The 576,716-nt window shown below is 43.0% G+C and overlaps 3 protein-coding genes across 8 annotated transcripts; 1 reads left to right on the forward strand and 2 right to left on the reverse strand.

The window, feature by feature from the left end:
• Positions 1 to 954: 954 nt before the first annotated feature.
• pcyt1ba (phosphate cytidylyltransferase 1B, choline a) lies at positions 955 to 41,071 on the reverse strand. Of its 3 annotated transcripts, XM_078409141.1 has the most exons (8): positions 40,694 to 41,067; positions 25,972 to 26,071; positions 22,512 to 22,628; positions 20,925 to 21,076; positions 16,956 to 17,034; positions 14,518 to 14,660; positions 11,505 to 11,693; positions 955 to 9,357 (listed from the first exon to the last, which is right to left on the reverse strand). In XM_078409141.1, the coding sequence occupies exons 1-8, from the start codon at positions 40,808 to 40,810 to the stop codon at positions 9,157 to 9,159; spliced, it is 1,098 nt and encodes a 365-aa protein (XP_078265267.1). In that variant the 5' UTR covers positions 40,811 to 41,067; the 3' UTR covers positions 955 to 9,156. The 3 variants fall into 3 exon arrangements, with proteins under 3 accessions (XP_078265267.1, XP_078265269.1, XP_078265268.1); XM_078409143.1 differs by lacking the exon at positions 11,505 to 11,693 and having other exon boundaries at positions 40,694 to 41,071; XM_078409142.1 differs by lacking the exon at positions 22,512 to 22,628.
• Positions 41,072 to 54,176: 13,105 nt separating this feature from the next.
• Positions 54,177 to 284,911, forward strand: pola1 (polymerase (DNA directed), alpha 1). The gene is made up of 37 exons (XM_078409144.1): positions 54,177 to 54,260; positions 57,447 to 57,571; positions 58,822 to 58,918; positions 59,415 to 59,495; positions 60,157 to 60,269; positions 61,212 to 61,274; positions 61,613 to 61,714; positions 63,442 to 63,640; positions 67,310 to 67,451; positions 69,467 to 69,642; positions 71,977 to 72,089; positions 74,638 to 74,754; positions 74,840 to 74,914; positions 75,971 to 76,109; positions 83,269 to 83,423; positions 85,733 to 85,817; positions 87,273 to 87,334; positions 94,809 to 94,898; positions 98,038 to 98,154; positions 102,332 to 102,507; positions 105,656 to 105,785; positions 109,140 to 109,259; positions 112,445 to 112,556; positions 113,691 to 113,815; positions 118,766 to 118,915; positions 122,382 to 122,504; positions 162,368 to 162,400; positions 166,404 to 166,496; positions 168,253 to 168,458; positions 170,646 to 170,778; positions 176,322 to 176,453; positions 177,132 to 177,306; positions 189,471 to 189,652; positions 192,482 to 192,613; positions 227,230 to 227,346; positions 234,745 to 234,841; positions 284,081 to 284,911. Exons 1-37 carry the CDS (start codon positions 54,224 to 54,226, stop codon positions 284,227 to 284,229), a joined length of 4,473 nt encoding a protein of 1,490 aa, XP_078265270.1. The 5' UTR covers positions 54,177 to 54,223; the 3' UTR covers positions 284,230 to 284,911.
• A 7,866-nt stretch (positions 284,912 to 292,777) lies between these two features.
• arxa (aristaless related homeobox a) lies at positions 292,778 to 321,667 on the reverse strand. 4 transcript variants are annotated; one of them, XM_078409147.1, is made up of 6 exons: positions 320,970 to 321,666; positions 318,980 to 319,526; positions 318,024 to 318,069; positions 316,059 to 316,387; positions 314,537 to 314,630; positions 311,601 to 311,729 (listed from the first exon to the last, which is right to left on the reverse strand). In XM_078409147.1, exons 1-5 carry the CDS (start codon positions 321,250 to 321,252, stop codon positions 314,585 to 314,587), a joined length of 1,251 nt encoding a protein of 416 aa, XP_078265273.1. In that variant the 5' UTR covers positions 321,253 to 321,666; the 3' UTR covers positions 311,601 to 311,729; positions 314,537 to 314,584. The 4 variants fall into 4 exon arrangements, with proteins under 4 accessions (XP_078265272.1, XP_078265274.1, XP_078265271.1 ...); XM_078409146.1 differs by lacking the exons at positions 311,601 to 311,729; positions 314,537 to 314,630 and adding an exon at positions 292,778 to 299,124 and having other exon boundaries at positions 320,970 to 321,667; XM_078409148.1 differs by lacking the exons at positions 314,537 to 314,630; positions 320,970 to 321,666 and adding an exon at positions 320,313 to 320,382 and having other exon boundaries at positions 310,504 to 311,729.
• Positions 321,668 to 576,716: the final 255,049 nt, after the last annotated feature.

Below are 576,716 nucleotides of genomic sequence, written 5' to 3' on the forward strand. Positions count from 1 at the left end.
AATTTTAGTCAAAACTTGCTCTATCTGCAATAGGGCAAACAGTGTGATTCTGGGGAAATTTCATTGGAACTGGAAAAGGTAAGAGATGAAGAAGAGGAGGGAACAAGAGGAAATGCCTACAATGAGGTAGAAAATAAAATCACAGAAGTGATAATGATGCAATATGAAAGTAAGTGACTTTGGTATTAGTAAAGAAAAAATATCTACTTAGAAGTGTAAATGATTATGCCAGAATACTTATCTGAAAGTAGCAAAATAAAATACTGTGCCTACTGGAAATCTGATGTGAAAGTTGTATAGTAACTTAATATTGAAATGATTAAACTCTCATGTTGAGTCTGGATGGTATATTTGCCTAGCGGAATCATGGGCTGTTGTTATTTTTCAGCTTGAAATGGAACATTGCAGGTTGCCAGGGCAAAGTCACTACCATTCCAAATATTTTAAAGAGGATTGTAAGTGCCTGTGTAGCTAAAGCACAGACTTGTTTAACTTGAGGAGCCTCAGTAAACTGCCACAAATTGGTACTGTTGATAGAAATTCAGCCATCTTATAATTTCAAAACATGGTGAACAGGACAAATTTTGGAATAACCTAAAAACATGGGAGCAATTACACACTTTATGCTTATTGTAACACGGTTGAAAGTATCTGATGTTTTGTGCTGGCTCAAACAATTTCATATATTTCTTGCAAATAACATGAACACAAATTAAGTTGATTTCTGAATACTACAAATGTGGTCAGTTATATTAGTTTATCTATTATCTGTCCAATACTGTAGAGGACCACAGTTTGGCACACTGATTGAAATTGTTTTTATTTCACTGCTTTATCATGTTTAAGTGATCAAGTTGAACATGTTGCATATAATAACTTACTCATTTTGAACTTAGAGAATAACTTAGAGAATAGCAAGGACTTGGTAGATGTATTAGTCATCTGGAGCTTACCTGTTTTAAACTTGGTCTTTATTGTCATTTATTCGCAATTTACAATCAGTATATCAATAAATAAAAATTACATTGAGTAACCAGTACAGTAATTGTAACTCAAAATGGCTACTGGAAAGTAATTAATCATGTAAAGATTGGTGTGTTCATAAACTGCGGTGTAGATCAACATTTCAGCAAACAAAATACATGGAATGAATATAGTGCAAGTGCCTCAAATAAAATATGTCATGACTTTAAGTTGGACAAAATAGCTTAAAGGAAATCGGAATGGATGACAGATTTTGGTCAACATGTGGGGAGAAAAGAACCAAATTTCTACCAGAATAGGCAAATTCCATTAAACAGTTTTTAACTGATCTGAAAATTATAAAAAGTTGCAGTTTTGGTCTTGCCATTCACAAAACATTTTCATTTTGATACAAAACTTGAACAGAACACTTTCCGCCATTTTCCTAGTTACTTTTCTAACCAGTGGTACAATTAATCTTTGTTATGATTATGTTTTTCTGGTTTTGCTTGGATAACTATTTCAGAGAATAAAATGTGAGTAAAGTAATGTTTTTTAAAATCAAATTTTCTTGATAAAGACTTTGAATTGCATGAAATGTCTTTAGTATTTACATTTAAAAGTTATGCATAAAAAATAACTTAAATTGGAAGGAGTACAGTACAGATTTACCAGATGATAACTGGACTCTAAGGATTAAGTTCTGAAGAAAATTTAGAAGGTAAAGGGTTGATTTGTTTGAATACTAAATTCCTTTTAGTATTCCAGTGAATAAAAAGAACACAGGGTGGATAGAAAGCAACTATCTCTTCTATTTAAAAAAATGCTAGAAATACTCAGCAGCTCGGGCAGCATCTGTGGAGACAGAAACAGAATTAATTTCAGGCTGATACTTTCCATCAGAATTTTTTCTGCTTTTGGGGAGTTCATGATCATGAAAATTAAATGGTTTTATGGATGAGATTAGGAAATTCTCCAACATTGAATTACTGCAAATGCAGTAATTCCTAGATCAGTTCATTTTAAATCTGGAATTGATCGATTTTTGCTTAAAGATATGAGACAATACAAGTATGTGGAGATAGGGCACAGGTCAAATTTAGATCTCACTGACTGGCAGAATATATTCAAAATGCTTCATGGCATCCTCTTTCACCATTTCCTCCAGCCACCATCATTGCTGTCTACATTCTTTGATATTATATTTTTAATATATTTTCCACCTTAAATGGAATACATGTGAAAATTTTATTCTGACAAATATGTACAGTTCTGAGCTAAAGTCAAAGTGTGAAAGGTGATGTTCTTTGACTTTTAAAAATAAAATTAGAGCCATCCAATCTAGAAAAAGAAAAAAAAGAGATAAAAATATAGATTATTTCTTCCAATATAGATGGAATATTTGGATTTATTTGTTTTAAGCCATTTTATTGTTAGCCGAGACATGCATAACAGATACTAGGTTGTCAGTGGAGTGCTCTTGAACGATTAGTGATTTTTTTAGATTAATTATTGATTATTGAAGTGTAATGGCTTAGTAGAACACTACATCATAATTTACTAAAATCTTACAAAATGTTCCAACAGGAGACATTCTGATCAGTTTGCATTAAAGCAAACATGAATGTAGAATTTTTTTAATCTGTTTGAAATAAGCAATACTTGACTTTAAAACCATTACAGACTTTAATGGAGTAACTTAGTGGGTTAGAAAGCATCTCTAGAGGAAATGGATAGATACAATTTTTGGTTGGGACCCTTCTTCAGACATTGATGGAGAAAGCTGGAAGAGAGACGGGCAAGATAAAGCCAAGCAAGTGATAGGTGGGTACAGGTGAAGATACAGATCGATAGATGATAATCCAGTCTTTTAGGAAAGTCACTGCAGACTTTCAGATTTTCTTGAACTTATGAAACTTCACTGCTGGCAAACAATGTCAGTGATAATTCAGATAATTCAGATAAAATGTTTGCATATGTTACATGTGAACATGTATGATCTGATCATGGTACATCCCTGTTATGATTCCAAAAGCAGGCTGCTTCAGTACCCAGAAACCAGAGGATAATAGCACTTAAATACATGTGTTTATATTACTGTTCCTCATTTTAATGCCTGTGGCTGTTGTACGTATTCAGCTTTCTTTTTCATGCAGAAGGCTGAGGAGGTGTTTAGCACCAGTAATCTCAGAGATCAATACAACAGTCTAATGAGTATCTCCATGGAAGGAGACTAGCCATCTTATTTTTCGATTTTCCCTCCTTGTAAGAATAGTGCATTCTATCATGTGGTCAAAATAAAATCTAGCAACCAAGAAATTTGATAAAATCTCACCATTACCAGCGAAAACTACCAAATGCAAGTGGTAGCGTCAGACACCAATTTACTGAACCACCACAAACATGTTAAACCATTTTGAAACTGAACATTTATATTTTTAACATCTATACTATATATATTGAGTCTTGGCCTTCCTATCAATTTTTCTCCAAATTCCTGTGTTCACACTGATATGGAGACAACATATGCTCCAGATTTAGTGTATCACAAATACCTGTAAAATATTTCAATCAACAATAAATTAAAGTAACCACATGATTTGAAGTACAAACCATTGTGATGAATTACATCTCCACTTATTTGTCACCCTCTAATTCTAGTTGACTGAATCTTACACCCGACTTACAGTGGCCAACATCACAGTGAAGCAACAAAAATGGAAGGGATAAGACAAATCTTACATTTATATTGATTCTTCATCATTGAGAAATAGTTTGTACTTTACAGACATGTGAAAGTTTGATTGGAATTGTGTCCTGCTCAGAAACTTGAATCAATCAATGAGATCTGATAAGGGCTGTTTCTGGTCGTGGAGGCTGGATACCACATATGATGGATGGCATCTCTGTTGTTAGACTTGAAATTTCACTAACAGCAGAGGGTTTTTTAAAAAGTGTTTTGGGAAAGTGGACGTTCTCATTGTTCTTGAAGCATTAAAAAAATGCTTCAGTACATTATAAAGCCGCCAGTACCAATTGGATATAGTCAGTGATAAGTCACACACTGCAGCTTCTGATCTCTGACTGGTGGCTCAGTTTACCTCAACCTTGCATTCAACTATTTTCATTGCGTGCAAACAGATGTGGGTACAACAAAATCACTGGAACCTCTCTAATCTTGATAAAGGAGTGAATATTCTATCTCAAGTAATGTCCTATTTCATTCAACTCGAAGTGAGTGGTGGCAGCAAGAGAAGAGGATCAGAGAGAGATCAGTGCATAAAGACACCATATCCACCTGAGGGAGATTAGAGGTAGCAGAGTGGAAATTTAGACTTTTCGGTGTTACTTTCAATAAAACTAGAGTAGGGACTTTAAATTGTAGTTGGTAGTGTTTAGATAGGAATAAGCATGATCAGTACACTAAAATGAGTGTTTCTTCCCAGCTGTTATTAGGCAACTGAACCTACCAACAACTAGAGAGCAGTCCTGAGCTACTAACTACCTCATTGGATCTTTGATCAGACTTTACTGGACTTTATCTTGTACTAAACGTTATTCCCATCATCATGTACCTGTATACTGGATGGCTCGATTTTAATCATGTATTGTGTTTCTGCCGACTGGTTAGCACGCAACAAAGGCTTTTCACCGTAATGTCACACGTGACATTAAGCTAAACTCAAAGGGGTCACTTCAGTTCAGGGCAGTGTAGGAAAATAACTGCAGATGCTGGTACAAATCGAAGGTATCACAAAATGCTGGAGTAACTCAGCAGGTCAGGCAGCATCTCAGAAGAGAAGGAATGGGTGACGTTTCGGGTCGAGACCCTTCTTCAGACTGCAACCATTTCTGGGGATCCACCTGGAACCAAACAAGACTAACATACCTGCAGGGAGGTGGAGTGAAAAGTGTTGAGAAGGCAAGTCCAAGGAACCCTGGATGTCAAGTGATACGGATGGTTTGATAAAGAAATAATGGAAGCATACAGCAGATATGGCGATCTGAAAATAGGTGAGGGTTTCAAGAGTACAGTAAGTGTAGGGGTAATAAGGAGGGCAAAGAAGGGCCACAAAATTCCACTGGTAAGCAAAACATTTTGTTTTGGTATTAAAAGAAAGACATTGTCATTGCTGATTTCAGGGAAGGGGACAGGGATATTGTAGAGCAGGTTAACATTAGAAAGGTGGTTGTATCAGATGTTTTAGTGAGCGTAAATGCAGATAAATCCCCATCGAATGAGGGGATGTAGTCATCAGCTATGAGAGGCAAATAAGGAGTTTGGTGGGGCCCTAACAGAGATTTTTCAATGGAGACATGAACTGCAGATGCTTGAATCTTGCAAAGCACACAAAGCACTGGAGTAACTCAGCATGTCAGGCAGCATCTCTCAGGTCATTTTGTAATGGCATTGCAGGTTGGGACCCTTCTTCAGACTGATTGAGGTGGGGGGAGGGGAGCTGGAAAAGAGGTGATAGTGGGTCAAAGCCTGGCAAGTGGATGCCGGTGGGATGGATTTTGATTGGTAGATCGGTGAACAAAGGTTAAGAGATGAAAAGGAGCCAAAAGATAACAAAAAGAGATATTAGGATGTTAAATACGGAAAGAAGAGTGAAATGCAAAGCCACAGGTACGATTGTAAGTGGAAGAAGATGGGAGGGCGGCTAAGAGGTAAAAAAGATGTTTTAATCTTCAAGGGATTGGTAGGGTGCAAATGTGGTACCGTTATTCAAGAATTGCAACATAGATAAACCAGATAATTACAAGCCAGTTAGTCTGATATGAATACTAGAGAAATTATTGGGAAAAAAACATGCAATACGAGATTAAGCTACACTTGGAAAAACAGAGATTGATTAGGGATAGGCTTCATGGCTTTGTGATGGATGATCTCGTCTCATTATTTTGCTGAGGTTTTTGGAAGTAACAAAATACATTGATACAGCTGTGTGGTTAATGTAGTCTACATGGCCTTTGGTAAAGCCTTCCCCATATGGAAGGCTGGTCCAAACAGTTACAGCCAATGGGATTCTTGGCAAGTTGACAAAATGCATCCACAGTTGGCTTAGTAATAGGAAACGGGAATGTGGAGGGTTGCTTTTGCAATTGGGAACCTGGGGCAAGAGGTCTTGATGGGTGAGGCAGGACTTCAGCAGAAGGAATCCAATCTCGATGAGTATGAGGTGATGTATTTTGGGAGGTCCAAAAAATATAGGACGACACCATGGGAGTATTAAGGAGGGAATGTGTTCAGTTCTTTGATCCCTAAAGGGGCCTGTATGAATAAGTAATGTGGTGAACAAAACGCAAGAGATGCTTGCTACCTTAAGCCAGGGCATTTCAATAATAGAGTAATACTGTGTACAGGAACAGGCCCTTCAGCCCAATTTGCCTATGCCATCCACAATGGTCCCAACAGCCTATGTTTGGCCCATATCCTGCCAAACCTATCCCATCCATGTACCTGTCCAAATGTTTATTAAACATTGTGATAGTACATGCCTCAACTACCTCCTTCGGCTGCTCGTTCCATATACCTACCACCCTTTGTGTAAAAAATAGTTGCCCCTCAGGTTCCTATTAAATTTTCCCCTCTCACCTTAAACCTGTGACCTCTGGTTCTTGATTCCCCTACTCTGGAGAAGAACAAAAAATCCCTACCTAATCCTCTCATGATCTTAAACACCTCAAAGATCACCCGTCTTCCTGCATTACAAGGAATAGAGGCCTAGCCTGTTCAACCTATCCCAATAGCTCAGGCCCTTAAGTCCTGGCAATATCCTTGTATAACTTCCCTGCACGCTTTGCAGCTCAACAACATCTTTCCTATAAACAGGGTGACCAAAACTGAACACAATACACCAAATGTGGCCTTACCAACGATCTGTACAACAGCAGCATGACCTCCCAACTTCTATACTCAATACTCTGACTGATGAAAGACTTCTGAACCACCCGATCTACCTGTGTCGCCACTTTCAATAAAAGTGGCATCATAGCATGGAAGTTATAGTACAACTTTATAAAACTTTGCACTGGAGAGTGCAGAAAATATTTATGAGGATATGCAAGAGATTGCAGATGCTGGAATCTTGAGTAAAACACAAACTGCAAGAGGAACTTGCAGGTCAGGCAGCATCTGTGGAGGAAAATGGATATTCGTTTCAGGTTGGGACCCTTCTTCAGGGGGGAGGGGGGTGGTGAGGTGGGTGGGTTTACCTGGAATGGGAGAATTCATGTTCACTGGGTTGCAAGTTACCCACATGGAAATTTGAGGTGCTGTTCTTCAGGTTTGTGCATGGCTTCAGACTGGCATTGGAGGAGGCCAAGAACCAGCAGCCCATTTAAATGCCATCAACCAGGATCTACAGCAGGCCTTAGCCGACAGAGCGCATGTAGTCGGCTAAGTTGTGCTAGACTATGCTCAGTCGCAAGCGGTTTGAGAAGGTGCAAGTAAACCTCTGAAACATCTGGAAGGGCGGTTGGGGGCCTCTGAATGGAGTTGAGGGAGGAGATACAGGGACAGGTGTTGCATCTCCTACAACAACAAAACCAAGGGTGGTGGTGGTGGGGGCTAGGCTTACATTGGGATAAAATACTTAAAGGGATCTAAGGGATTTTTTCACTCGATGATGGTTAGAATTTGGAATGTACAGCCCTAGCGAGTGATGGAGGCAGGTACTCTCCAACATTTAAGGTGTATCTGGATGAGCTCCTGAATTACCGTCATAGAAGGCTATGGACCATATGCTGGCAAATGGAATTGGATTCAGAGAGGCACCATAGACATGATGGCCTGGAGGACCATGTTGTATGACTCTGACGCTACAAACCAATGAAATGTCAGGACAGAGAAAGAGACGGCAAATGAACAGGGTGAATTGGAGCCAAATTTAGTCCAGAATTAAAATAGAGAGAGAAAGGGTTTGGATTAAATATGGAAAAGAAAAGGGGAAAGGAAACATGAGATTTTTAAACAAAATCTGTGCAATCTCCGTCCTACCTGCGGGAATAAGATTAATTTCAATTGTTCTGTTGTGTGGGAAAGTTGGAGGGAATTTGTTGGAAAGTAAATATCTCCAGAAAATAACCTGTGGATCAATAGGTTCCAGCCCTACGTTAGTGTGATAAGTCTGATTAATTTTAAGAGCCTTAATTAAATGTTTCTTTAAGCATTTCTTGGGGAGGTCAATAGCAAGCCCTTGTTTTCATGAAGGTAACAGCAAAGTAAAGGTGATTTGTAACTCATAAGACATCTTCACCATAAACTGATGAGAGCTTAGGGGTTAATAACTGAGTGTATGTTTTAAACAATATATTAATTCACAACAGATTCTGGGCCAATGTTTCCACAGTCAGATTCAAATGTAGATTTTACCTGTTTCACTTTGTGATGGCAATCGTAAAAATAGCTGAAACTGTGAACCATTGAAAGTTGGAGTAAACACTATATCTGAGATGTATTTAAGGATCTTTTGGTAGACACAAAATGCTTGAGTAATTCAGCAGGACAGGCAGCATCTCTGGGGAGAAGGAATGGGTGACGTTTTGGGTTGAGACCCTTCTTCAGACTGGTCATTAAGGTACTTGCTCATTAAGGTAGAAGACAGCTCAGAAGTCAACAAATTTTGCAAGGTAAGTCATTACGATTATCCTTTTTTTGTTATTTTATATTGTATTTTGGAGAAGGTTTACGATACTTTATAAAATTGAAAAGCTAGCCTAAGGATCATGTAGTTTGGTCGTTTGATCGTGAAATCTTAGAATTTGCTTTGTGTATTATGCTGGGTCACCTCATTTAGGAAATGATGCTTGATTTGGCAATTTTTCAAGCAATTTTCATAATACCAGCCTAAACTTTTATCTACCATTTCCTATTACTGTTGCTCTCTGAGATTGCTTTGGTTTCATATTGAGGGGTGGTGTTACATTCTTCAGCAACTAGGGAGCCATTTATATTGCTGTATCCAATATTAAGCATAGAGCTGATTCTTGAAATTGGGAAGTATGGTACAATCTGGTAACTACTATTTGTGATGTATGCACAAATAACTTGTAGTACTCATAGTAATGATCAGATTCTATTAAGTGCCTGAGAATGATGGAGAGCAAAAGTGAAAGGTCGAGGTTCGCCTGAGATTGTATCAGTGCTGATCCTGTTCATCCGCTCAGGTGCTGCTGGTCTTTATTCATTCAGTTTTCATCGTCCTCTCCATCACTGTTGCTACTGCCAGAGGCAGACGCAGCCTTTGGAGACGATGGGGGTGAGGTTTTACTGATGGGCCACTGGATGGTCGGAGATTGCGACCGTTCTCTTGTTGGGCTGCTTGAAGGACTCTGTCTTGGAGACAAAGCTTGAAGCATCCGACCTCCTCGCTCCTGGAAAACCTGTTTCTGTAGAGTACGAAGATACAAAAAAACACATAATAACATAGCAACTCAGCTAGGTGACAAGCAGTTAATGATTATTAGTAGAAAGTGCACTCTCATTTACTGAATATATGCAGTACAACCAACATTTTTATCTAAATGTGTGGAACTTGTTCATCTACCAATGTTTGCAGCCACAAGCAAAATTAAGACTTATAGCTAATGTCTTGAAAATAAAAATAATGTACAAAATTGACCAACAAACTATTGGGATTAATCCCCACATACGTCAAATCGACTCACTGAACCAGATACAGAAGTTAACCCAATAAGGACCTTATCGAATAAGGACCTTGCAGAAATGCCTGTTCTTCCTCTAAATGACAGTTCACACAATGTTCCGGATGAATTAATGCTTGTTTTCTTTTTTTTTTAAATTTCAAAACAATATCTCTTTCTTTATTTCACCAATGAAAATGCCACATTTGACTTGTATAACAAATCTTGTATTTGAAAATGAAGATGATTTTTTTTAAAGTGCATTATTTATTCCCTTATTGAATTAGTTGACTTTCCTATCTCATTTGTTCCGAAAGGCATTAACCATGCTCCAAAGGTGACAGGCTTTCACTTTTCAAATCTCAGGCAAAGCAGCATGTTTCAGCAAACCGTTGAAAGGGTTAATGTCGCCATGTTCGATAATATCCACACCCACCATGATCACACCCTTACTCGTAGAGTGATCAAAAGTGAACACATTTCTCCCCTGTCTGATCTGTGATCTGTGTTCCTGGTTATTCATGGTTTATGTGACTCAATGATTCGAAGCTAACTTAATCTGAAAGAAGCCCGTGAAATTTCCAATGCACAGGTAATCTGAACCTAAGATAATGACTTCTTGAAGTTGAGAAGCCATTCTTCAGAAAATGAGACAAATTTAATAATAGAAATAATTGTTCAAAAATTTCATTTTGTTGAAAACAGGAATGCAATTTCATTTTTATGGATGACATTTACTTAAAATTTACTCTTTTTTTGGTCTAAAATGACTCCACTCCCAATTGGTCTTGTAGAGGAATTGCTGAACTTAGATTAGGACAGCTAGGTTAGGTTAGGGGGAAGTGCAGCGAGACCTGGGTGTCCTTGTACACCAGTCACTGAAAGTTGGCGTGCAGGTACAGGAGGCAGTGAAGGAAGCTAATGGCATGTTGACCTTTATAACGAGAAGATTTCAGTATAGGAGGAAAGAGGTTCTTCTGCAGTTGTATAGGGCCCTGGTATGACCACATCTGGAGTATTGTGTACAGTTTTGGTCTCCTAATTTGAGGAAGGACATCCTTGTAATTGAGGCAGTGCAGCGTAGGTTCACGAGATTGATCCCTGGGATGGCGGGACTGTTATATGAGGAAAGATTGAAAAGACTAGGCTTGTATTCACTGGAGTTTAGAAGGATGAGAGGGAATCTTATAGAAACAAATAAAATTATAAAAGGACTGGACAAGCTAGATGCAGGAAAAAATGTTCCCAATATTGGGCGAGTCCAGAACCAGGGGCCACAGTCTAAGAATAAAGGGGAGACCATTTAAAACTGAGGTGAGAAGGAACTTTTTCACCCAGAGAGTTGTGAATTTGTGGAATTTTCTGCCACAGAGGGCAGAGGCCAAATCACTGGATGAATTTAAGAGAGAGTTAGATAGAGCTCTAGGGGCTAGTGGAATCAAGGGATTATGGGGAGAAGGCGGCACAGGTTATTGATTGTGGACGATCAGCCATGATCACAATGAATGGCGGTGCTGGCTCGAAGGGCCGAATGGCCTCCTGCACCTATTTTTCTATGTTTTCTTCTATGTTTCTATGACAGCAACTAAAACAAAATGACTGCAGGTGATGTCTGAATAAAGTTTGCACGTTCCCCCTGTGACCATGTGGATTTCCACCGGGTGCTCCGGTTTCCTCCCACATTCTAAAGACATGCAGGTTTGTAGGTTAATTAGCTTTGGTGAAAATTGTGATAAATGATATATAGTGCTAGTATTCGGGGTTATCGCTGGTCGGTGCGGACTCGGTGAGCTGAAGGGCCTGTTTCACGCTACATCTCTAAAGACGCAAGTCTAAATTGCTATTAATAACATATTTGTGGTATTTTTGGAAAATATTCATGACAAACATACCCAGGATCCATCAGGTCCAAATAGCTCTAAAAAGTTTCCAATAAATTCTCTTGATTTTTCCTCCCATTTTTGTATAAGATCATGGCTTTTTTCCTCCACTTTGTAAACAAATTCCTTTGACTTTTCTTCTACGTTTTTCACTTTTTCTTTCATTTTGTCAACCTGGTTTTGGAAACGATACTTCTTTTCCTGATAGAAAAAACACATGTTCACCTCAGTGATTGAAAGCAAGATCAGCGGAAATAAAATACACTGCAATCTAATTTAATTCAACAAAAAGCTGCTTTTCCTCTTAGATTTTTTTAGATTTAGAGATACAGTGCGGAAACAGGCCCTTCGGCCCACCGAGTCCGCGCCGCCCAGCGATCCCTGCACATTAACACTATCCTACACACACTAGGGACAATTTTTTTACATTTTACCCAGGCAATTAACCTACATACCTGTACGTCTTTGGAGTGTGGGAGGAAACCGAAGATCTTGGAGAAAACTCACGCAGGTCACGGGGAGAACGTACAAACTCCGTACAGACGGCGCCCGTAGTCAGGATCGAACCTTTTTCTGGTTCCACAAACAATACCATGGAAGAATGGTGGTGAATTACTTCTGCTCCCAACCAATGATAATCCCCAGCTAATTGGGTATCCTGCACACTCCATCTAATAAGAGCTTTGGTTTTATTGAGCTTCTTCCAAGGCTGAGATTCAAAATGTGGCACACTTTGTGCTGTTAGCAGTGAAGCAAAACAGCTCACTGCCTGTCCCACCAAATGCCAATGAGTCTTTATGCATACAGTACCTCTTCCCTGACCTCTGTTGCTTTTAGGTGTTACCATAGATGGTCACAAAATGCTGGAGTAACTCAGTGGGACGGGCAGCATCTCTGCAGTCAAAAGGAGACTTCTTCTGAAGAAGGGTCTTGACCAGAAACATCACCCATTCCTTCTATCCAGTGAGGCTGCCTGTCCTGCTGAGTTACTCCTGCATTTTGTATCTATCTTCAGTGTAAACCAGCTTCTGCAGTTCCTTCCTTGTTTTTAGGTATCGGTTCTGTGGAATCTGTGCCATATAATTACAATTAAATCATCAAACAGGCTGAACTGTAAACCACATTGTGTTCTGACAGCAAACCAGGAAGTCAAACATTAATGTTTAACATTTTTAATGAGTGAAATAAAGATTCTGTCTGTGACATATCAATTTGAGATAAATCATCATTAAAAAAATTAGAATCCCTAGAATGTTTTAAAAATATTTTTCTTGGGTCAGAAAGGTTATTAGGTTGTTTAAGTTGATTTTGGAAATTCAGCTACCCCTCATTCAACAAGGTAGAACAATTTCAGAGGTTTTTCTTTACAGCCATAATAGTTTGCAAATGTTTGAAATTCTCCTTAACTCAATGGTTCTATTGTTCTGCAGAGAAGCCTGCAACAGGGCTGTGGAGGAGCAGAGAATTACAGCAGCGACCTGGAGTTCTGGGTTTGTACATTTATACTGCAGTTGTTCCTCTCAGCTATCCTCCATTGTGATGGAGATGGGAAGATGCGGCTTATGGTGGGATCCCGTTGAAGGTAGCATGTTGGAGCATTATGTTCTGTATGCGATTTGTGATTGGGTGAAAGGTGAGGACTAGAGACTCTGTCCCTGTTGCACTGGGGGAAGGGGGAGCAAGAGCGGAGCTGCACGATACCAAGGAGACCCATTTGAGGGCCTCATCTATGATGGAATAGAGGACATCTCGGATGACCTGGTATGGAACACCTCTCCTTGGGCGCAGGTGTGGCGGAGGAATTGGGAGTAGGGGATAGAGTCTTTGCAGGAGGCAGGGTGGGAAGAAGAAACACAAAATGCTGGAGTAGCTCAGCGGGACAGGCAGCGTCTCTGGAGAGAAGGAATGGCATTTCAGGTCGAGTCCCTTCCGACTGCGAATCAGGGGAGAGGGAGTCTAGAGACATGGAAGGGCAAGGTGTGAAAACAACAGATCAAAGCAGACAGTGATTAGATGATTTCACTTGAACTGAGGTATTGGTTTTAGAATGTGTATGGTCTTTCAGTTTTTAGGCAGATTAATTTAACTTTTGATGATGCACCAATTTGGTAATAAAGCCACTCCACACGCTAGCCAGTCGTCCACAACTTGCAACAGAGAAGGAATGTTCCAAAGTAATTTATCATGTCAGCAGAATGAGTATCAATTTCCTATTTAAAAAAATACTAGAGTTGAAGAAAATAAATTGTCACATAAGTTAATTGTTGGGCATGCCTGAAAGTATTTCTTAGCATAGTCATAGAAAACGGAAAAGGCACAACTTGCCCATGCTGACCAAGATGCCCCATAGTTACCAGTGTTGCTCACTTTGTGAAGGAGTAAACATGTTTCAAGTGTTGGTCCGCGGTTGTCTTCCTGCCAACACCCCATTCCAGCAGCAATTTACAAGAGTAAATAGTTGTTACTGACATCTTGAATTTCTGTCAGTTAAAGTCATATTTACTGCCTGTTAATTGGACTGGTGCTTGGAACAAAACAATTGAAGAGACAGGAGGGGGGGAAATAAACTGGCTGAACATCCTCCTTAGTCTGAGAATTGTGTGGACAGCTGCACAAGTAAAGCAATGACTCAGCAATGACAGGGGAAAAAGAAGCTGCAGCAACATCATCAAAGAAACCGGGGAGAAATTAAAATGAAGTATCAACAAACTGGAAGAATATTGAATGAGAACTCGCACTGTGTTACCTGAATCAAACATTCATTTGCAACAAAGTTATTTTACTTTCTTTCGGGTGATAATATGAAGACGTGGAAACTATTCATCAGACCGTGTGAGGGCAGGACAGCTCTTTATTATTGCTAATAGGGAGTCTGTTGCCCAGCACCACTGAATCCTTGCAGTGGAGCTATTTGCATTGTAAGCAATCCCTTCGAGTCTGAGCTAGACAAAGCCAGCATTTAGTTAGAACTTTGTACAATAGCATTCTCATGGTAGGAAAGGTCACAAGATAATTGGAGACTCACATTTATGAAACTAACGTTAAGCTCTTTGGCTGTGTAACCCCTTTGGAGGTTACGTCGGGCATAAACATCATAATCTCGTACAATTCTGGTGATTAGGTCAGAGGTGGAAATGCCCTCTGTTCTTTGTGTGGGAACAAACATACCTAAAAAATGAAAGAATAGATTGCAATGTCAATAAAAATCACTAAAACACATTATCGATCAGTTGCAATATATTGGAGTGTCCCGAGATATTTTCACAAGTGTGACTTGCACCTAGCGTACTTAATTACAATAAAGTATTTTGAGATTCTGAGTTGTGTAAGATTCTATGTAGGTGATGATTTTCCTTTATATAAATTTAAATAATCATCACCTTCAAACTACGTGGCAAATACAATGCACCAATATTATATATGAGCACCTCTCCTTTGGGCTTGTCACACCTGGTTTTGTTTTGGTGGTACCAAGCTGTTTAGTTTAGTTTAGAGATACAGTGTGGAAACAGGCCCTCGAGTCCACGCCGACCAGCGATCCCCGCACACTGGCACTATCTATCCTACACACACTTGGTACGATACACAATTTTTTTCCAAAGTCAATTATCCTACAAACCTGTACGTCTTTGGAGTGCGGGAGGAAACTAGAGTACCCGGAGAAAACCCAGGTGATCACAGGGAAAACGTACAAACTCTGTAAAGACAACACTCATAGTCAGGATTGAACCCGGGTCTCTGGCGCTGTAAGGCAGCAACTCTACTGCTGCGCCACCGTGCCGCTCCTGAATGTGTTTTTAAATGTAGAACTCCCTGCAGTACTTGGGCGGTATTAGACGTGAATGAGACAGGCAGCTTCTCTGGAGAGAAGGTATGGGAACGTTTCGGGTCGAGACCCTTTCCTCAGACTGAATGGCTTGACATCAAATGCAGTGTAAATGTGCCCTCTGCTGGTTGAACACAAAGCTACGCTGACTGACAGACATCAGCAAAAGGCTTTAATTCTCCTGACCAGTCATCTGCAAAATGTAGGCGGGAACGTAGGAACATGTGTGTAGGGAAATAGATTTAATATGAATGAAAAATCCAACATTATAAAACTGGAATAATATGTAAAATGCAATGTGCTCACACAGTATCATGTTTCAATTCCTCCACAATGCCATGAGAGCTGTAATTAAAGACTTGAATCATACTCTCTATGAATGTGAACATATTCAATTATCCCTGTTTATGCTGCTCGATCTCTCAGGAGCTGTCAGTAATACCAGACACCCACTTCCTTTTGACCAACTGACCAACGTCTTTGGAGTGTGGGAGGAAACCCAAGCAGTCATAGTAAAAACTTACGAACTCTGTACAGACAGCACCCGTAGCCAGGATCGAACCCGGGTCTCAGGCGCTGTAAGGCAGCAACTCTACCGCTGCGCCACTCAGCTGCCCTCCAAGGTTCCTCCTTCAAGGTCAGTGAGAATGGATGCTCTTGCTTAGTTACAATCCAATTCTTCCTCGTCACGTTTCTTCCATACCCAACACATCCACCTAAAAAGTCCCCAACCCCCTTCATCCATTTTTCTCCCTACCCCCTCCTATTTACTCAGTTGCTTCATATCCCAAGTATGGGACCAGTTTCCATAGCAATACGATTGGCACTGGACCAGTCTCCTGCCTCTGTGGTGAACTCTTCAGTCTGAGTCAGTGTTGAACAACAGTCTGGTTGAACAAGATGATCTCTCTGAGTGGCACCTCTGAATCTACATCCTGTCCCCCACCAGGATATCGTGGCTTTTCGAGCATTCGAGCATTCTCATCCCTGCCCATACTGAGTCTATATATAGCTGAATCATTCCTTCATGCGCTCTTCAGTTCCAGAAGAGCTGGTTTCCCGACTTCCACATAGCTCAGTCTACAAGTTTCATACAACTCGGGAAAAAGTCTGGTGCCTGAATCTTGCTATCTCACTCATCATCATACCTATCTTTGATGAGTTGCATCTATTCCCAGGCCTTTACCTTATACATGCCATTTCCACCCTCAGGTTTAATTTCATCCATGATCTTACCTATCTTGGTAATCTCCTTAACCTCCACCAATTGTCCTATTCTTTATTCATCTGACTCTTGCCTCCTTGACATTCCTCAATGGCAATCAATGGAATTCTCTAAAACGCTCCATCTCATTCTCTGCTTCTTCTACAATATTTGGTTCACCTCCCGTGCCCTCTTACCATTTCCCCTCCCTCCAAAATCTCTGTCTTAATTCCCATTTCTGCAAGTGCTTTGGACCATCTGTCTACGTTGAAAGTGCATATAATGTAAGTTATTGTGGCACTGTACATTGTGAACAATTGCAGCAAGTATTTGAACAGATTACCCAACAAGTACATATTAGACACATTTGCTTTTATCCATTATCAGAAAGTAACCTTAATCGAAACGTATGGCGGGTTTGTCTTCAACATACCAGCTTCCTTAATGTGTTTATAAACATCATCTGATCCAGCAGAGGAGTATGGAATGTCATCATGTGCCACAAAATCAATCTAAAAGAGAGGTTAGTTACAAATTGGAATATTAATGATTTCAGATTATCTACTCATGTCTATGAGATTCAGGGGCTTAGGTTTTGGGGCTGGTTTTGAATCATTTTCCACCCACATGGATGATCTGCCTTGTACTGTATACATAATCTCCACTCTCAAGCATCAGAGTGGGCCAGCAGTGCACTCTTTCAGCCCACTGCATCCATCCAACTATCGTGCTAATCCTTCCGTGCTTTGCGTATTGCAGATGCCTCATAAATGTTGTTACTATCCCTTCACCATCTCCTCTTGCAGCTCAATTCAGATACCACCTAATTTTTGTGAGAAATATCTATCCATCAGATCCCCTTTAAACCTCCTTCTCTTATCTTAAATCTATGTACTCTAGTTTTTAGACACCTGCACCCTCGACTCTCTATCCTATCTAAAACTCTCATAATTATAGTTACCTCAAGCATGTTACCTCCTGGCCTCCTTTGTTTGAGTGAAACCAAACCTAGCCTATCCAATCGCTCCTTATAATTCAAGCCTTCCAATCCAACCAACAATCCTTGTGAATCCTTTCCTCACCCTTCCTAGCTTAATTACATCTTGTTGTTTGGCAACCAGAATTGCCACCATATTCCAAGTGTGGCTGGACCTCTATTTTGTATAACTGTTACACACACCCAAACATTTTATTTGATGATTTGGCCAATGAAGGCAAGCATGTCATATGACTTCTTTACTCCCCTCCCCTCTCTACTTGTGTTTCCACTTTTGGAGACCCATGTACTTGTACCACACGGTCTCTGATCAATAGCACCACCCAAGGTCTTACCATTCACTGTATGTTCTGCCTTGGTTCAACTTCCCAACAGATATCATTTCACACTTGTCCACATTAAATTCCAACTGACATTCCTTTAGACGCTTCCCCAATTGATCAACATCGTGTTGTAATCTTAGATAACCTTCCTCACTGCCCACTGTACCAACCAACATTGGTGGTATCTGCCAAACTGATTAATTATGCCACCTATATTCTCATCCAATTAATTTATACATACAACAATCAAAATGATCATCTCCCCTTGGTGGAACTCTCCTCATTTTCATTCAGGGAATCAACTCACCTCAACTATTGTCTAGATACCAAAGGTGAAAATTACCCTGGTTTACTTGAGAAGGTTTCCATATTTACAATGCTGAGACAGATTACAGTGCTTGTTGCCTCTGCATTAGGAGGGAGATCCAGGTCTATCAGTACCGGCAAGACACAGAAGGTTCACTGATGCTTTAGATCTCGACACAGGTGTTTTGTAAGGTAAAGCTGTACGTGATCTGAGGCTAAGGGGATAAATAGAGTTTAGGTACAAGCCTCTAAGATCCAATTAAATGGCTACGCGGGCCTGAGTGCTGAATGTTATTTAGTATAGGTTATTGTCACATGTACCGAAGTACAGTGAAAAGTGTTTGTTGCGTGCTAACCAGCCAGCGGAAAGACCATGCAGGATTACAATCGAGCCATCCATAGTGTACAGATACATGATAAAAGGAATAATATTTAGTGCAAGATAAAGTCCAGTCAAGTAAGTCTGAGGGTCTCCAGTGAGGTCGATAGTAAATCAGGACCGCCCTCAAGTTACATGGTTTACCCGTGCCGTGTAACAAGTGGAACAGCTCATTAGAACAAGTTCACCATCCAGTGAAGAAAACCCATTGCAGCAGTCAAAAGGTAAACGATCATTCACTATTACGAAAAGACCAGGAACTCAGTAAATACCCTCAAATACTCTATTAAGGAGAAATGGCTAACAGACAGCAGTGGGAGAGCTAGAATAGTAAAAGTAAAATGGAAGAAAACAGCCGAGGAGAGTTGCAGTGAGTTACAGAGCAGAATGAAGTGGCCAGAGACGAAATGTGTAGAAAGGAACTGCAGGTGCTGGTTTACACCAAAGGTAGACACAAAATGCTGGAGTAACTCAGTGGGATAGGCAGCATTTCTGGTTAGAAGGAATGGGTGACGTTTTGGGTTGAGACCATTCTTCAGACTCTAGTTCACACCCTGCCTCCCACAATGGAATGGTGTTGAGGAGACGAACAGGAGGCCAGGACTTAAAACGCTGTTTGTGTATCTTTAGGTTTATGGAGGTGTTGGGTAATACCTGAGGGATGAGCACAAGGATTTTGATGAACTTAATGCTTGGCAAAGCATGTGTTGTGGAGAAGTTGAAGTTTTAAGGTGCTGTTGAAATCTTTCTTGGGGTTCATTCAGTCTGGTCTAACTGCAATGGAAGCCCCTCAGCTTCACTTCAAATCATTAATAAAAGGGATGTTGAAATCCCGACTATGGGTGCTGTCTGTACGAAGTTTGTACGTTCTCCCTGTGACAAAGTGGGTTTCCTCCAGCTGCTCATGTTTTCTCCCAAATTCCAAAGAAGTACAGACTTGTCGGTTAATTGGCTTCGGTAAAATTGTAAATTGTCCCTAGTGCGTAAGATAGTGTTAATGTATGCTGTGATAGCTGGTCGGCGCAGACTCGGTGGGCTGAAGGACCTGTTTTGTGCTGTATCTCTCGTCAAAAGTCTAAATTTCTCTTAATAACATATTTGTGGTATTGAAGGTATCCACTATTTTAGTGGACCGAGGGGCCTGTTTCCACGTCGTATCTCTGAAGTCACAAGAAGGAAGTGCTAGATAAGCAATGAAAAGGACTGGGAAGCAATGGAAGAATCCGAAATAAATAAAGGAGAAAGCTGACCAATGGATAGGACAGGTTTGGAGGGATATGGGCCAAATGCAGGTAGGTGGGACTAGTGCAGGTGGGACATGTTTGGTTGGTGTTGGCAAGTTGGGCCGGAGGGCCTGTTTCCACAAGATATAACTCCATAACTCTAATGAAAAGGAATGGAGAGTGGAGGGGCGGAGTGATGGCTGAGGAAAAACAAAGAAGAGACTGGGCCTCAGTGCGTCAGATCTTTCAGGGAGAAGAAAATGTTCTTTCTTGGAATTAATTAAGAGCTAATTAATAACAAAAGATTGCAAAAGTGGCATTTTCCTAAATTAATTAATTAAGCAAAATGAGCCTTTAGCAGTTCAGCTTGAACCTCCAATGTAAAAGGAATAAAGAAGTACCATTCGTAATGGTGTTGAATGCTGAGCTGGCATGAATTTTCAGGGTTAATTACATAAACAATAATGGAGCTTCCTTGACTGGGTGATTTAAAGCACTTGTTCAGTGGAGAGATCAAGAGATTTGAGTCAATTGTGACTTTATTAATTTTGCTAAATATTTGATGGGCACTATTAGTGAACAAAATTTAAATCTATCAGATAGTTTCTAACACTTAAACATTCATCCATCCTCAATCTGATAAAACCTCATATTGAATGAAAGATAGAGAACAAATGAACAACTCATCCACACCTCACCCACAGCTAACACTGGCCTGTTTCCATGATCTTGCATATCTTTCATTCATTTGTTCTATATCTCCCTACATCACCATCTGTCTCTCGTCTCCCTTTCCCCTGACTCTCAGTCTGAAGAAGTGCCTCGACCCAAAACGTCACCTGCTCCTTTTCTCCAGAGATGCGGCCTGACCCGCTGAGTTACTCCAGCTTTTTGTATCTATCTTATCCAAGCAAAGGTCTGTTTACTTTAGATAGACACAAAATGCTGCCGGTCCTTGGTGTGTGGGAGGAAACTGGAGCACCCGGAGAAAACCCACGTGGCCGCAGGGAGAACGTACAAACTCCATACAGATCGCACACGTGTTCATAATCGAACTCGGGTCTCTGGTGCGATAAGGCAGCATCTCTACCGCTGCGCCACTATGCCGCCCTTGAACTGTCTTCAAAGCACACCGACACTTGGTAGGAACCAGAAGGACAACAGAGAACCATACCTTGTGTTTTTCCAGAAACTCCGGGGACAGTGTCCATGGTGCATCCCTGATAACCTCATCGACATAGCGGCAATGTCTCATGGCATCATACCGCTCAATCTCATTCATGACAGTGAAACCTTTGTATTGGTGTGTTAGATCATCACTGCACACTGAAACCAAACACACACAAGCAATCCTTGTGAAATATCCATCACACACATCCCACGTAAACGTCATAATTGCTTCTGCCGCTACTTTCAATGACTGTCAACATTTCACTTTTATGCCTGTATATATGACTGCCAGAAAAATGTTTTCAAAGTAAAATAAATGTGTAAAGAATTCCCCCATTATAATAACATCCTTCCTGTTTAATAACAGCAGTTACACATGGTGCTGGTGGGGTATGATAACATATACTCATTATCTCTCACTCCCATTTCCATGAGAACATAGCAAACAAAGGTCTATTGTTTGTATTTGGGAAGAGAAAGCAGAAAGTGAAGGTGCTGGGGCTCAGTTACAGGCAGCTTTCAGATGTCTCTTTCCAGGAGTGGGTGAATTAAGGCTACATATGGGAGAAAGAGTCTCTGCTTGGTCAGCAGAATCAAAGAGGGGAACCGTACAACATAAAGAGTTTGACTATTCAGAAGTAATAATCTGATTTCATCGGCGTTCAATGCAATCTTACTTGTCTGTGTAAATCTTAAAGACCAGTTACATTGCAAATAATCTTTATGTCTGCTTCTACATGACTCTTCCTTTGCTTTCATGTCAGATGTTTTGGATTCAAAGATTGATTGTGTGTGCTGTTATTTAACCATCACTTGCAATGAAAGATCTATAACTTTATCTTACCATCAAACTATTAATATACCCCGGTGGTACTTTATCTTGTCATTAACAATAATGTATTCCTTAATACTTGCATCAAAGGAAAAATTGCTTGTTGCAAGAACATTTTGATTACTGTGCAATGGATCTGTAGGAGGATATGAACGGAACTGTCAACACTGAGGGAATAATAGAAGTGACATTTGCGGAAAGCAAGAATGACACAGATTGCAGATCCATTTAAGAATTCAAAGCTATGCTCGTGTTTCAGAGTGGCATCACCATGAGTAGCTATACTTTTAAACCAAAAACTGAGCGACACTCGGAAAATGTGAGTTGTTGTGGCAGGAGAACATCAAGAGCACAAGTTTAAAGATGTAGGGGGATTAATATGCAAAGCGGGCACATTTGCTAACAGTTTTAAACTAATGCACTAGTCACATTTGGAACATTGCCAGCACATAACGACTGAGGAACATGGGGGAAACGGAAGCTGTGCTAGAATTAGCACGGTTTCATTCAGGGAAAGCTCAAGCCTTAGGCCAAGGCTAGCAGAAACCAAGGAAGGGTTTGTGGAGCAGACCCTTGCCCTAGCATCAAAAATTGCCCGTGAATGAAGGTGCTGCAGATCCCAGCTGAAGAGTAGTCATACCCGAAGAAGACAACCTCCAGTTTCTAACGCCCACCTTGTGTACCCATGGCCGGCACATTCTTCAATTGGCTTTTCTCAATTAGTTTGATGGATTTCCCCTCTTGCCCCTCAGTTCTTACCTCCCACAAGTAGGTAGGTATTTGGGAAGAGATTTTTAGCCTGCATGAGAGCACGAGCATGACCTGAGTGAAAGAGATCGAATATTCCATCTGCATAAACTCTCACTGGTCTGTCAACTGTAAAAGGTGAAAGCAGCAGAGAATTAGAATGCGGCCATTAGACAAATTGCACTTTACAAGTTACAAATACAATGCAGCAATGTTTCAGGTGAAAGTATCTTTTTTATCCCCAATATCAGTCCTTGTCTATTCAAATCCTTTTATGAGAACAAATAAAACCATACCTCAAAATCCGTTCCAAAAATTTTCCCACCACCGATGTAAGGCTTGTCGTTGAAGGCTTTCCCTTAAATAAAGGCCCAATAAAATAATTTGCTGGTCTTCAGCTACCTCACTTGTGCCTAACAAAAATACAACAATCTCTTCCAGCACCCTTGCAATCTCCTTCTTTACTTCCCATACATTTCGGATGAACCTGGTCTTGCCCCGGGGATTGATCCACTATTTTGTCTTTCAAGACCTCCAGTGCCACATCTTTCATAATTTTGATGTGCTCCGCTGAAGATAGACACAAAGCTCTGGAATAACTCAAAGAGTCAAGCAGCATCTCTGCGGGAGGCAGTCTCAAGAAGGGTTCCAACCTGAAACATCACACATCTGTTTTCTCCAGAGACACTGCCTGAGCCGCTGAGTTACTCCAGCACATTGGATCTATTTTCAGTATAAACCAGCATCTGCAGTTCCTTCCTACACATCCAAGACGTCACTGTTCTTTTCGCTCATGTATTTATCCTTTTCCATGGTAAATACAAGTGAGAAGTATTCATTTAAGACCACACCTGTTCCCCATGGCTCCACACATCAATTACCATGTTGATCCTTAAGGAGACTTACTCTCTCCCCATGGACCCATTCATTCTTCGTATACTAACGGAATCTTATGGGATTCCCCTTTATCTTATCTGTCAGGAATATCTCATGACCCTTTTATGCCTTCCTAATTTCCTTCTTGAGCGTACTCTTATATCCCTTCAAGGAAGCATGTTACAGGCACATTACTGCAACAACATAGGAAATAAATGGTGTATCCCTGATAACCTCATCAACATAGCGGCAATGTCTCAAGGCATCATACCTCATTCATGACAGTGAAACCTTTGTATTGGTGTATTAGATCATCACTGCACACTGAAACCAAACACACACAAGCAATCCTTGTGAAATATCCATTACACACACATCCCATGTAAATGTCAAAATTGCTTCTGCCACGACTCTCAATGACTGTCATCATTTCACTTTTATGCCTGTAAATATGACTGCAAGATAAACGTTTTCAAAATATAAATGTGTTAAAAATTCTAACATTATAATAACTTCCATCCTTTTTAATAATGACAGTTATTAAGAGTTTTGTGAGTATTTGGAGTATTCCGAGCAGTTTTGGGTCCCATATCTGAGGATGAGATTGCGTTGGAGAGGGTCCAGAGGAGGTTTATGAAAATTATCCCAGGAATGAATGAGTTAAAATATGATAAGCATTTGACAACACTGGGCCTGTATTCACTGGAGTTTAGAAGGATGAGGAGGGACCTCATTAAAACTTACTGAATAGTGAACGGCCTGGATAGAGTGGATGTGGAGAGGATGTTTCCACTTGTGGGAGAGTCTGGCCTCAGAATAAAAGGAGATGGACATTTCTTAAGTCAGAGGATGGTGAATCTGTGAAATTCATTGCCACAGATGGCTGTGGAGGTCAAGTTATTGAATATTTTTAAGGCAGAGATCGATAGATTCTTGATTAGTGTCATGGATTGTGGGGAGAAGGCAGGAGAATGGGTGGCATGGTGGCGCAGCGGTAGAGTTGCTGCCTTACAGCGAATGCAGTGCCAGAGACCCAGGTTCGATCCCGACTATGGGTGCTTGGCTGTACGGAGTTTGTACGTTCCCCCCATGACCTGCGTGGGTTTTCTCTGAGATCTTCAGTTTCCTCCCACACTCCAAAGACGTACAGGTTTGTAGGTTAATTGGCTTGGAAAATGTAAAAATTGGCCCAAGTGGGTATAGAATAGTGTTAATGTGCGAGAATCGCTGGTCGGTGCAGATCCAGTAGGCCGAAAGGGCTTGTTTCCGCGCTGTATCTCTAAACTAAATGGGGTTTAGAGGGAAAGATAGATCAGCCATGATTGAATGGTGGAGTAGACTTGATGGACTGAATGGCCTAATTCTGCTCCTATCAGTTATGAACTTATGACAGTAACACACGGTAACAAAGCACATTAGTACAATACCAGGTAACCGGATCAGAATTCCAACACCTATCTGTGATTTCCTGACATATATGCTCCTTTAATTCCCGCTGGCTATTGGGGGATTATAGCATAATCCCATCAAAGTGATCACCCCTTTCTCATTTCCAAGTTCTATCTATGTGACCATATCCCTATGGGATCTCCTTTTTATGTCCTGCCAATAAGTTCTTCCTAATCAATAATGCAACTCCCCTTCCTCTCTACCTCCACCTCTATGACACCAGAAACATTGCTACCCCAGAACATTGAGCTGCCAGTCCCTGTTCATCCCTCAATAGTGTTTCCACAATAGCTATCATATCACAATCCCATGTGCTAACCCATGCTCTGAGTGCATCCGCCTTACCTATGCGGCTTCTTGTACTGGAAGGCCCAGATATCATCTGGTGATTGCAAGAAGAACTAAGGGAGTGTTTACTGAAGTGTCTGCAGTAGACATCACATGAGTGACAGTTTGGAAAATGGAGAAGGGATTTTGAAGGATGGTGATCTGGTCAGAATGAGGATGGTGAAAATACATCATGGTTATATTCATAGAAATTCTCAGTCAAGACTTAGATTAGGATCCTTTCAGGAATATAAGTTTTAAGAATCTTCACTGGACAGTGTAAAGATTCAAATGTGGAATTGACAATAATCAGCTGTGTGTGTAAGAAAGAGCTGCAGAGGCTGGTTTACACCAAAGATAGACATAAAATGCTGGGGTAACTCAGTGGGTCAGGCAGCATCTCTGGAGAAAAAGAATAGGTGACGTTTCGTGTCGAAACCCTTGCTTTGACCCGAAGACAAATATTTGCATTCTCCGAGGCAAGAAAGACAGTGGCATCTTTGTACCATTGCTGGAGGCAAAGTCGGGGTGAAGGGTTTAAAGAGATGGTTAGGAGTTGAGATAAGAAAGCAATGCAGGGAGGTCATCATGAGGTTGGATGGTGTAGTGAGGACACAGTTTGCAAGAGACAGCCACCAATATTGTCTCTGGGAGAGTCTCATGAAAGACGTGTCGAGATTTCCCCCTCTACTCTTAGTGATGTGTCAAAAAAAATGTTTTTGGTTTTATTCTTCCAGCCCATTTTACATCAGCCCATCTCCCATGCAAAACTTTGTTTCTGTTGTTTACAATATTAACTGTTAGGAAATTAAAGAATAACCTGGTGTTCCATAGCGGGCCTGAGCAATGGTCAGTCTCTCATGAGGAGCTTTGCACTGACAGCTTATTTCATCTGCAAATGCAGCAGGTTCATTTAATGTCTGCAGGGAAAAAGAAAAAAAAAGATTAGGACATCCTCTTGAGTGCTTTAGCATGGCTTATACCACGAATTAGATCTGACAGCTGCATAAAAGCCGCACAATGCTGAGTGATTTGTTCAATACAATTGAGGCCGTTTTGCATTTAGCAGAAGATCTTTGGTTAAAGTCACTTAATATACAGAAAAATCATTTCCTTTACAAATCCAAGAGGGATTTGAGAATAAATAGAATTTAAATAAATTGGGCATATTTTACAAAAAATACTGAAATAAATTGCTGTAATAGCCATAAAGAATCACTAGTAAATTGGCATTATTTTCATTAATTTACAAATGTGGATTTTTGAGAACCAAAACTAGCTTTTCAAATGAAGTAATTTATTCTGGGTGCTCCTGCATGAGTCAAGGGCCTTGAACTCTTGGAAGTCATACAGTGGATGCTGACAAGAGACCTTTGAACAGGAATGGCTACTCAACCTATCAACCTCTCCAACTTTCACTGAGAGCATGACTCAGCTCCCTGCTCTTCCTCTTACTCAATCTGTGCTAATGCACAGTATCATAGATAGTTACAGCTCAGAAGGAAGGAATGTGTACCTTGCAGGCTCCAGACATGAGCAATCCAGTTAATTCCCCACCTACACCCTCCCATACTTATTTTCTTTAAGAATTTATCTACTCTCTTTCTAAAAAACACCACAATGGAATCTGCCTCTGCTACCTCATACCCTGACCATCCCCATCCCCACTGCAGTGCATTCCACCCTCTTCGTAACAAAAAGTCCTCACATGCTGCTTTGAGTCCTTTTGCCAATTGCCCTCAATCTATGTTCCCTGGTTCTTGAATCTTCTGATAGTGGGTACTAAACTCTTGATCTCCATGACTTTAAGTATGTCTAACAGATCCTCTCTCAACCTCCTACGTTCCAAAACAAAAAACCTTGCTCCAATTACTAAAGAAGATTCTATCCATTCTGACCTGGAGATCTTTAGTTGTCTGAGCATTCATGGGCCCCTTGGAGAGAAAGCTTCAAATCTCTATCAGCGTTGGTGGAACACTGTAATTCCTGATTTCAATCGTGGACGTAGCTCTCATTGTAATATCGTATTTCCTGGCTCTTAATTCTCCATTGGGAAAATTGTTTCTTGATATCTGTTCTGTCAAATCATTTGAACATTTGAAGCATCTCCAATTTAATGCTCAATCTCTAGCAATCAAGGAAATACAAACTTTCTGTCTTACAAATGTAACCTTCTCAGGTCATCACGTATTGGGCATCAGACATAGGAGTATAACAAAGTGCTGGAGTAATCAGACAGGTCCACTACCGATTTTGTAGCACCCTTGGTTCCAGAGCGTTGTTGGATTATCTGTTTCACCGAACCAACACAGGTCACGGCCTTGGGGTGGGGTGGGCGAGATACTGGCTTGCGAAGTTGGCCTCAAAAGTCAGCCATGGGGACTAATCTGTCGGCTCCGGCTGGGTTGCAGTTCCAGAGCCCCAGCCACAGGGGACATGTTCAACCCGCCGATCAGTCGCGTAAGTTGTGATGAGGTCGAGATTGGCCACCTCACCTGGCTTAGGAGCCATGTTTTCGGGGTGACTCCTGAGGGGGGGGGGGTGTTCAAGGGCGCTCTCATATTTTTGTGTGGATGAAAGGAGGTGTTGGACCACCAGTTGCCAGAAAATTGGTGGTGGACTATCATTCTTCCAAGAACTTCAGCATTCTCAACATTACCCTCTATCACCCTCCTCTGATAGTCACCTACACTTCCCTTAGACACTTCAAGTTGCAACAACTCTTTGAATAAAGAAGAATCTTCTCACCCGACTGCTGGCCACAATTTTAATTTGATAGCGTTTTCATCAGTGATTCACCAAAGTGACAAAATACATTTTCCCTCTCAAAATCTTTTGCAGGTACACAACTCTTAATTAGATCTCCATTCACGCTTCACTATTGCGGTGGAAATAACTTTGAATCTCCAAGATTATATCCTCGCATATTTGGCATTTTCCAAAATAATACTCTGGTATCTTTGGCTTCATTCTTTTTTTTTAACCACAGGGCCCTAACAACAATACAACAACCCACTAAATTCAACAAATTAATCCTCATTACTGCATGAAGCCTTGAGTTAAGCTGCATGCTTTGGGTTGTTTTATGTTCTGTTTTTCTCTTTAACTTGCGGTTGTAATTCCTAGGCCTTGTGGGAGAACATTTTTGAACAGCTTGTGCCCACCATTGGAATATCCAACCTCTTATTTCCAAGCTCTTCCACTTTTGCACAACAAAGCAAGATCTAAGACCAGACATGATGTTTCCAAGGCAGGAGGTAGATTTATGGATAACAGTGTATTTCATTCAAAGATTTCCAATAATATGTAGAATCATAACTGTTATAAAATACAGTTTTGTGTTCAGTAGTATAATATACATATCATTATAAACTCTTCATTACAATGTGCAGTTTGCAATGAACTATCTTCCCTATTCATAACAATCATTGCAGGCATGCAATTTAGTTAAAAAAAAATACAGGGCAAACTGTAAAACAACTTTAAACCTGTGCAACAAAACCTTTTCACTGTCCCTCAGTACATGTGACACTAAACTAAACTAAACTCAAATGAAACTTTCATACAGCCACAAAATCAGTTATTTTCTAAGGGCATGTTTTGGCTGCAATTCCCTTTGAATGGCAAATAGTAATTGGGGAAACAAACTCCATTAACTCAAAGTAGTTTATTTACTTGGATAATGATAACATTTTTTATTTAGACAAATAATGCAATTTCAATGACTAAAATTCTTTTAGCTTTAAAATAGATGTGGCTAAGGGCATGGATGGTCCACAAGTGAAAGTTCTAAATTGGGGAAAGGCCAACTCTGTTGGTGGTAGTCAGGAAATTGCAAAAGTTGATTGGAACAGGTTGTTCGGGGGCAGAGACATCCAGAAAGTGGGATGCTTTTAAAAGTGTGATAGTGAGAGTTCAAAGTATGCATGGATCTGTTAGAGTGAAGGGCAAGGCAGGTAAAAGTAATGACCCCTGGATGACAAGAGAAATTGAGGCTCTGGTCAGGCAACAGGAGACTTGGGTCAGGTATAGACAACTGGGATCAAGTGTATCTCTGGAAGAGTATTGGGGATTGAGGAGCAGAGTTAAGAAGCAAATAGCTCTGGCAGATAAGATCAAGGAGAATCCAGAGATTTTGTATATTAAGGAAAAAGGGTAACTAGAGAGACAATAGGGCCCCAGAAACCAAAGTGGTCATCTATGTGTGGAGCTGTAGCAGATGGGCAAGGTCCTCCAGGAGTATTTCTCCTTGTTTTTAACAAGAGGAAAGTCTTGAAGATCAGGGAAATTGGGGAAGTTAAAGGCGATGTCTTGAGGACAGTCCATATTACAGTTGAGGAGGTGCTTGATGTCTGAAGATGTAAGAAGATAGGTAAATCTCCCAGGCCTGATCAGATGTCAGGGAACAGTAGGGGCTGTTGTATAGCAGAAGGATCAAGGAGTACAAGTACATAGTTCCCTGAGAAGTGGCATTGCAGGTAGTTGCAGTGGTGTGTTCAGTAGTCACGTAATTGAGTATAGCAGTTGGAATATATAGTCACAAATGTCGGTGAGATAGCACTTGGAATATTATGTTCAGTTTCAGTCATCTGCTATAGTAGGAAAGATGCCATGAAGTTGGAAAGATTTACGAGGATGTTGAGAGGATTCAAGGGCATGAGTTCTAGGGAGAGGTTGGGCAGGCTAGGACATTATTCCTTGGAGCGATGGAAACGGAGGGGTGATCCTTTCTAGGTATATAAAATCATGAGAGGAATAGATAGGGTGAATGCAAATTATTTTCCCCAGGGTAGGGTAATCAAGAACTAAAAAGCATAAGTTCAAAGTGAGAAGGGAAAGAATCAATAAAAACCTGGGGGGCATTTTTTTTTGCACAAAGGGTGGTGGGTACATGGAAGAGCTGCCAGTAGAGGTAGTTGAGGCAAGTACAATAACAAAATTTAAAAGACATTTCGACAGGTACATAGACAGGAAAGGTTTAGAGAGATATGGGAAGGCACAGACAAATTTGGGCATTTTGGTTAGCATGGATGATTTGGGGTGAAGGGCCTGTCTCTGAGCTGTGTGACTCTTTGGGTTGCATACAAAGCACTGCAGAAAAGAGTAACATTTGCTCTAAAACATCATAACAACCATCAAATGCGTGTGATTAAAACTGGAACACATCACCTGTATATCACTAAATTCCATTATTTCTTGGAATATGTTGAAATTGTTGTTTGTTGTTTACTGGTGATACGGTAGAAACCCCCTTGGGATATCTGTTTTCAATGTCAACCATTTGCAAAGTAATCACGCGGGGCATTGATCTGACTGCGTTGAGAGATAGCCTCCAGTTTATCCATTGCATCTAACTGTAACACCCTCCTCACATTCCTGCCCCACCCCCAACAATTCAGTTTGTTCAATCTGCCTCTGCCAATCTGCACATTTTATGTCTCGTTACCAACAGCAGCAATGAACTCAAATCCACAGGCTGTCCCAATTCAGTACTGATGTGATCATAGAGATTCTCTGACAATAAAGCACTCTTGACGTGACTTGAAGAATGTGCCATCAGCATCCATAGGGGACCTTTGTGTTGGACACGACTCCGTCCACAGCAACAAGTCATGGATTGCCAGGAAACCTAAACAATGTTGCAGACCACTGATTATAGTCATTCAGCCTATCCGTGTGGCTTTCTGGCAAAACTCCAATGGAAAGCCCCAAAGAGAACTTCTTGCCATTTGTTCTCCCTTCGTTTCTTTAATGAATACAAACCGGGATGAAGATTCTCTATTGGCATTTACTAACCTGAACAATTCCCAATGATGCAAACCACCATTTCTCTTTGGCGTTACTAGTTAAAAAAAGAACCAGTCTCACTGGAATTAATGGCGTCTGTGGGATCATAACAAAACACGTTATCCAAAATGCTATCATGTGCATGAACCTCGCTTGCTTTTTCAAATGTGAAGCCAGATTTGATTGACTTTAGGCTTTAGAGATACAGCGTGGAAACAGGCACTTGGGCCCACCAAGTCTGTGTCGACCAGCAATCACTCCATACACTAACATTGTCCTACACTAGGGATAATTTACAGTTTTATCAAAGCCAATTAACCTACAAACCAGTATGTCTTTGGTGTGTGGGAGGAAATCGGAGCACCCAGAGAAAACCCACACGGTCACAGGGAGAACGTACAAACTCCATACAGACAGCACCCGTAGTCAGGAGAAACCAGCTCTGTGGCGCTGTAAGGCAACAACTCTACTGCTGCACCATTGTGCAGTGGTCTTTGAAGAATCTAATCCATTGTGAATATTTTACATCATCCCTGCCCTTCGACAGATCATTGCAAGGTTTTGTTTTAAATTTCTTCCTGGAAAAGCCAACTAATAATTGCAAAGCAACAACCAAAGGGCCTCTGGGAATATGGTGAATAACAAAAACAGCGTTACACCTTAACTAATGAGATTAAGCATTCAGGAATAAACAGGAAAAGTACTAAAAAGAATGTCAAATCAGGTGTCGCATACAACAAAAGATAGAAATAATGACTGGATTAAGAGAGACAGACCATGGGGAAAAGGACAAGAAAGTTCTTGACTATTTTTTAATCTGCAATAATAATCCACAATCTGAAGAAATAAGGCTCTAAAATTATAATTTACTTTCGGGAGAGGAGAATTTAATAGACCATCATGAGTAGCTATCAGCCCCTCAAAGGCTTACCTACACATTGATAATTGCTAGATAGCTTTTAATTCATTTGTATATTCAATAATTTGGTGAAAGGCCCAGAGAGGTTGAAGGGGAAATGCTGTTTTATTGCAGAGCAAATGGTGGAGCCGAGCAAATTGATCATTAATTTGTGGCAATTTGTAATTCAGTGATGTTTCTTTCACTCCGAAAGTAGCTGGCTAAACTGGTCATTAGTCACAGTGTGTGACACACAGGGACCTTTCACCTCCTCAAACACCAGTTAATGCACTTGCCTTGGCCCTCCAAGGTCAGGATGGATAAGAGAGAATCTTTAGCCAATTACCCCACCCTCTTTGATCCAGAGCAAGTCCAAGTTTGCAATCAATCTCACTGACAGAGCTCAACTTTTGGTGGAAAGTTAGATTTACCGGTAATTCAAATATTGATAATCAAGTCAAGGGTAATTTTTTAATGGATGTTACTTGCATATTTTTGATTCCAATGGATAGATAATTTAAAATAAACAACTTTGATGCAGAATCAGTTGTAGAACATAGCTACCAGAGTATAGCTTCATCTTAATCAACCTGTGCATACTTTGGAAAAACAATTTAAATGAAAATTATGTTCAATGCAAATAATTCTGCAATGTCTTTCACCTGTTTAAAACATGAAGCCAGAGGCAGGGCCTACTCACAAAATAGAATCATAGAGCATTGAAATAGGCCATTCTACCCATTTTTTAATGCTAACTTGTGGGCTCCCTCCTGTATTAATAACATCTTTAAGTTTTTGTTCCATAGCCTACAATGCCAAAGTGACCCAACTGTAAACAGGTCCACCTTCCCTAGAATGGTCCCAGTGATTCGTGAACTTAAACCCATCCTCCAGCATCATCCTCTCAGCCACACATTTACCTGGCTTCTCTGTCTATTCCTATATTCATTAGCTCATGGCACTGGAAGCAATCTAGACATTATAATCTTTGAGGTACTGCTCTGTGAATAATTACAGCTCCCTGGACTCATGTTGCAGGAGCTCATTCTTTCTCCTACCTATATCATTGGTACCTAAATGTAACAAGGCCTCTGGTTATTCACCCTTCCCTGTCAGAATGTCCTGCAGCCATTCCAAGACGTCCTTGACCCTCACGCTAGGGAGGCAACACACCAACCTGGAGTCTCTTTTGCGGCCACACAAATGTCTATCTATCCTTCTTACGATTGAATTCCCAACCACCATCACTCTCTTGTTTGCTGCCTCCGTACAGCAGTGTCCACGGTGATGCCAACAACTGGCTGTTCTCCTCTGGGAGGCCATTGCCTAGTATCTGACACAGCGTGCAGTACTTGTTAACATATTTGCCAATATTCATGGAACAAAGAACAGTACAAGGCAGGAACGGGTCCTTCGGCCCACAATGTTTGTGCTAACATGATGCCATTGCACTGATCTCACCTGCCTGTACATAATCGATATCCCTCTATTCCCTGCACTTCCATGTGCCTATCCAAAGGCCTCTTAAATGCCACTATCATATCTGCCTCCACCACCACCCTTGGCAATGCGTTCCATGCCTACACCATTCTCTGCATTAAAAACTTGATCCACACATCTCCATTAAACTTGCCCCCTCTCGCTTTATCGCTATGCCCTCTAATGTTGGACATTTCCATCCTGGATAAAAGATTATGACTGTCTACCGCATCTATGTCTTTCATAATTTTATATACATACTTTTATATAATTTTATATACATATATATTCTATCACCATTCCTTCATCCAAACATCACCCATTCCTTCTATCCCGAGATGCTGCCTGCCCCGCTGAGTTACTCCTGCATTTTGTGTCTATATTCTATCAAGGTTGTGTCTGGAGATCAAGAGAACACGATGGAAATTCCAAATATTTTGTGTTTGGACTCAGTGTCTAAGTACTGGAGTCGGTTTATAGTTTTGTGTGGGATTTACATTTCAATGCAACTGTAATCTGGCTGCTCAGTGTTGTATTTAGTGTATTATCCCTCAGCTCCAAAACGTTGAACATCCCAGGTGTCAATGATAAAATTCCAGCCTCCGTTTAGCTAGTGAGAAAAGAAATGAAGAGAAAGATCACTTTCCTTAATGTATGTATTTTTATGTGATACAACCTTGCTACAGTCCCAAACAAATGATCCTCTATCAAATCTGGTCAGGATATACATAACGGGACAAAAGTCCATGAAGGTTATATGTGTTAGGATGTGAACGCTGGCATCATTTGTTATTGAGCACAGAGGCTTTTGTCATTCGGGTCCCCTCCTTTACACATCGAATGCAAAAGTGCCTCCCAGTAGGTTCTTACTTTCCAAATAAGCCTGCAAAATGCAGCACTTGTATGTAGATCTGAGACTGTCCTTGGGTCAGAAACATATACAGTTCTGTCTCTACCACATTTCTCCCCCCACCCCCGCTAATTAAAAAACATTTAATTTTTCCTCTTTATTTCCATAAGACATCGGAGCAAAATCAGGCATTTGGCTCATCAAGTCTACTCCGCCATTCAATCATAGTTGATCTATTTTTTCCTCTCAATCTCACTCTCCTGCCTTATCCTCGTAACCTTTGACGCCCTTACTAATCAAGGAGCTATCAATCTCTAAATTTATAAATACCCAATGACTTGGCTCCCACAGTCTTCTGTGGAAATGAATCCACCACCTTCTGGCTAAATAAATTCCTCCTCATCTCCTTTCTAAAGATGCATCCTTTTATTCTGAGGCTGCAGCTAGACATCCTTTTATTCTGAGGCTGGACCGAGACTCTTCCACGAGTGGAAATATCCTTCTCCACATCCAGTCTATCCAGGACTTTCATTATTCGCAGGTTTCAATGAGAGCCCCCTCATCCTTCTTTCAACACTACTTCCACAATATTTTTACAGATTATTGTTCCAGTCTTTTAACTCTCCTTTTTGTTATCCTAATTGGATTACAACTATTTCTCATGGCCTTCCTTTACATCATTAATTTAGCCACGTACTCCACTTTCACTTTTATCTTCAGTATCATCTGTTCATTGGAAACAGAACCATAAACTTGCCCTGGGTTTACAGACCGTAATTGCTCTGACCTACTTAGAAATGTTGCTTCAGTGTCGTGTAACTTTTCCCTTTAATCATGAAGACAAACTCCCTATTTTACTCTACTAAACTGGTTTCTCTCCATTGAATCCACATTGTTTTCAAAGCTCTCCAATGTGCTTTATTACCTTGAAGTTTAGAAACATAGAAACATTAGAAACATAGTTTAAGGTTATGATTGCACATTGCAAATGGGTCTAGGGTTCTCACGCCTTTTGATCTTATCTTTGACCTTTTGTTCCAATTACCTGCCAATCAACCTCACCCCCGACCCACCTATTTTGACCTATTACCTGCCACGTAGGTCCTGTCTCTCCCATTTTTCAGCTTTCTTCTCCCCCACCTCCCCCACCTCCCCCCAACAATCAGTCTGAAGAAGGGTGAAGAAACGTCACCTGTCCATGTATTTCAGAGATGTTGCCTGACCTGCTGAGTTAGTCAAGCACTATGTGTCCTATTGTATATTAACCAGCATCTGCAGTTCACATGGTTCTACTGGGAACTGTATTTTACCAGTTATAAAACATTCAATAGAGCAAGAATGCAAAGGAAAGGTGAAGAATAAAAGCATTACTGAAAAGTACGGACCGGGCACAGGTTTGGTGAAAAACAAGGGCGAAGGTAAGAAATAAGACCAGCTGTTATGCAGCCTGCTGTCAGATCATGTACGACATCAAATCTAACCAATGTATGTATCATTTCCTAGACCCTTTCCCACCATCCACATACTATTTAACCACAGAATCTAGAGCTACCGAGCACAGCATACCATCCTGCATTATTCTCAATGCAATCAGCCTAAAATGTTCCTATATTATCCCAGAGACAACACAGGGTTAGAATGAGCAGCAACGTATAAACTTTGCATGAATCGTAAATGACTGTATCTGCTCCTGGCCTAGAAATAGAGACGGTCGGACTAAGGTGCAAGCAGGAACTGCTGGTTTAAACCAAAGATAGACGCAAAATGCTGGAGTAATTCAGCGGGTCAGGCAGCATCTCTGGAGAAAAGGAATAGGTGACGTTTTGGGTCGGAAACCTTCTACTGACTGAAAGAAGGGTTCCGACCTGAAACATCACCTATTCCTTTTCTCCAGAAATGCTGCCTGACCCGCTGAGTTACTCTAGCATTTTGTGTCTATCTTCTAATGATTGGGAAACTTGTGTAGAAGTGCTAGTAAAGTGGCAGGGGATTTTAACTCAGCCAATTAAATAATCTGGAATAAAAAGAAAATATTAGAAATAACAACTGAATAGTTATAAAAACCCACACGTTTCACAATTTCAACAAAGAAAACATCTACCCGTCTTACCTGTGACTTCAGAGCTGTGGCTGGGTCTAATAAGCACCAGAGCACCACTTACATCAATAATGGTATAACTGATAGATTGGACGACATTGACTTGGACATGAGTGTATTTAGCCCAATTGCACTTGCAGACCAAGATCTGGGGACATGCCTGAAGTTAGAAGGTCGTTGGTCAGACAACATTTGACCTTGTCACTATTGCAGAAGATTCCTTTTCAGACATTGTCTCAGTTGAAGTTGGGTTTGCCCATGCCACTGGTGGCACTGTGATATCATGTCAGGAAAGAATGGCTCTGGGAGTCTTCATCATTGATTCTGGTCAACAGGATGTCTCATGAGATGAGGTCACACATCGTCGAAGAGACGAGATGCTAATTCACTAATTCGCCACCGTTTGTATCCCTGTATCCCTTCGTTATCATCTTTTCCCCAGCCAACAGTGGGCCATTTATAGGCTCCATCCCTCCTTGGTCATCTGTTGCTGGCCCTGATTTATTCTGACCTTTTCATACCTGCAGTTCTCCCCCCCTTAATGTTCAAGTCTGAGGAAGGGTTCTGACCCGAAACATCACCTATTCCTTTTCTCCAGAGATGCCGCCTGACCCGCTGAGTTGCTTCAGCACTTCATGACTATCTTCAGCAAAGATGTGAATGCCCTCTGACACAGGTGGCACAGTGACATCATGTCAGAAGGAATTACTCTGGGAGTCTTCATAATTGATTCTGGTTACTGGGATGTCACATGCGGTGAGATCATATATTGTTGTGAAGAAGCGGTGCTAATTCCTGTCTGACGCCCTTCCTCTGCTGTTCATCTCTAGCTTTAAGAGCGCATGTAAGAAACATTGACAGTAGCAAGGACACAGAAGGTACTCCGTGTAGTAATTATTCATCCCATTGTTAAACTGGCAGACTGATAACCCAACAGGCCAATTCCTGTAAGATATGTCAGTCAGACTGGATCTGTGGCCAGTTTTGTTAGAACCAACATGAAGACAAATGTTACTGAGCTTGTCCTCATCAACTTAATTGCAGTGATGCATTACCCTTCAAAGTAGTGGGCGGAGTGAACGATTGCCCAGTTCTTGTGGACACTTCCACATGTTGGAAATCCTGCAGTGTCCAGTGGCATTACCACAGTGCTGCTTATAACAGGTTCAATCATACCTAATAGCTCGGATCTACACATTAATGACCAACTACACATTAATGACCAACTGGTCATTCTGAAGTCAGGATCAATTGACTTCACCAAAATCCATACCTCGCACCATATCTCCTCACTCCAACACTACAGTCAAACTATGGAACCAAGAGCCTGTCGGGATCTGTATCTGATGTACTCAGGGATGAGGTGGCAACTTGAGGAAGCTGCAGTATATGTATGCCAAGCATCAAAATCAGCACACTAGAGATCAGAGCCAAGTGATTCCAAAACCAAGCAGAACAGGTCACAACTGACGTCCTGCTAAATCCAGGTTCAGTACAATTAATAACAAATAACTTCATGAAGATCCTCAGAGACCAGGGTGGGGAAGGTGCAAGTTTAAAAGATGTAATCCACATCCACTGATCAGAACCTCCAGCCAAATTCCACAAAGATAACTCATTGCTATAGGTGAGGAATGATGACTGCCCTTGATGACAAGGTAGCATTTGACTGTGTGATCTCAAGACACCATTCTTGTGGTTATTGGAAGTCAATCATCACGGCTTTAGGGCTGTGCTGGAGGAGTCTGTTGGCACAGTATCCTGGAGTATCCATCTTTCACTGCTTCATCACCCCTCCACCACACAAGAAGAGGAGTGGATGTGTGCTAATTCACAAAGACCCAGATAATGCAGCAGTCTATTCCAGATGTCACAAGATGTACAACGTTCAGAATTGGGGTGATAAATGAATAGAACAGTACCGTACAGGAACAGGCCCTTCAGCCCACAATATTCACCTCACATAAAGTGGCAGGCACGGGTCTATCTCGAGGGTGCTTAACCACCTGCCATTAATATTCAGTCGTATTACCATTGCCAATTTTTGTCAGTCAACTTGAACTTTTTCAAGGAACTTAAAACCTTTGAGTTCAATTTTGGTCCGACACTGTTCAGCGATCACCCGCACACTAGGTCTATCCTACACACATCGCACAAGGAACAACATACAGATGCCAATTAACCTACAAACCTGCACATCTTTGGGATGTGGGAGGAAACCAGAGCACCCGGAGAAAACCCACGGGGTCACAGGGAGAGAGAACATACAAACAGCACCTGTCAGGATCGCACCCGGATGTTTGGAACTATAGGCAGCAGCTCTACCACTGCGCCACAGTGCCGCCTATCTGTGCCACGCTAACAACCATTTGTCAATGGAGCGGATGGATAACAGACTTCAACTGAAATGCGAATAGACCTCAATGACTTGGGCAGGCGTAGCTTCTGCTGAGATACCTTTCTCCCTTCTTCTCTTCCCTTTTTCAATAGCTTCTGCTCTTCATATTCTCCATGAACTTACCTAGTCATGCTGCACTCTAAGCGCCGGCCTACCCCTGTACCCATGCAGGGTAGTTTGGGAGCTAGGAATTGAATATAGAACAGCACGGCACAGGAACGGGCCCTTTGGACCACGATGTTTGTGCTAAACATAAAGCTAAGTTAAACTGATCTCATTTGCCTGTACATGATCCATAACCCTCCATACCCTGCATTTCCATGTGCCTTTCTAAAAGCCTCTTAAATGCTACTATTATATCTGCCTCCACCAACTCCACTGGCAAGACCTTCCAGGTCCCCACCACTCTCTGTGTAAAAAACCTGACCCGCACATCTCCATTAAACTTTCCCCCTATAGCTATGCTCTCCAGTATTAGACATTTCCATCCTGCGAAAAAAAAGGTTCTGGCTGTCTACCCTATCTATGCCTCTCATGATTTTATATACTTCTATCGTCTCCCCTCAACCTTCAACGTTCCAGATTAAAAAATCCAAGTCTATCCAACCTCTCCTTAGAGCTGAAACCCTTTGATGCAGGTAATCAATGTATTAATGAATCAAATCCAGAAAGGAGTGTAAGTAATTGAGCACATTTTGAAGGAACTGGCACGTGGCACATTTTATTGAGGATGTACTAACATCAGCTAGATGTACACAGAAAAAACAAATGGGTGCAAAAGCCAGGACAATATCCTACCTGTCACACCACTTCACGTGGACTTTAGCAACTCTAAAGAACTCTTTATACGGTCGCTTAGAAAATCACAGCAATGTTTTTTTTAAATCAATCATCCACTAATGGTTACAAGCCAATAGTCCCTTTAAACAATCTGTGTGGGGAGGGGATGGGTTGCTTCTGTTGCTGGCCATGTGTTCAACTCTGTATCGTTCGGGGAAGGCATTAGTATTAAGCTCCAAAATGGCAGTGCTGACACCAGATGATAGTAGCACAATGATTAATGATATAATACGTCTGTCCTGCAGAATTCCAGCAAATATTAGTGCATCCTCAATAAAATGGTGTTACATGTCACTTCCTTCAAAAATGTTTCCGATTGTTTGTTTCCTTTCTGGTTTTGATTAATTCATGGTAGCAGCCAAACAAGGCCCTGCTAAGGAGCGACATTATGTAGACTCTGAGTGGAAATTGATTGGTTATTTTTAGCGGGTGATTTCATCACTTTGATTTATTAACAGATCAACAGATACTTCTATTCTTCCTTCAGCTAACAACCAGCACCTTGATTATTCACCAGGATTCAAAACAACGCACACGGGCTAAAAATGTAAAATGATGCTGCCATTGTTATGGCTTGTATTCTTTTGTAAAAATTATGATTTGCAATGTTTATGTAGAATCAGCTGAGTAACAGGCTTCTCTTGTATGAATCATGCTGTCCTATTTGAATGCTTCTATTCCGACGGCAACATTTTTAATCCCTGCTGAAATGATAGTTTTGATTTTGCACTAAAAATTTGATATATTAGGCAATGTTCCATTGATGTCACACTTTGCACCATTGGAGATATACATCGGAAGCGATGTTTAATGTTATTGATATCAAGCTTTACTCTGCAGGGTGTGAAGAATCAGTTGCTAAAGCTCTTCGTTACATTACGGACATATGGGTTTTGAAGCCACACGCCGTCACCTTGTACATCATGTTTTCTACCTTCCCAGACAGAGCCTGATGTCGGAATGGCTTGGAAGGCAGACAGTCTCCCGGAGCGGTTAAGGCATGCTGAAAAATGAAGCTGGTTAATTTAACAGCCACATTAAATGCACAAGAAAGGTCACGGCGAGCTGAACTATTGTTTGAACGGACGATCATGCTGTGACCAGACCGTTTCCCTCATTAATGCTGAACACAAACAAGCTCTGAACCATCAGATTAACATCATCACACACACATAATGGTTATTTGACTCACCGTGTGTGGCTGAGGGCAGGTGTGTTCTATTTCCTCCATAGTCTTTGATGGAAGCTTATAGCAGGAGGATTTTGGGATACCTTCTTGTGACTCAGCATCGAATTTAAGAACTGGCATGACTGAGGAAAAGCTGCTGCCTTCACGACCTAACTCGACCGAACCCTTTTATTTCCCATCAATTTATCTTCCTCATGCTACCGAAATTTTAGTTCTCAACACTGAGGCCATCGGCAAACCTTTCCCATCCCCTCCGTCCCTCCATCACCATCCCGAGAAATGGCGAACATTATTCTCTCATGTCAGCTGAAAGGCAGGACCTTCAGCTGTTGCCATGACGACCATTCAGCTGTAGGTTTGTTACTACCTCGCCAAGCACACTGATTTACATAACGTGCACTGGTTGGCTGTGTCCGCAGCGAAGAGGAGAGGAGAGGAGAGCAAGGCACACGATATCTTGTGTCGGGCTGCAGACAGGAATGGCTTTCACATAGTCCACGGGGTGGGGGGGGGGGGGAGTCAGAACACAATTCCAGAGAAGCGGAATCTAGTTTTCTCCCATAATTATTTAACTTGATCAGTCAATTTGGCTCACAGAGAAATGTGGATAGAAACAAACGCCACTACTGCTAAAATGTTGTACTGTAGAAGCACTGCACTTAAGAAACATTAATAGTGGTCTTAATGATAAATGCTGGAGATTGCATTGACTCACTTGTCCACAAAATATGAGCTGTTCCTGCTGAATAAAACGATTTTCCTCTATGAACAATGGAATGGGTTGTTTTTCTTAATTATCATTCGCTTAAATTACAAAATATTTGTCATTCCTCTCTTTCACGTACCACAGGGATTAAATGTTTCCATCTTGTGGGAGTTGCAGGAAGGCCTTGTTTATTGTCTGACCCGAGTCAAAATGAGATGCTGCTGATGGAACAACTGCATGAGCCTGTGCTGTTCTGATGGTGATGGTCACCGACCCATTGTCCTCACTGCCCCTTTGTCTCTTCACGGCTTCCTCCAAGGGAATACTAATTTGGAAGCTTGTTCAGTCATCAGCAAAGGGTGGAAGGTAATAACCAGCAACAGCTTGTTTGACCTGATGCCTGAGACTTGTCTCAGTCTCTGGTTATTCTTTCTCTTATCTTCCTTAAAACAAACTAACTGAGATGGCAGTTTCCTGGAATGCGCACTCCAGGAACATTGCGAAAAAGTGAGAGATATTTTTTCAACAAGGTTCAATTGACAGTGGCAACGTTTTGGAATGAGTTTGCAAATTGTGAAAAGAAATGTGACAAACAGGCTGGTATTTGCAACTGAAATAAATTAGTGTTGATGTTAGATAACTAAACTGGCCAACGGTAATTACTTGTACAAATTGGATCGTGCTTCATCTGTGGGAGTTGGGCTGATTGTATTTACAACCTGCAAGTTAATTACCCCCAATATCAGCTGACATTATAATTCATTGATAAGCAACCTTCTGAGTCAAAACCAAGATACCATAAAGAAACCATAAATTATTCCATTATAATCAATTGAACAAAGTCTGACTCTGTGGTCAAAGTTTAGTTGAGTTTACAGATACAGCATGGAAACAGGCCCTGAGGCCCACTAAGTCCATGCCGACCATCACATTAGTTCTATGTCATTCCATTTTTGCATCCTACACACTGGGGGCAATTTACAGAAGCCTATTCATCTACAAACTCGCACGCATTTCTAATGTAGGAGGAAACTGGAGCACCCGGAGAAAACCCACGTGGTCAAAACTCTGCCGCTGCACCAGTGTGCCGCCCCATTTTGTTGTTCTGTTTCAGGCCACATGACAATAAAGCACTCTTCATTCTTGACCACCACACGGAGGCCTCACCAATCGCCCGCATGACTGTCTCAACCTGCAACTTTGGCAAAATGAAGAAGGGTCCCGACCCGAAACATCACCCATCCTTTTTTTCCAAAGATGCTGCCTGACCCACTGAGTTACTCCAGCACTGTGTGTATCTTTGGCATAAACTAGCATCTGCAGTTCCTTGTTTCTACATTGGCAAAATGGTTCTGCAACTGGGGAGTTCAGGACGATGAGGAACGGATGTGGCAAGTGGTCTCTCTCAGCAGCATCTGGAGATTAGTTCTGCTTAGACTACAGCTGACATTAGACCGAATCACCCATTCCCTCTCCCAGCTTATACCTGGAAGGGGTTAAAGCAGAATTTGTTTACGTAAAAGGAGACTGCTTGATGCCTGGGTTTTGGCATTCAACAGAATGAGAGAACTCTCATTCTCTGTCTTTTCTTGGTACCTCTGCCCATTAAACTTACATCCAGTTCCTTTTGGAAATTTTTATTAAACCTATTTCCACCATCACTTCGCGCCGAGCATTTTAGATCCTTGTAACTCACTGTGTGAATTTTTTCCATTCTCTTCCCTGTGTTCCTATAAATCTGCCTCATCTGATCACAGACAGTCTCACCAATAGACAGCAATTTCCCTACATAATCAAAATTCATAGTTTTTTATAGGTTTTTTAACCTCTGTTCTGGGGAAAACAAGCCAAGATATCCTCTCTCCACTCTTAACAGAATCGATGTGAGATGGAGCTGTTTCTTTCCTTTAAAGCCACTAATTGTTCCCCTTTCTCATTATCCACCGCCGTTTTCCACCCAGAACAGAATTCACAACACATGCAAGTCTGCTCACTCAGCCCTCTTACAGCACAAAAGCCTTTTGTGAGGGTTTTTTTTTGTTACAGATGCAGTTGATTGAGACCGGTTACACAATCACATCAAATGGATTCATGGACCGGATGTCGGAACAGGGTAAAATTATAATAATAGGCTAAGTTGGGAGGCAGAATGGAAAACAAAAATCAGGCTTCAAATAGATTCATTCCATTGAAGCTCATGTGAAACAATATTTTAGGATATTTTGCAAGGAGGCTGTTGAGGCAGATGCAGGATAAATGTATAACATTTAGTGCAACATAAAATCCAAAAAGTTCAAATAAATTCTGATTAAAGATAATTTGAAGGTCCCCATGAGCTAAATGGGAGGTCAGCTGGTGAGAGGATGATTCAGTTGCCTGATAACAGCTGGGAAGAAAATGTCCCTGAATCTGGAGGCATGTGTTTTCAGACTTCTGCATCTATTGCCTGATGGGAGAGGGGAGAAGAGGCCTATAATAAACTAAATTAAACTAAAATAGCTCAGTGAGTCAGGCAGCATCTCTGGAGAACATGGATAGGTGATGCTTTGGGCCAGGACCCTTTTTTGACTGATTGTGGTAGGACGAGAGAAAGGTGAAGAGAGGTGGGGGTGGAACAAAGCCTGGAGATGCTGCCTTACTTGCTGAGTTGCTGTTGTCTTTTTTTGTAAACCAGCATCTGCAGTTCCTTGTGTCTAGTAGTTTAGTTAAGTAGTTTTAATCTTGTACTGTATATGCAATTCTCAGTGGGCCAGGCAGCATCTATGGAAGGTACAGACAGACAACGTTTCAGATTGGGACCCTTCCTTAGACTGATAGGAGTAGTGGGGAGAAAGGTGGGGAAGAGAGGTGGGAGTGGGACAAAGCCTGGCAAGTGATGGTAGGATTTGGTGAGAGGGGTTTGAAACTTGGATGATTCTGGGCTGAGGTCCCGCTCCAGAAACTTGAACAGAAACGTTTAGTTTGTCACTCCACTGAGCTGCAAGCAATCAACCAACTGTCCAAAAGACTGTACTTTGGTTGAGATGTTAATCTGAGAATTTATGTTTTCTTAGATGGACCTAAAAGAACCATAAAATTATTCTGAAAAACAATATTTGCAGTGTCCAGATCGTTTTTTATGCTCAATGGACAAAATAATCCCCATTAAAGATAGATACAAAGTACTGAAGTAACTCAATGGGTCAGGCAGCATCTCTGGAGGAAAAAGATAGATGACATTTTAGGTCACGACCGTTCTTCAGACTGGAGGAGTCAAAGAAGTCTGAAGAAGGGTCTCGACCCGAAACATCACCCATCCTTTTCCTCCAGAGATGCTGCCTGACCCGCTGAGTTACTCCAGCACTCTGTGTTTATCTTTGGTATAAGCCAGCATCTGCAGTTCTTTGTTTCTACAAAGAATCCATATTGGCCATTATCACATTGCTGCTTCTGAAAACAGGCTGACCTGTTGCAACAGTGAACAAGCTTCAAAAGGTTTCATAGGTTTGAATAGACTTCAGGATATCCCGAACCCAAGCCCAACTTTCTTTAACTGATCAATCCAGTATGCACCACCCCTGCTCACGGTGCATCTCACAGTTCATCACCCCATGCAATCCATTGCCCTCTTCCATTCTCCCAACTTCCTTCCCATTTCTTCCAGAAAAATACTTCTTGCTTTCAAATATTAACTTAATTCAATAGAATCATATTTGAATGAGGATTAAAAACTGATTAAAGATCATCTTTGTGGCAGGTGCTAAATGCACACAATAGTTTTGGCTGCTGATTACATTCACTTACTTAATATTTGATTTAATTTGAAAAACAAGTATAATACATATTACAATGTATAATAGCATCATAGAAACATACAGTGTGGAAACAGGTCCTTCGGCCCACACTGACCAACAATATCCCATCCACATGAGTCCCACCTGCTTGCGTTTGGACCATATACCTCTAAACCTATCCTATCCATGTAACTGTCTAAATGTTTCTTCAACGCTGTAATAATACCTGCCTCAACTACCTCCTCCAGCAGCTCATTCCATACACCCGCCACCCATTGTGTAAAAAAGTTACCTCTCAGGTTTCTATGAAGTCTTCCCCCTCTCACTTTAAACCTATGTTCTCTGGTTCTCGATTCTCCAACTCTGGGCAAGAGACTCCGTACGTTTATCTGATCCATTGCTCATAATGTACATAAAATTGCAGGTACTTAGCACAAGCAACCAAGGATAATTTCCCCCAAACACAGTCTCCACTTTTCTCCATATCAGTCTCTATCCAAGTTCCATCTCTTCAAAGTGTTGCTTTAGAAAGTAGTGTTTAAAGCTGTTCGCAACTGATTAGAGAGAAAAAGATAAGAATGGGCATCCCAATGCAACCCACCTACATTTATTGAGATTGGATCTTTGATGTCCAACTCCTCTCTCCACTGAAGGCATCTGACTGCTTCTCTGATGTCCCAATTAACCCTTCCTATCTTCTCTTGCCGAAATCACTCACCTTTTGATCCCAAGGTGCCTTTAGTTCGACCGCTGACTTACTAAATTCAACAAGATCATGAGTAAACATGTATGGGGGAGCTATACCTCAATCTACACATGTCAAATCTCCCAAGATAGACACAAAATGCTGGAGTAACTCAGTGGGACAGGCAGCATCTCTGGAGAAAAGGAATGGGTGATGTTTCGGGTCAAGACCCCTCTTCAGCCTAGTCATGGGAAAGGGAAACGAGTGTTATAGGATGCTTGTCAAATCTCCCATCTCCTGCTCCATTTCCAACTCTGCATTGCCCTTGGAAGCAAGTTGCATGCAAATAAACCTGCCAAGAGTAGAACACTCGAAACATGTCTTCTAGCTTTCCCTTCAGATGATTTTGAAAAGAAACTAGTATAAACTGTTTAGAGCTGAAAGGAAAATTTTCAGCAGCACAAACGAATGATTGATTGATCTATTGTAGGAAATTAGATACACTTCACTTATACACAAAGCACAATCCAAGTTCAGCTCAGAGCAACAGAAATCTGGGCCAAAATTATCAAGCATGGGCCCAGTTTAAAAAAAGACCAAGGCATTCAAATAACATTGTTTAGGAAGGCTTCAAATGATGCTGTACACAATATAAAGGAAACATTTAAAGTATGTTGTGATAAACATAATAAAATGGTGTTTTTTTCCGATTAACCCTTGTTTGAATGTTAGAAATTTAATTTCTAAATAAATGGTATTCTCGATGCAAGAAAACAAGTCAGTGTTTGCCTGTCTGGGAAGGATGCAGCATGGGGGCAGAGGCAGGGAAGAAGGGATGTAGGACGGGAAGAGGAGGGGGGGAAGGGATGCAGGACAGGAAGAGGAGGGGAGGAAGGGGTATAGGACAGGAAGAGGAGGGGAGGAAGGGGTGTGGGATAGGGAGAGGTATTGGACAGGGAGAGGAGGGGAGGAAGGGGTATAGGACAGGAAGAGGAGGGGAGGAAGGGGTGTGGGATAGGGAGAGGTATTGGACAGGGAGAGGAGGGGAGGAAGGGGTATAGGACGGGAAGAGGAGGGGAGGAAGGGGTGTGGGATAGGGAGAGGTATTGGACAGGAAGATGAGGGGAGGAAGGATTGGGGGACAAGGAGAAGCAAGGAGGGAGGGTGTGGAACAGGGAGAGGTGGGGAAGGAGGGGTGTGGAACAGGGACAGGTGGGGAAGGAGGGGTGTGGAACAAGGAGAGGTGGGGAATGAGGGGTGTGGAACAGGGAGAGGTGTGGAGGGAGGGGTGTGGAACAGGGAGAGGTGGGGAAGGAGGGGTGTGGAACAGGGAGAGGTGGGGAAGGAGGGGTGTGGAACAGGGAGAGGTGGGGAAGGAGGGGCGTGGAACAAGGAGAGGTGGGGAGGGAGGGGTGTGGAACAGGGAAAGGTGGGGAGGGAGGGCTATTGGTTAGGGAGAGTCGGGGATGGGAGGGTGTGGGTCAGAGAAGTGAGGATGGAGGGGTATGGGACAGGGAGGTAGGGAAGGAGGAATGTGGGAAGGGAGAAGCGGGGCAGGAAGGGTGTGGGACAGGGAGGGTTGTGGGATAGGGAGAGGTGGGGAGTGAGGGGTGTGGGACAGGGAGAGGTGGGGCGGGAAGGAGTGTTTGGATGGGGAGAGGTGGGCAAGTCAAGTCAAGTCAAGTCAATTTTATTTGTATAGCACATTTAAAAACAACCAACGTTGACCAAAGTGCTGTACATCTGATTAGGAAAAAAAAAAAAGAAACAACATACAGTGGCAGGCAGCCAAACACAACGGCGCGGCCATCTTGAACAAAATGTTTAACTAAAGCAGAATGGTGTCCCGCGGCCGCGCCGCACCGGGCGATGGAAGGCCCCGCGGTCGAGCCGCACCGGGCGCTGTTCAGTCCCGCGGCCGAGCCGCGCCGGGTGATGGAAGGCCCTGCGGAAGAGACCTAAAAAAAAAAGAAAGATTTCCCCCCCCCCACATACCCACCCACCCTCACCACCGGTGAAATGGTGAAGCATTCTCACAAGAGCACAGTAACCTCCACGTAACCAAGGAGGTGAGACAGGGAGTGGTGTTGGACAGGAACAGATGAGGAGGAAAGGATGTGGGACAAGGAGAGGTAGGGAAGGAGTGGTGGGGAGAGGTGGGAAGGGAGGGACGTGGGATAGTGAGGGATGTGGAACAGCGAGAGATGGGGATGGAGGGATGTGGGATGGGGAGAAGGGGGGAGGGAGGAGGTTGGGCCTGGGAGGGGTGTGACACCGGGAGAGGTAACGGACAGTAAGAGGGGGAGAGAGAGGTGTGGGACAGGGAGAGCCACGCAGGGTGAGTTGGTAATGGTAACTGGGGTTGGGGAAAGAAAGAGAGAGAAAGATTTTTTAAAGTAATTTAATCTTGCAGTTTTAGGATTGTAAGCCTAACTCTTCCAAGAGTGCAATCGCCATCTAGCACTCTGGTAGGATAAAAACAATACTTTGTTCAAATTCATTCAAAATTATGAGTGAGGACTGATATATTTCCAATTATGACCTTTAATCAGGAATTCTTCCATGTTGGATTCATGGGAGACGGAGCAATGAAGAATCTCTCTGCAAGTTTAAAAAGAATATGGCATCTAAACAAAAGGCTTGAGGGCTGTAAGGTGCTAGTATTTATTTCTAAATGTTAAAAAGTTAGGCACTGGTTTTAACTTAGCATAGTTAAATATTGATCTGCAGGATAAAGATGGAGGTTGTTCTTAAACTATCCCAATCCCGAGATCAGAACATAGAGGCAGGTGCAGGGTGACGTCAAGGATATTGATTGTCCATGACCATTCAGTAGATCAAATTTAATCAACATATCATGAACTAGCAAGACCTTGCCAGAAATTGAAAAATTATCAGTTATCTTTTTTTCTATTTAAAATTACATTTCTTTTTAATTTTAGTAATAAATAATATTACATGAAATTAATATATATATGTAATGCAGAATGACTACTTTAAAATGTCATTAAAAAAAGACACAACGTGCTGGAGTAACTTAGCGAGTCAGGCAGCATCACTGGAAAGCATGGATAGGTGATGTTGCAGATCCAGCCCCTTCATCAGACTCCCAACCTGAGGCACAACCAATTCCATGTTCTCCAGAGATGCTGCCTGTCCTGCTGTTATTCCAGCACTTTGTGTCTTTTTTTATAAACCAGCATATGCAATACTTTGTATCCACATTAAAATGTCAGCACACCAGTCTACTCAGCTCCCTACCCCGACACCTGCTTCATCTGAAAATTATATTTATTTTTAAAAATGCAGTAAAATGTTGATTAGATGTCTCTGTACCATTATATATATTTTTTAAATCACGAGAATGATCCCAGGAATGATTGGGTTAACATATGATGACTCTTTGATGACACTGGGCCTGTACTCGCTGGAGATTAGAAGGATGAGGGGGCTCCTCATGGCAGAGTAGACTTGATGGGCCAAATGGCCTAAATCAGCTCCTATAACCCATGCACTTATGAACTTACTAAATCATTGTGAATTCTTGATTAAAATTTACGAGTGTAAAAGAAACTGCTCATAATGCCCTCGGGTTTAATCACTGATAAATTAACAAACAGGTATGTCTAAATTGTAAGTCTAAAGTTGCAGATTGAAACATGATGTCTTCATCAAAAAACAGCAGCACTTCGAGAATGCTCTGGATCTGCAGCAGATAAAGCACAAGCAGCATTCTAATGACTTAACACCTCATATATTATGCAAATGAAATATTGCTATTGAGTCAGCAGGGTGCAGAGATCCCAAACTCGTTGAGCTTTGCACTTGTAATTCATGACATAATCTGGACCTTTGGCTTGTGTGACGTGTTAAAAAAAAACACTGCTTGAGGAATTTGGTGTCATTTTAGAGGACACAGCAATATGTGAAACATTCCTTTTGACAAAACTTGTATTCTCTGACAATGAGAAATTGAATATGAATATTGACAACAACGGATAAAAAGCAAGCTCGAGTTTTAGAAAGCAAAATTGAGAGTAGAAAGCAGCACAAGGGCCAAAACATTAGAAAGTGTTTGATGCCAAATGAGTTCAGATGAACATGAGACTTTTCAGTCTGAAGAAGGGTCTCAACCCGAAACGTCACCCATTCCCTCTCGACAGAGATGCTGCCTGTCCCGCTGAGTTATTCCAGCATTTTATGTCTATCTTCGGTCTAAAACCAGCATCTGCAGTTCCTTCCACCACATGAGACTTTTACCACATGTTTTCCTTTACTTGCTAGTTCCGGCACTTTGCCAGAATTTCATGCAGTTTAAAACATCTTTATGGTTTGTACATTTTCATTCTTCTTATCTCTCGCATTTTTAAATAGATGTTTACGAAAGAAGTGCAATTATAACAACAAGTGTCTTTAATAATTTGGCCAAAGTTCGACTACTCTTACACCGACCACACCCGCCCCCTCCCTGCCCTGCAGCAAGACAGAAAACCCTTTCCTACCTGGCGTAGAATCTTGACTGCGTGCATATCCCCTCCACCTTTCCCCTCCTGCTGCTTGCGCTTTCTATCAGACATTTCTTATGAAGGCTTTTCCTCTGTTAGGTTGTTCGGAGAAGTGCACTCGCTGCAGAAAGCTTTGTGCCTCTGGTACCAGTCATAAGACAAAGTTCATGCCAACGAATTCCCTCAATCCATGTAATCTGTATCGAGTTGCACAAAGGATCCCACCTCCTTGATTTGAGGTGGTGAGATTAAGGTATCTATTCTCTGCAGTTACTTTCCATGCAAAGGTCACCTCAGAGTCCTGTCTTGGTCTGTTGTGGCAGTGGGAATGGCAGCTAAAAGACTGGATGTCGGCCAGAGGAATTAGCCTGGATGAATGGGGATGCAAAATGAGAAAATAAGAATCAAATTCCTGTTGTCTAACACGATTATACTGCATAGGAGCAACTGGCACAGTGTGATGAGGGCAGAAAAATAATTTATGAACATTTATTAAAGTAAATAAATAGATTGAATTATAAAGGTAGATCAGACGAAGCATTTTCTTTTAGATTAGGAAAAAAGTGAGAATTAAAACAATTTTTTTAGGAACAGCTGTCGAATAAATTTGTTTTTAAGTGTGTCGTTACTGGTTTTAATTTAGATTAATGTTAATTGTCACAATGTTTTGTTTTTGACAGGTGCCGACTGTTTTATAGTGTCTGTGAAGGTTGAAGAGATTCACTAACATTCAGATTCAGCAGCAGCTCTGACAACTTGTCATCCCAATAAAGGAACAATGTGGTTGCTTTAGAGAGGGCACCAGAGATGTTTACCAGAATGCTGCCCAGATTAGAGGGTATTTTCGACAAGGAGAGGTTGAACAAAGTTGGGTTGGTTTTTTTTCGAGTGGCTGTGGGGAAGTATAGAGAGGTATATAAAATTATGGAGGTACAGATATGGTGGACAATCAGGACTTTTTTCCCCGCAGGGTAAGAAATGTTAATGACTAGAGGGGCAAAGATTAAAGGAAATGTGGGGGGCAAGTTTTTTTTTACACGGGGGGGGGCGTTTTTTTTTACACTGAGACTGGTGGTGCCTCGAACCCGCTTCCAGGGTAGTGGTGGAGATGGATACGATAGTGGGATTTGATAGACTTTTCGCTAGACACATGAATATGCAAGGAATGGGAGGATGTGGATCACATGCAGGCAGAGGAGAATGTTCATGTTCTAGGAACAGAATTAGGCCATTCGGCCCATCAAGTCTACTCCGCCATTCAGTCATGGCTGGTGTATCTTTCCCTCTCAATACCATTCTCCTGCCTCGTCCCCATAACCCCTGACACCCATGCTAATCAAGAATCTGTCAATCTCCACCTTAAAAATATCCATTGACTTGACCTCCACAGCCATCTGTGGCAATGAAGTCCACAGATTCACCACCCTCTGACTCAAGAAATTTATCTTAGCATTATGTTTGGACATTGTTGATATGTGCTGTACTGTTCTATGTTCTAAGTTGTGGATAGGGTCTCACTGGCTGGCAAGCAGTTCTGCCAGACCTACTGGAGGTCTGCTCTGAGACACCACTTATGTTGTACTCAGCCACTCTGAGTTGCTGAGAGCTAGACTCCCAGGGAGGAAGGAAGAGGTTGTAGGAAGACCAGGTGGGCCCTGGCCTGTCGGGGGAAAACGGCGAGCCCCCGGTGGCCACACGTGGCAGCAAGCCTGACTTGCCGCCGCGAAGAAGGAAGAAGGAAGAAAAACATGGCGGGCCCCGGCCTACAGGGGGAAGGTATGAAGCTGCTGAGCTCGGACCCGAAGACCAGAGAGTGGAGCAGGAGGGAGCCGCTGATGACGACGGACGTGAGGAGTGAACCGGTAGGAGAGGAAGCGGGGTATTGCCTTCAGCGTCTTCAAGATTGGCCAGTACATCGAGCGCATGTACCGGACTTTGGACGTTTTGTAAATGGCGCCACAATATGGCGACTCGTGCATGTGTGATCTATACAACAAGCATTTCACTGTGCAATGCACATGTGACAATAATGTATCATTGAACCATGTTGGGACAGTCTAGCATAAGGACACTTATTCTGCTGTGGAAGAACTAAAGTTTAAATAATCCTGGTCATTTTGAGTTGTGGCTTGGAGAGACAGAGAGATTGGAAATTTAGATCAGCTGAAAAGTGTTTACTTCCTTAGAAGGCTTAGGAAGTTTGGTATTTCCCCGACAACTCTCACCGATCTACAAATGTGGGTCATTGGAAGAGGGCAAGGAAGCAGGTTTTGCTGAACTGCTCTTACAACTAGAAAGTATTTTATCGGGACACATCACTGCATGATTTGGGAACAGCTCCATCCAAGACTGCAATGAATTGTGGACGCAGCCCAGACCATCACACAAACCAACCTCCCTTCTATTGACTCCATCTACATTTCACACTGCCTTGGCAAGGCCACCAGCATAATCAAGGACCCGTCTCACTCGCTCTGCTCCCCTCTCCCAACAGGCAAGACATACAGAAGTTTGAAAATGCACACCTTCAGATTCAGGGACAGTTTCTTCCCAGGCTACTGAACCACCCGATCAACAACTAGAGAGCGTTCCTGAGCTAACATCTACCTAATTGGAGACCCTATCTTTAATTGGACTTTACTGCACTTTATCTTGCACTACACATTATTCCTTTTATCCCGTATCTGTACAATGTGGACGGTTCGATTGTAATCACGTATAGTCTCTCCACTGACTGGATACCATGCAACAAAAGCTATTCACTGTACCTCGGTACACGTGACAATAAACGAAACTAAACAACAGATATGTAAACCTGTTACTCAATAGACACCATAACAAACCATATGCACATGCAAGTGATAATAAACTAAAGTAACATGTCATGAAGAGCAAGTTTCTCAGCATCTAGTTGCAGTGGAAGTGGGTAGTCAATGCAGGGAATATGGGGAGAAGGCAGGAACGGGGTACTGATTGTCGATGATCAGCCATGATCATGGTGAATGGCGGTCCTGGCTCGAAGTGCTGAATGGCCTCCTCCTGCACCTATTGTCTATTGTCTAAAAGGAGAGCTGCCATCTGCTATCATCCCAGCACCAGGGAGCTCACAGTCACCGGAGGTGTGTTGGAAGGAACTGCAGATGATGGTTTACCCCGAGGATAGACACAAAGTGCCAGAGTAACTCAGGCAGCATCTCTGGAGAGAAGGAATGGGTGATGTTTTGGGTCAACACCCTACTTCAGACTGAGAGTCAGGGGAGAGGGAGAAACAGAGATTTGGAAGGGTGAGGTGTGAAAACGACAGATCAAAGCAGACGTGGGGTTTAGGAAATGTGGTTCATTGAAAGCTGAGGGGAAGGTGACAGCGAGGCATCCAAACAGTAACATTAATCAGGAGGACAGTGAAACTAGGACGACGACATGATGGGGGAGAGATGGAGAGAGAGAGGCAAGGCAAGGCAAGGGTAAGAGAAGTCAATGTTCATACTGCTGGGGTGTAAGCTGCACAAGTGAAATATGAAGTGCTGTTCCTCCAATTGGCGTTTGGCCCCGCTCTTCTAGTGGAGGAGGCCCAGGACAGACAGGTCAGTGTGGCAATGGGTTTCAGTGTGCGTCCCACTCACTGAGTGACTGCCTCCTGCAGTGTGATCAGCAGCCGCTGCCTGCAGCAAAGATGGCGGCGCCCGGCGCTGGAACCGCCAGCATCAAAGATGGCGTGGCCCGCAGGCCAGGTATCTGCCCGCATCAATGATGGCGACGCCTTGGTTTCCGATTGGTTCGCTGATGCATGACGCGTACCCTGACCGCCAGCCGCGACTATCTCACTTCCGACCGATTTGGCGCCACATTTAGGTGCGAGTCGCGATGGGTCCGGAGGCCGAGGCATCGGCACCGCAGCACGGTAATGGGCGTGGAGAGGGGGCACAGTCCCGGGGAGAGGGTACAGTCCTGGGGAGAGGGTAAGAGGGCACAGTCCAAGGAAGAGGGCACAATCCTGGGTAGAGGGTACAGTCCAGGGGATAGGGTACAGAGGGTACATGGATAGTGGGCACAGTCATGGGTAGATGGCACAGTCCTGGGTAGAGGGTATAGGGCACAGTCCTGAGGATAGGGTAAGAGGGCACAGTCCCAGAGAGAGGGTAGAGGGCACAGTCCTGGGGATAGGGTACAGGACACTGTCCCAGGGAGAGGAATGCATAGTCCCGGGTAGTGGGTACAGTCATCTGGAGATGGGAGATAATTGACATTTAGTGTGGAGGGAGGGGGCAACCCTGGGTGAAGTGGGAGGGGAGGGACCACTGTAACATTGAGCAGTCGTGAATGTCCGGAAGTTTGTGTTATGGTGTAATTTCACCTGTGTCAATTGCAAAGCAATGAAACTGACAAAACAAAGCAATGAAACTGACATTGGTTATCCAGTGAAATCCTGGTGTTACTGCAGAGATGAAAAGTGGTTATAATGGTCGATTTAAATATTTGCTTTTCTCCTTTCTTAATTGATGCCCTTCTGTTCTGAAGGCTGGTTTGGGCAATAAATGTATGTTGTATGAGGTCTGATTGTTCTAATGAAGACAGTGATCAATAATTCAACAGTGCTTTGTGGTTCATTGAAAGCTGAGGGGAAGGTGACAGCGAGGCATCCAAACAGTAACATTAATCAGGAGGACAGTGAAACTAGGATGACGACATGATGGGGGAGAGGGGGAGAGATGGAGAGAGAGAGGCAGCGGCTGACTAGCAGTCTGTCCGTCTTTTTTTTGTTGAGTGTCGGTGTTGGGATGATTTTTATATATATTTGTTTGGTTGTGTATGTGTGGGAGGGGGTGGTGGGGGGTGGGTGTGGGTGTGGGGAACTTTTCTCTTCCTCACGGCGCGGGGTGCGGCTCGGCTGCGGGGCCTAACATCCCCCGGTGCGGCTCGGCCGCTGGACTTTACATCCCGGTGCGGCTCGGCCGCTGGACTTACATCGCCCGGTGCAGCTCGGCTGCGGGGCTTAACACCGCCCGGTGCAACTCGGCTGCGGGACTTAACACCGCCCGGTGCAACTCGGCTGCGGGGCTTAACACCGCCCGGTGCAGCTCGGCTGCGGGACTTAACACCGCCCGGTGCGGCTCGGCTGCGGGACTTTTCACCGCTGGTGCGGCTCGGCTGCGGGACTTAGCTGCGCAAGGCTTGGTCGCGGGGCCTTCCATCGCCCGGTTCGGCCGCGAGACGTTTCAGCGCCCGGTGCGGGGACTGTGCGGGTCGGTCGGGGACGAGCTGTCTGTCCGTGGGCGTGGGGAAGAGAGGGGAAGTTTTGTTGCCTCCATCACAGTGAGGGGGTGTTTGGAGTCACTGTGATGGATGTTTGTGTTGGGGTTATGTGTCTTGTGTTCTTTTTTTTTTCTATGACTGCTATGTAGTTTCGTTCGGTACTTCGGTACCGAACGACAAATAAAGCTCTGTTATACCTGTTATATGCAACTGCACAGTGGAATGCTGCCGTTTTTGGCGGCATTATTCGAAGTTCAAAGTAGTCCAAAATCCTACCTTCCAATAACAAAATAGAGTCTGAATTTTTAACAGCGGCAGAATTAAAGGCAACTCATGAACTGGGACAACTGCAATTCTGATTGATTTAGCAATAAGATGCAAAGTGTTTTAATTGCAGCACGCTTTCATTAGAAGTTTTTTTTGTTTTTCTTGTTAATTCATTCAAAGTAATTGGATAGAGTCATAGCATGAAAATAGGCCTTTTGGCCCAACTTTTCCATGCCAACCTAGATGTCACAGTATCCAACCTGCCTGCATTAAACCCACATCCTTCTAAACCTTTCTTAACCATGTACCTGTCCAAGTGTCTTTTAAATGTTGTTATAGTATCTGCCTCAACTACATCTGGCAGCTTGTTCCATGTACCCACCACCCTCTGTGTGAAAGAGTAGTCCATCAGGTTCCTATTAAATCTATCCCCCCTCACCTTAAACCCATGTCCTCTGATTCTTGATTCACCAATCCTGGATAAAAGTCTGTGCATTCACTGTATCTATTCTCCTAATGATCTTATCCACATCTATTAGATCACTCCTCATCTTCCTGCTCTCCAAGGAGTAAAGCCCTAGCCTGCCCAACCTCTCCCTATAGCTCGGGTGTTCAAATCGTCTCTGCTCTCTTTCCAGCTGAACAACATCTTTACTATACCAGGTAAACACAAAATGCAGGTGTAACTCAGTGGGTCAGGCAGCATCTCTGGAGAGAAGGAATGGGTGACGTTTCAGTCTGAAGAAGGGTCTCGACCCGAAACGTCACCCATTCCTTCTCTCCAGAGATGCTGTCTGACCCGCTGAGTTACTCCAGCATTTTGTGTCTACCTTCGATTTAAACCAGCATCTGCAGTTTTCTTTCCAACACAGCTTTTCAAAACATAGTGATCAAAACATGGTCTCACCAAAGTTGTAAATACCTTTGCAAAGGACAGTGAAGTAAACTTCAAAGCATAACATCTATTTCCTGAGGTTGCATTGTTATGAGAGACAGAAGTTAAATTCCTGAAGGGCAGTTCATGGGTTAGATCTTTCACCAGGAATGAATCCAGCAGAGTCTTATTACTTAAAGCTTGATATACTTTCTCTCTCCCTTGCAGTGAGTGTGTCTGTAACAGTAAACATTATGTGCCATGGTTATTGAAAGTATGGCGGAACATTTACTGTCAGTCTTACCCCATTATAGTTTTATATTCAGATTGGAAGTTTCATAAACCTATGCAGCTACAAAGCCTCTCTGTTTCACTCCTCCCTTTCCCCACCATTCTAGTCATGTTGGTGAGATTGCAAACTTGCTTGGGTCGTTTCTTTTATCGCTGAGCTTGTCCTGTGCCTAAATAGAACAGAAAACAGTACAACACAAGAACAGGCCCTTCAGCCCACAATGGGTGTGCTGTACCATAAGTTGAACTGTTCTTAAAGATTCAGGTGAACCTGCTTGCCCTGGCGTGAGCACTGAAGGTATTTTGTTCCATTGCATTTGGGAAAGTATTGCACTTTGTGCCAAATGTCCACCTGAAATCCGTGCTTGTACATTGATTGACGGAAGTTGTTTACTGTTTTAGATGATGCTAAATCTTGTGGCCTAGCCGCGACACGTTCGAAACGTGACCGCAAAGAGAAAGGAGGGCGATTAGCGGCTTTGGAACGCTTGAAGAAGGCCAAGGCCGGCGAGAAGATAAAATATGAGGTAAAGTAGCCAAGTTCAGTTTTCTGTAAAGGATGAGATGTTTTGGCCATGGTCAGATGTGAACCCAAAATTTGATCTTTATACTTCTGCAGCAGCAAGTGGGAATTAATGGCACGTTGATAATGTAACCAAATTCATTGCATTGATGGCAACTGCATGATTAGACATTGGCAAAACAGCAATGGTAATACAGGTGTGGAAATAGTTGTTGTGGAAGGATATGTGTGCGAGAGAGGCCATGGTAATTTCTGTGTGGTCCAGAGTCAATCATGTTTGCAGAATCGCTTTGCAGAATGGTGCGGGTCACGAATCACCGAGTGAAGATTTCTGAATGGGAAATGAGTTGCGGTGTTCCCGTATATAACGGAAGCAGTTGCATTGATAGGAGAGCTTTGACATCCGTGCCAAGGAGCTAAATTGTAGATCAAGCAGAGCTGAGAGGAAAGCAATCTTTGGATTCCTCCTATTAATGCACCAGGCAGTGAGAGAAACCCATGACACGGCCAGAATAAATAACAAAGAAGAGATGGTCACGAAGAAAGACACCAACTTCTGGAGTAACTCAGCGGATCAGGGAGCATCTCTGGAGAATATGGATACGTGACGATGCTGCCCGACCTGCTGAGTTACTCCAGCATTTTGTGTATTTGGTATAAAGCAGCATCTGAGGCTCCTTGTTATTGTATAGAAGAGAACAGGGTGGCACAGTGGTGCAGCTGGTACGGCTGCTGTGTCACCGCGCCAGAGACCCGACATCGGTCCTATCCTCAGGTGCTATCTGCGGAGTTTGCACGTTCTCCCTTTTTCCACACAGGCAACACCCGAAGTCGGGATCGAACCCGAGACTCCGGCGCTGTGAGGCAGCGGCTCTACCAGCTACACCACTATGCCAGCATTGTTTCGCTGTTAACCTTGAACACACACGTTCTACCTTGTCACATGCTATAGTTTGGGTTGGAGGATCCAGTTGCGAACAGTTTCTATTTTTTTAAAGGGATATCTGAAGTTGTGATAATTGAATCTTAGGATTCAGTTTTCTTTTGAGTGACCACTGGTTCTTGGCAGTCATTACTTTATTTTTAACTGAAACTTCACACCTTCATCAAACCCTGGTCGAGTGGCTTTTCTTGCAAAATCGTTAGTTCTTAGTGTATTACTAAAGTCGCTCTGAATGGATCTTGCTCGGGTGATGTTCAAATTTGGTGGAATGCACCTTTGTCACTGGTATAATGTGTCATCATTTATTTCAGGTTGAAACGATCACAAATGTGTATGAGGAGCTCGATGAAGATGCCTACTCCAAGCTTGTATGTGAACGACAGGATGATGACTGGATAGTTGATGATGGTGTGTGAACCTTAACCTCCCTTTTGGTGTTTGTCTGTGTGTCCTAAGACAATTTTCTGAAGTCAATGGGAACCATTTCAGTAATTATATGTATTGTGAAGCTGGCAACAACCTGTTAATCACAAAATGCTGGAGTAACTCAGCGGTCAGGCAGCATCTCGGGAGAGAAGGAATGGGTGACGTTTCAGGTCGAGACCCTTCTTCAGATGTTCAGAAGAGACCCTTCTTCAGTTTTCTGCAAAGGGTGAGAAGTTTTGACCATGGTCAGATGTGAACCCGAAATTTGATCTTTATACTTCTGCAGCAGCAAGTGGGAATTAATGGCACGTAGATGAAGAAGGGTCTTGACCCGATAGGACACCCATTCCTTCTCTCCCGAGATGCTGCCAGACCCGCTGAGTTACTCCAGCATTTTGTGTCTACCTTCGATTTAAACCAGCATCTGCAGTTTTTTCCCCCCTAAACAACCTGTTAATGTTGTACTTATACTTTGCAGATGGGATCGGTTACGTGGAAGATGGCCGAGAGATTTTTGACGATGACTTGTCAGAAGATGTCTTTGACAATAAAATCAAAGGTAACGATTCAGCAAAAAAAGCCGCAAAGTGCTGGAGTAACTCAACGGGCCAACCAGCATCCCTGAAGAACATGGGTAGGTGACGTTTTGGGTCGGAATCCTTTTTCAGCCTAATGATGGATCCCGACCTGAAACTTCACCTGTCCAGGGATGCTGACTGACCTGCTGAGTTACTCCAGCACTTTGGTTGTTTTTTTTTGTTTGTTGGTAAACCAACAGCTGCAGTTCCTTGTTTCCAAGCACGGATTCAGCAGTTAGACTAAACTTCAGCATTGACCTGAAACATTAATTCCTTCCCCAGAATCTAACTGGAAGTCTTCCACAGGTGAGTGATTCTGTGGAAAGAATTCGTGTTTCAGGTCAATGCCCTTTCATGGAGACTGTCCAAGGTGAGAATTTTTTAACATGTTAATGCGTGAGAAAGGAAACTGTCTTGATATGTTCTGTCTGCTACCGGTCCTGTAGATTTTGAGATTTTTGCATATCAATTAATTTGTTTAGTCAGTTTGTTTTCTTATATTAAAGGTGCGATATTGATACAAGTACTCGTATATTTATAAGCAATTTTATTTTTAATCGGTTATCAATCATATATTTAAACTTTAAAAGTTAGCTTCTCATTGCATTGTCTGGATTGTGTTAATGTGACCCGTCCTTGTAGGCAAAGAAAACCCCCGTGCAAATAAAGAGAAGAAAGGAGTGAAGAGTTTGGTCTCAAAGCCCAACATCATTAAGTCCATGTTTTTGGCCAGCACAACCAAGAAGAAAGCTGAGGTAAGGCACCAGCTATTAATTTCACATTACTAAAGAGATAGAGTCGTATATTCATACATCGTGGAAACGGGCCCTTCGACCCAACTTGCCCACATCGACAAACATGCCCCATCTACACTAGCCCCACCTGCCTGCATTTGATCCACATCCCTCAACCTATCCTATCCATGGACCTGTCCAAATGTTTCTTAATCGTTGTGATAGTACCTGCTTCAACTACCTCCTTTGATACATCACCATAAAATCACCCCTCATTCTTCTGCGCTCCAAGGAATAAAGACCTAGCCTGCTCAACACCTCCCTATAGCGTGCGTTTTCTCTGGAATCTCCAGTTTCCTCCCACATTCTAAAGATTTCCAGGTTTGTAGGTTAATTGGCTTGGTAAAATTGTAAATTGTCCCCAGTATGTTGGATAGTGTTAGTGTGCAAGGATCTCTGGTCGGCGCGGACTCGGTGGGCCGAAGGACCTGTTTCCGCACTGTATCTCTAAACTAAACTGAGAAGGATAACAGCCAAGAGTTTGGTTTCAGTAATGACCTCAATGGGACTAGTACCTTAGGATATTGCCATAAATAAATGTGTGTGAAACCTTCCCAAGGGGTTATCGCTCACTATTTTGATAGTTCTGCACTATGCGTTATCTTAAACCTCTGTTCATGTGTGAGTAGAATGCCTCTGCTGGCTGTCAAAATCTACTGTGGGAAATTGGGATGTCATCTACTTTGCAATTACATCTGTTCCCCTTATAGTTACAGACTGGATTAATTAATTGGTTTGAATCTAAAAAAAGGCCGTGTCATGCTGTATCCTGATTTCTCCGTGAAGACTTAAAGACCTCCAGTAGTTGTAGTTCAGGAAGGAAGATACCAAGCAGAATCCTATTTGAAGTGGGAAAAAGAAATCTAATTACAAAATATCTGTCTTTGCTTTTTGTTGTTGCAGAAGGATGTTGATTTGTCCAAGGATGATCTATTGGGTGATATACTTAAGGACCTTCATGCAGAGGTAAATAACCTATTCATATTTACTGCTTGCCAAGCACAAAGTGCTGGGGTAACTCAGCGGGTCAGGCGGCATCTGCGGAGCTAATTGACAGACTGCGTTTTGGATCTAAACCCTTCTTCAGACCGGCTGTCTGAAGTAGGGTTGTGACTTGAAACGTCGCCTGGCCATTCGCTCCACGGATGCTATCTGACCCACTGAGTTCCTCCAGCACTTTGACTCAAGATCCCAGCATCTGCCGTCCTTCTGTGTCCACATTTAGATTATGTTGGGTCTGTTTTATCACTCCTTCTTTGTTCCTAACTTTGTTGCACTAACCAGCTTTGGTGTACATTTAACAGGAATCCTCGATACCTGCTCCACCTCTTGTTGTGGTTTTGAAGAAGAGGAAGCCTGCTGGGCTGGTAGCCAATCCGTTTTCCGTCAAACCTCCTGCACCCAAGGTAATCCCGTAATCAGCTTCAGTTTCTTTGTCCAAAAAAAAGGTCGAATGCTTTCGCCTAGAATTTGAGAATAAGCAGTAAATCATTAAATTAAGAGTATGGAATAATGAGCCGCAGAAGCGAACAGCATGGAAGCAGGCCCTTCAGCCCACCCAATCCTTACTCACCTCTTCACGCCCATCCCGTTTTATTCCACACATTCCCATATATTCACACCAGATTCCACCATTCACAGACTGGGAGGAATTTACATTGGTCAATTTACCACTAACCCACCCATCTTTGGGAGCACCTTAACATAGAAACATGCTGACTCCACATAGGCAGGGGGTCAGAATTGAGCCTGTGTTGGAGCTCTGAGGTGGCAATCCTACTCATTGTGCCGCTGTGCTGCCCCCAATGCTTCTAGTATTTCTGTGCCATTGTCAATATAATGTGCAATTTATGGATGTGTTATGGAAAGGTTCTTATTTCTAGATTTACGCAGGCTTTATTTGAACCGTCCTCTGCCAGTTGTCCAGTGGATGTGGTGCACACCATTCTGCTCTGTTCAGCCAAAAATACCTGACAGACTTACCTATGTACATAACTGAGCCCCATGCAATGAGGGTTGTCAAGGTCATTGTACAGAAGGATAATGACGAAGCCCATGTAAGATGTACATTCAGCTCAAATCTGCAGAGTGTGTCTCAGTTACTTTGTTGTGCTCACTGTTCAATGCAAAGGCAAATTGGTAAGGGCAGAAGTCTTGGTTGGGGATCTCCATTGTTGCGTTTGTAACTATTTGTACAAATGAGTGCCTCGCATGTACTCGATGAGAAGACTCGCAGTAAAATGATGCCGCCATTTTATTCGGTAATGGTTTTGGAATTTTTAAAGGAGAATGAAAAACCTGGGTGATCATTGCCTCAGAAACAAAGGAAAAATGTGCAAACAGGAACGAGAAGCTGATGGACACAAAAAGCTGGAGTAACTCAGCGGGGTCAGGCAGCATCTCTGGAGAAAAAGGAATAGGTGACGTTTCGAGTCGGGACCCTTCTTCAGACTGCCCAGAAACTAGGATCTTTGTTTTTAATTAAGTGAATCAAGAACTTTTTAGTGTAGGAAGATGGTATTGAGGTTACAGATAAGCTGTGTTCCTGTTGAATGGTGAAGCAGCTACAAGGGGCCGAATTGTCTGGACCTGATTCTATATCCATGTTTTCAGCTCGGTTTAACTTATTTGTCACATGTACTGAGGTACAGTGAAAAGCTTTTGTTGTGTGAGAGACAACAGGTGAATTGAATTGAAATATGCAGCATGGAAACAGGCCCTTCGGCCCACTGGGTCCACGCCGACCATTAGTCACCCATTCACACTTGTCCTTTGTTATCTCACTTTCGCATCCACTTTCTACACACCAAGGCAATTAACCCATAAACCTGCACGTCTTTGGGATGTGGGAGGGTACCAGAGCATCCAGAGGAAACCTATGGGATAACAGGGAGAACATGCAAACTCCACACTGACAGCAGGGTTGAACCTGTGTCTCTGGCGCTGTGAGGTAGCAGCTCTATCAGCTGTGCTTCCTTGTGGCTTGACTGAGACAATTCCTTTTTAATGTTTGGATTATAATTGTGTCCATCATGATGCATCGTTACACTGTGAAAGGTCTTCAGTTATTAAAGCTCAAATCCTTCCCATTTCCCGAACAAAGTAAGCAGCTTGCATTATTTTGACCCCATAGATCTTAATCCCCGCCCTTAATCACCGCACCAGCTCTGCAAGAAAGCCGGCCGTGGCTGAAGATGGAATCAGCACCGCGGAAACAACCCAGTGTGTTTCTGTGGGATCATCCGTCAAAAAGGTGCACGTGAAGCCAAGGCCAATGAAGCTGGAATCAGAGGACATTCCCCAGGAAGTGGTTGTAAAGGAAGATGCTGATGGTACGATATTTCTGAATAGTATATTCAAGGGCGGCAAGGTAGCGCAGCGGTAGAGTTGCTGCTTTACAGCGAATGCAGCGCTGGAGACACAGGTTCGATCCTGACTACGGGTGCTGCACTGTAAGGAGTTTGTACGTTCTCCCCGTGACCTGCGTGGGTTTTCTCCGAGATCTTCGGTTTCCTCCCACACTCCAAAGACGTACAGGTATGTAGGTTAATTGGCTGGGTAAATGTAAAAATTGTCCCTAGTGGGTGTAGGATAGTGTTAATGTACGGGGATCACTGGGCGGCACGGACTTGGAGGGCCGAAAAGGCCTGTTTCCGGCTGTAGATATATGATATGATATGATATGATATATGATATGATATATTAATCTTTCCAAAAAAATGTATGCTTTGCTTTCAATATTATTCTTTTCCATCTCATAAGGATGGAGCTATGAGCTATGGAGCTATGAGCTGTGGTTTTGCTATCAGTCATTGAGTTGCTCTTTGCAATTCCATGAGCAAGTGTTTACTTACAGGGAACTATCGAAATTAAACTTGCGCTAGTTTGCGCCGTTCTATTGGATGTTGATTGGACTAAAAAATTATAGCCCAGCTTAACCTTGTGTGGGTTTGTATGGATAAATGGCGTAGCAATTTTTGTGTGTTTCTCCCTGAAAATCTCCCTTGCTTTTAAACTCATTTGGAGTTAGCAAGCCTTTGATTACAAACTTACGATACTGCCAGACTGAGAGACAAAGGAAGAATATTTCAGCATCAGGCGTAACAATTGCCGTTTCTGTAATGGCTTTTCCATTCCCGACCCACCACAGTGGGAGCGACTCATTTGCTGCAATATGCTTCATGTAGCATGGAAAGCACCATTTTAAGGTGATGTTTTTAACCAAAAGAAAAGGCTGGGAATGTTGAGTAAGTTGGGCCATAACAGTGCAGAGGGAAGATGCTAATGTTGTGGATTACTTCTAAAACAAGGCTCCTGAAACCCAGTTCTTTGCCCATGCAATTGGAGAATAAAACACAAAAATAGTACTGGAAAATGGAGCAGAAAGATTCTGAAGGAGAAGAGGCGAGGAGCAGAAATTGAATAGAAATGGGTGGTAGAGTTGCTGCCTTGCAGCGCCAGAAACGTGGGTTCAATCGTGACTGTGGGTGCTATATGTATGGAGTTTGCACGTTCTCCCTGTGACCGTGTGGGTTTTCTCCGGGTGCTCTGGTTTCCTCCCGCACTCCAAAGATGTGCAGGTTAATTGGTTTCTGTAAAATATTTTCTCGTGTGTGGGATAGAGCTAATGCACAGGTGATTGTTGTTCTGGCAGACTCAGTAGGCCGAAGGTCCCGTATCCACGCTGTGTCACTTACCTAAAACTAAGAAATGCACAAACTGAAGGTGGGAAACGTTTTTAAAAGGCTGAAAGAAACTTGATTCGGACTTTGGAATTGAGAACAGTTCTTGAGTTTCGGAGAACAAGCTGACTTTTTGGCTTTGAATACCAGGCCCAAGTCTGATAAAGAGTTAATCTGTTGGCTGGGTTTCTGCTTGTGTTCAATGTTGTCGACTTGAGCACTAGACATTTCTTGTCTAGTTTGGTACTTTTAAAGTTCATGACCGGCACTTTTAAGAGTCTGAGCATAAAACAAACTGCTGGAGGAACTCGGCGGGTCAGGCAGCATCTGTGGAGGGAAATGGAAATGACATTTCAGGTCAGAATCTTTCTTCAAGTTACGAAAAGGGCTTCTGAAACTGTGGGTAGGGATCCTTCTTTGAGGCTGGAAGAAGGGTTTTGTGCCGAAACATTGTGTGTCCATTTCCCTCCTCAGATGCTGCCTGTCCTACTGAGTTTATCCAGTAGTTTTTTTATGCTTAAGATTCCAGCATCTGCAGTCTCTTAAGTCTCCACTATTAAAAGGTTATTATTCCACGTATCTAAATTAGATTTATTCTGGGCTGTACTGGATTATGTACAGGCAGAGATTAGTTTAACTGCATCATATTTGGCATGGCCGTTGAGGGCTGGTAGGGCCTGTTCCTCTGCTGTTCTATTTGAAATTGGTCCACAGTAGTCTGGGCACAGGCGCATGTGGATGGGATGGGGCAAAATGGGAACTTCTACCACCCATTACTCAACTAAAATATTGTTGAGCAAGTCAAGTGCATGCCTGTGTAAGTGGATTTGTGAAATTGTGCAAGTTCAACATTGTCAAACTTCAACTGCTTTCACAACCTCTGCATGACCCTATTGCCATTATAATGGGTAGGGGTCTTAACTTGTTGACCTTCAGTGTCATTCTTAAGATGAGACTATCTGTTCAACTTGTATTGGGGCAGAAGGAAAGCAGAAATATACATTGGCAAGGTCAATTGTCCTTCACGGATTGACCACCAGATGGAGGTAGAACAAAGCTCGGGAGAAGCTCTGAAGGAAGTTTGCAGCTTGTACTTCTCAACCAAAAATAGGCAATGTGTTCATTTGATCAAAGCGTTGATGTGAATTAATTCAAATTTTGGTGTGCCACATGGGCTTTCTAAATCCAAAGCTGTTAACAACGACCAACTGATTTGGTGCTGAGTTTTACATTTGCCAAGGATTGTTGGTATGGCTGGGGTGGAAATTAAACGTTGAAGAGTGAGTGAATTATTGAGTGCAGTTTTGAACGTGCATTCATTCTGAGGTTGTTGCGTCTCTCTGTCTGGCTTGTCATTTAACACAGATAGCACAGGTAGGTGCTCCCTCATTGACTTTGTATGGTGTCTGCTACACAGGAAATATCTAAATTAGTCTTGCGCTAGCGTGCAGCATTCGTCTGTGGGATGTTGACCACCGTACTGATGGCCCACTTGGGAGACTGATCCACAAGGCAATGGGAGAGCTGATGGGATGCAGAGCTATGAAAGAAACCGGGTCCAGATTTGGGTTTACATATGATGAGCTTTTGATGGCACTGGGCCTTTACTCACTGGAGTTTAGAAGGATGAAGGGAGGGACCTCATTGAGACTTATCGAATGGTGAAAGGCCTGGATAGAGTGGATGTGGAGGGGAAGTTTTCACTGGTGGATCAGTAGGACCAGAGGCCATAGCCTCAGAATGAAAGGACGTACCTTTAGAAAGAAGATGAGGAGGAATTTATTTCATCGAAAGGTGGTGAATCTGCAGAATTCATTGCCACAGATGGCTGTGGAGGCTGTCAATGGATATTTTTAAGGTGGAGATTGATAGATTGTTGATTTGGGGGGTTATGGGGAGAGGCAGGAGAATGGAGTTGAGAGGGAAAGAGAGATCAGCCATGATTGAATGGTGGAGTAGACTTGATAAGGCTGAATGGACTAATTCTGCGCCTAAGAACTTATGAATTTATGAACTCAGCATGGTGATAATTGAAGATTTTGTTATTACTAATGGAAGCCTATCTTTAACAAGTAATGTACCAAAGGGATCAGTGCTGAGACTTTCTCCAATTGAGGAGGGATTTCTTTAGCCAGAGGGTTGTGAAGCAGCTCCAATGGCTTGTCACCACGCCACCGTCGCACGTGGATCTGTGCACTGCCACTTTTCCTGAACAGTTAACTTTTAATAGGATTGCGTTTGCGAGTTTGTCTGTTCCAAACTCTCGGCTCTGCGCAGGTCCTGGGTCAAGTGTTTGAAATGCTGAGTTTTGATCTGTAGAGGATGCCCAGGAAATGGAGTTGGATGAGGGAGACTTCGATGAGCCCATGGACACGGGACCTGTGCCCACTGTCAAAATGGAAGCGGAAAGTGAGAAAACCAGCAAAGTGGAAGAACCCAAGGAGGAAGACAAACCACTCAAGTAAGTTGGGTGTGGGAAAAGACTTTGGGGAGATTACTAACATAAGGGCATGGATCTGGGGAAGGGGTTGGGTAAAATCTGCTCATCTTTTGAGTCTCCTGCAAAATAAAGCAGTTGCATTAAACAGTTGAATTCCTAGTTAACAATGAATCAGTCTGAGTCCAGACCTGAAGCATCTCCAGAGGATAAGATAGAGTGAAGGGCAAGGCAGGTGGGTGTAAGGAAGCTTGGATGACAAGACAAATTGAGGCTCTGGTCAAGAGTAAGGGGGGGGGGGGGGGGGAAGATGGGGCAGGTAGAGGCAGCTAGGATCAAATGTATCCTGGGAGGAGTTTTGAGAACTCAGGAGCATGCTAACAAATGAAATCAAGAGGGCAAAAAGAGGCCAGAAGAAAGCCCTAGCATCTAGTCATCTATCAATGATTTGGATGAGAATGTACACGGCATGATTAGCAAGTTTGCAGATGACACTAAAGTGGGTAGTATTGTAGATATTGAAAATGGTATTCAAAAATTGCAGCAGGATCTTCATCAAGTGGGCCGAGGAGTGGTTGGTGGAATTTAATACAGAGAAATGTGAGATGTTGCATTTTGGGAAGTCTAATATGGGCAGTACCTCCACAGTGAATGGCAGGGCTCTGGGGAGTGTTGTAGAGCAGAGAAATTTAGGAGTGCAGATACATATTTCCTTGAAAGTTGCGTCATAGGTAGATAGGGTAGTCAAAAAGGCTTTTGGTGCAGTGGCCTTCATCAGTCAGAGTATTGAGTATAGAAGTTGGCAGGTCATGTTACAGTTGTACAAGGCAGTGGTGAGGCCACATTTAGAATATTGTGTTCAGTTTTGGTCACCGTGTTATAGGAACGATGTTGTTAAACTGGAAAGAGTGCAGAGAAGATTTCCGAGAATGTTCCGGGTGCTCATGGACCTGAGCTATAGGGGGAGGTTGAGCAGGCCAGGACTTTATTCCTTGGAGCGCCAGACGATGAGGAGTGGTCTTATAAAGGTGTATAAGATCATGAAAGGAATAGATCGGTGTGTATGTGGAAGAGTTGTTATTAAGGAAGAATATTCTCTGTTCGCAACGTTCGAGATGGCATCTGGCCAATGATTTAGGGCATTGTGTTCTCCCCTTTGTGCCCATTTGATTTGGGCAATGTACTGACATTTCATTAACCTCTTTAATCACTCACTGTACCAATCCACCTCACAGTGCTCATCCAATTTCAATCCCCCCCCCCCACCCCCATTAACATTCTGTCTTTTAAACATTCTGTCTTTTCTTTGAATACAAATTAGATGACATAACATTTCCCCAGTATTTCACTTCATAAATTATGGCTTTGACTACTTATGTTAGCTACATGTTCCTTTGTAACACCATCTTCTGCTACTCATCTACTCAACTTATTGTGCCTCGTAACTTGATGCTCTCCATAAGCTTAGTATGCAATTTCTGTCCCTCAATCCAATTAAAGTATACAATGGAAAGCTGAGACTCTGGAACAGATCCCCATGGGAACGTTGCATGTTACTCCCCATCTCTGAATATTTTCTTCACCCATACTTTCTTTACTCCAAACTTGTCAAAAGCTCACCTCTAGGTCTTTACGCTTTCATTTTTGCTCATCTCTTACTTGTAACATTATTGAATCTTTTCCAGAAACCCAACTAGTTTAGTTTAGAATTGGTTATGAGATAGCATAGAAACGGGCCCTTCGACCCACCGAGCCCACACCAACCATTGTACACTAATTCTATGTTCTACACACTAGGGGCATTTTACAGAAGCCAACTAACCTACAAACCTGCACATCTTTGGAATGCAGGATCGAGCCTGTGTCTCTGGCGCTGTGAGGTGGCAGCTCTTCCACTCTACTAGATGACATCCACTGTCTTTGTCCATCATGCTGGTCTGCAACACATTCCAGTGGTGGTCCGATTAAATTGCATTTGGTTACCTCAAGAAAGTGTTTTGTACATTCTTCATGTGTTATCTTTTTTTTTCCTTTTCCAGAAACTCCACTTTCACTGAATCTTGTTGGGATCGTATGAACCAGAATGAAAGTGACGCTTTGGTAGTTGAAGTACAGGTGGATGCCAGTCGTTTGCCATTGGTGACAGATTCAGAGGGAGAGCAAGTCATCAGATTTTATTGGGTGGATGCTTATGAGGACCAGTATCACCAACCAGGTAAAGGTGATCTTCCATAAGCGTCGCAGTTAAAATCCGAGAGTAATGGTAATGCTTGCTTTACATTATACTGACAATAATGGTTAGTGCTGGCTATGGACAGATCATCATTTGCGAGCAGTGTAGTAAAGTGCCGTGACTCCACCCATCGCCGCATGAAGGATCTGATGGGGGAGAGCCCTTCTCATCCCATGCCAAGCAGAGTCCGGGTGTTTGTCCATTACTCTCTGCAGTTTTGTGTATTCCCGTGCGTTGGAATTGCCATTCCAAGCCATGATGCAACCGGTCAGCATATGTTCCACGGTACATCTGAAATAGTTTGTTGGAGTATTCGGTGACACGCCGAATCTCTTCAAACTTCCAAAAGCAAAATCCTTTGTCTCTTTGTCCCAAAGGGCATTAGGATATTCTGCATGGACGATTGCTGAATGATTTGCGATCGAGCCTATTTTGTCTGGGTAAAGCGTCTGATCAGTTTCAGTGGTAGAATCCCTGGCATCATACTTGGAAATTTATATTTCACTCTGGCTATGGTTTGATCAGAGTGACACATGTGAGAGCTAACCATTTTTCCATGAGCAGGAGCATTTCTACTGAATTCCACGTTGAAACCTCTGAACTGTCTCCACAGCTCTGGAGCTTCTTTCTTTTGTTTTTGCCCTGGTTACTATCTGAAAGTGATTTTGCATTGCAACTTGCTGGTTGAATTTACATCTGCCCTCTCCTAGTCTAGTTTGCTGTCTATATGATGATTAAATTTCTCACAATAATTACACTCCTCTTGTTACATTCTCTAATGTACTGATTTATAGTTGTCAAGTACTGTGCTTACTGTCAGGGTGCCAATAAACGACACACTCCAGTGTTTACTGCTATTTATTTATTTTTTCTACCCATACTATTTATTCCCTGTTTTTTTTGGGTTGTAACTCTTTCTCTTCCTTTTCCAATCCTTTGATCTTTTGCGCACCATGTTATAGGAAAGACGTTGTTAAGCTGGAAAGGGTACAGAGAAGATTTACAAGGATGTTGCCAGGGTTCGAGGGTCTGAGCTATAGGGAGAGGTTGATTAGGCTGGGACTCTATTCCTTGGAGCGCAGGAGGATGAGGGGTGATCTTGTCGAGGTGAATAAAATCATGAGAGGAATAGATGGGGTAGATGCACAGTCTCTTGCCCAGAGTAGAGGAATCGAGGACCAGAGGACATAGGTTTACGGCGAAGGGGGAAAGATTTAGTAGGAATCTGAGGGGAACTTTTTCCCACAAAGGGTGGTGGGCGTATGGAACAAGCTGCCAGAGGCGGCAGTTGAGGCTGGGATTATCCCAACTTTTAAGAAACAATTAGACAGGTACATGGATAGGACAGGTTTAGAGGGATGTGGGCCAAACGCGGGCAGGTGGGACTAGTGTAGCTGGGACACGTTGGCCACTGTGTGCAAGTTGGGCCGAAGGGCTGAAGAATGAGTGCTGACATTTTACAACAAAAAAACGTGCTGATTGACAGTAGTGCATCAGGCTATGATGTTGGGTGGGAATAGATACAGGAGTAAACTATTTGACCGCTCAATAAAAGTATGACTGACCTTGTATCACTCTGACACTGTATCACTCTGTGACTATAAACAATCAAGTAGCATGAAATATTTAGTTCAGCCTGGATTCCTCTGCAACTGGACATAGCTTCTGGGTCAGAACACCTGGTTCTGTGACGTTCATGTACCTATTTTGCCATGGCTACTTTATGCTTGCTTATCTAACATCTTTAATTTTACTTTGCTTGTACATAAGCTGATGTAGACCGACAGTTCACTCTATTTACCAGTAAAATCTGGCCCTATAATTTAAGAAGCAATCTAAACAATGTTCCTCGCCTTTCTTCAGTATGTTGCATTTATTTTCTGCTATCATTGAGTAATAAAAACCACATGACATAATTGCTGTCTTGTTCTTGCATATTACTGGTCTTGCTACTACTGCGAACCAGGAATTTGACAAGCCTACCATTTCCTCTCAGAACCACACAGTTCTGTGGTTCTCCACCTGTTTTTGACATTTCCACATGTTTGCAATGATTCTTAATATAAATCCCAAGAGTTTCCTCAAGCTCGAGCCAAGTCTGAAAGTTGACTGAATCACCATCAGCAATGTAGAGCCATATCGGACAGATTTTCAGCAAATACCTACACATTTTATTAAAATTACTTGGAAAAGCAGAGGAGCTGAACTGAAAATTGCTGTTCTCATCATCTATACAAGATCTGATCAATTGACCTTGCATATGCATGTTTTTTGGTTATATTGGAGGAACAACTGACCATTTTGTGTCTTCCTCAGGAGTGGTTTATCTCTTTGGCAAAGTGTGGATTGAATCTGCAAAATCGTACGTCAGTTGCTGTGTGGCTGTGAAAAACATTGAGCGCACAGTGTACCTGTTGCCAAGGGAAAAGGTGTGTAAATACGGCAGTTGACTTGTCATTAACTTGTTTGCAAAGTGGTTCATTCAATATATCAGAGTCTGCTCTGGTGATTATGTAATGGCTATGTTTAGTGTTTATGCAATCATAACTAATTGAGTCGTAACATTTTAAAATGTATTTAATTTTAATTGTTTACTAAAATATGTTCCGCCAATGCAAATCCTGTTTTTTTTTTGGTTCTAAAGCAAAAACTTTAAATTTCCACTGTCAGTGATGTCTCCTTATTGGATCTATTAAATCGTCTCCCAAGAAATTGATTTCACTTTTATAATTTCTTGTAAATTAAGAGATTGAGTTCAAACTCAACTATAGACATAAACACAGAATGAGTGCTGACATTTTACAAAAAAAAGCAGTACTTATTGACAATACTGCATTAGGCTATGATGTTGGGTGGGAATAGATACAAGAGAAAGCTATTTAACCACACAACAAAACCATGACTGACCTTGTACCTGAACACTAGTTTCCTATCCTCAACCAACAATCTGTGATTCCACGAAAAGCTGGAGAACCACTATACTTTGTTTTGGAAATCATAAATAACTGAACTTCCAGAGGTCTCGAGGGTAAAGAAAAATTCCAAAGATTCACCACTCTGGGTGATTACATTTCTTCTCGTTGCAATCCTGTGTTATTTCCCACTTACTTTGGGATGAAGAGTTCCAGGCTCTTTTTCCTGAAACCATCTTCCTCACAACTATCCTGGTGAGCCATTGAGGAATTTCTATGTTTCAACGAAATTGCCAGACATCCTTCTAAACTTTAGCAAATAGAAACTTAGCCTACTTAATCTCTCCTCGTGTGACAGACCTGCAATCACAAGAACCAACGTGGTGAGCCTTCTCTGACTTCCTGTGTAGCAAGTATATCCTTGAGTTAGGTATGAAAACCAAAATTGATTGCCACAGTGCAGGTGTGGTCTCCCAATGGCCCAATATAAATGTAGTAAGACATCTCTGAGCTTGTACTCCTCCTCCAGCAATGAAAGGCAGCATACCATTTATCTTCGGAATTGCCTGCACTTACCTGTATGTTACCTTTCAGTATTTCTCTACAAGGACGCAAGTCCCTCCCAACATCAACATCACTCAATCGTTCACCATTAAAAATAGTCACTATTACTTATTTTTCTACTAAAGTGAACATGCTCACAAATTTTCACATGGTACTATATTGCTATTTTGTTTACATTTGTTATATTGTTGCCCCTTCACGCAGGTATCCATATCTTCTTGATATCTCTCCACATCCTCATCACCACTTGCATCCCTGCTTAGTTTCTTGTCTTCCTCTAACTTGGAAATGATATGTCTAGTCCCCATTGCCAAATCACTGATGTAGTAGCTTGCCAACAATCTGTCTGCCCATATGCGAAGTGCCTGTTTATTTCTTTATAACAACAAATTCTCAATCCATCGTTGTACACCATTGCCAATTCCAAGTGCTCTACCTTTGATGACCACATCCACTGGTCCTCTCCTCCTGTGCTCTTGGATACATTCTCAAAGAATACTGGAGATCAGTGAAACATGAATTTTCCTTGTTAAATCCTAGTTGACTGCCCAACCATATTATTATACTCGTAGTATAAGAAAATAACTGCAGATGCTGGTACAAATCGATTTATTCACATTGACCTGCTGAGTTACTCCAGCATTTTGGGAATAAAATAATTATTATACTCGTAAGTATTTTGATAACAAATGATAAATTTATAGCATTTTCCCAACTACTGATGTACTGATTTCCCTCTCCCTCCTTTCTTAAGTAGTAGGGCCACCTTTGCTGCTACAATCTACTGGAATCATTCCAAAATCTGCAGAATTTTGGAAGATGACAATCGTACAATCTCCATAACCAGTCCTTTCAAAATTTGAGGATGTAGAGCTACCCCCTGAGATTTATCCATTTTTGTTTCGACTTCTTTACCTATAGGTCTTCAGTAATATTAATTTATTTTACTGCCTCATTTGCACTGAATCCTTGCCTCCACAATAAAAAATAAATTTGCTCATAAAATAATACACGAAGAACAGTAGATAAAACAGCTACTGCAATATATCCCATTGGAAGGAAGATTATTTTCTCCAGAGGACTGCTGTAAGTGGAGAATGGCTTATTGTACATGCTGCGTGCAAAATCAATTGCAGTCACTTGCATACAGCAGTACAGCAAGGAAACTGGAATGACAGGCTAATTAACCAATCTTCTCCAGTCTGCCAAGCTATGCCAGCAAGTACAGCCTTTACATTTGACACCAAAGGAGTTTTGGTATTAATCTTTGAGTTTTGTGACTCGGTTCAAAAAACAAAACATCATCGGTGCTAACAGAAGAATAGGGCTCAACTATCCCTCTGATTTCCCTTTGAGAAAGTGGGATAACAGAACGAGTGTAAATGGGTGATATCGATGGTCGGCATGGACTCATTGGGCTGAAGGGCCTGTTTCCTTTACTGATTTTTGGATCTTATTTAAAAAAAGATAATCAATTAATTAATTTCTGAATTCTTTTCAGCGGTTAAATCTTAAAACTGGCAAGGACACAGAAACGCCTGTGGGTATACTGGATGTTTATCAGGAATTCAGTGAAGCAATTTCGGAAAGATACAGAATAATGAAATTCAAATCCAAGGTTGGTGAATGTTGTAGTGTCCAGAATTCAGATGGTCAATTTATATCCCATGGGTTCACCGATGTGATTATGTTTCAATTTTTAGAAAGTGGAGAAAAAGTATGCTTTTGAAATTCCAGATGTGCCTGAAAATTGTGAATACTTGGAAATCAAATATGCAGTGAGTACCGTGAAAAGTCTCTCAGTTATTTAAATGCAATGTGTTTTTTAAAAAAAATTGTTAGGTGAATGAATGAATAAGTTTATTGGCCAAGAGTGTATGCATATGAGGAATATGCCTTGGTGCTCCGCTCAAAAGTAATAACACGAACATACAGTAAACAATTAAGAATAAAGCATAAAACATTAAAACATTAAGAATACAACATTACAGTTTAAACATGTGAGTGAAATACACCAGAGCAAAAAGAGACTACAGACTTTTGGTTATTGAGTAGAGCTACTACTCGTGGAATAAAGCTGTTTTTATGTCTGGCTGTAGCTGCTTTGACAGTCCGGAGTCGCCTTCCAGAGGGAAGTGCTTCAAATAGTTTGTGGCCAGGGTGAGAGGGGTCAGAGATGATCTTGCCCGCTCGCTTCCTGGCCCTTGCAGTGTACAATGGTGGGAAGGTTGCAGCCAACAACCTTCTCAGCTGATTGAACGATTCGTTGCAACCTCTAGATGTCGTGCTTGGTGGCTGAGCCAAACCAGACCATGATGTAGAAGGTGAGGACAGCCTCTACGATGGCAGTATAGAATTGGACCATCATTGCCTGTGGCAGATTGTGTTTTCTCAGTTGCCGCAGGAAGTACATCCTCTGTTGGGCCTTTTTGACTGTGGAGTCGATGGTGACCCCCCATTTAACGAGTCAATGTAATGCTGAATCTATCAACCAGTCAACCAATTTAATCAACGGTGACCTCTAAAATATTGTTGGTTAGAAACTTGCTAATCGTAAACCCATTAATAATGAAGATAAGGTGACTATCTCTTTTTTTTTTGTTGTTACTCAGAGTGATTTGATCAAATGTTGCTGTGCTGTAAATTCTATGCAATGAACAGAACCAAAGCCCCAGTCTCTTGGGACTGCTGCTTATTCAGTATTTTGTTGACAAACCTGAAAATCGTCGTGAGCATTTAGTTGGTGGTACTCCACAAACGTGTACATCTCATTGTTGAGTAATCCTAGTTATAGTCGATGAAATGTGTCTGATTGCTGCTGTTCCTTGGTGCAGGCTGACCTACCTCCACTTCCTTCAGACTTGAAAGGGGAAACATTTTCACATGTATTTGGCACCAATACGTCCAGTCTTGAGCTTCTGCTCCTCAACCGGAAGATCAAGGGCCCGAGCTGGCTGGAATTCAAGGCTCCACGTAAGATTACCCATTTTCTTTTTGAACTATTTCATCTGACGTTGAGTAAAACAATTCTCACCTGTGCCCCACCACCTTGATTTCAGTCCATGTCCGATGCCGCTCAGCAATTTTTTAAAATTGTCACCAAGATTTCAATAGTGGCAGTAGACCAGCCAACCTCTGCAGAGCACGTTGCCAGTGTGATAAAACATCAGATGATGGACTTTTCATTTGTGCGATTAATGTCTGTGATGCTTTGTCTCCTTCAGACATTGTCACGGGATCTAATGGCATCCACTTGAGAGATCAGATGGAATATTGGTTTAGCACCTTATCTGGAAAACCAGACTGTTTTTTCCACCCCTTTACTACTTCTGAAGTTTCAGTAGAGTGGCTGATAGTCAGGGGCACCAGATGATCACTATCTTACTCGTATGTGGGAAATATGCCTGAATATCAGATCACTGCAGGAGTGTGATTAAGGATTAGCCCCTCTTCGCTTGCTGTAAATTGAAACCCAGTATGCTCAGATCAACCACTTCAGCACACACTGCTCTGTTTTCCAATGCCACATTTACTGGGGACGTTATTTTAGAATTGAGTTATGAGAGTCATAGAGCCACACAGCTCAACTCTCCCATGCTGACCAAGAAACCCCGTCTAAGCTGGTCCTGCTTGCATTTGGCTCATGTCCCTCTAAACCTTTCCAGCCCATGTACCTGTCCAAGTGTCTTTTAAATCTTGTTATCGAACCTGCCACAACTACCTCCCCTGGCATCTCGTCTCATATACCCACCACCCTCTGAGTGGAAAAAGTTCCCCTTCAGGTTCCCATTAAACCTTTCCCCATCGTTTTTGCCAATTACATTTCAGCATTTTATCCTGATGAGCAGTGATGCGGTAGCAAATCACCAATTAGGCAAATATAACAAAAGCGCCAGCAGTTGGCTGTACAGGGCCAGACCGTACCAAGTTGAAATGTACAAAGTTGAAAGGATTCGAGTCTTGCGGCCACAACCAGCTACAAGAAGCTCACTGTTGGTGTGCCTCAATGTACAGGAATAGGGAAAGGTACCTGCGTGTTACAATCAGCCCTCGGCCATACATACATACAATACAATACAATACAATATATCTTTATTGTCATTGTACCCAGGGGTACAACGAGATTGGGAATGCGCCTCCCATACAATGCAATAATTTAAGTAATTAACAGCAACCCAACGAAACGAAACAATTGTAACAGTTTTTAGACAGGGTAAAGTGCAAGTTGATCTATGCGTTGTGGCCATCCGGCTCAGCAGGACAGGTTCATAGCAGCTATGGCCCTGGGGATGAAGCTGTTCCTGAGTTTGGAGGTGCGGGCGTAGAAGGCCTTGTATCGTCCGCCCGATGGAAGGAGTTCGACAGACTGTTGCAGGGGTGTGAAGAGTCTTTGTGGATGCTGGTGGCTTTTCTGAGGCATCGTGTGTTGTAGATGCCCTCCAAGTCTGGTAGCTGTGTTCCGATGGCCCTCTGAGCTCTATGGACTACCCGCTGTAGAGCTTTCCTTTCTGCCTCCGTGCAGGGATGCCATGCGTTAGGATGCTCTCTATGGTGCAGCGGTAGAAGGTCGTCAGCAGCTGTTGGGGTAGACCAGACTTTTTCAGTGTTCTTAAGTAGAACAGTCTTTGTTGTGCCTTCTTGACCAGCGCAGCAGTGTTATTGGACCATGTTAGGTCCTCCGAAATGTGAGTTCCCAGAAACTTGAAGCTGGACACTCTCCACACTGTCCCCGTTGATAGAGATCGGGGCATATTCCCCGTTATGTGACCTACGGAAGTTGATGATCAGCTCCTTGGTCTTGGTGGTATTTAGGGACAGGTTGTTATCCGAGCACCAGTCCGCCAGGTTCTGCACCTCTGCTCTATAGTTTGTTTCATCCCCGTTGGTGATAAGCCCGATCACCGTTGTGTCGTCTGCAAACTTGACGCATACACACATATACACATGGACACACGCACGCACGTATACACACACACACACACACACACACACACACACACTATATATATATATATATATATATATAGATATACACACAGACACACATACACAGACACGTGTATTTGTGTCTACCTTATATATAAGGTAGACACAAAATGCTGAAATAACTCCGTGGGACGCAGCATCTCTGGAGAAGTATTTATTCACAAAATGCTGGAGTAACTCAGCAGGTCAGGCAGCATCTCAGGAGAGAAGGAATGGGCGACGTTTCGGGTCGAGACCCTTCTTCAGACTGATGTCAGGTGGCCGGGACAAAGGAAGGATATAGGTGGAGACAGGAAGATAGAGGGAGAACTGGGAAGGGGGAGGGGAAGAGAGGGACAGAGGAACTATCTAAAGTTGGAGAAGTCAATGTTCATACCGCTGGGCTGCAAGCTGCCCAAGCGAAATTTTGAGGTGCTGTTTACTCCAATTTCCGGTGGGCCTCACTATGGCACTGGAGAAGGCCCATGACAGAAAGGTCAGAGTGGGAGGGGGAGTTGAAGTGTTCAGCCACTGGGAGATCAGGTTGGTTGAGGCGGACTGAGCGAAGGTGTGGAGCGAAACGATCGCCGCGCCTGCGTTTGGTTTCTGGAGAGAAGGAATGGGTGATGTTTCGGGTTGATGTCAGACAGTTCAGACAGATGTCAGGGGAGTGGGCGGGACAAAGATAGAATGTAGTCGGAGACAGTACGACTGGTGGGAAAACTGGGAAGTGGGAGGGGATGGAGAGAGGGAAAGCAATGGCTATTTGAAGTTAGAGAAGTCAATGTTCATACCGCTGGGGTGTAAGCTACCCAAGCGAAATATGAGGTGCTGTTCCTCCAATTTGCACTGGGCCTCACTCTGACAATGGAGGAGGCCCATGACAGAAATAAATACACACACACTTCCTCTGCACATGTACCTTCCCCTGCAACTGCAGAAGATGCAACACCTGTCCCCTTACCTCCTCCCTCGACTCTGTCCAGGGATCCAGGTCAGGTCAGGCAGAGGTTCACTTGCACCTCCTCCAACCTCATCTACTGTATCCGTTGTTCCAGATGTGGACTCTTATACATTGGCGAGACCTAACGTAGACTGGGCGATTGTTTCGCTGAACACCTTCGCTTAGCCCACCTGAACCTACCTGATTTCCTCGTTGCTAAACACTTTAATTCTCCTTCCCATTCCCACACAGACCATTCTGTCCTTGGTCTCCTCCATTGTCAGAGTGAGGCTAAACACAAATTGGAGGAGTAGCATCTCGTATTTTGCTTGGGCAGTTTACAGCCCATTGGTATGAATATTGATTTCTCTAACTTCAGGTAGCCCCGGCATTCCCTCCCTCCTCTCCCTCCCCCACCCAAATCGCACCAGCTTCTCGTGTTCACTTGACCAACAGCTTACAATGGCCTGTTTCCTTTATCATTGTTACTTTTTTTCATATCTCTCATTCATTGCTCTTTATCTCTCTACATCATCGTCTATCTCTCGTTTCCCTTATCCCTAACCAGTCTGAAGAAGGGTCTCGACCCGAAACGTCACCCATTCTTTCTCTCCAGAGATGCTGCCTGTCCCGTTGAGTTACTCCAGATTTTTGTGTCTGTCTTCGGTTTAAACCAGCATCTGCTATTCCTTACTATGCACACACATGTGTATATATATATATTAGTGTGTGTGTATGTGTATATATATATATATATATATATATATACACACACACCGACACAAGCCCACATACGTATACATTAAAAAAAACAAATAATAATAGTGCAATAATAGCCTTGTAGTTCAGAGCTTATTTGGAAGTTGAAGTGTTTAATAGCCTAATGGCTGTAGGGAAGAAGCTGTTCCTGAACCTGGATGTTACAGCTTTCAGGCTCTTGTACCTTCTTCCCAATGGCAGGAGTGAAATGAGTGTGTGGCCAGGGTGGTGTGGGTCTCTGATGATGCTAGCTGCCTTTTTGAGGCAGCGACTCCGGTAAATCCCTTCAATGGTGGGGAGGGCAGAGCCGGTGATGGACTGGGCACCGTTCACAACTTTTTGCAGTCGTCTTTGCCCCTGGGCATTTAATTTGCCAAACCAGGCCGTAATGCAAACAGTCAATACGTTCTCCACCGCACACCTGTAGAAGTTTAAGAGATTCCTCTCTGACATAGTGAATCTCTGCAATCTCCTCAGGAAATGGAGGTGTTGATGCGCTTGCTTTATAATTGCACCATTGTGCTGGGTCCAGGAAAGATCATCAGAAATATGCACACCCATGAAATTGAAGCTTTTGACTCTCCACCATCGTCCCGTCGATATAGACAGGATTGTGGATCCTCATCTTTCTTCCAAAGTCCACAGTCAGTCCATTAGTCTTACTGGCATTGAGTGCCAGGTTGTTGTGCTGGCACCATTTGGTCAGTCAATGGATCTCACTTCTATGCTCTGACTCCTCACCATCTGTAATTTGCCCAACAACAGTGGTGTTTCTGCCAGGCAAATTGACCTTTCGTGCATGGTCTTATTTTCTGCATTTTATATTCTTTCTGAAGAATTATTTCATCAACAAGATGATCAGACATTTCTCACCTTCTGTGATTCCTGCTGTGCCTCCCCCATTGCACTAAAACGTCTGACTAATTTTGAGCTGCAACTTGAACGAGATGACTTTTTAATATAGACTTTGGTAGATCAGTTCTGTTCGTAGTAGCTCAATTTCAGGTGCCAAATTTTTTAAATACAAGTAAACTTTAGAGTACTGCATTGTCAGAGTGAGGCTAAACGCAAATTGGAGGAACAGCGTCTCATGTTTTGCTTGGGCAGCTTGCAGCCCAGTGGTACGAATATTGATTTCTCTCACTTCAGGTAGCCCCGGCCTTCCCTCTATTCCTCCTCCACTCAAGTCGTACCAGCTTCTCATGTTCACCCTACAAACAGCTTACAATGGCCTGTTTCCTTTATCATCGTTACGTTTTTGCATATCTTTCATTCATTGTTCTTTATTTCTCCACGTCACCATCTATATCTCTCGTTTCCCTTATCCCTAACCAGTCTGAAGAAAGGTCTCGACCCAAAACGTCACCCATTCCTTCTCTCCGGAGATTCTGCCTGTCCCGCTGAGTTACTCCAGCTTTTTGTGTCTATCTTTAGACTTTAGAGATACAGTGTGGAAACAGGACCTTTGGCCAACCGAGTGTGGGAGAAAACCGGAGCACTCGGAGAGAACCCACGTGGTCACGGGGACAATGTACAAACTTCGTACAGGCAGCACTCGTAGTCAGGTTCAAACCCAAATCTCTGGCGCTATAAGGTAGCAACTCTACACAGTTCTTCACACAGAGAGTGGTGAGTCTGTGGAATTCTCTGCCACAGAAGGTAGTTGAGGCCAGTTCATTGGCTATATTTAAGAGGGAGTTAGATGTGGCCCTTTTTGCTAAAGGGATCAGGGGGTATGGAGAGAAGGCAGGTGCAGGCTACTGAGCTGAATGATCAGCCATGATCATATTGAATGGCGGTGCAGGCTCGAAGGGCCGAATGGCCTACTCCTGCACCTATTTTCTATGTTTCTACCGCTGCTCCACTGTGCCTCCACAGTTAGTTTTTTTGCAGGGGGACACAGCTGTCAGGTGAAACAATCGTGGGTGATTTTGTTTAAACTCCCATTCTGGCCTTGTGCATTATGATCACATAGAGCTCAAACTCTGGATTTTCTGGTTCTTCTGATTCTTGTGACTGTGCTCATGCCCATTGGAGAATTAATTATAATCTTCCACTTGCTTTCTCAATTCGTCGTGGTTTTGCAGAAGCAAAATATTTCTCAACAAGTTATGCATATGAAAATTCAGCTCTAGCATCACATAGCTCATTTAACTTTGTCTTTAGCACTATTATGATACTCTAAGTGGTCTCTGATTGCTCTGTCAAGATAATTACATAAATACAGGTTTAGCATTTTTCAGTTCTCCAGCTCTTATATTGTGTCATCATTGGGAACACATGTAATGCAAGTGGGTCTAAAATCTTTTTGTTTGCCATTTATTGTGTTTCTCAAACTCTGTTTTTGTAGCTCCTAAACTGCCACAAGAAATTCATGAGGATGCATTCAAAAGGCATTCATCTTCCCATTAATAATGTGGGATCCTTTCCCTGTTGTCCTTTGAACATTTAACATTCTGTGGGTTGGGAAAGATAACTTTATCGTAAGTTCTTGCAATGTGAGCAATGCCAAATTATTTTGTTCCACTCTGCATTGATTTGGATATAACCCAGTCTCAATGGGCAACAGCAACAAATTCACTCCAAATCTGTCCAAATCTCCAAATGGCACTGTTACTGTTGCGTTAATATTGCCATTTTGCGTAGATTGGCACTGAATTTATCATTGCTGACTTTCTGTATTTGGAATTGGGCATGTTGGTATGTTATCTAGTGACATCTTCTTGTCACTAGATAACAGTATCTCACTGCCGTTGGTGAGTTTTGCACTGGAGACCAGTGAGATCCATTCTGAATTCATGATGAGCCAGCCATGTCCAGCCATAGCAAGTTACTGCATTTGTTACACATTAACCCAAAAGGCAATAGAAGCAGGAGCCTTGCTCACATTTGGCAGTGGACTTGAAATGAATCAAATCCCTGAATATTGGACTCGGCAAGTTTAGTTCTGATTCAGGAAATGCTGTGCACTGAATAGCCTCTTTCTGTGAAGTAAAATGTTATGATTTTAGGGGAGAAGAGTTGGTTTAGTATCTGAGGAGAAGGAACCAATGATGATATCAATGAAATTTGAGTGGTCACTAATACATGGAAATCGGGAGTAAATCGAGTCCCTTGGAAATGTCTTGTGAGTTCAAGGGGTTCGTGAAAGGAGAGTTAAAGAGAATGAACAGTTCTGGTCAGTGTAACTTAGATGCCATTCGTGTAAATTAGAAGGGACCTTACCTGAAATGTCGCTTATCCGTGTCCTCCAGAGATGCAGCCTGCCCTGCTGAGTGACTCCAGCACTTTATGTCTCTGCAAGATTCCAGCATCTGCAATTCCTTGGGTGTCTTGTGTAAAATACTGGCCGTCAGTTTAGTTTGGCTGAATCGCCCCGGGAAGAATGGTTATTTATGCATGCAAAGTTAAAGTTTAACATGGGTTCTTCTGCATTAACATATCCTACTGTCTTTTCCTTTTTAGAACTCCCCAATCAACCAATGAGTTGGTGCAAAGTGGAGGCTGTGGTACTGAAACCTGATCACTTGACTGTGGTGAAGGATTTGCCCCCCCCTCCTCTCATCACAATGGCAATCAGCATGAAGACCGTGCAGAATTCCAGAACTCATCAGAATGAGGTAAACAGAGCTAGGGTTTTCCGCCTGACAAATCCTTCTGTCAGTCCCCAATTGTCAACTCTAACCGCTGAGAGTGTTGGCGCTTCAATAATAATAAACCCAAAGGCTCAATAAGAATCTTGTTTTTCAGATCAGTTCATCAAATAAAAATGACCCCAGAACGTTAATATTTTCAGTTGGTTTAGTTCTGGGCTAGTACTCAAAGCACGAATAGAAGGGTTTTTGTTCAGAAATGTTCAAGCATTGTACGGTCTCTTGTCAAATTCAGCAGGAAAAAACCCCAACCTGATTGTCATCACTAAATATTCACTACTGACTGATAGAGACTCTGATCAGACTGTTTTGTTATCAATCACTTCAATTTGTAAATTGTTTGCATCTGAGCAAATGGAGCTAAAGTCTCCATCTCAAGCTCAGCTGAATGAACTGCCAATTGCTTGTTGGGTGTTTGGATAACAAGTAAAACAACTTCATGGTGCTGAGATTTACATTTATCCAGCCTTGGATCGTCCCAAGTTGCTTCCAGCCTCACCCTAGTCGCTCCCTCTTCTCCCCTCTCTCCTCAGGCAAGAGGTATAGGAGTGTGAAAACACACACCTCCAGATTCAGGGACGGTTTCTTCCCAGCTGTTATCCGGCAATGGAACCATCCTATCAACAACTATAGAGCAGCCCTGACCAACCATCGACCTCATTGGAGACTGTTGGACTATCTTTAATTGGACTTTGTCTTGCACTAAATGTTATTCCCATTATCCTGTATCTGTACACTGTGGACGGCTCGATTGTAATCATGCATAGTCTTTCCGTTGACTGGATAGCACGCAACAGGAAAGGTTTTCACTGTATCTCGGTACGCAAGACAATAATCTAAACTAGTTAACAAATTGCCTCTGGATTGTAGTCCCTGGTGTAGAGTAGATATATGGCAGCTAATTTGTGGAGAAGCAAGGTCCCACAAACAATTGTGAAATTGACCTTTGACCCTCCTTTTGTGATGTTCATTGGGCTTTGCCTAAAGATCTTATAGAGGTGTATAAAATCACGAGAGAAATAGGTGGACGTGCAGTGTCACTTGCCCAGAGTAGGGGAATCGAGAGTCAAAGGGCATGGGTTTAAGGTGATTGGGGAAGTTGGGCCGAGGGGCCTGTTTCTACACTGTATGATTGTAAGACTCTAATGAGGAAAGGTTGGGCAGACTGCGTTGTATTCACTGGAGCGAGAGAAGTCTTGACTGAACCATTTAAAACCCTGACATGTCTTGACAGGTGGATGTGGAGAGGATGTTTCCTCTTCCAGGAGAATCTCGAAATAAGGGGTCATCCATGAAAGACAGGTGGAGTTTTTTCTCCCAATGTCTTTGTACCTCTTGTACAATGGTGGAAGCAGAATATTTTTGGGGCAGGGTGGGAGAGATTTCCACTTAGCCCCTTGAGAGGCAAGGGGGTGAAAGGTTATCAGCGGATTGCGTGAAGTTGACAGTTCGACTGTTCCTGCTTTAACTTGTGTGTTAGTATGGTGACATTTACACAATCTGGTCAATGCCATCTCTTTGGAATGGTTCTTGAAGTTTTTGCTTCCACATAAGGCTTCTTTGTAATCATTTAGCAGAAAGATTGCATGCTCTCAGTGCTGCGCCAAAGTGTTAGCCTTGTGTTTAGTTTAGAGATGCAGCATAGAATCAGGGTCTTCGACCCACAGACCAGCGATCACCCTGTACACTAGCACTATCCTACACACTAGGAATAATTTACAGAAGTCAATTAACCTAGAAACATGCACATCTTTGGAATGTGGGGGGGAAACCGGAGCACCTGGAGAAAACCCACATGGTCACTGGGAGAATGTACAAACTGTACAGACAGCACAGTTTGCCAGGATCAAACCTGGGTCTGGCACTGTAAGGCAGCAACTCCATTGTTGTGCCACTGCACCTTTTGTGCTGATGTCTCTGGAATGGGACAGGATCTTCTCACTCAGATGCAAGAATGGTACCATATTTCACTTAATGTTTATGTTGAAATGGCAAAGTTCCCTGGGTTAACAGAATATAATGAACACTCAGTGTGGATGCTTTGGGCAAGTGTTTGACGCTGATTCATTGGTAATGAAACCCTGCTTACGTTAATATCAGAATCTTCTTCAGACTGATGTTCTCTGTAATTTGTGTACTCATAAAAATAACAATGAATCACAGGCAGAACAAAGCAAGACGACTTTAGCTGTGATTTACAATGTATGCAATTTAAAGAAGTGCTTTCATGGTAAGCCTCCAGACAGAATCTATTTATCCATCTCCTTCTGTTGCAGATTGTGGCCTTGGCAGCTTTAGTTCATCACAAGTTTCCACTGGACAAAGCTGCACCCCAGCCTCCGTTCCAGGCTCACTTCTGTGGTGGGTATCTTCAAGGAAGTATTCAACGTAGACATGTGCTTTTGTATTATTTTATTGGAGGATAGGACTGCGAGGTGCATCAGTATTAAAAGCAGACCTAGTATCAAGGTTGGGCTTAAGTTGAGCCAGGCGCCATGTAATGAAGTCACTCTTGTACCGAGATATTTTTTAATGAAATGAGTTTGGTTAGTCGCGATCCATTTAATTATTCATCGGCATGGCAGTACCAGTAATTCATACCAATTGCACCTTTGCCAATGTTTTTTGAATGTAAAGACAGCTTTTGAAGTTTTGCTCTGGTGCAACCTACGCATAATGTTGACCCTAAGTGCAAAATTATAATTTCTTTCCACAATGCTCTTGTATTTATCGCATTTTGGGATGATTAGCGCACTATTTTATAAAGAGCCACAGTTGGAAGTTTACTTATTTTTGGATCTTTCACACTTGATATGTAGCTTGGCTTTGGGTGACAAGCAAGTAATGATAAAACCTTTCAATATTGGCATCTGGGCATTTAATGTTATCACCAGCTAGGCTGTCACTCCTTTGAGTTATGCTTATGCTAACATCTCCTGCAGCCTGGCCCAGTTGTCTCACTCAAGCATGCACTTCATTAAAAAACCAAACTGCAGGAGGAAGTTAGTGGGTCAGGCAGCATCCATGGAGGGAGATGGACAGCCGACTTGTCAGGTCCCAATCCAAACGGTTCACTGTCCGTTTCCTACCATGGATGCTGCCTGACCCACTGAGTTCCTCCAGCCATTTGCTTTTTGCTTAAAGATTCCAGCATCTGCAGTCTCTTGTCCTCATGGGTTTAATTAATTTTGTCTACTTTTTGAAATGCCCAATTCTGGAAGCTGGCCTTTGTCCCAGAGGACATCAGAATGTTATGAATGTCAGTGTCTTTGGGAGTGATGAGCTTGATCCATTGATGAGCAATGAGATTGATCCAAGATGGTGCCAACCCAGGCGACTCTTTGTGTGCTGGTCACAGAAGTGGATCTGCAATCACACATTACAATCGCTCAACTCTTTTAAATCCCTTTTAGTCTTGGGGGGAATAACATAATACTTGGCTTCTTCAGGAGGAGACAAACTAGGCAAACGGAGAACCTTTTTCTATCAAATTTTAATAGTACAAATTTAAATTGGTTCACGATGGGCAATTAAATAAATACATGTTTCGTAACAGCATTTGTGCAATGTGGAAGGGTCGATTATAATCACTTATTGTCTTTCTGCTGACTGGTTAGCATACAACTAAAGCTTTTCACTGCATCTCGGTACTTGTGACAATAAACTAAACTAAAGAAAACAAAAAAAAACTTGAATATGTACATCAGTAGAGAATGTGGTTCCTTGATTTTTCGTGTTTATTTGTTAACCATATTCTTAAGAAGGAACCCGACGCTGAAAATCTTGTTAAAACATTCATGCTTCCTCCCCTTCTAGCCATTTGCAAGCCCAGTGACTGCATTTTCCCTTATGATTTCCGGGAAGTGTTGACAAGGAAAGTGAGTGATTTTTGTTTTTCTTTCTGTCTGTATTGCTTTTGTAAAATTATTAAATGCCGTTTTATCCCAATTTTTGTACAGATTGTACTTTTATTCTCTAAGTTGTCTGCACGTTGAATATATTAACAGGATTTCAACTGGTCCAGAAAATTACCTTCAAATAAATTGATAGATCTACCTGACTAATTGACAAATGTGTGAAGCTGGAACAAAAAAATATGATCAAGGTTATCTTCTCTGAACTGCCGTTTGGGGAGTTGAGGTACATTGCCTTGTGGAATATTGGAAGGGTACCATTGGGTCCATTACCATCTGCACTGATTTAGATGAATAGATAGTAACTTATTAAGTTGAGCAAAATAAAAGTGTACCCATATCCAGTGTCCCCAGCGGAGTGTATGGGTCAGGGCCACTCACCTTCAGTGTTATAGCCCCCTGACACTTGCTCACATGGACTGCTGCTGAAATTCATCGGCTGATTGTTGTGTCTCGGTGGGAATAACATAATACTTGGCTTCTTCAGGAGGAGACAAACTAGGCAAACGGAGAACCTTTTTCTATCAAATTTTAATAGTACAATTTAATTTGGTTCACGATGGGCAATTGAATAAATAGATGTTTTGTATTAGTTTCTTACAAAAGAGGAGGCCATTTTGCTGGCTTTTACATATTGGTGAAGTAATTTTAAAAGAACAAATTAATACTTGCTTTAGGTGTTGTCAACATAATGTAAAGTGTTTTCCTTCTGTTATTTAATTAATTATGTCTGCTGGGTGTTTTTTGAGTTGGTTTTAAATGCTTTAGTCCTTCAGGTTTGACTTGCAAATTGTCATTTGTCAACCCTTCCGAATTTGGCGGAAAGTTTCCGCTTTCTTATTTCATTTCCGCCATTCCGATTTCACCTCACATTTTTCCGCAGAACAGTCGGTAATTTCAATTTGTCAATTTGGCCGTTAGAGGTTGTTAGGAGTTCCACGAGAAATCCCCCCTTCCCTGGCGTGCTTACTTTTATTTTGCCGAAAAGTTGCATTACGCACCATATTATGAATTTTAATGTAAAATTCTGAATTTGGACATCAAAATTATGAATTTATAAAATCAAATGTTGGAAGGTCTCATTTGTTTTCCCAACCATTTTGGGGCCCTTCTTCCCGACCCAAAACGTCCTTTTTCTCCAGCGACGCTGCCTGATCCACTGAGTTACTCCAGCACTTCGGTGTATACTAGCATCTGCAGTTCCTTTCTACGCAGGGAAAGTATATTGAGTGAGAATGCCTTGATGCGTAAGACCATATAACCATATAACAACTACAGCACGGAAACAGGCCCGTTCGGCCCTACCAGTCCACGCCGACCACTCTCTCTGACCTAGTCCCATCTACCTGCTCTCAGACCATAACCCTCCAATCCCCTCTTATCCATATACCTATCCAATTTACTCTTAAATAATAAAATCGAGCCTGCCTCCACCACTTCCACCGGAAGCTCATTCCACACAGCCACCACCCTCTGAGTAAAGAAGTTACCCCTCATGTTACCCCTAAACGTTTGTCCCTCAATTCTGAAGCTATGTCCCCTTCTTGGAATCTTCCCCACTCTCAAAGGGAAAAGCCTACCCACGTCAACTCTGTCCGTCCCTCTTAAAAATTAAAAAACCTATATCAAGTCCCCCCTCAACCTTCTACGCTCCAAAGAATAAAGACCCAACCTGTTCAACCTCTCTCTGTAGCTTAAGTGCTGAAACCCAGGCAACATTCTAGTAAATCTCCTCTGTACCCTCTCCATTTTGTCGACATCCTTCCTATAATTTGGCGACCAGAACTGCACACCATACTCCAGATTCGGCCTCACCAATGCCCTGTACAATTTTAACATTACATCCCAACTTCTATATTCGATGCTCTGATTTATAAAGGCAAGCATACCAAACGCCTTCTTCACCACCCTATCCACATGAGATTCCACCTTCAGGGAACAATGCACAGTTATTCCCAGATCCCTCTGTTCCACTGCATTCCTCAATTCCCTACCATTTACCCTGTACGTCCTATTTTGATTTGTCCTACCAAAATGCAGCACCTCACACTTATCAGCATTAAACTCCATCTGCCATCTTTCAGCCCACCCTTCCAAAAGGCCCAAATCTCTCTGTAGACTTTGAAACTCTACTTCATTATTAACTACACCACCTATCTTAGTATCATCTGCATATTTACTAATCCAATTTGCCACACCATCATCCAGATCATTAATGTAAATGACAAACAACAGTGGACCCAACACAGATCCTTGGGGTACTCCACTAGACACTGGCCTCCAACCTGACATACAATTGTCAACCATTACCCTCTGGCATCTCCCATTCAGCCATTGTTGAATCCATCTTGCTACCTCACTATTAATACCCAACGATTTAACCTTCTTAATCAACCTTCCATGTGGAACCTTGTCAAATGCCTTACTGAAGTCCATATAGACAACATCCACAGCCTTGCCCTTATCAATTTCCCTGGTAACCTCTTCAAAAAATTCAAGAAGATTAGTCAAACGTGACCTTCCAGGCACAAATCCATGTTGACTGTTTCTAATCAGGCCTTGTTTATCCAAATAATTATATATATTGTCCCTAAGTATCTTTTCCATTAATTTTCCCACCACAGACGTCAAACTAACAGGTCTATAATTGCTAGGTTTACTTTTAGAACCTTTTTTAAACAAAGGCACAACATGCGCAATGCGCCAATCTTCCGGCACCATCCCCGTTTCTAATGACGTTTGAAATATTTCCGTCATAGCCTCTGCTATTTCTGCACTAACTTCCCTCAATGTCCTAGGGAATATCCTATCTGGACCTGGAGACTTATCCACTTTTATATTTTTCAAAAGTGTCCGTACCTCCTCTTCTTTAATCCTCATAATTTCCATCACTACTCTACTTGTTTCGCTTACCTCACATAATTCAATATCCTTCTCCTCGGTGAATACCGAAGAAAAGAAATTGTTTAATATCTCCCCCATTTCTTCCGGCTCAGCACATAGCTGTCCACTCTGACTCTCTAATGGACCAATTTTATCCCTCGCTATCCTTTTTCTATTGACATATCTATAGAACCCCTTGGGGTTTACTTTTACATTACTTGCCAAAGCAGCCTCATATCTTTTTTTCGCTTTTCTAATTTCCTTCTTAAGATTCCTTTTACATTCTTTATATTCCTCAAGAACCTCATTTACTCCCTGCCGCTTATATTTATTGTATATCTCCCTCTTTTTCCGAACCATGTGTCCAATTTCCCTGGAAAACCACGGCTCTTTCAAATTATTATTCTTTCCTTTCCACCGAACAGGGACATAAAGACTGTACTCTCAAAATGTCACCTTTAAATATCCTCCATTTCTCTATTATATCCTTTTCATAAAACAAAATAGTCCCATTTCACTCCTTTTAAATCCTTTCTCATCTCCTCAAAATTAGCCTTTCTCCAATCCAAAATCTCAACCCTTGGTCCAGATTTGACCTTCTCCATAATTATATTGAAACTAATGGCATTGTGATCACTAGACCCAAAGTGCTCCTCAACACATACCTCCGACACCTGACCCGTCTCATTTCCCAACAGGAGGTCCAACACTGCCCCTTCTCTGGTCGGTACCTCTACGTATTGCTGCAAAAAACTATCCTGCACACATTTTACAAACTCCAAACCATCCAGTCCTTGAACAGAATGTGATTCACAGTCTATGTACGGAAAATTGAAATCACCCACAATCACTACTCTGTGCTTACTACTAATATCTGCTATCTCCTTACATATATGCTCTTCCAATTCTCGTTCCCTATTTGGCCGTCTATAATACACCCCTATAAGTGTTGCTAAACCTTTCTCATTTCTGAGTTCCACCCAAACAGCCTCCCTAATCGAGCCTTCTAGTCTGTCCTGCCAAAGCACTGCTGTGATATCCTCCCTGACAAGCAATGCAACACCCCCACCTCTTGTCCCTCCGATTCTATCACATCTGAAACAATGAAATCCTGGAATATTTAATTGCCAATCGCAACCCTCCTGCAACCATGTTTCACTGATCGCCACAACATCATACTTCCAGATGTCAATCCAGGCTCTAAGCTCATCCACCTTTCTTACAATGCTCCTAGCATTAAAATATACACATTTAAAGGACCCATCATTTCTTATTCTCAGTTTATTTCTTTTCACTTCTTTCTCTTCTACATATTGGGTCTGAGACTTGGCCCCAAAAAACATTTATATTCCATCCGGTAATGGGGTTCAATCCAACAGTGGAACTGTATGAATATCCGAGGGAAGGGTAGGGAGGGGCTTTTGGATGGGTCTTGCTCAGCTTCACCATGGGGCGTGTTCAGCTTTCATTCAAATTTTGCATTGATAGCAAGTGGCTTTGCAAAAAGGTTTTGGGGCGTGACTCCACACCCAATACAATTTGACTGTAATTCTGCGTTTCATGAACAGTTTGAACTTCTCCCAGGCAAATTATTTTCAGAACATTATTGGGAAAAAGGTTTTAAAAGTGCAGGAAAAAAATCAATGATGCTGGGTCAAAATGGCCATGAAGACACATTATTGGATGGTTTTGTGATGAATTTTGTGTTGCGCTGACGACTAATCAGGATAAGATCCATTTTAATTTACAAAGCATAATGTAAAAATATTTTAGCAAATATTTGCCTTGAATTATGGTGGCCAATTATTTTGGCAGCTGCACCATTTTCTCCCTATTTGTTAATAAAATGGCTAATTTAGCTGTTTTCATAACCCAATATCACATGGCAGACATGCCATGTTGTATTTAAAGAAAAAGTGAAATATTGTTACTCTTGGTCATCAATTTTACTGTTTTTTAAATGTGGTGAATAATACTATAAACAAACTAAAAGGAAAGATGAGTGTCTTGAGCTGTGGGTCTTTTGGATAGGTTTGCTAAATATATTCTCAAAAGTCAAGATGAAACTTCGAAGGTTTTTGCAAGCTGGGAGTCTGATCATAGATTTAAAAGGTGAATGCACTGGAAGCATGACGATAACAATCTCAAAACGAATGTGTTGGCAGCACCCAGCTGATCAGAAAAGAACCATGAACAACATTGTAATGCTTCAAGTTTTGACATTGCCATCTGAAAGTCCACACAGAGATGTTAACTTGCTTGTGCCCTCTACTGTCTGAAACGATTGCAGCAGATAATGTAGTCCCTCATCCTTAAAGTGCAATGGACATTCTACAGTATTGTGACCTGGTTTTAAAGTTATTTTTACAGTGCCCTCCATAATGTTTGGGACAAAGACCCAACATTTATTTATTTGCTCTGTACTCCATAATTTGAGATTTGTAATAGAAAAAAAATCACATATGGTTAAAGTGCACATTGTCAGATTTTATTAAAGGGTATTTTTATACATTTTGGTTTCACCTTGTAGAAATTACAGCTGTGTTTATACATCATCCCTCCATTTCAGGGCACCATAATGTTTGGGACACATGGCTTCACAGGTGTCTGTAATTGTTCAGGTGTGTTTAAATGCCTTCTTAATGCAGGTATAAGAAAGCTCTCAGCACTTAGTCTTTCCTCCAGTCTTTTCATCGCCTTTGGAAACTATTATTGCTGTTTTTCAACTTGAGGACCAAAGTTGTGCCAATGAAAATCAAAGAAGCCATTATGAGGCTGAGAAACAAGAATAAAACTGTTAGAGATATCAGCCAAACATTAGGCTTACCAAAATCAACTGTTTGGAACTTCATTAAGAATAAAGAGAGCACTGGTGAGCTTACTAATTGCAAAGGGACTGGCAGGCCAAGGAAGACCTCCACAGCTGATGACAGAAGAATTCTCTCTATAATAAAGTAAAATCCCCAAACACCTGTCTGACAGATCAGAAACACTTTTCAGGAGTCAGGTGTGGATTTGTCAATAACCACTGTCTGCAGAAGACTTCATGAACAGAAATACAGAGGGTACACTGCAAGATGCAAACCACTGGTTAGACGCAAAAGTCGGATAGCCAGGTAACAGTTTGCCAAGAAGTACTTAAAAGAGCAACCACAGTTCTGGAATAAGGTCTTGTGGACAGATGAGACAAAGATTAACTTATATCAGAGTGATGACAAGAACAAAACCTGGAGGGAAGGAACTGCCCAAGATCCAAAGCATACCACCTCACCTGTGAAACACGGTGGTGGGGGTGTTATGGCCTGGGCATGTATGGCTGCTGAAGGTACTGGCTAACTTATCTTCATTGATGATACAACTGCTGATGGTAGTAGCATAATGAATTCTGAAGTGTATAGACACATCCTATCTGCTCAAGTTCAAACAAATGCCTCAAAACTCATTGGCCGGCGGTTCATTCCACAGCAAGACAATGATCCCCCAAACATACTGTTAAAGCAGCAAAGGAGTTTTTCAAAGCTAAAAAATGGTCAATTCTTGAGTGGCCAAGTCAATCACCCGATCTGAACCCAATTGAGCATACCTTTTATATGCTGAAGAGAAAACTGAAGGGGACCAGCCCCCAAAACAAGCATAAGCTAAAGATGGCTGCAATACAGGCCTGGCAGAGCATCACCAGAGAAGACACCCAGCAACTGGTGATGTCCATGAATCGCAGACCAAGCAGTCATTGCATGCAAAGGATATGCAACAAAATATGAAACATGAATTTCATTTACATGACATTGCTGTGTCCCAAACATTATGGTTCCCTGAAATTGGGGGGACTATGTATAAACACTGCTGCAATTTTCACATGGTGAAACCAAAATGTGTAAAAATGGCCATTATTAAAATCTGACAATGTGCACTTTAACCGCATGTGATTTTTTTTCTCTTACAAATGTCTAATTGTGGAGTACAGAGGCAAATAAATAAATGATGGGTCTTTGTCCCAAACATTATGGAGGGCACTATATGTGCCTGGTGACAAAATTAGTTGAGGTATTTAATTTCTGCTTTAATTTTAAAAGTGACTTAACCTTCTTGTTAGCTTGATTTTACTTTGTACTGACGGTAATAACATTCAGAAGCTTGATATTTAGCCCCCACTTCTAAAATGGCTGATCCGTCAGCCCTGTCAAATAAATAAATTTCAGCTCTTCTGAATAAGTATATACTTCCTATTGAAAAACTCGGGCTAATTAACAATAGCATATGTAATTGTTAAAAATATTTGAAATACTTTACGGAGTAGAAATGTTTTTTTAAGAAAACCGATGTATGCTGGCTGCATCAAAAGTAACAGTGAACAACAATCAGAAAACCTTAAACTGCCTGCATTCCAAGTGATCGCTTGGTCTCTCAAAGTAGACCTCCTTCATTTCAGCTGAACGTTTAGCAATGACCCAGTGTCAGCATGGAGAGGGTGCGTTAACTTGCTTGTTTAAATTCTAGACAAAAAGCAGTTGTGCTTTAATTAAAACCTTTGAGTTGATTTATGTTTTGGTTCCAGAATGCCAAAGTTGAGATTGCTGCTACTGAGAGGACTCTGTTGGGCTTTTTCCTGGCAAAGATTCACAAGATTGACCCTGATGTCCTTGTGGTGAGTCGAAAATTTTAAGTACTATTGTCTAATGTCGACCCAAGAGATCATGAATAATAAAGTTCACAGCTACCAGTGAAAAGTGTGGTCACCACCGTGGATATTTAATTACAGAAATGCTGAAGGTTTTGTATCTATTTACCACTGTACTGACGTGGCACAAATCATCCCCAATTTCTGGAGTGCTGCCTTTTCAGAATGTCTGTGTCCAAGTATATCCAGGCCAAACAAGTTTAATTGGATTTGCTTCTGAGTTTTTTGAACTTCATGTTAATGTCTAACTTTCTTTGGAATGGTTATAAAAATTTTTTTGAGGTTGCTTCTGATTATTTATTATGTTCTTAATTTATCAAAATTATTTCTGTAACTTGAGAACAACGTGACCCACTTGTTGATTAAAATATTTAGCAATAATTGACCAAATAAAATCACCCAAATTACTATGTTTGGTAATATGGGAAATGAGTAGGCATGGTGTGCAGATGTGAGGGTTATTTGGGTGCACGATTTTCATAGTGAATGCTGTCATTGATGGCGTCTTAATGGCTTAGAAAAGAGATTTGCAGAAGATGGAAAAACAACTTCAGTTCATGGAGCCAAGACTGTGGCGGACATGCAAGTGTGGAAAGTAAAGTATAGATAATTAACTATAAAGTTAGCTCGGGTTAATATAAATGTAAACACAATGCTGGAGTAACTCAAGGTCATGCAGCATCAATGGAGGGCATGGATAGGCGACATTATTTGACAGTTATTTATTATAAAGGCCACGTGGTCACATGGAGAATGTACAAACTTTGTACAGACAGCCCCCGAGGTCAGGATTGAACCCGGATTTCTGGCACTAATGTAAGGCAGCAGCTCTACTGCTGCGCCACTGTGCCGCACAATAGTCCCATGAGTGACCAAAACTAATCACAACAATAAAGCCATGCCCTGACTTCGGCAGGTGTCAAAGCACAAGGCATTGAATGTTTCAGGATGTCTTTGATATTCTGCACTATTGACAGCTTTTAAGGAGGATGTAACCAGGAAAATTGACAGGGGAGAGCCGGTGGATGTGGTGTACCTTGACTTACAGAAAGCATTTGACAAGGTTCCACATAGGAGATTAGTGGGCAAAATTAGAGCACATGGTATTGGAGGTAGGGTACTGACATGGATAGAAAATTGGTTGACAGACAGAAAGCAAAGAGTGGGGATAAATGGGTCCCTTTCAGAATGGCAGGCAGTAACTAGTGGGGTACCGCAAGGCTCGGTGCTGGGACCGCAGCTATTTACAATATACATTAATGACTTGGATGAAGGGATTAAAAGTACCATTAGCAAATTTGCAGATGATACAAAGCTGGGTGGTAGTGTGAACTGTGAGGAAGATGCTATGAGGTTGCAGGGTGACTTGAACAGGTTCTGTGAGTGGGCGGATGCATGGCAGATGCAGTTTAATGTGGATAAGTGTGAAGTTATCCACTTTCATGGTAAGAATAGGAAGGCAGAGTATTATCTGAATGGTGTCAAGTTAGGAACAGGGGACGTACAACGAGATCTGGGTGTCCTAGTGCATCAGTCACTGAAAGGAAGCATGCAGGTACAGCAGGCAGTGAAGAAAGCCAATTGAATGTTGGCCTTCATAACAAGAGGAGTTGAGTATAGGAGAAAAGAGGTCCTTCTGCAGTTGTACAGGGCCCTAGTGAGACCGCACCTGGAGTACTGTGTGCAGTTTTGGTCTCCAAATTTGAGGAAGGATATCCTTGCTATTGAGGGCGTGCAGTGTAGGTTTACTAGGTTAATTCCTGGAATGGCGGGACTATCATATGTTGAAAGACTGGAGCGCCTAGGCTTGTATACACTGGAATTTAGAAGGATGAGAGGAGATCTTATCGAAACGTATAAGATTATTAAGGGGTTGGACACGTTAGAGGCAGGAAACATGTTCCCAATGTTGGGGGAGTCCAGAACAAAGGGCCACAGTTTAAGAATGAGGGGTAGGCCATTTAGAACTGAGATGAGGAAAAACGTTTTCAGTCAAAGAGTTGTGAATCTGTGGAATTCTCTGCCTCAGAAGGCAGTGGAGGCCAATTCTCTGAATGCATTCAAGAGAGAGCTGGATAGCGGAGTCAGGGGGTAGGGGGAGAAGGCAGGAATGGGGTACTGATTGAGAATGATCAGCCATGATCACATTGAATGGCGGTGCTGGCTCGAAGGGCCGAATGACCTCCTCCTGCACCTATTGTCTAAAACTCTTAATTTTAAAAGATTTCCAAATTAAAAACGTGCAAGTAAACTGAATGTAAAAAGTTGCTCCATACCCATGCAGCCATTCTTCTTTATTGACATTAATGGAGCTGCTGCAACAGACAGTGCCCACTCATAAGCACAAATGGAAAAATAAACTCCATGAACTGAATCTAAAATAAAAAGAGCCGATACTGGAAACACTCAGCGTGACAAGCTGCATCTGTGGGTAAAGAAACACGATTCATCAGAACTGGGAAGGAAACAAAAGAAGTTTATTAAGTTGGTTAGAGGACAGAAGATTGCTGTTTGGCTTTAAACCACTTGCAGACATCCCCTCCACTCTCCATGCAGCTTAACAAGCTTCTGTCTCTTATAGACACAATGTGCTGGAGTAAGTAAGTTAGTCAGCATCTCTGGAGAAAAAGGGTGATGTTTCGGGACCCTTTTCAGTCTGAAGAAGGGTCCCGACCCAAAACGTCACCATCTTTTCTCTCCGGAGATGCTGCCTGACCCGCTGAGTTACTCCAGCACTTTGTGTCTATCTATCTTTGGTTTAAACTAGCATCTGCTGTTCTTTGTTTCTATATATCCTGTCACTTCTTCAGTTCAGAACTTAAATGTTGACCCTGTTTTTTTTTCCAATTTACATGGCCTGACCAGCTGAGTATTTACAGCATTTTCTGTTTTTATTTTAGACCACACATAAGCATTGAGGAATTGCAGATAATTGCACTCCACTGCTTCACGCTGAAGTGCCCTGGAGTACAGCCTTCTGTGTTTTAGTGGGAGGTCCAATCTTATGATACTTCAGCAGCGAACTGCCAGCATTTCTTTGGAAAATCTTGGTTATTGGCTTGTTGTTGAGTGAATGTTATTATTAAATGTCTGTCCTTACTTTCAGGGCCATGATATTTATGGATTTGATCTTGACGTCCTGCTACAAAGAATTAATGCCTGCAAAGTTCCTCACTGGTCAAAGATTGGCCGCTTGAGGAGATCTGCTATGCCTAAACTTGGGGTAAGGCATATCTGGCTTTCTCCGAATGAGAAATTCACAATCTGCCAGAGAGCGACAATAAAATAAATGAAGTTATAGTTATGTTTAAACAGCAATGTGCACAAGTAATGGAAGTAGATTGCCGCATATATTGGTAAAAATGCTTTTAACCCAGTATCATTATGCACTTGATATATGCTAACAGACTAAATAATGGAATGCCATTACCACTCTAATGGAAACCCACACAATATGTGACCTGGGAATGCTAAGTATTATCCCACATGCAAAGTGAAGGAGAAAACACTTGTCATCATAGCTACATTTAAAAAAAACATAAATTAGCAATCTGTACAATGACACCCTTAATGCTAAGTTGTGAGAATAAGTATTGCTAATGTTATAAAAATTGTTCAGTGGGGCTTGGTGTGATGTTCTCGCAGTAACCTTTAAAATGCTGGGTTTTTTAAAAAGTTAATTTCAGTTACTGGAGAGGATTTACTACCTTAATAAAGGTGTCCACATCATTGTGATATTACTATTCATTAAATTGGATGCTTGTAAATAATTCATTGGAATTCCTTTTTAAACATTTATCAGGTGAATTAATCAAACAAATTACGTTGTAGTAGTGAGGGGCTAGGTTATTCTTGAAGCTAGGAGGACAGCACGGAAGCACAGCTGGTAAGAGCTGCTGCCTCACAGCGCCAGAGACCTAAGTTCAGTCCTGACTTCGGGTGCTGTCTATGTGGAGTTTGCATGTTCTCCCCCAGCCCACGTGGGTTTCCTCTGGGGACTCCAGATTCCCCTCGCATTACAAAGGCGTGCGAGTTTGTAGATTCATTGGATTCTGTAAATTGGCCTTCCACAATTCAAAGATGTGCAGGTATGTAGGTTAATTGGCCACTGTAAAAATTGCTCCCCAGTGTGCAGGGAGTAGATGAGAAAGTGGAATAATATAGACCTAGTGTGAACAGTTGATCGATGATCTGCCTGGACTCGCATCGGCCTACCACATCTCCAAACTAAACTAAACTCTGCATCTGCTCATTCAGCTGCATCCACAGTGAATTGTAGGAGGGCGCATTTTAATGTAGTCTCTGTCTAATTATTGTGGTTGTAATATTTGGGTTATGGTCATTTAGAAGTTAGCTTACTGAATTTAGCCTGAGTTCAGGACCATTGAAGCAGTTTGAATCCCACCATGGGAGCTGGATAATTTAAATTTAGGTCATTTTGATTTTTTTTTTTTTAAAAGGCGAGTCATTGGGTTATCAAAGAGAAATTATTTGGTTTATTAAAATACTTGAGGGAAGGCAAGCTGACATCATAACCCAACCTGAGTCGAGAGTCCAGTTGACTCTTAACTGCTTTGTAAAGTTTAGGAATGGACAATAAAAGCTTTAACCCCCTCCATTTATTTCTCAAGAAGGAGCCGAGCTTCTTTTTGCAGGTGATCCCACAGTGCCAAATTACTTAAAATAGGCAGCACTGAAACCAGCCAGAGGGGGTGTTCAACTTCCACACAGACCAGTTCTTAGATTTTCTGCTGAAATTCCTCGTCCCTTTTCTTGCATACTAATTCATTTTCTTTTTGAAAGGCAATTAGCTACTTGTTCCAACTACTGCCCTCTGGGCATCTTTACATCGGCGAAACCAAGCGCAGGCTCGGCAATCGCTTTGCTCAGCACCCTCGCTCAGTCCGCCTTAACCAACCTGATCTCCCGGTGGCTGAGCACTTCAACTCCCCCTCCCATTCCCAGTCTGACCTTTCTGTCATGGGCCTCCTCCAGTGCCGCCATAGTGAGACCCACCGGAAATTGGAGGAACAGCACCTCATATTTCGCCTGGGCAGCTTGCAGCCCAGTGGTATGAACATTGACTTCTCCAACTTTAGATAGTTCTCTGTCCCTCTCTTCCCCTCCCCCTTCCCAGATCTCCCACTGTCTTCCTGTCTCCACCTATATCCTTCCTTTGTCCTGCCCCCCTGACATCAGTCTGAAGAAGGGTCTCGACCCGAAACGTCACCCATTCCTTCTCCTGAGATGCTGCCTGACCTGCTGAGTTACTCCAGCATTTTGTGAATAAATACCTTCGATTTGTACCAGCATCTGCAGTTATTTTCTTACACTGCCCTCTGGTGATGAGTTATACATTCCAACCACTGAGTGAAGACACTTCCTTTCATTTCCCTTCATTGTATTTATTAGTGATTCCCTTGTATTTATGCTCTCTAGATTTTGATTCTCCCACAAGTAAAAACAATCTTAATTTTTCCATAGACACTCTTGGTATTTTACCTTTCCAAAGAAAATTTCTCACAATTTTATTCAATTCTTGAAAAAAATTATTTGGTAAAGGTATAGGCAGTGTTTGGAATAAATACTGTAACCTCGGAAAAATATTCATCTTAATACAGTTCACTCTCCCTAGCAATGTAATTGGAAGATTCATCCATTTCTTCAAGTCCTCCTCAATTTTTTTAATTAGTGGTTTATAATTTAGTTTATACAGATTATTTAACTTATCTACTTTAACCCCTAAGTACTTCATGCCTTCTTTTTGCCATTTAAACTGACTTTCTCTTTCACATTGATCATAATTACCTTCAGAAAGAGGCATTATTTCAGTTTTATCTTTATTAATTTTATATCCTGATACTTTCCCATATTCTTCCAGTCTGAAATATAATTTTCTTAAGGATTCCAATGGTCTAGTAAGACAAATTAAAACATCATCTGCAAATAAAGTAATTTTGTGATTTTCCTGATTAACTTTAAATCCTTCAATGTCTAAATCTGATCTTATTAGCTCTGCCAGAGGTTCAATGGCCAATACAAATAAAGCCGGTGACAAGGGACATCCCTGTCTACTAGATCTTTCCAAATTAAATGATTGAGAAGATTGGCCATTTGTCACCACTTTGGCTTTAGGTTGTTGAAACGCTTTTTGCTGCTTCTTCCAGCTCTTCTATGACCTTATCATATAGTGCCCTCCATAATGTTTGGGACGAAGACCCATCGTTTATATATTTGTCTCTGTACTCCACAATTTGAGATTTGTAATTTTAAAAAAACCACATGTGGTTAAAGTGCACATTGTCGGATTTTATTAAAGGGTGTTTTTACACATTTTCATTTCACCATGTTATCAATTACAGCTTTGTCCCAAACATTATGGAGGGCTCTGTCATTTGGTAGTCTTGTGCAGCCTAATAAAGTGCCATTGAATTATTATATTTGGTAGTCTTGTGCAGTGCATGTTTGTGTCTTTACATAACTTAATCTAATGTAGTTTTAACATAATTTAATTCAAGGTATATGTAATTCTAAAGTAACCAAGTTATGTTAAACTACATTAAATCAAGTTATGAAAATAAAGTGTGCGCATTATTGTCATGTTCTATTGTTTTGCCAACGTCCAGTGTTGCCCTTCATGATTGTCTTGCCTTCGTCCTCAACTCCCTTGGCTGTTCTATGCAATTCACTGAGGTGTAAGTGATGTCTAACTACATGACGTCCTACTTTTGTCCATTTAACTGACCTCGGTGGTAAATTTCTTGTGTCCCCGTGTATTAAGCTGCATTCTTCCTTAACGTTGACCACAGTCTCCCAGTGGTCAGGAAGGCTGACAGTACAAAGTCACATTAAATGTGACAGCACCTGCAGTAAAGATGGAGCCCGGGTCTCTGGTGCTGTATGGCTGCAACTCCACCGCTGCGCCACTGGCCTTCCCTTTTAGCTTAGTTTAGTTTAGAGATACAACGCGGAAGCGGCCCCTTCGGCTCACCGAGTCCGCACCGACCAGTGACCCCCCCCCCCCCCCCGCACATTAACGCTATCCTATGCACGCTAGGGACAATTTACACTTATACCAAGTCAATTAACCGACAAACCTGTACGTCTTTGGAGTATGGGAGGAAACTGTAGATCTCGGAGAAAACCCACGTGGTCACGGGGTGAACGTCCACACTCTGTATAGACAGCACCCGTAGTCGGGGTGGAATCCGGGCCTCCAGTGCTGCAAGCGCTGTAAGGCAGCAACTCTCTGGCTGCGCCACCGTGCCGCCTCTTATTGACGTAATGCAGCAGAAAAGTACCAACCTACATATTAACTGGCTCAGATCATCCGCGCTTCCCCTTTTGCAGATGTGATCTTTCTCTCAATTATTCAACTTATCATCGCTTTCTTATTGAAGGGCCGTGGAGGGTTTGCAGAGAAGAATGCTGCTTGCGGCAGGCTGATATGTGACGTTGAAATTTCCGCTAAAGAGTTGATCCGGTGCAAGAGCTACAGTTTAACTGAACTTGTCCACCAGATCCTCAAAACAGAGAGGGATGTTATTCCAGCTGAAAATATTCGAGATTTTTACAGGTGAGCGAAGGTTGAAGGATTTCTCACAGCTTTTTAAAAATCAGATTAGTTTATTCTGATATGACGGGATACAGTGAATTTGCTTGAAGCTCACAGATTGAACTGTGTACAGTAATAGTAGTTGCAACAATAAATGCGATAACAAATGTAAGACTGGAATGGTGCAAGGTTGGTAATGCAATCGAAAGTAGTGCAAAAACAAGTGCCAATGAGTAACGATGAAGAGATCAAATCAAAGAGTTATGAATAAGAGTTTTTTTTGTTTGCAAGTGAAATTATGATGTTATTCTGCAAATCATCTCATTGAGTCAAGGGCAGAAGGTAAAGTATTGGAGCTCAATGTTATATTCAGGCATGTGAGGTTTCAAGATTCAAGATATCTTTATTTGTCATCCAAAAAACAGTCTTTTTGGACGAAATTGAGTCGCCCACAGTCCAATAATAAAAGCAGTAAAACAAGCAAATTACACAGCCCCAACTAACACAAAAAAAAAGAAACATCCATTACAGTGAGTCTCCTCCAGTCCCCTCCTCACTGTGATGGAAGGCCAGAATGTCTTTTCCCTTCCCCTGCTGTCTTCTCCCGCGGTCAGGCTGGTGTCGTTGCCACGTTCCAGGCCGCGCCGGATGGTGAAGGGTCCGCAGCGGGCCGACCCAAGCCCCGCGATCCGGGGTGGGCGAACACGCTATCGCTACCGCTGTTGCTGCACGTCGGGGCGGTCGTGGCTCCTGACACCGAAGCCCCCGCCGAGCAGAGAAAAATCCCGCGTCCTATTTCAGGCCGCGCCGGACGGTGAAATGTCCGCGGCGGGCTGACCCAAGCCCCGCGATCCGGGGCGGGCGAACACACTGCCGCTGCCGGCGCTCCCGATGTCGGCATCCACGTGGCCCGAGCCTAAGGCGAGTCGCAGCCGCTCCCACAGCCTCCGAAGACAGCCGGCTCCGCTGACGGTGAGTCCGGTCCGCGGGCTCTGCGAACCGGAGCCCTGGAGGCCGCCAGCTCCAGGAGTTGGGCCGATGGTAGGCCGCAGCAGGAACGGAGACACACCCAGAAAACAAAGGTCGGGACACCTTTACAATTTTACAGTTCCCCCCCTCCCCCCCACACACACACACACATAGTACACAAACACAAAAACACGACATCACATCTACAATTAAGACAAAAAAAACAACAAAACACAGAGACAAACGGACCGCAGATAAGCCGCAGCTGCTAGGGCAGCGCCGCCATTTTGGGTATTTCCGCGTTTTAAAAAACCATTTTCCGTGGTTTTTGCATGATTTCCGCGTTTTTCACTTTGCCAAATAAATGGAGAAATCGAATCGAAAAAAAAGAACAAAAAATAAACGATGTATAGACGTAATGAACACTAAAGGTCGTTAGGGGTTCCGTGAGCAATCCCCCCGAAAATGTGGCACCTAGGCTGGACAAGGCAGCCAATCTCGACCTCATCGGGACTTCAGCGGCCGATTGGTGGGTTGAATTTGCAACCTGCGGCCGGGGCTCTGGAACTCCAGCCCAGCTGGAGCCAGGCCATCTATCCCCATAGCCGACTTCCTTAGCCTGCTGGATAAACCAGCAAAGCTCTGGAACCAAGAGTGCCAGAAAATCAGTGGTGGAACTGTAATGAGTAAATATTAAATTTAAGTGCAAGATTATATAACTAAATTAATTAAGACAGGGTTAAAATATAAAACGCAGCAGAAAAGCCAATTACCACCTTTTTGGGCTGATTATCAATTAATGTTCGAATTTATGTAAATGTTATTAGTGTTCACATGTTCACATTATTTTGCAATGTCTGTTTTTACTTTGAAATGCACGAAAAGAGGCTCAAACTGGTAATTTTGTGTGTACATTTTTGACCCCCGTTGCATGCGTTCGGATCTTTTCCTTTTTTTTGACCTCACTAACATGCCTCTATATTAGATTTCAACTCTTTAGACTTCTGGTTGAAAGCTTCCTTTAACCCACAGTGATTAGATCATAGAACAGTACAGGAACAGGTCCTTCAGCCCACAATGTTTGTGTTGCACATGATGTCAAGTTAAACTGGTCTCATCTGCCTGTACATGATCCATACCCCTCTATTCCCTGCACTTCCATGGCCTATCTAAAAGCCTCTTAAATGCCGTTATCATGTCCGCCTCCACCACCCCTGACAAAGTGTTCCAGGCCCCCACTACTCTCCGTTTTTAAACTTGCTCCACGCATCCCCATTAAACATTGCCCCTTTCACCTTACAGCTCTGCCCTCCAATGTTGGACTTTCCACCCTGGGGAAAAAGGTTCTGACTTGTCTACCCCATCTATGCCTCTCAAAATTTGATATACTTCCATCACGTCTCCCCTCGGCCTCCAATTGCTATTTGTAATGATGATGTCAGACCAAGTGCTTGTGAGCACTTTGTTGGTTTTCTCTCTCCTGCATCCCGTGATGGCAAATGTCACGTGATTGTTATTGGTGACCAAATTGGTGAACAACATTGTCCCACACTGTCTGACTTGCAGCTCCTGCTGATGACATGGGGAGGGAGGGGGGACCTGAACTGCACGTAAGTTACAGATTGGCCTCCTCGCCCGGCTGAGGCGTCACATTGTCGAGGGGATTTCCAGGAGGGGTTTAACGTGCGCTCTTGTAATTTTGTTTGGATTAAAGGAGGCTTTGGATCAACAGCTGTCGGGAAACTCGGTTGGTGGACCTGTACCTTGCGTTGAAGTTGTTGCAGGAAATTAATGTGGTAGCCAGTGTTGCATGTGTCTGCTGCGTGTTATCATCATATCATATCATATATATACAGCCGGAAACAGGCCTTTTCGGCCCACCAAGTCCGTGCTGCCCAGCGATCCCCGTACATTAACACTATCCTACACCCACTAGGGACAATTTTTACATTTACCCAGCCAATTAACCTACATACCTGTACGTCTTTGGAGTGTGGGAGGAAACCGAAGATCTCGGAGAAAACCCACGCAGGTCACGGGGAGAACGTACAAACTCCTTACAGTGCAGCACCCGTAGTCAGGATCGAACCTGAGTCTCCGGCGCTGCATTTGCTGTAAAGCAGCAACTCTACCGCTGCGCTACCGTGCCGCCCGTACCGTGTTGTGATGTTTTTTTTCACTTCAACTTCTTTTCTACCAGTGACTCTCCACGACTCATGCACCTGCTTGAGAGTACCTGGATGGATACAAAATACATCCTGCAGATCATGTGTGAACTCAACGTGCTTCCTTTAGCTCTGCAAATAACCAGCATCGCTGGAAATGTCATGGTAATGTAATTTTCATGAATTTCGGTGTTCACGTCCTGCCAGCGTTGTCAATCTGACGATTGTGCAGTTTTACATTTAAAAGTCAGTTTTTAATTGTTTCAAGTTGAAATATCAAAACCGCTGTCAAAGTTACGCAGATATTAAAAATGTACCAACAGCATAGCTGTTTTATGCAAGTTTCTTTTAAAAAATGTAAATGTTTTTGGCTTTTGTACATTTGTAAGCTGATCTGTGAATTTTATCTATCCACTAGACTGAGGTGGACCCGTTGGGTCCAAATCTCTCCCGCGGGCCTCTCCGGGGGCAACCCTCCCTCAACTGACGATACTGCGGGCCCGGCAACCCTCTCCAACTGACTAAGCCTGATGCCGGGCAGGGAGTGTCTCCCGGGGACGTGGGTGGGCGAGGGGGACAGGGAAGGGAAGAGGGAGCCGCTCACCTTGGCCCCTTGCCGCCAGCGCTGCAGCCAGAGCCTCTCCTACATTGGTCTAGCACCCTCCCCTCCCCCCCCCCACTCACTCACTCAATCCCCCCTCAACCCCCTTATCCCCCCCTCACCCACTCCATCCCCCCTCATCCACTCACCCACTCCATCCCCTCTCATCCCACTCACCCACTCCATCCCCCCCTCAACCCCCTTAAAGCTCCCCAAAACCCCTCCTGTTTTTGGTCTAGCACCCTCCCATCTCCCACTCACCCCTCTCTTCTTACCCTCACCCCCACTCTCCCCCTGCACTCCTCCCCGTCCCCTCCACTCCCCACCTCCACCTCCCCCCTCTCCCTCCACTGCCCCCCCTCCCAGGGTCGTGCCGAGCCGAGCCCAGCAATCCTGCTGACCCGTGCACCCATTGGCGGGCGGGGAGCGTCCCCGGGGCCGTAGGCGGGTGTCGGTGTCCCCCAGGGACGTGCCGGGTGCAGCAACCCTACCGATCTGTGTAACCGTTGGCGGCGAAAACCACTTCCCTGTGCCCCGTGCGTGCAGCGCTGTTTGGCCATCTTGTTGGACTCTTTGACACTGCGCTGCACCACGGGAGAAGGTCAGGCGCGAGGGGGAAGGCGCATTTGTTAACGTCAGCCCCCCCCACATTGGCCGCGACTCCCTGACACCCCCCCCCTCTCATTGGCCGTCAAGCAGTTAGTTTTACAAAGCATCAGCTGTTATATCACATCCACGAATGCCCACTGGTCCATTTACTTTATTAATTCAAAGGAGCCAGTTGTTCCATTTTATAAGTATCATAGAATCATACAGGATGGAAACGAGTCCTCTCCTATCCATGTACCTGTCCAGGTGTCTTCTACATGCTGTTATAATACCTGCCTCAACTAGCTCCACTAGTACCTATTCAATCTTTCCACTCTCACCTTCAACCTGTGTCCTCTGGTTCTTGATCCCCCTATTCTGTGTGAAAGTCTCTGTGCATTTGCACTATCAATTCTCTTCATGATTTTATGCACACGTTTAAAATCACCTCTCAACCTCTACGCTCCAAGGAATAATGTCCTAGCTTGTCCAATCTCTTCTGATAATTTAGACCCTTGAATCCCGGAAACGTCCTTGGGAATCCTCTGGGCCGTCTTGCTATCTTGCTAATTTTCCTTGCTAGGTCGCAAGGAACTGCAGATGCTGCTTTACAAAAAAAAAAGACACAAAGTGCTGGGGTAACTTGGTGGGTTAAGCATCATCTCTGGAGAACATGGATAGGTGACTTTTCGGGTCTGGATCCTCTTCAGACGCTTCTTGTGAAGAAGGGTCCACACCCGAAACGTCACCTATCAATGTTCACCTAACCCACCGAGTTACTCCAGCACTTTGTGTCTTTTTTTGTTCATTTTCAGAATTGCTCCGAGTAGCTTTTATTTTCTCCTCCTCTACCATGGTTTTTTTAAAGTGCGTTACTTAGACCCGGATGCCACTGCCCACCTTGCCTTGCGGCTCACTTGGCCACTTTTCCCCCATGCCCCCCAATAATCAGTCCTTCTCATTAAGAGCTGGGGTGCCAAAACCTTGCAGCTGGAAATTAGAGAGCAAAGTGGAGAGTCGGGACTGTCAAGAGTATTTTATTGTTACATGTCCTGAAACGGAAAAATGAAATTCTTACTTGCATCATCGGTACAACAGATATGTAAACATAGAACTCTGTAAAACTTATATGTATGTACATATTTTCTATGTGGGTGTATACAGACGATAAGAGTGCAAAGTTAAAAAAAAAAAAATCCCTCCAAGTCTATACAGTTCAGAACCTATTTGGAGATGGTTGTGTTTCTGAGGTTCCTGATGGTTCCAAGGAAGAAGCTGCTCGTGAGCCTGGACTTAACAGCTTTCAGGCTCCTCTACCACCTTCCCGATGGCAGGAATGAAATGAGAGTGTTGGCGGGGTGGTCTCTGATGCTGGCTGCCTTTTTGAGGCAGCGACTCCTGTAGATCCTTTTGATGGTGGGGAGGTCAGTACCCGTGATGGAGTGTGAATGTAGGTGGTGAGTTGGGGCGGTGTGGTGACAGCAGGAAATGAAATGTGGCATGGAGACAGAGAATAGAGTTGAGTAGGCCAGGAGGCTCTACTCTCTTTATCTCCACGTCACGTTTCATCAAAGTGTTTCCCTTGCTGTCCCTGTAAGTGGTGCCCTTTCCCGCCACTTACATTCCCAGCCCTCCACTTTGCTCTAATCTCCAGCAGGGAAGGTGGAAGGCGTTTTTACAGCTGAAGGGAGATTCTTGAAAGCAAAGCCATTCAGAGGAAGGCAACAAGTGAGGACGTTCCGTCTGAGGAAGGGTCTCAACCCGAAAAGTTACCCATTCCTTCTCTCCGGAGATGCTATCTGTCCCGCTGAGTTACTCCAACTTTTTGTGTCTATCTTGAGAGGATGTTTGTGGTTCTGGGGGAAGCTCAGTCACCCAAGATGTAGATGCAGAGAGGTTTTTGAAGATACGGCCTCTACAAAATATGAAGGCGCTCTTTAAAGATAAAAGAGAGTGATGGTTGTGGAGAAAGGGACTTGTGCTGAGATCAGAATGAGGAAGAAGCAAAGACCTTAAGTTTGGAGAACTTTCCGTGAGCAGCAAAGAAGATTTACTCATCGTTTATACAAGCATATTCTGGGTGGCTTTGCTCATCAGGAAGCGATGTGCTGCTTTATGTCATTTTTGAGGATGTTACCGAATCTTGATGGGAAATGAGGTGTGCAAAATGCTCTTTAATATCACTAATCAATGACACATTTCATTCTTGGGGGTTTAAAATTCTGCAGATGTTGCTAACAAAACATTAAAGAAAATGTATTACTTTAGTAAATATAGGATATGTGCAAGACTTGTATTCCAGATGTATAAACGTAATTTATTTCTCTTAGTCACGAACACTGATGGGGGGCCGTTCTGAGAGAAATGAATATTTGTTGCTGCACGCTTTCCATGGAAGGGACTACATTGTACCTGATAAACCTTCTTTCAAAAAGCACGTGCAAGATCATGTGAGTATTCTAGCAGTTATATCAAGACGACTTCCTCTCTTACGATGTTGTGTTTTCTTGATTGAGCTGCCGAGATTTGCCCACAAGAACTTATTGCCATTTAATGATGTTTAATGATTTAATGATGTTGAACGGGCGGCACGGTAGCGCAGCGGTAGAGTTGCTGCTTTACAGCGAGTGCAGCGCCGGAGACTCAGGTTCGATCCTGACTACGGGTGCTGCACTGTAAGGAGTTTGTACGTTCTCCCCGTGACCTGCGTGGGTTTTCTCCGAGATCTTCGGTTTCCTCCCACACTCCAAAGACGTACAGGTATGTAGGTTAATTGGCTGGGTAAATGTAAAAAAAAAAAATTGTCCCTAGTGGGTGTAGGATAGTGTTAATGTACGGGGATCGCTGGGCGGCACGGACTTGGTGGGCCGAAAAGGCCTGTTTCCGGCTGTATATATATGATATGATATGATATGAACACCATTCCATGAGTTTGTTGAGTGTTTTTATCATTATTTATTCGTGGCTATGGGCATTGCTGACAAGGCCTATAACTAAGGACGGTACAGTGTAGCAACAGTAGAGTTGCTCCCCTCACAGCGACAGAGACCTGGGTTCGATCCTGACCACAGGTGTTGTTTGTGTGGAGTATGTATGTTCTCCCTGTGACTGCCTGGGTTTTCGCCAGGTGCTTTGGTTTCTTCCTACATCCCAAAGACGTGCAGGTTTGTCGGTGAATTGGTTTCTATAAATTGTCCCTAGTGTGTGGGAAAGAACCAGTGTATGGGTGATCGCTGGTCGGCGGTGACTCGGTGGGCCGAAGGGCCTGTTTCCACTTTCATCTCAAACAACAAAAGGACATTCTATCTCACAGGTTCAAGATTTTGAGAAAGAAATGCTGGAGGAAAAGTGAAGTATTGTCAGGTTAGGATGGGATGTGTCTTAGAAGGGTATTGTTTGTGTTGGTATCCCCATGCACCTGTGACCATGGATCCTATCAAACCATGCTTATTTTTCAAAAATGCTAATTTATTTGAGCTCTTCATTCATACGACCCATGGTCCTCCACTAGGTGCATATTTCCTATGTATTTTTCTGTTAAGATAGACGTACACTCACGCACACACACGCGTGGAAATATGAAATATGCACATAGTGGTGGACCATGGGTCAAGGAAATATGCACATAGTGGAGGACCATGGGTCAAGTATGATTGATGGGATCCATGGTCACTGTTTCCCCTTGTTGGTGGTTGTACTTTAAAATGTAGTGAGGGAGTTTGCTGTGTGATACAAGCGTTCGTTTCTGTAAGCATTCTGCAGTAATAATTCTTATCAATACTGTTGAGGACAAGTACAGCAGTGATAGGTACGATGGCAGAGGTTTTTATTTTCACATTGGATAAGCTTCGCTAGTTCAGCTTGTCCTCGCCAAGTTGCTCTTGCTTGACGCACTTAGAGGCGATGCATTTACTTTATATCCTCGCGGCTTCTTCCATGCTGTGTTCAACGTGGTGGAATACTGGATCTGGAGTTGTTGTAGGGTTCTCAGTGCCGCATCTCAGAGGGCAAAATTCCTTCCCCAAAATAAAAGATAGCAAATCAATGTTTTTCCCTCGCCAGCTTTTAATTTTTCCGATTTTATTTATTTAATGGATCAAATTTAATATCCTTTGATGCCATGGTGGGTTATCAGCTCCTCCGAGATATCTGCCTCGCCACTATGATTACCAATCCAATAACATAACCACTGCCTCCCATCCCTATAAAAAACAGAAGTGGATTTGTCGATTCCTGACGCCTACAATCCAGAGATTGTTCTTTGCTTATTGTGGAATGAAATGACTTATGAGGAAATAACTAGAGATTCAATTAATATTATAGGGTGGCAGGGTGCTGTATGCAGTTTGTTTCTATACCTACATTGTTCTGCTGTAGTGCTTTCTGTGACGTATCACTTGAATACTGATATCTGGCAGAATGAATCCATTTGCAATTGACAGGCAATTTCACATGAAGGCAATTGGGTGTCATAATGCTGCAGTAAAATTCTAGACACAGAGATGCGGCAGAGAGGATAGTGTAAATAACCGTGGAATTATAAAATTGGAGATCAAATGAGACTTCAATGACTTTTTATGCAAATTTGAGAAACAAGTTTTCACAGTCAGTTTATTGTCACATGCACCAATTAAGGCACAGTGATATTTGAGTTACCATACAGCCATACCAAGTGAAAAGCAACAAGATACACAACCACATAAAAGTTAACGTAAACAACCATCACAGTGGATTCCACATTCCTCACTGTGATGGAAGGCAATAAAGTTCAAGCTTCTTCCTCTTGTTCTCCCGCGGTCGGGGCAGTCAAACCACCGCAGTCGGGGCGATCAAAGCCCCTGCAGCCGACGATTGAAGCCCCCGTCGGGATGATCGAAACTCCCACGTCGAGGCGGATGAAACTCTCCACGCGGCATAGAGCTCCCGAGTAGGCCTCTTACTGGAGACCGCGGACTTCACGATGTTAATGCCCACGGGCCACCTATATATATATTTTTAATTAAGCCAGATTGTCTGACATATTGCTGGGTTTCTATTCCAACTTTGATTGTAACAGGTAGCTGGTCATTTAAAAATATATTTTTTAAATAGTTATTTTGTTCTGGCACAATGTACCAAAACAGACTTTTTCCAGCGTTCTAAAACTTAAACAATTCACTCTAAAAAAAAAAATACAACTGTTGCTGAAGGAACAACCTATGTTCATACAAGTCCTGCTCTTGTAGCTTCTGGACATCAAGTCTTCCTACTGTGCCGTCGGTCGCTGATGTCGATTTAGTTTTTGAGATTCAGCGGGGAAGCAGGCCCACTCAGCCCGTGCCGACCAGCGATCCCCACATGCTCATGCTATCCTACACACACTAGGGACAATTTACAATTTTACAGAAGTCAATTAACCTACAAACCTGGACGTCTTTGGAGTGTGGGAGGAAACTGGAGCACCTGGAGCAAACCCACACTAGTCACGGGGAGAATGTACAAACTCGTACAGACGGCACACATGGACAGGATGGAACCCGGGTCTCTGGCGCTGTATCGCAGCAACTCTACCGCTGTGCCACCCCAAAAGTGGGAAGTGCACACAGCATAGCCAGCGAAGTGCAACACGGTCATGGTTTGTCGCTTGGACTTTCAGGTGGATGATGATGGGGAACATGTTGATGGAGGTGGTGGAAATGCGGGGAAAATGAAGAAAAGTCGAAGGAAAGCAGCCTATGCCGGTGGCTTGGTTTTGGACCCCAAAGTTGGTAAGTTTAAGCGTTGAAATGAAACCATCCGACACTTTCTATTCCATATCCTTATTTCCCTTCTTGCATCTGATTTTTGCCTACCCGCCTACCCCACTCAGAAAGCAGCATTAATGTGCTGCTAATGGACTTACATATAAACAAACATGCGAACATGCAAACTGATTAATTGTGAATGGGAGTCAGCCTCTTGAGTCTGTTCTACCATTTAATAAGATGAAGGCTGATCTGATTATAATCTCGACTGCGTTCTATCTCTGGTAAACTTCCCTGCTCGTCAAGAATTTATCTACCTATAATTGAAATTCAGTTTCTTCCCAGCTGTTATCAGGCAACTGAACCTTCCTATCACAACTAGAGAGAGTGGTCCTGAAGTACTATCTACCTCATTGGAGACCTTCAGACTATCTCTCATCGGACTTTACTGGCTTTACCTTGCACTAAACATTATTCATGTTATTGCCTTTTTACTGTGGATGGCTTGATTGTAATCATGTTGGGTCTTTCCACTGACTGGGGGACGCGCAACAAAAGCTTTTCACTGTACCTCGGTACACGTGATAATAAACTAAACTCAATTAAACTAGGATATCGGAAATGCTGGAAACACTCAGCAGGTCAGGCACTAAGTGGCCAATGGAAAGAGAATTAGACTTAATATTTCCGAGCAAAGACCTCTTCACTGGGAAAGAGAAAGCAAGTTAGTTTTACTTTGCAGAGAAAGTGGAGAAGGCAACAAGGTGAGTCTCCTCTGCACCCTTGCCTTCATTGACTCCAATTTTAACCTGTCCTTTATTTAGATTTCTCAGGTAAATGAATCGCCCACTTTCAACACACACCCAGGATACTGAAGCTTGTATCCTGCTTGTGACTCAAGCTTGTCATCTTATCATGTTAAAATGCTCAATGACTCCTCAGCATTTTGTTCCTTAACTTAGTTTGTCTGACTGATTTGAAAGTAGTGTTTGTGTAAAGGAGAGGAGAAGTCTGAAGAAGGGTCCCAGTCCGAACGTCGCCTATCCATGTTCTCCAGAGATGCTGCCTGACCCGCTGAGTTACTCCAGCACTTAGTGTCTGTGTTTGTGTAACGGTTGGGTGCTTATAATTATTGATCTGTTTTTTTTTCTCTTTTAGGCTTCTACGATAAATTTATACTGCTGCTCGACTTCAACAGCTTGTACCCTTCAATCATTCAAGAATTCAATATCTGTTTCACCACTGTAGAGAGAGCTGCCGCAAATTCTCAGAGGAATCTGGAGGTAGGAGCAATGTTTCCAATGGCGAGCAACTTGTGAAAATTGGAAGAGATAGAATAGGAAGTAGGCTGCAGGTCCTTGCTGTTAATATTTAATATCCACTCGTGGTCATCCTTTCCAGGATGGTGTGCACCTTGGGGGGAGGTTATGGGAGTAACATTGCCCTTCTGCTCCAAGATGTCCATACAATTGAGGTTAGAGACAAAGGGAGCGCTGGCACCTCAGCCCAATTGCCACTTGGACCTGCGATACCCAGATGGCTTATTTTCTCTTGGTACTTAATTTTTGCTTTCACTGTTTGCCATAAGCAATCTTGCACCTTTAAATTTGTAAGTAATAGCTTATGCTAAAATTGGAAAGCTGAGATGAGGCAACCACATCCCACAAGGTTAATACTGAGGTTATTTTGAAGCAGGTACATCATGTAGGCAGCTCTAAGAAAATGGTGACCATGTTCCATACCAGCATTTTGGATGTGAGTTTTTGTTTATTTTTGTTTATTTTTACTCCCATTTGCAGGAATATAAAGGTAAAAGGTAAATAGACAATAGACAATAGGTGCAGGAGTAGGCCATTCAGCCCTTCGAACCAGCACCGCCATTCAATGCGATCATGGCTGATCACTCTCAATCAGTACCCCGTTCCTGCCTTCTCCCCATACCCCCTCACTCCGCTATCCTTAAGAGCTCTATCCAGCTCTCTCTTGAAAGCATCCAACGAACTGGCCTCCACTGCCTTCTGAGGCAGAGGATTCCACACCTTCACCACTCTCTGACTGAAAAAGTTCTTCCTCATCTCCGTTCTAAATGGCCTACCCCTTATTCTTAAACTGTGGCCCCTTGTTCTGGACTCCCCCAACATTGGGAACATGTTTCCTGCCTCTAATGTGTCCAATCCCCTAATTATCTTGTATGTTTCAATAAGATCCCCCCTCATCCTTCTAAATTCCAGTGTATACAAGCCCAATCGCTCCAGCCTTTCAACATACGACAGTCCCGCCATTCCGGGAATTAACCTAGTGAACCTACGCTGCACGCCCTCCATAGCAAGAATATCCTTCCTCAAATTTGGAGACCAAAACTGCACACAGTACTCCAGGTGCGGTCTCACCAGGGCCCGGTACAACTGTAGAAGGACCTCTTTGCTCCTATACTCAACTCCTCTTGTTACGAAGGCCAACATTCCATTGGCTTTCTTCACTGCCTGCTGTACCTGCATGCTTCCTTTCATTGACTGATGCACTAGGACACCCAGATCTCGTTGAACTCCCCCTCCTCCTAACATTGAGGCCAGGTGGGAAAGATTTAATGGGATCCCGAGGGGTGACTTTTTCACACAGAGGGTTGTGGGTATATGGAGCTGGCATCCACGAGCTGGATGAAGTAATCTCCTTTAATTTAGTTGATCCATGCATGCTGCATGGCAATCTGTATTCACATTTTCTGCTTTAATTTCAAATTTCTAGTTTTTTCAGGAGATGCAGGAAACCGCAGATGTCGGAAACCCGAGCAAAACACAAAGTGCTGGAGGAGCTCAGGCAGCAAAGTGCTGGAGGAGATCAGGCAGCATCTGTGGAGCAAATGGTCAGATGACATTTCCGTTGGGACAGAAGAAATGCTATCTGCTCGTTTGTTCTAAAGATGCTGCCCTCCCCGCTGAGTGCTTCCAGCCCTTTGTTTTTTTGTTCTAGCTTTTAAAAAAATTTGTTTTTAAACTTCTCAATCTCTGCTATTGCTTACTGGGATACTTGAAGGGGTGATGCCCAGTTTGCTTATTCTTTTTCTTGCCACTTATTTTCCACTCTCACTGTCTGCCCTAAACAAACCTCATCCTCATTAAGATGAGAAAAAGCCCCAAAGAGCTGAAACCCCGATTGGACTGTTCAAATTGGTGAAGGTACAGGGATGTTCATAGATCCCATCGCTGGAGTTTTCACGTAGCAAAAGGTGGACGTATCTCTGACTGGTTGTGGATCTACAATTTGATTTATATTATATTGTAACTCATTTTACTATCTCCAAAAATGCAGGTTATGGTACATTGCATATTTTACATGTTTTGTGTTGCTGGTGTTGTTGATTGACAACGGTATCGATTGTGGTAAATGCTTTTGATAGTTGCTGATATTCTTTTGAAAAACCTCTTCACCGTGAGAGTACTTGGAGCAGTTTTGTTGGCACTTGAGGTAGTAGGACCATTTACTTCTCATCAACTCTCTGTCTCAAGTACAAGATCTGAAACATTAATGTGCAGTATCAAGCTCGCGTTTAGTTCCACCTTCCTCGTGCTTGGTGGCCAACTCCTCTGACTTCAGGGTTTCATTTCGCAAGTGCGTTAACCCCAGGTGAGCCAGGGGTTGGACAGTTCCACAGTTCTAACCCACTGATCCACCACAGAACTCAGAAATAAATCCCATGGCAAATCGATATAAATTTGCATACTAGACTCTCCCACAAAAAGAAGGACTGCACGGCGGTACAGCGGTAGAGTTGCTGCCTCACAGTGCCAGCGTCCCGGGTTCGATCCTGACTACGGGTGCTCGTCTGTGTGGAGTTTGCACATTCTCTCCATGACCTGCGTGGGTTTTCTCCGAGTGCTCCGGTTTCCTCCCACACTCCAAAGACGTACAGGTTTGCAGGTTAATTGGCCTGGTATAATTGTAAATTATCCCTGGTGTGTGTCGGAAAGTGTTAATGTGTGGAGATCGCTGGTCACAAGTGACAGGAGTAGAATTAGACCATTCGGCCCCTTAAGTCTACTCTGCCATTCAATCATGGCTGATCTATCTCCCTCCAAACCCCATTCTCCTGCCTTATCCCATAACCTTGACATCCGTACTAATCAAGAATCTTATCTATCTCTGGCTTAAATATATCCACTGGTTTTGCCTCCACAGCCCCCTGTGGCAAAGAATTCCACAGATTCACCACCCACTGACTAAACAAATTCCTCCTCATCTCCTTCCTAAAAGAACGTCCTTTTATTCTGCAGCTATGACCTCTAGCCCAAGACTCTCCCACTAGTAGAAACATCCTCTTTACATCCACTCTATCCAAACCTTTCACTATTCTGTACGTTTCAATGAGATCCCCCCCTCATTCTTCTAAACTCCAGCGACTTGTGGCCCAGTGCCATCAAAAGCTCATCATGGGTCAACCTTCTCATTCCTGGGTTTGTAAACCTCCTCTGGACCCTCTCCAGAGTCAGCACATCCTTCCGCAGATATGGTGCCCAAAATTGCTCACAATATCCCAAATGCGGCCTGACCAGTGCCTCAGCAAAGCATCTCTGTTTTTGTATACAAGCCCTCTCGAAATAAATGCGAGCATTGAGCTTGCTTTCTTTACTATTGATTCAACTTGCAGATTAACTTTTTGGGAATCCTGCACCAGCAATCCCAACACCCTTTGCACCTCCAATTTCTGGATTCTCTCCCCATTTAGTCTACACCTTTATTCCTACTACCAAAATGCCTGACTCCACACTTTGCTCCACTACATTCCATCTGCCACTTCTCTGCCCACTCTCCCAACCTATCCAAGTCCTTCTGCAGAGTCCCTGCTTTCTCTACACTAGCTGCCCCTCCACCTAGTTTCGTATCATCCGCAAACCTCGCCACAAAATCTTCAGTCCCCTCATCCAAATCATTAATATATACCGTGAAGATCAGCGGCTCCAGCACCGCGCCCTGTGGGACTCCGCTAGACACTGGCAGCCAACCAGAAAAGGCCCCCTTTATTGCCACTCTTTGCCTTCTGCCATCCAGCCAACCTGATATCCATGCTAGTATCTGCCCTTTGATACCAAGGGCTCTCGTCTTCGTTAGCAGCCTCCCATGTGGCACCTTGGTCCAGTCGGCATGGACTCGGTGGGCCTGTTTCAGCGATGTACAGTGCCCTCCATAATGTTTGGGACAAAGACCCGTCATTTATTTGCCTCCACGATACTGCCCAATTTGAGATTTGTAATAGAAAAAATCACATGTGGTTAAAGTGCACATTGTCAGATTTTAATAAAGGCAATTTTTATGCATTTTGATTTCACCATGTAGAAATTACAGCAGTGTTTATACATAGTCCCCCATTTCAGGGCACCATAATGTTTTGGACACAGCAATGTCATGTAAATGAAAGTAGTCATGTTTAGTATTTTGTTGCATATCCTTTGCATGCAATGACTGCTTGAAGTCTGCGATTCATGGACATCACCAGTTGCTGGGTGTCTTCTCTGGTGGTGCTCTGCCAGGCCTGTATTGCAGCCATCTTTAGCTTATGCTTGTTTTCGGGGTAGTCCCCTTCAGTTTTCTCCTCAGCATATAAAAGGCATACTCAATTGGGTTCAGATCGGGTGATTGACGTGGCACTCAAGAAATCAAAATGTATAAAAATACCCTTTAATAAAAATCTGACAATGTGCACTTTAACCACATGTGATTTTTTTTCTATTACAAATCTCAAATTGTGGAGTACAGATGCAAATAAATAAATGATGAGTCTTTGTCCCAAACATTATGGAGGGCACTTTATCTCTAAACTAAACTGAACAAAGCACTGACTTTCTGAGTACATGGACCCTCATTTCTGGGCCAGCATTGGTCTGAACTGGGTCTCTGACCTTGTTTAAAAAGTGCAGTTAAGTCATTCATTTACTTTCCTAATGTTGGAGATTAATTTCTAGAGAGGTTGTCCATTAAATTGTTTTGCCAATTTAAAAAAAAGTAATTTAAACCTTATTTGATGATAAAACGTATTATAAACTTTAACTTATCTGAGGATTTATTTCATATTTGTCGACGGTAAGTTGTGGAAAGCCTGCCGGGGCATTTCATTGTCAGAGCTCTGATGCTAAGTTGCCACTTTGATGTAGGACTCCTCATGATCAGGCATCAACGTTTGGCTAGTGGGCCGCATCCAGTATCTCTATTTCCTAAAAAACAAAACTTTTTCCCCGAAGGGTAATGAACTAGAAGAAATTCCTGAGATTCCCGACCAAGATCTGGAGATGGGTATTCTGCCCAAAGAAATCCGCAAATTGGTGGAGAGGAGACGGCAAGTGAAAAGCCTGATGAAACAACCCGACCTAAACCCTGATCTCTACTTGCAGGTAACTATCCATCTCGTCTGTAAACACCGTGACAAAGAAAAAACAAACACTTTAATAGTGCAAAGACAACAATAAATCTCCAAGTCTCTGTAGTTTCTATCTTATTTGGAGGTTGTAGTGTGTAATAGCATGATGGTTGTTGGGAAGAAGCTGTTCCTGAACCCGGAGTTACAGTTTTCAGGCTCCTATGCCTTCTTCCCAAATGCAGGGGTGAAGAAGGATGTGGCCAGGGTGGTGTGGATCTCTGATGATGCTGGCTGCCTTTTTGAGGCATTGACTCCTGTAGATTCCTTCAATGGTGGGGAGGTCAGTACCTGTGATGCACTACCCAGTTTTTCAGTCGTCATTGCTGCGTGTTCAAGTTGCCAAACCAGGCCGCAGCCAGTCAACATGCTCCATCTATACAACTTCAGGACTTTCTGTATGATTGCATCAATGTGCTAGGTCCAGGACAGATCTTCAGAGATATGTATTCCCAGGAATTTGAAGTTGTTTACACTCTCCAACACTGTCCTGCTGACAAACGGTAATGCTTCAGGTAGAATTAAGGGTAATTGATACAAAACCATGTGGACTGGTGGGGTAGATTTGCTAGCTCTTTCAAAGAATGAGTACGGTTATAGACGCAAAATGCTGGAGTAACTCAGCGGAACAGGCAGCATCTCTGGAGAGAAGGAATGGGTGACATTTCAAGTCGACACCCTTCTTCAGACTGAAGAAGTTTGAAGAAGGGTCTCGACCCGAAACGTCACCCATTTCTTCTTTCCAGGGATGCTGCCCGTCCTGCTGAATTACTCCAGCGTTTTGTGTCTATCTTCGATTTAAACCAGCATCTGCAGTTCTTTCCTACACACAAGTACGTTTATGGTGGGCCGGATGGCCTCTGGTATTGAACAATGCAATAAATCCCATTACTGAACTGTAATTACTAATTCAGCAAATTAAAAAGAAAACAGACACAAAATGCTGGAGTAACTCAGCGGGTCAGGCAGCATTTCTGAAGAGAATGGCTGGCTGGATGACGAGATGAATACTCATTCCATTTAACTTGATGGAAGATGCTTAGTTTGACCTTAGATTTTTTTTAGTGTGTTGACAAACAAATGAAATGATAGATGGTTCTTGGACGTGAAAGTTGATTAAAGAGAAGGGAATTTTATTCAGAAAAACATTATTATTATTATTTACAGCAATTTGATTTTTGTCATCTCATGGCTTCTGGTTTAGCTGAAATTCCTTCCTCAGAAGGGTGGGTGTGCGGGGGGGGGGGTGGGGGTCGCATTGAAGTTGGTGTCTTGAAGCATTTTATTTAATCTAAGGCACCATATAAAAGCTGGGGTTTTTCTAGTGTTGCTTTAAAATGCACAAAATTGCACCATTTTAAATATTGCAAGTAACAATAGGTAGCATGGTTTTACCCACAATGGTTCCAGCACTTAAGGGCTTTTTACTTCCTTAAAATCTCCATGCATTTAGTGGCCACTTCTCTCATCTTTGTGGGGGGGTAGGGCATAGCAGATGGAAATCTCATCCATCTGAAGCCTTCAAATTGCCAGGTATTTGCGAGGAATAGAATCCGTTTAAAATTCTGTATTGCCCTCATTTTCCGTCTCCCTATTACAGTAATTTTTAATGAGTACATCACCTCAATTAATGCTAAGCTTTATAATGGCAGGGTCCTCTTCTCTCATTTAATTCTTGACTGACACTAGGGCAGACAGTAAAAACTGAACTGTATCATGGACGGGATTATAATGATACAGAAAAATGTTAGCACGATTACTGCCTTGGTAATGTGACAGTTCTGGGTATATTACTGATTTATCACTTCATAGTCGCATTTTGAGGTGATTTGTCTTTAGGGGGAAAAAAAAACACTGAAACATTTTAATATTTATAATATCGCTTGTCACTCTTGTAGATGTCTCCTTGTTACAAATGTAGCATGTCTTTAGTTTGAAGCCAGAAATGAATTACGCAGTACAAATAGCCTTGTAATTTGTTAATTGTCCTATCGTAATGGCATTAGCAACGATATTGAGGCTCTTCTGGGTTCTTATTTCAGTAATAATAAATACGTATAAGCACTTGGACCCACTACAATTCGCCAACTGCGGCAATAGATCAACAGCGAATGCAATCTCACTGACTCTCCATTCTGCATTGAACCACTTGGACAATAAGAGCATGTACGTCAGGCATTTGTTCAATCAGGCAGTGTGCTCTCTACTGGACACCTGTAGATGTCAGATTGACTGTTCCGCGACTTGCCAAATCTCCTCAAGCTCTGAGGAAGTCAAGGTGTTGACGAGCTTTCTCTGTGATTGCAGCAATGTACTGGATCCAGGACAGATCTGAAGCAATATGCTCGCTTAGCCCCCTGCTCTGCTCTCTCTCTCTCTCTACCCATAACCGTAGCCAGGATTAGATTGAGCACAAGCTTTAAATTTGCCGATGATACCACTATTATTGGGTGAATAATGTACATGATGAGTCATAGTACAGTGGGAGATCAATAACCTGATTGAATGGCTTCAGAACAACAATTGACTTTAGGAAGGGAAAGCCAAGGAGCCACAAATCAGTCTTCATGAACAGGATATTGGTGGACTCTGTTATCAGCTTCAAGTTCCTGGACAAGGATACCTCTGAAGATCTTTTCTGGACCCAACACTTTGATGCAATCTCAAAGAAAGCTCATCATTGTATGTCCGCATAAAGTTGAGGAAATTCGACAGGTCACCGAGTACTTTATTGAACTTCAGGTGTACTGGGGAATACGTACTGACTGCTCCCAGTAACTCAAACGCCCAAAAATAAAGGAGGCGGCAGAAAGTGGTGGATTCCACCATCGAAGAGATCTACAGGATGTCCTGCCACAAAAAGGTGATCTCATCTCACTGCTTCCATCGGGAAGAAGGTGGAGTAGCCTGAGAACTCTGTCCTACTGGTTCAAGCTTCTTCCCATCAACCATCCAGCTTTTGAAACTGCACAACCCTAACCATAACCTTCACTCAGCAACGATTTACTGTGGAATTTGTATAGATTTATTGGGCCAAACACAGGCAGGTAGTACTAGCAAAGGTGGGACAAGTTGGTTGGTGTGGCATGTTGGGCCGAAGGGCCTGTTTTTCCACGCTCTATGACTCTATTGCAGTATTTTGTTTGGTTTGAATACTATAGTCTGGTTACTGAATATTATTGATAATTTATTGTATTAAAATAATATTAACTTGTGTTGCGTTAATATGCCTATACCGCTGCTTTAAGTAAGAATGTCATTGTTGCACCACCGATGCATATAATGGTTAAACACTCTTGATACGTTGTAATTCCAGTTAGGGTGGATGAGACTAAGCACCACTTGACACTGGAGATTAACCTCTCCATTAGCTTCTGAATGATGTTTCAATGTTTAATATTTTTGGACTGTGCTAATGACGTGATTTCTGTTTGCTCCTCCAGTATGACATCAGGCAAAAAGCCCTGAAGCTTACTGCTAATAGTATGTATGGCTGCCTGGGATTTTCCTTCAGTAGATTCTATGCCAAACCACTTGCAGCTTTGGTCACACACAAAGGAAGAGAGGTGGGTATTTCAGTCTTTTTAAAGCAAAATCAGTTTTTAATTAGATTGGAGGTGCATCTAAAGATGTTGCACTGCCAGAGGTGGGTGGTGGAGTCAGAAACAATAATGGCGTTTAAGAGGCTTTTGGATAGGCATGTGGAAATGAGGGAAGTGGAGGGATACAGATTATGTTACGGGCAGATGAGATTAGTTCAGCTAGGCGTCATGTTTGGCACAAACATTGTGGGCCAAAGAGCCCATTCCTGTGCTGTACTGTTCTGTGTTCTATGTGCGACATGCATGCGTATGGTTATTATGGTTACCTCGTTTATATAATGTAAATATTGTGGCATGAATTTCATTGGCAAGTGTCCATTTGATGCATAATCATGCTTTGCTGAATGCCTCTGATGTGTGAGGGAGGGGCGGGGGCGGGGGGGGGGGTTCAATGCCGCATTGAAATTTAATCTATTTGAGTAAATTGCTGAATTATTACCTGTATTAAGGCTCATGGTCTTTTTCCCAGGTTGGAAATGCCAAACACTGGAGAGCATAGCTTTAAGATCACAGGGGCAAAGTTTAAAGAAGATGTACGGGACAAGATTTTTACACGGGGTTTTGGGTGCCTGGAACTTAATCCAGGAATGATGGTGGAGGCAGAAACAATAGTTGCCTTTAAGAGGGTTTGGGGTAGGCACATGGATATGCAGGGAATGATGTGATATGGATCACGTGCAGGCAGAGGAGTTGAGTTCGACGGCATCGTGTTCGGCATTGACATTGTGGGCCAAAGGGCCCATTCCTGTACTGTATTGTTTTGTGTTCTATGTTCATGCATATTATTAGATAGCACCTCCATTTTTTATTAACAAAATAGCCATGCTAACTAAGATCACAGCAGATGTCCTATTCAGAAAGATCTCAGCTAATGTCCTACTTTCTTTCAATTCAAAGTTCATTTTAGCATTGATTTGGTTCATAAAATCATTCTTCTGATAGACTGCAAATTAACCAGCCATTTGAACCCATGTTTCACAGTTTATATTTTTATAATGTTTGTATTTTCAAATCATGTTTCTTTTTTTACTCATGCAGTACAATTGCAAATTTTTTTGCAAGTTTATTTTGTATATTTTAAAGCCATTTCTGAGATGAGTGATATTTAGTTTCTTGGTGTGGAGATCCTAGATGGCATGTGTAGCTCCAACCGCAGTCTGTTCAATGGCTTGATATGCTTCATTGCTCCACAAATCTATAGATGTACGGAACTGTAGGTGCTGGTTTAAAGATAGGTCTAGACCAGAAACATCACCTATCCATGTTAATGTGAAGGAGGATCCCAACCCAGAATGTCACCTATCCATGTTCTTCAGAGATGTTGCCTGATCTGCTGAGTTACTCCAGCACTTTGTCTTTTTTTCCCATACAAATCTATAGTTTTTGCTTCCTCATAACCTTGTGCTCATTACAATTGATCACTTTTCGTGTTGCTGGAACAGCAGAGAAGAGTGATGTTCCCCAGGGCCTCAGCCAGGTGTTGATCATTGGTCCCTTGTATTTGAGGTGTTGAGGTGCCTTAGGCGTTAACCTTCCCTTCCCAAAATATGCTTCTTATTTTCATTGGGGAATGGACTTAATATCTCTGACATTGGCGCTGTTACATCAGTCTAGAAATGAAGAGCTACAATAGTTGCGTGCCCTCCTTGATGGATGGTTTAGATGAAGTCTGATGGTCTGGAGGTGATGCTTTGTGATAGAATTGACGGGAACGAGAATGAGATGTTATTCTGAGGTAATAACATTAAGTCATGGAGTCATACAGTGTGGAAACAAGCCCTTCGACCCAACTTGTTCACACCGACCAGCATGCCCCATCTACACTTGTCCCATCTGCCTACATTTGGCCCATATCCTTCTAAACCTGTCCTATCCATGTTCATGTCCGACAGATTTGTATAGATTTCCTTTGCCCTGAACACATTTGCCTCTGGTCTGGAGTTGGGACATGAGGAACACAAAAACCTAGACAGTACTGATGGAGTACTGCCACAATTTCCTTCTATGTTGCAATAGTTATTAAAACAGCCACTCGAAGTTCAGCATGTCGTGGAATATAAATCCAGGATGGTTATATATCCAGATTGCGAGAATATATCTTGCAATCTATTTTTGTTTTGGGCAGAATATTGCTGTATGGACTGTAATAAAGGCAGATGATGCCTTTATTACAGAGGGGGGGGGGGGGGGGTGAAGGAGAGGGTGCTGCACCAATGTCGGAGATGTTTAGGCCCAACGGGTCCACTTGGTCTAGTATTCTATTAAACCTTCTGTCGTGCTGTTCTTTATCCGGCTGTAAGGAGATCAAACTACATAGACACAAAAAGCTGGAGTAATTCTGCTGGTCAGGCAGCATCTCAGGAGAAAAGAAATGGGTAATGTTTTGGGTCAAGGTCCTTCTTCAAACTGAAGGAGAACTGAGTGTGCAGAAGGGTCTCCACCCCAAATGTCACCCATTCCTTTTCTCCAGAGATGCTGCCTGACCCACTGTGTTACTCCAGCTTTTTATGTCTATCTTCGGTTTAAACCGGCATCTGCAGTTTCTTCCGACTCAAACTGTACAGTTGCTTTAGACAGACAGTTGCTTTGTCAGACCCACATGATTGCAGCAAAACTTTCGTATTCTTGCTACTAATGCACCTTCGTAGTTTGTGCATCTGTCTGTTCTATTTGTGACTTGTCTGTAATTCCCTCTGAATGTTAAAATCTGTTAGTATTTCTCTTCTCAGTGTTACAGCAAGATACAACAACGAAAGAGTCCTTTGGCCCAGTGAGTCCATGCTAACTATCCAGCAGCTGTGTTTCATGCTAATCCTACACCAATCCTTTCTCGTGCTCTTTATCTGTCTTTTAATTAATTTTGCTTTTTCATTCTTCCTTGTCAGAGGAATAATTTCTTGCTCTGTCTCTGTCATCCTCTTGCCTAGTTACCTTTTTCTGCAAAGAGATGCACTCGGGTTACGAGGTTATGTCCTCACAACTTTCTTTCCCATTTGCTCTGCTCCCTATTGTTCGTTAGCTTTAATGTGTCACAGTTATTATTCGCACTACTCTCATTGATCCACTATGTGAATAACTGAGGCCCCAAGCACCACTTCTTCTGGAACTTCATTACACTACCCAATCGTTGGTGGTGAAGTTATTTTAACATATTTGCCATTAAAAATGATTGCAAGTGCCTTGAAGGCAGCCACTTCTTTCACTTGCCTTTCTCTTTATGCACGCACATAAAATGCTTACAATTGTTTCCCAGTTTGTAGTACAATGTTCAAAATTACATAAGGTGTTTCTGCGAGACTGATTGGAGCTTAAATTGTGGCTTAAAGTTTCATGATGGAAAACATGGTTTTTTTAAAGAGTATTTTAAAATCCTTGTGAATGGTGTGATAAGGATTTGATTTTCATACACTGCAAAGCATGGAATCAGTTGAGCTTAAAGGAGGAGGTCATTGAGAAATAGATGAGAAGGAATTTCTTTAGCCAGTGGGTGGTGAATCTGGAATTTATTGCCACAAACGGCGGTGGAGGCCAATTTATTGGGCATTTTGAAAGCGGAGATTAATAGGTTCTTGATTAGTGAAGGTGTCAAAGGTGATGGGGAGAAAGCAGGAGAATGGGGTTGAGGGGGAAAAAATAGATCAGCCATGATTGAATGGCAGAGCAGACTTGATGAGCCGAATGGCCTAATTCTGCCTTTTGTCTAATGAAGCTCTTAATTTGGACAGCTGAATTTTGAGAATGTTGATGCAAAATGAAATTGGGAGATTTCTTCGAGTGATGTTACAGATCTTTGACCCACAAGCAACGTGTCTGAGGCCTTTCCAAGCAGTAGAAGCAAATTAAGTGTCATCCAGAACGTATGTGCTGGGAGTTCTTGGTTGAATATTCTTGACCTTGGTTGAATATTTTTTAAGCCTTTCCAGGTATAAAATTACCTTATTATTTACTAACTAGCCCAGGTGAATGGTGATGGAGGGGAAGTGTTGAGGGGCTGCATGACTGAACATCATGTTCCATTTATATTTATCCATGGTCCTAATTGGAGTAATTATAAGATGGCTTGGAAAGGCCTTGGTCTCACACTTGTCAGTTTACAGGCACACAACGTACAGTGGTTGTTGTGATCTGCCAATATTTCCTCAGTTCAGAATCGCCCAGATCTCGGGTGGAGTCATATACCTTGGAAACAGGCCCAACTTGCCCACACCGTCCAACGTGTTCCATCTGTGCTAATTCCACCTGACTGCGTTTGGCCCTTATCCTGCTAAACCAGTCCTTTCCATGTACCTGTCAAAATGATTGTGTGTGTGTGTAATGCTGGTCTTGAACGAATTTCTGAGAATCGAGTGGGATTATGTGAAATACATTTGCCTGATGCTATGGGAGGTAGAAAGAGTGAACCCACGTTCATCATTAATGCAGTCTTCCCCAGTGACCTGCTTCATTCAGTGCATGACTGATTGTACATCGGCTACTTGAAAAACCCTTTCTACGTGTATTTTGAAATTTCCTTTAATCTTGGAAATGTGTGTGTGGAATCATTTTGTGTAGTTAAGAGGTCTTAACTTCATTTGATTGGGTGAGAGCGAGGATTACACTTGACTGATTTAAATGGTTTTGATGCTTGGATTAATGAATAGGTCAATTTTTGACTTTGATTTGGTGATATAATTATTTTTTAATGCTTCTAATTTGATTATTTGGAGAAGGTTATTGCTTGGACTCGAAGCCAAGCAGATGTGGTGCCACCAGATGGCACCATATACTATAGAATGTTTTACATGGAGCAAAGTTGTGCCATTGTGTAACTCTGAGGTGTTTTGGGCATCATCCCAATCAGCTTTCATAACCAGTCGAGCTGTCTGATTACTGTCTTAAAAAACTGTTGTGAATTTAGTTGTAGCAAAAATTTCAGCACTTCATTGCAAAACGCAGTACACTTCATCTTTCAAGCACTTTTTAGTTGTTTTATTTATAGATTAGAAGCACTTCACTGACTTCGATAAAACCTTGTCTTGCTTCATTATAGTCTTAGAGCTCAATATTGAGTCATTCCAATTCCATTAAAGTGCTCCAAAATGGTTGTGCTTTCAGTTTGTTGATAAACGTCTTTGATTTTTTTTTTCTCTTTCTAATTTTGTAATGCTCTGCTCTTGAAAATGGTGGAAAAATGGATCAAAATTACATTGAATGATACGGGTACATGATTTTGAGTCTTGAATGTTGTTCCATTTCACTTATTATAAGTCTGATTTGTTTACACTGTTGAACCTTTGTTGGTTGTGATGTAAATATAAGTCTGATTTGTTTGTACTGTTGAACCTTTGTTGGTTGTTTGTGATGTAAAGGGCAGTTCCATGAACTGCTCCAATCTTTGAAACATCTTGCCCACTGGAGGTGAATACAATTCATTTTCCATGAATGATATTAAGCATGCAAGTGGAAGTAAAATAGGAGGAGGTTAAATATTCCATCAAGAGAACAAATTGTCAAAGTGGGATTTAAGCCTTTTTTTTCCACAGCGGAGAAAATATTCTGTCTCATGCTTATCACAGCAGAATAGATTTTCCTACTTTTAAATGTTTGAGTCAAGCTGATAAATGTTCACGTCTGCGCTTTAAAAATCTTGAGTTTGCAGAACATTTTCTGAACAACTGCTGATTGTGTTTAAGTAAAATCTCTCCTCCCTATGTTGCATGGTTCCATGGGCTGAAGGGCTGCTAGATGGATCCCATTCCATGATCTCACTGGGTGGAGTAGGATCAACTACCTCCTCTGTCATCTATATATTAAAACTTTTGTTTCTTTGTTCCTGAACTACAGCCAAAACGGTACACGATAGCGTGACAATTTTAGGCCCACCTTACTCACCGTCGTCTCTTTGGTGTTAATGGAAGAGGTTTCATTGAAATCGGCGTTATATTTTTAGTTATTCACATTTTAAAGTTTAAATCTATCTCTTCGGGAGGGAGGGGGAAGGGGAGGGAGGGAGGGGTGGAGGAGGGAGGATAAAGGGGATGGAGTGGGGAGTGGGGGGGGAGATGGGGAAAGGGGGGAGGGGGGAAGAGAGGAGGGGGGAAGAGAGGGTACTGCACCAATGCAGGAGAGGTTTGGGCCCAACGGGTCCACTTGGTTCAGTAAGATCATGTGATCGGAGCAGAATTTGGCCATTCGGCCCATCAAGTTTACGCCATTCAATCATGGCTGATCAATCTCTTCCCCCCCCCCCCAGCCCCATTCTCCTGCCTTCTCCCCAGAACCTCGACACTCGTACTAATCAAGAATCATCTATCTCTGCATTTAATATATCCACTGACTGCCTCTAGAGCCTTGAGTGCAGGTTTAAAAAGAGGGCAAACAGCAGGTTAGCAGTCTTTGAGTGCAGGTCGGACAAAGCAGCAGCGAGAACGACCGTTGGCTGGACTTGGTGAGTCACAGGTAGAGCAGGTATAAAAATGGTGCAAACGGCACTTTAGCAGTCTTTGTGTGCAGGTCGGGCAAAGCACATACCTTCTAGCTCATCAGAGAAAGGAAGTTCAGGAGTGAGTGTGGGGATTGGCTGAACAATTAGATTGGAAGATTAGTAAATTGGACAATTAGTCAATTTAGCATCTGATATAAGCAAGGCTTGCTCAAGGGGTGTGGCTCTGTTGAGGGAAGTGCCCTGTGAGTAAAGTGCGAGTCTTTGGCTGCGAGTCTTTGGCGAGGAGGCTGAGGGAGGACGCCACACCAAACGCTGGAGAGGGAGAGACGAACGAAGGAAATGCCAAGCAAGCTGATTCAGTGTGATGCTTGCAGGATGTGGGAGGTCAAGGACACTGCTGGTGCCTCTGGCTGCTACCAGTGTGACAAGTGTATCCAGGTACAGCTCCTGAAGGACCGTGTTGGGGAACTGGAGAAGCAAGTGGATGACCTCGGGTTCGTCCGAGAAACGGAGTCGTTCCTCGACAAGTCCTACAGTGAGATTGTTACACCAAAGGTACTGGAAGAGAGAAGGTGGGTGACGGTGAGAAAAGGAAGGAAACTTGGAGTGCAAAGGTCCCCGGGCGTTGTGCCTCTTGAGAACAGGTTCACCCACTTGGAAGCTGTCGGGGAAGAAGACGTTACCACACTGAGCGGCAGACTGGTTTGCGAAGCAAAAAGTGCTGTTGAGCCAAAACCAAAGAGGCCGATGTCAGGCAACACCGTGGTAGTAGGAGACTCCATTGTGAGAGGTACGGACAGGGGTTTCTGCGGCAACAGACGGGTTTCGAGGATGGTGTGCTGCCTCCCTGGTGCCAGGATCCAGGATGTCACGGACAGAGTGCAGGAAATCCTCAAGGGCGATGGTGAACAGCCGGAAGTGGTAGTGCATGTTGGCACAAACGATGTCGGAAAGAAGAGGATGAATATTCTGCAGCGAGACTTTAGAGAGCTCGGAAAAGTGCTGAAAAGCAGGACCTCCAGGGAGGTTATCTCCGGTTTGCTTCCAGTGCCTCGTGCTGACGAGAGCAGGAACAGGGAGATACACAACCTGAATGTGTGACTGAGGAAATGGTGCAGGGGGCAGGGATTTAGATTCTTAGATCACTGGGATCTGTTTTGGGGTAAGGGGGAATTGTACAAAAGGGACGGATTGCACCTTAACAGGTGGGGGACCAGCATTCTGGCAGGCTGGTTTGCCACTGCTACACGGGTGGTTTTAAACTAAATAAAGGGGGGGGGGGGGTCAAATGGGATAATCAAGGATGGAGTTAAAGGGAAAGAGAGTAAAGGGATAGTTAATGACCCCAGAATTAACGGGAAGGAAAGCTCACAAAGGGATAGGAGAGTATGGCCAAGTGTAATAGGGATCGATGTGAAGGGTGAGATGAGTAAGGAATTGAAAATATTGTATATGAATGCGCAAAGTATAAGAAGTAAAGTAGATGTGCTTGAGGCTCAGTTAGAGGTTGGTAGATATGACATTGTGGGGATTACAGAGACGTGGCTGCAGGAGGATTGGGCCTGGGAACTTAATATTCAGGGTTATACATCCTATAGAAAGGACAGGCAGGTGGGCAGAGGCGGTGGGGTAGTCTGCTGGTGAGGGACGAAATTCAGTCCCTTGCGAGGGAAGACATAAGGACTGACGAGGTAGAGTCACTGTGGATTGAGTTGAGGAATTGTAAAGGCAAGAAGACACTAATTGGTGTTATCTGCAGACCCCCAAATGGTAGCCCGGATGTAGGGTGTAAGATGCAGCAGGAGTTAAAACTGGCATGAAAGAAAGGTAATGCCACTGTGGTGATGGGCGATTTCAATATGCAGGTAGACTGGGAAAATCAGGTTGGTTCTGGACCCCAAGAAAGAGAGTTTGTAGAGTGCCTCCGAGATTGATACTTAGAGGAGCTTGTAATGGAGCCTACCAGAGAAAAGGCAATTCTGGATTTAGTGTTGTCCAATGAACCAGATTTGATGAGAACTCGAGGTAAAGGAACTGCTTGGATCATAATATGATTAGTTTTAATCTGCAATTTGAGAAGGAGAAGGTTAAGTCAGAAGTGTCAGTTTTGCAGTTGAACAAAGGGGACTATGAAGGGACTATGTGCCTTTGTTTAAAAAAGGTTCTAAAAGTAAACCTAGCAATTATAGACCTGTTAGTTTGACGTCTGTGGTGGGAAAATTAATGGAAAAGATACTTGGGGACAATATATATAATTATTTGGATAAACAAGGCCTGATTAGAAACAGTCAACATGGATTTGTGCCTGGAAGGTCATGTTTGACTAATCTTGAATTTTTTGAAGAGGTTACCAGGGAAATTGATAAGGGCAAGGCTGTGGATGTTGTCTATATGGACTTCAGTAAGGCATTTGACAAGGTTCCACATGGAAGGTTGATTAAGAAGGTTAAATCGTTGGGTATTAATAGTGAGGTTGCAAGATGGATTCAACAATGGCTGAATGGGAGATACCAGAGGGTAATGGTTGACAATTGTATGTCAGGTTGGAGGCCAGTGTCTAGTGGAGTACCCCAAGGATCTGTGTTGGGTCCACTGTTGTTTGTCATTTACATTAATGATCTGGATGATGGTGTGGCAAATTGGATTAGTAAATATGCAGATGATACTAAAATAGGTGGTGTAGTTAATAATGAAGTAGAGTTTCAAAGTCTACAGAGAGACTTGGGCCTTTTGGAAGGGTGGGCTGAAAGATGGCAGATGGAGTTTAATGCTGATAAGTGTGAGGTGCTGCATTTTGGTAGGACAAATCAAAATAGGACGTACAGGGTAAATGGTAGGGAATTGAGGAATGCAGTGGAACAGAGGGATCTGGGAATAACTGTGCATTGTTCCCTGAAGGTGGAATCTCATGTGGATAGGGTGGTGAAGAAGGCGTTTGGTATGCTTGCCTTTATAAATCAGAGCATCGAATATAGAAGTTGGGATGTAATGTTAAAATTGTACAGGGGATTGGTGAGGCCGAATCTGGAGTATGGTGTGCAGTTCTGGTCGCCAAATTATAGGAAGGATGTCGACAAAATGGAGAGGGTACAGAGGAGATTTACTAGAATGTTGCCAGGGTTTCAGCACTTAAGCTACAGAGAGAGGTTGAACAGGTTGGGTCTTTATTCTTTGGAGCATAGAAGGTTGAGGGGGGACTTGATAGAGGTTTTTAAAATTTTAAGAGGAACGGACAGAGTTGACGTGGGTAGGCTTTTCCCTTTGAGAGTGGGGAAGATTCCAAGAAGGGGACATAGCTTCAGAATTGAGGGACAAAAGTTTAGGGGTAACATGAGGGGTAACTTCTTTACTCAGAGGGTGGTGGCTGTATGGAATGGGCTTCCGGTGGAAGTGGTGGAGGCAGGCTCGATTTTATTATTTAAGAGTAAATTGGATAGGTATATGGGTAAGAGGGGATTGGAGGGTTATGGTCTGAGAGCAGGTAGATGGGACTAGGTCAGAGAGAGTGGTCGGCGTGGACTGGTAGGGCCGAATGGGCCTGTTTCCGTGCTGTAGTTGTTGTATGGTTAAAGGATCTGGCCAAGGTGACTGGAAAGGGATCCTAGCAGGATTGACGGTGGAACAGCAATGGCAGGAATTTCTGGACATAATCCGGAAGATGCAGGATCATTTCATTCCAAAAAGGAAGAAAGATTCTAAGGGGAGTAGGAGGCAACCCTGGCTGACAAGGGAAGTAGGGATGGAATAAAACTAAAAGAAAAGATATATAACACAGCAAAGAGTAGCCGGAAGCCAGAGAATTGGGAAACTTTCATAGGACAACAGAAGGTAACAATACGGGCTGAAAAGATGAAGTACGAGGGGAAGCTGGCCAAGAATATAAAGGACAGTAAAAGCTGCTTTAGATATGTTGAGAGAAAAAGAGTAGCAAAGTCAAATGTGGGTCCCTTGAAGGCAGACACGGGTGAAATTATTATGGGTAACAAGGAAATGGCAGAATAATTGAGCAGGTACTAAGGATCTGTCTTCACTAAGGAAGACACAAAGAATCTCCCAGATATACTGGAGGACAGAGGATCTAGGGGGGTAGAGGAACTGAAAGAAATTTTCATTAGGCGAGAAATAGTATTGGGCAGACTAATGGGACTGAAGGATGATAAATCCCATGGGCCTGATGGTCTGCATCCCAGGGTCCTCAGGGAGGTGGCTCTAGAAATAGTGGACGCATTGGTGATCATTTTCCAATTTTCAATAGATTCAGGAGCAGTTCCTGTGGATTGGAGGATAGCTAATGTTATCCCACTTTTCAAGAAAGGAGCGAGAGAGAAAACAGGGAATTACAGACCAGTTAGTCTGACGTCGGTGGTGGGAAAGATGCTGGAGTCAATTATTAAAGAGGTAATAACAGTGCATTTGGATAGCAGTAAAAGGATAAGTCCAAGTCAGCATGGATTTATGAAAGGGAAATCATGCTTGACTAATCTTCTGGAATTTTTTGAGGACGTGACAAGTACAATGGATGAAGGGGAGCCAGTGGATGTAGTGTATCTAGACTTCCAGAAAGCCTTTGATAAGGTCCCGCACGGGAGATTGGTGACCAAAATTAGAGCACATGGTATTGGGGGTAGGGTGTTGACATGGATAGAAAAGTGGTTGGCAGACAGGAAGCAAAGAGTAGGAGTAAACGGGTCCTTTTCAGAATGGCAGGCAGTGGCGAGTGGAGTGCCGCAAGGCTCGGTGTTGGGGCCGCAAATATTTACCATATAAGTTAATGATTTGGAAGAGGGAATTAGAAGCAACACTAGCAAGTTTGCGGATGACACAAAGCTGGGTGGCAATGTAAACTGTGAGGAGGATGTTAGGAGGTTGCAGGGTGACCTGGACAGGTTGAGTGAGTGGGCAGATGTGTGGCAGATGCAGTATAATATCGATAAATGTGAGGTTATCCACTTTAGCGGCAGAAACAAGGAGGCAGATTATTATCTCAATGGTGTTAGGTTAGGTAAGGGGGAGGTGCAGCGAGACCTGGGTGTCCTTGTACACCAGTCACTGAAGGTTGGCATGCAGGTACAGCAGGCAGCGAAGAAAGCTAATGGAATGTTGGCCTTCATAACAAGAGGATTTCAGTATAGGAGTAAAGAGGTTCTACTACAGTTGTATAGGGCCCTGGTAAGACCACATCTGGAGTATTGTGTACAGTTTTGGTCTCCTAATTTGAGGAAGGACATCCTTGTAATTGAGGCAGTGTAGCGTAGGTTCATGAGATTGATCCCTGGGATGGCGGGACTGACATGTGAGGAAAGATTGAAAAGACTGGGCTTATATTCACTGGAGTTTAGAAGGATGAGAGGGGATCTTATAGAAACATATAAAATTGTAAAAGGACTGGACAAGCTAGATGCAGGAAAAATGTTCCCAATGTTGGGCGAGTCCAGAACTAGCGGCCACAGTCTTAGAATAAAGGGGAGGCCATTTAAAACTGAGGTGAGAAAAAACGTTTTCACCAGAGAGTTGTGCATTTGTGGAATTCTCTGCCACAGAGGGCAGTGGAGGCCAAATCACTGGATGGATTTAAGAGAGAGTTAGATAGAGCTCTAGGGGCTAGTGGAATCAAGGGATATGGGGAGAAGGCAGGCACGGGTTATTGATTGGGGACGATCAGCCATGATCACAATGAATGGCGGTGCTGGCTCGAATGGCCTCCTCCTGCACCTATTTTCTATGTTTCTATGTCTAGTTAGCAGTTCTGTGGGGTTTTATTATAGTGTATTATGCCTTATGCATTCATTTTCATTTAAATTCAATCCAATTTTTGATTTGCAGGTTGTTTCAATAAAGGGATGCTAGGCTAGGATTTTTCTTTACTCAATGTTGGATTTTTTTAAATTTTGTTGATCAAAAGTTGATTTGGGCTTTAATTGTGTAATGGAATATATCACACTCCTCTCCAGTTAATCTGACCTTATTTGAGAGCTCTCTCTGTGATGGGTCCAGTGTTAACAAGAGTTCCATATCGCTACAAGGCAGCAGTTCCAATTATTGGTCGGTGCAGACCAAGTCTTAGTTAGAAAAACATTTATTTATTGGTGATGTTTGACCACTAGACCGCACCGTCTCTCAGGGAAGCGTGCATTTTGTGGAACCAATTAACTGAAGCATTGCCACAAGATTGAAGCTATTAAATGAAATGGTTGAAAGTGAGACTTCAAATTTCACATGTTTGTTACGGTAGGGAAATTTAACACCATTGGTGACCACGTATGATTTATAGCTGGGAAGATTATCTTGCTAAAGTTAAGTGTATTCAGTGCATACATGTTCACATCCTTGATTTGCTTTCTGTACCGTTTTTGTGTCAGCTCAGAGCTTTAAGCTGATGCTTAAAATCGAGACGTTTTCTGAAATTACCGTGGTCATTTTCCTAGTTGTGAGAGGCTGGGTATTGCATTTTGCACCAGGTAGAAATCCATGACATCAGATAGTAAAAGGTTGGAAACTGTTGTTTTTTGTTAAAGGTTGGGGGGTGAAACTGTTAAGTTATTAAATACTAGTCACCTCACAGCAAATTGCATTGAAAAAACAGTATGTGGTCTAATTGGGTTGAAATTACTATCTACTTCAGACAACTTTGTGAGGGTTGCATAGAAACTGGTAATGGAATCATCACACTACAATTGTGAAAAAATAATTTGTACAGACATTTAACTGCTGTAACAGGTGTAATTAATTTATCTTCAAGTCAGATTGTTTTATTGGAAATTGTTGCAAAGCCCAAATAACTAGGTGCACAGTAATTTTTTTAAGCGACTTGGATTATAAGAATGTGTTTTTCTCCACTTTTCTTAGGTTCGACACTGATCCGTTCCTCAATGTCCATGTTCCGCCCAGTCTAATTTTTGTCCTTGTAATCAAGCTGTTCAATTGTGATTTGCACATGTCAGCTGTAAAAATATAAGAATGTGAAATGAATAATTTATTTTGGCAGACAATGATTCCTATATATTTAGAAAATAAAGTAAAGAAACCAAATAGTTCTAAAGGGTATTAGTTTCTGAACAAAACTTTTGAAAGCTTAACATTTTTTGGTAGTTATTTAATTTATCTAATCTCAATGGAACATGGGAACATGGAACATGGGAGCCAGGTGAAGATGGATGTTTTTGTATGTGTGTAGTTTTCCAGTTTTTTATTTCTTCCCCCACCCAGCCTTCCCATCATCACCTGTGTTATTGACAGCCAGCAATCTGTGCTGTACACGATGTCGAAACAAAGACCTTCAGATGCTGCTTTACGTAAAAGGACAAAGTGCTGAAGTAACTCAGCATTTCGGGCAGCATCTCTGTAGAACATGGATAGGTGACGGGAAGAAGTGTCCTGACCTGAAACGTCATCTATCCATGTACTCCATAGATGCTGTCTGACCCGCTGAGTTACTCCTGCACTTTGGGTTCTTTTGTTTTTAAAAGTTAGTTGCTTGACTTATCTGATGGATTTGAGCAGATCACCTCAGTTCTATGAAAGGTGAAATTCTGACCTGATCACACTGGCTAACTACATCTAGATTGTTGTAGTTGCGAAGCTCAAAGCAGGTTCTCTTCATGCTGAAGGTGTGGTGGAATCGTGACTCGACTGCGTGGACTGAAGATAAAAACAAGGAATGATGGAGTAACCTGTTGTTGCTTCAATAAGATTAGCCGACAGTTGTGAACTACCTTGAAAGAGACAGCATGTCCCACTGTGTTTCAGAGCCCTATTAACAAAATCTTTATCTTGCACTAAACGTTATTCCCTTTGATGGGCCGAATGGCATAATTCTACTCCTATCACTTATGACCTTATGATCCTTTAGCATGTATCTGGGCACAGGACGGCTCGATTGTGATCGTGTTTTGTCTTTCCGCTGACTGATCAGCATGCAACAAAAAGCTTTTCACTGTACCTTGGTAAACGTGGCAATAAGCTAAATGAAACTTAAAAGGGAAGAGATGTTTGGATAGTTTTCAAAATCTGGGACCTGAAGAGTGTCTTAAAATGGGGTAACAAGGAAAAGGGCTAGAATTGGAAGTCTGGAGTCCCTATCCTGGGCATAGACACCTTTAGATGATTGAGGCTGAGAACATTGTCTGACCGTAGACAGGAGAAACACTATTTCCATTGTGCTCTCATCTATATCGTTGAGACTCTGCCTTGATCGTGTTTAATACCCTGTTGCTTGACAATTGAACCACTGAGGTGCATTTAAAATGATCCTGACATTAATCTGAGTTTCTTTATTGTTCCAACGTGTGATATCTGGAAAAAGGGCACCATTTTGAATTTTGCAGCTGTTTCAACTCCGTTTCATTGCTGAATTTCACAGTTGGGTTTGAAAAATTTCCTCCTTGGTTTCAAATTTAGCTGTTCCTCTCAGCTGAAGGTCATGTTAAAAAGACTCTCATGCTATCAGGGAATGGAATTCTGTCAGTGAAGAATAATGGTTATAAGGATCATTTGGCTAAGATTCTCAGCATCGTTGGGTTATTCCTTCCTCAACCGCAGTCTTCCCCCACATTTCATGTTGTCTGCTCACATAACCTGTTCAAAGATTCTTTACTAAACTCAACAAACACTGTTGCCACTCGGGCATGTGGAGCATGCAAGGCAGCAGATTATCGCAATTATCTGGTTTTGTTCAACACTTGACTCAACTTCAGCACTATTATGTTGACATACTTCAAAGCTGTACTCTTGCGTATCTGTTGTTCTGAAAGGTTATTAATAGTTATTTTTCTCTGAATTGCATTAGTCGGTAGCTCCCTTTAACGAGTGCAAATTAATTCTGTATGTTACACAATGGACAGCTGGGGTGTCAAGTGCCTAAGTTTATGAGAATAACTTACCCTTGTTTTCTGTCATTGCCAAGGTATTGATGGTTTAATGTGAAGGAGAAAATGTATTCTAGGAAAGTTGGATTTAGGATGCAGATATTACCTTCAATTAGCAATTGCTGTTCTCATTCCATAATTAGCTTGGGACATGTCTGTGTTCTTGAGGTTAAAGTGCTGCACTCTGGTGTATTCAGAGACTGAGTGTCAAAGGCTGTTTGCCTGTTCTGGTATGTTTTTGAGTAGTAAAATGTATATAGAATCAAGTTGTGTCTCTTCAGGGAAGACTTTATGGACTCAACGTATCAGCGTTATGACAATAGACAATAGGTGCAGGAGTAGGCCTTTCGGCCCTTCGAGCCAGCAATGTGATCATGGCCGATCATTCACAATCAGTACCCCGTTCCTGCCCTCTCCCCATACCTCCTGACTCCGCTATCATTAAGACCCCTATCTAACTCTCTCTTGAAAGCATCTGGAGAATTGGCCTCCACTGCCTTCTGAGGCAGAGAATTCCACAGATTTACAACTCTCTGACTGAAAAAGTTTTTCCTCATCTCCGTTCTAAATGGCCTACCCCTTATTCTTAAACTGTGGCCCCTGGTTCTGGACTCCCCCAACATTACGAACATGTTTCCTGCCTCTAGCATGTCCAATCCCTTATTAATCTTATGTTTCAGTAAGATCCCCTCTCATCCTTCTAAATTCCAGTGTATACAAGCCTAGTCCCTCCAGTCTTTCAACATATGACAGTCCCGCCATTCCGGGAATTAACCTAGTGAACCTACGCTGCACTCCCTCAATAGCAAGAATGTCCTTCCTCAAATTTGGAGACCAAAACTGCACACAGTACTCCTGGTGCGGTCTCACTAGGGCCCTGTACAACTGCAGAAGGACCTCTTTGCTCCTATACTCAACTCCTCTTGTCATAAATGACAACATGCCATTAGCTTTCTTCACTGCCTGCTGTACCTGCACGCTTACTTTAAGTGACTGATGAGGAAGGACACCCAGATCTCTTTGAACTTCCCCAATCCCTAATTTGACACCATTCAGATAATAATCTGCCTTCCTGTTCTTATCACCAAAGTGGATAACTTCACATTTATCCATATTAAACTGCATCTGCCATGCATCTGCCCACTCACACAACCTGTCCAAGTCACCCTGCATCCTCATAGCATCCTCCTCACAATTCACACTGCCGCCCAGCAAATTTGCTAATATTACTTTTAATCCCCATCTAAGTCATTAATGTATATTGTAACTAGCTGCGGTCCCAGCACCGAGCCTTGCGGTACCCCACTAGTCACTGCCTGCCATTCTGAAAGGGACCCGTTAATCCCTACTCTTTGTTTCCTGTCTGCCAACCAATTTTCTATCCATGAGGAAATCTTATGAGGGAAGATAATTTGGGAAAGCTGTATAAAACATAGAAAGCGGAATGGTACAGCACTGAAACTGCCCTTCGGCCTGCAATTCTTGGGCCGATCATGATGCCAAGTTGAACTGATCCCATCTGCCTGTACATGATCCATATCCTTCTATTACATGCACTTCCATCTGCCTATCTAAAAGCCTTTCTCAAAGTGCCACTATCATATCTGCCTCCACCAGCACTCCTGGCAATGCGTTTCACACCCCCACAAACCCGTGTAACCCTATATGTGGTGTTCAAAATAGTTCATTGGTCATCTGAAACAAGTTTGATAAAAAAATATTTTGACGACGCCACTATTTATGATGACCTGGGTGGAACGCCATCATATCGTGCTGCCCTGTTTCCAGTGATTTCACACTTGCCAATATACATAGTTGTGTTTGTATGCACAGTACCTCATATTTCACTTGGGCAGCTTACAACCCAGTGGTATGAATATTAACTTCTCTAGCTTCAAGTAGCCCTTGCTTTCCCTCTCTCTCCATCCCTCCCTCATCCTAGTTCTCCGACCAGTCGACTGTCCACCCGATGGTTCATTGTCACCTTCCCCTCACTAGCAATGATCTATTCTAAATTTTCCTTGAGCTTTGTCCCATTTGATGTCTTGTTTTCACACCTTACCCTTCCATATCTCTGTCCCTCCCTGTCCCCTGACTCTCATTCTGAAGAAGGGTAGCGACCCAAAACATCACCCATTCCTTCTATCCGGAGATGCTTCCTGTCCTGCTGAGTTACTCCAGCATTTGTGTCTATCATCAACCAATGAAATATTGCAGTGCTATCTCATTGATTGTGATTTAGATTGATCAGAGTCAGGCGTCTGCTGTCTATTAAAGCTACTCGCCTTCTCTTGATTTGGTCTTTCGATTAAATAAGTAAATGTTTTAACTTTAATGCTTGTCGGTGGTAATGATTAATAAATGAGCTGGCCATTTTTTTTAATGAATCTGTGACTGCGGGCATTAGCACATAGTAAGAGGCTGGTTTCCTGAAACTACCATTATCTTTCAATTGTAACGACAGCTGGAACATGAGACCTCAATTTAATCTAAAGCACTTGACTCAGTTCCACCATGTAGTGGAAGCTTTTGTTGTCAGGGTAAACCATGGATTTTCCACGTATCAGTGTGGTGTGAATCCTTTCAAATAAAATGCAGTGTAGCATGTATTTTTCTTCTCATAATACTCTTCCAAATTGTTAGCCTGCATGCTGCCTGACTTAAAATATCCAGTTTAAGTTAATTTTCTAATATTAAAACTAACCTCTTGCTTTATGCACTACTAGAACCTACATGTTGCTTCATTTAGACAACCCAGAGTCTTTGGCAGTGTAGCTAAAGCACAGTGAATTTTAATAAAAATTAAGACTAACACCTTGACAATAAATTGGCATTGTGTGAGAATGGTTGTTATATTAACGGCCATAATTTAATCCTGACAGTCAGTCGCTTTGGTATGTGAAACGAGATCTGAGTAAACACAGTCCAGTTTGTGTATCAATAGATGAACTGCCAGATGTTTAGAACACAAAGGTCATTTCTAAATACTTCTTGGAATTAGACCCATTACAGTGAAATACAGAATGTGAATAGCCTTGGAGTGAGACTACTTAATTCAAATGCATTAGGACATCAGTTTGATCCAAAACCTGACAAATGAAGAACAAACATGAACGGATTCAAACATATTTTGGTTTTCTTAAATTGTATTTTCTTCCATAACCTCCTTTCTCCCAAACACCCCCCGATTCCATTGTCGCTAACTGTGGTCATCGTTTTGGAGTTCACTTCAAAAGGAGCATTACATCCCTCTTCTGTTCTTGCCCAAATTAACTCTTCTACATTCTTTGCTCCAAGTATCAACCATCAATTAGGGATGAGGAGCAAACAGTTCAACAGTGCTTTATTGTCACGAATGCACTGCACGGTGAAATTCTTTTTGGATAGATCGCACGTGTACGAGTTGTCATATTTTGGCGCATTTACAAAAAGTCCAAAGTCCGGTCCGGCCGCTCGATGTACTGCAGTGTCTCAGGATCCTGGCTCAACCATCACGAACAAATGATGACTCCCTTCATTGTCCCACTTGTGTTTGGCAAATCTTTGCGCATTGGTGATTTGGAGTAGATACCAATGTTAGTTCGTGCTTACAATGTTGTCCTATTATTGATAGTTCATTGAAGATGAGATGACTATAATTGACCACCGCACCAGATTTTGTGATTATCTATAGTATTTGGGAAAGCAAACTTGGAGTGTAGCTGTTGTAAAAAAGCTCTAGTCAATAAAGATTCCTGGATTATAAATTCATGAGAGTTTAGATCCCCGTATATTCATGATTAACTGCTATTTAAATTGGTGGTTTAATTTGTTAAAACAAAAACAAATTCAGATTCTGCTATAGAAAATTAAGATTGAGATCCCAAACAATAACCAAGTTTAAAAAAAAACCCCACTAAGTTATCAAATCAAAATTTCAACAACTTTTCCTTTTTTAAACAAAGTATTTTGATTTTTTTTTCTTTCATCCTTGGGGTCCCTCATTAAATTGAATGCAAACTACTCAATGTCTGTGGTCAGTAGATGGAAAGAATAACATGCAAATCATTGCACTAACACTTTTTTTGTCCAAAATACACCACTGGTTGCAAAATATTAGATAGTGCTGCTCATCATGTACACAGATGCACATAGAACAACACAAGTACAGGCCCTTCGGCCCACAACATCTGTGCCGAACATGATGTGAAGAGCATATAATCTACCTGCACATAATCCACATCCCTCCATTCCCTGCGTAACCGTATACCTTTCCAAAACCTCTTAAATGCCACTATCATATCTGCCTCAGCCACCGTTCCTGGCAGTGCGTTTCGGGAACAGTGTTTAGTTTATAGTTTTGAGATAGAGTGGAAACAGGCCGTTCGGCCCACCGAAGATAGACACAAAAAGCTGGAGTAACTCAGCGGGACAGGCAGCATCTCAGGAGAGAAGGAATGGTTGCTGAGTCCGTGCCGACCGACCAGCAATCCCCATACACTAGCACTATCCTACACACTAGGGACAATTTACAATTCTTACCAAAGCCAATTAACCACCAAACCTGTATGTCTTTGGTGTGGGAGGAAATCGGAGCTCCCCGAGAAAATCCACGCAGTTACGGGGAGAACTAAAAAATAGAAATATGTATTTTAAAAAAGTTGCCCCACATGTCTCCTTTAAAGTTTTCCCCTCTCACCTTAAAGCTATGTCTTCTGGTGTTTGATTTTTTTTCTCCATCCTACCCTATCTATGCGTCTCATAATTTTATATCACTTTTTATGTAGCCATCTGTTTGGCCATAGAACATTGACCATCTATAAACTATGCCGCAGGGTTTTATCTTTAAGCCTTTCCCTTTTATCTTATTGTCACGTGGAAAAATGGAAAGGAACATCGGTTTAAAGAGAAAATAGGCCGAACTGTATGCTAAGTACCAAAACGGTGAGGCACAGCTAATTAAAAATAATTGGGATTAAATTGCCTTTTTCAGAAAAATTACCATGGGCTGTTTATATCACATTACTTCATGGCAAATGTTGAAACAATGGCAAGCTTGTGAATGAACACTGAAAGCGCTCAACAGGTCAAGCAGCATCCATGGGGTGGGAGATGGGGTCTGATGTTTCTGATGAAGCATCCTTGACCAGAAATGTCAATACTGTCCTGTTCCCAAGGTGCTGTTTGACTTGCTCAGTGCTCCCAGCACTTATTGTTTTTTTAAAATTTCCAGCACATGCAGCATTCCACATCGTGTTTATTAAATGCTGTTATTTCTGTGATGTATAATACTGGTGCATGATATGCCTTGTAAATGAGGAGCAATATTTGGAATGACTGTGCCATTTCGAGGGATGTTCTGAATAGAAGCTATGAATTGAAAGTATAATAAAATATGTTACTTAACTACAGTGATTTTGCACCAATATTTGAGAAAGGAAAGAGAGAGAGAGAGATGACAAAACTGCAATTACGTTGTCCTGTTATCATGCATGTTTCCGTAATGCTCAATGGATGGACGGAGTACCATTGACGAATTAGGGAACATTGCTTGCATTATGCGGGCTTATTGGTCGTAAAGCAATTTCGATCTGGAGCTAGAGACCCACTTGAAAGTTCCTATGGAAATGCACAAGAAGAAAAAAGAACCTGTCTTGGGTAACAAAAAAGCAAGTCCAGGGGAAGAAAGAAACAGTTTCCATGTAACCATTGTCTCTTAAGAACATAACAGCTAGTTTCATTGTGGGCGGCCATTAGCATTGACAGGTAACAAGCTATCATTTCTATTGACACTTGTGCAAGGATACTCTACTAAACAATGTAACATTACGCCTTCAGTATTTTTTACCTTGCCCAAACTAAAATAAACACACAGCTTTTATATTTTTGAAAATCCTGAAAGAAATAACCTTGTTATTGTGCGTCTGAAATTCTCTAGCCCCTATCCCCTTTTATTCCCTCATTGCAAACATTTATAACGTGATTTTCTATAACATGTGGTTTGTTAGGAACAGAATTATCGCGTTATGGCTGAACTACTTTTAATGTGAATTTTCTTAGTTTTCCATCAAGCACTGTGAACCTGATGTGAATTGTTGCCCGTATTGTTAGCAGTGATTTATGTTGCATGTAGAATGTGAAGTTACAAACTCACTTATTCAGTTGCAATGTTTTAGAAGTAAATACTTTTATTTTCATAGAACCAATAAAAAATACATACATTTCTTGTGCAGACCGTTGCATTTTATTTAACTTGAAGGCTTTGTTGCCATCGGCACACAGAATACGTAAAAATAAAGTTATATCAGATGCAGTAAGGTAATTGGGCCTGATGCCAGTTGGTGTGGGGTTAAACTGCATTTTTATTTGCTGGCGATATCTGCACATTATTTTGTGTAGTTCTCGGGTTGATGTAAAGTGATAGTTAATGGCAAAAAGGGTTTGAAAACACTGTATTCCAGATTGTTTTGGAATCAATTTATGTTTATAATGCAACATGCACGCATTTGCATGCATTGCTGGATCTCTTGCATGAATAATTGTGAGGAATGTTACAGAAAGTAGGCTGGTATAGGTCGTGATGTAGTAGTACTCATAAGTACTCAATAGTACTCATAGTATTCACTTTACAGTTGAAACACGGGATTGAATTGAATCTAATAAATTTTATTAGCCAAATATGTGTACATACAAGGAATTTGCCTTGGTGCTTTGCTCACAAGTAACAACATGATATACAGTGGACAATTAAAAATAAAACATAATTTTAAAATGTGAGGAATTAAATAAAATAGCAGAGCACAAGGAGGCTACAGACTTTTGGTTGTTGAGTAGAGCACCTGCTCGTGGAAAAAAGCTGTTTTTATGTCTGGCTGTGGCTGCTTTGACAGTCCGGAGGCGCCTTCTAGAGGGAAGTGCTTCAAAGAGTTTGTGACCAGGGTGGCCCGCTCCCTTCCTGGCCCTTGCAGTGTACAGTTTGTCGATGGGGGGAAGGTTGCAGTCAACAACCTTCTCAGCTGATCGAACGATGTGCTACAGCCTCCGGATGTCATGTTTGGTGACTGAGCCAAACCAGACCATGATGGAGAAGGTGAGGACAGACTCTATGATGGCAGTTTAAAACTGGACCATCATTGCCTGTGGCAGATTGTGTTTTCTCAGCTGCTGCAGGGTACATCCCCTATTGGGCCTTTTTGACTGTGGAGTCGATGGTGGCCTCCCATTTAACGTCCCTGATGATGGTTCCAAGGAACTTAAATGACTCCACAGATGTGACTGTGGTGGTGTTGTTGATGGTGAGTGGGAGGACCTCCAGGTTGTTGCGATGGCACCAGATGCCAGCTGTGTCACTTCCTGTCTGTAGGCAGATTCCTCCCCATCCTGGATCAGTCCAATCAGGGTTGTGTCATCCGCAAACTTCAGGAACTTGACAGAGGAGTCTGTGGAGGTGCAGTCGTTGGTGTAGAGAGAGCAAAGGAGAGGGGAAAGTACGCAACCTTGGGGTGCTCCAATGCTGAGGGTCTGCGGGTCCGAGATGAGCTTTCCCAGCCTCACATGCTGCTTCCTGTCTGTCAGGAAGTTGGTGATCCATTGACAGAGGGGTTCAGGCACAGTCAGCTGGGAGAGTTTGTAGTGTAGTAGCTCTGGCACAATGGTGTTAAATGCAGAGCTAAAATCCACAAACAGAATCCTTGCATAGGTCCCCTGGCGGTCCAGGTGCTGGAGGATGAAGTGCAGGATGAACTGTGTCATCCACTGATCTATTGGCCTGGTATGCAAACTGCAGGGGGTCCAGCAGGGGGTTTGTGATATTTTTCAGGTGGACCAGCACAAGTCTTCCTTGCGCTGGTCTTCATGATTACAGAGGTCAGTGCGACAGGCCTGTAGTCATTAAGAACAGTAATCCTTGGCTTTTTGGGTACTGGAACAATAGTGGAGACTTTAAAGCAGGCACAGTGCACGTTTGCAGGGACCGATTGAAACGTCTGTGTACACTGGTGCCATTTGTTCGGCACAGAGCTTGAGGGTAGAGAGGAATCTCCTGTTCCTGGAGATTTCTGGCTTTTCTGTCTCCTTAATAGCTTTTCCACCTCCTCAATTGCTATTGTTAGAATGTATGTATTTGAAGCCACTGTTCTTTTTGAACCAGCATCTGCAGTTATTTTCCTGTACATCTTGCCGCTCCACTGCAAATTCTCCTCAAGGTATGTCTACTTTGAAGAAGTTCTCCTCCTCTCTTCAACGAGAGTTTAGCAACATGCTCTCTTACTGTTTCCCCTCTGTGATTCCTCCTTCCCCACCAACTCTACGACCATGTTTTGACCCAGACTTTCAGATAGTTCCTCTGTCCCTTTCTTTCCCCTCCCCCTTCCCAGCTGTCTTCCTGTCTCCAACTACATCCTATCTTTGTCCTGCCCCCTCCCCTGACATCAGTCTGAAAAAGGATCTCGACCCAAAACGTCAACCATTCCTTCTCTCCTGAGACGCTGCCTGACCTGCTGAGTTACTCCAGCATTTTGTGTGTTCCTCTGATCTAATCCATTGTTTAAATGTTTACTTGAAAATTCACGTTGACTTCTTGAAAGCTGTGGGGAGGAATCCGTCCCACAGTACATTCTGATTGTACTTTTGTGACATCATGAGCATAAATCTGATGAAGTGTTCCATCAAATGATTTCAAAGCGATACCGACATCCGAATTTGAAGAAGGGTCCTGACCTGAAACATCGCCATTCCATTCCATGCTTGGGTGCCACCTGATCCTCTGAGTCCCTCCAGCACTTTCTGTTTTGCTCGATTCCATCATCTGCAATTCCTTGTGTCTATGTCTGACATCCATCCTGATGATCGGACACTTTCGCCTCCTCACCGTGAATTGGATTGTAAAAACAAATCTGAGTGATGCTTTTAGTCAGTTTGTATTCCTCAAGCTTGCAACTTTCACATGTTAGCGTGGCTCTTGTGTTCCAATGAGGTGCCTTTGACCTGAAACGTTACCAATCTCTCTGCACAGATGATGCCTGACCTGTTGGGCTTTTGCAGCGTTTTCTGCTTTTAATTCAGATTTCCAGAATCTGCAGTTTTTTAAAAAAAATCCCTACTGGGTTTTCCTGTCTGCGCACATGCCTGTTTTAATAATCAGACACATTCCCATAAAATGCACCATTTTGGCTGTTTGGAGGTTTTATCAACAACACTCAAAGTTTTGAAAAGTTACTTTCTATTTGTAAGCCGAGGACCAAGCCTCCAACTTTCATATCAATTTGCTTCACGGTGATGGTTAAATAACATGCTGAATTAATCTGTGAGGTGAAATAGAAGAGCGATGATGTCTCTGCGGTGAAACCCGAGAAGATTATTTTGAATATTAAATATTTTAACTGGCTGCCCTTTTTAATTTTAGTCTTGCACCTGTCAACAGCGGAGAATTGGATGGAAGTGAGCACCTGGTGTCAGTTATGTTTAGTTGTGTGTCTCAGGCCCATTTACATTACATTATTAATCTTGCTTGTTGTGACATATAAAAGTGGCAGGGATCTGGTGGTGAGGGGAGCCCCAAAGTTTCTATAACACCATCAATCCTCTGCAGCTATGTTCTGCTAAATGCTTCATTATGACTTGGACAAGAACCAGAACAATATTCTTAGCCTCCAGATGATTGCTGCTCAGAACCCTCAGGAAACACCACAGGATTCTTCCCTGTGGCTATCAAACTTTACAATTCCTCCCCCTTCTGTCGTGGGGTAGACTGAGACTGGCTCCCCCCCTCCCCAATATTTGCACATCCCCCAAGCCTTTCCACTCATCACTTTAACTTCATGTTTCTTTTTTTTGTTGTGTGTTTTTATGATTGTTGGCAGATCAATTTCCCTCCTAGGATAAATAAAGTTCTATCGGAGCGTATGAATACTTCTTTGTAGGTGCTGCATTGTGATACACGTTTCTGCAGACACTCTATGCGTTTCCCAAGAATTGTGTTTTGCAATTGACCATGAAAGCAACACAATTGAGAATACCATTCCAGTTAATCTGTGAATTTGCATGTGATACTCAAGGCCAGCTCGCATTAGTGCTTTGGACACAAATCCAAGCTCCACAGAGTTAACTTTTAATTTGGAATTGGAAGTTCATTTTTTTGATCTAATTCCACTTGCCTGCCAACTTTGAATCCCAAGTGCTGTAGTGATCTTTATTTGGTGTCCAGACATTGCATGAAGGAAGAATGGTCTTGCTTCTTTGCAAGTACTTGAGTTTGACTTGATTGTATTTATGCATAGTATGGTCTCAATCCGAAACGTCACGTATTCCTTCTCTCCAGAGATGTTGCCTGACCCGCTGAGTTACTCCAGCATTTTGTGTCTAACTTTGGTGTGAACCAGCATCCACATTTCCTTCCTATGTATTATCTGAACTGTAGATTGCATGGAGAACCAAGCATTGCACCTTGGAGCACATGACAATAATAATAAATCTAAACCCAAAAAGTTACGAAGCCGTCCGTCTGTTTTCTGATTTGTACCTCTGTTGGTGTGCCGTGAAACATTCTGTTTGATATTCCCCATTTGATTCATCCTGGAAATAACTGGATCTATTCCATCACCGAGGACCACTTTGGATAGACTTCTGAAGACTGTTCAAACTGCAGGGTGCCAGAGAGGTTCTGCTTTTCAAACTACTTCCTCACAGCTCCAACCTGGGTCCAGTCCTGACCTTAGGTGATCTCTGTGTGGAGTTTGCATGTTCCTGCTGTGACAGTTTGGTTTCCCACGAATGTTCATATTCATGAATTATTGGAGCAGAATGAGGCCATTCAGCCTATCACGTTTACTCCGCCATGCAATCATGACTGATCTATCTTTCCCTCTCAACCCCATTCTCCTGCTTTCTCTGCAAAACCCCTGACACCCAAACAAATCAAGAATCTGTCGATCTCCGCCTTAAAAATACCCTTTCCACAGCCACCTGTGGCAATGAATTCCACAGAATGCCCAGGTCTTCCCCCATATCTCAAGTTGTGTATGTTGGGTAGATTACAATTGTCAGAAGGAATCTGGTTGGAGTTGATAGGAATGTGGGAGAATAAAAAGGGATTAGTGTAAGTGGGCAATGATGGTCTGTACAGTCTTAATGGGCCAAAGGGCTTGTTTCTGCGCTGCATGATTCTGATTCTAAACAGTTCAGTACTTTATTACAAATTATTACTCTGGACAAATATACCAGGGATCATTTCATTAATTAACACGGCATTATCACATTTGCTATATTTTTGCTGCCTGAGCCTGCCGTCGTGAGAATGTTTTGCAATGTTTCCTCTGTTGAACCCATGGGTGGATAATGGTCCTGCTGGTTTCTCTGAGGTTTTTAGCCTTATCTGTTCTATGCCTCACAGTCCCACAATTGGCGTTTGGAGTTTTTTGCCTTTTTGCACTCTTTGCACTCTTTCATCAATTGCATTATGTTTTTGCAAGGGCTCTTTAGCAGCTGATCAACTTTATCCGTGAAGTATCACCCAAGTGAGAATGAACACGTGTCCAACCTTGTTTCGTGTACAGAATCTAATTTTAATACCAACTGTGGAGAAACAATTCTCCACAAGTAGATCAGTCACCTCTTACAAATTTGATTATGAATGTTTCTATTGGTTTTAATTACACTTTAGTCATCATCTTTGCATGGTCATAAGAGCACAAGAATTTTAATCTGACAGAGCTGATGAAAGAACTCTTAAAGCTGATTCCACAAGAGTCCATCTCGCTGAGACCCGACGTTAAATCTCCACTGCTGAATTGCATGTATTCATTAATTCACTACAGTTCGGGCAAATGAGTCGGCGTGTTAGAATTCTATACCTTATATATGAGTCCTGCTTTCATCCAGTTTCCACTCGATGTCCTTGAACCCTGCTGAGTTCCAAGGGAAGAATGAGGCCCTTAAGCACAACTGACAGCTACTTGCTGCTGAGGGGAAACTGATCTGCCGGCCGCCTGCCTCATGGGGATCCAGCGTTGCGCTATGCGGGTGGTAGAGCCGCTTGCCGCAGTTCCACCGTGCGCTCATCGACATGGGCAGCAGGCAATCGCTTTGCATTACGCTTTAAGCTGTGACATTCCCCTGTAAGTATCAGTGCCTGGCTTGATACTATCATCCCTGGCATCCTAGATCTTCTCATTGCATTTCTTGGCCACGGTCAGTCTGATTGTCTTTCAAGGGAAGGTTGTAACCTTGGGGACAGCTGTCTCTTTTGTCAAAACCTTGGTTCTCCTTTGGGTCAGAGGTGAATGAAAACTGTGACTAAAAGCCAGTTGACAGGGGTGTTTCTGGGAAATCTAATTAGTCATCAAGGGCCCTTCCCTCCCCCTCTCAGAGTGCCAGGGAGTTTGAACAATTTGTGAACACCTGTAGGTGATAATTTGAAGAAAGAAAACAATCGCAGCAGAACGCGGTATGCAAGGCCACTGCTCAGTACAAATAAATGTCACCAAATGGGTCTAACAAAGTTGCATGATTCTCCGAGTAGCTTCTGAAATTTTTCTGGTATGAGGTAATTTAAAATTGTGTATTCTCAGAGAAGGATTGTTGCACTCCTTAAAATAGCAGGCGTGTGGCCCCGGCTATTAGTACCATGTCATCTTTTGAAGAGAAACGGGTTTGGATTTCAGCCGCCCCGCTGGAGGGGGTTGGATGGTCAGACTACATCAGGCAGTTGCTGATGAAAAGATGATGCATTCATTGCTTTGCCTTTCACCATTGCGGCCTAATGCAATTATTTATGTTCGACAACAGCCACCTGTTAGAATCTCTCTTGTTAAAGGTCATTCCCCTGGTGCCACGCTGTCTGACTTTTAACTGCTCTGTATTAGGCTTGTTGCCTTTTGTATTGTATGAGGTGAAAACGTAACTCAGGAATTTCTTTTTCACAGTATTTATATTTTGGCCATTGTATGGCCGTTGACTATCTCTTTGAGCAGAAGCTATTTGACCTGCATTAAATTGAAAACCACATTTATGAAATATTTAAAAACCGTCAGTACTTGAAATGCAAAGTTGCATGTTGTCTGGAATTGAACACAACCCAAAAGTTGTATAGATAGTACAAGCTGAATTGCTTATCCTTTTCCAAGATAAATCGAAACCAAAATGTGGAACCATGTAACACGCTGCTACTGTTATTAATTTCTGAAAATATTCCAACAAATCTTGTATGTCAAATCAAAACTTTTCTTATTATTAATGTGACTGAGTGAATATCATTAGTTTTCCTTGCATCAAGTTGTGTAGCCAGAGATGTTAAAATAACAGCCTTATTGTCAAGGCATTGAGTTTTGCTTCACTCCATTCTCTAGCTCTTTGGCTTTTCTCCTCTTGGGTAAGGGGTGTGGAAATTTTGCTAAATTAGAAAGTTACGTAAAATTAATTTGCAGATGGTGGAAAGGCAAGATTTTTTTCCCCCTCAATATCGTACCAGTATTGTTAGTGTGAATGTTTTCTGAGCATGGAACGACCCCCAGTTTGGCTCGGATTCAGCTGCTTGCAACAGTTGGGTTATGTTTGGTGCTGGCACCTGTCCTTGTATAGGGAAGCCTTAACTTAAAATAATTCTACAGTTGAGCCTTGCCTGTATCCAAGCAGTTAATTGCCCTGCATCAATTAAGAGAAGCCGATGGGGATGCAGGCAGTGGTGTTTATCCTTTTGCCACTTAATACTTGTGCAGGAAAGCCAACTCAGGGGACCAAAATAAAAACTGACCAGAACTGAAGCCAGAGCTTAATTCTGTTAACTATTTCAAGCCATGTGAAAGCTGCCCTCTTAAGACCATTAGAGCTGCATTGCGCTATGTTAAATAAAAATGTGTTTGGTTTAAGGTAGCTTGTTACCGAAACCATTTGCATTTTTTTCCATTGCTTTATTATTGGATTTTCAGACCAATTTATAAGAAAGGCGAGTATTTTCTACATGGTCTCAAAGGCAGAGCCTCGATGGGCCAAATGGCCTGATTCTGCTCCTATGTCTCCAATTTGAAAGCAGTTTCTGAGGAGTCCACTCAGTCATAACACTGGCTGATATGAACTTGGTAAGAACCCATTCTTGATCCCTGACGTATATGGGTAGACAATGGTAGTTATTTTGTGGCATATCATTGTAGTATTGTGAGGATTTTGTCAGCATTTGTAACTGAAGGACTGTGATTCGAGTAGAACCATATCTCAGTGCAAGTCTCCAAGTCTGGTGAAGGAGGACGGTGTTGTTGGATGTGAGGAAGGGAAGTTGGAGAACTTGAGTCTACTCTGCACTATTCTCCCATTCTCATTGAACATTTAGTCCATAGAGTCAAATGGCACGCAAACAGGCCCTTCAGCCCCATCTACACTAGTCCCATTTGCCTGCCTTTGGCCCATATGCCTCTAAACATTTCCCAACCATGTACCTGTCCATGTGTCTTTTAAATGTTGTTATTGCACCAGCCTCAACTACCTCCTCTGGCAGCTCATTCTATATTCCCACCAACCTCTGAGTGAAAAAGAGAATAGGGAATGGCAGAGACTGAAGATTTGTGCCAATGATTTCCCTGAACTTTTATTTTTCAGTTTTAGCTGCACTTACTGTTGTTGTCATCTCTATTAACTTAATTAAATAACATCCTTTTAAATAGTACCTTATCAAATGACAATTGGAAAATCCTGTTATTGTGCACCCATCGGCACCCTTCATCTAACTGATTAGTTACTTCAACAAAGAAGCTCATTTTATTTGCCATTTCCTAGTTTGCCTTCATAAACGTGTTGCTACTGCCACAGCCTAATGACAGTTTCTAAGATTTTGGCAGTGAGTTTGATTTACCTTTTTTTCTCTCTCACCCTTTTATGTGGCAATGTTAACATTTTGAAGTGGGCCGGCAGAGAATTGTTCATGTAAAAATAAACCATCTATTTCTTGATCTCAGTTGCAAACACCTTAGGTTGACCTTCGCTTCTGAACTGACAAAAGACTATTAGTTTAATAGCCATTGATTAATTTGTCATTTTAGTTACATTAAGCCATGGCTGCCCATAACAAGCAGCTTTGTAAGCTACTTGCAGTTCCTTTACAATTTAATTTCAGTGCAGTTATTTATAACAACACCTTTTTGATATTTCACTTTGATCGGATGTGAACCAGAGTAGGGTCGGGTGAGATGCAAGCAAGGGCATGTGTTGCAGCTTCTAATGTCCAGTGCATGTTGCCCCCTGATCTATGTAAATTGGCCACACATCATGCTTTATATGGAGCATCATGCTGCCATAACATTAGGTAGCTGCAGTCAGACTGCATTCATCCATTGCATGTCTGCACGTTACAGGTATACTTAACTTGCAAGTGTTCAACTTGCAACTTTTTGCTCAATTGACATTAATCTTTTGTATTACATGGCTTATATTTGCAAATCTACGTTTCATTATAACATGTGTAAGAAGGAACTGCAGATGCTAGTTTAAACCGAAGATAGATACAGAAAGCTGGAGTAACTCAGCGGGACAGGCAGCATCTCTGGTGAGAAGGAATGGGTGATGTTTTGGGTTGAGAAGGCGGGTCTCGACCCGAAATGTCACCCATTCCTTCTCTCCAGAAATGCTGCCTGCCCCGCTGAGTTACTCCAGCTTTTTGTGTCTATTTTCATTATAACATACCCAATTTGCAATTCGGCCAGACGTCTTGGTATAATTTTCCTTAACAAAACATTTTTTTTAAATGCATATAGAAACAAGGAACAGTAGATGCTGGTTTGCACAAAAGGAGACACTGTGCTGGAGTAACTCGGTGGGTCAGGAAGCATCTTTGGAGAATATGGATAGGCGATGTTTCGGGTTGGCACCAAAGAAGTCCTAACCTGAAATGTCATCTATCCATGTTCTCCAGAGATGCTGCCTGACCTACCGAGTCACTCCAGCACCGTGTGTCCTTTTTATAACAGACCTCAGGGCGCCATGGTGGCGCAGCCGTAGAGTTGTTACCTTACAGCGCCAGAGACCCGGGTTTGGTCCTGACTACGGGTGCTGTCTGTACGGTTTTGTGTATTCTCCACAATACCTGCATGGGTTTTCTCCAGAAGCTCTGGTTTTCCTTCCCCCACTCCAATGACGTACAGGTTTGTAGTTAATTGACTTAGTAAAATTGTAAATTATTCCCAGAGCATATAGGATAGCGTTTAGTGCACCTGGATCGCTGGTCAGAGCAGACTCGTTAGGCCGAAGGGCCTGATCCTGCACTGTATCTCTAAACTAAACCAAACTTCTAAAAATTAAGGAGTGACTATATATTTGTAGGGGTACATTTTAAGAGATGGTTTCTATCATGTGCTTGACTCTTAAAGCACTATTGTACCTCAACTACGGTTTTGAGAAATGTCTTTAACAAGTGTTGAACTGCTGATCGGTCTGCCTCTGTCCATTTGCTTCTGTAAGCAGATACATAAGGATATCAGTACGGGCATAATATAGTGGTTACATTACTGGACACTCAAAATACAGATATCTAGATCAGCGATCCTGCAAGTTCAAATCCTACTTTCATGGCTGTAGAATCTAAATTCAATTAATAATTTTGAATTGGAAAATAAACGGGTAATGAGCAATAGCCCATCTGGTTCACTAATCCCCTTCAAGGGAGAATATTTGCCATTCTTGCTCGGCCTGGTGTGTATGTTTCTCTGGTCCCATGAGTGTGCAACTCTTAATTACCCTCTGTTGTATCATTGGATGCATTAAAACACTGACAGAATAAAATTGGATGGGCACTTGCAATGTCCTTGGCACCACATTTGGCTATGGCAGTCATTCCCAGCCCAGCTAACCTTCGGAAGTCTTCCCAACAAACATCTGGTATCAAGATTGTGAGAGCTACCCCACAAATTAGTTATGCAACAGCATGACTTGGATGTACTGACAGAATCATACCTTGCAGAGAATGTGTCAGAGTTTTCTATTGCAAACCAGCTGGTGGGTAAGCAAAATACTACACGAGGGATGGATTTGCTCTGAGATACTTCAACATTTACTCCAGATTTAGATTTTAAACAGCTTGGTTACCACCGACCCCCCCCCCCCCCCCCCCTTCATTTGAGCAACAAGTGAGAAGAAACACAAAGTATATATAGCAGTCCTGTCACCCATGACCTTTAGTCGTGAATGGTGGTGGACAATTCACCAGCCATATCCATGAGGAGGCTCCTAGAACAATGCCGTCCTCAATAATGGTGGAACCAGCACGTCCATACTAAAGACAGGATGGAAACATTCACAACTTAGAAGCGCCTTGTGGATGATCCATCTTGGCTTCCTCTCGAGATGCAACCCATCCCAGGAGCCAATTTGAATAAAAATCTTATGATGTCAAGAAACACCGGCCCTGGGACCAGACAGCATCCCAGCTGTAGCACTGAAGTCCAGCACTCCAGAACCAGCTGTGCCCTTGGCTGAGCTGCTGCAGTGTAGTTTCAGCTACCTGAAGTGGAAAATTACTGGGCTACATACTGTTCACAAGAAGCAGGACAAATCCAATCCGGTTAATTACTGCCCCATCATTCTACTTTTAATCAGCAGCAACATGACGGAAGCAGTTGTCAACGGTGCTGTCAAGCCGCGCAATGTTCTGCTCACTGATGCTTTACCCGAATCGCTTGGTTCCAGACTTCATCACATCCTGATGTAAATGTGGACCAAGGAGTTTAATTCCAAAGGTCAGGGTAAGATTCACCACCCGTGAGATCAAGGCAGAATTTGACCAAGCATAGCTTGAAGGAACACTGGTAAAACTGAAATTAATTAGTCGCAAAGGCAAATCTCTCAGGACTGAGTTGTGCCTTGTGTAAAGGAAGGTGGTGTGGTTGTCAGAGCTGCATGTGCTTTGCATGAGTTCTCTACCCAATCGTCTTTAGGTACTCCCACCCATGACTGAACTTCCATCAGAAGGTCAATAGAGAGAGTGCTTGTTGATGAATGCACAATATTCAATTCTCAAACCATCAAAAACAGCCCCTACCTGCCTACAGCAAGACCCAAGACAACTTTCAGGAATGTGCTGATAAATAGCAAGTAACGATTGCAAGTAAAGGCGATCACTGTGGCGCAGCAGTAGAGTTGCTGCCTTACAGCAAATGCAGCGCCGGAGACCCGGGATCGATCCCAACTACGGGTACTGTCAGTACGGAGTTTGTACGTTCTCCCCGTGACCTGCGTGAGTTTTCTCCGAGATCTATGGTTTCCTCCCACACTCCAAAGACGTGCAGGTTTTTTGTAGGTTAATTGGCTCGGTAAATGTAAAAATTGTCCCTAATGGGATAGTGTTAATGTGCGGGGATCACTGGTTGGCGCGGGCCAAAGGGCCTGTTTCCGCGCTGTATCTCTAAACTAAAGTAACATTCACATCACAGAAGGACCAGCCATCGACTATCTCTAAGAATGATTGAGTCTAACCATCCAGATTTGACATTCAGTGGTGTTACCTTGACTGAGGCCACACCATTGGCGTCTTGGGGAGGTGACCATCATCCAGGACGGCAGCTGAACCAGCCACAAGAGCAGGTCAGAAGCTGGTTATGCCGTGGCAAACGACTCTCCTCCCGACACCCAGCGGTAGAGCTGTTGCTTCACAGCACCAAAGACCCAGGTTCGATCTGGATTATGGGTGCGGTCTGTATGGAGTTTGTATCCAGTCTGTATCCAATTTAGATTTGGATTTAAAAAAATGGTACCTTGTCACAATAGGAACAGAGATGATGCTTCCCCTAGTTGGAAAGCCTTGAGCCAGGGGTAATGGTATCAAAATATGTGTATTATGTAGACAGTAGAGATGGTGGGTTGTACTTTACTGGGTTTTGGGTTTTATTCATAAATTAATCTAAATGTTTTAATTGCGATGAGAGAGGGTAAATTATTCCCAATATGTATGGAATGAGGCTCAGATCTCAGTATAAAATAAGGAAAGCATTGCTAACAAAGTAATTGCTGTAAAATAAAACACAGGTTTTAAACTTCACATGGAAAAATATTGGGAATTCCCCAAGTTCCACTCGAACCGCATTATCTATTTAGAAAAGGTTCTTAATTTATGGCTTTTCTAATCAGCCAACACTTGGATTGAGGAGTTCATTATTGCTTTTAAGCAGTTGTAGTCCAATAATGCTTGCATCTCAGCCAATTAGTCTGAAGGGAAATGACTTTGGCATTTTGTAATAAGTGTTGAATTACAGCATAGATTTGCCTATTAAACTCTTCACTGATGTGTTTGACATGAGAGTGAAATATTGTTTCCAGTGCAGTCGTACTTCACAGATCTAGGGTGTTTTTAAAAAAAAATTGAACTCGTCTGTTTTGGGATTGAGAAAATGCAAGCTAAACTACGCAAATTGTCGGAATGAAATTTGCAGGTGTTTAAACTCAGTGCCATGGGCTCTTCAATTAATGAGAATTAAATTAGAATTGCTATTATATTTATTCACTTTTGGCACTAAAGTGACTTGTCTGTCACTCTTTGCTACATTAATGGGCTGCCAATTATTTTCTGAGCACTACATATGACTCGTATTGGTTAATATTCGAAATCCAATCATTGTGTGGCTCCGGTCTCTGTCCAGCTATCTGCCTATAAAAAAAGACTTGCCTGTATCCACCTATGACCTGCCAGACATTGTCCTGCTCAAAGATACTAGGGGAGCAAGATAGTCCACTTGACCGTAAAAGCTGTAGTACGTCAAGGCGCCATTTTAGTAGGCAGAAACTTGCAGAAACATTTAAAAAGAAAAAGAACAAAAATCTGTGAATTGAAAGATGAGATATATTATAGACAATAGACAATAGACAATAGGTGCAGGAGTAGGCCATTCAGCCCTTCGAGCCAGCACCGCCATTCAATGCGATCATGGCTGATCACTCTCAATCAGTACCCCGTTCCTGCCTTCTCCCCATAACCCCTCACTCCGCTATCCTTAAGAGCTCTATCCAGCTCTCTCTTGAAAGCATCCAACGAACTGGCCTCCACTGCCTTCTGAGGCAGAGAATTCCACACCTTCACCACCCTCTGACTGAAAAAGTTCTTCCTCATCTCCGTTCTAAATGGCCTACCCCTTATTCTTAAACTGTGGCCCCTTGTTCTGGACTCCCCCAACATTGGGAACATGTTATCTGCCTCTAATGTGTCCAATCCCCTAATTATCTTATATGTTTCAATAAGATCCCCCCTCATCCTTCTAAATTCCAGTGTATACAAGCCCAATCGCTCCAGCCTTTCAACATATGACAGTCCCGCCATTCCGGGAATTAACCTAGTGAACCTACGCTGCACGCCCTCCATAGCAAGAATATCCTTCCTCAAATTTGGAGACCAAAACTGCACACAGTACTCCAGGTGCGGTCTCACCAGGGCCCGGTACAACTGTAGAAGGACCTCTTTGCTCCTATACTCAACTCCTCTTGGTATAATCACACATAGTTCTCCCAAAACACTGATTACACTGCGAGAGGCATAACGAACGGTGCGTTTTGCCTACTAAAATGGCTCCTTTGCTTATTACACTTCAGCATTGGCGATTTCAATGGAGTGGTTCATCTTGTTCCTCTAGTAATTTTGGTCCTGCCCCTCCTCTCTTCTAGCTTCCCCCTTCACTATCAGTCTGAAGAAATGTCCCGACACAAAATGGTACCTTTCCATGTTTTCCAGAAATGCTGCCTGACCTGCCGATTTACTCCAGCATTTTGTGTGTTTTTTTTATAAACCACATCTGCAGTTCCTTGTTTCTACATTATGTGGCTCAGTTTCTCTAAGAACCGAATGATATTGGTACTGATTTTGTATCAGTGCCATTCATTGGGCATGCAGCTTGTTTGAGCTCTATAAGACGCTGGTAAGTCCGCATTTGGAATATTGTGTGCAATTTTGGGCACCATATCTGAGGAAGGATGTGCTGACTCTGGAGAGGGCCCAGAGGAAGTTTACAAGAATGACCCTAGGGATGAGTAGGTTAACCTATGATGAGCATTTGTCGGCACTGGGCCTGTACTCCTGGAGTTTAGAAGAATGATGGGGGACTTCATTGAAACATACAGAATAATGAAAGGCTTGGATAGAGTGGATGTGGAGAGGCTATTTCCATTAGTGGGAGGGTCTAGGACTAGAGACCATAGCCTCAGAATTAAAGGATGTTCTTTTAGAAAGGAGACGAGGAGAAATTTCTTTAGTCAGAGGGTGGTGAATCTGGAATTCTTTGCCACGGAAGGATGTGGAAGCCAAGTCAGTGGATATTTTTAAGGCAGAGAGTGGTAGATTCTTGATTAGTACAAGTGTCACAGGGTATGAGGAGAATGGAGTTAGGAGGGAGAGATAGATCAGCCATGATTGAATGGTGGAGGAGACTTGATGGGCCGAATGGCCTAATTCTACTATCACTTATGACCTTATGAAGTATTTTCAACATTGACTTTTATGGCAATTTCGAGGGAAAATGTGATTGTTTTCATGTCTATTTGTATGGGTTTAAAATGTGCCGAGTACAAAATGACCATTGAGGCGATTATTATGGGTGGTTCTGTGTTTTGAGCCTTTCCATGAAGAGCAACTCAACACGAACACAATTTCCAAATTGCTTTAATTATGTAACTTGAAGTGGGCCAATTTTCAAATATATATTTTAAAAATGCTTTCAAGTAATTACCATCACTGTTCAAAATGCAGTTAATTTCTTAAGAGTCCCTAACTTGGTATAAGAGCGTGTGCCGCCCATTCCTCCTCCATCCTCCATAAATGGACTCTGTCGATGCTGTCTTTATTCGGGCCGTTCACCTCCTTTTCGGCAGGAAGATGGGGCATACACTGCTCCCACACACACCACTGCCAAGACTGATCATGACTTTGAGGTTACTCCGCTCATTGGTTTTCGATTTTTAAAATAGACTACTAGAGCAAGATTTTATTTCTGAACTGTAAATTAAGAAGAGTCGAGGCTCAGGATACTTGATCGTACCATGTAAGCCAAGGTGAACGAATGAGAGGTCTTGAGTATGATTAGGTGGATGCAAATTGGGGCTTTTCTTTTAAATCTTGCTGACAAAGGGTGATTTTAATTTCTTGTGAATTCATTGTGAATTCATTCCCTTGTCCCCTTTAATGACATTTTGCAATTTCCATGCCTTTCCTGTGTTCCTTGAATCTTTGAATGTAGTGAAGACATTGTACAGATCTAGGAACTGCGGATGCTGGCTGGTTTACAACAAGGACACAAAGTGATGTAGTTACTCAGGCAGCATCTCTGGAGAACGTGGATAGGTGACGTTTTGGGGCGGGGCCCTTCAGACTGCCTGGTGGCCTTCCCATCTATATACTAAAACTCGTTTGTTTGTTCCTGAACTACAGCCAAAACAGTACACCATAGCGTGACAATTTTAGGTCCACCTAACTCACCGTCGTCCTTTTGGTGCTAATGGAAGAAGTTTAATTGAAATCAGTGTTATATTTTAAAAGTTATTCACATTTTAAAGTTTAAATCTATCTCCTAGTGAGGGAGGGATGGGGGTGGAGGGAGGGGGGGTTAAGGGGGAGGGGGAGTGGGGGGAGGAGAGGGTGCTGCCCCAATGCAGGAGAGGTTTGGGCCCAACGGGTCCACTTGGTCTAGTTATTACTAAAGCTGAATGATATTTCTAGCATTGTTCAATTATGAATTTATTTTTTCTCTTTTACCCCCATTAAGCAACGTTTTCCCCAGCCCCACCATTTCAAAGCAGGCCAATTTTAAAATATATATAAAAAGACCCTTTCAAGTAATTATCATTGTTGTTCGAAATTGGATTGATTTCTTGAATGTCCCTAAATTCTGATGATTTCATGGCGTGCCCCCACCATTTTCCTAATCAGTATCATTGCAGATTAAATTAAATTGAGGATCTTCCTGCTCCATATTACCTGGTGTTAAGACATTTCCCTTCTAAGCCAAACATCTTTGATGTTTGTTTTGACAGTTTTGTTATGAAAATTATTTTTTTAAAGCTGCAGATGCTGAAAATCTAAACTATAAACAGAAAATATTAGCAACGCTCAGCAGGTCAAGCAGCATCTGTAGAAAGATAAACGGAGTTAATATTTCAAGTTGAAAACCTTTTGTTAGCTTTGGAATATGCAGTGGCAAAGTAAAATCTTTTTTAAATGGGATGACTTATTGATGGCATTGGAATGCAAGATGGAAATTGGTTGTTCCATCGTGGTATTGTCTATTCCAAAGGGATTTGTGATGCTCAGAATTGTCTTCATCAAGGTGATTAATCATATCATATATCATATCATATCATATCTTATATATACAGCGCGGAAACAGGCCTTTTCGGCCCACCAAGTCCGCGCCGCCCAGCGATCCCCGCACATTAACACTATCCTACACCCACTAGGGACAATTTTTTACATTTACCCAGTCAATTAACCTACATACCTGTACGTCTTTGGAGTGTGGGAGGAAACCGAAGATCTCGGAGAAAACCCACGCAGGTCACGGGGAGGACGTACAAACTCCTTACAGTGCAGCACCCGTAGTCAGGATCGAACCTGAGTCTCCGGCGCTGCATTCGCTGTAAAGCAGCAACTCTACCGCTGCGCTACCGTGCCGCCCTCAAATCGATTAAGTTCTTTTCATTGCAGAAAATGATAAAAATACCTAATATAGAAATGTAATGTACAAATTGATAGAATTCATTTAATCAAATTGGTAACGTTCATTTCATTGGAAATGTTAAATGGTGAAATTGCTTTCATTAAAAGAGTCAAATTCCTAGTGCAAAAGCTGAGCACACATGATCTAACTTCTATAAATTCCAATTCATTCAGATGCCTCATTTAAGCCAAACTTCTCGCCCCCAACCTTTAGATTGTCGCCAATATTGTTCATAATTGTGCTTTGAAATGAGTTGTCTTTGAAGAATAATGGAGGATGCAAGTCTCTTTATTCGCTTGAGTTTGGTCAAAAGAGATGAAATTGAGACGGAGGGGAAGTATCAGCATGTTTCTTCTCTGAGAGTCAGGAACTGGGAAGCACAGTCTCAAGCTAAGGGTTTGGCCATTTAGGATTGAGTTGGGGAAAAAATTCTTCACGCAAAGCCTTGTAAATCTTTGGCAATCTGTACCTCAAGATTTGTGGATCCTTTGACATTGGGTATGTTTAAGTCTGAAACAGATGTTTTTTTCCAATACTAATGGACTGTGATTGTGATTGGAGAGGTTTAACCCAGTGGACAAGGCCTAATAAAAGCATTCTCAAGCCGCTGATTAACTGCACAGCCTCAAATGATCAAAGGCCTTATTCTTGCATCTACATCTTGTACTCGCTTTGTATTTAGAATATAGTGCAGTCCAGCATAGGGACAGGCCCTTTGGCCCACAATGTCTGTGCCGATCATGATGCCACCACCAATTCTCATCTACCTGCACATTATCTATACCCTTCCATTCCCTGCATATCCATGTGCCTATCAAAAAGCCTCTTAAATTTTGAGTAAACATGTAGCTGGTTGCGAGTGGCTGTTTACCTGCAACTTTTATTTTGTTTCAGATTCTCGTACACACGAAGGAGATGGTCCAGAAGGTAATTTATCCCCAGCCATATTGGTATATAAAATGATGCTAGGTTGCAAAGGCATCAGCAGCCGACTTCAAGAACTGCTCATTCACAGCGGCAAGCCTCATTCATATTCAAGAGTTTAATCAGGAATAAGTTATTTGTGTTAATTAAAGAAATGTTTTTCATATGTTGGGTGTGATAAATTGTGTTGTTCCTCACATATGTGAACCTTGTGAATAGAAGCACTTCTCCCTCAGGAGCTTCCTCCTTTGAGTGCTTTGTGCTAATGCTGTGTTTACCTCTTTGCCTTTGTGCGCCATTAGTAGCAATTTTGCAGTCGTTTTAATTTTTTTTTGAATAACCAAAAATTAAGCCCTGCTCAGTTGCGCTCTCCTCTTCCAATAGCAGAGTTTTTGGGGTCATAAGTTGACGACAACGCATAATCAGAAGGTTTTTCAGAAGGTTTTATACCATTCGTGTCATGTTTAGTGGCAAAGCAGAGGGTGGCTCATGGAATGATGGAAGGTATTAAATTATCTTTCGCGCTTTGTATTGTCCCTATTAAAATCAATGTGAAGTAACTTTATCCATACATGAGATGAACAATACATAATGTGTATTTTGTGTTTGTAGTGCATATTCTGAACAATTACATGGCTGCACTCTTAATTCTTGGAAGAGAAGTTGCCAGATGAGCTGCTATGGGAATGACACTGTTATGACTAATAAGAACAAAGCTCACAAATAACTATGTAGGTTATTAAAGGTCATGGGCTTTTTATAGTCAAAATGAACCTGCAATTGCATTAAACAGGTTCTTGAAATAAATTTGCTTGATGAAGAACGTATATTTTGGATATGTCCCGTCTTAAAACTAAAGTATTATAATTCGATGTGGAGGAGTCGAGATTCTTAAGCAGACCCTTGTAAAGAAAAGGAAGCAGAGTAATTCTAACTCACTCACGGGTGATGTAAATTTATGCAATGAAAGGTCAGAGCCGTGACAGACCTGTCATATTTGCCATTTCCAGTAATGTGCTCTGCTTCCCTATTTATTAACTCATCTGTCAACATCACTCTTTACATCTTCACTAACAGGATTTGCTTAATGCTAATAGACAATCTGAAGCTGTACAATTTAATTCTGCTGCGGGTTGCAATTGACAGACGTACCCGTGATGAAATGGAAGTGAGCGTTCAGCTGGAGGTGGAGGTCTGAACGTAAATTTTGCTCGACCCACATATGGTCTCTGACAGATCACAATTGGTGATTGTTGACTCTGAAAATTCTGCTCAACCCATGTATGGTCTCTGAGGAAACAGTCGACTGGTGGTTGTTGACTTTGTGAGACTTACAAATCCTTGTGGGCAACATGTGGCTCATAGATACATAGACAAGAGGTGCAGGAGTAGGCCATTCGGCCCTTCGAGCCTTTCAATGTGATCATGGCTGATCATCCACAATCAGTACCCCGTTCCCGCCTTCTCCCCATCCCCCTTGATTTTGTTAACCCTAAGAGCTCTATCTAACTCTCTTTTGAATGCATCCAGTGAATCGGCCTCCACTGCCTTCTGAGGCAGAGAATTCCACAAATTCACAACTCTGTGTGAAAGTTTTTCCTCCATCTCAGTTTTGCATAGCCTACCCCTCATTCATAAACTGTGGCCCCTGGTTCTGGACTTCCCCAACATCGGGAACATGTTTCCTGCATCTAGCGTGTCCAATCCCTTAATAATTTTATATGTTTCTATAAGATCCCCTATCATTCTTCTAAATTCCAGTGAATACAAGCCCAGTCGCTACATTCTTTCATCATATGACAGTCCAGCCATCCTGGGAATTAACCTCGTGAACCTACGCTGCACTCCCTCAATAGCAAGAATGTCCTTCTTCACGAGTAGTCTACAGTGAAGGAACTTCTTATGACTGTAATATCAAGCACAGTCTGATGTTTTGATAATTATATAAAATGAATTCCTCACATACACGTGTGTCAATTAAACAATTCCCTAACCCAGTTTACTTGATTTCATGTTTCTGAAGATTGTGAGGTAATTATATTTGCATTGAGGCTTTTGGGATAATAAGGTAAATGAATGTAGTTTATAAACTTTATGATTTGTACCTTAATCCTAAAAATAGGTTTTCATTTATTTGTTTCATGTCAATGCTTTGTCAATGGACTACTTCAGAACAGGTTTAAATGTAAAATAGTAACCAGCTCCCCCGATTAAAAATACACTTAAGCATTTGAGAGCTCACTAGTTTGAAAAGCACACGTTTACAAAATAGTTTAAATACGAGTATGGATTGATCATTTACCCGATGTGGATTCTGTGGGAAGCAAAGGAGGAGATTTCTAGAAATCTAATTGAGATTCTTGCATCTTTGGCAACCAGAGGTGATGTTCCCGAAGATTGGAGAAAAAAAAGAGATACTAAGTTTAAGCCAGGAATTTTCAGGCCAGTGAAGCCAAACATTGAGTGTGGGGAAATTATTGGAAAAATTCTAAGGGACAGGATGTATGTTCACATGGAAAGGCAGGGATTGGTTTGCAGCAGTCAGCATGGTTTTGTCGAAGGAGGATCCTGTTTTACTAATCTTAACTTTTAAGGAGTTAACTAAGAAATTGATGATGGTAGCAGATGGACAAAGCCTTTGACAAGGTTATGCACGGTGGGCTGGTTTGGGAGGCCCATGGGATCCAACCGGATCCAAAATTGGCTTGGTGGCAGGAGGAAGAGGGTATGGTCAAGGCGTGATTTTCTGCTGGAAGTTTAATTAGTAATGTACTGGGCATTCAAGTTGCCAAACCAGGCGGTGATGCAACCGTTCAATATGCTCTCTACCGTACACCTGTAGAAGTTCAAGAGAATCCTCTCTGACGTAGCGAATCTCTGTAATGTTCTCGGGATGTTCAGATACTCCTTAACTTACGATGCTTCGACTTTTGATTTTGCAAACGCTGGGCAACGGCAGCGAGCCACAGCTCGCTTCCGGTCACGTGATCAGGTGTACGCACAGGGTGTCCAAAGATGAGGATGGTGGGTGAAAAGTGCAGCCCCTTTAGATATACTGGTAACCAGCTTGGAGGGGATGATGGTATTGAACGCCGAGCTGTAGTCTATAAACAACAGCCTTTTATTGTCCAAGTGGTCCAGTCCAGAGTGGAGAGCCAGTGAGATCGCATCCTCCGTTGACCCGTTGTGATGGTTGACGAACTGTAGTGGGCCGAGGTTCTTGTTGAGGTAGTTGATATGCACCATAACCAACCTCTCAAAGCACTTCAGCACCACGGACGTTAGTGCCACTGGTCGATAGTGGTTGAGGCATGTCACCATACTCTTCTTGGGCCCTCTTAAAGCAGGTGGGAACCTCAGACCTCAGTTATGACAGTAAGTGGTGAGTCTGGAATTCTCTGCCACAGAAGGTAGTTGAGGACAGTTCATTGGCTATATTTAAGAGGAAGTTAGATGTGGCCCTTGTGGCTAAAGGGATCAGGGGGTATGGAGAGAAGGCAGGTACAGGTTACTGAGCTGGACGATCAGCCATGATCATATTGAATGGCGGTGCAGGCTCGAAGGGCCGAATGGCCTACTCCTACACCTATTTATGTTTCTATGAGAGGTTGAAAATGTCTGCAAAAACTCCAGCCAAACAGGTTCTGATATCTTTGGATTCATGACATTTCAGGATCTGCAACATGATTTACAGTTGATATATAACCTTTGGTACATGGTCACTGATGAGACGAACATTGAAGCTAATTTACAAGCAATATAGCTTGGACAACCATGATTGAACAGTTAATATTTTTGATGGCAGGGTTGCAATACCATTTAGCTCTGCTTCTATTTGAAGTCCAACTAAGAAAGTTTGCAGGACTTTATTTTCACTAATGTAAAATTAATTTGTTATTTTATTTGGTTTTGTAAAAGTATCATTTTGAACCAAGAAGCCCACAATTTGGACTCCGCGCAGATAAAGTTTCCTTGTTGTTACAGCTGGCATTTTCTTTTGCTTTAGATGAACCTTGAGGTTATTTATGGAGACACGGATTCCATCATGATAAACACCAACAGCACAAACCTGGAGGAAGTCTTCAAACTCGGAAACAAGGTGACGTTACAAAACAGAAGAGCTCAGGCGCTGTGGTGACTAATTTGACGCACGGATCAGATATCAGTGCCACTTACAAAAGTACCATGTGTCACAAGTATGAGATTTATTTATAGATAGAGAGGAATTTGGGCACATTCTGAATCATTCACTTCAATTTCAGTAAATTCCACATGTAAATGAAGTAGGATTTATTTAACTTCAATTTGCCTTTGCTTGTAATCGACACTAACTGAAAATCAATCTAGGCAATTTAGCTGCAACCAGGTGGCTTTTAATTGAAATCTTTCTTCCCATGAGGACTTCCCATACGAACGTATTTCTGCAAAAGCTACTCTTTACTTATTATATACTCTTTTCACTTGTTCATTGCTGCCGTTAACTGTTCATCGATATCCTTAACCATACCCAATAAATCATAGTGTAACTTGATTATAACGATGATGTATAGGCTAATCTTGTTTAAATTTCATCTCCTGCACGCCCCCTTACCAACAATTCTGTTTTGCTGCAAGTAGTCATCGATCGTATGATGGAAATTTTAAGAAACTAGAAATGTACGTAACGTATGATAATTAAAACAAAGAAAATGCATTATATATTCTCTCTAAAACTAACCAGCTGGGAATTCACATTCATGTATTGTGTTCAGATCTTTTGGAGGTGAAATCGCAAACATCCATTGATTTTGATCAGTTTGAGTTTTAATTTCTCGACAGATTCTGTCGGAAACCTGCTGATGTGAAGCAGTAACAAACGCGGCTGTGGTGATGAATTAAATTGCTCTGATTTTTACAACCCCACCACAATCGTTCTGAAGATGGGCAACCCAAAATGTCGCCAATCTATTTTATCCATAGATGCTGCCTGACCAGCTGAGCTACTCCTGCATTTTGTGTCTACCTTTGGTATAAACCAGCGCACAATGCCTATGCTGAACACGATGCCAAGACCATCTCCAATCTGCCTACACAATATCTATATCCCTCCACTTCCTGCATATCCATATGCCCATCCAGAAGTCTGTTAAATGCCACTATGGTATCTGCTTCCACCACCACCCTCGGCAGCACGGTCTAGGCACTCTGTGTGAAAAAAAACTTGCTCTGCACATCTCCTTTAAACTTGGCTGCCCTCACCTTAAAGCTAAGACCTTTAGTATTTGATATTTCCATACTGGCAAAACGGTTCTGACAGTCTACCACATCTATGCCATTTGTAACCACGCAATCTTTGCATTATGTGATTGAAAATCTCGCCTGCCAGACTATGCAGTTGCCTGTAACTACAGAATTGAAAAGGCAACAGTATGTCTTCTGATCGGATGATGAATTTTGTTCTTTGGGTTGACAGTAGTGTTATCGTTGTCGGCAGCACCTTTGGAGGAAAGAAAGCCAGGTTCCTAAAATATGAATTCCTTATGATTATGATACTTTATTGTCACATGTACCTAGGTCCAGTGAAATACTTTTTTTTGTATGCACCCCGGTAAAATCTTACGGCAGACCTCTCCTAGGCAGTACACAAGAGTCGCCCTGTTTCTGGCACTGATAAAGTTCGTCGAACAGACTTCTCTTCTACTTGCAGTGCCAAACCAGGCCTTCCCCCGCTGGTTCCCCCTCTTGTTCTCTGTGGCCCACCGCTAGGTCCCCACTTCATTGAGGTGTACATTCAAGGGTCCCCTCTTAGTTGAGGTATAGGTAATGAGATGAGACTGGTGTAAAAAAAACTTGCCAATCTACTGTTGTTTCTGCAGATCAAGAACGAAGTCAACAAGCAGTACAGGCTCCTGGAGCTGGATATCGATGGTGTGTTTAAGTCGCTGCTGCTGCTGAAGAAGAAGAAATACGCAGCCCTTGTCATTGAGCAAACTGCAGATGGGCGCCATGTCACAAAGCAGGAGCTGAAAGGGCTGGATATTGTTAGACGAGACTGGTGTGATCTAGCAAAGGAAACTGGAAAGTAAGTGACCAGTTTAAGTGATCTGGGGTTTTTTTTCTGTGTGCTTTTAAAAAGCATTTCTCATATAATTTGTTTTTGCGTAAAGTAAATCAAATTGAGTACTAACTTAAGTCATACTGTGTGGAACTAGGCCCTTCAGCCCAACTTGCCCATGCTAACCAATATGCCCCATCTACACTCGTCCCACCTGCCTGCATGTGGCTCATATCCCTCTAAACCTACACTATCCATGTACCTGTCCAAATGTATTTTAAACGTTATGATAGTACCAGCCTGAACTACCTTGTTCAGCAGCTTCTTGTGGAACAAAAAAAGTTGCCCCTCAGGTTCCTATTAAATCTTTCGATCCCTGATCTTAACCCATTATCTCTGGAATGGAAGGACCCATTCCTTCTCTCCAGAGATGCTGCCTGTCCCGCTGAGTTACTCCAGCATTTTGTGTCTACCTTCGATTTAAACCCGCATCTGCAGTTCTTTCTTACCCATGTTCTCTGGTTCTTGATTTTCTGACCCTGGAGGTAAATGACTCTGTGTATTCACCCTATCCATTCCCCTCATGATGTTATGCACCTCAAAAAGATCACCCTTGAGATTAAATAGCACTCGAAACTCATACACAAAGGATGTTACCTGAGTTTACGGGCTTGATTTAAGGCAGAGGTTGGATAGGCTGGAACATTTTTGTTGGAGTGTAGGAGGCTGAGGGGTGACTTTATTGAGATGTTTAAGATCATGAAGGTCATGGATAGAATGAATGCTCACAGTCTTTCCCCGAGTGCACAGTGTTTTATAATTAGAGAGCATCGTATTAAGGTGGGAGGGAAGAGATTTAAAAGGGGCCTTGGGGGCAACTTGGTTTCTCAGAGGGTAGTTCCTATCTTGAATGAGCTGCCAGAGGAAGCTATAGAAGCAGATACAGTCACAACTTCCAAAAACCATTTGGACCTATATATGGATAGGAAGCTTTAGAAGGCTCCGGGCCGTAGGCAGTCAAATGGGATTAGCCCTGTATGGTTGACGTGGGCAAGGTAGGCCGCAGGGCCTGTTTCCGCGCTCTATAGCTCTGGAACTCTACAACTCGACAACAGAGTCTTAATATGTAATAATGCTATACCAGTAACAGTCTGGACCTACTATCTACCTCAAGGGAAATCTACAAACTATCTTTAACTAACCGACTTTAATGGACTTTATTTTGCGCTAAATGTTATTCCCTTTATCTTTTTGTCGGTACACTGTGGACGGCTTGATTGTAATCACGTGTAGTCTTCTCGCTGACGGGATAGCACGCAACAAAAAAGCTTTTCGCTATACTCGGTACACATGACAATAATAAACTAAACTAAACCTACAAAACTAAAACTTTGGAAGTGCCGCTCAACTTAAATTATGTTTATTTTCCATTCCTCTATATCCCCTCACCACGCCTACCAGGTACTATTTGAAAAGCACGGGGATACTTCCTGTTCATAAGTGATAGGAGCAGAATTAGGCCATTCGGCCCATCAACTCTACTCCGCTTTTCAATCATGGCTGATCTATCTTTCCTCCTTAACCCTATGCTCCTGCATTCTCTCCATGACCCCTAACACCTGTACTAATTAAGAATCTACTTATCTCTGCATTAAAAATATCCATAGACGGCCTCGGGGGCCTTCTGTGGCAATGAATTCCCTCTGCCTAAAGAAATTCCTCCTCATCATCTCCTTCCGAAAGGAACGTCCTATTATTCTGAGGCTATGACCTCTGGTTCTAGACACTCCCGCTAGTGGAAACATCCTCGCACATCCTATCCAGGCCTTTCATTATTCCGTAAGTTTCTGAGGTCCCTCCTCATCCTTCTAAACTCCAGTGAGTAGAGACCGAGCGCTGTCAAACGCTCATCAGATGTTACCCCACTCATTCCTGGGATCATTCTCGTAAACGTACGTGCCTTGACAAATGTTTATCCCTGAAGCAGAATTCCCAAGGCAGATTAGCTATTAATTTCTCTCATGCTCTCTCTGAGGCTTTGCTGTTTGAAGGTTTCCACATTTGGTTTGTGAAAAATGTTTTGGTACCTCAGGATGCAACGATTATTTCTTATCCTTCACTGGGTAAGGAAACGTTCCTCTCAGAAATGCCCGGTCTCTTTAAAAGCATGAACCTCTCTTTGCTTTAGCTTTCCTTTTATCATTTTCTTTGTAGTTATGTTATCAGTCAAATACTCTCCGATCAGCCGCGTGACACAATTGTGGAGAACATCCAGAAGAGATTAACCGAAATCCAGGAGAGTGTTGTGAGTGGTAGTGTACCTCAGAAATGCTTCGAAATTAACAAGGTAGAGTATATCATAATCTTTGTATTTTGTGAATTTAGCTTGCAAGATTATTGTGCAACATTCTCCATGATTGGATTATTAGGATTCAACAACTTAGGGCGGCGCGGTGGCACAGCGGTAGATTTGCTGCCTTAGTGCAAGAGACCCGGGTTCGATCCTGGCTACGGATGCTTGTCTGTAGGAACTTTGTACGTTCTCCCCGTGACCCGCATGGATTTTCTCCGAGAACTTCAGTTTCCTCCCACACTCCAAAGACGTACAGGTTTGTAGGTTAATTGGCTTGGTATAAAGGGGGAGAAAATGTCCCTAGTGTAGGATAGGATAGTGTGAATGTGCGGGGATCGCTGGTCGGTGCGGACACGCTAGGGCCGAAGAGCCTGTTTCCGCACTGTATCTGTCAACTAAATTAAACCAAATAGGAGTACGCCCGAGTTTATAAATGGTTGAAAAGTGAAATGAAATGAATATGACATGGGAACGGCCCTTTCAGCCCATCGTTTGCGCTTTGGCTGAAGAGGAACAATCCAAACTAATGGTCCATTTAATACTACTTTATCGGTTCACTGAACATTTCCTCTCACTGTTGATGGCAAGTGCAGGGCATAGCAACTCTTTATTTTCAGATTCACTGGTCTCACAGTCCTGATGAACTCAAAGCTACAGATATGTTAAGTGGAGAAGTGTAAGATGTATGTCACCCAAAATATTCAGGAGCTTCCACTGTTTCTCTACAGCAATTTAATGCCATGTGGGTGGAAACGAATTTGATGCAGACTAAAAGTGTTAGTTAGGGACCTTGGTTCCAGAGCCTTTTTGGATTACCTGTTTTGTCGGACCAGCGTTGGTCACGGCCTCCGAGAGGTCGAATAGTACCGGAACGATCCGCCTAGGCCGCTGGGGAGCCAAGGTACCGGCCCGCAAAGTCAGCCTTGAAAGTTGGCTATGGGAACTGATCTTCCGGCTCCGGCCAGGCTGGAGTTGCAGAGCCTCGGCTGCAGGGGGCAAATTTACCCTGCTGATCGGCGCGGAGGTCCCGATGAGGCCGAGATCTGCCGCCTCAGCCGGCCTAGCCACCACACGTTCGTGGGGTGGGGGTGCTTCCGGGTGGGATTGCGAGTGTTCTCGTAATTCTGTCGGATTAAAGTAGATGCTGGACCACCAGTTGCTGGAAAATTGGTGGTGGAGCTGTATTAATTTACTATCATTTTATGAACCCATAATATTTGTTTGTACTAATGTGTTTGTTTTGGGTGGTTAGACTGAAAGTGCCATTTTGAGAGCAGTGCTTTGCAAAGTATTAATTGTAAATTTGTAATATCTACTCCCAATTAACTTCGTATAACGAGGGTGGAGTTATGGTGCACTCAGTAATCTCTGCAAGCAGCCCAGCATTTTGAAAGTTGATCAGTAGTCTGCTTTCTCCAAGCATTACCGATACAGGAGTATGGCTGCACGTACCGCCAGACTTAAGAACAGTTTCTACCATCAGGCTTCTGAACTCATAAACACTTTTCACATCATATATGTTGATTATTTTAATATTGTCTTTTTACCTTACTAATGTCATTTAAAAAAAATCTTATTTATCCTTGGAATATTACTGCTGATGTGACCCGTTGTCTTGTCAAATACATTTCATTGTGCCAACCTACATATGACAAATAAATTATTATTATCGAAATGCAACTTAATTTTAAATAATGCTTTAAGACCTAATAAATCAGCTTCATTTATTTTAAAGAATTATAAAGGGATTAATTTGCATGTAATCATCTCAATTTAGAAAAAGAGGCATAATATTGATTTTAAGTTCTCTCATTAGATGGTCAAGTTAGAGTGCACAAATAATACAACTAAACCAAGTTCCAAGAAACAGCTTTGAGGATGTAATTCAGAAAAATCAATTATTTTACATGTATTTCTGTAATGATTGGCCTTGAAATAAAATCAGTACATACTCTAATGTTGCTATAGATCCACATTGTTAAATTCATGCCTTTTGCTGCAAAATTTAGTTTGGGTATCCAGCTTCACAAGAACATTAAGAATGGGAACAGTGCTTCAAGTTTGCTTTGCATCATTAAGATCACGACTGATGATCAGCACCATTTTTCAGCTTGAATAAACACAATATGCTGGAGTAACTCAGCAGGACAGGTGGCATCTCTGGAGAAAAGGAATGGGTGACGTTTTGGGTCGAGACCCTTCAGACTTTTGTGTCTTATCTTCGGTTTAAACCAGCATCTGCAGTTCCTTCCTACCCATTTTTCAGCTTTATCCCCTAATTCCGTGATTTTCTTAATGCCCAGACATCTGTCAATCTCTGTTCTGAAGAAGCTGTCACAACCATCTGAAGTAAAGTATTCCAAAGGTTCATGAGTGAAGAAATTTCTCCATGCCTCAGTCCCATGTGGCCTCGACCTGTTTTTCAAGCAGTGTAACTCAGCCCTAGACTGACTACTCACTCAGGAGAAACATCCTCCCAGTATCTAGTAGTTTATGGTCATTGATTCAACATCACTAATAAAAATCATGTCACCAATGTTCTTCAGCAAGAAGTCATGATTTTTTTTAATGAAGTTGATAAAACTGACGGGAGTCGGAGTGGTTTCTGTGCACCTTGAATACTGGTCAGTCTCCGAACTGTCCAATCATCTGTAAATAAAATGCAGTTTCCCACAGATGTAACCACATGTCTTTTTTTAATGTATTTTCAGTTGTCCTGTGTGTGCTTTTGGGACTTCAAAGTATTTCAGATCAGTCTGTTGCTCTCTGCTTATGGCTTTGTGTCAAATGAAAACAATTTGCAATTTGGTTAAACCAGTAAGGCATTTCTAACCTTAATTCTGCTGAAAGTCTGCAGATGTACATGTCTACAGTGGCAATCCATGATTAACAGAGTGTGGTTTAAATTATTGAACTGATAGGGAGTTTGTCGGGAGAGGGGCAGCACAAGTACTGTGTCTGCAGAGAGGTTAAATACAGCTTGTTTTTAATAAAATAGCTTCAGCTGTGATTTTAGAATAAAATCTTGTGAAACTAGTGTTTTGTGGCTTACTGACAGTGACTTCACACAGATGTTACTCATCAGGCTCTTGCAGCAGGATGTTGTACAGCCTGAACTTGCAAGCCACGCACAGTAGTACATGCCTGGGGAGAAAAAGAGAACACTTGCCACAGTTATTGGACATTCACACAGATTTTTAATTCAGTTGTGGAAAATGAAAAGTAACGTTTGTAATAAATATTTACTTTGTTTTTGATGTATATTTTCACCCAAGAGCATATTTTTTTCAAAATAAGAAGCAATGTGCTGGATTAACTCAACGAGTCAGGTAGCATCTGACTTGGGTTTAAGGTGAGGGGTGGGGGGGATTTAATAGGAACCTGAAGGGAAACTTTATTTACACAACGGGTGGAAGGTGTATGGAACGAGCTGCTGGAGAAGGTAGTTGAGACAGGTTCTATCGCAGCATTTTAAAAACGTTTGGACAGTACATAGATAGGACAGGTTTAGAGAGATCTGGGCAAAAGCAGGCAGGTGGGACTCGTGCAGATGGGGCATGTTGGCTGGTGTGGGCAAGTCGGGCAGTACGGCCTCTTTCCAAACTGTGTGCCTCTGACTCTATCTCTGAAAGCACATGGATAAGTGACGTTAGACACAAAAAGCTGGAGTAACTCAGTGAGGTCAGACAGTATCTCTGGAGAAAAGGAATAGGTGACGTTTCAGGTCTTCAGTGATTGTGGTGATGGGGAGTGGGAGGGGGAAAGAAAGCTAGAAGAGAGGCAGGGCAGGACAAAGCCTGGTAAGTGATAGGTGGATACAGGTAAGGGGGTGTTTTAATAGGCAGATGGTTGGACCAAAGACCAGAGATGAAAAATCACAAGGCTGCAATGACAGAAGGGGTGCAAATTTTTCATCCCATTTCAAACACACCCACAATATTTCTTGTCATCATCCTTATCCTCCTGAACTTTCATCTTTAATGTTTCTAAATAAATAAATTGGTTATGACTGCAATGTAAACCAATTTGTGGATGGAGAATTACGTTTAATTGCACCGATCAAATTTAGATAAAGTGGAATGCCTGAGTGATTGACTGTAAACACAACCATCAATAGACTGAAGGCCATGTTCAAAAGAGGAGTTTCGGATGGAAGAGCAAGGGTGGTTTGAGTTTGGAATGGTTGGAGGGAGTTACAGTATGAAGGAGTGTGTGCAGTGGAAATATTTGTAAGGTAGCACAGGGTCGACACTAAGTCGGACAACAAATGGACTAACTATACATTTGTGGCTCATGTTGCCCAGCAACCACACATGGATAAATCCGTGTGGGATTGTGGTGGTACTTGTCGAGGAAGGGAATTTGTTGCTGGAACATGCAAGTAAGGAGGTCTGTCAGGGTTCAAAATCACTGAACTAAAGTAAATTGAACTTTGATATAATTGAACTTTCAAGATAAATGCTTCCATCATGCATTTTGTAGCTTGCCATCACTGACGATGCTTGGAATAAAATGACGTACCTTTGTAAAGGAGATGAGGGGGAATCTCTTTAGTCAGAGCGTAGTGAATCTGTGAAATTCATTGCCACAGATGGCTGTGGAGTCCAAGACATTGGTTATTTTTAAAGTAGTGATTGACAGATTCTTGATGAGTAAGGGTGTCAAAGGTTATGGGGAGAAAGCAGGAAAGTGGGGTTGAGAGGGAAAGATAAATCAGCCATGATTGAATGGCGGAGTAGCCTCGATGGTCTGAATGGCCTAATTCTGCTCCTAAAACTTATGAACTAACAAAAATTCCAGTGTGCCAATAGTGGGCACATTCCAAACATTGTTTTTAAATTGCTTAATGTGATTGGCAAAGGTTAACAACCGTAGGAGTCAATGGTTAACATTAATAACCACGTGCAGGCCCTTGAACAATGGTCAGTGTTGGCATGGATGTGGAGACCTCTGCTTTCATGGCTTAGTAATGTTGAGCTGGAAAATCGTTTTTCTGTAGGAAGGATTCCTCACCTCCCAAGGACGACACTTTCACCCGTCTCCAGCTTTACTCCTCTTGGACTTCCTCTGCCTCTGCCTCTGCCTCTGCCTTCTACCTTCTCTGGACCTTTTATTTCCAGACGCCAGCGCAACATCAACCGCCTTGACGTCTCTACTCCCCTTTCCCACTCTAATCTCGCCCCTTCTGAACGCACAGCCCTCTGCTCACTTTGCAACAAACCCAACCAAGACAAAATCATGAAGAAGGGTTCTGACCTGAACATCGCCTATCCGTATTCTCCAGGGGATGCTGCCTGCCCCGCCAAGTTACTCCAGCACTTTGTGCCTTGCTTAAGTTAGAGTTGCTTGTTCAAAGCTGGGAAATATAAACCACCTTAATTTGACGTTGTCACAGCACAGGATGAAAGAATGGTTAATTGAAAGACAATTGTGAATTTATAAATTAGGAAGTTGGGTGGTGTGGGCACCAGTTTCTCCTAGTCTGTACGTTGTTGATTGAATAATTTGATATTGTTGTTTTTATGTTACTGCTACAGGCTCTGACCAAAGATCCCCGAGATTACCCAGATAAACAAAGCCTGCCTCACGTGCATGTTGCCATGTGGATAAATTCCCAAGGAGGACGGAAAATAAAAGCCGGGGACACAATATCTTACATAATTTGTCAAGTAAGAACTGGAAAATTAGTTTCATCAACCGAATTGATCTTTGTTAAAACAGGTTGAGGCCAAGATTACAATTGAAACACAAAGTACTTGTGCTATAACACCAGGATAAGTGCTCAACCAAGAAAACTAAAGCCAAAGTAGTATCTAGACTGCTTATGCTAATGACAATAACTAACTCCATATGCAATAATAAGCTACGCACATAAAAACTAATCGTGTAGATGAAAGTATATCATTAAGGTTTTCAAGTGGACACCTCCCTTCAGTGGTGCGTCATTGAGTTAGGCCCATGAGACCTCGTGAAGGCTCAACAGTTAGTTCTGGCGTCCCAGAACCACCCCCCTCAATACCTGCCCTCACCATCTCTGCTACCAGCATCTACTAAATAAAGGAAACTTACACAGAAATACACTTACAAAGAAATACACATACCACATGTTATACATTTCCCTTCTGCCTCCAACTGACACGATTTCCTTCTCCGCCAAATCCACCTACTGTCTTGCTCTGCTGCCTCTGACATCTCCTTTACAGTCTGACGCAAACTCTGTTCGCGAATTCCTAGCTCTCCAGACAGCGACGTGGTCCATCGCGCTCTGAAACCTCTGCAGCCCACTTTTACCGGACGTACTCTTGCTCTCTTGGTGATGAATGTTAACAAACAATGTATTTCTTTAGGATGGCTCACACCTGAGTGCCAGCCAGCGAGCCTATGCACCCGAGCAACTACAGAAACAGGAGAACCTGACCATCGACACACAATACTACCTCTCCCAGCAAGTGCATCCAGTTGTGGCTCGAATCTGTGAACCCATAGATGGAATAGACTCTGCACTAATTGCTACCTTGTTGGGTAAGTAGATGATCAGAGGCATTGGTGTTTCCAAGTCAAGAGTGTTTTATTGTCCTTTATCCTGAAATGCAACAACAAATTTCATACATGCAACATCTTGTAGGTATGTAGGTAAATTGGCTGGGTAAATGTAAAAATTGTCCCTAGTGTGTAGGATAGTGTTAATAGTGTTAGTGTGCGGGGATCGCTGGGCGGCGCGGACTTGGTGGGCCGAAAAGGCCTGTTTCTGCGCTGTATATATATGATATGATATATGATAATGATATATCTTTAATCTGACTTTTCTGGACTTTATCTTGCTCTTAAAGTTATTCCCTTTATCCTGTATCTGTACTATGTGGACGGAGTGATTGTAAGCATACATAGTCTTTCTGCTGACTGGATAGCACGCAACAAAAAACCTTTTCACTGTACCTCGGTAAACGTGGCACTAAACTAAACAACAGATATGCAAACGTAGTACTTGGTAGACACCATAATAAATCATATCCACATGCAAGGCACAATGTCTTGACTAGACTAACAAATTTAATTTTGTTTTACTTTGGCTAGGAATTTGGGTTAGATTTCGCTGAGAAATGCTAGGTTCCAAATGGAAATGGTAGCATTTAGCCTTGCAGAATGGCAGAGAAATTAAATCAATATATAGTGGCCGTCTTCATGAATGAAGATACAAGCAGATGTGGATTGAATGAGAAACTAAAAGAAATTTGCGTGAGTGAAGAGAATACTAATGGAGAAATTAATAGGATTGAAATCATATAGATCGCCAAGTCCTCGTGAGCTGCATTCCAAGATACAGTGTGGAAACAAGCTCTTCGGCCCACCGAGTCCATTCCGACCAGCGAGCACCCCGTACACTAGCACTATGCTACACACTTGGGACAATTTTACAGAAACCAATTAACCTACAAACCTGTATGTCTTTGGAGTGTGGGAAGATACCGGAGCACCCAGAGAAAACCCAGGCGGTGCCAGGGAGAACGTACAAACACCACACAGACAGCACCTGGAGTCAGGATCGAACCCGGGTGTCCGGCGCTGTAAGACAGCAACTCTACCGGTTCGACACTGCCGCCCAAAAGGAGATGGAAACAATAGATTTGACATTGGTTCCCACATTTGGAAGGTGGAAAATGTAGTCCCAGGATTTAAGAAAGGAGGGAAAGGGAAAATAGTAAACTTTCAACTGTTAACCTGACTTTAGTGGAGGGGGGAATTCAGAAGTGTATTGTTATGTCAATGGCAACAGAATGCAGTCCTTGGGAATTTGGTATAGGACTGGGAGAGTTAAAAAGGGAAATCCCATTTTATGTATCTATTGGAGGAATTTATAATTGTGACTAGCAGAATCAATATAGCAGTACCAGTTGATGTATATTTTGACTTTTCACAAAGCCTTCAATGAGGTGCCGCACAATAAATTACTAAAACAAAATTTAGTCGCATTGTTTAGGGACAATAAATTATAAATTAGTGAAGATTGGAAATAAATGGGTTGTCCACCGATTGTGAAACAGTGCCAAGGGGTGTCGGCATGATTGGAGCAAAAGCCCTGGCTGTTTGTCATCTATATCAATGATTTGCATGGAAGTCCATGTTTAACGCATCCAACTGTACTGAGCTGTGTAACTGAGTTGAGCTATAGGCAGGCTGTGAATGGGTGAGGACATGAGAAGTGGAATATAATATTGGAATGGTTGAAGAGAAAAAAATTAGGGGCTTTAAAGAGAGAGCTGGATAGAGCTCTTAAGGATAGCGGAGTCAGGGGGTATGGGGAGAAGGCAGGAACGGGGTACTGATTGAGAATGATCAGCCATGATCACATTGAATGGCGGTGCTGGCTCGAAGGGCCGAATGGCCTCCTCCTGCACCTATTGTCTATTTATAAATGCTGAGAACTTGGCATCGTTGGTGATCAGAAGGACCTAAATGTTCTTGTGCACAAATCATTGAAAGTTAACGTGCAGTGAGATCAACTGATCAGGAAGGTAAATTGAAATGGTGGCCTTTATAGCAAGAAGAAGATTGGAGTACAAGAGTGGAGATGGCTACATGAAATCATATAGGATCTGCACCTGGAATGTTTTGTTCAGGTCTGTTCACAATAGTGGCACCTTGCATTTTGCTCGTGTTTGATTTACACATTTTTGAAATAATGCGCTTGTTCCTTTCATACCAAAGCTTGATTTATGTGCTCATATTTTTGGAATATCGTGATCAAATTTACTGCTGACTGCATAGTTGCGTATCTTGTTTCGTTTACACGTTTTTGTATTATGCGCTGCTTTTCAAGCACGTAACCCCTGCATAAAATGCGAGGTGCCCGTACATGAAAGGAAATGCATTAAAATGAGGGAAGCAAAGGTACACCAGATTGTGAGATAGTGCTGGGTCTCCTGTCAAGTTACATGACAGGGTAGTGTTTTTCAGATCAAAAGCACTCTGCTTTTCAAAAACAAAAGGTTTTCCTCGGATCCCCCTTGAATTTTTACTTGTTAACTCGGTGCGTCTGGACCTTGAACAATGCTAACGGGAGTGTGTGTTTCTAACGACCACTTAAGAGTCAACTTGAGTTTAATATCATGTGCACCAGTAGGGTGTGGTACAGGTACAATGAAAATGTTGCTTGCAGCAGCACCATAGGCACATAAACTCAGATGACACACAATGCAAATTACACATGAATTACTACAGTTCTGTAAAACAGTGAAAACAAAAAAAAAGTCTGCAAAAAACAAGACATTAGTGCAAGCCACAATTTGGAAAAAGAGTTCATGTTGGAGCAAGAGGTGGTCTGAAAGATTCCGTTGTCAGGGTAACTTAGGGTTGACAGCATTGGTTCAAGAACCAGAAAGTTGGCGGAAAGTAGCTGTCCCTGTATCTGGTGATGCGAGACTTCCGGCTTCTGTACCTCCTGCCCGATGGTGGCAGTGGGAGGAGGGCATGATGGGAATCCTTCATAATAGAAGAGGGGATGTTCAATGAGATCTGGGTGCCCTAGTGCATCAGTCACTGAAAGGAAGCATGCAGGTACAACAGGCAGTGAAGAAAGCAAATGGAATGTTGGCCTTCATAACAAGAGGAGTTGAGTATAGGAGCAAAGAGGTCCTTCTACAGTTGTACCGGGCCCTGGTGAGACCGCACCTGGAGTACTGTGTGCAGTTTTGGTCTCCAAATTTGAGGAAGGATATTCTTGCTATTGAGGGCGTGCAGCGTAGGTTCACTAGGTTAATTCCAGGAATGGCGGGACTGTCGTATGTTGAAAGGCTGGAGCAATTAGGCTTGTATACACTGGAATTTAGAAGGATGAGGGGGGATCTTATTGAAACATATAAGATAATTAGGGGATTGGACACATTAGAGGCAGGAAACATGTTCCCAATGTTGGGGGAGTCCAGAACAAGAGGCCACAGTTTAAGAATAAGGGGTAGGCCATTTAGAACGGAGATGAGGAAGAACTTTTTCAGTCAGAGAGTGGTGAAGGTGTGGAATTCTCTGCCTCAGAAGGCAGTGCAGGCCAGTTCGTTGGATGCTTTCAAGAGAGAGCTGGATAGAGCTCTTAAGGATAGCGGAGTGAGGGGGTATGGGGAGAAGGCAGGAACGGGGTACTGATTGAGAGTGATCAGCCATGATCGCATTGAATGGCGGTGCTGGCTCGAAGGGCTGAATGGCCTACTCCTGCACCTATTGTCTATTGTCTATTGTCTATTGCCTTCTTGAGGCAGTGCATCGTGTAGATGGTTTCAATGGCGGCGAGGGCTGTGCTCGTGATGGACCAGGCTGAGTCCACCACTCTGCAGCCTCTTGCATCCTTGTGCATTGGAATTGCCGTACCAAGCCACGATGCAACCAGCCAGGATGCTTTCTACAGTGCATCTGTAAAAGATGGTATTCAGTGGCATGGTGAATCTCTTCAAAACCTCCAAGTAAGTAGAGATGCTGGTGCGCCTTCATCGTGATGACATCTACATGCTTGCCCAGGACCGGTAATCCGAGATATTATCACCCAGGAATGTGAAGCTGCTAATCCCTCCAACACCAACCCACCAATGAAAACCACAACCACGCGGCGTGAATATTGATTTATTTCAACTTCAAGCAACCGTTGCACCCCCTCTCTCTCTCCACTCCTCCCCCACCCTGGCCGTCGTACCGTTTCACTGTCGTCCTGCTGAGTTTCACTGTTTGCATCACTCGTTACCACCTTCTCCGCATCCAATAATGGACCATTGTCGGCTCACCTTTCCTTCATTATCGTTGCTGCCGTTGATTTGACCTTTTGCGCACCTTTCATTAATTTTTTCTATACCCTGTCATATCTCTCATTTTCCTCTCCCCTGACTGTCTGAAGAAGGATCTCGAACCGAAATGTCACCTATTCCTTTCCTCCAGAGATATAACAGTATAACAGAGCTTTATTTGTCTGATGTTGCCTGACCCACTGAGTTATTCCAGCCTTTTGTGTCTATCCTCATGTGTATTCTTTAATTGACTTATCTGAAGGAAAAGATTAGCCTCTTTGCTTTGTTGAATTTGAGCGAGAGGTTGCTATTGCGGCTCCACTCAACCAGATGTTCTATCTCTCCTGTACGATGTCTTATCGTTACCTGTAATTCGGCCCAACCACAGCTGTGTTGCCTTGGAATTTATAAATAGTATTAGGGCTGTGCTTAACCACACAGTCATGGGTTCAAACAGAGGAGAGCAGGGAAGCAGGCAGCCTTGAGGTGCACCTGTGTTGATGATCAGTGAGGAGGAGGTGTTATCCATCTCACTAATGGAGGTCTGCCAATGAGAAAGTCAAGGATCCAGTCGCAATGGGAGATAGAGTCCCAGGTGAACGCCAAGCTGCAGACAGCGGCTTGACCGATGTGTTCTTATAATCCGGGTGACCCAAAGCAGAGTGGAAAGCAAGTGCGATGACCTTTGTTGTGGCAATGGACAAATTGAAGCAAGTCCAAGTCTTTTCTGAGGCAGGAATTGAATTGCGCTGTAACAAACCTCTCGAAACACTTCTCTACATTGGATGTATGTGGTGCCGGACGGTGGTCCTTGAGGCAGGTCGCCGTGTACTGCTTGTGCTCCTGTACAATAGATGTTCTCACTTTTGAAGCAAGTGGGATCCAATGCCTGCAGAAGCAAGCGGGTAAAGACGTCACTGAATACTCCAGCCAGTTGGTCCGCACAGGTCTTTAGCGCTCAGGAGGTACGGCGTCTGGGCCACGCTTTGTGTGGATTCACCCTCTTGATGGATTCTCTGATGTCAACCTCTGAGATCACAGGATCGTCAGGGACAGATGGGACTTGTGCAGCTGTGTCATCGTTCTCCATTTAAACGTGTGCATAAAAAACGTCAAGCTCAACTGGATGTGATGCGCCATTGCCACTTAGGCTATCTGGCTCTGCATTATTGGAGGTGATGGTGTGCTTACCCTGCCATGGCTGCAGAGAGTCTATCTGTGACTCCAGGTTAGCTAAAAATTGTCTCTTCAGCCTCTTGATGGCCTTCAGGAAGTCTTAGCTGGACTTCTTATGACACTGGATTGCCCATCCTAAATGCTGCACATCCTGCCCTCTGCGTATACAAGCTCCTGGTTCATTTAAGTCTTCTGTTGAAGACTTGGAATGTTTTTGTTGGTACACATTTATCCATTATTATTATAAACAATACAACACAAGAACAAGGCTTTCGGCCCACAATGTCCATGCCAAACATGAGGCCCACTGGCTCCTTTCTGTCTGCACCAACAGAGGTTGGTGCCACCCATGAGCAAAAAAAGGAAATTGAGCTAATCTCAGATGATAAGCCTCTCCGGCTGGTGATCTCTCTGTCTGGAGCTTCCTGGACAAATAAAGGCACCACATTAATCCCTATCCTTTACGGTTTGGTGAACTGACCTGGGCCACCAGCAGTCGCTAACCGTGCACTGTTGCTGAAGACCCCAGCTGGAAATCAGTGAGGCTTATATTCCTAAAAGTCACTCGTTGGTCACTGCAATTTCCCATGAAATTTTTTAAGAGGAATCAAGTTATGGCTATGCTGTCAAAACATCAATTACTGCCAAACTTGCAATCTAGGGATATAGTTGACAGTTGTTACGGGGAGAAGGCAGGAGAATGGGGTTGAGAGGGAAATATAGATCAGCCACGATTGAATGGCTGAGTGCACTTGATGGGTCGAATGGCCTAAATTCTGCTCCTGGAACTTATGAACATATGAGGTCAGACTTGCGTGTCGATGATCGCTTGTTAGCTTTTTTTATAATCAGCTTCCCATCTTCTCCCGACAAATGGATTGTGAGCAGCAACAACCTGGTAATGAGTTGTTGCTGTTGGCTAATTTTCTTTGTGATGGTTTAATTTGTAAGTTGAGCTCTGTTTCTTTGCAATTATCCCTCTTACTGTTTTATTCCTCCTTTCAGTCCTCCCAGTACCCTTCACCTATTGCTGCCACGTTTATCTTTGGGAATAATATAAAAATTGTCAGTTTGATTGTGCTATTATCACTGCTGTTCCCTGGAGTGATCTGACCCAAAGGCTTTGTTTAATATTCAAAACAGCAAAGGAGAGCATTTTTAATTGATCTGATTATGCGTGTTGAGTCACTGATTTGATGGTGTGCCCCTTTGAAGGGTGATTAAAAAAAAAAAAATGTTGCCTAAATTTGTGTGTAGCACGAATCCGCACTTTGATAGTGTTATCTGTTAGAGGATGTGTCTTGTCCAAATACTTGAGAGCAAGAACAAACTTGCATGTGTGGAGGAATTTCAAGGCCCAGTGAAATATTCCAGGTCAGCTGTAGAGACTAAAAGCAGAATAAATCAAACGTGACCTGCCATAAACTAACCTAGATTAAATTCACCACAATCTGGAGAGTTATTGCACAAAAAAAAAGTACAAAATAAAATTCCAAGCTAAACATCACACAGGGCTGTGAGTGATGGATCTCTTATTTAGAACTTGGTGTCCATGAGCTTGGCATCCCTTAATTAGATAGCTTTATCTTTGCTGAGATTGGAACCTTCATTTCCTAGCCATCAATTCCATCTCCACACCCCCCTCCCTCCCCCAGCCACTGGTCTAAGCTAGACCAATCTTGTTCACAATATTGTCATCCTGTTTATGCTTGGATGAAGCTTCCAACCCTGTGTATTATCCTTTTTCAAAACCTATTTCCTTTTCAATTGTAACACTTGCAGCCCTCCCAGTGTATTGTTGAGTCCGACTTTGTTATTGCCCGGCCCTCTCAATTATTTCAATGCTTCCTTCGGATGATCTTCCAACCTCTGTGAATTTGAGTTCCTCCAAAACGTTGCTGTTTATGACCTAAACCGTACGAAGTCCTGGTCTATCATTCCATCATGTGCCAGCGTACTTCTACTGGCATCCACTCTTGAAATGGCCCCCGTTTATAAATTATTCACCTGTGTTCAGATCCATTTGTGAAATTGCCCTTTCCTATGTAAACAGCCTCTTCCTGTGTACTCCCCTGAGGTTCAAGCACCTCCATTTCTTTTCTGGTGTCATCCAGGCTTCCTTCACAATAGATTGCAGAAATGTTATTTGAGCTGGGTGTGAATGGTGTCCGGATACTAGCTGTTGGTCAGTGAGGTTACATGGAATACGTACTGAAGAGGAGCCAATGCTTGGGACCAATCTGGCATGATCATATTGAATGGTGGGGCACACTTGAAGAGCACCTCTTTTTCAGCTGTTATCAGGCAACTGAACCATTGACTCCATTTGTACCTCACGCTGCCACGGCATGGCCAGCAGCATAATCAAAGACGAGTCACACCCCGGCTACTCCCTCTTCTCCCCTCTACCATCAGGCAAGGTATAGAAATGTGAAAACGCACACCTCACATCCCATAGGAAAGCAGAAGTCAACTACCTGATGATATATAATAAGCTCCAAACAGAATGCAAATGATGCAGAACAAACAAACGCAGAATGGCACAGATGCCAACGCAAGTGCTCGCAGAGATGTGCTGATTATAGAATTAATGCACTGTCTGTGACTTGATAGCTTTCTCAAAATTTGCACGCACTGCATTAAAAAATCGCATAAACCTTAAAAAAAAAAAAAAACTTAAACCTATATCCTCAAGTCTTGATTCCCCAACTCTGCGTAAAAGATCCTGTGCATGCAGCGTACCGATTCCCCTCATGATTTTATACACATCTAATAATAATAATGCCGTACATTTGTATAGCGCTTTCTAAAAACTCAAAGACGCTTTACAGGGTTTACTAAAACATAGAAAAAAAATTAAAAAATAAGTAAACGAACAGAAAAGGAAAAATAAGGTGAGGTGACGGTCAGTGGTTGAAGGCAGTGCTGAACAGGTGAGACTTCAGTGATGTTTTGAATGTGGTGAGTGAGGAGGAGTCTCTGATGGTCTGAGGTAGTGAGTTCCAGAGGGTGGGAGCAACGATGGAGAAAGCCCTGTCCCCCCAGGATCTGAGTTTGGTCCGGATGGGGGGGGGGGACAGGAGGTTAGCAGCAGCAGAGCGGAGGGTACGGGTGGGAGTGTGTCTGTGGAGGAGGTCAGTCAGGTAGGATGGGGCCTAGGATGGGGTCAGTCAGGTAGGATCTATAAGATAATCCCTCATCCTCCTGCACTCCAAGGAATAAAGTCCTAGCCTGCTCAACCTCTCCTGAAAGGTCTGGCCCTCGAGTCCTGGTAACATCCCTGACAATCTTCACTGCACCCGTTCCAGCTTAACCGGTTAAGAATTGCTGTTCTCTGGAATTGTAGCATCAACCCATTTCTCTATTTTGACTATTAACAAGCCCAACATAGTACTGAGGCAGTCTAACGCCTTCCAGCTGGTTCATTTCATTTGACGGCGTAATAAAGTATATAAACGCTCACAGGTCTGTAGAGAGACGCAAATTGAATTTGATTTGCGGGGCTCAAAAAAAATTTAATAAAGAATTATTGAGCTGATTGTTAACCTCTTGAGAATTTACATCTTTAAATAATGAAGTGATTCTCATCATCTCTGTGCAGCTACTATTTTGTCTTTCTATTTAATGCTGGTCTATAGATGGCAGCATCTGAAGTCAACATCCTTTAGTGTAGGCCTAAACGGTGATACTCAATTGCAAGTAAAGGTTCCCATAATATTCTCGGCATTGTTGTGGTGAAATGTTTTCTTTGGTGTAAAATAATTCTTTAATTTGTCACTAATCGTCTAGAAAGAAATGTAATACTCGGATAGTTTTTTTGTGAACTTAATTAGTTTTGACCCTCCGCGTATTTTCTTGCGTGTGGCTGTAGGGGGAGAAGCATTGCAGGTTGCTGCAAACCACAGTGAAAATTTAAAGGGAAAGAGTGTGTTTAAGAGATGTACTTTGAATAAATCCACGGGGTGTTAATTAAATGGAGAATAACTGTACAGAGTTCCCTTTGCTTTGTACACTGTTAATTGAGGCAGTCTTGAAATTGTTGGTGACACGTGTGGCCTTTATTTCAGTCAGCTATTCAAAGAAAGTTCAAGGTTTTGCACTGCGAACAATGCACCTCATGTTTCCCAAATAAAGGCCTCGAGCTTGATTTCTGAACAGTTATGGCGTTATTGAATTGGCATGCAAGGATGATGGATGGTAAAGGCGTTTGGGGGTGTGCGATAGTATCCTCTGTCAGCTCTACAATTAATATTTTTCCAAATATTTTTGACCATTTTTGAAGAAAAAGCCAAATTACGGAGTCTGTTTTTATTTCTGCATGGAGATTCATGTTTTGAATTTCGGTGTTTCTTCCATTCAGATTATCAGCGCTGTTGCTAAAGAGCTGCCACTACCTTCACTGCCAGACCCAACAATAATTTAAAATCAAATTTTAAGACCTATGTCAATCAGGACAGTTTGCACATGGTTCTTTTTTTTTTACCATGGAGCTATTTTGGAATCTCTAAAGAACCAGACTGAAGGAGGGTCCCGAGCCGAAATGTTGCCTTCACAGATGCTGCCTGACCCGCTGAGTTAGTTGCACTTTGTGCTTTGCTCAAGGTTCCAGCATCTGCAGTTTATTGTGTGTCTATATTGGAATCAGTCTTTTTTATTACTGAGAGATTTTTTACATGAATCGAGAATTCAGTCAATTTCAAAAATAATCTGTGACGGAAGACGAAATCAAATGTTACTGGACTGGGAATGGTAATTTGATTTCAGATATGGCTGCATTTTTTACTTGCCACACAAGTCTTCTGGCATTTTGGCAAAGAGACTGAGATATGATCAAACTGTCAGTATGTACTTTGATCCGGGATTATAAAATATAAAGCTTTTGCTTTAGTGGGATAATTAGCAGGATAGGATGGGTACTTTAGCCTTGCATGGTACGAGACAGCAGGTCTGTTTACCGCTAGTCCTGTTGGGGATGGTCAGTCTGTGGAGAGGAACAATCTTAGGAGTTTGGGGAAATGGATGCATTGCATTCGGCCATTCAGTCTTAGAACACTGAAATTATGGATGCTGTAAATTCAAAAAAGTTGAAGCAAAGAGGGTGTGTTTGGCAGATGGAGCAATGCAGCCTATAGGGTGTGGTCCGCTTTAACATGTTCCCAGATACAGGTCATGAAATTACAGATTTTCCATAACTAGGGTGGTTCCTAGCGTCAAAATGGATTGAGGACACTGCTTACATGTAGTATTCATTGCAACGGTGGTTCAGAGGGAGTGAATTAGATTTACCCACACAAAATGCTGGAGTAACTCAGCAGGTCAGGCAGCATCTCGGGACAGAAGGAATGGGTGACGTTTTGGGTTGAGACCCTTCTTCAGACTGATGTCAGGGGAGGGGGCGGGACAAAGATGGGTCTTCTGAAGAAGGGTCTCGACCCGAAACGTCACCCATTCCTTCTCTCCCGAGATGCTGCCTGACCTGCTGAGTTACTCCAGCATTTTGTGTGAATAAATCGATTTGTACCAGCATCTGCAGTTATTTTCTTATACGAATTAGATTTACCTGTCTGTATCCAGCTAGGTTTTGCAAAATAAATTATTTAGTCATGGAAACAGGCTCGTCGGCCCAATTTATCCAAAATGCCCCGTCTAAACGTTGTTATGTGTTAGCTCTAGAATTACCACAGTTATCCAAGTAACAAAGCAAGCGATCGAAGGAACCACAACTGTTTTAACAAGCCATTCGCAGTTTCACTGTACCGGCCGTGTGTATTTAGATGTGCATGGCTTAATCCTTGAGCCAAACATGTGCTTTCGTCTTAACATATTCACGCGAAGCTCAAAACACAGTAAGATTATTAATTTTGTTGGAACTGATGAGGACATTTGGAAGGGGTTGAGATGAGTGGGTACAGGATGGTTGTGGAATGTAGGCCAGAACATTGTGTGAAATGACTTCTTGATCCTCACCATGGGAACATCTTCCTCTCCTTAAAGGAAAGAAGAGCTTTAGCTTAATGCAGCTTTGTCAGGATTGCATTCCCTACTTACACATTGGAACTTTGCAGCAAGTTTCGTATTGGTATTGGTTTTTATTGTCACTTGGAACGAAACAGAGAAAAGCTTTGTTTGCCTGTCATGCAGTCAAATCATGCCGTACACAAAGACAATCAAACCATACACACGTACAACAGATAGTGCAAAGAGAAAAATATCAGAGTGGAAAATATAGTCTTACAGCATTATAGTGTTACAATTATAGAGAAAAGGTCCAAGTGCTGCAATGAGGTGGGTTGGAAGATCAGGACTAGACCCTGGCTTTTACAAGGGCTGTTCAGTTGTCTGAGAACAGTGAGGTAACAGCGGCGAAGAAACCATTGGGCTTCACTAGCAGTGTATGTTGTGAACTTATAGACCATCAATGGAAATGTTCACTGGGTTGTGTTCAAACCAGAGTAGATTTCTAGGAAAAAAAACTGCAGATGCTGGTTTAAATCGAAGGTAGACACAAAATGCTGGAGTAACTCAGCGGGTCAGGCAGCATCTCGGGAGAGAAGGAATGGGTGACGTTTCGAGTTGAGACCCTTCTTCAGACTGATGTCAGGGAAGGGGGCGGGACAAAGATGGGATGTAGGAGGAGACAGGAAGACTAGTGGGAGAACTGCATCTAGTTATGGGTGAGCGAAGATCATGAATGGGATCAACTTGATTTCTGACCCATTTGCTTTCCTTTCTTGCTTGCTAAAGGCCTAGATCCATCCCAGTTTCGAATGAATCACATCTGTCTTCAAGTCGAAGAAAACAACGTGATGGTGGGTGGCTCGGTCCAGCTCACCGACGAAGAAAAATACCGTGACGCAGAAAGGTTCAAGTTCACATGTCCCAGCTGTGGGACGGAAAACATTTACGACAATGTCTTCGATGGCAGTGTAAGTACCAGAATTTATGTTAATAAATCGACTCCTGTTTTCCTTGGCTAAATCGATGAAGTTGCATATCTTTACATATAGTTCAGCAGTGTAGCTGAAAGGTCCTAGCCTTGTTCTTCAAGCAGGCTGCTTGATTGGCATCTCATCCACCACCCTAGGACGTTCTTTCCAAAGATAATACAGAGCAAGATAAACCACTCGACCCTAAAAACCGTAGTATGTCATGGCGCCATTTTAGTAGGCAGGAACTAGCAGAACCATTTAAAAATAAAAAATAAAAAAATCTGTGAATTGATAGATGAGATATATTCTGCGTTTTTATGGTATCATCACACATACTGTTCCCCCAAAACACTGATTACACTACGAGAGGCATTGCGAACGGCGGGTTTTGCTTACTAAAATGGCGGACGTTCCACTCCTTTGCGTACTACACTTCAGTATAGGCGATTTCGACGGAGTGGTTCGTCTTGCTCCTCTAGTATCTTTGGTTCTTTCCCTCCAGGGTACAGTGGTGACAAAATGCATCGCATGCTCTTCGCCGAACCTTATCTGACAGAACCTCCCTACCAGCTAGAAGGGCACGAGCTTGGAGGAGCATGGGGACAGATTCAGATTAAGTTTATTATTGCACACCCAGATATCCGTCGGGAAATGTTGCCAGCTGACCCACTCCTGACTGCAGGAATACGTGTTTTAGTGTCGGCATGGTGAAGCTTGGTGCAGCCAACGCCAAGGCTCTGTGAGGGAGGACCACGATCTAGGGTCCTTTCACTGCCGGACATTGAGGACAGAGTCTGGTGGAGACACACCTCAAACAAAGGATGGGAATATCACCCAGGGGGCCACATGGGTGGCAAGGGTTTTAGCTTAAAGATAGGTGCGATCACCTACTGACTATCACACTGATAAATATACAGACGCAGTGAATGTCTTAAGAATATGTGCAGTTTTTTGTTTTGTATGTATTTTTTATTCTCAATAAAGTATTTTTGGAAGTGAAAAAAAAGTACCACAGGGTGCAATTAAATATCTAGTTTGCATGAAACTCGTAGAATAAGTACACAATATATATGATGACGAATGCAAAACCAGCTGATTGGTGCCAAGATTTAAGTGCAAACCAAATTAATTTACATTAAAGGGAGTCACAGTTGGTATAAATGTGTAGGAAAGAATTGCAGATGCTGGTTTAAATCAAAGGTAGACACAAAATGCACCCCAGCAGTATGAACATTGACATCTTTAACTTTATATAGCCCTTGCATTCTCTCTTTCCCCATCCCTCCCTCTTCCGAGTTTTCCCACCAGTCTTACTTCTCCCACTAGTCTATCTCTGTCCCGCCTACTCCCCTCACATCAGTCTGAAGAAGGGTCTCGACCCGAAACGTCACCCATTCCTTCTCTCCAGAGATGCTGCCTGTTCCCCTGAGTTACTCCAGCATTTTGTGTCTACCCACAGTTGGTATAAGTTCTTTTTAGTTTAGTTTAGAGATATAGCGTGGAAACAGGTCCTTCGGCCCACCGAGTCTGCGCCGACCAGCAATCACCCCATACACCAACACCATCCTACACATGAGGGACAATTTACAATTCTGGGGTATTCTTGAGTAAGGATGAGAAAATCAGATGGAATTTCTGTTCTGGACAGGTATCTGGGCAGACTAGAAGTTGGATGTCCTGGCGGTAGGGTAAATGCAAAGATTCTAAATCGGTAACGTTGGTAACCAGAGTTGAATTTCAAACCCTCAACTATCCATATTTTCTCTGAAAACGTTTGGAAATACATTTACGAATTTTTATTTCTATGCTGGGGAAATGTTTGATTATCAAACGTTAGCCAAAAGGACAACTGTAATGAAAGTACTCCCTCAGACATTAGTATGCTTTATTATGTCTTTGAAGCAAAATATCAGCTTCTTGCTTTCCCTAGTATGTTGATTTGTAGCCAGTAAAAGCAATTGAAGACGTTGCAATCTCATCGTTCCTGCGGATGTCGTTTTAGAAAATGAGCAAATGGCATCTATCCTGCGAAAGTGAATATGAGAAAGATGAGACTTACCGGCTGAGATCACACAAAGTTGACATTTATGTGCAAGAAATTATTCCTTAAGTTAAAAATAACATTTGGGTTTTTAATATTGAGTTTTTATTTCCCCTTTCCTTCTCCCGACTCCCCCCCACCCCCTCCCCAATTAAAAAAAAACTCCTTGACCTTCTGCAGAAGATTGTCCTGCACAGTCATCAAACGCCAAGGGATGTATTTCTATCCCAAACTGGTGCCAGATATTTTTATGACCTTGGATCAAAACCTAAAGTCCTTGGAAAATATTTAATAATCTATGTTTTTTTTGTTCAGAGTTTATAACACACAGTAAATTATGAAGTTGGGCATCTTAGAATTTGGATCGGAAAGCAAAGGCGTCCTTATCTAAATTAAAAGTAATTATTTTAAACTGATCCAGTGGAAGAGCAGATGGTTTGGGTTTTTGCAGTCAAAACAATCTAGTTGCTTGAGGAAAGGAAAGAGTGGGCCTTGACACAGAGTAATGTTAGTTAGCAGAATCCTTGACTTTCCTTCATTACAGCAGTAAACAAGATAGTGTTAATTGCATGGACATTGAGAATTTGCAGATGGGCTTGACTGTTCAGTGAATGCATTTCTATTGGTTCGTAAGGAACTTCAAATGTTGAATATGTGTACAAACCCGCTTGCGAATAAAATATATGTTTTTTACTGAATTTTGAGTATTGAGGAAAAAAATAAAGTTTTGTATCACTAGAATATTGAGTTGCATTTCATATGTGCATCTTCTGTTTTTATATCAGGGGCTACAGATTCAACCCAGTTCATTCCACTGCAGTAATGTTGATTGTGAGACATCGCCTAGTCAGTACGAAGTGCAAATGTGCCACAAATTAACTTTGGACATCAGGCGACATATCAAAAGATATTACAGTGTAAGTACATGAAACCAACTGCAGAACAGTCTTGTCAATTATTCCCTGCTGGAAATGAATCCTTTGGCCCTTTAGATTCTTTAACGGATTTTCATTTCATCTAACACTGCCAATTTAGGCTTGAATGATATTACTCGCAATAAGTAGTACTGTATTACTTTAGTTCAAAAGAAAAATTAGACTGCAATTCCATAGAAACTATATTTTGTGCTGTTTGGAAAATGTTAACATTGATGTATAAACAATGTCTTATTCTGCTGGTGAGAGGGAGTATGCATCGCAAATAAGCTTGTGCAGGAGAAACATTTACTTATCTAAATGGAGAAATGAATAGGAGATGTTTTGTGAAGCAGGAAAATTTCACCAACCTGACAGTTGGCAGGCTGCCTACTGCGTGGATTCATGAAAGCTAAGAATTACACTCATGAAAATTTCCTTACTAAATGCCCTGGTTAATCTGAAAGATAACCCACTGATTTCAATTCATCCTTTGACTGGGCGGTGCTTGTTACATCTTCGTTCTGACAAAGCATTTGTATTAATCATTTGGCCCTCCAGTAGACACTCCAGGGCTGGTGCTTTTAAAATAAATGTGGCTGTGATAGCTCTTTAGTCTATTAAACTTACAATAGATGCAAAGAACTGGTAATTATAAATTCTGTGCAGTGCTTGGAAAAGAAAATGAGAATGGATGCAGCTCTTGTCGAGTGTTTTTGGAAGTTCGCTCAGTTACTTCATTTTACTTAAGTGCTTGTCTTGGGCCTTTCTGCAAATACTTGATCAAAGAACTGCATCTGAAAGGCAGCTTGAGGATTTATATTTTTCGCCATGAAAGCAAGCAGTACTTATGCAACTGGCTTTTTAATTTAAGTGCATTTTCTTCTCCAGGATCATTGACATTAAAAGAATGTTGAAAGGTGCTACAAATTCAGACCAAGGGGCCCTTAGATTTTCTCAAGTGCCCAATTATTAGAGGGCCATGGAGAGACACGACACAGAAACAGACCCTTTGGCCCACAAGGTCCATGGGTGACCATCGTGTACCCATCTACAGAAACTCATTTAACAGCACTTGTCCTATGACCTTCTATGTCCCTGCCATTCAAGTGTTCTTCCCCATGCATCTTGGGTATTGTAAGAGTCACTGCCTTTACCATCTTCTCATTGTGTCCTTGATTCTAGTTACTGGATGGAAAGTAATTCCTCTTCTGACCCCCACAACACCTCATCCATTGCACACAGTTCACTTGTTAAGAAAGCCTGCACAAGTGGACTGGTTTACACGGGCGTTTCATATTAGGAAGATCTAACTGCCTATTCACAAGCTATATTCTAATATTACAAGTAGGACAATATCTTTGCCAATAATAGACTACCAGATTTATATACTGGGACTGTTATTTGAGGAGGCATTGGGGACTGGTGGATGGAGAGACGAATTCTCAAGGTAACAAAACTGAAAAACTGTTTGAAAGTGTTCAGTGATGCAAGATGGAATCCTGAACCAACTTAATGGCTTAAAGGTTCATGGAGATGCAAGACACAGCCGATGCTAGAATCCAGAAGAGGAGGTACAATGGCGCAGCGGTAGAGTTGCAGCCTCACAGCACCAGAGACCTGGGTTTGGGTCTGACTACAGGTGATGCTCGTACAGAGTCCCTGTGACTGCGTGGGTTCTCTTTGGGTGCTCTGGATTCCTCCCACGCTCCAAAGGCGTGCAGGTTTGTAGGTTAATTGGCATTGGTAAATTTGTAAGTTGTCCCTAGTGTGTGTAGGGTAGTGCAAGGTTATAATCAATTCCAGCAGCACAGTACTAGTTACCCAGAAATGACGTTTATTTCCTACGATATTTTCATCACCTCCAACGGGATCCCACCACTAGCCACATCTTCCCAGCTCTACCCCATTCCGCTTTTCGCAGAGACCGTTCCCTCCACAACTCCCTGGTCAACTCGTCCCAAACCACCCCCTCGCCAGGTACTTTCTCCTGCAACCGCAGGAGATGCAACACCTGTCCATCTGCCTCTCACCTCGACTCCTTACAAGGACCCCAACGGTCTTTTCAAGTGAGGCAGAGATTCACTTGCACCTCCTCCAACCTCATCTATTGCATCCACTGTTCTAGGTGCGTGTACTCCTGTATGTCGGCGAGACCAAGCGCAGGCTCAGGGATCGTTTCGTTGAACACCTCCGCTCAGTCTGCCTTCCCCTACCTGAGCTCCCGGTTGCTGGAAACTTTAACTCCCCCTCCTATTCCCACACTGACCTTTCTGTCCTGGGCCTCCTCTATTGTTAGAGTGAGGCTCGGTGCAAATTGCAAACAGTACCTCATATTTCGCTTTGGCAGCTTACACCCCAGCGGCATGAACATTGATTTCTCTAACTTCAAGTAACCCTTGCTTTTCCTCTCTCTCCATCTCTCTTCCCCTCCAACAAGTCTTACTGTCTCGGACTACATTTTATCTCAGTTTGCTTTGCTATCACCTTCTCCCCGCTAACACTGAGCTATTCCACATTTTGCTTGATCTCCATTCCCTTTGCCCTGTTTTCACACCTTCACACTTCCATATCTATCTATCTATCTCCCTCCCCCCTGACGTCAGTCTGAAGAAGGGTCTCGCCCTGAAATGTCACCCATTCCTTCTCTCCAGAGATGCCTGTTCCGCTGAGTTACTCCAGCATTTTATGTGTATCTTTGGTTTAAACTAGCATCTGCAATCCCTTCATACACATGACTTGTTTATTCCTACTTTCCATTTCCTGTCTGTTAAGCGACCCTCAATCTATACCAGTGATTGAGGAAAGATTTACAGAGAGAAAATAGGGAGCAAGAATAAATAATATCTAAATTCTGATTTTTGGATAACTGTATTGGAGGCCTGGTGTATTGTGAGCCATCACGAGGAGGAGCAAGCAACATCTCAAAAACTCCTCCCTATTAAAGAATTGTGATACGGCACCTCTGGAACCCTCAACTAACTTGTCTCACCTCACCTTGTGTATCAGCAGTCCATTTGTTTTACAGTGGATCTGCATGTTGGCCTCCTGAAAGTCAAAATGTACAAATTAACTGGTTTGCCGTTAACCATTTTGCTTAACCAAATTACAATTGGTCAAATGTAATTTCCTTCCATAAATTCATGTTAACTTTGCCCAATTCCATCTAACTGCCCTATTGCCACTTCAATAGTGATGGATCCAGGATTTTCCCCATTATTGATGTTGGGGTGATATTTCCCCTGTTGTAGTGTGTAGAACCATGGGGAAGCTATTCAGGTCAGAGATAGGAGGAGATATGGTACTAATGAAGGAGGACATTGTTAATATTCAAGACAGATTATTAGATTTCTAGATATTAAGGATGTAATGTTGATACTGGAATGTTGCACTGAGGTGGAAGATCAACATTGTGTACATTGATGCATATCTTGGTTTGCATCGATCAGTTGGGCCGAAAGGCCTGTTGCCATACTGAATGACTGATTTTATTGAATACAGAGCAGGAACAAGAGATTCTTACTCTGCCTCTTACATGCATTCTTAGAATCAGGCCTGTACCTAGTGAAGGTAAAGCAGGTGAAGGGTGGTAGATGCTTGGACCAGTCTTCAATGGTGGCAATTCATGCAGTGATAATTGCCTCTTTACATCTAAGAATATAGATTTTTATTCATCAAAAAGAGAATGGGCAAAAGTCAATATGAGGAGTTACGTTATTAACCATGAACTCAAGGGACAAAATGTCTTCCTCCTGTACTTGCATGAAAAGAGTGAGGTGTCACTTTATTATTAACTTTTGTCAATTTTGTCAATAGTTAAGCCGTTAGCTTATTCTGTAACTGCATTGTACACCAGGAGACAAACAATATCCAATGCTATCTGCAAGGTATGGCTTAGATTGAAGAATTTGCATATTTTCAGAAATAGCGCGCTCAGTTTGACAGCTTTCAAGACTAAAAGCACCTCAATGCTTCTAGACTCCTAAGTTTCCTTTATAATTTAGTTCAAGCCTCATTCCCCATTCGAATGCTGTTTTAATATAACTCTTCTGGGTAGCTAAAGGTCAAAACCAAGAGCTAGGATAGTGTTCCTTCTTGCCTGTCCCTTAACGGTACATTTCATATGGTGCTTGCTAATTTTACCTCACTGGCAGAGCATTTGAATTCTTTTGTGCTCAAATATCTTGAGGTGCATTGCCCGTACATGGTTTTATAATCTTTTTTTTTTTTATTAAACTGAAGAGCATTAGTTACTCCAGCACTTTGATGCTTTTCCTGAGATAGACACAATCTGCCAAAATTTGTTTTGATAAACATTTGCATTTGGCAAGTTTAAAGTCATAGAAAAATATGCAGGCCCAATCAGCCCAACTTATCCAAGCAGGACATGATATCGACCAGAGCTAGTTGCATTTGCCCGTGTTTGGCCCACATCCCTCCAAACCTTTCCTATCTATGTACCTGTCTAATTGACTGTTAAACATTGTAATTGTATCTATGAGTACCATTTCCTTTGGCAGCTCATTCCATATACCCACAACCACCAGGCCCCATGTAGAAAAAACTGTCCTTTAGGTCCCCTTTAAAACTTACCCTCTCGTCTTAAACACATGTCTGACAGTTTTTGGCCTCCTTACCCTGGGAAAAGGACTGTGACCATTTACTTCTATGCCACCAGAGCAAACAACCCTAAGGGAATAAATAAGCTACTGCTTCTCTGCTTAAAAATGCTCATTCTCCTTTCCCTGGTGCATTGGTGTGAATTTTCACTTCCTTAATCAAACACTGGCTTCTCTTAAACTTCAAGCCAAAAGTGGTAAGATTCAAATTCAGTGAGGTCAGCCATTGTGGTTGCCTTTTAAATAAGCTGCCAAAATCAGCCTTTTGTTTGAAGGTGGTAGAAACAAAATGTGGAGCAGGTTAAAAGTGAGGTGCCAATGCTTTACTGCTTCTTGCATGTTGAATTCTACCCCCAGGAATCAATAAGATTTCCTTTGATGGAACCAGCCTTGTACTTAAATGTTGTGACATATTTTCGAACATAAAAAAAGTGCAGCACAGGAACGGGCCCTTCGGCCCACAATGTTTGCACAATGATCTCTTTTGTGAGAATCAATTCAGATAAACAATGAATCAATCAAGAATTATTGCATGATTTTGTGAAATTGTTGATTTTCAAGAGATGTAGCTGTACTAGGATTAGATGTGTTTTATACGATCACAGCAATAGTAATTTAGAACTTCAATTGATACTCTACAATCTTAATTAATCTATGGTGGCATATTTTAAGTGTGTTGAATTGCTGTAATAGTCAGAATGAATCAGACAATCTCCTGTAAGTAACAAGATTACAGAATACTATTTGATGACCACCTAAATGTGTTGTAAAGTATAATTGGCATTGCATTAACCCAGAAAATAAGATGCATGGCAAGGGATTTCCAGATTCAATTATTAGCAGCAAAGGTCAGGGACTAGTTTGCAAAATCTGCTTTCGTCCTTATTTCTATAATGTGAAGCAATCCAAAGGTTCATTTCAAAAACGCATCTTATGAAGAACTAATTATGAAGTCATGTTTTTATTTCATGCATCATGTCATAGACTAAATGAAATACATATGCATCAAGCCATAAGGCTATTCAAAATATTAATATTAATTTCTCTCAGGTACTTTAAGTGCTTTTTAACCACCTTTTCAATGCAAAACTTTCTGTTGTTCATTAGAATTCTTTCTTACAGAAACAGAGTTGGCTGTTGGCTTCAGAGAAAGTTATTTGATTCACCTTCAAATTGTATAACACCGTTACATTATATCCAAATATAAATTGTATTAGTTTTGTTCTGCTCATACAGCAAAGTTTACAATTCAGCCGAACGTCTAAATTATTAAGATCCAGCAAAGGTTCAGAAACTTTGAAAGTGCAAGAAAAGTTGTTGGGCATGGGCAAATAAGTAATTAAAAGAGCAATACATGGTGTGTGGTTCACAGAGAACAAAAATAGGTCCTGCGGCCCACGTTGAAACCAACCACCCACTTACGCCAATCTTCCATTTATCCCATTTTTTATTCTCTCCATATTCTCCTCCACCTCTTCCAGATCCTGCCACTCATTTAAACACACGATGGGCAATTTACCATGGGCAATTAATTTATCACCTGGTGTGTCTTTGGGATGCAGCAGGAAACTGGAGCACTTGGAGGAAACTGAATTGGCCACGGGGAGAAGATGTAAACTCCACACAAACTGCACCCGAGGACTGGATAGAACCTGGGTGTCTGATGCCGCGAGGCAGCAACTCTACTATTTGCACCACTGTGGCACCCTTTTTGTTAATATTTCTTCGGAAATTCTCAAACCTTCTTTCCTATTTGAAGTGCAATTCACTTTTGGACTGGTGGCTCAGGGAAGTAATTGTTTTAGAGTGGGCTTGTAGCACATTAGATACGCAGTTGGAGCCTCTAGAATGGTGCGGTACAACTTTTCAATAGGGAGATGTATTTGAGATCTTGCTAGTCACTCTTCAAGATGGCACATTATATATCATTCCACTATTTCCTTGTTATTTATGATGTCTAGAGGCAGAGACTTTTCACTGATAACAAAAGTACAGGGATACCAATAAAGTTGCCAGCAATCTTACAACAGTCAGTCAGTCTCTGTGTGGATGTAGCATCCTTGGCCTGAAGAAGGCTCCCTTCCCGAAACTTTGCCCTTCCATTCGCTCCCCAGATGCTGCCTGACCCGCTGAGCTCCTCCCACTGTGTTCTGCTCGACATTCCAGCATCTGCACTTTTTAATCTCAGTGTGGATGGAATAACCTTTACATAAGTGTCAGCTTCTCGGAACAAGCTGAAACACATAAGCAGTCTAGACCCTGGCTCCAAGCATAAATCTATCCATGTTCACGGTGTTCCTGATGCTTTTGACTCCAACTCCGATTTCAGCTGTGCACTCAGTCGCGTTCTTCGAACCCGAGCTCCAGCCGCAACAGACTATTGATGTTTCACTACTTGCCAGCACAGACATTAAATGCAGTCCACCTCATGGCAAACAGGATTCACTGGAAACCACCAGAGGAAGGTCTGAAGGAATGTGCTATGTAGTATTCAGCCGACCTTGTACATATTTGGATCTGAGGCTTCTAAATCAGTGGATAACAGTGTAATGTTGCCACAGTTAAGATATAAAAAACAGGCAGGAACGAGCCGGGTGGCCCCTGAAATTTCTTTGCTGTGCTGTAAGATTACAGCTAATCCTATTTCTCACCCACTTTGCAACCATCCTTTGAGTCCAAAATCCCATTGATTTCAATCTTAAATACGTTCACCCTCTGAGCAATGATGCTGGGTTATTAATGGTGCTGTCAAAAAGGCTTGAGAAGCATTTCATTGGTAGTTGGCTGCCATTTTTGACCGTAATTTTTGGAGATTAGAGGTGATCAGAGGATATAAGAATGTGAAGAAGTAAACTGAGGCAGAGGGCAGCTGTAAATGGTAGAGTAGTTTTAAAGGGTCACTTGGAAAAGAAACAGTGATCCTGACACAAAATGCAGGCCTGGCAGCATCTCTGGAGAACATGGATAGGTGACGTTTCAGTTCTGGATCTTGAAGAAGGATCGTGACCCGACACGTTGCCTATCCGTGTTCTCCAGAGATGCTGCCTGACACAGAGTTATTCCAGAACTTTATGTATTTCTTTGTAAGCCAGCACCTGCAGTTCCTTGTGCCTCCAAACAGTGGTCCATCTTCCTCTCCCCGAATGCTTGTTCTATTTGCAGCCATAAATGAATACCAGTGGTCCTTAATGCTAAGGAACATTATGTTTCTATGTTTCTATTCTTCTACCCAAGCTTCAGGCTTCACCAGTGTGATGGTTAGCATGCATCCAGCACAGAACCTGTGTGTGCTGTTCCTTAGCATTACGGACCACTGGTATTCATTTATGGCTGCAAATCGGCCTGTGAGTCCCCTTTAAATTACTGGACTGAATGAAAGGACATACCTTTAGAAAGGAGATGAGGAGGAATTTCTTTAGTCAGAGGGTGGTGAATCTGTGGAGGACATTATTAAGGAAGAGATAGATAGATTATTGATTATTAAGGGTCTCGGGAGGTAAGGAGAGAAGGCAGGAGAATGGGGTTGAGAGGGAAAGATAGATCAGCCATGATTGAATGGCAGAGTAGACTTGATGGGCTGAATGGCCTAATTCTGAACTTATGAATTTATTTCTAGAACTTGTATTATTCAAAAGGAAACTATGGTTTATTTCTTGTGCCATGATATTAATGACTCACCACATGCAGTGCAATGCTCCACTCATACATCTTTCAACGGTTGCCAGGGTTAATGGGCCTTTAGTTTATTTGAGGTTTCTACTGCTGCAAGGCCTTTGGTCACTTCTATTTTGGTGCTTCCATTCCTTTATTGTGTAATAAATTGTAGGACTTAAAATAATGTTGTGGTTTTTTTTAAATGACATTAATCACCAGTGCTTAGGGGGGAAAGTTTAGTTCTGGTTATCTGGCCGGCTCTGAAAGATGTCAGATGTCTCTTGAGAGGAAACCCTCTTTGATGGAGCAGTAATGTGGTAGCAGCATTGAACATTGGCCTTTGCTCTGCTTGTTGTTTTTGAGCTGTTTATGGTGTCTGACAGATCAATGATTGGTGTGAATACTTTTTCTCACCGGGAGCTTCTGATTGAAATCTGGGTGAGCTCCCATCAAACCCTTTCTTGCCATTACTGTGATGCCGTGCTACGTTAGTGCCATATGCACACAGAGAAAACCTGAGACTAAATTATAAGCGACAGAATGTAAATGCCTGGAAACTGGAATCACAAGGAAATGCAGGTGCTGGTTTACGAAAAAGGAGACAAAATGCTCGAGTGACACAGCAGGTCTGGCAGCATCGCTGGAGAACATGGTTGGACAATGTTTCGGATCTGGAACCTTCTTCGAAGTCTGAAGAAAGGTCCCGACCTGAAACGTTGACTTTCCATGTTCTCCAGAGATGCTGCCAGACCCGCTGTGTTACTCTAGCACTTTTTGTCTTTTGCCTGGAAATTGGATTGTCTGCTGCTACAATTTGTGTGCTATGCAATTTACTTTCAATTAAAAAAGGAAGAATGGAAATTTGTTTTTCTTGCTGCCAACTGGTGACTTTCCTTTTGAATGCTCCGTGAGTCTGATATACTGGCATACAGCAGCGTTCAGGGTTGGCAATGGCACTTATGTACACACTTCGATGGCATGGTGGCACAGCGGGAGAGTTGCTGCCTCACAGCGCCAGGGACTGGGTTCTATCCAGACTGAGGGGGGGGAGGGGGTTGTTGAAATAATTCCAGAGTAGGGTCCAATGATGAGCTAAGTTATCTATATACTTAAACTCTCGTTTGTTTGTTCCTGAACTACAGCCAAAACAGTACACGATAACGCAATAATTTTAGGCCCACCTTACTCACCGTCGTCTCTTTGGTGCTAATGGAAGAAGTTTCATTGAAATCGGTCTTATATTTTAAAGGTTATGCACATTTTAAAGTTTAAATCAATCCCCTAGGGAGGGGGGGGGAGATGAGGGAGGATAAGGGGGAGGGGAGGAGGGATGGGGGGGAGAGGGTGCTGCACCAATGCAGGAGAGGTTTGGGCCCAACGGGTCCACTTGGTCTAGTCTCTCCTAAAAATACCTCCTAAAAGAAGGGTCTCATCCTGAAATGTCACCTATTCCTTTTCTCCAGAGATTACTCAGTTACTCCAGCTTTTTGTCTATCTTAGAATAATATCTAGTTTTGTAGAGGGCAACACATGATATATATTTGCAGTTATTAAGAATAAAATATATTTTTTAGGAAAGCTAACTTAGCTCATCATTGGACCCTACTCTGGAATTATTTCAAGTCCCCCACCACCAAAATATAGCAAAATACTGCTTTTAAATTAGCACTTAAAACTACCAGTGATAATTTTACTTTTCTCAATATTTTTCCGGCATTTAAATAATTCATTACTTTGAATGTAATCAGCTAGTTCTTTTACACCTTGTTTCTGGAGGTGCATTAAATATTTGCCCTGCCACAAAAAAACAGTGGAGCCAATCATAACCGTACAAAACCTTTTGCATCAGACAATGAGGAATGCACATTTCAAAATGCTTCCTCCCGTTGGATTGATTTCGACATTGGCAAAAACAGCACAAGTTAATTTTTTTCCTTAAAATTTTAATTCCAAAAGCATAACCAAAATGTGAATGGATTGATTTTTTACTGGTTTTGGTGTCTGCTTTCAATCAGTAATGTTCAGAAGCTCAGTCTGCAACATTTACTCACCATTGGGAATATTATTAATGTAAATTGCAATCCAGACTAATGCCTCTCAATGTACATTTGTGCTTTAAATATTGGGCGTGGAGTTTTAATTTTAAGCTGTATTGCTGAAGAGCATAATTTCTTTTTTGTCTGATTCTTTACTAAATAAGGTGGTGCACTTATAAAAGTTCATCTGCCAGCCAGCCAGCCAGCCTCTGAAATAGCTTTGCTGCAGTCCATGTAATTAGACGTCAGTGTCAGCCGAGGAATGACTGGCTTCTGCTGCCAGAAGATGTTGTTAGTCATTCAGCCTCTGTCGCCCAATAGAGTTGGGTGCAAGTAACTTCCTCTGCAACCGAGTGCTTCCCAATCGCTGCTCCCTCTTCACTGCCATGAAGAGGGAAGAGACAATGTTCTTTAATGAAAGATTCCATTGAGACGAAAAAAGGATTAGTTGTAGATGTTTATTCTCTTCGGTGGAAAAAAAAATATTCGCTGGTGGAGGAGGGACTTGCAGTTTGGTGCTTCAGTGGAGAGACAGAGTCAGTGCTGTTTGTTGAATATCCTGTTAAGGACTGTTACCATTCTAATTAATCAAGTTAGAAATTACAGCTGTGGCTGCTTTCTCGATTCTCAGTATCAATTTTCTGCTCTGGTTAGACAAAGCAAATATAAATTTTGTGTTCATTTGTCATTCGTTCTTTGACTTCAGCATCTCGGAAAATAACAATGTAGCACAAAAGACCAGTATTTACCTAGTTGTAATGTAGGTTGCCATGGTGTTTTGCAAATTATTGCAATTATGTTCACCATGCGAGTCGCCCTTGGTAACTAGGGGGGGAAAAAACTGATAATCCTGTTTTGAACAAAAGGTCAAATTGCTGAATAGAAAGTCTTGATTAACTAGAAGATGTACAAAGTGGAATTATTTCCTTCCATTCAAAAAGAGGTCTTGATCAGGTTTGGTTAGAGGGGGAGGGTGAATAAGTACATCTGTTGATTACTGAAGTACAAAGAATTGAAAGGATGTTGTCTTCAGCCTTTCATGTTGGCCTAATGGTGGCTTTTTGTTAAATTTACTCATTTGATAGATTTGAAAGAGCAGCTGCATTTAATCTGGATAAATGCTTTACCCCCATTTAAAAAAAAAATATTTCCCTCCTGTTCTTACCAGGGCAAGATTTGTAGAAAATACTCTTGTTGTGTTCATTGATTTACATTGCAGTACTACTTAACAGTGCTCATGAGAAATGGTATGGTGGGAATGGTGCAGTCCTTGCTGCTCCTTAATTGAAATAAAGACAATTTAGACGATAATTAGTCTTTTCAGACTTTATTAAAGTGCAGAGAGTTCATTAGATGCCTGCTTTTTTGGCAGCACTGTTGAAAGTTGCCGCTAAAGTTTGGAGAGGTTCAGGGAGGAGAGTGTGGAAACTTTGTCTTTACATTCTTCATCACCTAGCAACAGAAGCTTCACATTCAGACCCTGTTTAATTTCTGAATGTTGACCATCTGGGCTGTTTTCATGACCAAAATAATCCTTTTCCCATTCGTCCAGCTCTCGAAGGAAAGACAGACAGACAGACCAATTAATGTTTTGAATGTGAAGTTCACAAATTGAGAAATGATTCTTCAAAGCAGTATTTGGGGGATTTTGATTCAGTATTTCCATTCTCACCCCAGGATGCATACGTCCCAGGCATCTAATGAACTCTAATGCCAACATGCAGATAAAAAGAAAATAAGTGTACCTTTGTTTTTTTTAAAAAACCATGTCATTCAATTTAAGTGATTCTTTAGTGTGGACAGATAACAGATGTTATAAAAGATACTTGGGGATTTTAACATATTTGGCAAGACATTACCTTCCAAAAAATGAGATCATTTTAAGAAGATGGGCAACCTAGGCCACATTTATTGTATTTCCAGCAGTTGGTTAGAAATGATGTGGGCAAAGGCCACAGCAATTAATTTGTTTTTTGATCCAATTTGTCACTTTCAGTGCAGTGCTAGAATAAGTGTGCACTGTCATTCTGTTGAGTTGCACTTTGCTGAAATTCCTTTTCTGTTGTTAACTACTATAGTTTTTGTAATTTTCCGGCTGTGTTTTGAGTATTATTGCTTTACATGGTCAATGCGACCTTGTAAATTTACTGCAATAACTTTTGGACCAATCTTGGCTTTACTATGTTTTGCCGTGCTCCTTTCTGGCCAAGTGCCTCTGGTTTGGCTTTGCAGTTCATCTTGTCTTTGTGGCTGTGCCATACAGTTCATTGCACTAATAACCATTCAGTATAAATAATGACGTTCATGCCCTATGTTCAGGTACGGGAGAGTTATTTACTTAAACATATTTGTTAAAAACTCATCAAAACTATCTTCAATAAGTTGCCAAAATAAAATCAACATTGTGGCAAGTATTATTTGGTCAAAATCATTGTGTTTGATAATCTAGAGATAGATGTCCTCTTGAGATTTTGTTTCTCAACTTTACAAAGCGTAGTTTTCATTTCACTTGCCTTGATAATTTCATCATTTAATGAATATGAGTAATGATTCCAGTGACAAAATTAGCCTTTAGCTTTTTTTCGTTGAGTGAGTTTGTTAATCAAGGTGAAGGGATAACACTACTTAGGAATTAATACTTAAAAATAATCAGAGTTGGGCATCTTGTATAGACATAATAAGTACCAGGTGAGTGGTCATGAAAGGCCCAGATAGAGTGGATGTGGAGAGGATGTTTCCGGGAGTGGGGAATCTTGAAGCAAAGGGCAAAGCCTCAGAATACAAAAAAAGTACCTTTAGAATGGAGATGAGGTGGAATTTCTTTAGCAAGAGGGTGGTGAATCTGTGGAATTCATTGCCACAGATGGCTGTGGAGGCCAAGTCATTGGGTATTTTTAAAACTGTGATTGATCTGTTCTTGATTAGTTAGGGTGTCAAAGATTATAGGGAGAAGGCAGGAGAAGTAGGTTGAGAGGGAAACATAGATCAGCCATGATCGAATGGTGGAGCAATCTCCATGGGCTGGATGGCCTAATTCTGCTCCTGTGCATTATGGTAACATTGGATGTTTCCTGAGATGTCATTTCACCAAACCAGCAATCTTGTGCTGCTTAAGGGTGGGGTGGTTGATAATTTAGTGACTGTTTATCTCTGATGGGGCCAGGTTGTCCAGGAGCTGAGCTGAGGCTGTCCTCATTTATTTTTTGGAGCAAGATTGCAGCCAACAATGATGGTAGATCTTAGCTGGGGAAATGTTTGGGTGATTATTATCATACATTGTTTGGGGAAAATAGAAGTAATGTCCCACTGCTTTAGTCTTTACTTTAGAGATACAGAGTGGAAACGACCTTCGGCCCACTTAGTCTGCACTAGATCACCCCGTACACTCATACTATCCAACACACTTGGGACAGTTTTACAACTTACCAAAGCCAATTGATCAACAAACACTACTTAGGATGTATGTCTTTGGAATGTGGGTAGAAACCAGAGCACCCGGAGAAAAGCCACGAGATCACTGGGAAAATGTACAAACTTCGTACAGACGGCAACCCGAGTCAGGATCGAAGCGGGTCTGTGGTGCTGTAATGCAGCAACTCTACTGCTGTGCCACTGTGATGCCCCTACCTGCAACATCTAACTCGGCCATTTAAGCCCAAATACTTGTCCAGGAAAAATAATGGCCCACGGTCAGCCAGTGGGAGCGTAGACAAAGGAGCACCTGAGAGCAGGGGCCAATCGGGTATTTTATCTGATTTTTTAAAAAAATTCAGGCATTATTTTGCTGAGAATGAATTAAACAGTAAAATTCAACATAGTCATACAGGATGGAAACACACCCTTTGGCCCAATTTGTCCATGCCGACCAAGCTGCCCCATCTTGGCTAATCTCCAAACCTTTCCTATCTATGTACCTATCTAAGTGTCTTAAATGTTGTGATAGCACCTGCCTCACCTACCTCTTTTGGCAGTTCATTCCATGGACCCACCACTCTCTGAGTGGGGAATTTGCCTGGCAATTTCCCATTTTTTATAGAACAAAACTGGAACAACATTAATTTTCTTAATATTTCTCACCGATGCCTGCATGTTGGTGGATTTTTCCACCTATTTCCTCTCCTGCAAAGGACATTGAAGGGTTTGTAAACTCGGCTTGAAATAAAACCGAGCTAACTGTTCTGATTTAGTGCTGGTTTCAACAAGTTTTTGATGAATAGAAATGTGTAATCATTGGCACAACTGCTAGTTAGGGAGAGAGGAAATCGGATGTCAAGTTGTACGGCTTAAGATGACGAGGTTGGAATTTGGCCATGTTAACATGCTGGTGAATATGTGAGAATTCCAGCAGACGTCTGCATCCGACCTGCACTATGGGTTTGAAGAGGCTTATTATCTTTTCACTCTCGAGACTACAGAGTCTGATTTTTTTTTTTTTTTAAAGCTTAAGACCAGTAGGTCAAATGACAAACCGGTGTCTCAAAGCCTGTTACGTTGCTAGTGTGTAAGACAGCATATACTTCTTTTGTCATCCTCTTCTAAGTATCTTGGAGCCTTAACTCCTTGGTCTCAGTTGAAGCAGCTGGCTTTGCAAGCATTTAATATTCCCATTCAATACAGGCAGGATTTTAACAAAGTGTATTTGATAAAGAGAGCAATATCCAGGCCTCGAGTGTCGATTGAATAGCCACTAAAAGGAAGTCATTCTGTTCAATAAACGTCAGCTTGGAATAGCCACATTGGGCAATATATCAGTGCAGAAAATCTTGCCGGTGTAGCCAGTATGCTTTATTTGGGTATACTGAGCAAGTATTTACTGGAGGTTCTAGTTGAGTCTGACTCTTTCTTCTTTGAAATTTCCTCGCTTCTTCCAAAGGGGTTTTGTTTGGATGGAGGAAGGGTGGCAAGAGGGGTGGGAGTTGAGTGGTATTATACGGAAGTGTTAACCCTCGTTGCTTAGGTATTGTTTGCTGAGGTTTGATTATTCTTGGGATGTAGTGGTATTCAAGGAGGAGAACTCCCACTTAAATGAAGAAACCAGGAACTGCAGATGCTGGTTTACAAAAGCAGACACGGTAATGGAGTGGCTCAGCGGGACAGGCAGCATCTCATAGAAAATAGGTGCAGGAGTAGGCCATTCGGCCCTTCGAGCCTGCACCGCCATTCAATATGATCATGGCTGATCATCCAACTCAGTATCCTGTACCTGCCTTCTCTCCATACCCCCTGATCTCTTTAGCCACAAGGGCCACATCTAACTCCCTCTTAAATATAGCCAATGAACTGGCCTCAACTACCTTCTGTGGCAGAGAATTCCACAGATTCACCACTCTCTGTGTGAAAAAAAACTTTCTCATCTCGGTCCTAAAAGACTTCCTTCCCCCTTATCCTTAAACTGTGTCCCCTTGTTCTGGACTTCCCCAATCTCGGAGAACGATGATAGGCAGCATTTTGGGTCGGGACCCTTCTTCAGATTGATTGTAGGATGGGACAGGGGGAAGGAAAGCTGGAAGATAGGCAAGGCTTTGTCCTGCCCCTTCTCTCTTCCAGCTTTCTTCACCCCACCCACTCCCTTCAATCGGTCTGAGGATGGGTCCCAAGCCAATGCTTGTTCTCTTGAGATGCTGCCTGACCCGTTGATGTTACTCTGCTCTGTGTCATACCATCTAACTCAGTTGCTTGTGGATGCCATATATTGTAGATGATGTGTGTGTATTAGATAGCGGTGCCTCCTTCCTTCTCACAAGAGAAGACCATGATTTCAAATTTCAATTTGTGATGGCAGGAGTTGATTTGTGCTTACTTTAAGTTTGTGCTTACTTCAAATTAATGGAAGAATTTGCAAATTCGGGCGCAGATGCGAATAAAAGTAAAATTAGTATATAATCACTGGTTGTCGACTATTTGTAAACAAATGATTTCCGAATTGAAAAGTTAGGTCAAGAATGCAGCATAAAATATGAATGTAACAAATTGCTGCATTCTTGACCTGGTAGGCAGTGTTGTGCACACACTAAGTTACGCAGTGAAAATATTTAATCTCTGGCTTCCAAGTGATTCATTTTAAAATGTGTAATTATTTTACAGTGCCTTTCTCCACTGCTCTTTGTCAAAGCAAGAAGGTGTTTCCCATAATCAAAGCACACCTTCTATCCCTGCCTTTGCACACGCACCTTGGTTTGTAACCTGGCCCTGTCCAGGAATTACCCACTTACCATACTTAGTGTAATGGGAAAAAAAAGACTGATGAAGGGTCCTAGCCCGAAACGTCACCTATCCATGTTCTCCAGAGATGCTGCCTGATCCATTGAGTTACTCCAGTACTTTGTGTCTTTTTGTGTAAACCAGCATCTGCAGTTCCTTGTGTCTCCGTTGTACAATGGAAGATCATCTGGGTGGACCCATCATGTCCTTCTGAACTCTTCAGAAGTGACATAGCAGCAACCAGCCAAATCAGTACATGCAGACTATATTGATGAGAGGGTATAGGAAAAAAAACTGCAGATGCTGGTTTAAATCGAAAGACACAAAATGCTGGAGTAACTCAGCGGGTCAGGCAGCATCTCGAGAGAGAGAGAGAGAAGGAATGGGTGACGTTTCGGGTCAAGATCCTTCTTCAGACTGATCATATCGATGAGATGTCTCTGTCCCCCTTTGCCCGTTGGTAAATATATCATTTATCAACAAAATTTTGAATTAACTTACAAGAAACAAAATCAGCATAAATAACCATATTTTTGTTAAAAATAGACACAAAGTTCTGAAGTAAGCTGGTGGGTCAGGCAGCATCTTTAAACGTGGAAATGTGATGTTTCAGGTTGGGACCATTCTTGAGAATCTGGAGAATGAGGACAGGTGAAGTTTCGGGTCGGGACGTTTCTTCAGATGCTGCCTGACCTGCTGAGTTTCTCCAGCACTTTGTCTTTTTTTTGTAAACCTCCATCTGCAGTTCCTTGTTTCTGTATAAACAACTACAGAACTTTTGAATGAAATAACCATAAGCAACGTTCACAAATAAATGTGTACAGCTGAAGTGACCTTTTAATTTCAAACGAGAACTAATGACATTTCCAGGATTTTGTAAGTGCAAGTTCATTAATTGTACTTCATAGAATGTTAAAACAGTTATTGACTTCTTTGTTCCAATTTCTCTCATTTATTACTACTTTTCCTTGGCTCTTTTAGTTAATACCAGAAATAAAACCCTCCACCTGATAATCAGTCAGGTCGAGAATCTGTGAACAATTTATCTCCATCTTTTCTTTTTGAACTTGAAGAAAGTTTCCACTATGATTCCAACTATTTTAAAACTACATGATATTTTCCATTATTTTGTCTCAATTAAATCCCAGAGATTAAATGTTTTCCCTCCACTGTGAGATTTGGAAGATTAAATCCCACTGGACCTTTGAGAAAACAATAATCACAACTCCATAAATTTTAAGATAGTTATGACTAAGGGTAAGTCTGGATTTTGGGGTAATGTACTAAATTGGGGTAAAGCAGATTATACATTATTGGAGAGGAATTGGGCAAGTAAATTTTCAGCAGCAGCTATTCGTTGGAGTCATTTAATCAGAGTTAATTTAATCAGAGTTAATTTAATCAGAGTTCAGGAAAAGCCTAAAGACTCCCTCTCCCCTGACTTTCAGTCTGAAGAAGGGTCTTGACCCAAAACTTAATTCCTTCTCTCCAGAGATGCTGCCTGTCCCGCTGAGTTTCTCCAGCATTTTGTGTCTACCTTCGATTTAAACCAGCATCTGCAATTCTTTCATATACATTCAGGACAAGCCTGTTCTCGTAAGGAGGGGAGATAGGGAGATCTCAGGGAATCTTGGATGACGAGAGACATTGTAAATTTGGTCAAAAAGGAATCAGGAAGATGATCAGACAGGACCTTTTGAGGACCTATTAGGCAAGCAAGTAGAACTTCAAGCAGTCAATTATAAAGGTCAAAGGGAGCCATAAAATCTCATTAGCAAGTCAGATTAAAGAAAATCCCAAGGATTTCTATACGTTCAATAAAAATATGAGGGTGACTAGGAACTTGGTAGGATGTGTCTAGAATAGAGGAGGGAAAATACGCTAAGAATCAGAGGTGAGGTACGAAACAAGTATTTTGCATCAGTATTCACCAAGGCGAAGGGCACGAGGAAAGCAGTGATGGGATCAGTCAAAGTCAACATGGATTTATGAAGGGGAAATCATGCTTGACTAATCTTTTGGAATTTTTTGAGGATGTAACAAGTAGAATGGATAAGGTAAAACCAGTGGATGTGGTGTATCTGGACTTTCAGAAAGTCTTTGACGGTCCCACACAAGAGGTTCGTGTGCAAAATTAGAGCACATGGTATTGGGGGTAGGATATTGACATGGATATAGAACTGCTTGGCAGACAGGAAGCAGAGTAGGAATTAATGGGTCCTTTTCAGAATGGCAGGCAGTGCCTCAAGGCTCGGTGCTGGGACCCCAGTTGTTTACAATATAAACGATTTAGACGAGGGAATTAAACGTAACATCTCTAAATTTGAGGATGACACAACACTGGGTGGCAGTGTGGATGCTATGAGGCTGCAGGGTGACTTGGATAGGTTGGGTGAGTGGGCAAAAGCATGGCAGATGCAGTTTAATGTGGATAAATGTGAGATTATCCACTTTGGTGGCAAGAACAGGAAGGCAGATTATTATCTGAATGGTGTCAGATTAGGAGAAGGGGAGGTGCAACGAGACTTGGGTATGCTTGTACATCAGTCACTGAAAGTAAGCATGCAGGTACAGCAGGCAGTGAAGAAAGCCAATGGCATGTTGGCCTTCATTTGGGATAAGGAGCAAGGAGGTCCTACTGCAGTTGTACAGGGCCCTGGTGAAACCGCACCTGGAGTATTGTGTGCAAGTTTGGTCTCCTAATTTGAGGAAGGACATTATTGCTGTTGAGGGAGTGAGGCGTAGGTTCACCAGGTTAATTCCTGGGATGGCGGGACTCACGAATGATGAAAGAATGGGTCGACTGGGCTTTTATTCGCTGGAATTTAGAAGGATGAGAGGGGATCTTATTAGAAACATATAAAATTGCTAAAGGATTGGACAGGCTTGATCCAGGAAAAATATTCCCGATGTTGGGGGAGTCCAGAATCAGGGCTCACAGTTTAAGAATAAGGGGTAGGTCATTTAGGATTGAGATGAGGAAAAACCTTTTCACCCAGTGAGTTGTGAATCTGTGGAATTCTCTGCCACAGAAGGCAGTGGAGACCAATTTACTGGATGTTTTCAAGAGAGAGTTAGATTTAGCTCTTGGGGGCTAAGGGAATCAAGGGATATGGGGAAAAAGCAGGAACGGGGTACTGATTTTGGATGATCTGCCATGATCATATTGAATGGCGGTGCTGGCTCGAAGAGCTGAATGGCCTACTCCTGCACCTATTTTCTATGTTTCTCTGATCAGAGTGGGGTAGACTAATATGCTGGGGCATTTGGAAATCAAGAAAGAGGAGTATTGGGTCTCTTGAAGAGCATTAAGGTGGGCGTCCCCAGGGCCTCATGGGATCTATCCCAGGTTATTGAGGAGAGTATAAATATATATATGGTTTGGTTTGTAAGTTTGCAGATGAAACTTAAATTGGAGTTATGGATAGTGAAGAAAGCTGCCTTACGAGACTGAAAGATATACATCAGTGGAGGAATAACACATGGAGTTTAATCCAGGCAAGTGTGTTGCTGTAGACTTTGCTAGGTTGAAATCAAGAGGATAGTTTACAGTTAATGACAGGACCCCAAACAGCATTGATGCACACAAGGACCTTGGTCCAAGTGTACCGCTCCGTCTGCTTGCCTTCATTGGTCGGGGCACTGGGGCGTGAGAATCAAGAAGTCATGTTGCAACGTTGTAAATATTTGGTTAGAACGCATTTAGTGTATTGTGTGCAGTTCTGGTCACTCCATTGCAGAAAGAATGCGGAGGTTTAAAGAGAGTGCATTTGACGTTTACCAGGAAGTGGCCTGGATGAGAGGGGAACACCTGTAAGGAGAGGTTGGACAAGTGGGTTGTTTTCTCTGGAATGTTGGTGCAGAGGAGAGACCAAATAGGAAATTTGAAAAATTATTGGAGGCATAGAAAGGGTAGACAGTTAGAACCTTTTTACGCAGGGTGGGAATATCAAATACTAGAGAGCATAGCTATACACATCAGAGGGGTAAAGTTTAATGGTGATGTCTGGGGGAAGTCTATTTTTTATGCACAGAGGTCGGTACCTGGTACATGTCGCCGGGGGAGGCAGTGGAAGCAGATATGATAATGATGTCTAAGAGGCTTTAGATAGGCACACAAGGTTGGAGGGATACAGAGCATATGCTGGCAGATGGGATTAATTTAATAGACAATAGGTGCAGGAGTAGGCCATTCGGCCCTTCGAGCCAGCACCGCCATTCAATGTGATCATGGCTGATCATTCTCAATCAGTACCCCGTTCCTGCTTTCTCCCCATACCCCCTGACTCCGCTATCCTTAAGAGCTCTATCTAGCTCTCTCTTGAATGTATTCAGAGACTTGGCCTCCACTGCCCTCTGAGGCAGAGAATTCCACAGATTCATAACTCTGACTGAAAAAGTTTTTCCTCATCTCTGTTCTAAATGGCCTACCCCTTATTCTTAAACTGTGGCCCCTGGTTCTGGACTCCCCCAACATTGGGAACATGTTTCCTGCCTCTAATGTGTCCAACCCCTTAATAATCTTTTCGTTTCGATAAGATCCCCTCTCATCCTTCTAAATTCCAGTGTATACAAGCCTAGTCGCTCCAGTCTTTCAACATATGACAGTCTCGCCATTCCGGGAATTAACCTAGTAAACCTACGCTGCACGCCCTCAATAGCAAGAATATCCTTCAAATTTGGAGACCAAAACTGCACACAGTACTCCAGGTGCGGTCTCACTAGGGCCCTGTACAACTGCAGAAGGACCGCTTTGCTCGTATACTCAACTCCTCTTAAGTAAGCATGTTCGGCACAGACATAGTGCCCCGACCATCGAAGATAGATACAAAATGCTGGGGTAACTCAGCGGGACAGGCAGCATCTCTGGAGAGAAGGAATGGGTGACGTTTCGGGTCAAGACCCCTCTTCAGACTGAAAGTCGGGGGAGAGGGGGTCTAGAGATATGGACTTTCTTTGGGACAATGCACAAATTACAAGTTTCACCTCCAAATTAAGTGACCAAGTCAATATTGTTCTTTGATATTGGTTCAAATCGTACCCATCCCACTGGTGTGCAGACAGAAAGTGGCCTATTTTGAAATATGTATGTGAGACCAGGTCATTTATTGGAATAGTCAATTGACCAAGAAACCTGAAAGTGGCACAGATGAAAGAAAACTTTGCTTTAAAGCTTTAAACAATTATCTTGGGATTTTGGTGGGATTTGTGGTCCTGACAAAAGGAGGCTGTACATCGATTTTGGAACAAGGAACTAACAGACGAAGGGATTAAAAGTACCATTAGCAAATTTGCAGATGATACTAAGTTGGGGGGTAGTGTGAATTGTGAGGAAGATGCAATAAGGCTGCAGGGTGACTTGGACAGGTTGTGTGAGTGGGCGGATACATGGCAGATGCAGTTTAATGTAGGTAAGTGTGAGGTTATTCACTTTGGAAGTAAGAATAGAAAGGCAGATTATTATCTGAATGGTGTCAAGTTAGGAGGAGGGGGAGTTCAACGAGATCTGGGTGTCCTAGTGCATCAGTCAATGAAAGGAAGCATGCAGGTTCAGCAGGCAGTGAAGAAAGCCAATGGAATGTTGGCCTTCGTAACAAGAGGAGTTGAGTATAGGAGCAAAGAGGTCCTTCTACAGTTGTACCGGGCCCTGGTGAGACCGCACCTGGAGTACTGTGTGCAGTTTTGGTCTCCAAATTTGAGGAAGGATATTCTTGCTATGGAGGGCGTGCAGCGTAGGTTCACTAGGTTAATTCCCGGAATGGCGGGACTGTCGTATGTTGAAAGGCTGGAGCGATTGGGCTTGTATACACTGGAATTTAGAAGGATGAGGGGGGATCTTATTGAAACATATAAGATAATTAGGGGATTGGACACATTAGAGGCAGATAACATGTTCCCAATGTTGGGGGAGTCCAGAACAAGGGGCCACAGTTTGAGAATAAGGGGTAGGCCATTTAGAACGGAGATGAGGAAGAACTTTTTCAGTCAGAGGGTGGTGAAGGTGTGGAATTCTCTGCCTCAGAAGGCAGTGGAGGCCAGTTCGTTGGATGCTTTCAAGAGAGAGCTGGATAGAGCTCTTAAGGATAGCGGAGTGAGGGGGTATGGGGAGAAGGCAGGAACGGGGTACTGATTGAGAGTGATCAGCCATGATCGCATTGAATGGCGGTGCTGGCTCGAAGGGCTGAATGGCCTACTCCTGCACCTATTGTCTATTGTCTATTGTCTAATAATTTTCCATGCTGTACCAAATCAAACAACTTTTGAGGCTAAGTTAACAAGGCTGCTGCTAGAAGATTTCAAAATTTCAATCACATGTTAGGCTGAAGATATAATTTCATTCGAGGTGATTTTGCTTTGGGTCCACAAAATTCAAGCATCAACACCCAGAAATAGAAGGAAATGTTAATATGTTCAATACAGATGGTTTTATTCATAACCAGGCAATTTGACATAGAACAGTACTGCACAGCAACATGCCCTTCAGCCCGCAATGTCCAACCTGAACGAGATGCCAAGTTAAATAAATCTCTATCTTCACAGAGAGTGGTAAATCTGTGGAATTCTCGGCCACAGAAGGTTGTTGAGGCCAGTTCATTGGCTATATTTAAGAGGGAGTTAGATGTGGACCTTGTGGCTAAAGGGATCAGGGGGTATGGAGAGAAGGCAGGTACAGGATGCTGAGCTGGATGATCAGCCATGATCATATTGAATGGCGGTGCAGGCTCGAAGGGCCGAATGGCCTACTCCTGCACCTATTTTCTATGTTCATTTGATCTATGTCCCTCCATTCCTTGCCTATCTATGGGTCTATCCAAAACCCTCTTCAATGCCAATATTGGAGCTGCCTCCACCACCACCAGTGTTTCAGGCACCCACCATGCTCTTAAAAACTTTGTCCTCCATTTCTCCTTTAAGCTTTGCCTCTCTCACTTTAAAACTTTACCCTCTAGTCTTTGAAAAAGTTCCTGACCGTCTACCCTATTTAAGCCTCTCAAATTTTATGCACTTCTATCAGGTCTTCCCTCGGCCTCCACTGCTCCAGAGAAAACCATCCAAGTTGGTCCAACCACAACTGACGGCTTATACCCTCTAATCCAGGCAGCATTCTGGCAAACCTCTTCAGTACTCTCTCCAAAGAACCCATACCCTTTCTTGAATGGGGCGACCAGGAACTGCATATCATTGGACTTGCTCTTTGCTGCACAAACAGTAGATCCTGCTCTAACTTAATGAACTAGGATTGCTTAAACTTTATTCCACATCGAAGGAAACTGTGCTTATACTTTACATATACATATTCTGTTGTGCTGCTGCAAGTAAGAATTTCATTGTTCTATCTGGGACATACGACAATAAAACACTCTTGACTACTTTCTAGTATTAACTCTCAATTTTGGGAAGACCAATTTAGAGCTCACGCTTGAGCTATCAACCCCTGATGAGAGATCAGTAAATACAGTTGTTCCCTGATAGGAATTGTACCATGAGATAAGAGTGAAGAAAACATTTTTCCTTGAATAATTAAGAATTCCACAGCAAAATCAAACAGTAAATGAGATCAAAAGTAATTGCTGCTATATATGTGACAATATTATCTACTTGTTTCCTTAGAATCGTAGTATTGAAATTGATCTGTACTGGAGATCTAATTATCAAAGGAAAACAAAGAAGATATACTATTCTATTAATAGCTGTTCAAAATAGCTCCTTACACTGACGTTCATATTTAATCTTCATGGATCGTAGTTACGTCTATTGTTGCAGTTTGTAAAGAGAGATTTACAGATTGTATGTATAAATATACTCAGTTAATTACAGAGGTGGTTTTTTTAAAAAACTCGGGTCTTTCATGTTACGGTAACTAGTAGGATGTCCATACAAATTAACCTTACTCGCTTCATCAGTAGAGAGAAATACTGCCTGTAACACCTGTAAGTGGTTTGGAGATTGCTGTTGTGAAGATCCTCTTTGTCTTGGAGATTATTTCCATGTTGGTTAACGATAAAGGTTTAAGCTCGGCAAACTGAATGTGATTTGAGAAGTTGGAGAGAAGTTGTAAATGTTATGCAAAGTAATGCACACTTGAGTTCTTCCTGCCAAAAAAACAAAGTGCAGGAAGGCAGCATCTCTGAGAGGAATGAACAGCCATTGTTTTGTTTCAGAACCCTTCTTCGGTGTGATGGAGTGGGTTGGGAGGGGGGAGAAGAAAGCTGGAAAAGAGGCAGGGTAAAGAAGGGAGGCAAAGCCTGGTGAGTGATAGGTGGATACGGTGAGTGGGGAGCGAGTGACAGATGGGTGGAGATGGTGATTTGGGTAGGGGTGAAAAGGAGATAAAAGGGTGTGGGATTAGAAAAGAAGAGTGAAATGTTTAGCCCGAGTGAGGGATGTGGGTGAAAGGAATGTGTGTGTGGGGGGGGGGGGGGAAGGGATGGAGGAAGGATGAAGGGGAAATGGGGGAGCTAGGGAATGTGAGGGGTGGATGGGTGGGGTGATGGAGTGGGAGACATGTGTACGGAAGAGGGGAAAGGGGCAGGGTGACCAGATTGGTGTGCACACCACGGAGGGGGTTGGAAAGAGAGGGCATTACTTGAAATTGATCAATTCCCTTTTCATACCCAAATGCAATACGAGGTGCTGTTTTCCCCATTTTGTGTGTGGCCTCACTCTGGCAGTGGAGATCAATGGCAGAAAGGTCAGTATGGGAATGGTTAGCAACCAGTAGGTGCTGTAGGCCTTGGCGGACAGAGCACGAGTTTGGTGAAATGGTCACCTCGTCTACACTTGGTCTCGCCAATGTGGAAGAGGCCAGAATCAGGAGCTCCCAATGCAATAGATGAGATTGGAAACATGTACCTCTGTCTGTCTTGGAAGGGCTGCTGCAGTGCCTGGATGGTTGTGAGGGAGGAGGTGTTGGGACAAGTGGTACATCTCTTGCAGTTGCAGGGCAAAGGACTCCAGGGAAGGGATGAGCAAACCAAGAAGTTGCAGAGAGAACAGCTCATCAGAAGGGGGAGAGAGCTGTGGACGGAAAGATATTACTGGTGGTGAGATCACATTGAAGGTGGCAGAAATTTCGGAGAATGACGTGATGGATGTGGAAGATGCTGAGGACTGAGGGATCCTTCCATCTGGGTTGAAGGGAGGGTGGAGAGCCGAGTTGCTGGAAGCAGGAGACATGGATAGGGCACCTTTCACTTCAGCAAGGAGGAAACCACATTTACTGTAGAAAGAGAGCATCTTGGGTGTCCTGGAATAGAAAGCCCTCTTTGAAGAAATTCTCCTGCTCCGGTGGGAGTTGTGTGAGGCTCTCACTGCTGCCCATCTGTGACTCTCCTCCCTACACCATCAGTCTGAGGAAGGATCCTGACCCAAAAGGTCATCTATCCATTCTCTCAACAGACACTGCCTGACCTGCTGATTTCCTCCAGCACTTTGGTCTTGTTTTGTTTTTGCTCGCGTTTTTCAGCACCTGTGCCTCTGTTCTGTCGGCAAGAATGGCAGAGTTGTTGGTGATCTTTCAGCAGGGTATGAGGAGTGGTGAGAAGGATTGTGAGGCAGAGTGGGGAGGCGTGTGGAAGTGATTGGAGAGTAAATCATCTTGGAGTCTCTTCTGGTCCCATTTAATTGGCTGCTTCTGTGAAAAGTTCAACCGACAGGCGAGTCCAAACAACTGTGCTTGCAATTCCAATCTTGGGGATGGAGCAGAAGACCACAGGCTAACATAATTGCTGGTACTTTGGCGTGTATGCTGACAGCAGGGCATGTGGTGATATTGAACAGCTTACAATGATCATCTAGTGAGGCAAGTAAAATTGTACCGCAGAGTCTCAAACACTGATGCATGGCCATAACAATATAGTTGAGGGTTGATTGAGCATTTCAAGCGTGTTCACTTAAGTGTGTGAACTTAATTATGTGGTGTCAGGACAATAACCTCTCCCTCAATGTCAGCAAGTCGAAGGAGCTAGTTTTCGAGATCAGGAAGCATGGTGTACATGCCCCAATCTGCATCAAAGGTGCTGAAGTGGAAATGGTTAAGAGCTCAAGTTACTTGGCGTTAATATTACCAATGATCTGTCAAAGACCAACCGCATTAAAGTGACAGCCAAGAAGGCACACCAACACCTCTACTTCCTGAGGACACTGAGGAAATTTGCCATGTCTCCAATGACTCTTAAAAACTTTTACTGATGCATTATAGAAAGCATACTGTCGGACTGCATCACAGCTAGGTTTGGGCTCTCGCTATTGATTCCATCTACCCTTCATGCTGTCTTGGAAAAGCACCCAACATAATCAACTCCTTGTCCCACCCCGGTAATTCCTTCCTCGAATTGCTCCCATTCAGGAGAAGGTACAGAAGCTTGACAGTGTGCACCACCGGACTCGGGTACTGTCCGATACACATCAACTTCATTGTGGACATTGGACTTTATCTATAGAACTGATGTGCTACAATGCTGAGTACTTTCTGCACTCGATTTTCCCCTTTGCTCCATCTATTGTGCTTGAGTTTGACTTGATTGTATTTATGCATGGTATATATGAACTGTTTGGATAGCATGCAAAACAAAGTTATCAATGTACCATGGCTCACGTGACAATAATAAACTTAAACCTTCGCATCTGTACATCAATTTGAGATCCTGAGCTGAGTGCATCTTTCTTCAGATAATTATCCTTTGTTTTTCACTTTGCATTAACATTTCTCCCCAAACCTCATTATCCATGACCTCAGCCGCACACCATCCCATAATGCTTTCTCCCAACCAGCCGCCTTCCTTAAACTCTGTCTTTTGTAATACCTACCCCATTCCACACGATCTTTTTCTCATGTCCTCAATCGACCCTGAAATATCTTGAATACAAATGTTGCAACCTGTCCATCTCAACCAATTGCATGGAATTAGGTTCTCATTTCCAGAGATGTTGGCCTGCAAAATGGATCGTGTTCATTTTCCCCATAATTTCCCATCGCTGTGAAGTGTGTGTGAATGAAAAGGTGGGTTATACTTCATGGTGGCTGAAGAAGGTATGAATAAGAATTATAAGAAAATAACTGCAGATGCTGGTATAAATCGATTTATTCACAAAATGCTGGAGTAACTCAGCAGGTCAGGCAGCATCTCGGGAGAGAAGGAATGGGTGACGTTTCGGGTCGAGACCCTTCTTCAGACTGATGTCGGGGGTGGGACAAAGGAAGGATATAGGTGGAGACTCCCTCTATCTTCCTGTCTCCACCTATATCCTTCCTTTGTCCCACCCCCGACATCAGTCTGAAGAAGGGTCTCGACCCGAAACGTCACCCATTCCTTCTCTCCCGAGATGCTGCCTGACCTGCTGAGTTACTCCAGCATTTTGTGAATGAATAAGAATTAATCAGGACTTCGATGAGGGAGGATAGGGCGGGGGCATGAGAGAGAGAGAGAACATCATGTGAAATGGGGTAAGTATCAAAGAAAGATTATTTTGAGGAAGCAACAAGGACACGCTTGTTTTTTGGTACTGTACACTTGCAAATGGCAAGCAACATCTCATTCTCCAACTACTTTGGTTGATCCTCTTTCATCCTTTTTGCGTGTTATTATGGCATGATTCAGTACAAGCATGCATTCATAAAAAAATCTCTCAGATCATCAGTTAAAACTAGTGCTGTTCTTGAGAGAAGCCATTTTAATTCTGTCGTCATCTGACCTTCGGCTGTTGAGAAGTTAGATTAGCTCACCTCTTTATTTCAAGATATTACAACCAGGTTCATTATTTTTCTACTCTTGTACCTTGTTGTCGTGGCAAAGCTTTTGGGGAGACAGGAGGTGAGTCCCCCGCTGCAGAATCCCCCTACCCTTTGATTTATCTTGCGGACAAAGCATTTACATGGGGGCTCATTTGTTTCTTATCAAAGGTTACTCTCTACACAGGGTGCTGAGGGTGGGATATCAGAAAAGATAATGTTACTGAAAATCCTGTTCGAGATGTTACTGGAATTGTGTGGTGCACTGGTTGCAAGACTGAGGTTTACGTTCGTTATTGCCACATGTACCATGGTACAGTGGAAAGCTTTACTTTGCATGCTATCCAAACAGATCAGATGAATGAATGAATACGTTTATTGACCAAGTATGTGCATATACAAAGAATGTGCCTTGGTGCTCCGCTCACAAATGATAACACAAACATACAGTTAACAATTAAGAATAAACCATCAAAACAATAAGGATACAACATTACGGTCTGAACATGTGGGTGAAAATAAACCAGAGCAAAAAAGAAACTACAGGCTTTGGTTATTGAGTGAAACTACCACTCGTGGAAAAAGCTGTTTTTACGTCTGGCTGTGGCTGCTTTGAGAGTCAGGAGTCGTCTTCCAGAGGGAAGTACTTCAAAGAGTTTGTGGCCAGGGTGAGAGGGGTCAGAGAAGATCTTGCCCGCTCGCTTCCTGGCCCTTGCAGTGTACAGTTCGTCAATGGGGGGAAGGTTGCAGCCAACAACCTTCTCAGCTGTGCGAACGATCCGTTGCAGCCTCCGGTTGTCGTGCTTGGTGGCTGAGCCAAACCAGACCATGATGGAGAAGGTGAGGACGGACTCAATGATAGCAGTATAGAATTGGACCATCATTGCCTGTGGCAGATTGCTGCAGGAAGTACATCCTCTGTTGGGCCTTTTTGACTGTGGAGTCAATGGTGGACCCCCATTTAAGGTCCCAGAAGATGATGGTTCCAAGGAACTTAAATGACTCCACAGATGTGACTAGGGTGTTGTTCATGGTGGGGGGGTGGGGGGGAGCTCTTCGAAAGTCTAAAATTAGTTCCACTATCTTAAGAGCATCGAGCTCCAGGTTGTTGCGATGGCACCAGGACGCCAGCTGTATCACTTCCCGTCTGTAAACAGATTCCTCCCCATCCTGGATCAGTCCAATCAGGGTTGTGTCATCCGCAAACTTGAGGAGCCTGACAGAGGAAGAGGAGTCTGTGGAGGTGCAGTTGTTGGTGTAGAGAGAGTGAAGGAGTGGGGAGAGTACGCAGTCTTGTGGTGCTCCTATGCTGAGGGTCTGCAGGTCTGAGATGTGCTTTCCCAGCTCACATGCTGCTTCCTGTCTGTCAGGAAGTTGATGATCCACTGACAGAGGGGTTCAGACACAGTCAACTTGGAGAGTTTGGAGTGTAGTAGCTCTGGCACAATGGTGTCTTTTTGTCTTTGTCTTTTTGGGTACAGGGACAATAGTGGTGACCTTGAAGCAGGCAGGGACAGTCCAGGTTTGCAGGGACTGGTTGAAAATATCTGTGTAGATCGGTGCAAGTTGTTCGGTACAGAGCTTGAGGGTAGAGGGGGGAAACATTGTCCGGTCCTGGAGATTTACGGCTTTTCTGTTTCCTGAATAAGCTCTCCACTTCCGCAATTTCTATTGTTAAACTGGAGTCAGTCTGTGAGGATGTCCAAATTGGTGATTGCAGAGAGGGGGGGAGAGAGAATGGGCCAGTCTTTGCAAACTTGAGTCAGTCTGTGAGTAGGTGTGAATTGCTGTTTGGAGTGGGTGGGGAAGGGTCCAGTCTTTGCAAATGTGGGGGGGGGGGGGACGGGGGGACAATCAAGTCAAACTCAAGTAGAATTGGTAATGCAAAGGGGAATATACGAAGTGCTCAACATTTTCGTACATGAGTCCCATATATAGAGTCCAATGCCTGTCCCACAGAGTAGTCCAGCTTTTTGTGTCTATCTTTCCGAACTGATCCTGCTTATTTTATAGGTAATGACTATTGCCTTAATAAGTAATGCACTATTGCCTTGTCTTTTCTCTAACTTTAAACATTTTCCCTCCGCAGTTTACCCCTCCATCCAATTAACTTCGGAGGTGGTCTTTCCGCATGCTAATATCTTAGTGCGCACTGCCTGTCTATGACATTGCATTTGATCGGGCAATCTGTCACTGACCTGTTGCCTGTGCCTGTTGCATGGAAAATAAAGCCAAGACCTAGTGTGCATGAACGCTGCTTCTGATGACAGTTAACTTCTTTGTCACAGCCTGCAACACGTGGTCGAGGTGAATCGGGTAGTCCCCAAGCTTATGGAAGGAACATTCAGAAGCCTGTTTGGAGTGGGAAAGAAGATGTCCCTAAATCTGGTTGTGTGCACTTTCAAGCTTCTGTATCTTCTGCTGATCAGGAGCAGGGAGGAAAAATCTTTGATTATGTTGGCTGCGTTTCCAAGGAAGTGTGGTGTGGATGTTGTCGATGGTGGGAAGTCTATTCTTTGCCTGAATCCTAGATATTAGGGTTTAGCTGCAAATGAGATCAGCCTTTATGTTCCAATTCTATGCTTTCAAAACACTCCACTTTGCACCGCCATATTGCTGGCCAAAATGAACCATATATTTTTATCTTTCCTACACATTCATAAGTTCTAGGAACAGAATTGGGCCATTCAGCCCATCCAGTCTACTCTGCCATTGAACCACGACTGATCTATCTTTCCCTCTCAACCACTTTTTCCTGTCTTCCCCCATAACCCCTGACAACCTTACCAATCAAGAATCTGTCAATCTCTGCCTTAAAAATATCCATTGACTTGGATATCCACTGCTGTCTGTGGCAATGAATTCCACAGATTCACCACACTCTGACGACAGAAATTCCTCCTCCTTTCTAAAGGTACATCCTTTTTGTTCTGAGGCTATGGCCTCTGGTCCTAGACTCTCCCACTGTATCTGTATTAGTGTCAATGATTGTATTTTCTGATATATTCTTGTTCTTCAGCGCTTTAAAAAAAAACACTTCAGCTACGATGTACCCATTCATAACTTAAATCCTTCCTATCCAATAACTGTTCTTATGCCTGTGTGTGAGGTACAATTTCTCATATGTGTTATATATATATATGTGTGTGTGTTTGTGTGTCAGACTTGTAGAAGTGAAAGTTATCAGTATTTGTAATTGTGCTGTATATATTTACTCTGACATCTGAATCAAGGCACATGAATAGAACTTGTCATTGTGCTTGAGAACAGAATGCCTTGAGCTTCTGATAACTACATTCTTTTTATTTCTTCCGCTTTTATTCTCGTGCTTTATCGCTTTACTGAAAAGTGGGAAGTAGTTTTAATGCATGGGTCATTTTATGTAATTTTTTTCACAAGGTACCATTTTCGAAGATATTAAACGGTAGGAGCCCGAGTGCAAATCCAAAGATAATTTGTTGCAAGCTGACAGTGGTAACTGCTGCCTTCCAAATGGCACAAACAACAAATCCTTTGAATATATTCAATGCACTGAAAATTAACTACCAGAACAAGCATCATGGATGAATGCAATATAATTTTCTTTTTTTTCCCCTGAAGTTTTCCGAGATTTGTTTCATATTTACTTTGGTTTGAAACCCATTCAGAATAATTCGTACAGAATGGCGGTCAGGTGGGATGAATGGCATGCTCCTTATATCAGGCATTGATTTTGAAAGATGGATATAGGTGATGTTACTACTCAGAAAAAATCTCAGTAACACCACCAATGTTGGATTTCCCCCCTCAGTTTAGATGTTGTGTGTCAGTGGAAAATTATAGGTGAGATGGGAGATAAGGATGGATGGTATTTTTTAATAATCTACCTCCGCTTGCATCTCAATGTTAGATTGTATCAATTAATGACCCATGCATTAAAACTACTTCCTACTTTTCTTGTGTAGGAAAATAACTGCAGATGCTGGTTCAAATTGAAGGTAGACACAAAATGCTGGAGTAACTCCGGGTCAGGCAGCATCTCAGGAGAGAAGGAATGGGTGACGTTTCGGGTCCTACTTTTCTTGCTTTCTCTCTCCCCCCTCCCCAACCCTGCAATCAGCCTGAAGGGTCCCGACCCGAAACGTCACCTATACATGTTCTCATGGGATGTTGCCTGGCCTGCTGAGTTGTGTATTTCCCTACTTCCTACTAATGTATTTCTTTCTTAATTAACCTCCCGAAGAACAAATTTCTTGGTGCAGTAAATTAGACAGAGAGATTTCTTTCAGACAATAATAAAATGGGTTAGAGTACATGAATAATTCTAGAAGCATGATGATATAAGATTAACATGCTTAGGAGAGATAAGACGTATTTGCAGTGTATGGTTCTCTAATCTTGGGATTTTTTTTTCTTTTCATTTCTGGTCCATAATGGGGTGGTTGATGGAATTGATTGACATGGTGAGTCAAATCTCCATTATTGCCCATTGTGAAGTGGTGAACTCAATGAATTTCGGAACTGCACAATGATTTTAAAAAAAGGTTCCTAAGATCCCCTAAGGTAAAGTGATTATGCAGAAAAAGAAAGGAAAAGTTGTAAACAGTCAGACTTCACTTCCTACATTACAGCTGTAAGCAGGCACCACTCAAGGTCACAAACACATCAGCCATTACAGGTTCACCTTTTGCAGCTAATTTGAAGGAAGAATGCTAAGCAGCAATTATTTTAATTTCACACAAGAAAGAGAAAGAAAAGTAGTATTGTGTAGCTATATCTTCAGTTCTAGTGCACTGTTCACTCATGACTTTTTCTGCATTCAGTTGAACAATAAGGGACATTTTCAGAAGAAATACTATGAACTTTTAGTAATCCACTTATTATAAAATTTGTGTAAATTAGAGTCTCACCTTCCTTTTAACCAATTCTGGAGTAAGAGCCTGATGTTCCTTGTTATTATCCTTTCAATGTTCTTGTGACAGAGGTAGATGATTACTGAAATGAACAGATCAATAAGTCAAATGGCCAATTGAGTCAATTTGGAAAAACTGCTGTAAAATCTAGTAAATTGGTTGACATACATTGTGAAAATCTGTCAAATAGAAAAGCTGTTTGTCCCTTAATTTGTTGTCTTCCCCATATTTTTCTTTTTTCTTTCCAATTGCACTTTTTTTCAGAGGTAGTGAAGGGGTGCTGATAAGAATATAAATTGTAAGAATATGGCTGTCTTAATGAAGGGTTTAAAAATAACTTTTTTTATTATTGAGGTTTATCCTCTTTGTTATAAAAGCTATAATGACAATTGCTATTTTCTGACTTCCCTGGGGTCCAGACATGGACTTAGATTTGATAAAAAGGTAAGCAAGAACTGCCCTGTGGAATTCTGTTCAAAGTTACGTGGAATAGCCTAAAATATTGAAGGAGATGTTGAGGTATGGCGGCAGATAAAGAGAAATCACAAATAATTTATTTTCTCAATTTTAAATTAGGATAAAGAAATGGCAGAAAATAAATTATTTGAGATTTATTTTTATCTGTTTCCATACCGAAGATAGAAACTTGGTGGAAACACTGAGATTGAGTGTTTCTCCTCAGTTTCCACATCATTTTCTGCTGAGGCTATAATTGGAGATGTGGTGACCCTTTAAAACTTGTAGAGCAAATAGTCCAAGATTTAGCGATGCATAAGGGCCAAAATATGTTTTGGATCATAATTATGTTAAAAATGGGAACAGCATCACAAAACTTGTGAGCCTTGGGAGATGTTTAAGCAACTGCACATTTGCATCCTTCTACAGATTGCCTTCTACAATCATGTCAAATTCAGAGATGTTTTACTGAGATCTGAGCTCTACTAATTGAGAACCTGCTCTGCATCATGAATCTCCAAAGACGTTTTTTTGTAATTTTAGTTCCTTTGTTAAATTAAAATATATAAGATTATGGAGTCCTCGTGGACTGATTTTATTTAAAAATGCTGTTATATTTTTACGATTGTACTGTCTTGCATTGCTTGTATGTATCATTTAATTCATAGGGTAGACCCAAAATGCTGGAGTAACTCAGCGGGTCAGGCAGCATCTCAGGAGAGAAGGGATGGGTGACGTTTCGGGTCGAGACCCTTCTTCCGACTCATTTAATCCATAAGCACATTGGTTGTAGAATAAAATGATACTCCTTTTGAAAATGTCATTACACTGGTGGTGATCTCCAGTATACTATAAGCTGCAGTTCACAAGTGTTATTTCTGGGCATATTGTTACCCTGCTTCTTGTTGGTATTCAGTCATAGGGCTTATGAACTCAAAGCTAATATTAGAGAGGTCTGAATTTTAACAATAAGCAAATGGGATATCAGCTGATGAAAGCTTTTCATGGTTTTGCTTTGCTCCATTTGCAGGGATGGCTCGTTTGTGAAGACCAAACATGCCAAAATCGTACTCGTCAGCTTCCACTGAGGTTCTCGCGTAACGTTCCATTATGCCAGACTTGTGCAAAGGGTGCACTTAAGCCAGAGGTAATAACCCTTGGATTGTTACTGTAGACTTTTCAATTTTGTTTTATTTTCACAAAGCTTACAGAATGCTAACATGGTCTGCGATTTACCGACTGTATGAGATGTTGGTCAATGGCTAATTTGAAAACCCTGGTCATCAATGCTAACATTGTAATATTTTCATATCAGGTTGTTGCAAAAGGGAATCTTAGAATTTGCTTGCAGAACAGGAGGAGGCAGTGGTAGTCAAGGAGAATCTGAAAGAACTATCTAAATGGTCTATTCTTCCATCTTATTCTTTGTCTGCTCCTCTCTTTTGAACATTTTCTTTTCAACTTGAGGTAATAGTCTACCATTCATTCTGTTTCGGAGTTGCATGTCTGAGCCAGTCTCAGTATGCAAAGGTACTAAAAGTGCCTTGATGTTCTTTAGTCGACTTTTAAACATGCCGATTCATTGACCAATAATATTTTTCTTTCTTTACCTTAAAATACTTCACAATTTGAACACCGCAGTCCAATTTCGCTATGCCATTACAGCTGTACAAAACATTGGTTAGACCAAACTTGATGTATGATGTTCAGTTCTGGTCACTGCACTGCAGTAAGAATGTGGTGACTACAGAGAGAGAGAGAGAGTGCAAGAGGGATTCACCGGGACGTTGCCTGTAATAGAACGCTTTCTAGGTGAGGAAAGGTCAGACCTGAATACACTGAATACTGTAGGAGGCTAAGGGGTGACCTTTCCGAGATTTCTATAATTATAAGGGCCACAAATATAATAGATAGTCGGTCCTTTTCCCAGGGCAGGGGAGTGTAGAACTAGAGGGTACAGGTTTAAGATGAAAGGGAGAAATGTAAAGATCCGAGGGATACCTATATCACATATCAGATGGTTATCTGGAGCAAACTGCCAGGGAGGTGGTTAAGGCAATTACAACTATATTTAAAGGGCATTTGGTACTTAGATACGTACATAAATGTTGGAAATATTCATCAGGTTAAGCTGCATCTGTAGAAGGTGAAGTGGGTCAGCATTGTGGGCCAAAAGAGCCTTTGTCAGAAGTCGCAGGAAGACAAAGGAAGCTAGTTAAGCTGCAAGAAAGGTTGGCAGGGTGAATGTCTTTGGTAGGTTGGTGGGGTCGGAAGATTGGACCAGGGAGTCGCAAAGTACCGAAAGGAGAGGAGATGTGAGATGTCTAAAGAAGAGTCTCGACACGAAACGACACCATTCCTTCTCTCCAGAGATGCTGCCTGTCCCGCTGAGTTACTCCAGCATTTTGTGTCTAACTTAGATGTCAAGTCAAGTCAAGTCAATTTTATTTGTATAGCACATTTAAAAACAACCCACGTTGACCAAAGTGCTGTACATCTGATTAGGTTCCAATGGAAAAAAAATGAAACATACAGTAGCACGCAAACAGTTCACAGCGCCTCCTCAATGAGCCTCAAACGCTAGGGAGTAGAAATAGGTTTTGAGCATGGACTTAAAGGAGTCGTTGGAGGGGGCAGTTCTGATGGGGAGAGGGATGCTGTTCCACAGTCTAGGAGCTGCAACCGCAAAAGCGCGGTCACCCCTGAGCTTAAGATGTGAGATGTGTCAGGTTATGGAATCTTTTTGTAGGTGGTAGACATTGTGGAGTATTATCTTTTGATTGCAGAGGCAAGTGGGGCAGAAGTTGAGGCCCAGGGAGAGGGAGGGTGTGAAGTGCAGGAAATGGATGAGATGCGATAAAGGACTCTGTTAATAATGGGAGCGAGAAATCCATCGTTCAGGAAAATGGATGGTATTTCAGAGATAGCTATACAGAAAGTCTCCTCATAACAAATGCAGTGGAGACAAAGGAACTGGGACAATGGAATAAAGCCCTTGCATGAAGCAGGGTGGGACCACAGGACATACGAGCTGAATTAGGCCATTCAGCCCATCGAATCTGCTCCACCATTTGATCATGGCTGATCTATTTTTCCCACTCTCAACTTCATTGTCCTGCCTCCTCTCCGTAACCTAGGATGTCCTCACTAATCAAGAACCTATCAATCTCCACTTTAAAACAACCCAATCACTTTGGCCTCCACGGCCATCTATGGCAATGAATTCCACAGATTCACCACCCTCTGGCTAAAGAAATTCCTCCTCGTCTTTGTTCTAAAGGTACGTCCTTTTATTCTGCGGCTGTACCCTCTGGTCCCAGACTCTCCAACTACTGGAAAAGTCCTCCCCACATCTACTCTCTATCCTCTCCACTCATCATCTCGGATGAAGAGTATTTGTGATACCTGTGGGAGTTGGTGGGGATTTAATGCATGTTAACAACCAACCCAGTTCCTGAGGGGATGACAGAGATCCAGAAAGGGAAGGGGAGAGTCAAAGATTGACCATGTAAGCATGAGGAGAGGTCTGACACTACCAGCAAAAGTAATGACATTGTTGGGTAATTCATGCCTACAGGAGGCAGCAACAAAAAAGTTGCTCATATTCTGGAAAAAGACAGAGGAGGAAACAGGGGCATAGCAGTAGCGTTGCTGCCTTACAGCGCCAGATACCCGGGTTCGATCCTGACTGTGCAGAGTTTGTACGTTCTCCCCATGACCTGCGTGGATTTTCTCAGAGATCTTCGTTTTCCTCTCACATTACAAAGACGTACAGGCTTGTAGATGAATTGGCTTGGTATCAATGTAAATTGTCCCCGTGTGTGTCAGGTCGTGCTAATGTGCGGGGATTGCTGGTCAGTGCAGACTCGGTGGGCCAGAGGGCCTGTTTCCGTGCTATACATCCAAACTAAACTAAACTAAAGATATTTTACACACCTCGATGAGATAATTTCATCAATAAAGAGGAAGCCCATGCAGCATTCCATCTTTGCCACTATTGACCACTGCACGACGCCACTTCCAATGCCACGATGGTCAACACTCCTGTTCCAACTCTGGACCATCCACCAGTGATGCTGCAGTATCTGGGGGTGCCCAGCTTGTTTTGAGACCTCAGTGCACTGAAGCCATTATACTTCTCTCTTTTCTGATTTGGCTGCAACAAAATGTACACATTTTGCCCAGTTGCATTAAGGGGGTGAGAGGGGTGGAGAGTATGTCACTGAACAAATGCCAATGACTTGAGATCCTGCACCACTCCCTCTATTCATAATTGCTTAATTGGGTGATTACCTGGAGAATGGACAGTAAAAGGACATGTGGACATATGAAAAGGGCATTAAGAATAACGTTGCTTGATTAAAGTACTTTTCGAAATGCTTTTATTTCAAGCTACCACAATGTAAGGTTCTTCATGATACGTTCAGCTAAATGAATTTGATGCGTTGTATTGGAATTGCCATGTGTGGATTTCTCTTGGGTTATGTATATGTCATAGAAGAAAGTGAGTAAACATTATTTACCATTGTTAACCAGGAGCTAGATTTGTATTTTTAACGGAAAATTCCTCTTGCGTTCCAGGGACATTGAAGATGAGAAAGTATGTGTGTGTGTGTGTGTGTATGCTATGGTATTGCCCATTTTGTTTTGAATGTGTATTACTCTCTACCACTTAATCCCCTTCTTTCTCCATCCACTCTACTTTTTCTCTTGCCCTTGCCCTTGCCCCACCTTCACTCCCAACCCCTCCCCTGTCCATGGTCACCTTGCATGCCCTAGCCCCAGCCCCTCTCTCCTCATCCTACCCTCACCCTTTGCCCCTCCCTTGCCCCCCTTGTTCCATCTTTGCCCCCTCGTTCCTCCCTCATCCCTCCGTCGCCCCCCGCCCCTCCCTCGCCCCCGCCCCTCCCTCGTCTCTGCCTCGCCCCCGCCCCTCCCTCGCCCCCGCCCCTCCCTCGCCCCCGCCCCTCCCTCGTCCCCGCCCCTCCCGTGCCTCCTCCCTCGCCGCCGCCCCTCCCTTGTCCCTGCCCCTCCCTCATCCCCGCCCCTCCCGTGTCCCCTCCAGCGCCCCCGCCCCTCCCTCGTCCCCGCCCCTCCCTCGTCCCCGCCCCTCCCTCGCCCCTGCCCCTCCCTCCCCCCGCCCTCGCCTCCCGCCCTCGGCCCCTCGCCCCCGCCCCTCCCGTGTCCCCCGCCCCTACCTCGCCCCGCCCCTCCCTTGTCCCCTCCCTTGTCCCCGCCCCTCCCTCGTCCCCGCCCTGCCCCTCCCTTGCCCCCCGCTCCTCCCTCGCCCCCTCCCTCACCCCCCGCTCCTCCCTCGCCCCCTCCCTCGGCCCCTCCCTCGCCCCTGCTCCTCCCTCGCTCCCCCTCCCCTCCTTCGTCCCTCGCGCCCCCCCCCTCGAAGAAGGGGTTTGCATCTTCTGCTTTGCCCCAAGTGGTTCATCCGCCATGGGGTAGAGCACCCAGTTTGGGTAGTTGCCATTATCCACTCTAGTCAATCAATATGCCTCCCTGAAGTGCTATCTCAAACTATACACTGAATAAAACATGAACTTCCCTGCTCATCCCTTGTCCTTACTCAAATCCAGCACCACAGCTTTATTGACTAGAAATGGTTACTGACCCAGTTTTATTATGAGGCGAAAGATTGGCTATTATTCTGTCCAGATTAAATGAGAGAGTAATGTTACCCCTGCTTGATTGTGTTGTAATTGGTCAGAGTTATGTACAGGTGCATTTCGTAATATTTTCCGTAAATTATTATTTTTTTTCTCTTTGCCTTTTATTGACGTACGTTTAAAGGCCCATTAGGGCTTCCTTTTTTTCCTGTGGAAATTGCAGCATGTTAATTTTCACACAAATTACAGCAATAGCAGGTATCTCTATTTGATATATTGTAACAGGAGCAATCAAAGATAATTGAGTGCCTTTCAGATGGAAACTGGTGCATTCAAAGCGAGTCCATTTATCGCCTAATCGGTCTTTAAACAGTAAATTTCTGGAACAAAAATTCTTGTCATAATTTTGCTTAAGTGTATTTGGAAATCACAGTCCTTTGAGCAAGGATAATTGAAATCAAATCCCTTTCAATGGAGATGACATTTCTACATTTTCCCAGTTGAAATTAATTTCAAAAATTGAGCATGAATATCGTCAAATGGCAGGCAATTATAGCTTTCAATGGGAAGAAATTATGCGCACAAAAAAAGTGGAGACATCAAATACTGCATCAGCTAAATGTCTTTGTTTCCAACTGTGTTTGCCTTGTAAAGATTTACATATTTTCTGCAGATATTGACTCATCACGCAACCCTAAGTTGCAGATAGCCTCCTTTCTTTATTTAAGCCCATTAACGGTAACTAAAATAAGAACATTTTTTGCTTCAGGAGAACTGATTGGATTTTTTTTTTAACTGCAGCTGCAGAAAGTATTGGCCTTATTCGTGCTATTCACTCAAAATGGGATTTGAGGACATGCTGAAAATGACTATCTATTGTAAATACACTGTTCTTGAAAGTAATTTTGATGTAATCATACTGCCTTTTAGAACTAGATCATCAATTGTTTCAATAACCAAAAAAAAATTGGTGTGACTGAAATATATTTCATATGTGCAATTGACTGGCCAGGGGAGGGCAACAGGTCATTTCCTTTATTAACGACTGCGCAAATGTTATGAAGAGGAGAGTCTCTCAAGAAACAATTTCACAGCTGGTTTGCTCCTTACTCACTCAGGCCTAAAAATGTGCTGAATTCCTGGTGAAAAGAGAAATAGATGTCACTCCCAAACAAAGACAGGTGCTAAACTACGGGAGATGTAGAGAGGTGAAAACGGTATCCAGCTTTAATAGCGAAAGCAAATGTTAGCTAATGGCCCGTTCTCAGGATCTCGTTAAATCATCTCTAAGCAACCAAAAGATAATTGACACCGTTTATTTCTGCTGGTATGTTTTCCTCAAAGTGGTTTGCTTTATTTGATTGAATTTAGTTCCTCTTCAGGGTGAAATATCAGCCCTCCGATTTTTCTCTCTTTTTTTACACCAAAAAAAAAAAAAGCCTTGTTCGAGGGAGGAATATGTATCAAAGAATTCCATCTGTGATTGTTTGAACTGACAAAATGATGTGGTATATGGAGCTGGAGTAATTATTTGGCCATGGAATATATAAACAAACCTGTTTATTGGTGAAGAACTTCTGTCATTGAGGAAAAAAATGTGAATTGTTTATGCCGTTGCATTAATGTTTCTAATTGACCCGACCTGTTTTCTTTAATTACTTTGATCACACTTGGTGGGATAGTTGCACAGAAATAACTGTTTGCATCATTTAATCTGCAAGTATTTGCTGGGGTTTTTTTTTTTTCAAGCTTGAAAGGCTTTATGGAAATGAGAGCACAGAAAGGTATGACAAAATGCATCATTTCTGGTTACTACGATCAAGCCAGCACCTTTCCTTTTTGACTGTGACCAAATGTTTCAACAGTGGAAGATGTGCATCTATGTGAAAAACGACAAGGCGATATGCATTGTTTGGAAATGGCTTTTTTTTTTGACAGAGAAGTGCAAACGTTGGGTTTTTAATGTACAGACAAAACACATTTAAAAAAGATTTATTAAAAAATGTGTCTTAACCTCGGCATTATTGTATTGCCTAGGAGACTGGATAGGCATTGGCTAATTTTGTTCTTATTGGGGGCACTGCAAGGAGCTGCCATTTCTGGCATTGCTGTCAATATAGATTGTCAATGGCTGCTACAGCTGGCTGGCAAGAGCAGTTGTATATCCATTACCAGCTACAAAGCACTTTGCATTTCTGAATTGACAAGCAGTTATATTGACCTAGCGCTTATTATGGGTCAACAGCTGCGTTAACCAACGGAAGGACTGAGGGGCAATTAAAATGAATTGGCAAAAATATATCTTCCTAATTTACTCAAATTTGTTATTTATGCTAACATTGTATGGCTTCTATGGTGACACTAAACAGAATGGACCCAATAATGGCAATTAACATAAAAATATAATGGCTAATCAAATTGACAGCAACTGTTTCTCATCATCTCGACACACAATGCATTATCAAAACAAACTATTATGAAGGAGGCAATTTCACTCTTCTATTCAACCAGCTGCATGTGTGCAGCCAGGGAGATGTGTACCGTCAATTACTGCTGAATCTAAAACTAAACAAATAACTGAATCACTATCCTTGGGTTTTTAGATGAATAAGTAATCACATTTTTGACAAATAGTACAGATTATCATATTTGTCAGATGATGTGAAAGGAGCAGTTTGCTGAGAACACATTCCTTTTAGTCTCAGGGCCCAATCTAAACCTAGTTGTGTGGTTAAATATTAGTTAAAAAGTGTGATGACTGGGCTAATGGAAACACAGGAAAATAAATTGGAACTGGAAATTTCACGCCATTTAGTTAGAAGTGATGTCCCCAGCATTGTAAACGCGGGTTTTAAAAGGTGGAATTGGATTTTGAAATTGCAGCAGTCATATTAATCTATCATTATATCTCTCCACCCTTCCCCCTCCAGTATCCAGATAAGGCCCTGTACATCCAGCTGTGCTATTATCGCTACATATTTGACTGGGATTATGCACTGGAAAAGGTGGTCTCTGAGCAGGATAAAGGTAAGGGGAATGTAAGAATAAAATGGTGTCTTTCGTTTAATGGGGACAGCATTCATTGGATGAGAACGTACAGATGTTGCGCTAGGCATTCGGCTTCATCTGTGGAAGAAGTTGTTTGGTCTGATGGATTCCTTGGACTGCTGCAGGAAATTTGCTGTGTTGGAACAATTTCCCAATTGCGCAACATTTTCTCCCCCCCACCTCCATCCATCCCCCTATTTTACTTTGTCCTGATATGTTCATTCAATGACTTAGATGCTTCCTATTGAATGTCCTAAAGCAATACTAGAAGACATCTATTATCTATTAATCTGATATAAAGAAAGGAGGTGCTGATGTGTGTAGCAGACTAGTCAGCATTTCAATGGGAGCAACTGACCGGGATTTATCCCAATTGGTTTGACTCTGGGTCCTATTCCCTAAAGTAATTCATGAGTGGCACATCCTAAGCAACATTTAACATGCATGTAATTTGTTTTTCAGGGAATAAACATTCAAGTTGGTTTTGTCCACTGCTTGAACAGCATAAGATCACTTGTTCAGTTTATTGCAGAGGAGTTCAATGGTTGATATTCCTTGACTGTTAGACAGTGGCTAATGGCTGATTTTTATACTCTATTTGAACGCCTTTGTTCCATATATTTGGTATGTTTATCGACCAAATTTTTAGTTGAGATAGTTTTAGTGGAGGAGAATGATTTCTCCATTCCAGAAAACAGAAAAAGTGTTTGCTAAATACAGTTCTAAATACAGGTCAAGGTGGCGCAGCGGTAGAGTTGCTGCCATACAGCGAATGCAGCGCCGGAGACCCGGGTTCGATCCCAACTACGGGTGCTGTCTGTGCGGAGTTTGTACTTTCTCCCCGTGACCTGTGTGGGTTTTCTCCGAGATCTTCGATTTCCTCCCACACCCCAAAGACCTACAGGTTTGTAGGTTAATTGGCTTGGTAAATGTAAAAATTGTCCCGAGTGGGCGTAGGATAGTGTTAATGTGCGGGGATCACTGGTCGGCGCGGACCCGGTGGGCCAAAGGGCCTGTTTCCGTGCTGTATCTCTAACTAAATGCATCGATTCTAATTTTAAGATAATTCTGTTTTTTATCTTCCCATCCATGAGAAATGATTTATGTATTTTTGCTGAGTTGAAGGCTCATCGATATAATGTCTTCCACTGGGGCACAAATAAACCTTTTAAACACAGAAATATTAATCAAATTTATGCAACTTTCTAAAGAATTTAACCGTTGAAGCATTAAGTTAAGATGTGCGATCTGTCCATGTATTAATTCTTCAACAAATAATACTTTTCCTGATAAGTGGCATATTTGGAATGCAAAGGGTATTCAGTGTGTCTTTAAAATCTCCCAGTTGAACACATTTTGGATTAAACTATCCATGCTACTTTCTATGCTGTTGTGCGCTTTAGACTATACCTATTGTAGAAATCACTCATTTTCACCTAAGATAAAGGATCAAAGTGGGTTTGTGTCAAATAAAAATTGAGATGCTCGATTATGATTCAAACACATTACTAGTTGTAGCTTAAGGAAATCATTTTACGTTTCTGGTCAGTGGTAACTATTTGGCTGGTGGCTGCATGCAGAAGTGAAGGTTCAACAATGGTAATGTTGCCAAACAGAGAAGAGGATGGTTGGACTCTTGATAGAGGTGTTGTAAAAGCAGCCGGGGAACCTAGCCTTGCATGTGTAGCATAAATGTTATGTGCCACCTATCACCCAGGTTGACCAGATCTTGCTGCACATGGACTGAGGAGCAGCAAGGACCCCTTGAGCCAGTCATATTCAGCCATGTTCCTTTGCACTTGTCGTGTTTCCAAACATAGGAGATTTTTCCCCGTCAATGTTTTACTAAGATTTCTTCATGTCTTAAATGATAAAACGCTGTCTTGATTTTGAGGGCAGCCACCAGCCAACCTCTGGAAATTGCTTTTACTTTAGACTTTAGAGATACAGTGCAGAAGCGGGCCCTTCGGCCCATGGAGTCCGTGCCGACCTGCGATCCCCATACACTACACGATCCTACACACGAGGGACAACTCACAATTTTACCAAAGCTAATTAACCTACAAACCTATACATGTTTGGAGGAAACGGAGCACCTGGAGAACTAACAGGGAGAACTAACAAACTAACAAACTCCGTACAGAAAGCACCCCAGGTCAGGATTGAATCCACGTCTCTGCTGCTGTGAGTCAGTAGCTCTACTACTGTGCCGCCCCAAAACATCTTGAACTGGAAAGCCTAATGTTGCTTTGTTTTCAGCCTTGTCGATTTTCTGTGTCGTAAATTGTGTTTGCTGACAGGGATCATGTTTATGCACGTGTACAAAAGGTGGTACAATGCCAAATTGGTCATATGATTGGGTGATCTACGGCTTGTTTCAATTAAGTGATGTTTGCATGCTTTAATTTACTTGCAGGCTGTTTGGAATTTATGAGCATGTTATTCTAAAATAACCAAAGCATTAGAAGAAGAAATGTAAACATAGGAGAGATGAGACTTTTTAATTGGTGTTGAAACTCACTGCTGCAGCTAAACAGCTAGAGGCCAGAGTCCAGGATTAATGACCTTGGCCCAAGCATGCTGCTGTGGAATATCAGCATAGTACTGGTCCACCACTGATTTTCCAGCACCCTTGGTTCCAGGGCCTTGCTGGGTTATCCATTTTGCCCGACCGACAGAATCTTCCGAGAAGAGCCGAACGCTACTGGAACCAAACTCTGTCTCGGAAGGCGTCTGTGGGAATGGATCTGCCGGTTCCGGCTGAGCCCGGGTTCCAGAGCCCCAGCGGCGGTGGAGGGAAATTCGACACGCCGTACGGTCGCATAAGTCGGCTCTGGGAACTGATCTGTTGGCTCTGGCCGGGCCGGAGTTTCAGAGCCCCGGCCGCAGGCAGCAAATCGACCTGCCGATCGGCCACTGAAGTGCGGATGATGTCGAGATTGGCCGCCTCACCCAGCCTAGGCTCCGCATTTTCGGGGGGACTTCCAGTGGGGATTTCAAGTGCGCTCTCCTAATTTTGTCCTGATTAAAGGAGGTACCGGACCACCAGTTGCCAGAAAATCAACGGTGGACCTGCACTGCCCAGTGGCACGGTCCTTGTAGCCTCTTGATGGGTTTGCATTTGGAATATCTCCTTTCAAGTGTTTCACGTAGTTGTAAGAAATGGAGCAAACACATTCCTAAAGGAACATGGCAGCTGAAAGTACTCTGCTTTGCTCTGTATGAATCTGAAAGTAATTTAGGAAGGCTTGTTTCTGGTGTAGTTTTGCCTGAATTTTGATTTGATTTCCATCCCTGTCATCAAAGACCATTTCCCAGAAATGGGCACGATACTCGATGTATATATTGGGAATTCCTCTTCAGATATGGAGAGCAGAAAAGATGAACACACATTGTAGGTCTGATTTGGTTGTGAAAGCAGCAGACTAATATCTATCCACAGAGTCAGGCAGGAAACTGCAACACATTTTGCATGAGAAATTCAAATGGGAGCCGTTCTGCAGTTTGTCAAGATGATGTCCGATGCTGTGCCTGTAGTCTACTTTCCTTACCCAAGCTACAGAAATTGTGGCTTGTTCTATTTCATTTAGCCTCAAAAATACTCTGACTCATTGTCCACAATTCTCAACACAACAATTCCAAAGTTCTATGATCTTGCGCGAACAAATGTCTCTTTGCAAGTTAAAATATGTTTGTTAGAGCTATCCCGTGCCCTCTTTTAGCCCTCCGCTTTTCCTTTTTTAAGTGCACTCTTACATTTCTTGTACACCTCAAGGGATTTGCTTGATCTCAGCTGCCTATACCTGACAAGCCTCTTTTATTCTGACTAGTGCCTCAATATCCCTCAGCAACCAGGAATTCCTGAATCTGCCAGACTTTCCCTTCACTCTGACAAGAACATTCTGTCCCTATGCTCTCCCAATCTCATTTTTAACAGCTTTCCACCTGCCAGACATCCCTTTATCTGTAAAATGCATTTCCCAATCAACCTCTGCAAGTTCCTGCCTAACAGCTTTCAAATTAGCCTTGCCCGAATTTAGGACTTTAACTTAGTGGGCCAATTCTATCTTTAAAGTTGCTAATTATTTGATAAGAAACTGTTCATTGGAAACGAATGCCCTGTTTGACTGAAACAAAAGCCTCCTACGTCTGAAGAAGGGTCTCGACCCAAAACGTCACCCATTCCTTCTCTCCCGAGATGCTGCCTGATCCGCTGAGTTACTCCAGCATTTTGTGTCTACATTCGATTTAAACCAGCATCTGCAGTTTTTTTCCTACACATCTTGCCGCTCCACTGCTAATTCTCCTCAAGGTATGTCTACGTTGAAGTTCTCCTCCTCTCTTCGACAAGTTTAGCAGAGTCTGAAGAAGAGTCTCGACCCGAAACGTCACCCATTCCTTCTCTCCTGAGATGCTGCCTGATCCGCTGAGTTACTCCAGCATTTTGTCTCTACATTCAATTTAAACCAGCATCTGCAGTTTTTTTCTACGCCTCCTACTTTTGAGTTCAGTTTCCCTTGCAGTAAGCAATAACAATCTGTTTGCTTTCCTAATTGCTTGTTGTACTTGCAAACTGGCCTTTTCTATATCATGCATGGGGAAACTCAGATCTCTTTGCAACTCCAAGCTCTGCAATTGTTGTCAACATTTGGAAAATAAGTTTTTTTTCCTTTTTCCTGCCGAAACAGACTGTTTGACAAGTACCCACGTTATAGTCTTGTTCTTGCACCAGTTTTCTTCCCCCCTCCTTTTTATGCCTGTACTCTTTCCATCCAGGTGAAAGGTCTTGACCTGAAGCATTGAGTGTCCATATTCCCTCCGCAGATGCTGCCTGCCCGGCTGAGTTTGTCCTTTTGCTTCTCCAGTTACTGGCATCTGCTGTCTCTTGACCCCCCCACAGGATAATCAGATCTTTCCTCAATAATTTAATCTATACATTCCCTTCACAACTTTCCAAGCTATCTTTGTATCATCGTCAAATTTAGCAACCATACATTTCGTGCCGTCATCGAAGTTGCGTATATAGATTGTTTGAAGTTCTGATTTAAATTGGTTCTCTACCTTTTCTTGTGTGTATCTTCATGGAAACCTTTATAATGAACTAACTTCCTTCTGGTGGGATGAAACAAGCTGCACGGGACTGCTGTTCTGTGATCATCGTGTATTTTGCACCTGGATAGACTACAGAGATATGTACAGTGTAGGAAGGAACTGCAGATGCGGGTTTACACTGAAGATTGATACAAAATGCTGGAGTAACTCAGCAGGACTGGCAGCATTGTCTCGACCTGAAACATCGCCCATTCCTTCTCTGCAGAGATGATGCCTGTCCCGCTGAGTTATTCCAGCATTTTGAGTCTATCTTCAGAGATAAGATAATGAGATCATAAGTGATAGATGCAGAATTAGGCCATTCGGTCCATCAAGTCGACTCCACCATTCAATCATGGCTGATCTATCTCTCCCTCCTAACCCCATTCTCCTGCCTTCTCCCCATTCTCCTGCCTTCTCTGACACCCGTACTAATCAAAAATCTATCTGTCACTGCCTTAAATATATCCACTGATGTAGCCTCCACAGCCTTCTGTGGCAAAGAATTCCACAGATTTACCACCCTCTGACTGAAGAAATTCCTCCTCGTCTCCTTCCTAAAAGAATGTCCTTTATTTCCGAGGGTATGGCCTCTAGTCCTAGACTTCCCCCACTAGTGGAAACATCCTCTCCACATCCACTCTATCCCAGCCTTTCACTATTCTGTACGTTTCAATGAGGTCCCCCCTCATTCTTCTAAACTCCAGCGAGCACAGGCCCAGTGTTGTCAAACGTTCATCATATGTTAACCTACTCATTCCTGGGATCATTCGTGTAAACAGGATAAGTACAAGTACGTCTGGTTTCTTCAATACCCAAACAAGAAACAACATCAGATGTTGAAGATAGACACAAAATGCTGGGGTAACTCAGCGGGTCAGGCAGCATCTCTGGAGAGAAGGAATGGGTAACGTTTCTGGTCGAGACCCCCCTTCAGAAAAACTTTATCGTTTCCCAGCACCGCTCGGCCCGATTTTATCTTCTCCCCAATAAACAAAAGAGTTCAGCAACATCAGATGTGCAGATAGTCTGCCGGCATAAAAGAGTTCAGCTTCTCCTATTGTCGTATCAGTTGAAGAGTTACGTGAATGGACATACAGGGAAATTAAATGCGTACATGTAACGCTGCCTCAGGGAGCTGTGGATGCAGGAACGTTAAATAAATTTAAAACGGAAATAGATTGTTTTTTATTAGACAAGGGAATTAGGGGTTACGGGGAGCGGGCAGGGAAGTGGACATGAGCTATGGTTAGTATAGTAAGACCTGAGTAATCTCCTGGACAAGTTTCGATCTCCTAGCTTGGGGTCGGAGAGGGATTTCCCGGATTTTTTTCCCAAATTGGCCTGGGTTTTTATCCGGTTTTTCGCCTCTCCCAGGAGATCACACGGTTCTTTTGGGTGGGAAGAAGGGCGATAGTGGGAAGGGGGTTGGGGTAGGATCAGCCATGAATGGCGGAGCGGGCTCGAGGGGCCGGTTGGCCTACTCCTGCTCCTATTTTCTTGTGTTCTTGTAACCTTGCACGGTTAAGAGTGAAGAACTGGGGCAAAATATTGTTGGATAACTCATTGGAAGGACTGGCTCGGGCATGATGGAATCTTCCATGCCTTATGTTTCAATGGTTTAATTAATTTTAAAGCCAAGATCCGGTGAGAAAGGTCAGCAACAATATTTCAAATTTGAAGTAATCTTTATATTTATTTTTCAATATTGTTTAGCTGCTGATCTCACACAGTTATTCATGTTTCTTGTGCTAGTCGATCGGCTTTCCTTCAAACAGGTTACATTTTAATGTCTTTCATATAGAGTCTCACAGTGTGGAAAGAGGCCCTTTGGCCCAACTTGCCCACACTGGCCAACGTGTCCCATCTGCACTCGTCCCACCTGCCTGTGTTTGGCCCATGTCCCTCCAAACCTGTCCTATCCATGTACCTGTCTAAATGTTTCTTAAACGTTGCATTTGCACCCGGCTCCACTATCTCCTCCGGCAACTCTTTCTATACACCCACCACTCTTTGTAAAAAGGTTACCCCTCGGGTTCCTGTTAAATCTTTCCCCCCCTCACCTTAAACCTTTGTCCTCTGGTTCTCAATTCCCCTACTCTGGGCCATAGGCTCTGTGCATCTACCCAATCTATTCCTCTCATGATTTTGTATCTTTGGTTCATTGACCAAATAACATTTAAAATCCATTTTAGAGTACCTTCGTGTATTCTCCCATTTTAGATAGTACTTGTGTGGCATGAGGAATTCAATTCCTTGACTGTTGAACACAATATTTTTGCATTTCCCTGAGCTTTATAGTAACAGAAGTAAAGATAACTGGTTTGAGTATAGAATTCTCAAGACAGTTTGCTTGATGCATGTAATATATGTGTCAGAATTGGCAAAAACTGGCAACTATGAAACCCTATAATTTGCAAGACCTAGGTACAAAACGTGCATCGGGTGCAGGAATCGTTGAAGCTCTGCTGAAGATTGCCTTTGTCTATAGCGGCAAACAATCAATTCATGTTCGGACTAGCCGTTTTCCCCGGGGGGGGGGAACGGGAACTGTAAAATTCTCTCTCCCGAACGGAGACGCGACCTTTGTTGCTGTGTCGTGTCTCCGTTCCCGTTGCGGCCTACCACCAGCCATGCACCTGGGGCTCTGGTTCGCAGAGCCCGTGGCCCGGACTCACCACCTGCGGCGCTGGCCGCCTGCGGATGCTGCGGGAGCGGCTGCGACTCGTCTCCGGAGGCTCCGGCGCGGGCCGCGTGGACGTCGGAAGCCCACAGGCCCCTGGATGGGGGCCGACATCGGGAGCTCCGGTAGCGGCAGAGGCAGCGTGTTCGCCCGCCCCGAATCGCGGGGCTTGGGTCAGCCCGCCGCGGACCTTTCACCGTCCGGCGCGGCCTGGAATAGGCCGCGGGTTTTTCACTGCCCAGCGGGGGCTTCAATGTCGGGAGCCCCGACCGCCCCGACGTGGCAAGTTCAACAGCCTGACCGCGGGACAAGACGGCAGGGGAAGAGAAAAGACATTCTGGCCTTCCATCACAGTGAGGAGGGACTGGAGGAGACTCACTGTGATGGATGTTTCTTTTTGTTTGGTGTTAGTTTGTGATTGTATGTGTTATTGCATTTTTATTGATTAATCTTATTGGTCTTATTGTTCAACTGCGGGTAATGTTTCATTTCACTACACATTTATGTGTATGTGACAAATAAACGACTATTGACTATTGATGAGAAGGTTGGACAATAACATCATCCAACAGATGCCAATGTTGCTTGGAGCTGCCCCTGGAGGCTCCCAGGATGTGCCGCGGAGCCGAACGAAGTGGGACCCAGTGGGCCACCAGGAAGGAAGACCCGGTGGACCACGTGCGGCAGCAGGCCTGGCACTACGCCGCTAAGAGGGACCCGGCGGGGCCGCTGCCTTCAGGAGTGAAGCTCTGAAACCGCCGAGCTCGGTACCGAAGACCGGAGAGTCGAGGAGGAGGGAAGGAGCTGACAGTTGAATCTTGTATTCAGCATTGTTGCCAATAATGCGTCCTCCTGACCAATTCGACACTCAAAGCAGAGTTTTCTGTGAATTCACGTTGTACTTTGGCTGGTGACGTCGGACACGAGGAGTGGGCCACTACGAGAGGGAGCGGGGTATCTCCTCCAGCCCCTTCAAGGTTGGCTGCAGCAAGCGCACCCAGGACACAGAGGCAGTCGGGCGAGGAGAGAGACGTCGGTTCACGGGTCGAGCCGGTCGCGGGCGACACCCAGGACACAGAGGCAGTCGGGCGAGGAGAGAGACGTCGGTTCACGGGTCGAGCCGGTCGCGGGCGACGAAGGAGGCCCTGCAGCAGCTTGGGGCTCACCTGGATCGGGAGCCACTGGACAGAACTTTGGGCTTTTGTAGATGGCACCAAAATATGTGCATTTGTGAGTTGCACAAAAATAATTTCTGTGCGGTGTACACATGACAATAAAGAACCATTGGCATATTGTGCTTTTGGTTATGACAGTCTGGTGCACTATGCATTTTGTGTGGAACACAGAGAAGATTACCAGTTGGAATAAGCTTTCCTTACTCCCCCCCCCCCCCCCCTTTGCCCATCATTTCATGCAGAGACAATAGACAATAGGTGCAGGAGTAGGCCATTCTGCCCTTCAAGCCAGCACCGCCATTCAATGCGATCATGGCTGATCACTCTCAATCAGTACCCCGTTCCTGCCTTCTCCCCATACCCCCTCACTCCGCTATCCTTAAGAGATCTATCCAGCTCTCTCTTGAAAGCATCCAACGAACTGGCCTCCACTGCCTTCTGAGGCAGAGAATTCCACACCTTCACCACTCTCTGACTGAAAAAGTTCTTCCTCATCTCCGTTCTAAATGGCCTACCCCTTATTCTTAAACTGAGTTGCATCTTTTCTGAACCTGGCATTGAAGTGGCTCAGGAAGACTGAGAAACGAGAAGCAAGGAACTGCAGGTGCTGGTTTACTAAAGAAGAGACAAAGTGCTGGAGAAATGCACCTTGAGTTTCGGGCTTAATATGGGGGTGAGGATGAATTTCTTATGCCAGTAGGTGGTGAATCTGGACTTTGTTGCCACAGACACAGGTGGAGGCCTAGTCATGGGGTCTTTTTAAAGCGGAGGTTGATAGGTTCTTGATTATTAAGGGCGTCAAAGGTTGTGGGGAGAAGGTAAGAGAATGGGGTTAAGAGGGGTAAAATAGATCAAATGGCAGAGCAGACGTATTTATTAGGAATCACATTCTCTGGTGCAGCATTTGGAACTCTACATTTCTACAAATTCAAAGCCTGAATGAACTGTTAGTTTATGAATCGGGAGACCTGAAGCAAAGCGGAGGTACTTATTTGATGAAAATGAAGACATTGTTTAAATAACGACATTTGCACATTTATATATTTATTATAGTGAATGATTTTGATCATCTTTTGCATGCATTATTGCACAGAATTGTCAATGAATTTGCTATTGTTCACGAATTGAATTCTATTATACCTATTCTTTCCTTAGCTTGTTCAAAGTATATTGTTCTCCTGCACAGATTCAATAGAGGATGAAGCGAATAGCTGGCGAGCAAAAGGAGCATTAGAAAAATATATGGAAATTAGGAGCCTTCATTTAGCAAGAGGAACAATTAAAACACATAATTATGAGAGAATGGAACATGCAAAAGTATAGAGAAAAAATCAAATGAAATGAATTTATCTGAGCTTTTTTATTGCAGAAACTCACAACAAAGCTGCTGTAATGAGATTCTTTCTCTGTCTTGAGGTACCCTGGTTTTACATGCCAGCCCTGTATTTTGAATGCACTTTGGTACTCATCTCCGTGATGGAGTATAACACGAATAGCCTTTTTAAAAGATTGTGATTGGCACCCTGTTTTTGATACATGCAATCATGGTGCATGTTAAATTCAGAGGACTTGTCTAATCAAGAATTCAATACAAGAAGAGGTGGTAGCTGGCATATAACCCACTGTAATAAGTGAATATGTTGATTGAAAACAGCTTCTAGATTGAGGAAATGATAGAGGTTGTAATTGGGATGAAAGACGAGCATGATAGTGCTTATGTAGTCGAAATGGATCATATTTCAGTAATAGCAACTCATTTAACAAGGGCGACTTGGATTCTTTTCAACGTTCTTGGTTATTGATTGACGATGTAACAATTTTTAATGTGGCAGATTCTTGTAAAATGGTGGCGCTGAAGCACGTGGTGCATTGAATAACATGTCCCTTTGTCTAAATGGGCAAGCAGCTTCACCTATTTTTGAATGGCAATGCAAATGAGCGCCTTTTAAGTTAAATTACCTTTATTTTGCCAACTTCTATGGGTTTTTTTGCTATGTATTTTCTTAAAGCGTATTTTTATTGTGTGTTGTTTGTCCACCAGAGCTGTAAGAAATCACTTACAGCTTAAATCACATAGAAACTCGTCTTTTCTTTCTGCAATGGTATTTAATTTTATTCTTTCCATTTTATGTGAATTGAGAGCGGCAGTCAATAATTTTGTCTTGAGATAAATATTTTATTTAAGTTAATTAGCCGCAGGCGTTGTTGCAATCAAACACACTATGCTTCTGTAACATCACCCTTTTGTTATACAATTGTAGCTGGGCCATTAAGCATTCACTTTTCTTTATAGTCCCTTCTCCGTCTTTGAATCTTTCCTCTCCCACATCTAGGCACTGTTGGTATTTGCATTCATGAAGGCAGCCTCTGCATTACCTTGTTATGAAGCCTGACTAGTTCTCACCGCCAGTTCTCTTGGTCCCTCCGCTGCCACTGGGCTGTGGACTAGTCTTACTGCATCTAAACATTGGAAAGAACAGCGCCATTAAATTTGAGATTTGTAATAGAAAAAGTCACATGTGGTTAAAGTGCACATTGTCAGATTTTATTAAAGGCCATTTTTATACATTTTGGTTTTACCATGTAGAAATTATAGCAGTGTTTATACATAGTCCCGCCCCATTTCAGGGCACCATAATGTTTGGGACACATGACTTCACAGGCGTTTCTAATTGCTCAGGTGTGTTTAATTGCCTCCTTAATGCAGGTATAAGAGAGCTCTCAGCACCTAGTCTTTCCTCCAGTCTTTCCATCACCTTTGGAAACTTTTATTGCTGTTTATCAACATGAGGACCAAAGTTGTGCCAATGAAAGTCAAAGAAGCCATTATGAGACTGAGAAACAAGAATAAAACTGTTAGAGACATCAGCCAAACATTAGGCTTACCAAAATCAATTGTCTGGAACATCATTAAGAAAAGGAGAGCACTGGTGAGCTTACTAATCGTAAAGGGACTGGCAGGCCAAGGAAGACCTCCACAGATGATGACAGAAGAATTCTCTCTATAATAAAGAAAAATCCCCAAACATCTGTCCGACAGATCAGAAACACACTTCAGGAGTCAGGTGTGGAATTGTCAATGACCACTGTTCGCAGAAGACTTCATGAACAGAAATACAGAGCTACATTGCAAGATGCAAACCACTGGCAAGCCGCAAAAATAAGATTGCCAGGTTACAGTTTGCCAAGAAGTACTTAAAAGAGCAACTGTTCTGGAAAAAGGTCTTGTGGACAGATGAGATGAAGATTAACTTATATCAGAGTGATGGCAAGAGCAAAGTATGGAGGAGAGAAGGAACTGCCCAAGATCCAAAGCAGACCACCTCATCTGTGAAACACGGTGGCAGGGGTGTTATGGTCTGGGCATGTATGGCTGCTGAAGGTACTGGCTCACATATCTTCATTGATGATACAACTGCTGATGGTAGTAACATAATGAATTCTGAAGTGTATAGACACATCCTATCTGGTCAAGTTCAAACAAATGCCTCAAAACTCATTGGCCGGCGGTTCATTCTACAGCAAGACAATGATCCCAAACATATTGCGAAAGCAACAAAGAAATTTTTCAAAACTAAAAAACGGTCAATTCTTGAGTGGCCAAGTCAATCATAGTCATAATCATACTTTATTAGCCAAGTATGTTTTGCAACATACGAGGAATTAGGTTTGCCATACAGTCATACCAATAAAAAGCAACAGAACACACGCAATACATTTTAACATAAATATGCACCACAGTGACTCCTCCACATTCCTCACTGTGATGGAAGGCGAAAAAAAGTTCAATCTTCTTCCCTTCTTTGTTCTCCTGCAGTCGGGGGCCTTGAGCCTTCCGTTGACGGGGTGATCTTGGCTCCCGTTGACGGGGTGTTCTTGGCTCCCATAGCCGGCGTTCGGGCCCTCCTCGTCGGGGTGATCAAGCTCCCACATCGAGGTGGAATCTCAGCTCCCCCGTGTCAGGCGATCGGACCCCGGTCGGGACTAGTTGAACCTTCTGTGACTTTGGAACTTCCCGACATCAGTCTCTACCCAAGACTGCAAGCCCCTCGATGTTGCAATCCGCAGTCCACAGTTGGAGCCTCGATCCCAGGCAACAGATCGCAGGCTCTGATGTTAAGTCCACGGCCCTGCGGTGGGGCTCAAAGTCAGTCTCGAGCAAGGCCACCAGCTCCATGATGTTAGGCCGCAGAGCGACCGGAGATGCGATCCGGGAAACAATCGCAACCCTGGCAAGGTAAGAGATTGAAAAAAGGTTTCCCACGCCCCCCCCACATAAAACAAACCCGAGAACATTAACACAATCTTTTAAAAACACTAAAAATAACAAAAAAGACAGACAGACCGTTGGCAAGGCTGCCATTGCTGACGGCGCCACCCCGTGGATCTGAACCCAATTGAGCAAGCCTTTTATATGCTGAAGAGAAAACTGAAGGGAACTAGCCCCTGAAACATGCATAAACTGAAGATGGCTGCAACACAGGCCTGGCAGAGCACCACCAGAGAAGACACCCAGCACTGGTGATGTCCATGAATCGTAGACTCAAGCAATCATTGCATGCAAGGAATATGCAACAAAGTACTAAACATGTTTACTTTCATTTACATGACATTGCTGTGTCCCAAACATTATGGTGCCCTGAAATGGGGGGACTATGTATAAACACTGCTGTAATTTCTACATGGTGAAACCAAAATGTATAAAAAATGGCCTTTATTAAAATCTGACAATGTGCACTTTAACCATGTGATTTTTTTTCCATTACAAATCTCAAATTGTGGAGTACAGAGGCAAATAAATAAATGATGGTCATTGTCCCAAACATTATGGAGGGCACTGTAGCTCTTCGGGCTAATGGAATCAAGGGATATGGGGAGAAAGTAGGAACGGGGTACTGATTCTTGATGATCAGCCATGATCATATTCAATGGCTCGAATGGCCTACTACACCAATTTTCTATGTTTCTATCCCGAGTCAAAACCAAATTCCTTTCATTCCTGAGATGTTTCTGGTTCCCAAACTCTTCCTTTATACTTCCATAGAATCACCCCACTGCTGACTAGGAGCCCCTTCTAACTGTTAAAAAATCACTGTTACTCGCCTCTCGAGCTTTGACTGGTTTGCTAAGCTATCACAAGATCCATCAGCTCATCTAAAGATTTGATGTGTGCATCCTACCTCACATTACCTTCTGTTTAACTACTTTCATGAGCTGGCATGTCACCTACAAGTGCACTAACTGGAGAATGTTTCTCGTTTGTGCTTTAATTCTGAGGTGGCCTTGGCCTGCCTGTCTCCAGCACAACAAATGCCCCTCCTTGATTTTTTATTGTCTTTCATTTTCACTAAAATTTCTGCATCCTCTCATTCTTCCCCCCCCCCCCCCATTAGCAATTGTGCTTGTTTTTTCCCATTACCCTGAAATGCTCCAGTCTCTCCCCCAAGCCTTTCTATCCCTCTGCTGACTTATTCTAATTCTTAAAACATTGCAATAATTCACCTTTATTATTGTGGCCATATGCAATCTTGATGTTCTGTACTGATACCATAAGGAAAGCTTCAAACAATTTGCCCCTCTTTTTTCTGGTGTCCAAAATGTCTCCAAGATCACATAATTTTACAACTGATTTTTAACGTTACTAATTCTAACCACCAGTTTGGCATAGTATTGGATTATTCAGTGGGCACTCTTTTGTTCAAATTTAACAGCATTGCATTTGCTTGAACATTTACCGAACTTTCACACATTGCTGCCGAGCTGACTATTCAATGTTTATGAATCAGCAGGAGATTGAGATACTGAGCAGGTCTAGGTAGGTTTTCTTCAAAAAGACATCATAAATGCATTTTGCAGATTGCTTTTTTCTCCCCTTCCATTGAAATCCTCTCTAATGCGGAGAGGTGCATAAATCTTTAGTAATTTATGTTAGCTCTGACAATGTATAGTGCAGTGGAAGAGGAATTCAAATGGTGTATTGCTGCCAGCACCTCGGTATTGAATAGATCTTCAATGCTAGTTAGCTACAGGTGGCAGACTAGTTGACGCCAGACTGCTCTTGTCTGATACTGGGTTGATTTCTGGCTTTGAGAATTGGTGCAGCGATTATCTGTTTAATTTTGAGGGTTACAGTGGTTAAAATGTCAGTCAAGAACGGTTCTTAATCACAGCAAATTCTTAAGCAGCACAACCACCCGAAGCAGTGGCCGAGCAACAAGAATGTATATTTGACTATTCACACTAAATTTACTTTGGAGAAAGTATGAGGTTGATAACTTCTGTTAGACTAATGTACAGCAGTTATGGTAAACACATGCTTTTGAAACCTCAGAGGATCATTCTGACACATGGCTGATAAGTTATCACTCGAAAGGTTTGACAGCCTGTGTTTATTCTAAAATGCTTTGGTATACAAGTGATATCTTTTTAAGATTATATGGACATTTTCTTTTATGTAATCAACTGCTACTTAAAAAGCTATTTTTTTCCCAATGTGTAGAACTAATCCTTTCCACAAGGAAAATGCATTTCTTTTGTATTTAAGGGAAACGTTGAATGTGTTTCCAAGCTCTCACAGAGTACTACTTTCCCATGGTACCTTTCAGTTAGTAAGGTCTTGTTGAAAAAGAGGGCCAGTGTGATCATAAGGTCATAAGTGATCGGAGTAGAATTAGGCCATTCGACCCATCAAGTCGACTTGCGTTGCCGCCCATTCCACGTCGGAGTCAGGAGGGGACGTTGCAATCGCTTTCCATTTTGCTGTGTTCCTTACAAGAGTGGCAATCCCGTGAGTGTCACTCGGTGTAGGCGGCCAGAGTATAACCAGGGATCTTCAGATGGGAGCTGTCACTTTTGTGAGTCTCTTGGAGCAGGATTGCAGTGACTTTGTGGGTCTGTAGCAGATGTTCAGTGATGGTGGTCTTCGCCTTGGTGAGGCCTTCCGCATTCAGCTGCAGCAGGGTGATGCCATCCGGTTTGACATCCGTAGGTGCCCGCCTTAAGAAGGACGCACGCATGCTCCAGGTTGGCGCCAAGCTGCAGCGACTGAGGTTGCATTTGGGCTGCAAGCTGTTTTTTCTGCTTCTGCTGTCTCTGTTTGTTGTCGTTCGCCTGACTGGGGTCAGTTCACAGGGCTCACCACGAGGAGGTCGACAACGTGAGCCCCAAAGTCCGCAAGTCGAAGGTGTCACTGTCATCAATGTATACAAGCCACCTTCTACCAGGCTTCACAAAGACTCCATCCCTGCCTTTGGTTGGCCCTGCATGTACGCTGGAGACTTGAATTGCCACAGCACCACCTGGGGCTACCGTTCAGCTAACCCAGATGGCGCTGCACTAGAAGACTGGGCCTCGGCCACTGGCGTTCAACTCCTGTACGACCCAAAACAATCGGACAGCTTCCGCTCTGGCAGGTGGAACACCACTACCAACCCTGACTTGGCTTTTGCAAACCTGAATGGACCATCCCCACACCGTATCACCCTGGATCACTTCCCGAAATCACAGCATCGTCCATCTCTGATTATCCCGGACAACCCCATCGAGCCGGTCCCAACCAAACCTGCGAAGAGGTGGAATTTTCGCAAGGCCAGGTGGGACCAGTTCACTAGTCTGGTGGACCTCTGGATCGATAGCCTTCCCACCCCCACCCCTACCAACCTGGACAATGCCTACTCAGCCCTCTGCAAACTCCTCATCAGGGCAGCAAAGAGTTCCATTCCTCGCGGCTCTCATCGCCGGTACATCCCCACATGGGACGGAGAGTGTGAGGCATGCTATGACACATTCCTGTTCGCTGAACCTGGCGAAGAGGCTGCCTCCAAGGCTGCGGAACTGACAAACTGCCTTGACAAGAAGCGCAGAGAGCGGTGGGAAGAGACAGTCCAAGGAATCGGCTTCACACACTCCAGTAGGGTGGCGTGGAAGACCTTCAATCGTCTCACCGGTCGAAGTACCCGCCCAAAGCATTGCCCTGTCTCGGCCAACTCCATCGCCCACCAGTACCTGGCCAATGGCCACTCCAAAGACACAGACAAGAACCATACTCGTTCTGTCAAACAGGAATCCACTAATCTTTGGAAAGCCCCAGGCGCTGATGGGCACCTGTCAGCACCCTTTTCCTCTGCAGAACTTTCTTCTGTCATCTCAACTGAAATGTGGAAAAGCTCAAGGTCCTGATAACATCCCCCCAGAACTCCTGAAACACTGCGGTCCCAAATGCCTGGCATGGCTCCCTGAGTTTTACTCCTCTTGCCTCATTGGTCAGTCCATTCCGAAGTTCTGGTGGAAAGGCACCGTCATTGCGCTACCAAAACCAAACAAGCCTGCAGACGACCCAAGGAACTATCGGCCCATCTCACTCCTCTGTGTCCCGTACAAGCTCCACGAACGGCTTCTCCTGGCCCGGCTCGATCCAATCGTTGACCCTCAACAACCCGCTGAACAAGCCGGATTTCGGCGTGGACGCTGTACCACCCACCAAATAGTCAAGCTGACCAATGACATCGAAGACAGGTTCGAAAAGGGTGACAAGGTGGGCATCACACTGGTGGACCTCACCGCCGCCGCTTATGATACTGTGTGGCATCAGGGCTTGATCTTGAAGCTCCTCCGAACCATCCCTGACCGTCATCTAGTGCGGATCCTTGCCAACCGCAGTTTTGTACTCAAGACCAGCGACGGACAATCTTGCCGACTGCGACGCCTAAGAAACGGAGTCCCCCAAGGCCGGTACTGGCCCCCATGCTTTTCAATCTCTATATCAGCGATCTGCCACGCACGACCTCGCGCCAGTATGGATACGTAGATGACTTGGCCCTACAGCACTCGAACAAGAGTTGGTCAAATGTTGAGGATGTGCTCTCGGCGGATATGGAACTTGACTACCTTAAGCCCTAGAGACTAAAACTGAGTATGGCAAAACCCCCCACAATGGCCTTTCGCCTGAACAACGTCATTTTCGACTGCACTGCCCTCCGTCCCCCTGGTGGAGGGGTAGACCTCACGGCCCTTGACAACAGCACATTGCACTGGCTACAGCGCCTGGAGGGCGTTACATAATTTCTGCTGCCTCAAACGCAAGAAGAAGACCCATCAAGTCTACTCTGCCATTCAATCATAGCTGATCCACACCGATCAGCCAAAACATTATGACCACTGACAATTGAAGTGCATAACATTGGTTATCTTGTAACAATGGCACCTGTCAAGGGGTGGGATATATTAGGCAGCAAGTGAACAGTCAGTTCTTGAAGTTGATGTGTTAGATGCAGGAGAAATGGGCAGGAGTAAAGACCTGAGCGACTTTGACAAGGGCCAAATTGCTATGGCCAGAGGACTGGGTCAGAGCATCTCTGAAACGGCAAGGCTTGTGGGGTGCTCCTGGTCAGCAATGGTGAGTACCTACCGACCGTGGTCCGAGGAGGGACAAACCACAAACCAGCGACAGGGTGTTGAGCGCCGAAGGCTCATCGATGTGCGAGGGCAACAAAGACTATCCCGTCTGGTCCGAACCGACTGTGGGAAGATGACAAGTGTGATGCTCTAGGCAATGTTCTGCTGGGAAACCCTGGGTCCGGCCATTCATGTGGACGTCAATTTGACACATGTCACCTACCTAAACATCGTTGCAGGCCAGGAACACCCCTACATGGCAATGGTATTCCCTGATGGCAGTGGCCTCTTTCAGCAGGATAATGCGCCCTGCCACACTGCACACATTGTTCGGGAATGGTTTGAGGAACATGATGAAGTGTTCACGATGTTGCCCTGGCCTCCAAATTCTCCAGATCTCAATCCGATTGAGCATCTGTTGGATGTGCTGGATCGACAAGTCCGAACACGGCGGCTCCACCCTGCAACTTAGAGGACTTGAAGGATCTGCTGCTGATATTTTGGTGCCAGATACCACAGGACACCTTCAGGCGTCTTATAGAGTCCATGCCTCGGTGGGTCAGCGCTGTTTTGGTGGCACACAGAGGACCAACAGCATATTAGGCAGGTGGTCATAATGGTTTGGCTGATCGGTGTATCTCTCCCTCCTAACCCCATTCTCCTGCCTTCTCCCCATAACCTCTGACACCTGTACTAATCAAGAATTAGTGATCCACTTGTTATTTGATTTTTTTTCAAATCAAAGTCTGGTTTACCAGGAAAGGTTTGAAGGTAGGATTGTTTCCTGTTTGATATTTATTTTCTTTGCTGAATGAATGGGAACCTGGATGAAAATAAATGTGGTCTGAGACCAGTGTCCCCGGCATCAAGTCCAGTCCAATGTGAAGAGATTACAAGGACAAGGGAATCAAATGAAGGATGTTCCCAAAGCTTCTTTGAAAAGATATAACGTCCTCACGGACTCATTCAAATCTCACGCCCATGGCATTTTAGAATGGAGAAAGGGTCTTCAGGGTGGCATGGTGAAGCTCGAGTCATCGAGGTGAACATCGTCTCAAACATGCCCTTCGGCCCACCGCATCAATGGCTACCACCAGGCTTATCTATGCTAGTCCCAAACTTTAACTTGAAGAAAATTGTGGTCAAACTTTAAATTGAAGAAAATTGTGGTCAAAGTTTAACTTGAAGAAAATTGTGGTCAAACTTTAACTTGAAGAAAATTATTTCACTCAGTCCGCCTTCACCAACCTGATCTCCCGGTGGCTCAGCACTTCAACTACCCCTCCCACTCCCAGTCTGACCTTTCTGTCATGGGCCTCCTCCAGTGTCATAGTGAGGCCCACCGCAAATTGGAGGAACAGCACCTCGTATTTCGCTTGGGCAGCTTATAGACCAGCAGAATGTACATCGACCTCCACCTTTAGATAGCTCCTCTGTCCCTCTCTTCCCCTCCCCCTTCCCAGTTCTCCCCCTGTCTTCCTGTCTCCACCTATATCCTTTCTTTGTCCGTCCCCCCCGACATCAGTCTGAAGAAGGGTCTCAACCCGAAACGTCACCCATTCCTTCACTCCAGAGATGCTGCCTGACCCGCTGAATTACTCCAGCATTTTGTGATATAATCTATGCTAGCCTCATTTGCGTGCATTAATTCCACATCCCTCTATGGTCTGCTTTTGCAAGTCCCCGTTCAGATGCCTCTTAAATGTTGCTACTGTTCCTGCCCACACAACCTCCTGTGTCATCTCATTCCTGACACCAAATGGTCTTTGTGTGAATAATTTACCCCTCAATTCCCGCTGAACCTCCTCCCTCTCAATTTAAATCAATGCCCTCTAGTTTTAGATACTGCTATCATGGGGAAACTAACTACTCTTTTTATGCCTTTCATAATTTTATATACCTCTATCATGTCACCTCTCACCCTTCTTTGAACGAGTGAAAAAAGACCCAGTGTCTCGGAGGAACTGCAGATGCTGGTTTAAACCGAAGACAGACACAAAAAGCTGGTCAGACAGCATCTCTGGAGAAAAGAAAAAGGTGACGTTTTGAGTCGAGACCCTTCTTCAGACTGTAAGTCAATCTATCAAAAGACCCAATCCATCCGATCCTGCTCATAACTCAAGCCCTCCAATCCAGGCAATATCCTTGTGAATCTTTTCTACACACTCGCTAGGTTAATCATATTTTTCCTGTAATGCGGTGACTGGAACTGCACACATTGCCCCAAGAGTGGCTGAATTGACATTTTGTCCAAGATAACATGGCGCTCTAACTCCATTACTCAGTGCCTCAGCTGATGAAGGCAAGCATGCCGTACTCTTTGTCACCGCCCAGTCTACCTGTGTTGCCACTTTCAGGGAAGTTGATAATTGTACCGCCACCAAGCTCTCTCTGTTCAATAACACTCCCGAGGTTCCTACCATTTGCTTTGTTTGTCCCGCCTTGGTTTAACTTACCTAAAGACATCACTTTTCAAATGCCTGATTTGAATTTTGATTTGACAAACATAGTCAATAGAAGGTCGTAATTGATGAGATTAGTGCTCTGTGGTGTTCAAGTGTTCAACCAGAGAGCAGTGCTGAACTACTATCTACCTCTGATGACCTCTGCCCACTTCCCCAGTTTATCTAGATCCTGTTTTAACTTCAGATAACCTTCACTGTCCATTATAGCACTGATTTTGGTGTCATCGAAAACTTGCTAGTCCTGCCACCTACATTCTCAGTCTGAAGAAGGGTCTCGACCCGAAACGTCGCCCATTCCTTCTCTCCTGAGATGTTGCCTGACCTGCTGAGTTACTCCAGCATTTTGTGAATAAATACCTTCGATTTGTACCAACATCTGCAGTTATTTTCTTATACATTCTCATCCAAGATCATGAATATATATAACAAACAATAAAGAACCTGATCTCTGTGGCACACCACTGGGTTCAAGCCACCGATCTGAAAAACAACCTTCCATTCCACCCCGCACCTCTGACAATGAAGTTAATTTGTTATCTCACCCTGGAACCCATGTATTCTAACCTCGATCAGCCTACCATGGGGGACCCTGTCAAAGGCCTTGCTAAACTCTCAGCCCTGCCCTCAGCACTTCCCTTGGTCACTTCTTTTTTTTCAAAAGCAATCAAATACATAAGCTGTGATTTCCCACAAACAAAGCTCTGCTGACTATCCCTGATCAGTCCTTGCCTTTCCAAATGCAAACAAATCCTATCCCTTTCAGTAGCTTTCCTATCACTGATCTAAGGCTCACTGGCCTGCAGTTCCGTGGCTTATCCCTGTTGCCCTACTTAAATAATGTTTACAAACAATGTTAATGGAGAAAAAGAGAATGCAACGGGTAAACTGAAATGAGATGTGGAGCAACTGCCAATTGAAGGGATAAAAATATTCCTCAGCAATTTTTTTAATTAGTTGTGCTATTTAATTTATTTTAATTGTTCGTTGATTTTTCTTAAAATGACAAAACAGCATTCCAATAAGTTAAGCAGTACCTGACAATATGACAAAGAGAAGTTTCTACTTTTGAGTAAATGACCAACGTTCATATATACACAATAATCTAGCAGGTTAGCTAATTGGGCATTGGAGACAGCTCACCTGATCCATGCCAGTTTTTTAGGCATTAAGAGTAATTTGTGTTTAAATAAGTCCTTTGAGCATTGCCAATTCGCTTATCAAGAGAAGATAAATTGATGCTGAGTTAAATAACGATGTTTTGGTGCAGGTGGTCTTCAGGTAGGTTCAGAGAAAGTCTTGAAGCAGGAGAGTGGGATGGGGAGACAGAATGGGTAGGCGGAAATGTCAGCGCCCATCCGGAATGTGGCTAGCAAAGATACACAAATCTCTGCCAAAGCCCCAGCAATGTCCTCCCTAGCTACCCATAACATTCGAGGATATACCTAGTCAGGCCCCTGGCATTTATACACCATTATCCATTGCAAGATCTCCAACACCACCTTCTTTGTAATATGTTTCATCTGACGGGAACACAAGGGGGTGCAGTGGAAGGGCCACAACACCTTCAATACCATCTGCCCACTCATTCAATCGAGCACCTCCTGCCCACATGTAGGAGAGTATTCAAATCACTGAGCAGCATCGGGCAGCTCCGAACCTACTGATTTCGCAGTGAAGAAGATAAAATGTGTAGGAAGAAACTGCAGATGCTGGTTTACACCGAGGATAGACACAAAATGCTGGAGTAACTCAGTGGGTCAGGCAGCATCTCTGGAGAAAAGGAATAGGCGATGTTTCGGGTTGAGGCCCTTCTTCAGACTGCGAATCGGGGAGAGGGAAACTAGAGGTATGAAGAGGTACAAAGAACAAATTAATGAAAGGTACGAGAAAGACAAATCAAAGCCAGCAATGATCAAGGAATGGTGGAGCCCACAATGGTCCATTGTTGGCTATGGAGAAGGTAATAACTAGTGGATGCAAACAATGAAACTAAGCAGGACGGCAGAGACACAAAATGCTGGCGAGAAGAAATGGGTGACATTTCGGGTCGAGATCCTTCTTCAGCCAAGTAGCACGACTAGGGTGGAGGACGGACGGAGAGAGAGGGAATGAAAGGGTTACTCGGTTAGAGAAATCTGGGGTTATCGACTGGGTTGCAAGCTGCCCAAGCAAAATATGAGGTGCTGTTCCTCCAATTTGCGTTTGGCCTCACTCTGACAGTGGAGGTGGCCCAGGACAGAAAGGTCAGTGTGGGAATGGGAGGGGGAGTTAAAGTGTTTTTTCGTAACCAGGAGATCATAGGTGTTCATTAGTAAAGTTGATGTGCGCTAAAAATGCTTCAGGTGCACCTGTGGATATGAATTTTAACTCGGCATCACACAAAAGACGTGAACATCTTAAAAATAGACGGTTCCCAAATCATTTTTGCATTTTGGTCTCAAGTAGTTTGCCCAGTTGAGAAACTGGAAAAAAGATTGCTTTATTTACTTCAATTTCACTAAAGTGCTTTCACCTTAATACAGAAGACATCCCAGAAAATGGCTCTTTGTATTATATTTCACAATTGGCACACGAGTTTGTAGATATTCACAAAAGCTTTTGCAATTGTTGGCAGGTTAAAAATGATCCATCTAATCCAAATTTATATTAAGGGATAGGTGGGAGTGATGGGGAATGGGAAGTGAGCAATTCTAAAGCAGTGTTTCTGTTTTGCTTGCTAGTTTTCTGCAGTGAGTATAAATTGGCTTTCCGAAAATCTCTAAATTCCACCTTGATATGGCCTTGTTAATGTTTTCACTTAGTTGCTTACTGAGGTGGGCAGTTTATCAAGTTAACGCAAAGGGAATGTAACATTCAATTGAAATGCTAGGATTAGATCATGCGAACTTTTGCAAAAAATTACTTTTAAAGATCGGTATTACTCTAAAGTAATATTAGAGAGAGGAGATTGTTAGGGGCTCACTGAATGTGTTTTTAGCCACTCTATTTCTGGTTGCCACAGGGTCTTGTCATGGACCTGGTGCTGTTTTGAAATGGATTAATTTTTTAACATGTGTCTAAAATGTATGTTTCTGGTGTGTTGGAATTCTCATGAGATTATAAATTCAGTCACAGCACAGAATCTATAAGAAAAGATAATGTTACAGGGACCCTTCGTAATTTGTGATTGTAACCAACATGTCATGTTTGTCACAACGTTGTCTGCAATTTGCTGTTGAAATGATGGTGACACCATCATCATTTACTGTTGCCAGTGCACAGAACTGTGCTCGTGCTGTCGATCAGTCTGAAGAAAGAGCCCAACCCAAAATATTGCCTATCCATTTTGTCCAGAGATGCTGCCTGATCTGCTGAGTTACTCCAGTATTTTGTGTCTATCTTTGGTATAAACCAGCATCTGCAGTTCACTTTTATTGCATTATTATCTCCTCCAGCAGCTCGTTCCAGGCACCTACCACCCTTTGTGCAAAACAAGTTGCCCCTTAGGTTCCTATTAAATCTTTCCCCCCTATCCTTAAACCTTTGATCTCTCGTTCACAATTCCCCTACTCTGGGTAAAAGACTGCATTTACTCTATCCATCCCTCTCATGATCGTGTACAGCTCTATAAGATCACTCCTCATCCTCCTGCGCTCCAAGATGTAATGTTCTGGCCTGCTCAACCTCTCCCTGTAGCTCAGGCCCTCGAGTCCTGGCAACATCCTCGTAAATCTTTTCTACACCCTTTCCAGCTTAACAATATCTGTCCAAGAACAGAGTGACCAAAACTCAACACAATAGTCTAAATGCGCCTCACCAATGTCGTATATAGAGGTTGCTGATGTCTTGCTTTCCTGCAGACTGCACCTTTGCAACTACAGTCAATAGACGCTTGCAAACATTTGTAGCTGTAAGTCCCGTGAAAATATTAAGCTTTGTTCAATGAAGTGTAACTGTTTTTAATAACAAACTAAGTGAAAATCAACTCTTAAATAAACTCCCCAGGCCTGAGATCTAAGTATGTTTGTCATTTCCTTTAATCCTAGTGGGATGTGCAATTGTTATACATTTTTCGTTACTGTAACTAAAACGCCAGCTACACAATCCACATTTTTTACTTCCTGCTTTGCTGCCCCTGAGAATTCCTCAAACGGGATTAGCAGATCTAGCTACATGACAACCTCACTGGTTATTTGACTCTTAATATCCTGTACAGAAGGCACCTGATTCAGTGTTACAAGGCAATGGAGGAGCTTCTTGCACCATTTATTCTGAGGCTGGTGGTGAACTCCCATCTCCTTAGCACTGACCGCAAAATGCAGTCATCGTTGTGTATTACAGAGGAATAGTGACTTGACATGAAAGTGCCTCTTTGGCATGGTTTAGAATTGTGTGCATTAAGGTTAACCGCATGTTTGTATGGTATATTCTATATATTGTTTAGAAGTCCATTTCTAGTGCTTTTTAAAAAAAGATTTGGAACTATGTTCATGTATCACACTTCTATACCTCTTGTCTGATGGGAGAGGGGAGAAGAGAATGTGACAGGGGTGAGAGTGATCCTTTCACCAGAATTGCTAGTTTTTCCGAAATAGTGAACAGGTACAAACTACAGTGCGGCAAGGAAATCCACGTGGTCACAGAGGGAATGTGCAAACTCCACACAGACAGCATTGAGGTCAGGATTGTTTCTGGGTTTCTGCCGCTGCAAGGCAGTAGCTCCTGCAGTGTCACTGTACAGTGCCACTGTGTTGTGGAGACTGCTTCATTATCCATACAAGACCGAATAGGACCAAACAATCGTGCCCTTCTTCAGACAGAAGGGTCTCAACCCGAAACGTCACCCATTCCTTCTCTCCAGAGATGCTGCCTGTCCCGCTGAGTTACTCCAGCTTATTGTGTCTATCTTCAGAATATTTATTTGTAAGTATGGCAGCACAGTGGCACAGCTGGTAGAACCACTGCCTTTGCTGTGCCAGATACCCAGGTTTGATCCTGACCTCAGACGCTGCCTGTTTGGAGTCTGTGCTTTAAACCTTGTGACCTTGTAGGTTTCCTCTAGGTGATCCGGTTCTCTCTCCCCCCCCCCCCCCCCCCCAACCACATCCCAAGGGCGTGCGGTTTTGTAGGTGACTTGGCCGCTGGAAGTCGCCACTGATGTGTATGAAGTGGATGTGAAAGTAGGACTAGCCTGACCAGGTGATCAGTGGTCGACGTGGACCTGTTGGGCTGAAGGGCCTGTTTCCGTGCTGCGTCTCTAAAAAAACTAAAATGGCAGGAACTCCCAGAGCATCGCACTCCCTTGCAGGGGAGTCCACGAGAAGTCCATCAGAGAGTACACTCAGACGAAAGGTAGCAAACTGCTGACTGAAATTTTTTGGTCGGACTTAATTCATACCAAATTCTGAAGTTGCTTCTTCTACTCAGAAATGTTAGCAGTAACACAAGCTTAGGTTTCCATAATCTATTTGGAAAACCTTTTTTCTCAGAAAGATAGAGCATTTTCTGATTCTGTTTCAAAATTGTCCCGCATAACCTGGAATCTCTTTTCTATGCTCTTGATTTTTTTAATTTATTGTGCATTATGTTTGAAATGGAACCCAAGTAGATTCTGTTCCGTTGAACGCCCAATGTCACAATCCTGCTTGATACAAACAAATTCCTTTTGCTTTACGCTTGAAGGTTTTCTGAAATGGCATTAGCCGGCTGACAGTAAAATTATAAATATTGGTGTTGTCACACAACTCTATAATCATGAATTAGAATTTTTATTCACAAAGGACTCTGGAGTTTTTTTTTAATTGAAGATGCAGAAATGTGGCAGATTTTTAAAGATTTTAATATGCGAGAGCTCTCAGCTCAAACTATTCTTTCTGGAGTGGGGCAAGATTCTGTTTCTTTCAATTAATTGTGAGTGAGGAATTAGTTTTGGTATCAGGAGTGTCATGCTCTCTCTGCAAAGGTGTGTCTCCAATTCAAAGTGCAGGTATTATGCAACAAAGCAGTGCAATGCATGGAAGCATAAGGAGTGATGCAACTTGCATGCACTGAGTAACACAACACTGACCTGGTGCAACAGAAACGTGGGTTTTACAATATATTGCTGCCAAAATACGTTGGGAGAGTAATCACTTTGATTGCTACCCCTATAAGGGCAGCACAGTGTCGCGGCTGGTAGAGCTGCTGCCTCACAGTGGCAGAGAGCCGGGTTCGACCCTGATCTCGGATGCTGTCTGTGTGAAGTTTATTCTCCTTGTGACTGGGTGCTCCGGTTTCCCTCCCACATCGCAAAGACATGTGGATTTTGCAGGTTAATTGGCCTCTGTAAATTGCCCCTGATGTGTCGGGCGGGAGTGGATAGGACAATAGCTGAACAGTGAACCGGGGATTGATGCTCAGCATTGACCTGGTGGGCCGAAGGGCCTGTTTCAATGCTGTCGCTATAATTTAAACTAAAACTTAAAATCTCCATAGAAAAATGGAACTGCAGATGCTGGTTTACAACAAAAAAAAACTCAAAGTGCTGGAGTAACTCGACGGATCATGCAGCATCCCTAAAGAACATGGATAGGTTTTCTTTCAGGTCGAGGCCCCAAAATCTCCATGGCAGCATTGACTCCTTGTTGGGGTTTTGATCCATACATGGCCGGCAACCTCTGGTATCAAATCAAGTAGCAAATCAATGTTAGACAACACAGGGTGAATGGGGCACAATGTGTGAAAGGTAGAAGGATAGCAATTTTGTCTGAGCTAATGTTGGTGGGTTAGTAAGTGGGAATCTCATCAGAAGAATGGTCACGTGCGGGTGTGACAAATGTGGATGGTAGTTGCAATAGTTGAGCTGCAGTGGTGAGGAGATGGGTGATCTTTGGGGTGACGGTAGCCATTTTTGTAATTCTCTACTCGGGATCAAATGAAAGGGCAAAGCTAGAGGGGTTTAATTTGTGACGGCAGTGGGTATGTGCTGGAGTTACACAAGATTACAGATTTTGTGGTCGGAATCAATTGCAAAACATTTGTACCACTTGATAATACAAAATGGTGGTTGAAGCGGAATGATCACTGGTTGGCACAGACTAGGTGGGCCGAAGGGCCTGTTTCCACGCTTTTTATCAAAAGTCTATCCAGAATAAGATAACAAAAGACCAATTTTAAACCATAAAGCTGGTTGTAATAAACATGCATGTGTGACCTGACCCATTGACTTTTGATTGTGGAAACGTTACAAATGAAGAAGAGAAGGGAAGTGATGGAGGTGACAAAGGTCTGGAATATTAATTTTAAATACATCACTAACTCAATATTATAAAAACATAAATTTGGAGTGATGAGTAGTTTAGTGTGTTCGGAAAGAAGTCGGGTCCTGTTAGACTTGGAGTAGACACGAGCTCATGCTGACCCACAGTCAGTGGCCTAATTTACATTTAATTTACTATCTAATAATGAGTACTCCTCCCTGCTTTTAGTAGTTGGTTTTACAGAGCCCAATGAAACATTGGCTTTGAAGGCTCATCCCTTTCTTTTCCTGACCTGTTTACTGAAGGTGGGTTGTGTTAAAATCAAAATTAGGCCATCAAATTTGTGATTTTAAAATGTTTTATCTCTCAAACGTTCCCAATATACCTCGGGATTAAAATTACCCCAAATAAATCATTATGGCAACCAATGCAGATGTCTTTGAATGCAAAATTATTTTTTCCAAAGACAATTATGATAGGAAAAAGGACAAAGCAAGTCCCTAATCAGGACTGATTACTTGAATGTATTTTGTGAAAAATTTTGATTAGTTGCGAAGCAAGGTTTCTTTTGAAAACTTTAGTCATAATTAATCGCCAGTTAAACTTGTTTGATAACACAAGTTCTTTTGCCTTGCAATAGTTCATCAAGTACCTTTCCCCCGTACTTGGAAAGGAAGTGGAGATTTTAAATTCTATTCTCTAGAAGGATTTAAGTATAATTAATTAATACATTAGACACCTTAGTGAATTTTCTTGGATGAATGGAAAGATTTTTAAATTCCTAGAATGGTAATTTACTAGATTATCACTTACAATAAGTAACTCTGAGTGCCTGTTGTTAACTGAGGACTAATGTTGTAATTGGCTATTTTCCTGTTGCTAAGATTACAGCCGCAATATTGCAAATGGGCTTTCCTCGTCTGTATTCTCATGGTGTCACAAAGCCTCCTCGTTTAGGTTTACGATGCCTTTTACAGCTGGTCTTGTAATGGGCTGAATATCGTTTTTATCCTGACTAATTTTATTTTGACTATTTTCAAAGCAGTTTTTTTTTCACGATTAGGACTTTGAGTTTTATTTGTATTCATCTCCGATTTGGCAAAGTTCCATGTTTGTCGGGTCCGATATTACAGCTGTTATCCATATTGATTACAGGCGCACACGTAGACATTATAATGGTGAGCTGCATGTGTATATTCAAAGACAATTCAATCTGATCGTCTTGTCAATGCACTCAGTTTAAAACCAGTTTCCTAAACGTGGAATAAAATTGAAATAAATCTGGCCTTAAGTTTAACCTGTTCTGAAATCTATTTTGTGCGCATGTGTCAAATATGACCAACATTATACTTCTCACATTGAAAGACATGTAGAAGGTATCTATAGTTCTATAGAGCTTTTACAGCTCAGCATTGTTCTGGCTTGACTGACATGTAATGCAGAGCCTGAGGTTTTAAAATGGCCAAAGTTTGACAAGAGTGAATCATTGTAGTCATAACTGAATAATTTATTTTGTATTGTGAATAAAGTGGTATTGGGTAAATGCCATCAAACTAGTAAAGGCAAAAGAAAAGTTTTTTTCCCTTAAAACCCATGTATTAATATGTCAGTAATAGTAGTGAAAAAATAGACAGGTGGGTTACAAAGCCCTAATCTTTCCGAACATTTATTCAGTTTAGTTTGATTGACAAATGATTAGAGTGAGTTCAGTGCAATTTAAATTGTTGGTCTAAAGCATAGACATAGGTGGTCATTTCTCATGTCATTATAAGGATGAAATCTTCTTCAAACATGTTCAGAATATCTACTGGGAAGTCTTTGCAATAGAAATTTTATTTGCAATTTTCTTCACTCCTCCAGACAAATTTAGCACCCTTATCTGCTTTGGTTCATGGATGGTGTGGTCCTCTTGCAAAGCTGTTGAGGCATTTAGTGTCGTATCTGCCAGGATTTCAGTGATGAGCAGTGAATTGCTTTCAAAGTGGGCATTATGCCAGTTGAGCAGCACAATAGAAAACCAATCTCACACCATTCTACTCTTGATGTCATTATTGTAGCATTTTCGATAACTGCTAGTACAAAAAGATGTGCTGAATTGCTACCAGTTAGTAAAGTTAAATCTAGAGTAGCAGTAAAATTACTGTGAAAGCGGCTTGTCAGAGGTCAGCGCATGGTCTTTTTTATTAGCATGTCTAACCACTTCTCAGTACAGTTCTTCACCTGCACTTTATTTATCATCGTCGTTCCTATGTTGGAAAAATGTTTCAAAGAGAAAAGTTGAAAAGTCTTAGAAGTTCAGGAAAATGTTCTGTAAGTGGTGCATTGCTGAGAGTGTGCAGAATATCTTGTCATTGTGTTGGCCCTATTTGAACAGTGTGCCTGTTGAATTGCATTTCAGAAAATAACGTGGACTAAGTGCAATGTGAAAGCAGTAACGGCCAACATGGATCGATGGGGTGACTGTGCATCCTGTAAATACTTCGCAATGCTCCACTAAAAACGGACAAATTAGTGCATTTAATTTCTCAAGTCTTGGGCCTTTTGCTATGGCTAATCGGTACTTAGTACTTTATAGTTTGTTTTAATGGAAGGTGTCGTTTGTTGTGGGGAGGGAAGGGCATTGTATCCATCCTAACAGGCAGGAGTTGCTGATTTCCAGCCCTCCTGTGGGGGGGGGGGGGAGAGATACCTTAACATAGCGTAAATATTCCGTCTCACTGGACAGGAATATTGCTCAAAAACCTATTTATCCCACAGTATGGAGCAGCATTGACAGTATTCCAACAGAGTCTTCTGGTGCCTTGGTTTAAATAGAGATGCTATTTCTCACGCTCTGCAGAACATTTACCATCCCAAATTCTGTGAAGGAAACCTGCACCCTACCATTTTGGGGTGTTTCTTCTGGCTGTTTGTAAAATACATTTGCGGTACTTATATCGGGAACTTTAAGGTTGGCTGGAAAGATGTGAAGTTGAATTCTTATTTTTCTGTTTCAAAAAAAAAAATTACACAGTTGGCAATCTGACCAGGAGGTGGGACAGTGAGTGTGAACCAATTTATAGTTCTGTGCCTGGCTAGTTTGACCAGTTGGGGGAGGTAATGTTTGTCCACTCATTGCAGTGGGCTGTTTACAATGTCTTCATAGGAAGAGCATATGAATCCGGCCACCAACATCTTTACTGCCATCGAACGTATTAACTTTTATAACCTAGAATATACCTCTAGAGTGGCACAACGGTAGAGTTGCTGCCTTACAGCGCCAGAGACCCGGGTTTGATCCTGACTGTGGTTGCTGTCTGTATGGAGTTTGAACGTTCTCCCCGTAGCCTGCGTGGGTTTTCTCCGGGTGCTCCGGTTTCCTCCCACACTCCAAAAACTTGCAGGTTTGTTGGCTAATTAGCTATTGTAAATTGTCCCTAGTGTGTGTAGGATAGTGTTAGTGCGCGGGGATCGCTGGTCCGCGCGGACTCAGTGGGCCGAAGGGCCTGTTTCCGCACTGTATCTCTAAACTAAACTAAACTTCTGTTGTCCAGTACAGAATATACACTCTCCTAACAGGGGTGCCCATCCGTTCCCCTGAAGCCAAGGATCCTGTGCTATGATTCAGGGACTACCAGAGTTACTACCAGAAAAAAAGCTAGAACAATTCAATGCAAGCATCATGCACAAATAGGCTTCTTGGTTTGAATATCTTACAAGGGAAGACATTGACTGGTGGAGCCATCTGACATTGTGTATGGCTGGCGGCACAGTGCCGCAGCGGGTAGAACCGCTGCCTCACAGCGCTGGAGACCTGACTTGTGCTGTCTCTGTGAAGTTTGACTGCATGGATTTCCTCCGGGTGCTCCAGTTTCCTCCCACATCCCAAAGACGAGTGGGTTTGTAGATGCTGGTACAAATCGAAGGTATCACAAAATGCTGGAGTAACTCAGCGGGTCAGGCAGCATCTCTGGAGAGAAGAAATGGGTGACCCTTCTCAGTCCGCCTTAAACAACTTGATCTCCCGGTGGCTGAGCACTTCAACTCCCCTTCCCACTCCCAGTCTGACCTTTCTGTCATGGGCCTCCTCCAGTGAAGACCCAAACAGTCTTTCCAGGTGAGGCAGAGGTTCACCTGCACCTCCTCCAACCTCATCTATTGTATCCGCTGTTCCAGATGTCAACTTCTCTACATCGGCAAGACCAAACGCAGGCTCGGCGATCATTTCGCTCAACACCTTCGCTCTGTCCGCCTTAACCAACCTGATCTCCCGGTGGCTGAGCACTTCAACTCCTCCTCCCACTCCCAGTCTGACCTTTCTGTCATGGGCCTCCTCCCGTGTCATAGTGAGGCCCACTGCAAATTGGAGGAACAGCACCTCATATTTCGCTTGGGCAGCTTGCGGCCGAGCGGTATGAACATTGAATTCTCTAACTTTAGATAGTTCTTCTGTCCCTCTCTTTCCCCTCCCCCTTCCCAGTTCTCCCACTTTCCTGTCTCCACCTATATCCTTTTTTTGTCTCGCCCGCCCCTGACATCAATCTGAAGAAAGGTTTCGACCCGAAACGTCACCCATTCCTTCTCTCCAGAGATGCTGCCTGACCTGCTGAGTTACTCCAGAATTTTTGTACTACCTTGGATTTGTAGGTTAATTGGTTTCCGTAAATCCCCTTGTATTTAGGGAGAGGGTGCAAAAGTGGGAAAACATAGAACTAGGGTGAATGGGTCGGCGTGGACTTGGTAGACCGAAGAGCCCGTTTCCATCTGTAAATTAAACTAAACTAATTTAGAAACATACCCTTTTTATTGAAATTGTATTAACCGCAGAATTTTCTTGAGCGAAAAATGTAGGATGACTCCAGATGCCAGCTTCTATGTCCCAAGATTGCACACCCCATATCTCTCTCTTGCTGTACCTTGCCAACAGAGCAGGCCACACCATCCAGAGATAATAGACAGTATTTAGGATTTTGTTGCAGTTGACGATACAAGCAAATAATTTTACAAAAATGGCAGTTAAGTTTTCTTTCTATTAGAAATTTGACAGAAAGACATTGGGCGTGCTAAGACTGCAAACAAGCTGGTTCCCTGTAAAACAACATCTTTAAGTGATTCTTAATTCTGTCTTGCCCTCCCAACCATTGTTTAAAAAAATCTCAAAATATTGGTATAATTTGTTGATGCTTTGGGCCTTAATGCTTTATATTAATAATCTAGTTTAAGTGTTATTCATAGCCCTAAGGGAAATTAGATTGTTTTATGTAGTCCAATGGGTGTTGGAGAAGAGGCAGTGAACATTTTATAATTCATGTTGGTAAGTTATACATTTTCAATTAAAGGTCGTTGTTCCTATGGGAAGAATTCTGTCTGCTTTACTTAACATTTTGGTTTTAAACAGTTATTATTTAATTATCATTTTTGTTCAATTATCCCTCAACCATATCTAATATTACATTTACAATCTGTTTACCCTGTTTGGTTTGGAATTACTGCTGGTATGCTGTACTCTGTTGCATAGGCGAGATAACAAAAAAAAAAATTATGTGCATGTTCATAATGCTCAATTTACAGGCTGCTCTCCCCTGCCTCTCCACTACTTAGAGTATTCCAATTCTCCTCCCTTCCTGCTCTTGGAGTGCACATAACTGTTTGAAATCCACTGGTACAATTGTCAAATCAATTATTCATTCTCTGCAATTATGCTAGCACAAAGAACATTTTGCTGGACTGAATGATGATTAAATTAACAGCTATTCCAGCTGCCTGATAACATCTAATAGAATATTCATAAGCCCAAAATGGAATGAATTATCTCCATTAACTTCATCATGCTCACTTAATTACATGCTTGTTATTGTATTTACACCTTGTTAGATACCACTGAAGCTGATACAGTGACTGGCCAGGAATCGGAAGCGTCTGTCATAGGGCAGTGAGAGCGTTTTGTGGGAAATGCTATTTATTTTAAATGCTCCACCTGCTGGGAGCTGGGGTTAGTCAGCGGAGCTGAGATGAATTGGGAGACGGGGTGTAAAAGAAATAATGTGCCTCTGACAGGCTTGGTGGCTTTTAAGTTGTACTCGTTCAGCCACTTCACAAAAAAAGATTTTTTTATTCCATCTTTCAGTGATGACATGATTGCTTTTGGTAATCATTTACTATTCTGGTTTTATTTTTTTCTCACTCCTGAAGTAAATTGTCTGTCGTAATAGGTTCTCGGAATTATCCCCTGCTTTTTTTTTTCATGGATTTCATTTTTTGAACCTGTCTGCCAGTATTTAACCTCAGCTAGATTTTCTGTTTTCTCTTGTAACTTTATTTACTAAACACCTACTTAATAACCGTGTGCTTTTGTATTTAAATTGTTCTTTGTGAAATGTGTCTGTGTTAACCATTGTTGTGTTGAGAAATGTAGGGTGGCCAGCCATACGTGTTTAATTAATGTGACCAAAATAAGCCTGATTTTTTGTACATATTAGATACATTCATGTTCAGTTGATATTGCAAAGATCTTAATTCTTAATAGTCATTCAGTGCATTTATAGCGGTGAATTAACTGAAGTGTGCCGCAGAATAATTAAGGACCTCGTTATTTTACAAGGTTATTAAATTAATTTCTCATTTCTGATAAGGGAGGAGTGAATCATGGTTTAATAATAGAAACAATTGGATGCTGGCCTCTCTGACTCGTGGATAGACACGCCAAAGCTAAGAGCTAATGGGCAGAGGAGTTAAATATAATTGCACTTAGCTTAACTTCCTATTCTCCTGTTTAGTCTGCAAGTGAAAGGAGATAAGAAGCAAAAATTCACTGTAGAATGTTGATTATCTGATGCAACATACACTGTAACTTGTGATGCGGTAGATGCTTTTTTTAAACAAATGTAAAATCCATATAAATCATCCCTAAAATTTTGGATCTTTTGAATACTGTATCTTTTGAAGACTACACTACATTGAACTTTAATTCCAATAAAAACATGTATCTTTTCTGCACCACAGATTAGGCGAGTTACATTATTCTGTGATCTTCGGGGAGCCGTATGATGAAAATTTTAAAAGCTTGCTGTCTTCATATTTGTGAGAATATTTACTGTGTGGAACCACTCGAATGTAACAGTGAAATGGCTCAAGTTCACTATCAACCCGTTCTACTTTGCTGGTGCATAACAAGCTGAATTACTCTTTCTGAGAGCAATACACTCAGAGAGCATCGACTGGAATAAAAATGACCAACAACATTGTCAGGCCATTTAGTTATGTCACTGATTGCAAGGGCAAAGTGAAATGGGGAAGCGAGACTTCAAAAGGGAATTAGTCCACATTTACTATTTCACTTTTCTTCTTAAAAGCACCTTTCCGTTTTTTATCATTTCTTTTCAAAACAGATTTCTCCTCCCTGCTCTCATATTTCTGATTAAAGACAAGGCAACAAAATAGATTGAAGCAGCTCTGACTAGCAGTTGAAGTATTGAGAGCAGGGAACATAAAACAAATGTTACATTAAATCTCATGTAACAGAGGTCAGGCGAGGCTTCTTCATACTGTTTAGTGAGTCTGTAGTAATCTCTTCCAGGGTGAACGGTTAAAGTTATGTCATCATTGAAGATTACAGCAAATACATTGAGCAAAACGGCATTAAACGTATATAAGGGTAAATGTTAACCGTTTGCTGCTGATATTTATTGATGAAGCATAATGAATTGCTTTGCCACGTTTTATTCGATTTGAAATAGTACAGAATGCAGAGTTTGTACGTCCCCCCCCTGTGACCGCGTGTTTTTCTCTGGGAGCTCCGGTTTCTTCCCACATTCCAAGGAAGTGCAGGTTTGTAGGTTAATTGGTTTCTTTAAATTGCTCCTAGTGTGTAGGATGTGAAAAGTGGGATAATATGGTCTGCGTGGACTCTGTGATCCAAAGGACCTGTTTCCACGCTGTATCTCTACGGTAGCGCAGCGGTAGAGTTGCTGCTTTACAGCGAATGCAGCGCCGGAGACTCAGGTTCGATCCTGACTACGGGTGCTGCACTGTAAGGAGTTTGTACGTTCTCCCCGTGACCTGCGTGGGTTTTCTCCGAGATCTTCGGTTTCCTCCCACACTCCAAAGACATACAGGTGTGTAGGTTAATTGGCTGGGTAAATGTAAAAATTGTCCCTAGTGGGTGTAGGATAGTGTTAATGTACGGGGATCGCTGGGCGGCACGGACTTGGAGGGCCGAAAAGGCCTGTTTCCGGCTGTATATATATGATATGATATGATATGATAAATTAAAAATAGAAATTGGGGAAGGTTACTTAACTTTTCAAGACTATCAACTGTTCTTTGAGATCACGAGTCTTCCCTGACTGAACTCCATACACCTGCCTTGACCCTTAATCATTTACTATTTCAGCTCTGCAGTGGACAAAGTTTTCATTAACTTACAAAATTGACAATCAATTTCCAGATACTGAAGGGAGCCCCCAACTTTACCACTCTGTCAAGAAATGGTCCAAAAGTCACAATTCCAATTTTTGGACAGTGCGCTGTCTAGACTCCTCAATCTATGAAAGTAATTTTACATCCACTCCAACAGATCCCCTTATCAGCTTGAAAACTGATCAAAATAACCCTAATCCATCTAAATCTTAGTGAGTACCACGGTAGTTTGAGTGTTCTCAACTTGAAAGATAACTTTTGCAGTCCAATTATCATTCTGGTCAGTGAATACTCAACTTCCTTCAAGTTCAATACATTCTCCATAAAGGTGGGTGTCATGAACTTGATCTAATCAGGGCTTTATTTTAGCAAACTAGCACTTCATACCCTCTGGATTCTAGTTCTTTAGCTAGAAGGGACAGTATCCAATTTGACTTTATGATTGTTTTTTGTACCTGTCCAAAACGTATTACTGAGCTATGCATATGGACCTTTAAGTCTCTCAGATCTCTGTTTTTAGTTTTTTTTAAGTACTCTCACAGTTTTCCTCAGTTCAAAATGGATGATGCCATATGCCATAGTTTTGGCCATTCATTTGATCTTCTTGTCTTTTGCTAATTTCATGTTTTTTTGGGAGGAGTGGGGGGGGGGGATAAACTGATGGTCGAAGCAAAGGCCAGAGTTTAAAACTGATGGTGTGAGACAGAAACAATGAGGAGTGGCGAATTGTGAAGCTAGAGGAAAGGTGTGAGTCCAAGTGGGGCACAGATGAATGGTGACTAGTTGTTGTTCAGGGGGACACCAGTTATGACATGCTGCTTATTATCCCTAGATTCTGTCTCTGCTGCTCAGTCAGTTTCTTAACTAGATCAATAGTTTGTTCTCAGTTCCATGAACTTCAGTGTTATAATAATATGAAGGAGTTTATCAATTGAAAGTTCTTGCATTTAAAACAAAAAATCAATTTGCATTCACCAAAACAAATGTGTCAAAATTGTGAGGCAGTACTTGGAGATCCATGCAGCCTCACTTATTTGATGAAAATTCATGGTGTTCAGTATTCTTAATGACATTCTTTTTTGTTTTGTTTGATCTCACTGGACAGTGGTAGCAAGGCCAGCATTTCTTTCACTTTTCTAAATATCCATATGAACGTGGTGGTATTCCTCTATGCTGATCTTTAGCAATGTTGGCCAAGTATTAGGCCATGTCCCCCTTGGCCCCTCTATTGTGTATTTAGTTTTAAATATCTTTGGCATGACACTTATGGACATTTAGGAAACTAGTGGAGAAACAAAGAACTGCACCAAAGATAGACACAAAATGTTGGAGTAACTCAGCCCGATCCTGGTCTTTTCTCGCTTCTAGCTCCTCGCACCCCCCCCCCCCCCCCGCTTTCTTTCCTAAGGATGGTCCCAACACAAAATGTCCCCTCCTTTTGTTCCAGAGATGCTGCCTCACCCATTGAGTTACGTTAGCACTTTCTGTCTATCTTTAAGAAACGAGTAGTGGATGCTTGGAATGCACTGTCAGAGTGGTGGCGGAAGCAGACACCATAGCTGCATTTATGAGACTTGTATCCATATATTCATGGATGTGGAAGGGTATGGATCAGGTGCAGGTGGAGGAAAATAGTTTCATGTGGCAACTCTGCAGGGTCATTATGGGCCTTAGGGCCTGTTCCTGTGCTGTGCTGTTAAATGTTCTATTAAAATGCCAATTAACAACTTCACAAAAAACTCTTTAATATTTTCAAGTCCAAATGAAATGATTTAAACAATAACTTGCCTTGCCATAGTATAGTCGAGTGGGCTGAGAATCCACTGACATCATTGGGATTTCAGTCTGAGGGGCAGTTCATAAGCCATAGGAGCAGAATTAGGCCATTGAGTTTAAGAAAATAACTGCAGATGCTGGTACAAATCGATTTATTCACAAAATGCTGGAGTAACTCAGCAGGTCAGACCTGCTGAGTTACTCCAGCATTTTGTGAATAGGCCATTGAGTTTACTCCACCGTACAATCATGGCTGGTCTGTCTTTCCCTTTCAACCCCAACCTCCTACCTTCTCCCCGTATCCTGTGACACCCTTACTAATCAAGTACCTGTCAATCTCCGCTTTAAAAAGTTCCAAAGACTTGGCCTTCTTTGCCGTCCATGGCTATATATTTCACAGATTCACCAGCACCAGTTCCTCAGGGGAATGCCACACAGTCCCAGCGAGTGAGCTCCACCGCTGCACACTGAGCGGAGTGCAGCACATCCCCAATGCTGACGACATTGTGCGATCTGACACTCGCTAACCCCATGGCAAATGTTTATGAAGGAACTGCAGATGCTGGATTAAACCAAAGATAGACACAAAATGCTGGAGAGAAGAAACGCAGCATCTTTGTTTTGGAGAGAAATGCAAAATGCAGCATCTCTGGAGAGAAGAAATGGGTGACGTTTCGGGTCTGAAGAAGGGTCTCGATCCGAAACGTCACCCATTCCTTCTCTCCGGAGATGCAGCCTGTCCCGATGAGTTACTCCAGCATTTTGTGTCTAACTCCAGAACCAAGTTCCATTCTAGCCGTAGAACGCCAGCTGTTCCTTTCAGAACTCTTAGCCGCTCACCATGATCCAGGCGTGCGTTAATTAGGAATTGCATGCTCCTCTCTGCTTGTTGAACATTTATCAGTTTTCAAAACTGGCCCTTTCACAGGTTCTGCTCAATCTCCCAATCATTTCCAGCATTTACTCATTTCATTTCAGACCTATAAATCTGCAATATATTGCATTTATTCTAACTTTGCCTGACGTGTTCTGTTGATAGAATTTTCTAATTAGTTGTCCTGTTTGGATCATTTTTGCTACCTATTAGCAATAAGGTTTTTAAAAAATTTGTATAATTATCTTTTCCTTTATTATTATGTGCTGACACTAACTACCGAGTTCTGCAAAAAGCAACAGATTTCATTCCTCTTTTCGGTCTACAGATGTTATAAGCCCATATATCTGAATATTGTGAAAACGCATACCTCCGGATTCAAGGACAGTTTCTTCACAGCTGTTATCAGGCAACTGATCGGTTCTCTCACCAACTAGAGTGCAGTTCTGACCTCCCATCTACCTCATTGCGGTCTTTCAAACTATCTTTAATCGAATTTTATGGAACTTTATCTTGCACTAAATGTTATGCCCTTTACCCTGTGCCTGTAGACTGTGAACGGCTTGATTGTAATCAGGTGTAGTCTTTTCGCTGAACTGGATAGCACAAAACAAAAAAGCTTTTCACTGTATGAAGGAACTGCAGATGCCGGTTTATACCGACGATAGACACAAAAACACTGGAGTAACTCAGTGGGTCAGGTCGCATCGATGGAGAATAGGAATAGGTATCGTTTCAGGTCAGAACCCTTCTTTAGAGAAAGTCAGGGGAGAGGGGAAACTAGAGGTATATATTTTCATAATTAAAACGTATAGTGAACATGGTTTGAATTTTGTCAACAGCTTTTGTTGCTTTTTGTGGGAGTTTCATTTCATTGGAACAAACTCCTTTACTGATATCTTGACTGATAAGCATTATGCAGGCTGACCTTGGGGACGTGTAGCTGCAGTGTACGATTACCCAGCATTGTCAGGGGAATTGGATTTCAGTGGACCTTTTGAAGGTTTGGACTCAGCCATAATTGGAACTGCAGTGTTTCCCTTGGTGATAGACCTGGGGTCAGGATTTCAATGCATTACAGTGCGCATATATTTTCTCCAGTACAGCAATGCTATCACAACACTGAGAAACCTGGAGTTTGGATTATATCGTGCAATGTTGCGTTCAGATATCTGTGGTACCGATCACCTTCCTTGTCACATTCGCTCGAATGGTGTCGCTCCATGTTTTTTTGTCACAGCGTAAAGTGTTTAAGGGCCATTATGGCAGCTTGTATGGCCAGCTAGCATGCAGGGCATTAAACATTTTTGACTGCACTGTCAAACGTATACGTTGGAATAAGACGATAATCCAACACCGCTACCGCTATGGGATTGTCATGCAGAGCAAAAGAGATTGCAGAGTTAACGTGTTTTGAAAACTTTCTTTTAAACTCCACGTAAGCAAGTTGACATACGAGCAAAAAAATTATTTTGTTCTTCAAAGAAAGCATCACAAAATGCAGAAATATAGTGGCACAGGCACAAAACACGAGACATGATTCAAATCAATAGCTATCTTGAAATTGAAAGTATTTTTATGTCAATTTGTAACACTTCTGGCCAGGGAACACTGAAAAAAATGTCATTGCAATTAAGATGCTTTTTTTTTCAACTTTGCCTCAGAAAAACTTTCTCACCACTGATGTGCCAGTGTGATTTTTGTTTTCGTCTGTTCACACCAGCAATTCTTAGGCCTTTCTGAATGACATTCCCAACTAAAAGTGAATTAGGAGGTCATTTGTGCTGATTCTTAAGTTCCCCATCAACTTGGGTTGAGAGAGCCAATAGTCACTTTTGTATAGAACCTTACAAACACGGAGAAAACTTTAATCCTGTTGATTCAAGTTGGATTTGAAGTTGGTTTTCTCAAACTTAGAAGGACAATCTCAAAATGCCTTTGGCAGATTACCACGCAATAGAAACATGAACAAAAAAATCTATGTCAATAAAATTAATTTTCTGTCAAATATTGATATTTTACCTATGATTTGAATACCTTGACAATCAGCATTCGTTGTCATGAGAGTGGATCCAAGAACACTTCCTAATGTCCACCTCTGAAATCTAACGAAGAATCATGGCCTTAAAGCAAATGAAAGATGTGATTTTGCAGTTCCTGTACGAGCTCACTAAATGCAACAAATTAACACATTGGGGCTTGTAAATTAATTAACTTTTAATTACCACCATATCCTCTCCGGCATTATAAAAATGAACTTTTACAAGTGTGCACTCTCATCCTTTCAGAATTTAATTTTGTTGTATATTTAAACGGGTAAAGTAAAATTTGTTTCGCAGGTAAATGTTGTTAAGGTGCAGGTGAATTTCAACCAACTGGCATGACAGGTTTTAAGGGCTGGATGTTCTACTTTCCCAGTGCGTGGTGCGGTCGAATTGAGGGGCACCTCAGAGATTACCTTAGTTCCAGTAACTGGTGATGGACGCGCACCTCAGTTGTTGCTTGCATCTTAATTGAACTCTTGAAATACTAAATTCAGGACCTTTTAAAGTTGCAAATTCACAAAGATGCATAGATCCATGGAAGAGATTTGTAATAATGTTGCATTTTAAAAAAATCTTTCGAAAGTATTTTCCTACGAATTTATCATTTTTGTAGTTATGCGGATAAATATAGCAGCCAACAGACCTTGCAGAAGGGAAGACATGGAAATGCATGTCAAAACACAAATCGCAGAAAGAACTGCTACGGGTCAGGCAGCATCTGTAGAGGGAAATGGAAATGTGACATGGAAAGATGGAAGAAGTGGGAATTAGGCAAAGCCTGTCAAGTGATAGGTGGATGCAAGTGAGGGGAGGGGGATGATTGACTGATAAGTGGTGATAGTAATAAAGACTAGAGATGAAAAAGAGACAAAATGGTGTCAGATAAGGGAAGATGAACTGGAGTGAAATGTAAAGCCAATGAGAGGCATATGGGTTGGGGAAAAAAGGAAATCTCGGACTTAGGGATTGGAGAGGAGTGCATGTTGTGGGAGGAAGGTGCAGGGTCACTGGGGTGGTAGTGGTTGTTGGTGGGTGAGATGGGTGCACATCATGGTGGTGGCGGGGCAGATTGAAAAAGAGGGCTCAATTAGTCAAATGGGTGAGCAAATGATTTGTTTTTGTTGTTTTTGCTATTTGAAGCTTCAATTTAATGTTTAATCCAAAATGTGATAGATCTGACATTGGCACTTTTTAATTGCTGCATTGTAGTGTCAGGCTGGTGTGTGCATGGGTAAATGTTTATAGGTTACATCGGAGAAAATTTGTCCATTTAAACGTTTTAAAGTAAGTGTGTGTGCAAAATCATAAGAGGAGTAGATCAAGTAGACGCACAGAGTCGCTTGCCCAGAGTAGGGGAATCGAGAACCAGAGGACATACGTTTAAGGTGAAGGGGGGGGGGGAGATTTAATAGGAACCTGGGGGGTAACTTTGAGTGGTGGTGGTGAGTGTATGGAGCGAGCTGCCGGAGAAGGTAATTGAGACAGGTAGTATCGTAACCTTTAAGAAACGTTTGGACAGGTGCATGGATAGGATAGGTTTGGAGGCATATGGGCCAAACACAGGCAGGAGGGGCTAGTGTAGATGGGGCATGTTGGGCCAAGGAGCCAGCTTCCACACTGTATGACTCTGACTGAGTTCTGTTTAAAATGTAAGTGCAAGTAAAATTAAATTATAATTATTTTAGCCTTAAATCATTTGCACAGGTGTTGTTTTTTTGCATTGGCCACTCCCAATAGAACAAATGGGGTAATTTTTCAACAGCCAGTGGCTCAGTCCCTGCACGTCAAAAAAAAAATTCTGCCCATTAGGCTGTTAAATATTGCAGAGAAGTTGCCACAGGTGGTGATTAATTTCCCCCATCTCAAAATACTTGCACAATGTGGGAGCTTACCAATAAAGAATGCAGTTTCCTCTGCAACAAAATTCCGACCGAAACGTCACCCATTCTTTTTCTCCAGAGATGCTCCCTGACCTGCTGAGTTATTCCAGCACTTCATGTCTATCTTCTGTTTCGAAGGGCTTGCATGTTGACATTGTTCTGCTCAGAGGCTTTGACAATCCAAACGTTTGTCTCTTCCGTCTCTTTGATTTATTAATTCAATTAAATAAATGGATGGCTCTGCAGTTGATAAACTTTGGAAAGCTATTAGGTGATTGCACAGACTATCGTTACACTATTGAAGGAAGACACTGGATCCCTCATTCACTTCTGCTGTAGCATATTTTACCCTGATTGTGACAGGAAGATTATAGTACAAACAGCATTTTCCAGCGCTGTAGTCGGTGTTCAGCTGAATTTTGGTACAAAAGTTATTAACTGACATCTGTTTACAGCAGATGGGAGAACAATCTTAGAGAATTTAAGCTCCTTTTGAAAATATGCACTAAACGTTTCACATTTTCTTTATCCTGCTAACTCTGGAGGACTATTACTTGACTAGTGATTGAAGTGTTCATTACTTTGTCTGCAGAGATATTTCAGCTTTGCACAAGATAATCAACATTACTGGGATAAAACCAGCTACACCATGAATGCAGAATAACTGGTGCACAATTTGGTGATGATATGCAGGGTGTAATTATAAGGTTCAGTCGCTGGATTTGTCCATGTGATTGAATATACTTTTACATTGACAAGGAGCTAAAAATTCTTTCAATGGCAACCTCGCACTGGAATCACTTCACTGGGACAGTAACCTACTGATGTACTTACATTTTTGTATGATTGTGATACTTGCTGATGGACAAGTGGAAGATTATAGCGTACAGGTCAAATAAAGAGTATTTTGACGTTATTTCTTTAAAAAAAATTGATTGCACAATCACTGTTGTTTCTTGAGACAATATTTCTGTGCCATTGGCCTCGATGGCACCAACTATAGGATGTTGATTAAAAAAGACACAACGTGCTGGAGTAAATGGTAGGAAGGAACTGCAGATGCTGGTTTACACCGAAGATAGACACAAAATGCTGGAGTAACTCAGCGGGACAGGCAGCATCTCTGGAGTGAAGGAATGGGTAACTTTTCGGGTCGACAAGATCAGTCTGAAGAAGGGTCTTGACCAGAAACGTCACCCATTCCTTCTCTCCAGAGATACTGCCTGTCCAGCTGAGTTACTCCAGCATTGTGTGTCTATCGTTGCTGGAGTAACTTGGCAGGTGAGGTGACATTTTGAGTTGGAGCCCTTGTTCACATTTGAAACATCACCAATCCATGTTGTCCAGAGTTGCGATCTTGAAACATCACCTATCCATGTTGTCCAGAGATGCTGTTTGTACGGAGTTTGTATGTTCCCCCGCGACCTGCATGAGTTTTCTCTGGGTGCTCTGCTTTCTTCCCACACTCCAAACATGTACAGGTGTGTAGGCTAATTTTTCCTTTGGTAAAATTTGTAAATGATCCCTAGTCTGTGTAGGATTGTGTTAATGTGCGGGGATTGCTGGTCAGCGTGGACTCAGTAGGACGAACCGCCTGTTTCCGTGCTGTATTACTGAACTAAACTATGGCTGTGTAGACAGACACAACTCCAACACCATCTTTGCCAGCAATATAACATATAACATATAACATATAACAACTACAGCATGGAAACAGGCCTGTCCGGCCCTACCAGTCCACGCCGACCATTCTCCCTGACCTAGTCTCATCTACCTGCACTCAGACCATAACCCTCCAATCCCCTCCTATCCATATACCTATCCAATTTACTCTTAAATAATAAAATCGAGCCAGCCTCCACCACTTCCACCGGAAGCCCATTCCATACAGCCACAACCCTCTGAGTAAAGAAGTTCCCCCTCATGTTACCCCTAAACCTTTGTCCCTCAATTCTGAAGCTATGTCCCCTTGTTGGAATCTTCCCCACTCTCAAAGGGAAAAGCCTACCCACGTCAACTCTGTCCGTCCCTCTCAAAATTTTAAAAACCTCTATCAAGTCCCCCCTCAACCTTCTACGCTCCAAAGAATAAAGACCCAACCTGTTCAACCTCTCTCTGTAGCCTAAGTGCTGAAACCCAGGCAACATTCTAGTAAATCTCCTCTGTACCCTCTCCATTTTGTCGACATCCTTCCTATAATTTGGCGACCAGAACTGCACACCATACTCCAGATTTGGCCTCACCAATGCCCTGTACAATTTCAACATTACATCCCAACTTCTATACTCGATGCTCTGATTTATAAAGGCAAGCATACCAAACGCCTTCTTCACCACCCTATCCACATGAGATTCCACCTTCAGGGAACAATGCACAGTTATTCCCAGATCCCTCTGTTCCACTGCATTCCTCAATTCCCTACCATTTACCCTGTACGTCCTATTTTGATTTGTCCTAGCAAAATGCAGCACCTCACACTTATCAGCATTAAACTCCATCTGCCATCTTTCAGCCCACCCTTCCAAAAGGCCCAAGTCTCTCTGTAGACTTTGAAAATCTACCTCACTATCAACTACTCCACCTATCTTAGTATCATCTGCATATTTACTAATCCAATTTGCCACACCATCATCCAGATCATTAATGTAAATGACAAACAACAGTGGACCCAACACAGATCCTTGGGGCACTCCACTAGACACTGGCCTCCAACCTGACATACAATTGTCAACCGTTACCCTCTGGTATCTCCCATTCAGCCATTGTTGAATCCATCTTGCAACCTCACTATTAATACCCAACGATTTAACCTTCTTAATCAACCTTCCATGTGGAACCTTGTCAAATGCCTTACTGAAGTCCATATAGACAACATCCACAGCCTTGCCCTTATCAATTTCCCTGGTAACCTCTTCAAAAAATTCAAGAAGATTAGTCAAACATGACCTTCCAGGCACAAATCCATGTTGACTGTTTCTAATCAGGCCTTGATTATCCAAATAATTATATATATTGTCCCTAAGTATCTTTTCCATTAATTTTCCCACCACAGACGTCAAACTAATAGGTCTATAATTGCTAGGTTTACTTTTAGAACCTTTTTTAAACAAAGGCACAACATGCGCAATGCGCCAATCTTCCGGCACCATCCCTGTTTCTAATGACGTTTGAAATATTTCCGTCATAGCCCCTGCTATTTCTGCACTAACTTCCCTCAATGTCCTAGGGAATATCCTATCAGGACCTGGAGACTTATCCACTTTTATATTCTTCAAAAGTGTCCGTACCTCCTCTTCTTTAATCCTCCTAATTTCCATCACTACTCTACTTGTTTCGCTTACCTCACATAATTCAATATCCTTCTCCTCGGTAAATACCGAAGAAAAGAAATTGTTTAATATCTCCCCCATTTCTTCCGGCTCAGCACATAGCTGTCCACTCTGACTCTCTAATGGACCAATTTTATCCCTCACTATCCTTTTGCTATTGACATATCTGTAGAACCCCTTGGGGTTTACTTTTACATTACTTGCCAAAGCAGCTTCATATCTTTTTTTCGCTTTTCTAATTTCCTTTTTAAGATTCCTTTTACATTCTTTATATTCCTCAAGAACCTCATTTACTCCCTGCCGCTTATATTTATTGTATATCTCCCTCTTTTTCCGAACCAAGTGTCCAATTTCCCTGGAAAACCATGGCTCTTTCAAATTATTATTCTTTCCTTTCCACCGAACAGGGACATAAAGACTCTGTATTGGTCATTGGTCAGAATATACTGTATGAGGCAGATTGACAATCTAGTTAAATTGTGCCAGAACAAAGGTGACAGTGGCGCAGCAGTAGAGCTGCTGCCTTACAGTGCCAGAGACCCGGGTTCCATCCTGCCCTCAGGTGCAGTCTGTACAAACGTTCACGTTTTCCCTGCGACTGCGTGGGTTGTCTCCAGGTGCTTCGGTTTCCTCCCGCACTCCAAAGATGTACAGGTTTGCAGGTTAATTGACTTCTGTAAATTGTCCCTTGTGTATGTAGGATAGTGCTAGCGTATGGGAGATCAACTTTGCAGTAATTTTTGATTTTATGTTTAATGTTTAAATTGGAATGTAGTCAGGTGCACTGTGCAAATGTTTGATATTAATTGTATAAACCCTGCTTCCTGTGTGGAGTTTTTCGTATTAAGGACACTCAAATATTGTTGATATTATTCAAATGTAAATTTTTTGAATAAGATTTCCTTTCCTCATACTCTTCCACCGCCCATCCCCCCACTCAGACCTCCCATCACCATTATCCTACACTAACATTTCAGCTACAACGGACACCCATTCTGCTGTAAGATCCTGACACCGTGATTGAACAGAGGGGGTCTATATAATAAAATACATCAAAATCGTTCTTATGTCTTGATACTAATGTTTTACATTATGTATTCCCAATTTGATTAACGTGGGCAAGTAGGAAGTGTTGCTCATTGCCAGCAGTAGTATTTCTGTCATCGACTACATATAATAACCTCTTATCTAACTAGGCCTGTGGGAAAAGTCAATATCTCATCAGAAGGGTAATGTCAAAACTGGGGAATTGAATCCACCCAATTTAGTTTTGCTTTCTCACTGACTCCTGGTACTCAACCTTCATGCTGTTACTGAGAACCCATTAATAAGTTTCCCATATTGAAGAGAAAGATTTATAATTCATTCTCAAAGATGGACGCAAAATGCTGGAGTAACTCAGCAGGTCAGGCAGCATCGCTGGAGAAAAGGAAAAGGTGAAATTTCGATTCTGATTAAGGGTCTCGACCCGAAACGTCACCTATTCCTGTTCTCTGGAGATGCTGCCTGGTCAGCTGAGTTACTCCAGCATTTTGTGACCATCTTCAGTGTAAACCAGCATCTGCGGTTACTTCTTACACAATAATTCATTGTCATCAGATTCATTGGGGCAACAAACGCAGTGGTATATGCTGAACCATCCATGTAGGTGTGTATAAAATACTAAAACACAGAGGGCAAAGGATACTCCATTAATGTGGTTGAAATAAATCTGTTGCAATGAATATTTTTACAGAGTTGAAATTGTATTTTTGTAGCTCCAGAAGCTTTAATGGTATAAGAACAACTGTTGAATGCACAGACCTGTCACTTTTTGTTTTACATTGTGGGTGTACTGTAATTGGCATTCCACTGCTCACGCATTTAACATTAAAATATTCGCTCCTCTTATTCTGACAAAAATGCAAGCGTTTAAATGTTTAAGGCTAATCTTACAAGTATGTTCAGAAATTTATTTGAAAGGAAGTTAAACCATTTTAGATTGTGTAACTCTGGCCAAGGAAAGACTACTAGACTTAAGCCAGTCTGTCATTTTTTAAAGAAATGGGAGTCACCCTTATGCTGTATCACTCTTACCATTGTAGCCAAATTATCATCATCATCATAATAATTTCTCTTGAGGCTTGGTCACACTTCATCTAGAATATTTCAGTTTTCTGTTAAACGTGGTTACGGCCATTGCTTTTTTATCACTGTACGCAGTTGTTTATGGTATCATTTCTGTTACCAGTGAGATGAATAATAATTTCCTGCCTTTCCTCCTTACGATTCAAGCATTATTAACGATTCACAATTCACTTCATTACCTCAGTTTCTCATTTCCCAAACAAGAGAGAAATCCTTTCCTACTGCCCAATTGAAGTTCATTTAGTTCAATCCATATCTCGGCTCCATATCTTATTCAGAGGAATAATGTGGATTATGCCACAAGAATCTGGCCAACTGTCTTATGCAGATGTACCGTTTAAATATAGACTCTCATATCTAGTTTACATTTCTTGTACCGCTGCTTCAATTGATTCAAGAAATTAAAATAAAATGTGTTTAAATCGATTGGATTGGCGTTTGTGGTGTTGAGTGCTGAGTAACAAACCATTGTGAGATGGGTTTTCTTTTTTTTAAATTGGATGGATATTGAACAAAGAATGAAAAATCTTCGTTGATTAACATTTCATTTATTTCAATCGCATTAATGGTGTATCATTTGCCCTCTTTGTCTCAGTATTTTATACACACCTACATGGTTCAGTGTATACCATTGCGTTTGTTGATCCAATGAAACTGATAAGAATTAATTGGGGGGGGTTCTCTACAACAGGTGAAACTCTGAAAAATGGCAGAGGTTTTGTTTAAAAAAAAAAATAATTTCTGAATTTCATGTTTCCTTTTCCAGAGTCGATAAAGAATCTGTTTGACGTTGAAAGTTTCTGTAAAGTTTTCAAGAGATTGAAAGGAATCGCAAACGATGTGCTGAATTCCAGCAGCTACTCTGAGGTGGATCTAAGTAAACTCTTCCAGCCTTTCTGCGCGATCAATAAGTGAAGGAGATGTGGCTGCCTCACCTTTTCAAGCTGAATGAACAACAAAAAACAAGAATATTGATGACTTTGGGATTCATGGTGCCACATGTGGGGGGATTCCTCTTTAAATGTGATTTGTACGCATGTAAGTAGACCTGGAATCTGACTCGGGTTATGGAGAAGCAAGTCAGAACAACCAAGATGTTAGGAAAAGACTTAATGGTCATTACAGAAACTTGCTTTAATAGAGAAGCTGATGAAGGATGACAACACATGCATGAACATCAATTAAACTCATGAAGAGATGCAAGCAATCTATTAAAAGGTGGCTCGGAAGATGGTGTAGGCCTGATGACAGCTTTGTTTTGAAAGGGTGTTCTCTGAATGTGATTGGGATCACTGTGCGGTCTCTTTGTAGTGAAGTGGAACAAGGGTATCATTTATTAAGATCCAGTCTATTGAAGCGATTGATGCACATTGGATTGGGAGGCCCACAGGCAAACACATTGAGATCCTAGTAGGCAGCTACCAATGCATGAAGCAAGTACAACCATTATCTGATGGAATTCCTTCCGATTTAATGGTGTTTGTGATTTCTATACATATTTCTTTCATTTTAAAAATATATGTTATTTTTTATGTATGAAAACATTTGACATGAGCAATGTTATCACATTTTGAATAAAATCAACTCAAAGCTATTCCTGAAACATTTGAAACAAGTGATTCATGTTTAAATAAGTGGATATCATCTCTTGTTCTGAAGTATTCTAATAAAGTTTATTAAAAGTGTTTTTATTCATTGATTAATCAGTGCATTTTTCTAGCATTTGTAAGTGACAAACTTATGGATGGTCCCCATTTTTAAGCTACACAACTGTAGTTTTTTTTTTAAAGGATTGTGATATTTTCAATATTTTTCTCTGCTTTCCAACTGAACGATGCAAAAGATGAACTTTACAATGATGGACTCGGGGCATGAATTTGAGCCTGATATTGCGAGGCCCAGAGTGTGACTAACACTGTGGTGTGTGTGCAATAGTCAGTGGCACCTGCCAGAAGCCAACCAGAGGCGCAACCCAAGTCCCTATTCATTCTGACTGACCCCATTGGTGGCAAAGTAGGTGTAATGAAGTCTTGGAGAAGAAGTAATTAATCATCTGCTTAATCTGTTTGCATGTGATGGACACTACTTGTCTCCAGCAAAGCCCTGGAAGATTATTAAGGGGTTGGACACGTTAGAGGCAGGAAACATGTTCCCAATGTTGGGGGAGTCCAGGACAAGGGGCCACAGTTTAAGAATAAGGAGTAGGCCATTTAGAACTTAGATGGGGAAAAACTTTTTCAGTCAGAGAGTTGTGAATCTGTGGAATTCTCTGCCTCAGAAGGCAGTGGAATTCTCTGAATGCATTCAAGAGAGAGCTCGATAGAGCTCTTAAGGATAGAGGAGTCAGGGGGTATGGGGAGAAGGCGGGACGGGGTACTGATTGAGAATGATCAGCCATGATCACATTGAATGGTGGTGCTGGCTTGAAGGGCTGAATGGCCTCCTCCTGCACCTATTGTCTATTGAATCTAAGCTAAGGATGTTGAGGGATATGGTCACCTTGACAGTAGAAACAAGGAACTGCAGATGCTCGTTTACACAAAAGGGCACAAAGTGCTGGAATAACTAACACAAATGTCAAAAATTACAGCAGGATCTTGATCGGAATGGTTGATGGAATTTAGTACAGAGAAATATGAGGTGTTGCATTTTGGGAAATCTAACATGGGCAGGACATACACAGTGAATGGTAGGGGTCTGAGGAGTATTGTAGAGCAAAGGGATCGAGGAATGCAGGTCCACACCTCGTTAAAAGTTGCACTACTGGTGGTTAGAGTGGTCCAAAAGGCTCTTGGCACATCGACCCTCATCAGTCAGAGTACTGTATGTATTGTATATTGCCTGAAGAAGGATCTCGACCCAAAACGTCATCCATTCTTTCTCTCCAGAGATGCTGCCTGTCCCGCTGAGTTGCTCCAGCTTTTTGTATCTATTGTATGTAGAAGTTGGGAGATCATGTTGCAGCTATACTAGACGTTGGCGAGGCTGCATTTGGAATATTGTGTTCAGTTCTGGTCATCCTGTTACAGGAGAGATGTTGTCAAGATGGAAAGGGTGCAGAGAGGATTTACGAGGATGTTGCCAGGACTCGAGGGCCTGGGCTATTGGGAGAAGTCGAGCAGGCTAGGACTCTATTCCTTGGAGGGCAAGAAGATGAGTGGTGATCTTATAGAGGCATACAAAATCATAGGAATAGATCGGGTGGATGCACAGATCATCTTGCCCAGAGTAGGGAAATCAAAAACCAGAGGACATAGGTGTAAGGCGAGGGGGGAAAGGTTTAATATGAACCCAAGGGGTAATTTTTTCACAAAGGGTGGTGGGTGTATGGAACAAGCTGTGGGAGGAGGGAGTTGAGGCTGGGACTGTCCCAACATTTATGAAACATTTGGACAGGTACATGGATAGGACAGGTTTAGAGGGATATGGGCTAAATGCAGGCAGGTGGCACTCGTGTAGATGGGACATGTCTGTCGGTGTGTGGGCAGGATTGGCCGAAAGGGGCTGTTTCCACTCTGTGTGACTGGCAAATCTGTATGTGGCGGTGTCCCGAAACATCATCCATCCATGTTCTCCAGAGATGACGCCTGACCCACTGTGTCCTTTTATCATCACTGATAGTTCCAAATAAAATGTGGACACCGGTTCCAGAATGCAGAGGGTCTAGATGCATGTGGCTGCCAATGTGTCATCTGCAAACTTACAAACTAACCCGCCTATGTTTTAAGTCCAAGACCTTTGTGTACATCACTACAAAATGTTGGACCCCTAAAATGAACTCCCTTTCCCCAGACAGCAGTGGGTAAATAAGGAGGAGCCTGCTGCTCACCCAGAGACTTCATGTTGCATATTTTGTTCCTCTTGCAGGTCCTGCAATGTTGCAGAATATTGTGACCAGCAACCATTGCTGCAGACAGAGGAGGTGGCCAAGTGCAATGCATAAGTGGATACTCGCGACGTTTTGAAATCGAGCTGCAAAGTTTGCATAATAAGTTAGTCCGATTCCAATGAAACACTCCAAAGTTTGCTGCGCCACCTCTCAGCACAACATCTGCGGAGAAATCGCTCACCCAAGAAGGCATCTGTGTGCCTGCTCACTTGATTGGCAGATTTATCTGTTTGCTCATTAGACACCATTCACTGCCACTGCTGTTTCGCTGCAACTTTAGAAAACCAGTCCCAAATTGCTACTAATGAGCTATTTAACACGTTGAATTTGTCAGCAGAAAGGGTTTTCCCCATGATGTTTTCAGGACAAGAGACTGCAGATGCTGGAACGTTGAACAAGAAAACAATCTGCTGGAGGAACTCAACGGGTCAGACAGCATCCTTGGAGGGAAATAAACTGACACTGTTTCGGGTCAGGGTCTTTCCAGGCATCAGTCTAAAGAAGGGTCTCAGCCTGAAAATCGTCTGTCCATTTCCTTCCACAGATAGTCATAGAGTGGATACAGTGTGAAAACACGGCCTTTGGCCCAACTTGTCCACAATGTCCCAGCTACGCTAGTCCCACTTGCCTGCGCTTGGTCCATATCCCTCCAAACCTGTCCTATCCATGACCTGTCTAACTGTTTCTTAAATGATGGGATAGTCCCAGCCTCAACTACCTCCTCTAGCAGCTTGTTCCATACCCCCACCATCCTTTGACTAAAAAAGTTACCCGTCGGATTCCTATTCAATCTTTTCCCCTTCACCTTGAACCTCTGTCCTCTGGTCCTTGATTTCCCTACTCTGGGCAAGAGACTGTGCATCTACCCGATCTATTCCTCTCATGATTTTGTATACCTCCATAAGATGACCCCTCATTCTCCTGAGCTCCATGGAATAGAGACCTTGCCTACTCAACCTCTCCTTATAGCTCACACCCTCTAGTCCTGGCAACATCCTTGTAAATCTTTTCTGAACCCTTTCAAACTTGACTATCCAATAACATGGTGCCCAGAACTGAACACTATATTCTAGATGCGGTCTCACCAACATTTTATACAACTGCAGCATGACTTTTTTTTAGAGATATAGCGTGGAAACAGGCCCTTCGGCCCACCGAGTCCGCGCCGCCCAGCGATCCCCGCACATTAACACTATGCTACACACACTAGGGACAATTTTTTAAAACATTTACCCAGTCAATTAACCTACATACTTGTACGTCTTTGGAGTGTGGGAGGAAACCGAAGATCTCGGAGAAAACCCACGCAGGTCACAGGGAGAGCATACAAACTCCGTACAACGGCGCCCATAGTCAGGATCGAACCTGAGTCTCCGGATCGAACCTGAGTCTTACAGCATTCGCTGTAAGGCAGCAACTCTACCGCTGCGCCACCTCCCAACTTCTATGCTCTGACTGATGAAGGCCAAAGTGCCAAATGTCTTTTTGACCACCTTATCTACCTGCCACTCGACCTTCAAGGAACCATGCATCTGTACTCCTAGATCCCTCTGCTCTACAACACTACCCAGAGGCCCACCATTTACTGTGTCGGTCCTGCCCTTGTTCAACATCCCAAAATGCAACACCTCACACTTCTCTGTAGTAAATTTTATCAACCATTCCTCCGCCCACCTGGCCAATCGATCCAGATCCTGCTGCAATCTTTCACAACCATCTTCACTATCTGCAAAACCACTAACTTTTGTTTCATCAGACAAAATTTGGTAATCTTACCCTGGATGTTCCCATTCAAATCATTGATGTAGATGACGAACAGTAACGGGCCCATCACCGAACCCTGAGGCACACCACTAGTCACAGACCTCCAGTCCGAGAAGCAACCTTCCACCATCATCACCCTCTGCTTCCTTCCATGGAGCCAATTTGCTATCCATTCAGCTATCTCTCCTTGGATCCCATGCGATCTAACCTTTCAGAGCAGCCTACCATGCGGAACCTTGTCGAATGCCTTACTGAAATCCATGTACACAACATCTACAGCTCTGCCCTCATCGACCTTTTTGGTCACATCTTCAAAAAACTCACTCAGATTTGTGAGACACGACCTCCCACGTACAAAACCACGCTGACTGTCCCTAATCAGCCCTTGCCCATCCAAATGCCTGTATAACCTATCCCTCAGAATACTCTCTAGTAATTTTCCAACTACAGATGTTAAGCTCACCGGCCTATAGATTCCAGCATTTCCCCTGCAGCCCTTCTTGTAAAGAGGCACAACATTCCTCACCCTCCAGCATTCCGGCACATCTCCTGTATTTGACAACTCGTAAATTTCAACTAGGGCTCCCGCAATTTCCTCTCTAGTTTCCCCGCAATGTCCTCGGATATATCTGATCAGGCCCTGGAGATTTGTCTACCTTCATACACGACAGTACCTTCAGTACTTCTTCAACGATAACACTGACTGCTCTCAAGACACTTCCATTGACTGCCCCAAGTTCCTCCGTCCTAATGTCGTCCTCCTCGGTAAATACAGAGGAGAAATACTCATTGAGTACCTTGCTCATCTCCTATGGCTCCACACAGAGACGACCGCTTTGATTCCTGAGAGGTCCCACTCTCTCTCTCTCTCTAGTTACCCTTTTCCCCCTTATATATTTATAAAATAGTTTGGTATTGTCCTTAATGCTACCCGCCAGAGCCATCTCCTGGCCCCATTTTGCCCTTCTGATCTCCTTTTTCAGTTTATTCCTTAGTTCCCGTAACTCCTCCAGGGATTCACCTGTCCCATGCATCCTTCTCGTTTGTGGACAACGCCTCAATTTCCCTCGTCAGCCAAGCTTCCTTACGTTTGCCTGCTTTGTACATATCCTGAGCTTTCGTCAGCACACTTTTAATAACATCCCACTTGGCCGATGTTCCTTTCCCCTCAAATAACCTGCTCCAGTCAACTTGAGCGAGACCTCTCATACCCTCAAAGTTGGCCTTACCCCTGTCCCCAGTTGAGCATTTTAACAACTGGACCCTCTCCGTCACTATCCGTAACTATCTTAAACCTAATTGAACTGTAGTCACTGGTGCCAAAAGGCTTCTCCTCAAACACTTCATTAACTTGCCCTTCCCAATTTCCCAACACTGGATCCAGCCTTGCCCTCTCACATGTGGTGGCCTCCACATACTGCTTAAGAAAACTCTCCTGAACACTTGTGGAATTGCACCCTATTTAAACCCTTTACACTATCATTTTCCCAGTCTATATTGGGAAAGTTAAAATCCCCTATTACAACAACCTTATTTGACCTGCAGCTGTCTGCATTCTCCTGGCACATTTGTTCTTCTAATTCCCGTTGACTATTCGGGGGTCTGTAGTACACCCCCAACAAGGTGATCATCCCTTTCTTGTTCCTCAGCTCCACCCATATAACCTCACTAGACAAACCATCCGTAATGTCACCTCCGGTCACTGCCGTGACATCCCCCTTAACCAACAATGTAACCCCTCCTCCTCTTTTTCCCTCACTCCTGAAGCTCCTGTACCCCAGAACATGGCGCAGCGGTAGAGTTGCTGCCTTACAGCGAATGCAGCGCCGGAGACTCAGGTTCGATCCTGACTACGGGCGCCGTCTGTATGGAGTCTGTACGTTCTCCCCGTGACCTGCGTGGGTTTTCTCCGAGATCTTCGGTTTCCTCCCACACTCCAAAGACGTACAGGTATGTAGGTTAATTGACTGGGTAAATGTAAAAATTGTCCCTAGTGTGTGTAGGATAGTGTTAATGTGCGGGGATCGCTGGGCGGCGCGGACTCAGTGGGCCGAAGGGCCTGTTTCCGCGCTGTATCTCTAAAAATAATCAAACATTGAGCTGCCAGTCCTGCCCCTCCCTTGACCAAGTTTCAGTCATGGCTACAACGTCCCAGTCGCTCATACCGATCCATGCCCTAAGCTCATCTGCCTTACTCGTCAGGCCCGCTGCATTAAAATACAGCAACGGTACGGATACAGAACAGAAACAGGCCCTTAAGCACTCCGAGTCCACACCGACCAACAATCAACCCGTACAGTAGCACGATCTTACACACTAGGGACAATTGACAATTTTTAACAAAAGCCAATTAACCTACAAACCTGCATGTCTTTGGAATGTGGGAGACAATCGGAGCACCCGGAGAAAACCCACGCGGTCACGGGGAGCATGTACAAACCCCATGCAGGCAGCACCCATAGTCAGGAGTCAGGATCGAACCCGGATCTCTGGTGCTGTAAGGCAGCAACTCTACCGCTGCACCACTGTGCTGCCTCAGACCTTTAAGCATCTCTGAAGAACATTGATAGATGATGCTTTGGGTTGGGGCCCTGACCCGAAATATTGCCTGTCCGTGTTCTTCAGAGATGCTTCCTGATCCGCTGTGTTACTCCAGCCCTTTGTGTCAAGATGAAGAGTTGTTGTTCAGGCATTTCCTGATGTCCTGTAACGTTTAGTGCATTTAATTTCCCCCCACCCCTTCCTCCCACCACAGAATCCACTCCTCAAAGTGCAAAGTTCAACTGGTCACCAGGGTTTCAATTCCACCAGAATTCTCTGCCATAAACCATTGATGAAAGACAGCTCAAAAACATATTGAAAGGGAATTAAATTGTTGCTGAGAAAATAGAGAAATTAAAACATTTTGGAACTGAGCATGAGAATGAAATTCAACTCAGAACATGGCGAAGTGGAGACCAGTACTAAATGGTTACATCATTGTGTGGCTTCTGTCTGTAGAATTGTGGGGATAGCCTTTACAAAAAGAAAATCAGATGTTCGAGTCGTATTAGTCATTGTAATTCTGCTGGTATCTGTCTGGATGTATGTGACTCATGAGATAACATGCAAAGGTACCAATTTCACAAATGCATGTTACCAGCAGGGAGCATCGCCCACATTTACAAAATCACTCCAAATATATTTGAAATTTGCATTGCAGCTGAATTAACACACAATGAACATTTGCTTGAAAGTGAGTAGTTAAAGTCAGCGATATTGCAGCAGAAATAGGCTGCATCTACTGTAAACTTCCTGCTTTTATTAAATAGTTGATTGATTTTTAAGCCTAAACAGGGGCGTAGATTTGAAGTCCATTTAGTTCTAATGAATTATTGACTGCAACATGTTGCCTATCAACAGCTTGTTAAAGTTATGATTTTTATTGACAGCATCAAACATAAACTAAATTAGAATTGATAATTAAAATCTATCTCAAAGGTTGGATGTTGCCATTGTTTAGAAATGTTTTCGTGGTTGCAGAATAAATTCTGGGTTGTAATTAAGAGCTTGTCTTGAATGGCACATGGCATATAATGTGCATAGAACAGCTTGTCTTGTTGACCAAACATTGATTTTCCTGTAGACATTGAAATATATTGGCAGCAACAAGCTTCCTACTTGTCAACTAATTAGAGATTTGTTGCAGATCAACTCTGAATGCCGTAATATAGCTTTGCAAGGATTCGACCGTCAGTGGTACAATGTCAGAAGAATATAACCAATATGTTAATTCATCTTTAATTTCTTAAGCATTTTGTACAATAAGAATGAATAAAACTTTTATCCCTTAATCATGAATTTCTTTTAACCAGTCAGTTGTGCTCCGAAGTTCAAGATTCAAAAAGAAGACATTTATGCTCTTAAAAACGTTTTGCTGTTAAATAATTGTCATCATTAGTCTTGCTAGATCAGTTGTATAAAACAACTCAGCACTTTAGTAAGTAGACACAGCAACTCTTACTCCCAAACTTAGGAGAAATCTTGATTGACCACAGTTATTAGTGTAAGGTTCATTTTCATCCATTGTAAAGATGAATTTTCAACATGTGCACATACGTTTTTGAATTTCCACACAAGTTGAAAAAGGTTTTAAAAATTGGTGCTTTGTATTTGCTATTGGGGAACCAAACAAAGAAAGTTCCGCGTGTAACAAAAAAGGAACTGCAGATGCTGGTTTATACCGGAGATAGACAAAATGTTGGAGTAATTCAGTGGGTCAGGCAGCCACTCTGGAGAAAATGGATAGGTAACGTTTTGGATCGGGACCGTTCTTCAAACAGCAAGGTTTCACGTGAATGTGGTTAAGGTCAATATAAAGTTTCAAAGTGAAAGAATAAAACTGGTTTTATATATTCCAGTCTTGAAAATTAAAGCTAAATGTGAGAGTCACTAATTGTAATATGAGCGACCTGGCACCCAATTTATGTACAGCAAGTTTGCACAAGCAGCAGTCAGATAGACAGATAATATGTTGTGGAGTGAAATTGGTTGAGGGGATAAATGTTGGAAAAGACATTGAGGTCTTTTCATTCTTCAGTTTTTCACCTATCAATCTATTGACCTTTCATTATTTAATTGGTACTGTAAAACCTTTCAAATCCACGGCAGAATGCACTGAATGAAATAGTATCCGTAAAATACTTCAGAGCTTAGACTTTGCATCAAGTCTGCAGTGAGACACGAGAAAAAAGTTGCAAATACAATCATTTCTGAATACAGTACAGAAAAAAATAGTAATTGCTTGGTATTTGGAGACACAAGGAACTGTCGATGCTGGTTTGCCAAAAAACACACAAAGTGCTGGAGTAACTCAGTGGGTCAGGCAGCATCTCTGGAGAACATGGATAGGCCTATGTTTTGGATTGGGACCTTTCAGCAACCGAATTAATCTTGAAACGTCGCCTATCCATGCTCTCCAGAGAAGCTGCCTGACTTGTTGAGTTACTACAGCATTTTGTTGCTTTGGTATGTTCTAAATCTCAAGTATTTTGTTTGAAGTTGCTGGTACTTCCAGGTATCAGAATCTAGAGGATGCAATACACATCTAGACCATCCCAAAGAGAGGGACATTGTTATGATCCACAAGCATTTGTGAAGACATCAACAATCCAATCTAATGTTTACCTCCACAATTTTTTAACAAGCAAGTATATATCTTAGCTTTTCTCACACCTGAAGCTGATGATCAAAATAATTAGCATCATCAGACTTCCTCTTTATGATTCGTTGAATGAGATATTGTTTGTTCAACAGTATAATGGGAAAATTCCCAAAAACATCTCGTCTGCTTCATCGGAAAGACTCAAAGTGCTGGGGTGACCCAGCGGGTCAAGCAGCAACCTTCCCTCTTCAGACAAACCTGCTACATCGACAAGTTTGCAACGCAGAGCAGTACAAATAGCATTTCCAAATTTGCAGAGGAAAAAACGTCTTTATATTGATCTGAATAAATGCACAAATGAGTTCCAGTGCATGAAGTCGAGCAGTGATTCTGGTTGTTGAAGATTCACGTCTGTGACTCAGAGTTGGATGTGAGCAGCAATCTGTAAAGCAACGGTTACTACTGCACTTGTCAAGTGAGGCACCGCTCTCTGAACCTGGTTACAGTCAAACACGATTTAAAGTCAGCTCGTTCTTAGAGGCTTTTGAAATAAGATGCTGTTGCAGGTTATGCAAGGTTATATTTAAAGCCTGTACTTAGTAGGCATAGAGAATATAATTTTATTCCAGGTCGTATCTTATTCAGAGAGGTATGGATATAGCCTTGAGTTAAAATTATGGTTAGAATATGTTTTTGTATTTTTGCACATGCGGAGGAGATCCTTCAATTCATGAAATCCCACCGCTGTTGAATCACAGAATTATGGAGTATGTATACCGGGCCTCCGCCCTGTCCATGCCAATCAAGTTCACATACTGGGCTAGTCCCATTTGCCTGCATTTAGCCCATAGCTCTCCAAACCTTTCTGATCCATATATCTGTCAAAATATCTTTTAATAAGCCAGAATTGTATCTGTTTACATCAGCTCATTCCAGAAATGGTCTACCTTCTGAATGAAAAACCTGCCCAAGATCTCTCTTAAATCTCTGCCCTCTTGCCTTAAGCCTATGCCCTCTAGTTTCACCTTGGGGGAAAAAGACCATGAGCGATCACATTATCTGTGGCCCGCATGATTTTGTACACATTGATAAGGCCACCGCTCAGCCTCCTGCGGTCCAATGGAAAAGGTCCCAATCTGACCAGCCCCACCCTACAACTCAAACCCACAAGCCTGGGCAACATTCTGGTCATAGTGTGATACGGTGTGGAAACAGGCCCTTCGGACCAACTTGTCCACACCGGCCAACGTGTCCCAGCTACACTAGTCCCACCTGCCCGCATTTGGTCCATATGCCTCGAAACCTGTCCTAACCATGTACCCGTCTAACTGTTTCATAAATGTTGGGGATAGTCCCTGCCTCAACTACCTCCTCTGGCAGCTTGTTCCTTACACCCACCACCCTTTGTGTGAAAAGGTTGCCCCTTAGATTCCTATTAAATCTTTTCCCCTTCACCATAAACCTATGTCCTCTGGTCCTCGATTCACCTACTCTGGGTAAGAGACTCTGTGCATCTACCCGAGCTACTACTCTCATGATTTTATACATCTGTTCTGTGAATCTGTTCTGCACCCTTTCCAACTTAATGACATCCTTCCAATAGCTAACTGACCAGAACTGCACGCAGTACTCCAAGTGTGGGCTCACCAACAACCTGTGCAGCTGCATCATGATGTCCCAACTTTAGCACTCAATATTCTTCCCAATGAAAGCAAGAGTTCCAAACAGCTTCTTCACCACATTGTCCACCTGACACGTGATTTTCAGGCAAACATGAGCCTGAACTCCCAGATCTCCCTGTCCAGCAACATTTTCCAGGGCTCTACCATTTACTGTTCTGCACTAGTTTGACATACCAAATCGCAGCACCTAACACTTGTCAAGAGTTAAATTTCATTGAAACATAGAAACATAGAAAATAGGTGCAGGAGGAGGCCATTCGGCCCTTCGAGCCAGCACCGCCATTCATTGTGATCATGGCTGATCATCCACAATCAATAACCCATGACTGCCTTCTCCCCATATCCCTAGATTCCATTAGCCCCTAGAGCTCTATCTAACTCTCTCTTAAATCCATCCAGTGATTTGGCCTCCACTGCCCTCTGTGGCAGAGAATTCCACAAATTCACAACACTCTGGGTGAAAAAGTTCCTTCTCACCTCAGTTTTAAATGGGCTCCCCTTTATTCTAAGACTGTGGCCCTTGGTTCTGGACTCACCCAACATTGGGAACATTTTTCCTACATCTAGCTTGTCCAGTCCTTTTATAATTTTATATGTTTCTATAAGATTCCCTCTCATCCTTCTAAACTCCAGTGATTACAAGCCTAGTCTTTTCAATCTTTCCTCATATGACAGTCCTGCCACCCCAAGGATCAATCTCGTAAACCTACGCTGCACTACCTCAATTACAAGGATGTCCGTCCTCAAATTAGGAGACCAAAACTGTACACAATACTCCAGATGTGGTCTTACCAGAGCCCTGTACAACTGCAGAAGAACCTCTTTATTCCTATACTGAAATCCTCTCGTTATGAAGGCCAACATGCCATTAGCTTTCTTCACTGCCTGCTGTACCTGCACGCCAACTTTCAGTGACTGGTGTACAAGGACACCCAGGTCTCGTTGCACTTCCCCTTTACCTAACCTGACACCATTGAGATAATAATCTGCCCCCTTGTTTTTGCCGCCAAAATGGATAACCTCACATTTATCTATATTATACTGCATCTGCCACGCATCTGCCCACTCACTCAACCTGTCCAGGTCACCCTGCAACCTCCTAACATCCTCTTCGCAGTTCACGCTGCCACCCAGCTTTGTGTGATCCGCAAACTTGCTAGTGTTACTTCTAATTCCTTCATCCAAATCATTAATATATATGGTAAACATTTGCGGCCCCAACACCGAGCCTTGCGGCACTCCACTCGCCACTGCCTGCCATTCTGAAAAGGACCCGTTTACTACTACTCTTTGCTTCCTGTCTGCCAACCAATTCTCTATCCATGTCAATACCCTACCCCCAATACCATGTGCTCTAATTTTGCTCACCACTCTCCCGTGCGCGACCTTATCAAAGGCTTTCTGAAAGTCTAGATACACTACATCCACTGGCTCCCCTTCATCCATTTTACTTGTCACATCCTCAAAAAATTCCAGAAGATTAGTCAAGCATGATTTCCCTTTCATAAATCCATGCTGACTTGGACTTATCCTTTTACTGCTATCCAAATGCACCGTTATTACCTCTTTAATAATTGACTCCAGCAACTTCCCCACCACCGATGTCAGGCTAACTAGTCTATACTTCCCCGTTTTCTCTCTCGCTCCTTTCATGAAAAGTGGGATAACATTAGCTATCCTCCAATCCACAGGAACTGATCCTGAATCTATTGAAAATTGGAAAATGATCACCAATGTGTCCACTATGTCTCGAGCTACCTCCCTGAGGACCCTGGGATGCAGACCATCAGGCCCAGGGGATTTATTAACCTTCAGTCCCATCAGTCTACCCAATACTATTTCTCGCCTAATGCAAATTTATTTCAGTTCCTCTACCTCCCTTGATCCTCTGTCCTCTAGTACATCTGGGAGATTGTTTGTGTCTTCCTTAGTGAAGACAGATCCGAAGTACTTGTTGAACTCTTCTGCCATTTCCTTGTTACCCATAATAATTTCACCCGTGTCTGCCTTCAAGGGACCCACATTTGACTTTGCTACTCTTTTTCTCTTAACATATCTAAAGAAGCTTTTACTGTCCTTCTTTATATTCTTGGCCAGCTTCCCCTCGTACTTCATCTTTTCAGCCCGTATTGCCCGTTTTGATACCTTCTGTAGTCCCATGAAAGTTTCCCAATCCTCTGGCTTCCCGCTACTCTTTGCTGTGTTATACATCGTTTCTTTTCGTTTTATTCCATTCCTAACTTCCCTTGTCGGCCACGGTTGCCTCCTACTCCCCTTCATTTGCCTTTCTTTTGCCCACCTTCCCAACTGATCTATATCCTGTATCTCACTGATCCAAACTCTCACCTTGTTTCTCCTCCTTTTAGTCGCCATTGGTTTCTTTCAAATTGCGTTCTGTCTTATGAGGGCATCTGGATGGTTGTGGTAATAGAAGCAGCGATCATTTACTCCATAGAGCAGAGATATACAAAGCCAGCAGATGCTGGGATCTGAAGCAGTTCATAAAGCAGTTCTAGAAATACTCTTTAAATCCTAACACATCAAAATTTAATTTCATTCCCTCAACTTTTAAATTTATTGGTGGAATTGCCAAACGTACAATTTCTTCCACTCTTTAAACTGCCCACAAACCTCTTGTGTCCCCATTTAGTTTATTCTTCTGACTGGCCTATCTTCCTGTTTTTCACTCCAGTGGGCTTTAGGAGTCTAATCACTCAAGTATTCTACCCAAAGTGTCTTTCCTACTACTTTAAGAACCTGCTCCTCTTCTCTGGCATCAACAGTTAATCACCCCCGATTTTTCCTCTTGACCCCCCGAATGTTCGATGCATTGTAGGTGTTAGATGGATTCATAAATGATCAGAGACTTCACCTTTGGTTTATTACAAATGGGCAGATAATGATGCATACCAATTTTCATGGGAAGTACTCTGTGCATCTGTCTCAAAGGATAGCTGAGATTTGGAGCAAACAACAACTTGTACTTAAGTAGCACTTAACATGCAGATAATGTCTCAGAGTGCTTTATAAAATGGAACTAGTAAAATACAATGGTTACCAATGTGTTGGAAGAATAAATATGAGCTTCAGCCTGGGGACAGGAATAGGATAAGAAGGATCGAGTCTTGAACTCCACCCAAACGAGATGAATGCGGTGATGAAAAGCAGAAAGAAAACACCAAAGGTGAAAAGGGGTGAACCAAAAAAGTAATTTCTAAATAAGAATAAAACTTTGCAGCAGTTTTCTTGACTCGGGTGCACTGTAGCAGTGGGACGGGACTTCAAACACCTCCTCTGACTGTCCTGTCCTCGATCCACTTGTGGTCCAAAACCTACAAGGCAGAATTCAGTGGAAGTTAGCTACAAGGCTAAGTCAGTGAATTGTAATTTAGTTTCGTTTACAGTTTAGAGATGCAGCGCAGAAACAGGCCCTTCAGCCCACCGGATCCGCGCTGACCGACGATCCCCGCGCATTAACACTATCCGACACCCACTGGGGACAATTTTTACATTTATCAGGCCAATTAACCTAATTAACCTACAAACCCGTACGTCTTTGGAGCGTGGGAGGAAACCGAAGATCTTGCAGATCACAGGGAGAACGGACGTACAAACTCTGTACAGACAGCACCCGTAGTCAGGATTGAACCCGGGTCTCTGGCACTGCATTCGCTGTAAGGCAGCAACACTACCGCTGCGCCACCGTGACCGCCCATTGTCATCTAAAATCTCAACAGTCTTACATGGTAATAGATCAGGATTCACTTTACAGAATGACATATTTACTTGACGTAATATTGCGTTCCATGCTAAGCTAATTGGTTTTCTGAAAACAGCCAAAGCATGAGAGAAAATACACAAGGATTAGCTCCATTTAAAAAGAAAAACCCATTTTTAGTTTAGTTTGGAGATACATTGCGGAAACGGGCCCTTTGGCCCACCCAGTGCGTGCCGACCAGCGATGATCCCTGAGCACTAACACTATCCTACACACTGCGGACAATTTATAATTCTTACCGTAGCCAAATCAACCTACAAACCCGTACGTCTTTGGAGTGCGAGAGGAAACCGGAGCACTGGAGAAAACCCACAGTTACAGGGAGAATGTGCAAACTCTGTACAGACAGCACCCATAGCCAGGATTGAACCCGGGACTCTGGTGCTGTTTTATACTTTAGAGATACAGTGTGGAAACAGGCCCACCGAGTCCGCACTGACCATCGGTCACCCCATGCACTTACACTATCCTACACACAAGGGACAATTTACAATTTTACCGAAGGATGTGACCCAAAGTGCTGGAGTAACACAATGGGTCAGGCAGCATCCTAGTTTAGTTTACTTTAGTTTTGAGATACAGCGTGGAAACAGGTCCCTCGGCCCATCGAGTCCATGCCGACCAGCAATAACCCCGCACACTAGACACTAGACACAATTTACAATTTTTAGCAAAGCCAACCAACCCACAAACCTGCACATCCTTGGAGTGTGGGAGGAAACCGGAGAACCCAGAGAAAACCCACGTGGTCACAGGGAGAACATACAAACTCCATACAGACGGCACCTGTAGTCAAGATCAAACCCATATCCCTGGCACTGTAAGTCAGCAACTCTACCGCCATCCACTGTGCCTCCCTTTTTTAAAAAATAAATGTATTATTCATTATGATTAATGTAAAAAAAAGAAAGGAAACCTGAGGGGCAACTCATTCACTCAGAGGGTGGTGGGTATATGGAACAAGCTGCCAGAGGAGGTAGTTGAGGCAGGACTATCATAACCTTTAAGGGACATTTTGACACGAACATGGATAGGATGGTTTTAGAGGGATATGGGCCAAACATAAACGGGTGGGACTATTGTAGATGGGGCATGGACAAGTTGGCATCAGTAACCCAGGAAGTTATTATTAATTCTTCATCAGCTGCAAAAGACCACTCAGAATGTCTGAGAACCACAGCTTTTGTGTCGAATTTTGTCTTACCAAAATTATCTTTGCAATTTTCGATTTTCTCAAATGCTTTAGAAATCAGGGGGAAAAAAACATTTTTAACATAATCGTCTTTTGGACCACATTGAATTGAGTCATGATCTCAAACAACCTTCCAATCCTTAATGATCCATTATGAATGTCAAAGCTGGTATTGACTGCAAGTAGATTTATATAAGTTGGCAATTAACTTAGACATGAGAAAAAAAATCTACCGGACGACACAATAACTGGGTTTTTTGTCAGGTCTTTTAATGAACTTATTTATGTGAATATGGATAACCGTAGCAATATTCGAATTTAGATAGATTAGTGCAAACAAAATTAATTGGCAATAAAGTTGTGGCTGAAAGGCACAAAGTCATAATGGTAATTCTTTATATGAACTTAAGATGGCAGGAACGAGAAATGTTCATGACAAATTTCCATGTGAACATAAGCGTTGCTATACCTTTTTCCAGTGAAACAGTCTCCTGAGCAGACAGCTGAATAACTTGTAGGAGGTTGTTTTTGAACCTGCTTCAGAAACATATTTTTGTAAAACTCCAGGATTGATTGAAATTCCTTTGTTTAAATGTGATGATTAAGTACTTTTGCTCATCTTCCTGGACATCCTTCATTCTTGTATGATTTGTTTACCGTGTAAAATTTCTGAAGTAAGTTGAGTATATGACAATATCATGGTTGGTTCCTTCTACCCATTCAATTTACAAGGACAAGGATGGTCCCTTTACAACTGAGAAAAACAGAAAATATTCCTGTCATCTTTTAGAACAAAATGCTGGCTGAGATAAATCTGAGCTCCGTAAACTTCCAGTTGGGGACTCTTACTCTCAAATTTCCAAATGGAGAATAATGGAAATTTTGCAGGATGTATCTAAGGAATTGGGGCGAATATAATCACAAAGGGTTAAGAATGCTTCTTTCTCTTTGATGATAAACCTTCAGAAAAGTATATCTCAGAATTAGTTTAATGCTGATCAGTGCTGTAAAGCCTCATCTAGATGCAATGGCATCGAAAGGGTTAATGGAGCAGGTTCATTACACTCCCTAGTGCCAAGTAAACCTGACCAAAGTCTTCCAGGTTTGAAAAGTTTATCTCAACCAGTGCAAAAACAGAAGAACACTTTCATAGCATTTGTTCACACTTTTATTGAAGGCACATGAAGACCTGATGCTGACTTGTCTGGTCATATCTTACGGTTCGTGCATTTTTGTGATTCTTTTCCTATGTTGAAGATGTTTTACGCTCATTTCTTGATGTGAATTGGAAGCAGGTCTGATATACCTCCTCAACACATGTCGATCCAAAACACCTCGGCCACATGCTGTGCTGATCAGCAATTGCTTAGGTGCTGGAGCAGTTTGAATAGTGCTAAAGTATAGGCTGATTAGGAATGGCTTTCATATTACAATTAGTTTTTACTATCTTAAAGGAAAAATCTAAGTTTAAACTGGTAACACTTGTCAGCATATCTCAAAAGTTAGGAAAAATAGATTTAAAATAACTGACGTAGAGAACAAAACCTTACTTTTGTCAAGTAAAAGTGGTTGCCCTATCTTGAGGAATGGTGATAAGTAGAGGGTCACATAGCAATATTCATGAGAGGGATAGATCGGGTAGATGCACAGAATCTCGTGCCCAGAGTAGGGGAATCGAGGACCAGAGGAGATAGGTTCAAGGTGAAGGGGAAAAGATTTAATAGGAATCTGAGGGGTAACGTTTTCACACAAAGGGTGGTGGGTGTATGGAACAAGCTGGCAGAGGAGGTAGTTGAGGTGGGACTATCCCGACATTTAAGAAACAGTTAGACAGGTACAAGGATAGGACAAGATTGAAGGGATATGAACCAAGCGCAGGCAAGTGGGACTAGTGTAGCTGGGACATGTTGGCCGGTGTGGGAAAGTTGGGCCGAAGGGCCTGTTTCCACACTGTATCACTCTATGACTCTACGACACAGCAATATGTCTTTATGATAATGTTTTAGGCAGATTATCTTGATTCCCACACCACCATACTCATGAAGGAGGACAGCCTCGTTTCGGACGCGTCCTTTAATATTTATAAATATTAAATGTATAAATATAGAAACATTATAATCTTTAATAAATCATTTATTGGACGGTTTAATGATGAAGTGACAAAGCACTTGGATTATATTGAAATAAGTAAAATGAGTAATTCAAGGACCGGACTCATTACCTTGTCGTTTCGATCATCTTAATTCACAAATGGCATAATGACAGAATAGGCTACAACTTCAGTCACTTTTTTTTTAGATGTTTAGCTACTATCCTCTGGATGAAAGAGTTTGTAAACTGAGGTACTAAATGGGTGGGTGGCTAAAGGGAATTTGCACTGGGGATTGGGCAGGGAACATTTACTACGGATCGAGAAGGGTAAAGATGCAGAGCAGACCAGGAAATGGTGTCAGTGGGAGTGGACTTGTTGAGATGGACTGAACAATGGAAGAGCATAGGACATGGTGGGGACCGGGCAAGGTGAAGGTACAGTGGGAATTGAGCAAGGTGAAGGCACAGTAGGGACCGGGCAAGGTGAAGGTTTTGCCCGGACTGGACTGCATGTAGGTTCACTAGAAACTGGCAGGGTTAAGGTGCAGTGTGGACTGTACAGACCGATACACTAAATGGGTAACTGGCTACCAAGTAACAATTTCATCATTGATGAACGTAATTGAGAATATTTTTACTTGAGTCAGCCTCCTCAATCAAGTTGGAAGAGGCATGTTGTACTTTCAAACATAGATTTTCAATATATGGATTTCAGTAAGATATTCGACAAGGTTCCGCATGGTAGGCTGCTATTAAAGGTTAGATCACATGGGATCCAAGGAGAGATAGCTGAATGGATAGCAAATTGGCTTTATGGAAGGAAGCAGAGGGTGATGGTAGAAGGTTGCTTCTCGGACCAGGGAACATAGGTTCAAGGTGAAGGGGAAAAGATTTAATAGGTATCTGAGGGGTAACGTTTTCACACAAAGGGTGGTGGGGTTATGGAACAAGCTGCCAGAGGAGGTCGTTGAGGCTGGGACCATCCCAACATTTAAGAAACAGTTAGACAGGTACATGGATAGGACAAGTTTGGAGGGATATGGACTGTGCAGGCAGGTGGGACGAGTGTAGCTGGGACATTGTTGGCCGGTGTGGGCAAGTTGGGCCGAAGGGCCTGTGTACACACAGTATCACTCTATGACTCTATGACTCTATAGAGGCAGCTTCTACATATAACTTACATGCACATTACTCGAGGAAGTCTAACCAGGGCAGGGCCTACACAGTGAATGGCAGGGCTCTGCGGAGAGTTGTAGAGCAGAGGAAACTAGGAACACAGGTGCATAGTTCTTTGAAAGTGGCATCACAGGTAGATAGGGTGGTCAAGAAGGCTTTCAGCATTTGGGCCTTCATTTGTTAGAGTATCTATATACTAAAACTCTCGTTTGTTTGTTTGTTTGTTTGTTCCAGAACTACAGCCAAAACGGTACACCTATAGCGCTACAATTTTGGTCCACCTTATTCACCGTCGTCCCTTTGGTGCTAATGAAAGAAGTTTCATTGAAATCGGTGTTATATTTTTTAAGTTATTCGCTTTTTAATGTTTAAATCTATCTCCTAGGGAGGGGGGGAAGGAGAGAGGATAAGGGAGGTTGAGGGGGATGGAGTGAGGGGGTGGGGGAGGGAGGGAGGAGGGAGGAGGGAGGAGGGAGGGGGGGAGTGGGGGAGGGTGGGGGGAGGGAGAGGATGAGGGGGAGGGAGAGGGTGCTGCACCAATGCAGGTTTGGGCCCAACGGGTCCACTTGGTCCAATAAAGTATAGAATTTGGGAAGTTATGTTACAGTTGTCCAGGACATTGCTCAGGCCAAATTTGGTGTGTTATTTTCAGTTTTGGTTGCCCTGATATAGGAAAAATTTTGTTAAGCTGGAAAGGGTGCAGAGAAGATTTACAAGGATGTTGCTAGGACTCGAGGACCTGAGCTATAGGAAGCGGTTGAGCGTAGGAGAATGAGGCATGATCTTATAAAAGTGCATAAAGTCATGGGAGGTTTAGACAGGGTAAATGCGCAGTCTTTTCCCCAGAGTAGGGGAATCAAGAACTAGAGGAGGTAGATTTAAGATGAGAGGGGAAAGATTTAATATTAACCTGAGGGGCAACCTTTTTACATAAAGGGTGGTAGGTATATGGAACGACCTGCCAGAAGAGGTAAGTACTATCACAACTTTAAAAAAATCCCATTTAGACAGATACATGGGTAGGATAGGTTTAGAAGGATATGGGCCGAACATAGGCAGGTGGGACTATTGTAGATGGGGCATATTGGTTGGCGTGTGGAAGTTGGGCCAGAGGGCTCAATATCCACACTCGATGACTCTGGGACTAATGTTATGCCACATGCATAAAGAATCACAATATTGAAACAATTAGGTACGATGTTCCTACCTATGACCAACTCTAGTTAAATTAAATGCTGACTTCAAACCACTAAAGATTCAATCACAGCCATTGGTTAATCTGTGCAATTGCAGCCACAATGCAAACATTTCAGATTTTAACAATATTGAGATTTTGTTAAAGACAGCACTTAAAGCCCCACCTGGCAGCACATGCAAACAGTCTAATCAGAGCACACAAGCAATTCTTCATTAACTCTTTCCAAGTGGGGCCAGCACATGAGAAGCGCTTCTTGGTATTCTGGGCAATCATTCATTGTACTTGAAGATAGACACAAAATGCTGGAGTAACTCAGCGGGACAGGCAGCAACTCTGGATAGAAGGAATGGGTGACGTTTCAGATTGAGATCCTTCTTCAGACTGAGTCAGGGGAGAGTTACGGAGATATGGAAGGCCATTCCAACAGGCCTGTAGCACAAGCAGCTTTATTGTTAACCCCATGCCCAGACCTGTGCCAAATAAATTAGACTAGTGGCATCACAGTATGTAAGAGCAATATTGAAAAGAAACCCTGATATTTAATGCAATCCTGAAGAAGTAGCTGTCAGATTTCTTCTTCACCATTTGTACGTTCCCCCCCCTCCCACAATGGGAAAAAATAAGGTATTCTACAACTTTGTGTGCAATATCCTCGCCTTCACTACTCTGATATCTTAGTTCAACTTCACCGTGACAGTGTCAGAAACACTTCTGTGGTCTCCCTGATGTAACATTGAGGAATTGAAGCTTTAACTCCGAAGACCAGGGCAGATGAGCATGCAGGATGCCAAAAATGCATCTCTGCCGCAAACGTTCCTACACAACAGATGTGGTCCTTGAAACTAATGTAGGTGCAAGTTGCCTTGGGTTGGATTTAATGTTTGCGCGCCTTTTTATTTGCCTTGTATAGGGAAAAAAAGCATTGAAGGGGGAAAAGAACAAGGAACTGCAGATGCTGGAATCTTGAGTCAAGCATTGAACGCTGGGGTTTCTCAGCGGGTCAGGCAGCGTCTGTGGAGGAAATGGACAGGCGACACTTCAGGTCAGACAGACCCTTCTTCAGAAGGAGGAAATAAACCGCTCATGCTCAATACCTGAAATAAACCCAACAAATATTGCAAAAAGTGTCGCAGCCTCCGCAAAGTGATAAGATGTGCTCCCCCCCCCCCCCCCCCATGTAATTCTGTTTCCTCGTCTTGTTAATAAAGACGGCAAAGCCTTATTTTTCCTTTTCTGTTCGTTTACTTATTTATCTATTTATTTCTTTTTCTATGTTTTAGTAAACCCTGTAAAGCGTCTGAGTGTTTAGAAAAGCGCTATACAAATGTAATGCATTATTATTATTATTATTATTATTATTATTATTATTATTATTATTATTAAAGCGCTGGAGTAACTCAGCGGGGCAAGCAGCATCTCTGGAGAACATGGATAGGCTACGTTTTGCGTCGGGCCCCTTCTTCAGATCCATGTTCTCCAGGGATGCTGCCTGACCTCCAGCACTTTGCATCCTTTTTCTGTGAACCAGCATCTGCAGTTCCTTGTGTCTACACCCTCTTCCTGGGATTTCCCATTGTTATTAAATTCACATAAAAAGGTTAATAAATTATTCACAGCATGAGTGGAAGCAAACTTTTAGTAATGCGTGTGCGCGTAATCCACATTCATACATTAGTATTCGCAGATTCTGTTGGAATTTCGTAAATAATATCTAGCCGTCCGTCCATTTTCAGGTTTGCTGCCGTAGAACATCGCTTTTGGTCATTTATCCCACTTCATCTGGGATAAATAGCTTCACATCACAGCAGCCGTTTGAAAACACGTTGATTGGAATTGACCAGATTAGCTCATCTCTCTCATTCAAATTTCAAGTCTGAATTCCTGCACCAATAAAGCATTATAAGTTGCGGGAGGCTGTTTTCAAACCTGGTTGAATACCAGTGGTTTTGCATTAATTTACTACTAAGCTAATAAGTAGGTTTCGTTTTGTTATGCTAAGCTTTATTGCTTTCTTTTATCGGAATAGTGTTTTCACCAAAGCGCAGACAAGGCGTTCTTTGATGAGGGAATTAGTGTTCTATTATTCCCCTATTATTCATAGCACACTAGAATATGTAAGTACCTGAGGGTGTAAAAGGAGAACAGAGTCCGTTGCAAAGTGTTCGGCTTGTTTCTTTGTACAGCCGAGTATGAGATGATAAACCGCTTAATGCGCTGCACTAATTGGATGAGAGCAAAGAGATGGGAATTAGCGAGCCCAAAGAAGACCGTGCTACCAGTTTGCAATGCAGCTTTCTTACGCCTTTCTTTCACAACTTCAGCAACTCCAAAGACGACAGAACCTTAGCCATCCCCCCCTCCCTCCTCAATCCCATCTCACCCAACCCCCCACTCCTAAAGGACTTTGGTTCTTGTGTAGGCTTTTAAAAAAGACTTGGATTAAAGGGGACTCGCATTCCATTTGGTTGGCGTTTGATAAGTTACTACCAGAAAATTAACCTGCGACTTAAAAGGTATTTTATTGTGTCTTATCTGTAGGAAAAAGGGCAAAATAAGAGGATAGTTAAATGCGTTTCAACTGGATGTACAATATTAATCCATGTGTTCATGTATAAAAAGTTTATTCCCTCATATTAATATTTCGGTTTAAGAGATTTGGTTTAAAACAAACTATATCGCATCCGAGTCACATATTCGCCAGCGCATAAATCAACACAGTTTTCCAGGGGCGCACACATATACAACGGTGCTTTCTTCCTCTGGACACGCAGGGAAATGTACACTCATTTATATCCACTGCCTTTCACGCTCCTTGAAATACCTCCAAATCTGAAAGCTGTTTTTTGGGAACAGATGGCGGGAAGCTTGTCAGTGAAGCGTATGGGGCGGGGGGTTGGATTGGTGTGATGGTGCTGAAAACTAGCTCCCGTGCGATGCCGCCTTGAATACTTACTGGATGCTGAAGGCAGCACAGAAACGCCGGGGAGGTTTGCTTAAGGGTGGGAGGTCACAGTCATCTTGTTTTGTATCAAGAATTCCCAGATATTAGGGCCAAATTGGGTTGCTATTCACTAATAACGTTCACAATGAGATTAAATCGTTCTGGAAAATCTCGTAAAACCCTCTAAATACGCTTCACTGCTTCTTTCAAACGAACCCATTCAACACTTGGGGAGGTTTGGATGAGGAGAAATTGGTTTCTTTGCTAATGCCTTTTTTTTTCCAAACACACTCAGAGTTTTTCATGCGTGACATGTCAAATGTTTAATATAGACTTGATGGGAGTCATCGGTGTTAACGTGTGATATTTATGGTGAATATTTAGCAAAGAATGGTTGCTTTACCAGCTGCGAAACTTGAAAGAATAGTCTTAGATCTCCGTGTTTGCACCATGACTGTGAGGTGGGATTAATTGTAAAGCGAAGCCAGCGAGAGGGAGATGCTTTCATTCGACTCGGAGAACTTTAATCCGGCAGGTAATTTCACGCAATTTCATTTACTACCACGGAGTGGATCAAATCGGAGAGGAATAGATGACTTTTAGCGTCCATTAACGAAATAATGACAGGAATGTAGGGGTCTTATCTAAAAAAATCCATCTCAGCCGAAGTAGACATTTTCTTGCGTTAACCGTTACCTGATTAAGATGGTTATTAAGATGGTTATTAATGATTTGATTGCAATTTCACTAGAATAGGGCATCCACTCTCCAGAATGTATGCATCTATGATGTTTGGAATCGGAGACCAGCAAATGGTTTTTGTGAGTGTGCTCTCGATCTAGCTCACAACTGAACAACGTTTTATACTTAGAAAAAAATAAAAGTATGCCCATCCCTCTTCGACCGACCATTTCTCGTTTATTTTGTTTGATGTGATGTTTATATCCAGAGAGGGGTCATTCACAAAATACTGGGGCAGCATGCAACACTTACACCCAATGTTATTAAAGGGGAAAAAAACACGCGAATAGGTTGAACTAATGCTGGGAACTGGGCGGATACTTTCGTTAGTTTACTTTGAACAAGAAGGAAGTGGAACTATTACTGGGTTAACATGGAGCACAGAACCAGCTCAACGTTGTATTCCGAGGGTTCAGTCTGTTTTTATTTAAACATAAATTGCAAATTCGTTTATTTTACTTTGGACCTGTATACTCTTGCATTCGGGTGGATTCTGTATACGTGTATACTCTTGCATCTCACCCGCTTTCGGGTGGTTTTATGTTTATGTTAACAATCAACATTTTGGTATATTGTCTGGACAGTGATGGTATTTGTAAGGTGATTTGGTTCCGCGTGTCATATTCTGCAAGGTCTGTACTGCAGGAAATGTGCAAATCGGACCCGAGCTGCCATCCGAGGCAGCTCATAGTGAACAGAACTCTCGACACAGCTCACCTTAAAACAGGATGGGATAATTGGACAAGGCATGGATTGCAAAACAACTCTGACGATCGCCACCAATTACGCTTAATGGAGAAATTGCTAACTAACAACGTGCAGTGGTGTGCGATTTGAGAAGCAGATTGAAGCAGCCTCCAAATACTAACGGCTGCTTATGGGATAGAAACTGCAGAGGGAATGGGTGGCTTTTGTTGGAACTGGAAAGAAATTTGGAGCGAATAACCAAACGTCCCCTCGAATGTTCAAACGGACGAACACAAATACGTTGTTTTCACTCCAAACAAAGTCCATACGGTTATTGGAATGTCAACTCATGCTTGTGTCAGCTTGTAAAACATGTTTAATTCTTACCAGCATTCAGCCATCGTGAGTTGATAACACAGAGTTAGAAGACTGCGCTGAAAGGTTTATGTAATCTTGTTTCTGTTCATAATGATCTACCATGCTCATCAACAGGCCAAACTGGATTCAGAGTCAAAAAGGTATCGTGATGCTGTTGTTCCCCTTGTGTTATTGTACTTTTAAACGTCTAAATTAACAAGACATTTTAATTATGTTGTAAAATTTTGTACAGTAGTATTTAAATTTACTTCGTAAATTGACCAGCACATGCGCATAGACAGCTCCGGTTTGTGAATGAACGAAGCCTGAACCTGAAATTGAACTGTAGTTGTCTGTGAGAATCTATGTGTACCTGTAAAAAGGCGGGCGCGTTGTAAACCATGGCAAAGATGCAGTGACCCATAATGTCACTACATCTGCAAATAAAACCGGGATACGGTAAAGTTAGGTTTCCAGTTCTGATGTTGAGTATGTGACACATAACTGGTTAATAGTGAATTTATCGGTTGATAGGAATCTTTTTTGTTAAAAAAAAACACTCGAGTGTTTAGAATAAGCGTTTTCGCCAATTAGCTTGTTAGGCATAACATTTTATTTCAAAGCGTTTCCGCTCTTCTAGCCGATAGCAAGAAATTACAACAATACACTTAATGTAGCCACTTGTTTTTTTTATAAGGTTTTCGAAACCTCTATAGTTAATAAGTTAAATAAAATGTTTGTCCATAAATAATTATTCTACGAAACTAATGCATCCACAACACTGTAATAAGATCTGCTTGGTAATTCTAGAGAATAAACTTTCACAACACACTGAGTGCAATTTTTCGTTTAAAAAAAAATGTACAATTATTTTCCTTGGAAATTCTGAAGAGCGACCATTATGTACAGAAATCAATCACAGTTTAGTGACATAAGCAGTCCACTCGGATTGGCAGTATTTTGTCCCTTTGGTTTAGTAACGAACCTCACTCAGGTTGGCTACACTGGCGTATAATAGTTTCTTTAAAAAAAATCTCAGGCGTTACCGAAGCGTTTCTGCACATGTCCGCCGCCGCCCAAAGTCAAACTTGTCTCAATCGGGAACAGCATCCCTTACAACGCCCCCGACAAGACAAGAAACAGGAAAGCTATCAATTGTCAAATCTACATGCGCGTGTGCTGAATATATGTCTTTCTCTTTGCAAAATGGGCCCGATTAGATCCACCCCTGCAGTTTGAAAGCAAGTGTGAGTGTTTGGATCAGCTATACCCCTAAATAGACTCCACAACCTCTCTTCCAGAGGATGGATACACGAATGGTAGGAACGTCACAAATCTATATCACGAGAAGAATGTGAAAGTGTGTTGATTTTAAATGTGGCCTGTTGATGCGAAGAGAGAGAGAGATACTGACTCTAGGAACATGCACAGTCTGGTAACTCAATCCAACGCGGAATAAATGGTCCAATTTGTGAATTTGGTCTTGGGTCAACAAACAAGCTGTGTGGAACTCCGCGGTTGGGTGGGTGGGTGGGTGTTCAGCACACTTCCTTGCCGGTGGAAGGCGCGGGGAGGATGTTGAGCTGTGTGAGTTGGGCGGCATGCTCCTTGGCCTTGAGTCTGAGTGCTGCGATACTGGACGCTCGTCTGTCCGCTGCCGCCACCGCGGGGTCGGACAGGGCGCCGGCTTGTACTCCCCCATCCACACCCGCAGCCGCCTGTCTCAGCAGAGCGGGACCAGAGGAGCTTGTCAGCGGGCCTACTGTCGAGAAGAGCCTGCAACAGACAAGGGTTTTCGACATTACAAAACGGGAAAGCGTTTTAAATCAAATATGCAGGAAGGAACTGCGGATGCTTGTTGATTATAGAAACTGGACACAAAGTGCTGGAGTAACTCAGCGGGGCAGGCAGCATCTCTGGAGAAAAAGGATGGGTGACGTTTCGGGTTGGAAGCCTTCTTCCGTTTTTATAGGGGGGGGGGGGTGTGTGGTGGGATCTGCTAATTTAGTAATTGGTGGGTTACTGCTGAATATGGTAGCTGTATCAATCGGGAGGGGGAGGAAGGTGTACACTACACAACGAGTCAAGTAGCACAGGACTCAGCTAGCCAGACCTGCCTTGTACATGTCCGACTGTACACTCCATTACAGTCTACGAGCAAGTACACTTGTTTTGAAACGTGAAAATAATTTGCCTGAGATTTGATTCTAACACCTGAATCTCCCAATAAGTTTTGCGTATCGATCGCTTTGCTGCTGTTAACTTTGCAAATACCTTGGTGAATCACAAGTAAGTAACAAGGGCCACTGCAGCCGAGAGACAGCTTTACTCCAGGAGTAAGAGTTCATAAAAATGTCACAAAGCCAAATGTTACATTCGCATCACCGTTGTTTAAAAAAGAAAAACTGTTCCTGGAATATTGCAACTGTGAGCTGCCGCTTAATTTACGTCACGCCTCACTACAACCCCGGTAATATAGCTGCCAGAGTCGGCGGGTCAATTATACCGTCCGGCACAGCGTGCAAGACGCACGCCTCCCAGCCATCTCTCAACGCAGGTCCTGAAACGTTCTACCTCTTCGTATTAGTAATCTGTCACAATTCTAGACCACACACTACAGTTTCTTAATTGAGCACCTTTGCAAGTCATGTAACAACCGTGACCCCAAATACATACATCATCTAGGGAACAATACAAGACAAAATTGCACTGTGCTCTGCCCACACAAACACACTGACATTGATTTCTGGTGTCTGGGAGTGTTAAATCATCCACTTCGTGTTCGCTCCTCCCGACAGTATGCCACCCAGATTCATCCTTCCCCCTCCCCCCTACTCGAGAAATGGCACTCGTGAAACTTTCAGCAGGCACGACTAAGTTTTCACTTTAACTGATAGGCTTGGTATTTTATACTTCATATTCCATATTCGGATAAACCACATTATTAAATAGTCTTTTTTTAAAAAAGAATCAAGATAAGGGATAATTTGCATAATTGGATGTATAATTCCCACTCCCTTCCCTTCCCGATTCTTACACACTTTGCGCTCGCTATGACTTCGCTCAATGAGTGCAATGCATTGATCTGAAGAAGGATCCCGACTCGAAAAGTCGTCCATTCCCTCCCCCAGATGCTGCCTGGTCCAGCAGTTTGTGTTTTGCTCAAGTTTCCAGCAACTACGGTCTCTTGTGGCTCCATTGATCCGAATGCCTAAAAAGCTTGAAATTCACCCATTGTTGCAACTGATGTGGGTGAAAGTGTGAGACAGAAATGTGAACGTGTGACCATCTATCCATGGTGTGACCGGTTGCCTGGCCGCACTTCCCCAACCATCATCTCCAGATTGGTAAAGCTCTTGGCTCGCCTTGCTCCGCGCCATAGTTTATGAGTTATCAAAAACACCTGGTTGGGAGGTTGTGGAGAGGATGTTTCCACTAGTGGGAGAGTCTAGGACCAGGGGCCATAACCCCGGAATAAAAGGACGTACCTTTAGAAAGGAAATGAAGAGGAATCACTTTCGTGAGAGAGTGGCGAATTCATAGCCACAGACAATGGACATTGTCAGGCCAGGTCAATGGATATTTTTAAGGTGGCGATTGACAGATTCTTGATTGGTAATGGTGTCAGAGGTTATGGGGCGAAGGCAGGAGAATGGGGTTGAGAGGGATAGATCAGCCATGATTAAAAGGCGCAGTAGACTTGATGGGCCGAACGGCTTAATTCTGCTCCTATAAACTTATGAACTAATGAATGAATGAGAGGTGCGCTCCCCATACAGCTGGCCAAGAGGTGACACCAACCTAATAGAATCTTAAAACGACTGCTTGGCCAACCCTTTTTATCAGGGAGCGGAAGAAAAAGGGGCAAACTCTCGTGGAGGTTGCTTCCATTTAGTATATGTAGCGAGGCAAGTCTGTACCGGGCGCGGTGAATAGTTATCGAGATGAGCCAGTATTCGTGGTAATGGACTCGTTTTGACGATGAGTTATGGGGAGCTTCACGTCCACATATAATAGACTGGGATTGACTTCGCTGGGCTGATGGGACTGCACAGCTCCGATCCAAGACGACGGCCAGGCAAGAATGACTTTCCGCTCAGACACCTAAATCTTGCCCCTTGCCCCTAAAGGCTTTGTGTTTATTTAGCTTACTTTAGTTTGGAGATCCACGTGGATACAGGCCCTCCGGCCCGAGTGCACGCCGACCAGCGACCATCCCGTACACTAGTTTTATCCTACACACGAAGGACAATTTACAGATGTCTTTGGGATGTGGTGACCGGAGCACCCGGGGAAACCCACGTGGTCACAGGGAGAACGTGCAAACTCCACACTGACTACACACGGAGTCAAGATCTAACCCAGGTCTCTGGCGCTGTAACCCCCGCGCCACTGTGCTTCCTAGACAATTGAGAAGAGGGAACAAGTGTAGAATATATATATAAACACGATGATGGGTTCTGCACATGACAGGTCCTTAACTGATCAGAGGAAGTGTGGTGGGACTGCCGCGAGGTTAGCTGTACACGGGAGTAAAATGTTTTGGAAGAATCGTGCCCTGCAATGTCAAACCGAGCATATACCTTAAATGAAAAGTAGTAGGAGCCCCCAATCAGTGGCCCTATGCTTTGCTACAGAATCAATTTCCCATCCATGCTAAAATACGTTCCGCACGAGCTGCAAAAGATTAGAGCATTTTCAATACAGCACAGATGTCGGGCAGCCACGATTATAAATGTTGACAAGTTGAACAGGCTCGGTTGGATGGAGCGAGGTATTTCCTTCGCCACTACCCCCCCCCCCCCCCCCCCCCCACACACACACACACACACACACAACCCTGCTCCACCCCGTTTCTGTAGTGGTCTGTACCGTTCACAATCTCTTTGTCACACCGAAGACAGACACAAAATGCTGGAGTAATTCAGCGGCTCCGGCAGCACCTCCTCCTTTTCTCCACAGATGCTGCCTGACCCGCTGAGTTATTCCAGCACTTTATAATGTCTTCCGTGTAAACCAGTATCTGCAGTTCTTTCCTGCACTTCTCTTTGTCACACCTCGATAGTTCATCGATACAAGACAGCCTTCAGGTTCAATCTCTACAATGGGATAAGGAATAAATATTTTCAGATTTTATTTTTCATTTACCAAACGCAGTCCAAGTTAATAACTCATTCCGAATCTGTACACGTGTTTGTGCCAAAGCAGGAACAAATCCCATTAAATAATCAGCCACGCTGCATAATACCATTTACAGTAGAAACTATAGTAGTATACACTAACCTACATCTCGGATGAAAGAAATGGGGAGATTTTGCACCTTTTAGTGATGGCGACTGTTGTGTTCCGCTTCCATTCTTAATGTAACCTGGCGCATTAATTTCAGAATAACATTGGAATAAAACCGAGTTTGTATGACAAAAAAGGGAAATGGACGAAATGAACCGTGTTCAGCTCCCCCTGTAACCCAGGAGTTGGATCACTCCCTAAGTCCGGTGCTCCTCGCTATATCCCGAACCCGATCCCGGCTTCTTTCACTGAACAGCGCAAGTTACCGAGAGCTCTGAAAATATTTAATCACCGCAACCAGAAGATGCGTTTCGCCAAAATATACCAACACGTGGAATGTTGCAAACGTTGTTTGTGTGGTTTGTCACAAAATATTACCACCCTCGGCGATGATATGCTTGGTCTTGTGAACTTATGGTCCCTGGGCGTTTGTTTTAAGTTTGTTCTTCTTGTTCTGACCTCTGCTGCCATTTACAATTGCGTGCGAGCGATTTGCAAGAATGTTCGCCTATTGCAAAAAAAAGTCCCATTTCCTGCGAAAGTGTTTTTTTTAATTAAGCACAGTGATTCTATTTCGCTGACTTATAATACTGCAGGTGTGTCACTGTTGCTATTTTTGTTTAAAATACCTATGCACCAGCTCTGACTCATGTGGAGACTGGCTTTTCGCGTTTGGTAAAGGTGTAGATTGCAGCTTTACTTCCCCTGGCGATGGGGAATGCCCCTGAATCGCTGCGCCTGAGCGTTTGGGAATTAAGTTACTGCTTGTTGCCCGCGGAGAGGCGAACGGGGAGGGTCCCCGCTCCGAGCTCTTACCTGCCGAAGTGCGGGGTGATGAAAGGATGCCTGAACATCGCCGCTCCCAGGAAGGTGCCGAGACCCAACGGGGCTCCGCCGGGGGAGAGGGTCGCCGAGCCAGGTGGGGGTGGAAGGCCGGGGAAGGCGGCGGCGGCGGCGGCTGCAGCGGCTGCGGCTGACCAGGCGGACTCCAGGCTCGGGTGGTGTCCGAAGGGACTGGTGTCAAGGTAAGGTCCCAACGGGTGGCCGGTTCCCAGGGGACTGGGGAACTGCAGGCCTCCGGGATGGTTCTGGGCTCCGGCTTTCTCTCGCTTTCGCCACTTGGCTCTGCGGTTCTGAAACCAAACCTGGAAAGAAAGGAGAAACTCTTCGATGTAGAAAAATATCCCGAAAATGCTACCATTAAATTATTACAGTAAAAAAAAAGGTGTGAAAAACTCACATTGCAATGACTATTTATTAGCGGCGTTAACAAGAATAAGACGTATGGTGACAGGAGGGATAGTGTTATAGAATTATTGGAAACATATCACTGAACAGTTACAAATCACATCGCCCGAAAATACACATCGCCCGAATCAGGCATCAAATCAAAATACTTGTGTGGGGAAAAAAAACTGCAGATGCTGGTTAAAATCAATGTCGACCCGAAACGTCACCCATTCCTTCTATCCCGAGATGTTGCATGACCCGCTGAGTTACTCCAGCATTGTGCGTCTACCAAAATACTTGTGTATTGTATCCGCCCTCCCCCAAAAATTCAGCACACGGCAAGACGAAAATACACCAAAACGCGACCAAATAATAGATTATAGTGATGTGATTATACGAACATCCCTCTGAAATCGCGAGGGGTATATCAGTAACACATTATATATAATGTATATTATACGTATTACTGTTTAAAAAAAAAAATATATATAAAAAAATATATATATATCATGTATATATATATATATATATCTATCATGTGTGTGTGTGTGCGTGTATGTGTGTTGACACGCTGATCTTTTTTCCTCGTTTATTATATTGTTTACAGAGTACTATGTTTACATATTCAGTTGTGTTGCTGCAAGTATGGATATATTTTCTGTCTGGGGCACATGACAATAAAAGAATCTTGACTTGATAGTAATACGGGACCTGACGTTCCTTGATTGCAACCTGTAAAATGTCTGCACTCCTCGCTAAATTGTCCTTAATTAATTTTGATAAATCGACCTTAAAACGACGCACAGGAAAGATGAAGAATGGTGTTGTAATGAATTTATACGAGAAGATTTCGCAAGATTTATTGAGTTCAAACCGGCTTTTGAAAATGAAGTTTGGAGGGGGGTGGGCGGGGAGGAAACATTATTTAACTTTCCCACGACTGCCTGAGCGGAAAATAATCATTCCTGGCTGCCTGTCACGTTGGGTATTTGACAATAGACCAACGTGTCAACAAAACGAGAGAGAATGTCATCATTAGCAACTAGCTCGTTGTGTAGTAAATGAGCCATATGGAATTTATTAGGTCTTATCAGCGCTCGGTTGTAACTGTAAAGTGATTTCCCCGGCCTTTACCTCGTAACATATGTTTTATGTCCCTCGCGTTCGCAATAAGGCGCCGGTTCTAATGTTTATCGTCGCTTTGGTTATGGGACTCGGAGAGAAAATGCACTGTGGTATGAGGCCTATCAACTTTAACAGCACTTCACCGGCGCTCCCATACTCCTGTTCACTAAAAGCCAAGGGATTCAAATCCTCCGTTTTAATGCCCTCGGTTGCCGAGGCACGAAGGTATGCCCATTATTCGCATTCGCATCTGTAGAAAGTGGGAGAGCAGGACATTGCGTCTGGCACGGTCTGAAATCACCACCTCCATCGATGCACGCTGACATCAAATGTAATTTTATAAGGCAGCGAGCGGCTAAATAAATAAATGGAATTCCGAGAGAAGAATTGGGCTAATTAGACACAGACAGACTGATTGCGACTTACTTGCACCCGAGCTTCCGTCAAATCGAGCCGCATCGCCAGTTCCTCCCTGCACAAAACGTAGAAATAAGTTTAAATACACCTTAGACACTGCGATGTCTCGCTGCGCCTTTTGAGGCAACCAACACACACTAAACGTGCGGAAAGGAGAGCTGGCACAACCTAGCAACCATTTACAGGGGCTCTCCAATCCTTCCTGTTGACTTGGGACACACAAAAAAAGCGGCCGCAAAAGAGTGTGCAAACAAGGAACAAATCAAGCGGATCATACCCGACAATATCAAAATGTAGGATTCATCCCAGTCGCCAGTTTGATTCAGGAGAATGCCCAATGCAATGTGGAAAAAAAGTTATAAACCCGTCACCTTCGCTGAGTGCAAAATTATTGAAAGTGATTAAGACTTAATTAACACAAGATAAACCTTATTTTAATCTTTCCCTTCATCAACATAGCCAATAACAATTTGTTTATCGCTCAAGTCGTACAATTACACCTGCACAGTAGCTTGAAGTGGCTACAAGCCAAAACAATTCGATCAGCATCCGTAGACTCTCTCATACGGATGGGGTGTCACCAAAATTTGGCAGGTCTCTACAACGTCCACGGTGAAATGCAACAACAAAAAAAAAAGACATCACACGAGTTTTACCCATTCCAAGTTGGAGCCTGTCGTGTGAATTATGTCTTGAAATTTCAAGGGTGAAATGAAACCTAAGAAACACTATCAAACTGAGCGAGCACCATTGCCAAACTAAGCCTCGAATAAAGGGGACGGGAAAGTTATCGCCTTCCTACAGCGTGTTGATTCGCTCTGCCAATTAATTGTTTTTAGGAATCTGTTCATCAGTGGGTTTGAATCGATCGGAAACAAATACAGACAGGGGAGTGTGTCTGCTAGCATTTCAGACTCTTGTTTGTGTGAGTTATGTGTGAGGTTTTGATGTGGGTGTGCAGATACCTGGTGAAGACGTCAGGGTAGTGCGTTTTCTGAAAAGCCCGCTCAAGTTCCTCCAGCTGATAGCTGGTGAATGTAGTCCTATACCGCCGCTGCTTTCTCTTTAGCATTCCTTCCTCAGAGTCACTGCCGGCCGACAAACACAAGCTGTCCTCGCAGTCCTTCACGTCCACGTCTGTCTGAGCTTCCTCCACTAACTTCGGGGACAAGTCACCTTCCACCGCGTCCTCTTTCGTGGCGCCCTCGGCCCCTTCCGCCGACTCCAACCCCGGGGAGGCGGGCAGGTTGGGCGCCTTGTCCCCTTGAGCTTTGGCCAAACTGAAGTTCTCCTTGTAGGACTTGCTGCGACTGATGCTGACTTGTGGAGCCTGGCTAATCTTCAGGTCGGTGTTTCGGAATGGTTCCGAGGCCCGCTCTCTCTCCAGTTTCTCGTTGCCTATCTCGTTAAATCCTCGGGAGTCCAGGATTTTCCCTCCGTGGCCGTACAGCCTTCGGAATTTCGGAGGGAAATGGAGCTCGGCTTCAAACGACATGTTTTCCTTGGGCGAGCCTGGATGTGTATAACAAGCACATGGATTCACACACTTGGTTAAATCACGGACATTCCTCACACCAAGTTAATTATCAATTGGTCACGTTTTACGCCCTTTCCCGAAATTCCCATTACTCTATTCGCGTCTCGGTTACGACGTGTTGAAACACACGACCAGCGCTCGATTTACCCGGGACTCGAAGTCACAATTGAGAGTGAAAAATGTTGGCAAAGGTTTGGTTAGCATTTGGCAAGCTCGCCGCTTCATGAAGATTGAGATTCTGGGAGATATCAACTAGTTAACGTGCTGCAATGAATGCAAATTGCCCCCACAGTGTGCTGTAATTAATAAGAAAGGCGAGATCAGCAGAGAAGGCCAGAATCTGGGCTTCACCGCGCATCCACCGAAACGGTTTATTAAAAATAATTCAGCGTCTTATCCCGTGAGCAAGATTTTTTGTAAGATTCTTCTTTAAATAAATGGCTAATTTTAGGGGAGTGCCGTTTTTTTTTGGTTTTGGGAAGTTTGGTCCACGAAGACCCTCCATAATACGAAGCATAAAAGAAAATACTCCGTAAACCCTGCAGAGTCGATTAACAGTGATGTAGACCGAGAGCGGTCATAATCAGAACACTCCCCAGCTAAACAACGAGTTGCAAGGGCCATTAGTGCCCACAGATTTCACACCATGCATTCTCAATTTCAACTAATATGGCACATTCATAGATGCCCTGATTTAATTGCGGTTGTAGAATGGGAATTGGAAATACCCATGCTCTCCCCTTTGTAAGAGAAACACTGACCCATCTTGCTGAAGTCGTCTCCTGACCGCCCTTCTCGCGACTCACTAAATAAGAACAATGTCATTTATATTTTAAATCAAACTGGATTGTAGAAATCCAGAATAAACCCCTAAATGTTTTCCTCAATCCCAACCCATTGATGTCTAAAATGACATCAGACGAAATATCGGCGATAAGGAATAAGGATATTAAAGTTTAGGGGTTGAGATTCGTTTAACAGCGAGCGGCGAAATTCGATATCCTTAGAATATTTTGTGAAATAACCAATCGCAAGCACTCGACTATTTTCAAATGCATTAATAACTTTACACACATGTCCGCGGATTTACATAAATGCGAAATAAACTATTGTACCTAATTCAGTAATTCAATCTTCAACATTCCTTGTAATAGATATCCCTAGACGGAGCCGGTGTTTGGACTATGGGAAACGACACAGTATTTTAAGGTTTTGGTTTACTGGACGCGCCCGGCAACTTTTAGTGCAAATACGCAAAAAAAAAGTCTGGAGTTGGCGGGTCAACGCTTTCATCTCTGGGGCAGAAATATGCAGTTTTAAAGGTAGAAACTGCAGACTGTATCTATGGTCCTGTCATGGATTGAAGGCTTCCACCCCTCCCCCCCCCCCCCCCCCCCGCTGAACTAAACCACCCTTACCTCCACTCGCCGGGTCCGGGTCCGGGTCATTTCTGGCTGTGAGAAGCGGCAATGCTTGCGCACCGATACAGCGAATCTTGCAGGGGCTTCTCCTGCCCAGTATACTGTCGATGCAGTAAGAAGAAAGCAAAGTTGGAGATTTACTTTTGCACTCGGGTCTCTCGCAGATCTCCTCCTTGTACTGAGTTGTCATGGTTCGAGCCTGGCTCCGGGCTTGCCGCGGGCTGCGGTTCTCCCACTTGTACAGTGATCGCTCTTGATCTGATGGAGCTACTAATGACATTTGTATTGGGCTGTAATTGCCTTCCTCTCCATTCTCCAATGCACGTGCTAAATCCCCTGCGATTGGCTCGCCGAGGTCTGCGGAGACTTTTTTTTTAACTTTCCTCCAACTCGAAGTTTGGGCGAAGGAGAAAACCGGATCTGGAGCTGAGCAGGAATGAACCTTGTCGCAGCGTCCGATTGCCCCTCGGATCAGCGGCGCAGAGTTCTGACAGGGAGTGGACAGGGAGCAGATTGATATTCGCCGACCACAGGGGCGGAGGGGGGTCTAGATTTCACTGGCCAGCCTCGCCAGACCAAGTGAATCATCTACCTTTTCAGTGCCGGTTCCAAACCGCTCTCAGGATCACCAGTAACACACAGAGTGCTGGAGTATCGCTGAATCTTGTAAGTCAGGGTACGTTTCACGTGTACTCTGCTTTCCGTGTCTGCTATTTATAAATGGCAACTCGAGCCGGCGCGCTAACCTCATAACGTTTACCAAAAAAGAAATACTGCGTGAAATTCAATCTATTGACTTTGTAAAGTATTGTTTCCCGAATCCAATGACCCGTCACAACTTCAATCCAGCCCCTCGTAACTAACGTTAGCTACTGTAGACGAAAGCGCCACGATTAAGTAAATGTAACTTTGTGGTGTTTCCACTGTTCCACTGTTCCCCGTTTGTTGTCAGAAGGCGAGGAACATAAAACTCCCCCGGGATGTATGGAACTGTTTTGGAAACAATTTCAGCCCACATCCTTCCAATGTCTGCATACTCCATAACAGAACTTCGTAACCACCTCCTCTTCACCCATCAAATTAAAGGATAGATTAACTTGTAATGTGATATATTAAACGTTCGCATTCGTAGCTGAATGTGTTTTCTAATAATACCGACGGCCGTGATTTTTTTTAGATACGGATCTCGTCAATGAAGATACATGTCTACAGACTACAATGTAGTTCGGTCACATAGTTCATCCCATGTCGAGGATATTCCAACCATTTCATCAACTGACTGGGTAACACCCTTATAAAGAAACAATTTGTTCAAGTAGACCAATGTAAATTGCTCAAACATAACACTGTTAGGCGTGAGAATTAACTCGATTAGCCTGTACTTATTCCCTGAAAAAAAAAACCGTGCAAATGGCGTAGTGCAGACATTTCTCGGGGATGAATTTGTCCCTGATAACACTTCACGACCAAAAAAAAGGCGCACTGCGTGACATCCTGGGGGGGGGGGGGGGGGGGGGGAAGCCTGGAACGTTTTTTTGTTGTTGTTACTCTAGCTCAGATCTCAATGTAATTACTTAGCGGAAACAACTAGCTCATCCCCATATCAACACTGCAATGTCAAACAGCACGCGTTCACTACACAAACTACATATGGGGTCCCTTTAAAGAGATGAGCACATAAAAATATGTTCAACTTTTGGAAAGTAACATTTTAGGAGATGAAATATCCGGATTTTTAAAAAAAACCTAGAATTCCTAATCAATAGTTTAGCTAGGTGCTATTTAAGATCGACACACGGTACAAGAGAGGTACACTCATTAATCACCCAGAGAGTGGAGTTTGACTGCGAAGTTCGCTCTGTGCCCTCCACACATGTCCAAATGAAAAACGGTAGCAAAATCCCGTTAATATTTAACTCCTGTGTAGAATACATTCACTTTAACATGTACACATTTCCAACGCCGTACCGGCTATATGCCGAAAAGGAAAATTACATTATCAAGGGAAGCATCGGGAAACCGTAAGCGATATATATTTAATATAAAAGACACCGAGACTCATACTTTTAATTCACGAGGGCAAACAGATGGCTGGCTTATTTCGCGAAAATATAGCGATTAGAAATGAAAAAATAAATAATTGCTTTAGACGACAGGATTGCTGAATTCCTGTTGCGATTTATAATATGTGTATGTTGTTAGTTCGGATTCTGAGCAAGAACAGCGACCCGGTCATAATAAACACAAGATGGGTTGGGTCTGTTCGTTCTGTCTGTCCTGGGAGGGTATCTGTAAACTAAACTCAAGCAGGAGGTCTGTTAGGGTGAAGATGGACACAAAAAGCCGGGGTAACGCAGCGGGACAGGTAGCATCTTAGGGTTTGCGGCACAAGGCCTGGGTTCACCTGACTGCCGGGTGCCGGCAGCTCGGCAATGAGCCCAGTCTAAAACACAATACGGCTTTTTATTCGTTTATTAACAGGGATGAGTGTGTGGATGTGCATGCGCGTCTGTCTGCCCGGGAAAGGATTGGGAACACGATGCTCGGATTGCTCCTCTCTCAGAACGAATTAAATTGACGCAATGACATCGTCTGGGCGATTAAAAGTGCCAGCTATGTTAATGCAAAGTGCAATATTAACACTCATAATTAACTCGTCGCTTCTAATCGAATTTGTCCGTCGTGCCCAACATAAACACAGACAGATACAGGCTAATGACGTTGGAACCAATGGATGCTGATCCTTTGAATTTATGCCATTTTGAAAATATTTTGTTTAGCAAAATAAAAAACAAATTCCTTCAAGGATACGCGCCAGGAGCATATGTTGGGGCTGACAAACATTGCCGTGAAACATTTGGCCACCACTGTTCGGCGGTCAGATCTGCAGTACGAAACAAACGCCGACTTCCCTATTTACTAACATGGGACTGGATCAACCCCCATTCACCACATCACCAATAATAAAATCACACCGACACACGTCTCCAAATATTATTATTTGCTCGGACTAAGAGGAACGGCCGAATGCCAACCGCAGTACAATATATATATGTGTGTGATATATGTGTGTATTATGTTATATTATGTACAATATAATGAATTGTTTAATATATATATATAATACCATGTACTATATATTTTTAAATATTTTATATTCGTGTTGATATATATATATGTATGCGTGTATATACACACACACACACAAACACACACACATATATAAATATATATATATATATATATTAAAAAAAAAATATATATATATACATACATGTATATATATATATATATATATATATATACATGCATATATATGTATACATATATATATAAATATATGTATCGTATCTGTGAAGAAATTGCACAAAAAAGGAAGATGCACATATCTTAACAACAGTGTCAGTGGAACTGATTCTCAACTTTTTTCCATTTGCCAATAATCCAGCCCTCGATGTGTTAAGGAAAGATTATCACCTGCAGGGAACCACAAAAAACCCACAGATCTCTGCAATTTATGCCGCGACAATTATTGAGAATATCCGTACAGACCAACTTCCAGCCCAAATCGAAGGTATTTATTCACAAAATGCTGGAGTAACTCAGCAGGTCAGGTAGCATCTCGGGGGAGAAGGAATGGGCGACGTTTCGGGTCGAGACCCTTCTTCAGACCCTTCCAGCCCAATACCTATGGCATTGCAACAGTTTGGACCAAAATGTCACCGAACTTCACCAGGAGTCTGAAGAGGGGTCTCGACCCGAAACGTCACCCATTCCTTCTCTCCCGAGATGCTGCCTGACTCGCTGAGTTAGTCCAGCATTTTGTGTCTACCTTCGATTTAAACCAGCATCTGCAGTTTTTTTTCCTACCGAACTTCACCAGTCCGATTTCGCTTTAGCGCCACTTGTTTTTAACTAATTGACGCCGCATCAACCGATGCTTTTAAAAGCAGGGCTCAGGAAAAGAAACCGCGGAGATAGATCATTCTACAAGGTTATTTTGCCGACTATTTCCATAAATCGCACAAATGCAGAGGTTCCAATCAGTGTGCATCACGTGAATATTTATTTGTAAATCGTTTTGCTTTTTACAAACTATTACATCTGAAACATAAGTAGGTGCAAGTTGCATCGGCAAGGCGCGCATCATGAGCTGATGTTACATTAAGTAGCGCCCTCTGTACATGGACAGTGTGACAGGTGGGAAGGCGATGGATTGCTGTTGATCCCTCTGCTTTGTGCTTCCTCTAGGAAATATTTCTCCCACTGCCTATTCACCGGTCTCCCTAAAACCTCTATCGTTGTCCATTGATTAAACAGCATGAAAGCTGAACGCCGATCATGAATTACATCAATATTTATTGCACTTTATCATTTAACACAGGATACTCTCTGGAGCTTAAGGACCAAGTTTTAGTGCTTTGATTGCCATGACTTCAATTGCCTTTACATTTCATTGATTTCTGATGGGCGCCTTTAAATGTTGACACAGTTAACATTTATTCTTCTGATCGGTTTCATGCGTTGAAAATACAGTCCTGAGTTTATGGGCAGGATTTTTTAAAACCTTCAAGTAAACACTTCATATTGCGTACACAATAATCCCTGGGACTGTTACCGTGAGCGACGCCTTCCTGTAATTCTGCTCTTCAATCCACAGAACTTGGCTCATCAATTACCGATGGGGATAACTCCATCGAGAAACTCTCCAACGATGATAGAATCTGTGGAATTCTCTGCCTCAGAAGGCAGTGGAGGCCAATTCTCTGAATGCATTTAAGAGAGAGCTAGATAGAGCTCTTAAGGATAGCGGAGTCAGGGGGTATGGGGAGAAGGTAGGAACGGGGTACTGATTGAGAATGATCAGCCGTGATCACATTGAATGGCGGTGCTGGCTCGAAGGGCCGAATGGCCTCCTCCTGCACCTATTGTTTATTGTCTATTGTCTATTGATAGAACACAGAACAGCACAGAACAGGAATAGACCCTTGGGCCGGCAATGTCCATGTTGAACACGATGCTAAGTTAAACTCATCTCTGTCTGCACATGATCCATTTCCCTCTGGTCACTGCACATCCATGTGCTAATCTAAAAGATTCTTAAGTGCCCCTATGTATCTGCCTCAACCACCACCCCTAACACCGTATCCCAGCCACCCACCCACCATTGAGTAAAAAAACCTGCTTTACTCACCTCCTTTAAATGTTGTCCCTCTCACCTTAAAGTTATGCCCCTTAGTCTTTCACATTTTCACCCCAGGGGGAAAAAAGGGTCTGACTGTCTACCCTATCTATGCCTCTCATAATTTTATACACTTTTATCAGGTTTCCCCTCAATCTCTGACGTACCAGAGAAGATAATTCAATTCTGTCCAACCTCTCCTTGTAGCTAATACCCTCTAATCCATGCATAATTTTGGCAAACTTGTTAAAGTTGCAAGACTGAAGGTCCGTGTGTGGAATTTGCACGCGTTCTCTGTGACCGCGTGGGTTTTCTCCGGGTCCTCCGGTTTCCTCCCACATTTCAAAGACGTGCGGGTTAGAAGATTAATTGGCCTTCTGTAAATTACCCCTTGTGTGCAGAGAGTGGATGGGAAAGTGGGATAGCCTAGAACTAGTGTGAATGGGACAGCATGGATCAAAGGGCCTGTTTCCATGCTGTATCTTCGAGTGGTTGCATTAGTGTATCGTTTACCACATCGGATTATTTAATTCCTGGAAGGACAATCGAAAGCTTGCGTTTCATCCAAAATTTGTTTTAGACCAAAACACGTTGGGTGGCACGGTGGCATAGCAGTAGAGTTGCTGCCTTGCAACACTTGCAGTGCCAGAGACCAGGGTTCGGTCCCGACTATGGGTGCTGTCTAGATGGAGTTTGTACGTTCTCCCTGTGACATCTTCGACATCCGGTTTCCTCCCACACTCCAAAGACGCACTGTAATGTAGGTAAATTGGCTTGGTAAATGTAAAAATTGTCCCTAGTGCATGTAGGATAGTGTTAATATGCAGGGATCGCTGGTTGGCGTGGACCTGGTGGGCTGAAGGGCCTGTTTCCGGGATGTTTCTCTAAAATAAACTAAAGTCTGGAGAAACATAGCGGGCGAGGCAGCATCTGGGGAGGGAAATGGACAGACGATGTTCAAGTTTGGGACCCTTCTTGAGACACAAGTTTTGGTCCAGTTCTGAGCCGGTGCAGAAAGGTGTAGTTGAAGCAAAACTACCTTTAAACTTTGAACAGATTGTGAGATGGGCACTGTGGGGAAACTTCATGGCTGAGGACTGTAGGGATCGGCTCACTTATAACATGCAAACAGGAGTTAAAGTAACACAACTAGCCATTCGTAATTGATGTATCTGAATACATTGATCTGCTTAAAACAAAAGGAGGATGTTTTTCAACATTGCATCATCCATGCCAACAATCACTGCTCTTTCCCACAAGCTAGTGAGTTGGATTGCTGTGCTTTCTGTGTTTTATGTTGGTGTACTATGTTTCCTGAAGAGTCAAAAGCCAAGAGTGTTTTATTGTCATATGTTCCAAACAGAACAATTAAATTCTTACTTGTTGCAGTGCAACAGTAAATATAATACCCTGTAAACAATATAATAAATGAAAGTTCAGTATATATATGTGTATATATATATATATATATATATATATATATATATATATATATATATATATATATATATGTATTTATATGCTGAGCTTTCATTTATATACACATACACACACATATATATATATATACATACACACACACACACGTGTACACACACACATAAATATGTGTATATGTATGTATGTATGTATATACTATTACTGTACATACATATGTGTGTGTATGTGTGTGTGTATGTATGTCTGTATATCTGTGTATATATACACACATACATACACACACACACATATATATACTGTATTACTGTACATACATATGTGTGTGTATGTGTGCGTGTATGTATGTCTGTATATCTGTGTATATATACACACATACATACACACACACACATATATATACTGTATTACTGTACATACATATGTGTGTGTATGTGTGCGTGTATGTATGTCTGTATATCTGTGTATATATACACACATACATACACACACACATATATATATATGTATATATATATGTGTGTGTGTGTATGTGTGTTTGATAGCTTGATGGCTGTGGGGATGAATAAGCTCTTTAGCATTTGTACATAAAATGCTTTGGAAATTTGTTGTCAGCTTTTAATTAATTTATTCACTGGAAGTACTAACTGCTGGTCCCAGTTTGCAGGACACCTCCATGGCATCGCCTGCAGGTGGTCTGGTAGAGGCACAATCTTTTTCCTCCCGTGCCAAGATGCAGCAGAAAGGCAACAATGGACCATTCCCTTGATCATCATTACTTTTTTGCATATCTTTCAATCATTTGTTCTATGTTTCTCTATATCACCGTCGATATCTATTGTTTCCCTTCCCCCTGACTCTCAGACTGAAGAAGGGTCTCGAACTGAAATGCCATTTATTCCTTTTCTGGCTCGCTAAGTTACTCCAGCATTTTGGGTCTATCTTTGGTTTAAACCAGCATCTGCAGTTCCTTCCTACACAAAGTAAATCAAACGCTTTGAGAGAGTTGGAATCAGAAGATTACCAATGAGATGTCTCCCTCTGGTGGCGGGAACACTGATGGACAATTTGTCCGGCGCTTCCTGCTGCATGCTCCGGTGCAATTCCATCTATCATTGTCTTCATTTCATTGGCAGACTGAACCAAACCAAGAATGAACGCAGAGTGGACCGTTGTTGTGTCTTGGTCCATGCTCATGTTTATGTTCACAAGTCATTGGAGCAGAATTGGGCCATTCAGCTACTCTGCCATTCAATCATGGTATGAATGAATGAATCACGCTTTATTATCCCATGTGACAGGTCATAGTGAAATTGTTTGTTTGTGTATCTTACACAAAGTATGTAAAGCGTCGCCACGTATAGGGCACCGACAGGGTTAAAAAGTGTTCAATGTAGTCCCAATCGTCCCTCTTCATCTCGGAGCCCCCCCCTTGCTGGGCCTTGAAATTGTTACTTTGGGTCCTGAAACCTGATCCACATTACAATACAACATAATAGTCGGTTCCAAACATAATGGCAGCTTGAAGTATGATCACCGTGTACATAGTGTGTAGTTGAAATTCAAGAGTGAAATTCCACCACTGATAATCAGCCATGGCTCAGCTATTGTGACTCTTATGATATCAGTCAATTTCAGCATCTCTCAGTTCACTGCCTGCCATTGTAACAGAAAGCATGATTTACATAGCTAGGTGTAATTGAAAATTTCTGGCAGACCTCTTTGAGACTCTTTCAGTATTAACATAGCTTACAGTGATTGAATCAAAATGAAATTGAACTGAGCAGAGTAGTCATATTATCTTCTGATAGTAAGTGTGTTTTCATACTTCATAAAGAAATATGACTGGATGAATCTGTTTTATATTCTCAGTCGTGCTTGTTTCATCTGAAGTGTATGTGGGAAAGTCTTGCTCATTTGTGTTCTGTTATTTTCCTTTGCAGTCTTGTACTGAGAACACACTCTGCTAACCGATAAGGAAACAGCAACCTTGTTTAAAGCATGGCTTTCACGCCGCAGTATGGAACTTAACAGGAATATTGCTGATTATTTCTCCTTTTTTGTCTTGGAGACATAGTTTGAAATGTGTGGTTTATTTCTGTTGGAAGTAGCACGGTCGCCCTCTTCTGGGCATTTTGAAGACTGGTAGGAATGAATATCTTTGAGTAATTGCTTTGCTTCAAAAGCATCACAGAACATAGTGTATAGAATAGTACAGTACAGGGCAGGCCCTCTGGCCCACAATGTCCACTGTGAACATGATGCCAAGTAAGGGTATACCCTCTCTAGGGTATTGAAATCAGAGTCTTTGAATATTTTTAAGGCAAGAGATACTTGATAAGCAAGAGGGTGACTGCGAAGTGGTAAACTCAACTTTACCACAGAACATTTCCTATTTTAATGGAATTGCAGGACAATTAAATTTAGTTATATTAACGCCACTTTTAAAAGTACAACAAATATCAGAGATGGATAGAATAGGTTTAGAAGGATATGGGTCAAATGCAGGCAGGTGGGACAAGTGTAGATGTGGCACATTTGTTAGCATGGGAAAGTTGGGTCGAATGGCCTGCTTCCATGTTGTACGACCCTATGATTCGAAATGCTTTGAAATATATGCACTAATATTGACAAGAATAATTGAATGACCTTTCCATTATAAAGGATGAGGTTTCCGAGTATTTAACAGAAGGTTGAAATCTCTGAAAGGTAGAAGACAGGAGAATCGGGCCGTAGCCTAGTTTCTTCTTCTTCTGTCGTATGTCTTTTAGACCTGCAGCTTCATTGAGGCGAGCCAGGCCAACGTGTCATCGTCCAGGTCAATCAGACCTCGTTCACCATTCGGTGGCCGGTATTTGGGGCAACTGGTGACTATGTGGGGAAGACAAAGACAGCCTCTATGCGGCCTCCCCCACGAATAGCTTACAGGCTCATAAGCCCTTAAAGCGAAACTAATGTCTTTGTCACGTCTGCAGACCACAAATCGCCATGCCCCCCCAGGCCAGGCGGCACCGTCAAATGCCGCCAACTGTCGAGGTTTAGAGCTACTGCAGCTCAACGTTGAAGGTCTTACCACAGCCAAGCTCAACGTCATCGAACAGTAACCTAGCTAATGGAATAACCATTCAGATGCCTGATAACAGAGGGGAAGAAGCTGTTCATGAGCCTGGTGGTGCACACTTTCAAGCTTTGGTGTCTTCTGCCCAACAGGAGCGAGGAGGGAAAGACTGAAAATAGGAGGGTGAGAGATGATATAAACAGGATTATTATTTATAATGATTGACTAGATCAAACTATATTTTAATTGAGAAGCTTTCAGAGATTTATTAGATAAATTGCAGGGTTTTGTTTCCGGTAATGTAAAACTCATGAGAAAAAAAACACAATGAAATACCCGACCTGCACGAAAAATCAGTTTCAGTGGATACTTATTGCATTAATTGGCTGGTTTCAGTGTGTTTTTAAAAAAAAACAATCCTATACAAAGAACATGGGTGATGATTACTAGGGCATGGGGGAAAATATGGAGGTGTTTTGGAATCAAGACCATCTAAAACATTAAAGTATTATCTTGGAAAATTTGTCTCCTCCACTGCGGTAAGCAGTATATTACAAATGCAAGCTCATAAATCAGAGAGATTTATTGCAAATTGTGATTGAAAAAATGTTTGCAGCAGTAATCTTGCCTCATCTTATCAATGAGTAGAGAAAGCCACGATGTGGGACTACCCTGCATTTCTATTAAACCTTTGTGAAAGCTTGCCTGCACAGTCAGTATCTTATTTGAAATAAGTGAATGCATTTCTATAGCTGGGGCTTTAAAGCTTTCTGTGATCTGCCAACAGAAATTGGAAATTCCGCAATTTTGACTGATATTCTTTCACGTTATTCTTACTCTTGAAGGTAAGAGAAAATGCAGATGTGAGAAAAATAGCTTGAAATGTTTAATGCTGATTTAACGTCGTATTTAACTGCTTTTTGTGAAAAGAGTGAGATTAATGGTTCAATTGTACTTTATTGTCACGTGTAGCTAAGGAGAGTGAAAGTCAACTTTTGCATTCAGATCAGTGCCAATCCTACCATGCATTAGGCACAATCATACTAAATGTAAGAGAGCAAGATAATAGACCACACTGAGTCAGTACTCAAGAGTCATCACAATCTTGTATCCTTTAAGTCCAAATTTAAAAAAACGTTAGTCTTACCTTGGCCATAAAGGCCAGTTGTCCTGGCAGCGGCACTGGGTCGGTGTTGCAGGGGTCGGCCTGGCCAGACGATGTGGTGTCCTCCACCGCTGCTCCACTGCTCCGTTGCTCTGCTGCTGCAGGCCGTCCCTGCAGGCCACTGCAGGCCATGCTGTTCCGCTTGCTTTGGCCACTTGGAGAGATGGCAGATCTAATTGAGTCCCAGGCTGCCCCAGGGCCTCCAGCGGCCCACTCCGCCAACTCGACCCACTCCGATACCTCCACGACATCGGGCCGTCAACGCACCGTCCCTCACCTCCGACGGCCATCGCTCGGCCTCCGTGCTCTAGGGTACCTCCTGCAGCCCACCCAGCGCAACACCAAGGGCACGGGAGGTAAGACCCCAGCCCGCTCACCAGCATCCATCTTTCCTTCCTGTCGCCACCGCTGCTTACAGTTTTATTATATTAACATTAAAGTGATAAAACTACACTGGAGTGGTGTGGCTGTTGTACTGTTAGCATCTCTCGTAGCACCTGTGTGTGTACCTCAGCTGAAGTCGATAAAAAGGTTGTTTCACGGAACAAAGAATTCCAACCATCTTTTACCAATAAATGCGGGACAAATCAGTCATAGTTAATGTGTGTGGGGGGGTGGGGGGGGGGGGGGTGGTGCAGTGGTAGAGTTGCTGTCTTACAGCGCCAGAAACCCTGGTTGGATCCTGACTACAGGTGCTGTCTGTGTGGAGTTTGCATATTCTCTCTGTGACCGCGTGGGTTTTCCCTGGGTGCTCCGTTTTCCTCACACACTCCAAAGACGTGCAGGTTTGTAGTTTAATTGGCTGTTTGTAGGTTAATTGGCATTTTTTTAGATTCAGAGATACAGCACGGAAACAGGCACTTCGGCCCACCGGGTCCGCGCCGCCCAGCGATCCCCACACATTAACACTATCCTACACACACTAGGGACAACAATTTTTACATTTGCCCAGCCAATTAACCTACATACCTATAGGTATTTGGAGTGTGGGAGGAAACCGACGATCTCGGAGAAAACCCACGCAGATCACGGGGAGAACGTACAAACTCCGAACAGACGGCGCCCGTAGTCAGGATCGAACCTGAGTCTCCGGCGCTGCATTCGCTGTAAGGCAGGAACTCTACCGCTGCGCCACCGTGCTGCCCCGTCCCGAGTGTGCTGAATAGAACTAGTGTACGGGGTGATCGATAGTCGGCGTGGACTTGGTGGGTCGAAGGGCCTGTTTCCACATAGTATCACCAAGCTAAGCTAAGCTACTGATAACAATTCAAAACATTTCAATCTAGAGAATGCGTTCATTTGTTATTCTTTAAAAGGAAAGTGGTCCATGGCATTGATTCCTCAGCTGGGTGCTCAGTTTAGAGATACAGCATGGAAACCAGCGATCCCCACACACTTACACTATCCTACACACACTAGGGACAACTTACAATTATGCCAAACCAATTGAACTACATACCTGTAGGTCTTTGGAGTGTGGGAGGAAACCGAAGATCTCTGAGAAAACCCACGTGGTCACGGGGAGAACGTACAAACTCCGAACAGACGGCACCCATAGTTGGGATCGAACCCGGGTCTCTGGCGCTGAAAGCGCTGTAAGGCAGCAACTCTATCGCTGCGCCACCATACCACCCTGATCTCTTGCAATTTAAAGGTGACACAGACCGGATAGTATAATTTAACAGGTAAGAACTGAATATACTAGCAATGTAGACTTTCTTCACCCAGTTACTGAAAACTGGGATAGCCCAAAGAATTAATGTTAGAACTTTGGGAATAGTCCCAAAAGCTGCTTAAGAGCAAAAGGCAATCAAAATGCTATTAAAATGGACAGCTGGTTCAATTAGTTGCTGGAAGATAATTAACCCAATGTTATTGGTTTGCCAATGTTATTTAACCAACGCATAATCTAGCTGAGCTGTGCGACTGAGTAATCCTTGTCAAGAACTTGTCCTGGACGAATTAAAATAGTGCAAAGTGTGGGCTTCAGAAGCTTCAGGCAACTTGAATCCATTGACTTCTGCATTTAATTCTGAGCATGTCAGGGTATAACTAGGAACTCAGAAGAGAAGTGAAGTAGCAATTGAAACGTGTTAGATGTTGACACGTAATCGATTAGTTGGATGCGGCACAGCGGCACACCTTACAGTGGCAGAAACCTGGGTTCAATCCTGACCATGGGTGCTGTCTGTACAGACAGACTGCACCCTGTGACTGCGTGGGTTTTCTCCGGGTGCTCTGGTTTCCTCCCACACTGCAAAGACGTACAGGTTTGCAGTTAATTTGGCTTTGGTAAAAATTGTAAATTGTCCCTAGTGTGTAGGATAGTGTTAATGTATTGGGATCGCTGGTGGGCACGGACTCGCTGGGCCGAAGGGTCTGTTTCTGAGCTGTATCTCTTAAGTCTAAAGACCAAAGGCGGTTTGCAACCACAGGGTGCATGGCAGATCACTGTACAGCTGCCATAATATTGCTGTCTTCCTTCATTGCCTTCACAGCTCCGAGTAGCCTGAGATAAACCCACCAAAACTCTCCAATTTCAGGTCACCTCTAACAAACACCCCCTCCTTCCTCCCTGCCCTTTCTCCTCCGTGCCACTTCCTTCTCCCCTGGTCCCCTGTGCTCCACCTGGAATCACACCTATTTCTCCCACCCCCCTCCCCCTTTTGTTCATGCCAAACAGCTGTTTAAATGCATACAGTAATTCTGCATCATAGGCCTGTCCAGTGATACGAACACCAGCCAAATGTTGGAAGATTATTAGTTTGGTGAAGGGCACACAATGGTTTGCCCAACACGTGCTGGTCTTCTCGTACATGGAGCTGTCCACACTTAATGTTGCACATTCGAAGGCCAATAAAGAACTGATGAAGCTTGGTGAATCTGGCCCAAATGTCCCTCGGGTAAGGGGACAGTCTAAAGCCCTCTCACTATTGTACACTGAGCAGCTGGAACCCGTGTTAAAATACCTTGGACTGTTTACTCAAGGAAAATGGCAAGGGCAGCACGGTGGAGCAGCGGTAGAGTTGCTGCCTTACAGCGCCAGAGACCTGGGTTCGATCCTGACTATGGGTGCTGTCCATAGGAAGTTTGTACATTCTCCCTGTGCCCACGTGGGTTTCTTCTGGGTGTTTAGATTTTAGTTTAGAGATACAGCATGGAAACAGGCCCTTCGGCCCACTGAGTCCATGCCGACCGGCGATCCCCGGGTGCACTATCCTACACAGTAGGGACAATTTACAATTTTTTACCAAAGCCAATTAACCTTCAAACCTGTACATCTTTGAAGTGTGGACGGAAACTGGAGCACCCGGAGCAAACTCGCGTGGTCTCAGGGAGAACGTACAAACTCCGTACAGACAGCACCCGTTGTCAGGATCGAACCTGGATCTCTGGCGCTGTAAGGCAGCAACTCTACCGCTGCGCCACCGTGCTGCTTTGGTGCTCCAGTTACCTCTCACATTCCAAAGGCGTATAGGTTTGTAAGTTAATTGGCTTCTGTAAATTGTCCCTAGAGTGTAGGATAGAACTCGTGTACGGGTGATCGTAAGGTCGGCGCAGACTCAGCGGGCCGAAGGGCCTGTTCCCACGTTGTATTTCTAAAGTAAACTAAATAAAGTAAACTAAACTAAAGAAAACATATAATGCTTTGATATCATGCTGAGGTAATGCAAATGTTGCAAGAATGATATGATTGTGCCGTTAGCCGCAACATTTGGATGCAACGAATTATATATTTGCAAATTTTATGAATACTGTATTTTAATGGAAATTAAATTTCTATCTGAGACCTGAGCTTCATTGTTTTTCCTTCCCTTTGTCCAGTCATGGACCATTGATTGTGGTGGGAAGGGCCTCTGCTGCCAACTCTTCATGTAAAGATGGAGACTTAGTGCCAGTACAGACTACCACAGATACAGCTGCAATGGGGAGAAGACTTCCTTTCATTTCATACCTCTCTGTGTGTCAAGATCTGGAAAGTCATTCAGTGTTTTTGACATTATAGTCATACAGCATGGCTCAACATGTCCATGCCAACCAAAATGCCCTATCTAAACTAGTCTCATTTGATCGCATTTGGCCCATATCAGTCTAAAACTTTTCTATCCATGTACCAGTCCAAATGTCTTTTAAATATTATAAGAAAATAACTGCAGTTGCTGGTACAAATCGAAGGTATTTATTCACAAAATGCAGGAGTAACTCAGCAGGTAAGGCAGCATCTCGGGGCCTATCATTCACTGTCGTGGTCTGAGTTTCCATAATGTGGAACTAATCTATTGTGGGACGGTGGCTTAGCAGTAGAGTTGCTGACTTACAGCGCCAGAGACCTGGGTTCGATCCTGACTACGGGTGCTGTCTGTACGGAGTTTGTACGTTCTTTCCGTCACCTGCGTGGGTTTTCTCTGAGATCTTCGGTGTCCTCCCACACTCCAAAGACACACTGGTTTGTAGGCTAATTGGCTTGGTATAAAGGTAAATTGTCCCCAGTGTGTGCAGGATAGTGTTAGTGTGCGGGGATTGTTATTGTTAGTGTGTGCTAGTTGGTACGGACTCGGTAGGCCGAAGGGCCTGTTTCCACAGTATATCTCTAAACTAAACTTAAACTAAACTAAACTAAACTAAACCTCACATCCATCTGAATTAAACTCCATTTGCCATTCCTTGGCGCACTTGCCCATCTGATCCCAAACACTGAGAGGAAAAGCATCCCTGACATTTTCGTTCTGCCCCAGTTGCTCCTTAACAGGCTGCTGTGGAGAGTATGAAAGCATGGAAGGAAAGAATTTGTTGCCTATCTGATGATCTAATTAAGCACATTACTGATAAACCATGAAGAATTTAAAGTATTAGTGATTAGACAGTAATCAGGAAGGTTAACATTTTAATTTTCACAGGAGTTGCAGGCATCCAATATCGTAAAATAATGGTAATAATTTGTCAAGCCTAATAGATCATTTTCCATCTGATTACTTTCCATAGAAGCATATTATATTGCAATCCAATGATTTACCATTCTACAAGAAAAGAGTAGTTTTGTTGTGAACAAAGACAATTAAAAAAAATATTGCTCTCCTTTTATTATAAAATGTTTAAGAATGATAAAATGGTTGTGAATGTATTAATTCAGTATCAGTGTGCTTCACTGGACTGATTGTATGCCTCATTGTCACCATACCCTCAGCTAACAATGAACCATTCTGCATTTCCTTGATCAATGTCTACTTTGATGTCTTTTTCACACCATACCCTTTCATATCTCTAGTCTCTCTCCCCTGACTCTCAATCTGAAGGAGGGTCTCAACTCGAAACATCATCATTCCTTCTCTCCAGAGATGCTGCCTGACCCGATGAGTTACTCCAGCATTTTATGTTTATCTTGTCTATTGAAGGATCAGAGAGAAAATTTCCAGGTTTGCTTCCCATTATTAACTTTGTTTATTTTGTTTCCTTGCCTCTCCAATGTATTCTTGGAGTTTTGGAAGAGGTAGGGTGGGTTTAAGAGATGGACAAAGCAGTCATATTCAGAGAGTTGTAAATCTGTGGAATTCTGCCTCAGAAGGCGGTGGAAGCCAATTCTCTGAGTGCTTTCAAGAGAGAGCTACATCGAGCTCTTAAGGATAGCGGAGTCAGGGGGTATGGGGAGAAGGCAGGAACAGGGTACTGATTGGGAATGATCAGCCATGATCACATTGAATGATGGTGCTGGCTCGAAGGGCCGCATGGCCTACTCCTGCACCTATTGTCTATAGCACTAGAGGTGCATGTGGGACAGCCTGGATGGGCTGAGCTTTTCTGCTGCTCTCATTCATTTGCTCAAAGGATTCATATTTTTCTTCTGGCAATGAGGGTGTACAGAAAAGGTTTGGAAATGACTTGATCCAATATAAAGAGGAATAAGGAAAAACGTTTGAGGACCAAGTCCAGCAAGCATTAGCACACTGGCAGATGAAAGTATTAAACCCTGCTTAAAAAAAAGTAATTTTTGTGCGCACAGTGGCGCTGCAGTGGAGTTGCTGCCTCACAGCGCCAGAGACCCGGGTTCAATCACGACTACGGTTGCTGTTTGTACAGAGTTTGTACGTTCTCCCCGTGACCGTGTGGGTTTTCCCCAGGTGCTCCAATGTCCTCCAACATTCCAAAGATTCCGAGGTTTAGACAATGATGTTGGCTAGTCCAGAAAATGTTAACTGGATGAGAGATGAGAATAAATATTGTAAATGGTGGGAAATAATATAGGACTAGTGTGAATGGGTGATCGATGGTCAGCATGAGCTTGCTGGGCTGAAGGGCCTGTTTCTACGCTGTATCTCTAAACTAAATGAAACTCAATTAAACTAAACAAAATGAAACTCAATTAAACTAAACTAAGCACTCAAAGTGCTGGAGTAACTCAGCGGATCAGGCAGTATCCCTGGAGAACATAGACAGGTGGTGTTTCAGATCAGGACCCTTCTGTCCAGACGATGTCTGACACGTTGAGTTACTCCAGCGCTTTGCAACCTTTTTTTTGTAAACCATCAACTGCAGTTCCTTGTTTCTACCTGTAAACTAAATACTCAGTAAGTCGGGCTGCATCTGTGGGAAGAGAAACAATGTTAATATTTTGGGTTATAGACATCTTCATCAGAACTGGGAAAGAGACAAAAGAAGCTAGTTACGTTGAATGCAGGGGATGGCTCTGAAGTAAAATTGGGTGAGCGTGGGGGACAGGCTGTAAACAAGGTTATCTGGTCAATGTGTAAATAGCAAATAAGCTCATCCCTAAACATCTGGACTTTGTCCCAGGGCTTCCATCTGTGCTCTAGGGATGTGCCATGGAGCCGAATGAAGACGGACCCAGGGTGCCATTCCTGGGCAAAGACCAGGGTGGCTGCGACAGGCCTGGCTCGCCGAAGCGAAGAAGGACCCGGCGGGCTGCTGCCTGCAGGGGGGAAGCTCGGAAGCTGCCGAGCTCGACCTCGAAGACCAGGAAGTCGAGGAGGAGGGAGCTGCTGGCGATGACGGACACGTGGAGTGGGCTAGTAGGAGAGGGAGCGGGGTATCGTCTCCAGCGCCTGCAAGGTCGGCAGCAGGAGGCGCACCCTGGACACAGAGGCGGTCGGGCAAGGAGAGGGACATCGGTTTGCGGAGCGAGCCGGTCAAGGGCCACGGAGGACTTACCTGGGCTTATCTGGATCAGGGGCGCTCCAGTACATTCAGCATGTGGGCCGGACTTTGGACTTTTGTTATTAATTTTGTTAAATGGTGCTGAAATATGGCCACTTGTGCATGTGTGAGTTATGCAACAAGAATTTCACTGTGTGGTGCGCACGTGACAATAAAGATCCATCGAACCATTTAACCATTGACCTCCGGACCAGCAGGCCCCAGTCAGTTAGAACGCTCTCCACTCGAATGCTCAACACTGGTGCTCCTCAGGGTTGTGTGCTCAGCTCCCTGCTCTCCTCCCGGTACACCATGACTGTGTGGCAAAGTGCAGGGACAGCTCGTGTTCAAGTTCGCCAACGATGCCAGCAGTTGTGGCACCTCCAGACATTTTGTTGTCATTTCTTGAATTGACGGCATGAATATTGGTCTTCAGCTGTTGAGTGAAAAGTAGATCTTTGATGCACTTTTTTGAATCAGATGGAGGAGGTAGATGACTGAAAGTGATGAATAATTGGACTGCTTGGAAGACTAGAAGTGTACATTTCCAGCACCATTTCACCCTGACATTATGATATAACTTCTAGACCAGGTAGTTAAAGGTTTCAAAGGTTTCAAAGGTCTTTTATTGTCACATGTACCAATTAAGGTACAGTGATATGTGAACTACCATACATCCATATGAAAATAACAAGCAACAAAACAAGCAACTACATAAAAGTCAACATAAACACCCACCATAGTGGATTCCCCACATGCCTCACTGTGATGGAAGGAAAGAAAGTCCAATGTTCTTCCTCTTTATTTAGTTAGAATGGAGAAGACATTTTGATGTGTTAATCCAAGTGATAAGCAGCCTTAGATATTTATTTTTGATGCTTTAACACACGTCCATAGCCTTAGTAAATCACAACTCAGGGAAATTTCACGTGCTATTTGTGTACAACGACACGGTGACACAGCGATAGAATTGCTGCCTTACAGCGCTTGCAGTGCTGGAGACCTGGGTTCGATCCCAACTACGGGTGCTGTCTGTACGGAGATCGTACGTTCTCCCTGTGACTGTGTTGGTTTTCTCTGAGATCTTCGGTTTCCCCCCACACTCCAAAAACGTACAGATATGTTGGTTAATTGGCTTGGCGTGTGTGTAAATTGTTCTTAGTGTGTGTAGGATAGTGTAAATTTGCGGGGATCGCTGGCCGGCACAGACCGTGGGCTGAAGGGGCTGTTTCTGCGCTGTATCTCTAAACTAAACTAAACTCAATAAGACTTACATTGATAAGACTAGCAATTGTGAAATATTGGGGCAGGAATAATTAGGATAAGAAGTATTTTACAAACAGCAGGAGCTTACAATCTTGATGAATGTGCTCTGTGGTTTTTAGATAGAAAACAGTACATCATAAATGCATAATTACATTAAGGTCAAATGATAATTTACTATCTCATTCAATCAGTCTTCATCAGTATGTAAAAATTCCAAACTATCGGTTAGATGTCATAGCTCTCAACTCCCCCGCCAATTAATATTTGATGGGAGAGGTTACCACCAAAGGTATAACTTACTGTTGATAAAATACAAGTTCTCTTTGAATCTTTTAAAGATATGGTTTACAGATCTATTTATAGCCTGAATTAGAGTATGGAAACAGATTCCTTGCCACCGTGCCACTGTGCTGCTAAAAATGAAATGGCTCATGCTCTTGTAAAGCAGATTCCTTATAATAGACCTATTGTCATTCACGACCTGGTCTGCCTATCTGAAGAAAACATGGGCAGCTCGGTGGCGCAGTGGTAGATTTGCTGCCTTACAACATCAAAGACCTGGTTTGATTCTGACTGCGGGTGCTGTCTGTACGGAATTTGTGCGTTTTCCCCGTGACCGCGTGGGTTTTCTCCGGGTGCTCCGGTTTCCTCCCACACTCCATGGACGTACAAGTTTGTAGGTTTATTGGCTTCTGTAAATTGTGAATTGTCTCTAATGTGTAGGATAGTGCAGGGTGATCGCTGGTAGGTCAAAGGGCCTGTTTCTGCGCCGTTTCCTTAATGTAGTCTAAGCAGTATTCTCCTTTCCTGACAACTAAGTGTCTTTAGCTGGTCAGGCATCATCTCTAGAGGAATAGAGTCTGAAGAATGGTTCCAACCCAAAAGGTCACCCGTCCTTTTTCTCTAGAGGTGCTGTCGGACCCGTTGAGTTACTCCAGCATTTTGTGCCGATCTTCGGTGTAAACAAGCATCTGCATTTCCTTGCTACATGACAAAGTGTCGTTGGTGGTTTCATGTCAAAAAGATGCATTTGCACCGTCATTATGGAATATCTCGGGGACATGACTGCGGTGCGATCTCATGGTGTTTCTGCATCGCAATTGATATTGTGACTAACGGAGCGGTGGTGAACACCAGTGACCATTCCCCTCGTGGCCTTTCCCACGAATGCCAGAGTCCGTGACCAGTGACTGATTGTGAACGGAACGCTGAATCTGCCTTCATTTAGTGTGATTAGATTTAATGAGGCAACATAGTCATTATTACAGTCTTTTATTTTTGCGTTGATTCATATAAAAAGTCATGATTTTGCAAACATCGGATCAGTGACTGTGTAGTCTGCCTCAGTTCTCGTCTTCACGTTGCTGCAACTTATCAAGCGCAGTAAGTAGTGAAAAGGTTATGTGTAGCTCACAAATAACTGCCCTAAAACATTTCAGACACTCCCCGAGTAACACAATTTGCACTTCATCAATCCTTTGGCTTCACAATTCATAACTCTCTAATCCTTTGGTCTCATACCTAGCGTGTGTTCATCTCTGGTCTTTGTTCCAACCATCTGCCAATCACCCCCCCTCCCCTGTGTTCACCTATGTTCTGCCATGCTTTGGCTTGCTGCTCATCTCTTCTAGCTTTCTTTCCCCTCTATCCTGCAATCGTTCTGAAGAAGGGTCCTGACTCAAAATGTCACCTATCCATGTTCTCCAGGGATGCTACCTGACCCGCTGAGTTACTCCAACATTTTGTGTTTATCATTAATAGGTTCTTGATTAGTAAGGGCGTCAAAGGTTACGGGGAGAAGGCAGGAGAATGGGGTTGAGAGTGAAAAATAGATCGGCCGTGATCGAATGGTGGAGAAGACTCGATGGGCCAAATGGCCTAATTCTGCTCCTATCTCATGAATTTATGAACAAATGATTGGGTCACTGGGATTAACCAGTTGATCGTTATCAAGCAACTTGTCGTGCCACTAAAATAATATGCATTGGGGAAGACGATTCTGGATTAGAGGAAGTGTAGAGTATGTTTAGAGTTTAAAGATACAGCATGGAAACAGGCCTTGTCCATGCCGACCACTCATTCACACTGGTTCTATGTTTTCTCACTTTCCCATCCACTTCCTACACACAGATCACCTACCCGAGTGTAGTTTATAGGAGGTAATTAATCTAATGACCAGCACATCTTTGGGATGTGGGAGGAATCTAGAAGCTAACGTGGTCAGAGGGGGCATATGCAAACTCCACACAGACAGCAGCATGGTCATGTTTATTACATGCATAGAATAAATGTAAGGCACAGAAGTATGCCATCTGGCCTCTTTAGCTGGATCCATCCTTCAGCATCATAGTGCTTCAAATACATATATTTAGATTCTGCTTCCATGATTTTATAATTAAAAAATGCTTTTAATCAACTGATAGAGCACTTTTGGCCCATGCTGAACATGATGCCAAGCTAAACTAATCTCCTCTGCCTGCACATGATCCATATCCCTCCATTCCCTGCATATCCACATACCTTTCCAGAAGCCTATTAGATGTGACTATTGTATCTGCCTCCATCACCTCCCCCAGCATTGTGGGCTGAGGGGCCTGTTTCTGGCAGCCCGTTCCAGGCACCCACCATTTTCTGTGTAAAAACAACTTTCCCTGCATAGCTCCTTTAAAATTTGCCCCTCTCGCCTTAAAGCTGCCTTTGACATTTGCACCCTGGGAGAAATGTTCTGACTGTCTACCCTATCTATGCCTCCCAATGGCAATTTTACAGAGGACAATTAACCTACAAACCCGCAGGTCGTTTAGATGTGGGAGGAAATGGAGCACCTGGAAGAAACCCAAGCGGTCATGGGGAGAATGTGCAAACTTCACACAGACAGCACCTGAGGTCAGGATTGAAGCCGATTGTCTGGTACTGTGAGAAAGCAGCTCTACCAGCTGCGCCAATGTGCCCTCTATGAATTCAAAAATTATCTGTGCAGGAAAACTAGACTAATTGCCTGTTGGAACCACTAGGAAGAGTAGAATCTGTTGAACACCAAATTTGCATTTCACCTGCTTATGTTCCACCATTTGAATTGTTGGTGTAATATTACACAAGGATGAAGCCTTCCCATGGTGCTGCGTGCCGGACGCCATCCCGAGGTGCCGTGGCCGTGGCCGTGATGCCTGCCCGAAGACTCGTCAGTCAGTGGGATCGGGAACCAGGGCTCGGCAGACAGCGTAACCGGAAGAGAGCTGAAGAAGTCGGCCACGAGGAGCAAGAACCGGGAGGAGGGTGAACAGGGGTAATGCCTCCAGCGCCTTCAGTTAGGCTGCAGGGTGCGCCTCCAGGCCACAAAGCCGCCTGGGCGAGGAGTGGAGAGGGACGTCGGTTCTTGGGAACGGCTCCAATACATCGAGGGCGTGGGCCGACCGGGGTTTGGAATTTGAATAATGGCGGCGCCTGCATGTGTAAATATGCAAAATGAATTCACTGTGCAGTGGCATATGTGACAAATAAAGCACTCTTGTTGAGCCATAAAATGGTGTGCAGCCTGACTATTCAGTGGGTGATGATGCAAGAGGAGTTGGACAAGAACCCTTTCAATCCAAATCCATGTAAAATGCATTTGTATTAATTTCTGACTGGCACTTGGTATTATTTTTTCAGCATTGACTGGGGGATTTGTGGATCATGAATACAAGTCCAATTAATAGCTGCAATTGCTGAATTGGGTGGCCCCCACATGTTCTGAAAGCAATGTGTATACGCTGTGTTAACTGGCCTGAGAAAGCCCTTCTCATCCTTTAACCAGACTTGGCTCGGTGGCACAGCACTTCGCTCTGCTGCCTCACCATTCCAAAGACCAGGGTTTGATCCTGATATTGGATGCTGTCTTTGTGGAGTTTGCATGTTCACCCTGTGCGTTTTCTCCGGGTGCTTTGCTCTCCTGCCTCATCCCAAAGATGTGCCGTGAGCTATTTGGCAACTGCAGTGGAGATCAGTGGCAGTAGAACCAAAGAGGGGGCTGATGGGCAAATGAGAGGGAATAGGTTTCCAGGACCGAGGGAAATAGCAGAGAAGAAATTGGACTGAGGGGATTGCTCTTCTTAGTAGCTGGATCTGATGGGCTAATTGGCCTCATGTGTTGTAATAAGTAATGCAGCAAAAAGACAAGGAACAAGGATTTTCACTGAACATTTTGGAAAATGCAAACATGGGCACTGAATGAATGAATGAATGAATGAATGAATGAATGAATGAATGAATGAATGAATGAAGATACTCTACAATCACATGTGACCTGTCACAGTGAAATTCTTTGTTTTGCATTCCATACAAAAGTATGCAAAGAGTATGCAAAGTATAGGGCAACGTCAAAGTTATAAAGTGTCCAATGTGGTCCCAGCGATCCAACCTTTGCTCTTGAAGGCCCCCTCACGTCGGGTCCCTCTTCGTTCTTGGTGGTCCTCCATGCCAGATCCCTCTTTGTTCTCAATGGCCCCCTTGTGCCGGATCCTTCTTCGTTCTCGACAGCCCCCCACGCTGGGTCCCTCCATTCTCGGCAGCACCCCACGCTGGGTCCCTCCGTTCTCGGCAGCCCCCCAGGCCGGGTCCCTCTCTGTTCTCTTGGCGGCGTATCCCCGACCGACCTCCGGCATCCATCACGGGTCATTCCGACCTCCGACACCCAGATGCTCCCAGAGCATCTCAAATTCCTAAACACAGAATTAGGGTAACACAGATTTGAAGCCATAAGGAATAACAGAGATACTGTTTGGGCACTCGAACGAAAGGTGCAGTTAGGTTGCATGGATTGTGTTAGAGACGAATAGAACATCTCCCCACGATTTTCTTTTAAAATAAATATTTTGCAAGTTTCAACTATTCAGAAACTCTAAATTACCTAACATTGGTATATTCTGTGAGTAACTTGGGGCCCTTGTGGAGTTCAAATTATTCTTTTTTTCCACCTAATGGTTGATGGAATTAGGTCACTGAAAAATGAGGTTGGAGACATTTCTTCTGTCTCATTTATCAAGGTTTCACTATTCCTTAAAATGATTTGTGTCAGGCAGAATAACTTCTCCAAAGTCAGAGGGAGTGCATTTGAAATACAGCTGGAGTAAAGTGGGTTGCTTTGTTTCATTAAGCAATGGGGATTAATTAACTTATTCTTCTGAAAATGACTTTTAAAGAGATGGTGGGAATACACGAACTGTGTGACCCAGTGCAACAAGGCAGATACGTTTGTAGAGCAGCTTAAAATAGTTTCACGAAGGGAAGGAATGTGACAAAGTTTGCAATTATTTGTTAAAACATTTCTACAATGAGGTGATATGAAAGTGAAGGGGAAAAAAGATAAAGATTTGAATTCATCCAATGGAATATTAGGAAATGGCACCCTAATAAGCCTGCTATTTTCAAATATTTCCTTGCAACATGGAAATGTTGCACCTCCAGTTTAAATTCCATTTGGAATATTTTGGAGGACCAAGAACCAAGGAGGCCATTCAGCCCATTATGCCCCTGCTTGCTCCCTGTCTGTAAGTTCTGGGGAATGGAAAGGAATCAAAAAACCAGGCGACTTCCCGCCCACCCAACCAACCAACCAACCAAACATGCCCTCCAAGACAGCAGGGTCTGGCTCGTTCCACCGGCTGCCGCAAGGAATGAAACCGCACTGTCAATGGGGCACCTGCCATTAGTGTCAAAGAATGGCTCAGTTTCTGACTGTTTTTTTTGTGGATTGGACGAATTCCCGCGGGTTTAAGCAATTTAAGTGGATTGTAACCCGCTGCGTGACTTGGTAGCACTGATTTAATGTAACAATGTGTTTCCTGCCCAGGCTCTGCAGAGATCCCCACTTGTGCTTTAGAAACTACCTTCTGACCTTTACACAAGGAGTCACAATGCTCCACCGTCTGACTTAAAGCGATTTGGGAATGACGACCAGTCGCCAACTCGAAACATTAACTCTGTTTCTCTTTCTGACCCACTGAGCTTTTCCCTGTGGCATTTCTGTTAAATTTTACACCGTTAGCCCACACCTGTACATTTAAACCTGGGATTTTAAGGCCTCGCTGATTATTACTACATTTTGTTGTGATTTCTGGGAGCCCCTAATGGAGGTTGCGAGGCGACCCGCCTCCTGGCCCGGGTGGCCGCCATTGGTGGAGCGGGAGCACGTGGCCTCTGGCTGGGTGAGGTCACCTTGTCCCCTATTTGGGAGTGAGATAGTTGGCAACCCTATATCCTGCACACGCGGGACAATTTTTACAATTTTACTGAAGCCGATTAAGCTACAAACTTGTACGATTTTGGAGCATGGGAGAAAACCTACGTGGTCACCTGGAGAAAACCTATGTGGTCACAGGGAGGACATACAAACTCCATACAGGCAGCACCCGTAGATAGGATCGAACCGGTCTCTGGGTAAGGCAGCAACTCTATCTCTGTGCCACTCTGCTGCTGTTTCCCGTGACAACTGTTTGGCAGGTCATAAACACAACCTGAGATGTTAAGATCATAAGAAGTAGGTGCAGAAACAGGCCTCACTGCCTCTCAAGTCTCCTCTACGAGTGGATAAAATCAAGACTAATTCTCGGCCCCTACCCAGTTCCCATATCCCTCAATTTCCATTGTGGCCAAGTATCCATTGATTCCAACTTGAATTTATTCCATGTCTGAGCACCACAGACTTGCATCATTGAAACTTCCAACATTTTATAAGTCTCAGTTCTCTTTTGCAGTGGATGGACCGAGTTCTAGATTCACCAGCCTTAGCAAAGATAAAACCCGTCTGTCAGCCCCTCTCAATGTCTTGAGAATCCCAGTGTGATCACCTCTCCTGTTCTGTTTACATAAAATGTCAACTTTTATTCATTCGGAATCTGCCCATTTCCCGGTTCATTTCAGAGTGTGAAACGCATTGTGTTCTTATGTGGTACCACTCTGGGGGCTTGTGTGAAGTAATATAGTTCTGAATAGTTAATGTTTAACAAGGCTGTCAGTTAGATCAAAGTCAAACCTAAGCAGTTGGAAATAATAAAACAAATTGCAAGAGGAAGTCAACAGGCCAGACAGCATCCGCGGAGGGAAATGGACATGAGGTTGTGGGTCAGGACCCTTCTTCAGATTGATGGAGCACAATGGAACAATGGCGATTTACTGTCACATGTGTACTGCACAGTGAAATTCTTTCTGCATAGATCACACGTGCACGAGTCACCATATTTTGGTGGAATATGCAAAAAGTCCAAAGTCCGGACCATGCGCTCAATGTACTGGAAGAACTCCAGATCTAGGTAAGCCCCAGACTGCTGCAGGGCCTCCTCCCGCGAACCGATGTCCCTCTCCTGACCTGACCTGACCACCCTTGTGTCCCGGGGGCACCTCCTGCAGCTGACCATGAAGGCGCTGGAGGCAATGCCCCGCTCCCTTTCCTACTGGTCCACTCCTTGTGATCAGCGGCTTCCTCCTCCTTGGCCCTCCGGACTTCGGGGCCGAGCTCAGCTTCCCCATGAAGGCCGCGCCATGCCGGGTCTTTCTTCGTGGTGGCGTCAGACCCGCCACTGTGCATGGCCACGGGGGGCTCGGCAGCTCCCCCTGCAGGCCGTGGCCCACCCGGTCCTCCTGCATCTGGCCACCAAGTCCCCTGGTTGGAGCCTTCTGCTGCTGTGCGGCATATCCCTGGAGCCTTCTGCCCTGGAGGAGATGGAGGGGGTGAACGCTGGGAAGGGGAGGTGAGGGGAAGGGTTGGGACAAGAACTAGCTGGCAATGGGCGCATTCAGGTGATGATGCATGATCGGCAGATGGGTGGAGGTAGTAACCAAGGTTGGAGGTGGTGAAGCCAAAAGAGTGCAGACGTTGAATCTGATAGAAGATGGGGAGCAAAATAAAGGGAGGGATAGTGGGTGAAAGGCAATGGGAGAAGTGGGAAGAGGGAAATAAGGAAATGTGCGGCTCAGAGAAGGAAGGGGTGTGAAATAAGCGTAAGGAGGAGGGGAGTCGATGGAGGTGGGAAGTCTTGCATCCTTGTTTCCTGCTCGTTAACTGCATTCCTTCCCCCCCCCCACCTCCCCCATCCAAGTTATCCTATTTGTTCCGCTGTTCACATCCTTGTATCTCTCTTGTTAGCTCCTCTTCCCCTGTCATCAATGGGCCCTTATAGACTCCACCCTTCCTGAGGTCATCTGTTGCCGGCCCTGATCTGCACTAAACGTTATTCACCTTTATCATGTATCTGTACACTGTGGATGGCTCGATTGTAATCATGTATTGACTTTCCGCTGACGGGTTAGCTGTACGGTGGCGCAGCGGTAGATTTGCTGTCTTACAGCGCCAGACACTCGGGTACGATCCTGACTCTGGTTGCTGTCTGTGCGGAGTTTATACGTTCTCCCCGTGACCTGCGTGGGTTTTCTCCAGGAGCTCCAGTTTCCTCCCACACTCCAAAGATATACAGGTTTGTAGGATAATTGGCTTGATAAAATTGTAAATAGTCCCTAGTGTGTGTAGGATAGTGTTAGTGAGCAGGGATCGCTGGTCGGCGCGGATTCGGTGGGCCAAAGGGCCTGCTTCCACGCTGTAACTTTAAACTAAACTAACAGCTTTTCACTGTACCTCGGTCAATCACTGCAAAAGCTTCTTTTCAAATCTTTTTATTAAATTTCAAAAAATAATAAGCATAACAGTGATATTGATACATAGGGATCAGGATTACATTAACAACAAATGTAGCCTTAATATAAATCCAGTTTCAAAATACATATAGGGTATAGACCTCCCAGTCTCTATGTAATTTTAGATAAAAGGTTAAAAGAGAACTTATATATATATTTAAAAAAAACAAAAGCTTCTATTCAATCTGCTCCTCTGCTTTCTCTTCAAACTTGACCATGGATATGCTTCCCTCTGTCCTATGGCATGCAATATATGTCGGTATCTCTGCTCTCTGTCACCACCACATTCCCTGAGTTGTCATTCTGACTAACTCTGGCCTGGCTGTTTCTTGAATGACCAGATACATTTGGAAACTTGCAGCTTTAAATGCCAGCTGCATCATCGCTTTTGGGAAATTTTCAATGAATAAGATCAGAGAAAGTTCATTTTCTAAGAGCAGAATTAGGCCATTAGGCTGTTCAAGTCCACTCTGCCATTCAATCGTGGCTGATCTATCTTTCCCTCTTAATCCCATTCTCCTGCCTTCGCCCCTGTACTAATCAAAATCTGACACTGACACCTGTACTAATCAAAATCTGTCAATCTCTGCCTTAAAGATATCCATTGACGGCCTCCACAGCTTTCTGTGGCAATGAATTCCACAGATTCACCGCCCTGTGACTAAAGAAATTCCTCCTCATCTCCTTTCCAAAGTTTTGTCCTTTTATTCTGAAGCTATGGCCTCCGGTCTTAAACTCTCCCACTAGTGGAAACATCCTCTCCACTTTCACTATTCGGTAAGTTTCAATGAGGTCCCCCACTCATCCTTTCGAAACCCCAGCGAGTACAGGGCCAGTGCAGTCATACGTTAACCCAACCATTCCTGGGATCATTCTCGTAAACCTCCTCTGGACCCTCTCCAAAGCCAACACATCGTTCCTCAGATATGCGGCCCAAAACCGCAGCCTAACCAGTGCCTTATAGAGCCTCAGCATTACATCCCTGTTTTTATATTCTAGTCCTTTCAAAATTAATGCTAGAAAGAAAGCCTCTGGATTTGACAATGATTCTTTTGTACAGATGGATATCAAACCACATCATGAGCCTACACAATAAACTTGGTATAACATTTTTTTCTGGTTTAGTGTGCTGGAAATCAAATTCTCTCCCAGCTTTCAAGTTGAACTGTCAATCCTCGCATTTATGCTTCATGCCAGTGGAATTACATTGGTAAGGAAGTGGTGACATAATGATATTATAATCTGGCTCAGCTTCAATGTTTGAAGCATCTTACCTTTTTGCTTTTTCCACTGCCATATGGAAGAATCGATGTGACGCTGTGAACTGGTTCCTTTAACAGTCCCTGACTGCTGTTCCATGTTTATGTGTGAAAACAAAAATGGGATCTGGCTGCCAACTTTTTAATTAATGGATCGTGTGTGCCAAATGCCAAGTGTCTCCCTTATATTAAGAGACAGACAGATTTGAGACGTGTTGACAGCCAGAAAAAGAAACAGCGGATAAGATTAGACAAAACCTGGGAGTAGATGATCAACTTGCTTCCCTGGCTCAAAGATGGCCGAATGGCTTGGCTGCCATGATGGAAGTTTCCCAATGTTTATTTCAAGAGAAATCAGCAACAAAGAAACTGCCGGGGCTTGATCTTGACTACGGCTGCTGTCTGTACGGAGTTTGTAGGCTCGGTCCGCATTAACCAAACTGATCTCCCGGTGGCCGAGCACTTCAACTCCCCCTCCCATTCCCAGTCTGACCTTTCTGTCGTGGGCCTCCTCCAGTGCCATAGTGAGGCCCACCGGAAATTGGAGGAACAGCACCTCATATTTCGCCTGGGCAGTTTGCAGCCCAGTGGTATGAACATTGACTTCTCCAACTTTAGATGGTTCTTCTGTCCCTCTCTTCCCCTCCTCCTTCCCAGATCTCCCTCTATCTTCCTGTCTCCACCTATATCCTTCCTTTGTCCCGCCCCCCTGACATCAGTCTGAAGAAGGGTCTCGACCCGATACGTCACCCATTCCTTCTCTCCCGAGATGCTGCCTGACCTGCTGAGTTACTCCAGTATTTTGTGAATAAATACCTTCGATTTGTACCAGCATCTGCAGTTATCTTCTTATACTGTTTGTAGGTTCTTCCTGTGACCGCGTGGGTTTTCTCCAAGTGCTCAGGTTTCTTCCCACACTTCAAAAATGTGCAAGTTTATAGGAAGATTGGCTTCTGTAGGATTGTCTCCAGTGTGTAGGATAGTGTTAGTGCACAGGGTAATCATTGGTCGAAGCAAACTCGGTGGGCCTGTTTCCGCACTGTATCTCTAAAGTCTAAAGTCTAAAAGTGAAAAAGAATAAACAAAGCTCGAGTGGTTTATGTATCTCCTTTAATTTTCTGTTCCTCTTTCAGTTCATGAGGGGGTTCTGGTGGAACACATGGACAATGCCTCGTGGCCAGATGCTTTTGTGTGTCAGTTCCTTCCCTATTGGACCCCAGGCCCTGCAGATGGTGTACAATCCTACCCTGAATGTGACCATTGGGATTATGCGTCAAGCTGAACAAATCTCTTTATGTAGTGCTCTTGCAGTTATTCATGAAGAAGGGGAGATAGCGACCATGCCACTCGTTCACCTGCTCACCCGCCCATGCTCTCTCTCAATATCCTTGCTTCATTTACACCTCTCTTCCTCACCCTTCTCCAAATCTTTCCCACCTGATATTAAATCGTGATAAAGCTGAAACCGTCTAGAGGGCGGCACAGTAGCACAGCTGGGAGAGCTGCTGCCTCACAGCGCCAGAGACCCAAGTTCGATCCTGATCTCGGGCGCTGTTTGTGTGGAGTTTGCACGTTCTTCCTGTGGCCACATAGGTTTCCTCTGGGTTCCCCTCACATCTCAAAAACCTACGGGTGTAGGTTGACTGGCCTCTGGCTCTGTACGGCCTCTAGACAAGATCTGGGTGTCCTAGTGCATCAGTCACTGAAAGGAAGCATGCAGGTACAGCAGGCAGTGAAGAAAGCCAATGGAATGTTGGCCTTCATAACAAGAGGAGTTGAGTATAGGAGCAGAGGTCCTTCTGCAGTTGTACAGGGCCCTAGTGAAACTGCACCTGGAGTACTGTGTGCAGTTTTGGTCTCCAAATTTGAGGAAGGATATTCTTGCTATTGAGGGCGTGCAGCGTAGCTTTACTAGGTTAATTCCCGGAATGGCGGGACTGTCATATGTTGAAAGACTAGAGTGACTAGGCTTGTATACACTGGAATTTAGAAGGATGGGAGGGGATCTTATCGAAACGTATAAGATTATTAAGGGGTTGGACATGTTAGAGGCAGGAAACATGTTCCCAATGTTGGGGGAGTCTAGAACAAGGGGCCACAGTTTAAGAATAAGGGGTAGGCCATTTAGAACAGAGATGAGGAAAAACTTTTTCAGTCAGAGAGTTGTGAATCTGTGGAATTTTCTGCCTCAGAAGGCAGTGGAGGCCAATTCACTGACTGCATTCAAGAGAGAGCTAGATAGAGCTCTTAAGGATAGCGGAGTCAGGGGGTATGGGGAGAAGGCAGGAACGGGGTACTGATTGAGAATGATCAGCCATGATCACATTGAATGGCGGTGCTGGCTCGAAGGGCCGAATGGCCTACTCCTGCACTATTGTCTATTGTCTATTGTGAATTGCCCATAATGCGTATGGAGTGGATGCGAAAGAGGGATAACATAGTACTAATGTAAACGTGCGATTAATGGTCATTGTGGACTCAGTGGGCTAAAGGGCCGGTTTCCATGCTGTATTTTTCAATCAATCAATCAGAATTCTGGAACAGAATAGAGGTGGCACAGTGGCATAGTGGTAGAGTTGGTGCCTTACAGCGCCAGAGACCTGGGTTTGACCCTGACGATGGGCGCTGTCATGTAGGGAGTTTGTACGTTCTTACTGTGACCGCGTAGGTTTTCTCCGGGTGCTCAGGTTTTTTCTGCCACAGAAGGCAGTGGAGGCCAATTCACTGAATGGGTTCAAGAGAGAGTTAGATTTAGTTCTTAGGGCTAAGGGAATCAAGAGATATGGGGAAAAAGCAGGAACGGGGTATGATTTTGGATAATCATATTGAATGGTGGTGCTGGCTCGAAGGGCCGAATGGCCTGCTCCTGCACCTATTTTCTATGTTTCCATGTCTATGTTTCCTCACACATCTCAAAGACGTACTGGTTTGTACATTAATTGGCTTCCGTAAAATTGTAAATTGTCTCTAGTGTGTCAGATAGTGCTAGTGTATATAGTGGTTGTATTTAGATAGTAAATTTTCTCTCATGTGTAGGAAAGTGCTAGTGTACGCGGTGATCATCGGCTGGCACGCTCAGTGGGCCGAAGGGACTGTTTCCGCGCTGTATCTCGAAAGTCAAAATTATGGTCTAAAGTCTTTGACTGTGCCTATCCCTTTTAATTTAGATTTGAAAGCGGAATTTGAGTCTTTATTGAGCTGGCGCTCTGCCTAAAGAGCTTTGCAGATCATTCCCCTGAGCAGCTGCACGGTTCTGGAGCAGCTCACGTGCTCTTGCCCCGGGGCAGTTAGCGATGGCAGCGAGACAAATACTTCCCAGCAACAGCAAAGCAAACTTTAGCTCCGTCCACCTGAAACGACTGGTGTGCAGTGATGGGGCACACATCGCTGCCCTTATCAATATCACTGAACGAGGAGGATGATGTTGATCGCTGCAGACAAACTAATTACAGTGACTGACAAATTAAGCTCACTATTAAGACAGCTCGGCAGATGGGTACAGTGAGGGACTGAAGTCTTGATGGCTTGTAACCTTAGTAGAAGTCCGTGGAAGAGCTTGGTTGCCAAAGGTAGAAAACAGGTGTTAAATATTTGTGGTGCTAATAAGATGTGGCTGCTTGAGAGTCCTGATTTAGCGTGCAATTTTCAAAGTAAATTGGTGATTATCAAGGTTGATCGTGCTCTCAGGTGCTCACTAGAACCCTGCAGGTCCAGCACCCAAGTGTTGATTAGTTTAGTTATTTTTAGTTTAACGATACAGCGTGGAAACAGGCCCTTCGGCCCACCGAGTCTGTGCCTACCAGCGGTCCCAGCACACCAGCACTATCCTGCACGTTGGGGACAATTTATAATTTACGATTCTTACCAAAGCCGATTGACCTACAAACCTGTGCATCTTTGGTGTGTGGGAGATTATAAAGGCACGAGGCAGGTGGGGTTGCCAGGTATTGGATCAAGGGGTGTACAGATCAGCTGGGAACTGGGTCAGGTGCAGGCAGGGTCACTAGGACCAGGGTTGCTGTGGGCACCAATTACAGTGTCTGGCAATAGGCAGGGTCGCTGGGTTCAGGGTCATATGTGGTTGCCTGGTGCAGGGTCGGGGAGCTGCCGGGTGCAAGGTCAGAGGCCAGGTGGGGTCACCGGGTACAGGGTCAGACATCAGGCGAGGGGAGGGACGTCGGGTTGCCGGTCGATCCACACATCCAAGGAAGGCGATGGCTGGAGGCCCAACAGCAGCCTTGGCGCTTGCCTGGAACGGACACCACTCATAACAACTCGAGCGTGGACTGGACTTGAAAACGATGCCAAAACATGGCACCTCTTACATGCAGGCTCAGTGGACTACTTCTGTGCACTTTGCTAATCGGGGATGTGCTTAGATATGGCAATACTCTACTGGGCTGTTTGTATGAAAATAATTTCACTGTGCCCTTGCACTTCGCACAAGTGACAATAAAAGCACCAGTGAACGATTGAGTGTGCCAGCTATCAGGCATTGTGCAGTTTGCACCTCCCCGGCATTGTCTTGTGGTGGCAAGGATGTCCTCACCTTGAATATTTATTAAGTTTCATAGACCACTGTCTGCCTCGTGAGGGTGATGTCCATGGGTGACTGCAAAAAGTGTTGAGACTGCAAAAAGTGGTGAACATTCCCAGTCCATCATGGGTTTTGAGCTTCCAACCATCGAAGGGATCTACAGGAGTCACTGCCAAAACAAAAGCAGCCAGCATCATCAGAGACCCACATCTCCAAGGCCACGCTCTCATTTCACTTCTGCCATCGGGAAGAAGATACAGGAGCCTGAAAACTGTAAACGACCAAATACAGGAACAGCCCCAACCTACGGCCATCAGGCTACTTGGGGGTGTAGGAAAATAACTGCAGATGCTGGTACAAATCGAAGGTATCACAAAATGCTGGAGTAACTCAGCAGGTCAGGCAGCATCTTGGAGAGAAGGAATGGGTGACGTTTCGGGTCGAGACCCTTCTTCAGACTTCAACTATGTATATATAGTTCTTGAGTGTCTGTGTGTGTGTGTGTAGGAAAATAACTGCAGATGCTGGAACAAATTGAAGGTATCACAAAATGCTGGAGTAACAGTGGGTCAGGCAGCATCTCAGGAGAGAAGGAATGGGTGACGTTTCAGGTCGAGACCAGTCTGAAGAAGGGTCTCGACCCGAAACGTCACCCATTCCTTCTCTCCAGAGATATATATCAGGCAGCATCTCTGGAGAGCATGTCCGAAGAAGCATGTCTGAGCATGTCGTAGCATGTCGACCCGAAGCGTCACCCATTCGATCTCTCCAGGGATGCTGCCTGTCCATATAAATATATACATATGGGTTTTTCCGTAAATAAGAGTACCAACCTGTGACATGGGCGGCCAAATATGAAGTTATTAAATTATAATGAAATACCACAACATTAAAAATGGGCCTATCTACGATCCTTTTCCACTAATTTGTGATCAAAATGGACCAAACTTTGACCAAAATTTAATACTTTCAAAATTTGAAAAAAAATAGAAAAAAAATTATCATTTATTTTTAATTTTTAATATACATAAATGAGAAAGAATATAGTAACTTTTCATTTAATTTGATGTTAATTCACTCGAAATTTGCCTGGAACCAAAAGCATCTGTCTACTTTCGATCACAAATATGTTCCTGGAACTGGAGAGCTTGAATTATGAGGAGAGACTGGATGGGCTGGGACATTTTCCAGAAAGTGTTGGAGGCTGAGAGGTGACCTTAGAGAGATTTCCAAAATCATGAGGAGCATAGATAAGTTGATAGGGGTGTCTAAAACTAGAGGAGGTAGGTTCAAGGTGAGAAGAGAAAGATTTGATGGGGATCCCAGAGACAACGTCTTCACACAGACGATGGTGGCCATGTGAAACGCATTGCCACAGAAAGGTGGGCCCAATTACAATAAGTAAAAGACGTTTGGACAGGTGTATGGATGGGCATGGTTTAGTTTTGTGCCAAACACAGACTAATGGGACTAGCTCAAGTAAGCAAGTTGGTCAAAATAAACAAGTTGCATTTTGTGTTGTATAACTCAGTGTCTCCTGACTCTCAGTCTGAGAAAGGGTCTTGACCTGAAACGTCACCCATTCCTTTTCTCTAGAGATGCTGCCTGACCCGCTGAGTTACTCCAGCATTTTGTGTCTATCATCGGTGTAAACCAGTGTCTGCAGTTCCTTCCTAAACATTTTGTCTGCTCCACAGCAAAATCTCCTCATGGTATGTCTGCTTTGAAGATGTTCTCCTCCTCTCTCTGACGGGAGTCCTGCAACACCCTCTCTCACTGCTCCCCCTCTGTGTCATCTCTGATTTGTTCTGTGCCTTTTCATACCTCTCGTCTCCCTCTCCCCTGACTCTCAGTTGGAAGAAGGGTCTCGTCCGGGAACGTCACCTATTCCTTCTCTCCAGAGATGCTGCCTGACCTGCTGTTACTCCAGCATGTTGTGTCTCTCTGTAACTCTGTGATTCTCCATGCCTAAATTTCCAAGCATTGTCCCTTGTGAAAGAAACTCTCAGCTGAGAAACACATTAACCCATCCTTTGCCTTTCAATTTACAGTTGAGAAATGTCTAAGAAGCGCCATCGGAATGACACATCTCGATCACCAGTACCACTCAAGATCTTTTTTGGTGTCGAATTTTTAATTCAGACTCTTTGTTAATTTTTTTCCAATGTGCCTGCATCAAGTAATTGTTGAAACCTAGCAACAGGAACTAAATTATCAGGAGGCAGTAATAAATTCAAATAGCTGCAACAGATTCTATTGTACATTGATAGAAACCAAGTTTCATCGTTCTTTTGTAAAATATGTTCAGTGCCTTTGATGAAAAATACACCAACATTTATCAAACAGTTTTCATCTAAAAACTGAAGAAGGGTCCTGACCTGGAACCATGTTCTCCAGATATGCTTTAGACTTTAGTCTTTAATTTAGACTTTGGAGATACAGCATGGAAACGTTCACCCCGTACACCGGCACTATCCTACACACTAGGGAAAATTTACACTATGCAGAAGCCATTTAACCTACAAACCTGCACATCTTTGGAGTGTGTGAGGAAACCGGAGCACCTGGAGAAAGCCCAAGGGGTCACGGGGAGAACGTACAAACTCAGTACAGACAGCACTCGGGGTCATGATCGGACCAGGGTTTACGGTGCTGGACTCTACCGCTGCTCCACTGTACTGCCACTATGTTGTCTGACCCGTTGAGTTACTCTGGAATTATGTGTCTTTTTCTCATCTATAATTCCGATTTATTGTTTCTTTATTTCTTGTTTACATTGAGGCTGAATATGGGGTTTTGAATCTACCTGAAAATTCTGACATTTAATCCAAATCCCTTTAAACAAATTTATTTTGGCTGCAAGATAGCTCTCACGAAATTATAGTATATAATAATGCAGAAAAATAATTTGCTGATATTTTTCATTTTAGATGTCAAAGCAATAAAATGAAAATGTAACCTTTAATTAAGTACATAATTTCACAGATTTGAGGCAGTAAAATTGTAATTTATTAGCTTCCTTTGGTAAATTATGAGTATGTAAAAAAACACGAGGCATCTTCCAGTGACACTACTAATCTATGGTAATTAACAGTCATTAAATGGATGTGTTAGGAAGATTAATAGAAGTGTGAACTAGATAATTACACCCATTGTTCCGTCTTGTGTTTCATTAAGGAGCGTGGCAAAGGATTTAAATTACTCTGCTTTTAATATCAGAAGTATATTAACAGAATCAAATGAATTATTAATGCCACAAGGACAAGGTTTGTCAAAATTTTTATTTAATGATATTTGATTAGAATGGAATGCATATCTTTGCCAGCATGACGCAAAGTTATATAAATTATATGCATAGATTCGGTAAACAGAATGGTTTGTTTGTGACTTTACTGCGTGGCCTTCTGCTAATTCTGACCTCGTTAAAGACATGGGTCTGTTTTATTCGTTTGCGGTAAAATGTTTCTGCTCGTGCTTAAATGAACTGCATCTTCCGAATCCCAGTGACTGCTACCACTAACATCCATATTCACTCTGCACTGTGGATGTGGGGCCATTGAGCTCCCCAACCCTTGCATTGGTGAGTGACTTCCACTCGAGTCATAGAGTCACAGAGCCATACTGCATGGAAACAGGCCCTTCAGCCCAACTTGCCCATGCCGACCAACATGCCCCATCTACACTAGTACCGCCTATCCGCATTTGTCCCATATTCCTCTAAACCTAAGTGGACACAAAAAGCTGGAGTAACTCAGTGGGACAGGCAGCATCTCTGGAGAGAAGGAATGGGTTGAGATCCTTCTTCAGACTAAACCTCTTCCCTCTGAACCTATCTATCCACCTGTTCAAATGCTTTAAAATTTAGAGATACAGCACGGAAACAGGCCCTTCGGCCCACCGAGTCAGCACCGACCAGCGATCCTCGCACACTAACACTATCCTACACACACCAGGGACAATTTACATTTATACCAAGCCAATTAGCTTACAAAGCTGTTCGTCTCTGGAGTGAGGGAGGACACCAAAGATGTCGGAGAAAATCCACGTTGGTCAAGGGGAGAATGTACAGATTCTGTATAGACAAGCAGTCAGGAGTCAGGATCAAACCGGGTCTCTGGTGCCCTAAGGCAGCAACTCCACCACTGCGTCACCATTCTGTTCATGTGTAATCAAATCTCTGGTCTTATTTTCCTCCTCTCCTGCACTACCCTCAACCCCCCACACCCACAGCTTGGCAGCCCTCTTGATCTAAAACCTCCTCCTCTCGTACAACATCCCGCCTACCCTGAGCATCATCCCGCCTACCCTGAGCATCATCCCGCCTTCCCTGAGCATCATCCAGCCCATTTGCCTTTTCTTCCTCCTTTTTCTCCAGATACAATGAAAGTAATGGGTAGAATTGTGGGTCTGTGATCTGGCCTGAACATTCTGCCGAGGAGCCTGATGACCAGACCAGCGGGCTCTCAATGGCATACAACTGACGAGCTCAGGCTCCAGCCAACCATTGGAAGGTCTGGCTTGAAACTAGCCTTACGTTACGAGCTGGAGATTCCTAGCATTCAATCACTCAGTTTGCCCGCACTTGTGTAGCAATGGGACTTCCTTGCTGCTTGCTGGCAGTGTCCTGATCAAGAATTGGCGATCAGAAGGCAAAGAGGAACAGACAGAAAATAACACTCTCCAGCTTAGTGGAGTTATTTTTTTAACCCTGTCACATTAGTGCTGGGTTACTGTTCTATCACATAAACAGGGTGGATTTCACAGAGCTGGGTTCTCCCGGCAATGTTGCAGAACGCCTTGTGAAGTGAAGAACGAAGCAAGGCAAGAGGCAGATAAATAGCACAAAGGTAGAGGGAGGAAGGTGACTGAATGAGATTGATGCAAATACAGTTGAGAAGCCACATGCCCAGTGCAAAGCCATTGTAGGGTCATGAAACCCTAGGGGAGCACAGTGGTGCAGCGGTCGAGTTGCTGCCTTACAACGCCAGAGACCAGGGTTCGATCCTGATTGTGTGTTGTCAGTATGGAGTTTGTACGTTCTCCCTGTGAAGCGTGGGTTGGTTTGTAGGTTAATTGGGTTTGGTTAAAAAATTGTCTCTAATGTGTCGGATAGTGTTAGTGTATGAGGTGATTGCTGGTTGGTGCTTACTTGATGGGCCAAAGGGCCTGTTTCAACGCTGTATCTTTAAAGTCTAAAGTTTAAAGTCTAAATAAAACATTTTTGGGTTTGCACCTCATTGATTAACTGCAAACCACATTCGCCACCCTGGTGTGTTAGAGCTGACAGTGGTAAGGAACATGGAAAACTAAACGAACCTAAACTAAACTCAACTAAAAGTTCCCATATTTAAAAATTAAGCTACATTTATCAACAGGTTTTTTCCCAACAATATACCCAACTCCTCCATTTTGATTTTGTGAACAATCAACTTCTAATTTGATAAACTAATAACTAAAAAGTATAAAAATCAATAATAAAAGTATAAATTTGAAAATCTAGTTTTTGACTTTTTAGAGATGCCGGTGCATTATACTGGCACCTACCATCACAAAATCCAACACTAAATATAGATAAATACAATGGTCGACATGGACATGGTGTGCTGAAGATCTGTTTCTTTGCTGTAAATCTCTCTATAGACACAAAATGCTGGAGTAACTCAGTGGGACAGGTAGCATATGTGGAGAGAAGGAATGGGTGACGTTTTAGATCGAGACCCTTCTTCAGACTTGACCTGAAACGTCACCTATTCCTTCCCTCCAGAGATGCTGCCTGCCCCGTTTGAGTTACTCCAGCATTTTGTGTCTATCTTTGGTGTAAATCAGCATCTGCAGTTCCTTCCTACACTATGACTAAGTTCCACCAGAAAACAGAATGAAACATTTCCTCTGGGATATTCAGAGCATTCTCAAGAACTCTCCTTAAAAACCTCTGGTTAGATGTTTCATCACCTGGTACAAAGCTTGGCTTTGCATTCATTTGTATCTGAGAATTGCATCAGATGTCTTGTGGTGTTGGTACTTCACATCAAGTACCCTTCATCAGACAGTCCCACTGTTATCTACACCCCTCCTCCTCTCTGCAGCCTAAAGCACAGACAATATTGGCATTTAAGAGGCTTTTAGATAGACACATGGATATGCAGGGAATGGAGGGGTATGGATCACCTGCAAGCATAGGAGACTAGTTCATCTTGGCATCATGTTCCACACAGACATTGTGGGCCAAAGGGCCTGTTCCTGTCATGTACTTTCCAATATGTTCTCTGAACATTGTATCACATTTTCATGAAGGGTCTTTGACCTGATATGCCAACTCTGTTTCTCTGCCAACTAATGCTGCTTGTCCTGCTCAGTGCTTTTTAGCAATTTTTGCTCATATTTTAGAGTTCTAGCGTTTGCAAGTTTTTGCTCCGATTACTGTTCTTGCAATTCCCGGAAGGCACATCTCTGTGCCTGACAGAATTTCAACTGGAGAGTGGACAACATCATCCATGGTTGAAAGATTGGATTAATTTGCACTGCTACCAGAGAGCTCCTCCATCTTGCTTGTGCAGCTATGTGCCAATAAGAACCAGTGGTCTCTGACTGCTGTGTGTTTAGAAAAATCCAGCAGCCGAGAAGCTGTGTAGAAAATGAACTGCTGGTTTATACCAAAGATAGACACAAAATGCTGGAGTAACTCAACGGGTCAGGTAGCATCTCTGGAGAAAATGGGTGACGTTTCTGGCTGGGACCCTTCTTCATACTGTTTAAAGAAGGTTTCCAACCTGAAAAGTCACCCATCCCTTTTCCCAGAGATGCTGCCTGATCTGCTGAGTTACTCCAGCACTTTGTGTCTAGAATCTGACTGGATGCCTCAGCCAGCACAGAAAAATCACCCTCCTTTGTTAAAGCCTATAAGACTTACAGATAAGAAAAAAACATGCATCATGACATTTTATTTGGTGATACTAGTTGCAGAAAACATATTGATGAGAAAATTACTCTTTTACAAATACTTCTTTGGAATATTTAATATCTATCCAAACTAGTGCAACATTGGGATCTGTTCTCAGTTAAATATCATACCTAAATATCTTTTAAAAGTTGTGCAAGTGTAAAGATTTTGAGTCATAAGGTCATGCAGCGTGGAAACAGGCCCTTTGGCCCAACTTGCCCACATCAACAAACATGTCTCTTCCACACTAGTACCAGCTGCCTGCATTTGGCCCATATCCCTCCAAACCTGTCCTATCCATGCACCTGTCTAATTGTTTCTTAAACATTGCAATAGTCCCTGCATCAACTACCTCCTCTGGCAGATCATTCCATACACCCATCACCCTTTGTGTGAAAAAGTTACCCCTCAGATTCCGATTAAATCATTCCCCCTTCACCTTAAACCTATGTCCTCTGATTCTCTATTCCCCTACTCTGGGCAAGAGACTCTACTGTCTACCCGATCTATTCCTCTCATGATTTTATACACCTCTATAAGATCAAAATGTACTTGAATATTCTTTTCTTGGTACATTTTGTAAGGCCCTGTGTCGGCCACATGAAAGAGCAAGGAATTCTCCAAGTATCTAGGCCACCATTCTTCGGTCAATCAATGCCACTTAATGGAAATTGTGGGCTCACTAAATATAATTTTCCCTCCACTCAAATCAGTGGGTGGGACAAAACAATAGGTAGTGCGACTTTATCTTTAAATATGTGGTAATTATTTTACATACTGTTCTGTGCCTCGTCTTGCTATTAGTAAATAGATATAAAATTATGAGAGGCATAGATAGGGTGGACAGTCAGAACCTTTCTCCCAGGGTGAAAATGTCAAAGACTAGGGAACATAGTTTTAATGTAGACACAAGAAACTGCAGATGTTGGTTTAGCAAAAAAGACCTAAAGTGCTGGAATAACTCAGCGGATCAGGCAGCATCTCTGGTGAATATGGATAGGTGACGTTTTGATTCGAGACCCTTCTTCAGACTGACTATAGTGGGGGTGGGGGGAGAGAGGGGCATAGTTTAAATGACATGTGTGTGGCAAATATTTTCACACTGAGAGAGGTGGGTGCCTGGACCTTGCAGCCTGGGATGGTGATAGAGCCTGATACAATACTGGCGTTTAAGAGGCTTTTGGATAGGCGTGTGGGTGTGCAGGGAATGGGATGATATATGGCTGCTGTGCAGGCAAAGGAGATCAATTTAACTTGGCATCATGTTTGGCATAGTCATTGTGGGTCGAAGGGCCTGTTGCATTGTTCTATGCTCCAAATGGTTCACCACATATATTCTTGGCTGCCTACTTTACCAAACCTGGGAGAATATCCTCCTGTAAATGCCATTTTTAATTGAATGTTCCCAACATTCTATCTGTCCCGTCAGACATTTAGCGTCACCTGAATAAGTATAGGTACGAGTAAAGGGCTAAGCGTTGCATTGAATTAAACATATAGTTTACAACCACAGGCCTTATTTCATTCCAAGAAATTGATGTTGGGCTGCTTGGTAAATTACTATTATGACACATATCGGAACATATCGAACTGGAAGGAAGGGGATCTGACTGCCGATTATGGAAAACCGATATCATAATCATAATCATAATCATACTTTATTAGCCAAGTATGTTTTGCAACATACAAGGAATTTCATTTGCCATACAGTCATACAAATAAAAAGCAACAGAACACACAAAATACACTTTAACATGATCATCCACCACAGTGACTCCTCCACATTCCTCACTGTGATGGAAGGTGCAAAAAAGTTCAAACTCTCCCTTCTTTGACCTCCAGCGGTCGGGGGCCTCTAACCTTCCGTTGACGGGACGATCTTAATCCCGTAGCCGGCGGCGGGCCTTCCTAATCGGGGCGATCAAGCTCCTGTACCGGGGGGGAATCTCAGCTCCCCCGTGCCGGGCGATCGGTCCACAGGTCTGGGCTTGTCGAACGTTGTGCGGCTTTTGGAGCTTCCCGACCTCGGTCTCAACCCGAGACTGCGAGCTCCTTGATGGTTAAAGTCAGCAGGCATCAAGCCCAGGCAAGGGATTGCATGTTCTACTGGTAAGTCCATGCCCCGCGGTGAGGCTCAAAGTCAGTCCCGAGCAAGGCCTCTAGCTCCATGGTGTTAGACTGCAGAGCGCCCGGAGATAAGATCCGGAAAACAATCTTATATCTCCAGCAAGGTAAGAGATTGGAAAAAAGTTTCCGGCCACACCCCCACCCACCTCCCACATAAAATAGACCAGAGAACATTAACACAGACTTTTAAAACTCGCCAAAAATAACAACAAAAGATGAAAAGGACAGACAGGCTGTAGACGAGGCTGCCGTTGAAGCGCCACCCGGTGGTATGACCTGATTGCTCAGGAGTCTTATTATAGCATGTGTACAAGTGCACCAAGTGGGCAGGAATTTTATTATTTGGAACAGTCAAACTAAGGAATGCTTTCATGTCCTGTCTTCCACCAGCATCATAACAAAATGAGAATCACAAATAAATCAAGTTTAATAACAAAAATATAAAATTGATTAAGGTTTTCAGCTAGTCATATTAAATTCTATAACAAAAATTGCCACTTTGGTTTTAGTGTTAGTTTAGTTTTAGAGATACAGAATTAAATCAGGTCCTTTGGCTCACAGAGTCTGTGTTGACCAGTGATCGCCCATGTGCTACTTCTACCCGACACTCTAGGGCCAATTAACCTACAAACCTGCACGTCTTTGGAGTGTGGGAGGAAACTGAAGCACGTGGGGAAAAGCCACGCGGTCAAGGGGAGAACGTACAAACTCCGTACAGACAGCACCCGGTAGGCGGGATCGAACCTGGGTCTCTACCGCTGCCCAAATGTGCCACCCCACTTCCTCACCTTTGCTGATAGGATGGATAAATTGAAAACATTTCACTTGACTGTGTTTTTCAATTGCAGTTAAGATTTCAGCATAGTAATTAAAATTGAGGGGTGAAAGAGATTTTCAGTAACAAATAATTATCCTTAATCATGGAACTCACATATAAGTAAAAGAAGCCCACGCTGTTAAATGGTCTCATGTTCACAGTTTCACAATGTAGCTTTTCCCATGGTTAGACAACCCAGGAATTCAATACCTGTCTTCAATTTTGAATGCCAGTCTCCAATTTCATCTGCTCTGGTGATGCTTTTGAATGCAGTGAAGAAAACATTATTATCATAAAACAAGTGCAAATCAAACAAGCGTAATCATAGATTCACAGAGTAACAGGCCCTTTGCCCAACTTGCCCATCCCAACCAAAATGCCTATTTACATCGATCTCATTTGCCTATGTTTGCCTAAATTTGGCCCTTATCACTCAATATCACAGCGGAAGTGGCGGCGCCTAACGGCTGCGGCTCGCTAGCAGTCTGTTCGTCTTTTTTCCTTTTTTTTTGTTGTGTGTCGGTGTTGGAATGGTTTTTTTTTTTTTTTGGTTGTGTATGTGTGGGGGGTGGTGGTGTGGGTGGGGGGGTGGTGGTGTGGGTGGGGGGATGGGGGAAACCTTTCTCTTTTAGGTCTCTTCCTCACGGCGCGGAGTGCGGCTCGGCCGCGGGGCCTTCCATCGCCCGGTGCTGCTCGGCCGCGGGACCTAACATCGCCCGGTGCGGCTCGGCCGCTGGACTTAACAGTGCCCGGTGCGGCTTGGCCGCGGAGCCTTCCATCGCCCGGTGCGGCTTGGCCGCGGAACCTAACATCGCCCGGTGCGGCTCGGCTGCGGGACTTTTCATCACTGGTGCGGCTCGGCCGCGGGACTTAACATCGCCCGGTGGGTGGGGGGATGGAGGAAATCTTTCTCTTTTAGGTCTCTTCCTCACGGCGCGGGGTGCGGCTCGGCCGCGGGGCCTTCCATCGCCCGGCGCGGCTCGGCCGCGGGGCCTTCCATCGCCCGGCGGTGCTTGGCCGCGGGACTTAGCTGCGCACGGCTCGGCCGCGGGGCCTTCCATCGCCCGGCTCGGCCGCGAGACGTTTCAGCGCCCGGTGCGACTCGGCCGCGGGGACTTCCATCCCCTTGCGGGGACTGTGCGGGTCGGTCAGGGACGAGCTGTCTGTCCGTGGGCGTGGGGAAGAGAGTGGAAGTTTTGTTGCCTCCACCACAGTGAGGGGGTGTTTGGAGTCACTGTAATGGATGTTTGTGTTGGGGTCATGTGTCTTGTGTTCTTTTTCTTTTTTGTGTGACTGCTATGTAGTTTCGTTCGGTACCTTGGTACCGAATGACAAATAAAGCTCTGTTGACTGTTGTTGATATCTTTTCCATCTACCTACCGAAAACGTGGTTTAATAATTGTAAATGTACCTACCTCTCCCACCTCATCTGGCAACTCGTTACTTCTTCCTATCACCCTCTGTGTGAAAAACATGCCCTTCCGTTCCATTTTAAATCTTTCTCCTCTTGCCATAAAACTCTATTTCTGGACCCTCCGGCCATGGGAAAAAGAGACTGCGACTATCTACTCTCGTTATGCCCCTCAGAATTTTATAAATTTCTGTAAGGCCATCCCTCAGCCTCCTTCACTCTGGGAAAAAAGATATCTCAGCCTATCCAGGCTCTCCTTTTAACTCAAGCCCTCAAGTACAGGCAGATTACTGTGAATCTTTTTCTGCACACTCTTTAAGTTAGTTTAGTTTAGTTTAGAGATACAGTGTGGGAACAGACCCTCTGGCCCACTGAGTCCATGTTGACCAACAATCACTCTGTACACCTATTCTATCCTGCACTCTAGGGACAATTTACAGAAACCAATTAACTGTACAAACTCCGTACAGATAGCACCTGAGGTCAGGATTGAACCCGGGACCCTGGCGCTGTAAGGCAGCAACTACCGCTGCGCTATGGTGCTACTCTATAGCTTAATTTCCCCCAGATTTAGAACTGTGCTTGTTAAATAGGGTCTCGATGTAGGTTTTTCGGGAAAGAAAACTGTAGGTTTAAAATTCAGATTTGCCACAAAGTGAACCGCGCGCGCACTGATACAGAGAAAAATCGTAATTCATACCTAAAGATGGTGAATCTGAATGGAGTTCAAAAGAATCTCAATGGTTCAATGGTTCCTTTCCCATTATGTTAGTTAGGTACAGTAAAACATTTTTTAAACATACATATCAGTAAGATTATTGCCATATATAATACATAATACAATATATAATACATAGAAATTATGAATTTCTGAATGTCTGAAGAAGGGTCTCGACCCGAAACGTCACCCATTCCTTCTCTCCCGAGATGCTGACTGACCTGCTGAGTTACTCCAACATTTTGTGAATAAATCGGTTTGTACCAGCATCTGCAGTTATTTTCTTATACTACTTGTTGCTCCACTGCGATTTCTCCTCAAGGCATGTCCACTTTGAAGAAGTTCTCCTCCTCTCTTCGACGAGAGTTTAGCAACATGCTCTCTCGCTGCTCCCCCTCTGTGATTTCTCCTGAGTCTGAAGAAGGGTCTCGACCCGAAACGTCACCCATTCCTTCTCTCCCGAGATGCTGCCTGACCTGCTGAGTTACTCCAGCATTTTGTGAATAAATCGATTTGTACCAGCATCTGCAGTTATTTTCTTATACATAGAAACAGTCTGCTGAGTCTGTATGCTGGAGTCACCAGGTTTAGGTGCCATTTCACAGTCTCAACTGCAGCTGGGCACAAAGGCCTGTTGCAGCTGCCGCCTCCATCGTTCGGCCATCTTCAACATTTGTGCCTCAGGGGCTCCGCTCGCAGCCGACCTCAAAGGCACGGATGCTAAGACCCCCAGTTCCTTCTCACCGGTCCTTGGTCCAGCATTTCCAACCAAAACGAATAAGAGAGAAATGTCACATGCAAAGGTGATCGAGTCAATGCAATGCTGCTGAGCAACTCTGAACTGCATAAACCAAAAAGCATAAGACATGCAGATTGCTGCTGCATGTGGAAAATGAGGCATCCCCTCCTGCACTAATGTAGTCACCAAGGGCAGATAATTGAACGTAAACCAACTCAAGGTTCAGTGCACAAATGGGAAGACTATATGATAGCAACATGCTTTGTTAATCCACCTGTAATCCTTTTCCCTGCTTGCCCTACACCCACATCAACCAGACGAGAGAAGAAATGAAACAATGTACAACTTTATTTTGAATTTGGTGTAAACAGTAAAGGTTTGTAATTGATGTACAGATGGATAGTTTCGAGTCAAGGTTCAATAATACCTTGGTATTCAGTGAAATGTAGTAATTGCTTTCTTCACAATTTTCTGAGAAACCATGGAATAAAACCCTGGATGATTTTTTTTTTAACGTGATCATTTTCACTTAAATGAGAAGGTGCTCACAAAGTATGTCAATCAAAGTCTGACAAAGAAGTAAAACCTTCAAATGTTTAATGGTTTGTTTATTATCACATGTACCAAGGTAGAGTGAATTTTTTTTCAAATCCAGAACCAAGCAGTTCAAAGGTTTATCCAACACCAAAATCTACAAGATCCTGAAAAATGATTGCCAGGCAAACATTTTGGTTGTCATACTGTATATTTTAATGAGAAAGTTGGTTATAATCTATCTATTTATCTATCTATATCTATATCTATATCTATATCTATATCTATATCTATATCTATATCTATATCTATATCTATATCTATATATCTATCTATTTTACTAAAACTCTGTGTCCATGTGTATGTGTGTATGTGTACAGCATAACCTTTGTTGCTCGCACAGCCAAAACGGTACACCATAGCGTTACAATTTTTGCACCACCATACTCACCATTATCCTGGCCATATATTAAAACCACTCTCATTCAAATTGAAGCTATATTTTTAAAGCTAGAGAGCATTTTAAAGTTTAAAATGTTCCTTTCTAACCCATTTCCTGAAGGTCTTCAGCGTGTGACGTCACAATGGCACCCGTGCGCCTGCGAGATGAGCTCGCGCTCCCCCCCCAGCCGGTGTTCAGCGTGTGACATCACAATGCAATGCGACCCACACGTCTCCATCAGATCAGCTCGCTCTCGCCCCCCCCGGACCTTTAACTAATGCGCTCCCCCCCCCCGGACCTTTAACTAATGCGCTCCCCCCCCCGGACCTTTAACTGATGCGCCCCCCCCCCCTGGACCTTTAACTAAGGGAAGATTGGGGTTGGGGGAGAGTGGGGGTGGGGAGGAGGGAAGAGTGGGATGCGGGTAGGGAGAGTGGGGGTAGGGGAGGGGAGGGAGGTGGGGGCGAGTGGGAAATAGGGGTGTGGAGGGGGAAATGGGGGTGGAGGCAGGGCCGGGGGGAGTGGGGGTAGGTGAAGGGGAAAGTGCCACACCCAAGACATGGAAGGATGAACCTTGATGGTGACAATCCAGAATTGCTGAGTGAACTGCAGTACAATAGACCTGAACAACAGTGATTTGTTGAAGCCTCTGCTGAATGCTGAGCAAAGAGCGGTGTATGACCAAGTGTGCAGCTGCTTGGAAAGGAATGTTCCTTCAATGTTTTTCATTGATACACCAGCAGGAATGGGCAAAACAATTCTCACCAATTTGATCCTCTCCAAAGTTCGAGGTCAAGTTGGTGTTGCTTTTGCTGTAGCATCCTCTGGTATAGCAGCTACATTGATGCCTGGTGGAAGAACTGCACATTCTCGATTCAAGATACCCATCGAAGTGGCCGATAATACCATGTGCAACATTGAGAAGAACTCCAACATGGTTCATTTGATCAGGAGTGTGAGACTGATTGTTCGGGATGGGTGCCCGATGATTAGGAGTGAGAGCTTTGAAGTGGTGGACAGATCTCTTCAACATCTATGCAAAAAGAACGATGAGCCTTTTGGCGGCATTCTTACCTTTTGTTGTGGCGATTTTCGCCAACTCCTTCCTGTTGTGAAAAGGGGAAATGATGCTGATGTTGAAAATTCCTGCATCAAGAAATCCTATTAACGTTCAAATTGTTATATTTTGTTATTCACATTTTAAACTTGAATAAATCCCTTTTCCACTTGCTGTGCCCGTCAGCCGCCCATGCGCAGTAATACCTCCATGTTCCATGTCACCATGGAAACCTGACTGGCGGGAATGGCGGCGCCGCCAGAGAGCCCCTAAGTATGGAGGGAGGATAAGGGGGGATGGAGTGGGTGACTGGGGTGTGGGAGGGGAAGGGGGGGAGTGGGTGGGGAAGAAGAGGGGTTGAGGGGATGGAGTGAGGGAGGGGAGGGGAGGGTGCTAGACCAATGCATTAAAAAAAACATTTTAAAGAAAAATAGTGATTTTCATTGTGATTTTCTTTTTAAAGGCATCTATTTTAAAGAAAAAAGTGCGATTTTTCCCAACATCACAATGGCAGCCCAATGAGTTATGGGCCCAACGGGTCCACTTGGTCTAGTTATATCCTAAATGTATATTGAAAAACTTCTACTTCTCTTGATAGCTTAAAAAGCAATGCAGACAAAATCTATATACTAAAACTCTTATTTGTTTGTTTGTTTGTTTGTTTGTTCCTGAACTACAGCCAAAACGGTACATGATAGCGCAAGAATTGTGGCCCACCTTACTCACCGTCGTCCCTTTGGTGCTAATGCAAGAAGTTTCATTGAAATCGGTGTTATATTTTTTAAGTTATTCATATTTTAAAGTTTAAATCTATCTCCTAGAGAGGGAGGGAGGGAGGGAGGCGGGAGGATAAGGGGGGGTTGAGGGGGATGGAAGGGGAAGGGGGGAGAGGGGAAGAGAGGGGGTGGAGAGAGGGTGGAGAGAGAGGGGAGGGGAGGAAGGTGGAGAGAGGGGGGAGGAGAGGTGAGGAGGGAGGGGGGTGGGGGAAGGGGAGGGGGGGAGGAGAGGGTGCTGCACCAATGCAGGAGAGGTTTGGGCCCAACGGGTCCACTTGGTATCGTACTATTTAAAATAATGAAGTACTTTTGTGCATTCATATGCAGGTATGTCAAGATTTATACTGAATATACATATTCCATGTATATGTATATACATATCCCAAAGACGTACGGGTATGTAGGTTAATTTGACTGGGTAAATGTTAAAAAAAAATGTCCCTAGTGTGTGTAGGATAGTGTTAATGTGTGGGGATCGCTGGGCGGCGCGGACTTGGTGGGCCGAAAAGGCCTGTTTCCGCGCTGTATATATATGATATGATATGATAAACCTATGCTGTCTAGTTTCATATGCCTCTGCTCTGGGAAGAGGTTTGCTTTATCTCCCCTACCTACCCCTTTTAATTTTGTACAATTCCATCAGGTTCCCCCTCAGCCTCCACTGCACCAAGGAAAACAAACCCAGCTTATCCAGAGAAAATAAAAAGAACTGCAGATGCTGGTTTACAAAAACAAGTCACAAAGTGCAGGAGTAACTCTGGATGGGTTAGTTTTTAGACCCAAAACCTCACCTATGTTTGTCCTCCAGTGATGCTGCCTGACCCGCTGAGTTACTCCTGCACTTTGTGTCCTGCTTACCCTGTCTCTTCTCACTATTGAAATGCCCCTCTGAACTGAAACGCTCCACCCACCACCACGTCTTGATCAATCCCCTCTGCCCCATGTCCCGCAAAATCACGTCAATATTGTATAGTATTGTTTATTATTGTCACATGTATATTGAAAAGCTTTATCAGCATGCTGGTATACCGTACTGGTATTGGAAAAGCAACACAGCAGGGAGATTCAAGCAAGAAATATGTGCATATAATATGCCACGCTTAGAATCCTTGGTATTTTTGTTGCGTGTGTAAAATAGGAGAGGCATCGATCTGCTTCTTGACAGTGAGATTCTGCCATTGCATATCTTCAATGATTCTCCCCAGGGATAAAAATCCCACTAGAAAACGTACATTTGTTTTGCTGTCTCCATCTATCTACATAAGATCCATATACTCATTGTGACGAATTGATGTATCAACTTACTCACTATCTATTCCTGCATTGAAATTTTCCTGTTCATGGCTGCTCTCAAATCGAAGTTTCCAGTTGAGGTAGATGCAAGGAACTGCAGAGGATGGTTTACAAAAAGGACATAAAGTGATGGAGTAACTGAGTAGGTCAGGTAGCATCTCTAGAGGACATGGATTGGAGACGTTTCAGGTTTAGTCCCTTCTGGCACCTGCCCATAATCTCCAGAGACGCTGCCTAACCCAATGAGTTACTCCAGCACTTTGTGTCTTATATATTTTACCAGCTTAGGTATATTTCTTGCCATTTTTACCAACATTATCAGAGTTTAAATTTAAATTCTCCTTAAATGGCCAATAGGACATAACTAATTTTAGTTTCCCGTTTCTTTAAAGAATGATCTGTGCATGATGGCTGTGCCAGTCCTGCGACTATTTTAAAAGCATCTATTTATAAATAGATCCATTGTCACTGGCTCCTTTACTTGCAGTTTCCAGAAATCTGATTTACGTCTGAGGTAATGTTCCATCTTCCTCGATAATGGTGGTTTCTGGGAATGATGTAAAATCTCTGCTATTTTTGATCTCCCGCTATCAGCCCGCCATTAGCATTTAATATGCCATCATTACTTCCTTCCATTTGTTGTTTATTGTCCATAAATTTGAATATATATTTTCAGCAAAGTATTAAAGCATGTTTCTTTATAACCTAGCTTTAATAGTATTTTAACCCAGCATTACTTATCTTTGTAATTGATCATATTTTACTGCCTGATGCATATTTTTATACTTTAGCAGTTCATAGCTCACATTTACTCTTTACACACACAGTTATACAATCACAAGCTTTGATCGCTGTTTATTTAGCTGAAATAGGTGTTGATTGTAGCACAGTCAATATTTAAAAAAACAATATTGATCAGGCCCAACTTAAGTTGTGATAATTGTAGATTCTGCTGCATGAGGCCACTGCAGCCACCTTCTGGTTTGTGCTCTCAATGATAAGAGCAGCCCTACCCACCCACTCACTCACTAACACATTAACTCTCTCCCTCTCCCACATACGTACTTTACCTCTCTGTTCCATTATGACTGCTCTTGCTGAAAGAAAGAGGGGTGATGGCTGAGAAGCGATAACAACTGGCCCTCAACAGCAGCCATAAGCCAACACCATTTAAACTGATATGACTTTTTTGAATAAGCAGAAGAGGCATTTATGTAGTTAAGCTGCTTCTTCTTCTGGGAAGCATATCTACTACTGACATTTGCAAATTATTCTCATCAATAAAAGTCACATTTTCAATTTTGCCCACGATTCAGTGCCAATATTTCCACATTCATTCTGCGTTTCAAGAAGGGATTTAAAAATAAAATCCCATTTTCCCTCAACCATTATTGTTTTCCAATTAAAAATTAGATTATCAATTGTCACAGTGTCATGGTTTTGTTCATTCCTCTTTTAATGTTGGCTGCAATAGAATGTTAACGCTATTTCAATTAAAATGCCACTGGTTCTTTGATTCTTGCTATTTTCACCTCATTTAATTCAGATGTACGTAATCGAGAGTAGTTTCTGTCCATATTGACACTCAAAAAGCTGGATACGATGGTATAATAAAATAAGGACGGAAAGTTAAAGGAGGTTCAGTGGCCTAGAATTCTTATCAAGTACCATGATCTGCATTACAATTTCCATGAAAAAAAATCATTTCATAAAGCCTGCAAATTTCCTTCAATCTTATCATGTGGTTGGTACCTCCAAATAAGAATTCAGTAGAATTTGGGACAACTGGACAATCTTTAAACTGTAGGAAGGAACTGCAGATGCTGGTTTACACTGAAGATAGACACAAAATGCTGGACTAGCTCAGTGGGACAGGCAGCATCTCTGGAGAGAAGGAATGGGTGACGTTTCTGGTCAAGACCTTCCTTCAGACCCTTCTGAAGAAGGGTCTTGACTAGAAACATCGCCCACTCCTTCTCTCCAGGGACGCTGAATGTCCCACTGAGTTACTCCAGCATTTTGTGGCTATCTTAGACAAACCTTAAGGCAGATGTGTGAATTCAAATCAATCCACAGGGCACAATCTGTTTATCATATGTTCCTATTTTGTTAGGAAAGGTAGCTCACTTCATGGGATAAAGAAAAGGAGGGTAATTTTTTTGAGTTTGTGCTATTGTTTTAAAACCTCAAATGTCAGACGTTGATTCGTGTGCTGCAATGATAGGAGAGAATCACCACTGCCAGTGTAAACTTGGAAACGTAGCTGTTGTCTGAAGAAGGATCCCGACACAATACGTCACCTTTCCATGTTCTCCAGAGATGCTGCCTGACCCGCTGAGTTACGCCAGCACTTTGTGTTATTTAAGTTTGTGTTGCCTTTGGAGAAGCCAATGAGCACGGGATGAGACAAGGTTTAAAAGTCTCGAGCAATGACATTTGTGGCCTGAGGACATACAAAATTCATCAAAGAAATTTTGAAAGGAATGTTTTGATTTATGATGCAATATGTTTTTTCCTCTGAGAATTTATTGATTTTTTTAATGTTCTCTTATTATATTATTTATTAAGTACTGTGTTTACAAACCTGTTGTGCTGCTGCAAGTAAGAATTTCATTGTTCTGTTTTGGTACCTATGACAATAAAACATACTTGACTGTTCTCAAAAGACCGCCTTTGCCATATCTATTTCACGTCGAAGGTTAAAAGCAATTGTCATTTTGTTCCTTTTCTCCAGAGACACTGCCTGACCTGCTGAGTTACTCCAGCATTTTGTGCCTATGCTGGAGTAATTCAGCAGGTCAGGCAGCATCTCTGAAGAACATGGATAGGAGGTGTTTTTGGGTCGGCAGCCTTTTCAGACTGATTGTAGGGTGGGGGAAGAAAGCTGGAAGAGAGGAGGGGTAGGACAAAGCCTGGCAGGTAATAGGTTCATACAGGTGAGGGAGGGGTGTGATAGGCACTGGGGAGAGTTGGGGAAAGGAGAGAGGCAGTTGTAAGACGTGGCAAATGTACAGTAGGATAGTGGAACGTGGCAACTTCAACAGCCTGACCGCGGGAGAAGACGGCAGGGGAAGAGAAAAGACATTCTGGCCTTCCATCACAGTGAGGAGGTGACTGGAGGAGACTCACTGTGATGGATGTTTCTTTTTTGTTGTTTTTTTTGTTTTGTGTTGGATGTGATTGTGTGTGAAATTGCTTATTTGTATTGCTCTATTGCTGGACTGTGGGTGAACTTTCATTTCACTGCACATCTTGTATGCGTATGTGACAAATAAACTTGACTTGACTTGAAGGGAATCGCTTGTCGGAATGGACCCTGTGGGCTGAAGGGCCTGTTTCCGTGCTGCACAGTAGCTCTGAACTGAACCATGAAGATAACAATAGCTCACAAAGGTAATTCACTCTTTCAATGGTCAGTATATACAATGGTTCTGGGCAGTATATACAATGGTTTTGCAGGAACAATTTCTGCTGCCTCATCTTTTCCTGTGCCCAAGGGTAATTGGAAGGAGCAATTACTTTATTGGAGTGGAATCAGATCAGGGAGATCTGGAGAATCCTCATATCAAGGGTAATAATTCCACTTTCAACTCACATGGTGTAGGCATCAGATTTATTAAATTAAATGTTCAACAGAAGATCTGAAACAAATATAGGACCAGCAATGACAAACCATAGATAGACACAAAAAGCTGGAGTAACTCTGCGGGACAAGCAGCATTTCTGGAGAGAAGGAATGGGTGACGTTTTGGGCCGAGACCCTTCTTCAGTCTGAAGAATGCTGCCTGTCCCGCAGAGTTGCTCTAGCTTTTTGTGTCTATCTTTGGTTTAAACCAGCATCTGTAGTTCCTTCATACACAAGTGACAAACCTTAGTTCTTCTTTAATACTTGCAAGTGTCTAGTTCCTTTGCAACTGTGGGCTCCAAGAGATTTTGATCTTTTTAGTATACTAACAAGACTAGTGTTACATATGTCTAAGAAGGAACTGAAGATGCTGGTTTAAATCGAAGATAGATACAAAAAGCTGGAGTAACTCAGCAGGACAGGCAGCACATATGTAATACATGTAAGATATTTGTTGTCAGTTTTTACTGATTCTACTAACGCAATCTCCATATTCCAAAATATATTTGTTTAATTGCTAGTTTTGGTTGGTATCTTGAACACATAAAGGATATTAGGTTCCCCTCCATTTTCACAAACCATCTATATTGTGGGTCAATTTTGTATAAAATGGGACTAAATTATCAGGACATCTGAGGTAATGTAATTTATTTTATATATTTTTTCTTTGAAATATGAAAGTTAATCTTGTATGCAATATTTAATAATTGAAAATTTGTATTATATTAGTTTAAGATTTTAATAAAGATGGAGGTAGTAATTTTAAAGAAATCCCTCTGAATGCCTGTTAGAAGTTATGATACAGAATATGACTGCTCAGCATTTTGATGTTAATTTATTTATGTCTTACACCATTCCTAATACTCCAATTTAATTCCATAGCAAGGATTGAAAGGTTTTAGCGAGAAATAGCCATTGAAATAGTCATAGAATTCCCTGATCTGAATCTCACCTCTAGGGTCCACATGATAACTGCAAATATCCTACTATACATAGGAACAATCATACTTAAGTACAAGAATGTAAGAATACATTGGGAGACTGTAGATGCTAGTTCCATTCTAATTACAGTTATCAGTCTGAAGAAGGGTCTCGACCCGAAATGTCACCTATCCATGTTCTCCTGGGATGTTGCCTGACCCGTTGAGTTGCTCCAGAACTTTGTGTCTTTCTTTTCACGTTTACCTTCTGTTGTCTTTCAGGATGTTTTCACAGCATTATTCTGAGACAAAGTTCCACTTTTCCAATTTTGGAGAGTCTCTCAACTTATTTTGTTGTGAAGTGAGATTATTATAGTGACTACAGAGGGCCATAAAAGGAAGTTAGAAATAAAATAGGATAACCAAAGAGAAAGCAGGAAAAGAGAATGGCAGTGCACATTGACAGAAATCCAGAAGTCTTTTACATGCATTTGAAAAGCTAGTGAACTGAACATGGAGCAACAGAGCACAAGAACAGGCCATTCTAATGCAAACAATGTCTGTGCCGAACGTGATGCCAGGTTCAACTAATCTCCTCTGTCTGCACATGATCCATATCACTTCATTCCCTGCAAATCCATGTACTTATCGAACAACCTTTTAAATGCCAGTATTGTTTCTGCCTCCACCAACCCGTGGCAGCACGATACAAGCATTCACCACTCTGCATAAAAAAACTTGTCCCACACATCTGCTTTTAAACTTTAAGCTTTGGCCCCCTCATCTTAACGCTATGCCCTCTAATTTGATATTTCCACACTGGGATAAAGTTTCTGACTATCTATCCGATCTATGCATCCCATAATTTAATCTGCTTTAATATACTTTGGTCAGGCCTCGTTCTGGAGAAAACATTGTAAGTTTGTTCAACCTCTCCTTATATCTAATACCTTCTAATCCAGGCAGCATTCTGGTAAACCCTTTCCGCACCCTCTCCAAAGCCTCCACATCCCACCTGTAATGGGGTGATGAGAACTGCGTACACAATTCCAAAGACAGCCTAACAAATGTCCGATAAAGCTGCATCATGACTCAATGCCCTGACCTATGAAGGCAAACATAACATTTATGCCTTCTTTACCAATCATTCTTCGAGAGTGGGTGGTAAGAGGAGGAGTGGAGATGAAGAAGCTATTATGTGCATGGAAATGGAAGAGATAGCTTCTGCTATCCCTACCTGTACGTAGCCACACAAGCTAACGGAGATTGCGATAGGAAATTGGCTTACTGTCAGAAAGCATAAAAGTGTGATAAGTGATTGGATTCAGAGTGCAGTAAGGCATCCCTCACTGTTTGTAGCCAGGACCAGTGCTTTTCATGATATACAGGAATAATTTATACAAAGGTCTGCAGAGTAAAATTTCCAATTTTGCAGATGACACAAAGATTGGACGTGTAGGCGGAGGCTGGCCTGGAAAATCTTAGAGAGCAATAAGAATAGGTCTAGAAACAAGAAGCTGCAGTTGCTGGTTTACCAAGGAAAGACACAAAATGCTGGCGTAACTCAGCGGGTCAGGCAGAATCTCTGGAGAACATGGACACGTGATGCTTCATGTCGGGACCCCACTTCAGTCTAAAGAAAGGCCCCCGACTTGAAATGCCACCTATCCATGTTCCCCAGGGATGCTGCCTGATCCGCTGAGTTACTCCAGCATTTTGCGTCTTTCCAAAGAAAATAGATCACCTGGCCTCTTTGTTTTGAAAAGAAAACGCTGTTGATTTTGAGCACCAGCAGCATCCCCCCGCTTCATTCACTAAAACATTCCACCCGCAGTGTTGTAAATGAGTCTGCCTCTGTGGGTCTTGTTTCGGTCTCAAACAGAATACCTACCCAGATAGGACAAAGCCAGCAACAATGATGTAGCTGACGTATGTGCATTGAGAATGCTTGTATTGAAGCAGCTTTCATTGAAGACACATGGAATCTGAAGAAACTGTTTCTTGAGCAGAACAAAGGAATTAGAATGCTACAGCAGGTAGCTTCATATTTCTTCACACTGCCGTATAAAAAATGTGACCGATAGAGGTGAACTTTGCCACAGGTTCACCCATCAGACCAGCCTGTGATGCTATTGGGAAACACTATCTCATCTATTTAACATAACGATCGCACAAATTACCTCTCAGTTTCTGGGAGCTAAGTGCACGTATGTGTAATAATTTTGATGAGGGGCACTGAGGCATAAACACTAATATTCTAATAGTTTAGAATGATCAAGATTAATTAATTTATGAATATCAAAGGCTTTTATGCAACTAGAGCCCTTTTTATAATAATCAAATCTCACATTTTTGTGAAATCTGGGATGTTCATTATCAAACTGTTTATTTTTAATCATTGCTAATTTTATACAACCATGCTAATCAATGTTGATTACAGATAATTCAAAGGCTTAATTGTTATCTGACCTTGCCTACATTTTATGTAAATATGTTTTAAAGTCTATCCTTTTCCTAATGTGGCAAACATATTGCAAGGCCAAGATTCATACTGCTTTAGTATTATTTATATTAAAATAAATTGAAAATTATTTGCAACCAAATCATTTTACTGAATTGAAATCCAGGGGCTTGGTTAAAAATTCTTCTAATTGGTATAGTGGCTGTAAAATTAACTGGTATTTTAGGAACATAGATCAAATTGGTTGCGAATGACAAAAAACACGGATTATTTATTCCCGTATTCGTGCCTAATGGTCCTTTGGGTTTGCAACTGTTGTGTGAATGCAACTTCAGTTAAACAGTTTGCTGTTTTGTTTTGCAAATAAATGCCATGGAAGATTTCCATACATATAATATAGTAATTCATATATCATTCATATATCATTCACAGGACAAGACATACCATTGCACTTGCTGGGAAAAAAATCACGTTACACCACTATGGCGTGAATTATTTTTCTACATGCATCCCAGGAACAATAAATCCGAGAGGTTTTTGTACAGGTTCCAGTCTCTCATCGTGCAGTGTTTTGAAGGAACTGCAGTTGCTGGTTTAAACCGAAGATAGACATAAAAAGCAGGAGCAACAATGGGTCACACAGCATCTCTGGAGAAAAGGAATAGGTTACAGAGTCTGAAGAAAGTCTCGACCCGAAAAGTCACCCATTTCTTTTCTCCAGAGATGCTGCCTGACCCGCTGAGTTACTCCAGGTTTTTGTGTCTATCATCGTGCAGTGGCAAGATGGTCTCATGCAGTGGGTTTACCTTATTGATCCCCTGTGGTAATTTAATTTATGGTTTAGTGATACAGCATAGTAACAGGCCCTATGGCCCGCTGAGTCCACACTGACCATAAATCACCTGATCACACTAGTTCTGTGTTATCCCACTTTCACATCCACTCTCTACATTCTAGGGGCAATTTTACAGAAGCCAATTCATCTACAAACTCGCAAGTGTTTGGGATGTGGGAGGATACCAGAGCACCCCGGGGGGATACCCATGCGGTCACAGGGAGAACATGCCAACTGAACACAGACAACACCAGAGTCAGGATTCAATCCGGGTCTCTGGCACTGTGAGGCAGCAGCTCTACCAGCTGTGCCACTGTACCGCCCTTACCGGGATTGTTTCAGCATATCTTCCTGGAACTTGCAACAGCTGGGAAGCCTCTTTCACTGACCTAATCATCTTCCAGCAGCAGTAGGCGTTGATCACAGTGTGCTTCCTGGGTACAGACCATAGACAGAGTCCCATGTGAACCAGCTTCATGGGATGAAGCTCAACAAACATCACTGCATTTTTCACCCAAACTTCTTAGTAGGGCGGAACAGTGGCTCAGCTGGTAGAGTTGCTGCCTCATAGCATCAGAGATCTGGGTTTGATCCTGACCTCGGGTGCTGTGCATGTGGAGTTTGCATGTTCTCCCTTCTATAACCGTGTGGGTTTCCTCCCACATACCAAATGATGTGCGGGTTTGTAGGTTAATTGGCGTCTGAAAAATTGCCCTGATTGTGTAGGGAGTTGATGAGAAAGCGGGATAACGAAGAATGGGTAATCGATGGTCAGCATGGACTCGCTGGGCGGAAAGGCCTGTTTCTATGCTGTACCTCTAAACTAAACTAGATGCCCAATTCAGGAGGGGATGGAAAGCAGCCTCATTATATAGACATTAAGTGTTGGGTCCAGCCTGAGGGGGGATCCCAACCTGAAATGTCACCCATCCTTTTTCCCCCAGAGATGCTGCTTGACCAGCTGAGTTACTCCAGCATTTTGTGTCTATCCTCGATGTAAACCAGCATCTGCAGTTCCTTCCTACACTTTAAAGTTTGTCTAGTTGTCCCAAATTCTGCTGAATTCTTTTTTGGAGATACCAACCACATGATAAGTTGTGCAGGGGACCCAGAAGGAAATTTGCAGGCTTTATGAAGTAATTTCTTTGCCCATGGAAATTGTAATGGTACTTGATAAACATTCTGGGCCACTTTCCGCCTTTATTTTATTATACCGTTGTATTCAGCTCCAGTACTTCTAAACCAGGAACTTCCTACCCAACAGTCTAAGCCACGCTCCTGTCGAACTTAGTACTGGTGACGTGAAATTACTATTGCAGATGGAGGAGGAAAATAGGATGGAGGGGCTGAGGGAAGGATGGCTGGAGAGTTGGACAAAGAGAATGGAGTGAAGGAGGGAGAATGGAGGGGATGAGTGAAGATGGAGGAAGGCAGAGGAATAGTAGCAAATGGCAGCAACAACAAGAAATGTGTTCTTTCATTTCAAAATACATTTTGGCAACACTTGCACTGAGGAAGATTTATTACTTTTAATATTGTTGCTGCTAATGCCAACAGAATAAGCAGGCGGCCTTCATTAGCATACCTAAGATTGCTTAATAATCGTACCATAGAAAGCTGATTAGGGTGGAGGATTTGAATTTTGCTTTGGTTCAGTTGTTTCCTATTGTCAGGTTGTTTTTAAATAAGATTTTTTTTTTTTAATAAAGGAAGGAAGAGTAGAGGTTTGTATATGATAGGAGCAAAGGTGCTTTATTGGTAGAATATATACAGTAATAAACTCAGTATGCTTGGATGAAGTCTTAGCTTGTATGGGCTGAATACTTCCAGATCTGTCAGTCTGGTTTTAATAGAACTGCCAGCAGCTCACAGAGGGTAGTTTTAAATGCACCCTCTGAGTTGTACTCCATATCTGTCTCTAACATAGCAGTAGATAGACACAAAATGCTGGAGGAACTCAACGGAACAGGCAGCTTCCCTGGAGAGAAGGAATGGGTGACGTTTCGAGTCTCTCGAAACATCACCCATTCCCTTTCTCCAGAGATGCTGCCTGTCCCGCAGAGTTACTCCAGCATTTTGTGTCTATCTTCGATTTAAACCAGCATCTGTAGTTCTTTCATACATCAAACAAATCTGAGATCTCCAATGACTCTTACAAGCTTCTACAGATCCTCCATAGAAAGCATACTGTCAGGCTGCATCATAGCTTGGTTTGGGAACAGCTCTGCCCAAGATAGCAAGAAATTACAAAGAGTTGTACATGTAACCCAGTCCATCACACAGTCCAGATTTCCCACTGTTGACTCCATCTATACTTTACGCTGCCTTGGAAAAGAGCCAACGTTATCAAAGACTTGTCCCATCCCAGTCATTCATTCTTCTCCCTGCTCCCGTCCGGCAGAAAGTACAGAAGCTTGAAAGCATGCTCCACCAGACTCAGGAACAGCTTCTTCTCTTCTGTTATCAGGAGGAAGCTGTTATCTGAATGGTCATTCCCTAAGCTACGGTACTGTCCGATTCACCTCTATCCCATTGAGGACATTGGATTTTGTCTATGGAACTGGTGCACTACAATGCTGAGAATTATATTCTGCACTCTGTATCTTTGCCTTTGTTCTACCTATTGTGCTTTAGTTTAGCCTTTAGTATAGAGAGGTACAGTGGGGAAACAGGCTCTTTGGCCCACCGAGTCCGCACCGACCAGCGATCCCCGCACATTAACACTACCCTATGCACACTAGAGACAATTTTTACATTTACACCAAACCAATTAACCTACAAACCAGTACGTCTTTGGAGTGTGGGAGGAAACCGAAGATCTCGGAGGAAACCCACGCCGGGCACGGGGAGAACGTACAAACTCCGTACAGACAGCACCCATAATCAACATCATACATCAAACAAAAGTGGGTCTCTGCTGCTGCAAGGCTATAGCTCTACTGCTACACAACCATGCTGCCCACTAAATTCAGTTTGGCTTGAATGTATTTATGTATAGTGTATCTGATCTGTTTGGACAGCATGCAAGACAACGCTTTATACTGCACCTCAGTACATGCGACATCAATAAAAATAAACATAAACCTAAACCAAAACCCAAACTTAGACCTGTGGACTCAATTACCCTGCAAAAAGGTTGATCTGTCACTCTAAAATATAACCTGCCCCACATACCAGTGGTGTTTAACTTATTCACTTTATTGTTCATCGTATTTTTCAAAATTAATTGAATTAAATGTCACCGCTGTATACCTATTTGGTGTCCTACCAATTTGTTCTCTCAAATATCGATAACTTCCATGTTTAGTTTGGTTTAGAGATACTGCACGGAAACAGGCCCTTCGGCTCACTGAGTCCGTGTTGACCTCACACTAACACTTCCTACAAACACCAGGGACAATTTTTACATTTTTACCAAACCCAATTAGCCTATAAACCTGTACGTCTTTGGAATGTTGGAGGAAGCCGGATCTCCTGGAAAAATCCCATGCAGGTCACGAGGATAACGTATAAACTCCGTACAGATAGCACCTGCAGTCATGATCGAACCCAGGTCTCTGGCAATGTAAGGTAGCAACTCTACCGCTGCGCCACCTGTAAGAACTATTTTTCAATTCATTTTTGGGATCTGGGCATGACTGGCAAGGCTGATATTTATTGCCCAGAACTTCTTGCCATTGAGAAAGTGACGCTGAGCTATCTTCTTGAAATTAGATTAATAAGTAATCTTCAGGTATTCTTAAAATTATAGTCATCCTGCCATGTTAAGTGTCCTTTTTCACCTGGATAATGAACTATTCAGTTTGAAGCGTTATTACATAATTGACCTGGATGAATATATGAGTGATTACCCAGATGGAGTAACGATCACTATTACAGACAACTGGTTTGCTGACCAACAGAGAAAAAATTGAAAGAACGCCTCAGATAAAAAACAATCTCTACTAATTCCGTAACGGGTTTACTTTTAATCATAAAACCGACAGGCTCTCACTTGACTTTAGAAAATGTATTTTTCGACAGTAACTGTTTCTAACAGCAACGATTTCCCTTCTGCTGAACGCAAGGAAAATGGATTGCATCTAATTGTCTTTCCCTAAAACATCATTGCAATTAGTGTTAGTGCTCAATCAGGTCACCTTCACAAAAATGGTCAAAAGACAACATCACCGCTCTTGACGTCACCAGATCAAATACACTGATGCCACGCTGCTGCACATAATAATTACAGAGAGTTGTCCGATGGCGTTGACACCAACAAACCTACTGCCTTGGAAACCAAGAAGGAGAAGAGCAACAGCTTTTACCCAGAGTAGTGGAAGCAGTAGGTTAGTTTAGTTTAGTTTAGAGATACAACGCGGAAACAGGCCCTTCGGCCCATCTAGTCCGGGCCGACCAGCGATCCCGATCACTGCATATTAACACCATCCTACTTACACGAGGGACAATTCATTACATTTACCAAGCCAATTTACATACATACCTGTATGTCTTTGGAGTGTGGGAGGAAATTCAAAATTTCGGAGAACGTACAAACTCTGTACAGACAGAACCCGTAGTCGGGATCGAACCCGGGTCTTCAGCGCTGCAAGTGCTATAAGGCTGCAACTCTACCACTGCGCCACTATGCCACGCAGAGGACATAGGAGTAAGATGAGGAGGAAAAGATTTAATAGGAACCTGAGGGGCATTTTGTTTCATTCAGAGGGTGGTGGGTATATGGAATGAGCTGCCACAGGAAGTAGTTGAGGCAGATACAACAACAACATCTAAAAGAAGACACAGAGTGCTGGAGTACCTCAGCGGGTCAGGCAGCACCTCAGAAGAACATGGATAGGCATTGTTTCGGGTCGGGACACTTCTTCAGTCCAGCATCTGCAGTTCCTTGTTTCAACATTTAAATGACAGTTGGACAGGTACAATCAAGTCAGTTATCCACGTGACTGATCCACACCTACTTTGTGTTGTTGTTGCTGTTTAGTTGACATAACATGTGTACCTATAAGAACCTGGAAGAACTATTTTTCAATTCATTTTTGGGATCTGGGCATGACTGGCAAGGCTGATATTTATTGCCCAGCACTTCTTGCCATTGAGAAAGTGACACTGAGCTGTCTTCTTGAAACACTAGTCCTCCTGATGAAGGTACTCCTGCTGGATTCCAGGATTCAGACCCAGTGACAATGAGGGATCAGTGATATATTTCCAAGTCAACATGCCGTGTAACTAGAAAGGAAACCTACAGATTGTAGTGCTCCCTTGCACCTCGATACATAGAATGATTCAGCACAGAAACTGGTCCTTTAGCCTAACGTCCATGCCGACCAAGTGCCCCATCTAAGTTAGACCCATTTGCCCTCATTTGGCCCACGTCCCTCTAAAACGTTCATATCCATGCTCCATGATATTGAAGGTGGAATATTGAAGTGCTTAACCTTGAGATACATGGAGGAGGATGGTCTGGTACATCAGGAGAGAAGAGAAGGTCAGTTTCTATGTTTAGTTTAGTTTAGAGATAGAGTACTGAGGTCAGTCCTCTGAATCCATGTCAACCATCTGCATCTTTAAACTAAACCTATTCTATATTTTGATTTATTCACAAAATGCTGGAGTAACTCAGCAGGTCGGGCAGCATCTCGGGAGAGAAGGAATGGGTGACGTTTCGGGTCGAGACCCTTCTTCAGTCTGGACCCTTCTTCAGTCTTCAGTCTGAAGAAGGGTCTCAACCCGAAACGTCACCCATTCCTTCTCTCCCGAGATGCTGCCCGACCTGCTGAATTACTCCAACATTTTGTGAATAAATCGATTTGTACCAGCATCTGCAGTTATTTTCTTATACTATTCTATATTTTTCCCACTTTTGATCCACTCCCTACACTCTAGGGGCAATTTACAAATTTAACCTACAAACCCACACGTCTTTGGGATGTGGGAGGAAACTGGAGCACCCGGAGGAAACCCACATGGTCACAGAGAGAATGTTCTAACTCCACACAGACAGCAACTGATGTCAGGATCGAACTCGGGTCTCTGGCGCAGTGAGGCAACAGGTCACTGTGCCGCCCCAACAAAATCCATGTTCTGTTTCAGCTTCTGTGTTCTGTTACAGCCGATATGCGAATGAGTCTGGGTGTACATTGTTGATTGCAGTGACCTGGGTAGGATGACATGACTGAAGGCTTTCAGGGTTTAAGCAGATCGCAGGTGAATAATCCTCGCTCTAGTCCCTAAGCCTCCATGTGCCACTTGCAGCCCTAGTAATGAAGTGCGGTTAGTGGCACTATCACCGAGGAACCCATTCAACACAATAGTCCCCAGCAGACTGGTTGAGAAGCTGCTGGAACTGGGGCTTAGCACCCCTCTAATAATAATAATAATAATAATATTCATTTATTGTCATTGCAACGAGTACAACGAAATTAAAAAAATAGCCAATCCTGACGGTGCGTACAAACATATATGCAATAAATGCAAAAACAAATAAATACATAAATACAATTAAATACAATTATATTAAGTACAAGATTTTTTAACGGTGTTGCCTAGTGCAAAGGTAGTGTTCAGTTCTCGTATGGCCCTGGGGTAAAAACTGTTCTTAAGTCTGTTTGTTCGGGATTTGATCGACCTGAAACGTCGACCAGAGGGCAGATGAACAAACAGACGGTGGCCGGGGTGGGATGGATCTTTTATTATTTTGCCTGCTCTACTGAGGCAGCGTAGGCTGAACAGGTGCTCCAGGGAGGGCAGTGAGCAGCCGATGATCTTCTGGGCCGTCGTGATGACCCTCTGAAGGGCCTTCCTGTCCTTTTCTGAGCAGCTGGCATACCATGTGGTTATACAGTATGCCAGCACACTCTCGATGGAGCAGCGATAGAAGGACAACATGAGCTTCTCCTGCAGGTTGGTTTTCCTGAGGATCCTCAGGAAGTGGAGTCTCTGCTGTGCCTTCTTTACTGTGGTGATGGTGTTGGTAGACCAGGTAAGATCCTCTGCGATGTGCGTACCCAGGAACCTGAAAGCTGGTACCCTTTCCACACAGACCCCATTGATGTAGAGTGGGTCGTAATCTCCACTGGTTTTTCTAAAGTCAATTATAAGTTCCTTTGTTTTGGAGGAGTTCAGGACCAGATTGTTCACTGAACACCATGCTGCCAGCCTTTGGATTTCATCCCTATAGGCTGTCTCATCTCCTTGAGATGAGTCCAACCACAGTCGTGTCATCCGCGAACTTGATGATGGTGTTGGTGGGATGGGTGGGGGCGCAGTCGTGAGTGTAGAGGGAGTAAAGGATGGGGCTCAACACACAGCCCTGTGGTGAGCCGGTGCTCAATGTAATGGTGGAGGAGAGGTGAGGGCCTATTTTGACGGTCTGGGGGCGGTTGGTCAGGAAGTCCTTGATCCATTGGCAGATGGTTTGGGAAAATCCAAGGTCGGAAAGTTTGGTGACCAGTCTGCTCGGGATGACCGTGTTAAAGGCAGAGCTGAAGTCGAGGAAGAGCATCCTCACATAGCTCCCCTGGTGTTCAAGGTGGGTCAGTGCAGTGTGAAGAGCAGTGTCGATGGCATCCCCTGTAGACCTATTTGCTCTGTAGGCAAACTGGTGTGGGTCGAAGGTGGGTGGGAGGCTGGCTTTGATGTGCTGCAGGACCAGTCTCTCGAAGCACTTTGTGATGACCGGTGTGAGTGCTACCGGACGGTAGTCGTTAAGACCGCTGATGACAGACTTTTTCGGCAGTGGGATGATTATGGCGGACTTCAGGCAGGGAGGGATGGTGGATTTTAAAAGGGACAGGTTGAAGATTTTTGTGAAGACCTCAGATAATTGGTCTGCACATTCCCTGTGTGCCTGGGTCCTGGACTTTCTCACTGCCAGGCCCCAAGTGGTCAGGATGGGGGAACACACATCTAGCTCCCTCACCCTGAACATAGGATCCCCCCAGGGCTGCGTCCTTAGCCCCCTACTGTACTCCCTGTACACACATGACTGTGGGGCCAGGTTCAGCTCAAACTCCATCATCAAGTTTGCTGATGACACTGTGGTGGTGGGCCGGATCTCCAACAACGATGAGAAGGCCTACCGGGAGGAGGTGGCTGATCTGGCACTCTGGTGTCAGGACAATAGCCTCCTCTTGAATGTCACTAAAACAAAGGAGCTGATTGTGGACTTCAGAAGGGCTAAACATCCAAGGACGTACACGCCACTGGAGATAAATGGGTCTATTGTGGATAGGGTGAGCAGTTTCAAATACTTGGGAGTCCGCATCGCAGAGGATCTGACGTGGGCAACGCACATTGCCGCACTGGTGGGTAAGGCTAAGCAGCGCCTTTACCACCTTAGACAACTGAGGAAATTCAGAGTGTCGCTGAGGATCCTTCATTGCTTCTACTCTGGGGCTGTAGAGAGCATCCTGTCCGGCAACATTACAGTCTGGTTTGGGAACAGCTCTGCCCAGGACAGGATGGCCCTGCAGAGAGTAGTGCGTTCGGCAGAACGCACCATGGGAACTACACTCGTCCCCCTGCAGGACCTATACATCAGGAGGTGCAGATCCAGAGCAAGCAAGATCATGAGGGACCCCTGCCACCCCAGTAACGGACTGTTCCAGATGCTACGATCAGGCAAACGCCTCCGCTGTCACGCTGTGAAAACGGAGAGGATGAGACGGAGCTTCTTCCCACAGGCCATCAGGACTGTCAACTTTGATAACCCCAGAGACTAAATTTTTGTCGACACTTTTTGTGCTATGTTTAGTAACTTATTAACTTTATTTATATGCTGTAACTGTAATTCTTTTTGTGCACAACCCGCAGGCATTGCCACTTTCATTTCACTGCACATCGAGTATGTGTATGTGACAAATAAATTTGACTTGACTTGATTGTGTACAACCAGCGGATAAATGTTGCAACTAGCATTGCCAGGTAGCTTTAGCAGACTCTCTAGACCTTGGGAGATGTTTGAACAGGAAGCCTCTGTTCTGAGACTTCTCTGCAATGTTGGCAAAGTCTCTCTTCAAATCATGAACAGAGTAAGAATGTGGCATGCTACGCTCCTTGATCTGAGTCTGTTCCATGACAATCATTCTTCTATATTCTGTTATATGTAGAATATGTCTGAAGAAGGGTCTTGACCCGAAACGACACCTATACCTTCTCTCTGGAGATGCTGCCTGACCAGGTGAGTTACTCCAGCATTTTATGTCCATCTTCATTTTAAACCAGCATCTGCAGTTCCTTCCTACACCATGATAATCATTGATAACCCTTCCAGTTTAGGTCATTACTGGATGGGTCACTTACATAGAATGAGTTTCCTGACAAATGTATTGTCATCTGTGTTTGTCTGAAAATGTAAGGTATGCTAGTATGGATAGTGGCCAGAAGTTTGATTAGTAGCGGTCAGGGATTATGGTGAGAAGGCAGGAGATGGGGTTGAGAGGGAAACATTGATCATCCATGATTGAATGGTGGAGTAGACTTGATGGGCCAAATGGCCTAATTCTGCTCCTATAACTTATGAACTTATGAAGTGCCTGCTCCAATTTTGTGAATGGAACATTTTGATCTGGCTAACACAATTTACTCCAGGTAAAATCAATTATGCATCACATAGCATTGAATAACATAATGCTACCCGATCCATCTGCCAGGTATTATTTTTAAAAATATTTTTTCAACGTAGGTGTTTTCACTGTATCAGAAAGAAAAGTGGGATTAATGTTTTCACTAATATTTCTATTTAAGGCGACTGAGTTGGAAATTAATTGTGTACACAACTTTCCCACTTTAATTCATTGCTGCACACAAATTCACTTCAGTTTAGTTCAGAGATAGTGTGGAAACAGGCCCTTCGGCTTACTGATTCCACGCCAACCAACGATCACATACTAGCACACTAGTTGAATGCTACACACTAGAGACAATTTACAGAAGCCAATTAACTGACAAACCTGCACGGCTTTGGAATGTGAGAGGAAACTGGAGCACCCGGGGAAAACCCACGCGGTCACAGGGAGAGCGTACAAACTTCGTACAGACAGCACCCGTAGTCAGGATCAAACCCAGGTCGCTGGCGCTGGCGCTGGAAGGCAGTAACTCTACCACTGCGCTACCGTGCCGCCCACAGTTTGGTGATTCAGGAAAGAAGGAAGAAAAATTCTTCACCAGTACAACAACACACCTTTGATTCTCGACTGTGGTATAAACATTAAGTGTATTCAAGACAAAGACTGATTAGATTTTTGGATGCAAAGGGAAAATTAGGGTTGATACAAATGTTACTGAGGTAGATAAGACACAAAAAGCTGGAGTAACTCAGCGGGACAGGCAGCATCTCTGGAGAGAGGGAATGGGTGATGTTTCGGGTCGAGACCCTTCTTCAGTTGTGTTTATCTTTGGTTTAAGCCAGCATCTGCAGTTCCTTCTTACACGTTACTGAGGTAGATGATCAGCCTTGATCTTATTGTATGATAGAGCAGATGCCAGAAGGCAAACGGCCTACTTCTTCTCTTTTTTTGTTTATGTTGTTAGGTCAAGGACATGATTTCCTTTTGACAAATTCATTTGCCCCAAGGCGGTAGCTGTGTGAGCTGATCTTTTTCCAGCGCTTCGTTGATCTAAAACCGCCTGCTGAGCTGCTTTATGTGTACATTGGCATTGCCTGCACACAGCAGAAGTATCTTGTTTAGAGATTGGAACATGGATTTTTCAAAATGTCTAGTTTGGAAGATTAGTTTATTGTCATATGTGCCGAGGTACAGTGAAAAGCTTTTGTTGCGTGCTAACCAGTCAGCAGAAAGATTATTCCTGTAGTATTAAATTCCGAAATATTAAATTCCTGCCTGGGAAAGCAACAACTAAATACGGGTCCACCACCGGTTTTCAGGCACCCTTGGTTCCAGAGCCTCGCCGTATTATCCACCTTGTTTGGCCACCAGAGGTTCAGCCTTGGGGGGCTGGGATATCGTCCCGCAAGGTCAGCCTCGGAAGTCGGACATAGGAACGGATCTGCTTGCTCTGGCTGGGCCGGAGCTCCAGAGGCTGATTCGCTGGGGGCAAATTCGACCCCCTGGTTTGCTATGGGAAGTCAGCTATGGGAACAGATCTGCCGGCACTGGCTGGGCTGGAGTTCCAGAACCCCGGTCACAGGGAGCAAATTTGACCTGACGATCGGCCGCAGAAGTCCCGATGGGATCAAGATCGGCCTCCTCATCCGGTCTAGGCGCCACATGTTCCGGGGGGGGGGGGAGGACTTCCGGGGGGGGGTGGGAGGGCTTTCAAGTGCACTCTCATAATTTTGTCCGGATTAAAGGAGGTGCCGGACCACCAATTGCCGGAAAATCGATGGTGGGCCCGTATTACAACAATATGACAGTGAGCTGTTTCTCAAATAGCTGCAATGAGGTTCATGACGTTTAGTGGTACCCCTAAGGAAACTGTATCTTTATGTGTGGGATTGGCAAAACTCAGGCTGAATTTTAGAGATAAGTGGAACAGCCAAAAAAATATTTAACCACCCTGGAGATGTGTCATTGGTCTTTTTTTTGATATGTTAAAGGGTGCTTGATCAAGTCAAGTCAAATTTATTTGTCACATACACATACTCGATGTGCAGTGAAATGAAAGTGCCAATGCCTGCGGGTTGTGCACAAAAAGAATTACAGTTACAGCATATAAATAAAGTTAATAAGTTACTAAACATAGCACAAAAAGTGTCGACAAAAATTTAGTGTCTGGGGTTATAAAAGTTGACAGTCCTTAAACACTCCTTAAAGAAAAGACCATCACGCAAAACAACCTCCCTTCCATTGACTCCATTTACAATTCACGCTGCCTCTGCAAGGCCGCCAGCATTATCAAAGACAGGTTGAACCCCGGCCACTCCCTCCTCTCCCCTCTTCCATCGGGCAAAAGGTGAAGGTCAAAGTGTGAAAATGCACACCTCTAGATTCAGGGATAGTTTCTTCCCAGCTGTTATCAGGCAACTGAACAATCCAACCAACAACTAAAGAGCAGGCCTTAACTACTATCCACCTCTTTGGAGACCCGTGGACTATCTTTGATCAGACTTTACTAGCTTTATCTTGCACTAAACTCCATTCATATTCCCTTTATCCTGTATCTGTACACTGTGGATGGCTCGATTGTAATTATGTATTGTCTTTCCATTGACTGGTTAGCACGCAACAAAAGCTTTTCACTGTGCCTTGGTACATGTGACAATAAACTAAACTCAACTATTGAACTCGTAGGTCACGGTTCTCAGGCTCCAATACCTTCCCCCCAATGACAGCAGTGAGAAGAGAGGGTTGCCAGGATAAATATCATGAGGTTGCGAAAGAAGTTACATCCCAGCTAGTTGTTTTTGCCACTTTTTCCCTTGGGCAAGAGTAGAAATGCTTCTGATTATTTGAGTTTTCTTTATAAGTGTGCACTTCATTTTATATTATTTATTCATGGAGATTATCACACACAAGAGAGGATGCACTTACGTAGATTGGGTTCATTTATTAATTGCCATTTATTACGGTTATGTACTGTAAGCCTGAGCAGTCTGACAGGATTTTTAAGGATAGGTATGCTTTTGAAGTAGTTTACGTGAGAATGGGGCAGCAATAATAATGGAAATGGCTGAAATGGTTGGCTGCACTCTGAAGGCTCCTTGAAGCCATTCCTGAGAACTTGTCTGAGTAATTACCATCCTTTAACCCAATGCACGTTCTTGTGCCTACAAGGCAGCTGGATTCTATTTGGTAGTTTAGAGACAGACCATTCGGCCCACTGAGTACACGCATCCATCGATTACCCCTACACTAGTTCTATGTTATCCCAGTTTCGCATCCTGCACACTAGGGCAATTTACAGAAACCAGTTAACCTAAAAACCTGCATGTCTTTGGGATGTGTGAGGAAACTGGAACACCTGGAGAAAACCCACATGGTCACAGGGAGAACGTACAAACTGTGCAAAGCACCCGTAGTCAGGATCGAACCCGGGTCTCTGGCGCAGTGAGGCAGCAACTCTACCGCTGCATCACTGTGCTGCCCTTATGGAAACAGGTCCTTCTTTGAAGTTACACAGGGCATGACATCTTGCCAAGGTGCAGGATTTCTGTTTTGAATGAAATGCAGATCTGCTAATACACGTATCCGGGCAACAAAAAAGTACCATAATATGCTTTATTGTACACCCACCACTGCAACTCTACCGCTGTGCCACCATGCCACCCTTAGCAACTTCTACAGATGCACGTTAGAAAACATACAATTGGGTTGCATCACAGCTTGGTTTGGGAACAGCTCTTTTCAAGATTGCAAAGAATTGCAGGAATGTATGTAGCCTAGTCCATCATTCAGACCAGACTCCCCACCAGCGACTCAATTTACACTTCACGATGCCTTGGGAAAGCAGCCAACATATTCAAAGACCTTTCTGACACTGATCATTCCATCTTCTCATCTCTCTCGTCAGGCAGTAGATACAAAAGCTTGAAAGCACGTATCACCAGACTCAGAAGAAGTTTATTGGCCAAGTATGTGCATATACAGTGATAACTTTTAGTGTGTATATGTTTTAACATCTTATCTTGATTAGAATATGAGGTCATTTAACTTGCAAGCCTAGTATTTGGTGAACAATTTAATATTTTTGTTAATGAATAACTTTTAATTAAAAAAAAATTCTGATGAGACTTTAAAAAAGTGGCTTCCAAAAAATATCATCATTATTTGTATCATAGAATATATTGACGATGGTTCAAAGGTCATAGTGCTTAATAATTCAATTGCAGATTACAACTAAGGGATTGCAATATATACAACATTTTGATTCATTGCTTATTGTTCTTTTTTGTTGCTCCTTCAGGCGTTTATAATGGTGGTGAAGACTTCAAATTGGCTTCATTCAAATTCCTTCCCTTAAGTCAATCACAAAAGTCGGGTCTACCAGGACAGCAAAATAAAAAACCTATTATAGGTTACGATTAAAAGACGAGATTGATGGTAAATGTATTTTGTTTAGTAACATCACCACAATATCCCCTGCCTCTGATTTTTTTCCCATTGAATTCAATAGAGTGTCTTTGGGGAGAGTACAAATACAGGTCTGATTACAGAAACTGTTTTAACACTGTCAAATGGCACTGCATTTTGAGGTAATTTTTGCCACTTCCCCACAATCCTTTCTTCAATACTATTACTATAACGCTCCTTGACATTTCAATTTTAATCCTTTTACATTAATTTAATCAATGTAGTGGATGTTCCACTAAAAATCCCATAGGCAATGGAAGTCACACATGCAATACCATTGCTGCTAAATTATGTTCTAGATGATTGTGCAGTCTGACGATGTGTTGTCACAAATCACTGACAATGCCTGCAGAATTCGAAATATTTTTTACTTTAATGAGTAAAATCTCTAACTCGTTGAAAAATTAGCATTTTAGGTTATAAGTAATAGGAACAGAATTAAGCCATTCGGCCCATCAAGTCTACTCTGCTATTGAATCATGGCTGATCTATATCTCCCTCCTAACCCCATTATCCTGCCTTCTCCCCATAATCCCTGATACCAGTACTAATCAAGAATCTATCTATCTCTGCTTTAAATATATCCATTGAAAGTTTAAGTGAAACTACAGTGGTGAAACTAGCAACGACAATGATTTTTGAACTGCTATACCTGATTGTCCCTACCTTCATTGGAATTCATCTAGTAGTGGGTGTCAGCTTGTGGATGGGACATGGAAGGACATGAAGTAACTCAGCGGGTCAGGCAGCACCTCTGCAAAACATGGCTAAGTTATGTTTCGGGTCGGGAAACCTTCTTTTGTAATGGAAGGGTCATGAGTTGGTTGAGACGTGGACTTTAGACTAGACTTTAGAGATACAATAGACAATAGACAATAGACAATAGGTGCAGGAGGAGGCCATTCGGCCCTTCAAGCCAGCACCACCATTCAATGTGATCATGGCTGATCATTCTCAATCAGTACCCCGTTCCTGCCTTCTCCCCATACCCCCTGACTCCACTATCCTTAAGAACTCTATCCAGCTCTCTCTTGAATGCATTCAGAGAATTGGCCTCCACTGCCTTCTGAGGCAGAGAATTACACAGATTCACAACTCTCTGACTGAAAAAGTTTTTCCTCATCTCAGTTCTAAATGGCCTCCCCCTTATTCTTAAACTGTGGCCCCTTGTTCTGGACTCCCCCAACATTGGGAACATGTTTCCTGCCTCTAACGTGTCCAACCCCTTAATAATCGTATACGTTTCTCATCCTTCTAAATACAGCATGGAAACAGGTCCTTCAGCCCATCGAGTCTGTGCCGACCAGCGATCACCCCATACACTAACACTATTCTACACATTAGGGACAATTTCCAATTTTACTGAAGTAAATTAATCTACAAACCTGTTCATCTTTGGAGTGTGGGAAGAAACCGGAAGACCTGGAGAAAACTCACTCTGTCACAGGGAGAACGTACAAATTCCGAACAGACAGTACCCATAGTCAGGATCGAACCTGGGTCTCTGGCGATGTAAGCAGCAACTCTACCGCTGCGCCATTGTGTCACCCCAATGGATGGAGGTCACCATACATCATTAACTCAGTGAACACATTATATTGTTTCCTGCTTTGAGGGTACCCTGTAAGGTATTCTGTAAGAAAGGCCTACACTATACCTAAAACATTTAGGAAGTTGCCAGAATATGCAATGCTGTTTACAGTGCGATTTTTTGTGGAGAATTTTCCATCAATATACCTAACAGTATATTGTATTTTCTAGTATTTTCCTATACTACCTAACATAGGGGACAGTTTAACTTGTTATATGATGACTGAACTTTAAGTCTAAACAAATAAATGTTTTAATTAACTTACTTACGTTATCTTTAGCCCGAGGGCAGTGAATCTGTGGAATTCTTTGCCACAGACGGCTGTGGAGGCCAAGACATTGGGTACGTTTAAAGCAGAGATTGATAGGTTCTGATTAGTAAGGGCATTAAAGGTTACGGGGAGCAGGCAGGAGAATGGGGTTGAGGGTGAAAAATAGACCAGCCGTAGTCGGATGGTGGAGCAGACTCGATGGGCCGAATGGCCTAATTCTGCTCCTATGTCTTTTGGTCTTAAGTGATACGAGCAGAATTAGGCCAGCAAGTCTACTCTGCCATTCAATCATGGTTGATCCATCTCCCTCCTAACCCCATTCTCTTGCCTTCTCTCCATAACCTCTGACTCCCTATTAGCTAAGCACGATGAATAAACATATAGTAGGTGTCATGTTAGAGGTGCCGTTATGTTTTACTATCACAAATAAAGGATTAGCTCTTTATCATATCAATGTGCTACAGAATGCCATCTGATGCAGTTTAATATCCAGCTGCTCGTTGACACAAATGATATACCTTCAACTAGTGCTCAACTCCCCCCACAACTCCCAGCTGACTGATCACCATAAGGAGTGGTGTTAGGTCAAACACCTGTGGTTGACTAAAGAACGATTGCTCCCTGTGGAATAACGTGTAGCCTCACCATAACTTGCTTAATAGTACACATCGACTTCTTGCCCGGTTTTCTGTTTGATTACCAATAATGCAGAGCTCAGGAGCACTGGGTCAGGAGAGTGGTAATGGTGCACTAATGGTCTATCACTGCCAATACCCTGAATCATTATACATTAAAGTGGAATCTATGCAGGAATTGGCTAACACAAACTGAGAAACTGCATCTCCATAAATCTTAAGCAGGAATGTTATGTTTATGATGTATATAGGAACTGCAGATACTGGTTTAAACCAAAGATAGACACAAAGAGCTGGAGTAACTCAACGGGTCAGGCAGCATCTCTGGAGAAAAGGAATAGGTGACTTTTCGGGTCGAGATCCGAAGAAGGGTTTCAACCCGAAACATCACCTGTACCTTTTCTCCTGAGACGCTGCCTGACCCGCTGCGTTACTCCAGCTTTTTGTGTCTATGTTATGATCATAGCTTGCCTCTGAAACTGCAGATGAACATTTTTTTGGGGGTCAAAGGAAGCTTCGACTTGATCGGTGGGAGTGACGTTAGCATTGCTTGTGATGACAAATGGTGTGCATACAGACCTGCAGAAGGACCAAGCACACTGGCTCCAGATTTTCTGTTGTAGCCAGTCACCCCGAATTCCTACCTGTCGCCCCGGTCGAGATGTGGAGGCACAAACCTAATGCACCCTTGACTTCAGGGACATAGTCCAGATGGTGAGATAGCTTTGGCCATCATAGTCACGAGGACTAGCACAAGACTTATATATGTTAAACTGTAAAATATGTAAACAATGTTTAAATACAGGTCCTCCATGGATTTTCCAACATCCTTGGTTCCAAAGTCTTTCTGGATTATCCATTTTGCTGGACCAACAGAAGCCACGGCCTCTGAGAGGAGTCCAATGGTACCGGAATATTCCACCTAGATGCTGAGATACCAGCCCGCAAGTTGGCCTTGGATATCAGCTATGGGAATGGATCTGCTGGCTCCGGCCAGGCCGGAGTTCCAGGGCCCCAGCCGCAGGGGTAAATTCAACCCGCCGATCACCTGCCCCACCTGGCCCAGGCAAAACATTTTCGGGGGAACTTCCGGAGTGGATATCAAGTGCACTCTCGTAATTTTGTCCTGATTAAAGGAGATGCCGGTTCACTAGTTGCCGGGGAATCGATGGTGGACCTGTTTATCTTTAATTTCAGCAGCTTCTCAAAATCTATTAAAATATTAGTCTGAATAGTCAGTCTGAAACTTTTTCACAGGGTGGAAATGTCCAACACTAGAGGGCATAGCTATAAGATGATCGAGAGAAAGTTTAATGGTGAAGTGCAAGGTTTTTTACAGATAGTAGTGGGGACCTGGAACCTATTGCCTGGGGTGACGGTGGAGGCAGAGACTACAGCGGCATTTCAGAGGCTTTTAGGTAGGCACGTGGAAGTACAAGTAATACAGGGATATGGATCATGTACCGACAGATGAAATCAGTTTATTTTGGCATCATGTCCGGCACAAACATTGTGGGCCCATTCCTGTGCTACACTGTTCTATCTTCTATGTTCTTGTATTTGGGAAAACTGATTTTCAAATAGGAGGTAAAACCACATTGCAATATTTAATTATTTCACTTTAATTTTAATGTATAAAAATTAAAAGCTTGCCTTCCCTCTGCCACAAACAGAGGATTGTCACTGAAATAAATTGACCCCCCCCCATCAGAGGGGTAGTTTCTCCATGGTCTGCCTTCTCCCACACATTTCCTTTTGGTAATGTCTGCCATGACAATGAAGATTAGGCTCCATGTCTGGAGCACTAAACATATGGGTGGATATGTGGGTGAAGAGGGACCCTGCCTGTGGGGCAGGTCAGTCATGTCAGCGTGGTTAGGATGTGTCTTCCAGTTTCTAACATTGAGAGATTTGTTTGTGTATAGTTGGGAGGTCATGTTACATTGTGTAAGATGTTGGTGAGACCGCATTTCGAGTATTGTGTTCAGTTCTGGGCACCTTGTTGTAGGAAAGATGTTGTCAAGCTGAAAAGGGTGCAGAGAAGACTTACAAAGGATATTGCCAGGACTAGAGGGTGTGAGCTACAGGGAGAGTTTGAGTAGGTTGGGATTCTATTCCCTGGAGCGCAGGAGGATGAAGGGTAAACTTATTGAAGTGTATAAAATCGTGAGAGGAATAGATTGGGTAGTTGCACAGTTTGTTGCCCAGAGTAGGTGAATCGAGGACCAGAGGACATAGGTTTAAGGTGAAGGGGAAAAGATTTAATAGGAATCTGAGGGGTATTTTTTTCATACAAAGGGTGGTGGGTGTATGGAACAAGCTGCCAGAGGAGGTAGTTGAGGCTGGGACTATCCCAACATTTTTGAAGCAGTTGGACAGGTACATGGATAGGACAGGTTTAGAGGGATATGGACCAAACGCAAGCAGGTGTGACCAGTGTAGCTGGGACATGTTGGCCAGTGTGGACAAGTTGGGCCGAATGGCCTGTTTCCACACTGCATCATTCTATGACTCTATTTGCACAGCCAGCTCAGTCAGCTGGTTCCTGGGCAGTTCATCTGGCCTTTCCCTACCATACCCTCTTGCCATATGATGGTATATACACTTACATGAGCCTCTTGTCATGCCAGTCCTACTTAGCTACTTAGGATTGGGATCTATTTTGAAGCACAAATGGATAACTGCAGATTGCAAAGACATAAGGTTTCTACGTGCTACATGTAGCATAGTTATCTTGGGTTTTAGTTTATTATTATCATATGTACCAAGGTACAATGAAAAGCTTTGTTTTGCAAGCTATCCAAACTGATCAGATACAGTATGTCATACGTAGATACAATCAAGTCATACTCAAGTACAATAGGTAGAGTAAAGAGGAAGATACTGAGTGCAGAATATAGTTCTATATATTGTAGCACATCAGTTCCATAGACAAAGTACAATGTCCACATGGGGTAGAGGTGAATTGGACAATAACCAGGCTTATGGAAGGACTGTTCAGAATCCTGATAACAGAGGGGAAAAAGCTGTTCCTGAGTCTGCTGGGTGCATGCTATCAAGTTTCTGTTTATTCTGCCCGACAGAAGCAGGGAGAGGAAGGAGTGGCTGGAGTGGGACGTCTTTAATTATGTTGACTGCTTTTCTGAGGCAGCATGAAGTGTTGATGGAGTCCGTGGTGGGAACTATGGTCTGTTTGATGGACTGGGCTACATCTAAAACTCTCTGCAATTTCTTACAGTCTTGAGCAGAGCTGTTCCCAAACCAAGTTGTGATGCAACCTGACAGCACGGTTTCAATGGTGCATCTGTAGAAATTTGTATGAATCGTTGGAGACATGCTGAATTTCCTCAGTCTCCTCAGGACGTTGAGGTATTGGTGTGCCTTCTTGGCAGTTGCATCATCTGATTGGTCAATGGCAGATTGTTGGTAATATTAATGCCACAGTAGCAAATATTAAGCTGCCGCATTGGCGCAGAGATAGAGTTGCTGCTTTACATCGCCAGAGAATGGGGTTTGATCCTGACTGTGGATGTTGTCTGTATGGGGTTTGTATTTTCTCCCTGTGACCACGTGGGATTTCTCCGGGTACTCCAGTTTCCTCCCACATTCCAAAGACGTACAGGTTTGTAGGTTAATTGGCTTTGGTAAATTTGTAAATTGTCCCTAGCATGAAGGATAGTGCTCGTGTATGGGGTCATTGCTGGTCAGTGTGGATTCAGTGGGCTGAAGGGCCTGTTTCTGCATTGTATCTCTAAAGGCTAAAGTCTAAACTAAAGTCCAAGGAACTTGAAGCTCTAATATTGCCGGGAAATTCTGGGCCAACATTTATTCCTGGTTACTCTCGTTTCTTCCAGGGCGTTTCTCTCAAACCTCAAACACAATCCTTTTATGACTGTCTTAATGGTGGCCTCCCAAGTTTGGCTTCGGCTTGGAACATGGGTGACTTGCTCATCTGATTCACACAGAGAGCTCTCAGAGGTTTGGTCCATAAATCTGGCACCACACTTTGTGCTTTGCCATTATCTTTCTCAGAATTGCACACTTAGCAGTTGCTTTTGACCAGAGCGTGCTATTTATACCAGCTAAGTGGTCATTAAACGGGTTTGCTGTCATCTTTGAAAGTCCGTTCCAACTGGATCCTCAGTTATGTATTTATTCAAAGTGCATCACAAGGTAATAGATCACAAGAAATTGCACAAAGTAGAGATAGTATTGCTATGAGGGTCTTTGAAAGATGCTGAAAATAGTTTTTTTAACGTTAAATGTTAACATCATGGGATAATGAGTATCGATGAAGATTAGATTGTATCTGGATGTCATACCATCTTACTCATTGTCCATTATATATATGTAGCTTGGGCCGGTCTATTAAAGTAAAATGGGCAGAAAGTAATACCATTAGAGGGAAAATGATTCTTGAAAGGACCAACCTAAATCTTTGCACAAAAATAACATACTGCAATCACAATCATATTTTCAGAATAAAGATTAAAAAGCCCCTTCCTACAACGTTCTGCTTTTTCAGCCTAAGCCAAATATATTGCAAAAGATGTGGGCAAGTATTGGTTGAAGATCCTGAACATGCAGTGTTGTTTCCGGAAAGAACCTGTTGTGCTTATTTCCGTACAATCTGAATCAATCTCTGTTCAGACTACTGTCTAAAAAAATATGTAAATGAATTTTACTGTTTCATTTCATTAGAGGCAGACATTCAGTCTGAAGAAAGGTCTTGACCCGAAACGTCACCCATTCCTTCTCTCCCGAGATGCTGCCTGACCTGCTGAGTTACTCCAGCATTTTGTGTCTACCTTCGATTTATACCAACATCTGCATTTTTTTTCCTACACATGGAGCTACACAGCATGGGAACAGGCTCTTCAACCCAACTTTCCCTGGAACGTCAGAAGTTGAGAGGACACTTGATAGAAGTATATAAAATTATGAGAGGCATTGATTGAGTAGACTGTCAAGGGGGTATGGGGAGAAGGCAGGAACGGGGTACTGATTGAGAATGATCAGCCATGATCACATTGAATGGCGGTGTTGGCTCGAAGGGCTAAATGGCCTCCTCCTGCACCTATTGTCCATTGTCTATTGTCTATTGTCTATTGTCTATTGTCTATTGTCAGAACCGTTTTCTCAGGGTGGAAATGTCCAACACTGGAGGGCACAGCAATAAGGTGAGAGGGAGAAAGTTTAATGGAGATGTGCTGGGCAAAGTTTACACACACACACAGAGGTGTGGGCCTGGAATGCCTTGCCAGGGGCGATGGTGGAGGCAGATGTGACAATGGCGGTTAAGAGGGATTAGAGGGATATGGACCATGTACAGGCAGATGAGATTAGCTTCGTTTGACATCATGTGTAAGAAGGAACTGCAGATGCTGGTTTAAACCGAAGATAGGCACAAAAAGCTGGAGTGACTCAGCGGGCCAGGCAACATCTCTGGAAAGAAGGAATGGGTGATGTTTCAGGTCTGAAGAAGCGTCTCGACCCAAAACGTCACCCATTCCTTCTCTCCAGAGATGCTGCCTGTCCCGCTGAGTTACTCCAGCTTTTTGTGTTTATCTTTAGTTTGACATCATGTTCAGTTCAATTTACCTTGGCATGTTTGGCACAATCATGGTGGGCCGAAGGGCCCATTCCTGTGCTATACTGGTCTCTGTTCTGTTTTTCATCCATGAAGACCAAATTGCATATCCAAGCTCATCCCACTTGCCTGTGCTTGGCCTTTATTCCTCCAAACCTTTCCTATCCACGTGCTCGTCCAAATATCTTTAAGTATCTTAAATGTCATAATTGTACCCTCCTCTACCACTTCCTCTGGCAGTTCGTTCCATGTATGCACTATCCTCTGTGTTGGAAAAGCTTTTAAATATTTCCCCTCTTATCTTAAACCTATCATCTCTCATTTTAAAATTCCCTACCCTCGGAAAATAAACCCAGCTATTCACCTGGTCTATGCCCCTCAATTTTATAAAGCTTCTATAAGGTTGCTACTCAGCCTCCTATGCTCCATGGTCAACAAAACCCAACCTCTTTTTATAGTTCTCTTTGTAATTCAAACCCTCGAGACCCATAACATTCTTTTAAATCTCTTTTTGCATTCTTACCAATTTCATGACATCCTTCTTATAGCAGGGTGACCAGATCTGTAAATAGTACTCCAAATGTGGCCTTAACAATATATTGTACAGATGTAATATTACACCCGTACTCAATACCTTGATGAAGGCAAGCGACCAAATGCCTTCTAAGCAAACCCTGTCTTCCTGCGTCGCCATCTTCATGGATCTATTTACTTCCACTGCTAAGTCTCTGTTCTGCAGCACCTTCCAAGGTCCTACCCTTTAATATCTAAGCCTTGCCCTAGTCTGTCATGCCAAAATGCGATATCTTTCATTTACCTGAATTGAACTCCACCTACATTCTGGGCGCTGTCATCGTTAAGCATGAGTACCTTCTTGGAGCCTTCCCTTTTAGTTATCTGTTAAACAGACTATCCTATTTTGCTGAATGCCATTCAATACACTAGAGATTTCTTAAATATGAAGATAGCACCCTTCAGTGGTCCCTTGAACCAATTAAATGGATATCTTTATTTTCCATACATTGGTGAGATTGACATCAAGTTGATTTATCCCTTTGGGATCCCATGTGTTCATGGACTTCACATTGGCAATTTTTTAGTTTTTAATTTTGCTTAGAGATACTGCACAGAAATAGGCCCATTGGCCCACCGTTCATAGTGACCATTGATCACCTAACCAATAGGGGAGGCACAGTAGCGTAGCGGTAGAGTTGCTGCCTTGCAACGCCACAGACTCGGGTTCAATCCTGTCTACTGGTGCTGTTTGTATGGAGTATGTATGTTCTCCCTGTGACCACGTGGGTTTTCTCCGGGTGCTCCGGTTTCCTCCCACATTCCAAAGACGTGCAGGTTTGTAGGTTGATTGAAGCACTTTGGAACATCCACAGGTTGTGAAATTGCCTACAATGTAGGTTCTGAATTCTGTAAATTGTCCCTAGTGTTAGGGATCAAACTAGTGTATGAAGATCGCAGACTCAGTGGGCCGAAGGGCATGTATCCATGTTGTGTCTCTAAAGTAAACTAAACTCATTCTCACAAAATGTTATCCCATTTTTGCATCCACTCTCTACACATTAGAAGCAAATTACAGAGACCAATTTAGCCCAAGTGGTCACAAGAAGAATTTGCAAATGGCAAACAGACATCAGGATCGAACCCTGGTCTCTGGCGTTGTGTGAACTCTGGCGTTGTGTGAACTCTGGCGATGTGTGGCAACAACTGCACCCACTGTACCGCAACAGGTTCTCGGTGGAAACATGTTCTTCAAAGTTTGGTAAGAGAGGTTGTCCCATTCTCAGAAGGCCATCCTTCTCTGAATGAGGATTGTTTCTGGATAATGTGATAAGTAAGTCCCCACAAATTGACTGCCTTTTCACTGCACTTACTGTATCCAAGGTATTTCTCCAGAGCTGTCTAGGCATTGAACATGTTACTGGAGCAAAACGATGGCAATATGCTCTTGTTATAGGGAACTGTCTTTGGAAGTTTAGTTGATTGTCGATCAGTAGGCTCTGCTAGATTTGCCTCTGCATGCATTATTAGAAGCATGAATTTATCATTGACCAATTTTACTCTGGAAGGCATGTAAAAGGAATCTTATACTGGGCGTAGATAGGGGAATATTTGACATTGCTTTGCTGAGTGAAACAAAATATTTTTCTGCTTTAGTGTCAAATGACCTCCAAGCTGATCCACAAGTGTATAATTTGAGGTGCTGTGCAGGGTTGCAATCTACTTGCACTTGGAGCAGCACCAATGAGAATATTACAAGAACTCTCCCACAGCAGTGATTAATACAGAATCATTGAGCAGCACAGAGGTTAAGGACATAAAAATGCAAATGAAGCCTTAAATTGTGTTTCAATTCCTACAGGTCCACATTGGAATGCTTTGCAGGAGACCGAGAAGAGTTCAAATCAAATTTAAGGTCAAACTAGCAACTTCCTCGTGTCCATAGTAAGCTGCAAGAATCTACATTGTAGGCAATTTCACAACTTGTGGAAGTTCCAATGTGCTTCACGGCTAAAGAATTAACCAAGAAGAGTCAATATTTCAATCTCAGAACCATGTTATCTGTTTCATGCACACTTGGAACAACTAAAACAAGTTCTGCCAAAGGGTTTTTGACCTGGAACATGAGTCCTTTTCATTTCCACAGATGGTGCGTGACCTGATGAGGGTTTACAATGTTGTTTTTCTTTCAAAAAATGAGTTTGGGAGTTTGGCCCAGCCAATATTTATCCATTGAGGAAAAATAAGCATCACAAACAGATTGCCTGATTATTTCATGGTCGTATATGGAGCCTTAGTTGTTCCAAGGAAGAACTCTGTTCACAATGGGAAACAGGGGAACCGTTTAACACTTTATCTGAAAAACCCAGTACCCAAAATGACACTGCTCCACCACAATGAAGTGTCTGCCTCGATTCTGTGTTTCAGTGCCTGACTGGATTTAAAACAGTAACCTTCTGTCTTGAAGGTAAGGATGAACTGAGACTGACATGCCACTTCAATGGAGACTGGAGCGGCTAGGCTTGTATACACTGGAATTTAGAAGCATGAAGCATTTAGAAGTATATCGAAACATATAAGATTATTAAGGGGTTGGACACGTTAGAGGCAGTAAACATGTTCCCAATGTTGAGGGAGTCCAGAACCAGGGGCCACAGTTTAAGAATAAGGGGTAGGCCATTTAGAACGGAGATGAGGAAAAACTTTTTCAGTCAGAGAGTTGTAAATCTGTGGAATTCTCTAACTCAGAAGGCAGTGGAGGCCAATTCTCTGAATGCATTCGAGAGAGCTAGATCGAGCTCTTAAGGATAGCGCAGTCAGGGGGTATGGGGAGAAGGCAGGAACGGGGTACTGATTGAGAATGTTCAGCCATGATCACATTGAATGGTGGTGCTGGCTCGAAGGGCCGAATGGCCTACTCTTGCACCTATTGTCTATTGTCTATTCAGACAAAGGGAACTGCAGATGCTGGTTTACAGATAAACACAAAGTGCTGGAGTAACTCAAGCTGTCAGGCAGCATCTCTGGAGGACATGGACAGGTGACGTTTCAGGTCAGGACCCTCTTCAGACATGAATAAGTGATGTTTCGGGTCGGGACTGAAACGTCACCTACCCATGTCACTTCAATATTCTGTTTGCTTCCAGAATATATTGTTGCATTAATTCTTATGCAGGGAAATGCAGGAATATCTCTAGTTTGATTCAGAAATGGTGTTACAGAGAAAGCACCTGATTATAGCAGTAATGCTAGTCTAACATCAGGAGGAGCTGTGTGATTGTGCTATTAAACTATGAAAATACCTGCATTAATAATTCCGTCTTTCAAATGCATTTTGCTCATCCCCTTCCTCTGTACTCCATGAATTTGCCAAGACCTGTCATCTTTTATTATTTTCATTTCTTAATGTAATCTAGCTAAGTAGATTTTTTTTTTGTATTTTGGTTTTATTCTTGTCATTTTCCATTCTCCACAGCCTGCATTTTACTTTGAGCTGAGAAATATTGTTAATGTTGGATTCTTTTTGGCTTCAGCTGGGTGAGTTTTATCAGATGTCCTTTGAATACAGCACTGGACCAGTTCACTCATCAGAAATCCAAGGCTCTGCTCTGCTGTGAAGGACCGTAAGCTTTGTTGAGAAGACAGCATTTCCATGAAGCAAAAAAAGGCTAACCTTGAAGACGGAAGGGGTTACATGAACGCACTGGAAGCTGTTTACACAGACTGAATGCACGAGGCCGCTGATGCCAGAATCTGGAGCAAAAACAAAATGCTTGAGGAATTCAATGGGTCAGGCAGCATCTGTGGAGGCAAAGTGCAAGTTGCCATTTCAGGTTGAGGCAAGGCATCAGTTTAGTTTAGTTTAGTTTATTGTCACGTGTACAGAGGTACAGTGAAAAGCTTTTTGTTGCGTGCTAACCAGTCAGTGGAAAGAATGTAAATGATTACAATTTTGCCAAATTGAATTTTGGTCCAAGATCCATCAATGATGGAAATTGTTATCAGGACATCGCCATTGTAAGATTAACTTGACACTTTGTGTCTTTCTTTGTAAACCAGCATCTGTGGTTCCTTGTTTCTACAGCACCTTTGCTACTTTGACTGTATACAATTTCATAGTGGTGATGTGTCTTTCTCTAAATGGTGGCTTCAATAATGGCAGGGGTTCCCCTGACACCATGGCCGCCCAATAAAACACAGGTAGAAACAATTTGTGATATTCTGTGGTTGCAAATGGTAACAGATATCAGTTTTAGTATTAATTAGTATTTAATGTTAGTTTAGAGATACTGCATGGAAACAAGCCCTTCAGCCAGAGTCTGTGCTGACCAGCAATCACCCCATACTCTATCCTACACACTAGGGCCAATTTACAAAAGCCCGTTGGTCCAGTTGCCTGATATCAGTTGGGAAGAAACTGATCCTGAATCTGGAAGTATGTGTTTTCAAACATCTGCACTTCTTGCTTGATGGGAGAGAGGAGAAGATAGAGTAACCGGGGTGAGAATGGTCCTTGGTTATGCTGGTGACCTTGCTGAGGCAGCGTGAAGTGTAGATGGAGTCAGTGGAAGGGAGGTTGGTTTGCATGATGGTCTGGGCTGTATCTCTGAATTTCTTGCGGTCTTGGATGGAGCTGTTCCCAAGCCATGCCATGATGCACCCCAATAAAATGCTCTAGTTGGGGAGATTTATTGGTATCTTGATGAGTATCCATCCTTCAACAAACACCGAAAGACACATGCCAATGAGCTTCAATCAGAAACAAGTGACCAGAAATTTTAATAGTTTATTTTTCTACTGTTGCTACTCGGGCTGCTCAAGTTTTATTTCAGGGTTCTAGCATGCAGCTATTTGGCTGTGATGTCTCATAACAGAATTTTAGACTGTGCCGCCCAACGATCCCCGTACACTGGCACTATCCTACACACTAGGAACAATTTACCACTTTACTGAAGCCAATTAACCTACAAACCTGTACATCTTTGGAATGTGGGAGCAAACAAGAGCACCCAGAGAAAACCCACATGGTCATGGGGAGAACATAAAACTCCATGCAGACAGCACCCGTAGTCAGGATCAAACCCAGGTCTCTGGCGCTGTAAGGCAGCACCTCTATCACTGTGCCACCACTGCCCTCAATGGAAGATTCATTATTTTGTGAGATCTTGTTGTGTACTCATTTGGTGCCTCACGTAAAAAAAACCAACAAGGATAAGCAAAAATGTAAGGGTCGATTTATGATGAGAGCTCAGGGAGAACAAGGATGTGAAAGTTGATGTAAGCCTTTCTTCTGGATGCTTGCTGTTGCGCTTGAAGAGAGAATTTGAAGACAAGCAGATGGATGCTCAGTGAGGGCAGGGCAAATTCTACTGTCCACTGGCCGTCGACCATTTGAAACAGCTGCTCTATCTGCTGAAGCGGTTTAGTCCTTTGCCCTTGCCAGTTGACACGTTTTACTGGTGAGACAGACTGTTTCCTGAAGCACCAAGCACTCTCTTCTGAGAAACAAGTTAAAACAGCTTCCATCGTTACTCTTCAATCTTCAGCTTGGAACAGACATCGCGACCTCCTCAATTCACTGTCGCACCGAACGCCACAGCCCCACCCGGCTCGGACATGCCCCGCAAAGAGTTCGGGAGTTGAGTTGTGGCTGCCATGTGGTTATAGGGTAAGCATATTGCACTTTCAGTTTTGTTTCGTTTTTTAGTTTAGTGATACAGTGCAGAAACAGGCCCTTTGGTCTAATGAGCCCGCACCGACCAGCGCACCCTGCACATTGACACTATCCTACACTCACTAGGGACAATTTACATTTATACCAAGCCAATTCATCTACAAAGCTGTACGGAGTGTGGGAGGAAACCGAAGATCTTGGAGAAAAGTCATGCGGTCACGGGGAGAACGTACAAACTCCGTACAGACAGCACCCGTGGTCGGGATCGAAGCCGGCTCTCTGGCGTTGTAAGCGCTGTAAGGCAGCAACTCTACCGCTGCGCCACCGTGCCACATAGATCTTTTCGTTTCCTTCCTTTAAGTTTGACCTTCAGTCTATTTCTGGAATTCATTTCATTGTATCTTTTCAAACGCTGAGCGGCAGCATTTCCTTTGCAGGGGGATGTTTTCTAGATGCCGTATCAGGAGAAGTGAAGCATAAACTGTTCTTTTCTCTGCTGAGACAATTGCCTTACACTGCCAAGGAAATGACAGGTACTTCATAACTCATCAAATCTCCATTTATTCACCAGTTTATATAATTTCATTCAAGGACTACTCATGTAAATACCGTGATGTATTTAATTTGGGGGGTGGCACAGGGGTGCAGCTGCTGGAGCTGCTGCCGCACAGTGCCAGAGACCCGGCTTCGGTGCTGTTTGTATGATGCTGTTTGTGTGGAGTTTGCACAATCTCCCTGTGTGAGTTTCCTTTGGGTGCTCCAGTTTCCTCCCACGTCACAAAGGTTTGTAGGTTACCTGGCTTCTGTCAATTGCACCTCATGTGTAAGGAATAGATGAGAATATGGAATAACATAGAACTAATGTAGACGGGTCGGCATCAACTCAGTGGGCTGAACGGCCTGTTTCGTTGCTGTATCTCTAAACTAAACTGGTCCTATAATGTGTAGGAAAGAACTGCAGATGCTGGTTTAAATTGATCACAAAATGCTGGAGTAACTCAGCAGGAAGACCATAATGGTCAGTGATGAATGCTTCAAGGTTGGAGTTATAACCTGATCAACTTTAATAATTGAATGCAGTTAATAAATTACTTATTATTTACTTTTTTGATCACCATTTCACACTAGTGATGTGTTATTTTAATGATATTGATCATTATTTTTTGATTATTATCAAAATTATGATTATTATTTTAATGATTATGATATTATACTTGACCAATAAACGTATTCATTCATTAATTCATTCATTCATTCATTAATTCATTCATCCCTACAAGCTCTGGGCAATGTACAGAGACTAATTTACCAACAAACCCTAACATGTTTGGGATATTGAAGGAAACAGGAGAATCGAGAGGAAACCCAGGTGATCACAGGGAGAATGTGCAAACTCCACACGGACAGCACCCGATGTCAGAATCGAACCCGGGTCTCTGCTGTTGTGAGGCAGCAGCACTACCAGCTGCGCTACTGGACAGCCCTTTTGTTGAAACAGTATACTCCTTTATTTGATTAGCTGTAAATATCTGGGTACTTACTGAGCTACATGGATACAGACTCACTGATGCCCCAAGATTTTCTCATGGGAGATTTATTTTCAAAGTACATGAGAACATCATCTACTGTCTCCCCCTCTTCTGAACAAGCACCCAAACATGAATGGTACTCCAACATGACAAATGAGCTAAAAGGAAATCAGCAAATCATTGCTAGATCCTGTTTATGTTTAATTGGAAAGTAATGAAATTTTGGCCTGATAAATAAGGCTAAATTGTTAGAATAATGAAGTGGCAGATTTCTACTGAAGTGTGTTTACTGATTGATTGGTTGAGGCAATGTATTCCAGTCAAACCATGCCATTAGGTTATGTGGTCAGTAATGCTGATGTCAATTCAAGTATACCAACTGGAATATGGCATTGATAATCAGTCTGAGATTTTGATAGTCATCGGCTTATTTGATATTAACAGGACTGAAGAATTCCCTGTGAGAAATCACATGCACTTTGGTATTGGTATTGGTTTAGTATTGTTATGTGTACTGAGATACAGTGAAAATCTTTATTTGTGTGCTATCCACACAAATCATACGATATATGAGTGCAATCAAGCCATTCATGGGGACAATAGGTGTCGCAGCTGGAAAAATACTAGAGTGTGGGATATCATGTTACAGTTTTACATAATGTCACAGAAAAAGTGCAGATTGAAACAATGAGGTTGGTTAGAAGATTGGGACTACACCCTACTTTATGGGAGGACTGCTCAGTAATCTGATAACTGCGGGGAAGAACATGCTCCTTAAACTGGTGGTATGTGTTTTCAAGCTTTTGTATCTTCTGCCTGACAGGAGAGGAGAGAAGAGGGAACGACTGGGGTGAAAATAGTCCTTGATTATGTTGGCCATTTTCCCGAGGCAGTGTGAAGTATAGCCATGGCCAATAATGGCCACTCGATGGCCATTACTTTAACAGAAAGCACTTAATGGCTGATTATTATTTTGTGTCAAATGCCATTAGTCCATACTGAAAAGAATAAAGTATTCCACTGAGGCATGGCTGGATTAAAACAACCTGTAAAAATAAAAGTCAAAACATCACAGACATTAAATTCGAGAAACTCAATGAGAGAACCAGTACTTCAACGGATGTTGGTTAAAATTACGTCAGTGGTTTTAAATTATGTTTGATATAGAATATTCACAAATGTCAAAGACACATAGGTTGCAAAGGTGTTGAGCAGTGACTAATGACTTTTGATTAGCCTTTCGGTCCACCAAGTCCAGGCCGACCATCGATCACCTGTTCACACTAGTTTCATGTTATTCCACGTTTGCATCTACTCCCTACACAAGGGGCAATTTACAGAGGACAATTAACCTGCCAATCCACACATCTTTGGGATGTGGGAGGAAATCGGAGCACCAGGAGAAAACCCACACGATCACAGAGAAAACGTGCAAACTCCACACTGACAGCACCCAAAGTCTGGATCAAACCTGGTTCTCTGAAACTATAAGGCCACAGCTCTACCAGCTACACCAAATATTGAGAATTCAAGGCATCTGAGAGGATATGGTGGAAAATAAAATTAAAGGGACATCAAGTTTGAGGATAGTAAGTGGAAACAGGCAATCAACACAACCAGGGATAGTGTTATAGGAATATATTGACCAGTATAGATGGCAGTAAAGGAATTGAAGGTAAATGAATAAGAAGCTGGAAATACTCAAAGTCAGGCAATGGCGTAGCGAGAATAATAATGACACAGATATTGTCAGCAAGTTTAATGAGAAATCTCAAAGGGAGAAAGGAAATTCTTGCATTGAGGAGAGCAGAATTTCAATGTGGGATATTAAACACTGAAACAAAAGTCACACATAGTAGACTGCTGGCACTCTGAACTAAACACAACCCCGCCAAGTCTATGTAGTTTGGAGCTTATCTGGAAGTTGTAGTATTTACAACCTGGAAAACATGGACTTTCAGGTTGGGTCCCGACTGTAGTGGGGGGGGGGGGGGGGGGGGGGGGGTGAGGAAGAAAAAGCTGGAAAAGAGGTGAGGGCCAGGCAGTGCCTGGCAAATGATAGGTGGATACAGATGAGGGGGGGGGGGGGGGTTAATAGGCAGATAGTTGGGCAAAGGTGAGAAATGAAAAGCCAAAAAGTCTGAGATAAGGACAGAAGCAGAGCAAATTGTGAAGCCAGAGGAAGGAAGTGGACTGGGGAAAGGGGGTAGGGGAGAAGTGGGTGTGCATCCAAGTGTGGCAGAGGAGACAGAAGAGGGGGAAATGGGAAGAGAAGGGGATGGGAGTTGGTGATTCTAGGTTGTTTACAGCTTGCACATTGCACTTGTTTTCTAATGTTGGGGCTATTTATATATATATATAGATTTATATATATATATATTTATATATATATAAATACGATAAATATATATATGTGTGCGTGTGTGTATATATATATATATATATATGTGTGTGTGCGTGTGCGTGTGCGTGTGTGTGTGTGTGTATATATACATATATATATACATATATATATATATATACTGTTGGGTGCAAACCTCTCCTGCGGGCCCGGCAAGTATATTTATACATATACTGAACTTTACAGAGTACTATGTTTACATATCGGTTGTGCTGCTGCAATTAATTTCATTGTTCCTTTTTCAGGGCATATGCCAATAAAACACTCTTAAGTCTTGACCTGCTGAGTTACTCCAGCACTTTGTGTCTTTTCTTGTAAGCCAGCATCTACAGTTTCCTATGTCTGATGAAATAATAGGCCAGACAATGGACCTGAAAATGAATTCCAATTGACGGTTCTGATTGCTTCGTGTGTTTGGGCTGTCTCAACCATCCGTTGCAGTGGAATAGTCTGAAGTTATTAATGGCTTCCTGAATGTAAATATAGGCAATAACTGTGCATGTTTAAATAGTGTGCGCCTACCACGCTGTTCTTCAGAAAATAACTTGTTTTTGATCCAGTAAGAAGTCAATTTTCCTGCAATTAAGGATTTGTTATTCTGTGCTGTTCTTACCAGTTGTGTTTGGAGATGTTAAAAAGAGCACATTTTAGCGCTCAGAATAAAGCTACTGTAAATACAGTGAGTTGATCCATAAATTATATCATGTTGAGTTGCAAACAGTTCATCAAAAGAGAATGGAGAAGTCTATTCATCTCATTAGCCGTAGTAGAGTATGTTGGTGACCAGAGGCTGCAATTACCGTGTCATTATTAGAATGAAGCATGACAGTATTTTATTGTCATCAGGTATTTATTTAAACACATTAATTACATAGCAAAGCAATCTCAAATCATTTGTCACACACTAATTTCTGGAAATGCTGTCCAGCAGTGATTCATACCAGTGCGCTAAGCATTATTGTAGAACCTGGAGGTACTTTTCTTTCTTTTCAACTGTTACACGATGGATGTAAGCCTGAACCTGCTATGATTGTGGGCAAATAGGTGGTCCCTGAATATGCTTGGGGGCATTGAGGTGCCTGATTTAACACATGCCTGTTGTTTCAAAGGTAAGAGGATACAAAAATATATAATCTGTCTGCTTTTCACAATGATTTCATGACGGCACGGTGGCGCAGCGGTAGAGATCCAGGTTCGATCCTGACCATGGGTGCTGTCTGAACGGAATTTGTAAGTTCTCCCTGTGACCGCATGGATTTTCCCCCGGGTGCTCCGGTTTCCTCCCACACTCCAAAGATGTACAGGTTTGTAGCTTAATTTGGTTTGATAAAAATATTCCCTGAGTACTGTTTCATGTGTCTCACAAAAAGACAGGCATAGCCTGGGCTCATGTGTGTTCTTACTGCTACACCTGTGATTTGGAGGAAGTGTGTGAAGTTAAAGGATAGAATTTGAGCACATCCTCCCCCACATGGTTGATGGGCTGCTCATTGCAGACATGGTTTAGTTTACATTAGTTTAGTTTATTATTGTCACCTGTACTGAGGTACATTGAAAAGGGTTTGTTTGCGTGCTTTTCAGTCAGAGAAAAGACTATACATGAAAACACCTTCTCCCACCCTGCTTCCTATAAGGGGCGGCACGGTGGCGCAGTGGTAGGGCTGCTGCCTTACAGCAACAGAGACCCAGGTTTGATCCTGACTACGGGAGCTGTCTGTGCAGTTTATGCATTCTCCCCGTGACCATGTGGGTTTTCTCCGGGTGCTTCGGTTTCCTGCCACATTCCACAGAAGAACAGGTTTGTAGGTTATTTGGCTTCATAAAAATTGTAAATTGTCCCTGGTGTGCTTGATAGTGCTGGTGTACGGGGATCGCTGGTCAGCGCGGACTCATGGGCCGAAGGGCCTGTTTCCGTATTGTATCTCTAAATCTAAAAATTCTAAAACAATCAATCCATCCACAGTGCACAGATAAAAGATGCAGGATAGAAAAGTCAGTGCAAGGTATAACATTGGAGTCCGATAAAGTTTGATTACTCCCATTGATAGGGGAGGAGGTGGAAAGGTTTCTTAAGAATCCTCTTACGGGTGCCACAGTGGCACAGCAGTAAACCTGCTGCCTTACAGCGCCAGAGTCATGGGTTCAATACTGACTGTGTGTGCTGCCTGTGCAAAGTTCGCACATTCTTCTTGTGATCGTGTGGGTTTTCTCCAGGTGCTTCAGTTTCCTCCCACATTCCAAAGACATGCAGGTCTGTAGGTTAATTGGCTTCTGTAAAATGTCCCTAGACAGTAGGATAGAACTAGTGTACGGGGATCGCTGGTGGGCCGAAGGGCCTGCTGCCACACTGTATCACTGAACAAAAAGACTATTGATGTTTCACGTACATGGATGCACATTGTAATAGATGGATGATTTGACCAAGCATATCTTACACAAGGCTGGGCCTTGGCATCTCTCTACTTTGCACGCTTCCTGCAGTGTGAAACCTGGATTCAATGAGATGAATAGTGCAAATGGCAGCACAACAGTGCCATTGTAATCTGCAATTGAAATTCAGCTTGAATTGGCACCCATAGCTTTCAAAAGCACAGCGTAGGTACTGCCTATTTTTAAGGCAGAAAAGAGAAAACTCTTTACAATTTTTGTGAACCTATTGTTTTGTTCATCGGCGAGTGCACTTAGATCAATATTTAATTTATCTTACAGCTCCAAAACCTGAGCAAATCAAATGAGGAAAATTGTGATTTAACAATTGGTGAAAGGACGTGGAATTTCAAATCCATCGATCTTCCGATCATCTTCAGACAGAATCATGTCGGTCCGCGCAGTCTGCCCAGCTGCTGTTTGGCTTTAGACCAAACCATTCAATTTGTGACTAGCAGAGCCCAGTAACGGAATTATTTTCTTTGTGTTCAACACTAAGTCAGCAATTTCATTCAACGTTTCTAGGTCGCTTGGCAGTTTATAGTTTCTTAGCCTCGGAGGCTGCAGTTAATGACTTGCACTGGTACTGGAAGGCAGTGAGGCAAAGTGGGTAGACTCCAACGACAGGCCCTTTCGCAGGCTCATTGTAATGAAGATACATCAACCTGTGAATGCTGTGCTGGCAAGCTTTGCTACCTGAGGAGTTTTCCTTCTACGGAAACAATGTTTTATTTGTTAAAGTTAAAAGGGCAAAATTTTAGTTTAGTTTAGAGATACAGCTTGGAAACACTGACCACCAAGTGCGGCATGGTGGCACAGCGGTATGGATGCTGCCTTACAGTGCCAGAGACCCGTGTTCGATCCTGGCTAAGGGTGTTTGTCTGTACGGAGTTGCTACGTTCTCCCTGTGACCTGCGAGTGCTTTCTCCGAAATCTTCGGTTCCCTCCCACACTCTGAAGACGTATGTAGATTAATTAGCTTGGTACAAAAAGAATTAATTGTCCCTAGTGTAGGATAGTGTTAATGTGTGGGGATCACTGGTCAGTGCGGACTCAGAGGGCCGAAGGGTCTGTTTCTGCACTGTGTCTTTAAACTAAACTAGACTATCACCCTGTGCACTAGCACTATGCACTAGGGCCAATTTTACAATTTTACCAAGCCAATTATTCTACAAACCTTACATCTTTGGAGTGTGCGAGTAATCCGGAGAAAACCCACATAGGTTACAGGGAGAACGTACAAACACCATATAGACAACACGAGATGCAACACTTGTCCCTTTACCTCCCCCCTCAACTCCATCCAAGGACCCAAACAGTCTTTCCAGGTGAGACAAAGGTTCACCTGCACCTCCTCCAACCTCATCTATTGCATCCGCTGCTCTAGATGTCAACTTATTTACATTGGCGAAACCAAGCGCAGGCTCGGCGATCGCTTCGCTGAACACCTGCGCTCGGTCCGCATTAACCAAACTGATCTCCCGGTGGCCGAGCACTTCAACTCCCCCTCCCATTCCCAGTCTGACCTTTCTGTCATGGGCCTCCTCCAGTGCCATAGTGAGGCCCACCGGAAATTGGAGGAACAGCACCTCATATTTCGCCTGGGCAGTTTGCAGCCCAGCGGTATGAACATCGACTTCTCCAACTTTAGATAGTTCCTCTGTCCCTCCCTTCCCCTCCTCCTTCCCAGATCTCCCTCTATCTTCCTGTCTCCACCTATATCCTTCCTTTGTCCCGCCCCCCTGACATCAGTCTGAAGAAGGGTCTCGATCCGAAACGTCACCCATTCCTTCTCTCCCAAGATGCTGCCTGACCTGCTGAGTTACTCCAGCATTTTGTGAATAAAACCATATAGACAACACCCATAGTCAGGATCGAGCCCATGTCTCTGGCTCTGTAAGGCAGCAACTCTCCTACTGCGCCACCTCGCCACCCATCTTACAATATGTCCCGCCCTTAACAATATTTCACACAGAGTTGTACAAGTTTGTAATGACTTCTTGAAAGTTTATTTTCTCAGCAGTTATATTATTTATGGTGCGTGCATAACAAAATTGCGCCTGCACTTCAAAAAAGGTCTCATTTACTTTTAAGTTTCAATATTCCGTCTGATTGATATTGAAGTGATAATGTTACGTATATAGAATAGAGAACAGTATAACACGGGAACAGGCCTGTCGGCCTGCAATGTTTGTGCCGATCATGATGCCAAGTCCCGCACTGTGTCACTAAAGTAAAGTTTAAAATTACAGATAACATTTCAGGTCCAAGACCTGTTAATAGGAGTTATCGTCATCTTATATGATTAAGGGTGTTGCTGCTCGACTATTTTTCAGTGTTTACTATGCTGTCACAGACAGAACACCAGGTTGTGCTTTGTCCTTCAGTCTCTAACCATTCAGGCAAATAAGTTTATGTTCATAAGTTCTAGGAGCAGAATTAGGATTCAAATCTGCTCCATCATTCAATCATTACTGGTCTATCTTTCCTACACAACCCCATTCTCCTGCCTTTTCGCCATAACCCTTGACACCCGTACTAATCAAGAATTGGTCAATCTCCGCCTTAAAAATACCCATTGACTTGGCCTCCACAGCCTTCTGTGGCAATGAAATTCACAGATTCACCCCCCTCTGACTAACAAAATTCCTCCTCATCTCCTGTCTAAAGGTACATCCTTTTATCCTGAGGCTATGGCCTCTGGTCCTAGAATCTCCCACAAGTGGAAACATCCTTTCCGTATTGAATCTATCCAGGCCTTTCACTATTCGGTAAGTTTCAATTAGCCCCCCCACCTCCCCCCCCCTCTTTCTTCTAAACTGGAGTGAACACAGGCCCAGTGCCTTCAAACACGTATCATATGTTAACCAAATAATTCCTGGGATCATTCTCGTAAACCTCCTCTGGACCCTCTCTAACGCCAGCACATCCTTCCTCAGATACGGGGTCCAAAACTGTTCACAATGTTGAGTAAACATTAATGTTGTGTGTTCTGGGTAGTTCAGCTGGGGCAGTGTCAGGAAATGCTGATCAGGTTTGTTAATTGTCATTTGCGGGTCAACATATATCAATGAAGCGCAAAGAGGAAAAAAAATGCATATTGAATATAACAGTAATGGAAAGTACAACAGAATAAACCCAACTCAAGTTAATGTGTAGCGACAGAACCCTGAGCTTCTAAAAAGGAAGTTGAAAAGGCTATTTCAATTAGAACAGAATATGGTACGACAGGCTGATTAATTATTTGCAGGAATGTGTAAACGTGTCAAAAGCATATGCACTTCAATTTACGCACATAATGTGTTAGTTCAACACATTCGTTACTAAAGACCTACTTTGGAATTGTTTCCACTTTATTCATTCTGCATTCATGAAAGACACCAGATTTTGTTTTGCTTGTCGCACAGAATCTCCTGGGACAAACCACTGTCAAAACAACATTACGCATAATGAAGGAATGAAAAGATCAAGTTTATTGCACATAACGAATAAAATTGGTTAAAAATAAAGCAAGTCAATCATAATTGGATTCAAGGAACTGCAGATGTTGGTTTACAAAAACAGACACAAAGTGCTGGAGTAACTCAGCAGGTCAGGCAGCATCCCTGGAGAACATGGATAGGCGCCGTTTCGGGTCGAGATCCTTCTGCAGACTGATAGTAGTAGGGGGAAGAAAGCTGGAAGAGAGGTGGAGGTGGGACGAGGCTGGTAAATGATAGGTGGATACAGATGCGGGGGGGTTTGATTGGCAGAACTCACCCCGCTGAATTACTCCAACACTTTGTGTCTTTTCTTTAAACCAGCATCTGCAGTTCCTTGTATCTACTTGAGGGTATCATTCGGGTTAACAACAATTCCATACTCTATTCAGACTTCATGATTATTACAAGCTAATTTGTTCTACTGTGTATTTAATTTAGAAGACATCACTCAAGAAAGTTTCTAAAAATGTATCACATTTAAAATAAATCCTAGCCTTCTGTTTGTGCAGGAATCAGGAACGAGTCTCACCCCGGTCACTCCCTCTTCTCCCCTCTCCCTTCAGGCTAGAGGTACAGAAGTGTGAAAATGCACACCTCCAGATTCAGGGACAGTTTTGTCCCAGCTGTAATCAGGCAACTGAACCACCCTATCACCAACTACAGAGCAGTCCTAACCTCCCATCTACAGTATCTCTTTGGAGACCATTGAACTATCTTTAATCGTTCTTTACCAGCCTTTAGCTTGCACTACATGTTATACACTTCATCCTGCATCTGTACTGGGGGCGGCTTGATTGTAATCATGTAGTCTTTTCACTGTACTTAACTGTGGTACAAACTTTCACTGCGACAATAATAAACGAAACGAAACTAAACGTAAGGATCTCAGATCAGGTCAGCGAAGCATGTCAGAAGAATGTCTGATGAGGGTATGCCAAAGGGATCACTTCACGGGGAGTTGACTGAGGACAAACGATCATGTGGTGAACTGAAAAAGAGATTAAAAGACTCCCTTAGAACAGCCTGTAGGAAGGATGTCATTATGCTGGAAAGAACGCAGAGAAAATTTACAAGCTTGACAAGCTTGCTGCACAGGAGGCTGAGGGATGATATTATAGATGTATTAAAAAATCATGAGGGGAATAGATAGGGTGAATGCAGAGTGTCTTTTACCTAAGATAGGGGAATCAAGAAGCAGAGGGCTTAGGTTTAGGCGAGAGGGGCAAGATTTATATGGACCTGTGGGGCAACTTTTTCACTCAGAGGGTGGTGGGTATATGGAATGAGCTGCCAGAGGAGGTAGTTGAGGCAGGTACTATAACAACCTTTAAGATAAATACTTGGACAAGTACATGGATTGGAGATGTTTAGAGGGATATGGGCCAAACATGGGCAACAGCGATAATCTTAGATGGGGCACCTTGGTCGGCATTGACAAATTGGGCCAAAGGACCTGTTTCTGTGCTGTTTGCTTTGATGACTCCATAACTCCATCCCTGAAGAAGTACAATATTGACATGCATCATTGGGAACAATAAGCATTGGATTATCCAAAGGTCAGGAGGAGAAGACAGGAAAATGAATGGGATGAGAGGGCAAAATAGATCAGCCATGATCGAATAGCAGAGCAGAATCGATGGGCCGAAGGACCTGATGCTGCTCCTATGTCTTATGATCTTATGATCATTTTTGGTGTACTTGCATAAAACATGATGCTCATTCATATGAAGAAGCTTGAATGGAAGAAGCAAATAAGATACGAGGATCTCGAAAATCCCTACACCCCAGTCACCTGTGCGGAAATTACTTTGAAGCCAGCCACCTCCATATAACTGGGAAAACTAGATGTCAGGATCTTACTGGAGAATGTGAAGAACAACAACAATCTGGTGCAACTTCTAATTCCAGATGAATGGCAGTACAATATATTTAATAGGAAAATAAAACTGCAGAAGCTGGTTTAAATCAAAGGTAGACACAAAATGCTGGAGTAACTCAGCGAGTCAGGCTGCATCTCGGGAAGGAAGGAATGGGTGACGTTTCGGGTCGAGACCCTTTGTCCAAAGAAGGGTCTCGACCCGAAACGTCACCCATTCCTTCTCTCCCGAGATGCTACCTGACCCGCTGAGTTACTCCAGCACTGAGTGTCTACAATATATTTAATAATGAACTGATGCAGCCTTGGGTAATGCAAGAAATGCTACCAGTGCTCATCATTTTGATTATATTTTATGAGGCAAAGGAGTGAAGTGTTCTTTCTAACTCAAGTCGATAGATTGGCCCCTGGTACAGGACTCCTTCCAAGTTCATTCATGTTCTATTTAAACAAATCTCTTTGACTTTGGCTGGTGGATTACCCAACTGAATTTACAGTTCTTGCTATTCAATTTCATATTTTGATTGCTCATTGAATGCACTTTGCCTTGGTTTATCAGCTCACCAAGGACAAAACTCTATCAATCCCGATATTTCGGTCCCAAATCCACTTAATCCACTCTAAAGGCAGACAGATGCTGGTTTATTCCAAAGGAAATACAGATGCTGGTTTATACTAAAGGTAGACACAAAATGCTGGAGTAACCCAGTGGGTTACTCTGGAGAACAGGAATAGGTGATGTTTTGGGTCGAGACCCTTCTTCAGAATCCAGACATCTGAAGAATGGTTCTGATCCAAAACGTCACTTATTCCTTTTCCCCAGAGATGCTGCCTGACCTGCTGAGTTACTCCAGCATTTTGTGTCTATCTTCAGTATAAACCAGCATCTGCATTTCCTTCCTACACATTCCACTCTAAGTTCTGTGAGTGGATATTCTTTAGAGATACAGTGTGGAAACAGGCCCTTCGACTAACTGAGTCCATGCCGACCAAACATCACCCATTCACATTAATGCTATCCTACATACTAGGGACAATTTAATGGAGCCAATTAACCTGCAAACCCGCACATCTGTGGAATGTGGGAAGAAAACGGAGCAACCTGAGAAAACAGGGAGAATGCACAAACTCCGTGCAGACAGCAACTGTAGTCAGGATCTGTTCCATCCTCTCAGTGATGGAAACAGCAGAGGAAGACTGCAATAAGGACATTGCCCCGAGGAATTCCTGCAGCGGTGTTCTGGGGCTGAGGTGATTAGCGTTACATTAATCAGGAATGCCGCCACCATTTGCTGAATTGCAGAGCAGTGCTGACACCTTATTTCCCCACTCAGGACCCTCCAAGGGCCCTGGGGGCAGAATGCTATTCTCACCATTCCTGGTATTTTTACACATTACATAATAACCAATAACCGAGCTGACAAACATTTGTGGAATTCGGTGAGTCAATGAACTTCAATCCAAGCTTCTTTTAGTTTAGTTTAGTTTAGAGATGGAGTGTGCTTTAGAAAGGACATGAGGAGAAATATCTTCAACCAGAGGGTGGTGAATCATTGGAATTCACTGCCACAGATGCCAGTGGAGGCCAGGTACTTGGGTATTTTTAAAACGGAGATTGACAGATTGTTGATTGGTAAGGGTGTCAATGGTTATGGAAAGAAAGTAGCAGAATGGGGTTGAGAGGGAACAATAGATTAGTGATGATTGAATGGCACAGTCAAGTCAAGTCAAGTCAAGTCAATTTTATTTGTTTCGCACATTTAAAAACAACCCACGTTGACCAAAGTGCTGTACATCTGATTAGGTTCCAATGGAAAAAAAATGAAACATACAGTAGCACGCAAACAGTTCACAGCGCCTCCTCAATGAGCCTCAAACGTTAGGGAGTAGAAATAGGTTTTGAGCCTGGACTTAAAGGAGTCGATGGAGGGGGCAGTTCTGATGGGGAGAGGGATGCTGTTCCACAGTCTAGGAGCTGCAACCGCAAAAGCGCGGTCACCCCTGAGCTTAAGTCTAGACCGCGGGATAGTGAGTAGCCCCAAGTCGGCCGACCTGAGGGACCTGGAGTTAGAGAGGGGGGTTAGAAGAATTTTGATGTAGGGGGGGGGGGGAGTGTCCATTTAGGGCTTTATACGTGAATAGGAGGAGCTTGAAGTTGATTCTGTACCGTACAGGGAGCCAGTGGAGAGAGGCCAGAATCGGGGTGATGTGGTCCCTTTTACGGGTACCCGTCAGGAGTCTCGCTGCGGCGTTTTGGACCAGTTGCAGGCGGGACAGGGAAGATTGGCTGATCCCAGTGTATAGGGAGTTGCAGTAGTCTAGGCGGGAGGAAATGAAAGCGTGAATTATTTTTTCTGTGTCGTCGAATTGGAGGAAAGGTTTGATTTTAGCTATGGTTCGAAGTTGGAAGAAGCTGGCTTTTACCACAGTGTTGACTTGCTTATCAAATTTTAATGCAGAGTCAAATATCATGCCGAGGTTTTTGACATGCGGTTCGACTAGGCAGGATAGACTTCCAAGACTGCCTGTTATCAATTTGATGGACTCGGGGGGGCCGAATAGGATGACCTCAGACTTGCTCTCATTTAATTGGAAGAAGTTCTGTGCCATCCAACATTTTATGTCCTCAAGGCAGTGTGAGAGGCTGTTTAAATTTGACTGGTTGTTGGGTTTCAGGGGGAGGTAAAGCTGAGTGTCATCGGCATAGCAGTGGAAAGAAATGTCGTGCCTTTGAATGATTTGGCCAAGGGGGAGCATGTATAGAGAGAAGAGAATGGGGCCTAGGATGGAGCCTTGTGGAACTCCGCAGGAGAGGCTAGCTGGAGCAGAGGAATAACTGCCTATGTTGATGGCGAAACTCCTATCTTTGAGGTACGAAGCGAACCAGCTCAGGGCAGTGCCATCAATGCCAACCGCGTACCGGAGACGGTCAATAAGGATGGTGTGGTCCACTGTATCGAACGCTGCGCTGAGGTCGAGAAGGAGCAGGATTGCACAGTCGCCGGTGTCGATGGCGAGAAGCAGGTCGTTGTGTACCTTCAACAAGGCAGACTCTGTGCTGTGGTGGGCTCTGAAACCTGACTGGAAACTTTCCAGGATGGTGTTTTGGTGCAGGTAGGGCACTAATTGGTTTAGAATTGCCTTTTCAAGGACTTTTGACAGGAATGGCAGTTTGGAAATGGGTCTGTAGTTGCTAGGCAAGGTGGGGTCTAGGTTAGGTTTTTTCAGTAGGGGCTGGACCACCGCGTGCTTGAAACTGGTTGGAACAGTGCCAGTGGCCAGAGAACTGTTGATAATAGAGAGGATGCTGGGACCGGCTATTGCAATGACATCCTTCAGAAGGGCAGTGGGGGCAGGATCAAGGGGGCAGGTGGACCCGATGGGCTGGATGTTCTAATTCTGCTCCTATGACTTATGAACTCATGAACGTGGCAACAGGCCCTTCAGCCCACCAAGTCCGCACTGACCATTGATCACCCATACACTTGTTCTATGTTATTCCAGTTTCACATACTACACATTTAGGGTAATTTAGAGAAACCAATTAACCTACAAACCTGCATGCCTTTGGAATGCGGGGGGAATCCGGAGCACCCGGAGAAAACCAACACGGTCACAGGGGAATGTACAAACTCCATACAGACAGCGCCCGTAGTCAGGTTCGAACTTGGGTCTCTGGCGCTGAAAAGCAACAACTCCACCGCTGGGCCGCTGGAAGAAGACCTAGAATCAAAAAAGGAATGGAAATTTGAATCAACAAGAATCGAAATACATTAAAAAAAATCAAACAATGCCATAATTGTTAATGGGCATTCTTTAAGTGGAAAACTTTTTGTGGGTAAAATGAAATCCCGAGTGGTGAGAGTCGATTTCAACTGCTTGCATTTGTTCAGCGAAGAAGCCCTTTGCTACAACCAAATGTTATCAGCTGCTGACTACATTATTAAACATCAACAGCTGCAGTCAGATGATAGGCCTGATTGCCTTGCAAAATGCTCCTCTAGCAACCTCGTGGCTCAGTTTATCATACCAGCATATTAACCGAACACATGGGACAACTTAATAAGTTTAATATTTTATGGGTTCCAGTAGATCCAATTTATTTCTCCACAGAGTACTGAAACCATTTCGAAAGAAAGCATACATTTATGGCGAATACAGGTTTTTCTTAAATAAATTAGTGCCCACTTCATCAGTATTTAAGGTTTCTGCACAACACTCCAGGCGCTAAATAAATCCCCACTCTCAGTTTTTATGCAACTGGTCTCATAACTATGGGTATTACTTTTGTAATTTATGCAGTCAGCTAAGTGTAAATTTGAATGCAGCCTTTTACATTCTGTGGATTAACATCTAATTGTGTGGCAATTTGGAAATGAGTTACCTTCCAGCATCAAAAACATTCAGTTTTAAGAGTAACTGGTGCAAACTAAGTAATGAAACAGTAAATCAATTATTAATTGACAGTTGCACCATGGACCTTTTTTTACATGACTACATGTCTTAGCTCAAATCAACCGGAAATGTTTCTTTTGAGTACCAAAGTATTTCAAGAGTTTGGGTTTTGGGCATGAAAAAATATTTAGTAAACGCTGTAGCAGATGGAGAAATTTATAGCTGAACTTTGGGCTTACATTTAAATAAAAGTTAGACACAAAATGCTGGGGAAGAGAAAAGACATTCTTCCATCACAGTGAGGAGGTGACTGGAGGAGACTCACTGTGATGGATGTTTCTTTTGTTTGGTGTTGGTTTATGATTGTATGTGTTATTGCATATTTTTATTGTTTATTTTTATTGGTCTTATTGTTGAACTGCGGGTAATTTTTCATCTCACTGCACATTTATGTGTATGTGACAAATAAATTGACTATTGACTATTGACTGGAGTAACTCAGTGGGTCAGGTAGCATCTCTGGAGAGAAGGAATGGGTGACGTTTCAGGTCGATACCCAATCCTTCTCTCCAGAGATGCTGCCTGACCCGTTGAGTTACTCCAGTATTTTGTGTCAACCAGATTTAAACCAGCATCTGCAGTTTTTTTTCCCACACATCCTTTAAATAAAAGTTGATCAATCATTTTCCCTCTGCAGCATTTTCTTTTCCTATTTCTTATTCTGGTGCAAATAACTTTACTTTAGTTTAACTTTAGACTTTAACTTTAGAGATACAGCATGAAAATAGACCCTTCGGCGCATTGAATCTGCCTCAACCAGCAATCACCCCCCTGCACGAGCACGATCCTACACACGAGGAACAATTTACAATTTTACCGAAGCCAATTAACCTACAAACCTGCACATCTTTGAAGTACACACACAAAAAGCTGGAATAACTCAGCCAGGCAGAAAGCATCTCTGGAGGACATGGAGAGACAATATTTTTGGTTGGTACCCTTGTTCAGACATTTCCCAAGAAACATCCTTACCCGATTCACCTGCACCTCCTCCAACCTCATCTATTGTATCCGCTGTTCCAGATGTCAACCTCTCTACATCGGTGAGACCAAACGCAGGCTCGGCGATCGTTTCGCTCAACACCTTCGCTCAGTCCGTCTCAACCAACCTGATCTCCCGGTGACTCAGCACTTCAACTCCCCCTCCCACTCCCAGTCTGACCTTTGTACACAGATGTACAGAGGGATGCAGGACGTGCAAAGTGAATGGGACTTAAATGTTTCTTTGTAACTTGAAGTGAAGGTCAGTTGCAGGTCAAATGTAGTGGCACATGGTGCAATATTTGCCATGTGCCCACTGGGCACAAATATGTAATCTATTCGGGCAACAGAGACTGGAAGGCCTTTTAACTAGCCATTATGATATTCCTCCCAGACCTGAACTGCAAATCTTGCCACAGGTGGGTGAAGGTGGAGAGCTGATAGCAGGGTTAAACAGGGCAAGAGCTTATTTTAATTGATTGGAATTGAGATAATTGAACAGCAATCAAGTAAATCATAAAATAGATTCAGCAAATTGAACATCAGTCCAACGATTAGCTCCAAAACCATTCCTCTCCGCGAACTTTCCAAATTACTTTTAAATGTTGGTAAAGTAACTGCCTTAACCATCTCCTCCAGCTGCTAAGTCCATGTATCCACGACCCTCTGTGTGAAAAAGTTGCCCTTCAAGTTCCTATTAAATCTTTCTCCTCTCACATTAAACCTATGACCTCTGGTTCTTGATTCCCCTAATCTGAGTAAAAGACACTGAGCATCTACTCTATGCATTCCCCTCATAATTTTATACACCTCTATAAGATCACCTCTCATCCTCCTGTGCTCCTTGGGTAAAGTCCTAGCCTGCCCAAACTCCCCCTATAGCCCAGACCCTCAAATCCTTGCAACATCCTTGTAAATCTTCTCTTCACTCTTTGCAGCACAACAACATCTTTCCTGTAGTAAATTGCAAATTAGATCGGGAAATTGAACTTCAGCCCAACTATCAAAAATGCAGCATTGCAGATTTCTGCAAAGTTATAAACATGCCAAATATATATTCTGTTTTTCTCAGTGCATCATCTGCAGATTTAAACCCCCTTCAAGGCATTATGGCACAATTAATCTTACAAGCAAAACAAGGTCATCTCAGTGGCGAAGTAAGCAGTGGGAGAATATATCCTTTCTGGCCCAATTAAATCACTTTTGACTTTAGGGATACAGCTTGGAAACAGGCCCTTTGGTCTACAGAGTCTGTGCCGCCCAGCGATCACCCCATACACTAGTTCTATCCTACATACTGGAGACAATTTGCAGAAGCCAATTAACCGACAAACCTGTACGTCTTTGGAATGTGGGAGGAAACTGGAGCACCTGGAGAAAATCCACGTGGTCACAGGGAAAAGGTGCAATCTCCATACAGACAGCACCTGTAGTCAGGTTCAAACCCAGGTGTCTGGTGCTGTAAGGCAGCAACTCTACCTCTGTGCCACTATGCCACCTCTTTTATATATTAGCATTGATAATTGGTGATGACACTGACTTTGATGCAATATATCTGTGCTTTGTGATGGAGGTGAAAGTTGCTAAAGGGATCTATTGATGCTAAAGGTGGAGAAGTTTGGGACAAAGATTAATACCCACCTTACCAGCTCCTCCAAGGTTCTTGGCTTTTCAACTGAATAAATCCTGGTTGAAAATAGGTCTTTGTAGCTCTAAAGTAGACACAAAATGCTGGAGTAACTCAGCGGGTCAGGCAGCATCTCGGGAGAGAAGGAATGGGTGACGTTTCGGGTCGAGACCCTTCTTCAGACCGATGTCAGGGGAGGGGGCGGGACAAAGATAGGAAATAGTCAGAGACAGGAAGACTAATGGGAGAACTGGGAAAGGGGAGGGGATAGAGAGGGGAAGCAGGGACTACCTGAAGTTAGAGAAGTCAATGTTCAATATTGTCTTTGCAGCTCTATTTTGGTCGTTACATAGAACAAATGTCTGTGTCGAACATGGTGCCAAATGTCGTCTGCCTGCACAGGATCCATATCCCTCCCATCTCTGCATATCCATGTGGCTCTCCGAAAGCATCTTAAATGCCACTAAATATCTGCCTCCACCACCACTCCTGGGAGCGACCTCCCCCACCATCCTTCATGTGAAAAAACCTGCCCTGCACATCTTCTACAAATTTTGTTCTTCTCACATTAAAGGTATGCCATTTAATCTTTGACATCTCCACACTGGGAAAATACTCTCTACTCAACCTATGCCTCTCATAATGTTTTTAACTTCCCTCAGGTCCCCTCTCAATCTCTGATGTTCCAAAGAAAACCATCCCACTTTGTCCAATTGTTTCAAGTAGTTCTGTTTCACCGATCGCTACTTTCTAAAGAGGGAACAGTTTCTGAAGCTGCAGCTGCTGCCTTCATCTGATTGCGGCCCAGGTTGAGTCAGAGATCTTGTTTCTTCCAGGGGTTGCATTCAGCCACGGGCTTCCTGATTTGGGCCAACATCATTGAGCCAGACCATCTCCCCAATTGATCCTGCTGAATCCCACTCTTTTCCCTGCTCATCTACCCACTCAAACTCTTCTGATTCCTCATCGAGTCATACAGCATGGAAACAGGCCCTTTGGCCCTACCTTCCCATGCCGACCAAGATGCCTGATCTACACTAGTCCCACCTGCCTGTGTTTTCCATTTAGCTCAAATCTCTTTAAACCTTTACTTTGCATGTGCCTTTCCAAATGAGATTTAAATATTGTTATAGTAATTGCCTCAACTACTTCCTCCGGCAGTAAGTCTATATATATCCACCATCCTCTGTGTGAAAAAGTTCCCCTTCAATTTATTATTAAATTTTTCTCTGCTCACCTTAAACCTATGACCTCTGTTTCTTGATTCTCTCAATCTGAGTTAAAGACTCGGAACATCTACCCTGTCCATTCCCCTCATGATTGTATACACCTCCATAAGCTCATCTCTCATCCTCCTGCGTTCCTTGGAATAAAGTCCTAGCCTGCCCGAAGTCCCCCTATAGCTCAGGCACTCAAGTCCTGGCAACATCCTTGCAAATCTTCTCCTCACTCTTTGCAGCTCAACAACATCTTTCCTGAAGCAGGGTGACCAAAACTGAACGCTATGCTCCAAATGCGGCCTCGCCAACTTCTTGCGCAACTGCGACATTCCCCTCAGCAATCCTTTCCAAATTCCCTCCCTCTCCACTCTCCCCAAACGACATTAGGTGAAACATTTCTCATCTCGGAAGGTAAACAGCTGCAGAGGTAATGTTCACATTAAGAGCAGACACTATTCCCCATTGGATCCCCTGGGTGAACACATTTAATCATCCTATCCAAATTTATTTCTATTTAAATGGACATAAATTTAGGTAAATATTTTTTAAAGACATGATATCCTCTCGGTCAGCATTTTCCTGTATTTTCTGCATCTGGTGAAACAACAAAGCAGCCCAGTATCAAAGCTTGGATGAGTTTCAAGTGGTCAGTCGTTCGGTGGATCGGAGCCAAAATGTGATTTTTATTTGTCTGCCAATTCGCTCCCTTTGGAAAGGTGCCATAATGAGATGCATGTCAAGGTCCTTCAGAGGCTAATTGCTTTTGTTTAGGGAAATTTAATCTCCTGTTTAGAGCAGGCATAAAAGTAATCCTCTATCTTGCCATGGGAAGTGACTGGGTTGTGGAAATCAGAAGCAAGTTGCAGGAAACAAATTATTTTATTTTTACATTTAATTTATGAGATATGGCATTTGCCAGAAGGCTTTAAGCGGCATGATGTAATCCTTTCATCACCCCTCCCCCCACCCCCCATCTCCACTCTTCACTCCTCAAGTCCTTCAGTGAACAACAGTCTTTAAGACTTTACACTTTAGAGATACAGCGTGGAAACAGACCCTTCGGCCTACCGGGTCCACGCCGACCACCGATCACCCTGTACACTAACACTATCCTGCACACTAGGGGCAATTTACAACTTACAGACACCAATTAACCTACAAACCTGTACGTCTTTGGAGTGTGGGAGGAAACCGGAGCACTTGGAGAAAACCCTCGTGGTCACGGGAAGAACGTGCAAACACCGTACAGGCAGCACCCATAATCAGGATTGAACCCGGGTCCCAAGCACTGTAAGGCAACAACATTACCGCTGTGCCACCTTCTTCAGACTTCAGAGTAATTCAGACTAATTCTCATCATCACTTGATCAGAGCAACTCTTCCTCGCTCACTGCGGTTATCCAGGAGGCCTTTGCTTGCCTCCAATGAGACAATGAGAGAGCAAGATAACATATTTGCTTTTATATCGAGCATCTTGTTAGCTTATTAATGTCATGATTCCATATCTTATGCAAAGTTTTGGTAGATGCATTAACGGACTAAACCTAATGGATTGTATCAGGGTGGAGCACTGTTGGAAACATATATTCTTTCTCTAATAACAAATAACATTGATTTGGTGAGGAGAAATTGTAGACTAATCACTCAATCCCTTGCTCATTCCATTCCTTTCTAGTTACATGGGTGAATAATTGGCAGTGAAATATTGAACGCATGTACACATTAACGTCAAATTCCTTTGGTCTTCAAAATTATTGTAGTTTTTGCCCATTGTTGTTACTGGCTACCTTCTCTGACCAGAAGAATGAAGTCTTACGTGACATTTTGTACGGTGCAACCATCGTGGGAAGTAATTTTTAAGTGGGGCTTCAGCAGTGGAAATCTTCCTGTTTATACCGAAGGATGGTTTCTGCAGGACTGAGACTAAAGAAATAAGCAAGTGAGAATCGCTGCACATGTGTGCTGCTCTTTCCAAGTCCAGACTGATCCGACTGACCTTCAGTGTTCGGCCGGTCTTGCCCAAGCCGATCGGCATCACATCCCGGGTTCCTCCCAGGCCGGATCAACTGACGTGGCCACCGCTGCCACTGCCAGTCCACATAGCTTCCTAGGCCACTCCAAGACAGCATCTACCACCGCCACCACCTCCATTGCCCATTATGCCCCCTCCCCTGTCCAACAGCGAACCTTAGTAATGGGACCACTCGGTCCTGCTGCCCTGCCCCCTCTTCAAGCCACACTACTCCTCCTAACCATTAACCTCACACTGCCCCTTGGTACTACCCTCCCCTCTCAGCCTTCCTCATCTCCCCATAGTACTTCCCTCGAGCCTCACTCCCCACCTCTGCCTCCCTCTGACCCAAGCCGTCTTACCTGTCATGTTTTCACCATCCACCCTGACCTTCCTCTTTCTCATGCCGAACCGTCTGTCCTCAACAGAGGACTTACCTTTGTACTCCTCCGCCCACACCTCATTGAGTTCTGGGCCTGACATGGTGCAGAAAATTCACTTGACATGGGCTGAAAATTCCAATTGACATGGGCTGAAAATTCAGTCGGAAGAAGGGTCTCAATGAGAAATGTCACCGATCCATGTTCTCCAGAGATGCTGCCTGACCCGCTGAGTTCCTCCAGCACTTTGTGTCCTTTTCAAGTCATGCCTTTTGCCACTTCATCTTTCTATTCAATAGTCGTGGAACAGACTCAATGGCCTGATTCTGCTCCCCTGTCTTCTGATCTTATAAGGTACTCTCTGAGGACTGGTGAACGTTTTCTTCCAAAGGGCCTCAGCCTTGCTAATAGATGTGCTGTTTATATCCGCACGTTATATAAATGCTTGCTGAAGGTGGCCAGCAAATATGACTTTTGCCCCTTTGCAGACAATTTGCACAAGCTGCAAGTGTTCTGGGAATAGTTGACTACTAGTGAAAGGGGAACAGAATATAAAGCAAAATAAAATGAACCAGAAGCTTCAAAGGTGCCTGACTTGAATCATTCTTGTATAAAGTGGCTGTAAACAGCACTGATACATTATTGTTCTTGCTGCTGAAGTGAGCCTGACACACATATGGAGTCTGGGGAATGTGGACATGCAGGATGAATCTGAAGACTTTTAGCTTCACAAACAGAGTAGAAATAAAGCATCCGATTTCACGAGAGGATGAATTTGATGGAGCTGGTACATTTGTTGCATCTATGGACATGGTTCTTGGCTTTGTGGCATTTTTGATATTAATGTCATGTCTGAGAATACAATGGCTGGGAAGACCATGTCCATAAGTCATAAAAGCAGAATTAGGCCATTCAGCCCATCAGGTTTGCTCTGCCCTTCAGTCATGGCTGATATCTTTTTTCATTTCAACATTTTCCTGCCTTCTCCCCATGACCTAGAACCTATCAATCTCTGCTTTAAAAATCCCTAATTTGGGAAGGCCAAATTTGCTGCTGATACATTGTGAAATAAACTATAATAATTGCTGATTCCCGACTTAGGCCAGTGAAAGAATGTGAGGGATTTTATTCATTAGATGTTTTCCAAGGTTATCAGTTGGTGATTGGCGAGGTGTGCCTGGTTTGAAGATTGACTATTTGGGGGAAACAAAAACAGTAAAGAAGGAAGTTTATTGCATTGTGATGAATGTAATGAATGATAGACACAAAATGCTGGAGTAATTCAGCGGGACAGGCAGCATCACTGGAGAAAAGGAATGGGTGACATTTCAGGTCGAGACCCTTCTTCAGACAAAAGGTTGTTTGTGTGCACAATATGTATATAGACTGGACTCGGAGGATAAATATATTTTCAATTGAATTGGCATTTCAAAGTTAGTCAGTAGTATGGGTTCTGTTCCTGCAGAAACCTTGGCTTTCTGAAGCAAAATATGTAGGAAGGAATTGCAGATGCTGGTTTACACCAAAGATAGACACAAAATGCTGGAGTAACTCAGCGGTTTAGGCAGCATCTCTGGCGAAAAGGAATAGGTGACGTTTCGAAATGAGACATTTCTTCATATCTAAAGCAAAATATGTCAGCTGCTGGTAATCTGAAATAAAAACAAACTGCGGGAGATAATCAGCAGGTCAGGCAGCATCTACAGAGAGAGGAATGGGCATCAATGGGCAGGATTGCATTGGACCTGGCCTGCGTCTTGTGTTCTGTTCCAACCTCCCCCATCTCCATCATGTACGTACTTCATTAACCCCACAGTTGCACTCAATGTTTCTGGCTGCTTGTTTCATAATGCAGGCTTGGAGTCACTCCTGTGTCTCTCTGTCGGTGGAGGTGTCCATGTATGGTGATGGTACCAACACCGCCAGAATTTAAACCACACTGTGGACCTTTCCAAAGGACTTTCCTATAAATGATGCTGCTGAAAGCATATTTCCATTGCCTCTAAATGTCCGTGGTGATCAGAGGTATGCAGAAAGAGGTGAAAAGCATTTTTTAATTTATTTTAAATAACTAAAAAATAATAATATTTTAATTATGAAAAATAATAGACCCACACCACATTAAACAAACACTGAAACATTAATAACAATCAAAACAAAATCACCCCCTGCTGGGTCCCCCCTTCATAGTCGGTGACCTCCCCCCTGGCCCCGCTGGGTCCCCCCCTTTGCTCTCCGATAGTCCTCCTTCGTATCAGATAGCCCTCCTCGCTCTCTGATAGTCCTCATCACTTTCCGATGAACTTCCTTGGTCTCCGATGGTCCTCCTCGTTCTCAGATGGCCCTCCTCTTCTCTATTGCTAATTACATTTCTAAAATGAAACAACATAGATTAAGGCAGAGATGGGAATTAGAATCACGTTGTTGTGAATGTCTTAGTAGGAACTGAATCTGGTCCAGTGGCCATGTGTTCTGAACTAAGTCTGTGTTTTGGCAGCTGTGTTCGAGAGGATATTTGGAGATTGATTTGTAATCTGAAAAAGGAGCCTTACAATTCATTTGGCAAACTATACTGCATTTGGCGCCACTGCTACAATGGCCACCCTGCTAAAAGGATAACATTAGGTAAAGTCATGTTTTACATGGAGAAAGATGAAGTAAAATGATATTAGTATGTTTTCTGAGAAGATTAGTTCATGGATAGAATATCGGATACATCGGGATGCATCATATCTTGATTAGGGAACAGCTCCATCCAAGACCGGAAGGAAATGCAGCTAATTGTGGACCCTGCCCAGAACATCACACAAACCAACCTCCCTTCCATTGACTCCATTTACACCTCACGCTGCCTCGGCAAGGCCAGCAGCATAATCAAGGACGAGTTGCATCCTGGCAACTCCCTCTTCCCCCTCTCCCATCAGGCAAAATGTACAGAAGTGTGAAAATGCACACCTCCAGATTCAGGGACAGTTTCTTCCCAGCTGTTATCGGGAAACTGAACCATCCTACCGCAACTAGAGAGCAGTCCTGAACTACTATCTACCTCATTGGTGACCCTTGGATTATCTTTGATCGGACTTTGCTGGCTTTATCTTGCACTAACGGTTATTCCCTTATCACGTATCTGTACACTATGAATGGCTCGATTGTAATCATGTTTTATCTTTCTGCTGACTGGTTAGCAAGCAACAAAAGCTTTTCACCTGTATCTCGGTACACTTGACAATAAACTAAACTAACTCACTAACAAAAAATGTTGAGAGGGATACGGACCAAATGGAGGCAAATGGGGCGGGCTCGGGTGGGCAACTTGGCTGGCATGGAAGAGCTGGGCCAAAGGGCCTACTTTCATGACTCTGAGCACATTTTGTGCAATCAATTATTTAAAATTATGAAGTTAATTTTAAGCAGTGAAAAATAACACACCTCATGCACATCTCAACGGTGCAAACATCATTAGGTCTTTTGCATTCATGTGTATAGATTTCCCATTATGCATCTAGAGAGCAAATGATAAATGATTTAAAATGTGTACTGGAAACAGGTTATAATGCCCCTTAATTACATTGTGTCTCGTGTGGTTCAATAGTGATAAAAACTATCAGGAGAACAAAGCAACTTCTCGTGACATCTATTCTTAAATAGATTGAGAGTTGTAATTAATTATCAGTAGAGGCAGATTTGAATATGTGTGACACAGATCTTTATTTGTTTTTTCCCTTCTGATTCTTGCCAGTTTGAGTCAGCAGCCTCCATTTAGAACTGTGTTCCTGGAGGCAACACTGAATTGGCCAGAGAAATGCTATCTCTCCTTCCCTTGTTGCAAACAATAACATTAGTCGAGCACAATATCGAGAAAGTAATGTGATCGCTAATTGTTACTGGAGATATATCCAGTGGAACTTGCTGTCAGGCAAATGGTTACCTTCTGCCCCACTGAGAGGATTAAGATAAATATTTCTCGTACTTGGTGAGCAAGCGACAACTAATTTTAATTTAAATCTTATGAAGGCAGTGAAGTGAAAACAAGATTTTCCAAAGCAGTTTGAAAAACCGTAGTGTTTTTTTTCCAGTGACATATCTGGTAAGGAGCTATAAATATACTGCTAATTATGGAGTCAGAGAGTCATAGAGCCGTACAGCACAGAAACAGGCCCTTTGGCCCAACTTAGCCATGCTGTCCAAAAATGCTCCATTTAAGTTGGGGCCTTTTGCCTGCATTTGGCCCGTATTCTTCTAAACCTTTCCTATCTGTGTATCTGCCTCACCTACCTCCTCTGGCAGCTCACTCCTTATACACAGGTTGCCATCAGGTTGATATGAAATCTTGCCTCTGTCACTTTAAACTATGTTCTCTGTTTTTTGATTTCCCTACCGAGGGTAAAAGACTGGGTGCATTCACCCTATTTATTCTCCTCATGATTTTATACACCTCGCTAAGATATGGATGTGGAAAGGATTTTTCCACTGGTGGGAGGGTTCTTGGACCAGAGATCAGAGCCTCAGAATTAAAGGGCGCTCTTTTAGAAAGGAGGTGAGGAGGAACTTCTTTAATCAGAGAGTAGTGAATCTGTGGACCTCATTGCCACAGAGGGCCGTAGAGGTTTTTAAAGGCAGAGATAGACAAATTCTTGATTAGAACGGGTGTTAAGGGTTAGTCTGACATCGGTGGTGGGGAAGATGCTGGAGTCAATTATAAAAGACGAAATTGCGGAGCATTTGGATAGCAGTAACAGGATCGTTCCGAGTCAGCATGGATTTACGAAGGGGAAATCATGCTTGACTAATCTTCTGGGATTCTTTGAGGATGTAACTAGGAAAATTGACAGGGGAGAGCCGGTGGATGTAGTGTACCTTGACTTTCAGAAAGCCTTCGACAAGGTCCCACTTAGGAGATTAGTGGGCAAAATTAGAGCACATGGTATTGGGGGTAGGGTACTGACATGGATAGAAAATTGGTTGGCAGACAGAAAGCAAAGAGTGAGGATAAATGGGTCCCTTTCAGAATGGCAGGCAGTGACTAGTGGGGTACCGCAAGGCTCGGTGCTGGGACCGCAGCTATTTACAATATACATTAATGACTTGGATGAAGGGATTAAAAGTAACATTTTCAAATTTGCAGATGACACAAAGCTGGGTGGTAGTGTGAACTGTGAGGAAGATGCTATGAGGTTGCAGGGTGACTTGGACAGGTTGTGTGAGTGGGCGGATGCATGGCAGATGCAGTTTAATGTGGATAAGTGTGAGGTTATCCACTTTGGTGGTAAGAATAGGAAGGCAGATTATTATCTAAATGGTGTCAAGTTAGGAAAAGGGGACATACAACGAGATCTGGGTGTCCTGGTGCATCAGTCACTGAAAGGAAGCATGCAGGTACAGCAGGCAGGGAAGAAAGCCAATGGAATGTTGGCCTTCATAACAAGAGGAGTTGAGTATACGAGCAAAGAGGTCCTTCTGCAGTTGTATAGGGCCCTGGTGAGAGCGCACCTGGAGTACTGTGTGCAGTTTTGGTCTCCAAATTTGAGGAAGGATATTTTTGCTATTGAGGGCGTGTAGCGTAAGTTTACGAGATTAATTCCCGAAAAGCCCGGGACTGTCGTATGTTGAAAGACTGGAACGACTAGGCTTGTATACACTGGAATTTAGAAGGATGAGAGGGGATCTTATTGAAACATATACGATTATTAAGGGGTTGGACACGTTAGAGGCAGGAAACATGTTCCCAATGTTGGGGGAGTCCAGTACCAGGGGCCACAGTTTAAGAATAAGGGGTAGGCCATTTAGAACGGAAATGAGGAAAAACTTTTTCAGTCAGAGAGTTGTGAATCTGTGGAATTCTCTGCCTCAGAAGGCGATGGAGGCCAATTCTCTGAGTGCTTTCAAGAGAGAGCTAGATAGAGCTCTTAAGGATAGTGGAGTCAGGGGGTATGGGGAGAAGGCAGGAACGGGGTACTGATTGGGAATGATCAGCCATGATCACATTGAATGATGGTGCTGGTTCGAAGGGCCGAATGGCCTACTCCTGCACCTATTGTCTATTGTCGATTGTCTATTGTTACGTGGAGAAGGCAGGAAAATGGGATTGGGAGGCAAAGAACCACCATGATTGAGTAGACTCGATGGGCAGAATGGCCTAATCCTACTCCTATAACTTGTGAAGATGTGAAGATCATCCTCAGCCTCCCGTGGTCCAAGGAATAATGTCCGAGCCTGCTCAACATCTCCCTATAGCTCACGGCCTCAAATCCTGGACACCTCCTTGTATATCTGCTCTGCACTCTTTTCCGCTTAATGATACCCTTACTCTAACAAGGTCACCAAAACTGAATGCAGTACTCTAAATGTGGTCTCACCAAATTCTTGTACAACGGAAACATATCGTCCCAATTACTACACTCAATAGAGTTACTCCAACATTTTGCATCTATCTTCGGTTTAAACCAGCATCTGCAGTTCCATCCTACACATACTCAATAGCCTGACTGATGAAAGCATGATTTCCTTCGTAAGTATGTTCCTCAGTTCCCTAATCTTCTCCAGGGATACATGTGATCCCAGCTGCCAATATCTGGCACAAGCCTCCTTTTTCCTGCCTCAATTTTTCTCATCATCCAGGGCTCCTTACCCTGGCTGCCTTGGCCTTCACTCCAACAGGAACATGCGTGCCTTCAACTCTCATCATCTCTGCTTTAAAAGCATCCAATTTTCCAGACATTCCATTGCCCACAAACATCATCCTCCAATCAAGTTCAGCAAGGTCCTGCCTAATACCATCAAAGTTGACCTTGCACCAATTCAGAACTTTAACTTGGCATTACAACAGTCCCAGTCTTTATTGGCAAAGTTAAAATCTCTTACTATGACAATCCTATTAGTCTTACACTAGCCTGCAATCTCTTGGTATAATTGTCGTATGAATTCCCGTTGACTAGTTTAGTTTAGAGATACAGTGCGGAAACAGGCCCTTCGTCCCACCGGGTCCGCGCCGATCAGCGATCCCCGCACACAAACACTATCCTATACCCACCAGTGACAATTCTTACATTTACCAAGCCAATTAACCTACAAACCTGTACGTCTTTGGAGTGTGGGAGGAAACCGAAGATCTCGGAGAAAACCCATGTGGTCATGGGGAGAACGTACAAACTCCATACAGACAGCGCCTGTAATCGGGATCGAACCTGGGTCTCCGGCACTGCATTCGTTGTAAGGTAGCAACTCTACCGCTGCGCCACCCGTGCCGCCTTTCGTACTCTCCCAACAAGGTGATCATCCTCTTTTTATTTCATAGCTCAAATAAAGCTGCTGCTCCAGTTTCCTAACGTGGTCTGTGAGGAGCTGCAACTAGAAGTATCTCACACAGATGTAGTCCTCAGGGACACTGAAAGTCTTCCCGACCTCCCACATCCTACAGGAGGAGCATCCCACTGCCCTAACTACTGCATAATTACTGCACTGGCAATGGAAGATTTACAAAATAAAAGAAAAACACAGATCGTCCTTTATCCCACTGTCGCCCTCGATTGAGAAGCCACTCAGCCCAATGACTCGCACTTACCCTCCACAAGGCTCTTCAACTCCACATGGCTGCTCTCAATGGTGTTTCATGCACTTACAGAGGATTTGTTCACAGCTGACATTTGGAACATCTGCCATTAAAATTTGCAGCAAGTCATAAACCCACCCTAAACCCAGTGTAAAAAAAGCTTTCTCTGTTTTATGCCATTCTCCAGGTCTCTGAAATACCGGTCAAATGACAAGGTATGACATAAGGTACCAACGCGCTGATGAAAAGAAAGAATAATCTTGCAAGCCATGATCTTTGTCCGGTAATTTGGAATGAGTTATAACTGTCGTGTATGGTAATAATGAAAAATCACAATATGCCACATTAATATTCATAACCACTTTATATCTGCCTCAAGCCTTGACTGTAAATCTAATCTATTTATAATGCAGTGCGATTTCTACGCCGTCCGTAATAATAGAAACTCTGCTATGGTTTCAAGTTGTGTTTTGCAAATGTTTCTGACATTCTTAATAGCAAGAGGAAAATTCTGGGGATACAAACGGTAGGGTTAGGGAAGCAAGAATGGGACATTTGGCTCCTGGGATTTCATCTTCCTTTATTGAGATGGTGCCTGACTTTTTAAACGCAGGGCCTCTCTCCTCCACTCACCTGCACCCTTTGCTTCCTGTAGTATCTAAAAATATATCCATTTCTTTTTTTTAGTTTAGTTTACTATTGTGATGTGTACCGAGGTACAGAGAAAAGCCTTTATTTGCATGCCAACCAGTCAAAGAAAAGACTATCCATGAATACAATCAAGCCATCCACAGTGCACAGATAAAGGATAAACATAAAGGATAACAAGTGGAACTGGCGTAGCAGTAGAGTTGCTGCTTTACAGCGCCAGGAACCTGGGTTCAATCCTGCCTCCGGGTGCTGTCGCTATGAAGTTTGTACATTCTTCCCGTGACCATGTGGGTTTTCTCCGGGTGCCCCGGTTTCCTCCCACAAGCAAAAGACGTACAGGTTTGTAGGTTAATTGGCTTCGGTAAGTTGTAAAAGTATCCTTTGTATGTGTAGGTTCATGTATGCGATGATCAGTGGTCGGTGCAGGCTCAGTGGGCTGAAGGGCCTGTTTCCACACTGTGTCTCTAAAGTCTAAAGTCTAAAGAACAACATTTAGTCTAAAGAACAACATTAGTATAACCTTGAAACTGATAAAGTCTGATTAAAGATAGTTCAAAAGTCTCCATTGTGGTAAATGGGAGGTCAGGACATCACTCATGTTCAGTTGCCTGATGACAGCTGGGAACAAAGTGTCCCTGAATCTGGAGGTAGGCCACCAGGGGGCGCCGCACGATGGCTGCCTCGCCGACAGTCTGTCTGTCCTTTTTGAATTATTTTTGTTGTTTTTGGTAAGTTTTAAAAGTTTGTGTAAATGTTCTCTGGTTTGTTTTATGTGGGGGGTGGGGGAGGTGGTCAGGGGAAACCTTTTTTCAATCTCTTACCTTGCCGGAGATCCGATTATTTTCCGGATCATATCTCCGGTCGCTCTGTGGCCCAACATCACGGAGTTGGAGGTCTTGCCTGGGATTGACTTTGAGCCCCCTGCAGGGCGTGGACTTAACATCTGAGCGGGCGATCCCTTGCCTGGGATGTGTACCCATGCGGCCTGCGTTCTTAACATCAGGAGCTCGCAGTGTCAGGTTGCGACCGGTCGGGAGCTCCAAGCTGCACGAGGTTCGATAGCCCCGACCCAGGGTAGATCGCTGGCGTGGGGGTGCTGAGATCCCCCCCATGCAGGAGCTTGATTGCCCCAACGAGGAAGGCCTGCCGCCGGCAACGGGAGTCAAGATTGTCCCGACAGTGGAAGGTTAGAGGCCCCCAACCGCTGGAGGACAAAGAAGGGAGGGATTGAACTTTTTCTCACCTTCCATCACAGTGAGGAATGTGGAGGAGTCACTGTGGTGGATGTTCATGTTAAAATGTACTTTGTGTGTCCTGTTGCTTTATATTGTTATGACTGTATGGCAAATGAAGTTCCTCGTATGTTGCAAAACATACTTGGCTAATAAAGTATGATTGTGATTGTGATTGTGATACGTTGTCACACTTATTTACATTTTGCCTGATGGGAGAGGGGAGAAGAGGGAGTGACCAGGGTGAGACTGGACCTTGCAACTGACCCTCCATAGGGGTCTTGGGAAGAGATCTCCAAATACATACGACTGCCTAGGTCAGCGTTTCTCAACCGGGGTTCCTAGGAACCCATGGGTTTCGCGAGAGGTCTCTAGGGGTTCCCAGAGAAATGAGTGTTTGTGTTTGTTGCATTTGGACAGGCCAACTCCAGCACTTTGTGTCTATCTTTGAAACTCGGAGGCTAGCTAGTGATGGAATTGGAACCAATTTTAATGACAGCATCTTCAGTGATGGCATTCCCTGAGGTGCCACGCAGCGGAGGCCTTCCAGAGGTGCCACGGCAGCGGCGCGGTGCCCGCCCGGAAGGGACCCGCCCAAAGGCTCGGGGATCGACGGGACCAGGAGGGAGCTGGAGACTTCAGGCGCCAGCAGTGGGCCGGTAGGAGGGTGATTCGGGGTAATGCCTCCAGCACCTTCAAGGTAGGTTGCAGGAGACGCCCCCGGGACATAAAAATGGCTGGGGGAGGGGAGGAGAGGAGAGGGACATCGGTTCCCGGGAACTGCTGCCGTACGTCGAGCACGCGGGCCAACCGGACTTTGAATAATGGTGCCAAAAATGGCGTCACCCGCATGTGCAATACATGAACAATTTTGCCCATCATTTAGGGATGTTATATGAATCAAAAAAATTAAATATGTTTATTTTTGTTTGTTTATGAAAAATTTGTGTTTATGTATGTTTTTGTTAGTTTATGAAAAGTTTATGTTCAAGCAGTTTGATTTCAGTTATTTTTTTTGCATTGTCAATAAACATGTGAAAAAACGCATCAGTCTTCTTCAGTCTGAAGAAGGTTCTCGACACGAAATGTCACCCATTCCTTCTCTCCTGAGATGCTGCCTGACCCGCTGAGTTACTCCAGCATTTTGTGTCTACCTTTGAGAAAAATGCAAGTTATTTCTTGCTTAAACCAGTTATTAGAAAAAAATATCATGTTTGCCTTATGAACTTTAAGTTTATGAAAGAGAAATAAATAGATTAATAAAGATATTAAAAGCATTTCTGTTGGGGTTCCCTGAGACATGAAAATTATTTCAAGGGTTCTGCAAGGGTAAAAAGGTTGAGAAACGCTGGCCAAGGTGAAGCAATGTCATCTCATCTCTGTTCCGCCAAACTGTGTTCAGGCAAAGAGAATAAAAGAACAAACTTGTGCTTATATCAAGAACTTTCCACATGTTTAGTGCTTCACACACTGCTTTAGATACAATGGGTGGAAAGGTTTTGAAACTGCAGTGATTGTCATGTACCATTGATGAAAGTGTGTGTTACTAAAGGCACAGGGATAAACTGTCCTGAAAGTAGTAATGATTCCATGAAAAAGCCTTTGTTGTCCAGCTCTCCAATGATCTAAATCAAAAGCATGCTTCTGCATCCACCAAAAATGCTTGCATTTGGAATCTGATGTGTGATGGCACAACAGTTTGATATCGTTTAATATACTGCTATCATCATCAAGGTAGTAGGGTCATCAATGGCGGGCTGCTGCTAACGTACTCTATTCACCTGATCACAAGAGAAGCTGATCCTATACAATATTGTTGCTCAGCTTGTCACTGAACCAAAGGCTTATGGCAAATCTCACTCTGAATCCTCAAGCATGCAAACTAGGATGTCAAAGGCGCAGTAACGAGGGTGTGCTGCACTGTCAGACGTTTTGTCTTCTGGATGAAACATTTGGCTTCCTCTGACGCCATCTCCCATGTCATTAAAAAAAGCACGTAGGAAATAATTTCCTTGCAAAAGGGTCAGTATTCCAACTTTCTCAGTTTTGTTGGGACATCTGGGACATCTGGTGCACAGCGGATATCTGGATATTTGTGATAGACAAAAAATGCTGGAGTGACTCAGTGGGTCAGGCAGCTACTATGGAGAAAAGAAATAGGTGGCGTTTCAGGCAAAGACCCCTCTGTGTCCTCCACCCTTAAAGTGAATTCAAATCATAACTATTCAAAAATCATTTTCATGTTGTTCTCCTTGTATCAGTTGCCTCAAAATTTAAATTGTGTCCCTAGATTATTTGCTAATCAGAACAACTTGCTCTATTTACCCCATTTTATTTTGTCATGATTGTCTCCTCTCAGCTATCTTTGCTCCAAGCATGGACACAGAGTGCTGTTGTAACTCAGTGGGTCAGGCATCATCTCTGGAGAATATTGCTAGGTGACATTTCAGGTCGGGATCCTTCTTCAGATTGATACTTCTTCAATGTCTGAAGCAGGGTCCTGACCCAACACGTCACCTTCGATGGGTCATTATGGGCTCCACTCTTCCTGGGCCATCTGTTGCCGGCCCTGCATTGTTCTGTCCTTTTCTTATCTCCAGTTCTCTCCCCTCAACTTTCAGTCTGAAGAAGGGCCCCGACCCGAAATGTCAGCCATCCTTCTTCTCCAGAGACGCTGCCTGACCCGCTGGGTAACTCCAGCACTTTGTGTTTATCTTCAGTATAAACCAGCATCTGCAGTCTTTCTACACATGTCACCGATCCATGTTCTTCAGAGATATTGCAGTAGACACTAATTGTGCCACAGTGCCGGTGAATGTATATTTTGTTACATAATAACATAAAACACCATAATCTAAGTAATCTGAGGTTGTAATTGGTCAATGCTTGTGTTTAACCTCTGGTGTAAGTAAGTGAAGTTCTCAGGAACCTGTCTTGTAGTTTTGTGCCAAATGTGGCTTAAATAATGTTTAAGCTACTATCTTCATTCTGGATTGTGATATTTCCTTTTATTGCCAACCCTTTTATTGGTAGCAATTAAGCGCAAAAATCATGTTCACACCAATGTAGCTGTTCTAATAGTGGCAAGAGTATCAGTTGATTGAAACTCCTGTGCTTAACTAAAATCCAGTATGCATTTGGAATCTGATGCTAATTAAATTATAGTTTGAAGTAATGGCGATAAGCATTCAGAATGCATTAATTGAAATTTAATTTAATCAAGGGCAGCACTGTGGTTCAGTTGGTAGAGTTGCTGCCACACTGCATCAGGGCCCCGGGTTGAATCCTGACCTCGAGGGCTGCCTGTGTGGAGTTTGCACCTTGTCCGTGTGACTTGTGCAGGTTTCTCCTGGTGCTCCGCTTTCCTCCCTCATCCGAAAGATGTGCTGGTCTGTAGTGTAATTGGCCTCTGTAAGTTTCCTGCGGTATGCAGCGAGTGGATGCGGAAGTGGGATAACAGAACTAGCGTGAACGGGCGACCGATGGTCTGTGTGGACTCGAAGGGCCTGTTTTATATGCTGTAATTGGAACTTGAGGTGTTCCAAACTGAATTGCTAATGTTAGGAGTTCTGAGTAAATTAAACTTACTGACTAAGTTTCAGCTCAGATACCCACCAAGTTGAAATTCCCAATATAAAGCTTTTAAGTGAGTTCAGAAAATGCAAATAAAATTCTCTCTACACATAGTTGCACCATTGTGTGAAATTGGGCATTAAATGGGGAGTTGGGTATCGTTGAGCTGCCCCTCTTCTGAATTCTGGTTGTGGCTCTAATGCTGCTACGGGAAAATGGAGACCTCATAAATTGAACAGTAGGGCGATGTTACAACTTCACAGTGACACTGGCAGTAGTAGAGCAGTCATTTAACACCAATAACACCACCTAGCTCAGTGCTTGTAATTAAATCAGAAACACCATTGCCAAACTTATGCATTTCTTGGATACTGCTGTGATAGGGATCTACATTATAGCCCAAGTCATTTTGTTTTCATGAGGCGGTAACTGACCCTAATGACGCTTGTCGTTCTCCCATGATGGTATTTGTACTGAGTGTAAAGTATCCCACGATTAAAGATTTCATTTTTTTCCCCTTGCTATATTGAAATGTGTACTGATGCCTAGAGGGATTTTGAGGTGATGAAATATATAGCAGTTTTGCTGTGCTATTGCCAAGGTTTATACGGTAATAACTCTGTTTAATGACCTGTTTCAATTTTGCAATCCCGTTTTTACATACTCGGCAGTCTTTTAAATGATAAAACCTCTCCTGATTGTCATTAGATTAGCTTCAGTTCAAAATGCATATGGATTTTAACCCATAAAATTACCAATAATTGGAATTTGAGGTGTTCCAAACCGAAGTGCTAATGTTAGGAGTTCTGAGTAAAATTTTCGCAGTAATTGGGGCTGACCATTTTCATTAGAGCATAACATTTCTGGCTAACAATAAGCTGCCCTAAGATATTATGAAGTATATTTGTCACACATTAATGGAGTTATTTGTAAGAAAAAGTGAGAGGGGGATAATGTGACACCATTCTGAAATAGCATATTAAACATCTCACGGAAATATTTTTTAACCATCTCATCTGCTTCTAAGGCAGGCCACATAAATAACCCCTTTTATGACACTCTTACGATTTGATGACACATGAAACTAGTGACCTTGAAGCTCCCATGCAGCTCTCAGGCCTTTAATCTTGGGCTATATCTGAAAGGATTACATGCTGATTCTGTTCTGTATGAAATAAAATGCCTTTTATCTTACTCAGTTGTTCAGAAGGTTTTATGCATGTGGAGCTTGCTGCTCCTTTTGTATTGACGTTAGACTTTAGAAATACAGTGCGAAAAGAGGACCTTCGGCCCACTGAGTCCGTGCTGACCAGTGATCACCCATACACTAGTTCTATCCCACACATGAGGGACTAGTGGAGTATGGGGTGCTGTCTCAAAATGGCAGCCGGCATCATTAAAGACCCACATCACCCTGGCCACGCTCTCATTTCACTCCTGCCATCGGGAAGAAGGTATAGGACTCTGAAAACTGTAACGTCATGTTCAAGAACATGTTTTTCCCAACAACAATCGGACTATTGAACACTATAAACTCCAACTACGAGCTACAAACTACCTTGATTGCGTTTGGACTTTGGGCTTTGTTTTGTTTATGCATCATATTGTTTTTGTAATTTATTGGACTTCTTATTCATTATGGTATCTACCGAGTACTGTGCTTACAGACCTGTTGTGCTGCTGCATGTAAAAATGTCTTTGTTCCGTTTTGGGATAAATGACAATAAAACACTCTTGACGACTGAAGGTGAATGGGATTCAGCAACTCCTGCTTCGTATGTTATGTTGCCTGGAAATCTCTGGAAACATCTTGCAATGTCCAGACTTTCATAAGTTCATAAGTCATAGGAACAGAAGTAGGCCATTCAGCCCATATCATCATATCATATCATATATATACAGCCGGAAACAGGCCTTTTCGGCCCTCCAAGTCCGTGCCGCCCAGTGATCCCCGCACATTAACACTATCCTACACCCACTAGGGACAATTTTTACATTTACCCAGCCAATTAACCTACATACCTGTACGTCTTTGGAGTGTGGGAGGAAACCGAAGATCTCGGAGAAAACCCACGCAGGTCACGGGGAGAACGTACAAACTCCTTACAGTGCAAAGTGTCCACTCTGCCATTCAATCGTGGCTGATCTATCTTTCCCTCTCAACCCCATTCTCCTGCCTTCTCCTCATAACCATCTCCGCCTTAATGGTCTCCACAACCATCAATGGCAATGAATTCCACAGATTCACCACCCTCTGACTAGAGAAATTCCTCCTCATCTCCTTTCTAAATGTACATCCTTTTATTCTGGCACCATAAAAAGGGTGACAATGAAGAGGAATGCCATAATCCTGAACGAAGATAGTTAACTAAACACGATTTAAGCAACACTAGATTAAAATTAACCCTCTGGTTCTAGACTCTCCCTCTAGTGGAAAGATCCTCTCCACATCCACTATATCTAAGGCCTTTCACTATTTGGCAAGTTTTAACGTGGCTGCCCCTTCATCCTTTCTTTTTAAAATTTTTGGAATTTTAATCTAGTGTTGCTTAAATCGTGTTTAGTTAACTATCTTCGTTCAGGATTATGGCATTCCTCTTCATTGTCACCCTTTTTATGGTCATCCCATTACGCAGGCAAGCCGTACTCACACCAATGCAGCTACACTGCCGGAATGGCGGGACTGTCGTATGTTGAAAGGCTGGAGTGATTGGGCTTGTATACACTGGAATTTAGAAGGATGAGGGGGATCTTATTGAAACATATAAGATAATTAGGGGATTGGACACATTAGAGGCAGGAAACATGTTGGGGGAGTCCAGAACAAGGGGCCACAGTTTAAGAATAAGGGGTAGGCCATTTAGAACGGAGATGAGGAAGAACTTTTTCAGTCAGAGAGTGGTGAAGGTGTGGAATTCTCTGCCTCAGAAGGCAGTGGAGGCCAGTTCGTTGGATGCTTTCAAGAGAGAGCTGGATAGAGCTCTTAAGGATAGCAGAGTGAGGGGGTATGGGGAGAAGGCAGGAACGGGGTACTGATTGAGAGTGATCAGCCATGATCGCATTGAATGGCGGTGCTGGCTCGAAGGGCTGAATGGCCTACTCCTGCACCTATTGTCTATTGTCTATTGTCTATCAGTAGATTGAGACTCCTAGGCTTAAATGGAGTGCAATGTGCATTTGTCTCATTCAGACGCCAATTCAAGTTTTAGTTTGAAGCAAAGAGGATGACATGTGACTGCACTCAGAGTGCACTCATTGAAATTTAATTGAGACTCCCTGACATGTCAACACAGTTCTGATCAGTGACTGACGAGGTTGAATGTACATTAACTGATAAATAAATCAGGAGATAGACACAAAATGCTGGAGTGACTCAGCAGGACAGGCAGCATCTCTGGGGAAAAGGAACAGGTGCCGTTTCGGGTCGAGACTCTTCTTCAGACTGAGAGTCAGGGGAGAGGGAAATGAGAGATATAGCAGGTGCAAAGAACAAATGAATGAAAGATATGCAAAAAGCAACAATGATCAAGGAAAGGTGGAGCCTACATTGGTCTATTATTGGCTGTGGGGAAGGTGATAACAGGTGATACAAACAGTGAAACTCAGCAGCACGATTATCTGAAATCAGCAGTGACTGGGTGATCATAAGATCATAAGTGATAGGAGCAGAATTAGGCCATTCGACCCATCAAGTCTATTCCGCCATTCAATCAGGCTGATCTATCTCTTCCTCCTAACCCCATTCTCCTGCCTTCTCCCCATAACCTCTGATACCCATACTAATCAAGAATCTATCCATCTCTGCCTTAAATATATCCACTGATGGCCTCCACAGCCTTCTGTGGCAAAGAATTCCAGATTCATAGAAACATAGAAACATAGAAAATAGGTGCAGGAGTAGGCCATTCGGCCCTTCGAGCCTGCACCGCCATTCAATATGATCATGGCTGATCATCCAGCTCAGTAACCTGTACCTGCCTTCTCTCCATACCCCCTGATCCCTTTAGCCACAAGGGCCACATCTAACTCCCTCTTAAATATAGCCAATGAACTGACCTCAACTACCTTCTGTGGCAGAGAATTCCACAGACTCACCACTCTCTGTGTGAAGAAATGTTTTCTCATCTCGGTCCTAAAAGACTTCCCCCTTATCCTTAAGCTGTGACCCCTGGTTCTGGACTACCCTCTGACTCAAGAAATGTAGGTTAATTGGCTTCTTTAAATTGTCCCTAGCATGTAGGATAGAATTAGTATGCAGGTGATCATTGGTCAATGTGGACTCAGTGGGTCGAAGAGCCTGTTTCCATACTGTGTCTTTAAATGAAACTAAACTAAACTAAATTTGGAACTTTTGATTTGAACGGCTTGGGTAAATTATGCGAAGTCAGGTACGTAATGAAGATTTTTTGTGAGGAAGATGAAACCGCCAGGAGCAGACCCAGCAGCACCTGTCAGTGTGGTTGACAGGGGCTAAAAACAACCAGAGACTTGACTTCATGAAATGGATGAAATGTACCCTGCTACAGCCGTCATTACATGGGTAGCACCTTCAAACCTAATGACTCCATGGTACGACATTTTCAAAACTCAATTGCGTTATTGGAAATATTTCCAAATGATCTAGAAATAAAATAAGCCAAGAATGTAGGCAGTTTTACAAAGTTTCTTAGAACCACTATTGTTGAAACATTGATTTTAAAAGTTTCTACTAATTTGCCATTTTCTCCCAACAGCTTAGACTTTAGAGATACAGCGTGGAAACAGGCCCTTCAGCCCACTGAGTCCGCGTCGACCAGTGATCACGAGAGATGTAGGACTAAACCAGTCCTACACACTGGGGAAAAATTACAATTTTACAGAAACCAATTAACCTACAAACATGTATGTCTTTAGAGTGTGGAAAGAAACCAGAGCACCTAGGGAAAACCACATGGTCACAGAAAGAACGTACAAACTCCATGCAGAGAGCACCTGCAGCTGGGATTGAACCTGTGTCTCTGGCGTTGTAAGGCAGCAGCTGTACTGCTAGGCCACTGTGCCCCCCCCCCCATATGCGATTCCCCGTTGAAAATGTGGGTGGCAATTTCCCTTTGTCTATGCCAGTACTTCAGTGTCACATAATTTTGTTTCACAATTTAGCTCATGAGCCTCTATGGTGATAAAAAAGGTCAGAATTGTGAAAAGGCGGCAGGCATAATTTAGTTTGCAGAGAAGGGTAGATGCAAGGAACTGCAGGTGCTAGTTTACAAAAAAGGACACAAGGTGCTGGAGTAACATAGTGGGTCAGGCAGAATTTCTGCGGAACAAGGATAGGTGATGGTTTGGGTTGGGCCTTTGTCGACCCATCTGCCAAACAAACCCCCCTCACTCTATCCACACTTGCAAGGCTTTGTCCCACCTCCACCTTTCTTCTAGCTTTCTCCCCCCTGCTACAATCAGTTTGAAGAAGGGTCCCGAATCAAAACATTGCCTATCCATGTTTTCCATAGATATTGCCTGACTCATTGAGTTACTCCAGCACTTTGCAGAGAAGGGTGATACAGACGTTTGGAAAAGGAGAACGTTGGTGATATGGCGGATATCATGAGAAAGTGGTTAGCGATAAATTGTGTGGCTGGGAGAAGTGGCAATGCCAGCTAATTTGTTTGCAGGTGGTGTAAATAAAGGGAGAAAATGGAGAAATAAATAGAAAATAATCCCCACTGGAAAAGCAAGAGGCTAAATTAATAAATCAAATGAGAAAACCATATGAGAAGCCAAGAAGAAACCAGGCAATATTAAACATGGAAAAGAGTTGAGAAGTGATAGAATTCTAAAGCTGGAGATGAGGGTAAAAGTGAGATAAATGTAAGGCTCCTTATCCATAAACAGATTTATGATTTGTGTTTGCAAATTCTTCAAAATACAAACTTATATGTAGTAATTTACTGTCCTTAACGCATCTGGTGATTTCCATCAAGACAAAGTTTCTTACAGTTTTGGTGTATATTTTATTCAGGATTGGATCCATTTATCTTTCCCATTACCAATCTGTCTGTATTTTAAAGCTTCTTCATCATTAATTTCCCTCAATTTTAGAATAATTCTTTCTCTTCAGTCCTGCGCTATTTCCTTGGCTTATATATTATGTGTTCTTGGCCGAATATGCAGAAGGGATGTATATTACCTTTTCAACGATTCTATTAAAAAATAAACAGTGACGAGGAAGGAAATGCCGTGCACTTGCCTTTTATGATTTATCAATGATTTAGGAATTGTTTGCCAGATCTTACTGAATCTTATCAAGTACGCTTCCATTAAAAGTGCTTATCATTAGAGGATAATCCTATACCAGAATATCTCTTTTCCTTTTATCCACATCCAGTTCAGTTAGTTTATTGTGATGTGTACCGAGGTATGAAAAGCTTTTTGTTGCGTGCTAACCAGTCAGCAGAAAGACAATACATGATGACAATGGATGCATTTACAGTAGAGAGACACATGATAAGGGAATAACATTTAGTGCGAGATAAAGCCAGCAAAGTCCGGTCAAAGATAGTCCAAGGGACATCAAAGAGGTAGATAGTAGTTTAGCAGTGCTCTCTGGTTGTGGTAGGATGATTCAGTTGGCTGATAACAGCTGGGAAGAAACTGTCTCGGAACCTGGAGGTGTGTGTTTTCACACTTTAGCGCGCTATTTCACTAAGCACATCCAAGCAGCCATTTCCTTAAATCAATATTCTTTGCTCCACCTATCCTTCTAACCAACTATTCATGTAAATGGAACAAAGTGCTGGAGTAACTCAGAGGGTCAGGCAGCACCTCTGCAGAACATAGAAAAGTGACATATGTCTGAAGAAGGGTCTCGACCCAAAACGTCACCCATTCCTTCTCTCCCGAGATGCTGCCTGACCTGCTGAGTTACTCCAGCATTTTGTGGATAAATAGAAAAGTGACATTTCATGTCGAGACACCTCCTGAGAACCCTGAGGCTGAGGAGGGGTCCCGAGCTGAAACATATAAGATAATTAGGGGATTGGACACATTAGAGGCAGGAAACATGTTCCCAATGTTGGGGGAGTCCAGAACAAGGGGCCACAGTTTAAGAATAAGGGGTAGGCCATTTAGAACGGAGATGAGGAAGAACTTTTTCAGTCAGAGAGTGGTGAAGGTGTGGAATTCTCTGCCTCAGAAGGCAGTGGAGGCCAGTTCGTTGGATGCTTTCAAGAGAGAGCTGGATAGAGCTCTTAAGGATAGCGGAGTGAGGGGGTTTGGGGAGAAGGCAGGAACGGGGTACTGATTGAGAGTGATCAGCCATGATCGCATTGAATGGCGGTGCTGGCTTGAAGGGCTGAATGGCCTACTCCTGCACCTATTGTCTATTGTCTATTGTCTATTGTCTATTGTCACATATCCAAGTCCTCCAGAGATTAGTTTAGTTTATAGTCACATGTACTGAGGTAGAGTGATAAACCTTTCTTTTCTCTTATTGCAGCACCCTGTGCCTCTTTCTTTTGTAAACCAACATCTGCAGTTCCCCTTTCCTAGTTCTCCCACCAGTCTGACTGCCCCCGATTAATTTTTATTTCTGCATGCTTCGTTGTCACCTTCTCCTAGCTAACAGTGATCTATTCTACATTTAAAACACAACAATTTGCATCAAAATAAGCAACTTAATGTAGTGAAGCGAAACATGACAATTCCCAGAAGGAGTTTAGTTTCGAAATACAGTGTGGAAACAGACCCTTAGGCCCACTGAGCCCGTACTGACCAGCGATCACCCATTTCTAAATCAATTTTAGTTCTTCACTTTAAATTGTCATTGAGAGTTTTGACTTTATTACGTTAGATATGTTCATAAAATGGTCGAAATGTTGCTAATTTTATAACATCTAAATTTCAGTCAATAAAATAATTAATATAGGGAGGTTTCACTGTGGTAGAGGAGAGTAAAAGTCGTAGTAGGTCTTTGCTTTTTAATAAACTGTTCCAATATCTGAAACACGAAGTGCTGCAGTAACTCAGTGGGTCAGGCAGCATCTCTGGAGAACATGGATAGGGTGACATTTCAGTTTGGGATCCATCGTCAGAATCTAAAGAGTCTTGAAAGGTCTCAACCTGAAACATCAATTATCGATGTCCTCCAGAGATGCTGCCTGGAGCGCTCATTGTGTTTTGCTTTTTCCAGAATCTGCAGTTCCTTGCGTTCCAATATCTGCATCTAGTTACCATAGGTTGGGTGTCACCAGGACTATTTCATTTGAATTCTGGTGCTGATAGAATAAAATAGCTGTTTAAATGATAAATATATTTACTTGTAGAGAGGTTAGAGATGAGAGTAAAAAGATAGACACAGAGTGCTGGAGTAACTCAGTGGGTCAGGCAGCATCTCTGGAGAAAAAGGATGTGTGATGTTTCCCGTTGGGAAACTTTCTTCAGACTTTGTGTCTATCTTTAGTATAAACCAGCATCTGCAGTTCTATGTTTGCATACATAGAGATGAGAATACTTCTTTTTCTTATGGCTTCCTGTTGTGACATATTTGATTAGATGGTTATCCAGAGCTCAGGAGCAAAACCTTTTTAAAATCCAATTAGAGAAAAGATTGTGATAGATTGTATATTATCTATACCACTGAAAACTTGCAAATATATATTTACATATCAAGTACAATTATTTAATGTACTTAAGATATAAACTAAAAGCTGAGTAACTCAGTGGGCCAGGCAGCATCTCTGGAGAAAAGGTATAGGAGACTTTTCTTCCGACTGGGAGTAAGGGGGGAGGGAATTTAGAGGGATGAAAAGGTTCAGAACAAATCAGAGCCGACACCGATGACCCTCTCCCCTGACTCTCAGTCTGAAGAAGGGTCTCGACCTGAAACGTCACCTCCACCTGTCTTCCAGCTTTCTCCCCCTGCTACAATCAGTTTGAGGAAGGGTCCCGAATCAAAACATCGCCTATCCATGTTTTCCATAGATATTGCCTGACCCATTGAGTTACTCCAGCACTTTGCAGAGAAGGGTGATGCAGATGTTGGGAAAAGGAGAACGTTGGTGATATGGCGGATATCGTGAGAGAGTGGTTCGCGATAAATTGTGTGGCTGGGAGAAGTGGTAATGCCAGCTAATTTGTTTGCAGGTGGTGTAAATGAAGGGAGAAAATGTAGAAAGAAATAGAAAATAATCCTCACTGGAAAAGCAAGAGGCTAAATTAATAAATCAAATGAGCTTAAAACCGTATGAGAAGCCAAGAAGAAACCAGGCAATATTAAACATGGGAAAGAGTTGAGAAGTGATAAAATTCTAAAGCTGGAGATGAGGGTAAAAGTGAGATAAATGTAAGGCTCCTTATCCATAAACAGATTTATGATTTGTGTTTGCAAATTCTTCGAAATACAAACTTATATGTAGTAATTCACCCATTCCTTTTCTCTAGCGATGCCGTCTGACCTGCTGAGTCACTCCAGCTTTTTGTGTCTATCTTGAGTTTAAGCTAGCATCTGCAGTTCCTTCCTACATATTCAATGTACAATGTTCATATAAACTAACCATCACTCATTAGCTTTGTAACATAGAAGTCAGAAATTCCTGAGGTTTAGTTGTGAGACACTTTTATATTTGACAATTCCAGTTCATGGTCTATCTAGGGAAAAAGCTGTGTTTGCTTCTTGAGATCTGGTATCTTCTATCATGGATAATCTTGGAGTCTTAGATAGTCTTATCCATTATGGTTTTCCCTGCTCTGGACCAGCGAGAGAGCTGATACTGTTTTCACGCTAAGTGCAAAGAATTTGTAGTGTACATTCCTTTTCATTTGTTGCTGTGCAGGAGAAATGCCACTTTTGAGCGAAAAGCCCGAGCAGGTAATTGTTTCTGTCAGAAGTGGAACACACTTTGACTTTAATCAAAGTTGGTGGCAAAAGGGTGAACTGAATTATCAGAATCAAGGTGTAGCTCAATTGCAGATAACATAATTTTCGCCAGTCAAAGGCTATTCCTACATTTGCATTAGTTTTACAGTAATGGGAATTTGATGGGCTGTGCTTATTAGATTTGCACTTATTTCAAGAGAGATGGAGATTTATACTTTGTCAAAGAAATATCTTACATTTATGTAAACCTTTATCATAAGCTCCAAATGTCTCAAATGCTTTTTAGTACAATGATTTTAGTTTAAAGAGTGCAAGGTCTATTATGGAAACAATTATCATAGGTCATTTCACCATCAACAGCCACAAAGAATAAGGAGAGGGTCAGGTAGTTGTTCTGGGTTTAGGTGGTTTGGACAATGGTAATAATATTGGCAAAAACACCTTGATTTGTCTTTCGTTGAAAAGAACCATTGTCTGTTCAGCATCTACCATCACAATTTTATTAAGCAATCAGTGAGTGTGGGCATAGTTCTATTCAATTGGCTTTTAAGCTGACATAGTAGATTGAATGGATAGCTGGGTTTAAAAGACAAACAGATAATTATGGGTGTGAACAAGGAACTGCAGATGCCGGTTTACAAAAGAAGAACAAAGTGCTGGAGTAACTGAGCGGGTCAGGCAGCATCCCTTGAGAAAGAACATGGATAGGTGATGTTTTGGGTTGGGACCCTTCTTCAGGCTGACTATGGTGAGGGGATTTGGAAAGCTAGATGAGAGGAGAGGCAGGACAAAGCTTGGCAAGTAATAGGTGAACACGTGAGGAAAATGGTCGGACAGAGATGAAGAAAAGGTGTGACAATTGTGGGCCTCCTGCTGTATAAAGGCCAGACTGGAAGCGAATAGTAGGTTTCCTTCCCCAGAGTGTATTAATAAAACAGATTAAAAAAAATAGAAATCCAGCAGGTACATGGCCATGATTACTGATGCTAATGTTTTCATTACAGATTTATATCATGAACTTTATTTAGACTCTCTGGCTGGGATTTGAGCAGTTACTCTGCAGATCGTTGGTTCAGGCCTTTGCATTGATTGCCTAATCACTAACCTAACTGCTTTTGTGTTTTATGCAGGGTGGCACGGTAGCGCAGCGGTAGAGTTGCTGCCTTACAGCGCCAGGTTCAATCCTGACTACGGGAGCTGCTCTCCTGATGTCCTGGTGTCATGAGAATTTAGCTCACAAAATGTTGGACTGACTCTGCGGGACAGGCAGCATCTCTGGAGAGAAGGAATGGGTGATGTTTCGGGTCGAGACCCTTCTTCAGACTGAGACCAACAAATAGCTATCAATGGCCTGTTTCCTTTATCATAGTTATATTTTTGCATTTCTTTCATTCATTGTTCTTTATCTCTACATCAACATCTATATCTCTCGTTTCCCTTATCCTTAACGAGTCTGAAAAAGGGTCTCGACCCAAACCATCACCCACTCCTTCTCTCCAGAGATGCTGCCTGTCCCGCTGAGTTACTCCAGCATTGTGTGTCTAACTTTGGTGTAAACCAGCATCTGCATTTCCTTCCTACACTTAACCTTTCTCTCAATGTCAGCAAGACAAGGGAGATAGAGATTGACTCCAGGGAGTGAAACGGTACACGTACCCTGGTATGCATTGACAATGTCAAAGTGGAGATACTGTTGTCGAAAGCTTTAAGTTCCTAGGAGTAGATATCACCAACAATTGTCCTGGACCACCCTATCGAAGCAATGGCCACAAAAGCACAACAAAGCCTCTACTTCCTTAGAAGGCTTAGGTAGTTTGGCATGTCCCCAACAACTCTGACCAACTTTTACAGATGTGCTGTAGAAAGTATTTCATTGGGATACATCACAGAATGGTTTGGGAACAGCTCCATCCAAAACCACAAGAAATTGCAGTGAGTTGTGGACACAGCCCAGACCATCACACAAACCAACCTCCATTCCATTGACTCCATTTACACTTCACGATGCCTTGGCAAAGCCACCAGCTTAATCAAGGATGAGTTTTACCCTGGTCGCTCCCTCTTCTTCCCTCTCCCATCAGGCAAGAGGTTAAAAAGTGTGAAAACACAGACCTCCAGATTCAGTGACAGTTTCTTCCCAGCTGTTATCAGGCAACTGAACCATCCTATCACCAACCAGAAAGCAGTCCTGAGCTATTATCTACTCACAGGAGACTTCATGCTTTCTTTAATCAGACTTTACTGGACTTTATCTTGCACTAAACGTTATTCCCTTTATCATGTATCTGTACACTGTGGATGGCTCGATTGTAATCATGTATTGTCTTTCCGCTAACTGGTTAGCACGCAACAAATATTTTTCACTGTACCTTGGTACGCGTGACAATAAACTTAACTAAACTAAACTAAATTAAACTAAACTAAACTAAACTAAACTAAACTAAACTAAACTAAACAAAACTCAACTAGACTAAACTAGACGAGACTAAACTAAACTAACCTAAACTAAACTCTCTTTTTGAATCCTTGTTCTTTTCCACCCTTCCACAATAATCAAGGCTGATTTCCGATTCAACCCTGAGTGATCTCAAATCCGTGAGTGATTTCAGCCTCTGCAAAGTGCTGATTTAATTCCTGGACTTGGAATTAAAAAGTAATGAAGGAATGTTAAATTTATGCAGAACCCTGGTCAGATTTTACTTAGAGTAAGAAACACAGCCATCCGACCCATCAATGTGCAAAGAACAGAGATGCCCTGTGGGGAATGTGGAGTCATAAATTTACAAGAAGGATAGACACAAAAAGCTGGAGTAACTCAGCGGGACAGGCAGCATCTCTGGAAGGAAGGATTGGGTGACATTTCGGGTCGAGACCCTTCTTCAGACGAAGTCTGTCTGAATGTCACAAATGTCACAAATTCCTTCTCTCCAGAGATGCTGCCTGCCCCACTGAGTTACTCCAGCCTTTTGCGTCAATCTTCAGCTTAAACCAGCATTTAAAAGTTCCTACACATATTTATAAGGAGGAAACTGAAACAAAACAGTTTAAAATATCAAGGGAAATCGAACACCTTGAAATTTCTCTTTTTTAGAAAATAAAAGAATAGATTATCAGATAATTACTGCATTACTGTTTGAAGGAGGTAGTAGAGAATCGATTAGAGGCTGTGTTGTCTGCCTTAGATCTGTGGCTATACTTCCAAAGCAACTCAAAGGCTGTAAAATGCTCTGGGACATTAAGCAGTGGTGGAAGGAGCCTCACCAATGTAGAACATTTTTGTATTGCCTTGATGGACACCTTTAACATTTATGATTAGGGTTAACAGGGTAGATGTTGAGAGAGCATAGAAAGATCTGAAACCATGGTCAATGATACAATGTCAGGGACAATGATGGGTCAAGTTAGACAATGGGCTAATCTTGGTCATTGCTTCGATATGGCTGGTCCTGGACAAATATCAACAGCGACCTCGCCTGGAACAGCCGCACAGAATCAATGACCAAGAAAGTGCACCTAAGCCTCTACTTCCTCAGAAGGATTAGGAAGTTTGGCATGTCCCCAGCAAATTCTACAGAAGCACCATAAAAGTATTTTAACAGGATGCTTCACAGAATGTTTGGGAACAGCTACATCCAAGACCCCAAGAAATTGCAGAGTTGCGGACGTAGCCCAGACCATCACACGTACCAACCTCCCTTCCATTGACTCCATTTATACCTCACGCTGCCTCGGCCAGGCCAGCAGCACAATCAAGGACGAGTCACACCCTGGCCACTCCCTCTTCTCCCCTCTCCCATCAGGCAAGAAGTTTGAAAACGTATACCTCCAAATTCAGGGACAGTTTCTTCCCAGCAGTTATCAGGAAACTGAACCATCCTACCACCAACTAGAGAACAGCCCAGACCTACCATTTACCTCATTGGAGACTTTCAAACTATCTTTAATCGGTCTTTACTGGACTTTATCTTGCACTAAACGTTATTCCCTTTATCCTGTGGATGGCTTGATTGTAATCTTGTATAGTCTCTTCGCTGACTGGATAGTACGTAACAAAAATGCTTTGCACTGTTCCTCGGTAATCGTGACAATAATAAACTAAACTAAACTAGACAGTGGGCCAAAGCAGATATGTCCAAGATATAAGATGATCCTCAAGATTGGGTGCACTGAAACTTGGATCACAACAGTCTCAGTGATCAGTTGCAAATGAATCTACATGCAATGTAGGGCAGCACGGTGGCATAGTGGTAGAGTTGCTGCCTTACAGTGGCAGAGACCCGGGTTCGAACCTGACTACGGGTGCTGTCTGTACGGAGCTTGTCCGTTCTCCCTGTGACCGCGTGGGTTTTCTCCAGGTGCTCTGGTTTCCTCCCACGCTCCAAAGGCGTACAGGTTTGTAGGCTAATTGGCTTCGGCGAAATTATAAATGGTCCTTAATGGGTAGGATAGTGCTAGTATGAGGAGGGATCACTGGTCGGCGCAGGCTCGGTGAGCCAAAGGGCCTGTTTCCATGCTGTATCTCTAAAGTCTAAAGTCTGAAAGTAAAATGATTAATAAAGGAACTAAGGAGAAATTTCTCTGTGCAGAGTGATTTGCAAGCTGAACACAATGCCACATGAGATAGAGGCAAATTAAATGCTTTCAAAAGCAAACTAGATTGGCATATGAGATTACACAAAATTGACTTTCTTAAAAGCGCGGATAGTGCATGAAAGAGACAACTGTTATGGAATATAAACACCAGCACAAGTCGGTTGGACTAAATACCTTCACATGTTTTTATATTGTAGTTGCCATTCAATTTCAATCTCATATTTATTCATTGCTATTTATTATCCTGCCTTTCTGTACTCAACAATGGGAAAGACAATTATCATTGAATAAATAAACAAGACTATGCAAATTAATGTGAAGGATTATCCATGGAACAAATCTAATCAAAGCTAATATATGTTAAGTCACTAGCTAAAGCACATCACAACCATGTTTGTTCAAATTACAGATAATCATATCATATCATATCATATCATATCATATCATATCATATATATACAGCCGGAAACAGGCCTTTTCGGCCCACCAAGTCCGTGCCGCCCAGCGATCCCCGCACATTAACACTATCCTACACCCACTAGGGACAATTTTTTTTTTACATTTACCCAGCCAATTAACCTACATACTGTCTTTATTAACAAGACTTATCATGTATCCCACGATTTGCATAACATCAGATCATTAATTTCCCCTTTCCGGAAAACTGCACAATATTTCTGATTCAGTCTGAAGAATGGTTCCAACCAGAAACGAAAGCAGAAATTGCTGGAAGTCAATACTTTGTGGGAAATGGTGTTAAGGCCACAACAGTAGGAATTGGGGACATAGGAACTGCAGACGCTGGTTTGCAAAGAAAAAAGACACAAAGTGCTGGAGTAACTCAGCGGGTCAGTAGAAGAATGTCTGAAGAAGGGTCCGGGCCCAAAACATCTTCTACCCATGTTCTCCAGAGATGCTGCCTGACCCATTGAGTTACTCCTACACCTTGCATCTCTTTGGAACTGGAAATTGGTCTCAGTAAAGGGCCTGCCCGCTTCGGCGATTTTTAAAGCGACTGCCGGCGACTAGGCTGTCGCCGCACGATCGCTGGTGTGTCGCGGGGTGTTGCGGGCATTGTCGTGAGCAGTCTCCAGTGAGTCGTAGTTTTTTCGGGTCACCGTGGAAATTCTCCCTGCTCGAAACGAAAATTTTCGGCGACAGGTGGCTTGACTCCAATGATCGTAGCTTGTCGTATCCTGTCATGGGTGCTGTCGTAGGTTGTCGCCAGGTTGTCACCAGGTGACTTTGGTTGTTGCCGGTGCTGATCCACCTTTTATAAGAATTTTGATTGTTTGAATAAAGTAAATTTTTGACTTTTTGACCAAAGATTGATGTTTGAAGTTATTGTATTTCAGAGTAGTTTCTCATGGCATCTCTTCCAAATATTTTAATTTCATTTATTTTGACCAGTAAAACAAACACAAACACAAGCATTGCACTGCATTGAAAAGCGAACTCTTTTCACTTATTTTGACATTGCACTGCATTGGGTCTCTTCAGGGACAAGGGCTTCAACCACACAGACCTCTTCTTGGGCTTCTTCTTCCCCATTCTTCTTGTCCTTCTGTCTTGCAGAATTTTAAGCACGAGGGCCGCTGCAAGCAGCAGGGCTTGCATTTGATGTAAGAGCAATGCCATCATATGTTGCTTCCTGGCAGTCATGATGCTGAATGATCGGAGACCCTACCCAAACCCATTTTTGCGCCAAAATTACGTGAAATGGCTATCGTTGTCATCAGTTGTGACCTGACAGGGTCGTAGCTTGTCGAGGGTGGAGGTAGGTTGACTTCGGTTGTCGCAGCTTGTCGCAGTCGCTGTCGTAGGTGGACGTCCTAGGCCGCAACGAATGGGTCGCCGGTTGTCGGCAGCTTGCCGTCGTCTAGGTGCTAGGTTGTCATAGCTTGTCGTAGGCATTGTCGTAGGGGGAGTCGTAGACATTGTCGTAAGGTTAAAAAAAATCGAAGGTTTTTCGGCGATTTGCTACGACTTTACCAGTCGCCGGCAGTTGCTTTAAAAATCTCCAAAGTGGGACAGGCCCTTAAGAGTGCTGATAGATTCAATGCACATATCTGTACTTTGATCTGATATATTGCCGCTCATCTAATCTACTCAGGCATAATTAAAATCACTTTTAATTGCTGCAGATTTCTACTATTATCTTATCTTTACTCAATATGCACCAATGAGTGTAGGTTTCCTGTAGCATTCCTTGATTCTAGTGATAATGACTCTACCTTAGTGCTGTTGTGATTTATTATTTGTTTGAATATGTGAGAATACACATTTCACCCTGAGTTTTTGTGATGTTCTACAATTAGGACACTGACAACATTAAGGGAAACAATTCTGTTTCCACCGTGCACAACATTTCCTTAACCTTTGTCTGACTGTCCCTCATTACACTTTATCTCTGTTTGCTTTGTTGTTACCTTCTCCTAGCTAACAATGATCTATTCTACATTTTACTTGATCTCCACTTTCTTTGGCGTCTCGTTCTCACATCTTGCACTTCCTAATCTCTGTGTCTCCCTGTCCCCGCCTCTCAGTCTGAAGAAGGGTCTCGACCCGAAACATCATCCATTCCTTCTCTCCAGAGATGCTGCCTGTCCCACTGAGTTACTCCAGCATTTTGTGTCTCTCCTGGTTTAAAACAGCATCTGCAGTTCCTTCCTACACATTTCTTTAACATATAAGGAGGTGTTAATTCAAACCACTTCCCCATCAGGATCTAAAATTAACACAAAATGCTGGAATAACTCAGTGGGTCAGGCAACATCTCTGGAGAAAAGGAATAAGTGATGTTTTGGGTTGTTCCGCAGAGTTACTCCAGCATTTTGTGTTTACCTTAGGTACAGTGCATTCAGAAAGTATTCAGACTCCTTCACTCTTTCCACATTTTGCTACGTTGCAGCCTCATTTTAAAATGGATTACATTCTTTTTTTTATCATCAATCTACACACAATACCCCATAATAAAAAAGTGAAAACAGGTGTTTAGAAATGTTTGCAAATTAATTAACAAGAAATAACTGAAATATCACATTTACATAAGTATTCAGACCCTTTGCTATGACACTCCAAATTGAGCTTATGTTCATCCTGTTTCTATTGATTATCCTTGAGATGTTTCTACAACTTGATTGGAGTCCACCAATGGTAAATTAAATTGATTGGACTATATAAGGTCCCACAGTTGGCAGTGCATGTCAGAGTAAAAACCAAGCCATGAAGAAACTGTCTGTAGACCTCCAAGACAGGATTATGTCGAGACACAGATCTGGGGAAGGGTCTAAAACAATTTCTGCAGCATTGCAGGTCCTGAAAAGCACAGTGTCCTCCATCATTCTTAAATGGAAGAACTTTGGAACCACCAGGACTCTTCATATTGACTGCCCGGCCAAACTGAGCAATCGGGGAAGAAGGGCCTTGGTCAGGGAGGTGACCAAGAACCCGATGATCACTCTGACAGAGCTCCAGAGTTCCTCATTGAAGATGGGAGAACCTTCCAGAAGGACAACTCTATCTGGAGCACTCCACAAATCAGGCCTTTATGGTAGAGTGGCCAGACAGAAGCCATTCCTCAGTAAAAGGCCCATGACAGCCCACTTAGAGTTTGCCAAAAGGCACCTAAAGGACTCTCAGACCATGAGAAACAAGATTCTCTGGTCTGATGAAACCAAGATTGATCTCTTTGCCTGAATGCCAAGCGGCACCACTCATCAACTGGCCAATACCATACCTGTGGTGAAGCATGGTGGTGGCAGCATCATGTTGCAGGGATGTTTTTCAGTGGAAGGAACTGGGAGACTAGTCAAGATTGAGGGAAAGATGAATGGAGCAAAGTACAGAAAGATCCTTGATGAAAATCTGCTCCAGAGCGTTCTGGACCTCAGTCTGGGGCGGAGGTTCACCTTCCAAAAGGACAATGACCCTAAGCACACAGCCAAGACAACGCAGGAGTGGCTTCATGACAAGTCTGTGAATGTCCTTGAGTGGCCCAGCCAGAGCCCGGACGTGAACCCGATCGAACATCTCTGGCGGGGCCTGAAAATAGCTGTGCATCGACGCTCTCCATTCAAACTGACAGAACTTGAGAAGATCTGCAGAGAAAAATGTGAGAAATTACCCAAATAAAGGTGTGCCAATCTTGTAGTGTCATACCCAAGAAGACTTGAGGCTGTAATCGCTGCCAAAGGTGCCTCAACAAAGTAAAGAGTAAAGGGTCTGAATACTTATGTAAATGTGATATTTCAGTTATTTCTTTTTAATTACTTTGCAAAAATTTCTTATCACCTGTTTTCGCTTTTTTATTGTGTGGTATTGTGTGTAGATTGATGATGAAAAAAATGAATTTAATCCATTTTAAAATAAGGCTGTAACCTAGCAAAATGTGGAAAAAGTGAAAGGGTCTGAATACTTTCTGAATGCACTGTACAACCTGTATCTACAGTTCCTTCCCACACACATGATTTAAGATTAGTTTCACAGTGCCTGGTTAGTTTCCCAGTGGTTTTGGTCCTGACCACGGGTGATGCCTGTGTGGATTTTGCACATATTCCTTGTGATGATGTGGGTTTACTTCGGGTGCTCCGGTTTTGTCTCACATCCCAAGGACACACGGGTTTGTAGGTAAACTGGCATCTTCACTTCTCCCCAAACCTAACAATCTCCACTTTAAAATACACAATAACTTGGCTTCCACAGCTCAGCTGTCCATGGCAATTAGTTCCACAGATTCACCACCCTCTGGCTGAAGAAATTGTAAAAGTACGTCCTTTCATTCTGAGGCTCTGGACCAATAATGGAAACATCCTTTCCACGTCCACTCTATCTAGCGACCCGTTTGTTATTTGAGAAGAAACTAAGTGACGTTGACCATTCAATGATGGATCAATTTATGGCAAATTAGAAATATAGTTTTGAATTTATTAATTAGATTTACAGGTGACTAAATAGAGAGCCAGGCTGTTCATTCCAAAGTGATGTTATCTGTAGTACTTATTGTGGAGAAAATGAACTGCTGCTCTTAAATTATTATGATGTTGTGTTTGGAATCCAAAAAGGCAGCATTTTTTGTCTGTATGTGATTAGTCCTTTACTTATCAAAATGTGCTACTAACCTATGCTACCTTTTCCTAACCTCCCTTGTGAGGTTATGGCTTTTCCTGCCTCTGCCTCTGCCACTGCTTTGTTTCAGTGATGGATTGCTGACTGAGACATGATCTGAATTACTGCGCTACGGCACATTCAGAAATTACATCATTTTTCTTCCTCTTTGTGGACCACATCTGTGCTCATTGTCAAATGATAACACTACTTGTGGGAAAATTGAAGCTATTTGTGTTTAAATTTGCAGGAGAATTGCACACAGTTGGCCACTGATACAAATTTGCCCATGATACTAATCAGTCGTAAGAGGAATCACTGAAGTTCTTTGGTTTGACAATTGATGAATGAAACGGTCAGTATCCAATTTGGAACTGTCTTAGCCTGAGGGAGGTAAATCCTGTCAATTGCACATTAAAAATGTAAAGGAACCAAAATATGAACCCTCGTTGTCGGTGCATTCTCTTTCTACATCACATCACAAAAGCCATTTATCCTCCTTTAGTTCTGGCCATGGAGGCACATTTTTTTCTTGCAAGCTACATTATACAGTCTTTGAAAGCTAATCAGTCTGTCAGAAACTCAGCAGCATGTCTGCCTACGTGTACAAGGAAAATTGCCTTCTCCTAGCTCACAGACTCAGTCGGGCAAATTCTTTTACTGCACATCAAAGCGATCACTGTGAACACTGCGTGTGTAAGAAAATATCTGCAGATGCTGGTACAATAGACAATAGACAATAGGTGCAGGAGGAGGCCATTCAGCCCTTCGAGCCAGCACCGTCATTCAATGTGATCATGGCTGATCATTCTCAATCAGTACCCCGTTTCTGCCTTCTCCCCATACCCCCTGACTCCGCTATCCTTAAGAGCTCTATCCAGCTCTCTCTTGAATGCATTCAGAGAATTGGCCTCCACTGCCTTCTGAGGCAGAGAATTCCACAGATTCACAACTCTCTGACTGAAAAGGTTTTTCCTCATCTCAGTTCTAAATGGCCTACCCCTTATTCTTAAACTGTGGCCCCTTGTTCTGGATTCCCCCAACATTGGGAACATATTTCCTGCCTCTAACGTGTCCAACCCCTTAATAATCTTATACGTTTCGATAAGATCTCCTCTCATCCTTCTAAATTCCAGTGTATACAAGCCTAGTCGCTCCAGTCTTTCAAGATATGAAAGTCCCGCCATTCCGGGAATTAACCTAGTAAACCTACGCTGCACGCCCTCAATGGCAAGAATATCCTTCCTCAAATTTTTAGACCAAAACTGCACACAGTATTCCAGGTGCGGTCTCACTAGGGCCCTGTACAACTGCAGAAGGACCTCTTTGCTCCTATACTCAACTCCTCTTGTTATGAAGGCCAACATTCCAATGGCTTTCTTCACTGCCTGCTGTACCTGCATGCTTCCTTTCAGTGACTGATGCACTAGGACACCCAGATCTCGTTGTACGTCCCCTGTTCCTAACTTGACACCATTCAGATAATACTCTGCCTTCCTATTCTTACCACCAAAGTGGATAACCTCACACTTATCCACGTTAAACTGCATCTGCCATGCATCCGCCCACTCACACAACCTGTCCAAGTCACCCTGCAACCTCATAGCATCTTCCTCACAGTTCACACTACCACCCAGCTTTGTATCATCTGCAAATTTGCTAATGGTACTTTTAATCCCTTCATCCGTCATTAATGTATATTGTAAATAGCTGCGGTCCCAGCCTTGCGGTACTTCACTAGTTACTGCCTGCCATTCTGAAAGGGACCCATTTATCCCCACTCTTTGCTTTCTGTCTGTCAACCAATTTTCTATCCATGTCAGTACCCTACCTCCAATACCATGATCTCTAATTTTGCCCACTAATCTCCTATGTGGAACCTTGTCAAAGGCTTTCTGAAAGTCAAGGTACACCAGATCCACCAGTTCTCCCCTGTCAATTTTCCTGGTTACATCCTCAAAGAATTCCAGAAGATTAGTCAAGCATGATTTCCCCTTCATAAATCCATGCTGACTCGGAACAATCCTGTTACTACTATCCAAATGCTCCGCAATTTTGTCTTTTATAATTGACTCCAGCATCTTCCCCACCACTGATGTCAGACTAACTGGTCTATAATTTCCCGTTTTCTCTCTCCCTCCTTTCTTAAAAAGTGGGACAACATTAGCTACCCTCCAATCCACAGGAACTGAATCCTGAATCTATAGAACATTGGAAAATGATCACCAATGCGTCCACAATTTCTAGCGCCACCTCCTTAAGTACTCTGGGATGCAGACCATCAGGCCCTGGGGATTTATCAGCTTTCAGTCCCATCAGTCTACCCAACACCATTTCCTGCCTAATGTAGATTTCCTTCAGTTCCTCCGTCACCCTAGGATCTCTGCCCACTAGAACATCTGGGAGATTGCTTGTATCTTCCTTAGTGAAGCACATCCAAAGTACCGGTTCAACTACTCTGCCATTTCCTTGTTTCCCATAATAAATTCCCCCGCTTCTGTCTTCAAGGGACAAGGTACAAATCAAAGGTATTTATTTCACAAAATGCTGGAGTAACTCAGCAGGTCGGGCAGCATCTCAGGAGAGAAGGAATGGGTGATGTTTCGGGTCGAGACCCTTCTTCAGACTGTGAACACTGCAGTTATTTTGCCTTGTGACATAAGATATACCTCAGCATTCAGTATGATTTCTGCACTTTACAAGGCACGGTAAATATTTAATGAAAGTTAGGTCAGCAATATTTCACTATTTACCCAGTGGCCGTTTGTTCGTAAGTACATATGTACTAAAAGTTTGAAGTTTCCACACAAGTCGTTTGAAATCCACCCTTTTTGAACTTGACACTGGAGTACACCTAAAAAGGCAAGGCAAAATATAGATGTTTCTCTGCCGGAATAGATCTTTCTTATATCAACTATAGCAGGATGGTGATACAAAACATAATAATGGGATGAGTACCTCGGGGGGTTTATTTACCAATATGACTGTTGCCATACAATCAAATTTTAAAAAGCAGAACATTTGGAGAATACTATGTGATTCCTACTTAAAATGAAACTTTCATCATTCCCGATATTAGCACAAATCTGTTCCTGTTCATCATTTGGTTAAAGGTCACTTTAAATTAAAAATAACAAAGAACTTTGTGAAAAATTGAAGAAGATAATTTGCATTAAATGTGTAAATTTTTAATATTGCTGATTAGAAATGTATTACACTACTTTCTTAAAAATGCCATGTGGATTTATCATTAATGAGTTATTAATTTAATTAATTATTCAAACTATATTCCAATTGTTTAAGGCAACCAACCTAGTGTTTGGCTTGGTATCTAGCTTTTAGCTATTACACCAGTATGTTTTTCTATAACATAGTATGGAAGTAATTTGAATCATGCATCTTGCCAATGGATAAAAATAATCTAAAATCTCAAAATCATGAATTTAAAATGGTGCAGAAACATGACCGTTCATTTATCAGAAGATTCTTTAGTGTCAATCCATCTACATTCTCTGCTGTTCAAGTAGTTTCACCACCAGGGAGAGCTATTTCTGTCTGAGTAAATGTTTTGTTTAACTTAACATACAGCATGGAAACAGGCTCTTCAGCCCTCCAAGTCCATGCTGTCCGTCGATCACCCATTTATATTAGTTCTATGTTATCACACTTTCGTATCCACTCCCTACACACTAGGGACAATTTACAGAGACCAATTAACCTATAAACCTGCACATCTCTGGAATGTGAGCATCCGGAAGAAAACTACGTGGTTACAGGGAGAGCGTACAAACTTCATGCAGACAGTACCTGAGGTCAGGATCGAACCCAGGTCTCATGTGTGGTGAGGGAGCAACGTTACCAGCCGCGCCACTGTGCCACCCATAAGACAGGAATAATAATGTCAGGATAGGATTAAGATGTATTTCATTATTGCGTATCTTATAAATATTCTCCACACTTTTGTAGATGGCACAGTGGTGCAGCAGTAGAGTTGCTGCCTTACAACGCCAGAAATGCAGGTTCGATCCTGACTATGGGTTCTGTCTGTGTGAAACTTGAACTTTCTCCTTGTGACCGCGTGGGTTTTCTCCGGATGCTCCAGTTCCCTCCCACATTCCAGAGATGTGCAGATTTGTAGCTTAATTGGCTCCTGGAAATTGACTTTGATATGTTAGGATAAAACTAGTGTACAGGGGATCGCTGTTCATATCATATCATATATATACAGCCGGAAACAGGCATTTTCGGCCCACCAAGTCCGTGCCGCCCAGTGATCCCCGTACATTAACACTATCCTACACCCACTAGGGACAATTTTTACATTTACCCAGCCAATTAACCTACAAACCTGTACGTCTTTGGAGTGTGGGAGGAAACCGAAGATCTCGGAGAAAACCCACGCAGGTCACGGGGAGAACGTACAAACTCCTTACAGTACAGCACCCGTAGTCAGGATCGAACCTGAGTCTCCGGCGCTGCATTCGCTGTAAAGCAGCAACTCTACCGCTGCGCTACCGTGCCGCCCATACCGTTCAGCGGGGTCTACAGGGGATTGTTGGGCCGAAGAGCCTGTTTGCACGCTGTAAAACTAAAACAAAAAACTATAACTATCAATTTCACAATAGTGCAAGTACTGGGTTCTTTCTCCCATTTTCAAGAGAGAGTTAGATTTAGCTCTTAGGGCAAACGGAATCGAGGGATATGGGGAAAAAGTAGGAATGGGGTGCTGATTTTGTACATGATCCTATTGAATGGTGGTGCTGGCTAGAAGGGCAGAATGGCCTACTTCTGCACGTATTTTCTATGCTTCTATGTTTCTATTCTGCAGCTCCATTGCTAAAACCAGCATTCAAACTCTGTTGGTACATTATACAATCATTGCTTTTATTTCTTATTGCTTATTTCCTCCAGTGCAATCCACTTGTCCTGTCATAAGATGATGGAACATACTGATTATTTTCCTGCAATTTTACACCTCTCATATTAGACATCCACTGTGAAATTACAGCTCAGACATCAGACACCCACAGCTCAATGTTCCCATTGACCTTCTAATTCGCATTGTTAACACATCTTGGTTCTGTGTTGTCCATTTTTAATGTCAAGAGACAAATATAAAAGGAATATTTTGGTATTATTCAAAATAACTTATGCACAAAAATGTAAATTGCAAGTACGTACAACTGTCCTTCATTTGCTTTTCGCGTAAGTATCACTAGTAATCATTTAACTGCACACCAACTGGCCCAAAGGTAAGCAGAAATTCGCTGGCGACCATCAATTATTCCATTTATTAACTAATGATCTAATTATCATATCCCTCATTCAATATATCAAAACTTCAGATGATGTGCACAGTGTGTACTGTTTTCTTCAGTCCATTGGCATTCAATCCACTGTGACAAGATGCCAGGTATCAAGGTCATTGATACATCTACTTGCTCCACTTAAAAGATAAGTTAGGTCACAACTGGAGTATTGTGTGCAGTTTTGGTCACCCCATTACAGGAACGTTGTCAAGGCCTTGGAAAGGGTGGTTTACCAGAATGATGCTTGAATTAGGGTGTATTAGCTACAGGGAGGGGTTGGACAGACTTAGATTGTTTTCCCTGGTGCCCTGGAGGTTGTGGGAGACCTGATAGAAGTACATAAAATGATGAAAGACATAGATATGGTAGGCAGTCAGCACGGAAAAATCAAATACTAGAGGGCATAGCTTTAATGTGAGAGGGACAAAGTTTAATAGAGATGTGCAGGGCAATTATTTTACATGGAGGATGGTAGGTGACTGGAACGCACTGCCAGGGTTGGTTGATGCAGATACGTTAGTGGCATTTAAGAGACTTTTGGATAGACATATGGATCTGCAGGGAATGGAGGGATATAGGTTATATGCAGGTAGGTGTGATGGTCTGGGCATCATGTTTAGCACAGACCTTGTGGTCGAAGGGCCTGTTCTTCTACTGTACTGCTCTATGTTCCATGTTTAAAGGAATGCAATGGCATGTAAGGGCACAGGGATTGGTCCAGACCATCGAACCCTCTGATTGGTAGAAGAGGTGAGGTGGTGCGCAGGTAAAGGAACCAGGCAGTCTGGTTTAGAACTCCAAGAGAGACAGTAAGATTTATGGTTGTTTGTCGTTTACAGCGTTGGTTTTGTCACGGTTGTTAGTCTTCTAATAAACATCTACCTCAACGCACATCGCCTTACGACTCGCCATAGTGGTGACCCCGACGTGATCACAGATCACCAAGATGTCCCAACGGGAGGCATCGACACCGAACGCAGTCGGCGTTCATCTGCCCCCGTTCTGGGCCCACCAACCACGCCTGTGGTTCGCCCAAGCGGAGGCACAGTTCCACCTCTGGGGCATACAGGAGGACGAAACCAGGTTCTACCATCTATTGAGCGTCCTGCTGTCGGAGACGTCCGCACGGGTCGCGCAGTACGTCACCGACCCGCCAGAAACCGGCAAGTATGCGGACCTCAAGTCGCTGCTGCTGAAAACCTTCGGCCACAGCCAACAACAGTGGGCCAGCACACTCCTGCACTTACCTGAGCTCGGGGACCAACCGCCGTCGGTCCTCATGACGGAGATGATGACTCTAGCGGGAGAGCACACCAAATGCCTCATGTTCGAGGAGGCATTCCGCGAGAAACTGCCAGAGGACGTCCGCGTAGTCCTAGCAGACGTTACTTTCGGGGACCCGATGGATTTCGCAGAAAAGGCGGACGCATTGGTCGCGGCAAAGACGAGGCGCCCCGGCTCAGTAAATCGGGTTTCCACACCGGTGAGCGACCGACCGCGCGGCCAAGATGGCGCCCATCCGCCCGCCACTTTTCAAAAAACCCGCCAAACTGCTACGTCGACGGTGGCCATTTTGAAACAGGCCCGCGACATAGAAACACACCAGCGCGGCTGGTGTTTCTTTCATAAACGGTGGGGAGCAGCGGCACACAACTGTAGAAGCCCCTGCACGTTCTCAGGAAATGCCTCGGCCGATCAAATGTAGAGGCAATCTCGATCGGCCAGAACCATCGCCTCTACCTTGCTGAGCAACACACCGGTACCGTTTTCCTCGTGGACACCGGGGCGATCATCAGCATTGTGCCTCCATCCTGCCAGGAAGCGCGATCAGGTAAGACCGGCCCCCCACTCATTGCGGTGAACGGCAGCCCTGTCCGTACCTACGGAACACGGGACATGTCCCTGTCCTTTGGTCCCAGGACCTACAACTGGACTTTCATCATCGCGGATGTAGGCCAGGCAATCCTGGGAGCAGATTTCCTTTGGGCTTTCTCATTGATCCCTGACGTCCGCGTGGAAGAGCCTGCAACCGTCGTCCAGTAGCGTTGACCCTCCCGCTCCTTCGGTTTCCATGTCATCCAGCCCGACCGTCCAGGCCGTCACCACGACCTCCGACCCGTTTGCTGCGATACTCGCTGAATTCCCGGAGCTCCTAGTCCAGCGTTTCGACACACCCGCCGCCAAGCACGGAGTCGTGCACTTCATCCCCACAGAGGGACCGCCTGTTTTCGCCCAAGCCCGACGCCTACCCCCTGATAAGCTGGCAGTCGCTCGCGAAGAGTTCCTCACTTTGGAACGGCTGGGGATCGTGCGCCCGTCGGACAGCCCATGGGCCTCACCGTTACACATGGTCCCAAAAGCATCTGGGGGGTGGAGACCATGTGGCGATTACCGACGTCTGAACGCCATCACCACGGCTGACCGATACCCGATCTCGCATATTCAAGATTTTTCCGCCAGCCTGGGGGGTGCCACAGTATTCTCAAAACTGGACTTAGTCCGAGGGTATCACCAGATCCCGGTTCGCCCTGCAGACATCCCTAAGACCGCCACGATCACCCCGTTCGGGCTTTTTGAGTGGCTGCGGGTGCCTTTCTGCCTCAAAAACGTCGCCCAGGCGTTTCATGTGGGTCGGGGTATGCCTTTTGTGTTCATCTATCTGGACGATATTCTCGTGGCAAGTCGGTCGGCTCACGAACACTGGTCCCACCTGCGCTCCATATTCCAAAGGTTACAGGACCACGGTCTGATCCTACACCCGTCCAAATGCCAATTCGGACTATCCTCAGTCGATTTCCTGGGTCATCGGATCACACAGGCCGGTGCCGTTCCCTTGCCCGAGAAGGTGGCTGCTATCCGCTCTTTTCCCCGCCCCGACACTATCAAAGGGTTACAAGAATTTGTAGGAATGGTCAATTTTTACCACCGATTCGTCCCAGCGGCAGCTCGGATCATGCGCCCCCTTTTCCAATGCCTTGCGGGTAACCCCACCGAGCTCGTGTGGTCCCCTGCTGCCGACGCGGCTTTCGCAGCGGCCAAGCTGGCCCTCGCGAACGCCATCATGCTCGTCCACCCGCGCTCCTCTGCCCCCACCGCCCTCACCGTCGATGCCTCCGGCGTGGCGGTGGGGGGCGTCTTAGAACAGCAGGTTAACGGTCTCTGGCACCCTTTGGCATTTTCCAGCCGCCAGCTCACTCGCCCCGAAATAGCTTACAGTGCCTTTGATCGGGAACTCCTGGCCCTCTACCTGGCGATCCGTCATTTTCGCTATTTTTTAGAGGGTCGCTTTTTCGTGGCCTTCACTGACCACAAGCCACTGACGTTTGCTTTTTTGAAGGTTTCCGATCCGTGGTCGGCCCGCCAGCAGAGACACCTCACTTTCGTTTCGGAAATCGCCTTATGACTCACCATAGGCATTACTTAAATGAGCTGAATTAGTTCAGCCTCTCCTGACGCATCATTGTCAAACAATTGCCTCGTCATAGTAACAGCATTGCACACCAGGCCCATTTTATGTTTAAGCACCACTTGTCAATCCACAGTATATTATGATCTTTGGTCTTTTATAGAACTATTTAGTTAACAGGCTACAAGTGTAATCATAATCCTTTGACCATACCATTCTATCCGGTTTGGAACATAAGTAGGGATGTTCAGAGCAAGTGTAAACTTAAAAAGTTTAAAAGTATTGAAATATGTTGACGTTTCAATAGTTTAGTTTAGTTTAGTTTAGAGACATAGCGTGGAATAAGGCTCTTTGGCCCACCGTGTTCACGCCAACCAGCAATCACCCCGTACACCAGTTCTATCCTACGCACTAGGGACGATTTACAGCGGCCAACTAACCTACAGACCTGCACGTCTTTGGAATGTGAGAGGAAACCGGAGCACCCGGAGAAAACCCACGCAATCCCAGGGAGAATGTACAAAACTCCATACAGATAGCACCCGTAGTCAGGATCAAACCGGGTCTCTGGCGTGGCAAGGCAGCACCTCTGTGGTTGCGCGCAGTGCCTCCCCTGTTGAAGTTTCAATAGCGTATCAAACATTTCTATCTGCTGTTCAATGCTATTTACTAACTGAGTATTAGCAAAATCATGTCTCTGACTTGTGAGTGACAGTGTCACAGTTAATACCAGCATGCAGCCTGACTGGTGTACACTTGTACTAGACATTGCAGTTGAAAGCAGGTAATAAATTGCCAAGGACGTGTGCGCAATATGGATGAGCTGCTGCAATTGGGCACCCAAACACACAGGCCGGTTTATTTATGCCCTGTTGGGCCACAACAGTGAACAAAAGCAAATGATAAAGTCTATGAGTTTGTTAAACTGGCCTCGGCAAGGCCAGCAGCATAATCAAGGAAAAGTCGCAGCCTGGCCATTGCCTCTTCTCCCCTCTCCCATCAGGCAAAAGATATAGAAGTATGAAAACACACACCACCAGATTCAGAGACAGTTTTTTTCCCAGCTGTTATCAGGGAACTGAATAATTCAACCACAACCAGAGAGCAGTCCTGAACTGCTATATACCTCTTTGGTGACCCTCGGACTATCCTTGATCGGACCTTGCTGGCTTTACCTTGCACTATACGTTATTCCCTTATCATGTGTCTATACACTGTAAATGGCTCGATTGTAATCATGTATTGTCTTTCCGCTGACTGGTTAGCACGCAACAAAAGCTTTTCACTGTACCTCGGTACATGTGACAAAAATTAAACTGAACTGAACTATGATGTCTGTGGTGTTGCTGGCAGATTTGGCTTAAAGCTAAATAAGTGCAAGTTCCTGCTCTTCTATTATGTCACATCAAACCACTGAAGAAAAATCTCTAAGTTTTATGTACACTTGCATGTAAATGGCATTGTCTTCAGAAATATATAGCAGACGGGTACAGCTACACATGCTGATGGATGTAAATGCTTATATGGGTGTGGGGGTAGGGGAGGAGCATTCTTTGTTTTGGACATAGTAGTCCCAAATGACTGAAGTAAATTTGTATTGGAATTTATTTTATGGCACAGATTCAATGATAGTGGTACAGAAATTCAACCATTAATCCAGAGATAGATACAAAATGCCGGAGTGACGCGGCGGGTCAGGCAGCATCTCTGGACAAAAGGAACGGGTGACGTTTCTGGTCGAGACTCTTCTTTCGACTGAGAGTCGGGGGAGAGGGAAATTACAGATATGAAAAGGTTTACAGAATTCCCTTTGAGGAGGAGGAGAACCTCTTCAAAGTAGGCACACCAAGAGGAGATTTTGCAGCATGAATCCAGAGAACTTGAACTGAGCACCAGGTTCGAATCCCACCATGGCAGCCGTGCAATTTAATTTTGGTGAATAATATGGAATCAAATATGGATTATTCCCATCGAATCGGTTTCCCCTCAACATGACGGAAACTGTCATCAACAGTGCTATCAAGTGGGGTTTCCAAACCAATAGTCCACTACCTGATGTCCACATTGGCTTCCACCAGGCCCTCTTAGGTCCAGGTAGACAAAAAATTCTTCCAGCATTTTGTGTCTACCTTTGATTTTAACCAGCATCTGCAGTTTTTTTCCTTCCACCACTTGGGTCCAGTGCTTATCTCGATCATGAACCAAAGACCTGACTTCCAGAGGTGAGGTCAGAGTTAGTACTTGTGTCATCTAAGCAGCATTTCATTGCTTGCGGCATCAAGGTGCTCTGGTAAAAGTTACTGCGCATTAACAGGAAACGCCTCCAGTGACTGGAATTTTAGCTCTTACAAAGAAAGACACTCATTGACAGTCAGAGGTCATTCATTCCAGCCACAAGTCCTCACTGCAATTGTTTCCTATGCCATTGTCCTGGCCCAGATATTTTTAGGAGCTTCATCAATGACCTCCTTCCATCATAAGATCAAGTGAGGATTATTGTTAATGATTGTACATTGGCACATTCCATTTGTAACTTTTGTTTCTTCGTGCAACAAGACCAAGAAAACCCATGGGCATGAGGTGAATAGTGGCAAGCAGTGTTAGTTCTACAGAGCTGCCATCTCCAACAAGTTAGGTCAAGTCAAGTTAAGTCGTCAAGTCAAGCCAAGTCAAGTTTATTATTATATACACAAGTGCCATGAAAGAAACCATCTTTTCCTAATATTTGATGGCATTGCCATCTCTGATTCCATCAATAACTGGGATCGGGAAAGGGTTAGCATGGATTGGAAACTCAACTGGATGAGTTACATAAATCATGTAGGAGTTTGGGTATCCTGTGGAGAATGACCTAGCTCCTAGCACCCTCAAAACTATTTCAACATCTGCAACGAACAAGTCACAAGGATGATTGCAGCATTAAGAATTTCAAGAAGCTTGGCATAAGTCGGGGTAAAGCAGCCCACTTGATTGACACCCTATCAACCTTCCCGAAGATTCATGGTATCTACCACTGGTGCGCAACAGCTACAATAATAAGCTGTTATTTGTCCATGCTTTTCTGATACCATTGCCCAAATATGTGACCTCTACCACAAAGGAGAACACGTGCATGGGACCACCTACAGTTTCTTCTCCAAGTCGTACACCTTCCAATGGTGGTCCTTCACCTTTGCTGTATTTACCTCTTGGTATTCACTACCGGACAGCCTGTGGGGATACATTTACCAGAAGGACATCAATGGTTAAAAAAGATGGCCCATTATTATAGAATCTAACCATGGAGAGATAGTCATAGAGTTAAACAGCATGGAAACAGGCCCTTCGGCCCAACTTCATGGTGACTAGGATGCCCCATCTAAGCTAGTGCTATTTGCCCATGTTTGTCCCATCTATATACAAAAACTCTCGTTTGTTTGTTTGTTCCTGAACTACAGCCAAAACGGTACACGATAGCGTGACACGTTTAGGCCCACCTTACACACCATCACCCTTTTGGTGCTAATGGAAGAAGTTTTATTGAAATCGGTGTTATATTTTTTAAGTTATTCACATTTTTAAGTTTAAATCTATCTCCTAGGGAGGGAGGGGGGAGGGAGGGAGGTGGAGAGGGGAGGGGGAGGAGAGGGTGCCCCAACAATGCAGGAGAGGTTTGGGCCCAACGGGTCCACTTGGTCTAGTATCTCTCTAAATCTTTCCTATCCTTGTACCTCTACCTCCATTACAATAATCTGGGACCTTTGAGTCACTACTGTAGAAGTACTGTTGAAAGAATCGGTTTGCCACAGCAGTGTACTCTTGATGGATGATACCATCTGTTGACTAAAGTGTAATGAAAGTAATTGGGAATCTTTAATCTGTGGTAAGGGTTTGTGTTCACTGTCCTGACCCAAGATATTATCAGTAACAGACACTCAAATAGCTGGATTTTACCTTCATCTGTCCACACCTTAAACTTGAAGTCATTTATGGTTGATGATATAGGACCGACCAGTGGGAAACTGTCCTCCACAGAACAATGGGGCTACTTTCACCAGAAGGACTGCAGCGGTTCAAGATGGTAATGCAGCACTGTCCTTACAAAGGCAACGAGGGTTGTAATCATTGTAATCACGTATTGTCTTTTCACTGACTGGTGAGCACGCAACAAAAGCTTTTCACTGTACCTTGGTACATGTGACAATAAATTGAACTAAAACTGAGCTAAAACTAATAAATGGTGAAGCAAGGAAATGCAGATGCTGGTTTACACAAAAAAAAATGACACAAATGCTGGAGTAACTCAGCGGGTCAGGCAACATCCCTGGAGAACATGGATAGGTGACGTTTTGTGTCAGGACCTTTCTTCAGAAAATAAATATTGGCCTCACCAGTTATGCTCAACTCCTCAAACGTGAATACATTTTTGAAAAAGATAGTTAGGACTTGATTTTCCCTTTTTTTTTAGTCAAGAGTCGAGAGATTTTGAAATCGTGTTCAATGAGTTATCTGGATAATTGGCCTGTTTAGGATTTGTAAATTCAGGAATCTGTAAGCTAGGTAGCTGAATTCAGTGACTAGCTACTCAAGGAAATTCCACAAAGAGCAATCACTTTTCTTGATGTTAGATTATAACCTTAAACATATTGGAAATCTCAAATTCTGTATCCGAGTGCTTAGTCTACTGGGTCTATAATTCTGCTGTTGTGTGCTATCAATTTATCTTACTTTATTCAATCACCTTGTTCTGCCATTGTTCTGGTGAGAGCCAATTTGAACTTGCTGTCAAAATGTTACAGTAATGGAAATATAGTTAAAAACTGGGTTTGAGGAAACTTTCAATTTCCTGCCTAGTAATATCATTCTGACAAAAATATGCTCTGTTCAATCATCTTACAACCAGTATTTAAAATTGAACAGAATTGTTCAGCTCTCTTTTTAGATGATGCCACTCCAATTGCGATTCATGTATTCTAGTATATCCAGGAGAGAGAAATCACAGGTGATACGGTTAAGGTATCATATTTAAGATAACTTTTAACAATAAATATGAAAATTGTCTTTTAAAAACACAAATTTTCATTTAGTGTGTAAGCAATTATAAAAATAGACTTTTGTAGTTCAAGTTTCCTCTTCGGTATTGCTTGTCATTGAGCTGATGAAACTCATAGACATCAAGACTTACTGCCGTGAACCACTCCAAGGGAGAAAATGCCCCTCTCTCGAATACACCCACACCCCCAACCCAGCACCACCCACTGTTCTGGTGCTTCATACATCTTGAAGTTATTGATTATCTCTACAGCAGTTTCTTTGATGAGGGTAGGGTTGTGTTCATTCCCTTGCTTTCTTAGGTCAACAACCAACTCTTTCGTGTAGTCCTGAAACCATGAAAGAAGGTCTGTGATCTCTTTTCTGTGGTCCTTCTCATCTTTGTCCTTGATGCGGCCGACAGCAGTGGTCTCGTCCTTTGCTCGTGTGGTTGCTCGTGTGGCCGTCATGTGAGACGGAATGATTTCCTGTGAATCGTTGAACTACATGTTTTCATGTACAAGTGTGTGCCTGCGTGCTTAGATCAATGCATACATATCCAGCGGAGAAAGATTCTGAAGGGAATATAGTTCCTCTGGTGCAGCTTTGCAGCATTGTTTGGTATCTTTGGAAGAGGAGGAAAATAAATGCTGAGCTGAAATGCAGGCTAGATTAAAGGAACTACTATTAAGAAACATATCAGTTACTTATATGGCACCGACCTGTTGCTGATATCAATTCTTTCTTGTAAATACATCAATGAATAGCACAATTGAGTACCAGTGACAAAATGCTTAAGTTACAAGACTCACGACCAGAGCCCTGGATGGCTTGAGTTTAAATACCGCATAAAGCTTGGAAATTAAAATCAAATAACTAAAAAGAAATCTGGGATTTTTAGAGGTCACTAGACAAAGTGGACCCGTTGGGCCCAAACCTCTCCTGCATTGGTGCAGCACCCTGTCCTCCCCCCCTCCCCTCTCTCCTCAACCCCCCCTCCCCTCTCCCTTCTCCCCCACTACCCCCTTCCCCCCTTCCTCCTCCCCTCCCCCTCCCCTCCTTTTAAACTTAAAAATGTGAATAACTTAAAAAATATAACCGATTTTAATAAAACTACTTGCATTATCACTAAAGTGACAATGGTGAGTAAGGTGGGCCTAAAATTGTTGCGCTATCGTGTACCGTTTTGGCTGAAGTTCAGTCACAAACAAGATAACAAACGAGAGTTTTAGTATATAGATATTGGTAACCATGGATATACAGATTGTCATAAGAATCCATCATGCTGACCAATGTCCTTCAGGGACAAAAACTGTTGTCCTGAGCACTGCATCTGACTGATCTAACCAGACCCATCGGCATGACTAAGTTCAGGGGCATTTAAGGAAGGACAATAAATTCCAGTATTGCCAGTGGTATGTGCAAGCAAAATGAATAAAAATGTAATTAAGGGAATAAGTGTTGCTTTTGTTAGGTCAGGTGTATCAATGTTTATCAGCGAAGAGGCTTTTCTTGACTGCTCAGTTCAGGAAGATGTATTTTGTTAGACTGTGATCGGCCAAAATTTGATGACGAACTGGTGCATTTAAGACCAGCTACATTTAAAGTGGAGAAATAATTTGGTCTGGGGAAGCATTCTAGATTTCAGAGGGAAATTAATGATGCCCTGGCCATAATTTTCCAGACATTTATGGATTCAGAACTGGAAATGTTGCAAGTTCTGAATCCATAAATGTCTGGAAGATTATGGCCTGGGCAGTTCCAGTTTCCTAATTGAACAGAGTGCTGGGGTAAATCCAGGAACTAGAGCAGTTAGCTCATAACTCTTCCTGGAATCAATAATTAAGGGTAGAATTAAATCATTTAGATAAGTATGAATTGAATAGTGAAAGTCAACTTGGTTTTACTAAAATCAAATTGTGCCTAATATCCTTGATTATTTTTTCGATGAAATAACAGAAAGTGCCATCGAGGGTAACACAGTTGATGTGGTCTATATGGACTTCTAAAAGTAGAGTACTGGGTAATACGCATTTCATCATTACATTTTTCAAAATATTTTCCAAATATTTCATTGTTTTGTACAGAAAATAAAGAGGGGTGGCACAGTGGTGCAGCAGTAGAGTTGTTGCCTTACAGTGCCAGAGACCCTGGGTCAATCCTGACTAAGGGTGCTTTCGGTATGGAGTCTGTACGTTCTCCCTGAGTGCGTGGATTTTCTCTGGATGCTCCAGTTTCCTCCCATATTAAGGGGTTGGACACGTTAGAGGCAGGAAACATGTTCCCAATGTTGGGGGAGTCCAGAACAAGGGGCCACAGTTTAAGAATATGGGGTAGGCCATTTAGAACTGAGATGATGAAAAACTTTTTCAGTCAGAGAGTTGTGAATCTGTGGAATTCTCTGCCTCAGAAGGCAGTGGAGGCCAATTATCTGAATGCATTCAAGAGAGAGCTAGATAGAGCTCTTAAGGATAGCGGAGTCATGGGGTATGGGGAGAAGGCAGGAACGGGGTACTGATTGAGAATGATCAGCCATGGTCACATTGTATGGCGGTGCTGGCTCGAAGGGCCGAATGGCCTCGTCCTGCACCTATTGTCTATTGTCTATTGGTCGCGCGGACTCGGTGAGCCAAAGAAACTGTTTCCACGCTATAGTCTAAAAGTCTAAAGTCATCAAGTTTAACTCAACTGAGTAAAATGGGCTGCACCAGCATGGAGTATCAGCTGTGACGGAAGTAGCAGGGCAAGGTTGGAGTTATGCATTGGTGAGCACTAGGATCCTAGATGTGTGTGTGTAGCGTCTTGGGCTTGGACGCACAAGGCACAATCCCAAATATACAACTGACACAAAACCTGGTGTTGCAGGGAACTGGCAGGTGACTAGTAATAGATGTGAAGATATAGAAAGGCTGATGAAATCGGGTAGATAGGTAGACAAAAACCAATGCTGAGAAATGCAGAGAGTTAATTTTATGGAGGAAGATAAGAAGAAACAATAGAAACTAGAAGATGTGAAGGGGTACATAGAACAGAGAGCACAAAATGCAATTCCATAGTTTGTTGAAAGTGGCAGGGCAGTTTGACAATTGGATTAAAAATATATATATTTTGGATCCTGAGTTTTATAAATAGTGTGTATAGTGTAAATGAGCAACAAAATCACAATGAAGCTTCATGAAACATCGGAGGCACAAGAAACTGCAGATGCTGGAATCCTACGATACGATATGATACAATAAGATATGATAGAACTTTATATACTCCAGGAGGGACATTGTCCCTCATTGTCCGTCCATTCCCTCCACAGATGCTGCCTTACCCGCTGAGTCCTCCAGCACCGGGTTTTGGTTCAGTAACGACTGTACTATAATGCGTAGTCGATTTGATACACTTAAAATAAAATGTAAAGGATTCGGAAAGTAAACAGAAGAGATTTGCTGAAAGGATAGATTGGCTATGCTGAGGTTGGAACAGAGAAAGTTGTGAGGGGTGAGTAAGAAGGAACTGCAGATGCTGGTTTAAACCAAAGATAGACGCAAAAAGCTGGAGTAACTGTAAGGTGTTGCATTTTGGGATGTCTAACAAGGGCAGGACCTACCAGTAAATGGTAGGCCTCTGGGTAGTGTTGTGGAGCAGAGGGATCTAGGACTGCAGATAAGGTTATCAAAAAGGCTTTTGGCACATTGGCCTTCATCAGTCAGAGTATTGTGAGTAGAAGTTGGGAGGTCATGTTGCAGTTGTAAGACCGCATTTAGAATATTGTGTTCAGTTCTGGGCACCGTGTTATAGGAAAGATATTGTCAAGCTTGAAAAGGTTCAGAAAAGATTTACGAGGATGTTGCCAGGACTAGAGGGTGTGAGCTATAGTGTTGAGTAGGCTGGTTCGTGGGTGTATGGAACAAGCTGCCAGAGATTGTTGAGGCTGGGAATATCCCAGAGTTTAAGAAACAGTTGGACAGGCACATGGATAGTTCAGGTTTGGAGGGGTGGACCATGCGCAGGCAGGTGGGACTAGTGTAGCTGTGACATGTTGGCCGGTGTGGGCAAATTGGGCCGAAGGGCCTATTTCCACACTGTACCACTCTATGACTCTATGACTAACTCAGTGAGACAGGCAGCATCTCTGGAGAGAAGGAATGGATGACGTTTCGGGTCGAGACCCTTCTTCAGACTGGTTAGGTATAAGGGAAATGAGAGATGTCGATGGTGATGTGGAGAAATAAAGAACAATGAATGAAAGATACGCAAAAAATTAATGGGGAACTGTCTGAGGGATATAACGTCATGAAAGATAGAGGCAGAGTACATAGAAGTTGGTCTCATTGTAGACCAGTCGAGAACCTGAGGGCATGAAATGAATATGACTTGCTAAAATGCCAAAACAGACCAGAAGTAAAATGTGAGTGGTGAGTGGACAGTTACCTGGGACTGTAAGAGAGGATGATTCATTGGTAGCTTTTAAAAGAGAGTGGGCTGGGTGTCTGAGAGGAAAGAAAATGCAGGGCTATGGGGAGACATTGGGGGTGATGGGTGTAGCTGGATTGCTATGTTGCATAGAGTTTATCTGGAGTTAACAGGTTAAATAGCCCCTTCCCCACTGAGAGGATTCAGAGATGCCCAGAGGGATTCAGTTTAGCTTCAGTTGAGAATGATCACTGTTACTGGCTGAAATGCTGCTACACAAGTATCTTTGGATTAGTGAGAGATTTGTGAAGCTTTAATCAGAGTCATGGAGTGTGGAAACACACCCTTCAGCCCAACTTGCCCATGCCGACTAACATGCACCATCTACACTAGTTCAAGATGGTTGCGATAATCCCTCCCTCAACTACCTTCCCTGGCAGCTCGTTCCATACACCTACCATCCACTGACCTGCTGAGTTACTCCAGCATTTTGTGAAGAAATCTACACTAGTTCCATCTGCCTGCATTTGGCCCATTTCCCTCTAAACCTATCCTATCCATGTACCTGTCCAAATGTTTCTTAAACGTTGTGATAGTCCCTCCCTCAACAACCTTCCCTGGCACCTCGTTCCATACACCTACCATCCACTGTGTAAAAAAGTTACGCCTCAGGTTCCTATTAAATCTTTCCTCCCTCACCTTAAACCTATGTTCTCTGGTTCTTGCTTCCTCTACTCTAGATAAAACACTCTGTACATTTACCTTTTCTATTCCTCTCATGATCTCACACACCTCTATAAGATCACCCTTCATCCTCCTGAGCTCCAAGGAATAAAGTTCTGATCAGCATGTTATTTAATCATAATGTTATTTTGGATCAGAAGATAACTGGATAAAGTAATATGTAATGAGAAGAGTAGATTGCTTAGTTTTGGAAATTGTAACTTGCAGTTTTATTCAGCTCTCTGACAGTAACTGTTTGACCTGTTATTCCAGTTGCTGTTGTTCATTGACATATTTCAAGTGAAACGTTCTACATGCCTTCTAATATTACATACAGCTATTTGTAAATTACGCAGGCCATCCCTCTCTTTTCATGTGTAGTATTTCTAATTCTAAACATGAAAGTAAATGTCCTATTGCATTATTCTATGTCTTTCACTAGATGGCATTCAATGTACATCGGGCTATTGGCAGGATATTATAAGGGTTTTCACGAGAAGCATGCGGTTAACAAAAATGATTAATTAGAATTCTTATAGTTTTGTGTTAATTTGTGAAAGCAATTGATGCTCAAGTGTAATTAGGGTGACTCTCCACATATGCTGATATCACTTTCTTAGTGCTGTGAAAGGTGAAGTTGCCACATGGCAGTATCGTTCTTGTCTCCTGTCAGATCCCTGCAAAGACTTTTGCTCACTATGGTGGGCGTTCTTGAGCAGCTGGAGTATGACGGAAAGGAATTGTGAAGCCCCCACTCATCTGCTTACCTGTGAAGTCAGGTGGAGTGAGGGAGCGGTAGAATATTTCTCAGAGGCAGGAACATCTTTAGACTTTAGAGATACAGCGTGGAAACAGGCCTTTGAGACTACCGAGTCTGTGCCGACCAGCGATCACCCTGTACACTAGCACTATCCCACACACTAGGGACAAATTACAATTTTTGCCGAAGCCGATTAACCTACAAACCTGTACATCTTTGTAGTGTGGGAGGAAACTAGAGAAAATCCACGCGGTCATCAGGGAGAACATACAATCCCGGGTCTCTGGTGCTGTAAGGCAGCAGTTCTACATCACTGCATCACTGTGCCATCCTCAACTGTGAATGCACTATTTCATTGGTGAAAGTGGATCTATCTTCAATGGATCAGTAGGTTAATAACCAACAAGCTCTGGAAGGAAATAATTCGGAACCATGCAATAATCCCAGTTTTAATTTCAAACCTCAATCCATTGCATTATGTTTTTCAAGAAGACATAACCACTTTAAGACAAGGATTGTTTTCTCTGGAACACAAATGATTGAGAGGAGACCTGATAGAAATATACAAAATTATGTGAGGCATAGATAGGGTAGACAGCCAGAACCTTTTCCTCAAGGTGGAAATATCAAATACTAAGGGTATGGCTTTAAGGTGAGAGGAGCAAATTAAAAGGAGATGTGTGGGGCAGGTTTTTTACACAGGGGGTGGTGATTGCCTAGAACACGTTGCCAGAGGCAGATATGATAGTGGCAATTAAGAGGCTTTTGGATAGTCACATGGATAGGCAGGCAGAGGGACATGGATTATGGAGTGATAAGGAGGGATGTGGATTATGTGCAGGCAGATAGGTGTGGTCTTGGCATGATGTTCGGCATAGACATTGTGGGCCAAATGCCTATTCCTGTCCTGCACTGTTCTATGTTCTATTTTCGATGTTTACTTGCCTTAAATCCCTTTGGCCATTTGGATTTTCATGGAACATTAATGGGACAATTGTAGTTTGGCTGCCATCTAGCCAATGATTTAGTTACACAAGAGCATGCCCTTTTATTTACTCCAAAGGTTTTGCTTGGAATGTTAAGGGTCAGAGGCTTTGCTCTCCCTATGTGTCCATTGTAAGCAAACAGACTTGAGGATTCCCAAAGTTCCCAGTCAGTGGACCTTGTGTGAGATTCAGTAGTACTTAGCATCTAGCTGCACCATTGAAACCAGTTATACTTTGTTCATGAGAGGACATGTGGCTTCCTCTGGTGGTGGGGTGTGGGGAGGGGTCCGGGACTGTGGGTGGAGGGGGGAAGCTCGGATGGGTGTGTGCAAGGCCCTTGAGTGAAGTGCACCGCGCAGCATAATTTCCAAAGGTGCTTCTGGCAACGCTGTAAAACTGCTGCTGGATATTCAGGACTTTCAGTTACCTTTGCATTTGGGTGTCTCAGTGGCACAGCGGCCCCAAAGCAGAAGCGTCCACGTCGCAGGGCTGGAAACTGGAAGTGTCCTGAGCTAATTCTGCCACCACCATCATCTATTGTACAAGTGATGGTTCCCACTGATTGTCGCTGGAAGCTTGCGCCCTTTTCAGGCCGGACGATGAAAGTGATGTAACATTTGAAACATGGATGATGGACACGAAAGAAGAAGTGGCACAGTGGTAGAGTTGCTGTCTCACAGCGCCAGAGACCCCGGTTCAATCCTGACTACAGGTGTTATCTGTAGGGAGTTTGTATGTTCTCCCCGTGACCACGTGGGATTTCCCTGGGTGCTCCGGATTCCTCCCACACCAAAGACGTACAGGTTTGCAGGTTAATTGGCTCGGTAAAATAGTAAATTGTCCCTAGTGTGTGTAGGGTAGTGTTAGTGTGTGGGGATCGCTGGTCGGTGCAGACTTGGTGGGCCGAAGGGCCTGTTTCCACACTGTATTTCTAAACCAAACTAAACCAAGCTAAACTAAACTAAACTAAACTAAACTAAACTAAACTAAACTAAACTAAACTAAACTAAACTAAACTAAACTAAACTAAACTAAACTAAACTAAACTAAACTGTCATAGCCTTGCCTGAATATTGGGAGCACCAGTGATAACCAGAGTGGAGCACACTTACGGATCAGGGAATGTACTCCTATCCCCAACAAGTTCTTTGGAGTTGGTGAAAAATGATCATGTTCAATCCTAAAGATAGACACAAAGTTCTGGAGTAAGTGGGACAGGCAGCATCTCTGGAATAGGTGACGTTTTGGGTCGAGACCCTTCTTGCCCAGTTCCTTCCTGTACATGTTCAACCCTATTGCAGTTTAATTACAGATTGACTTGCCTGCATTATAATGTCAAATTAACCCAACTAAAATGGTAAATTATTTTTCAATATTCACTTGCAGTTACCTATCTTCAAGTGAACCATTAACTTGTCTGAACAGAGAATGACAGAACCTGTTATGTATTTACAATTACAGTTATTCATTTCAAAGGTTCTTCGTTTTCAGGTTTTCCCAGCGTTTATAGAGGGGCAGGAGGCAGCTTCAAAAATAGATTGTCAAAATGGAGGCAGGAATCATATCAACTTCTACACAATAATGGCTCACATTTGCTACTGCTCTGAAATGAAATCTAACCCGGCACTGCATCGAATACTATCAAGTTTCCAGGGCAAAAGCACTCTATCAAACTTCATCTTTAATGAACGAAAGATAAAGGAAGGGGAGAGCTGTTGCCTTTGACTATGCAGTATGTGTGGGTGGACATTGCGCATCTTGCAGAAGCCTGCATGCCTGCTGATACAGACGTACTTACTTTTTTAACTCACAGTGGGACTGACACATCTTCTACCATGCAATTATTATTGTACCCATGAGCTACAGTTGAGATTGCACATAGCTGTGAATCGGTTGTGTGCTCAGAATAGCCTTTGCTGCTGGATTTTAGCACGTCTCAGGGGAGGCACTATTTCATTGGTGAAAGTGGATCTATCTTCAATGGATCAGTAGGTTAATAACCAACAAGCTCTGGAAGGAAATAATTCGGAACCATGCAATAATCCCAGTTTTAATTTCAAACCTCAATCCATTGCATTATGTTTTTCAAGAAGACATAACCACTTTAAGACAAGGATTGTTTTCTCTGGAACACAAATGATTGAGAGGAGACCTGATAGAAATATACAAAATTATGTGAGGCATAGATAGGGTAGACAGCCAGAACCTTTTCCTCAAGGTGGAAATATCAAATACTAAGGGTATGGCTTTAAGGTGAGAGGAGCAAATTAAAAGGAGATGTGTGGGGCAGGTTTTTTACACAGGGGGTGGTGATTGCCTAGAACACGTTGCCAGAGGCAGATATGATAGTGGCAATTAAGAGGCTTTTGGATAGTCACATGGATAGGCAGGCAGAGGGACATGGATTATGGAGTGATAAGGAGGGATGTGGATTATGTGCAGGCAGATAGGTGTGGTCTTGGCATGATGTTCGGCATAGACATTGTGGGCCAAATGCCTATTCCTGTCCTGCACTGTTCTATGTTCTATTTTCGATGTTTACTTGCCTTAAATCCCTTTGGCCATTTGGATTTTCATGGAACATTAATGGGACAATTGTAGTTTGGCTGCCATCTAGCCAATGATTTAGTTACACAAGAGCATGCCCTTTTATTTACTCCAAAGGTTTTGCTTGGAATGTTAAGGGTCAGAGGCTTTGCTCTCCCTATGTGTCCATTGTAAGCAAACAGACTTGAGGATTCCCAAAGTTCCCAGTCAGTGGACCTTGTGTGAGATTCAGTAGTACTTAGCATCTAGCTGCACCATTGAAACCAGTTATACTTTGTTCATGAGAGGACATGTGGCTTCCTCTGGTGGTGGGGTGTGGGGAGGGGTCCGGGACTGTGGGTGGAGGGGGGAAGCTCGGATGGGTGTGTGCAAGGCCCTTGAGTGAAGTGCACCGCGCAGCATAATTTCCAAAGGTGCTTCTGGCAACGCTGTAAAACTGCTGCTGGATATTCAGGACTTTCAGTTACCTTTGCATTTGGGTGTCTCAGTGGCACAGCGGCCCCAAAGCAGAAGCGTCCACGTCGCAGGGCTGGAAACTGGAAGTGTCCTGAGCTAATTCTGCCACCACCATCATCTATTGTACAAGTGATGGTTCCCACTGATTGTCGCTGGAAGCTTGCGCCCTTTTCAGGCCGGACGATGAAAGTGATGTAACATTTGAAACATGGATGATGGACACGAAAGAAGAAGTGGCACAGTGGTAGAGTTGCTGTCTCACAGCGCCAGAGACCCCGGTTCAATCCTGACTACAGGTGTTATCTGTAGGGAGTTTGTATGTTCTCCCCGTGACCACGTGGGATTTCCCTGGGTGCTCCGGATTCCTCCCACACCAAAGACGTACAGGTTTGCAGGTTAATTGGCTCGGTAAAATAGTAAATTGTCCCTAGTGTGTGTAGGGTAGTGTTAGTGTGTGGGGATCGCTGGTCGGTGCAGACTTGGTGGGCCGAAGGGCCTGTTTCCACACTGTATTTCTAAACCAAACTAAACCAAGCTAAACTAAACTAAACTAAACTAAACTAAACTAAACTAAACTAAACTAAACTAAACTAAACTAAACTAAACTAAACTAAACTAAACTAAACTAAACTAAACTGTCATAGCCTTGCCTGAATATTGGGAGCACCAGTGATAACCAGAGTGGAGCACACTTACGGATCAGGGAATGTACTCCTATCCCCAACAAGTTCTTTGGAGTTGGTGAAAAATGATCATGTTCAATCCTAAAGATAGACACAAAGTTCTGGAGTAAGTGGGACAGGCAGCATCTCTGGAATAGGTGACGTTTTGGGTCGAGACCCTTCTTGCCCAGTTCCTTCCTGTACATGTTCAACCCTATTGCAGTTTAATTACAGATTGACTTGCCTGCATTATAATGTCAAATTAACCCAACTAAAATGGTAAATTATTTTTCAATATTCACTTGCAGTTACCTATCTTCAAGTGAACCATTAACTTGTCTGAACAGAGAATGACAGAACCTGTTATGTATTTACAATTACAGTTATTCATTTCAAAGGTTCTTCGTTTTCAGGTTTTCCCAGCGTTTATAGAGGGGCAGGAGGCAGCTTCAAAAATAGATTGTCAAAATGGAGGCAGGAATCATATCAACTTCTACACAATAATGGCTCACATTTGCTACTGCTCTGAAATGAAATCTAACCCGGCACTGCATCGAATACTATCAAGTTTCCAGGGCAAAAGCACTCTATCAAACTTCATCTTTAATGAACGAAAGATAAAGGAAGGGGAGAGCTGTTGCCTTTGACTATGCAGTATGTGTGGGTGGACATTGCGCATCTTGCAGAAGCCTGCATGCCTGCTGATACAGACGTACTTACTTTTTTAACTCACAGTGGGACTGACACATCTTCTACCATGCAATTATTATTGTACCCATGAGCTACAGTTGAGATTGCACATAGCTGTGAATCGGTTGTGTGCTCAGAATAGCCTTTGCTGCTGGATTTTAGCACGTCTCAGGGGAGGCAACAGTCATAAAAAAATAATCAGAGGCCAACAAACAAAGGACTCTGAAGCTGCACATTTGGCATTATTCTTGATTGACAGGGTCACAGCTATGACTGTCATCAATCACCCTCGAAGATGCCTCAGTCACAGCCAGGCTGGAGAGAAGTTATTTAAGAAAATAATTTAGAATTTGCATTTTCCCTGCATGAGTTCTTCCAGCTATTAATTTAAGTGGGTGTTAACTGCTTGTTATTCCTGACTTATGATCTCGTGACCGATTGAAAGTGTTCATAACAGCATTATTATCACTGGTGTTCATTCCTGTACTTTTATTGAAAACTGGATTCTTTTGTTTTTGCATATTTTGAGCTAAATTTTGAATTTGATTGATGTTGTTTTCCGCTGTCACAAGTTCTGATGCTGTTTGAAGAGGAAAGATGTTACTTTCAGTTATAGTGTGAACAAGATCTAATGCCTAGTATAAAAGGGCCATTCAAGGCCAGCCACAAATGACCTCAGACAGGGAGATGCCAGGTAGGTCCGAAGATAGACACAAAAAGCTGGAGCAACTCAACGGGTCAGGCAGCATCTCTGGAGAGAAGGAATGGGTGACGTCAGGTGCCTGGTTGGTCCATTGTTGGCTAGTGAAGGTGTGATCTCATTGTGGAGAACTGTGGAACTGGCAAAACGACTAGGGTGGAGGAAGGGGGCAAGGATGGAAGGGGGAGGGGAGGAGAGTGTAAGATGAAGTTACTTATCAGTTGGTTTGGAGCTTGGTTCTGAACATTGAAGTGCACGCGCCATCCGCATACTACATCCTCCTGAAGTATTTAGTTTTAGTTTTTAGAGATACAGCGTGGAAGCAGGTCCCTCGGCCCACTGTCCGCGCCGACCAGTAATCCATGCACATTAACAGTATCCTACACATACGAGGGACACTTTACATTTACCAAGCCAATTTACTTACATACTTGTACGTCTTTGGAGAGTGAGATGAAACTGAAGATCTCAGAGAAAACCCACGCGGTCACGGGGAGAACGTACAAACTCCATACAGACAGCACCTGCAGTCAGGATCGAACACGGGCCTCCAGCGCTGCAAGCGCTGTGAGGCAGCAACTCTACCGCTGCACAGTTAGGATGACCTAACATTGAACATTGAAGTACACAAGAGCCATTGAAGTACACAATTGATGTACACATTGAAGCCACATGAAGTACATTGAAGTATACAGAGCCACCCGCATACTCCTGAAGTTAAGGTGCCCTTGAATCTGTATGTGTCAGCACTGTAGATAAACTATTTCTGTTTAGTCCTTTGGATTATTTCCACTCCAACAAGCTCGTTGGGGGGGGGGGGGGGGGGGGGGGAGGGGGGGAGGCTATACAACTTAGCAGTGAGCAAGATTGAAAGCAGTGTGGGGAAGATGATTTGACTGAGAAAGCCTCAGTGGTGCATCCACTGGTTAAGGTTTTTGCATGTCTGCCATCATGAAGGAAATGTAGTTGGAAATGTATTTCAGTGGGCAGCTAAATATAAAGAAAGTGCTCCATAATTTTTTCGCTTGCCAAGACTCTGTTTCAGTGAGCTTGAAGCAGGCAATTTATGGGAGTTGGTGCTGCTCCCAGGAATTTTCTTAAAGTAATCACTCGGTGTGAAGAGCTTGTCATGGACAGGGTACAGAGATGATTTACGAGGATGTTGCCAGGACTAGAGGGTCTGAGTTATAGTCAGAGGTTGAATAGTCTGGGACTCTATTCCTTGGAGAGTAGGAGGATGAGAGGTGATCTGATAAAGATGTATAACATCGTGAGAGGAATAGATCGGATGGATGCACAGGGTCTCTTGCCCAGAGTAGGGGAATCGAGGACCAGAGAACATAGGTTTAAGGTGAAGGGGAAAAGATTAAATAGGAATCTGAGGGGTAACTTTTTCCACACAAAGGGTGGTGGATGTATGGAACAAGCTGCCAGAGGGGGTAGTTGAGGTATTTAAGAAACAGTTAGACAGGTATATGGATAGGACAGATTTGAAGGGATATGGACCAAATGCTGGCAGGTAGGATTAGTATAGCTGGAACATGTTGGCCGGTGTGGGAAAGTTGGGCTGAAGGGCCTGTTTCCACACTATGTCAACTATGCCTCAAGATGGATAGAATCTACCATGCCGTTTAGGAAGCATTTTTTAGTAATTGTAAGTAGAGTGCGAGTGATAGCAGCTGAGTGGGAACATCCTTCAGCAGTAATGACAAACAATGTGTCTTCTTTGTTGAAAATAATCATCATTATCATCTCGTGGTACGGTGGCACAGTGGCGCAGCGGTAGAGTTGCTGCCTTAGAACACCAAAGGCCCATCTTCACTGCGGGCACGTTCTGTACGGAGTTTGTATGTTCACCCCGTGACTGCGTTGGTTTTCTCCGGGTGCATTCGTTTCATTCTACGCTCCAAAGATGTACAGATTGGCTTCAGAAAAATTCTCCCCAGTGTGTAGGATAGTGTAAGTGTACGAGCTGATTGCTGGTCGGCGTGGACACGGTGGGCTGAAAAGGCCTGTTTCTGCGCTGTATCTCTAAAAGTCTAAAGATGAGTGTGACATCCTTGTGCAGTAGCCACAATCAATGTGGCTCCTTTGTTGAAAATGGTCATGATTACCGTCCCTAATATAACCTTCGCATCCAGATGCAGTCTTTTTGAGTTTTCATCAATCAGGAGTGGTGGCTTGGCTGGTTTGAACGGGCTGGTGTGGACGAGGGTTGAGGTCACTCTGCTCCTCTGTCCTTGCAGAGTTAATCTCAGTTATTAGTTCCCGTTTTGGAGGATCGCATGGGTGTAGGTGGCCTTGACAACGCTAAAGCATCTGGCCAAGTCTGTGAGTTGTGCAGCCTCCATTCCCCTTTGTACTATCTGTTCCGCAGGTCACCGGTTTTCTGTTGGACCGTGGCATTCTCTGGGTCAATATTGTATTAGACATCAACGGTGCAGGAATAGATCATTGCGTGAAAAATTATATAATCCTTCGCTGCAACCACCCGCAGCCATTCATGTTTCTCAAGTCAAAACCCCAGACCATAGGCTTAATGAACAGAAGTAGAAAACAGGAAAAAAATAAATGAGAGGCAATATTAGTTTTGCCTAAAGTCATAGCATTAGAGTGCACGAAGTAGCTATCATTAAATGGTTTTAAAGCAGAATTTCATGACCAGAATATTGAACATATCAAATTATTATAATGAAATTACTCCTGTTAAATGCACAGCATTTTCTCAGGGCAGTAATAATTACGATTCAATGTGATGGGGAAAGCATTGGATGAAATCTGCCAACATTCAGAGGGTTGCAAAGGATCAAATGTAGCACATTATTCAAGAAAGAAGTAAGAGAGTAGGAAGCCAGAAAGTAGGAAACTGAGTCAGAGTAGGAAGTCAGAAGTAGCGAACCAGTGATCCCCACGCACTAACACTATCCTTCACATTAGGGACAATGTACAGTTAAAATAAGCCAATTAACCTACAGACCCGCACGTCTTTGGAGTGTGGGAGGAACCCGGAGCACCTGGGGAAAACCCACACAGGTCACGGGGAGAACGTACAAACTCCATACAGACAGCACCCATAGTCAGGATCGAACCCGGGTCTCTGGCGCTGCAAGGCAGTAACTCTACCGCTGCGCCATCGTGCTGCCCCATTAAAAACTTTTAAGGAGGGAAGCCCAGAGTTGGATTTTGGAAGCTGAAGCAATGGTCACTGATGGTTAAAAAAAAATGATTGGGTCAGTAAGAATTAATTTGGAAATGTTGATTGTGTCCCATCACCCTTTTCTCCATTCTGTTTTCTTTCATTTCTTTATTGACTCTTATCCTTTTGAAGGTGGGAAGAGGATGATATTGCTGCCATTTCTTAAAATCATTGCTATTTCTCACTTGCCAATTGTATTATCATTTAAATTACGCCTTCTGATGTAAACTCTAATATCAGACTATGAAGGATAAAATGTCACAGTAATTAGCCACAGAAACTGTGCCTTAATTCCCAGAAGAAAACTTTCCACCCTGTTATTTTGGATGTTTATCAAGATAAATAAAGAAATACTTGACATATGCAATGTCATACCATGGAAATTCGTGGCAGTTGTGACCTGTGAACACTCATCAAGCCTATTTACTTTTGACTGGTGTGTGGACAGGAAAGGTTTAGAGGGTCATGTACCAAACATGGGCAAATGGGAATGACACAGAATGACAACCTGGTTGGAATGGACAAGGTGGGCTGAAGGGCCTGATTCCATGCTCTATCACTCTATGACAGTGTCTCCAACTTCTTGACACCTTGGGAAATTATGGCAAGTTCACACTGAACAGCAAAACTTCTCTGATAAATTGGCTCAATGTGCTTCTGCATTCAATTCCAGGCTATGCAAAATCCTCTGAACAGCCAGAAACCATTCGTGTACAACATCAATTTTCACGCAACGGCACATATTTTGATCGCTAATTATGTGAACGATCCAGATTATTTCAATATGTTAGTCACTGTGCCAGAAAATAGTTTGATGTAAAAGTTTCAATTTGGTCCAACTCCAGATTATCTTCAGGTTGGTGTGCCAAGTGATGCGTAAAAGGCCTTCCCTTTCATAGTAATTGAATACAAGATTGCTGGCTTCTGATCATGCATTGAAAGCGCTGTGTTGAAACTGTTCAAACAAGCCACAGAGAAATTGTTAAGTTTGTGTTTCTCAGCAGATTAATGCTCAAGGTTTTCAAACATTGCAGTAAAATGCAAAATCGTACCGAAGTGTGAAAACGCACACCTCTAGATTCAGGGACAGTTTCTTCCGATAGATAGATACAAAGTACTGGATAGATACAAAGTTACTCATACAAACTGGATGGATACAAAGTAACTCATTACAAACCCACTGACTCCCATAGCTAACTTGACTACACTTCTTCCCACCCTGTTTCCTGTAAAAACTCTATCCCCGACTCCCAATTCCTCCGTCTACACCGCATCTGCGCCCAGGATGAGGTGTTCCATATTATGGCATTGGAGGTGTCCCCATTCTTTAAGAAACGGGGGTTCCCCTCTTCCATTATAGATGAGGCTCTCATTTGGGCCTCCTCAATATCCCGCAGCTTCGCTCTTACTCCCCCTCCCCCCATTCGTAACAAGGATAGAGTCCCCCTTGTCCTCACCTTCCACTCCATCAGCCGTCACATACAACAAATTGTCCTCCAACATTTCCACCATCGCCAACGGGATCCCACTACTGGCCACATCTTCCCATCTCCACCTCTTTCTGCTTTCCGCAGAGACCGTTCCCTCCGTAACTCCCTGGACCACTTGCCCCTTCCCACCTAAACCATCCCCTCCCAAGGCACTTTCCCCTGCAAATGCAGGAGATGCAACACCTGTCCCTTTACCTCTCCCCTCGATTCCATCCAAGGACCCAAGCAGTCTTTCCAGGTGAGGCAGAGGTTCACCTGCACCTCCTCCAACCTCATCTATTGTATCCACTGTTCCAGATGTCAACTTCTCTACATCGGCCAGATCAAGCGCAGGCTCTGCGATCGTTTCGCCCAGTCCGTCTCAACCAACCTGATCTCCCGGTGGCTCAGCACTTCAACTCCCCCTCCCATTCCCAATCTGACCTTTCTGTCCTGGGCCTCCTCCATTGTCAGAGTGTGGCCCAGCACAAATTGGAGGAACGGCAGCTCATATTTTGCTTGGGCAGTTTACACCCCAGCGGTATGAACATTGACTTCTCCCACTTCAGGTAGTCCCTACTTCCCCTCTTTATCCCCTCCCCCTTCCTCGTTCTCCCACAAGTCTTCCTGTCTCCAACTACATCCTATCTTTGTCCCTCCCCCTCCCCTGACATCAGTCTGAAGAAAGGTCTCGACCCGAAACATCACCCATTCCTTCTCTCCAGAGATGCTGCCTGACCCACTGAGTTACTCCAGCATTTTGTGTCTACCTTCGATTGAAACCAGCATCTGCAGATTTTTTTTCCTTCACTACTTGTCCACAAAGTAAATCAGTCGGTCAGGCAGCATCTCTGGAGAAAAAGCATTTGGCAGGGTGCCGACTCGAAGCATCACCCATCCTTTTTCTCCAGAGAGGCTGCCTGACCTGCTGAATTACTCCAGCACTTTATATCTTTCTTTGGTATAAACCAGCATGTGCAGTTCTTTGTTTTTACAATTTTTGTCCTAGCTGTCAAGAGGCAAATGAACCATCTTATCACCAACTAGAGAGCGGTCCTGACCTACCGTCTACCTCATTGGAAACACTCGGACTACATTTAATTGGAGTTTACTGGACTATATCTTGCACTAAACGTTATACCCTGCATCCTGTATCTGTACACTGTGGACAGCCTGATTGTAATCATGTATAGTCTTTTCGCAGACTGGATAACACACCACAAAAAATTATTACACACTACTGTACCTCGGTACATGTAATAATAATAAACTAAACTAATCAAAACAGAAACCCCAAAGCGAAAATACTAAGTAGGGTGTGTTTTCAAATGACCACAGGCAGAAAGGTATCGGGTGCTGTTTTCGTTTATCATTTTCGTATCATGATTAAAGTCCCTACTTCTTACAAAAATAATTGAAGCTAACTAAAAATAGAACTGTCAGTGCCCTTGGTCATGATGGCAATATCGAATGATGATCAGACATAATCAAAAAGATTCAATCAATATTTGAAGCCTAACAGGCTTCATAATTGTTTTATATTAATAGTTGTGAAAATACAGTGTGGATCACAATGCTTCTCTTTCCACTGGAGATTTGAGAATCATGTATCTTGAACCCTGGTACTGCTTTGATCCAAAGGACAAAACCTCCACTCACATGAATTATTTTTTCTTGAAATTACTGTTAGTTTAGTTTAAGAAAATAATTGCAGATGCTGGTACAAATCGAAGGTATTTATTTCACAAAAATGCTGGAGTTATTCAGCAGGTCAGGCAGCATCTCAGGAGAGAAGGAATGGGTGACATTTCGGGTTGAGACCCTTCTTCAGACTTAGCGATACAGCGCCAATTTACACATACACCAAACCAATCAACCTGCATACCTGAACGTACAGACAGCACCCATAGTCGGGATCGAACCCGGGTTTCCGGATCTGCAAGCACTGTAAGGCAGCAACACTACCGTGGCCGCCCACACTTGGGAGTGTTATCATATCATATATATATATATACAGCCGGAAACAGGCCTTTTCGGCCCACCAAGTCCGTGCCGCCCAGCGATCCCCGTACATTAACACTATCCTACACCCACTAGGGACAATTTTTACATTTACCCAACCAATTAACCTACATACCTGTACGTCTTTGGAGTGTGGGAGGAAACCGAAGATCTCGGAGAAAACCCACGCAGGTCACGGGGAGGACATACAAACTCCTTACAGTGCAGCACCGGTAGTCAGGATCGAACCTGAGTCTCCGGCGCTGCATTCGCTGTAAAGCAGCAACTCTACCGCTGCGCTACCGTGCCGCCGTTATTGCTCTAGTTGGTTAATAGATCAGATTGTGTGCACTTCCTGCTTGCTATTGGTTGGGGAGGGATCGTCTCAACATGCTTTATTGCATCTGAGAAGCGGGTTCTGTATGGACAGTGCTTTTTTAAGGAAGATTTTAATGCATTTAAAAGAAATGAAGTCACTGAACTGAAAAAGCAAATGCAGAATAATTAAAAAGTTGCTGCACTAATCTTGCCAAATTAAAACTTTGAGAAGGATTAGTTAGATTAATAGGAATAAATAGATGCTAATAAGACTAGTGCGCTTGAAAGAGTGGTACACAAGCACAATTTAGTCCCCATGGCTGATTAACATAATTTGACCTTGTCTGAAGGCACTAATAAGGTACCTGTGGGTCTGATACATCATCTCATGAATGGGCAGTGAGAATCAGTTCTATGGAATGGAAAAGTTGTCTTTTTGCATCAAAGCAAAGTGGGACAGTGATGCAGCAGTAGAGTTGCTGCCTTACAGCGCCAGAGACCCGGGTTCGATGCTGACTCTGGTGCTGTCTGTGTGGGGTTTGTATGTTCTCCATGTGACCGCAATGGGTTTTCTCCGGGTGCTCTGGTTTTCTCCCACATTCCAAAGACGTGTGGGTGTGTAGGTTCATTGGCTTTGGTGAAATTGTAAATTGTCCCTAGATGCAGAATAGCGCTAGTGTACGGACGGGGTGATCGCTGGTCGGCATGGACTCGGTGGGCCGAAGGGCCCGTTTCCATGCTTTATCTCTAAACTAAACTAAACTAAATTTATGATCGGAAAATACTTAGGTCATATTTTCAGGGGGTTCAATAAAGAAAGAATTGTGGGTGAGGTTTTTCTCAGGAAAAGTTTGCGTAGCTTTGTAATTAATATATATGTGTACGTGTGTGGGCTCAAGAAACTGCTTATGGTAGTTTATAAAATAAAGAAAGTGCTGGAGTAACTTCTGGCCCAGAAGCCTAATGAGTATGAACATGAATATGATATCATTTGCGGGGTTAGGGGAGGGGAGAATGAGGGGGTGAAATTGGGCATGCTTGTCTGTCACAATATTAATTTTAGTCCATAACTGAGGTTGAAGCTTTCAATTATATTTCTAGATCAAGCTGAACAATTAAATGCTTTATTGATCCAGAGCCCTCCAGGCCCATACTGCAGTGGTCTAAGTGGCTGCGGCAATCAGTGCTATTAATTGATCAATTAATTAATTATTCATTGCTATTAACAGCATAGAATCCTCCAACACTTTCGCCACCTCCAACGGGATCCCACTCCTGGCCACATCTTCCCATCTCCTCCCCTTTCTGCTTTCCGCAGAGAACGTTCCCTCCGCAACTCCCTGGTCAACTCGTCCCTTCCCACCCAAACCAACCCCTCCCCTGGTACTTTCCCCTGCAACCGCAAGAGACGCAACGCCTGTCCCTTTACCCTCCCCCTCGACTCCATTCAAGGACCCCGACAGTCTTTCCAGGTGAGGCAGAGGTTCACTTGCGCCTCCTCCAAACTCATCTACTGTATCCGCTGTTCCAGGTGTCAACCTCTGTACATCGGCGAGACCAGGCGCAGGCTTGGCGATTGTTTCGCCGAACACCTCTGCTCAGACCGCCCTGAACCGACCTGATTTCCCGGTTGCTCAGCACTTTAACTCCCCCTCCCATTCCCAATCTGACCTTTCTGTCTTGGGCCTCCTCCATTGTCAGAGTGAGGCCTAGCGCCAATTGGGGGAACAGCATCTCATATTTCACTTGGGTAGCTTACACCCCAGCAGTATGAACATTGACTTCTCTAACCTCAAATAACCCTTGCTTTCCCTCTGTCTCCATCCCCTCCCCCTTCCCAGTTCTCCCACCAGTATTACTGTCTCCGGCTACATTCTATTTATGTCGCGCCCACTCCTCCGACATCAGTCTGAAGAAGGGTCTCGACCCGAAACGTCACCCATTCCTTCTCTCCAGAGTTGCTGCCTGTCCCGCTGAGTTGCTCCAGCATTTTGTATCTACCTTAGTGCTATTAATGGAGCAGCTTGATCACACCATTGATGTAAATGGTCAGGGTGGCAATAATAATAATAATAATAATAATAATGTATTTTATTTATATAGCGCTTTTCATATACTCAAAGACGCTTTACAGAGATTTAGAGAACATAGGGAAATGAATAAATAGATAAATAAGTAAATAAATAAACGAACAGAGAAAGGAGACAGAAGGTGAGGTGACCTTCAGTGGTTGAAGGCAGTACTGAACAGGTGAGACTTCAGCGATGTTTTGAATGTGGTGAGTGTGGAGGAGTCTCTAACGGTTTGGGGTAGTGAGTTCCATAGGGTGGGAGCAGCGATGGAGAAAGCCCTGTCCCCCCAGGATCTGAGTTTGGTCCGGATGTGGGGGGATAGGAGATTGGCAGCAGCAGAGCGGAGGGTGCAGGTGGGAGTGTGCCTGTGGAGGAGGTCAGTCAGGTAGGATGGGGCCAGGTTATGGAGGGCTTTGTAGGTTATGAGGAGGATTTTGTACTGGATTCTCTGGGGGATGGGGAGCCAGTGGAGTTTATAAAGGACGGGGGTGATATGGTCATGGATCGGGGTGTGGGTGAGTAGACGGGCAGCGGAGTTTTGAATGTATTGAAGTTTACTGATGATTTTTGAGGGTGCGCCATAGAGGAGGCTGTTGCAGTAGTCCAGACGGGAGGTGATGAAGGCGTGGATGAGGGTTTCTGCAGCTGTGGAGGAGAGGGATGGACAGAGACGGGCAATGTTTTTGAGGTGGAAGAAGGCTGTCTTTGTGATGTGTTTGATGTGTTTGTCGAAGGAGAGGGTTTGATCAAAGATGATTCCAAGATTCCGGATGTGAGGTGAGGTGGATACTGGGAGACCATCAATGTTGAGGATGAAGTTTTGGGTGGATTTGGTGAGCAATAGAAAGCGGGAGCACCAGGAGAGATGTGTTGAAGTTGTAACCTTTAATTCTTTAACCTTATCACTGTCAATCTTGATGGAGCAGCACACAAAAACCACCATTTATGGCAGGGCACTCCTTAATGAAATGAGTTGCTCCATGGTAATTTCATCTAGTTTTTTGTGTCAAGCTTAAAGTATAATAACCGTGCGGACCATTGAGTTCTGATGTCACAAATATTCATGTTCAAATAATACACAGAGAAATAAATTATTGCAGATGCTGGAAATCTGAAAATCCATCAGCTAGAGTTTATTTCGAGAGGACTAGAATATAAGAACGGGGGATGTAATGGTGAGGCTTTACATAGGCACCGGTCAGACCACATTTTGAGTATCGTGAGCAGTTTGGGGCTTCATATCTGAGGAAGGATGTGCTGGATTGGAGAGGGTCCAGAGGCGGTTTATGAGAATGATGCCAGGAATGAGTGGGTTAACATATGATGAGCATTTGACGGCACTGGGCCTGTACTCGCTGGAGTTTAGAAGGATGAGGGGGGACCTTATTGAAACTTACCGAATAGTGAAAGGCCTAGATAGAGTGGACGTGGGGAGGATGTTTCCACTCGTGGATGTGGAGAGTCGAGGACCAGAGGCCATAAAAGGAGGCAGCTTTAGAAAGGTAATAAGAAGGAATTTATTGAGTCTGAGGGTGATGAATCTGTGGAATTCTTTGCCATATCAATAGATATTTATAAGGCAGAGATTGACAGCTTCTTGATTAGTATGGGTGTCAGGGGTTATGGGGAGAGGGCAGGAGGATGGTGTTGAGAGGGAAAGATAAATCAGCCATGATTTAATTGCAGAGTAGACTTGATGGGCTGAATGGCCTAATTCTGCTGCTATAACTTAAGAATTTATAAAAATGCAGGAAGGACTCAGCGGGCCACACAGTTTTGACGAAAAGTCATTGAATCACTTCTTGTATCCATGAGCATGACATTGGATTCATGCTGCTAACCACCTGTGCCAACTGTGTCTTAGCAACCCACTTGGCTGCTTCACCACACTGTCAAGGAACAGTAGATTAAAGTCCTTTATGCCCACTGCAACAAATTCAGAGAGAAAATTGCTGAACCGTGACTAACCTTTGAGCTTCCAACCTGCGTGGCAGTACTTGCTACCTCTCATCTCCAACTCTGTTAACATGCATTTTTGATGATTCCCTTGAAGAGTGGAGCAGGAAACATGCCATGCAGACCTTGGGCTCGGCCCTGGGACTTTCCATCGCCCGGTGGGGGCTTCAAAAAGTTGGGAGCCTCGATCACCTCGTGGCACCATGGGAGAAGAATGAGGAGGAGATAAGACTTTTCTTTGCCTTCCATCACAGTGAGGGTGTGCCGAGAGCAATCACTGTGATGGCTGTTTGTGTAAAAATTGTATCTGTGTGTCCTGTGCTTTTTGTTGTCTACTGCCGGACCCTGACGTGAGAGGACGCTGGCGCTGTTTATTTGCCGCTTCTCCGTTAGGATAGTTTGTCTGTTTGTTTTTATGTTATGATTGTTCTTGTAAAGCGCTTTGAGCTCCCGATAAGGCGCTATATAAAATAAATGCTTATTATTATTATATTCTATTAATTGTGCCCGCTGATGTTTTCAGATTGGGAAAAAAACTTAGCTGCACACAGCTTCAAAACCCTCGACCTATCCAACAAGTTGACTTTGTATAATCTGAAGATGGACACAGAGTGTTGGAATAGCTCAATGCGTCAGGCATCTCTGGAGAAAACGGATGGGTGACATTTTGGATCGGAACGCTTAATCTATCCAATGTTACATTGCTTATTATTCAACTGCACATCCATTCCACGTCCAGTCCGGTTTTTCAATAATCCTAATTTTTATACCTAAAATAGCTCCTTGACCTCAGTCCTTCAATTGTAAAATCTTCAGTCTGGTCTCACTTACTTTTGTGCACCTACTGTCCACATTAAACTTCCTCCCACAAGCTCTGACTCTGGACTCATGCATTACATTAATATACATTAACTTCAGGTGGCACAGTGGTTGAGTTGCTGCTTTACAGTGCCAGAGACCCTGGTACAATGGGTGGTGTCTGTACAGAGTTTGTATGTTCTCCCCGTGACCACGTGGATTTTCTCCGGGTGCTCCGGTTTCCTCCCACATCCAAAGACGTACAGGTTTGTAGGTTAATTGTCTTTGGTAAAAATTGTAAATTGTCCCTAGTGTGTAGGATAGGGCTAGTGTACTGGTCCGAGCGGACTCGGTGGGCCGAAGGGCCTGTTTCTGCACTGTATCTCTAAAGTAAAATCTAAAGGATTGGAGTCTAACATTCCACCTCAAGCATCTTCACTTTAAAAAGTCATCTCAAATTTTGATTTCCGATGCAAACTTTTCATCATTCTCTAACTCCTCCTCACTTTGGTTCTATAAAAAGTTTAAAAATATATATTATTGGTTATAAAATAAACAAGCTCTTGAGACAGCTACATGCCCAGAGGTTATGATGCGTTGAATTTTAAAAAATATTTCAGATCCTCAATGGACATCTCATTCCAACTTCCTCTAAAATCTCATCCTTTGAATTGATACATGCAGTCGATGGTGCTACACTACATGCCAGAAGATAAGTAGTTTATATTTGGAATTCATGACATAAATAGTTTTTAACTGCTGTAAGAGCCGAGCCATCCTTGCACCATTTTGGGATCTGTTCTTATCTCCTTACCTCACTTTTTTCTCATTTCTTCACAGTAGATTTTTTGCTTTTCACAGAGTTGTTCAATTTGCAAAAGGCATAGATTGCAAAACATTGTGTGATATGCAATCTCAAATCCTATGTTGAATTCTTTACAGATTTAATTTCATTTCAAAAGAGTATTTACTTCCCTGGGTATTTTCTTAATTTCTTATTCTTTAAAAAAGTGTTCGGTTGAACCTGCATCTTCTGATTGCGTATGCAGGGGTACAGCATGAAAGCAGGCACCGGCTCACTCAGTCCACGATGAACTTCTTCACACTTTGTTTCTAATCACTCCTTACACACTAGGGGCAATTTTACGGAGGCCAATTAACCTACAAACCCGCAAGCCTTTGGGATGTGGGAAGAATCCGAAGCACCCGGTAGAAACACATGCGGTCACAGGGAGAATGTGCAAATCCACACAGACAGCATCTGAGGTCAGGATCGAACCCATGTCTCTGGCATGGTGAGGTTGCAGCTCTACCGGTTGCACCACCGTACACCCCGTGATAGTGACCGTGTATTTTAATGCCTCAGGTTTTATCAGTTGTTGAGGGCAGCTGCTTCATTCATATAAATAGGAAGAGTGAAACTATTTTCAAGAAAGGGGCTTGTAGCAGAAGTGTACGTTTCTGCCTGATGAACAGTTATGTTTTTAGGCTAAGCATTTTGCAAGAGCAATAGTTTCTGCATAAAACATATCATTTCCATCATGTCAGGAAAATGAGAAGACCTCTTCATCTCCTTTTGATGTTTATGATATCCAAAATCCGTCGGTATCTTTGGATGGTCAACTATTTAGATGATAGTTAATGTAATAAAAAGGAACTGCAGATGTTGGGTTATACCAAAGATAGACACAAAATGTTGGAGTAACTCAGCACGTCAGGCAGCATCTCTGGAGAACATGGGTAAGTGACGTTTCAGGTTGGGACCCTACTTCAGACTGAAGAAGGGGCCTGACCGAAAAAGTCATCTATTCATTTTCTCCAGAGATGTTGAGTTACTCCAGCATTTTGTGTCTATCTTTGGTATAACCCAGCATCTGCAGTTCCTTTTTATTACATAATAATTTAATGATTCATTATGATAGGGCAAAGCAACAATGTGCCTGTCAATATCCAGCCCACTGAATGAAATATGTTGAAATGATTCTGGTGCAGGAATAATGTAATTGCATACAACGGAATTGTTTCCTGAGATTTGTGGAAAAACATCTCTTGAAGTGTCTTTGAGTCTATTTTACATTTATAGCATCAGTAATTCAGCGGATAGTGCTCCATTGTTTTATTTTAAACAAACATTCTTGATTAGTGCAGGTGTCAGGGGTTAAGGGAAGAAGGCAGGAGAATGGGGTTAGGAGAGATAGATCAGCCATGATTGAATGGCGGAGTATACTAGATGGGCCAAATGGCCTAACTTTACTCCTATTCCTTATGACCTTATGACATAAAACGAACAAAGTGGAACAAATTATTTCCGACACGTAGATGCTTTAAAAAGGGCAAACGATACAATTCTTTGGATGTTCTGTTAGCAAATTAATTTGGCTTCTTCAACTACAACCCTGGGCTAATTTCACATCCCTCTGGTCTTTGAACTGCAATAATTGACATTTTTCTCTCAATCTGTAAGAACTAGAGCATTATTGAATATACTCCAATATTGTGTTGTTAGCACAAAGAGGCATAATATCGTTGCACATGAATCATCTTAACCCTTTAGGAAAGGATCTGAAGAAGGGTTTTGACCTGAAGCGTCACCTATTCCTTTTCTCCAGAGATGCTGCCTGACCCGCTGAGATACTCCAGCATTTTGTTCTATCTTTGGTATAAACCAGCATCTGCAGTTCCTTCTAACCCTTTAATTTTCTGATTTGACTGTAGACAATATTGTTAATTCTCATCCCTCCTTAATAGTTTCCTGTCTGTATTATGAGGATCTGAAAGTTAAGTGTTACACGTAGAGTTTGAATGCACTGTCAGAGGTGATAGAATCAGATAAAAGTGCTATATTTAAGAGGCATTTACTGTAGACAGATACTTCAATATGCAAAGCATAAAAGGACATGGACCTAATGCAGGCAAATGGGATTAGTGTAGACGGGCAAGTGGCTTGGTATGGATGTAATGGGTCGAAGGGGCAGTTTCTGCAATTCACTGCTCTATGACTTGAGAATAAATTAAATGTGCTAACAGAGTATACAAATGGCAGACACAAGGAACTGCAGATGCTGGTTTACAACAAAACCCAAAGTGCTGAAGTAACTCAAGGGGTCAGGCAACATCTCTGGAGAAGTGTTATAAAGCTGCAAAAAAGTATGTAGAACTATAAAATGATTTCCTGTCTCTTTACGATCCATGCCCTGACTGCTAGAAGCAGAGACACTATACACCTTCTTCACCACTCTATCCAATTTCAGGAGCTATGGACTTGGGCTGCAAGATCCATTTTAACGTCGTTGTTGTTTAGGGTTCTGGCATTAAACTGCATATATATCCCTTAGTGCAGTCGGAACTACAGGCCGGTGAGCTTGGCATCAATGGTGAGTAAGGTACTGGAGGGCATTCAGATGGATATGATTTAGCAGCATTTGGATAGACAAGTGGACACAATGAATTGCAGATGCTAGTTTATCAAGAAAAACACAAAGTGCTGGAGTAACTCAGTGGGTCAGACAGCATCACTGGAGAACATGAATAGGGGACGTTTCAGGGCCAGGACCCAACGTCAGACTGATTACAATAGTGGGGGGGGGGGGGGGGGAGAAAGTTGGAAGAAAGATGGGGGCAGGGTAAAGCCTGGGAAGTAATCTTCCAGCTTTCTCCCCTCCACTACAATCTGTCTGAAGAAGGATCAGATACAAATGGCAGATATGTCCACAAGTCCATAAGTCATACGAGCAGAATTAAGCCATTCGGCTCATCGAGTCTACTCCGCCATTCAATCACGGCTGATCTACCTTTCCCTCTCAGCCCCAATCTACTGCCTTCTCTCCATAACCCTTGACACCCTTACCAGTCAAGTGTCTGTCAATTTCTGATGTCCTCACCAGTTAGTCTTTACATTTCATCCCTTTGCTGATTTTGGTTTTAAAATGTTTAAATTTAAATTTAAGGTCGGTACAGTGACATAGTGGTAGAGCTAATGCCTTACAGTGCCAGAGACCAGGGTTCAATCCTGACTACGGGTGCTGTCTGTATGGAGTTTGTACGTTCTCCCCGTGACCTACGTGGGTTTTCTCCGAGATCTTCGGTTTCCACCCACACTCCAAAGACGTACACGTTTGTAGGTTAATTGGCTTGGTCTAATGTAAAATTGTCTCTAGTGTGTGTAGGGCTGTGTTAATGTGTGGGGATCGCTGGTTGTTGCGGACTCGGTCGGCCGAAGGGCCTGTTTCAGTGCTGTATCACTGAACTAAACCAAACTAAAAAATGGCGCCATGGGATCTAACCAACCTGAGGCAGGACGTTGACATCAAGTCTAATCCGAAAGGTAGCACTTCCACCAGTTACAAGTCTGGAGCACCACCAAATCACTGGAGGTGAACATGAACCTACAACCTTCTAAGCAAGGAGACAGGAATACACTCCCTGAGTCACATCTGACTCACATCGGTGATAATGAATAATTCAAGAGCATAAATCAGATCAGTAAATTATCAGTAAAACAGGCCAGCTGGAAATCATTCTGGGAATCATGGATAAGTCAGAACTCTCAAGGTGATAAATAACTACAGTGTTAATGGCAGCATCCATAACTTTAAAATATGCCATTGTAAGGAAATTTGCAACAAGAATTTAGTCGGAAGTTTGCCAATTCCTGAATAAAACATTTTTTGTTTTGCATTGTGCCACCATTGCACAGTTGTGTCAGTTAATTATAATCAAGAATCTCAGTGTGACATTAGAACGCATTTCCCTGATTTGCAGACCAATCTCTGACACAGCCCAGAATATGAAATGTAATTTTGTACAGCCATAACACTTAATAAGCTAGTTTAATGCTCTGGTAAATTCTAGGTCACCATTTCCCGCTCTTCATTATCCTTGCGGAAGCCCTGTAATGGGTTGCTTCTGTGCAGTACCCTAATTATTTTCACACTGAGTGTACAGGCAGACAATCCTGTGTTATCAGAGGTGAAAGAAGGGAATTACCCTCAATAAGTGCTTGAGGGCTTCATGTTTAATCCTTTTTTGGAGGACGATCATGTTATAAAAAGAACTTCTTGATTCCCATGGCCCTGGAGAGTCTATGTGTTAGTTTGCTTTATTAGCAGCTTCAGAATAAACCTCTGACTGTTGCTTCTGTTACTTGGAGAATATTGTGAAATAATCCAGGAATTGCAAGCTAATGTCTTTAATAGTTAATTTTTTCCCCTTTGATTTATTCATTTGTTGGGTTTTGGGTGGCCCTGATGAGGCAGGAATTTCATTGTTCTGTTTTGGGACATATGACAATAAAACACTTGACTGTTGACTGGACAACGTTTGATGCTGGTTACGAGATGTAATTGAGAAGGTGATGGTGAGTCCACAGTCCTGAAACCGCTGTTTCCAATGTAGTTCAGTTTAGTTTAGAGATACAGTGCAGAAACAGGCCCTTCGGCCCATTGAGTCCGTACTGACCAGTGATCCCCGCACATTAACACTGCCCTAGGGACAATTTACACGTACACCAAGCCAATTAATCTACAAACCTGTACGTCTTTGGAGTGTGGGAGGAAACCGAAGATCTCGGAGAAAGCCCGCACGGTCACGTGGAGAAAGTACAACCTCCATACAGACAGCACCCGTAGTCGGGATTGAACCCGGGTCTCTGCAAGTGCTGTAAGGCAGCAACTCTACCGCTGCACCACCGTGACCGCCCGAAATTACTCCCAAAATTCATGGAGGTTCCAGGTGTAAATCCGACGATAATGAAGGACCAGGGTAGTATTTTGGAATGATATATGGCTCGATGGGCAACATGCAAGCGGTGGTGTTCTGCTACCTTTGTCCTTTTGATGGCAGATGTTTGGAAGATGTTGTCCGAGTATCCAAAGCTAATAATTGCAGTGAAGTTTGTGGGCAAATCACACTGCAATCACTGATGGCGGAGGAAATGAACATACAGGGTGGAGGATACATAGAGCGTAGATCAGTACAGCACAGGAACAGGCCCTTCGGCCCGCAGTGTCTGTGCTGAACATGATGCCCAGTTAAACGGATCTCATCTGCCTGTACACGATCCGTATCCCACCATCGACAGCGCTTCCACTTTGCCTATCTAAAAGCCTCTTTTTCACCATTATCATATCACCTCCACCATCACCTGCGGCCGTGTTCTCCAGGCCCCAATCACTCTAAAAATAACATCCCCATTAAACCTCCCCCCTCTCAACTTATTGCTATGCCCTCTGAATACATGCCGATCAAAGGTGTTTTTATCTTCAATCAAGTGGGCTGCTCTGTTCTGGATGGCGTTGAACTTCTTGAGCACTTTTGGAGCTGCACTCATTGAGACAGTTGGAGAGTATTTGTTCCATCACTTCCCTGACTTATGCCGGGATGTGAATTAATCCCCTAATGATGCACAGTGTGATGTATATGTAATATAAATGCCAGTGCCCCCTTGAGGCCAAAAACAGAAGCTGGCAAATGTGCTTTTGCCTCGTGACTGATGTCAGGTGATTTTCTAGAGGTTTCCTGGTGAAGGGTTATTAAAATCTTCTTACAAGATGTCGGACGTATATTCATTGTGCTAGTCACAACAGGGTCTTACAGTGGACATTACACACAGCTCCTGATCTGACCTTGTAGAAAAAGTATATGTGGAAACACGGAACTGCCGATGCTGGTTTACACAAAAGGGCACAATAGTTAGTTAGTTAGTGCTTTATTTCTCACATATACAACTGCACAGTGAAATTCTTTTTCCATATATTACACATGCAGGCTCCGCCATTTTTGATGCCATTATTCAAAGTCCAAAGTCTGGTCAGCCTGCGCGCTCGAAGTACTGGAGCAGTTCCAACACAAAGTGCTGGAGTAATTCAGCAGGCCAGGCAGCACCTCTGGAGAACATGGATAGGTGATGTTTCGGGTGGCAACTCTTCTTCAGATTCAATCGAAGACTTGGATCCGGTGGAGCATAAAGTAAAGTTGAGGTCCATTGCAGGGCTGGGCGTGTGAGGCCTGGAACTGCAGGAGAGTCAGAGGAAGGGCCTGCTGGTGCCACCACGTGGTGGCCAGTGTGGAAACCAGGAGAACTGTTGCGAGAAGCAGTGGATTGAGTGTTGGTACCCAAAGTCTGGGTTGGGTCCAAACAGCGAGTCCTGGATTATCAAGTCAGGCCCAGATGAGACTTTGTACAATTAAGAACTTTGAAACTTGAAGGGCAAAGGTTGAGGTGACTCTTTATCTACTGCCTTGGTGATGTCTACAATTCTTACACTACCATCGTTGTACTTTTGTACTTGTCTGTGATTGTGTTTATCTATAGTAAGATTTTCAGTTCAGTTTAGTTTATTGTCAGGTGTGCCGAGGTACAGTGAAAAGCTTTTGTCACGTGCTAACCAGTCACCAGAAAGACAATACATGATTACAATCGAGCCATTCACAATGTACAGACGCATGATAAGGGAATAACGTTTAGTGCAAGATAAAGCCAGTAAGGTCTGATCAAAGATAGTCTGGGTAGGAAAATAACTGCAGATGCTGGTTCAAATTGAAGGTAGACACAAAATGCTGGATTAACTCAGCGGGTCAGACAGCATCTCAGGAGATAAGGAATGGGTGACTGAAGAAGGGTCTCGACCCAAAACGTCACCCATTCCTTCTCTCCTGAGATGCTGCCTGACTCGCTGAGCTACTCCAGCATTTTGTGTCTACCTTCAAAGATAGTCTGACGGTCACCAGTGAGGTAGATAGTAGTTCAGGACTACTCTCTGCTTGTGGAAGGATGGTTCAGTTACCGGATTGTATGCAAAACAAAAAATGTCACTGTACCTAGTGCATGTGACAATAAGGTATCACTGAATCATTAAATCATTGAATTGAATTTTGGCCTAGAATTTACTTGCAAAGTGAGTGTTGACAGAGGACTGGGCTTTTCTTAAGTTAACTGATTAAATTATTTCTATTCAAACCATTTTATTCAAAGTACCTCATAGTAAATATTACTTTGGGAGGCGTTCACTGGCATTTAAAAGGCTTTAAGATAGGCGTGTGGAAGTGTGGCAAATAGAGGGATATGGATTGGATGAGACAGATGAGATCAGTTTCACTTGGCATCCTGATCGACACAAACCTTGTGGCCTGTTCTTGTGCTGCACTGTTCAATGTTCTAAATATTTTTTTCAAAGTATTTCACAACAGTAGTTTTCACAAAGTATGTTAAATGTGATTCTTCAACTGGTTAGGAAAATCCTCCACTGAGTTGTATTCCTAGAGGACCCATTCTATCTCAGGAGTAATTGTAAACAGAGATATTGTCACTTTACCGTTTGAAGGCATTTTACTTGATCAGCTTCCGTATGTTTTCGCTGTTTATTACTGGATCTCCGCAGAGCGTTAAACTAGCTTATTAAGAAATTGCCTATTAGTCAAAGTTGCTTGACCATACAACTTGTTAAAGTGAGTCATAAAGGCTTTCATTGTAAATTTTAGTGTTTAATGGTGTGGTAACATCACAGAATAGACAGCATGGCCAAAATTAGTCGGACATCCCTGTAGATTCTTGCCAAAAATTGTGTTGATCTGCTGAATCCCCACTCCATTACTTCCCAGTCTTTAAGAGGAATGCTGGAAATTTTACTTTAAAGAAGCACTTTTATCCAGTCCAAACAGGGCACTTCAGTGAATGTGATGGAGGTGCATTTAACTTGATGGGTGTAAAATGCGCAGGAGCATAGCGACCACACTATTAAACACCCGGCCTCATTGCCCATTCAGAACCAATAGATGGGGATATTAACTGGTAAGAATGAGTGGCGAACAGTCCTTTAATTTGTTGGATAGATTGCAAGATGTGGGGGCAGGGCACAGGCTGAGTAATGTAGTATTGGTGTTAAGCATCCCAAGTGTACAGTTTGAGGCTGCCTTTGTGAAGGGCGGCACGGTGGCGCAGAAGTATAGTTGCTGCCTTACAGCGACAGAGACCCTGGTTCGATCCTGACTACGGGCGCTTGTCTGTACGGAGTTTGTACGTTCTGCCCTTGACCTGCATGGTTTTCTCTGGCTGATCCGGTTTCCTCCCAAACTCCAAAGACGTACAGGTTTCTAGGTCAATTGGTTTTGTATAATTATAAACTGTCCCGAGTGTGTAGAGTAATGTTAGTATGCGGGGATCGCTGGTCTTGGTGGGCCGAAGGGCCTGTTTCCGCGCTGTATCTCTAAAGTAAACTAAACTGAAAGATGGATACAGAAAACCCGTTTCGAGCAGTTATGACCCAAGTGTATCCTCTGCCTTTAGAGGCGCATAGATTTTTACATTCCCAGTATTCTTGTTAACTAGTCCTTCATTCTTCTTCGCTGTTGTGAGATCACAGGATACTCTTGCTGTGATAGTGAGCAAGCAGTAAATAAATTTACATTACAGTCCTGTGCTACTTCAGTCGAGACATTAAGCATTTGTCAACTAATACCAGCGAGAGTAATTTCTAGCCTGCGGTAATTGTAGTTAATGAAAATGATTTAATAGCATGGATGACAGGTCTGTTTAGAACACAAGAGTAGAACAGAGGTAATGGACATTTGTTAATGACATGGGCTGACATGTGTACCCACAGATATGTTTTAAGGAAACAAGAACACATACCATTTCGATCTCGTGTACTGGAACAATGCATTAGATCAAAGGTATGCTAAAGAGGCTGGAAAATGATGAATATTGCTGTACACTTTTGGTGTCATTTATCTTTTTTCCTGTTTGCATTTTAATGGAGGAATAGGCACCTATTAATCATGACAGCAGGCAGATCTGTTGCTGAAATATATAGCATTGTCTGCAGTGACGTTTGGCATTCCAATACTGGTGGGCTGTGTTTGGGTCAGATTTATTTTTGTTCTCATTTTTGACATGTGGTCGCTCCAGCAAGGTCATCATTTATTGCCTATCCTTAATTGCTCTTGAGAAGGCTTTCTTGAATTTAAACTTTAGAATTTAGAGATACAGCGCGGAAACAAGCCCTTTGGCCCACCGGGTCCGCGCCGACCAGCGATCACCCCGTACACTAGCACTATCCTACACAGTGGGGACAATTTACAATTTTTACCGAAGCCAATTAACCTACAATTCCGTACATCTTTGGAGTGTGGGAGGAAACCAGAGCACCCAGAGAAAACCCACTCAGTCACAGGGAGAACGTACAAATTCCGTACAGCCGGCACCCGTAGTCAAGATTGAATCCGAGTCTCTGGTGCTGTAAGGCAGCAACTACCGCACCGAGGCTCTGGTTCCCTCCCACATTCCAAAGACACGCAGTTTTGCAGGTTAATTGGCTTCTAGAAATTGTCCCAAGTGTGCAGGATAAAACTAGTGTACAGGTGTTTGCCGGTCGGCATGGACTCATTAGGCCAAGGGGCCTGGTTCCACACTTAATCTGTAAAAATTAAAACAAATATACCAAATCACCATCTTCTTTGAAATACTCCCTTTGAAAATTGCTTTTATATTTCTCAGAAAAGTTGTAGGCCATCCCTTTTGATATCCAGGCTTAAGTGTCTAATTCACTCCAGTAGTATAAGAAAATAACTGCAGATGCTGGTACAAATCGATTTATTCACAAAATGCTGGAGTAACTCAGCAGGTCAGGCAGCATCTCGGGAGAGAAGGAATGGGTGACGTTTCACTCCAGTGATAGCTAATGTAATTACAGCTCTTCACTTAGACATTGTTGCAACACCCCCTGGTGTGATTTATTTGTAAATTGAGAATAGGGATGTGGCAGTAAAATGAGGTTGCTCATCTTGCATGTGGAGTGTCCTCCATCCGGGCAGATCATTGTTGCGGGGAGCATTAACATGAAGTAGTTGTGAGGTAAATGTTGGAGGTGTATCTTTCCCTGCTCTCAAATAGTAGTAGTGGTGCCAAATAGTGACTAGGCTCAAATGTGATCTCCTGGCCGACCGTTGGACATTAGTGGACCTTGTTTGTCCTGATGGTCATTCACAAATCTTGCAGACGTTCACAGCCTTTCTCTGTCCCCCACATCACCCACCCCACGCGTGCACGCACACGCATGCACACACAAATGCATGGGCACATGCACACACACGCACACACATGCACATACACATACTCGAGAATGCACATGGATGCACAAGCAAACGCGCACACACACACATACGCGCGCACACACACACACACACACACACACACACACACACACACACACACACACACACACATATACACGCATACAGACTCACACGTGCGCACACACACAATTAGGGAGCAATATCGAAGGGGTTATGTACAGAGGATTATATGATTAAGAAATAGAAAACACATTCTTACCCTTGCTCAAAGTCAGAGGCAGCATGTCAGGAAATATAATCTGTACATCAATTGGAAAAATGAAAATGGGTTAATTTTAATTCAATGTTGCAAGATAATTCATTTAGCAAGAGAATGCATAAGAAACTAGCAGGTTATTTGGAATTGATGTCAAGGACTAAAGGCAATATTGTATTTGGCTTTATTGCACAGTGAAGGGAATGTCTGTGTGTTCCTTGATATTGCCATTTAGTAAAGGTGCTCTCAAGGGTGAATTTTTCAGCTGACAAAATTGGCACAATAATATTTTTTTGCACTTTGGTGTTGAATCTGTGCCAATTAACATTTGATGCATATGGATCTATTTGTGATGCAGGTCAGGCGCACATCGTGTTTGTGGGTATCTTAGGCTAAGCATAGCCAACATATGCCTAAAGTATGGAGACGAGGCAGTTTGTGATATCTGCCATCAAGCAATGCTGTTTTGCAGCTATATTTTGAATGAAGAAGATAGACACAAAGTGCTGGAGCAACTCAGTGGACCAGGCAGCATCTCTGGAGAAAAGGGACGGGTGATGTTTTGCGTTGGGACCCTTCTTCAGGCTTTATTGGTTTTTGAATGAAGAAGCTCCATATAAATGCGTACTCTTAACTTTCTGTAGGTGAAGCTGCTTTATGTATCAGGTGGAACCCCTCATTGCCAGCTTACAAGAGTTTACCACATTAACTGTTATTGATTTCTCAAAGTTATTGCTGATATTCTAGAACTGCTGATGCAACGAACTGTGGATTCAAGGAACTTGAGCACAAAAGATAAAGTGCTGGATGAACTCAATGGGTCAGGCAGCAACTCCGAAGAACTTAGCTAGGCAACTTTTTTAGAATTGTTAGTGCTTTACACATTAGTATTGCTAAGGGAGTGATATTTTCCTTTTGATTTTAGCTATTTATTTGTCTGATTTTAGTTTTTGACAGTATGATTGCACTACTTAGGTATCTGTAATGCTTTTACTTATGGACAAACTACTCTCTGGTAAAGGAACAATTAGGTCTCATGCCACCAATTGATGTGGGGATTTGTGAAAGGACTTCCTCTGCCAAACCAATTGCTTATCAGTGGATTGATTGTGTAGGATTCAGTGGTTATCTCGTGGCCACTTGGAAGGTATAGGTTATTTTATGTTTATTGTACTGGTCATGATGCCAAGCATTTTGTCTACGTACAAAGATAGATAGCTTAGATTCACCTTTAGATATAATAATTGATAAGCAAATTCACTACAGAAGAAGGTAATATCCTGAACTAGACGTGACTTTCAAGGCATTATCTGGATCAGAATGTTTCACCAAGGAGCAAGTGACCGTAGATTTGCCTTTCTTCAGGATCATGAAGTATATTTAAAAGGTCATTTTTGGAAATATGCAGCATGCATAAGGGTGGCACAGTGGCACAGTGGTAGAGGTGCTACCTCACAGAGCCAGGGATCCAGGCTGATCCTGAACTCGTGTGTGAAGTTTGCACATTCTCTCTGTGACTGTGTCAGTCTCAACGATGTGCAGGTTTGTAGGTTAATTGGCCTCTGTAAGTTACCTCTTGTGTGTAGGGAGTGAATGTGAAAGTGGGATAACATATAACCAGTGTGAACGGGTGATTGATGGTCAATGAGAACTCAGTGTGCCGAAAGGCTTGTTTCCATGCTGTATCTCTAAACTAAACTAAACTAAAAAGGTCAGCCTACATCTTGGGGGAGAGACTTTGAGCTAAAGGTTTCTGGCTGGATAGATCCTGACAAAATCAGAAACTAATGATGTGACATAGAAACATAGAAAATAGGTACAGGAGTAGGCAATTAGGTCCTTCGAGCCATTCAAAATGATCATGGCTGATCGTCGAAAATCAGTACCCATTCCAACTTTTTCCACATATCCCTTGATTCCCTTAGCTCGAAGGGCTAAATCTGACCTTTGCATTGGTGCAGAGAGACAGGGAGAAAATGGTAAATAAATAACACTGTGGCAGGTTTACTAAGCAGAGTTCATTTTGTTAGAAACATTAGTAGTTTGCATTTTTGTTGAAAAGCATGTGTTGATAAAAAAATAATTTCCTGTTCCATCATCTAATGTGTAAACTTCAAGGCAGCAGGCAGGCCCAAGATGATAGAATTGATTTTCCAGGGTTGTTTCAAATGTTCATTGAAAAATAGCATGCTATGTTCTGTACCAATATCACCTTGAGGCAGAGAAAAAAAGAATTGCATTTCTGTAGCGACTCTCATGGGCTCAGGACTTCCTGAAACTCTTCATCGTAACGAACCACACTTGAGGTGTTGTCACTTCGCAATGCCAGAAATGCACTGTTGGTTTATGCATGCTTTCTCCTGCACAGAACATCCTAATGGCATGCTCTTTAAGATTTTGATTGAATGAGTCATCTGGTTCAACTCCCCTCCCTTTTTTCTCACTGGAGAAAAAGCTCAGAGCATGGTTTACCATCTCATACAACGGCACAGTGGCTCAGCAGTAATAATAATAATAATAATATATTTATTTTATATAGCGCCTTAACACATGCACAAAGCGCTTTACAAATACAATTAACATAGAAACAAACAGACAAACAGACAAACTATCCTGACGGAAAAGCGGCGAATAATCAACGCCAGCGTCCTCTCACGTCAGGGTCCGGCAGTAGACATTAAAGAACACAAGACACACAGATACAATTTTTTACACAAAACAGCCATCACAGTGATTGCTCTAGGCATACCCTCACTGTGATGGAAGGCAAAGTCTTATCTCCTCCTCGTTCTTCTCCCGTGGCGCCACGAGGTGATCGAGGCTCCCAACCCCTTGAAGCCCCCACCGGGCGATGGAAAGTCCCAGGGTCGAGCCGAGCAGGCCGATGAAAGTCCTGAGCCCCCACCGGGCGATGGAAAATGCCGCGGCCGAGCCACGCAGGGCGATGAGAGTCCTGAGCCCCCACAGTAGAGTTGCTGCCCCACAGCACCCGTGCTCAATGCTGACTGCAGACTGCGGAGTTTGTACGTTCTCCCCGTGACTGTGTGGATTTCCTCAGGTGCTCCAGTTTCCTCGCACACTCCAAAGACTTGCAGGTTTGTAGGTTAATCAGTATAAATTGTCCCTAGTGTGTAGGCTAGTGCTATTGTATGAGGTGATTGCTGGTCGGCATGGAGTCAATGGGCTGAAGGGCCTGTTTCTGTGCTGTATCTTTAAAAAGTCTAGAAAAGAGATACAGCATCAACCACTGTCGCAGGTAGTGCAATCCAGGTACTTACCATAGAGTCAGAGAGGCATGGAAACATCCTGCCCAACCTGCCCACGCCAACCAACATACCCCATGTGCACTAGTACCACGTGTCTGCTTTTGGCCCATATCCTTCAAAAACTATCGTAGCCATGTACCTGTTTCTTAAACGTTGTGATAGTACCTGCCTCAACCACCTCCTCCGGCAGCTTGTTCCATATATCTACCACCCTTTGTGTGCAGAATCTGCCCCTCAGGTTCCCATTAAATCTTTCCCCTCCCTCAACTATGTCCTCTGCCACTCTCTGGTTGAAGAAGGTCCTTCTCATATCTCCTTTGAATCTCGTCCTCTTTTTCTCTCAACCTATGTCCTTTCGTTTTATGTAGCTCTAATATTGGTAGAGGTTCACTGCAATCTACCCAATCTATACTCCTCAACCTTTTATATACCTCAATCATGTGCCACCTCCACTCCAGCGAGAACAATCCAACCATATCCTCATAACTGAGGTGTTCCAACCCAGACCACTCCCCCTGGTCTTCAGAATTCAGATTTTAGAGTTGCAGCGCAGAAACAGGCCATTCGGCCCACCGAGTCTGCGCCGACCAGCGAACACCCAATTTACTAACCGACACACATTCGGGACAATTTTACAACTTATTGAAGCCAATTAAACCTACAGACCTGTACATCTTTGGAGTGCGGGAAGAACCGGAGAAAACCCGGAGCAAACCCATGTGGTCATAGGGAGAACGTACAAACTAACTCCATACAGACAGCACCCATAGTCAGGATCGAACCCGGGTCTCTGGCGCTGTGGGGCAGCAACTCCACTGCTGCGTCACTGCGCCGCCCCTAAATCTCTTCTGGTGAATCTCTCTGGGCTATCGCACCCTTTCTGTATCTCGGTGATCAGAGGTGAAAGCAACCATCTAATGAAGGTCTGATAACGATTTTGTAAGGTTAAAGCTTGTGGTTTGCTTTCTTTTAATTATTGTCATTAATAGTAATGCTTTTAATTATTTTATATCAGTTAAGTACATCCTAAGTAAATTACTTTAAACTTTTTATTCTTAAATTGTTAATTTTCTAACTCCTCATATCTTTGTAATTAATCCCTCCGCTAATCAGAATTAGTTAGCATGGGCAGGCGGGATTGTCCAGGGTCAGGATCCCAGCCTCTGGTGCATGCGGGCTGCTCAGCTGCGTGAAGGACTTTTGCTGAAGAAGGGTCTCGACCGGAAAGGTCACCCATTCCTTCTCTCCAGAGATGCTGCCTGACCCGCTGAGTTACTCCAGCGTTTTGTGTCTTGCAGTGGCACTGTTGGTTACAAATGGTGCATATGCCTGTGGACTATTACTCAGTTAACCTGCACTGAGCTCGGCCCAGTGTGTGACTTGGCCCGGTGGTAGGGGTGAATGGTAAAGTGAGCCCTAGTCTGCCTGATTGTTATTGGCATAACAAATTACCATTCAAAGTGTGCAAATGGGATAAAGAAAGATAGTCCGACAGCAGAATTACTTGTCTGAATAAAATGATCGAAATCACCGACTTATTGCCTAGATCCTGATTGACCCCAACATGTCACCATTTATTTTTTCAACCAATTATCTTCATTGATGTCATGATATTTGCTGCAATTGAAGATCTATAAAACCCAGCAGATTTCTATCCTTCATCTTCTACCTATGAATGTAATTTATGTGAGACCGAGCAACAATATTTTAATTATGAAATTACAGTGAGGTGTATCATATACAGGGATCATCAGTCTTCCACTGTGAGTAGATATCAATAAATTTTATACATCTTATCTGTACCATCATTTTCTGTGATGATAATGAATCAGTTTTACTCTGTTAGTTTGACGTAAAGGAGTGAGCCATTAACATGTAAATGCATGGGAGATTGGATGTAAAAGCAGAAGACAGAATGAAGGGGACTTGTAAGAGAACCAAAAGTGACAGCGACAAAAGATTTGATAGGATATGGAATGCATTTGCTGGGGATTGGGGGGTGATGGAATCAGGACATTTTCTCCTTGCACTTGATTGGCCAAATGCCCCTTTCCAAGTTGTAACATTTCACTTTAGTTTAATTCAGAGATACTGCACGGAAACAGGCCCTTTGGCCCACTGAGTCTTTGCCGATTAGTGATAATATAATAATAATAATAAACATTTATTTTTTATAGCGCTTTTCCAAATGCTCAAAGACGCTTTACAAAAACAGTCAAGACATAAAAACAAACAAACGAACTGTCCTGACGGAGAAGCGGCGAACAAATAGCGCCAGCGTCCTCTCACGTCAGGGTCCGGCAGTAGACAATAAAGAACACAAGACACACAATTACAATTTTTAACACAAACAGCCATCACAGTGATTGCTCCAGGCACACCCTCACTGTGATGGAAGGCAAGGAAAAGTCTTATCTCCTCCTCATCCCTGCACACGAACACTATCCTACACACACTGCGGACAATTTACAATTTCACCAATCCAATTAGCCTACAAACATGTGTGTCTTCGGAGTGTGGGAGGAAACCGGAGCACACGGAGAAAACCCATGCAGGTCACGGGGAGAACCTACAAACCCTGTACTGATAGCACCCGTAGTCAGGATCGACCCCGGGCCTCTGGTGCTGTAAGGCAGCAACTCTACTGCTGCACCACTGTGCCACCCCTCTCTCTGGAAAATGAAGCTATTGTTTTCCAAGTGGTCAGGACTATTTCTGTACAATTTGCTTATTGGGGACGTGCTTAGGTATGGCAATACTCTACTGGACTGCTATAAGAAAAGAATTGCACGGTGCGTTTGCACTTTGTACATGTGAGAATAAAGGTGCCATTGAACCATTGAACTATTGAAGGGCGGCACAGCAGTAGAGTTGCTGGTTTACAGCACCAGAGGCCCGTGTTTGATCCTGACTACAGGTGCTGCATTGACAGAGTTTGCATGTTTTCCCTGTGACCGTGTGGATTTTCCCAGGGTGCTCCAGATTCCTCCCACATTCCAAAGAATTACAGGTTTGGTAGGTTAATTGGCTTCGGTAAAGGTTGTAAATAGTTCCTAGTGTGTAGAATAGTGTTAGCGAACGGGGATCACTGGTCGGCGCGGACTCGGAAGGCCGAAAGGCCTGTTTCCACACTGCACCTCTAAACTCTAAACTCTCAATTGAACCATTGATAAAAAAAAACAACCGCTGACGAAACTCATGGGGGCAAACAGTATCTGTGTAGGGAAATGAGCAGACAATGTTTCACGTTATGACCTTTCTTTAAAAAACGTTATCTGTCCATTTCCTGTCACAGAGACTATCTGACTCCATGAGTTCTTCCAGCTGATGATTTTTTTTGCTCAGAATTCCAGCTTCTGCAGTCTCTTGTGTTGCCAGTGAATAATAAAAGTAGTTTCAGGCCACCAAGAAAGTAAAGATAAATAATCTGAAATTTACTTGAAAGCAATCACTGTTTAAGAACATAATTTGAACTCAACAAAATTTTAAGGAAAATTCTAAATGGAAGAAACCCTGCATGGATTATTTCCATTCTTGCTCTATAGTTGAAGGTTGTGGATTCAAGCCCTCTGGGGATCTACATCTCTAAAGCTGATTTTGTCGCATCAATGTCAGTAGAAAAGGAATGCGGCATAATCTGTTGTTTGGGTAAATACCTGTGAAGATTTCTCCATCTGTTCTCTTGCGTAAACAAAACATAGATTTATTCATCAGTAGCAGCCTCAAAACTTTATTCATTGCTAATTGTGCAGAGTGAAATTGATGGGGGCGTACTGAGTCTTGAAGATGGAAATTGACCCTCGATTGGCTAATGTGCACAGCTGGTTTAGTATTTTTTTAGTTTTTGAGTTACAGGGCAGAAACAGGCCCTTCGACCCTCCGAGTCCGCCAATTTTTTGTTGTTGTTGTTTGATTTAGAGATACAGCGCGGAAACAGGCCCTTCGGCCCACCTAGTTCATGCCGCCCAGCGATCCCCACACATTAACACTATCCTACACACACTAGGGACAATTTTTACATTTACCCAGTCAATTAACCTACATACCTGTACGTCTTTGGAGTGTGGGAGGAAACCGAAGATCTCGGAGAAAACCCACGCAGGTCACGGGGAGAACGTACAAACTCCGTACAGACGCCGCCCATAGTCAGGATCGAACCTGAGTCTCCGGCGCTGCATTCGCTGCAAGGCAGCAACTCTACCGCTGCGCCACCGTGCCGACTAGCGATCCCAACAGACTAACTATCCTAGAAACTAGGGACAATTTACAACTTTACCAAGCCAATTATCCTATAAACCTGTACGTCTTTGGAGTGTGGGAGGAAACCGGAGCACCCTGAGAAAACCCACGCAGGTCACGGGGAGAACGTACAAACTCCATACAGACAAGCACCTGTAGTAGGGATCAAACCCAGGTCTCTAACACTGTAAGGCAGCAGCTCTACCGCTGGACCACCATGCCACCCACAAATTTGTGGAATCTAGTATGGAGTAAATCCCAGGTTCAGCTTCTGATTGCGGGGGGTGGGTGGGTGGGTGGGGGGGGGGGGGGGAGGGGAGGGATCTTGATGGGATTTCATCCACAGACTTGCCCATTAATCCTGCAATTTTACAAAGTGCTGGAGAAACTCATCAGGTCAGGCAGCATTTGTGGAGGGAATGGACGGGCGACGTTTCGGGTTGTGTCCATTCAGCTTGGAAATGTTCCCCACCTGAAATGTCATAGACTGAAGAATAGTGTGTAGGAAGGAACTGCAGATAGACACAAAATGCTGGAGTAACTCAGTGGGACAGGCAGCATCTCTGGGTGATGTTTTGGGATGAGACCATTTTTCAGACTGATGAGTTCCGCTCGAAACGTTGCCTGTATCTTGCATTAGACCAAGACTGATTTGACTCCTCTGCCTTGTTTCGAGCTATTGAGATGATGAAGTTGATGAAGTCGATTCTTTTCCATGCATTATTTTTGGTCTTTTGCCGACACCTCATCTAGTTTTCTGGCTTCACAGACTTTGCCTGATCTACTGAGTTCCTCTAGCGCTTTGTGATTTGCTCAAGATTCAATGGGGAGAAGGCAGGAGAATGGCATTGAGAGGGCAAGATAGATCAGCCATGATTGAATGGCAGAGTAGAGATGATGGGCCAAATGGCAAAATCCTGCTCTTATGACTTATGAACATAAATGTATTCCAGCATCTGTCCCCAGCATCCAATTCAGATGGCCTGTTACTTAGCTGCATAGCTTCTGCCTCATATAATTTTTGCCAGTTATGGAAGTCTTGGTAACGGTGGATACACTAATGAACAAAGGACTGCTAGGTTGGCCGACATCTTGCATTAGACCAAGACTGATTCCCTCCTCCGCCTTGTTTTGAGCTATTTCATGACAATGTTGATTATTTTCCATGCATTTTAGGGCCTTTTGCCAGCACCTCATCTAATTTTCTGGCTCTTTAAAACCATAGCAGCTCAATCAACATGCCCTTGCATCTTGAGCCCCACCTCCACCTCCTACGACTCAAGATTTCTAGGATTATACAAGCATACCTGACTTTGCTGTGGAAACAAATAACTGCAGATGCTGGTTTATACCAACGATCGACACAAAGTGCTGGAGTAACTCAGCGGGTCAGGCAGCATCTCTGGAGAAACAGGATGGGTGACGTTTTGGGTCTCTTTTTTCTCCAGAGAAGCTGCTTGACCCGCTGAGTCGGCTTTCGGGAGCTCCAGCCGTAGCAGCTTCGACCACCCCGAAGCACGAGGTTTGATTGACCCTCATCGCCCTGCGTGGCCTGGCCGCGGCACTTTCCATCGCCCGGTGGGGGCTCAGGACCTTCATCGGCCTGCTCGGCTCGGCCTGGGACTTTCCATCGCCCGGTGGGGGCTTCAAAAGTCAGGAGCCTCGATCGCCTCGTGGCACCACGGGAGAGGAATGAGGAGGAGATAAGACTTTTCTTTGCCTTCCATCACAGTGAGGGTGTGCCTGGAGCAATCACTGTGATGGCTGTTTGTGTTAAAATTTGTAATTGTGTGTCTTGTGTTCTTTATTGTCTACTGCCGGACCCTGACGTGAGAGGACGCTGGCGCTATTTGTTCGCCGCTTCTCCGTCAGGATAGTTTGTCTGTTTGTTTTTATGTCTTGACTGTTTTTGTAAAGTGTCTTTGAGCATTTGGAAAAGCGCTATAAAAAATGAATGTTTATTATTATTATTATACTGTGTACACTTTGTAATTTTGTCAGTGCCCTTATGTAGCGACTATTTGCATACCTTGGGTATGCAAGCAAATAATTTCACTGTGACTTGTACCCCCAGCTCCCCCTAGTCCCAATAGGGATGGAATCCCCCTAGACCTTACCTTTCACCCCATCAGCCATCGCATACAACACATAATCCTCCGACATTTTTGCCACCTCCAACGGGATGCCACCACTAGTCACATCTTCCCATTTCCATCCCTTTCCACCTTCCGCAGAGACCATTCCCTCTCAACTCCCTGGTTAACTCATCCCTTCCCACTCAAACCACCACCCCCCCCCCCCCTCCCAGGTGCCTTCCCTTGCAAACTGCAGGAGATGCAACACCTGTCCCTATACCTCCTCCCTCAACTCTGTCCAGGGACCCCGACAGTCCTTTCAGGCAGAGGCAGAGGCAGAGGTTCACTTGCACCTCCTCCAACTTCATCTACTATATCCATTGTCGAAGGTGTGGACTCTTACACATCGTGGAGACCAAACGTAGACTGGACGACCATTTCGCTGTACACCTTTGCTCAGTCCGCCTGGACCTACCTGATCTCCCGGTTGCTAAAAACTTTAATTACCCTTCTTATTCCCACACTGACCTTTCTATCCTAGGCCTCTTCCATTGTCAGAGTGAGGCTAAACGCAAATTGGAGGAACAGTATCTCATAGTTGCTTGGGGAGCTAACAACCCAGGGGTATGACTATTGATTTCTCTAACTTCAAGTAACCCCGGCATTCCCTCTCTCTCCACCCCTCCCCCACCCAAGTCTTTCGTTCTCACCTAGCTGCAACTAACAATGACCTGTTCCCTTTATCATCATTACTTTTTTTGCATATCTTTCATTCATTTGGTCCATATCTCTCCACATCATCGTCTCTATCTCTTGTTCCCCTTTCCCGTGACTTTCAGTCTGAAGAAGGGTCTCGACCCGAAACGTCACCCATTCCTTCTCTCCTGAGATGCTGCCTGTCCCGCTGAGTTACTCCAGCATTTTGTGTCTACCTTATGAGGTAAATTAAGTTAGAAACTCTAATTTCCAGTTCAAAGGAAGAATCTCAACCTGAAATGTCAACTGTCCATTTTCCTCCACAGGTGCTGCCTCATCCACTAAGCTCCTCCCACAGCTTATTTATTTGCTCCAGATTCTAGCATCTTTTGTGTCGACACTACTGTTCTGGCTGTCAATGTTTGAGACTTCTAATCAAGTGCTTGCAGGCATTTTATCAGCGCTAAACATTATTTTCGTGTACTTTTTCGTGACTGCTCAGGGAGTCGGTTTGTGGAGAAGAAACCTGGGAATTTGTTTGAGTACTTATGCTCGGGAAACCATTCAACTTATGTGTCACTTCGTACTCCATTCGTTGCAATGAACGGGGACGGAGTATTTTTGGATATTTTAATTGATTGAGTGCAATAGGTGGATGCTTAACAAAAAAAGTGTTTTAAACTAAATTTGCTATTTCCTTTTGCATAACACAGAGTGCTGGAGCAACTAAGTGGGTCAGGCATCATCTGCTAAGGGAAGGAACCCACGGCGTTTCAGGTCGGGACCCTTCTTCAGACTGATTGTAGTGGGCTGGAGACAACTGGAAAAGTGGTGGATGGAGGACAAGTGATAGTTGAATACTGGTGAGGGGGAGGTATCTGGAAGCAGTCCTTCCCGATAAGACAGACGTTCATGGGCACCTTTTCAGACCTTGCCTAATGCATTCAGTGTTCCCGATGTGGCCTTCTATACATCACTGAGACTGATAGATAAGGCGACTAATCCCGGCTGCTAATCATTTTAACTCCCCTTCCCACTCCATACTGACCTTTTTGTCCTGAGCCTCTTCCATTGCCAGTGTGAGGCCACACGCAGACTTCAGGAACAGCACCTCATATTCCGTTTTGGTAGCTTACAACCCAATGCTCTGAACATTGAAAGTAGCAGACAAAATAACATTGAATTCTCCAATTTTAAGTAATAGTCTCCGACCAGAGGAGGTAATTGAGGCAGGGAGTATTGCAACGCTTAAGAAACATTTGGATAGATACATGGATAGGATATGGGCCAAACACAGGCAGGTGTGATTAGTGTAGATGGGACATGTTCGTCAGTGTGGGCAAGTTAGGTCAAAGGGACTGTTTCCACACTGTATGACTCGATGATTATGACTCTAAGCAGCCTATTTATACCAAAGAAAGACACAAAATGCTGGAGTACCTTAATGGGTCAGACAGCTTTTCTGGAGAACATGAACAGGTGAGGTTTTGGGTTGGGAGTACCTGAAACAGCACCTATTCATGCTCTCCAAAGGTGCAGCCTGACCCGTTGAGTTACTCCAGCACTTATTGTCTCTTTTTGTAAAACAGCACATAGCAGTTCCCTTGTGTCTGCCCCCACCATAAACCTTTGCAATATCAGATCTGGTGGCCTGAACAAAAACACCGTGGGCGGCACCATGGCGCAGCGGTAGAATCGCTGTCTTACAGCGCCAGAGACCTGGGTTCGATCCTGACTACGGGTGCTGTCTGCACATTCTCCCTGTGAACATGTGGGTTTTCTCCGGGTGCTACAGTTTCCTCCCACACTCCAAAGACGATAGGTTTGTTAGTTAATTGGCTTTGGTAAAGATTGTAAATCGTCCCTAGTGTGTAGGACACTGCTAGTGTATGGGAATTGCTGGTCAGTGCAGACACGGTGGGCCGAAGGGCCTGTTTCCACGCTGTACCTCAACTAAGAGATAACAAATATCTTGTCAGACGAAGCAAAATAATAAAAATATTAACCTTTTTGATAGGGAATGTTGATGGCATTAACTTCTTTAATTTACTAGGCAGAGGGTGCCATTAGATTCATTTCATATTAAAATGAGGAGATCTCTTAATTTTCTGCAGAGACCTTTGCCCACCTTTGTATTAATGATTCACTTAATTTAAATCTGATTAGTGAGGTTGAATACAAGGTTTAAAGACACCCTTTGACTACAAATGAAATGTGTGATCCTGTTACTTAGGAACATCCAGTCTCAATGGCTACAATACTGTTGATTTGCTTGATGCAATTATCTGTTGCCAAACATTCAATCGGCCCTCAAGCGGTGAAGAGATTTAATTTGCACCGCTAGGTTTTAGCTGCTTGATAAATTCTGTCCATCGTAAGTTACTTTATCTTCTGTATTTGAACTGCAAATGAGGTTGAATGCCTAACAGCACAGAATGCCAAAGGAGATCCTTCTTCCCTGTGGCTATCAAACTGTACAACTCCTCCCCCTTCTGTTGTGGGGTAAACTGACTCTCCCCCTCCCCCCCCCACCAACCCCACCCCCCCCACCCCCACCCCCACCCCCTGCCTCCCCTATCTTTGCACATTGCGCAATCCTTTCCACTGGTCACTTTAATTTCATGCTGCAGGAATCTTGTGTTTTATGACTGTTGGCAGATCAATTTCCCTCATGGGATAAATAAAGTTCTATCGTATCGTATTGTTATCGTATCATATCATGTTATACCTCACGACCACAGAAGGTTAATGGAGACACAAGGAGCTGCCGATAGTGGAATCCTGAGCAAAACATTTAGAATATTGTGTTCACTTTTGGGCACCATGTTACAGGAAAGATGTTGTCAGGCTGGAAAGGGCGCAGAGAAGATTTACGAGTATGTTACCAGCACTCGAGGGCCTGAGCTACAGGGAGAGGTTGAGCAGGTTAGGACTCTATTCCTTGGAGCGCAGGTGGATGAGGAGTGATCTTATAGAGGTGTGCAAAATCGTGAGAAGAATAGATCGGGTAAACGTACAGAGTCTCTTGCCCAGCGTAGGGGAATCAAGAACCAGAGGACATAGGTTTAAGGTGATGGAGGAATTATTTAATAAGCAACTAACGGGTAATGTTTTCATACAGAGGGTGGTGGGTATATGGATCGAGCTGCTTGAGGCGGTAGTTGAAGCAGGTACGATCGCAACGTTTAAGAAACATTTAGATAAGTACATGGATAGGACAGGCTTAGAGGAATATGGGCCAAACGCAGGCAGGTGGGACGAGTGTAGATGGGACATGTTGGCCAGTGTGGGCAAATGGGACATGTTGGCCAGTGTGGGCAAGTTGGGTCAAAGGGCCTATTTCCATGCTCTAAGACTCTATGACTCTGTGACACAAATGCTGGAGTATCTTTGCGGATCAGACAGCATCTGTAGAGGGAACAGACAGATAATGTGTGCATGAAGGAATTGCAGATGCTGGTATATACTGAAGATAGACTTAAAATTGCTGGAGTAACTCACGCCAGATGATGTTTTAGTTCTGGATTCTTCAGAAGGCTGATAGGTGTGGACTACTGGGCTGAGAGGAATCTTAATTCATTGCAGATGTTAAGGCAAGAGTGCCCCAGACACAAAGTTGTGGATTTTCTGAATGGGTTTGTGAAATGCTTTTTCAGAAGATAACCTAGGCTTTGAAAGTGAGACTGACTTGTATTAGAAAAACGAGATCAAATATCCCCAGTTGAGTGTTCAATTTGTAGGTGTTGATGTGCCATTGTATATGTGTAGTTTAGATTTAGTTTAGTTTAGAGACACAGCATGGAAACAGGTGTTTCAACCCACCGAGTCCATGCCACCCTGCCACTGGTTCTATGTTACAGTGGGCTTGGCTTCCACAGTCCCAGTGGTCAGAAGAGAATTGGAAAGCATTGCCAATGGCTGCCAACTCATAGATAATTCCTCCTCTCACACCCTCCTTCACAGTGGTGCATCTCTTTTCCAGGTTCAGTGTGCCAACTTCTTTTTGCTCAATATACACATGGGCTTACGACCTTCTCATTTTATTTGGCTGGGAAAGACCACCTCCGTAGATCCTGACTGGTGATCCTGCAGGAGGTAGAACTTCAAGATGGTGGAACTTCAAGTTGGCGGTGGAGTTGGATGGAAGAGGAGATCAATGCCGGTGAGTGGGCTTTGAGTTTTCACCTTGGAGATACTCAGAGGCATTACCACTCATTTACTCGGATGTTGGAGGGACCTGGAATCTGCAGCCCAAAATACTTTTCTTGTATGTTTACTGGATGTAATTGAAATGATTGATTGAAAGATACAGTGTGGAAAGTAGCCCTTCAGCCTACCAAGTCCACACCAAGGTGGGCTGAAGGGCCTGATTCCGTGTTGTATCTCTAAAGTCTAAAGATCCCTTTGTCCTGTCCATTCATCCCGCAACTTCTCGGCAACTTAAAACAAACTTGTTTGCTGTCTTTCCCAGTTCTGGTGAGAGCTCGTTGAGCTGAGATAATTACACTGTTTCTCATTCCACATGTTTCCTGATTTTTCCTGCCTCCCGAGCTTAGAATGAAAGAGACGGAGTGTGGCACAACCCAGAAACCTGGCCTTCGGCCCATCAAGTCCATGGTGACCATTATGCTCACTACACCTACCCCATTTGCCTGCATTCGGACCCTATCCTTGTGTCACTTGCCTATTTAGAAGTCAGCCTGAATGCCTCATAAATTGTATCTGAATGTAGTTATTGTATCTGTTTAATCAGCAGAGTGATGTATTGTATTGATGTCTGAAAAATGCATATAAGTCAGGTGATTTCTAAGCTTCTGAGCAGCTGCTGAAACAGAATTAGGGCCCTTTAGTATTCATATTAGCTGCCTGGTACTTGTGCTTCCTGTCCTCTAACTGGAATTATAAAGGAATATGTGATTCTGATCTTTATGGTCAAATAAAACGGTGCGTTTGTTTGAAGCAGACAAAAACAGTCAAAAATAAAATAAGCTTGGGATCATCCCACAAGATGTCACTAGAGTCTTTAATTGTACAGCACTGGAAAAGATGTGATAAAATATTAAGAGTCTTCCCGAGATTAATCACCGTAAACCTATATTTTGAGGTAACATTGGTTCCACAGAAAAAATAACACCTTTCCAGATCATTTTTATATTGTTATATTGTCTAATTGGGCGAGAAGAGGCTTTGGCATAGAGCAACCTGGACATTGTGGTTAACTAAGCCCACCTCAGTCGTTCCCTCTTCTCCCTGTTGCTGTCGGGCAGAGGATACCGAAGATAGACACAAAATGCTGGAGTAACTCAGCGGGACAGGCAGCATCTCTGGATAGAAGGAATGGGTAACGTTTCGGGTCGACACTCTTCTTCAGACTGAGAGTCAGAGGAGCAGGAGACACAGAGATATGGAAGGGTAAGGTGTGAAAACGAGATATCAAAGGGGACAAAGTTCAAGGGAGATATAGAATAAATAATTGATTGCTAGGGGAAGGTGAGAACGAGGCAAAATTTAATCAGGAGGACAGTCAGACTGGTCGGAGAACTATGTTGGGGGAGGGATGGTGGGAGATGGAAAGCAAGGGTTACTTGAAATTAGAGAATTTAATATCCATACCACGGAAGCTTAAAAGCAGCACCACCAGACTCAGAAACAATTCCTTAATCTCTGTTATCTGGCTTCTGAATGCCTACCATTAAATAGAGCAGTATCCGACTCACCTCTACCGCACAGCCGACATTGGATTTTGTCCCTGTGACTGATGTGCTATAATCCAGGAAATGATATTCTGCACTCTATACCTTTCCTGCTGCTTTACCTACAGTAATTGAGTTTGGCTTGATTGTATTTCTGAATAATATTACCTGATTTGATTGGATAGCATGCGAAAGAAAGTTTTTCACAGAACCTTGCTACATGTGACAAGAATAAATCTAAACCTAATCTGACCTAAACAGTGCCTTAGGAACAAGAAATTCTACTACATCCTGCCTGGTAAGGGATCCATTTTGTGGCAAGGAATAAGGTTAATGCAGAAACTGCGAGGGCTTGGAACATTTTGGCTGGGCTACACAGTTTAGTTTATTGTATAGACAAGCGCACATGGTCAGGATCGAACCCAGATCGTGCTGTAAACCAGCAACTCTACCGCTGCGCCACCGTACTGCCATGATAACAATTGCCTGATATCAGCTGGGAAGAAACTGTTTCTGAATCTAAAAATGTGTGTTTTCGCACTTCCATACGTTTGATAGGCAGATAGGATGCTTTGATAGGCAGATAGGAGGCTTTGATAGGCAGATAGGAGGCTTTGATAGGCAGATAGGAGGCTTTGATAGGTAGATAGGAGGCTTTGATAGGTAGATAGGAGGCTTTGATAGGCAGATAGGAGGCTTTGATAGGCAGATAGGAGGCGTTGATAGGCAGATATGAGGCTTTGATAGGCAGATGGTTGGACAAGGCCAGAGGTGAAATGATAGAAGGTGTGAGATGAAAGGATTGATGTGTGGGGACGCACAGTGGCGCAGCAGTAGAGTTGCTGTCTTATAGCATCAGAGTCCCCAGTTCAATCCTGACAATGAGTGCTGTCTGTATGAAGTATGTACAGTCTCCCGATGACAGCCTGGGTTTTCTCCGGGTGCTCTGGTTTCCTCCCACATTCCAAAGACGTGCAGATTTATCGGTTAATTAGCTTCCGTAAATTGTCCCCCGGGGTAGGATAGAACAAGTGTATGGGGGATCGATCGTAAACGCGGACTTAGTGGGCTGAAGGGCCTGTTTCCATGCCACATCTCAAAAATGGACGAAACTAAACCAAGTTGCAAATTGTGAAGCTAAAGGAAGGAATTTAGGTGTGAGGGTAGGGGAGAAATAGGTGCAAGACCAGGTGGGGCATAGCGGGGAGGGGAACAAAGGTCGGGGTGGTGTCGGGGAACAAGTGGATCTGGGTTGTAGTTAACTAAAATTGGTGTGTTCAATGTCCAGACCATTGGGTTGTAAGCTACCTAATCAGAATACAAGGTACTAATCCTCCAGTTTGCATGTGGCCTCACTTAGTCAATGGTGGAGGTCTGGGACAGAAAGGTAGGCCTGGGTATGGGAAGGGGAGATTAAATGGTTCACAACTGGGAGATCCAGTAGGCTTTGGTGGACAGAGTGCAAGCATTCTTCTAAAGCTTGGCCTCGTTTGATGCCTCCTCAGCAAATTCCCAAAAAGCCACCATTCACTAGTGCCTGAAGCGTCTCACAGTGATGATCCCAGTACAACTCAAACCTCCTTGTTATGCATGGTTTCAAGTGTAGGGTTGGCAATAATTGCTGGTGCTATGTTCCTCACTTTTCTATTCATCTTCCATGAGGAATGCGCCTTACAGTGCCGAGACACGGGTTCAATCCTGACTACGGGTGCTGTCTGTATGGAGTTTGTACATTCTCTCTGTGACCGCATGGGTTTTCTCCGGGTGCTCCAGTTTCCAAAGACGAACGAGTTTGTAGGTTAATTGGCTTTAGTAAAATTGTAAAATTTCCCGAGTGTGTAGGATAGTGTTTGTGTATGTGCGATTGCTGGTCGGCACGGACTCGGTGGGCTGAAGGGCCTGTTACCACGCTGTATCTCTAAAGTCTAAAGCCTAAAGGGGAACCAAAAAGATGAAGGTTACTCTGAGAGAGAGAACAAGGATAAATGATTACTTAGAAACATTGACAGCTGATGAATGTGTGTCTGTTCCTGTCCAAGCCATAATTAGGAGGCCAACTTGGGTCCATACAAAAGCCAGATTCAGGGTACAGGTTAAACACAAAATTCCCTCCAACACTAAACATATATTTTAAGTCTTCTTTCCAGCTGTTCCTGTCACATTATTATCATGGTGATCATCAATTAATCTCAAAATGGTGGATTAAATCCAGTTATAAATAGGGCTGCTTAATTAGTACTGTTGTAATTTAGCATCTGATTTTGCTCTTTCCCCACAATGCACTTCTTTCAGAATAACTAGTTCTATTTTATCAAAAATCATGTACTTTAGTTTAGTTTCGAGATACAGCTCGGAAGCAGGCTCTTTGGCCCACCGAGTATCTGCTGACCAGCGATCCCCACACATTTACACTATGGTACACATTAGGGACAATTTGCAGAAGCCAAGGAAACATACAAACCTGTACGTCTTTGGAGTGTGCGAGGAAACAGGAGCGCACGGAGAAAACCCATGCAGGTCACGGGGAGAACATACAAACTCCATACAGACACCACCCATAGTCAGGATGGAAGCCGGGTCTCCGGTGCTGTGAGGCAGTAACACTCCCACTGTGCCACCATGCCGTCCTGTAGAAAGGCAGAAACATTTAATATAAATTCTGCATGTGAGACATCACGGAACACATTGTATATGTAAGGAAAGGAACAAGCAGGTAGGAGGAAATTTGACACAGCAACAAAGGACATGCAAATGTGTCTGAAAATTATCTTGAGCTATTCTAAAAGTAAACTCGGTCCAGCTGGTTTTCAGTTTCTTACAAAAGGATGAGATGATCGGGCAGCTGGAAGGGAACTGGCTCGATCAACATGAGACAAAACTCGCTAAATTACAGTTCATGACAAACAGAAGCCTCGATAGAACATAAAATGGTGCTCGGCTAACAGAATGCTGCCTGGATTAGAGGATTTCAGCTACAAGGAGAGGCTGGATAGACTTGGATTGTTTTCTCTGGAACGTTGGAGGTTGAGGGTGACTTGACAGAAGTATATACAATTATGAGAGGCATAGATAGGATAGACAGTCAGAACCTTTATCCCAGGGTGGAAATGTCCAATATTTGAGGGTACAGCTAAAAGTTGAGGTGGGGAAAAGCTTAATGGAGATGTGCAGGGCAAGTATTTTACACAGAGATAGTGGGGGCCTGGAACGCATTGCCTGGGATGATGGAGGAGGGGGATACGATAGTGGCGTTTAAAAGGCTTTTAGACAGGCACATGAAAGTGCAGGGAATAGAGAAATATGGATCATTTAAAGGCAGATGAGATCAGTTTAACTTAGCATCAAGTTAAGGATAGTTCGTCTGTTTGTTTTTATGTCAAGACTGTTTTTGTAAAGCGTCTTTGAGCACTTGGAAAAGCGCTATATAAAATAAATGTTTATTATTATTATTATTATTATTATTATTATTATCATGTTCGGCACAAAAACTGTGGGCTGAAGGGCCCATTCCTGTGCTATGTTCTTAAAACCAAGCATACAGAAGAAAGAAAAATAAATGGCATTCTTGCTTAGTATAATGTTTAAAACAGAGATTGTACAGTATATTACTGACAGCATGTCCTGTTCTTTGAACAGATGGAAAGATGAATTAGAGCGGCAACAATTGTCACTCATTGATCAGAAAAATACGACTAGACTTTATAGAGACACAGCACGGAAGCACACCCTTCGGCCCATGCAGTCTGCACTGAACAACCACCATCCCTATGGTAAACTAACCTATGTAATAGGGACAATTTTGCAACTTATAGAAGCCAACAAACCTACAAACCTGTATGTCTTGGGAATGTGGGGGAGGGGGGGGGGGGGGGGGGGAACCGGAGGAGCTGGAAAAAACCTGCGCAGTCACGGGGAGAATGTACAAACTCCATACAGACAGCACCCGTAGACAGGATCGAACCCGGGACACTGGCGCTGTAAGGCAGCAACTCTACCGTTGAGCCATTTATGCTGGCCTCGTCGACTAGATTAGTAGAATAGAGGGCTACAGGGGATCATTCGTATCTTGGCCTCCATAACTAAAGGAAAGTGAAGTTACTTGTCGTGCACTCATGCAGCTCATCAAGTCTACTCCGCCATTCCATCATGGCTGATCTATCTTTCTCTCTCAACCTCATTCTCCTGCCTTCCCATAACCCCTGACACCCTTACTAATCAAGATTCTGTCAATCTCCGCCTTAAAAATATTAATTGACTTGGCTTCCACAGCCTTCTGTGGCAATGAATTCCACAGATTCACCACCCTCTGACTAAAGAAATTCCTCCTCATCTGCTTTCTAAAGGTACCTCCTTTTATTCTGAGGCTATGGCCTCTCGTCCTCGACTCTCCCACAAGTGAAAACATCCTCTCCACAGTCAGTCTATCCAGGGCTTTCTCTATTTGGTAAGTTTCAATGTGGTTCCCCCTCAGCCTAAACGTCAGTGAGTAAAGGCCCAATGCCTTCAAACGCTTATCATATGTTAACACAATTATTCCTGGGATCATTCTCGTTAACATGTTGGCTAAGTTTGGCTGAGAAACCATTGTCTCTGAGTCAGGGGTTTCTGAGTTCAAACTCCCCTGCAAAACCTTGAGAATACTGACATGGCTGCCGGTTAGAACATAGAGCATGGAACAGTACAGCACAGGAAGAGGCCCTTCGGCCCACGATGTCCCTGCCGAACACGATGTCAAGTTAAACGAATTTCCTCTGCCTGCACGCACACCCATATCCCTTCATTCCCTTTTCATGCAGTACTTTAAAAAAACATAGAATGGATGGCAAAGAAGATGTCAATTGAAGGCTCTAACTGGTTATTGTACGAAGATGCAGCTGTCCATTTAATATATTGTTTCAGGATCAATGGTGAGTTATCTTAGGAAACTGGCCAATAAATATAGTAATAAGCATCCTCATTCATCTCACTGCTCTAATGAAATCTTGTGTCTGAAATTACTGTTAACATTTCAAAATAATGCAGCATATGTGAAACACTTAAGACGTTTTGAAGAAAGGATTTGAAGAAGTGCATAAAGTAACGTCTCTTGATCAAAGTTGCCTTTTACCTGTAACGATCCAGAGCTGGAGAATGACAGGGAAGATTTATTAGGCTATCTTGTTTTCAAATGTTATTTCCTTCTCTTGTGAGTTAGAAAGCAAGTGAATAAGTTTATTCACCTGATTTAAAACCGACCAAAAATGCAAATATGTTTTCAATTGCACCACCAACCATTGTGTGGAAGAAATAATGGTTTTACTTCACGGTGCAGAGTATGGTTGTTATGTTAGCAGACTAATAATGGGATGGTGCCTGATGTGATGCAAAAAGACGACAATAAATATATCAATGGAAAGGGGTATCGTAGTTCTTTTTTTTTTTTTAATAAAATTTTATTGGGGATAGGTACATAACCTGTTTACATCTTTACAGTCATACATTTTTGAATTGATAATATTGTCAATTATTATTATATACCTTTTACCCCTTTTTTTAAATTTATTTTATATAAACTAAATAAAGCTAACGAAGTAGATGAAGTGGAGAAAGAAAAGAGAGAGAAGAAAACTAAAAACAAAAACCAATTTAAAAGAAAAAATAACTAAAAACAAAAAAAAAAATAAAAATAAGGAAAAAATTAGTTAAAGAAGAATGGAAAAATTTATTAAAATAACAAAAACTTCATTCGAGATATATTCGTACATTCCAAAGTATAGCATTTCATTCATTCTTTAGTCCGAGTGCTAGTCAGGTTCCTGTGCTGAACTATTCTGACCCTTTAAGTAATCAATAAAAGGAGACCATGTTTCAATGAATAATTCCTGTTTGTCCAACAGGGAAAATCTGATTCTTTCCACGTTTAAGGTCTCCGTCATTTCTATAATCCACATTTTAATTGTGGGGGCCGTAGGGCCTTTCCAAAATTTTAGAATTAATTTTTTTCCTGTTATTAAACTATAATCAATAAAGTTTTTTTGTGTTGTTCTGAATGTTTTATTTAATTCTAATTCTAATATTCCGAGTATAATTAATTTTGGATCTGGGTCCAATTGTGTGCTGGTTATTTTAGATATTATACTAAAAATATTTACCCAAAATTTTTTAATTTTTATACAGTTTGCAAACATATGAGATAATGTAGCTTCTAAATGTTGACATTTATCACATTTAGGTGAAATATGTTGGAAAATTTTATGTAGTTTTGTTTTGGAATAATGTAACCTATGTAATACTTTAAATTGTATTAGAGAATGTCTGGCGTTTAGTGAACACTGATCTATATGTTGCAAACTTTCTTCCCAAGTATCTTTCGTTATTACTTGATTTAATTCTTTTTCCCATTTTTGTCTATATAAATCCGTAGAAGGCATGTCACTGTCTAATAAAATATTATATATATAAGATATTAATTTTTCTGTATTAGGATGTTTGTTCCAACATTCGTCAAGAATTTCTGAATTTCTAATTTGAAAATTTTGGGAGTTCGACTTTACGTAATCTCTAAGTTGAAGATATCTGAAATAATCATTTCCACGAAGACCATAAATCTGTTGCAACTCCTGAAATGTCAGAAAGGTGCCTTCCTTATAAAGTTGTCCCATATTTTTAATTCCATAATTCTTCCACTGTGTAAAACCCCGGTCTAACCATGAAGGCTTAAACAAAGGATTATTCACAATTGGAAGAAAAAGCGATAAATTATCTAGTTTTAATGTCTTTTTTAATTGTTTCCAAATTCGTATAGCACTAAATATTATAGGGTTTTCCCTATAAATTTTTTTGTTTAATTTAGACGTGGCAAATAATATCGAACCAATATCAAAAGGCAAACAATCTTCCTTTTCCATTTTTAACCAGTCTGGTTGAAGATCTATTTCTTCCAACCAGAAATTCATATTTTTAATATTAACTGCCCAGAAATAAAACAAAAAATTGGGTAAAGCCAGGCCTCCATTTATTTTTGATTTACACAAGTGTCTTTTATTTATCCTATGATTCTTATAATCCCAGATGAAATCATTAACAATAGAGTCCAATTTTTTAAAAAAGTTTTTTGTCAAATATATCGGAATTGTCTGAAAAAGGTATAATATTTGCGGTAAAAAAATCATTTTTATGGCATTAATTTTGCCTACCATTGAGATGGGGAGTGTTTTCCAGTATTGAATATTCTTATGTAGTTTGTTCAGTAACGGGGGGAAGTTTGCTTTAAATAATGATGTATATATCTTAGTTACATAGATACCTAGATATTTAAATTTTTCATTTACTATTTTAAATGGAAATTGTTGTATTATCTGTTTGTTATGTTCCCTTATTGGCATAATTTCGCTTTTATTCCAATTTATTCTGTATCCTGAAAGTGATCCAAATTGGGTTATTAGCTTTAATAAGTTTGGAATACTAATTTCTGGTTTTGTGATGTAAATTAATACGTCATCTGCATATAGAGAAATTTTGTTCTCTGTGTCCTTTGTGTTATATCCATGTATTTCCGGATGCCCCCTAACTCTTTCTGCCAGTGGCTCAATAGCAAGCGCAAATAATAATGGGGATAACGGGCATCCTTGTCTACAACCTCTAGCTAGTCTAAATTTCGATGACAACCTTTGGTTTGTAAATATTCTAGCCGTGGGATTTGTATATAACAGTTTTATCCATGTACAGAATTTCTCCCCTAGCTGCATATTTTCCATCACCAAAAATAAATAAGACCATTCAACCTGATCAAATGCTTTTTCAGCATCTAGTGAGATTATTGCTAGATCTTCATTAATAATTCTCTTGGAATATATAATATTAAATAATCTTCTTAGATTATAGTATGAGTATCGTTTCTGAATGAAGCCTGTTTGGTCAGGGTGTATTAATTTATTCATCACCGTACTTAATCTATTCGCTAGTATTTTAGTTAAAATTTTTTGATCTGTATTTAAAAGTGCAATTGCTCTGTATGATCCCGGGTCTTCCGGATCTTTATCAGCTTTAGGAATCAGTATTATTATAGATTCATTTAAAGTATCTGGAAGTTTCTGTTGAGTATATATATACTCATACAGTCTATGTAAACGTGGGCTAAGCAAATCATAGAATTTTTTATAAAATTCGGAGCCTAAACCATCTGGTCCTACTGCTTTACCGTTTTTTAAAGAACCAATAGACTCCTCAATATCCTTTATCGTAATCTCCCTTTCTAATAATTCTCTATCGTTTGAATCTAAACCTTTTAAATTACATTTTTTTTAAAAGTCTGCTATTCCTTCTGATTGTGCTACGGTTTTAGTTGAATAAAGGTTCTGATAATATTGAAGAAATCTATCATTTATGTCCTTGGGCATTTTTAATAATTCTCCTGTCTCTGTTCTAATTTTATGAATTATTTTTTCCCCTTCCATTTTTCGTAATTGACGTGCTAATAGTTTTTGTGGTTTGTCTCCAAATTCAAAATGTAATTGTTTTGTTTTTTGATAAAGTTTTATTACTTGTTCTGAATACATTTTATTTAATTTATATTTCAATACAGCAATTTTATTATGTTTTAAAGTAGATGGCATTCTCGCATTTTCTATATCTAGTTGTTTAATTTCACTTTCCAATGTATGTTGCTTAATCCTGTTCTCTTTATTATAAAATGCTTGAGCAGAAATTAATGTACCTCGAACATACGCTTTAAACGTTTCCCACATAAGAGAAATAGGTGTGTCAGGGTTGTCATTTACCTCCAAAAATATTTGAATCTGTTTAATAATATATTCCTGGGATGACTTTTCGTTCAAAATTTGTGGGTTAAATCTCCAATATGCTTGTTTCTCGGACATTCCATTTAATTTAATCATGAATGTTACAGGTGCATGATCCGAAATTATAATGTTATGGTATTTTGAATTATAAATAAATGGAATAAACGTAGAGTCAACTAAAAAATAATCTATTCTTGAGTATGTTTTGTGTACTGGTGAGTAAAATGAATATTCCCGTCCAGTTGGGTTTTCTATTCTCCAGACATCCTTAATATTAGTGGTATTAATAAATGAATTTAAAAATACACTATCGTAGTTCTAAATAAAATGTGTACCTGTTGTGTATGTTGGAAATTGTGTGACTGGAAATTTAATGAATGAATAAATTAATAAGTTTATTGGCCAAGTATGTGCATATACAAGGAATGTGCCTTGGTGCTCCGCTCACAAACGACACACAAACATACAGTAACAATTAAGAATAAAGCATAACCACATCAAAACAATAAGGATACAACATTACGGTCTAACACATGTGGGTGAAAATAAACCAGAGCAAAAAAGAGACTACAGACTTTGGTTATTGAGTAGAACTACTACTCGTGGAAAAAAGTTGTTTTTATGTCTGGCTGTGGCTGCTTTGACAGTCCGGAGTCGGCTTCCAGAGGGAAGTGCTTCATAGATTTTATGGCTAGTGTGAGAGGGGTCAGAGATGATCTTGCCCGCTCGCTTCCTGGCCCTTGCAGTGTACAGTTCGTCAATGGGGGGGAAGGTTGCAGCAAACAACTTTCTCAGCTGATCGAACGATCCGTTGCAGCCTCCAGATGTCGTGCTTGGTGGCTGAGCCAAACCAGACCATGATGGAGAAGGTGAGGACAGACTCAATGATAGCAGTATAGAATTGGACCATCATTGCCTGTGGCAGATTGTGTTTCCTCAGTTGCCGCAGGAAATACATCCTCTGTTGGGCCTTTTTGACTGTGGAGTCTATGGTGGCCCCCCATTTCAGGTCCCTGGAGATGATGGTTCCAAGGACCTTAAATGACTCCACAGATGTGACTGTGGTGTTGTTGATGGTGAGTGGGGGGAGGGGAAGGGGAGTTCTTCGAAAGTCTACAATTAGTTCCACTATCTTAAGAGCATTGAACTCCAGGTTGTTACGAAGGCACCAGGATGCCAACTGTGTCACTTCCTGTTTGTAGGCAGATTGCTCCCCATCCTGGATCAGTCCAATCAGGGTTGTGTAGTCAGCAAACTTGAGGAGCTTGACAGAGGAGTCTGTGGAGGTGCAGTCGTTGGTGTAGAGAGAGTAAAGGAGAGGGGAGAGTACGCAGCCTTGCGGTGCTCCTATGCTGAGGGTCTGCGGGTCCGAGATATGCTTTTCCAGCCTCACACGCTGCTTCCTGTCTGTCAGGAAGTTGATGATCCACTGACAGAGAGGTTCAGGCACAGTCAACTGGGAGAGTTTGGAGTGTAGTAGCTCTGGCACAATGGTGTTAAATGCAGAGCTAAAGTCCATAAACAGAATCCTGGCATAGGTCCCCTTGTGGTCTAGGTGCTGGAGGATGAAGTGCAGGCCTAGATTGACTGCATCGTCCACCGATCTATTGCCCCTGTATGCAAACTGCAGAGGGTCCAGCAGGGGGTTTGTGATGTTTTTCAGCTGGGCCAGCACGTCTTCCAAAGGTCGTCATGACTACGGAGGTCAGTGTGACAGGTCAGTAGTCATTAAGACCAGTGATCCTTGTCTTTATGGGTACAGGGACAATAGTGGAGACCTTGAAGCAGGCAGGGACAGTGCAGGTTTGCAGGGACTGGTTGAAAATGTCTGTGGAGATCGGTGCCAGTTGTTCGGCACAGAGCTTGAGGGCAGAAGAGGAAACATTGTCCAGTCCTGGAGATTTCCGGCTTTTCTGTTTCCTGAATAACCTCTCCACCTCCTCAATTTCTATTGTTGGAGATGAAGTGGCCAGACTGATGTTGGGCAGTGGACAAGGGTGTGAGTATGTGCAAAGTGGTGATTGCAGGGGGGGGGGGGGAAGGGGCCAGTCATTGTAAACTGTAGTCTGTCTGTGAGTAGGTGTGAATTGCTGCTTGGGGAGGAGTGGGTGGGGAAGGGTCCAGTCTTTGCAAACTGGAGTTAGTCTGTGAGTACGTGTGAAGTGATGATTGGGGAGGGGGGGGGGATCCCAGGATTATGTTTCTGTTTCTCGTACCTGCAGTAAAACTCTTCAGCTGACGATTGTCCAAGGAGCGTGGGGTTTTCCTCTTGTAGCTGGCGATTTCTTGCAAGCCCTTCCAAACTGAAGAAGAGTCATTAGCTGAGAACTTGCTCCTCAGCTTCTCAGAGTACTTTTCCTTGGCAGCTCTGATTCCTCTTCTCAGCTTGTACTTGGGCTGCCTGTAGAGGTCTGTACCCCGCCCCTGTAGGCCTTATCTTTTGACTGGCGGAGCTGTCTGAGTTCTGCTGTGAACCAGGGCTTGTTGTTGTTGAACCAGATCCGGGTCTTCGTGGGAATGCAACTGTCGTTGCAAAAGCTGACATAGGATGTCACAGTGTGCGTGTACTCATCGAGGATTGTGGTTGCTTCCCTGAACACATTCCAATCAGTGCAGTCAAAGCAGGACTGTGGTTTTTCAATGCCCTCGCTCGTCCACCTTCTTGAAGCAGATAAACTTCAAGAAAAAGAGCCGTTGAAATTCTTGTTGGAATATTGAGGGGAGATTAGGACACCGCAATAGAATATCAATAATTATTTATGAAATTATGAATATTACAGAGTGTAGCACTTAAGCATGGTTAAATTAATGCCTTATTTCTTCCAGGTAACACAAGGCTTGTCCTGATCAAATCTGTTATATTAACAGCTAAATTTGTCTAAAACTATTAAATATATTCAAACCAGTTAATCAACGCGAAAATAAATTACACTCCAGATGACACTCCAGATGGTTTACTTTGTTGCAGAGGCGAAACAACTCGATGGTCCTGGCTGCTTTTTAATTGCATCATGGAAAATAACAGGCACATTTAAAATTGGCAAACTCCTTCACTGTGCAAGGCCTATATTCTGTGGGTGGGAGGGTGTTGAACCTGCATTCTCTCGACCTCTCCACTGACTCTCGTGATGCTTACCGCATTGCTGAGTGATCTGCGCGATAGGGCTTTAAACATTTTGGATTTTGTGGGCTCCACCACTGGACAGGCTGGTGATCATTTGGGGGGGTCTTTGTCTCCTCCCCAGAGAACATTGCTTTCTCATTTCAAGGGTCAAAACACATTTAGTTTAGTTAGACACAAAAAGCTGGAGTAACTCAGTGGGACAGGCAGCATCTGTGGAATGGGCCCCATTCCTTCTCTCCAGAGATGCTGCCTGTCCCGCTGAGTTACTCCAGCTTTTCGTGTCTATCTACAGTTTAAACCAGCATCTGCAGATCCTTCCTGCACATTTAGTTAATTGGTTGGTTTAGTTTATTGCCACGTGCACCATATCATATCATATCATATATATACAGCCGGAAACAGGCCTTTTCGGCCCTCCAAGTCCGTGCCGCCCAGTGATCCCCGCACATTAACACTATCCTACACCCACTAGGGACAATTTTTACATTTACCCAGCCAATTAACCTACATACCTGTACGTCTTTGGAGTGTGGGAGGAAACCGAAGATCTCGGAGAAAACCCACGCAGGTCACGGGGAGAACGTACAAACTCCTTACAGTGCAGCACCCGTAGTCAGGATCGAACCTGAGTCTCCGGCGCTGCATTCGCTGTAAAGCAGCAACTCTACCGCTGCGCTACCGTGCCGCTACCATGGCACGATGAAAAGCTTTTGTTGCGTGCTAACTATTCAGTGGAAAGACAAAACAGTTCACTGTCGTCCTGGTTAGTTTCACTTTCATTTGTTAGTTTCACTCATTGTCACCTTCTGCACAGCTAACAATGGTCCACCTTTCCTTGATCATCTTTGCAGGCTTTGATTTGTGCTTTTGCATACCTTTCATTCATTTGTTCTTTGTTCCTCTTCATATCTCTAGTTTCCCTCTCCCCTGACTCTCAGTCTGAAGAAGGGTCTCAACCCTAAATGTCACCTATTTCATTTCTCCAGAGATGCTGCCAGACCTGCTGAGTTACTCCAGCATATTGTGTCTATTCATGATTACAATTGAGCCACCCAAGGTGTTGTAGTGACCATAGGGATTGGTCCTGAGAGTCGAACCTAGCTGGCCAATCCGAGGGTTCGACTCTCAGGACCAATCCCTATGGTCGCTACAGTGTACAGATACATGATGAAGGAAATAACGTTTAGTGCAATATAAAGTCCAGTAAAGTTCGATGAAAGTTATTTTAAGGGTCTCCAGTGAGGTAGATAGTAGCTCACGACCCCTCCCTAATTGTTGATAAGATGGTTCAGTTGCCTGATAACACAAGAACCTCACAACCAACAGTGTTTTGATTGATTGAAAGATACAGCATGAAATCTAGCTCTTCAGCCCACCGAGTCCACGCTGAACATAGATCATCCGTTCACACTACTTCCACATTACCCTACTTTCTCACCCACTCCATACATGCTAGAAGCAATTTACAGAGGCTTAAAAACCCGCAAGAATTTGGGATGTGAGGGGAAACCAGAGTGCTCGAAGGAAACCTACGTGGTCACTAGGAGAACATGCAAACTCCTAACAGGCAGCACCCTAGGTCAGGATCGAACCCGGCGCTGAGGCAGCAACTCTACAGCTGTGCCACTGTGCCTCCCTTAAAGAGGGGAACACAAACCCATAGAGTCCATGTTAGCTCACAGACAATCCAATTTCCCCCCTAATTCACCTTGGCATTCTCCCCGCTTCCCCATAAACTCCCCCGAGATTCTACCACTCAAGTGCACACAAGGGGCAATTTACAACGGCCAATTAGATTACCATCCCATCTTTCTTTTGGGAAGTAGGAGAACTCAAAACACGCAGGAAAAATGCACGGGGAGAACATGCAGGACATGGGTCTGAACTGTAAATTGTTTCTTTTTCCACAGATACTGTCTGATCTATGTCTGACCTATTTTTACTTTAATTTAAGATTCCCAGCATCTGCAATTTCTTTGATTTTCATTTACTGGGAAATCTTTGACAGTATTCAAGCCTGAGTGAACAACATTGGTTTTGTGGCAATTCATCACCAAAATATTTCTGGCAGTGGTATTCATTTTATTTGGAGAACATTGCCAATATGACTCACTTAAAAAGTAGTATTAATGTAAAGAATTAACCCTTCCCCTGATCCACCTCAGAAAAGGACAAGCCCCACTGGACCTTTTCAGGGAACCTTTAAAAGTATGACTTTAAATGCACCACAATTGCAGGAAAAATGTTCCCGATGTTGGGGGAGTCCAGAACCAGGGGGGGTCACAGTTTAAGAATAAGGGGTAGGCCATTTAGGACTGAGATGAGGAAAAGCTTTTACACCCAGAGAGTTGAGAATCTGTGGAATTCTCTGCCACAGAAGGCAGTGGAGGCCAATTCACTGGACGTATTTGAGAGAGTTAAATTTAGCTCTTAGGGTTAATGGAATCAAGGGATATGGGAAGAAAGCAGGAACGGGGTACTGATTTTGGATGATCAGCCGTGATCATATTGAATGGCAGTGCTGGCTCGAAGGGTCAAATGGCCTACTCCTGCTCCTATTTTTTAAGTTTCTATGTTACAATTATCCACTTCGGATCTTAACTGAAAGTTGAGCCATACCTACGAATCTATTGGCAGCATGCAGGTTTGCCCAGTAAAATTCTGGGCACTAACTCCAAAGGGGCTGTATATACAGCTATGAGAAAATGTATCATTTTCCCCTCCTGCTGAGGGGTCCCGACCCAAAACGTCGTCTATCCATGTGCCCTAGGGATGCTGCCTGACCCGCTGAGTTACTCTGGCGCTTTGTGTTTTTTTTGTAAAGCAGCATCTGCAGTTCCTTGTGTCTACCTATCCACACTTGGCTTTTTGGACAAAGACTGCCCTGCAATGGTAAGCTTTGACACAGCACCTGGAATAGATATATCTGGGTCATGACCAAGTCAGAGCTTATGTTGATAGCTCAAAAAAAAAGTTTCAATGTGGGGTTTGTCACTTTGTCCAAACACATTCAAGCCATTAATAAATATTCTCACCTGCTTACACATATCCCTCCATTTCCTGCTCCTATCTAAAAGCCTCTCGGACACCATTGGTCTCCACCACCATCCCTGGCAGCATAATACTCTGACCACCCTTCGTGTAAAAAAAAAAATTGCTCTGCACATCTCCTGTAAACTTTGCCACTCTCACCTTAAATCTGTGCCCTCTGGTATTTGACATTTTCTGTTTTTACTTCTTTTTCCCAGTTCCTATTGTTTGTTTGTAGAATTTACAGGTTCGGAAACTTGATTGCACTGAGTCATCTTCACAGGTGAACTACTGGATAATGACCACATTCTTACGACTGAGCCTCGGCACTCCCGCAGCTCTGCCCGAGAACCAAGTGCTGCAAAGATGAAATTGCTGGCAATTCCCGATAGTACTGCCCCTCGGAGCCAAGCTGACAACGATCTGAGCTTTGATGGTAGTGACATCACTTGCTGGAATAGGCAGCAGCGTTTTCCCTCAGCATGGCTAGTAATGTATGACACACAGCTGATGCTGGCTTCAAGTTGAATGGTTTGTGTGAAGCCCTGATACCAGCTGGACTTCTCCACGTTCTGTGACATTGTGCAAAGGCATGGTAGTTCACTGCACCTTTCAAAGTGCATCTTTCTTCAGGTGGATGGGCCCTTGATGTCACCATTTGCTTTCTCCATAGCAGAAATTGTTTCCTAGGTTTGTTTAAACAGGCAATGAAGTGAACATGCTTTGAAAAGGGGAGATTGGCTTTCCCTGATGTTTTACAAAGATATTTCTTCTTGCCCAGTTTTAACCAAGTTAATTTGTAAAATGATGCATGGATGGTGCAATGTTCAATGGTGCTTTATTGTCAAAATAGCGCAGAATGCAGTTAAATTCTTTATCGAGTCGCCAGATTTGGGGACATTTCCAAACTTTGGTCCGCGGGCTAGTTTTTATGGAGCGGTGCCCGATCCAGGCGAGCCCCAGGCCACCAAGGTCAAGTTCTTGTCATATGTACACTACAGTGTGGTTAAGGTAATGTTCTCAGTAGCAGATTTTATGGTCTTGAGGTTTCCTTTGCACTTGTACCTCACCATACTTGTCCATATGACAACAAACTTGAACTTGCCATCAAGTTGAGTTGTGAACTGGGATTTCTTGTAAAATAAATACAAGCTAAATGGAGTCGGCTACCAGGATTTCAATAGAATAATATTTGTTTCACTCATTATAACTCTTACTTAAAGTACCGTGATGGTTCAGAACAGCACAAAAGAACAGATCCTGACCAATTCACTAATATTACTGAAGAGGTTTTACTCTGAAAGTAAATGCAATTTTATGTTGCCAGTAGCATTATATTTATCCTAAATGAAAACAATGTCATGATACATGTTCTTGGATGCCAATGTGAGGATTCCACTTCATCCACCGAGCTGCAGTCAAACTTCCAAAACAAAGCTTAATCTCATAACAATACTGAAGAAGTGTTACTATGGAAACTGATTTTCCCATTGGCTGCCATCTATTGGTCATTGACAAGTGAGAAAGAAAGACATTTCTACTTATGGGAGAATGCATTGGAATAACAACCCTCAATTTCAGGACCATATTTTTATTCAAATTAATCCCGAAAACGTGAAGTGTTCAGAACTGTGGTTGAACAAATATTTAACAAAATGTAAATGTCATTTAATGAAGTAAATGTCAAAAAATACAATTACAAATACCATATAATTTTTTGAATTGAGTTACATTTATGCAAAAATGTGACAGTTTCAGAACATACATACAGGCAATATTTACAATTAATTGTTATCACTCAAACCTACCTGAAAATAAAACTATGTTTTAACCTTTGCTACATACACACATTAAATAACATTACACATGTTAGGTGTTGAAACTAAATATTATCGTGGATGAACAAAGATGAAAATAGCCAGTTAGCAATGGATGCCTGTGAGAGACTGACAGAGTCAACTTGAATCAACCGATTAACTCTTGATATCAATTGACATCAAGTGGGCAGCATGATGGCGCAGCAGGAGGTGTTACTGCCTTACAGCGCCGAAGACCCGGGTTCGATCCCGACCACGGGTGCTGTCTGTATGGAGTTTGTACATTCTCCCCCTGACCGCGTGGGTTTTCTCCCGCACTCCAAAGACGTACATGTATGTAGGTTAATTGGCTTGGCGTATGTATAAATTGTCTCTAGTGTTTGTAGGATAGCGTTAATGTGCGGGGATCGCTGGTCGGCGCGGACTCGGTGGGCCGAGGGGCCTGTTTCTGTGATGTATCTCTAAATTAAACAAAACTAAAATAAACTGAAGAGGGGAACTCAGCAAGCGAGTTATCAGTGTGGTTTAAGACCCAGCATCTTCAATGTATTAATATTGAATATCATTGGTCTGAAACTACACAAGTAAGAGCTGCTGACTGAGCATGTACTCGAACCGGCCCTCACCTCACAATCTCTGTGCCAAATACAATGCAGGTTAGGTAGGAAGGAACTGTAGATGCTGGTTTATACTGAAGATAGACAGAAAATGCTGCATTGACTCAGTGGGTGACATTTTGGGTCAGAACCCTTCTTCAGACTGCTTTTTCAGGGTGGGAAGAAGTGCAGTCCAGATAACTGTGGGAGTCAGTAGGTTTGTAGTCGATAGTCTATCTCTTGTGATGGAGACAGTGAGGGGAGGGAGGTGTCTGAGAAAGGGGAGGGAGGTGTCTGAGATAGTCCAGGTGAGGGCAGGGTGAAAGAAGGAGCATCTGAAGAGAGGTTCTGACCTGAAATGTCACCTATTCCTTTTCTATCCAAACCTGGCAAAGTTACAAGGAGAGATAAGCTGGGCTATGTGTATTTTCCCTGGAGCAAAGGAGACTGAGGTATGATGTGATGGCTGTACATAAACAGACAGACAAATAGATAGACAGTGTTCATTTCTCCTGGTAGGAGCATCTAGATCTAGGTTTCATAAGTTTAAGATGAGAGGGAGAGGGTATAAAGGAGATCCAAGGGTAAATTGTTCACACAGAGAGGAGTTGGTGTCTGAGGAGCCAGAGGAGTAGACGGGGGCAGGAACAGTAACAACGTTTAAGAGGCACATGGACAGGTAATTGAATAGACAAGACATGAAAGGCCATCAATTAACACAGACAAGTGAGATTAGTATTGAAGAAGGATTTCCTTAGAATCATAAGAAGATGGGGAAAGTTTGCAAAATGCTCAGCCAAAGAGCTTTACATAGTGGAAAATGGATAATGGGAAATTAGGCCAACTTAATAAAATTAACTTAAAGGTCATGTTAGAAGAGGCAGTAATTAGATTGGGAAGTGTTTAGATTGCAAGGCATTGCTAGCTGGAGAAAAGATAAGCATAGTGTGTTTGTAAACCTGGCTGATTGCAAGAGAATTGATCATTAGATAAGAGGAGTCATGACGATAAGACTTGACCATAACATACCAGGGAAAATAGCTCTAAAGCAGATAGAGGTTACACACAGAAATAAAACAACGATCAAAGGGTACAAAGAAAAGTAGGTTACTGATGAATTATTGTAAAAATGTAAAATCCATATGTAATCATTGTAATGCAAACACTATGAATTGCTGGAAGTTTTTTGAGTTGGTGGAGTATCTTTCAGCACTCTCTCAAAGTTTTGCCCCTGTATACACTGTTCAAGGCCTGAATTAACCAACTTCTTCGACAGATTCGTTCTAAGTGTATGAAATTTTCCTTGTGTGTTGGCCCAATCTAAGTCATAATTAAGAGGGCAATCCAGATTCAGGGTGCAAATCCCACCATTGGTGTAGATGGGCATGATGGCCTGCACTGACGCGGTGGGTCGAAATGTGGATTTCTATGTTGCATGGCTCTCTGACTCCATGAACTTTCAGAATCTACAACATAGTATCTTCCATTATGTTGTAGATGTCAGCTTTGCAAATAGTGCTTTTCATGGGAAGGGGAAGTTATGGAGTTATTGGCATACAGCACGGAAACAGGCCATTTGGCCCAACATGCCCCTGCCAACCAAGGTGCCCCATCTATGTTAGTCCCATCTACCCACGTTTGGCCCACATCAATCTAAATGATTCATAAGATCCATATTTCCCTCTCAACCCCATTCTCCTGCCTTCTCCCCATAACCACTGACACCCATACTAATCAAGAATCCGTCAATCTCCACCTTAAAAATATCCATTGACTTGCCCTCCACAGCTGTCAGTGGCAACGAATTCCACAGATTCCACAGATTCCCTCTTGAGTAAAGAAATTTATCCTCATCGCCTTCCTATCCACGTACCTGTCCAAGCGTTTTATAAATGTTGTTATAGTACAAGAGTCAAGAGTGTTATATTGTCATGTGTCCCGAAACGGAACGATGAATATATGTGTGAGTGTATATGTATATATTTAAATATATACATATATTTAAATATATACATATATTTAAATATATATATATATATATATATACACATACTCCAAAAACAAACAAATGAGAAAGAGGTCAGAAAGAGATTTGGACACTTGGTTTGTGAACCAAGATCTAATGGCTCGAGGAATGTATGGGTGATTGGAAGATTTTCTGAAGGGTTAGTGTTGCTTCACATCAGCCGATGTTTACTGAGAAAGTCGATGCCATAAAATTGAAAAGAATGCAGTACAATTAAAGAGATGCTTTACAGAAAAGGTCATAGAGAGGATTAACAAGGCATTCCAACAAATTAACAGCTTTTTACAAAGTCCTAACATGCAAGGGATTAAAGAAGGAAAGAAAAAATATGGAAAAGGCCTTGGCCAGATTTGTAGAGGAGTGACTGAGCACTGAATAACTTAACCTCTTGTATGAAATGAAGGTGGCATTGCATGATGTGGAGGGTATTTGGAATGGCATGGACCAACCATTAAATACAGAAAAGGATGCTGAAAGAATTATTATACCATTGACCATCATAAAATAAATCCTGCCTTTCTTCCCAGGCTGCTTTATCTTACAAACAAGAGCAACAAGGGTTTAAGAATCCAAAGGAGGACACAAAATGCTGGAGTAACTCAACGGATCAGGCAGCATTCCTGGCTTTGAGGGTTTGAAGCCTTCTTCAGACTGATTGAAGGGGGAGCGGGGTGAGGTTGGGGAAGAAATCTGAAAGCGAGGAGGGAGAAAACAAAATATGGCAAGTGATAGATGGATATATGAGTGGGAGGGTATCGATAGGCAGATGGTTGGACAAAGGCCAGAGATGAGAAGACAAAAGGATTGAACAGTTGCAAATTGTGAAGCTTGAGGAAGGAAAGGGGAAGGGGAGGGGTGAAATAGGTGCTGATCCAGGTGGGGCATGGGGTGGGGGGGGGAGTGAGGGGGGTTGGGGGAAGAAATATGTGTGAGTACAGGTGGGCACAGGGAGAAGGGGGGGGGGGAGAAAGGAGGTTGGGGGAAGAAGAGAAGAAACAGATGTGAGTTCAGGTGGGGGATTAGGAGAGTTATAGGGAAGGAGGGGTATTAAGGGGATCCCTGAATTTTAATTATCTAAACTGGGTACAATTATTTCCGAATTTCAGTTTCAGCTGATGCATTTACCTCGTGTTTCGTTTTTAAATGTGTTTCATCATTCTGGGCTGGAGTGAAGGAGGTTATGGAATTGTGGAGAGAGCATCTCTTCCTGCTGTGCTGTAGGATTATGCAGCTTTGCATGCGTCATGCTGCATCTGCCTTGCAACATTGAATGCTGGAAAATAAAGATCTTTTCAAGTCTTTGTACATTGTATGATTAAGCTGGAGGTTTCCTCACTTTGCATTTTGGAACATCAGTCACTGAAATGCAAAAGTCTCTGAGCACTTTATGTCAAACAACTTAATTTTCAAAGTGTTATTATTTTTATTCTTCTTCTCACTACTCCCGCCTGGCAGAAGGTACACAAGCTTGAAAGCGCACACCAGCAGACTCAGGAACAGCTTCCTATTTATGTCATGTTAATGGTCCTTCCATGAACTAGGGTACCGTCAGATTCACCCCTACCCCATTGTGGACATTGGACTTTGTCTGTGGAGGTGATGCACTATAATGCTGAGAATTATATTCTGTACTCTTGCTCTATCTATTCTACTTAAGTTTGACTTGATTGTAGTTATGTATGGTATACCTGATCAGTTTGGATAGACGCAAAATGCTGGAGTAACTCAGCAGGTCAGGCAACACCTCTGGAGAAAAGGAATAGGTGACGTTTCGGGTCGAGACCTTTCTTCAGACTGAGAGTCAGGGGAGAGGGAAACTAAAGGTATGAAAAGGCACAGAACAAATCAACGCCGGCACTGATGGCCAAAGAGCCCACAATGGTCCATTGCTGGCTGTGGAGGTGATAACCAAGGGATATGAACAGTGAAACTAGCAGGACAAAATAGGGTGTGGAGAGAGACTGAATGCAAGGGTTACTTGAAATTAGAGAAATCAATATTCATAGTTGCTGGGTTGTAAGCTGCATGTTTGGATAGCATGCAAGACAAAAGTATTCACTGTTCTTTGGTACACATGCCAATAATAAACCTAAACCTAAATCTTTGAAAACATCTTCAACCTACACTTTTAACCACACTATATTCCTTTACTTAAGTCATTGCAAAGAGGTTTGAGATAATTCCCAGGCTATGAAGTCGTGTTAACAGTTAAAGACAAAGCCACAAAAAAGACAAAAGACAAGGTAAATTAAAGCATGACACAAAGTCTTTGATGTCAATAGCTTCATGTCGGTCTGCACTCATCCCTTATTTGGAGCTTGGAAAGAAGCAACCATTAAGGACATTGTAAGTTAAAGGGATCAATGACATCCTGTGTTTTGTTCAGCACGATTATTCATTTGGCTTAATTCAATTAACTTTATTCCGTTGGTTCTATGCAGTAAATCAAAGCAAGACTCCAGTATGCTTAGCACTGGCTGTAATATCGTTTTTCTGTGACATCAATAATTGGTTTGCCTGGTAAGCAAATAAATAAGGGTACAAATGATCGAATAATGGGATTGAGAACTCGTAGCAACATTGAGGCCACTTGCACCGGGGAAAGGCTGGCTGACATTTGGGTATAATCCAAAGAGTTACAGGGCGGCAGAGTGGCACAGCGGTAGAGTTGATGCCTTGCAGCGCCAGTGATGAGGGTTTGATCCTGACTACGGGTGCAAAAACGGTTTCCAGTGGATACAATCTTTGCTGCCTTCCACTCTGTGAGAGCATAGAAAGCAGGTGGCTTTGAATGTCAAAAGATACGACAAAACAAGGGAAAAACAATAACGATGGCGTGAGCAAAAGAAGGATTTGGAGAGAAGATGAACTGCGATAGAAAAATTATCACCAATAGCTAGAGTGGCACAGTGGTGCAATGATAGAGTTTCTGCCTTACAGCACTTGCAGTGCCAGAGACCCGGGTTCGATCCTGATACGGATGCTGTCTGTACGTTGTTTGTACGTTCTCTCAGTGACCACATGGGTTTTCTCCTAGATCTTCGGTTTCCTCCCACATTCCAAAGACGTACAGGTTTGTAGGTTAATCGGCTTGGTATAAAAATGTAAATTGCCCCCAAGTGTGTGTAGGTTAGTCTTAATTTGTGGGGTTCGCTGGTCAGTGTGGACTCGGTGGGCTGAAGGTTCTATTTCCGCACTGCATCTCTAAACTCAACTAAAAACTAAAGTAGGAAGGGAAAAATGTGAGAGCATTTTCATTGCACTGGACAAAACAATTTGATGGAAAGAGGTTAAATCATCTTGAAATATTAATGACTCTCTTCTCAGCAGCTGTGTATTTGCAGTATTTTCTATAAGGATACAACCTCTGGAATATTCGCAGAGAAGTGAAAAACGCAATTTCCTTTTTTTAATTTTTTTTAAAAGGTTAATTGAATTTAGGTATTTAAAAGTGAGAACTGAATGAACAGTAGAAGAGGAAGTAGAACCAAAATTAAACAAAATGCACAACAACAGAAACTTGTGAACAGAGACACAAGGAACTGCAGATGCTGGAAACTTGAAACATCCACCCCCCTCCACAGATGCTGCCTGACCCTTTGAGTTACTCCAGCAGTTTGTGTTTCACTCAAGAAAAGGCGATCAGTATATGTTGTAAGATTACTTAATTCACTCATTTGTGAGAGAAGTAAAGAGAGAGAAGTAAAAAGGGTTAATTGATTTAAACTAAGGACCATGAGAAATAGCTGACCTGACTAAGAACCGCAAGAGTAAATAGTGACATTCCGAGGATAAGGGCAAGATATCCAAGGAACTAGTGACGTTCCAAGGAGAGGGCAAGATATCCAAGGAAATAGTGACATTCCGAGGATAAGGGCAAGATATCCAAAGAACTAGGAGAGAGGGCAAGATGACCAGAGCACTAGGGGAGAGGGCATGAACTACTCTGTACTGCGCATGCCTAATGAGATAAATGAATATTGCAAAAACGCCCCGCATGACAAGATGCCTCATTTAAATGTACATGCGATGTATGATGTGGGAGGCAACAGGGGCGATGAGGGTAGATTGTGCACCTCAGTGCTTCGATTGGAAGGAGCCCGAAGGGGAGGAATTTAAGATGTGACAATTGTAAAGTGAAGTGAATAAAAAGAAGGGATTTTCCCGACCTCGGTGTGTCTTGAGAGGGAAGGCACCCAACTCTGCAGACTTGCAAATAAAATACTTGTTTCTCTAGATTGTCTCGAGCATCGTAATTGTGAGCACTCACATTTGCATCTCACACTCCAGCAGTTTGTGTTTCACTCAAGAAAAGGCGATCAGTATATGTTGTAAGATTACTTAATTCACTCATTTCATTTTAAGCCCAGTTAAATAATTCCAAGCACTTCAGTTATATTACTACCGCGATGTTGGCATAAGCTTCAGTATTAAACATTCCAGTCAATGAGCTGGATAGCGTGAAAGGTCCAGGTGTGCTGGAGCTTGTGGGGAACAGAAGTAAAAGTCTCACATTAAATCATAAACTTTCACATTCAGAGAAAGTATTTGCTTGGTTGAGTGGGGACTTCCAACAATCTATTGGTCCAGAGCCCAAAGCTTCAGAATTAAAGGACGTTCTTTTAAGAAGGAAGTGAGGAGAAATTTATTTAGTCAGAGGGTGGTGAATCTGTGGAATTGTTTGCCACAGAAGGGTGGTGTGGATGCCATCAGTGGATATTTTTAAGGCAGAGATAGATAGATTCTTGATGAGTGCAGGTGTCAGAGGTTATGGGAAGAAGGCAGGAGAATGGGAATAGAAGGGAGAGATAGATCACGCATGATTGAATGGTGGAATAGACATGATGGGCCGAATGGCCTAATTCTACTCCTATCACTTACGACCTTATGACCTTGTGATTGATTTTGAATGAAAAGTTCTTCCTTAATTCACGTTTCCCCCAGGGTTTGTAAAGTTACGCACTCTTCCATATTTGCACCGCAACTCAATTATATAAAACAATTTTCTGACAAGTGTGACCTCAAATCCAAAATAATTTTGTTTTATTTTTAACTGAATACTCATAAATGATCATTATCTTCCCATGCCCCACCAGCTGGCCACCATAACCTGTGGATAATGTCCTTCCAATTTTATTGTCACAATTTAATTGTGGGCCTGTACTCACTGGAATGGGCCTGTACTCACTGAGGAGGGGACCTCATTTACCGAATTGTGAAAGGCCTGGATAGAGTGGATGTGGAAAGGATGTTTCCACTAGTGGGAGAGTCTAGGACCAGAGGCCATAGCCTCAGAATAAAAGGACGTACCTTTAAGAAGGAGATGAGGAGGAATTTCTTTAGTCGGAGGGTGACGAATCTGTGGATTTCATTGTCACAGAAGGCTGGGAAGTCAATGAATATTTTTAAGATGGAGACGGATAGGTTGTTGATTAGTGTGGGAGCCAGGGGTTATGGGGAGAAGGCAGGAGAATGGGGTTGAGAGTGAACTTATGAACACACATGATGCAGTTTTTAATGCAAAAATGTTTATTGTTGAGAGAATGAAGTCAGGTTACTGTGAATGCTCACTGAAATTCATTTATCCTTGAGATGGATAGCTGTGAGAAAGTTTTAATAATGATGGGAGGTATATGTTTTTCTTTGTAATGCTGGCAGGTGTTATTTTGTGAGGTGGAAGATCAGGGATATGTGGTTCCTCCAGTAGCATTGGGTTTTTTACCTTGATGAATTAATTTACACAGCTAATATTGTTCTTTTATAGTGACTGCCTTGCCTGTTAATTTCCCGAAGATGAGAAATGATGACTAACAATAAAACTACCACGGTTATTTCAAAGATCTTTTGTTAAATTTTAAATCAATATTTTTAATTAAAGAACACTTTTGTTTAACTATTCCCCTCACCCAGCTCTGGAGATTGCTTTCTTTCTTTTGGTGACAACCATGCAGTAACCATGCCTGAAGCTACTGTGTGTTATTCACACTCACGTGAGTAGGGGATATGAACAGAAAGATTGTCCACAGGAAAATGTAACATGAACGCTCAGCATCCTCATCTTTCGTGTTCATTTAATTCAAACACAGTCAAGACCATTTTAGGGGCCTTTAGGTTCACATTATAAGGATGTTACCAGGACATTGGTCACCATGGTCTAAGAAAGATGTTGTTAAGCTGGAAAGAGTGCAGTGAAGATTTACGAGGGTATTGCCAGGACTCGGGGGCCCTAGCTATAGGAAGAGGTTTAGCAAGCTGGGACTTTATTCCTTGAAGGGCAGGGGGATGAGGGATGATCTTATAAAGCTGTACAAGATCCTGAAAAGGATAGATTGGGTAAATACACAGTCTTTTGCCCAGAGTAAGATTTTGTAGGAACCAGAGGGGCAACTTTTTCCACACGGGAGGTAGTTGGTATATGGAATGAGGTGCCAGAGGAGGTAGATGAGGCAGGTATGATAAAAACATTTCAGAAGTTCATAAATTCGTAAATTATAGGAGCAGAATTTGGCAAATCGGCCCATCAAGTCTACTCCGCCATTCAATCATGGCTGATCTATCGTTCCCTCTAACCCCTTTCTCCTGTCTTTTCCCCGTAACCCCTGACACCCTTACTTATCAAGAAGATATTTGGACAGGTACACGAATAGGAAAAGTTTAGAGGGATATGGGCCAAGATTGGACAGGTGGGACTAGTGTAGTTGGGGCCTCTTTGTTGGCATGGGCAGGTTCGGCTTAAAAGCCTGTTTCAGTGTTTGAAGTCTGAAAAAGGGTCTCGACCCGAAATGTCACCCATTCCTTCTCTCCCGAGATGCTGCCTGACCTGCTGAGTTATTCCAGCATTTTGTGTCTACCTTTGATTTTAACCAGTATCTGCAGTTTTTTTCCTACACTGTTCCGGTGCTGTATGACTCTATGAGTTGCTTTATTCTCGCTTTATTTTACTTTCCTTCATTGGACTCTCAGAGATCAGATTGCAGAAAGGATTTTTCATTAGCTGGGTGGCATGTGGTAGAGTTGCCGCATTAGTGCTGTCAACAGCTTCGGTCCTGACTATGGGTGCTGTCTGTATGGAGTTTGTACATTCCCCCTGTGACCGTGTGGGTTTTCTCCAGGTGCTCCGGTTTCCTCCCACACTCCAAAGATATACAGGTTTGTAGGTTAAAAGACTTTGGTATAAAATTATAAATTTTTCCTAGTGTGTAGGATAGTGCTAGTGTATGGGCATCGCTGGTCAGCGCGGACTCGGTGGGCCGAAGGGCCTGTTTCCAAACTATCTCTAAACTAAACTAAACCTTCGCAATTATTTTATTTGTCTGACTTCTTTTGCTCTTCTCCGGTCATTTGGTTTTACTCTGCGGCCCTTGAAAGGAGCTGAAAATATATTTTGCAGCATCTGCTTTTGAAAGGGTTGAAATAATTTTTGACCCATAAGCTTGGGATCATCTGAGTAGTAAGTTTAATTGCTACCAAATTGATTTTGCTCTTGCTATCAGAAAGTTAACCTGCTGTGTTTTATAGGTTTCTCCACTTAAAAGCTTGCTGCTTAGAAGCAATTTATCCCGATCAATTAGTAACAGTAGAAGTACCCCCGACAGCAATTCCTGATATGTAAATTATTTTTCATGCCAAATTGAACTTGCTTTTAGCAACTATACTGAAAAGATATTCAACACCATGGAAGCATCAATTTTATTCCAACGTTTAAGATGTAAATTTTCCTTTCTTGTCCGATAAGGAATTACTATTAATGGTATGGTTTTGGTCCTCTTGGAATCATGCATTGAAAGGCAAAGAGAGATTTGCACTGGTTATGATAAAAGGGAATCACAGCAAAAAGGAACACACTGCTTTCTGACAAGTCCAGAAGTTGCATTTCCCTTCAGACTGCAATGTATTAAAGCTGTATTATCGAGTTACATTTATTTTTAAAAGTTCAACATCAGCTGGATCTTGTCTTTATCAGAAATATGCCTGCATCTGTGCTGTGCATTTCAGTGCATGCATAGCACACAACACAAGTGTATAGAGTCATTACTCTCATTTATCTGATCTTTACTGACTCGCCCACCGTTTCCCATCAACCCCATTTTAGCATTTCCATTCTCATGTTTAAATGCCTTCAAGGCTTTATCCTTTCCTGAACCCTCTGTCTTTCTAATTTTCTCCTTTTGTACTCTGACCGCCCCACACCCACACCACCCCCATTTTATTTTTATTATACAGCATGGAAACAGTCTCAGAGTGAGGTCACATGCCAATTGGAGGAACAGCACCTCACATTTCGCTTGGGCAGCCATATGAACGTTGATTTCTCTCATTTCAATTAACTCCTGCATTCCCTCCTCTCGCCTCTCTCCCCCCTCCTCCACCCTAGTCGGCTTAATAGTTCCACTTGTCACATCCTTGTGTCCCTCTTGTTATCACACCTTCCCCAGCCAACATTGGGCCATTATGGGCTCCACCCTTCCTGAGGTCATCTGTTGCCGGCCCTGATTTGTTTTGGTTTACTTGCCTTCGATTTAGTGCCCCCCCCCCCCTCCCACCCACCTCTACTTTCAGTGCAAAGAAGGGTTCCGACAAACCCGAGGCCACCGGCACCTCTTCTACGAGGTCAAGACTGGGCTGCCGGGTCAAGCCCTAGACAGCCAGAGCCTCCTTTGAGGCCAAGACTGAGCTGCCGGGACAAGCCTGAGATCACCAGTGCTTCCTCACCTGCCCACGGACATTAAGGGACTGTGCCCGCACTTGGAAAGCAAAGACTGAACCTCCAGATCAAACCTGAGATAGCGTGTTCCAGGCAACCACCAAACATAGTGTAAAAAACAATTGGCTCCTCACTTCACCTTTAAATTTACCCCCTCTGACCTGAAAGTGATGCCCTCTCACATTTGACATTCCCCCCTGGTAAAAACGTTCTGACGGTCTACCTTATCTAAGCTCTATGAATTTTATAAACTTCTATCAGGCCACTCCTCAGCCCCTGAGGCTGCAGAGAAAATAATACAAGTTTGACCAACCTCTCCCTACCACTAATGCTCTCTAATCTTTGCAACATTCTCCCCAAATGCAGCCTAACCAAAGTTTTACAATGCTGCAAAATGACTTCCTGACTTTTTTAGCCAATGCTCTGACTTATGAAGCCAAGCATACCATATGCCTTCTTTACCATTCTATCTACTTGTGTGGCTACTTTCAGGGAGCTGTGCACTAGGAGCCCAAGTGCTCTCTGTACATCTAACCTTTCTATTTTTACTTCATCAGCAAATTTGGCTGCAGTACACTTGCTCCCTCAATATTTACTGTAAATAGTGGAGGTCTCAGCACTAATCCCTGTGGCAGTTCATGAGTTACTGATTGCCAGTCTGAAAATAACATTCCCATGTCAATATATTATCCCTCACCCTTTGCAATCTTATGTGTAGGAAGGAACAAGGGTCTGAAGAAGAGTCTCGACCTGAAACGTCACCCATTCCTTCTCCCCAGAGATGCTGCCTGTCCCACTGAATTACTCCAGCCTTTTGTGCCTATCTTTGCAATCTTATCTTGTGTCGTAACCATTTGGGTTAAATCTTATCAAATGGTTTATGGAAATCCAAATGTGGTAATGTATGAGTTCTGCTTTATACTCTTTCTACCTTTCTACCATTATACCTTTCTTCCCAACTGTTATCTGGCAATCGAACCATCCTCCGCAACCAGAGTGCAATCCTGATCTACTGAATTGAATAAATTTATAAGCCAAATATGTATACATACAAGGAATTTGCCTTGGTGCTTTGCTCGCAAGTAACAACACGATATACAGTAGACAATTAAAAATGAAAAATTATAATGTAAAATGTGAAGAATGAAATAAAATAACGGAACAAAAGGACGCAACAGACTTTTGGCTGTTGAGTAGAGCTACTGCTCGTGGAAAAAAACTGTTTTTATGTCTGGCTGGGGCGGGTTTGACAGTCGCCTTTCAGAGGGAAGTGCTTCAAAGAGTTTGTGGCCAGGGTGAGAGGGGTCAGAGATGATCTTACCCGCTCCCTTCCTGGCCCTTGCAGTGTACAGTTCGTCGATGGGGGGAAGGTTGCAGCCAACAACCTTCTCGGAATGATGTGTTGCAGCCTTCGGGTGTCGTGCTTGGTGACTGAGCCAAACCAGACCATGATGGAGAAGGTGAGGACAGACTCTATGATGGCAGTTTAAAACTGGACCATCATTGTCTGTGGCAGATTGTGTTTTCTCAGCTGCCGCAGGAAGTACATCCTCCGTTGGGCCATTTTGACTGTGGAGTCGATGGTGGCCCCCCATTTAAGGTCCCTGGAGGTAATGGTTCCAAGGAACTTAAATGACTCCACAGATGTGACTGTGGTGTTGTTGGTGGTGAGTGGGGGGGAGGGGAGGGGGAACTTTCCTAAAGTCTACAATCAATTCCACCGTCTTAAGAGCATTGAGCTCCAGGTTGTTGTGATGGCACCAGGACGCCAGTTGTGTCACTTCCTGTCTGTAGGCAGATTCCTCCCCATCCTGGATCAGTCCAATCAGGGTTGTGTCATCTGCAAACTTGAAGCTTGACAGAGGAGATGTGGATGTGCAGTCGTTGGTGTAGAGAGAGTGAAGGAGAGGGGAGAGTACGCAGTCTTGTGATGCTCCTACGCTGAGGGTCTGAGAGTCCGAGATGTGCTTTCCCAGCCTCACATGCTGCTTCCTGTCTGTCAGGAAGTTGATGATCCACTGACAGAGGTGTTCAGGCACAGTCAACTGGGAGAGTTTGGAGTGTAGTAGCTCTGGCACAATGGTGATGAATGCACAGCTAGAATCCACAAACAAAATCCTTGCATAGGTCCCCTGGAGGTCTAGGTGCTGGAGGATGAAGTGCAGGCCGAGGTTCTACCTTACTGGTGACCCTCGGACTATCTTTGATTGGACTTTGCTGGCTTTACCTTGCACTAAACGTTATTCCCTAATCATGCATCTGTATGCTGTAAATGGCTCGATTGTAATCATGTATAATTTCCGCTGGCTGGTTAGCACGCAACAAATGCCTTTCATTGTACCTTGGTACACATGACAATAAACGAAACTAAACTGATACGCCCTATTTGCTACATCTGCAAAGAACTATTTATCGAATCACTAAAGGAGTGTGGGAGGCAACCGAGCACCCGGAGAAAACCAATGAGGTTACAGGGAGAAATTACAAACTCCATACAGACAGCACCTGTAGTCAGGATCGAACCCGGGTCTCTGGCGCGGTAAGGTAGCAGCAACTCTACCACTACACCACTGTGCCACCCTAAGAAGGGTTGGGAGCCTTCTTCAGGCTGAGACAGACGACCTATTAGGTCGGGACCGAGTTGACCAGTCTGACCCAAGGTTCCTGACCCACAATGTCCATTGCTTCCACAGATGCTGCCTGACCTGTTGAGTCCTAACCACAATGGCACGTGGGACAGCCTCAAATTTTCTGTTTGCCCTTGACCCTAATGAATCTGCCCCTGCCCAGGCCAAATACAGTAGTGGTTTTGACCTTCGCCAGTGACAGTATGTTATTGAAAATGTCACCATTCCTACTTGTAGCAAAGGTTAATGATACTGACGGGGAATCTCCATTTCCAATGTGGCTGAAACATGCAAGATCCGAGATGGAATGGGAGATACCATTCAGATCTTCTTTCACAGGGGAAGCCTGAGATAAAATCAGTGGAAATTGTTTGTGGAATGAAGCCAATTATCTTGGATGCTCAAGTTGGCCCCTTGGCTGCCAAAGGATTGACCAAATCAATTTGAGTTCATCCGTAATACCCCCACTGACAATACACAATGTCCCTGAGAAAGTAGGGTACATGGAACAACACAAAGTGTTGGAGTAACACAGTAGGTCAGGCAGCATCTCTGGAGAACATGGATAAGCAACTTTTTGGGTTGGGTCCCTTCTTCAGATCTGCCGAGTAACTCCAGTGTTTGTGTCCTTTGGTGTATTAACCAGCATCTGCAGTTTCTTGTTCCTACAGTACATGGAATCCATGCTCCTCCTGCCCACTGTTGAAAATGTCTATGGACTGTGGAATAATTATTACTTTTGGAATAATTGCTCATACTACCTTTTTCCTCCCAAAATTACAGCACTTCAATCAGGCACGATTAGAACTCTCAAATTCTATCAATCCTCCCTTTACTTTACTTACTTTACTTACTTTAGAGGTACAACATTGAAACAGGCCCTTCGGCCCATCGAGTCCATGATGTCCTGCAATCACCCTGTACACTAACACAATCCTACACCCTAACGATAATTTACAATTTTACCAAAGCCAATTAACCTACAAACCTCTATGCCTTTGGAAGTGTGGGAGGAAACCGGAACACCCATGCTTATCACAGGTAGAACGTACAAACTCCATTCAGACAGCACCCGTAGTCAGTATTGAACCCGGGTCTCAGGCGCTGTAAGGCACCAACTCTACCGTTGTGCCGCTGTACTGCCCACTGCTCTACCCGAATCTTACCCGAGTATCCCAACTAGAGAAAGGTGAAATATTGTGCAGCTTTCTTGAACATAAGTTGAGATCAACCTCTGTTCAAGAGCAGTGTCGAGTCGAGGCTGGATCTGGGCCCAGGCTGCCCTCTACCCAAATGAATCTTGCTAAACGTGACAGGAACACATTAATCTATTTGGCCGACATGAACACTTGTAATTCCCGCTGAGCAAGCAGTTAGTGATTGTGTTTTCGAACCACTTTACTCATGCAAAAAGGGAAGGTCAAAGTTGGCAGAAGAGGTGAGATAGAGATATCATTCTGTTGGTTTCAATTCTCTTTATACAGGAACCAAGAGCCCTAATTAATCTCACTAGAAAATGATTTTTCCAGTTACCTGGTGTTTCTGCAAATGTTATGATACCTTTGTCACCAGATGATATAGGGAGCAGTGGCCTTTGAATAGTACTGTGACATATACAGTTGCTAATTAAGGAAAACTGCTCGTTATGGGTAAAAGCACAGCTGCAGTGTGAAAGATATTGGAAAATTAAATGCAAGCAAAAACATTCTTAAAATGCAATACGTAAATAGAGTTCTAGATTTTGGAATAATTTATTGGAAAATGCTAACATTTGGAATAGTTGCCTTATTTAAACAAGAAATCACTGTGGCGCAGCTGTAGAGCTGCTGCCTTACAGCGCCAGAGACCTGGGTTCAATCCTGACTACAGGTGCTGTCTGTACGGAGTTTATACGTTCTCCCCGTGACCTGTGTGGGTTTTCACCGGGTGCGGTTTCCTCCCACACTCCAAAGAGTGTGTTTTATAGGTTAATTGGCTTTGCTAAAATTGTAAATTGTCCCTAGTGTGTGTAGGACAGTGTTAATGTGTGGGGATCGCTGGTAGATGTGGACTTGGTGGGTCGAAGGGCCTGTTTCCGCACTGTATCTCTAAACTAAACTAAACGAAATCCAATCCTCGTCACTTCATCGAATGTGGGCGATCAATTATAAAGTCTGCATTTGCCTGTATTCCAGATCATTTATATCCATGTTGTATTCAAGCACCAGGTATAAAGGTATGAATGGTTATTCATTCATTTTCATCAACAACTCAGATTAAAAGTTACCCCACTGATTTTGCCCGTTTTACTTCTTCACTCCCATTTTCCCAGAGCCCATATAATCCGTTTGGGAACAGCTCCATCCATGACCGCAAGAAATTGCAGAGAATTGTGGACGCAGCCCAGACCATTACGCAAACCAACCTACATTCCATTGGTTCCATCTATACCATGCTGCCTTGGCAAGTCATCCAGCATAATCAAGGATGAGTCTCACCCTGGTCACTCCCTATTCTCCCCTCTTCCATCAGGCAAGAGGTAAAGAAGTGTGAAAACACATACATCCAGATTCAGGGATAGTTTATTCCCAGCTTTTGTCAGACAATTGAACCATCCTGTCACCAACTAGAGAGCGGTCCTGACCTACCATCGACCTCATTGGACACCCTTGGGCTATCTTTAATTGGACTTCACTAGTCCTTATCTTGCACTAAACGTTATTCTCTTTATTCTGTATCTGTACACTGTGGATGACTTGACTGTAATTATCTATAGTCTTTCAGCTGAGTTGATAGCAGGCAACAAAAGTTTTTCACTGTACATGTGACAAAAATAAACTAAACTAAACTAAACTAAAAATTAAACTTACATCTTGCTAAAGTAAGATCACAGGAGGAGCTGGAATATCTGATGTACATTACAATATTTATTTCTGTTCATGTGAGAAGATGGCTGCCCTGGGCTTCCTACTTGTTCTTTCTTGAGCTAGCGTTCTTCTGACTGCTCCCTCGCCAATCCATCACTGGCTCACCAGCGGAACAGGCAGCATCTCTGGAGAGAAGGAATGGGTGACGTTTTGGGTTGAGACCCTTCTTCAGACTCTGACCTCAGGGTCTGAGGAAGGATCTCGACCCATTCCTTTTCTTCAGAGATGCTGCCTGCCCTGCTGAGTTACTCCAGCATTTTGTGTCTATCTTCGGTTTAAACCAGCATCTGCAGTTCCTTCCCACACACTGGTTCACCGGTTCTGATCCGTGCTTCTGCATGCCCTAGCTATTTATTAGGGGTCAGAGATTGTGCAAATCAGGAGCAACATCCAGGAGGGTCAGGGGGTGATGTTACCCCAATGATCAGGCCTTCTTTTCCCACCCAAATCCTTTGGATCTGGAAATGTCACTTTGCTGCATCTTTTCACATTGTCCAGCTCAAAAGCCAAACACTAAATGAGAACAGTTACAGTCATAGAGTCATAGAGTCAAACAGCATGGAAATAGACCATTCGGCCCAACTCCTCCAAGCTGGCCAAGATGAGCCATTTAAGTTAGTCCCATTTGCCCATGCCTGGCCCATATCCATCTAAACCTTTCCGTACCATGTACCTGTCCAAATGTCATTTAAATGTTGTCATTTTACCTGCCTCAACTTCTTCTTCAGGCAGGTCGTTCCATGTACCCACCATTCTCTGTGTGAAGAGGTTGTCCCTCAGGCTCCTATTAAATATTTCCCCTCTTACCTTAAACCTCTAGTTATTGATTTCCCCTACTCTGGGAGTTATTGATTTCCCCTACTCTGGGAGTTATTGATTTCCCCTACTCTGGGAGTTATTGATTTCCCCTACTCTGGGAGAACCACTCTGTGCATTTCTGGTAGCACAAGACGTGGTCTGTACTGTTTCTTGGTGTTCAACTTGGATTTATGAATGGACGATCGCACTGGACATACTCCTGGAATATTTTTAAGGGCATAAGAATATTTTTAAGGGGAAGAATCAATTCCGGTGAAGGTTTCTTTTTCCACAGATGCTGCCTGACTTACTGAAAGTTTTTGTCATTTTGCATTGATGCCCCGATACTTTATTTGCAGCTGTGTGATGGGGATATTTTGTTCCCACTTCCTAATATTACTTAATAAGTTAAAACATAACTTTTTTGGATGGTGTGTCTTTAACGCTCTATTTAATAATGCACATGATCTTGGACACACCACCACTTCTGCGTCTGAACCCGCTGAGTTACTTCAGCACTTTGTATCTATCTTTACTAGACATACTTAGACTAGTATGGCTAATAGTGACATGCTAACCAAGCTCAAGTTTCCTGGGATTCAGGATTGGACAGGATGAGGCATTTCCAGCTAAGTATCATTTGACACGTAATGTTTATTTGTAAACAAAACGAGTTTCTAAACGATTTACCTGCAATCAGTTAATTGCTGGTGTTTAAAGTCTTGCCAACAGAACAATTCTTATGAATAATTATGATACGTTTAATGAACAAAGTATTAGGGGGGCCTCATTTTGCAAAAAAAATCTTTGTAATTTCTATAGTTCTGGAGTTATGGATTTTTTGCATATTAATTCAAGTTATTGTGTTCCTGTTCCATAACATTCCTGTTTATGATGGTGATCCTTTGCAGTATGAAGTTTTCATCGGGACATTTGAGAGAGGAGTGGAAAGAAAGACTAATGATTACAGTAACTGCTTGCATTTTCTAGAGCAATACACAAGAGGGCATAAAGACTTAGTCCACAGCTGCCAACACTTGCCTCCAGCCCAGGGATATCAAAGAGCAAAAGATCTGCTTAAAGAACATTTTGGTAATGAACATAAGATTGCCACTGCATATATGATCAAGGCATTTGCCTAGTCAGTGATCACATCAGAGGATGTGAAAGCATTGCAAGCGTTCTCACTGTTTCTTAGAGGTTGTTGCAATGCAATGGAACATCTCACCTACATGGAGGAAATGAATATTGTTTCTAATATGAAGACCATCCTTCTGAAACTGCCTTACAAGCTCAGAGACAAGTGGAGGAATAGAGCATACCTGCTATAGGAGCAGGGTGGACATCGAGCTAGATTTTCTGACCTGGTAGACTTTATAGGAAGACAAGTGACGATACTGTTAGATCCACTTTTTGGAAACATCTGGGATGCTAAACCACTTGCAACTGTCAAAAGCTCTACTTTTGCTAAAGCAAGAGAAAAGTCAAGACCAAGAGGAAGCAGTTTTGCAACAACTGTAATACCTGTAGAAGCACAGTCAAGTCAAGTCAATTTTATTTGTATAGCACATTTAAAAACAACCCACGTTGACCAAAGTGCTGTACATCTGATTAGGTACTAAGGAAAAAATGAAACATACAGTAGCACGCAAACCTAACAGCACATACAGAACAGTTCACAGCGCCTCCTCAATGAGCCTCAAACGCTAGGGAGTAGAAATAGGTTTTGAGCCTGGACTTAAAGGAGTCGATGGAGGGGGCAGTTCTGATGGGGAGAGGGATGCTGTTCCACAGTCTAGGAGCTGCAACCGCAAAAGCGCGGTCACTCCTGAGCTTAAGCCTAGACCGCGGGATAGTGAGTAGCCCCAAGTCGGCCGACCTGAGGGACCTGGAGTTAGAGAGGTGGGTTAGAAGATTTTTGATGTAGGGGGGGGAATGTCCATTTAGGGCTTTATACGTGAATAGGAGGTGCTTGAAGTTGATTCTGTACCGTACAGGGAGCGGTGTCCACAGATCAGGAAGAAAGTGCACAGAGAAAAAATAAACTTTTTAAAGAGAAGGGAGACTGTTTTGGATGTTTGGAAATAGGACACGTGAGCAAAGAATGCAAGAGTCGTTTGACTTGTGTGGTGTGTAACCAAAATCATCCTGAAATACTTCACATTGAACAAAAGGACAAAGAAAAGAAACCAGAATATACAGAACAGAATGAGAAACCAATTGCGAGTGATACTGTTCTCTCACCTCATATGTGTGGGCATATTGGGGCCGGTGATGAAACCTGCATCTTCTCCATTGTACCAGTACAAGTGAAGAGCCGTAAGGGGAGTACAGTGTTGCAAACATATGCATTTTTGGATCATGGAAGTTCATCTACCTTTTGCACAGAAAGCTTGATAAGGCTGAACATTACAGGACAAAAGACGAATATCATTTAGTCCAACCTTTGCCTTCTCCATCATGGTCTGGTTTGGCTGAGCCACCAAGCACGACATCCGGAGGCTGCAACGGATCGTTTGCACAGCTGAGAAGGTTTTTGGCTGCAACCTTCCCCCCATTGACGAACTGTACACTGCAAGGGCCAGGAAGCGAGCGGGCAAGATCATCTCTGACCCCTCTCACCCTGACCACAAACTCTTTGAAGAACTTCCTTCTGAAAGGCGACTCCGGACTGTCAAAGCAGCCACACACAGCCAGACTTTGACTGTAGTGTAGTCTTCAAAGGAACATCACTTAACTGCCAACTGTTGCAGGGTTCAGACCTTACCAACTCACTCATTGTTCTCATCAGATTCAGACAATAACCGGTTGCTTTGATGGCTGATATCAAAGCAATGTTTCATCAGGTCAAAGTATCAAAAAAGCATATTGACTATCTGCGATTCTTGTGGTGGCCTAATGGTGATGTGCAGCAAGATCTTGTTAAATACTGGATAAATACTCTTTTTGGAGCCATGTCGTCACCAAGTTGTGCAAACTTTGCATTACGGAAGACTGCTGAAGACAACAAAGCTCACTTTCCAGCAGAGGTGACAAACACAGTAAAGAACAACTTCTATGTAGATGATTGTTTAAAATCCATGCCTTCAGAACAGGGAGCAGCTCAGATGGTAAAAGACCTGACTGCCATCTGCCAAATGGGATGATTCATGCTGTCAAAGTGGATCAGCAACAGCCGTGCTATATTGGCATCCATTCCACAAGAAAACAGAACCAAAGAGACCAAGGAGTTGGACTTGGACAAAGACAATCCACCAATGGAAAGTCCATTGGGATTGCGCTGGTGCGTTGAAACAGATGTGTTCAAGTTCAGAATTGCTGCACAGGAACAACCATACACAAGACGTGGCATCTTGTCCGTGGTCGGCTCTATATTCCACCCTTTAGGATTTCTAGCACCATTTAATCTGCCAGCCAAACTTATTATACAGGAGCTCTGTAAGAAAAAAACTTAGATGGGATGAAAACATACCCCAAACTTTCTCTCAGCGATGGACAGGATGGAGAGCAGATCTCAACAAGATTGCAGAGTTTAAAGTGGACCGGTGCATGAAACCAACAAGCTTTGGTCCAATCAGATATGCACAGCGGCACCACTTTTCAGACACCAGCGAAAGTGGCTATGGTACTGTTTCATATCTAAGACTGGAAAACGATAACAAAGAAGTGCATGTTGCATTCATAATGGGAAAATCCAGAATGGCACCATTAAAACAAATGACGATTCCCAGAATGGAGCTTACAGCTGCAGTCCTAGCTGTCAGAGTTGACACAATCCTGCAAAAAGAATTACATCTTCAACTGGACAAATCCATCTTCTGGACCGATAGCACAACGGTGCTTAAGTACACCAACAACAAAACCAAACGCTTCCAAACATTTGTAGCAAACAAGATCTCTTTTGTAAGGGATGCTACTGATGTCTCACAATGGAGATATGTTGGCACAAAGGGAAATCCTGCAGATGAAGCATCTAGAGGACTAACAGCAGACCGCTTCTTAAGCTGCAAGGGATGGATTAAGGGACCAGAGTTTCTCTGTAAGCCACACATAGAATGGCCAAAACCTCACTTGGAATCTACAATCTATGCTAATGACCCAGAAATCAAACAGGACATCACAATGAACGTCATTGTCAAAAATCCATTGAACCCCACAAACTCTCTGATCGCCTATTTCTCATCATGAGGAATCTGAAGACTGCTGTAACTTGGTTTCTTAAAGTACAGACAACACTCTTGCAGCTGACTCGAAGGAGAAAGGAGATTCAGACTGCTGTGAGTAGCTTTGAAAAAGTTGAAAAGGAGATGCAAGTCTTTAAAGCAACACTCCGCGGACAGTGTTTATGTCCTGAAGATCTTGTCCAAGCAAAAAGCGCAATCATCTCTTTCAGTCAAAGACAGACTCAAAGAAGAATTATCTGTATGGGAAGCTGGTAACAATGATGTCAAAAGAAGCAGTCATTTGTACAAACTAGATCCGGTGCTGAATGATGGACTTCTGAGAGTAGGTGGTCACCTGAATAGACTAGTGATGCCTGAAGAGGCTAAACATCCTATTATTCTCGAAGGACCTTCACGTATCAACACTACTGTTACGTCATATCCATGAGCAACTTGGACATGGAGGAAGAAATCATATGCTGTCTTGCCTCTATAAAAAATACTGGATTATCAAAGCTAACTCCGCTGCAAGAAAAATCATAACAGACTGTGTTGTGTGTAAACGACAGTGGGGAAGAGATGGAGACCAAAAAATGGCAGACTTGCCCCTGGAGAGGATTCTACTAGACAAGTCTCCATTTACAGATGTAGGAGTAGACTACTTCGGTCCTATAGAGATCAAGAGAGGACGGTCTTGGTAAAAGGTATGGTGTAATCTTCACCTGCATGGCAAGCAGGGCAGTACATCTTGAAGTTGCATCTACACTTGACACAGACTCCAGCATCCATGCATTACGAAGATTCATCTGTTAACGAGGTCAAGTTCTATCTTTAAGATCAGACAAAGGCACAAATTATATGGCAGCGGAAAGAGAATTGAGAGAAGCACTCAAGAGCTTGAATCAGGACAGGATCCAGGATGCTATGCTTCAGCGAGGGATAAAGTGGTACTTTAACCCCCGAGCAGCATCTCATCACGGCGGTGTTTGGGAACGATTGATCCGCATGGTTCGGAATGTGCTGCGCTCTGTTCTTAGCCAACAAGTTCTGGACAATGAAGGATTGGAAACTTTAATTTGTGAAGTTGAAGCAATTTTAAATGATCGACCCATTACCAAGAGTTCTGATGATCCAATGGACCTGGAAGCACTCACACCAAATCATCCTCTTCTGTTGAAAACCAAGCCAATACTACACCTGGACTCTTTGTAAAAGAAGACTTGTACATTAAAGGCAGATGGAGACAAATGCAATATATGGCAGATCTCTTTTGGAAATGGTGGACACAAGAATACTTGCCTCTAATCCAAGAACGACAACGGTGGTCAAAGGTAAAGAGAAGCTTTGCTCCAGGTGACATTTTTGTGGTGGCTGATTCCACTGCACCACGAGGTTCCTGGCTAATGGGCAGAATACTGGAGACCATACCAGATGCACAAGGTCTTGTGCGCACAGTTCTATTTCAGACTAAGAGTAACATCTTGGAAAGACCAATAACAAAGATATGTCTGCTCCAAGAAGCTGAGACCTAGGTACAGCAAAGACTGGTGGCCCTAAAAATAAAAAAATAAAAATGGAAGAAAAGAAGATTGAAGAAACATTAAAGAAGATTAAATGCCATCACATAGTACATACCTTATTTTTGAAAATGTGTAAAGTGAAAAAAATGGGTGCAATGCATATAGCTGCTTTTATTATTTATCGATAATTGTTTTGTTATATACTTGACAATTAGGGGCCAGTGTGAAGGAGCCATTTATGTTTATTGTTGGCATATCATATTATTTTGCTTAGATATGTCTTGCAGTATTATTTTGGACACTTGGGGGCAGTCATTAGATGCACAAGGTGGTGTATATGTAGGGGCACGGGTCACCAAAGATACTAGAGGAACAAGATGGACCACTCCGTTGAAATCGCCTATACTGAAGTGGTACGCAAAGGAGCGTAACATCCACCATTTTAGTAGGCAAAACCTGCCGTTCGCTATGCCTCACGTAGTGTAATCAGTGTTTTGGGGGAACAGTATGTGTGATGATACTATTAAAATGCAGAATATATCTCATCTATCAATTCACAGATTTTTGTTATTTTTCTTTTAAAATGTTTCTTCTGCAAGTTTCTGCCTACTAAAATGGCGGCATGCCGTATTACGGTTTTTAGGGTCAAGTGGTCTATCTTGATCCTCTAGTATCTTTGCAGGTCCCAGGAAGGGGCAGGCACAGACAGGGAGGGGCAGGCACAGGTAGATGGAATGCATACATTTCTCACCAGACCAGAGACAGAGCAACCAGCTACAACTTGCATGCAGAATTAAGAAAACCTGCTATGTTCATCTCTTTGTTTGTACAACTACCTCAATAAACAACCAACTAAAATTGGAAATAACGACTGGAAGATCTGTTCTATTGGGTGTGCATAAGATCACTCCTACTGTACCTGTGTATTAATGGCAACTGGAAAAGAGGATACTGGAAAAGTTGAAAATTTGCCATTACAAGTAGCACTTAAGAAAAGAAATAGCATTAAACTGACTTTATTATTAAGATATAAAACAAGATAGAGTAATTGAAAATGAATAGGAAACAGTTTGCATTATGTAATTCGGTGATAATAAATGGATTATGAGGTAAAACCCTAAGATAATAAATGGTTTTCACTTTAGCATAAAGCTGTCTAAGTACAGTATTCAATTTTCCTGTACTGCCAAGGAAATGTCTCTCCACATTCAGTTAATACATATTTATATGCATCATTCTTCTTTGACAAGACAATTTTAAGAGCATAGTTTTGTTTAATTGCTACACTGTAATCTGTACATTATATTAAATGGGGAGTTTTGCTGCAGTACTGTCATGTTCTTTGACATTTAAAGGAATAGATTGAAGAGACAAAGTGAAGATAAAAGAATGCCGCGAGAATGTTAAATTCGATGCCTTTGAGTTTTCATGCCGGGGTGATTGCTCCTTATATTGTATGATTGTTGGCTCCAGATCTATTAAACTGAACATGAGCTGGGCAACTAATGTTGAAACTTCTTTAGGTGGAATCTTTCCCTTTCATTTTATCAACAATGGTAGCGTGTCTCAGAAAGTGAATGTGAAGAATCTACCGCCAACAGTAGTTTAATCCATTGAACAGAGTAACTGCATTTAGGATGGAGGAGGGTATTTTGGGCTATTAGCATAAAACAGCCCAAAATACCCATACCCATACCTGGCTTTACTCAGATAGGCACAAGCATGAAACAAAACACCTCATAGATCAGTGATGAATCTATCGAACTTATTGAAGGCTTTAACAGTGCGCACTGAGAAACACTCTAAGAGAACCCAAAGTATTTCAAAGATTCACAGTACCTACAGCATATTTATACACTCTTGACACAATGGTTACTTGTGGATTTGTCTTTCCCCAAAGTTATCTTTAACCATATATTATTTTGTATACCACTCCCCCCAATTGTACCAAAATATCAGTATCCCTGTATGGAGAATTGATAGGGTCAGTGTATTAAAAAAGGCCGTTAATTACTGAGTACAGTGACAAAGAGCAGCTGTAATCTCAAGGTTGCAACGCATAAGAACCTAAACAGAACTGTGAACAATTATCCACCCCTGAATAGATAAGGAAGCCTGCTTTTCAGCAGAGTGTATCAGTTTTAACTATTTTAATTAAGATTTGATGTGAAAGCTAAATACATTGATACCTTCTTAACATCCTATGTTGGCCATTTTATCCCTACATGCTTCCCAAGTATGTGAGCTCTGGGATTAAACAGACTATAACCTCCTCATCTTCCTTATAGTTTCCAAATTTCTGACAACAGGAAGATTGCAGTCTGTAAAAGAGAATATAAACACATTGGTAGTTATTAAGATGGAGTAAATGTTATGACCTAATGTCCCAATGTGTTAGCTTTGCTCCATGAGAACACAAATTGGATGGTGGAAGATAATGGACAAAATATTGAGTCAGATGGGAAATGGGCAGGTTCACTCCCACGCACAAATTCCTAATATGTTTTGCTGTTACCCGTGAACTTTTGAATCCTCTGGAATATAAAACGGTAAAATGTACCTCTTCACTGCATTGCTTTAGTTGCAACAGTTTTCAAATATTCAATTAACAACTGACCGAAAATGGAGTGATTTAATTTTAAAAGGGTCAGTGTTGAATTGCTGCACTTAAGAACACACCTCCCTCAAAAATCAGTTAAAATCCAAGAGCTTGAGGCATCAATGTACTGAAATAGCTGGAGACTGATAAATGATATTTTTCAGTGAAAATTAACGATCAAATGTTTCTCCGAATAAGCAGTCTGCTTTAACTCACTTGAATTTTAAGTAGACATGGCAATAAAGCAGCGGTGGCGTGGTAGTGCAGTGGCAGAGTTGCTGCCATACAGCGTCAGAGACACGGGTCGATCCTGACTGCAGGTGCCGTCTGTACAGAGTTTGTACATTCTCCTTGTGACCTGTGTGGGCTTTCTCTGGGTGCTACAGATTCTTCCCATACTCCAAAGGCATACAAGTTTGAAAGCTAATTGGCTTGGTAAAAAATTGTAAATGATCCCTCGGGTATGTAAGGTAGTGCGGGGATCGCTGGGCGGTGCGGGCTCGGTGGGCCGAAGGGCTTGTTTCCGCACTGTATCTCTAAATTAATTAAACTAATAAAGCAGCTGCTGTTACCAAGGCTCAGTGCAGGGTTCTATTATTGCGATGATGTTCACAAGTTATACAAGAAACATGTGAGTAGTCCTGCAAATATCTTATATCAAAAAGGGTCAAGAAACCTCTTCGAAGAATTTAGCCAGGGAATTATGAGGGGAAAAAAAAAAAAACATTGGAGGAACACAACACATTGGTCAGCATCTATGGAAGGAAATGAACAGACATTTCAGACTGAAGAAGGTCTGAAGAAGGGACCAGAAGCAAAATGTTGTCCTCCAGCAAGTTGTTCTTGTCTCAAGGTGCCATCATCTGCAGTCTCTTGTGTCTTTGTTACACAGACGTCATTTGTATTTGCTGCAACGTTGATGGAAACACAGGAAAGAATGTGTAAACATCCATCTTTCGCCAGGCTTACTAATTCATTACAAATTCTTAACCAAAATGATGTTAGCAGCTCAGGACATTGGCTGCAAAGAATGTGTGGAAAATTAACATCGAGTTTAGTTCACATTTGGTGTTGGTAATTTAAAACAAAGGACAAAACTGGGGCAAGTTGAGGCATTTTTGAGGCATGAGTGCAGGACTCCTCAGCTAACTTTGTTTGAGTGATACTATGAGAAATAAAAATCTGTGTTTACATAGTTTAGTTTAGTTTGGAGTTACAATGCGGAAATAGGCTCTTCGGCCCATTGAGTCTGTGCCGACCAGCAATTCCCACTCACTAACACAAGGGGCAATTTACAATTTTACCAAAGCCAATTAACCTACAACCCTGTACATCTTTGGAGTGTGGGAGGAAACCGGGCACCCGGAGAAAACCCATGCGGTCACAGGGAGAACGTACAAATTCTGTGCAGACAGCATCCGTAGTCAGGATAGAACTGGGGTCTCTGGTGCAGTAAGGCAGCAACTCTACCGCTGCACCACTGTGCTAATAGCAAGAAAGCCTAAAGCATCTCATACTTTTGAAATATAGTCACTCTAGCAATATAAGGAATTGCGCCAGATATCAGTGACTAAGTTTACGCGACACAAAAATACCACACAAAACACAAAGGAATACAGCAGGGCAGACAGCATCTGTGGAGGGAATGGAGAGATGACATTTTGGGTCAGGACCCTTCTTCAGACTCTTCAGTAAATTGCCCATCAGAATAATTATTGGGCAGAAGGTGTTGGAGTAACTCAACAGGTCAGGCAGCATCTCTGAAGAACAAGGATATGTGATATTTTAGTTCGAGACCCTTCTTCAGACTCAAAGTATAATTATCGGTGTAGATTTTGGATTTTCCAGGCCACTTAACATTCAGAAGACAGTTATATTGTTTGTTAGATACGCTTTTCATCTCCCGATGGATCAGATTGTTTTTTGGCACCTGTATCTCTGTCATATCTTCTCTTCTACAACCATTATCCCCACTTAAACCCTGTCAATCCTCTGATGTACTACTTTTACTTTTAGTACATTTCTTAAAGCTCTTACTAGTTCCTTGTATTTTCCACACTCTCCCAATCTCTTTTACTTTCCTGTCTCCCTGAGTATTGTTAATATGTAGAAAGGAACTGATGCAAATGCTGGTTTAAACCAAAGATAGACACAGTGCTGGAGTAACTCAACGGGACAGGCAGCATCTCTGGAGAGAAGGAATGGGTGACGTTTCGAGTCGAGACACTTCTTCAGATGCTTAATATCTGGCTCATTTTCACTTTTGAATTTGTTTTATCCATTGAACTCCGCGACACCTTTTTTTCGTATTGAGTTCTATTTATTTCCCATAGAGTGGTGCTCGGAAAATACTCCAAGTAAAGGTCAGAAAATATAATTCTATGGGGAACTGGAGAAAAATAAAAGTTTGCATGCTTTAATTGCAGATGCAAGGGGCTACAGATGCTGTAAGTTGGAGCATAAAACAACCAGCTGGACAAACTCAGTGGGTCAGTGCGTCCTGATGCACGGCCTTGACCTGAAATGCCAACCATCCTTCTGCCCCAACAGATGCTGTCTGACCCTCTGAGCTCACCCAGCAGCTGGTTTAGTGCTTGCTCCAATTGTTCTGAGGTAGAGTTGACACAGGCCTGATGAATTCCTGTGTGATCTGTAGATATTTATTCTATCTTCACAGCAGACTCTTCTCTATCTTCCTTGTATCTGAAGGTATTGAAGGGCAGATGCCCCTACGTTTCCTCAACAGATGACTTTGGCCTGCATCCCTCAACAGTCCGCAGAAGGGTCCCCACACGAAACATCGTCGGCCTGTTCCCCATTACAGACGCTGCCTCATTCATTGAGATTCTCCAGCAGTTCGTTTATTCCCCTTTAATTCTATCTGCCAATTTCCAGACCTCTTTCACAAATCTTTCCTCCAATTTCGATCACCCCAATGCAGAACGATTGATCGCCAGAGGTTACTCTGATCTTTGGCCATTTGATAAGTAATACCTTTCCTTAATCCTGCATTCACTGCTATTTTGTTTTGTATTTATGGTATCTTTTCCCTCATGTGACAGGGGTTACAGTCTGAAGCCCTGGTTAATGACTCTACTGTCAAAGCCACAAATTCTCACACACAAGCGATACATCAAGCACTTAATGCTTCACAATTTGTAATGGGGCATAACTGTACTTACGCTGCAGCGCAACTAAATGATCTTAGTGTTTTGATGTTGAAGGCTGGGATTATATATCACTGTGCTAAAAAGGTGCAATATTTCCTCCACTTGTTGCAGCACAAGACTGCCATTTTATAAGGAATGAGTAAATCCCCTCTGGCAGAGTGGAGCAAGTATTACTCAGAGCAGATAGACACAAAATGCAGGAGTAACTCAGCGGGACAGGCAGCATCTGTGGATGGAAGGAATGGGTGATATTTTGGTGACAGGAGTCTTAAGAAGGGTCACGACCCAGGGCCGTTTTTACAGCATTATGGGCCCCCGGGCAAAGCAGTGTACTGGGGCCCCTACCGTTACTCTCCCCCACCCCCCTTTCCCTACCAGCCCCCCCCCCTGTCGTGCCGGCGAAAAGCACTTACCGAAAAGCACTTAGCGATGGACTTAGGGTGCTACATTGTTGCGAAAAGCACTTACAGATCGCTGTGAGAAGCACTTAGGGACCGAAAATGTTGCGAAAAAAGCGCTTATTGAACCTACATTTTTAAAGTAGTATTTATTTATTGCAAGTCACTTAACATACACAGATCAGCATGGGGCCCCTATGCTCGTGGGCCCCCGGGCAAGTGCCCATCAGGCCCATGCGTTAAGACGGCCCTGTCACGACCCGAAATGTCACCCATTCCTTCTCTCCAGAGATGCTGCCTGTCCCGCTGAGTTACTTCAGTATTTTGTGTCTATATTCGGTTTTCAACCAGAATCTGCAGTTCCTTCCTATATATTACCTAGAACAGATATTTATTCTGCCTTCACAGAAGACCAGCATATCTTGCAGATTAATGAATGCGCATTAACACTATTCATAGCCTCAGTCAAAAAACAGAAAATACTAGGTTTCTGACTGTTTAGCAGAAGACCTTTATAAAATAACAAAAATGTCCTTTGATACTAAAAAATGTGAAATCAAAACAAAACATTGGAACAACTCAGAGGGCAGGCAGCACCTGTGGTGAGAAAACCAGGGTTAAAATTTCAGTTTGAAGACTTTTTAAAAAGTATTTTCTTTAGTTGGCAGTTTATCAGCTGAAGAATTATATGCATGATGTTGTATTATGGGCACGTGTGAAAGTAAAGTGGCAATGATGGCGATAAAGGTGTCATTTTGTGTCCGAAGTGTGAGAGAGACAAAGTTTAAAGGATAAATGTAATAACAAGGAACTGCAGATGCTGGTTTATACCAAAGATAGACACAAAGTGCTGGAGTAACTCAACAGGTCACGCAGCATCCCTGGAGAACGTGGATGAGATGACGTTTCTGGTCGGAATCCTTCTTCAGACCAAAATTTAAAGGGGATGTTTGGGGACATTCTTTTACACAGAGAGTTGTGGGAACCTGGAACATAGTGGAGGCAGATACTAGAGTGGCTTTTAAGAGGTTTTTGAATAGGCATGTGGATATGCAGGGAATATACCAATATGGAACATGTACAAGTAGAGGAGATTAGATTAACGTGGCATCAGGTTTGGTATGGGTATCGTGAGCTGAAGGGCCTGTTCTGGTTCTGTATTGTTCTATGTCTATTGTTAATTGAGATGAATGAATCTAATTGAAACATTAAGCAGGGTGGGCATGTGTAAAGAATTATAATTTACTAAACCAAGAAGTGGGCAGCACAGTGGTGCAGCGGTAGAGTTGCTGCCTCACGGTGCCAGAGACCCGGGTTCGATCCTGACTATCGGTGCAGTTTGTACGTAGTTTATTATTTCTCCCTGTGACCGCGTGGGTTTACTCCAGGTGCTCTGGTTTCCTTCCACACTCCAACGACGTACAAGTTTGCAGGTTAATTGGCTTTGGTAAAAGTTATAATTCGTCCCTAGTGTGTAGGATAGTGCAGGTGTATGGGGGTAATCGCGGGTCAGCATGAACTTGATGGGCCAAAGGTCCTATTTTCACATTATATCCCTAAAGTAAAAGTAAAAGTAAAGTAATGAATGAATCTAATTGAAACATTAGGCAGGGTGGGCATATGTCAGGTCTGATCGTATGATTTTCTAATCCAGGAAGTAATGATGGGTAGAAACAATAGGAAGTAATAAAAACCAAGAAGTAATATGTACTAAAGACTGACAAATCTTCAAAACCTGATGGTTTCATCTTGCGGGGGGGTGGGGGGGTTAATCAATTTTCAGTGTTACCTGGCTTTTGCTGGTGTATGCTATGCAGCCAGAGAGATAGCCAACATGCCTGGTTGTTGACTGGGAAGCCTATTATATAAATTTAAAACTGTCAAAGATATTTTGGTGGGATTCTGGGGAAACACTTATTCCTGGGTGCTCTGTTCCAAAATTCTTCTCCTGGCCTCACACCAGCTGCCACCTTCCTCCAACTTCCAGCTTTGGCATGATTTTTACGAGGATGTTGCCAGGGCTAGAGGGTGTGAGCTATTGGGAGAGGTTGAGTAGGCTGGTACTCTATTCCTTGGAGCCCAGAGGATGAGGGGTGACCTTGTAGAGGTGTATGAAATCATGAGAGGAATAGATTGGGTAGATGCACAGTCTCTTGCCCAGAGTAGGTGAATCGAGAACCAGAGGACGTAGGTTTAAGGTGAAGGGGAAAATATTTAATTGGAATTTGCTCTTGGAATTTTTTTACACAAAGGGTAGTAGCTAATGGAACAAGCTGCTAGAGGAGGTGGTTGAGGCACGGAATATCTCAATGTTTAAGAAACAGTTAGGCAGGTACATGGATAGGACAGGTTTGGAGGGATATGGGCCAAACGCGGGCAGGTGGGACTAATGTAGCTGGGACATGTTGGCCAGTGTGGGCAAGTTGGGCCGAAGGGCCTGTTTCCACTCTGTATCACTCTGACTCTATAATTCTACGATCAGGCCTGACATATGCAAACATTACAGTCAGACTAACAACGTGAAATGTTCCGACATACTTGTGCACAGGTGCAGACAACAAAGACAATTAAAAATAAACCTTTGACAGAGCAATAGGGTAAGGAATAATTTCAAATCCATGGCAACTGTACAAATTTGCCAATTTAAAATCTGCTCCCTTGTTGACAAATTAGATGTAATAAGAAATGTAATAATTCTATTTTCCTATGTGGTTCTTAATCCAATCTTTGCATGCGCACATTTTCCAATTTGAGCATTGGGAAAGTAATGAACGTTTGTTGGGAAGTTGATTGTGGAACCCTGCTCCATCTGCTTCACTACTTTATTAAAATTCAATAATCCTTTTGACAGTTCAATATTGAACATTTGAGATAATGCAGAGCAGGAAGCAGAACTGTGCTGTTACACCTGGTTCATGAGAGAAGATCAAATGCTTTACCTCAATTGAGATGGAGATGGGAGATGGGAGTGGACTAATTGCAAATTTGGGTTTCACCCAAATCCAGCGATTGCTGTTAGTTTCACCTTGTAGTGATGGCAAGATCTAATAATCTTGGTAACCA

This window comes from Rhinoraja longicauda, chromosome 12, assembly GCF_053455715.1.
Source record: "Rhinoraja longicauda isolate Sanriku21f chromosome 12, sRhiLon1.1, whole genome shotgun sequence".
NCBI lineage: Eukaryota > Metazoa > Chordata > Chondrichthyes > Rajiformes > Arhynchobatidae > Rhinoraja > Rhinoraja longicauda.

Coding starts and splice junctions, on each gene's coding strand:
- pcyt1ba (XM_078409141.1), bottom strand. CDS start 40,810: ATGCCAGTTCTTAAATTCGATGCTGAGTCACAAGAAGGTATCCCAAAA. Junction 14,661..16,955: donor TAAACACATTAAGGAAGCTG/GTATGTTGAAGA, acceptor TTCATTTTTTAG/GTATGTTTGTTCCCACACAA. Junction 11,694..14,517: donor TTAACGTTAGTTTCATAAAT/GTGAGTCTCCAA, acceptor TTTTTCTATCAG/GAAAAGAAGTATCGTTTCCA.
- pola1 (XM_078409144.1), top strand. CDS start 54,224: ATGGGTCCGGAGGCCGAGGCATCGGCACCGCAGCACG. Junction 83,424..85,732: donor CCAGAACTCATCAGAATGAG/GTAAACAGAGCT, acceptor CTTCTGTTGCAG/ATTGTGGCCTTGGCAGCTTT. Junction 118,916..122,381: donor ACCCTGATCTCTACTTGCAG/GTAACTATCCAT, acceptor TTGCTCCTCCAG/TATGACATCAGGCAAAAAGC.
- arxa (XM_078409145.1), bottom strand. CDS start 321,252: ATGTCATTAGTAGCTCCATCAGATCAAGAGCGATCACTGTACAAGTGG. Junction 316,388..318,023: donor TGACGGAAGCTCGGGTGCAA/GTAAGTCGCAAT, acceptor CTTTCTTTCCAG/GTTTGGTTTCAGAACCGCAG. Junction 311,730..316,058: donor ATCACCCCGCACTTCGGCAG/GTAAGAGCTCGG, acceptor TGTCTGTTGCAG/GCTCTTCTCGACAGTAGGCC.